The sequence below is a fragment of the Ovis canadensis genome, chromosome 2 (genome assembly GCF_042477335.2).
Source record: "Ovis canadensis isolate MfBH-ARS-UI-01 breed Bighorn chromosome 2, ARS-UI_OviCan_v2, whole genome shotgun sequence".
Classification (NCBI taxonomy): Eukaryota; Metazoa; Chordata; class Mammalia; order Artiodactyla; family Bovidae; genus Ovis; species Ovis canadensis.
In genome coordinates, this window is record NC_091246.1 from 135623493 (window position 1) to 136200208 (window position 576716).

Sequence of the window (576716 nt, forward strand, 5' to 3'; positions counted from 1 at the left end):
AGTCGGATACGACTGAGCGACTTCCCTTTCACTTTTCACTTTCATGCATTGGAGAAGGAAATGGCAACCCACTCCAGTGTTCTTGCCTGGAGAATCCCAGGGACGGGGGAGCCTGGTGGGCTGCCGTCTGTGTGGTCGCACAGAGTCAGACACGACTGAAGTGACTTAGCAGCAGCAGCAGAGTCAGATACGACTGAGACGACTTAGCAGCAGCCGCAGCCCAAACCTTTGCACACATTAAATGCTAAAAAGTTGATACTTGATCCTTTTTTCTGTCCATTGGGATTTTGAATATGTTTGTTGTTCATGGGGTCATGATGATCTCTAAATTATCATATACAGTTTATAAAACTTGAGATGTATGCTTCCCTCTCTGAACTGTTCCATTCATTAGAACAAAGCATTTGTCTAAACACGATTTGAGTTTTAAAAATAATTTCATATGAACAGCTGATGTTTTTATTAAGAAATCTTTTTTTTTATATTTAGGGAGATCTTTATTCTCATATGTACTGGTAGAATGTTCTTGACAGCTTATCACCACTGTAGGTGGAAAAACTAGCCACTTTGAAAGTACATTAATAGCATGTTGATTATTTTTTCTATTTTTTGTTAAGTAAGATAAAACATTATTTCAAAAATGTTCATTCTTACTAACTATGTATTACCTTAGCTGACAAATGTCCTGTGTCACAAAGATGGATATTCTGAACCATTGACATCATAGATCCTGATTAACAACACAAACTCTGGGGCCAGATAACCTGAATTTAAATCCTAGGAAAATCATGCATGGCTTTGGGAAAGTTACTTAAACTCTTGTGACCACAGTTTCTTCATCTTAATATGAGGATGATGAAAGTATCTCTCTCGCAAGAGTATTCTAAAAATTGAATAAGTTAATATATGTGAAGTACTTATATCAGTACCAGCACATAATCACAAGACTTAGATACTGTGTTGCCGTTACTCTTAGTTTTTAAGGCTAAAAAAGGCATTTTTATTTTAGCTCTCTTTTACAGTAAATCTGTCAGAACTTTTGGGTGGCAGTAATAAAAGCAGAATCACAAACCTTTTAATAAGCAGTGTTGTATAGTAGAGAACACTATTTCTGGCCTCTTTGCCTGGGACCAGTCATTTCACCTCCCAGAAATGTTTGTCAGATTTGTAAGTTGTAAGCAGGGTAGTTTGAATCCATATGATTCTGCTTCACAACGGCTCTACTCTCCAAAGTGTCAGAGGTGACATGATGGCAAAACACACTATGGAACACTTGTGGAAATACTTGAGGACTGATTTTGTGAGATTTAATTTGTGCTAAAAATTCATCAGCACATCTCCAGGAAGGCAAATCCTCCCAAGACATATGGAGACTGTTTTAAGATTGGTTTCATGATTCTGATTGGGACTGTTTTAATTTTATCATTGGCCACTTCAAAAGAACGAGAGAAATGCAAGGTAAATTAACTAAAATAAGTCCTTCTGTTAAGATGTAGAAAGCAGAATGCCAATTTGAGAGGGGCAGGAATTAATGTAGTAAATTGAACTAGAGCCATTAACAGAAGAGCTTAGGGAGAGGTGAAGCTGAGGAATGTAGCATGAAAGAAAAAATGGATGATTTAAAAGGATGAATTACATAAAGACACATTCCCAACAGGATGCATAAGGAAGGGTGTGAAGAGAGCTGCATATTTTAGAGACTGGAATAAGCGGTACAGATTTGGAGGGTCTTGGAGTATATAAAGAGATCTGCTTAGCATGGCAGCCAGCTGCTCACCTCTCATGAAAGAAAAGAAGAAATGTGCTTAAGCTGAAATGTAAGGGATTTTGGTTTGACTTTCTAAACAATATAGATTGTTAAACGTTGATCTGAATTGTGTTATCTCAATCCTGGTAATACTGAAAAGTGGCTTAACTGCTAATCATCCAGAGATGTTCCCATGCAAAGACAAAGTGTGGATCCAGGACTTCTTATTAGCTGCAACTTAGTTTGTTTCAGCATTTCAGAGACGTTTCTTACTTCAAGTATGCAATCTTCTTTTGGACTCTTTACCCCACCACTCTTACCTTTTGTATTTTTCACATGCTCTATAATTTTGTGTACCACCATTTCCATGCCTTAGTTCCTATACAGTTCTATGATTTTGTTGTGACTGAGTTAGATGGCTTCCTCTCGAATAAATAATATACCTGCCTCCTAAATAGCTTCTGAAAGTGTGATGTGTTACCGATGCTCATTTTTTTTTTAATTCCACAAATTGTTATGTATGAATCCTGGAGGTTCAAAGTTGAATGAGGCATAATTTCTATCCTGTTGGGATTTACTGTGTAGGGGGTTGAAGACAGACATAACTCCAATTACAATGTAAGAAGTGATGTCATAGAAACATGACGCAGAGAAAGGAGTTAAGAGCTCTGCCTTGGGAAGATGTGTCTATCAACAGATATACCTGTAAGGCACCTTGCAGGGAGCATCTTGAGGGGAAGTTCCTGGGGCGTGTGTCACTGGGAAATTGTCAGACCAGCCCTGATCTGCAGGGATCAAATGGCCACTCCTTTGATACGTGATCACTCCTCTGTTGGCAGCTGCTTCCTAGATATCAACCATGCAGGAGAAAGTCCAAATTTGGGGAGACTAGTACCTGTGTCTGTCGCTTTACTTCCCGAAGATATTTTGAGATTAAATTAGGTGATAAATGCAAACGCATCTAGCAAAAAATAGGCACTTAAGAAATGTATATTTAGTGAGTTTCCTCAACAAGAGAGACCCGTTGTCAGTGGTATGGGGGAAAAGTAGAGGGGGCACATTTCTCAGTTAATATAGGCTTTGGAGCTGTAACAACCAGATGTAATCTGTAGATTTTACTCAATCCCAATTTAAACATAGCAACTCTAAAATAATGTTATGAAGCAATGGGAAAAATGTTGATTAAGAACCAGGTAGCATAAAAAATCAAAATGCCTACTGGCAGTTTTGCTGGGGTGGAAGTGCTACTGTGGTTATGTGCGAAGATGTCCATGCTTTTTAGAGATGCATGCTGAAGTGAGATTTGCTTTAAATAGATTCCACAAAGAACTGAAGGGGAAGTGCTATAAATATAGCGACCCCATGGACTGCAGCCTACTACACTCCTCTGTCCATGCGATTTTCTAGGCAAGAGTACTGGAGTGGGTTGCCATTTCCTTCTCCAGAGGATCTTCCTGACCCAGGGATCGAACCCGAGTCTCCCACATTGTAGGTAGACGCTTTACCATCTGAGCTACCAGGGAAGTCAATAAATATAGCAGGTTCTTGATGTTAAATCTGGTTGATGGAAACGTGGAGGCTCATTGACCTGTTACCACTGCTGTTGTGTGTGTTTGGAAATTTCATAACTAATTCCACTGTCCTCCTTAATCAGCTCTTCATTGTTTAGACATGATCGGCAGCATGCAGGATTTAAGTGAAAAGAGGAAAATAATGTCTAACCAGGAAGTTTAGAGCTAAAAAAAATTATATACAATATTTTTTTTTAAAAAATGTTAACATATTAACTTAGGCATAACCCTTCAGTGAGCACCCCATAAGGTAGATTGCTGTTTGAAAGCAGAGAGGCAGATTTCTTCCATTTCGATAGGAACCATCCTCAGAGTTCATTGGCAGAAATGAATGATTTCAGTGAGTATTTGAAATGACCAAAAAAGGCAACTACAAACATAGTTGATTTTTAATACAGTATCACAGATCTCCTATTTATTCCCATTGCTTTATCACTTGCTGAATAACATTCAAAAGGTTAAACCGTATAATTTTCTTTATTTGATGAAAAAAGTTTTAAAAGTTTAAGACAAAAACTGATTCATTGTAGTGTTTTATTTTCCCTTAACACAAAAATGTACATATATTTCCTTTCCAACTTAGATAATGTAAAAGCTTTGAAGATGAATTTTCAGAAGTTAATTTCTATCTGAAGATATATTTCCTATATTGAATACTCAGAGTTGGAATTAACAGTCACTTGATATTAACAGATTGCCTTTTTAAAAAATATTTTATCTACTTTCAGAATTTCAGCTCTTGGGTGTCAGATTAAAATTCTGAATCATGTTTGATTCCTCTCAAAATTGAATGTCAAATCCAAAGACAGATATTTATAACAGTGTTCTGTTCAGGCAAAAAGTCAGTTTTCAGGCTGCAACATGGATGATTATAAAGCTCTTATTCACAATTGGATTTTGCAATCATTTTAAACAAACAAATTAAAGCTTTAAGATTGAATTTTAGTAAACCAGCCATTTAATTTCCTGTTTTATTATGCTTTTACATTTGCAGAGTGCTGTGTGGTTTATATATTGCATTCAAATAATTATTTCTCACAACAACATTACCACACTGGTACTACTATTTCTGCTTGACTGATTCACTTGACTGATAATACTATTGAAATTCTAAGTGGTGAAATGACTTGTCCTAAGTCATCTAGCTAGTTAGCAGCTTAAATAAAACTTCTATGCATTTTTTTCTGGTTCCAAATTTTTCCATTATAAAATTCCTGTTCAAAATGTCTACAAACAAGAATCTGGTTAAAAAAATCACTTACATGATTCTAGAGCCCCTTATAAATATTTCAATATTTTATTAATGGGATATATCTTCTTATAAATGCCAAGAGGACTGAAGCGAATTCATGTACTAATTTTTTTCAGCAGATTTTTATACAAAGAAATACAACACTGGCTCAAACAGAAACAGCCAGCTTTTAAGAGAAATAGCTTTATAATTATTCCTTTTTAATACTGACACCTTAAGTGAGGGTATAATGTATGCTTATAAACTTTTAAACATGAAACAGGATGCCTTTTCTCTAGACTACCATGCTGAATCTTGTGTGTGACAGTAACGTCTAATAATCATGACATTATTTTTAGGCAGCATATGCAGTTGCTTAAATCTCATAAGTTAGGAAAATGATTAGATGCAGGAGCTGTTGAGTGAAATAAAGATGGATAGATGTATAATACACAGTATCTGGAGTAGGCAATGACAACCCACTCCAGTATTCTTGCCTGGAAAATTTCATGGAGAGAGGAGTCTGGTGGGCTGCAGCCCATGGGGGTCACAAAGAGTTGGACACAACAGAGTACACACACACAAACACACACGCACACAGAGTAGAGTACCATTATCATTCTAAGAAAGAGGTACATTTGCTTATTGGAGAAGGAAATGACAACGCACTCCAGTATTCTTGCCTGGAGAATTCCATGGACAGGAGAGCCTGGCAGTTTGCAGTCCATGGGGTCGCAGAGTCGGACACAACGGAGCAACTAACACAACAACAGTATTTGCTTATATTAAAAATAGAATGGAAACAGTATTAAATATAGAATATTACTGTGAAGGAAGAAGGTAACAAGTATATAGGTTAGAATTTTCTGAATATACATTTTTTATAGATGTGATCTTGGAACAATATAAGTATTTTCAATAATTATAAAACACAATTAAATGTAAGAAACAATCCCTAGAAGTCAAAAGCAAAGTGAAATACCCTAATTGTAACAAATTTGTGGCATAGCCACATAGAAGAACTTCCTAAAACTTTAAACCACAGTAATTTCACTATATATACCTATAGATATATATATATTCTAATAACAAAATACATGCAGAAATTATTTATTGTGAATATATTGCTCGGTTCAGTTCAATTGCTCAGTTGTGTCTGATTCTTTGCAACCCCATGAACTGCAGCATGCCAGGCTTCCCTGTTCATCACCAACTCCCAAAGCCTGATCAAACTCATGTCCATTGAGTCGGTGATGCCATCCAACCTTATTATCCTCTGTTGTCCCCTTCTCCTGCCTCAATCTTTCCCAACATCAGGGTCTTTTCAAATGAGTCAGTTCTTCACATCAGGTGGCCAAACTACTGGAGTTTCAGCTTCAACATCAGTCCTTCCAATGAACACCCAGGACTGATCTCCTTTAGGATGGACTGGTTGGATCTCCTTGCAGCCCAAGGGACTCTCAAGAGTCTTCTCCAACACAACAGTTCAAAAGCATCAATTCTTTGGCACTCAGCTTTCTTTATAGTCCAAAACTCACATCCATACATGACTACTGGAAAAACCATAGCTTTGACTAGATGGACCTTTGTTGGCAAAGTGATATCTCTGCTTTTTAATATGCTGTCTAGGTTGGTCATAGCTTTTCTTCCAAGGAGTAAGTGTCTTTTAATTTCATGGCTGCAGTCACCATCTGCAGTGATTTTGCAGGTCAAAAAAAGTAAGTCTCTCATTGTTTCCATTGTTTCCCTATTTATATGACACAAAGTGATGGGAACAAATGCCATAATTTTACTTTTCTGTATGTTGAGTTTTAAGCCAACTTTTTCACACTCCTCTTTCAATTTTGTCAAGAGGCTCTTTCATTCTTCTTTGCTTACTGCCATAAGGATGGTGTCATCTGCATATCTGAGGTTATTGATCTTTCTCTCGGCAATCTTAATTCCAGCTTGTGCTTCATCCAGCTCAACATTTCACATAATGTACTCTGCATATAAGTTAAATAAGCAGGGTGACAGTATACACCTTTGACATACTCCTTTTCCAATTTGGAACCAGTCTGTTGTTCCATGTCCAGTTCTAACTTTTGCTTCTTGACCTGTATACAGATTTCTCAGGAGGCAGGTCAGGTGGTCTGGTATTCCCATCTCTTGAAGAATTTTCCACAGTTTGTTGTGATCCACACAGTCAAAGGCTTTGGCATAGTCAATAAAACAGAAATAGATGTTTTTCTGATTTCAGTTCAGTTCAGTTGCTCAGTCGTGTCCGACTCTTTGAGACCCCATGAATTGCAGCACGCCAGGCTTCCCTGTCCATCACCAACTCCCGGAGTTCACTCAGAGTTGCGTCCATCGATTAGAAGGGGTGAAATCATGTGTAGAATCAAACCCAATACCTGCCAGAGATGCTCAGAGGCCTCAAACAAAACTTGTGCTCACCAGGACCCAGAGACCCCACAGAGACTGTGCCATATCTGCCTTTGAGTGTTTGAGTGTCTCCTGCAGACGTACAGGTCAGCAGTGGCCTTCCGCAGGGGCAGGGACTCTGTGTTCAGCATACCTGGGTTACACAGCATGTGGCATAAGCCCTCTGGGAGGCAATCTTGACCCTACCATTAACCCTACCATAGATCCACTGAACAGATGACCCACAAACTGCAGAACAATTATAATACATAAATTCTTGCACTGTTGAGAAAGTTCTAGGACCCAAAACAGATTACCCAACCTGGAGATCTAGCCAAGGAACTGAGAACCCCCAGGGAATTTAACTTTGGAGGCCAGTGGGTTTTGATTATAGAACTTACACAGGACTGGGGAAACAGACTCTTAGAGGGCACAAACAAAACTTTGTGTACACAAGGACCCAGGAGAAATGGGCAGTGACCCCATGAGAGACTGGCCCGGACTTGCCTGTGAGTGTTCATGATTCTCCTGCGGAGGTGTGGGTTGGCGGTGGCCTGCTGCAGGGTCGGGGGCACTGAGTGATGCAGTGTGTGCACGGGAGCTTTTGAAGGAGGTTGCCATTATCTTCATTATCTCCATCATAGTTTGGTCTCAGGTCAAACAATAGGGAGGGAGCACAGCCCCGCCCATCAACAGAAAATTGGATTAAAGATTTACTGAGCACAGCCCTGCCCATCAGAACAAGACCCAGTTTGCCCCACAGTCAGTGTCTTCTATTTGGAAGCTTCTGTAAGCCTTTTATTCTTATTCAGCAGAGGGCAGACAGAATGAAAACCACAATCACAAAAAATGAATCAAACTAATCACATGGACCACAGCTTTGTTTAACTCAATGAAACTATGAACCATGCCGTGTAGGGCCACCCAAGAAGGACGGGTCATGGTGGAGAGTTCTGATAGAACGTGGTCCACTGGAGAAGGAAATGGCAAACCACTTCAGCAGTCTCACCTTGAGAACCTCATGAACATTATCAAAAGGCGAAAAGATATGACACTGAAAGATGAACTCCCCAGTTTGGTAGGTTCCCAATATGCTACTGCAGGAAAGTGGAGAAATAACTCCAGAAAGAATGAAGAGATGGAGCCAAAGCAAAAACAATGCCCAGTTGTGGACATGACTGGTGGTGGAAGTAAAGTTTGATGCTTTAAAGAACAATATTTCATAGGAACCAGGAGTGTTAGGTCCATGATTCAAGGTAAATTGGAAGTGGTTAAACAGGAGATGGAGAGAGCAAACATCAACATTTTAGGAATCAGTGAACTAGAATGTGTGAACTAAAATGGACTGGAATGGGCAAATTTAATTCAGAATCAGTTGCAGTGTATGGACCTTATTCAGATACAGATTCAACAACAACAGCAAAAACCTGTTAAGGGAAAAAAAAAAAACATGCATATGGCAATTGGGGAACTCTAAATGTTGGCTGGATATTTGATATTTAGGGAATTATTAATTTTAAAAGTGTGATAACAGTATTGTGGTTATATTTTTTAATCTACATTTTTTAGAGACATACTGAAATATTTATGGATGAAATGATGTTACTTTAGAGATTTGCTTCAAAATAATCTGGGAGGGGGAGAAATGGCAGTGGGTACAGATGAAATGCAAGATGATAATTGTCAAAACTGAGGATGAACTATAACATTCTCTCTATTTTTGTGTATGCTTAAAGTTTTTTAACAATAAGGTAAAAAAGGAATGTCACTTAAGATCAATCTCAGAAATCATATTGTCATAATAAGCAGTCATTCCTGTGAAATGATTATTAAGAAGGGCCTCAGGTTAGGGATTTTTTTTTTTACCCCATTCTCCAAAATGTACATACATTCACATGATAGGATGTACTTATGCTGTGCTCTGCTAAGTTGCTTCAGTTGTGTCTGACACTTTGCAACCCCCTGAACCTAAATACCAAATTATGTGACAGATAGCTGTTCCAGTCAGTTTCCATGATTTTTTTTTTTTGCTCCATATTTACCAGAATTTTATGAGGAAATTTTGCTGTCTTCATTTTTCAGATCATGCTAAGAGATCAAATATTTTAAACCAAGACACAGCTAGTAGAGGAAAGAGCCAGGCTTGCAATGCATCTCTTGGCTTTCTATATCGGCATGCTCCCCCTACTCTGTTCGTTCTGAGCAGATAACAGGAATGGAGATTTTGAATGACAGTGTCTGCTGTTATCTTTTTTTCCATTTTCTAGATCAGCATTTTTCTTTTACCCAATTTCAAATCTTTTGCATTTTGGCTAAATAAGAGACCCAAAAGCTAGTCAGCCTGCTCAAAGGCCATACTAGCCACTATTTGGATCTTTAATTAATAAACGAATCTTCAATTAATTAGTCTTCAGTTAATTAATCTTCAAGTAATTCAATTATTGAGGCAAGCTGTTCCCCTTCCCCACAAGATGGGAACAAGCACAATTTTGGCTTAATGTTCGTCTTAGTCAGTTGCTCCAAGGCAGTTTTCCCTGGTTAGGGGTATGAAAGGTGTGCTGCTGTTAGGAAAGGGAAGGATGGTACAGTGCGCCCAAAGGTGAGACCTCATTATCATGCATGTATGCCAAGGAGAGGGGACCAATGGCAGAGAAGACGTGGCATTTTCAGTTCTAAGAAATGGAAATAGCCCCCGGATAAAACTCTGATGTTCACCGGGGCAGTGGCTCCCTCATCTAGAATCCAGGGGAGCTTTTAAAATCTTTGTAAAAGGTGAATGCTCAGGTCATCTCTAGATTGTCCGAAGGTTTTGCATAAGTCATCTCTTGATGAGTAAATTAAAAACCTCAAGTAGTAAAATCCTCTCCATTTCTTGGAGCAGTTGTAAAATTTGTGATCATTGAAGCTTTATTGGTAAAGTAGCAGCCCAGCACGATGACAAAATAAGTTTTTATGCTCCAAGCAGATCAATGACTAATTCCAAACATAATGAGCAAGGCATCTTTTATCTCTTACTTCACTGAAATGGAGGCAGCTTGGACGTTATTCCTGAAAAATACATATGAAATATGTATTAAAGCAATCCTTTAAGGATGGTAAAAGAGATACCAGGAAGTTCGACTCCTAGTTGACCAATAAATATTTAGAAATTTACTACAAGTTACCTCAAGATTGCTATAAGAGTACATGGCTTTCAAAACTTAAAAGTAGTTTTCCCCCCTTTTTTTGTGAGTGGATTTCCTTATGCCACCAGGAAGGATAGCTAAGTTAGACCCTTCATAGCTTCAGTTTCATGGGGAAAACAGGGAAATAAGTCTGCATGGTCTATAGCAGTCTGTTATCTGATTCAAATCTAAAGTTTACCTTTACACCTGGAGACACTTCTGACTTTACTATATAGCTGTTGAATAGCTTCCTCATATATGGAAGGTCATAGATATTTTCAGTTAAATTAGGAATTGCCCCACATTTTGTGGTTATTTTTAATGGGGAGTTAATGTTAGCTCTTTTGATATTATTTACAAAATTTGTGTATCACTTACTCTGTCAATCCAAGTTGCTATCACCACTGCTCTTTCATTTCAAAACATTATGTAATAACAATACAAATTAGAAAAAAATTGAAATTGGTTGACTCATAGGATATAAAAAATGATGAAAGAAGGAAAACTGGAATTTTCTTCTAGATATTTAAACATATTTAAACTTTTAAAACTAGTTGCACTTTATAATCTTGAGAGAGAAGCTGTAGCTTTATATAAGATTTATACTTTCCCTATGTATGAATACTCTACAAAAGGTTTAGCACACACACCATAGTGCAATCATAGATAGTGAAAATACACCAACACATTATAAAACTCACCGCCACAGTTAATCACAATGTTCTTATCTACCCCCACTCCCTTTTTGCCTGTAGGAACTGGATCTTACCTTCCACACATTGAAAAATGATGGAAACCATCCGGGGTGAAGTCCCTCCTGTGCCTCCAACATTTTCCACATGTTCTCTGTAACCACATCTTCCTTCAAAGGCCTTTTCTTCTCTCTATAGCTTTCTCTGGAGAAGCCATGGCAACCCTCCAGTACTCTTGCCGGAGAATCCCATGGACAGAGGAGCTTGGTGGCCTACAGTCCATGGGGTCGCAAAGATTCAGACATGACTGAGCAACTGAGTATGCACGTGTACCTTTCTCATCCACTATAGTCTACATGTCGTCTCTACCTCCTTCCTCTAGGAACTCACTGCCATAGCTACCTTTCTCTTTTTTAACTATAGGTTCTTTGTATTCTATCTTAAAAGTCATTCAAGTCTCTTCTTTCTACAAAACAGATTTGAATTGCCCCTAATGGCCTCCTCCTTTCTTAGAATCTTTTGATGTGAGATCTATAACTATTCCCTCTTATTCTTTATTCTCTCATTCATTTTCTTTTTAAAAGCCCTCTCCACATGTAATCTTTCCATTACATGCTTTCATGACTCTCATCTTGGCTATATCTTTACCTTTCACTTCTCTCTGCATTTTATGCCATTTTTTTCTCCTTTACATCTGATCAGATCCTGACTAGTAGCATTTCCATGTCATCCAAGAAAACTTGAAGTCAGCTTGATCCTTCTTTCCTCTATTCTGGTTTCAGATTCAAAATATTAATATCTTGGCCTAAAATTGTAGACAAAATGTGTTGGATTTTCCCCCTCCATACAATTTTAAGTTTCTTAAGACTATGACTTATACTTCTCTCCTCCACCCCTATACCCAACAGATCTAGAGAAATACTGAGAGTCTAATAGTTATTAAATATTAGAATTGTATTCTTTGGGGGAGAAAAACTCACTTCAGTGGCAGGTGAATGACAGCATTTCAGAGCTATTGACTTATGAATATGCAACTATTTTATTAGCTTTCTCTTCATTATATGCTCATTGACCCTTATCATGGTATACAGAATTTTATTAGGTAATACAGTTTTTGTAATAAGATTTTATAAATTTTAGACACCTCCAGAAATTGAAAATCTGTTTACAAATTGAGCCATGGCCTAGATACATTTTTAGACCTAACAACACCTGCATGGGTGCATAAATAGTAGGTATCATCTAGTTAACTGTGTAAACACAAGTGAAGATTGGGTGGGCATGATAGTGAGATGTCACTTACAGGATGGTATAGAGTTGAGCAAGCTCCAGAAAATGATGAAGATCAGGGAAGCCTGGCTTGCTGCTATCCATGGGATGACAAAGAGTCAGACACAACTGAGCGACTGACAACAATAATTGAGTTAACCAGAGTGATTTCTCTGGGGAGATGATTTCAAGTTTCTTCTGACTTACAATTATACAAACTGAAGACTGGCCCAGTAAGAACAGCTTGAGCTCAGGATCAGAGACAGAAGGCACAGAAAGGCAGAGTGAAGATAAATCCAGAGATGCAGGCTTAAACTAGGAAACAGGTTCAATCCAAGATTTGGTTCTTCCCTCATCAAACTAAGTTATTGTTGTATCTATAAATATATTCTGTGATTTGCTTGTATGATAGCTAGCATTGACATAATGGTTACACTTCTCATTTTGGGTTTTAAAATAGAAAGTAAAACCATCCCATGTGCAAAACACTACTTTCTTCCTATATTCTCAGTTGTTCTCCCTCCCTCCCCACCCCCAACATTTCCACCACCCTTTCTTTTCATCTTATCATCCACCCTAGTTGCCTGCCATTGAGGCTATTGACCACCAACTCTTTTTTTTTTTAAATTTAAATTTATTTAATTGGAGGCTAATTACTTCACAATATTGTATTGGTTTTGCCATACATCAACATGAATCCACCATGGGTATACACATGTTCCCCATCCTGAACCCCCCTCCCTCCTCCCTCCCTATAACATCCCTCTGGGTCATCCCAGTGCACCAGCCCCAAGCATCCTGTATCCTATATCAAACCTGGACTGGTGATTTGTTTCATATATGATATTATACATGTTTCAATGCCATTCTCCCAAATCATCCCACCCTCTCCCTCTCCCACAGAGTCCAAAAGACTGTTCTATACCTCTGTGTCTCTTTTGCTGTCTCACATACAGGGTTATCATTACCATCTTTCTAAATTCCATATATATGCGTTAGTATACTGTATTGGTGTTTTTCTTTCTGGCTTACTTCACTCTGTATAATTGGCTCCAGTTTCATCCACCTCATTAGAACTGATTCAAATGTATTCTTTTTAATGGCTGAGTAATATTCCATTGTGTATATGTATCACCACTTTCTTATCCATTCATCTGCTGATGGACATCTAGGTTGCTTCCATGTCCTGGCTATTATAAACAGTGCTGCGATGAACATTGGAGTACATGTGTCTCTTTCAATTCTGGTTTCCTCAGTGTGTATGCCCAGCGGTGGGATTGCTGGGTCATAAAGCAGTTCTATTTCCAGTTTTTTAAGGAATCTCCACACTGTTCTCCATAGTGGCTGTACTAGTTTGCATTCCCACCAACAGTGTAGGAGGGTTCCCTTTTCTCCACACCCTCTCCAGCATTTATTGCTTGTAGACTTTTGGATCGCAGCCATTCTGACTGGCGTGAAATGGTACCTCATTGTGGTTTTGATTTGCATTTCTCTGATAATGAGTGATGTTGAGCATCTTTTCATGTGTTTGTTAACCATCTGTATGTCTTCTTTGGAGAAATGTCTATTTAGTTCTTTGGCCCATTTTTTGATTGGGTCGTTTATTTTTCTGGAATTGAGCTGCAGGAGTTACTTGTATACTTTTGAGATTAGCTGTCAGTTGCCTCATTTGCTATTATTTTCTCCCATTCCAAAGGCTGTCTTTTCACCTTGCTTATAGTTTCGTTTGTGCAGAACCACCAACTCTTATGCTGTAGCTGGATTCCTTGGTACAGTTCAGTGTCCCTGGGTTGTTCATTATTGGTGGAGGAGGAGGGTTGGAGTTGAGAAAATGTGTTCCAGATACATAGCCTGCTGCTGCTGCTGCTAAGTTGCTTCAGTCATGTCCAACTCTGTGCGACCCCATAGATGGCAGCCCACCAGGTTTCCCTGTCCCTGGGATTTTCCAGGCAAGAACACTGGAGTTGGTTGCCATTTCCTTCTCCAGTGCATGAAAGTGAAAAGTGAAAGTGAAGTCGCTCAGTCGTGTCTGACTCTAGCGACTCCATGAACTGCAGCTTACCAGGCTCCTCCATCCATGGGATTTGCCAGGCAAGAGTACTGAAGTGGGTTGCCATTGCCTTCTTGGGATACATAGCCTAGTTTCTGCTAAAATGGGAGCTCCCAATCAGTGTGTCTCAACACGTGGTCCTTAGAACACCTGCATCAGAATCACTTAAAAATGCCGATTCTGGGACATGCCCCAGACCTTATTTGATTTATGTCAATGAGAATCAGCCAGAGAATCTACATTTTAAGCAAACATACCAGATGAGTCTTACAGAAACTGAAATTTGAAACTTTCTGGGGTATGTTTTCATCTTCCTATCTTCTTTCCTATATTTTTTCCTCTTTTATTATTTTTACCTCCCCCCACCATCTCATTTAACAAGACAGTGTGCATATGGTGTAAAATTTTTCAGCTATTAATTGCATTATATCCCTTGTCAGGTTATTTGCACCTTTCAGGGTTTCATTTTTCTCTTATGTAAAAAGAAAGTTGCCTACTTCTCCATTCACTGCTTAGAATAAATTATCAAAATGGCATTAACCACTTGGTAAAGGCAGACACACAAATAGTAACTATGATAGAAATAATTAGAGTGGTAAGACTCCCTCTTTATTAAGATCAAGATGCAGTAATGTTGGTGTATGGCTTATAACAGAAGGTAAGTTATTCTAGGGCAAGACTAAGGGTAAAGTGAAGACACTTGCCTTGGATGGAGACTTTAAGTTTTAAGGGGACCCAGAAGTTCAGCAATCAAGATAAATATTTTATTTCAACATTTCAAAAAAATCAAAGTTAATTAAAAAATACACAGTTAACAAAATACCAAAATTTTAAATAAAGATCAGTATCATGATATTTCCTTTTGCATCTGGGTCTAATATGGCTTGCCATGGCAATGTTACTGACCTAAAGTATTGCATTAAAACACGGCTTATGTTGATTACTCAGTTTTTTTATGCCTCCTTAAATTCAACATCTGAGGTAAGTGCCTCATCCCACCTCACTGTAGTCTTGGCCCTGGCTTATCTCTAAGCTGAGTCATTTCAATGTTTAATTAATTAAAACAGAAAAGTCCATTTTTATCTACTTTCTGCAAGAATCTCCAGTTAAACTTTTAAGTGACGTTTTTACAAATACTCTATTGTTGATACAAATATTGGGAAATGTCCAGATTTTGAAAATGTCATTATAGATGTCAGGGATTCAAGTAAGTCTCAGAAAGAAACTTCATTTTGTAAATAACAGTGTCACCTAAAGATTCTAAGAGGTAGAAGAATTAACAAGACTATAAATCTAGTGTTTGAGGCTCATTTGTTCTTCACATGAACGCTAGAAAACTAGGATTCAACAAAAAAGGAAAAACGTTCAAATATATCAGAGTTGGCCTGGCCAAACAAGGGATTGTGAAAAGGGATTTTTGTATAATTAAATGTCAGTTTGCATTTTGAAATATTGCCGGCTGCCTCACACTCAATCACCAAGTGAGAAGAGCAGGAATAATCTCTCTGTGAAACCCAGAACTGAGAGCCGCACTTGGCTTCTCCATGAAGGGTGAGCTGCAGGTTGGAAGGGTCAGAGCACATCATTTTCCCCAAGGCAGTGCAGTATTGCCAGTAAATTCAGTTGAACATTATGATTTCCAATTTTAAGAAGAGTAAATAGCAGTAGCCACAATGAAGTTGTGTAAAGTTTTGGATTTTAGAAGAGGGAGAAATTTTAGAGGTCATCTAGTTCATCCTCCTCCCTTTACAGAAAAGGAATTTAATGCCCAGGCAGATGAGTGGTTTCTCAAGGTCACTCAACTATCAAGTGACTCATGGAGCTGTCACTTTCTTCCACACGATGCTGGGAGCAATTGTTAGGCTGGGAAACAGGGGAATGGTGCAACCGAAAGTGGTACTGGTCTCCTGTTCCTTTTGCATTAGTGGCTTAGAAATCGATGGGGGACGAGTGGAAGGAGAGAGTGCGACGAATTAAGAGAGTAGCATGACCATGTGTGAGATAGACAGCTAGTGGGAAGCTGCTGAAATACAGGGAGTTCAGCTCCGTGTTCTGTGATGACCTACACGGGTAGGATGTGGGGTGGAGTGGGAGCAAGGCTCAAGAGGGAGGGGACATATGTATACTTATAGCAGGTCAGGAAGCAACAGAACTGGACATGGAACCACAGACTGGTTCCAAATAGGAAAAGGAGTACATCAAGGCTGCATATTGTCACCCTGCTTATTTAACTTCTATGCAGAGGACATCATGAGAAACGCTGGGCTGGAAGAAGCACAAGCTGGAATCAAGATTGCTGGGAGAAACATCAATAACCTCAGATATGCAGATGACACCACCCTTATGGCAGAAAGTGAAGAGGAACTAAAAAGCCTCTTGATGCAAGTGAAAGAGGAGAGTGAAAAAGTTGGCTTAAAGCTCAACATTCAGAAAACGAAGATCATGGCATCTGGTCCCATCACTTCATGGGAAATAGATGGGGAAACAGTGGAAACAGTGTCAGACATTTTTTGGCTCCAAAATCACTGCAGATGGTGATTGCAGCCATGAAATTAAAAGACACTTACTCCTTGGAAGGAAAGTTAGGACCAACCTACATAGCATATTCAAAAGCAGAGACATTACTTTGCCAACAAAGGCCCATCTAGTTAAGGCTATGGTTTTTCCTGTGGTCATGTATAGATGTGAGAGTTGGACTGTGAAGAAAGCTGAGTGCCGAAGAATTGATGCTTTTGAACTGTGGTGTTGGAGAAGACTCTTGAGAGTCCCTTGGACTGCAAGGAGATCCAACCAGTCCATTCTAAAGGAGATCAGCCCTAGGATTTCTTTGGAAGGAATGATGCTAAAGCTGAAGTTCCAGTACTTTGGCCACCTCATGCGAAGAGTTGACTCATAGGAAAAGACCCTGATGCTGGGAGGGATTGGGGGCAGAATAAAAAGGGGACAACAGAGGATGATATGGTTGGATGGCATCACTGACTTGAGGGACGTGAGTTTGTGTAAACTCTGGGAGTTGATGAGGGACAGGGAGGCCTGGAGTGCTGCAGTTTCTGGGGTCACAAATAGTCGGACACGACTGAGTGACTAAACTGAACAGATAGCTGATTCACATTACTGTACAGCAGAAATTAACACAACATTGTAAAGCAATTATACTCCAATTAAGAAATAAATTAGAAAAAGTAAAAAGCCAACCCCCCTCCCCCCCCCAAAAACAGAGACAGTTATAAAAAAAGAAGACTTTACACCTGATGTCATGGGACTCTGAAGTGGGGGAGACATCCTTGTATAAATGCTCGGGAACCGCTGAACATGTAAGTTTCTTAGTATTCCAAGAAATACTTTATTTCTTTCTTCCCCATTCTGCCAGTTATACAAATGCCAAATTTATTGAATTAGAGTGTACAGGGATAGAGCTTGGACACAGGGATTTTGAAACACACTCCCCAGATGTTTTTGATGTTAGGCCGCATTAAACATAGTGGCATTAGAGATTCATTTCTTTTTGACAAATATATCTTTATCATCCAATAGCAACTTAGAATTAATTCAAGGGAAGGCTCGAATGAGGATGCAAAATGAAGCATGAGTCCTAGAAAAATAGTTTATAGAAGGCAAAAAAGGGGAATTCTTCAAAAGCAATATTGACTTTTCAATTTTGTTCAGTCAGTGTAAGAATGGGAGGAGCTTAGATCTATAATTAGCAGTCCTACAAGGAATTTTCCTTCTCTGTTCATAATCAGACTAAGCTTTTGAATGCCCCACTTTGAGCTACTTGAGAATCTTATTTATATGATCTTATTGTCATGAAGCATAATACTACTTTATCATCATGGAGTGGTTTCAAGAAAAAAATTAGTTTTTATCTTTATTCCAAACTCAGATGTAGAGAATTGAATAAATCACCCTCAAATCACAGCATATAATATTTATCTCTGGATCCTGAGAGGCTCCTTTCTTGTATTTATTTCTTTTGTTTCCATTTCCCTTCTTCCTAGCATCAAAAAGGCATACATTCTTGTGTGTTTGGCCTGCGTCCTTTTAAAACTGTTCCACCATATGATGAATATGCTTTCTGTTTTAGTATATCTTACATTCCTCAACTGGGTCATTGAGGTGAGAGAAGAAAGAAAGAAGAAAGAGCTTATTAGATGCTCCAATACATCTTTCAACAGACAGACATTTATGAGGATTGTTGGATGCTGCCTTTCAAAATATTTACACTCCTCCCTTAATATGACTTCTCTGTGTAATACCATATGGATTTCACTTGTTGATGTGAACATAGTGCTCCAAGAATTCAGATGAGAAATTCTCATCTAGCCCAGGTGGTTAGTTCCTACCCTGCGTTGCCCCAGATTGCCAGATACTGATGAGTCAAAAATACTTTGTACTCATGTAGGTAATTTGAAAACATGAAGTTGGTCTACAGCCTTATGTAGTCACCACTAAATAAAAGTGTATTTGAGTGGCTATACAAATTGTACGCTGGCTGTTATTTTTTGAGTCTTTTCTGGTTGTCAATCAGAGTGATTTTGACAACTTCATAACATTGAAATTAAGAATCCATCCTGCTACAATCATCAAGACAGTATCATACTAGCACAGAAACAGAAATATAGATCAATGAAACAAGACATACAGCCCAGAGATAAATCCACACACCTATGGGCATCTTATCTTTGACAAAGGAGACAAGAATATACAATGAAGAAAAGATATTCTCTTAAATAAGGGGTGCTGGGAAAACTAGACAGCTACAGGTGAAAGAATAAAATCAGAACACTTCCTAACACCATACACAAAGATAAACTCAAAATGGATTAAAGACCTAAATGTAAGACCAAAATTATAGAACTCTTAGAGGAAAACATACGCAGAACACTTCATGACATAAATCACAGCAAGATCCTCTATGACCCACCTCCTAGAGTAATGGAGATGAAGCAAAAACAAACAAGTGGGACCTAATTAAACTTAAAGGTTTTGCACAGCAAAGGAAACCATAAACAAGGTGAAAAGGCAGTCCTCAGAATGAGAGAAAATGATATCAAATGGAACAACTGACAAAGGACTAATTTCCAAAATATGCAAGCAGCTCATGCAACTCAATACCAGAAAAACAATCCAATCAAAAAAGTGGGCAGAAGACCTAAACAGACATTTCTCCAAAGACGACATACAGATGGCTAACAAACACATGAAAAGATGCTTTAACATCGTTCATTATTAGAGAAATGCAAATCAATACTAGAAAGAGAGCCCACCTCACACCAGTCAGGATGACCATCATTAAAAATCTACAGACAATAAATGCTGGAGAGGGTGTGGAGAAAAGGGAACCCTCTTGCACCGTTGGTGGGAATGTAAATTGATACAGCCACTGTGGAGAACTGTATGGAGATTCCTTAAAAATCTAGGAATAAATCTACCATGTGACCCCACATTCCCACTGTTGGGCATACAATCTGAGGGAAACTGTAATTGAAAAAGACACATGTACCCCAGTGTCCACTGCAGAACTATTTACAATAGCTAGGACGTGGAAGCAACCTAGATGTTCATTGAGAGATGAATGGAAAAAGAAGCTTTGGTACATATATACAATGGAATATTACTCAACCATAAAAAAGCAATGCACTTGATGAGGTGGATGAACCTAGAACCCATTATACAGAGTGAAGTAAGTCAGGAAAAGAGAAACAGGCATCGTATCTGAAACATATGTATGTAATCTAGAAAGATGGTACTAATGAGCCTATTTGGAGGACACCAATGGAGACAGATGGAGAAGGCAATGGCACCCCACTCCAGGGTTCTTGCCTGGAGAATCCCATGGGCAGAGGAGCCTGGGAGGCTGCAGTCCATGGGGTCGCTGAGAGTCGGACACGATTGGGCGACTTCACTTTAACTTTTCACTGTCATGCACTGGAGAAGGAAATGGCAACCCACTCCAGTGTTCTTGCCTGGAGAATCCGAGGGACAGGGGAGCCCGGTGGGCTGCCGTCTATGGGGTCGCACAGAGTCGGACACGACTGGAGCAACTTAGCAGCAGCAGCAGCAGCAGCAGCAGCAGCAGTAATGGAGACACAGACATAGCAAACAGGCTTGTGGACACGGAAAGGGGAAGAAGAGGGTGGGGTGAATGGAGAGAGTAGCATGGAAATAAACACACCACCATATGTAAAATAGATACCCAGTGGGAATTTGTTATATGACTTAGGAAGCTCAAACCAGTACTCTGTGACAACCTAGAGGGGTGGGACGGGGTGGGAGATGGGAGGGAGGGTCAAGAGGGAGGGAACAAGTGTATACCTTTGGCTGATTCATGTTGATGTATGGTGGAAACCAACACAATATTGTAAAGCAGTTATCCTTCAATTTAAAAACTCCATCTAAAAATAGTTTGGGGAATGTACTGCATGAACATTATATAGAGTAAAATTAGCAGTTACCCTTGGGGGCGACTAATAAATTTGGTTTTCAATATTTTTCTAGTTTCTAAGTGCAGGTAATTACTGTTGTTATAAATGTTATAACATCAGCCTGTCTGCCTAGATCTGATAAAACATTTTCTTATTTTCCCTATAAAACCTCACATGCTTTATAAAGATACTTAGTATCGTTTCTCAGCCATAATCCCAGTCTTGGGATGAAATTTAAACCACAAATACGATTTACTGTGCAAATCATAGGCTTCTTATACTGTCGTTATCAAAACGTCTTATTTTTCAAGCAAGAGGGACTGTTAAGTTGAGAAGAGCTTTTCAAAGTAGATATTGTTTTTCTTCCCCACAAAGTTAGTTCTTGTTTTCCTCTCTCTTAGTCCTCAGCAAGCACTGTATTTGTTACCGGCATTGTGAATTATGAATCTCAAGTGAATTTATTTGTGTATTGTTCACTTATAAGAAATAAGGCAAAATGTGTGCCAGTAACTTTCCAAATGCTAGCAAAACCAAGATTTGTAATTAAATAGCCATAAGGTATGGTCTTTTCCATATTTATATCTGTATCTGTGGATATCTGTCATCAATCATCTGTCTGCCTGTTTGATTGCTTATATGCATCTCTACCTGTTATCTCATGACTGAATAATGTAAAACCATTGTTGGCAGTTGGTGTCAACAAGATACTCCATCAAACCTCTTAATAACCAAAGGCAGGGGAAAATCATTTTACTTTATTAATAAATATTTTATGGGATGAAAAAAAAAAGAATAGAATTAAGTCAAAGCTACTGTTTCTTTCAGGGGGAAAGGGAGAATATAAAGATTTTAAATGTCATCAAATGTAACATAAGAAGCAGTGGAGATATTTGGCAAAGAAACACTGTAAAAAATCAATTTTAAAAGGGCAAAAGACCGTTTAAAAGAAAATCAATATGGAAAGAACAGGTAGTCAGAAGTGACAATAAAAGTTCAAGCAAAATCAACTTTCTTGCCATCAGACTCTTATTCTGCACATTTCTTTTCTAGGTCATCTTTAACTGCCTTCTCTGTTTTATATCAATTCCAACTAGCAGTGGGGTGATAAAGTTATGAACCAGGGGGGTTCAGGATGGGGAACACGTGTACACCCGTGGTGGATTCTTGTTGATGTATGGCAAAACCATTGTAAAGTAATTAGCCTCCAATTAAATTAAAAAAAAAAAAAACCTGAAGAGTCGGTCTTGCTCCCAGCAGCATCAGGATGCTGATTTTTTAACAAGACGTTTTTTCCTTTTCATTTACGAGCAGTTTCTGGCTTAGGCTCTCGCAATCAAAATCTGACGATCTTGACTGCTCTGGTATTGAGTCTTCGTGGCCTCTTCTTCTCATCGTGGTCTGTTATAAACCTGACTTTCTTCTCAGTAATTGGGTCATCTTCTTCCTTTGGTACCTTTGGGATTAATTTCTCCAGCAGGGCTTGCAAGGTCATTTCCTGGCGGCCATATCACCCCCACCGAAGCTATCAGCTTTGGATCTTGATCTGGTGCTCTAGGTTCTTAATGGAGCTTTGGGATTGCTATTTTCTTTTCATGTTACTCTGAAGTCTGTTATGTTTGCTGTGTGCTTTGTCCCGATACAACACAATCCCTTGTCTAAATCTTTCTTTGTTCCCTATTAGTGGCAGTAGCTTGTAATAGGTTAGCTACAAGGGCAAGATAAGAACCTGTCAAAAGACCAGATACAATTGCTGAGGGAAAGTACTAGCTTCACACTCACCAATGTCTCCATATTAATTATTACTTATGCGTGTGTGTGTGTGTATGTATATACACACATAGAGAATTGAATTTTCAAATATTCCAGACTAAATTTTAAAATATTATATCAGAAGACAAAAATGAAAATCACATTGTTGTCAAAAGTTATACTTTCTGATGTTGAAAAGCAATCATCAGGGTCGGAATCTTAAAGTTTATATTCTCTCTAACTCACAGATGTGGAAGCTGTATCTGCTATACAATTTATACAACTTCTTTGACTTTTTGAAATTAAAAATGATACCTAAGCTTTACTCAGTGCATTAATTATAGCACCATTCCTTTATCTGACAGTTGTTCAGGGTTTCATCTTTTGGCTTTCAGAACAGTCATTGCAACATATCTCTAGTATCCAGATTTTTTAGTTGCAAAGAGAATTGTTTGGTAAAGCTGGATGGAGATTGTTTACTGGATGTGTGTTCTACTTCTCTAGAGGCAGAGCAAGAATGAGAAGCTGGACAGCTCTGCCCTCCTGCCTCTGGTAAGATTACACTGAAGCAGCCTCCAAAACAGAGCCCAGTCCCTCTCAACAAGTTGAAGAGAAGGATGGTTCATCACCAGGGTCTTTAGGAACAAATGTTACTGATGTTTAGCAAGAACCTTTCTTGCTTTACCTCCTCCTCTTCCTTGACTTTCAATGTGACCACCTAATAGTGGCCACAGCCATTAACACAATTGTCACATATGCCCTTACCTATAGTAAGAGAAATTGTACTGGTTTTTAGGCTTCTTTTATTCTTTCCTCTTTTATGTATCCTGCTTAAAATGATGACACCTACAAAATCATTTTTAAAAATTAAGAACTTCTGTAACATTGGCCTGGGAAGGATTTTTCTAAGCAAAAGACAATGATCGTAAATGAAAAGATGAGTAGATATGATGACATGAAAAATAAAAACTTAAGCACATTTGAAAATCATCATAGACCAAATGAAAAGATAAGTTAAATGGAAAAGCATTGGCAATATATGAGAGAGAGAGAGAGTTAGTTTGTTTAATATACAAGAATATCTTTTAAAATCAGTGAACTTCCATTGAAAAAGAAAAAAGGAAAGGTCATGAATAGGAAATTTACAAATAAAAGCTGTAATACAAGGTTAATATGTGTATGAAAAACTGCCCAATTATGCTAGTAATCACATACGTGCATTTGAGAACATGCTGTGCTTATCAAATGGACTAAGAGTTGTTTAAACAGCTTTCCCAGTGCTGTTGAGGGTGCAGGGAAATAGACATTGTCATGCAATACTGAGAGAAGTTTGAATTGGTAAAGCTTATTTAGAAGTCAAATTGGCAATACATAGAAGTATGCCCGCTGCAAGGGACCATGCAAAAGTGCGGCCAAGAGGAGCTACCCCTCGCACAAAGTCAAAGGCTGCGGCACAGAGGAGCTAGCCCACGCCCGAGGTCAGGGGCAGTGGCAAAGAGGAGCAACCCCATGTCCAAGGAGCGGTGGCTATGCAGGGGCAGGAGAGCCGAGAGGAGCTCCTCCATGTTCAAGGTCAGGAGGGGGGCCAGCGAGGAGATACCCCTCATCCAAGGTAAGGAGCAGCGGCTGTGCTTTGCTGGAGCATCCGTGAGGAGATACCCCACATCCAAGGTAAGAGAAACCCAAGTAAGACAGTAGGTGTTGCAAGAGAGCATCAGAGAGCAGACACACTGAAACCATAATCACAGAAAACTAGTCAATCTAATCACACTAGGACCACAGCCTGGTCTAACTCATTGAAACTAGGCCATGCCCTGTGCGGTCATACAAGATGGGCGGGTCATGGTGGAGAGGTCTGACAGAATATGGTCCACTGGAGAAGGGAATGGCAAACCACTTCAGTATTCTTGCCTTGAGAATCCCATGAACAGTATGAAAAGGCAAAATGATAGGATACTGAAAGAGGAACTCCCCGGGTCAATAGGTGCCCAATATGCTACTGGAGATCAGTGGAGAAATAACTCCAGAAAGAATGAAGGGCCAAGGCAATCTTGAGAAATAAGAATGGAACTGGAGGAATCAACTTGCCTGACTTCAGGCTCTACTACAAAGCCACAGTCATCAAGACAGTATGGTACTGGCACAAAGACAGACATATAGATCAATGGAACAAAATAGAAAGCCCAGAGATAAATCCACACACATATGGACACCTTATCTTTGACAAAGGAGGCAAGAATATACAATGGAGTAAAGACAATCTCTTTAACAAGTGGTGCTGGGGAAACTGGTTAACCACTTGTAAAAGAATGAAACTAGATCACTTTCTAACACTGCACACAAAAATAAACTCAAAATGGATTAAAGATCTAAATGTAAGACCAGAAACTATAAAACTCCTAGAGGAGAACATAGGCAAAACACTCTCAGACATAAATCACAGCAGGATCCTCTATGATCCACCTCCCAGAATTCTGGAAATAAAAGCAAAAATAAACAAATGGGATCTAATTAAAATTAAAAGCTTCTGCACAACAAAGGAAAATATAAGCAAGGTGAAAAGACAGCCTTCTGAATGGGAGAAAATAATAGCAAATGAAGCAACTGACAAACAACTAATCTCAAAAATATACAAGCAACTTATGCAGCTCAATTCCAGAAAAATAAACGACCCAATCAAAAAATGGGCCAAAGAACTAAATAGACATTTCTCTAAAGAAGACATACAGATGGCTAACAAACACATGAAAAGATGCTCAACATCACTCATTATTAGAGAAATGCAAACAAAACCACAATGAGGTACCACTTCACACCAGTCAGAATGGCTGCGATCCAAAAATCTGCAAGCAATAAATGCTAGAGAGGGTGTGGAGAAAAGGGAACCCTCCTACACTGTTGGTGGGAATGCAAACTAGTACAGCCACTATGGAGAACAGTGTGGAGATTCCTTAAAAAACTGGAAATAGAACTGTCTTATGACCCAGCAATCCCACCGCTGGGCATACACACCAAGGAAACCAGAATTGAAAGAGACACATGTACCCCAATGTTCATCACAGCATTGTTTATAATAGCCAGGACATGGAAGCAACCTAGATGTCCATCAACAGATGAATGGATAAGAAAGTGGTGGTACATATACACAATGGAATATTACTCAGCCATTAAAAAGAATTCATTTGAATCAGTTCTGATGAGATGGATGAAACTGGAGCCGATTATACAGAGTGAAGTAAGCCAGAAAGAAAAACACCAATACAGTATACTAACACATATATATGGAATTTAGAAAGATGGCAATGACGACCCTGTATGCAAGACAGGAAAAAAGACACAGATGTGTATAACGGACTTTTGGACTCAGAGGGAGAGGGAGAGGGTGGGATGATTTGGGAGAATGACATTCTAACATGTATACTATCATGTAAGAATCGAATCGCCAGTCTATGTCTGACGCAGGATACAGCATGCTTAGGGCTGGTGTATGGGGATGACCCAGAGAGATGTTATGGGGAGGGAGGTGGGTTCATGTTTGGGAACGCATGTAAGAATTAAAGATTTTAAAATTTAAAAAAAAAAATTGAAAAAACAATAAATTGAAAAAAAAAAAAAAGAATGAAGGGATGGAGCCAAAGCGAAAACAATACCCGGTTGTGGATGTAACTGGTGATAGAAACAAGGTCTGATGCTGTAAAGAGCAATATTGCATAGGAACCTGGAATGTCAGGTCCCTGAATCAAGGCAAATTGGAAATGGTCAAACAAGAGATGGCAAGAGTGAACGTCGACATTCTAGGAATCAGCAAACTGAAATGGACTGGAATGGGGGAATTTAACTCAGATGACCATTATATCTACTACTGTGAGCAGGAATCCCTCAGAAGAAATGGAGTAGCCATCATGGGCAACAAAAGAGTCCGAAATGAATTACTTGGATGCAATCTCAAAAACGACAGAATGATATCTGTTCGTTTCCAAGGCAAATCATTCAATATTAGAGTAATCCAAGTCTATGCCCCAACAAGTAACACTGAAGAAGCTGAAGGTGAATGGTTCTATGAAGACCTATAAGACCTTTTAGAACTAACACCCTCAAAAGATGTCCCTTTCATTATAGGGGACTGGAATGCAAAAGTAGGAAGTCAAGAAACATCTGGAGTAACAGGCAAATTTGGCCTTGCAGTACAGAATGAAGCAGGGCAAAGGCTCGTAGAGTTTTGCCAAGAGAACACACTGGTCATAGCAAACACCCTCTTCCAATAACACAAGAGAAGACTCTACACATGGATATCACCAGATGGTCAACACTGAAGTCGGATTGATTATATTCTTTGCAGCCAAAGATGGAGAAGCTCTATACAGTCAGCAAAAACAAGACCAGGCACTGACTGTGGCTCAGATCATGAACTCCTTATTGCCAAATTCAGACTTAAATTGAAGGAAGTAGGGAAAAACACTAGACCATTCAGGCAGTGGATTTGACCTAAATCAAATCCCTTATGATTATACAGTGGAAGTGAAAAATAGATTTAAGGGACTAGATCTGATAGATAGAGTGCCTGATGAACTATGGACGGAGGTTCGTGACATTGTACAGGAGACAGGGATCAAGACCATCCCCATGGAAAAGTATCATGTGAATTGAATCGCCAGTCTATGTCTGACGCAGGATGCAGCATGCTTGGGGCTGGTGCATGGGGATGACCCAGAAAGATGTTATGGGGAGGGAGGTGGGAGGGGGGTTCATGTTTGGGAATGCATGTAAGAATTAAAGATTTTAAAATTTAAAAAATAAAAAACTAAAAATAAAAAATAAATAAAAGCTAAAAAAAAAAAAAAAAAGAAAAGAAATGGAAAAAAGCAAAATGGCTGTCTTGGGAGGCCTTACAAATAGCTGTGAAAAGAAGAGAAGCGAAAAGCAAAGGAGAAACGGAAAGATATAAGCATCTGAATGCAGAGTTGCAAAGAATAGCAAGGAGAGATAAGAAAGCCTTCCTCAGCAATCAATGGAAAGAGAGGAAAAGAACAGAATGGGAAAGACTAGAGATCTCTTCAAGAAAATTAGAGATACCATGGTAACATTTCATGCAAAGATAGGCTCAATGAAGGACAGAAATGGTCTGGACCTAACAGAAGCAGAAGATACTAAGAAGAGGTGGCAAGAATACACAGAAGAAATGTACAAAAAAGAGCTTCACAACCAAAATAATCATGATGGTGTGATTGCTCACCTAGAGCCAGACATCCTGGAATGTGAAGTCAAGTGGGCCTTAGAAAGCATCACTACAAACAAAGCTACTGGAGGTAATGGATCATCTTTCAAATCCAGAAAGATGGTGCTATGAAAGTGCTGCACTCAATATGCCAGCAAATTTGGAAACCTCAGCAGTGGCCACAGGACTGGAAAATGTTAGTTTTCATTCCAATATCAAAGAAAGGCAATGCCAAAGAATGCTCAAACTATCACACAATTGCACTCCTCTCACATGCTAGTAAAGTAATGCTCAAAATTCTCCAAGCCAGGCTTCAGCAATACATGAACCATGAACTTCGAGATTTTCAAGCTGGTTTTAGAAAAGGCAGAGGAACCAGAGATCAAACTGTCAACATCCACTGGATCACTGAAAAAGCAAGAGAGTTCCATAAAACTTCTATTTCTGCTTTATTGATTATGCCAAAGCCTTTGACTGTGTGGATCACAATAAACTTGGAAAATTCTGAAAGAGATGGGACTACTAGACCACCTGACCTGCCTCTTGAGAAACCTGTATGTAGGTCAGGAAGCAACAGTTAGAACTAGACATGGAACAACATACTGGTTCCAAATAGGAAAAGGAGTATGTCAAGGCTGTATATTTTCACCCTGCTTATTTAACTTCTATGCAGAGTACATCATGAGAAATGCTGGGCTAGAAGAAGCACAGGCTGGAATCAAGATTGCTGGGAGAAATATCAATAACCTCAGATATGCAGATGGCACCACCCTTATGGCAGAAAGTGAAGAGGAACTAAAAAGCCTCTTGATGCAAGTGAAAGAGGGAAAGTGAAAACGTTGGCTTAAAGCTCAACATTCTGAAAACTAAGATAATGGCATCTAGTCCCATCATTTCACAGGAAATAGATGGGGAAACAGTGGAAACAGTGTCAGACTTTATTTTGGGGGGCTCCAAAATCACTGCCGATGGTGATTGCAGCCATGAAATTAAAAGACACTCCTTGGAAGGAAAGTTATGACCAACCTAGATAGCATATTCAAAAGCAGAGACATTGCTTTGCCAACAAAGATCTGTCTAGTCAAGGCTATGGTTTTTCCTGTGGTCATGTATGGATGTGAGTATTGGACTGTGAAGAAAGCTGAGTGCCGAAGAATTGATGCTTTTGAACTGTGGTGTTGGAGAAGACTCTTGAGAGTCCCTTGGACTGCAAGGAGATCCAACCAGTCCATTCTAAAGGAGATCAGTCCTGAGTGTTCTTTGGAAGGACTGATGCTAAATCTGAAACTCCAATACTTTGGCCACCTAATATGAAGAGCTGACTGATTGGAAAAGACTGTGATGCTGGGAGGGATTGGGGGCAGGAGGAGAAGAGGACGACAGAGGATGAGATGCCTGGATGGCATGACTGACTCGATGGACATGAGTTTGAGTGAACTCTGGGAACTGGTGATGGGCAGGGAGGCCTGGCGTGCTGCAGTTCATGGGGTCGCAAAGTGTCGGACACGACTGGGTGACTGAACTGAACTGAACTGAATCAAAAATGGACTTAGGAACACTGCTTCCTAGAATTTAAGGAAATAACCATGGATATGCATAAAGACACAGATTAAAAAAAAATCCTTTCTAGGCATGTTTAATGTAAAAAAAAAAAAAAGTGAAAAAAACACTGTCATACCACCATCCATAGGTTCCAGGGGAAATGAAATTGTTCCAGAGATCCCTAATTCCCTAGAATTTGAAAGTGTTTGCAAGAAATGGCTGCAAAGGTCTTAGGGGTACTTTAGATTCCCTGGTCATACTCTTCTCCTCATATCTCAGGAATGAGACTCCAGTTTGGCTAAATTATCTCTGTAGGGGGAATATTTTGCTGTCATTAGGATTGAATATAAAGATGAATATTTAATGCAGAGAAAAATATTCTTGATGTATTAAGTGGAGAAGCAAGTTATAAATTGTGTACAGTAGTCAGGTTTTTCTAAATATATAGTTACATTTTAAAAAAATCTATGGTAGTGTGCTCTAAAATGCAAATCTCTGGTGGTGGATGTGAGGGAACTTTAATTTTCCTTCTTTTTATGATATTTGTCAAAAATTCTGTGTTGATCACATTACCTTTAAAAGCATTAATTGAAATAGATATACAACTCAGAGCATATTATAAATGTACAGCTTGATGAATTTATATATACAGCTGGTTACACACCTGTGTAACCAGTGCTGAGCTAAAGACATAGAACACCGTTGTTCCATTTTGTACTCACGTCCATCCTCAGCAGCACTAACACCTCCAAAGTGATGACTACCTTGGTTTCTGACAGCATGGATTAGTTCTACATAGTTTTGTACTTCGTATAGAGAGATGAAATCATACTAGTTAGACTTTTGATCTGGCTTCCTTTGCTTATTATCATATTGCGATACATCCTTCTTGTTGCATATAGTTGTAAATCATTAATTCTTATTGCCATATATTATTCCTTTGTGGGAATTAATATATTCCCCAAGCTTCCCTGGTGGCTCAGATGGTAAAGAATCCACCTGCAATGAGGGAGACATGGGTCCCATCCCTGGGTTGGGAAGATCTCTTGGAGGAGGAGGGCATGGAAACCCCCTCCAGTATTCTTGCCTGGAGAATCCCCATGGGTGGAGGTGGCTGATGGGCTACAGTCCATGGGGTTGCAAAGAGTCAGACGTGTCTGAGCGAAGCACAGCACATTCCGTCATGGGAATTGATGTAATACAATGTATTTACTCATTTTACTCTTGATGAGCATTTGCATACTTTTTAAGTTTGGGCCTATTATGAATAATGCTTCTAGGAACATTTTAATGAATATTGTACATTTGGTGAACATATCTGTATATTTCTGTTGGGTATATACCTACAAGTAGAATTGCTGGATCTTAGACTATGCTTATGCCCAGCTTTAGTAGATACTAGCAGTTTTCCAAAGTAATTGTACCAGCCTTTGTGGGAGCCCTTTAGGAGAAGTTCCTCAGTTTGCCATAGCTCCTCAGGTCTCTTGGGTGTGAGCCCCATTGGTCTTCAAAGCCAGATGTTTTGGAGGCTTTCCTATCAAATGCTGATCCTAAAAGTTGGAGTGCCTGATATGGGGTATGAATGTTTCACTCTGAGCTCTGGGTTTTGAGTTTATTCTTCATTGTACGTTGCTGTACCTGCCTGTGACGGGACTGAATCTCTACCGTTTCTACTTGATTTTTTGTCCTTTTCCTCTTGTTTGCCCAATGTGAAGAGGTTGCTCTGCTGATAAGATTATTTTTAGAGGGAATTGTCCCATATGTAGCTATAGATTCAGTTTGTCCATAGGAGAAGTAACTTAAGGATCTCCCTAAAAGATGATGCTATTAAGTGCTGCACTCAGTATGCCAGCAAATTTGGAAGACTCAGCCATGGCCACAGGACTGAAAAAGGTCAGTTTTCACTCCAATCCCAAAGAAAGGCAAAGCTAAAGAATGTTTAAACTACCACACAATTGCACTCATCTCACAAGCTAGCAATAGCAAAGGAATGCTCAAAATTCTCCGAGCCAGGCTTCAACAGTACATGAACCGTGAACTTCCAGATGGTCAAGCTGGATTTAGAAAAGGCAGAGGAACCAGATATCAAATTGCCAACATTTATTAGATCATAGAAAAAGCAAGAGCGTTCCAAAAAAATATCTACTTCTGCTTTATTGACTATGCCAAAGCCTTTGACTGTGTGGATCACAACAAATTGTGGAAAATTCTTCAAGAGATGGGAATGCCAGACCACCTGACCTGCCTCCTGAGAAATCTGTATGCAGAAGCAACAGTTAGAACTGGACGTGGAACAATGGACTGGTTCCAAATAGGGAAAGGAGTTCGTCAAGGCTGTATATTGTCATCCTGCTTATTTAGCTTATATGCAGAGTACATCATGCAGAATGATGGGCTGGATGAAGCACAAGCTGGAATCAGCATTGCCAGGAGAAATAACAATAACCTCAGATATGCAGATGACACCACCCGTATGGCAGAAAGTGAAGAAGAACTAAAGATCCTCTTGATGAAAGTGAAAGAGGAGAGTGAAAAATGTTGGTTTAAAATTCAACATTCAGAAAACGAAGATCATGGCATCTGGTCCCATCACTTCATGGGAAATAGATGGGGAAATAACAGAAACAGTGAGAAACTTTATTTTCTAGGGCTCCAAAATCACTGCAGATGGTGACTGCAGCCCTGAAATTAAAAGACACTTGCTCCTTGGAAGAAAAGTTATGACCAACCTAGATAGCATATCAAAAAGCAGAGACATTACTTTGCCAACAAAGGTCCGTCTAGTCGAAGGTATGATCTTTCCAGTAGTCATGTATGGATGTGAGAGTTGGATTATAAAGAAAGCTGAGCACCAAAGAATTGATGCTTTTGAACTGTGGTGTTGGAGAAGACTCTTGAGAGTCCCTTGGACATCCAGCCAGTCAATTCTAAAGGAAATCAGTCTTGAATATTCATTACAAGGACTGATGCTGAAACTAATACTTTGGCTTCCTGATGCAAAGTACTGACTCATGGAAAAGACCCTGATACTGGGAAAGATTGAAGGCAGGAGGAGAAGGGGACGATAGAGGATGAGATGTTTGGATGGCATCACTGACTTGATGGACATGAGTCTGAGCAAGCTCCGGGAGTTGGTGATGGACAGGGAAGCCAGTGTGCTGTAGTCCATGGGGTCTCAAAGAGTTGGACACAAGTGAGTGACTGAAGTAAACTGAAGGCTATTTTGAACCAGATATTTTTAATACAGAATGCTATTTTGAACCAGCTATTTTTAATACAGATCAGGGTTTAGAACCATGGAGTTATCCTTGGCACCAATCCCTCTCTCGTTCCTCAGTCCCATTCAAGCAATCCCCAGGTCCTCTTGATTTTTTTTCCTCAAGGTTTTTGAATCTATCCACTCTTCCTCTCTGGGGTCACCATCAGTATCCACCGACCATTTTCTATTGCTTGAATGATTTCTCAGTGTATCCATATTCATGTAACCACGTCCTTACTTTTCACCACATCTTTTATCTGCTCTGAAAGCCAAGTGATCTTTTCACAAGGCAAATCTGTTCATCCCAGTCCTCTAGTTTAAAGTGCTCTGCCCCTTCCCTAGACCAGCACCTCTGTTTGCTGTGCAAGGATTCTCATTACCTGGCCCCAGCTTAGTTCATTTCTTTAGCTCTTTCTGCTCTAGATGGGCTGGGCTGCTTCAGTTTGTCACACCTGCCATATTTCCGCCTCCTTCTGGACCTTTGCTCCTGCTTCTCCTTTATCTGGAATGTTCTTCCATTTACTCCTGTTTGTCTTTAGTTCTTACCTCAGACATTACCTCTCAGACTGCACGGACCAGGGCATCTCCCTATTAAAGATGTTAACTGCACTCTTTCTCTTCTCTGTACCAGAGGGGGAAATTTTAACTCTTTGTTAATCAATATGTACATAAATATAATCAATCTAAGAGCTCAGCTTCTAACATGTTTACATATTTGAACTCTTAATAAGCGTCTGTTATCCAACCATAGCTCTTTGAAACCAATATATGCATTTTAAAAGGCTAGAAATAAACAACAAAGGTAGTTCACTTTGAATGATAGGAATGTGGAAGGTTTTCTCCCAGTCTTTTCTGATCTTTGTATTTTTCTAAATTTTTAGAGTTGATGTAACTTACTTTTAATGGGTGAAAAGTGCAATAAGTTCAAAACTGTCTAGATAGTACGTACAGAGATTATGACTGTGTGCATATGTGTGTTATGTGATCCCTTTAGTTTTACTCTACACCCTCCCATGTGGCAAAAGCGAGAGAATACCATTCTTGCTTGTAAGCTTTTTAAGATGACCTGAGAGTTCAATGAATGGAGATGTTTCTCTCATGATGGGCAGGTCTGACCCATGTGAGGTCATCTCTTGAATTGCTTGCATTCCCTTCCATGCCTGGATGGCATGTTGGCAAGAATCTCAAGGAGCCAGGAGAGCTGCTTCCAGCTTCATGCACAGACTCAGATGTTGAGCTGCTGGAATGATTCCAAGGACTGCTCAGGAAAATGTTTAAGGTAGCATTCCTGCCCTGGCAATGCCAGGGGAGGAATGGGGCTGCAATGTCTGCCTTTGCCCAGGTCATCGTGATTTGAAGTTCCTTTTTTTTTTTTTTTTTTAGTTTTTTATTTTTTAAATTTTAAAATCTTTAATTCTTACATGCTTTCCCAAACATGAACCCCCCTCCCACCTCCCTCCCCATAACATCTTTCTGGGTCATCCCCATGCATCAGCCCCAAGCATGCTGCATCCTGCGTCAGACATAGACTGGCGATTCATTTCACATGATAGTATACATGTTAGAATGTCATTCTCCCAAATCATCCCACCCTCTCCCTCTCCCTCTGAGTCCAAAAGTCCGTTATACACATCTGTGTCTCTTTCCCTGTCTTGCATACAGGGTCGTCATTGCCATCTTCCTAAATTCCATATATATGTGTTAGTATACTGTATTGGTGTTTTTCTTTCTGGCTTACTTCACTCTGTATAATCGGCTCCAGTTTCATCCATCTCATCAGAACTGATTCAAATGAATTCTTTTTAACGGCTGAGTAATAAGAGACACATGTACCCCAATGTTCATCGCAGCACTGTTTATAATAGCCAGGACATGGAAACAACCTAGATGTCCATCAGCAGATGAATGGATAAGAAAGCTGTGGTACATATACACAATGGAGTATTACTCAGCCGTGATTTGAAGTTCCCTCTCCTGAGTTCTGTTGCTGTCTCAGGCCAAGCAGAGGGAGAATGAAATCCAGGATTTCTCACTGTAAAGACTGTGTAGCCAAGTCAATAAGTATTTCTCTCTCTAGGGCTTGATATGTATACCTTTTGGTGCATCAGTTCAGTTCAGTCACTCAGTTGTGTCCAACTCCCTGTGACCCCATGAACTACAGCACGCCAGGTCTCCCTGTCCATCACCAACTCCCGGAGTTTACCCAAACTCATGTCCATTGAGTTGGTGATGCCATCCAACCATCTCATCCTCTGTCGTCCCCTTCTCCTCCTGCCCTCAATCTTTCCCAGCATCAGTGTTTTCAAATGAGTCAGCTTTTTGCCTTAGGTGGCTAAAATATTGCAGTTTCAGCTTCAACATCAGTCCTTCCAATGAACACCCAGGACTGATCTCTTTTTGAATGGACTGGTTGGATCTCCTTGCAGTCCAAGGGACTCTCAAGAGTCTTCTCCAACACCACAATTCAAAAGCATCAATTCTTTGGCCCTCAGCTTTCTTTATAGTCCAGCTCTTACATCCATACATGACTACTGGAAAAACCATAGCCTTGACTAGACAGACCTTTGTTGGCAAAGTAACGTCTCTGTTTTTTAATATGCTATCTAGGTTGGTCATAACTTTCCTTCCAAGGAGTGGGCATCTTTTAATTTCATGGCTGCAGTCACCATCTGCATTGATTTTGGAGTCCAAAAAATTAAGTGAGCCAATGTTTCCCCATCTATTTGTCATATAGTGATGGGACCAGATGCCATGATCTTAGTTTTCTGAATGTTGAGCTTTAAGCTAACTTTTTCCACTCTCCTCTTTCACTTTCATCAAAGGCTCTATACTTCTTCACTTTCTGCCATAAGGGTGGTGTCATCTACATATCTGAGGTTATTGATATTTCTCCTGGCAATCTTGATTCCAGCTTGTGCTTCATCCAGTCCAGTGTTCCTCATGATGTACTCTGCGTATGTTAAATAGCAGGGTAACAATATACAGCCTTGACATACTCCTTTTCCTATTTGGAACCAGTATGTTGTTCCATGTCCAGTTCTAACTGTTGCTTCCTGACCTGCATACAGGTTTCTCAAGAAGCAGGTCAGGTGGTCTGGTAGTCCCATCTCTTTCAGAATTTTCCACAGTTTATTGTGATCCACACAGTCAAAGGCTTTGGCATAATCAATAAAGCAGAAATAGATGTTTTTCTGGAACTCTCTTGCTTTTTCAATGATCCAGTGAAAGTTTGCAATTTGATCTCTGGTTCCTCTGCCTTTTCTAAAACCAGCTTGAACATCTGGAAGTTCACGGTTCATGTATTGCTGAAGCCTGGCTTGGAGAATTTTGAGCATTACTTTACTAAGTGTGAGATGAGTACAATTGTGCGGTAGTTTGTGCATTCTTTGGCATTGCCTTTCTTTGGAATTGGAGTGAAAACTGACCTTTTCCAGCCCTGTGGCCACTGCTGAGTTTTCTAATTTTGCTGACATATAGAGTGCAGCACTTTCGCAGCATCACCTTTCAGGATTTGAAACAGTTCCACTGGAATTCCATCACCTCCACTAGCTTTGTTTGTAGTGATGTTTCTTAAGGCCCATTTGACGTCACATTCCAGGATGTCTGGTTCTAGGTGAGTGATCACACCATCGTGATTATCTGGGTTGTGAAGATCTTTTTTGTATAGTTCTTCCATGTATTCTTGCCACCTCTTCTTAATATTCTCTGCTTCTGTTAGGTCCATACCATTTCTGTCCTTTATCAAGCCCATCTTTGCATGAAATTTCCCTTGGTGTCTCTGATTTTCTTGAACAGATCTCTAGTCTTTCCTATTCTGTTCTTTTCTTCTATTTCTTTGCATTGATCACCGAAGAAGGCTTTCTCATCTCTCCTTGCTATTCTTTGGAACTCTGCATTCAGATGCTTATATCTTTCCTTTCCTCCTTTGCTTTTCACTTCCCTTCTTTTCACAGCTATCTAAGCCCTCCTCAGACAGCCATTTTGCCTTTTTTCATTTCTTTTCCATGGGGATGGTCTTGATCCCTGTCTCCTGTACAGTGTCATGAACGTTCATCTGTAGTTCATCAGGCACTCTATCAGATCTAGGCCTTTAAATCTATTTTTCACTTCCACTGTATAATCATAAGGGATTTGATTTAGGTCATATCTGGATGTTCTAGTGGTTTTCCCCACTTTATTCAATTTAAGTCTGAATTTGGCAATAAAGAGTTCATGATCTGAACCAGTCAGCTCCCAGTCTTGTTTCTGCTGACTGTATAGAGCTTCTCCATCTTTGGCTGCAAAGAATATAATCAATCTGATTTTGGTGTTGGCTATCTGGTGATGTCCATGTGTGGAGTCTTCTCTTGTGTTGGTGCATCACCAAAAACCAAATGTTAAAATCAGTATTTGCCTAAGGTTAAAGCCCAGTACCATCATTCAAATGACTTTTGAGATATGGAAGCAGAAAATTGTATCATATAATAAATTGAAGTATTATTGAACTACTGTCTCTTTGAGGTAATAATTTTGATCTCTCTAGCCTAGAGTTCGAACTCAAGTCTCCTGCATTGCAGGCAGGTCTTTTCCAGCCGAGCCACAAGGGAAGCCCAAGAATACTGGAGTAGGTAGCCTATCCCTTCTCCAGGGAATCTTCCCAACCCAGGAATTGAACCAGGTTCTCCTGTATTGCAGGTGGATTCTTTCCCAACTGAGCTATCAGGGAAGCCCATCATATAATAAATTTAAGTATTATTAAATTATTATCTCCTTGAGGTCCTAAGTTTGAGGTAACAATGCTGGCCTTTTGCTTTATTCTCAGAAAGTGAGAAGAATCCAAAGTAGGATCTTTTCCCAAAATGATTCATTCCCTAATGGAAGTAAATAAATAAAAACTAAATATTGTGCTTAATGATGATTAGTTTAACATTGTCAAAGCAAATATAGCACATAATTCTACATAGTTTAGAATCATGATATAATCTAGTATCTTCATAATTTGATTTATCAGATAATAAATATTTATACGTCAAAATAAGTACCTATTCTGCCTATTGTTGTAGAACTAGTGCTGGATTTAGTTGTCAGTTTCTCTATTTGACTGATTGAAATATTTCAGTAATTATTTTTGTATAAAATTAACAGTTTCATAATTAACACTAATTATTGTAACATTTTATTCTTGCAATAAGAAACATGCATTTTTTATTTCTGATAGAATCTCAGTGTACTAGGCATATAAGGATATTTTCGATTCTAGTTTCATTTGAAATGCAAATATATATATTTGGAATTGATCTTCTGGCACTAAGAGTAATATACATTCCTTGTTCTCATTATTGACATTGTGATACTATTTGTGCATAATGGTAACTTGAACAACTCAGAAGATTAAAGGTGTCAGCAAAGACATTGATTTACATACACATACAACTATTGAGTCTTCTGAAAGCCAAGAGCAGTTTAACTAGCAGGTCTTGTTTGAAGCTGTACTTCAGCTGAATTAATTATAGCAACTATTTCGTTTTACTAAAGGTTTATGGAGCATCTTCTAAGTGCTAGGCTTCTAGCTGGTTAAAGATACAGAAATAATGAATGAGCATAAACTAACCTTGTTTTACTTATCTTTGGGTAACTCTAATGCCCCAGTCTGTTTACCCTTCACATTAGCTTATCCAAAATAGTTCAAATTTCTACTCTACTTGGGGTAAGAATTCCAGTATTTTACCAGCTTGCCCTTCTTGCATGATTTTTTTTTTTTTTGAATCCCTGAGATATCCCAAGCTAGTGGTTAATTTACATCTTAACTAGCTGTCTGGTTCTAGACTACACATCATTTTTTTGCTAGTCACTGACATCCTTAAGCCCCTTGCTGCTATTCTCCCATGGATGTCTTTAACCCCAGGTGTCATTCCAGACTCTCACACAGTTTCCTCATCAGCTGTGATGTTTGCATGACTTCACTGTTGACTTCAGAATTTTTTTTTAAAAAGGCAACACAGAGAGAATTTGATAGTTATTCCTGGATATTAAAATTCTCTGAGTTCACAGACCAAAGCCCTCCATAGGCATTCTCTCTTGTTCAGCCTTCTCTGCCCAGTCTCAGGCTTGTCTCTGTCTCAGGGATCAGTTTACCTCCCCACAAATGGAATATCTGGAACAAGTTTCTCATACCTGCATACAGGTTCCCTGTTCCCCAGGCCCAGAGGCAGTCACAGGCTGTATCTACTTCCTGCTCCCATCAATCTTGTAGTAAGACTCACAGTGGAACAATATTTTCCTTTTGTGGTAACCCTACCCTTCCAAATAAGTGTGGTCTCTCCATAAAATCTTCATGACAAGAGTAGTATTTTCCCTAAAGATGAGTTTATGAACCTGAAATGATCCCCAGTTCAGTATAGTGTAACAGTATAGTACAATTTGAAATTCAGCGATCTCAGACCATTCTTGTTTCTAAGGTAAGATGTATTTACATTCTTCCTGTGGCTTCCAGTCTTTACCTCTGAATCAGCTGCTTTTTGTTTAAATTTATTACAAAAGACAATTGGATAGCTACACAGGTCAGGGCCAGTTTTAGAGAAAGTTGTTAAATATAAAATTTCCTGACACATTGCATCTTGGTTATTTAAAAATCACTCTTTAATGGCAACCCACTCCAGTATTCTTGCTTGGAAATTCCATGGACTGAGGAGCCTGGTGGGCTGCAGTCCATGGGGTCGCAGGGAGTTGGACACGACTGAGCGCCTTCACTTCACTTCAGTTTTAGATCGTTACTGACTACCCCATCAGGGCTTCCATGATGGCTGAGTAGCAAAGAACCCGCCTGCCGTGCAGGAGACGCAGGAGGCATGGGTTTGATCCCTGGGTTGAGAAGATCCCCTGGAGGAAGAAATGACAACCCACTCCAGTATTCTTGCTTGGAAATTCCATGGACAGAGGAGCCTGGTGGGCTACAGTCCACAAGGTTGCAAAGAGTCGGACATGACCAAAGCGACTGATGATGCACACACGACTATCCCATCCTGTCTTTTCCCCCAAAGCAGTAACTCAAGGAACAACTTTCTTATTCCTTGACCGGTACCAAAATATAGTATTCTGTCATAGATGTTAAATGCTTGGCCATATAACCTGATAAAATAGTACAAAAAAGACATAGAATACTTGGTCTGATTATCTTGACCTCTCTTACCTTCCATGTAAGCCCACCAAACTATCCAGAGCAGAGCACTGCCCACAGCTCTGTTTAAAATTCGATGCCTCTCAAGGTCCTTCTCCCCTGTGCAAGTGAAACATGTAATTTAAGATAGTCTGATAAAAACACTTTAAAATAAAAAGTGGGATTTTTCTTTTCTTTTCTTTTCTTTTCTTTTACTTAAACTATTACCCAATGGCACCCTACTCCAGTACTCTTGCCTGGAAAATCCCATGGATGGAGGAGCCTGGTAGGCTGCAGTCCATGGGGTCACTGAGGGTCGGACACGACTGAGCGACTTCACTTTCACTTTTCACTTTCATGCATTGGAGAAGGAAATGGCAACCCACTCCAGTGTTCTTGCCTGGAGAATCCCAGGGATGGGGGAGCCTGGTGGGCTACCGTCTATGCGGTCGCACAGAGTTGGACACGACTGAAGTGATTTAGCTTAGCCCAAAGGATGACATTATAAATGTTTTCACCACACGTAGCTTAGAAATTATATCATCTCAGACCGAAAGTAGATGCTGAGACTCTGATATCTTGCTTCAATACTACCTCTAGGTCCTTTTCCCGAAACCTCTGGTATTAAATATATTCTGCTTGCAAGTGGCTATTAACAGGGGCTGAACTTATTTTTCTCCTAAGAGGGAAGAAGTGTGGTGAAGCCAGCACAGAACTAATCAACCGGGACTTGATGGACAGAATGCACACCCTACCCCCAGGCATTGTGTCCTCCCTAGAGTGGCCCACAGACCCGATGCTGGAGGCTTGGGAGATCATCTGTAAATGAGAAAGCAAAATAGGGATCAAAGTTATGAAGGGTTCTGGCATTATGCAGAGATTACAAGGGAATTCTAGAGTAGCCATTTATTTCATTTTAAAGCCACTTATTTCTTGGACAAATGACAATCAGAAAGCATTGGTAAGCTGACTGTATCTTTTATAATACAAAGAAGTCATTTTTTAGATTTCAAATTTAAAAGGGAGCATATGATGTATGTCCTATTTCTGTGAAATACCATGGGTTAATTAGGAACATGGGCAAGTCCACCGACCTCCAGATAAGTTGAACTTTCAAATGGAAGTATCATCATTACCCAGCTGAGTCAAGGATATTCATTGCTTGAGGTAAAATTTAACACTTAGATTTCAATGATTTAATGAGATGATGCCTGACCTCACTTTGCAAAGTTAAAAAGTTATTGGTTTTCCTTATGTTTTACAATAGATTAGTTTTCTAAGCAAGGCATAATATTTTAATGACAAGTTTATTTTCAAAATTATTTTTTTATTATTTAGTTCAGTAATTCCTATGATAAATTTTAATATTTTAGGACAGGGTACAAAGTAATACGTTTGAACATAACTTTCATATGGCACTAATATTTTCTCAAGTTTTATGTGGAAAAGGGCTTTGTGACACCATAGCATTTTTGATTTAGGGACTAAAGCAAAAAATATTGATATATGGGCAGTTCAAATCACATTTCAATTATAACGGAATTATTTTTTGTAACTCAGTTATAGGAATTGCTTAAACCTGATTTTTGTGTAGTCTGAATAGATTTTAAGGAAGAATATTGTCTATTTGGAGAGCTGAAAGGAATAGATTCATTTGGAAAGTTTTGTGAAATAAAGAGTTCCTTAAATTGGTGGCATCAGGGTAAAGTATTTACAAACCAAAGAGGTTTGACACATCAAAATTAGTAACATTCTAACAGTTCTCTGAAGGTTATGGTTTGGCATATGGTATGATGCATATGGCAGTTTGCAAAAAGGTGTGTGAGTGTGAAGCAGTTCTTGGCATACTGTATACATGGAATCAATATCTCTATGGTCATACCTTGTACTATAATTTATTTTCTGAATTTTAAACATTTAACTGGTGACTGCTCCAAATACAGACTATCCTTTAGTTGCTCCTCCCTAGAGCTGCAAGCCTAATTGGATCAATCAACTGCTCAGACCAAGATCTTGGAGTTTTTCCCACAGGCAGAATCCCTCACAAGCTACGATCCTCCCTTTGTCTGAACACTTCATCCCTCATAGCACGCTAAGGTCCACCTCAGCCAAATCTTTTTCATGGATGCCCCCTTTCACTTAGTTTTTGCCCAAATATTCTTGAATATCGTTCTCCTCTTTCCTCTATGAGAGTATCTTTTTCTTTATTCTAGTTGAGAACCGAAAACATGGTAATAGTCACATTGATATGTACAAAACACGGGTAATATTGGTATTAACTAAAATGAAAAAAATTACATATGTTAAAGTGGAACTGAACAAAATAAAAAGCCGAGGCTATCTTCATTACTCAAGGTTCTTCAGGTACTGGAAAGGCTCCTTTAAAATCTTTACTTAGATTATAATTTATCATTATATCCTTGTCTAGATAAATGAAAATCAGCACTTAAACCAAATGTTATCTTAGTCTGTTTTACTTTTTTCTATTTTTCAATTGTTGGATTACCATATATCGTATTTTTATTATTTTGTATTTCAGATGTTCTGCATTTCAGCCTCATCAAAGACTAAATTGATGTTTATGGGCTAATCTGGACACCTAAAAACAATTTGTTTCACTTCATCTATAAGAAAATATGTTCAAATTCTCACTGGCTGACTTATAAAGGGGCTTTTGGAATACAACCCAATGTAAGTTTCAAACATAATGTGTTTTAGTCTTTGCTGCTCACCTCCTCCCCTAGGTAGAGTGTATATTTGTTGGCCGGTGTGGGGGTGTGTGTGTGTATCATATATACCTCTGTGTCTACACATATCCCTTCTGACAGTATGGATTCATAGCACCCTTTATCCTTTCCTTAAACAGATCCAGAAATGAGGTTTATGCCCCGCTGCCCCCAGAGTTCACACTCTGTTGGGGAAACAAACTTAAACCAAATGACTGCACACATACATAGGAAGTAGACAGGGTGAGGTGTTCTGAAGGGAGGTCACATAGCGCATGTAGACAGGAATCTGCTTATTTCCAGGGTCAGACAACTTTCCCGGAGAGAGTAATGCACCAGCTAAGGTCTTGGGGTAGGCAGGAGTTAAAAGGGCAAAAGAACTGAGAGGTGATGGGAGAAGGCGACAGGAAGGAGTGGAAAATGCTCCAGACAGAGGGAGCACATGTGCAAAGATCATGTCTGCTCAGGTAAGTACTTTGGATGATTTTTTCCAAGCATGACTGCTGAGTAGCTGGGAGACTTTAGCTTAAACCATACCATGAAAACTAATCATAATCATACTAGAAAATAAGAAGGCATATATTTTACAAGCATTTGTACTTTTTTTTAAGGTATGAAGTATTCCTTAAGCCCTGACAACTACTCTGAAGATGGAATTATGAATATGGCAACTTTTCTAAGGGGCTTTGAAGAAAAAGGGATAAAGAACGACAGGCCTGAGGACCAGCTGAGTCAAGAGAAAAAGAAAATTCTCTTCTCCTTCTGTGAGGTGTGCAACATCCAGCTAAACTCTGCAGCCCAGGCCCAGGTCCATTACAATGGCAAATCTCACCGCAAGCGAGTCAAGCAGCTGAGTGATGGACAGCCCTCATCCCCAGCCCAGGGCTCCGGGCCGCCACCCCCAGCCAGCCCCAGTACCCACACCAGCACAGGTAGGTAGGGGCCTGGGGCCCCATTTCCTGCTGGGAGAAATGCTTCCGCTCTAGAAAACGAAGGATTTAGAGCATGGCTTATCTTTCACCTTAAAACTACTGCCACAGCGTATATTCTTCTTCCTACAGGTAAAATCCAAGAGCTGTTTGTTACTTCTCAGAATACATTTAAAAATTGCTATTAATCTATATTATACTAGGCACAAATATATACATATATATATACACACACACACACACATATATACACACATACACACAATTTGTATGTTGGATTGTAGGCTTAATTCTATATCTCCATAGCATGCAATCATTCCTTGACTTATTTTGAAATGTGTTTCAGATGAATGGTGATGTCCATTTTTTCTCCTTTCTGCAAAATGAGGCTTTCTTTCATCTCCTTCCTCTGCTTCCCATTGAGTAGCATACTATTAGATTGTATATAAAAAGCTCCAGCTTTATTTATAACACCCTGTGATACAGGAAAGGAGCATTCCTCTTGTGTGCTACAAGCCTTATATTCTTTTTGGGAGTTGGCAGCCGCATGCCGGCCGTGTTCTAACAACGGGAACAGGCATTGCCAAAACCAACAAGGCTTACCTCTGAGGTCCAGCGCCGCGGCAAGCTCTTTCCCTGCCTCTTGCCTCTCACCCTTTCCTGTGGGCTGGGCAGAAGTGGAGGCTTAGGGATTTTCTCATTCCTGAAACGGCCCAGATTTCTTCACAGTCTTACAAATCCTTTATCCTCGGGCAAGGCTGCCTCTTCCCCATTGATGGTCTTTGGGTAACCTCATCTCTGACATAACTAAAGAAAATGTGAAGTGTACTATTTTCCATGGTGAAGATTTCTACAGAAAGTAGGTATCTTCCACAGGTTTACCTGGGAGGCCAGAATAATCCTCCTCCTAAGAGTGGGAGAAAACTCCAAATTCTTCTCCAGCAAGTGTTTGCTTTGGTAATGAGGCTTCAACTTGAAGAGATGTGTTGGGGTACAGCCCTTTGTAGGAATTTCACTTGGTGCTGTTACATACTGCTTGATTTCATGAAGTTATATCATGATCCATATTGAGCTCCAGCAAAAGGGGCTTGTGTGTGTTTGCTGTAATCAATTTTGTATTTCTAGCTAAACCTAACTTCTGTTTACCCAGTATATGATTTAATTTCATTATTTTCCTCAGTCAATATTTATCATATTGTGAAAGAACTTATAGGAACTTACAGGATTTACTTATAGGAACTTACAGGATTACACATTTATTATAATGTGCTGTGCTTAGTTGCTCAGTCATGTCTGACTCTTTGTGACCCCCATGGACTGTAGCCCACCAGGCTCCTCTGTCCATGGGGATTCTCCAGGCAAGAATATTAGAGTGGGTTGCCATGCCTTCCTCCAGGGGATCTTTTCAACCCAGGGATCAAACCCAGGTCTCCGTACTGCAGGTGGAACCTTTACCATCTGAGCCACCAGGGAAGCCCTTTGTTATAATTGAGAAAGATTACTTTTCTGTTTTCTATTTACTTATTATGATGATAATTTTTATAAATATTTGCAGATGCATTAGTGTGTCTGTATTTACATGTTAAAAATATAGTTGGTATTGTTGAAGCTGAAACTCCAATACTTTGGCCACCTGATGCGAAGAGCTGACTCATTTGAAAAGACCCTGATGCTGGGAAAGATTGGGGGCAGGAGGAGAAGGGGACGACAGAGGATGAGATGGTTGGATGGCATCACCGACTCAACAGACATGAGTTTGAGTAAACTCCAGGAGTTGGTGACGGACAAGGAGGCCTGGCGTGCTGCAGTTCATGGGGCAAAGAGTTGGACATGACCGAGCAACTGAACTGAACTCAACTGAGGGTAAAAACTGATGAGTCTCTTGCATCTAAATCAGAGGGTAAATAACCCTGAATCCAATATCTATGTTAACCTGTGGTTTCTAAAAGAAGTAATATTAATAGATAACATTCATGGAACATTTTCTGTGGAGCATATTTTGTCCCTAAAATAAGAACCTTATAGGAATTTTCTCATTTAATCTTCTCATGAACCCTGAGGTAGGTACTAAGATTATTCCTAATTTATAGAATAGGAACAGAGGTGCAGAGATAAAATTTATTCAGGTTTTTACAGCATGGAAATGGCAGATCAGAGTTCCAACCATATTTAAGAAATAGTGAGGCCATAATTCTTCAGCACTACTTTGCTGCTGTCTTTTACTGTGTGATAAACTCAGATTAAATTCAGACCCATGTGCTGTAATATATATGTGGTCACAAATGGTTACTATCATGGTAAACTACCTCTCTCTAATGGGCTTTGAAAACAGATATTTAAAGCTCCAATTCATGAATTTTTCCATCTTTCTCTCATGCTAATGAAATTATCCAGCTGATATAAAATACATTTAGTTAAGATGTATACAGAATATTATGGATAATATTCTATAAATAAAACATAGCTCATTATCTAGTAGAACACAGTATATTAATATATAGTAAAATGGGTGAGAAAATGAGATAGCTTTTCAAGTTTTACATTAGGCAGAAAGGAGTGTTTTCATTTACTGATAACATAGTGATTCAGAAGACTTGGGTTTAGCATGTGATGAAGGCAAGTCACTTAACATCTGAAATTGGTTAGCATTAATCCTCCCATCTGAAAAAAACTGAGGATAATAATGTCTTCTCTTTGAAATAGAAATTGGACATAGATGTATGTACAAAGATGATTATGACGATCTATAATTTGAAAATACAAACTGTATCCTGAATGTCCAATAGAAGAAAGGTTAAATACATATTATTACATTGTAAGATGATTGATAGAAGCCATAGTCATTAAAAGTCATATTTAATGTAACCCTGTGAAAGGGGAGACTGCCCATGGTCTCATGCCAAGGGAAACAACAGGCCCTAGAGGGGAATATACCTTAGTGCCGCTGTGCGGGCGTGTGCACGTTATCGTTGAGAGTCTCAACTCAGTGGAGAGCAAGCCTGGCATGGTTTGACTTATTTCCAGGCCCTTTCCTCAGTTTTGACCAATTGCCTATCTATTCCCCCCCTGGAATTATGGAGGTGTGGGGGAGGTGGCCTTGCCCTACAGCCTTGACAAAGTTGTGGGCCATTCTTGGTGCATGCGCACATGCATACGTAGTTGCTCAGTCGTGTCCGACTCTTTGTGACCACCTGGACTGCAGCCCTCCAAGCTACTCATCTAGGTAATTGCTATTCTGGTTGTGGGTCACAGTTGCTCCTAACAGAGCCTGTGGATGAAGAGTTCCCTTCGGTCCCATAGACATGGGGAGTCCCTGAGATTTAGCTGTATCTTCCAGCTTACCTTAAGTTGGTAGCAAAAGACTATCCCCCCACTGTGTGTGCCTCTTTTTCCCACAGAGTTATCCCTGGCAAGGTTGTGTCCTCCTCTCTCATCTGTGTGCCAGTTCTTGGGGCTTGAGGTCATGTGCAGAATCCACCTGACAACTAACATTCTTCTTGAAAACCTAGAGCTACTGGGGCCCAGGCAGGTAGAGGTGGAGTAGCTGGAGCTGGGGGGCTTCCCTCCACATTTCTCTTACCTGCTCAGGCAGCACAGGGGAGGCCGGCAAGTCCACTGACAAATCAGGTACTTCATCAGGGAACAAAACGCCAATCTCCCCTTTGTGCTCATCACTTGGCTTTAGGGACTTACACTTATCCCTCAAAAAGAAAAGATATACAGGAGTCCTAATCCCCAGTACTTCAGGATGTGACCTTATTTGGAGATAGAAATCTTTACAAAGGAAATTAAATTAAAACAAGGTCATTAGTGTTGACTCTAATCCAGTATGACTGGTGTCCTTATAAAAAGGGGAATCTGGGTTGAACGACAGGTACACACATAGGGAAGATGATGTGAAAACACAGGGGGAAGGGAATCATCTTCACACTGAGGAGAGAGGCCTGGAACCGGCCCTTCCGTCAGCAAGAACCCATCCCGCAGTACCTTCATTTTGGACTCCTGGCCTCCAGAACTGTGAGATGATAAATCTGTATTGGTAAGCCACCCAGTCTGTGGTACTTTGTTAAAACAGCCTGAGCAGATTAACACAGGGAGGAAAACAGAAGCATGTCTCCTCCCCAGAGGAGAGTTGTAGACATAGCCTTCCAACAACTGGTAACTTCAGAGGGAACTTCCCCTTCTCTCTGTCAGTCTTGTTATGCTTTTGGGGTTGGCAGGTTAGGTGTGGGGTGCACAGGGTGGCTAGTTGGGACTTGAGCCATTTTTCTGAATAAGAGGTGACTGACCCTTAACCACTGGCAGTTCTTTCACTAAATTTAGAATTTAGTATGTTCCTTTTGGAAGAATAGGAAGATGCTTAGAGTGTACCTAAAACTATTTTAGAACACTCTGGGCTACAGAAAGAAGAATTAGAGGGGAAGCAAAAAGAGCTTAAATAACTTTGTCTGCGTGAGAAGGATCCCTACGCCTTTCCCCTTCCAGAACCAAGGAGAGGTGGAAATAACAGAGAACCACAGATAACTCTTGGTTTTGGACAAAATAGTTGCAGGCTTCTATCCCTCTAGTGATCCACAAAGACTGGTGTTCCTGGTCCCTAGCAAGGTGAGCAGATGGACCTGAAGCAGGCTTCTGACTGCCTGTGAGCTTAGTGAGCCCAGAGGCTGCTGGATGAGCCTGGGGACCTTAGAGGAGCTCCTGGGAGGAGCAAGGAAGCAGCTTTTACAGCGTCTGGGATTGGAGCAGTGGCCGTGCAATGTTTCCCATGTACCATGAGCAAAGTGCAGGCCTACCTGAAGGTCCCTCATAGTTGTTAACCAGGGAACACCCTCACAGTGCCAGAAGATAAATACCAGACAGAAAGCAAAATCTCCCAGCAGATGCCTGTGTGCAGAAGCGACAACCAGGCCATAAACTCTCCTATCTGAGCCTTCGCACTACGTAACCCTATAAGCACCCTCTGTTCCCGACTCCAAATCTAGATGGAACTTCCAGGAAAGAGGCACCCCATACTGCCTGAGAGTCAGTTTTTGTTACCACATGTGATAAGTTTTGTAAGAAAGTGAAAACCCCATGGACTGTAGCCTACCAGGCTCCTCCATCCATGGGATTTTCCAGGCAAGAGTAATGGAGTGGGGTGCCATTTCCTTTTCCAAGGATCTTCCCAACCCAGGGATCGAACCTGGGTCTCCTGCATTGTAGGCAGACGCTTTACCATCTGAGCCACCAGGGAATTTATCATTAGCAGGTTTGCCTTTAAAGGCTGACCAAAGGAAGTTTTTCAAATAGAAAGGACATGGTAGAAGAATACACCTTAGAGCTTCAGGAAGGAAGAAATGACTGAAAAAGCAGAAATAAACATTGTAAAGCAATTATACTTCAATAAAAATTAAACAGAGAAAAAGCAAAAATATAGGTGCATACAATAACTGTGTCAGTAAGGGTTCTCCAGCGGAGAAGGCACTTGGCACCCCACTCCAGTACACTTGCCTGGAAAATCCCATGGGCGGAGGAGCCTGGTAGGCTGGAGTCCATGAGGTCGCTAAGAGTCGGACACGACTGAGCGACTTCACTTTCACTTTTCACTTTCATGCATTGGAGAAGGAAATGGCAACCCACTCCAGTGTTCTTGCCTGGAGAATCCTAGGGACAGGGGAGCCTAGTGGGCTGTCGTCTATGGGGTCGCACAGAGTCAGACACGACTGAAGAGACTTAGCAGCAGCAGCAGCAGCAGCAAGGGTTCTCCAGAGAAGCAGAATCAATAGGGTGTGTGTGTGTGTGTGTGTGTGTGTGTGCACATGCGCACACATACATATATAAGAATACTTATTAAAAGAATTGGCTCAAGTGATCATGGAGGCTGACAAGTCCCAAGATCTGCAATCAAAAAGCAAGAGACCCAAGAGGTCTGATGGTGTAGTTCCAGTCCCCAAACTGGCAGGCTTGAGATCAGAAAAAAACTGCTGTTTCAGTTTAAATTGGAAGACAAGAAAAAATTGGTAGCCCAGGTTGAAGGCAGTCAGGCAGGAGGATTCCCTCTTACTCAGGGGACGGTCAGCCTTTTGTCCTATTCAGGCCTACAACTGACTGGATGAGACCCATGCATAAAGAAGGAGGAATTTGTTTTACTCAGTCTGTAAATTCAAATGTGAAATTTGTTATGCTCCGTGTCCGTGTCCCCTACCCGACCGAATGAACAAGTCCACCAAAGTAATGCAAAAGGCATAAAGGGAGTTTATTTCTGGCGTGCCAGGGTCCCAGCCTCTCTGACACAGCAGAATGCGGCTGGACCCCGAACAAAGAGGTATGGCGGTTTATATACAGTTTGTCCCTTAGTCCAGCAACAGGCATAGTTGGCACTACCTGATTGGTTACATGCGAAGCTGAGCTCATACATTCCCCTGATGCTGCTTCCCTATAGATTTTTCTTATTTGGTATGGAATGTTTAGCGCAGGAGCTACTGACCTCCTTATTTGGTTATGGAATGTTTAGCGCAGGAGCTACTGTCCCAGGTCCCTGATGTAGTTACACACCTCACTAAGTCTTCCGATAACCTAACATTCCCCCCTGTTCTTTGATCATACAGAGGAATCTTCCTCTGTTCCCGGTGGTATAGTTTGATATTGTTGCCGTAGCACAAACAACTGCACTGTGTTAATACGTTCTTTTACAAAGGCTACAAGTCTGTTGATGATGCAGGGACCGAACGTGAGCATTATTAGAAGGATTATCAAGGGTCCTAGTAAGGTTGAGATTAAAGTAGTCAGCCAAGGGGATTGTTGAAACCAAGACTCAAACCATCCTTGTTGGGCCTCCCGCTCTCGTTTACGCTGGGCTAGCCCCTCTCTCACTTTGGCCATAGATTCTCTAACTATACCTGTATGGTCTGCGTAAAAACAACATTCCTCTCCCAGGGCGGCACAAAGTCCCCCCTGTTGTAGAAATAGCAAATCTAGCCCTCTTCTATTTTGCAAAACTACTTCAGACAAGGAAGTTAAAGAAGACTCTAAATGACTTATAGACTGTTCTAGTCGGGTGATATCTTCATCTATCGCTGCCCTTAAAGAGTTAAATCCTTGACTTTGCATAGACAAAGCTGTAATTCCAGTTCCAGCTCCGGCTATCCCTAAGCCAAACATAGTGGCTATAGTAATTGCAGTAAGGGGTTCTCTTTTAATTTTATATGCTCTTTCTTGCTGAATGAGGGTTGACCTATGGGCCCAATAGTCGTACACAGTTTCTTCCGACCTGTATATTATTTTAGGTACTACTGCTACCATGACACAAAATTCTTCTTTGGGATCAAAAATTGACTCATGTACACAAGGGGTCAACCCGGTTCTGGAACATACCCACCATCCTCCCATCTGGGGAATCATCCAGCTAGCCAGAGGCCCGTTTACAGATCTTGTGACATTGACACATAGGGGGGTTTTATCTGACGGCACTGTGCCTATACATAGCCCCTTTCCCCATACCTGCCTCATCGTGAGTCCTACCTTGCGGTCTCCCCATTGACACTGGGAGGGATCTGAGGCGTTGACCAAGCTGTAAGAAGCACTGAGGCCTATGGCTTCATAGTATGGGGGAGCTACGTTGTAACATAACCAACAGGATCTAGTTGCCTCAGGATGAGTCTGGTTTAAGGTGGTGTATGCAGCCTTGACTAATTTCCACAACGGGTCTGTCTCAGCAAGAGCTTCATCCTTGTTAGGTTTAGTTAAAGTCAACGAAGTTGGGTGGGTTGTGGTTGATAGGGTCACAGCACCTAATTTCTCTACCTTATTAGGTCCAATACTGTGTACTAATATCGGTTCTATTGTCTGACTAATAACCAGAATTCCCCCAGGCTTTGCTTCAAACCACTCAGCGTAGAGTTGGAGGCCCCATGATAGCCCGGAGACCCAAGACCTCTCCAGTTTAGCCGCTTCCTGGTTGAACATTACTTTTACCTGAGCAATTGGGCTCCAGTGCAGTTCCCATTGCCGCCCGACATAATCTCCGAACAGGTTTTGGTAATCTTGGTTCCAGGGCCCGCGATAGGGCTGGACAAACGAGAAATTGACTAAGTCCCGGTTCCCGACCTCCCATTTCCATCTCCCATCATTGGAGGTCACACAGCTCCAGGACCAACAGAAATAATGTTGCAGCCCCCCACAAGTCTCCCAATTATGTCTCTTTAGGTGTCCGGGACATGCCCAGAATCCAAAGTTTCTGGTCTGGGCCGCTGTCCAAGTAGTCTTTATAAGGTCTTTGAGGTTGAAATACAGATCCGGCCACCACGTATTAGGGGGGTGAATTCCGGTGGTCAAATTGAGTACCTCTCGAGTCAGTCCGTTCCAGAGCGTCCAGGTGATCTTAACAGGTTGGTGGGGGTTCACACTGGCAGTCACAGGACAAAGCAACACAGTCATCCAGATGACGGTCCAGATGAGTCTCGTCGGTCCTGCGGCCGGCGCTGGATCTTCAATTTTAAAGGGTTGGACGGGTGTAGAGACGCTTCCCATTGTCTTTTCGCGTCTTCTTGTTCGGCTGAAGTAGCTGGGCGTACGTGATTGCAATGCACCCAGGGCCCGATACCGTCGACCTTCAAGGCAGTTGGGGTGGTAAGAAGAACAACATAAGGACCTTTCCATCTGGGTTCTAGTGCCCTGGCGTGGTGCCTTTTGACCCACACCCAGTCCCCGGGGCCAATGTTATGTGAGGGGCTAATTCCCTCACCTTGACCCTCATGTACCTCTCGGAGTAGTTTCCAGACGCGAGAATGTACTTTGCCCAAAGCCATCAAAGCCTCCTGGAATTGTCCCAAGGTGGGAAGTGGAAACTTTTTCCCTTCAAATTTTGGACATACGGGAGGGTGGCGCCCATACAGAATTTCAAATGGGGTCAAATTGAGCTGATAAGGAGTATTACGCACGCGAAAAAGGGCGAAGGGAAGGAGAGTCACCCAGTCCCCGCCAGTCTCCATAACCAATTTAGTTAAAGTTTCTTTTAGGGTCCGATTCATTCTTTCAACTTGCCCCGAGCTCTGTGGGCTGTATTCACAATGTAATTTCCACTTAGTTCCTAGAGCCCGGGCAAGGTTCTGTATTATTTGGCTCACAAAAGCAGGGCCATTATCAGAGCCAACGGTCACCGGCAGGCCAAACCTGGGTACTATCTCTTCTAAAATCTTTTTAGCCACTACCATTGCAGTTTCTCCCTTAGTAGGAAAAGCCTCTACCCACCCTGAGAAGGTATCTACCAACACTAGCAAGTAGCGGTAACCATACTTGCCTGGCCTTACCTCAGTAAAATCTATCTCCCAGTGCTGTCCTGGGCCTTCCCCTCGATACCTCAGTCCTGCGTGTTGCCTCTTTCCTGGCTTCATCTGTTGGCATGCCTTACAAGCTTGTACTATGTTTTTTACGGTTGTTTGGTGCCGGGGAAATCATAGGCGCGCGGTTTGAAAAAGCAGCAGAGTCTTTTTCTCTCCCAGATGAGTAGATGAGTGCAGATGTTCACACAGTTGTCGTCCCAACTGAGCAGGAAGTATCAAGTAGCCATCGGAGTCCTGGTACCATTTATCCTTTCCTTGTTGGAGGTTGGGATATTCCTGGATCCAGGCCAGGTCTGTGGACGAATACTCAGGGGTTGGGGGCAAAGTTCCCATACCTGGGGGCGGAAGTCCGATTGCCAGCACTGGAGCGGTGTACTCTTTGTCAGCCGCCTTCCGAGCCGCCAAATCAGCGGCACGATTTCCTCGGGCTGTGAGGCTGTCCCCCTTTTGATGTCCAGGTACATGTACTATTGATACAGCTCGAGGCAACTGCACAGCTTCCAGAAGTCGACGGATTTCTGGTAAGTTTTTGATCTCTTTTCCTTCAGCTGTTAAAAACCCGCGTTCCCGATAAATCGGGCCCTGAATGTGCACCGTGCCAAAAGCATAGCGACTGTCAGTGAAAATAGTTATTCTTTTACCTTTAGCTCTCTCTAATGCCTGAATCAGGGCAATTAACTCTGCTCTTTGGGCTGAGGTGTCTGGGGAAAGAGTCTCTGCCCATATCGTCTGTCCAGAGTCATCTACTATTGCGGCTCCCGCCCGTCTCTGTCCATCTCTAACATAACTGCTTCCATCTGTGAACCATATTAGGTCACTGTTATCCAGTGGCGTGTCTGTTAAGTCCTTTCGTACTGCTGTTACTCCGGCTAGTATCTCGTCACAATCGTGGAGGGGGCTATCTATTTCCGGATTGGGCAAAAGAGTAGCTGGGTTTAGAGTGCAGGGTGTTTGAAAATGAATCCGGGAGGTGTCGAGCAGCAAGGCCTGGTAGTGTGTTAAGCGGGCATTGGAAATCCATTTGCCCGGAGGTTGTTTCAGGACTCTCTCTATAGCATGAGGAGTGTAAACCAAGAGTTTCTGGCCATAAGTCAGCTTATCAGCATCATGAACTAGAAGCGCGGTGGCTGCAATAATTCGGAGGCAAGGTGGCCACCCGGCTGCCACTGGGTCTAATTTCTTTGAAAGGTAGGCTATGGGATGCTTCCAAGGTCCCCATTTCTGTGTTAGTACCCCTTTTCCTATCCCTCGCTTTTCATCCACAAATAATTGGAACGGCTTAGATGGGTCAGGAAGGGCCAGGGCAGGAGCTTCCAGCAAGGCACGCCTGAGCTCCTGAAAAGCCGTTTTCATTGATTCAGTCCATTTCCAGTTTTTGTTTTCTTTGGTCCCTTCATATAAGGGCCTGGCTTTTTCTGCAAACCCCAAGATCCACAATCGGCAATATCCTACAGTTCCCAGAAACTCCCTCACTTGCCTAGGAGTGGTAGGTTCAGGGATCTGAAGGATGGTGTCTTTCATAGCCTGTGTTAGCCACCTCTGGCCCTGTTTTATCTTGTAACCAAGGTATGTAACCTCTTGCTTGACGATCTGGGCCTTTTTGGCGCTAGCCCTGTAACCTAAAGTCCCAAGGGTTTGGAGAAGGTCACCTGTTGCCTCCTGGCACTCTTTTTCTGTAGTCGCCGCCAGCATAAGGTCATCAACATATTGTAATAAAACAATGGTAGGGTGTTCAACCCGGTACTCACGGAGGTCTTCATCTAAGGCCTCGTTAAACAACGTGGGTGAGTTCTTAAACCCCTGTGGTAGGCGAGTCCACGTCAGCTGCACAGGAGTCTGTCCACCGTCTTCTAGCCATTCGAAGGCGAAGATTTCTTGGCACGCCAGGGCGAGAGGCAGACTGAAAAAGGCATCTTTTAAATCTAAAACAGTATACCATACGTAGCTTGGTGGCAAACTGCTTAGCAATGTATAAGGGTTAGGAACCGTAGGATGGATGTCACTCACCCGCTTGTTGACCTCTCGCAGGTCTTGAACTGGTCTAAAATCAGTTCCCCCAGGCTTCTTTATGGGAAGCAGGGGGGTGTTCCATGGGGACCGGCATCTCTTTAAGACCCCAGCGTCTGTGAGGCGTTGTATGTGAGGAGTGATTCCTCGCTGGGCTTCTTGACTCATGGGATATTGCCGTACCCTCACTGGTGTGGCACCCGCTTTTAACTCCACAACAATAGGGGGTCTCTGTCTGGCCAATCCCATTCCTGCTGTTTCAGCCCAGGCCTGAGGGTATCTTTGAACCCATGGCTGTACTTCAGGACTTACTGTCGCTGGGGCCTCTGGCAAGTACAGTCTGTATTCATCCTTCAATGCCAGAGACAGAACCTGTAGAGGGTGCCCGGTTCCATCTAAAACTGACACTTGTCCATGGCCAAAATGAATTTGGGCATTCACTTTAGACAGTAAATCTCTTCCCAGCAAGGGCACTGGGCATTCGGGTATCACCAGAAAGGAATGAGTTACTTGGTGGGTCCCCAAATTCACATGCCGTTTTGTAGTCCATCCATATCGCTTAGTCCCGGTTGCTCCCTGTACCCAGCTACTTTTCTTAGACATAGGCCCATCTCTTTGGTTTAAGACTGAGTATTGAGCTCCCGTGTCTACCATAAAGCCAACCGGTTTCCCCTCCACATTTATAGTTATCCAGGACTCGGGGAGGGGCGTCGAGCCTTGACCCCCCTAGTCACTATCCTCTCCTACGTAGAGGATATGACTGTCAGGAGGGGGGGTCTCGTTCTTGGAATTTTTTGGCCCCTCTTTTAGGTTTTTCTTGGGGCATTTATCTTTCCAATGTCCAAACTCTTTACAAAATGCACATTGGTTCTTTTCAAGCTTGCGCCTTGCAGGTTTCTCCTCAGTTTTTGAATCTGGCTTTTTCCCTTTTTGGGATCTATTTTTGTTTTCAATCCCAGCGAAAAATATCTGAGCCAGCTCCTTTTGATTTTTACGGTTTTCTTCAGCCCTAAATTCTCTGTCTTCCCTTCTAATGCGGTCCTCTCTTTCTTCCGGGGTCTCTCTATGATTGAAAACCCTCTCTGCTGCCCTCACTAAATCTTGTAGGGACTGTTTACCGAGCCTCTCTATCTTTTGTAACTTTCTCCTAATATCGGGGGCTGCCTGATTTACAAATGCTAGCATGACTGCTGCCCTAGACTCATCTGCCTGGGGGTCCATGGGGGTATACTGTCTAAAAGCTTCCATTATCCTTTCAAGGAAGGCTGCCGGGCTCTCATTTGGCTCTTGCCTCACCGAATTTACCTTGGCCAAATTAGTTGGTTTTCTGGCGGCCGCTCTAAGGCCAGCCATGAGGATCTGACGGTATACTCGGAGACGCTCCCTACCTTCAACGCGTTCGAAGTCCCAGTTGGGTCGCACCAAGGGGAACCCCTCTTCAATGAGGTGAGGCTGTATTGTGGGCCTCCCATCTACCCCCGGCACATTTTTTCGGGCTTCTGACAGGATCCGTTCACGCTCTTCTGTAGTGAAAAGTACTTGTAGCAGTTGTTGGCAATCATCCCAAGTGGGGTTGTGAGTAAAGAGGATAGATTCTAAAAGATCAATAAGACCTTGAGGTTTCTCAGAGAAAGAGGGGGTTTGGGTTTTCCAATTGTACAAATCACTAGTAGCAAAAGGCCAGTACTGATATGTGCGTTCCCCACCCTCTCTGGCTGGCCCCGCCCGGACCTGAAACGCATGAACAGTGGAGGAGGGCAATTCCGGGCCTTCCTCCTCCGCTTCGCTAGCCATCTCCCTTGCCCTTCCCCGAGTTCCCTGGGCGGGGCCTCCTCCCCTAGGGGGAGCTGAGGGCTCGGCCCTCCTCTGGGCTTCTCCCGACGAGACTTGAGGAACCTGTGGAAGCAAAGGTGGATTTGGATCCGCGTACGGGGGTGGGGACAGTTCGGTTTCCAAGTCAATCAAATTAGGGTACAGAGAGGAAGATTCCTGGAACACCGGCTTGGGTCGTTTTTCGTCCTGGTTTTCTTTCGTTTTCTCAGACGCTTTCATGACTAGCACCTGTGGGTTTAGTAAGGTTGGAGCCGGGGAAGAGGGACGGGGAGGTTTAGGAGAAGCAAGAACGAAGGGTTTAAGCCATTCCGGTGGGTTCTTCACTAGATCCTGCCAGACCAGAATGTAGGGAGTCTGGTCTGGGTGCCCAGCAGGACCAGGAGTAAGCACCCTCTCTTTAACTGCCTGGATGATCTGGGGATTGAAGGTTCCCTCTTGTGGCCATCCGACATCAAAGGTGGGCCATTCGGCGGAACAGAACGTCACCAGTTTGCTCTTCTTTACTAGTAACGAAAGATTCCGAGCTCTAGACTTAAAATCAGAAAAATGGTCAGTCATCAGGGACAGCGGAGTAGAAGTAGATTGCCCCATGGGTACAGAGAACACAGACAATGACAACAAGACACTCACACAGACAGTGCCGGCACACAGAGTCACAAAAATGACACAACAAACAGATTCCAATTCAGTCTCTTTTAGCACTAGAGACCCCTTTTCTATTTGCAAATGTCTTACCGTCAGGACGTCCTCAGTGCCAGCCGCCTTCCCGGTACGCTACCGGGGACTCGGCCTTACGCTGGGCTTGCCTTGTCTCTCACACCTAGATGCCTCCCCAGTACGATACTGGGCCCCGGACTTAATCTAGGCCTGGACTATTAGCACCGGTGCTTCGGAGTTCAGAGCTCTTTGCCTCTCAGCGGGGCTTCTCCCTCTTACCAGGGGAATTATTCCTCCGGTGGGGCGGAGATCCCGGACGAGCCCCCAAATGTTATGCTCCGTGTCCGTGTCCCCTACCCGACCGAATGAACAAGTCCACCAAAGTAATGCAAAAGGCATAAAGGGAGTTTATTTCTGGCGCGCCAGGGTCCCAGCCTCTCTGACATAGCAGAATGCGGCTGGACCCCGAACAAAGAGGTATGGTGGTTTATATACAGTTTGTCCCTTAGTCCAGCAACAGGCATAGTTGGCACTACCTGATTGGTTACATGCGAAGCTGAGCTCATACATTCCCCTGATGCTGCTTCCCTATAGATTTTTCTTATTTGGTATGGAATGTTTAGCGCAGGAGCTACTGACCTCCTTATTTGGTTATGGAATGTTTAGCGCAGGAGCTACTGTCCCAGGTCCCTGATGTAGTTACACACCTCACTAAGTCTTCCGATAACCTAACAAAATTCAACATGAATTGTAGTAATATTATTTCTGTCTCCTAGAGTAATGGAAATAAAAACAAAAATAAACAAATGGGACCTAATTAAACTTAAAAACTTTTGCATAGCAAATAAAACCATAAATAAAATGAAAAGACAACCTACAGAATGGGTTGCAAATGATGTGACTGATAAGGGATTAATTTCCAAAATATGTAAATAGCTCACACAGCTCAATTAAAAAAACAAAACAAAAACAAATAATCCAATCAAAACATGGGCAGAAGACCTAAATAGACATTTCTTAAAGAAAACATACAGATGACCAAAAGACACATGAAGAGATGCTAAACCTCACTGATTATTAGAGAAATGTCAATCAAAGCTACCTCACACCAGTCAGGATGGCCATCATCAAAAAGTTTGCAAATAATAAACACCGGAGAAGACGTGGAGAGAAAGGAACCCTCTTATACTGTTAGTGGAAATATGAATTAGTACAACTATGATGGAGAACATTATGGAGGTTCTTTAAAAAAACTAAAAACAAAGCTACCGTATGATACTGCAGTCTCACTCGTGGACATATATCTGGAGAAAACCATAATTTGAAAAGATACATGCACCTCAGTGTTCATTGCAGCATTGTTTATAGCAGCCAAGACATGGAAGCAATCTAAAAGTTTCAGGTAATTGTGCTGTTACACGATACCTGAAATTTACATAATATTAAACATGTAATGTTTTATCATGATTACATGATATTATAATCAGCTATACTTTAATTAAAAAATTTAAAAATTATATTCAGTACAGCCTTAATTTTAAAGTAACTGATTCTTTAAAAAATATATAGTTAGCTTCAAGCTTCTTGTGTTTATTTCTTCAATATTTTGAGATCACCTTAACTTTTTTAGACAAAAGGAAGTCCTAGAGAACTACTTTCACATTTTTTTCATACTTCTAGGTCTTTCCATAAGTTCCCAAAAGGAATCCATTGGATAAATCTGTCTAATTCCATGGTGTTTTTTTTTTTTTAATTTGGGGAATTATTTTTTTCTAAGCTACTCCCTATGTTCTCTTTTCTCTGCTTAAAATTAATGCAAATGTGGGCTTGTTTAATAATCCTTCAGAATTCATCAATCAATAGATTTGTGGGTAGTATATTTTACTGATGGAATCATGATGGAGTTGGTTAGATATAGGATTATTAAATCATTTATATAACAAATCAATAAGAATTTATACAGTTACATATGCATACACATATGAGTCTATATATGTTCATCCTAACTAAAGACATTCCTATAATGAAAATTTCTTATTTGTTAGCTTTTTCCAACATATTTCCTAAGCCCTCTTTACTACTTTAACTGTGATTCCTCTGTCATCGTGGTAAACACTAACTGCACAATGCAAGGGAGTACAATCTGTTACGCAAGTTCGTTCATGTAATTCTTGTTCAGAAAGTTTCAGTGTCCTTCATTGCTTTCAGAATAAAATCTACATCTTAGCTAACACACAATGTGAAATTCATCCAAAGACAAACTCACAGAAACACCCAGAATAATGTTTGACCAAATATCTGGGCATACTGTGACCCAGTCACATAAAATTAATCCTCACATTATTGTTTTCCTCATAAGCTTCTTTTTTTTAAATTTTTGTTTATACTTTACAAGCTTCTTAAATCATGTTTGATGACTGAAACAAAACTTATGATGCTCAATAAATTAATAATTAAAAGTGGGTAAGTTAAAGGAGCCTAATGGAAGTAAAGTTTCTATACTTTCATTTGATTAGTTAAATGGTGATACTGGTAGATTGTCAGGTATTAATTACAGGTATTAAAATACCCATAAAGGAAATGGTAACCCACTCCAGTACTCTTGCCTGGAGAGTCCCATGGAGGGAAGAGCCTGGTAGGCTACAGCCCATGGGATCGCAAAGAGTCAGACACGACTGAGCGTCTTCACTTTCACTTTCACTTTATACTTAAGATGGGTTGTAATATAATCAAGCACTATGAAAATTTTAGAAAGCAATACAGTCAGAATATAAATAAATTAAGGTAGAGTTCTAAAAATGTTCAAATAACCCATAGTATGACCAAAAATAAATAAATAAATAAATGAGAACCAGAGGACATAAATAGAAAACAAATAATAAAATGTCAGACTTTACACTAACATATGAATAATATCTTTAAATGTAAGTGGCCCAAATATACCAGTCAAAAGACAGAGAGCTTCAGAACAAATTTTAAAAGTTACCCAGCTATATGCTGCTACAAGAAACTCACTTTACAGCCAATGATGTAAGTAGGCTGAAAGTAAAAGAATGGAGAAGAATATGCCATGCAAAGAGTAATTTTAAAAGGCAGAATTACCTATATTAATATGTGATAAGGTAGACTTTAGAGCAAAGAAGATTACTAGCCACAAAGGTAGACATTACATGGTGATAAAAGGCTCAGTCTGCTAGGAAGACATAATGATTCTAAATGCTCACATACCAAATAAAAGTTTCAAAGATACTTGAAACAAAAACTTATAGAGCTGAAAGAAGAAATACATATATCCTCAACTGAAGACTTTAACACCTCTCTCTCAACAACTGATAGAATTACTAGAGAGAAAATCATCAAGGGTATACAAGATCTGAACAACTCGACCAACCAACAGCATCTAATTTATATAGCACTTTACCCAACAATAGTAGAATACATTTTTTTTTATCTCAAGTGCCCATGGAATATTCACCAAGAGACACCATATTCTGGGCCATAAGACAAACCTTAACATATTGAAAAGAATTGTAATTATGAACAGTATGTTCCATGACGATAATGAAATTAAACTGGAAGTCTATAATAGAAAACCAACAGGAAAATTAAACAACATATTTCTTAAGTAATTCATGAGTGAAAGAATAAGATCCAAAGGAAATAAAATTATTTAAAATATTTTAAAATAATTTTAAAATAATAAAAATTTTTGAAAATGGAAAACATTTTTAAATATCAAAAATATTAGGATGTTAATAAAATAGCATTAAGAGGGAAATTTATAGCACTCAATGCTTATTTTAGAAAATGAGAGAAGGTCTCCAATAAGCCCCTATTGTAAGGAACTAGAAAAGAAGAGAAATGATATCCCAAAGCAAGTAGAAAGAAATGGTAAAAATCAAGAGCAGAAACCTCTGAAGTGAAAATAAGAAAGCGTCAGAGAAAAATCAATAAAACAAAAAATTGGCTCTTTGAAAAAGATCAATGAAGTTTACAAGCCTCTACTAAGACTGACAAAAATGAAAAAGAAAGAAGAGACAGAACAGAATCTGCAGCTGTAGGATTCATAATTACAAAGCTCCTCAAAGGAAAGTTCTAGATACACATGGTTTTACTGGAAAATCATACCAAAATCATACCTCTAAATAAACACCAATTATGCACAGTTTCTTTCAGAAAATAGAAGGGGAATAAACACTTCCCAATTTATTTTATGAGCAGAGTTACCCTGATATCAAAACCAGACAAATAAAATATAAAAAAAGAAAACTACAGGCTAGTATCTCTCATGAACTTAGACTAAAAAATTCTCAAAAAATATAAACAAACTGAATCTGTCAATGCATAAATGTAATTGTTTACCATAACCAAATGAGATTTATTCTAGATATGCATGACTGATTCAACATTTGAAACTCAACAAATATGAAATGCCATATCAACAGCTAAATAAGAAAACCATGTGGTTATATTGATTGTTGCAGTAAAAGCATTTGAGAAAACCCAACACTCATTTTTGATAAAAACTCTCAGCAAGTTAAGAACAGAGGGGAATTGCCTCAATTTAATAAAGAACATTTACAAAAATCTCAGCTAACATCATTTTTATGGTGAAAGATGGTTTTTTTCCCTGAGATCAAGAGCAAGGTAATGATGTCCACTTACCCGTCTCTTATTTAGCATAGTACCTGATATTCTGGGCACCAGAGTAAGGCAAGAAAAACCTGACTTTCTATCGTTGTGCTAAACTAAGTGACGACAGTGTGTTGAATAGCTTGGTCATTTCCTAATAAATTAAGGTTATGAAACATTCACTGCTTGACAGGACCGTCCTCTTAGACAGAAATGAAAGAGATTTTTGACTATCCATGAATAGTGTCTGGTGCCATCCTGACATGTTCAGTATAAGAAAGCAATTTTTTTTTTGTATTATGTATTTTTGTATTTTGTATTATGTATTTCTTTGTATTATTTAACTGATACGTATGTTCCCCAATCTATAGAATGCCAATATAAAAGTCAGTTCTTGGTTGAAAAATAAATAAATAAATAAAAGGCATACAGATTGGAAAGGAAGAAATAAAATTTTCTCTCTTTGCAGATGACATGATGGTCTATATATAAATCCCAAAGAATCTATGAAAGTTTACATGATAGACAACTAATAAAAACCAGTTGCATGTCTTTGTATATCACTAAAAATGAACATATAAAAACTTAAAAGTACAGTATCATTTATAATCATGCCCAAATAAAATATCAGTACTTAGATATATACTTAAAAAAAACATGTACAGAATCCATGTGCTGGAAATCACAAAATATTAGGAAAAGAAATCAAAGACCTAAATGAGTAGAGAAATATACTATATTCACGAATTGGAAAACTCACCATAGTTAAAATGGCAGTTCTCCCTAAGTTGATCTATATGTTTCATGCAATTTCTATCAGAACCCAGCAGGATTTATTGTAGACACAGGAGAGCTTAACCTAAAATAATATAGCAAAGCACAGCTGTACAGCTAAAACCATCTTGACAAAGAAATAAAGTAGGAAAAAATCTCTGTCCAGTATCAAGGCTTACTATATAGCTGAAGTCATCAAAAGAGTGGTGGAGTTTTTTTGGTTGTTTGCTTTGTTTTGTGGAGGAATAGGGTCTTTCCTGGAGGCTCGGATGGTAAAGAATATGCCTATGATGCAAGAGACCCAGGTTCGATCCCTGGGTCGGGAAGTTCCCCTGGAGAAGTAGATGACAGTGCACACCAGTATTCTTGCCTGGAGAATTCCCAGGACAGAGAAGCCTGGTGGGCTGCAGTCCAGGGGGTTGCAGAGAGTCGGACAGAACTGAGCGACTAAGACATACACATACTGTGGAGTTATAGACATGTAGATCAATGGAAAAAAAAAAAACAAAACTACAGAACCCAGAACTGTAGATCCACACAGATATGCTCAACTGACTCTTGACAATTCAAAATCAATTCAGTGAAGGAAAAATAGTCTTTTCAACAAATGGATGCTGGAGCAATAGCACAGCTATAAGCAAAACAAAAACAACTCCTGAGACAAACGTTTACACCATATATAAAAATTAACCAAAATGGATCCTAGATTTAAAGCAAAGCATAAAAATGTCAAAACTTTTAGAGAAAAAAAAAATGGAAGAAATTCTCTGGGACCTAGGGTTAGTCAAAGAGTTGTGACTTGACACCAAAAGCAAGATCCAAAAAAGGGAAATTGATAAATTAGACTTCATTCAGAATTAAGAACTTTTGCTTGGTAAAATACCATGGGAAGATAGTGAAAATATAAGCTAGAAAATATTCGCAAACTGTGTATCCAACAAAGGATCGAGTCACATGAGGAACTCTCAAAACACAACAGTGGGGAGAGAAAAAGGGCAATCCAGTAAGAAAATGGGCAAAAGATAGGAGGACAAATTTCACTGAAGATTAACAGATAGAAATAAGAGCATGAAAAGCTGTTCAACAGCATTAGTCATCAAGGGAAGTGTGAAAATAAAACTAGTAGATGAATAATAAACTATTGATACTTGTAACAACTTGGATGAATCTCTAGGGAATTACGCTAGTGAAAAAAATCAGTCACACAAATTTATCAGTACATACAATGAATGCATTTATTTGTATAACATTCTTGACATGACAGAAGTTTAAAGGATAATTAATGCTTCCTGAGTGTTATGGCTTCCCTTCCCTGATGGAGGGAAATGGGTATGATTATAAAAGGTCAACATGAGGGATCCTGTGGTGGTGGATTCAGGAATCTACACAGGTGACAGACACACACATAAACATGAACACACATTGTTGTTGCTCAGTCCTTCAGCCATGTCTGACTCTTTGAGACACCAAGGACTGCAGCACGCCTGGCCTCCTTGTCCTTACCATCTCCCGGAGCTTGCTCAGACTCGTGTCCATTGAGTCGGTGATGCCTTCCAACTCTCTTGCCCTCTGTCGTCCCCTTCTGCCTTCCATCTTTCCCAGCATCAGGGTCTTTTCCAATGAGTCAGCTCTTTGTATCAGTTGGTCAAAGTATTGGAGCTTCAGCTTCAACATCAGTCCTTCCAATGAATATTCAGGGTTGATTTCCTTTCAGTTCAGTTCAGTCAAGTTGCTCAGTCGTGCCCGACTCTTTGTGACCCCATGAATCGCAGCACGCTAGGCCTCCCTGTCTATCACCAACTCCCGTAGTTTACTCAAACTCATGTCCGTCGAGTCAGTGATGCCATCCAGTCATCTCATTCTCTGTCGTCCCCTTCTCCTCCTGCCCCCAATCCCTCCCAGCATCAGAATCTTTTCCAATGAGTCAACTCTTCCGCATGAGGTGGCCAAAGTACTGGAGTTTCAGCTTTAGTATCAGTCCTTCCAATGAACACCCAGGACTGATCTCCTTTAGGATGGACTGGTTGGATCTCCTTGCAGATCCTAAGAGTCTTCTCCAACACCACAGTTCAAAAGCGTTAATTCTTCAGCATTCAGCCTTCTTAATGGTCCAATTCTCATATCCACACATGAGTACTGGAAAAATAATAGCTTTGATTAGACAGACCTTTCTGGGCAAGGTAATATCTCTTCTTTTTAATATTCTGTCTAGGTTGGTCATAGCTTTTCTTCCAAGGAGCATGCATCTTTTAATTTCATGGCTGTAGTCACCATGTGCAGTGATTTTGGAGCCCCCCAAAATGAAGACTCTCACTCTTTCCATTGTTTCCCCGTCTATTTGCCATGAAGTGATGGGACTGGATGCCATGATCTTCATTTTTTGAATGTTGAGTTTTAAGCCAGCTGTTTCATTCTCCTCTTTCACTTTCATCAAGAGGCTCTTTAGTTCCTCTTCGCTTTCTGCCATGAGGGTGATGTCTTCTGCATATCTGAGGTTATTGATATTTCTCCCAGCAATCTTGATTCAAGCTTGTGCTTCATCCAGCCTGGCCTTTCACAGGTCTGCAGGTAAGTTAAATAAGCAGAGTGACAATATACAGCCTTGATGTACTCTTTTCCCAATTTGGAACCACTTTTACTTGAAGTAAAACTGGGGAAATCTGCCTAGGATTGGTAGATTGTATCCATGTCAGCATCCTGATTGTGATGTTATTCTATAGTTTTATAAAATGTTATGTTCAGTGGTAGTGAGACAAAGTGCTCAAAGGAACTCCCTGTATTATTTCATATAACTGCATTATTTCATATAACCACATATGAGTCTTTAATCATCTCAATAAAAATTTCAGTTAAAAATTGTAATAAAGATATTACAATTCTAGTAGTATCATCAGATTTAATAATGAACACAGATTTGGGGGTTTTGATTTTTAAAAATTATCAAGTAGCTACAGAGATTAATAAAATACAATCCCTTTTCTGAAGTGTCAAGAGAGGTCAGATAAGGGAATGACAATGTGATATGCTGAGAACAATGACGATCTACAGATAATGTGAGTGTGGCGCAGAGAAAGGAATGGTCAGCTTTGTAACAATCAGAGAAGGCTTCCTAGAGGATGTGGTATTTGCAGTAAATTTTATAAAATGAGTTTCAGGTTATTGAAGGAAAACCAACATTCCAGGTAGAGAGGGCAGCCATGTGAGTGCATGTTGGGTGAACTATAAATAGTTTATTATTATTGGAATGAAGTATGTGTAGGGGGAAGGAAGGAACATCCCTCTGGCAAAGTATGAAGGAGTTGAAACAGGGAGAAGAGTCATCCTTGTCCCGTGGGGTCAGAGGCATAGGAAAAACACAGTTACCCAAACACACATGTACAGAACTCAGGGACAACTGCTAGAATTCAGAGCTCTTCGAAGTTCTCTTTTTATCCCACTCTGGTTTACATCAACCGGAAGCTTTCCCAACAAGTGCAGATATCCTAGCTTAGGTGTCATGTCCCCAGGCCCTGCTGGATGCACAGACACCTTCCCAATGGCAGACAAAATCGACCACCTTTATTTCCTGTCCAGAGTGGCTAGTGACCCTCATCCTGCCCTCTGCTGTCAAAGACAGAGACCTGTTCTTCATCCTGAGTGCCCATCGCTGTAATCCTTCCTCTGCCACCTCTAATCCAGTCACCATTCTCATCCTCTGAGGTGAATCTGAACTTAAGAAATATAAGTAAGTTGATGCATTGATAGCTGATCGTTTAACCCAGTGATTCTTGAATTCTAGCATGCATCAGCATCACCTGGACAATGTGTTCTAATACGGGATGCTGGGCTCCATCTTTAGAGTTCCTGATTCATTAGGCTGGGGATGGAGCCTGAGAACTTGCATTTCTAACAAGTTCCCAGATGATATGGAAGCTACTAGTCCAAAATCATGCTCTGGGAACACTAACCCAACAAGGAGGACTTATACCCAGAAACGCAGCTTCTTACTTTAAATAAATTTGTAATTGGGAAATGGTCAGGAAAGAGAAAGGTGGCCTCTTCATTCCTTGTCTGTCTCTGGGGCATGCACTGACCGTGGGAAAAAGAGGGATGATGTCATGGAAGTAGAGTGACGTAGCCCCGCCAACCCCTTAGCCAATCCCCTCCCTCACTGGGAGTTGTCTGAGTAACTCTGTGCCTCCTCCAATATCATAAAAACAGTGACAGCAGCATGAAAGACTGCAGTTAGGCGGGTGAATGCATCCATGTCAGATACTTATGCCAGATACTGTGCTAAGGAGGTTATGTCAGTTGAAGCCTCTCAACAGATTTTCAAGGAAGACACTATTATTATAATGGACAAAGCAAACGAGGAATAAAGAGGTTGGGTAGTAGCCAAAAGAAGCAAGGCTGGAACTTAGAACAAGGCAGCCTGATTCTGCAGCCTGATTCTTCACCATGGTGTTACTGCCTCTCATCTATGGAGATCAGCTGAACTGGGCAGAATTAGCCTAGCGTGTGCTTAGGTTACTCGTGCTCAGAGAATTTACCTGATGTGCAAGTTCAGTCAGAAAATAGGGGCCCTAAGTTCTGTCTGGCTGCATCCTGTCTGTGTGGTAAGGGTCTCACTGTTCAGAGGACTTCCCCACTTCTCATTCACTGATACATGAGACTCTGACACTCTCCCCTTTCCAGTTGCTGTTTAGTCACTAAGTTGTGTCTGACTCTTGGCGACCTTATGGACTGCAGCATGCCAGGCTTTCCCTCACCATCTCCTGGAGTTTCCGCAAATTCATGTCCACTGAGTCAGTGATACAATCCAACCATCTCATTTCCATTTGCAAATTCAGTTCAGTTCGGTTCAGTCGCTCAGTCGTGCCCGACTCTTTGTGACCCCATGAATCGCAGCACGCCAGGCCTCCCTGTCCATCATCAACTCCCGGAGTTCAGTCAGATTAGAAGCAAGTAAATCACCAGAGAGTAATAAATGTTAAGTTCACATTCTATTCTCCTTGTGTCCTTGGGGAGGGTGTGTGTCTATCATGGAGAGTCCAGTTGCCCCAAGGATTATGTTGGGGAGGATTGATTTCATTCTGGGGCTTTAAGGATCCATATTTCCTCAGAATGGCAAGGGATTCTCTCTTAGGGGGTGACCTATGATCCTGCTTTTGACAATGCATGGTACCTGTGAGATTGGACCAAGAGCACGGAGGTTCTGCTGAATTGTGGGAAGAGAGACACACTGGTGCTTGATCTGAGGTGCACTGGAGATAGAGTTATCATGAAAAGATTGAAATAATGGCTTTAGGCCTCACAACCAACAAGACAAGTATGAACATCCTCATGTTCAGTCAGTCAGTTCAGTCGCTCAGTCATGTCCGACTCTTTGTGGCCCCATGAATCACAGCATGCCAGGCCTCCCTGTCCATCACCAACTCCCAGAGTTCACTTAAACTCACGTCCATCAAGCTGGTGATGCCATTTAACCATCTCATCCTCTGTCATCCTCTTCTCCTCCTGCCCCCAATCCCTCCCAGCATCAGAGTCTTTTCAAATGAGTCTGCTCTTCGCAGGAGGTGGCCAAAGTACTGCAGTTTCAGCTTCAGCATCAGTCCTTCCAATGAACACCCAGGACTGATCTCCTTTAGGATGGCCTGGTTGGATCTCCTTGCAGTCCAAGGGACTCTCAAGAGTCTTCTCCAACACCACAGTTCAAAAGCATCAATTCTTTGGCGCTCAGCTTTCTTTGTAGTCCAACTCTCACATCCATACATGACCACTGGAAAAACCATAGCCTTGATTAGATGGACCTTTGTTGGCAAAGTAATGTCTCTGCTTTTGAATATGCTATCTAGGTTGGTTATAACTTTCCTTCCAAAAAGCAAATGTCTTTTAATTTCATGGCTGCAATCACCATGTGCAGTGACTTTGCAGCCCCAAAAAATAAAGTCCGACACTGTTTCCCCATCTATTTCCCATGAAGTGATGGGACCAGATGCCATGATCTTCGTTTTCTGAATGTTGAGCTTTAAGCCAACTTTTTCACTCTCCTCTTTCACTTTCATCAAGAGACATTTTAGTTCCTCTTCACTTTCTGCCGTAAGGGTGGTGTCATCTGCATATCTGAGGTTATTGATGTTTCTCCTGGCAATCTTGATTCCAGCTTGTGCTTCTTCCAGCCCAGCATTTCTCATGATTGTACTCTGCACAGAAGTTAAATAAGCAGGGTGACAATATACAGCCTCGGCATGCTCCTTTTCCTATTTGGAACCAGTCTGTTGTTCCATGTCCAGTTCTAACTGTTGCTTCCCAACCTGCATATAGGTTTCTCAAGAGGCAGGTCAGGTGGTCTGGTATTCCCATCTCTCTCAGAATTTTCCACAGTTTATTGTGATCCACACAGTCAAAGGCTTTGTCGTAGTCAATAAAGCAGAAATAGATGTTTTTCTGGAACTCTCTTGCTTTTTGGTGATTCAGTAGATGTTGACAATTTAATCTCTGGTTCCTCCGCCTTTTCTAAAACCAGCTTGAACACCTGGAAGCTCATGGTTCACGTATTGCTGAAGCCTGGCTTGGAGAATTTTGAACATTACTTTACTAGCGTGTGAGATGAGTGCAATTGTGCAGTAGGTTGAGCATTTTTTGGCATTGCCTTTCTTTGGGATTGGAATGAAAACTGACCTTTTCCAGTCCTGTGGCCACTGCTGAGTTTTCCAAACTTGCTGGCATATTGAGTGTAGCACTTTCACAGCATCATCTTTCAGGATTTGAAATAGCTCAACTGGAATTCCATCACCTCCACTAGCTTTGTTCATAGTGATGCTTTCTAAGGCCCACTTGACTTCACATTCCAGGATGTCTGGCTCTAGGTGAGTGATCACATCATCATGATTATCTGGGTCGTGAAGATCTTTTTTGTACAGTTCTTCTGTGTATTCTTGCCACCTCTTCTTAATATCTTCTGCTTCTGTTAGGTCCATACCATTTCTGTCCTTTATCGAGCCTATCTTTGCATGAAATGTTCCCTTGGTATGTCTAATTTTCTTGAAGAAATCTCTAGTCTTTCCCATTCTATTGTTTTCCTCTATTTCTTTCCATTGATTGCTGAGGAAGGCTTTCTTATCTCTCCTTGCTATTCTTTGGAACTCTGCATTCAGATGCTTATATCTTTCCTTTTCTCCTTTGCTTTTCGCGTCCGTTCTTTTCACAGCTATCTAAGCCCTCCCCAGACAGCCATTTTGCCTTTTTGCATTTCTTTTCCATGGGGATGGTCTTGATCCCTGTCTCCTGTACAATGTCACGAACCTCCATCCATAGTTCATCAGGCACTCTATCTATCAGATCTAGTCTGTTAAATCTATTTCTCACTTCCACTGTATAATCATAAGGGATTTGATTTAGGTCATACCTGAATGGTCTAGTGGTTTTCTCTACTTTCTTCAATTTAAGTCTGAATTTGGCAATAAGGAGCTCATGATCCCAGTCTTGTTTTTTCTGACTGTATAGAGCTTCTCCATCTTTGGCTGCAAAGAATATAATCAATCTGATTTCGGTGTTTGCCGGGAGCCAGTGTGAGGAATCCCACCCGTGACAAGGTCATGCGGCAGAGGCCTGATCGGCACGGTGAGTCAGATCTCAGCGTGTCCCCCTGGTATTTCCTGAGCATGTACTCCCAAAACCAAAAATCTGCTGGCCTTTGTACTCTGCTTTTCCACTCTTGTGACACACTCTGGAAAAAGTCAACCCAGGGCTTTAGTCTTCTGCATTTGAAAGGGATGTTTCAGTTAAACCCCCTCTGATAACTCTCTAGCTTGCCTAACAGGTTCCCCGGACCTCTTACAGCTTGTGAATTGCTCACAGCCCCCCAACTGCGAGAGGCACAAAGCTTAAAAACATCTTAAAGATACAGAGCCTTTTCTAAAGAGCTAAAAATCATATTGGTGATGGGATTTCACTGTTCACTCAATAAATGCTGCCAGGCCTCCATATTCTTTATCTTTTAGACACCTGGGAGGATGTTAATCAATGTAAACGGGATATGGAAAAAGATGTATAATAGTTTTGATGTTAGCAACACTAGATTTTGAGTTAATTACTTTTGTTATAAGTCACTGTACTCCTTTTACTTGTTATAAATTGCTGTATCTTTACTATGTAAGAATGTGACTTTATTTAGTGCTTTCTGAGAGTGGCACCAGACTTTGAGAAGAACAACACAAATAAGTCTTCTGGTTGACAAACCTTAGCAGAAAAGGACTGTAAAATATTAATTGGCCCTTTTGGCCGGAAGATTATATAAATCACCTAAGACTTGTGTATACAACTAGGTATGCAGAGAGAAAAGCCTGGTTTTGATAAAAGTCTGGGCTGCTAACGCTGCATAATTTTGTATTACCCATTGATCTCTATGTACAATCAAAAAGGTATAAAAGGCCTTTCTAGACAATAGAGGCCGGGCCAGTCATTGGAAGGACTGGTTTCCTCCGTGTCTCCTCTTTATTCTATTTTCTGGCTGAATTCCCATCTGGGGCATGGAGGCTCACCATGTCTACTTACTTGCCCTGGCTTCTAAGATCCATGAGAGAGGGAGCCCAAGGTGGGGCACCTCCTGCTATTCAAGAGGATGCAGGTGGCCTAACATAGATGGTGCAAGCTCCTTGTCTGGAACTTTATTGGCTTTCCACATAAACCAAGTTATTCAGCCTCTTTTCTCTTCTTAATTTTCCTATTACACTATTTCTTCCTAATCTAATCTTATATTAATAAATAAGTTTTTTCCTTGCCTACTCCATCTCCCCTTCGAATCACCCTGGATCCACCAGGGCTGGACCCCGGCAGGTGTTGACCATCTGGTGATGTCCATGTGTAGAGTCATCTCTTGTGTTGTTGGAAGAGGGTGTTTTCTATGACCAATGTGTTCTCTCGGCAAAACTCTATGAGCCTTTGCCCTGCTTCATTCTGTACTCCAAGGCCAAGTTTACCTATTACCCCAGGTGTTTCTTGACTTCCTACTTTTGCATTCCAGTCCCCTATAAAGAAAAGGACATCTTTTTTAGATGTTTGTTCTAAAAGGTCTTGTAGGTCTTCATAAAACCGTTCAACTTCAGCTTCTTCAGTGTTACTGGTTGGGGCATAGACTTGGATTACTGTGATACTGAATAGTTTGCCTTGGAAATGAACAGAGATCATGCTGCCGTTTTTGAGATTGCATGCAAGTTCTGCTTTTCTGACTCTCTTGTTGACCATGATGGCTACTCCATTTCTTCTAGGGGATTCCTGCCCGCAGTAGTAGATATAATGGTCATCTGAGTTAAATTCACCCATTCCAGTCCATTTTAGTTCGCTGATTCCTAGAATGTCGATGTTCATTCTTCCCATCTCCTGTTTGAGAACTTCCAATTTGCCTTTATTCATGGACCTAACGTTACAGGTTCCTATGCAATATTACTCTTTACAGCATTAGACCTTGCTTCTATCACCAGTCACATCCACAGCTGGGTATTGTTTTTGCTTTGGCTCCATCCCTTCATTCTTTTTGGAGTTATTTCCCACTGATCTCCAGTAGCATATTGGGCACCTACGGACCTGGGGAGTTCCTCTTTCAGTATCCTATCATTTTGCCTTTTCATACTGTTCATGGGGTTCTCAAGGCAAGAATACTGAAGTGGTTTGCCATTCCCTTCTCCAGTGGACCTCATTCTGTCAGACCACATCCTCATGTTACAGATAAGCAAATCCAGAGGGAGAGAGATCTGGAGCCTTTTCTAAGGCCACACAAAAAGTTTCAAACTCTAAGATCCATCTCTCTCTCTCTACATTACCTCTCATAATTTTTTACAACAAATTTTTCACAAAGTAAAAATTAAAAGAATTCAGGACTATTTTCTTATCATCAGTGTTTCCTTTTTCCCCATTGTTTACTTACTAAAATGCCCATTTTCTCTCTCACATTCAATTAAGTCCCAAAGAATTTATACTCTCATTTAAGGTTAAGCTTTTAAAACTAGACAGGAGTTAGTCAAGCAAAGAGAGTGGGGAGAAGTGATTCAAAGGGATTAAAGAGAATGTTTAGAATCATACATTGAGGAAGCTGAGATATGCCTGAAATGGGGTCGCTAAGAGTTGGACACGACTGAGGGACTTCACTTTGACTTTTCACTTTCATACATTGGAGAAGGAAATGGCAACCCACTCCAGTGTTCTTGCCTGGAGAATCCCAGAGACTGGGGAGCCTGGTGGGCTGCCATCTATGGGGTCATGCAGAGTTGGACATGACTGTAGCAACTTAGTAGCAGCAGCAGTGCCTAAAATTGAGTGAGAGGATTAGAAAGAAAATCAGAGATTTGGAGAAGATTGGCAGAAGGCTTTATATATATATATATATATATATACTATATATATATATATATATATATATATATATATTTTTTTTTTTTGCAAATAGAACTGCCTTATGACCCAGCAATCCCACTGCTGGGCATACACACCAAGGAAACCAGAATAGAAAGAGACACGTGTACCCCAATGTTCATCGCAGCTCTGTTTATAATAGCCAGGACATGGAAACAACCTAGATGTCCATCAGCAGATGAATGGATAAGAAAGCTGTGGTACATATACACAATGGAGTATTACTCAGCCATTAAAAAGAATACATTTGAATCAGTTCTAATAAGATGGATGAAACTGGAGCCGATTATACAAAGTGAAGTAAGCCAGAAAGAAAAACACCAATACAGTATACTAACACACATATATGGAATTTAGAAAGATGGTAATGATGACCCTGTATGTGAGACAGCAAAAGAGACACAGATCTGTAGAGCGGACTTTTGGACTCTGAGGGAGAGGGAGAGGGTGGGATGATTTGGGAGAAGGGCATTGAAACATGTATACTATCATGTAAGAAACGAATCGCAAGTCTATGTTTGATGCAGGATACAGGATGCTTGGGGCTGGTGCACTGGGATGATCCAGAGAGATGATATGGGGTGGGAGGTGGGAGGGGGGTTCATGTTTGGGAATGCATGTACACCCGTGGTGGATTCATGTCATTGTATGGCAAAACCAATACAGTATTGTAAAGTAAAATAAAGTAAAAATAATAATTACATAAAAATAAAATAATTTTAATCATGATTCTGTGGGCCAGAAACCAGGGCTGATTTTGGCCAGGTGATTCTCATCTGAGACTCAGTGGAGGCTGCAGGCAGCTGACATATCACCTGGGTTTGGTGGTCTCAGCCTCAGGCAAATGTCTAGCAGTTGATGCTGGCTGCAGGCTGGGTCCCTCTTATCAGCAGACTCTTCTCTTGGAGGTTAGGCTAGGCTTCATCACACGTGGGTCACAGAGTCACACTGCCTTATAGCTCGAGTGGAAGCTGCAACCACAGGGCTCTTTTGGTCAAAACCAGTCGCAAGACCACAGCAGATTCAACTGGTAGAAAGGGAGACTCTGCCTCTTGGTGTGAGAGGTGGCATCTTTCGTCTGGCGGAACTGAGTAGATTTTAAGTTGAGGACTCTGTGGGGGCTGAGAGGAGAAAGTAAGGATGGCTTTTATAACAGGAAGTGGAGGTAATGGTTTGGAGGTGGAAATGGAGGGCAAGATCTGAAAATGGATTGTCAGCTGGAGCCTTGTATACTGTGTTCTGTTCTTTGCTCCATATTCTGTGCTGCTCTTTGATGCCGCCAGGAGCTTCAGTTTTTTTTTTTTTCTTTCCTTCTTTTTTCCGGTCAAAGAGAATTTATTTTTAATCTAAGAGGAAGTTATTTTAGCCATAAAATATAAGAATGACTAAACAAAGATAGTGTAAAACAGGCCCTGTGCGCTTGTTATTGATGATCCCTTTCTCTCTTTCCTATCTACATTAAAGAAACAGCTCCTAGGGTCAGAGCACTGGGATAGATATTATGACTGTTGCTACGTGTTTGTGGGTTTTTAAAGTACGTAAGTCACATTTCTTACACTGAAGCTAATATGTATTTAAAATGTAAAATTTGTCCTCAAAAGCATTTTCTCAGACATTGTTGAACTTTGGAAATTAAACTCAAAACTGTAACACTCTAGAATTACCACAAGATGGTGCCACAAGTATACTGAAAATAAGATATTTGCCTTAGTCCTCATCCCACCACATTGGCTGGAACTTATCAATGAATATGGAAAGCAAAGTACAAAGAGATGAGAATGCATGTGGGTCGGGACATGTTCATTTGACAGACTTTTTTTTTGAGCATCTTCTGTGCTTTAGGTAGAATCTGTATGTGTGTGTGAGAGAGAGAAAGAGAAATGGAAGAAGGGGTAGGGGAGATTTTTCTCCAATTTTTGGAAATTAAACAGACTACTTAAATATCTTAATCTCTCTCTTCATCTGTAAAAAAAAAATTAGTCTATTTTAAAAGATATTAACTACAAACATAAAGTGTTGTGTGATAGATGCAGAGATAGGCCTAGATTCATCAATATGATAATATCTTTTACTTTTGCAGTAGAAACATATGGTTTTGAATACATTCCTTTTCTTCATTTTTGATGAATCAGTGTGCCATTTATAACTTAACTATGAAATCTTTTGCAAAATGTAAGTGCCATAGTGAATGTATATCAAATTATCAGTGTGTCAGTGAGTATCAGTGAGTTTCTGTCAGGAAATGCACTGGGTAGATAAAGCATTTTGGTGTGTAGGTAGGTGGGTTAATTATTTTCAATGCACCTATTTCCTTAGACTTCTTAGTTATAAGTCCATAAAATCTTTTCATGGAGGAATTACTGTGTAACTCATTTATTACATAGAGCCCGTGTGATTTCTGTAGTTTTGCAGGAAGAGACAGACTTGGAAGGGGAAAAAGTCTTGGTCAAAATATCACAAATGAGATCGTTGAAAATAGAGCATATGATTTCTTTGGTATAAATCCCAGATCCTTATGAGAGAGTACAGGAATTATCTCTTGGAATAATTCAGACCCAATGACAACACACTAGAGAGAATATTTATCTATTTTCCCAACTCTTTGTCTCATCCAGTATTGATCACTATAAGTTTCTAAGCATTTTGCAAAATTGTAATTTAATTCTTCCAAACAAGAATAGAGTTAGTGACCCGTATCTGTACTCCTCAGGTAAATTCAGTTGAGTTTTCTATTGCAGGACTTATTAAGGTAGAAATTGCTTATGAATGAGAGTGCGGCAATTGGGAATAGGATGAAGGCTCAAGGTATAATTCCAGACCTCCAAAATGTTTTGAGATAGAGCCTAGCCATTACAGATTGTGTCAGAAATCTAGAACTATACCTCAGGTCACCTTTAAAAGTCCTTATAGAACAGTTAGAACAGTTCTATATTCTGTACATGTGGCATAAAAACGTTAAGGAAGGATGTCGATTACATAAGTACAGAGCCCTAAGGAATTGACATGTAAAGGAGTTTGAGTGGAACTTCTTAAAAAAAAGAATAGGAGTGATTGGCTCTATTTTAGTGAAGGACAGATAGTCTTTCACTTTAAGAATACTTTGGACTATGAACTTTCACATGTATCATATTTATTAGCAGACAACTTGTTTCACATCATCTTGGGTTTCAGTCTTTAAATAATTAAGATTTAAAATTTTTAGATTTTGAAATTTAAAGACTGTCATGCTCAGTCTGGGTGGCTGAGTGATCTGAATCATCAAAGGCACCCTAAATATGGTGTCTTTCAATAGAATACGTTTATGATCTATTTTAAGTTTATCTAAGGAGAAAGGCTTTCAGTGGCTGGCTCAATAGGAACTAAAATTATTGAGTTCAGATTCTCACTGGGGGATGAGTGTGTGGTCACCCTGACTGACCGCCTTTCTTCACACAGATGTTCTCCTTTTCATACCTTTTGGCATCACAGCCAAGGAGGCTGTTGGACATTGTTGCAAGTTAGACAACCTTGTACAATGGTACCGCTGACCATGGGGGTGCTGTTCCTCCTCGGTCGCCACAGGTTTTCTGGATCCAGTTCTTAAGGCAAGGTGAGAAACATGTTTTCACTCCTCCTGATCACATGAGGAGTCTGGAGGAACTGCGTGGTCTGGGTATAGTATTTTTTAGGGGCTGCATATGATGGCATTTTCCATCACGTTGGCCCCCTTCATTTCAAGAGATTGTCTCTGGTGAGCCTGTCCTGCAAGCTCAGAGATGTTGGCCCACAGATTCTTAAAGTTTATCTTTTCTTATGTGGACATGATGTAAAGAGATGTTGATTTTATTCCTGGGCAGTTACTGGCTCCAAATAATCAGTTACTTTTAGAAATTGCAAGGATTTCATCGTACCACCAGGGCACTGTTTTGGTTGCTAAAGAAAGATTTGGTCAAATTATGCTGTACTGTCAGAAATGAATAAATGCTATTGCCTTTTTTCACAGGAACATGACTTGGGTCGTATTCTAGATACTAACATTAGAGCAACATACTCCATTATACTTTGTACAGTGGATAGGAAGGCCATTTTTCTCCCAAACACCCTTAGGATTCTTCCCCACTGCAAGTCTGGTTCCCAAAAGGCACTCAGGAAAGGCCTTTATTTGAGAGGGTAACTATAGTTTTGGAGGACTTCCCAGGTGGTGCTAGTGATAAAAAAAAAAAAAACCCTGCCTACCAATGCAGGAGACATAAGAGATACGGGTTTGATCCCTGGGTCAGGAAGATCCCCTGGAGGAGGGTATGGCGACCCACTCCATTATTCTTGCCTTGAGACTCCTATGGACAGAGGAGCCTGGAGGGCTACAGTCCATATGCTCACAAGTCAAGACACGAATGAAGCGACTTAGCAGCACACACCTATAGTTGTTAAATTTTTAACAATACAAGTTGTACATATTTAAGGTGTTCAACATAATGATTGCATAAACACATAGTGAAGTGATTACTACAGTCAAGCTAATTAAACATATTTGTCTCTTCATTTATCACTTCTTTTGTGTGTAGTGAGAGCACCTGAAATCTAGTTTTCAGCAAATTTCCAGTTCATTTGACCCTTGAACACTATAGGTCTGAACTTCATAGGCATTATGAACTTATGTTCATAGGCAACTGAACTTATGTTGTTCAGTTGCCCAGTCGTGTCTGACTTTGTGACCCTATGGACTGCAGCACGCCAGGCTTCCCTGTCCATCACCGACTCCCAAAGCTTGCTCAAACTCATGTCCATTGAGTCGGTGATGCCATCCAACCATCTCATCCTCTGTCGTCCCATTCTCCTGCTTTTGATCTTAGCATCAGTGTCTTTTCCAGTGAGTCAGCTCTTTGCATCAGGTGGCCAAATTATTGGAGCTTCAGCTTTAGCCTTAGGCCTTCCAATGAATATTCAGGATTGATTTCCTTTGGGATTGACTGGTTTGATCTCCTGGCAGTCCACTTATACGCAGGTTCTTTTCGCTAGTAAACCCTATAGTACTAGACAATCTGCAATTAGTTGAGTCTGTGTATATGGAGTCTCGAATACGGAGCAGCTTTGGATAAGGGAGACTGACTACATAAATTATGTTCGGGTTTTCCACTGTGAGGAGGGTCAGACCCCTCTCCCTGGCAACGTTCAAGGGTCAGTTGAGTTCAGTACAGTATTATTTTCATCATCATGCTGTACATTAGAGCTCTAGACTTGTCCTTCGTATGTGTTATAACTGCAACTTTTTATTTTTTGAAAAGACCTCATAGAAGATGGTGAATATTCTGTAGGTCTGAAGTCTTAGGTCTAGAGTCAATGCTTTGCTGCATTAATATTCTTCAGTTTACTTAGTATAAAAAAGTATCTATTTGGGAAATGGATTCATAGGAAAACTCCAAGTAAACACAACATAATATTCATGTGTCTTAAGAATATAGTTTTTAAATGGGCTTTAATGTTATGCAATTTGAATATAGATTGTAGAGTGTTACTTCTTTTCTGTAAGGGATTTTAAAGAACTCCTATCCCAAATAGTGTATAAAATAAAATATGGACCTTTACTTCAGAAGATAAAGCTTATTTTTTTTTTCTGACATTCTCATATGTGATGTTTAATATTGTGGATGTTTTGTTTTGGGGTACAATGAGAAAAGGGTGAGATAAACCAACGTTTTATGGCTCATTCTGAAAACACATTTTCCTTTTAAAATTTCCTTTTGAAAATTATAAAGTATAGGTTGCTAAAAAAAGTATTTATGTCAAGTCCCTTTCACATTACTGAGTAAAGAGTAGGTAATCAATGAGTGATTGGTTATCATTGTTTTGTTTCGTAATTTCTTGGCACAGTAATACTGAATGGCTTCTTCTTGCCTTCTGTTCCCACGTGCTAGTTTTGTTGTCTTGCATTATAATGACATTTCTGCTCTCCTTTGTGTCTCAGTCTTAATAGCACCTTCTCATATTTTTTCCTTATCCTGTTAAACCAGTACTCATCTCCAAATCTCTTGCCTAAGCCAGAGAACACTGCTGAGGTATCACTTTCCAACCCATAACCTTATAATAGTTTAGGTGAACATTTGTACACATCCATAATCTCTTACCTGCAGTTCCCCAAAACTAAGAAACTCTGAAAATTAGAAGGTTTTGTAATTTATACTGATGGCAAATCCTGACCTGAACTGATGTGAGGTTAACAGTAGTCTTTATTTATCCTGTCTAGTATTAATATGTACATATTTTGGTGCAGAATTGTTACTATGTCTGATTATAGACTGTTGCCCTCTACTCTACTAGAAGTATTATATAATTCACAGTAAAGCAGAGTGTTATCTTTATAAAATCTGAAAGCATTTGAATTCTGAAATGCATCTGGCACTAGGGGTTTTTAGATAAGGGATTGAGGACCTATAATTAAATATTTTGGTTTTTATATTAAGTAATTTTCTTATTACCAGGGAGTTGCATGTATTAATAATAATAATATGAGTTCTAGGGACACAATATCTCATAGACTATCTTCTAAGACAAGAGTACAGAAGACCAGAGAGAGATGACGTAAAATAATTTCTGAATCAGTGATACTCAATGCCATTTCTCATAGTCCATTCAGTTGTTGTCCTGGGGAATTCATGAGGCACTAAATGAATGGAATTCAGGCGGCAAAAGTGATTGTAAAGATTTAATCCATTCTCTTATGACTTGAGTGTGTGTAACCACTTCCCCCTTCAGCACACATACGTGCACCTCCACTCATTTATGTCTGTAACTATCTTCAAGGAAGAACATGCAGCTGGCGTCCTTTAAGGAGTCAATTCCACACCCAGGGCCATGAGACTACTCATGCGAGGTCAATGTTTAATGTTGCTCCAGTATGCTCTGTTCTGTAAATTTGTGTTGTGGGGTAGTTTTTATTTTTATACAGATATTTTAGATTAGATACTACTAAATATATCTACACCTAAAAGCTGTGAGAATTACAACAGTTGAATACAGTTATCTATAGAAGATCTGCAAATCAGGAATTGCACTTACTAGATCCTAATTTGCTCTGCCTTAGAGTCTCAATGAGAACCTAAAACTCATTTTTAAAAATTTGAATAGAACCTTAAATACATGCTTTGTCAGTGCTGCCTACTAGGAATTTTTCCCAGTTATTTTTATGATTTTTTTTGATACATGTTTTATGTCTCTTTTACTTTGCACTTTGCACGCACATGTCAAAGCTCTATATTTTGTTATCTCAAATCATCGCTGCTATTTTCTGGGATTTAGCCACCTTGTGCCTTTTTAAAACTATGTCAACTGGCTCTTGCATCTTATATTTTACTAATAAAAGAGGAAGGCTGGTGAAAGGTAAAGGTATAAATTTGAGGGTGGCTGGGTTAGGGCTGTATGGATTTAATGAGCTGTAGATTTAAAAAACATAATAAGCAATGAGAGACTATGGGGTTAAAAATATTCTCTACCTTGTATGTATATTTTCTCATTACATAGACCAAATATATTTAAATGTTTATTGTTTACAAATTCATCTTAGAGTAAAATTGATAGTATTTTGCCCTGGCATAACCCTGCACATTTTTACTATTATTATTTTAATTTAGGGACAGGCACTCAGGGGTTAATGGATATTTCACTTGCTTTTTAACGACATCTGTGTCAAATATATGAAAAAAATTTTTTTGTTACAGTTGTAATAGCCTCTAGTGATTTCATTTGTCTGTAGAAAAGTCCCAGGGATCTACAGCTATTTTGTTTTTTGTAGCTTTTATGATAGGTCCTTATAATATAGACTACTGGTTTCTTCTCTGTATTTTGCTCATTGTTGAAAAGCCAGAGCTATTTTTAACATTTACACAATTTCAATAGACGATTTCTTCATTCCACAAGGTTTGGTGCTAAATCTGTGGAGCCTTTCATAATCATATCCTTTTCGTGGTTTGCTTGAATTTGATCACAGTGGCTGATTTCATGCATTGATAATGAAGGCTTAGGTTGCCTGTTTCTCGGCATAAACCCACCTCAGACTTGTAGGTTGACAGTGCTTCTGGTTTCAGCACGCATGGAGATATAAAATTGAAATTGCTCTGTTTTCTTTACAAATGACTCAGAGTGTGCTTGTCCTTCCCTAAAATGTTGCCAGCGTGTAAAGGATTTTCAATGAGCAGTGCAATAAGCCAGCATCTGGGAAGGTTTGGAGCTGCACTGATATAGCGTGGTGCTGTCACACAGATAATCAGGGCTGGAGCCAAGTCTCCGTAGCCCCGTGTGTTACACTGGTCACATCCTGGAAGTTTTGTTTATCCAACTTGGTTGTTCTTGAAGCTGGTGAAAGCCCTGCCAAGATGTGGAGTGGACTTCCTAGCAGAGGTGAGCATTTTTATTCTAAAACTTGGACGTTGGGCTCTGGGGTGTCAGTAGCAGATTCTTTTGAATGCTATGTTGAATCCTGTGGAGTTGTCAATTGTTTATCACGTCGCGCTGACAGATCTGAAAGGGTAGCAGGGAAGAGCCATATACATGATTCTATAATTTTGGGGGAAGTAACTCCTTAAATGGATGTAACAGTGTTCTTTTTATTCTGTGCTAGCTGTTTGCCGAGGACGTCTTACCAGTAGGTGACTTCCTTTGCATTTTAAACATTCGGAACAAGTCAGTAATATTATGTTATTTGCTGTCATTACTAAAAGTAGGCAATTAGCAGTGTTATTATGTACTTCAGGTGTATATAATAAAGGCTATGAACTAAATGTTCTTTGTAGAATCTTTGATGTGAAAAATGTATAGCAGGAAACAACGGATATTTATGAGATAACTAAAAAAGTAAGTGAAATAGATTGCATACTGGAGCTGACACCTTGTTAAGCTTGACATTATTAATAATTAAAAGTTATGACCTGTCATGCACTGGACAATCTAAAGTAATTTATTTTCAGAGATGTTATATTAAATGAGAGGAGGAGAAAATTAGCAGCATTTCTTCATAAAGCATGTTTTAATTAGATGTGACATTTTAAATGTAGCAGATTTTATCATTTAAATGTAAATAAAGGACTGACACTCATGTGAGGAGTTAAATGAGTAGATAATCACGCTGAGACAAGTCTGATGTGGCTTTATCAGTATAGAGTATTTAAACACCAGCCTGATAAGGGCAAACTCAAAGTTAGCTTCCAAGCAGATGGAGTCCTCTTGCTTAGGCTCTTCTAAACTCTAATTCCTACGTGATGAGAAGCTGTTTCTAAAGAAGAAAGGACTGTGACAGTTATGATGTATTCAATAGCAGTATGCTTATTAAGTGCCTGTTTAGTATGTTAGGTCTGCAGAGAAATCTATTTTTATTTGATTGGAAGCTAGCGTGGCCCATGGGGTATGTATATATGTGTGTCTCTGTGTGTGTTCCTGCTAAATTTATTCAAGGCAGCTGTTTTATAGCTTTCAGCTCTAAAGTTATAGATAAGTATGTATTTGTTTGACGGAAGATTCGAGAACCCCATTTACTGCCAGTACATGTAAAGCTTGGCTAAGCACACACATCAGGAGCAAACCGTTTGTGTTCGCCAATCTGTCTCAGCAAGTCCCAGGGCCACTATCTTGCTTGAAGCCACTGTGTGCTTTTGAAAGCATGAAATTAGTTTTATACTGAGCACATGGTTTCTCATTTAGCAGCTCTTTTTATGGTAATGGTCAATTTATGGTTCACTGCCAGGATTTCGGTGTTCTGTCAAAGCTGATAGCTTCTGCTAAGGTGTCTCTAGGAGATAAATTTTTGTGAAGCAGAGGGAGGGGAAGACCTCATTAGACTCTCAAGAAGAGACTCTTACCTTCAACCCAGTCTACCTTCCAGAATGCATTGTCATTCCTCCAGAGTTCCTTTATGCTATTTGATCCAGGACCTACAGATGTAAAGTTGCTAACATTTACCACTTTGTACCTTACTTGACATGTGACATCAAAATGGCCATGTTTCGAAATGTAAAGTATTTGTTCATCTTTTTGCAATGCATTTGTAGAAAACCAGTCTATTAGTGCTGACTATATTGTGTCATTCATCATTAGGCTTATCTGCTTGTTTGTTAACACATTCTAGAGCACTGTGGGAGAGGGTTAGGCTTTTATATATTTTATAGTTGCTATAAACTACCCATACTTCATTATACATATATGTGCTATGAAGAGGTTTAGTTAAGGAACAAAATTACCGTGTCTGAAGATACGTTAAAATGTTAAAAAAAAAATCTTCTTTCATACAACTGCCTCATCTTAAAAAGCAAAAGTTTTCAGATGCTAAAATTATAGAAATATTAAAAATAGGTTTTGTTCTCACAGAGGGATAAAAGATGAAATGTATAAGCAAATGTTGTGAGAATGATTTCCTTAGCATTTTCTTTCCATCAGAAAATAACCCTTGTTGAAAGTTTTGCTGGTAACAATGCATTTAGAAATAGAGGTGACCAAAATTAACTACTAAGACATTTAATAAAATGTTTATTCTTGGGTTTATTCTTTGCATGGTAGAAATAAAGCTAAACAGGTGAATTCAGATACATTCAAATGGTGCTATTATACTTCTTCTTTCATTTGATTTTGACCGTGGAACTGCAAATGCTTTTAAAATCTTCCACTTCCTGATTTTTTTTCTTGTTAATCCTTGGATCATTGCCTAGGTTAAGCGATCTCACATGATTAAGCATTCAAGATAAAATGTTATTTATTGAAATGCAGGGATGTATTATGTGCCATTACAATTAGAAGATTTTCTGTTTTTAGATGAAGCCTAATTTTTCTTTTGTCCTTTTGGGAATGTCATGTCACAAGTCATCATCAGATAGTCAAAGGTATTTCATTTTAGATTTTGACTTACAAATAACTGTCTTATATTTTTCACTTCCCCAAAGCCCATGAAACAAATTGGGTTTGTGAGTTGAGATTAAGAAGGTTAAAAGGGCATTGAGATTTTTTTCTCTGAAATTCCTGATGATGTAATGTGTTTAGTACACGAAACCTTTAAAGAAGTTTTAGAACATCAGAATTCTCTTAGAATAGTGAAACTTGTCGTATTACACAGATCATGGAAAATTCATTAGAGGAAGTGAAGGATAATTTAGCATATCTGCCTGGAGTTGTAGCAGCAATTTCTCTTCACAAGAAGGATTTAGAAAGTTATGATGAGTTATGATGAATCTCAGTGATGTACCTGCATCTTTTCACTTTTCTATCAAGAGATAGCAATCTGGAATTTCCTTTAGCAGATTTTAAAAATGATTAGTTACGAAATACAGCAGAGGAAGTCAGCCTGTGTTAGTTGAGAAACAGAATCAAAGTGCTCTTCAAGTTCATTGAGTTTTCCTGTTGTATACATTCAGTAATTAGTTTGGACCATCTGTATACTCTGATTTCCCTGGTGGCTCAGTGGTAAAGAATCCACCTGCCAGTGCAGGAGATGTGGGTCCAATCCCTGGGTCAGGGAAGAGCCCTGGAGGAGGAAATGGCAACCTACCCCAATATTCTTGCTTGGGAAATCCCATAGATGGAGGAGGAGCCTGGTGGGCCACGGTCCATGGGGTCACAAAAGAGTTAGACATGACTTAGCAACTAAACAACAAATCTATATACTCTGTTGTTTATTTTGAGGTATGTTGCTGTGGTGATGAATAACTTTTAATAGAAATATGTCCCATAAAATATTTAGGACATACATGTGCTACAAATTATTTGTTGTTTTGCTGAAATGCAAATTTGAGTTACTGCCCTGTATTTATTGGAGAAGGAAATGGCAACCTGCTCCAGTATTCTTGCCTGGAGAATCCCAGGGACGGCGGAGCCTGGTGAGCTGCCGTCTATGGGGCCGCACGGAGTTGGACACGACTGAAGGGACTTAACAGCAGCAGCAGCAGCCCTGTATTTACTATGGGAACCCTTCTATTTAAGAAGTTGACTTTCTAATTATTACCTAGAAAACTAGGTCTACCAAAGCTCAAGTGGAGGTTTCTCTTTTCTGTAAAAGCAATCAGTTTCTATAGTTAGAGTTTATGCCAGGAAACTTCTATGATAAAGTTTCTGTTTGAGAAACTTTAAATGGTATAAAAAATAGGATTGTTGGAGCAGAAATCATGAGTAAGGCTATGAAAGCTTCCTTGTCATTACTGAGATAAAATAATGAAGACAGCACATTGAATAATAGCTGTCAGTAAGATTTTAAATAAATCACAAGAATTGTACAGTTAATTTCTGATTGTTGAAATCCTTTGCCAACTAGGACATTGTCAGGATTTTTTATTAATTTTATTTTGTTGCATAAGAGAGGTCCCTCCTTCAAGGCCCTTCTACCCTCCATCTGAATTTTAGTCTATATTAATTGTCCTTTTGATTTTAAGGCTCATATTTTCGACTGCTATTTCCTAGGTTTCTCAAGAGAGGCACTGAATCTTGAAAACTTGACTTAGAAGGATCCTTGGATTATTCGATGTACCAAATCTGAGTAAAATAGAATAAATATAATATTTATTGTCTACCTACTATATGCCTTATACAATTATCAAAGTATTTATAGGCAGGTTTTATTGAATTCTTATTACAACTTTATATTAGAGCACTATCCATTGTACAGATGCTGAACTATTTATCAAAAATCCTACTGCCAGCCTAGAGTTACTCTATCTCAGCTCTGAATGTTACTCTTACACAGCTGGGCAACCTCCCTAGAGGAGAATAAAGGCTCATCTTCTTATATCTCATCTAAGACTGTATTGCAAAATTCTCTTTGTTCACTTAGCCTTTTCCATTACTTTTCTTCTCTCTTTTCACTTCTTAATCTCTTCCTCCCGCTACCACTATTTTTGTAAATATCCCCAACAGGAGTGACTAGACATCAGTATCTAATTTGATTTTCAAAATGAGAGAAAATATGTGGAGAACTGAATCCTATATACTGTAACAGAATTTTGTGTTAGAATATCTTCCAGTTGCTTAGTCAGTAATGCAGAGGCAAATGTTCAGAGTAATTTCTTCAAGCTACACTTTTTATACCCAGTCTAAGATGCCACCTCAGTTCTGTAGTCATGTGGCATGTCAGACCAGGAAGCCTATTTTGAGCCCAGATGGATCAATTGAGTGTGAGAGCAATTAATGCAAGTTTAGAAATGGATTAACACTACCAGCCCAATAAAGAACTGCTTAGTAAATCATATCTTCTTTCAGTTAAATGCTAACTCCTTTGCCCCATGATCTAGTTAATTTCTCAGTGTCTGCTGTCCTAGGACAAATTATAATTGACTTCCGATTTTTCATGCCTATTAATGGTATACTACTATAAAATTTTGTTATTTTGGATATCAAAAGATAGTATCTTTGGCCTTCCATCATCAATCTCTTTTCTACTTTTGCCTAGTCGCAAATGTTACTGTAATGTTAGACATGGCTTCTAATTGTTTAAAATAATATTGGTGGCCTTTTCTGGCATCTAAACTGTACCATTTGGGAAAAGATTCTGATTCCTCCTTACCTTAAATATCATTCTATTCTCTTCTCCATATCAGCTCCAATGTCCTCCTACTTATGTCAATCCTATTTGGCTGTGTGGTATTTTTGTTGCCAAAATGCAAATGTGAATCAGTAATCTAAATTTCTATCACTAAATACCTTCAAAAAACTTTTTTTTTCTATGAAATTGTTCTCAAATTATTTGAAAAGGCACTGGTGGTTAAATAAAAGTTGCCAGTAATTTGGCAGACTCCATATCTATTAATTTCCTAAAAGATGATATTATCCAATAGCTATATTTTCTTGGCACATGGCAGTTGCATAATAAATACATGCCTCCCACAGGGAATGCCTATTCTGTCAGAGTGAGGAGACTTCTTATTTCATCCAGGGACTCTGCAATACCACTGGGGCCTTTAGCTGAACATCTTTTTGCTGACATTTCAGAACTGGTGTGTGAATTTCACTTGGAGATCTATGGTAATTCTAGTTCTATTTTTTTCTCTGATTCATTCTTTGGTAGTGTTGATTTTTTATAAGATGATAGAGGAAATAGCTTTATATCTAGAAATGCTGTCTTTATTTCAGTAAGTTAAAGTGGTGTTTCTTCACTCAAGTTTTTTCTTGGTGGGGGCGACACTGGGAAAGGGAGCCTGAGGTTTTGAGTAATTTCAAAATATTCAGGAGGTAGCAAATTCAGAAAAGAATCCACAGGGTCTTCTTTTTCTGATATCTGTGTGCATTTTATGTACTTTTATTATTGTACAATGGCTAATACTGCATCCATAATAAATTAGTTAACTCTTGCTTAACTGGAGCTTTTGGATTTTGTACACTTTAGGTACACCTTTTTTTTTTTTTTGAGGCAAGGAATATTACTTTATTCAGAAAGCCAATTGGCCAAGAAGATGGCAGACTAATATGTCCAAAAAACCTATCTTATTGGGGTCAGGATGTCAGGTTCTTTTATAGAGAAGGAGAGGAGTTGAGGAAGTATCATGTCTGGTGTCTGACTCTTGTGACCCTATTGGATGCAGCCCACCAGGCTCCTCTGTGCATGGAATTTTCTAGGCAAGAAGAGTAGAGTGAGGTGCCATTTCCTATAGGGGATCCTCCCAACACAGGGATACAAAGTGCGCTTCTGTGTCTCCTGCACTGGCAGGCAGATTCTTTACCATTGCGCGGCCAGCGCCACTGTCGGGGAATTGTTGCAGGAATGAGCCAGTTCTGACTCATAGATCTGTTTCTTTGACTTTAACCTTTGTTTTCCCCTGAAGAAGGAAATGGCACCTCACTCCCGTATTCTCACCTGGAAAATCCCATGGATGGAGGAGCCCACTAGGCTACAGTCCATGGGGTTGCAAAGAGTTGGACACGACTGAGAGGCTTCACTTCACTTCACTTTTGTTATTACAGTGATGCATGGTGACCTGCCTCAGGGAACCTTTCCCCTCTGCCTGAAGAGATTAACACATTCCCTCCCCGAGGTTGGTCATTCCAGGAGATATTTGCAAGCTAATGTTTTCCACTTGGGCTTCCCTGGTGGCGCGGTCAGTAAAGAACCCACCTGCAGTTCAGTAGAAGGTCAATCTGGGTCAGGAAGATCCCCTGGAGAAGCCCACGGAGTACAAGAGCCACACAGGACAGAGCACACTTGTGCACCAGTGAGGCAGCAGTTCCCCGCTGTCAGTGTCTAATCCGCAGTCTTGTGGTGACAACTGGTTCATCTAACTGGTTCATCAGATGAATCTCTCTGGGAGTGCCTTCTATTGGTGCCAGTGTTCCAAATGGTGAGATTTATCTTCCTTTGTTCCTATTTGGAAAGTGTCTACTTTACATCTGTAGACTTAGAAAACCTAGGGGGAAGCATCTTAAGGAATTTAGTGCTTTTCTATGAATGGGAAGATGGGAGAGTCAGGGCTCATTGAAATTATTTCCTTGGTATGAGGTACACAATCATCTTTATGCAAATAAGGAGAACAAGCAGTGGATGGCATTCTATGTACCCAATTGTTAGAAACCTTGTACTGGATTGTGAATCATGCTTTAATTGGGGTAAGGAGAAACATGAATGGCTTGAAAATGATCTCTAATACATATTTCTTGCTTTAGAACCTTTACATGTTTATACTCTTTTAATCCGTATAACAATCCTCTGCTGCTGCTAAGTTGCTTCAGTTGTGTCCAACTCTGTGCAACCCCATAGACGGCAGCCCACCAGGCTCCCCTGTCCCTGGGATTCTCCAGGCAAGAACACTGCAGTGGGTTGCCATTTCCTTCTCCAATGCATGAAAGTGAAAAGTGAAAGTGAAGTCGCTCAGTCATGTCCGACCCTCAGCAACCCCATGGACTGCAGCCTACCAGGCTCCTCCATCCAAGGGATTTTCCAGGCAAGAGTACTGGAGTGGGGTGCCCTTGCCTTCTCCAAACAACCCTCTAAGTAAGTACTATTGTACCTATTTACAACTACAGAAACTGAAGTATGGAGAGTTTAGGTTACCTGCCCAAAGTCATGCAAATAACTCAGCTGGGATTTGAACACTGGAAGCTGGACTCCAGAATCCATGCTTTTAACCATGTCCTAGACTAGCTTTTCTATAAGATATTTAACAAAATCTTTCTTGATGTCATTTTGTGAACAAAATAGAAAGCTGTTTTCTGAATGATAGTGTACTTTAGTGGATTTATAACTACTTGAATGCCTGTACCAAAGTGTGCTGTGCTTAATCGCTCAGTCATGTCTGACTCTTTGAGACCCTATGGACTGTAGCCTGTCAGGCACCTCTGTCTGTGTACCTGGCCAATATTAACTTAAAGTAAAGCTCCAGGACTCTGCAATGACTTGGTGAGAACATTGGTTACCATGTCTTTAAATTTATGGATGATATAGAACTGATAATAATAAAAACATAAGAAAATACAGTTAATATGTCTTGATATCGAGGCCATGTCCCATACCATATACATTAGAATCTCTGACCGCAACCCAGAAATCAGTATTTTTAAAGCTCCCAAGGTGACTCTAACAATGTGCAGACCTACTTAGAACCATTGTTTTAGAAAGATGAACCAACTCCAACATGATCAATTTCAACTACAGTACATGGAAAAGGGAGTGAAAAAAGATGTAGGAGATGCAAACTCATTTAAAAGTCAAAACCATGATATGGTTACCCCAACCCCAATCTTAATGGTGTCTTTGGTGGGACTAGAAGAACTAGAGAATCTATAACTATGAAGTTTACTCAAGTGGCCAGAGCATGCCTGGAGTTTGAGAGAAATGCAAAGAGTTTAGGTACTTTCATTTGAGAGGGACCACCATGGCCAAGGTGCACTGAATACTTTATCAGGGAGAAGAGAGCATTAGAGGATTTATTGTATTATAACATATGAATTATAATTTTTAAATTAAGCTTTCAGATAAAATTAAGATCAGTGAAATGGACTTTTCAGGAAGGAAGATTTTCACTTGATATAAAGAACTTTACAATAGAGCTGTCTGAATATGAAGGAATTCCTTTCGGGTATATAGAATACATTCCTCATTGGTGATATTGAAGCAAGAAACACAGAATGTGACTCAGGTGTGTGACAAATGAGGATAAGGATTGGATGGATGGTTAATTTAGATGAGCTTCCAAATTCAGACTGTATAGTTCAATGACCATGTTTAAATTAATATATACGAGAGACCATTTGTTGATTGTATTAATTCTGCATCTAAGCAGAACAGCAGAGCACAGTGATAATGGAAGGAATCCCTGTGAGGTTCAAAGCCCAGTTTCACCGCAGCTTAGCTGCATGACTATGGGTAAATTACTTCACTTTCCAAGCCTCAGTTTCCTGATCATTAAAACAAGAATAATAATAAACTCCACTACATGGATTTGTAGTACAGATTGAGTGAGAATAATGTATATAAAGTTCTTTGTATGACAAGTTGAAGGAAAATAGGAGAAATCTGAGAGAATTAGAAGTTATTGTAGGAAAAGCTGAAAGGTTGCCTAGTGATGACTTTATGATTGGCCTGTAGCAAGTGCTTTAATAAATGTAGTCCCTTATTATTTACAAATTATTCTTTCCTGTGTTATAGCTGTCTTCTAGTAAAAATTAGGTCTGAGAGATAAAACCTAAAGAAGGTGAATATTGGTGGGAGACAGTGATGAGAGTAGAGGAGACCCAAATGGAGTAGCACAGCATAGAAGGTTTTGGGTAGGTAGATGCTACATGAAGAATTGGGGTTGAGTGGAAAAGAAAGGGTTATTGTAAAAGGGAATCAGAGAACCTTATTGTGTATGACGCCTCATCTGTTTCCATCCATTATTTCATTTGATCATTACCATAACTCTGGGAAGTAGATAGTAGAAGTAGTATTTTCTCATCGTACTAATAACTCAGAATCAACAAAAGGATAAGTAGCTTGCTAAAGAGAACATAATGGAAAGTCAAACACTGACCTTCACTCCGCAGCTTCTGTGCACCACACCAACTCCCTCTATCTAGTTCTGTGTGCAGCCCAGCTTGAACATTTACATTTCAGTGAGAACTTACCAACTGACTATAACCACTGTGTTGAGGTTTGGAAATCAAGGCAATGCGATCAGTGAACTGAATTTAGTCCAGAGATAAAGTTTTAAAGCTTTCCTGTTGATTGGAAGACAGCTTCTAAAGGTTAGAATGATAATTAAAAACTCAAGTAGTAGCTTTACCAGTCAATGATGTTAACATTATTATCACATTTTATGGGATCTGAATACTTAAAGGACTTTCTGTGTAATATAATTAACTATCCTTAACACACCTCATACTAAAAGGTAAGCATCTTTAGCATGGTATAACAAATCCAACAGTTAATAGAAATCACCATGTATTAAACATTTAATAGTTCAATGAGTCGAGAGAGAAAAGGTAGCAGACTAAAGTTTGTCCTTTGATTTCAAAAGAGCTAAACAATAATCTACAAAATGGACAGAGAGAAAATATGCTGACTTATTTTTTAGACAATGTTGTAAGTCCCCAAAACATTGTTGTATCAAGCAAGACAAAATTTTATAAATTATTCTGCATACTCTTATTTCAGTATGCAGATTATAAGCATAGATGTACCAGTTAAAATAATTTTTCAACTAATCAGAACCTTTAATTATTAGCTGTAATTGCCACAGTTATGCTTCTTGCTGACTAAGGTGTTATGTTTATTATTCTTATCACAATTGAATATGTTTATAAAATGCAAAAATAGTTAAGGTACATTTCAGAAACAAGCTCTTTACCCAGAGTTAAACATTTCTATATCCAAACAGTATACATGTTCTATTAATGTACTTACCACAATGTGTATTGTTATTTTAATCCAAACAGTAAACATGTTCTATTGTTGTACTTACCACAATGTATATTATTATTTTAATACAAACAGTATACGTGTTCTATTGTTGTACTTACCCCAGTATATATTATTATTTTAATGTCTTCCTCCTCTGCTGGACTGCCTTCGGGATAGGAACTATGTCCTAATTTAAGTAGTGACTCTCAGAGCAACACTTGGCACATAGTAAATAATATCCTTTCAACACTGACTAAAGGATAGGATAATTTAATACAGAATCTGTGAATTCTTGTGGGGAACTGAGGGGGGCGCTCCACAGAAAGAGAGAGGCAGTGGAACGTCCCTCAGCAAAGCCGAGGGGTCCTGAGGGGAGGTGAGCCTGCTGTCCACCAACCCAGCCCCTCTGCGAGTGAGAGACAATCCGAGGCGACAGGGGTTCCATCTGAGCCATTCCGCTTTATTGCCACAAACTCTTGGTTTATATAGGTAAGCAAGGGGGTTCTGCGAGGGACCTCCCATAGTTGCACCAATCACGTTAAAGGTCAAATTTTAATATGCCATAGTTATACCAATCACATTAAAGGTCAAATTTTAATATGCCATAGTTGCACCAATCACATTAAGGGTCAAATTATAATATGCATATAAGGTCAAGTCATGAGCTTAACAGGAGTCTATGGTAATCACGCATTGTCCACGTGTATGGAAGTCAAGAGAGCCAATCAAAACCTCTAACATAGGCCACGCCCCTATCACTTCTGCGGGACGCCATTTTGGCTTCCAACCGCAAAAGCTAGCCCCTTTTTTTTTTAAAGTTTCCCACGTAGGGCCCCACAGCGAACTCTATAAATTACTTGATATTGCTGCTCATAAAAATATTCATTCTTGAATTAAAATTACAGTGAGATACTATTTTTCTTACCTCTCAGATGGGCAAAATCAAACCCTATAATATCACAGTGAATTAGCAAGTATGAGGGCATGGGAGCATTCTCATGCATTGGTGATTGAGGTGTAAGTTGGTCCCTGTATTTGGAGGGCATAACTACTGAAACATAAAATATGCGTATCTTTGCCTATCAGTTCTACTACCCCAGATTTGTTCAGCACATATGCTTGCATATGCATACAAAGATACATAGAGCAATACATTTTTTGCATGTATCTGTATACAAGTACCAGATTTTATTGTAACATTATTTATAATAGAATCTAGGAAAAAAAACCAGTAGTAGGTGATGATAATTATGGTTCATCCATGTTGTTTGATATTGTCTTAGCCTGGGTACCATATAGACTGGCTAGCTTATAAAGAACAGAAGTTTATTTCTCAGTTTTAGAGTCCCAAAGTCTGAGAAAAGTCTGCCAACAAGATTGAGTGAGGGCCTTCTTCCAGATCCCAGATTTCTCATTGTGTCTTCATATGACCAGGAGGTGAGATCCCCGTTTCTTTTATAAGAACATGAATCCCATTCATGAGGACTCTACCCTCATGACCTAAGCACCTCCCAAAGGTTTCACCTTTGAATACCATCACACTAGGTGTTAGGATTCAGCATATGAATTTTGGAATCACACAAACGTTCAAAGCTTAGCAGATATTATGTAGTAATTTAAAATAAGGCACCTCTACCTACTGTATAGCCTAGGGAACTATATCTAATCTGGGATAAAACATAATGGAAAAGAATGTATATATGTGCATAACAGAGTCACTTTGCTATACAGCAGACATTAGCACAACATTGTAAACCAACTACACTTCAATTTTTAAAAATTAAATGAATAAAGTACATAGGAAAGTAAAATAATCATTGATATGGAATATTGTACAAATATAAGTAAAACAAACAATATGTGTAAAAGATACGTGTGTGCTTCCCGGATGACACTAGTGGTAAAGAATCTGCCTGCCAAGAAAGGAGATGCAAGAGGCACCAGTTTGATCCCTGAGTCAGGAAGAATGAAATGGCAGACCCACTCCAGTATTCTTGCCTGGAAAATTCCATGGAGAGAGGAGTCTGGTGGGCTATTGTTCATGGGATCACAGAGAGTCAGGTGTGACTGAATGAGCACACGCATACATACATATACTTGCAGAAAGTGGGAGGACAGAGCAAGGAGGAGGGAGGGAGGAAAGGAGGAAAAGGAGAGGAAGAGAGAAAAGAAAGATGAGATAAATGATTTCACAAGATAAATGATTGGATAGAGAGACTGCAGACTGAATTCAAAGTGGAATTACTTTTAACAATAGTCCCTTTTGTATGGTTTGAAGTAGACTGTATTATACCCTTTTGTACATTTGAACTGTTTAACATATACATAGTTTACTTTTGAGAATAAGAGATCTAGTCATACAAAAATAAAAGATGGTAGAAGTGAAGGGGAAATGGAAGGAATATGATGTGATCAGAAATTATCACAGTAAAATCTTATAGGGCTGCAAGATGATGACTTCATGGTTTCTAGCTACAGTTATTGCGTGGGAAAAGATGTAAAGCAGAAGCCATTTCACCAAGTAATTGGATGATGTTCCAGTATGTTTCCCTTCCCCCTACCCCCCCAGTCAAGGTAAAAAATTGGTATTTGGTCAAGTTCTGAGCAGGTATTGCACTGACTCTCTATGATTATTCCTAGTACCTGATTGACAGTTTGTTTTTCCTTCCAAAACTTGCTAGAATACACTTCTCAAGTATTCATCCCTTGAACACAAATCACTTGAGTGTCCCTCTCATAAGTTCCTTCCACTCATCTTATTCCTGAGTGTTCATTTACAACACCAGGGCCTTAGGGGATTTCAGCTTTGTGAAATGAAAACTTCAAAAATATCCCAATGCAAGTCACACTACCTTATTAAAAGGATTGGAAGAGAGAGAAAGACCCTTAGATCCACAAATAACAGTATTCAGTGCTGCATTGAGCTAACCCTGTTTTGTAATGGGTTGGTTTTTAAATGTCATACGTTTTGTTCTCTGAGAAACTCATAACTCTGGGTGATCTTACCTTTGGGGCTGAATACAAAGTTGTGATAAAATGATGGGCAGTTTATTATGAATTCCCTTGCTTCTAGGGGTTTAATGCTGAATTTGAATGTTAATTTAACACATTTTCAAAATCCCACCTGAGCTAAAGTGGGAGTGATTTTATCTTATATTCAATGTCAGCTTGCAGAAATGTGGCATGACTTGATTAATATTGTGATCAGTTGACTATTGATTAACTAGACATTTTCCCTTCTGTCTTCTAATTGGCCTAAATCTGGCTGGACTGCTACTTGCTAAAATATACTCTTAAAAAAATAAAATATACTCTTGTTTTCATTTGAAGATGATACTACTGGATTTTCACAGAGCTGTAATAAGTTGGATCATATATATATATAAAAATATATAAATATATAAATATATATATATATAAATAAAATGATCCACAGGGAATGACTGGCATTTATGCATTGCCTACCCAAGATTAAGGGTAAAGTTTGTGTTTGTGAATCTATATTAGAGCCAGTTAGACAACAGGAAGGCCGTGATATTAGTCTCATTAGTCCATGCTCTAACTGGCTGAACTAGCTGGACACAATCCTGGTTGACCTATGCTAATATTCTATGAATTTTCATCTTTCTCTACCTCATAAAAATTACAGCAGATACAGAGCAAGGAAAGATTAGTTCCAAACTCCACATTAGACAGTTTTAAGAAATTTAAAGACATATCCAAGAATCAGCACGGGGATGATAATACCCAAACCACAAAAGCTGAGCATTTTTACAAGGAAAGAGAGATCTTAATCCAAATAAGTAAGTTTCATTCCTCAATAGACATTATCTCCTTATGTAAATATTAGTGCCTAATGGTGGCCTGCTTATGGTATCTGGAGGTTAGGGTGGCTGTGAATAACTTTTAGGAAATAGCATTTTGGAAATCAAGCGAGCTATTTGCAGAGGGCCAGGTGTCCAGGTCTCCAGGCACCCCTAAGAATCAGTTGGGGAGCTTTTAAATAGTACCAGTCCCCAGGCTCTGCCTTGATTAAATCAGAATCACTGGTATGGGGGTGTTTTTAAAAGCTCTTCAGTTTGTTTTTCTAAAGCTTTAAGAATCAATCGTTAATGGGGTTTGTGCTTGACTGTCTTTAAACAATGACCACAAATGAGTTAAATGTGAACGGAATATTTAGAGTTTGTGATTTGGCATCAGGCTGTCACAGGTTCAGAGCCCGACTTTTGACTTTCATTAGTTATGTGGGAATGTTCTATAACCTATATAAAGTCAGTTTTTGTATCTGTAAAGTGTACCTCACTGGGCAGGAGTTAATGGTCAATAGAAGTCACAAATGCTTCAGAGCCTGGCACAATGCTTGAAAACGTGGTAATTGTGAAACAAATAAGAGCAGGGGTACACCTTTCTAAGTTTTTACTCTTGACTGCCTCTTTTGTACAAAATGGGAACAGCATTAGCCAGGCCTGAACAGTATAGGTTGAAAGCAAATGTATGCATGTTTTCTTGAAGAAATGGATGTATTTTGGTTTCCTAAATGTATTTCTAAAAATTTAAATAGTAATGATTTCCATCCTGAAGTCCAAGTTACATTTTTACAGTAAAAAGAAGAGAAATGACCCAGTAGACTGAGTTATAAATATTGGTGCCTTAGGACATGCTGATTGTTGTGGGAAACCATGGGGTGGCAGGGATTCTTTCAAACATAATTACACATTTGGACTTATTTGCTTCCCTTTTATCTTGTTATCACTCTCTTTCTTTTTGTAGCATAAAATTATTTCTATTACTTCATACCAAATATCTTGTCTATAAATGACTTTCCTAAACATTCATTTACTCATTCAAGTATTTATTCAATAGTATTTTTTAAGCATAAATTTTGACCTAAATTCTTTTATCAGCATAAGGGGTGTATCCAACTGACAAATGAACTGGGTTGCAATAATTGATTTGTAAGTTAACTAGTAGCTTTGAAGTATTTTTTTATTAGATTTAATATTTCAAATTAGGTCTATGCTTGCAAGTCAGCTAAGCACTAAGGGAGTAAGAGGGGAGAGGAGATTATCAGAAGAATAACACAGGATGTCCACAGGAAGAAGTGAAATTTAAACTAGTAATAGAAACTAGTAAGGAAGAGGGACAGAAGGTAGGGTCCCAAAAGCCAAGGTGTATACTGCAAGGTTTCTGTTATAGCAAGACCAGTATTTAACTGCTTTTCCAACATTGAGTTTGCATGGAAGAAAGTCCTCTTGGAGCCTAGGAAACTAAGAGAAGAAGCTGTTTAAAATTCTTTATAGGTGATATTTATATGATACATCATCAAAATGGAACCCTTTTAAGAGTTATTAATGATAATAAGCCAGAACCCAAGCATAAACTTGGGTTGCCTCATACTGGGATGTGTGGTCATTCTCATAAGAGTGTGGCCAAACTGAGAATTTTCCCAGTACAATTTTAAATAGATGAAACAAGAATCCAGATGTAGTTAGATTTAACAATTTAGAATTAACAATTTAAGTAGTCTTAACCTTGGAACACTTCAGTATTCAGTCTCCTGCCTTCCTGATTGCTAATAGTTATGTGACCCTTTGAAATATTTGGGAGATTAAAGAAAACAAGTTTTCATATAAACACAATGCAACTTGAAAAATAAGAATGAAGTTGGGTAAGGATCTGTACTGGTTAATATCTCTTAACTTGAAAACACAAGGCTTATCCTCTTGGTCTTTATTCAGATGTTGTCCCTATAGTCTTGAAAAATGCTGAAAAGTTTACAACTGTTTACACATTTCATTTTTTAAGACCATTTTTCACTTTTAAGATGCTTTTCCCATGGAATTTCCAATTAGATTGGGTCTACCTCCAGCTATCTCAAACTGAGTTTAATCACCAGGAAAGTTCTATTGATTGTCAATGATGTCTGCTTGATTAATTCAGTTCTAGCTGTGTTGCCTTTTTACCTATGTCTTTCAGCATGTCCTAGAAAATTAAATGTTTCCTTTGGGATTGTCAGTGAATTTGAACTGAAAAGAAGGTAATTTTCCTTTTTTTTTTTTTGAGTAGAGAAGAATATTATCATTAGTTTTCTTGAATCTAATTTTGACCCCAGTGTATATATTTTATATGAACTACACTTTTTGAAGACATGTTTTAACTCCACTGTGTTTTTTAGGATTTAATCTATTCTCTGTCTGATACTTGAAAGTGTTAACTATTTGAATCTTTTCAGAAGACATTGAGGGTTAGATTTAAGAAAAATTTGAAAACTATTTGTGCTACCCTTGTTTTAATGATCTTCAATAATTTTCTAACTTGATCTTTTATCAGGAATTTGTAAGTGGGTTTTAAAGATATAAATACATAAAATGATATGACTGTTTTTGAAGCATGCGTGTTTAGTTGCTCAGTGTGTCTGTCTCTTTGCAACCCCATGGACTGTAGACTACCAGGCTCCTTTGTCCATGGAATTTTCCAGGCAAGAATACTAGAGTGGGTTGCCATTTCCTTCTCCAGAGCATCTTCCTGACTCAGGGATCTAACCCACATCTCCTGTGTCTTCTGCACTGGAGGCGAATTCTTTACTTGCTGAGCCATGAGGGAAGCCCATTTATATGGGAAGCCCATATCAATTGATTTCTTTCTGTCTTGCAATAAGTTATTGTTGATTTTGTTGTTGTTGTTGTCCCCAAGTCTTTCCAATTGAGTTTACAGATGTTGTCTTTTGCAATTTGCTAACCAGTAATAAGGATTTCTGATGGCATCAGTTTGGGTGAAGAAAGTATGACATTTTGAGACCAGGTAACAGTAGACTTAAAACAAAAGTTATTTTTAAAAATATTTATACATACAATAATGCCATTTTGTTTTGGGCAAAAAAATGATTGACTATAATAAAGATAAATTTTTGGTCTTAAGAAAAATTCATAAATGTGGCTCTTTCACACTGATTGCTCCCTTCTGTATGAAGGAGGTCATCATGTGGTGAGAAGAAAACAGACGAGTGTTGAGTTTTTTGGAATCTTGTCTTGAGGCTGCTACCACTTGTCTGTGAGACCTTGGGTAAGTCGTATAACTCTCTGGGCTCCAAAGTTTTTCTCTCAACAATGAGAAGTTCAGGCTACATTTTTAATATCCTTTGGCTCAGTGGTAAAGAATCCTCCTGCCAATGCAGGAGACAGAGGAGATGTGGGTTTGATCCCTGGTTTGATAAGATCCCCTGCAGGAGGAAATGAACAACCCACTCCAGTATTCTTGCCTGGAAAATTCCATGGACAGGGGAGCCTGGTGTGCTATATAATCCATGGGGTGGCAAAGAGTCAGGCGTGATGGAGCGCACACACGTGCACACACGTACACACACACACAAGAACTTAAGCTGGAACAGCCTAAGGATATGTTTCATGTGACATTTCATTGCCAATTTTTTTACACTTCACATTGATTTCTAAAGATTGACTGCATCGTAGCTTTAAAAAAGAGAAGAAAATGTGTAATGTGTTTTCAGTTTCTCTAATGGGCTTCTCTTAATAGATCAGATGGTAAAGCATCCGCCTGCAATGCAGGAGACCAGGATTCAATCCCTGGGTTAGGAAGATTCCCTGGAGAAGGAAATGGCAACCCACTCCAGTATTCTTGCCTGGAGAATTCCATGGACAGAGGAGTCTGGTGAACTATAGTCTGTGGGATCACAAAGAGTCTGACACGACTGAACGACTCACACACATATACACAATATGTCTGCTGCTGCTGCTAAGTAGTGTCAGTCGTGACCGATTCTGTGCGATCCCATAGACGACAGCCCACTAGGCTCCTCTGTCCCTGGGATTCTCCAGGCAAGAACCCTGGAGTGGATTACCATTTCCTTCTCCAATGCATGAAAGTGAAAAGTGAAAGTGAAGTGGCTCAGTCGTGTCCTACTCTGTGCAACCCCATGGGCTGCAGCCTCCCAGGCTCCTCCGTCTATGGGATTTTCCAGGCAAGAGTACTGCAGTGCGTTGCCATTGCCTTCTCTGCACAATATGTCTAGCTGCTCTAAAAATATGAATAATTAAGTGAAAGATTTTTAGTGAGGGAGCTAAGCTGCAAGAGTTTAATCACGTGCATTTTGTTCAGGCAGATCTCTCATTGATTTTTTTCTGAAAGAGTTAAACATGACAAAAGAACATTTGCTCTCTGAGAAATGGGGATAAACAGTCTTTGATTTAAAATCTAGAGCATTGTGTGTGATGTTCTTCAGAAATATCTTGAAGTGCCTGTGTTGTATGTTGTCATCAATATGCAGGCATTTTACTACTAAATATCCTATTCTAGACTTCATAAAAAATGCCCCAGTGATGTGATCAGTCACCCAGTGAAAACCTGCTGCCTCTAAGCTAGACTAAGCATCTGCTCACAAGTAAGATTTCCTCAGTGTTCAAAATAAATCTTTTTAGTCACTTTATGGTAGCTCTGATATGTTCCATATGGCTTAAATATGTACATTTAGGTGTGACATGATGTTTTTCCATGGTGGTTAGTCAAAGAGATTTTTATTTAGATGTGTTCATTGGTTACATTTTTAATCATATAATTCCAATTTATCCTTGTTCTGCATGTAATTATAAATTTATGTAAACAATATATCTATGCAGAAAGACTACATGATGATAGTCTACTTAGGTAGGGTATAAATATTTTTTGAGTGGTGAATATGATTAATCCTTCTGCCTCTGTTAGGTCCATATTGTTTCTGTCCTTTATTGAGCCCATCTTTGCATGAAATGTTCCCTTGGTATTGCTAATTTTCTTGAAGAGATCTCTAGTCTTCCCCATTCTATTGTTTTCCTTTATTTCTTTGTATTGTTCCCTTATAAAGGCTTTCTTATCTCTCCTTGTTATTCTATGGAACTCTACTTTCAGAGGAGTATATCTTTCCTTTTCTCCTTGACCTCTCGCTTTTCTTCTTCTCTCAGCTATTTGTAAGGCCTCCCCAGACAATCATTTTCCCTTTTCCCATTCCTTTCTCTTGGGGTTGGTTTTGACCACCACCTCCTGTCCAGTGTTAAGAACCTCCATCCATAGTTCTTCAGGCACTCTGTCTATCAGATATAATCCCTTGAATCTATCTGTCACTTCCACTGTAAAATCGTAAGTGATTTGATTTGGGTCACACCTGAATGGCCAAGTGGTTTTCCCTACTTTCTTTAATTTAAATCTGAATCTTGCAATAGAAAGTTCTTGATCTGAACCACAGTCAGCTCCCAGTCTTGTTTTTGTTGACTGTATAGAGCTTCTCCATGTTCATTTACAAAGAATATAATCAGTCTAATTTCGTTATTGACCATTTGGTGATGTCCATGTGTAGAGTCATCTCTTGTGTTGTTGGAAGAGGGTGCTTGCTATGACCAGTGTGTTCCCTTGGCAAAACTTTGTTAGCCTTTGCCCTGCTTCATTTTGTACTGCAAGGCCAAACTTGCCTGTTACTTCAGATATTTCTTGACTTCCTATTTTTGCATTTCAGTCCCCTTTTATGATGAAAAGGACATCTATTTTTGGTGTTAGTTCTAGAAGGTCTTGTAGGTAATCATTGAACCATTCAACTTCAGCTTCTTCAGCCTTAGTATTGGGGCTTAGACTTGGATTACCACGATACTGAATGGTTTGCCTTGGAAACAAACTGAGATCATTCTCTGTTAACATTACTCTGCTGACAAATGTCCATCTAGTCAAAGCTATGGTTTTTCCAGCAGTCATGAACAGATGTGAGAGTTGGACTATAGAGAAAGCTGAGCATCAAAGAATTGATGCTCTTGAATTGTGGTGTTGGAGAACGCTCTTGAGAGCCCCTTGGACTGCAAGGAGATCCAACCAGTCCATCCTAAAGGAAATCAGTCCTGAATATTCATTGGAAGGACTGATGCTGAAGCTGAAACTCCAATCCTTTGGCCACCTGATGCGAAAAGCTGACTCATTAGAAAAGACCCTGATGTTGGGAAAGATTGAAGGCAGAAGCAGAAGGGTATGACAGAGGATGAGATGGTTGGATGACATCACTCAATGGACATGAATTTGAGCAAACTCCGGGAGATGGGAAAGGGCATGAAAGCCTGGCATGCTGCAGTCCATGGGGCTGCAAAGAGTTGGACACAACTGAGCAACTGAACAACAAATGATTAATCCTTAAAAGGCCAGAAATAACTATTTAAAACTGTAGCAGTCATATATTTTCAGATATTATTTTCCCAATTATATAGGACCTTTCCCAAGAGTTTTATTATAAAATGATTCATTCTGTAGGATCCTAATATTGCTTAGCTAACGCAACTTTCCTTGAAAGTTCTGTGGACCAGAAAGTAAATCATTTGTGTTTTACATTGTTTGGAGTGTTAATTTTGGAAGGATAATAGTCATGAATATATTAAATAGGATAAATCAAGTTAGAGTTTATTTTAATACATTTTGAATTTATAAAAATAAAATCATAGAAATTGAAGGATTACCTGAAAAATTTACTTTGTTCTATACTCACCATCTTACAGCTGTGATCTATTTTTAATGTTGAACATTTGTTCATTTCATTTGCACTGATCATTATAGCCTGAGTGTTCCATGAAACATACACATGAAACTTTATGGCCACCTAAGATTAATATTCCAAAGTAGAATGGTATGCTTATTTAAATCACACATTATGGGGTACATGGGCATGTTCTGGTCTTTATTTTGTATTAACTATCTCAGTGTTCAGTGTTCAGTTGACTTATTCAACCTCTCTGTGGTTTAATTTTTTTACCCTTAAAGTGATAAAAATGATATCTGCTTTACAAAGCTCCTAGAGATGCTATGTTTATTACATAAAATTATGTCTGTAAAAGATATTTATAAAGCATAAAACAATATTTTACTAATATTATTTGTTCTTCCTTCTAATCATAATTGCAAGTCAATTATTAAATAGAAATAGCCCATAATTTTCTGATATGAAGGAGTGTAATGCATGTTTTAAGAAGGTGGAAAGAGATATTGTTCTACTTCTTAGAACCCAAATGATGGTAACTAACATTGGGTCAATTAACAGACAAAAGATTTTAATAAAGGAAAGATACAGAATATTATTTTAAGCTGACTTTCAGTACCATTTCTTTAACTTATTTCATGCTTGTTGTCAAAAATGTTGAAAAGATTGCTGTGGAGAGAGAGTTTGAAATGACCATAGCCTTATCCACAAGAATACAAAAGTGGGAATTTAATTTAATTCTAGGGAGACAAGCAGGCATTATGACTATAAGATTTCATTTTAAGAACATGATACGTCTTTTCCTATAGGTAGTATGCTACTGTCTAGATTATTCTTGCATTTTCAAACATTTGTACATAGATAAAAACTTATACATTTAGAAAAATTTAGAGTTCTTTATCTGAAACATCTGGTTAAATTGAAACATATTATAGCTCTTGCTATCAAATTTTGTTTTAGCCTTTTTCAAAGAATGTTCACAGTAATTTCGTGTTAAATTTCTGTGCTCCCAGTTGTCTGTTTTGCACCATTTCTTGTCAATTTCACACTGTAGAGCAGTGTGAAACTGACAGAGCTAAAGAAACGGAGAACATTATGACTACATACCCAAAATACACTGTGTAAAAAGCCAGCACCTTGATTTATAGCAACCAGGGTAGGAAAAATGTTTAAAACCATCTTCTTATGTATGTGTATCAAAGGAAAATGGAAACATATATATGCTTGCATACATGTATGTGCACATATATATAAGCACACATACACACAGACATTCACATATATGGTGGGTAATTTTAAGGTAACTGAATCTTTTGATATGGACTATCTAAAGTATGTCCTAGGAAAATGTAGTTAAAGCAGTCTTTCATTTATGAGTAACCTTTTCACTGAAAATTGACAACTCTAGAGTAATTTCATTTGACATTTCTAAATACTTAGGTGTTTAGAAATTAGATTATTTGATTGAACAGTATGCACTGAACCGTTAGTCACAGAAACTTCTTTTCCTTACCATACCAAAATTTTGAAAAATATGTTTGTATAGTTTGTGATGATAGGTAAAATTAAATACTCATTCTTTAAGTTTGATTAATGTTGCATAGTTTACTGTATACAATAGTGATATTAATTCATTCATTAATATTAATATCATTAAATTAATTATTAAATTTAAAATTATTAAAATAATTAATATTAATTCATTGTAATATTCATTTGCTTACATATATTGTGAAAATTTCCTCAAATTATATAGGTATATATGCCTACTAATAGTGACATAAATTTTGAATTCATTTTTAAGATATATGTTGGCCGTTAAAGATATTAAATTTTTTAATGACTTAGAGTACAAAAATCTCAGGTTAAGAATTTTCTGTAAAAATAATGCATTTTTATGCACAAGTACTGTTCTGTGTGTTAAGGACAATAGATACCATCCCTTCCTCCCTTAACATCCTAGTTACATTTGAGAAGAGTTAGTTATTTATTAGAATTTGGCTTAAAGGGTCAAAATAATTATTGGCCTTTAAAAAACAGCCTTCACTTTAATATTTCTGTTTGGAAAAGCATTGCCTTAGCCTCATCTGTTAGTCTTAAGCTGAAATATGTTTGAATAATGTTCACTAAGTATGATCTCTAATATAAATATTATGATGAATCAATTTATATGAATGTGTTTCTATTTTATAAAGTCTTACACATTATTTTCTACATTTGTTAACTATTTTCAAGGCTTATTAATTAAGGAGAAAATTATAGAGTGATTCTACTGTGGTAGGTATTTCTATGAAGTAGTCTAGATATATAAATATTTTTGAGTGCTAATTCAATTGAACCTTCAAAAAACTTTATAATATTATAGAATTTATCTCATGATAATTAAATTAATGTATACCCTTCATTCAGTTTTCTCATGACTCAAAGTTGCATTTTTAATTTTCACTGAGACAAGATTATACTAATGATCATAGAGTATACTAATTTTTCACATAATGTATAAGCAATGACATTTGTGAGTCCTTGATTTTACTACTTTATTGTTTTGGTCTAAATTGATAACCAAGCAAAGAAACTTAGCTTAATTGATAAATTAAGGACATAGAGTATTTATAAAATATGTTGAAAATATGTGTAAAACATAGATGTAGTTTTATAAAAATAAACTCCCATATACCTATCACCTATTTCAAAAATAAAACCCTACCTCAGAAGCCCCCTACTTTTTTCTTACTTCCCAGAGGTAAGTGTATTAGCTATTACCTTGCTTTTCTTTATAATTTACTACTAAATATGTATATGACTTCAGAAAATGCTTATTTTTTAACCTATTGTTACATAATCTTCCACTAACGTAGTTTTTGAATTTCATATTGTTTTGATATGTGTCCATAGTTAGTTCACCTTCAGTGCTTTTTTTGGTCTTCTTTTATATTCAACACTCCAATTTGTTTATCCATTCAACTGATGATGCACGTTTGGTTACCATCTTTCTCAGTTCGCTTAGAAGCAGTACTGTCTTGAACATTTACATATATACAAATATACAGATTTGTCTGGGTTATATATTTATCTTCTGTAGGGAATATTCTCTCCAGGAAGTGGAATTTAGGTTATATGAGGTTTGCATGCTCAACTTAAAATGATCATTTTTATCTATTTTTTTTTCATGCTGAAGCACAAGAATAGTACCACATGCATAGTAGTCAATTACTTACATTAAATGAATGAATGAATGCCAAAGTAATTCCCTAAGTTGAGACATCAGTTTCCACTCTAGTCAAGAGAAAATGAGCGTTCTACTGTGTCACATCCTTGGCAACACTTGAGACTGACTTTTTAAAACTGTTTACAATCTGGTGGTTATGAGATGCTCTCTCATTGGGGATTTAATTTGCATATCCCTGATAACTAATGAGGTTGAACATCTATTCATGTTTATTGACCATTTATGTTTACTCTTTTGTGAAATGCCTATTAATATTCAATGACCATTTGAGTTATTTAAATAATTATTTGTTATAGTTATTCATGGGGTGTAGATACTAGGACTCCCTGTAGCTCAACAGTAAAGAATCTGCCTGCGCTGCAGGAGACCAGGGTTCAGTCCCTTGGTTGGGAAGTTCTTCTGGAGGAGGGAATGGCAGTCCACTCGAATATTCTTGCCTGGAGAATTCCATGGACAGAGGAGTCTGGTGGGCTACAGTCTGTGGGGTCACAAAGAGTCGGACACAACTGAGCGACTAACATACACACATGGATACTAACTCCTTTTCATTTTTGTATGTTGCAGATCCAGTTTCAGTTTATAGCTTGAGTTTTCACTGGCTTTATCTCTTGAAAAAATTAATCCTTAACTTTAATATAATCATGTGTTTCTTTGCCTGTATGATTTGTGCTTTTTAAATCTTTCCCAACCAATACAGTAAAATAAATAAATTAATTAATTTAAAAAAATCTTTCCCTATGCCAAGGTCATATAGGTTGTAAGCATATTAATCTTCTGCAAATGTACATTTAGCTTTAAATCTTTTATCTACCTGGAATTATTTTTGCACAATCGACTTTATGCAGTTTTCTTTCTTCTATATAGATGACCAATTGTTCCAGAATTCTCAGTGAATATTTCCTTTTCCCCACTAGTTTTTAATATCGATTGTGTTAAAAATCAAGTTAATTTGTCTGTCCTTACCCCTATCCTATACTGTCTTAAAATCTACAGACTTCTAAAATGTATTTACAGCTGCCAAAAATCCCTCCTTACTTCTCTTCTTCAGGAATTATATCTGTCTTGGCCATTTGGCCTTCTGTACAACTGTTAAGCATAATCTTAATGGGATCTGGGAAGGAGTGCCTGGACAGCTTTACGAACTTCTGCTGGAGATGTATTTGATGCTATCATGTGGACATGCTGTATTTCCTCTGCTGTATCTTTCTAAGTAAACCTGGTGGTATTAAAGACTTTTATGTCCTGTAAGTGTGAACATCAGTCTAAACCCAAGCTGATCATACAGAGTTGGCATTGCGACTCATTTATCAGTAGCTTAGGTCATCCCTTCTTCTTGAAGCTCAGATGACAGTAAGATAATATTGTACTTCATCTGCCATTATGACCTCTGGAGAAAAGGCAGTACAACATGCCACCTTAAGGAAAAGGATGTGATGCATTTATAATGGATATATAATGAAAAAGGAGGAGGAAAGACTGCCGCTTTTATTTGGGTACAGTAAGGGTTGGCAAGAGGCTTCCCTGATGGCTCTGTGGGTAAAGAATCTGCCTGCAATGCAGAAGACAGAGACCTGGGTTCAGTTCCTGGGTGGGGAAGATCCCCTGGAGAATGGCATGGTAACCCACTCCAGTATTCTTGCCTGGAGAATCCCATGGACTGAAAAGCCTGGCGAGCTACAATCCAAAGAGTAGCACATGCACACAAGGCCTGGAAGAGGCAGGCAGAGTTAGAGGAGGTCAGGGGTTTGTGAACATAATGGTTGCCTCCTTCTTATCTTGGTTGACTCATGGAATCAGAGTCATAGTGTTCAAATATGTAAATGGCAAAGTCAAAACAAGGGTCCTGTATCTTGATTTCCTGTGAAACATGGGGTCAGATCATGGATGGAAACAGGAAGAGGAGACCCACTGGACTACAGTTTATGTGGGCAACATGTAGAAGCCCAAGAAAGCGGAAGTGATGGACCGCGTGGTTACGTGTGAGAGCGCAGGCAGGAGTTCCTGGAAGTTCATGGTAAGCTGCTTAGTGACGACGATGCCTGAAGAACATTAGACCAGTTTTTAAAAAGGTACAGTTTTTAAAACACATTCAGTTGCAAAGTGTAAGTAAATTTGTAACCTTCCTACATCATCTCCTGGTTCTGTTACTGTATGATTCTGCGGCTGCTAGTGCTAAGTCGCTTCAGTTGTGTCCGACTCTGTGCGACCCCATAGACGGCAGCCCACCAGGCTCCATTCTCCAGGCAAGAACACTGAGTGGGTTGCCATGTCCTTCTCCAATGCATGAAAGTGAAAAGTGAAAGGGAAGTCGCTCAGTCGTGTCCGACTCTTAGCGACCCCGTGGACTGCAGCCTACCAGGCTCCTCCATCCATGGGATTTTCCAGGCAGGAGTCCTGGAGTGGGGTTCCATTGTATATGATTCTATGATTGATTATCTTTAAAATGAAAACAGGGATTTATAAAGAAGCAATATACCAAAACAGTTATATAAGAGTTAGAAATTTATAACCCTCAGTGTTTATTTTGATGATTTAGTGTGTAATGAAATGTAAAAGTATACTTAAGTATAACTCAAAGTACAGATGTTGGAATTGTTCTATAATGTAAGAAATATATATTTTTTGATCATAATGTCAGGGGCACACTTTTAAAACCTACTGTTCAAAACAAGTGAAGCTAAAAGTCTTATTATTTGAGTTAACATGCTGTGGATAAATAAAAATTTAGATAGATGCATTCTGCATTAAAAAACAATACCTTCTGTGTTAGTAAAGATTGTTTTTTAGAAATGCTTGCACTTACTATCATATTATACTTAAAATATTGCTATAACAATGAAGTCTCATTAATTCAGCCTTTACTAATTAAGACATTATGAATGTCACTGGCTTAGCATAGCATAAACATTAGGCTACCTATCAAGAAACCTATTTGCCAAGTAATTTAATAGCAAAAATAAGTCTTCAGATGACAGTATTAATCTGTGTGATGAAAAGTTGCTTTCAAGGATTTTGATACATGTATGCAAATAATAACATGATAAATTAGACATTTAAAAGCATATTTGGTAAACATCCTTTTAGGAACACTGCTTTAACTGGAAGTTCTAAATAGTTGTGAAAGTTTCTAATTTAATATAATCAAAGATTTGATAGTACTCCTTCCCAGGCTCAGTGGCAAAAAATCTACCTGCCAATGCAGGAGACAGAAAAGATGTGTGTTCGATTCCTGGGTCAGGAAGATCCTCTGGCAACCTACTCCAGTTTTCTTGCCTTGAGAGTCCCATGGACAGAGGAGCCTGGGGGGCAACAGTCTATGGAGTTGCAATGAGTTGGACATGACTGAGCATGCATGCAAACCTCTCTTGATAGTACTGGTTTCACTTGGACATTCCTTTAGTCTGAATTAGTCGTGGAAATGGCAACCCACCCTAGTATTCTTGCCTGGAGAAGTCCATGGACAGAGGAGCCTAGTGGGCTACAGTCCATGGAATTGCAGAGTCAGACATGACTGAAGTGACTTAGCATGCGCAAATTAGTCTTGACCATGGTTTTGTGTTAACCATCTGAGAAAATTTCTAATTTTTTTCATAAACATCATATGTTTCCATACATTGGGCTTCCCAGGTGGCGCTGGTGGTAAAGAACCAGCCTGCCTGTGCAGGGGACATAGAGATGAAGGTTTGATCCCTAGATCAGGAAGATCCCCTGAAGTAGGAAATGGCAACCCACTCCAATATTCTTTCCTGGAGAATCCCATGGACAGAGGAGCCTGGTAGGCTGCAGTCATATATTAAATGACTAAAATCTCACAGTGCACTTGTTTCTTTTTTGGGTATGTGAACCAAATGAAAATTAATGAGGAAACATAAGTGACTCAAAGTAAATTAATAAATGAACTTTCATGAAATACTTAACCATGTAAAGGGCCACAGAGTGACTAATTGACTCTGATTTATCGGCGCCTTACTGGATCAGGGTTCACAGTCACAACAGCATAGTTCAATTCTGTTGGACTAATTAACTATTGAGCACTTCTGTGATTGGGCCTTGATCTAGGGCCTGGGCCTACAGAGATAAAATATGCCCTCTTGAGGCACCAACTGACCTTCATAGGGGGAAACATTGATAGTTGACAACACTGAAAATCTGAACCCAATGTGGAGTGCTAAGATGATGGTCCAGACTGGAGTCCATGACACCACAGATAAAGGACTTAGGTGCATGTAATGAAATAGTTAAGATTATAAGGTTTTTATGTTTGATTAGTTTTGTTTCTAAAGCACAATGTGAGCCAGAAACAAATAACAAATGCCTAAGGTTTCATGGAAAGTGACATCCTGGTTAGGATTGGGCCTCACCCTCTGCAGTAAATTTTCTATAGATTATTTTTCCTCCAAAGTTTAATGTTTTAAGTTACATAGACATTGCTTCAGTTCAGTTCAGTTCAATTGCTCAGTTGTGTCCGACCTTTTGTGACCCCATGAACTGCAGCACGCCAGGCCTCCCTGTCCATTACCGACTTCCGGAGTTCACTCAAACTCATGTCCATCGAGTCGGTGATGCCATCCAGCCATCTCATCCTCTGTCATCCCCTTTTCCTTTTGCCCCTAATCCCTCCCAGCATCAGAGTCTTTTCCAACAAGTCATCTTTTCACATGAGGTGGCCAAAGTACTGGAGTTTCAGCTTTAGCATCACTCCTTCCAAAGAACACCCAGGACTGATCTCCTTTAGGATGGACTGGTTGGACCTGCTTGCAGTCCAAGGGACTCTCAAGAGTCTTCTCCAACACCACAGTTCAAAAGCATCAATTCTTCAGGCTTTTCTAATTACAGAAGGAACACATGCTCCATCTTGAAAAACACAAAATAGTAAATAAAAATTTCCTGTAATTATACTGTTCAGATCTAGCTATTGTCAACACGTTGATGCATATCATGTGTCTTCTCTAGCATTGGAGTGGCAATCTCAAGACCTTTGTCTACATCTGTACTTGAGGACTTACTTTTTTTCCTTATTGATTTGCAAGAGTTCTTTATATATTATCTTTACTCTGTCAAGCATATATAAAATATAACCTTTCATCTTGTCGTTTGCATTCTGATTTTATATTTCTGTCTTATATATTTTAAATTTACGCTTTGATATTTCAATTTCATATAAGACATGAAATTGAATTCCATTTTTTCATTTATGAAATTCTATATCTGGTGTTATATTTTACCACTCAATGACCACATAAATCTCTCTATATATTTTCTTCTAGTCATTATTTTCTACATGTAAAGCTTTAAATCACATGGAATTTAATTTTACTTTGGCTATGAGTTTGGTTTCTCTTTTTACTCTTACTTAATCACCCAGCACAGTTGTTCAAGTAACCTTTGGTTTTCTCATTGATCTTAAATACTTCCTCTACCTCTAATTTTATATTTTTTGATTCTATTCGAGGGACTTCCAACTATTTTTCTTTGATCTCTTGTCTGATAGGTGGTATTATGCATTTGAAAATTATGATATTTTCACATAATTCACATATGATATTTCACAGAATTTCACAAATCACAAAAAATTATGATATTTTTTGTTAGATTAGAGAATACAGATACCCTATAGAAATGATTTGCAGTTAATAAGATTTGTATTTTAATTCTGCCAGGCCTATTTTAGTATGAATTATTCTTTGTATTTTGTCTTATTTAAAACTTATTAGTTTAACACAATTACTAGTTTGTGTGTGTGTGTGTTTTTCCCCCTCTCCTGAGTGCATGGTATTTTCATATTGATTATGTTGTCAGATCTGAGAAATTGTCAAAATGATGGAGATGTTTATGAATTCATTGTTATTAAAATTCACATTTTGTATAGTTGCTACATAAAGTCTGAAGCAAAACACTCTAATGTAGCAAAAGAAAGAATGTATTACTCAAGTCTGTTTGAGTCCCTAAATGCTAAAGATTCAATTCAGTAAGTAAGAAGGGAATTTATTATCTAACAACAGGGAGGAGTTAGGCAGGGTGCACAGCTGGCTCAAGAGGATCAAATAATGTTTTTAGCCTCTATCTCCCAGGAATGTTTTTAAATGCTGGTTTGATTCTCAAACAAGGTCTTTTCATGTAGGAAAAAGCTGATCGCAGCAGCCTCAAACTCCTTTTCTGTTTAGCATCCCCAGTAGAAAGAAGATTTCTTTCCCTTAACAGCCGTATATCAATCCTAGGAAATTCTCATTGGCCTCTCTTGAATTATGTGATCTTTACTGGGTTCCATTCGCCTTTCATGGGTTACATAAGATCTGAGAATCAGTAACTCTGAGTAGCAACATTGATTAGTCTTCTCTTAGGGATAGCCAGGCGTGAATGACAGCCCCTATGACTTGACCTAGAATGGGGAAATCCCCTAAGTGACCTTAAGATACTCCAGTGGGGGTAGAAAAATATATAGACTCATAGGTAAGGTAGATTTACTATGAACCCAGTGAAACCTCAGCTTTAAAGCCTTTTATGTGCATGGACTCCTTCTGAAACTCTGGGACAGCCTTTCAGTATGGTCACATGAGCGTATATTTTATGGATATCTTAACCACAGTCAGTTAGGAACACTGTCTTCTTCATCTCTTAACTCCCCTTCCATCTTCCCTTATGATGGGTGGCCCAGGAGTGGCCACACAGCATGTTTGGGATCTAGGTAAGGAGAAGCTGAGTTGGGGATACGTTATTTAGGGGGATATATTTATGTGTTTCTTAGTCACCTCCTTGCATAAATAAATTATTGATTTAAACAAATTAGCTATCGTGGTATAGCAATGACTTCTAAAAATACTCATATTGCATACTGGGCCAAATTGTTTGGTGGAGTGATATTACACTATGAATATCTCTTAAAGCAACACATTATATGTAAAATATAAGGTTAAGTTTTAAATATATAAAGGTAGAAGCTGGTTGGTAGAACAATCTTTAGTCATCTGAAGTGCAGCTTTCAAATGGAGAATTTGGTTCTTACTGTATACATACATACACAAACATAACATATATGTATATATTCAATAGTGCAGCCTATATGATTTTAACTGTATCATACAACTTATAAGCTATTAATAATTAAAATACTCATTTCAACAAATCATGCTAGAGGAATGACATTTTTTTAGTTTGTGAAAAATAATCATTGTCATTTGAAGTAATCAGTGAATAAATACAGCCCCCAAATACAATTTAGAAGTATTACAGATATGTGTCAGGCGGTTAATTAATATAAATACACTTTTTCTGGATATTGGTGATGGTAGAATTTGTTAGCTTTTCAAAATTTGGTTTTTGTTATAATTTCTCTTCTCAGTCTAATACTTATTTCCATAGTTAATTTTATATTTTTAATTTTATATTCCTTTTCTTAAAGAGAATCTCCAACTTTGTATAAATTTCTGTCTCCATAAAACTTGGATTGCAATAATAGCTACAGCACTCCACCAGAGGGTGTGATTTGAAATTATAAAGTGTTAAAAAACAACAACAGATACATAATATCCCATGCTCATCTCTTTCCTACTCTCAAAATTATTTTTGTAAGCATAATGAGAATTAAGAAATGATTCAGGAAAAGTGAAGCAGACAACCTTTTCATGACATGGTAATTCCTTTCCTTTCAAGTTTGTATCAATTATGTCATTTCCCTACCTATTCTCCCCACCTCTCTCAATACCCACCCCTTCCCATCCATCTAATCCATCTATTTCTTTGTCTTGGTAGAATAAGATAAAAGTGACGTTCTTAGGCAAAGGATAATATTTAAGGAAAATTTAAAGAAAATTGGTAATTATCCCCTCAAAAGTTTTAAATTTTGTAAATATTTCTTTAACTCCATTCACGTTCATGGAGACAAAAATGGGAACTTCTTTGCTTTGAGGAAATAGGTGAAAGATCACTTGGAAGTAAGCTTTTCTAATTGTATATAAATATTAATGCTTTTAGTCTATTTTTTTTAAATATTGAGAGCCTAAAAATTTTTAACAGTTTGTACCTATTACTACTGCTGCTACTACCCCAAAACTTAGTAGCTTAATATACAGTAGTCATTTTAGTTCTGTCTTAGAGCTTTTAAGGGCTTCCCTGATAGCTCAGTTGGTAAAGAGTCTGCCTGCAACTCAGGAGACCCCATTTCGATTCCTGAGTCGGGAAGATCTGCTGGAGAAGGGGCAGGCTACCCACTCCAGTATTCTTGGGCTTCCCTTGTGGCTCAGCTGGTAAACAATCCACCTGCAATGTGGGAAACCTCAGTTCGATCCCTTGGTTGGGAAGATCCCCTGGAGAAGGGAAAGGCTACCCACTCCAGTATTCTGGCCTGGAGAATCCCATGGACTGTATAGTCCATGGGGTCGCAAAGAGTAGGACACAACTGACTGACTTGCACTTCACAGAATTTTTATGGTTCAGTAATTTGGGAAAAGCTTGGCTGGGCAGTTTGGCCTCATAGACTCTCATGTGGTTGCAATTAGGCAGTAACTGGAACTGGAGCAACTGGACATGGGCTGAGCATCCTTTTGTGTGCATCAGTGTAGTCTCAAGGATTCTCTGCATGGCCTCTTCAGGAGGGCTAGTTTGGGCTTCCTCACTGCATGGCAGCCTTAGGGGAATCTCACTCTTTATGTTGTGGTTTAGGGGGCCAAGTCTAAATGTTATAGTTTTTATCTCAGCTGTATCACCTTTTATGACTTAGGTATTCATTGTCAATTGTTATGTTCTATCGGTTAAAAGCAAGTCACAAACTCACGCAGAATCAGAAGGAAGGGAATTAGGCTGTAGCTTTTGATGGGGGGATGGGAAGTTCCTAGAAGAGCATATGGAAGTAAAGACATCTTTGGAATACGTGATTTGCTATGCATTTTTATATAAATCAGATATATAATTTGTAGGCAGTATTTTAAGCATAGTCTAACTCAAAGATTCTTAAGGCTCCCATTTTCTCAACAAAATATGGAGACTGTCCAGATGACCTTGCAATAGAACTATATTATGACATAAAATGGAAAAACTATCAAGGATTACATGTAGCTTTATAAGCATGTGAGATTTATTGAAGGCATATTTCTTTATAACTGAGACTTTACAAATGGAAAAATATGACCTATTTAATTATTAAGACCATTATTCAAGCCCAAATGATACTCTCAGAATTCCTGTCCCCAAACCTAAACCTTCCCTATTTGTATGTTGCCACTAGAACACTGACTGGGCAATTCTTTATATTAATTCTGTAGCGATAACATTGTGACTGTTCTCTCCAAATGACTATAAAGAAAGCTGAGCATCAAAGAATTGATGCTTTTGAACAGTGGTGTTGGAGAAGACTCTTGAGAGTCCCTTGAACTGCAGGGAGATCCAACCAGTCCATCCTAAAGGAAATCAGTCCTAAATATTCATTGGAAGGACTGATCCTGAAGCTGAACTCCAATATTTTGGCCACCTGATGCGAAGAACTGACTCATTAGTAAAGACCCTGATCCTGGGAAAGATTGAAGGCAGGAGGAGAACGGGGCGACAGAGGATGGGGTGGTTGGATGACATCACCGACTCAATGGACATGAGTTTGAGTAAGCTCTGGGAATTGGTGATGGACAGGAAAGCCTGGCATACTGCAGTCCATGGGGTCACAAAGAGTTGGATACGTCTGAGCAACTGAACTGAACTAAACTATACATTCACAAACATTAGCCACTGAACTTAGGAAAATCATAGGTAATTAGGATTTATGGAGCAGTGTGTCAGACAAAGTTTCCAAGTTGATTCTTAGGCCTTGCATTGCATCATAAAGTATGGGGCACAGAATTCACCAGTATTGGAAAGCAGACATAATGTGTGTGCGCCAGTCACTTCAGTTGCGTCAACTCTGTGCAACCCGGTGGACTGCAGCCCCCCAGACCTCTCCGTCCATGGGATTCTCCAGGCAAGAATACCAGAGTATGGCAACCCTATGGACTCCAGCCCCCCAGACTTCTCCATCCATGGGATTCTCCAGGCAAGAATACCAGAGTAGGGCAACCCTATGGACTCCAGCCCCCCAGACTTCTCCATCCATGGGATTCTCCAGGCAAGAATACCAGAGTAGGGCAACCCTATGGACTCCAGCCCCCCAGGCTTCTCCGTCCATGGGATTCTGCAGGCAAGAATACCGGAGTGGGTGGTCGTGCCCTCCTTCAGGGGATCTTCCCCACCTAGAGATCGAACCCAAGTCTCTTATATCTACCTGCATTGGCAGATGGGTTCTTTACCACTAGTGCTGCCTGGGAAACCCAGACAAAATATGGGCATAAATTATTTAAATGCGCACACCACTGCAACATTTTTAGTGAAGGCAAGACAAAAGCAGAACAGTAATAATTAACTCATTATTTACCCATCATAAACTAAAAGATTTTGCATATATCAACATTAATTTAGTACATTATCATGCAGAACAGAGAAATTTTGTTTCTGTGTTCTAGCTTTTATGATGTGCAACTGTGGTAGACTCTGAACTAAATTATTTCAGAGAGTTCTAGGTGCCAGGAATACATTAGTTTTCATTCTTAACTCAAGGAACCAGCTATAAATGTGATTTTGGTCCTAATGTGTTCTTAAGAAATTCCCTCTGTTTAGAGCCATCTACAGTCCCCCTGCAAACACTTTTCTAAGTCTTACAATTGAGAAGAAATCTATATGTTTGTGGTTCTTTACTCTGTATATGACATCTAAGAATGAAATATTAGACTAAAGAAGAGTAAATCTGGAAGGGCAGACCTGGGCATCAGAGGTGGAGTAGGGATTCTGGTATTATCAGTGACTAGTAGTGAAATATGAATTTGGAAGTTATCAGCCACAGTGGTGGGACATGGCCAGGCTGTGGAGGGGATCAGTTGGTGCACAGAAGTACAGAGAGTTGGTATGAAGTATTATCATCTCAGTCATCCTTGTTCTTTTGAGTGAGGTTATTTGTCTCAGTGGTTTGCACATGTGTTTGCATTGATTACATCAACAGTGATAACTGGTAACTTGGGTGTGCATGGTTTAAGGCAGTAGGGATAAGCAGGAACCTTATAATGAATGTTGCAAATTAAGAGAACTATCAGTATTAGATTCTGTACATTCAGATTCTATTTTTTTCTAAGTGCAAAAAGCTTTAAGATTTGTGGGGACCATGGATATTGTTCTGCACTTCAGTCTTCCTAGGGGTAATACTTCTGGCTGTTGCCCTAACCCTTTAGTAGCCACAAATTTTGACCCTCACAGCTGTACCTTGTAGCATAGCACAAGGTTTACCCTGTATCTTCTCTACCTAACTTACTTCCTTTGTTAAAGAGGCATTATTGCATGGTTGAGAATAAAATAGATTGCTGTGTTCAAAGCCCTGATCCATCATCTACTTATTGGACATCCTTGAGTAAGTGACATAAAAGGTCTTTGCTTCAGTTTCCTTATACATAAAATTGGAACACTTTTTATATGTAGCTAATATGGAAAATGTAAAATAGTCTTTACTTTATGACCTTGTCATGGAATCAGCTGAGATAATGTTACTAAAGTAACACGCACTGGCACATGTGCTTAATAAATGTTAATTATGATCACTGTTATTATTGTTACTTTAGCCACTCACTTCCTCCCTGATGCCTCCAGCCTCTCCTTTTCCTTGTTCTGTCTATGTTTAAACCTCAGCAGGTATGCTTGACTAGCCGTGGCTCCATGCAGGCCAGAGTAAACTGACTTGCCATTTCACTTGATTTTCCATGTTTAGCTCAGTCAGTAAATCATCTGCCTGCAATGCAGGAGACCCAGGTTCAATTCCTAGGTTGGGAAGATCCCCTGGAGAAGGAAATGGCAACGCACTTCAGTATTCTTCCCTGGATAATTCCATGGACAGAGGAGCTTGGCAGAAATAGTCCATGAGGTTGCAAGAGTCAGACACGACTTAGCGACTAAACCTAACCAACCAACCAACCAATGTATTTATCACTCTATTCCTGTGACTTAGAACCTTTCCTGACATTACAAATATTTTTCAAAGTATGTTATTTTTATAATGTTTATTCTGGAGCCTAGATTGTCAAGAAAATTAATACATTTTAATCTTACCTAATGTAGTTAGGAACAACTAGAATTTTAAAAGATTCTTATACGTTGAGTGGGCCAACGTGAACATTTGTGAATCAAATAAGAAACAGAGCCACACAACTCAGGATTTTAGTAACCCTTAGAAAGGGCATGGCAACCCTCTCCAGTATTCTTGCCTAGATAATCCCAAGGACAGAGGAGCCTGGTGGGCTGCAGTCCATAGAGTCACACAGAGATGACATGACTGAAGCAACTAAGCAGCAGCAGCAGCAGAGCTCATCTAGTCCCATCTCTCACCCAAATGGAGGCATTTCTTTTATAATATTTATTTATTTGGTTAGAAAGTAATTAATATTTATCAAGCACCTATTCTGTGTCAAGCTCTCTGTGTTAAGCACTGAATTACCTGATAAGTAAAGCAAATTTGGACTCTGTCCTCATAGAGCTTACAGTGAAATGGGTAAGATCAATATTAATTAAATAATAACATTTACTTTTTCACTGTGGAGGAAATACTTAAGGAAAAATAAGAGTAAATAGCAGGAAGAATGGTTGTAATTGGGGGTTGGGGAGACGTTATGGTGGTCAGAGAAGAAGTTGGCTGAGATGGAAAATTAAATAGGAGTTAACTGGTTAAAGAAGGAAATGAGCATTTAAGCAAAGGCAGAGAGTGTAATGATGCATTTGAAGAGCTAAAAGAAGCCCACTGATGCTGGAGCCAAGAGGAAGCGTTATAGGAATTAGAAAGTGTGTTGGAGAGGGAGATACAGTTGAAGAACTACTTCTCTTGCTTCCAACCCTGTCATTCTGTTTCCCACTTCTGAAAATATAATGGATCAGAAGTAGGGCAAGAAGTGTTTATAGGGAGATCATTAGGAATACAGTGTTTCCCAAATGTTAACGTTCATGTAAACCCCTGGAAAGGTCTTGTTAAAATGCAATCTGATGCATTATTTCCGGTTGGGGTTGAGAATGCATTTCTAATAAACTCCCAGTGATGCTGGTGCTTCCTGTTCAGAAATCTTTGAGTAGTAAGGACCTAGATAAAAATATATATACATATGTGTATATATATATGCACATATATTGCTAATCACTACATATATATATATATATATACACACACACACACACACATATATATATGCGTGCATGCTAAGTTGCTTCAGTTGTGTCCAACTCTTTGTGACCCCATGCACTGTAACCTGCCAGGCTCCTCTGTCCATGGGATTCTCCAGGCAGGAATACTGGAGTACTGGAGTGGGTAGCCATTTAGTTAATAACTACAAAGACCTTGGAGGAGTATCAAGTGGGGGGTTTGCTTTGGCACTTTGAAGCTGGAGTGCTTTAGAAACTTTCTCATGGAAAAGTCACCTAGAAGTGATTCTAGAGCTCAGTGAAGAGATCTGGACTGGAAATAAAAAATTGAGTCACCAACACATAGATGATAAATTAAGCCCAGTATGAAGATACCCTAGAAAGGGGATATGGAGTGGAAAAAAAATTAGGAGTCATGGATGTGAGCTTTTAAGAGCATGAGCATTTACTAACTAGTTTAATATGTTTCTCTTCTATACCATTAGCATATTCTTCATGAAATAGTTTAAATGTTTAAAATAACATAGGATAATATAATAACCCCATGTACCTACCGCACAGCTTTTTTGTATATTAATATTCACCATATTTATTCATATATTCAAGAAATAAGACACCACTTGTAGACCTCACCCTGAAGGCAGACGCTATCTTGAATTTGTTGTTTGTTATTTTTATGTATATTTTTATACTTCAGATATCTTATGTATATTTTATACTTCAGATACAGCATGTATCTCCATCTATCCATGCAACCATGAAATATATAGCATTGCTTTGCATGTTGTCAAATTTTTAAAATGTTATTCATCATGGATTGAATATTTGTGTGCCCCCCACCTCCCACCCCAAATTTATGTTGAAGCTCTAACCCCTAATGTGATAGTAACAGGAGGTGGGGCTCTGGGAAAGGCATTTATTTTTATATGAGATCATGAGGGTAGAGCTGCTATAACGGAATTAGTATCCTTAAAAGAAGACTGAGAGACAGCAGAGTTCTCCCTCAACGCACATGCAAAGAAGAGGGCATGTACACAGCAAGATGGCAGCCAGCTACAAGCCAGGAATGGCACAGTCAAGAATTCCATCTGTAACACCTTGATCTTGGTCTTTCTTGCCTCCAGAACCGTGAGAAATAAATGTTGTTTAAGCCTCACACTCTATGGTATTATGTATAGTCAGCCTGAGCTGTCTGAGACACTAAGAATTGAGGTGCTGCTGTAACAAATACCAAAAAATGTGGAAACAGCTTTGAAACTGGGTAATGGATAGAGGCTGGAAGAGTTTTCAGGTGCACGCTAAGGAAAACATAAGTTGCCATGAAGGGACTGCAAAAGGCAGTTCTCGTAAGAGCTCAGAATAAGAGCTCAGAAAGAAAGGAGAACTGAAGATATTTTCTTAGAAAATACCTAAATAACCATGAACAGAAGGTTGTTAGAAAATTCAGTGATGAAGTCTGACTTCTTCTGATGAAGTCTCAGAAGGAAACCAGGAACATGTTATTGGACAGTGGAGACAGGTGACACTTGCTATAAACTGGCAGAGAACTTGTCTGAATTGCGTTAGTAGCCTACAGAGAACATGCAGGTGTACACGTTTGTGTACAGAGAACAGACAAGTGATGAAATTGGTTATTTAGCGGAGAAGATTCCTAAGAAAAGTATTGAAGGAGCAGCTTGATTCCTCCTAACTGCTGAGGGAAGAGAGAAATGTACTGAAGAAGAAATTGCTAAGCAAAAAGGAATCAGAATTTAAAGATCTGGAAAATTCTTACCCTGCCCATATTGCAAAAAATGAGAAAGTGCGTTTGAAAGAGAACACCAAGGCTGTGGCTGAGTGACCCTTTTATAAGGATATTAGCAGGGGTGTGAAACATGGCCTAAATCAGTCATTTCCACAGTGACCAGGAATAGAAAATAAATCACTAGCAAAGACACTGCCAGTTTGAACTAAAAGGGGCAGAGAAAGCAGGATGAACATAAGGAAGCCTGTCAGTTTAGATGCTATAGGACCAAATCACAGTACTCTTGGTTGTGAACATTCACTGTTCTTCAAAACAAGGGGAAAATGATGCCAAAGGCAATTTGGAGATCATCAGAGCTCCCTCTTCAGTTTCAAAACGGAAGCTGTCGCGTTGGTTACAACAGGCCAGGCAGGGGCCACTTGGCCAAGCCCCCAGGGAGCACAGTCCCCGCCAGCGGGAGCCGGGCGTGCAGTGCAGCTCTCACTGTGGTGGGTGCTGAAGGCAGCGCTGCTGCCCCATTAACCCTAAAAGGCTGAGCATCAAACCCAGGAGGATTATTCTTGAGCGTTAAGATCTGATGGCTTTTACCTTGAGCACTTTCAGACTTACTTGTGGTCCATCACCACTTCTTTCTTTCCTGTTTCTCACACTTGGAATGTGAATACCTATTATAGGCCTGTCCCATCATTATATTTAGGAAACACTTTACTTGTCTAGTTTCACAGGTTCAGAGCTGGAGAGGAAATTTCCAAGGGGCTGAATCATCCCTCCAGTCTCACCCATATCTGATTTCAATGGTATTTAGATGAGAGTTTAGACTTAGGCTTCAGCATTGATGCTGAAACTAGTTAAAACTCTTGGTTCTATTCAGGTGGAATGACTGTATTTCACGTGCAAGAAGGACATGTATCTGAAGGAGACCAGGGAAAAATGTTATAGATTGAATGTGTACCCTCAAAATTCATATACTGAAGCCCTTAACTCCTAATGTGATGGTATTTGGAAGTAGGGCCTTTGGGAGGTATTAACACAACAGACTGGTTCCAAATTGGAAAAGGAGTACATCAAGGCTGTATATTGTCACCCTGCTTGTTTAACTTCTATGCAGGGTACATCATGAGAAACACTGGGCTGGAAAAAGCACAAGCTGGAATCAAGATTGCCAGGAGAAGTATCAATAAATAACCTCAGATATGCAGATGACACTCCCTTATGGCAGAAAGTGAAGAGGAGCTAAAAAGCCTCTTGATGAAAGTGAAAGAGGAGAGTGAAAAAGTTGCCTTAAAGCTCAACATTCAGAAAACTAATATCATGACATCTGGTCCCATATCTTCATGGGAAATAGATGGGGAAACAGTGGAAAGAGTGTCAGCCTTTATTTTTGGGGGCTCCAAAATCACTGCAGATGGTGATTGCAGCCATGAAATTAAAAGACGCTTACTCCTTGGAAGGAAAGTTATGACCAACCTAGATAGCATATTTAAAACCAGAGACATTACTTTACCAACAAAGGTCTGTCTAGTCAAGGCTATGGTTTTTCCAGTAGTCATGTATGGATGTGAGAGTTGGACTGTGAAGAAAGCTGAGTGCCGAAGAATTGATGCTTTTGAACTGTGGTGTTGGAGAAGACTCCTGAGAGTCCCTTGGACTGCAAGTTGATCCAACCAGTCCATTCTGAAGGAGATCAGTCCTGGGTGTTCATTGGAAGGACTAATGCTAAAGCTGAAACTCCAATACTTTGGCCACCTCATGCAAAGAGTTGACTCATTGGAAAAGACCCTGATGCTAGAAGGGATTGGGGACAGGAGGAGAAGGGGATGACAGAGAATGAGATGGCTGGATGGCATCACCGACTCGATGGACATGGGTTTGGGTGAACTCCGGGAGATGGTGATGGACAGGGAGGCCTGGCATGCTGTGATTCATGGGGTTGTAAAGAGTCGGACATGACTGAGTGACTGAACTGAACTGAACTGAACACAATATTATAGTTTTACTTCTATAATTTTTTAAAATCAACCAGTATTTTGTCTTTGAGGTGTAACCACACTTGATACAGGTAATAGCAGTTATTATTTGCTATGTAGTATTTCATATGAGGTGCATACAATAATTTATATATCCATTCTTGTCTTGATGACAATTTATTCTCCTTTTTGCTACTGCAGCGAATCTGGCAATATGAATTCTTATGCATGTCTCCTTTTGCCCATATGAACTTTTTTTTTTTCAGATAGTTGTATTAATTAAGTGTGAAATAAATGAAGGGAGTCTTGGCCAACATATAGAAAAAAATGAAATATTATAGAATAGGTGATACCAAGTATAATAAATGTATTAATGTGATATAATACTGTTTCATGAAACTCTGGTTCACCCACCTATCACGATCTTTTCTTTTCTGAGAAATCTGATTAATATTAAGCATTAAAATTCTGGTGGACGCAGCCATAACAGACAAAGAAGAAAGCAGATGCATGGGAGGGAGCTGGGGTGGAAGTGGAAGGAAACAAACATCTTCCAGTAAAACAGGAAGGGAGGAAATATAGGTTTGGATGACAGTACATTTGTACTTAAATTGAAGAAAGTAGGGAAAACCACTAGACCATACAGGTATGACCTAAGTCAAATCCCTTACAATCATACAGTGGAAGTGACAAATAGATTCAAGGGATTAGATCTGATAGACAGAGTGCCTGAAGAACTATGGACAGAGGTTCATGACCTTGTACAGGAGACAGTGATCAAGACCATCCCCAAGGAAAAGAAATGCAAAAAAAAAAAAAAAAAAAAAAAGATGGTTGTCTGAAGAGGCCTTACAAATGGCTGAGAAAAGAAGAGAGGCTAAAGGCAAAGGGGAAAAGGAAAGATATACCCTTTAGAATGCAGAGTTCAAAGAAATAGCAGAAGAGATAAGAAAGCCTTCCTCAGTGATCAATGCAAAGACATAGAGAAAAACAATAAAATGGGAAAGACTAGAGACCTCTTCAAGAAAATTAGAGATACCAAGGGAATATTTCATGCAAAGATGGCACAATAAAGGACAGAAATGATATGGAGCTAACAGAAACAAAAGATATTAAGAGGTGGCAAGAAGACACAGAAGAACTGTACAAAAATATCTTAATGACCCAGATAACCACAGTGGTGTGATCACAGACCTAGAGCCAGACATCCTGGAATGTGAAGTCAAGTGGGCCTTAGGAAAAATTACTACAAGCAAAGCTAATGGAGGTGATAGAATTCCAGCTGAACTATTTCAAATCTTGAAAGATGATGCTGTGAAAATGCTGCACTCAAGATGCCAGCAAATTTCGAAAACTTAGCAGTGGCTTCAGGACTGGAAAAGGTCAGTTTTCATTCCAATCTCAAAGAAAGGCAATGCCAAAGAATGCTCAAACTTGTGCACAGTTGCTCATCTCACATACTAGCAAAGAAATGCTCAAAATTCTCCAAGCAAGGCTTCAACAGTATGTGAACTGTGAACTTCCAGATGATCAAGCTGGATTTAGAAAAGGCAGAGGAGCCAGAGATCAAACTGGCAACATCCACTGGATCATAGAAAAAGCAAGAGAGTTCCAGAAAAACATCTAGTTCTGCTTCATTGACTAGGCTAAAGCCTTTGACTGTGTAGATTAGAACAATCCGTGGAAAATTCTTAAAGAGATGGGAATACCAGACATCTTACCTGCCTGCTGAGAAACCTGTATGCAGGTCAAGAAGCATACAACAGTTAAAACTCCACATGGAACAACAGACTGGTTCCAAATTGGGAAAGGAGTGCATCAAGGCTGTATATTGTCACGTCGCTTATTTTACTTATATGCAGATTACATCATGCAGAATGCTGGGCTGGATGAAGCACAAGTTGGAATCAAGATTGCTGGGAGAAATATCAATAACCTCAGATAGGCAGATGACACCACCCTTACAGCAGAAAGTGAAGAGGAACTGAAGAGCCTCTTGATGAAAGTGAAAGAGGAGAATGAAAAACCTGCCTTAAAATTCAACATTCAGAAAACTAAGATCATGACATCTGGTCCCATCACTTCATGGCAAATAGAAAGGGAAATAATGGAAACAGTAACAGACTTTATTTTTTTGAGCTCCAAAATCACTGCAGATGGTGACTGTAGCCATGAAATTAAAAGATACTTGCTCCTTGGAAGAAAAGCTATGACTAACCTAGATAGCATATTAAAAAGCAGAGACATTACTTTGCCAAGAAAAGTCTGTCTAGTCAGAGCTATGGTTTTTTCAGTAGTCATGTATGGATGTGAGAGTTAGGCCATAAAGAAAGTTGAGCGCTGAAGAATTGATGCTTGAACTGTGGTGTTGGACAAGACTCTTGCAAATCCCTTGGACTGTGAGGAGATCAAACCAGTCAATCCTAAAGGAAATCAACCCTGAATATTCATTAGGAAAACTGATGCTGCAACTCCAATACTCTGGCCACCTGATGTGAAGAACTGACTCATTGGAACAGACTCTGAGGCTTGGCAAGATTGAAGGCAGGAGGCAAAGAGGATGGCAGCAGATGAGATTGTTGGATGGCGTCACCAGCCTTATGGACGTGAGTCTGAGCAAGCTCCAGGAGTTGGTGATGGACAGGGAAGCCTCGCATCCTGCAGACCATAGTGTCTCAAAGAGTCAGTCACGACCAAGCAACTGAACTGAACTGAACATGTGCAGATCGGAGAGGGAAATGTCTAAGTTTTCTTTTGACATGTTCTCTTTTCTTTATGAAGTAAAATAAATGATATATGCTGGAAACTAGGATGCTAGTGGGGTAGATTTTTTTGAGGAGAGTAAAATAGTCTTGAAGTTGCTAATGGAGAGAATAAAAGAGAACACTTATTAAGCAAATGTAAAAGTTAACTAGGAAGTGTGAAAGTTGGGGACTGAAGACTTAGAATTATGGTTTTAATTATCAGCAGGAGGAAGAATGATTTTCCCTATAATCATTTAGCAACCCAGGAGTAGGGAATGTAGATAGTTGAATTAATCTAAGATTAGAGATTTTCTGGCAAAGACAACTGAAACAGTATATCAATGGAAGTGTCAACGTTAATGAAGTGAAGTCAAGGTCACTCAGGCCTGTTCTACTCTTTGCAACCCCATGAACTATAGAGTCCATGGAATTCTCCAGGCCGGGATATTGAAGTGGGTAGCATTTCCCTTCTCCAGGGGATCTTCCCAACCCAGGGATTGAACCCAGGTCTCCCACATTGCGGGCGGATTCTTTACCAGCTGAGCCACGAGGGAAGTGAAGAATACTGGAGTCGGTAGCCTATCCCTTCTCCAGCAGATCTTCCTGACCCAGGAATCAAACTAGGGTCTCCTGCATTGCAGGCAGATTCTTTACCAACTGAACTATCAGGGAAGCCCCAGTGAAAGAATGGTGACATTAGGGACTAAAAGGAAGATTGGGCACCAACAAAAAGAGAGGGAAGAAAAGGAAATGAGAAAGACAAGAGAATGATGATCCATTTCAGGGGTCAGCACACTTCCTTCTTCCCTCCCTCCCCTTCTCTCTCTCTCTCCCCCGCCAGCCCCCCTTCCTAACTATAGAATAGATATTCTGGAAGGAAAAATAGAATAATAAAACAATTGAAGAGCAAGGCAAATAAACTCTGTAGATTTAGGTCAGAGAAAAGGGGAACGCAGTAGTACAGGAATGAGAGTGAAGGAAAGAACAGGTGGCAGGGGGCATTTCCTTTGTAGAGTGAACAGGGGTTAGGTGGCCATCAGTATTTTAAATAATTGGCACCAAGTGTCATCTGGTGGATAGAGAGGAACAGAATGCTCCTCTGAAAATACCGTATTCAATACCTGGAATGATGGCCCCATGTTGAAATTCCAGCCAGATGAGCTCACAGGCCATGGTGTTAGTTAATGCCCAGTATTCCAACCAAGTGTTACAAGTTGACTACAGGCCCTGGTGGATAAGAGATTTTCAAGCTTCCTCAGAGTACCTTTGGACCCTGGCATCTGCTTATTAGTCAATGACTCTACCAAGTCAAGGCTTCTTGGCTGCTCAAGAAGCCAGAACCTGGAGGTCACCTGCATTCCATCTTCTGCTCTTCTCTCCATTCCTTTCTCGCATTCCCCTGGGTGTCTGCCATCCAGTCTGGTATGCTCTCTCCAATCTGGTCCCCCTCCTTTTTCATTCCTCCAAAATTTTTAAAGCTTTTTTTCTCATAAAAAAGCCATACATACTTACTGTAACATTAATTCAGATAACCTAGAAGGCATAATAAAGAATGCAAAATTATCTTAAATCTACAACCTAAAAATTACTACTATTAACATTTTGCTATATGTCTTCACAGACTTTCTCTACACAGATAAACTTTTAATTTAATGAGGCCATGTAACATGTGTTCTTTTAAAATATATTACTTTCTAACAATTTATCTTGGAACTTTTCTATCAAATTCTTATCTAAGTCATTTTTTAGTACAGACTTAGTATTCTGTTATATGGATTTACTCTGATTTATTATCCAATTCTGTATTGTTGGATAGGGTTTCTATTTGTTTGTTACTATGTATAACAATGTAATGAACATCCTTACATGAGTGGCTTTCATAAAACAAAAATCTGATCATGTCGTAATTTTGTGCTTGAAGTTCTCCATCTTGTGACCTAATTTAGGATTAAATCCAAATGTTTAGCATGACAAAAGAGGGTCATTTTTAATCCGGTTTAAGCCAACTTGCCCTCCATCCTGATTTTTCAATGCAGCCCTGCCTGGGTGTGTTATTAGTGTGTTATTGACTTGTTCATCTTCCCAGTTGTTGCGTAAACTCCATGAGGCACTGTGTGCTTTGCCTTCTGGGTAGAGTTAATGTATGCAGTCAATACTTGTTTGTTTGCCTGAAAGACTAAATGACTAGCACACACGCTTGTGTATTTCCTTTCTTCCTTTTCACTCCTCTTCACTGTAAGTATTTTCGTGAGTATTCTCGTTTGCCACAGTTTATATTTCTATTGATCTTGAATAACATTGATTCATCCATTCCATTTCACAAAAGCTGATTGAATGCCTGCTGTATGCCAATTACTCTTATAGGTGATGGGAAGTAGTAAACAAAACCTCCTGGAATTTACATTCCAATGAGGAAACACACAAAAAAATAGGGTAAATAAGTCAATTCTATGCTGTGTTAGAGTGATAAGTGCTAAGAAGAAAAAATAACCTAGGGGAGGGGTTTTTGAAGTCTTGATGCATTGGAGAAGGAAATGGCAACCCACTCCATGGTTCTTGCCTGGAGAATCCCAAGGATGGCACAGCCTGGTGGGCTGCTGTCCATGGGGTCGCACAGAGTCGGACACGACTGAAGCAACTTAGCAGCAGCAGCAGATGGGAGGGAGAACCTGTCTCCTTAAGAAGGGAAGGAGCTAGTCACACTGTTTCTGGGGGAAGGAGCCTTCTAAGCCAAGGAAGGAGCAAGTGCAAAGGCCCTGAGGCAAAAACACACCAGACTATTTGAGGAAGAGCAAGGAGGCCAGTGATTCTGTCAGGAAGAACTGCAGGGAAATAGATGAGGTAAGAGTGGGAATAGCAAAGCAGATGGTCATGGCATTGTCTGAACTTTGGAATTTGCCCTGAATGAAAAGAGAAGCAGCCATGAGATAGGGGGAATGGGAGGGCCTTGTGATATAATTTGTTTTACTTTCTGCCTACTGTGTTGAAAACAGGCTGGAGGTGAACAGTTAGGTGGCTACTGCAATAATTCAGACAAATTATTGTTTAGACAGAATGGTGGCAGTGAGTGTAACAGTAAATGATTAAATTGTGGATTTCTTTTGAATGTGGTTTGCTCACGGACAGGATATGGAATATGAAAGAAAGAGCACAGTCACAGATAACACCAAGATTTTCAATCTCTCAAAACATGAAACCAATAAAAATTCTGTTCTATTGACCCATTTTGATTTTTGATTTTTGATTTTGTCCCATTGGCCTAATTTCAGACTCACACTTAACTCATCCTAGCTATGTTTAACTGAAATTGTCTCAGAGAGTTCTCTGTATGTGAACTTTTTTGTGTTTATTTACATGATGCCACTATAAATTAAGGAGACCCATTTGTATATGTGTGCCTTACAGCAACCAGTCTCATAATTTAATAAGCACATCACATACAATACCCAAATCCAGCTGTAATATCGGTCATAAAATTTCTTGGAGCATGGTGCTCTGGTAATAAAATTTCCCTGAATTTTGCAAATGCATTTTCTTAGCACCTGGATCACTCTTCAGTAAATGAGTCCAGATGACTCTAAATGAATTAATAAATAAAGCAATCTTGTCTTTTACTCACAGATTTTCTAGTGACCTTGTTAATAGTTATAAACGGCAGTAAGTACTTAAAATAAATCAATTGTTTTCTATTTTGATTTAATTATTCAAAGCAGTCACAGAGTTACAAATCTTAAAATATTATTATCAATTGATTTGCACTAGCATGAATTTTTAAATATTTGAATATGATATATGTACAAAATAATGACAAAAGTCTATTAATACAGGGGATATCACTTTTTTCATAAAAATGTAAAAAATGTAAAACGTCTCTTGAAGCAGAAGACTGGTCTCTTTGAGACTGTTAAATACACCTGGAATTTGATCCTTTGTGCTCTCATTTATAAACTAAGAATGCATCTCTAGGAGGCTGATGAAAGAATCTATTTTTTTTTTAATCTGCCTAACTTCTTTTTATTTATTTATTTATTTTAAATGAAACAAAGATGAATATTTTTAATGATAAAAGGTACAATTTCACAAAGAAGATAGACATCATAAACCACTAGACACATTAACAACAAAGAAGCAAATATTCATAAAGCAAAAATCAGAAGAAATAAAAGGGAAAAGAAAAAATACATAATCATAGTGAGACAATACTTCTCTGAGAATATTTTATCAAGTGCAGAAAAAATAAGGATAGGAGCATCTTGAATGATGTCATTAATAATTTATGATAGATTTTATATATAATTCATTTATATTAATCATATCCTACACAGATATTTTTAAAATTTTGTATCCATACATTGTTAGTAGATGTCCATAGGACATTTAGAAAAACTGACAAAAAGATAAACATTACTAAATTTCAAAAAGTAGAATTCTTTTTTGAAGGTGTGAGTGATTATACAAATACACATATTATTTTTAAAATTATTTTCCATTATAGGTTATTATAAGATACTGACTATCATTCTCTGTGCTGTACAGTAAACCTTTGTTGCTTGTGGCATATCTATTTTTTAAATTAGAAATCTAGCATTCTATTCATACTAAGTCAAACAAGTGGAATCAAACTGTCATGAGTTTTTTAGTTAGGCAAAAATTCATAAGTTTTCTGAAGTATATATATTATGTATATATATGTATACAAAAGCTTTTCTACTATGCTTGATAAAGGCTTGAGAAAGAACATCAAAAAGAAAAAAAGAAGAGATGGAGAAATTGGAAAGCATAAACTAAATGAGATGGGAGCACTGGATATGAAATAGAAAGAGTGAAACAAACTAGGTAAAAGTAAAATATCCTCATATAGTCCAGTTGTTTTTAAACATAGCTGCTCATTAGAAATACATCTGGTGTGTGTGTTGGTCGCTAAGTCATGTCCGACTATTTTACGACGCCCTGTACTGCAGCCTGACAGGCTCCTCTGTCCATGGGATTCTCCAGACAAGAATACTGGAGTGGGTTGCCATTTCCTTCTCCAAGAAATATAGCGGGAGCTCTGGCAAAAAAAAAAAAAAAAAAAAAAAATGAAAAAGCAATACCAGGGCATCTGTGTTTTTCAAAAAATTCCAAGATAATTTTGATATGCTTAATGGATTTTAAAAAGTGATTACAGATTTATCTATTAAATGGTAGTTTTGGTGATACAGAATTCTGTAATTTTTCTGTTGACTGATCATTATACAATGATATTGAGTAATAATTACATCATCGTGGTAGTGAAAGATGTTGATCACTTTTCAAAATCAATAGCCAGACCACACAAAAAAATGATAATTACAATTACAAGCAATAATGGGAATATGATTAACCTAAGAATTTCAAATAATTACATACAATTTGGGGGGTCAAGCAGACTGATGTGGTAACTAGAAGTGTATACATGCACATGTTTTCATCTGCTCAGCCAGTTGTCTTTTGGTTGGAGCATTTAATCCATTAAAATTATGATAATTATCAGTATGTATGATCCTGTTTTTTGGGGCTCCAAAATCAGTGCAGATGGTGACTACAGCCATGAAATTAAAAGACGCTTACTCCTTGGAAGAAGAGTTACGACCAACCTACATAGCATATTCAAAAGCAGAGACATTACTTTGCCAACAAAGGTCCATCTAGTCAAGGCTATGGTTTTTCCAGTGGTCATGTATGGATGTGACAGTTGGACTGTGAAGAAAGCTGAGCACTGAAGAATTGATGCTTTTGAACTGTGGTGTTGGAGAAGACTCTTGAGAGTCCCTTGGACTGCAAGGAGATCCAACCAGTCCATTCTAAAGGAGGTCAGTCCTGGGTGTTCTTTGGAAGGAATGATGCTAAAGCTGAAACTCCAGTACTTTGGCCACCTCATGCAAAGACTTGACTCATTGGAAAAGACTCTGATGCTGGGAGGGGTTGGGGGCAGGAGGAAAAGGGGATGATAGAGGATGAGATGGCTGGATGGCATCACCGACTCTATGGACATGAGTTTGAGTGAAGCCCGGGAGTTGGTGATGGACAGGGAGGCCTGGCGTGCTGTGATTCGTGGGGTCGCAAATAGTCGGACATGACTGAGCGACTGAACTGAACTGAACTGATGATCCTGTTGTTTTTGCTGTGGCTCCATCCCTTCATTCTTTCTGGAGTTATTTCTCCACTGATCTCCAGTAGCATATTGGGTACTTACCGACCTGGGGAGATCCTCTTTCAGTATCCTATCATTTTGCCTTTTCATACTGTTCATTGGGTTCTCAAGGCAAGAATACTGAAGTTTGCCATTCTCTTCTCCAGTGGACCACATTCTGTCGGACCTCTCCACAGTGACCCACCCATCTTGAGTGGCCCCACAGGGCATGGCTTAGTTTCATTGAGTTAGACAAGGCTGTGGTCCCTGTGATTAGATTGACTAGTTTTCTGTGATTATGGTTGTAAGCGTAGGCGGCTGTGACTGGCCAGCGTACTAAGTGTGGCCAAGAGGAGCTACCCCACGTCCGAGGTCAGGGGCAGAAGCTGAGAGTGCCAAGCTGCGATGGCGCAGGAATGCCCGAGAGGAGCTACCCCGCGTCCGAGGTCAAGGGCGGCAGCCGGGAGGATCAACCCCATACCCAAGGAGCGGTGGCTCCCTGGGCACAGGAGGGCCTAGAGGAGCCATCCCACATTGAAGGTCAGGAAGGTCAGTGGTGAGGAGACACCCTCATCCAAGGTAAGGAGTAGCGGCTGTGCTTTGCTGGAGCAGCTGTGAAGAGATACCCCACGCCCAAGGTAAGAGAAACCCAAGTAAGATGGTAGGTGTTGCAAGAGGGCATCAGAGGGCAGACACACTGAAACCATACTCACAGAAATCTAGTCAATCTAATCATACTAGGACCATAGCCTTGTCTAACTCAACGAAACTAAGCCATGCCCGTGGGGTAACCAAAGACAGGCGGGTCATGGGGGAGAGGTCTGACAAAATGTGGTCCACTGGAGAAGGGAATGGCAAACCACTTCAGTATTCTTGCCTTGAGAACCGCATGATCAGTATGAAAAGGCAAAATGATAGGATACTGAAAGAGGAACTCCCTAGGTCAGTAGGTGCCCAATATGCTACTGGAGATCAGTGGAAAAATAACTCCAGAAAGAATGACAGGATGGAGCCAAAGCAAAAACAATACCCAGCTGTGGATGTGACTGGTGATAGAAGCAAGGTCCAATGCTGTAAAGAGCAATATTGCATAGGAACCTGGAATGTCAGGTCCATGAATCAAGGCAAATTGGAAGTGGTCAAACAGAGATGGCAAGAGTGAACATCAACATTCTAGGAATCAGCGAACTAAAATGGACTGAATGGGTGAATTTAACTCAGATGACCATTATATCTACTACTGCGGGCAGGAATCCCTCAGAAGAAATGGAGTAGCCATCATGGTCAACAAAAGAGTCCGAAATGCAGTACTTGGATGCAGTCTCAAAAACAACAGAATGATCTCTGTTCGTCTCTAAGGCAAACCATTCAATATCACGGTAATCCAAGTCTATGCCCCAACCAGAAACACTGAAGAAGCTGAAGTTCAACGGTTCTATGAAGACCTACAAGGCCTTTTAGAACTAACACCCAAAAAAGATGTCCCTTTCATTATAGGGGACTGGAATGCAAAAGTAGGAAGTCAAGAAACACCTGGAGTAACAGGCAAATTTGGCCTTGGAATGTGGAATGAAGCAGGGCAAAGACTAATAGAGTTTTGCCAAGAAAATGCACTGATCATAGCAAACACCCTCTTCCAACAGCACAAGAGAAGACTCTACACATGGACATCTTCAGATGGTCAACACCGATATCAGATTGATTATATTCTTTGCAGCCAAAGATGGAGAAGCTCTATACAGTCAACCAAAACAAGACCAGGAGCTGACTGTGGCTCAGATCATGAACTCCTTCTTACCAAATTTAGACTTAAATTGAAGAAAGTAGGGAAAACCGCTAGATTATTCAGGTATGACCTCAATCAAATCCCTTATGATTATACAGTGTAAGTGAGAAATAGATTTAAGGGACTAGATCTGATAGATAGAGTGCCTGATGAACTATGGATGGAGGTTCGTGACATTGTACAGGAGACAGGGATCAAGACCATCCCCATGGAAAAGAAATGCAAAAAAGCAAAATGGCTGTCTGGGGAGGCCTTACAAATAGCTGTGAAGAGAAGAGAAGCGAAAAGCCAAGGAGAAAAGGAAAGATATAAGCATCTGAATGCAGAGTTCCAGAGAATAGGAAGAAGGGATAAGATAGCCTTCTTCAGTGATCAATGCAAAGAAATAGAGGAAAACAACAGAATGGGAAAGACTAGAGATCTCTTCAAGAAAATTAGAGATACCATGGGAACATTTCATGCAAAGATGGGTGCAATAAAGGACAGGAATGGTATGGACCTAATAGAAGCAGAAGATATTAAGAAGAGGTGGCAAGAATACACAGAAGAACTGTACAAAAAAGATCATCATGACCCGGATAATCACGATGGTGTGATCACTCATCTAGAGCCAGACATCCTGGAATGTGAAGTCAAGTGGGCCTTAGAAAGCATCACTACAAACAAAGCTAGTGGAGGTGATGGCATTCCAGTGGAGCTATTTCAAATCCTGAAAGATGATGCTGTGAAAGTGCTGCACTCAATATGCCAGCAAATTTGGAAAACTCAGCAGTGGCCACAGGACTGGAAAAGGTCAGTTTTCATTCCAATACCAAAGAAAGGCAATGCCAAAGAATGCTCAAACTACCACACAATTGCACTCATCTCACATGCTAGTGAAGTAATGCTCAAAATTCTCCAAGCCAGGCTTCAGCAACATGTGAAGCGTGAACTTCCTGATGTTCAAACTGGTTTTAGAAAAGGCAGAGGAAGCAGAGATCAAATTGCCAACATCTGCTGGATCATGGAAAAAGCAAGAGAGTTCCAGAAAAACTTCTATTTCTGCTTTATTGACTATGCCAAAGCCTTTATTGTGTGGACCACAAGAAACTGTGGAAAATTCTGAAAGAGATGGGAATCCCAGACCACCTGACCTGCCTCTTGAGAAATCTGTATGCAAGTCAGGAAGCAACAGTTAGAACTGGACATGGAACAACAGACTGGTTCCAAATAGGAAAAGGAGTATGTCAAGGCTGTATATTGTCACCCTGCTTATTTAACTTATATGCAGAGTACATCATGAGAAATGGTGGGCTCGAAAAAGCACAAGCTGAAATCACGATTGCCAGGAGAAATATCAATAACCTCAGATATATAGATGACACGACCCTTAAGGCAGAAAGTGAAGAGGAACTAAAAAGCCTCTTGATGAAAGTGAAAGAGGAGAGTGAAAAAGTTGGCTTAAAGCTCAACATTCAGAAAATGAAGATCATGGCATCTGGTCTCATCACTTCATGGGAATTAGATGGGGAAACAGCAGAGACAGTGTCAGACTATCTTTTGGGGCTCCAAAATCACTGCAGATGGTGATTGCAGCCATGAAATTAAAAGACGCTTACTCCTTGGAAGAAAAGTTATGACCAACCTACATAGCATATTCAAAAGCAGAGACATTACTTTGCCAACAAAGGTCTGTCTAGTCAAGGCTATGGTTTTTCCAGTGGTCATGTATGGATGTGAAAGTTGGACTGTGAAGAAAGCTGAGCGCCAAAGAATTGATGCTTTTGAACTGTGGTGTTGGAGAAGACTCTTGAGAGTCCCTTGGACTGCAAGGAGATCCAACCAGTCCATTCTAAAGGAGATCAGCCCTGGGTTTTCTTTGGAAGGACTGGTGCTAAAGCTGAAACTCCAGTACTTTGGCCACCTCATGCGAAGAGTTGACTCATTGGAAGACTGATGCTGGGAGGCATTGGGGGCAGGAGGAGAAGGGAACGACAGAGGATGAGATGACTGGATGGCATCACTGACTTTATGGACGTGAGTCTGAGTGAACTCCGGGAGTTGGTGTTGGACAGGGAGGCCTGGCATGCTGCAATTCATGGGGTCACAAAGAGTTGGACACAACTGAGCGACTGAACTGAACTGATGATCCTATTGGGCTTCCCTGGTGGCTCAGTTGGTAAAGAATCTGCCTACAGTGCAGGGATCTGGGCTTAAATCCTGGGTTGGGAAGATTCCCTTGAGGACGGCATGGCAACCCACTCCAGTATTCTTGCCTGGAGAATCCCCATGGACTGAGGAGCCTGGTGGGCTACAGGCTATGGAGTTGCAGAGTCGGACATGACTAAGCGACTAAACACAGCACATGATACTATTACTGTTTTCTTAATTGTTTTGAGTTTACTTTTTGTAGTTCTTTTTCTTTTGTGTTTCCTGCCTTGAGAAGTTCCTTTAGCATTTGTTGTAAGGCTGCTTTGGCAGTGCTGAATTCTCTTAACTTTTGCTTGTCTGGAAAGCTTTTGATTCTCCATCAAATCTGAAGGAGAGTCTTGCTGGGTAGAGTATTCTTTGTTATGGGTTCTTCCCTTTCATCACTTTAAATATATCATGCCATTCCCTTCTGGCTTGTAGAGGTTCTCTTGAGAAAGCAGCTGATAGCCTGATGGGAGTTCCCTTGTATGCTATTTTAAATTTTTCCTTTGTTGCTTTTAATATTTTATCTGTCTTTAATTTTTGCCTGTTTGATTACTATGTGTCTGAGTGTTTTCTTCCTTGAATTTATCCTGCCTGGTACTATGTGCTTCCTGGACTTGGTTGATAATTTCCTTTCCCTTGTTAGGGAAGTTTTCATTTATTATCTCTTCAAATATTTTCTCAGGTCCTTTCTCTCTCTCTTCTCCTTCTGGGACCCCTATAATGTGCATGTTCATGCGTTTAATGTTGTCACAGAGGTCTCTTAGGCTGTCATTTCTTTTCATATGTATTTCTTTTTTTATAGTCATTATATATATTTCTATATTCATTAAATATTATATATTTCATGTATATTTCTTTTTTCTATAGTCATTATATATTTATATTTCTATGTTCATTAAATATATATTTCATATGTATTTTCTTTTTTCTATATTCTGTTCTGTGGCAGTCATTTCCACCATTCTATCCTCCAGGTCATTTATCCATGCTTCTGCCTCAGTTATTCTGCTATGGGTTCCTTCTAGTGTATTATTCATCTCTGTTTGTTTGTTCTTTAGTCCTTGTAGGTCTTTCGTAAACATTTCCTGCATCTTCTCAATCCTGTCTCCATTCTTTTTCCTGAATCATATTCACTATCATTATTCTGAATTCTTTTTCTGGAGATTCCCTATCTCCACTTCATTTAGTTGTTTTCTTGGGGTTTTATCTTATCCCTTTATCTGGTATGTAACTTTCTGCTTTTTCATGCTGATTAACTTTCTGTAATGAAAGTTTTGTTTTACTTGCTGTGGGATTGTGGTTCATCTTGCTTCTTCTGTCTGCCCTCTGATGGAGGAAGCCAAGAGGCTTGTATAAGCTTCCTGATGGGAGGGATTGCTGCTGCTGCTGCTAAGTCACTTCAGTCGCGTCCGACTCTGTGCGACCCCATAGACGGTAGCCCACCAGGCTCCTCTGTCCCTGGAATTCTCCAGGCAAGAATACTGGAGTGGGTTGCCATTTCCTTCTCCATTGCATGAAAGTGAAAAGTGAAAGTGAAGTCGCTCAGTTGTGCCCGACTCTTAGGGACCCCATGGACTGCAGCCTACCAGGTGCCTCCTTCCATGGGATTTTCCAGGCAAGAGTACTGGAGTGGGGTGCCTTTGCCTTCTCCAATGGGAGGGACTAGCAATGGGAAAACCTGAGTTTTACTATGGTGGGCAGGGCCTTGCTCAGTAAAGCTTTAATTAACTGCTCATGGGTGGGGTTGCACTCCCTGGTAGTTGTTTGGCCTGAGGCGACCAGCCCTGGGGTCTGTGGGCTCTATGGTCTAGTTAAGGGTGACCTCCAAGAGGGTTTACCCCAAGGGGACTTTCCCAGACAGCTGCTGCCAGTCCCCCTGTCCCTGTGGTGGGCCCCTGCTGACCCACACCTTTACAGGAACCCTCCAACACTAGCAGGTAGTTTTGGTTCAGTTTCCTGTGGAGTCACTGCACCTTTACTCTGAGTCTTGGTGCATGCAAAGTTTTGTTTGTGCCCTCCAAGACTGGAGTCTCTGTTTCCCCCAGTCTTGTGGAAGTCTTATCATCAAATCCCACTGGCCTTCAAGGTCAGATTCCCTGGGGATTCCTAGTCCCTTTGTCAGATCCCCAGTCTGGGAAGCCTGATGAGGGATTCAGAACCTTCACAACAGTGCAAGACTGCTTTGGTATTGTTCTCCAGCCTGTGGTCACCACCCAGTGGGTATGCGATTTGATTTTATCATGATTGTGCCCCTCCTACTGTCTTGCTGTAGCTTATTCTTTGTCTTTGGACATGGGGTACCTTTTTTTATTGGTAGGTTCCAGCATCCTCCTGTCAATGGATGTACAACAACTAGTTGTCCAAAGAATCTGTTTTTATCTGGAGCAGTGCCTGTTCCTTTCCGTGGGACACTTTTATAACAATACATGGAGGAGTAAAACATACACCCATTTTCTAGGTGATAGAATACCTACCTTGTATTTTTCCAGGTTGTTCTCAGTTTTGGCTTTCAACCTTGAGAAGTCATTTAGGTAGGACTGTGACTTAGCAACTATACAAGTTAAGAAACACTTCTATGAAATTCAGCAGTGAATTTCTTATAAAAATGTATGCTAAAAAATTATTAAGTTCCTGGTTACTCAGTGGAAATGTCCACAGTGCCCCACAGGGCCCTAAGATGGCAGAAATCTCAGACATGTCTAACAAATGCCAGAGCTTGGAGAGAAGCAATGTACACTGCCTTTTACCTCTAAAATATTTTTATGAATAGATAAAACTAGAAATGAAAATGAGTTACATGTGGAAAAATTGTAGATGCCAATATTGGCATCTAAAACTGGTGGTTAAATATGATCTGGCATCTCTAGTGACCTTGGGTGAGATCGGAGTGACTTTGGCCAAATTTCTTCTACATTCTTTGCACAGTGTATCAAATGGGGATAATAATTTGTTGCTACCTGATACAATTGCTATGAAGATTAAATGAATCAGTTCAGTTCAGTTCAGTCACTCAGTCTTGTCTGACTATTTGCAACCCCATGAATTGCAGCACTCCAGGCCTCCCTGTCTATCACCATCTCCTGGCGTTCACCCAAACTCACTCATGTCCATCGAGTCGGTGATGCTATCCAGCCATCTCATCCTCTGTCATCCCCTTCTCCTCATGCCCCCAATCCCTCCCAGCATCAGTCTTTTCCAATGAGTCAGCTCTTCGCATGAAGTGGCCAAAGTATTGGAGTTTCAGCTGTAGCATCAGTCCTTCCAAAGAACATCCAGGACTGATCTTTACAATGGACTGGTTGGATCTCCTTGCAATCCAAGGGACTCTCAAGAGTCTTCTCCAATACCATAGTTCAAAAGCATCAATTCTTTGGCACTCAGCTTTCTTCACAGTCCAACTCTCATATCCTTACATGACTACTGGAAAAACCATAGCCTCGACTAGACGGACCTTTGTTGGCAAAGTAATGTCTCTGCTTTTGAATATGCTATCTCGGTTGGTCATAACTTTTCTTCCAAGGAGTAAGCATCTTTTAATTTCATGGCTGCAATCACCATCTGCAGTGATTTTGGAGCCCAAAAATATAAAGTCTGACACTGTTTCCACTGTTTCCCCATCTGTTTGCCATGAAGTGATGGGACCAGATGCCATGATCTTCTTTTTCTGAATGTTGAGCTTTAAGCCAACTTTTTCACTGTCGTCTTTCACTTTCATTAAGCGGCTTTTTAGTTCCCCTTCACTTTCTGCCATAAGGGTGGTGTCATCTGCATACCTGAGGCTATTGATATTTCTCCCAGCAATCTTGATTCCAGCTTGTGTTTCTTCCAGTCCAGCATTTCTCATGATGTACTCTGCATAGAAGTTAAATAAGCAGGGTGACAATATACAGCCTCCTTTTCCTATTTGGAACCAGTCTGTTGTTCCATGTCCAGTTCTAACTGTTGCTTCCTGACCTGCATACAGATTTCCCAAGAGGCAGGTCAGGTGGTCTGGTGTTCCCATCTCTTTCAGAATTTTCCAACTATTAAATGAATAGTTTATTCACTCTTAGGACAACTCCTAGCATATTATAAACTTTCAAAAAATGTTAACTGTTATTATTTCTAAGCATGTAATGGAACTCTTGAGTTTACATATAAATTGCATATGGAGAGATAAAAAAAATAATTCCAGGGGAATCTTTACTCTGGCTCTTATTGGTGTACTGTTATTTTCATCAATGAGTGAGTAAAATTCTTGTCAGAAGTCAAATGGGGAGAATTTCTAAACTGCATGTGAGATTTTCAAAGGGTTTGAGCCATACAGTCTTGTCAGTATTAGTAAGATATTCAAAAGGGAAGAAAGTGGCCAGTGTTGCAATTATTTTTAGTTATGATAAAAGAGATAAACATGATACACTATCAGATGATGCCAAGAGAAACAATTCATGATCACCATGAAAACCCACCCGGGCCACAACTATCTGCTTTCCCAGCCCCACCATCCTTCAAACTGAATTTATTCAGCATCTGATGAAAACTGATTGCTGTTTACCATTATCACTGAGGGTTTCTGAATTTTGTAGGCACAAATATATAAATATAACCTGAAGGTCAAGAGCTCACACTAGAAAAGAGCAGAATTTGCATGGGGACAGGGAATTTGCGGCCTGTGGCATATTGATGTGGCAGTTTGAATTTGAAAGTAAAGATGAAAAAGCCAGGGTGAATGAGTATAGTAACCTCAGGCATAGAAAAGTTTTGGTGGAAAGGGATCTGTAACATGCCAGCAATGGCATGTGGACTAGGTGGAACTAATATGGCCTGTGAGGATGCAGTCAGCCAATATTTGTTTATTATACAAAGCTGCATTTTATAGTCATGGGCTGTAGAACTTGAAGAGTAAGTGAAAGCGGAAGGGTCGCTTACAGCAGACAGTTATATGCTTCCTTCCAGTTAGGTCAGGTCATCAGAATCAGGGGCCTTTTCAAAGTTTCTTTGCCTAAAATGGTAACTGTGTGTGTGTGTGAGATCTAGTTTATTTTCTACTCATTGACTTTTTTTTCTTTCATTTTTAAAAATTAAATTTATTTTTTAATTGAAGCAGAATTGCTTTACAGAATTTTGTTGTGTTCTGTCAAATCTCAACATGAATCAGCTATAGGTATACATATATCCCCTCCCTTCTGAACCTCCCTCCCATCTCCCTCCCCATGCCACCCCTCTAGGTTGATTCAGAGCCCCTGTTAGGGTTTCCTGAGACATACAGCAAATTCCCATTGGCTGTCTATTCCCACTGGCTGTCGATTTTACATATGGTGATGTAAGTTTCCACGTTGCTTCCCCCATACATCTCACCCTCTCCTCCCCTCTCCCCATGTTCGTAAGTCTGTTGTCTCTGTCTGTTTCTCCATTGCTGCCCTGCAAATAAATTCTTCAGTGCCCCTCTTCTAGATTCTATATATATGAGTGTTAGAATACAATATTTATCTTTCTGACTTACTTCACTAAGTATAATAGGCTCTGGGTTCATCCACCTCATCAGAACTGACTCAAATGTGTTCCTTTATATGGCTGAGTAATATTCCATTGTGGATGGATATGTACCACACTTCTTTATCCATTCATCTATCAATGGACATTTAGGTTGCTTCCATGTTCTAGCTGTTGGAAATAGTGCTGCAATGAGCAATGGGATGCATGTGTCTTTTTCAATTTTTGTTTCCTCAGGGTATATGCCTAGGACTCATTGAATTTTAAAAGCAATTCTTTCTACCTCATTTATTTTTAAGTTAATTTCAATGCTAATTCTGGAATTTTCCAACTTACACACCATTTTATGTATTTCCCTGTTCACAAATGTGTGTCATCACCTGCCCATAGAGGACATAGTATATGAAAGCACACATGGATCCTTATAAACCCATAGCCATCCTTAGGACAATTACACAAAACACTTCCCTGTTAAGTAGATCAGGGTTATCATGTGAGTATATAAATGCGACATGCTGTTTGATATTCATGTTTCCCATATGTATTCTGAATCTTCTGTTAAAAGCAGGAATTATTCAATCATGTAAGAATTTACTAGTCTATAACATTTGTAGTCTTTCCACTGATGTTTTAAAATAATTGCATAGCCCAAATCCAAAATATATGACTCTTATGTAACAAAAGCAAATGTGTCTGTAAAGGCATAGGTACTAATGCCAGCCATATTCCAACAGATGACAGTGTTCCGTTGTTTCTAAAGAGTGGGACATAATCTAGAGCTTTTTAATTGAAGTCTCTGCTTAAGAGCGTAAGTCCAACTTACAAATGTATGTTTTTGAAAAACATATTATTTAAAATTGTTTGCTCCGTAGAGGGGTAGGGGAAACAGAAGTTTAATGGATATTGAGTTTCCGTTTGGGAAGATAAACAAGTTCTAAAGAGTGATGGTAGTGATGACTGTACAACAGTGTGAATATACTCAATGGCACTGAACTGTACATTTTAAAATGGTAACTTTTATATATACTCACCACATTAATGGCACCCCACTCCAGTACTCTTGCCTGGAAAATCCCATGGAAGGAGGAACCTGGTAGGCTGCAGTCCACGGGGTCACACAGAGTCAGACACGACTGAAGGGACTTAGCAGCCGCAACCACATTAAAAGTTTTTAAAGGTGTCTTTCCCAAAACTAAAGGGCTTTCCAGCATATTTATATTATTGCTTGATGGCATTATTTTCCTTAAAATAACTCTAAAATGAATATGAACATGCAAGTAAAAATGCATGAACATGGGACATTTATCAACTTCAATATGGTAAAATTATTTAAATAAACTGGTTTTGGGGTGGAGAAGAAGCACATTAAAGCATTAGCTTGCAGAAAGCATAAGGATGATCTTGATTTTATTCTAATCTTTATGACCTTGTAGTTTAGTGAAATGGTTTCTAGCTTCAATGAAAAGTTTAAAGATGACTTTTTATTGACTTTAGTCAAAGGAAAAGAAGATTATTCAGTGAAGACCATAAACATTAAACTTCTGGTATTTGGAAATTGTAGTAGATTGAATTTCAGGTATTATGTGCAGAATAAAGTGTGTTTATTATGATCACTCCTCTTTTCAACTCTATATTTCCAGTTTAATGGCATAATAATAGTATGACTTGGATTTACCAGCCAGAGTTATAAATATGTAACATTCATTTCTAGGTAATATATGACACTATTATTTTATGAAGAGGTAGTTGCCCTTGATGTAAAAATGGATATTTGATTTGAATAAATGATCCTGGAAGTTATGTGTTACTCTAAGTTATCCTGTCCTCTCAGATGGTGAATTGCTTTTCTGTGATGCCAAAGTTGGATAAATAATCATTGCCTTCAAGAATTTTTAATATATATTATGGTTATTTTAATATCCAGTTTAAAATCTTTGTGACATACATAATTTTTACTGTATCTATTGCTATAGCCATGATTTATTAAAAGATATCTATGTCTCCTAATAACTATGTTTCCTTATTAAAATATTAACAGAAAGCTCTCTTCACATATATAAATGGTTTCTAGTTAGCAAGTTCTTTTTAATGATTTAATTTCTTGCAGAATTCAGCTATACACATATTTGACTACACACAAATATTGTTTCAATTTACTGAAAAAGGAAAAGAGCACATAAATTTTTGTGATTAGCATCATCTTAAAACCTTAGCACTGGTAGAGGTCTTGCATTGTAATTGCCAGCTGAACTGTCGAGAAACCAAAGGCTTAACTCACAGTTGTTAATGGACATAAGTAGTGAGGTGAGCATGACTTTTACCCTACAAAATCAGTTGTGCAAAAGAAAAAAAAAAAGGCTTATGTGTTTATTTTTGTAAGCAAAATTAAATCTCATTCCAAGATAGTGGCACATTTAATCTTAGTTAATTGGGCACCCCCCACCCCAAGGGTCATCTGACAATACGAAGTTCTTTCATGACCAGAACGGTGAGGGATGGGGGTGCTGCTTTGGTCTTTGGTTTCCACTGGTCCTTGCTGTAGCCCTCCTGTCTGTGGCTATGTTAAGCTTGGATGTTGTTCTTTAAAAAAAAACATTTTTTTTTAATTGGTGCATAGTTGATTAACAATGTTATGTTAGTTTCAAGTGGATAGCAAAGTGATTCAGTTATACATATACTTACTCTTTTTCCAAATTCTTTTCCCATTTAGGTTATTACAGAATATTGAGCAGAGTTCCCTGCATTATACAGTAGGTCCTTGTTGGTTATCTACTTTAAATATAGCAGTGTATGCATGTCAACCCCAAACTCCCTCTGTATCCCTCCCTCTCCCTCTTTCCCTCTGGTAACCTTATGGTTGATTCTCTAAGACTAGGAGCCTTTTCCTTTTGTAAATAAGTTCATCTGTTTCATTTCTTTTAGATTCCCCATATAAACAATATCATATGATATTTGTCTCTCTCTGACTTCCTTCACTTATTATGACAATATCCAGGTCCATACATGGTGCTACACATGGCATTCTTTCATTCTCTTTAATGGCTGAGTCATAGTCCATTATACATGTACCACATTTTCTTTATCCATTTATCTGTTGATGGACATTTAGGTTGATCCTTGTCTTAGCTACTGTAAATACTGCTGTAATGAACACTGGGGTGTATGTATCCTTTTGAACTAAGTTTTCTCCAGATACATGCCCAAGTGTGGAACTGCTGGATCATATGGTAACTCTGTTTTTAGTTTTTTTAATTAACCTTTATATTGTTCTCCATAGTGGTTTTAACCAATTTGCATTCCCAGGTTCCCTTTTCTCTACACCTTCTCCAGCATCTATTGTAGAGTTTTTAAGGATGGCAGTTCTGACTGGTGTCTGGTGATGTCTCATTGTAGTTTTGATTTGCATTTCTCTAATAATTAATGATGAGCATCTTTTCATGTGCCTCTTGGTCATCTGTATGTAGATCAATGGAACTTCACGTTGTTCTTTGACTATTGCTGGCCACAGTTTCATCTCTCTGAGGTTATATTAGGACCTGTAGATAGTTCCAGCACTGATATTATCATTACTAATAAAAGTCACACTAAACTTTCAAAGCCTGTATGTGGATATTGAATTCCATTGGATTTCAGGCATTATATGCATCGTTTGTATGCTGTAATGAAAACAGCTTCTTTCTATAGTTTCTAAATTGAAAGTTCTTGAAAGGTTCATTGTAGCTGAACTTATTTGAAGGGAGGGCCTTGGATTTGTGTGTGCCCTAAGCACATGCTTAACCTACTATAAAACACAGTGCTGCTGATTCAGGCTTATTGAAAAGTAGTACAGAAACCATTGTGCATAATATTTCTAAATGGGTCAGTTTTTTCTAATTATCTGGAAATTATCTCAAAATCATGAAGACTTACGCCTGTTTTCTTTTAATAGTTATTTTTTTAAGTTTTGCCAATTCAACTACTAATTGCACTTCCTTCCACTCTCAAAATGTCCCTAGTTGGATGATAAATTATATGGTCACCCTAGTCAGGGGTGCAGTCAATGAAACAGAGTAAAGCTCCCTGTCCTATGAGACTATTGTCACTCTAGCTGTGATCTCATCATTCCCTAGCACAGTCAGCCAACCCAGATTGTCCACATACAAAAGCAAGAACCATATGGCCTTCAAGAAATACAGAAAAAAAGCAATTTTAAAAAAAAGATAGAATGAGTCAAGGGCTATGAAGATAAGCTAAAAGCTCACAAATGTCTTCTTTCAAAAGTCTATAACTACTGTACTTTAAAAGCTCTGAACTCCAATTTCTTTTCCATTCCTAGAATATTTTATTCAATTCCTGCTGTGGAAACACTGTGGCTATATGCCAACATGCTCAGTAGGGTGTCTCTTAACTTTAAAATATCAATTCGATTTTGTATTTTCTCTCAAATTAAATACATATTTTACAAGTGAATTTTATAACTTACTGGAATTGGTGACTAGTATTTGCACAGCCACTTCAGTGATATAAATCCAGGGTTTTAAAAAAAGCGTTACTGAAACTAAGCTGAGGGCTGTTCCACGCTCTTTATAGTCCAGCAATGAATCTGTCATCTCTTTACCAGTTTTAAGGGGTTGTTGTTGTTGTTCAGTCGCTAAATCGTGTCTGACTCTTTGCAACCCCAAGGACTGCAGCATGCCAGGCCTCCCTGTCCCTTACTATCTCCTAGAATCTGCCCAAGTTTATGTTCATTGAATCGGTGATACCATCCAACCATCTCATGCTCTTTCATCCTCTTCTACTTTTACCTTCAATCTTGCCCAGCATCAGGGTCTTTTTCAGTGAGCCGGCTCTTAGCATCAGGTGGCCAAACTTCATCTTGAGCATCACTCCTTCCATTGAGTATTCAGGGTTGATTTCCTTTAGGATGGACTGACTTGATCTTGCTGTCCAAAGGGACTCTCAAGAGTCTTCTCCAGCACCACAGCTTGAAAGCATCAGTTCTTCAGTGCTCTGCTTCTTTATGGTCCAACTGTCTACATGACTACTGGAAAGGCAAGAGCTTTGACTATATGCACCTCTGGCAGCAAAATGATGGCTTTGCTTTTTAATATGCTGTCTAGGTTTGTCATAGCTTTGTCATTTTAAGGATACCACTTTAATTATCCTGAGAGCTATGAACTTTAAGCCTGATAAAGATCTGCAAGGCTATGAATTCACAAAGACTCATAGTAAACTCTTGTGTAAAATTTAATAATAATAATACTGAATTTGAACCTTAAGAAATTATTTTCTCTTGTATCTCTCTTAACAATTGGCTATTTCTTTGAGTTTCAATCCTTGAGTGTAACACTAAAGTAAACTTCTATATTTTAATGTAAATGTGTCTATTAATCATTATCCTGATTTTTTAGCCTCCATGTATACTTGGGCCACTGATACTTCTTTTCTTGACATTGCTCTTATAGGGAAAAAATAAAATGTATTTTAACTTTTGATTCCATAAAATTGAGTTATTTGAGAATTCAGCATATAGAAGAATTCTTTTTCTGCCTTTTGGTATCTTATTACCCCAAGACTAATACTACAGTCAGATAAAAACCTGGTTTCTCTACATTTGTTTGGCTTTGTTCCTTGTAGTAGAAGAAGCTATAACGACCAAATGTCTGTTTACCAAGACAGGCAGTTATTGCTTTGTTGGTCCTCTCAATCTTTCTGTACCTTGTGATTATTTCATAAGAAGTATTTGGAATGATGTTATATGTTTATCAGTTCCAAGAATAGCTCTGCAGAGAAGAACATGAATGTAAAAATAATGCCATTGGAACTCTGGATCATTTTTATTAGTTATCAAGCTCTGAGGACTCTGAAGTTGTAAAGTGCTTTTAAATTATTCATTAAGCATCTCTGTATCAGAAATAATTCATTACTGCATTACTCTCCCCATTTTCAAAATGAGTCAATTTATTTGGTCATATCAGCAGCCTGTAAAGGATGGAAGATCATAATTCATATGTTCCTATTGCGCGTGTACATAGGCGACAGTGTTACAGTTACTCAGACGGGAGCGGTTGTTTCTTCCTGCCACCCCACAGCAGTCATTCCGTGTCCATAGTAGCTGATGCTAAAGAGTGACCTGCAAAAGACATGTGTGGGGTGGGCAGGATGGGAATCACTGCAGAGGTGAGCCTCTCTTCTTTCCGGCAGTTTGTGTCATTCTGTGAACATACCTTGGAAGAAACAAGGTTAGGAACCATTGCTCTTGGTTTAGTCTAATAAATAGAGACCAAATTATCTTATTCAGATCTCCCGAGAAGATATGGAAAGATCACGCCTGACTAGAGGTGTTCTGATCCAGTGCTTCTCAAACCTAAAAAGGCAAATACTGCTTCAGCACTCTCAGGCAGGGTCCAAGGGTGTGTTTACTAACAAGCTCACGAGAAGTGGGATGCTGCTGATGCAGGAACCCCTTTGAGTGGCCAGGGCCTCGGTGGTCAAGGCTTACAGGGGGCCCCTCAGGGGACTGGAGTTGAAGGAGAAAGAACAGGGCCTGTCATGGGAGGAGGCAAGAAGTCCCTCCTGTGAACAGAAAGAGCTAAAGAGGAAGCTCCAGTGACTGCTGAGAGAGAAGCACTGAACATACAGCGTTGATACAGCCAGGAACTCTGGGAAGATCTTCAAAGGTGAAGCAGACTTATTTGAGAGAAAGTCTCTCAGAAGGTTGCTAATGCCTGCAGAGGTGGATAAGAAAGATTATTTATACAGCGGCATGAAAGACAACTTCAGCAAAACTTTTTGGATGGGATGTAGGAGAGAAATTGGTTTATCAAAAATACAGTACTATGTGTGAAAATACTTTGTGGAATGTAAAATATTAGGGCGTTTGGCATTAATTCTTAGTTGAGTCAACCAGCATGGAGCCGGGGGTTTCAAGGGGTACTGAGGAAAGAAGAGATTGTTGTGGTAGTGCCAGAGACTGGACAGCCAATTTTAAAGTGGATGAATGGAGGAGAGGGGGTGTTTGTATGTGATAACAGTATCTCTTGCTTAAAGAAGAACTGGAGTCAGGGAGTTGAAAGGGACCTTAAATGTCCCTTGGATCAGCTCCTTCATTTAATATACAAGCAAACCTAGGTCTAGAAACAAAAGTGCACAAAAGTCACTTAGTAAGCAGAGCAGAGGCCCTTTGGGGGCTGCCAGACCTAGCTAAATTTAGATTTCAGATCAACAAAAATAATTTTTCATATAAATATGTCCAAGGAGTACCTTAGGTCAGATATTATATTTGTGGCATTCTTACAATTAAAAAAAATTGTTGTTGATCTGATATCCAAAGTTAACTGGATACCCTATATTTTATCTGGAAACACTAGATTCATTGAAAATTCAGTACATTTTGGTAAACCGAGATATAGGAAAGATGAGGAAAATATATTAGTCTTGTGTTTAGAGCATAAACTTCATCAGAGTGTGAGTTTCTGTGTGTTTTATTTCCTGGAGATCCCCAAGAGACTAGGTCAGTGCATGGCGCTCAGCAAATATTTATTGAATGAGTGAATAAAAGTATGGGAATGTTCCAAATATTATGGCTTGTAGGATGCTTCGCAAAAGAACAGAACTCAGATTAGGATATTCTCTGTGGCCAATGTTTCACTTTTCCAGCAGAGCAGATCTTGAGCAAATGTCTCAAGAATGTTCACTATGGAGAACATGGTATGAAAGAAAGATAAGCTTGTGAAACTGAATTTTTGAGTCATATTAGGGTTTGAAAGTTCTGTATCACTAGTTCATTCGAATTTTCAAGAGTAATTCCCAGGACTTTGGCTAATTTAAAGATTTAAAGTGTGGGGTGTGACATAAACAGATCTGATTTGGAATGTATTTCTGAAAAAAATAAATACTTCCTCCAAAGAGCAGTGTGACGGAGGCACGGATTGCTGGGTCTCTGCCACAGCATCTGTGCCAGCAATGTGCGTATAGGTGGAGTTGAGCAGAATCATCTTCATCTCTGCCTAAATCAGAGCGGAAGGGACTGATCGGGTTTGCCCAGATTTAAGCACCTTTGATCAAACCACAATCTTGTTAGATTTCTTCAACTGAGACTTGCAGTAGAAAAGGAACTGATAACATGTAAGAATAAGAAGAACAACTGTCATTTCTTGGAACCTATTATACAGAGTGAAGTCAGAAAGAGAAAGACAGATACTATATATTAATACATATATATATAGGATTTAGAATAATGCTAGTGATCATCCTACATCCAGGGCAGCAAAGGAGACACAGATGTAAAGAACAGACTTTGGACTCAGCCGGAGAAGGCGAGGGTGCGATGATTTGAGAGAACACCCCTGAAACGTGTACATTACCATACCTAAAATATGACCAGTGCAAGTTCAGTGCATGACGCAGGGGACCCAAAGCTGGTGCTCGGTGACAACCCAGAGGAACAGGGTGGGGAGGGTGTTAGGAGGAGGGTTCAGGATGGAGGGGCACATGTACACCTGTGGTTGATTCATGTTGATATATGGCAAAACCATCAAACTACTGTAAAGTAATTATTCTCCAATTAAAATGAATTAATCTAAAATAAAAATAATTTACTATGAAGAAGATACTATGACCCCCATTTTTCAGAGGTGAAAATTGAGGCATTAAAAAGTAAAGTAACTTAGCATAATAAGTGGTGAAAAGGGGTTTGAACCTAAGTCTCTCTCTTCGGTGCGATCATGCATATCAACTCATTTGAAGAATGAAGAATCCTGTGAACTATAATACTGGCTTATTTTACAAAAGAAAACTTCATCACTGACAATAATTACAAGTAGATCATATTAGCATGAATCTAATTGTATTAACATGAAGTTAATAAACACCCTCTAACCCAAGGTCATTGGTCCAGTGTTTCTCTTCTTTCATATTTTCTCTCCTGCTCTGCCTTTTGCAGGAGGTTGATACACTCCCTCTGCATTTTCTCACTGTGCAGTTATCTTATTATTATCTTACCTGGGTCTGTCAGATGGAGTCCGCGAAGGGAGCAGATGGTATACTCTAGCCAAGTAATTGAAGAGAGTTTAATTAACAGTGTATCTTCAAACGTATGGGCAGGCTTAAGAAAACAAACGGGAGAGCATGAAGGACCAGGAAACAGCAACAACTAGCGTCTCTTACTGTCCCTGTGCCCTGAAGCAGCAGGGAAGGCAGCAGGTACCAGAAGCAGCTGCAGGAAGGGGACAGCCAACAGGTAAGGTGCTGCTGTCTTCCAGGAAGGACACAGCCAACCTGTTGCCACCAGAGGGGAGCAAAACCAAACATAGTCTAAGGTCAGAATAGACAAAGGAGCAAACTGCTGCCCTCCCTCTCTTCTTGCAGCCCAAGCTCTTGCTGGTAGCCAGCATTAACTCAACTCAACCAGAAGCCTGAGGACAAGAGAGCCATTGATGTAGCCCACAGACTCCCAGGACACAGAACAGGGTGGAAAATGGAGCATGTTGGCTCTGGAAGGGCAGATGGAAAATATCCATTGCACAGCCTTCTCCTGCCTTGGTGACACAGCTCAGTAAGCTGACTTCCCTTCTCCTGCCCTCTTCCACATGGCTTCCTTTGTTCTCCCAAGTTTTGTCTCCTGCAGTCATTGGCTCCGTGCACTGCTCTGCACTGGGGCAGCTAGTGCTACTTCCTGTATTCAGCTCACGTTATCCTGGCACTGGGTCCAGTAGCCATGAAGCTCCTGGTGCTTCCCAAGTCTCTCCAGGTGCACCAAGGAACATGTATTCTGAGGCCCAACCCACTAAAAGGTCCCTTCCTGGTTACCTGATTCCTTGGTTTTTTGATTTTACTTGTGAGGCCTTTCTTCCTTGTCACACCCATTGGCAAACTAGTTGTCTGCCTCTGGTTGCTCCAGAGTGTTGAGTTCTAAAGTTATTTCCCTCAGATGGCCACCCACTTAGGAGATCAAGTAGCCCCTGTCTCTATGCTGAGCCTGATTTCCCCTGGCATTTCTGCCCTTGGGAGCAGGGGAAGTTTTCAGTCCCTAGTATTTATTGCCCAGGAGAAGCCCATGACTCAGCAGTAAAGAATTCGCCTGCAGTGCAGGAGCCGCAGGAGACACGGGTTCCATCTCTGGGTCTGGAAGATCCCATGGAGGAGAGCATGGCAGCCCACTCCAGTGTTCTTGCCTGGAGAATCCCATGGACAAAGGAGACTGGCGGGCTACAGTCCAGGGGGACACAAAGGGTTAGACACGACTGGAGGGGCCTAGCCTGCATGCACACAGAAGCCACAACTCATTTGGCCCAGCCTCAGAGCACTGGCACTCAAAGGGCATGGTCCAACAATGGGAGAGTCTTCTTTTCTCCTTCTTTTTCTTCCTGTTCTTTTTCAATTGAGGTGGTTACTTTCCTTGAGTATTCAGAAGATGATACATAAAACATTATTTCAGGAAATTCTCTCCCCACTTCATCTCCTTCCCCACCATCCCTCAGCTCCTCGAGTATGTTTTCTCTAAAGTCTTCCCCAGATCCCTCCCCCAACTGTACCTCACGCATCTTCCTTCTTTCTTTCATTTCTGGACTACAAAAGTCCCCGAGACCTTGCCTGGCAACAGAACCCTGCTCTGAGACAGAGAAGGGAAAAGAACTGAGCTGATAGAGGCAGAGCCTTGTTAGAAGATGGAAATGAGAGAGGCTGCGTGCACTCTTGACTAAATTCTCTTCCACAGCTCTCAGATCGTGTCGGAGTGAGGACAGCAGCACGGAAAGGTGTCAAAAGTCTTTAAAACTTTTAACAACTTGATACTTGCGGCATATGTCTCACAACCAAAGTCACTCTCTACGTGTAATTTTTGCAATGGCTGCCATCCGTGGAACACTTGCTCTTCACCAGGCATTTTACCAAGGATTTTAATATATTCATCTGTAATGTTCACACCAAATCTGTATGCGAGTCAGTATCAGCCCCACTTTACAAATGAAGCTGAAATGCAGAGCCATGGTTTGAACTAATGATGACTCTAAAGCATGTATCCTTTCCATTAATAATCGTACTAAGCGCCCAGCAGTTGGACGGATGATTCGACCAGTCCTGTACTATGATACACGCAGCATTTTCAGTCTTCACATACACCTGATGAGCAGTAGTGTTGTTAGCACCACTCTATGGATGAGGACGGGCTTCCCCGCTCGCTCAGTGGTGAAGAATCCACCTGCAATGCAGGAGACATGGGTTTGATCCCTGTGTTGGGAAGATCCCCTGGAGAAGGAAACGGCAACCTGCTCCAGTATTCTCACCTGGGAAATCCCATGGACAGAGGAGCCCAGCAGGCTACAGTCCGTGGAGTCACAAGAGAGTCGGACACGACTTAGTGACTAAACAGAAACAAGGAATGAGGGTCAGAGAGTCTAAAGCACCTTATTGTCTTCACAGCTAGTATTCATCAGAGTCACAATTTGAATCCAGGTCCATCAGACTCCAGATGTGTTCTTTTTATCACTGGTCTATAGTCCCATGATGCCTGTTTTATAACATTGTATGGCAGGAACATATTCTATATTAATATAATAGCTTCTTAGCAAATTTCTGGAGAGTTAGGTGGAAAGACGGGGCGATATTTCTAAGAGGCGAGAAAGAATCAACTTGGCAGGACCTGCTGGGATATGGCTTGAAGCAGTGCAGGGCAGTCACTCAATGCTGGGGTAGAATAGTGCAATGCATGCCAGCCATCTTGAAACAGAGAAGTTTAGAGTTCATGCGGTGAGTCTGGAGAATACAAATAGCGACTGATCCTATGAAACAGGAACCAAGTGACAGATTACAATATTCAGATGTCTTAAATTAATGTTTATTAGTTAGCCCTTAAAAGGTAATCCTGTAATAGTCATCTTTCCTGAAAGGACTCCCAATGGTTTGGATTCTTTCCTTTGTGATTGGTTCCCACTTATTGTAGGACTCAACTCAAGCAATCATGGATATTCTTGATAGCTCTTAATTATGCCACATTATATTGGAATGGGAAATGAAGGAAATGTGTACTGGAACTAGTTTAAAATAGGGCTTTGCTAGTTTTTGTGTTGATTCATCTGAAATGAATAAAAATGTGGAGATGTTTTGATAAAATTAAACAAATTTTGGCATGACTAGTTAGTTGTCTCATGAAAATTGGCAAAAAGTAGTTGTGAAGTAATTCTCAGAAGCCCACAGAGTAACTGTTCTACAGGCTTCAGGTAATTTTTTGTGTTGTATGTTTTTAAACAAAATATCCATCAATTGTGTTGGGTGAAAGCCATCCAGTTTTTAGCAAATTTAGGTGGGTTTTAATGTTAGAATATAAATGTTCTATCTGTTGGGTGAATTCTGATATGATTTAGTGGAGTATTTTTTTCTTTCCTGTCTTTAGGGGAGGGCAAGTTGAGGAGATTGTGCTTTTGAGATTACATTATACATTCAAATTAATGTCCTGTGTACTAACCACCTCTTCTCCTACAGCCAGACTCTACAGGTGAAAAAGTTGAGACTCAAGGGTAGATGTGTGTAAAAGGGAACTTAACAGGAACCAAATCTTGAGCCTTCCTTTCCCCAAGTTAGTTCCTAATGTAAATCCTGCTTTTTCCAGGCTAAAGTTTCTTCAGTGTTATCATGAATTTTTATCACATCTGAGGTTCCATGCCAACCGCTCAGAACCCAGAGACCATGAAGTACCCTAGAAGCTCATAGCGTGGGGCAGTGTTTCGCCCTAAGACCATACCTTATTGGTGCTCTGGCTACGGGTGAAAAGTTCAGCTTCCTTGGTCCCAGAGGGGGCCTGCGGGATTGGAAACCTTGGAGGCTGGCGGGGGAGGAGAGGTGTCTCTCACTGGAGCCACTGAAGGAAACGCCAGCGTGAACAGAACCGATGGTAACGCAGTGAGATGTGGGAACAGTAGTGCTGAAGAGGAGGAGAAGGCGATGTGAAGAGGAAGAACTCTCTGCTCCCTGATTATTAGAACTCTCTGCTCCCTTCTGATTATTAGAAGGCAACTAGGCGCAGCATCCTGTTGACCTCTGATGACAAATAGCTTAGCAATACACATGATGATGCTGTGTGCAGTTCATACTGGTTATCTACATTTGGTTTGTTATCTACCAGACCTATTTCTTGATAAATACGGATTGCTGTTCAAAAACGTGTTATGTTTAACATCAGAGGATAGATGAAATTTAAGCAATATAGGCTAAGCCTAGCACTGTAAATTGACTCATTTGTAGGTAGTGAAAGATTGTGCTGTCCACAGAGTCAGGATGATTGCAGTTACTTCACTTGAAGTATATCTTCCATGAATGGGTATTGACTTCCATTTCTCCTTTTGCAGGATTATATAACCATTGCACTTTTAATTAGGAAGGCAATGATGCTGATACCAAGAAATTCAATGCAATGAACGTTTTATTATTAGAGATAAAAATTAATCCTGAATTCCTTTGGCCTTTTAATTGTTAACTGTGGAATCAGTCAAATGTGGAGGCTGAAGAAGCGCCGAGGGATAATGTAATTGCAACTCTTCAAACAATTGTATCTGTCTGGAGAATGAAGATTGATGATCTGGAAAATAGATCTCATTGTTTCAATTGTAGAATTATGGGCTTGGCCAGTAGCTATTAAGAGAGATTCTCTGGAAAACTTTTTACCGAAAGGAAAAAGAAAGATACTTGTTAGATGAAGAAAATTTAATTCAGCCACTTTTCATTAAGCAAGGCCAAAAACTCTAATTCCCAAGTTCATAGTTGATGAGAGGCCCCAGAGCAGTAATTATCCATTTTTCAAGTTTTCTGATAGAAAGCTCTTCAATTAGATATAGACAAGGGGGAAATTATGGTAAAAGGGTGGGTATTTTATCCTTTCTAAAGAGCACTAGGAAAATAGAGACTATATCACAATGTTAAGAGATAATTATATTAAATGAGTTAAGCAGTTTGAATTGTCTTAAAAGATGTTAAATTACTTTCAGTATTACCATTCCATGTATAGTGCTTAAAATTTTACTTCAGAAAATTAACTTGCATCCAGTATTCATTTATGTTTTCTAAATTCTCAGGGAAGATAGGATAGGTTGCCCTGGGCATCTTTGGGCATCCTTTGGAAAAATAGGTCATTCTGTGTTGAAGTAGGTAGTGTGTTTTTTGTTCAAAGTGCCATCGAATCTTTGAAATGTGATTCAGTCTATTTGTCCATGTTGTTAGGAAGATCGATTAGTTGTCTCACTTGTCGATTCTAATGTGATTTGACAAGCATTGTTTTCATGGCCGTTATTTTTTCTGCCTTCCTCATTCATGTATGGGGTGGATGGATGTAGGTATAAACGATTGTAGGCAGGCATGGATTAATTTAAGTAAGAGGAAATGCCTCCTTCTTTGTTCAACCACATAATGGTAACACATGAATATTTTATTTTACCATTTTAAAGTGGGAGAAGCTTAGAAGGTGAATTGAAGTGACCTCAGACTCTCATTTGTTTGTGGCATAGTACTTCTTGTGATTTTCTGCTAAGCAGAGAGTGAAGATGTAACTGTTACCTCAACAGGGTAAATGGAAGCAGCTCTACAACCATGGTCCACCAACTTGCTGAACTCTGAGTATGGATCTGTCCAGGACTTATTTCTAGTCTGAGCACAAAGGTATTACAGAGCAATTGGGATGGTTAGAAATAGTCCCTGGCCCTGTGCATGGTTTCAGTCTGCTAATGGGGACTCCTGTTAGCAGACAGTGAAAGTGAATGGCTTGAAAACCAGAGTATACGTGCCTTATCATTATTATTAGAAGGTCATAAGGTCCTGCCTCATGAAACATAAAAAACTATTCTCTCCAAAATCTCGAACATTTATTTATTTTTATTTGTAAGTGGTGGATACTTACTCCTTGGAAGAAAAGTTATGACCAACCTAGATAGTATATTCAAAAGCAGAGACATTACTTTGCCGACTAAGCTCCATCTAGTCAAGGCTATGGTTTTTCCTGTGGTCATGTATGGATGTGAGAGTTGGACTGTGAAGAAAGCTGAGTGCTGATGAATTGATGCTTTTGAACTGTGGTGTTGGAGAAGACTCTTGAGAGTCCCTTGGACTGCGAGGAGATCCACCCAGTTCATTCTGAAGGAGGTCAGCCCTGGGATTTCTTTGGAAGGAATGATGCTAAAGCTGAAACTCCAGTACTTTGGCCACCTCATGCGAAGAGTTGACTCATTGGAAAAGACTGTGATGCTGGGAGGGATTGGGGGCAGGAGGAGAAGGGGACGACAGAGGATGAGATGGCTGGGTAGCATCACGGACTCGATGGACTTGAGTCTGAATGAACTCCGGGAGTTGGTGCTGGACAGGGAGGCCTGGCGTTGGCGTGCTGCGATTCATGGGGTCGCAAAGAGTCAGACACGACTGAGCGACTGAACTGAACTGAAGTGGTGGATAACTGCTTTACAATATTGTGTTGGTTTCTGCTGTACAACAATGTGACTCAGCTATAAGTATACATATATCCCTTCCCCTCCTGAGCCTCCCCCCCACCCCCCATCCCACCCTTCTAGGTCACCACAGAGCCCCGACGTGTATTCCCTGTGCTATACAGCAGCTTCTGCTAGCCATCTATTTTACACACAGTAGCATGTATATATGTATGTATGTATGTGTGTATATATATATATATATATATATATATCTCAGTGCTACTCTAAAATCTATAACATTTCTTGTTTTAAAATTAAAAATAAGAAATGTCATATGAGAATGGTAGTAGAAGATGAAGAAGTTGGGCAATTGGGGAAAACTGGAAACCAATAAAGTACTTAGACCCTTAACATGGTTTATTCAGGGCATTCAAGATAAGGGCATTAAAAAAAGAAATGAACATTACTGTTCTTTAATGGTAAAGTAATATTTGTGTGTTTTTTTTAAACAAACCATGTGAGAAATAGAGAAATGAAAAGATAAGAAAAATTAAACTGAAGCACCGACTCCAGCCATGTGGCTTCTACCGCTCACAGGTGGCTGCCATTAGCCACTGGTGCTTCCCATCTCATTCTGTGTGTGCTGTGGGTGACTTTTTTTTTTTAAGATGAAAATGGGATATTTTTGCACTTACTATTTGGAAGGTACCTTTAGTCTCAATTATTTGTCATTTTTTGTTTTGCATTTTAAGTCCTTGAAAGACATTCCAAAGAGAGAATGTGAGAGAAGGCAGCTGAGACTCTGCACTGAAGCCTGCTTCTCCAGCAGCTGGTTGCTCTCTACCACTGTAGGGAGGACTTTCCTTCCTGATCACAGGCCCATAGGCTCCAGCACATGAGCTCTGACCTTGGCTATGAACTTCAGAGACCCAAAGCATTGATTCAACCTCATGGGGGCAGTGGAGTTAATGATATGAAAAAAAATAGGTAATGGGACTGGGGACCTCTTCCAAATGTGGGTATATTTTCTTCTTGAGGAGGAATAAAAACTCAGTGAAATTATCACTAATATTAAGGGCTAAAAAAGAGACTATACAGGTCTGTTCTGTAATCCATCTAAATTCTAATAAATAGGCTTGTTCAGACATAGAGTTAAACCACAGTGAGAAAACAGGAATGCTTCAGAATGTGGTAAAGGAACATGAAAACTATTGCTTGGATTTGGAATCAGAACACAAGGAATCAGAAGTAAGGGATAAAAGAGATCCAGTTTTTTAAAAGTAAAGGATGTTTTCTTTGTAGTTACAAGAATAGTAGGAAATAGAAAGAAACCAGGAGAAGGACACAAAGATCTAACAAATCATATTAGCCTTGTATGTGGAAATAGAGGGAAAAAATCATCCAATAAAGCGGGGCAGACATTGAGAAATTCTGTTCTGAATCTGCTTATAGGGAGTGGGGTCACAAGAGGGAAGAGAGGGGGGTCAAGTCAGCTCCTGCTAGTGCAGGAAAAATATGTCAGAACCCTTTCTGCTGTCATTGAAGTTCTAAAACTTCCAGGAACTTTACCATGATGCATTTGTTTGACCTTGTCACGTATGCATCTATGTCCTTTGATAGCATCACAGGTGAAAGGTGACTGGTTGAGGCTGACATTTGAATGTTACTAAATTTGCTCAGCCAAGTATCATTTCACAGCAATTCTTCATTTACAATGTTATTTTTAACGGCTCCAGAGTGTACCATTTTGTTAATATACTATGAGTGATTTAATATTATTTTATTATTTGGCATTTATATTACAGTAAAATTTTCACCATTATAAATTATGCTACAGCAAATATCCTCGTAGGTAAAGCTTTGTGTGTTACTAGTTACTTTCCTTGTATAACTGCTGTAAATTGAGTTAAGGCCTTAGGGAATGTCCATGTTAGGCTGTTAATAACACTTGCCAAACTTTCTTCCATAAAGTTTGTAGCACTGTACACTACCAGCAAAAATGGAACAGCAACCATTTCCCACATTCAAGGGTGAGACTCTTAACACATCATCAGTTTTATAAACCTCCTGATTATGTTTTTTCCAATAGTGTATGTGAATTCAATTAAGTCATATGAACTCGTTTCCCTGATACTCATTTTGATCAAAGGTATGCAATTTTAAAATACCTGCTGGAAGTTAGAGCAGTATTATTTGGTGATCAAAGAATATTTAAACTATACAGAGTGATCATATTCATTGTTGTATTAGCAAAATATTCTAATCTACTTATCTAACCATAATTGAAAATATTTCTTTTTCTTTCATTCTTCTATTTGTACAACCACTAGATAGGAGATGAGTAGTTCTTCCTTTCCTGAAGACTAGAAAAATCAAGTGGAGAACTTTAGAACATGAAGCCCCTGAACAGATCAGACATATAACTACAGTTGAGTTTCAAAAGAGTATCTAAAACAAACCTATCCACATTTGAAATATCTATGTTTAAGAAGGTATGACATATTTCATGTACATTAATTGATGTGGAAAAATATAAATAAGTAGAAGATGTTATCCTTCTGTTATTGACCTCAATAAATGCATTTTTAAAAAAAAGAGGTATGGGAGAGAATAGCAATGGTAGTTTTGAAGACTTAAAATGAGTCTAGTGAGATTCAAATAAAAAATACAGTTATTTGAATCATAGATTATTTATTCATGTTAGATATTATTTTAAATGACTACATGTGGAGAAAGAGCAACAATCTTGTGATTAGGAACCGAAGTCTTACACTGAACTCTGCCACCTTCTAAATATGTGAACTAGGGAACAAAATTTAACCACCTCTGAGTCACAATTTATCCATCAATTAAAAAAAAAGCACTTATTGCTTCTTATCTCTCATAGGGTTGTGATTATTGTTGAGCTACTAGATATGAAAATGTCTGCACTGCTACATACTTGTAACATTACTTACTACTTTTAATAATTATAGCAGTTGGTCTTCTCTCAGGACCTCAAGACCTAAGGTTTTAATATTTAACACTCTAAAATAAAAAGCAGGATAGATGAAGGGAAACAAAGGAAGAATATTAACAAAATATGAATATTTAAAATAAAAATTATTGAGGTATCACATAGCTCAGAAGAGTTCAAAAAGTGTTTATCTTAATGAATTACAACAGTTAATACACTTAAGTAACTGTTCCCCAGACCAAGAAACTTTGTCAGCACCCAGAAGGCCTCCTTGTGCTCATCTTGAACCAATAACCACCCCCTCCTTCCCAAAGATAACTGCCATATGACATCTAATAATATAGTTCAGTGATGCCTGTTTTTTAATTTTATAAATAGAATCATATTTTTAATATCAGACTTTTTTGAGATGTTGTATATAGTTATAATTGATGTTATATATAGTTATATAGTCATCTTTGTTTCTGAAGAGTATTCCACATTCCATATATACCAAAATTTATCTATTTAGAAATATTTGAGTTGTTTCCAGGTTGAAACTATTAGAAATAATACTACTATAAAGAAAAAAAGTCTCTATTAGATTGATATATACACATGCATATATACACACAGACTTATATCTCAATACATGCACATACCCTCAGAGTAGAATTACTTGATCAAAAGGTATGCATAGTTCTGCAATACAAGATTTCCTCAAAAGTTTCCAAATCAAACAATTCAGTGTTTGAGAATCCTAGTTTTTCTACATCCTTACCAACATTTGGTACTGCTAGACTTTTATGGAGCATGCTGGTCACCACATTATATATTAGATTCCCAGAACTTATTCATCTTATTACTGAAAGTTTGTATATTTTGACCAATGTATCCCTATTTTTCCCACTGCCCAGCCCTTGGTAATCACGATTCTATTCTCTGGTTCCATGAGATAGACTTTTTTAGATTCCATGTATAAGTGAGACCATGCAGTATTTGCATTCTCTGTTCATTTCACTTAGGAACATGTCCTCCAGGTTCATCCACGTTGCCACAAAGAGCAGGATTTCCTTCTTTATTTGTTTAATGATTTTCCATTGTGTATATGTATATATATACCTATGGGGTTTCCTAGGTGCTGCTAGTGATAAAGAACCCACCTGCTAATGCAGGAGACTTAAGAAATGTGGGTTCGATCCCTGGGTCAGGAAGATCCCCTGGAGGAGGGCATGGCAACCCACTCCAGTATTCTTGCCTGGAGAATCCCATGGACAAGGGAGCCTGGTGGGCTACAGTCCATCAGGTCGCAAAGAGTCAGACACGACTGAAGTGACTTAGCGTACACACATACCACATTTTCTTTATCCATCCAGCCATTGATGGACACTTAAGTAGTTTCTATATCTTGGCTTTTGTGAATAATGCTGAAATAAAATGGGAGTGCAAATGTCTCTTTAAGATACTCACTGGTTTAATTTCCTTTGGTTATATACCCAGAAATGGGACTGCTGAATCATGTTTTATTTTTAACTTTTTGAGAAATCTCTATATTAATTTCCATAATGGTTATACCAGTGTACCTTCCCACCATCAGTGTGCAAGGGTTCCCTTTTCTCCACATCCTCACCAATATTTACTTCTTATCTTTTTGAAAATAACCATTCTAATAGATATTAGCTAATATAATTCTGGTTTTAATTTGCATTTCCCTGATGGTTAATGCTGTTGAGCTCCTTTTCATGCACCTGTTGGCCATTTGTATTTTTTTTTAGTATCTATTCAACTTTTTACTCATGTTTAACTCAGGTTATTTGTTTCTTTGCTATTGAGTTATAGAAGTTCCTTATATATTTTTAATATTAGCCTCTTATCAGATATATGGTTTGCAAATATTTTCTTCCATTCTGTAGGTTACCTTTTCCATTTTGTTATTTTCTTTGCTGTGCAGTAGCTTTTCATTTTGATATAGTCCCACTTACTTATTTTACTTTTTGGTGCCTATGCTTTTGATGTCATCCAGAAAAATCATTGTCAAGGCCTATATCAAGTAGCTTTTCATTTTCTTCTTGGAGTTTTATGGTTTCAAGTCTTATGTTTAAATCTTTAATTCTTTTTGAGTTGATTTTTATATACAGTGTAAAGGTCCAACTTCATTTTTTGCGTGTGTAGATATTTAGTTTTCTCAATACTGTTTATTAAAGAGACTATTCTTCTCCCATTGTGTATTCTTGGTGCCTTTGTCCTAGATTGTTTGCCTTTATATGTGTGGTTTTATTTCTGGCCTTTCTACTCTGGTTTATTGGTCTGTGTGTGTCTTTTTATGCTAGTACCATACTGTTTTAATTATAATCTTTTTTCAAGTTAAGGAACTTTCATCTATCTATAGTTTACTAAGATTTTTGTCAAGAATGGATGTTTTATTTTTTCAAATGCTTATATGAATATTATATTGGCTATGGACTTGTACATGACTTTTATTATGCTGAGATATGTTCCCTCTATATCCACTTTGATGAGAGTTTTTATCATGAATGGACATTGAATTTTGTCAGATGTTCTTTTCTGCATCTCTTGAGATGTTCATGCAGTTTTGTCTTTCATTAATGTGATGTATCACAATGATGGATTTCCATTGTTGAACCATCCTTCTGTGACCCTGGAATGACTCCCAACTTGATCATGGTATATGATCCTTTTAATGTATTGTTGGATTCAGTTTGCTAAGGTTTTGTTGAGGATTTTTGCATCTACATTTATCAAAGATTTTGACATATAATTTATTTTGGTTGTGTCTTTGATTTCAGTATCAAGGTGATGGTAGCTTCATAGAATGAATTTGAGAGTGTTCCTTCCTCTTCAGGTTTTTTGGAATAAATATAAGTTATTTGTATGTTTGATAGAATTCACCAGTGAAGCCGTTAGTCAATCAGTCATGAACTTTTGTTTGCAGGAAGGTTTTTTACAGATTCTGTTTCACTTCTAGTAAATCAGTCTGTTCAAATTTTCTGTTTCTTCTTGATCCAGTTTTGGCAGCCTGAATGTTTCTAGAAACTTGTCCATATCTTCTAGGTTGTCCAGTTTGTTGGCGTATATCTGTTCATAGTATTCTCTTGTAATTTTTTGTATTTCTGTGATATCAGTGATTATTTCTCCTCTTTCATTTCTTGTTTTGTTTATTTGGGCCCTCCTCTAAACTTCTTGGTGAGGCTTGGCTCACTTTTGCTTATCTTTTCAAAAAAAGCAGCTCTTGGTTTTATTGATCTTTTCTATTGTTTTCTATCTCTATTTTAATTATCTTCTCTCTGGTCTTTATTGTTTCCATCCTTCTCCTTTTTCTAATTCTTTCAGATGGTAGTTTAGATTCTGTGAGATTTTCTTGTTTCTTGTACTTCATCACTGTGAATTTCCCTTTTAGAATCACTTTTGCTGCATACCATAGATTTTGAAAGGTTGTCTTTTCATTTTAATTTACCTCGAGTTTTCTGATATCCTTGTTTGGTTTCATTGTTACTTATTGGGTTTTTTAGTAGATTGTTGCTTAGCCTCCATGTGTTTGTTCTTTTCCTGTTTTTCCATCTGTGACTGATTTCTAGTTTCATATTGTTTTGGTGAAAGAAAATACCTTCTCTGATTTTGATGCTTTCTCTCCCTTTCTCCTTTTCTGTCTCTGCTTCCTTTCCTGTTCTGTTTGTTCCATTTCTTCCACGTCCTATATATTTAACTATGGAAGATCGATATGTGAGCATCTATTAAATCTTTCAATGTATTGAAAATAAAGAGATAGAAAGAATAATTTCTAACCTTAAATGATTTATCATACAGTTGTGGGGGTGTAGGGTATATTCAAATTAGTAACTTTTTATACGCAATATTATCAAAGCTCAAGATCACATGGAAATGTGTAGACAACAAGTCTTAGTTTAATGTAGAGAGTAGTTTCTATAAGAATGTGCAATTGAAAGTGTTTCTTAAAAACACATACCCTAAACTACTTTAAGAGAGAGAATACAGCTGGTCAGAAAAGAAAGGTTTTGAAAATACTGTATTAGTTTGAATTAAAACCATGTTTTAGACAAAATAGCAGTGGTTAAAGAAAAATAGAAATATATTTCTTGTTAACTTAAACGTAGCTTGTAGGTCATCCATATCTGGTACAGCATCCATGGTTTCAAGGAACTAGGCTCCTCCTTTCTTTTACTCTGACATCCCCAACACACAGCTTTCACCTTGATGTCCTCTGTGGCCACTGGGGCATCAGTCAGTATATCTATATCCCAGACAGCAGGAGGAGAGAAGCAGAGTGACTTCCTCTCCCGTTATGGAAATACCCAGAAATCTCACTTGGTCTGGACTTTTGTACCATGGCCACACCTAGCTGCAAGAGAGGCTAGGGAAGGTAGACTTTTTTCCAGGTAGCCATGTACTTAGCTGAAAAAGTTTACATAGTCATAGGGATGAGTGTGTAAGCATGAAGAGGGTAGTGTAAGTGTGAAGAGAGTGATTCAAGCAGATACTTTTGTATCTCATGTATCTAACATGGGGAAAGAACCTGCCACAAGAGGGGGCATTATCTATACGTTGCTTAAAAGAGAAATCTAGCATTATTTAATTTTACTTTGTGAAACAGCTGATTTCTTTTTATTCTTGACTCATAGCCCCTTAGAAGAAAAAAAATCTTCGCCTTGCTTGCTGTAGGACGTTAATTCTGAACACTTTGTTTGTAGGTTTGTTCTTCTGGTGGTGTGCATCTGCTTAGGTGGTTCTAGATTGCAACAGTTGAGAGTACTCTACTACAAGGAATATATTTTGAGCTACAATTTCAGAAAATGAAGCAATTTTTTAAAAATAGCAAACTACATTTTAGAAGGTCCTCTAAAGTGGAGTGAAAAAAAAAAAAAAAGAAATATCTTTGAGTTAGTCCATCTGGTTTTTGTTTGTTTCAACTGAAGAGAGAGTAAACAGATAAATTAAGCTACCAAGACACAATCTTAATCGCTTCCCATTTTCAATAGTAGGCTTGTCTCAGCCTTTCCCCAGTTCAAATTTTATCCAAATCCGATTATAGGCAATTAATATTACAGACCTTCTGTTCAACTAAAAATGTTTGTTTGCTTTACTCATTTCCCGTTGTGACACTGGAACTCTGAAGGAAAGCATTTTTACTTTCATGGTAACCAGTGAAAAAGCCTCACAAAGTTTCTCACAAAACTTTGAAAATTAAGGTATATTCTCTATGAATGCTTTACATCATGATGTTTGTGTTCCAATTATTTTATGTAGAATCAGTCCTTTAACTCCATTTCCTGGCTTATGGGAGAAGTTTGCAAGGAATATGTTTTTAATAGATAGTAATCAAACAGGCAACAGGGATCTCTGGCAAGTAGCTATTAACTGTATAGACAGAAACTTGGAGTGTGATGGTTTTAGACTTCCTGAGCTTCTTGATGCTATTTTAATGCACTAAGAATATAACCTAAATTTAGATCCTGCTGACTATTACCGGAGTGAAGTGCATACCTCTTTTGCAGACAATGCTCGATTTAGTCACTGTGTATTTCTGTCAAGCTGAGAATGTAGTTTACAGCTCTCATCCCTTCTAAACACTTTAGTAAATATACATAAATATTTAATGACTGCTTTGATTTGCACCTGTTTATTTCAATTTTGTGATCTCTAAAGCAGTTACTGACACTTATGTTGTTTTTCTGGTGGTCATGTCATTTTATTTGAATAAATCTGGCATTGAACTTAAAGTTGATATCTAAAGTGAAGTCCATGTTGCTTCCTAAATATTTCTGTAGTCTATAGTTTCTCAGCCTGGGCAACATTGACATTTTGAGTCAGATAATTCTCTTATGGGGGACTATCCTGTATATCCTAGGATGTTTAGCAGCGTCTCTGACATGTACATATTACATGTTGGTAGTTCTTTCCTCCATCCCAGCTGTGACAACTAAAAATGTCTCAGTTCAGTTCAGTTCAGTTCAGTCGCTCAGTCGTGTCCAACTCTTTGCGAACCCATGAATCGCAGCACTCCAGGCCTCCCTGTCCATCACCAACTCCCGGAGTTCACCCAAACTCATGTCCATTGAGTTGGTGATGCCATCCAGCCATCTCATCCTCGGTTGTCCCCTTCTCCTCCTGCCCCTAACCCCTCCCAGCATCAGAGTCTTTTCCAATGAGTCAACTCTTCGCATGAGGTGGCCAAAGTACTGGAGTTTCAGCTTTAGCATCATTCCTTGCAAAGAACACCCAGGACTGATCTCCTTTGGGATGAATGGGTTGGATCTCCTTGCAGTCCAAGGGACTCTCAAGAGTCTTCTCCAACACCACAATTCAAGAGCATTAATTCTTCGGCACTCAGCTTTCTTCACAGTCCAAATCTCGCATCCATACATGACCACAGGAAAAACCATAGCCTTGACTAGATGGACCTTTGTTGGCAAAGTAATGTCTCTGCTGTTGAATATGCTATCTAGGTTGGTCATAACTTTGCTTCTAAGGAGTAAGTGTCTTTTAATTTCATGGCTGCAGTCACCATCTGCAGTGATTTTGGAGCCCCAAAACATAAGGTCTGACACTGTTTCCACTGTTTCCCCTCTATTTCCCATGAAGTGATGGGACCAGATGCCATGATCTTCATTTTCTGAATGTTAAGCTTTAAGCCAACTTTTTCACTGTCATCTTTCACTTTCATCAAGCTGCTTTTTAGTTCCTCTTCACTCTCTGCCATAAGGGTGGTGTCATCTGCATATCTGAGGTTATTGATATTTCTCCCAGCAATCTTGATTCCAGCTTGTGCTTCTTCCATCCCAGCATTTCTCATGATGTACTCTGCATGTAAGTTAAATAAGCAGAGTGACAATATACAGCCCTGACGTACTCCTTTCCCGATTTGGAACCATGTCCAATTCTAACTGTTGCTTCCTGACCTGCATACAGGTTTCGCAGTAGGGAGGTCAGGTGGTCTGGTATTCCCATCTCTTTCAGAATTTTCCACAGTTTATTGTGATCCACACAGTCAAAGGCTTTCACATAGTCAATAAAGCAGAAATCAATGTTTTTCTGGAACTCTCTTGCTTTTTTGATGATCCAGGCGGATGTTGGCAATATGATCTCTGGTTCCTCTGCCTTTTCTAAAACCAGCTTGAACATCTAAAAAATCATGCCCAGTTGAGGAACACTGCTCTTCATCTCCTTCACTGCTGGAAAATCCTCTACCTATTTTCTAACTGGGTTGTTTTTGTTATTGTTGATTTGTATGAGTGCTTTGTATATTTTGGATGTGAAGTGAAGTTGCTCAGTCGTGTCCGACTCTTTGCGACCCCATGGACTGTAGCCCATCAGGCTCCTCAGTCCATGGAATTTTCCAGGCAAGATTACTGGAGTGGGTTGCCATTTCCTTCTCCAGCGGATCTTCCCAACCCAGGGATCAAACCCGGGTCTCCTGCACAGCAGGCAGACGCTTTACCGTCTGAGCCACCAGGGAGATAACCCCTTATTGGATGTACGATTTGCAAATATGGTCTCCCATTCAGCAGGTTGCTTTTTTCTTTTGATGATGTTTTCCTTTGTTGTATTAGTTTGGTAAATGCCCATTTGTTTAATTTTCCTTTTGTTTCCCTTGCCTTTGGAGCACATCCACAAAAACAGAGCTAAGACCAATGTCAATTATAATTCTATATTTAAAGAGATGCTTCCCTGAAAAAAAGGAAAGAATTTCCCACCCCTCCCTCCTTTCCTTTTTTCCTTTTCTCTTCTGCACTCCCTCTGTCCCTTTCTTTCTTCATTTCTTCCTTCATCATTCCATTTGTCTATATAAGATAATTGATAATTTAAATAAAATTGCACATCTACTCTTAGAAGAAAAAGAGTCTTTATAGTCACGTAGCTTCCTTCATTATACAAACAATATTCAACTAACAGCAGACACCAAGGCTATTCTTTTCCTAAACTTTGAATTTTTCAATGAGTATAGCAACTAATTACAGTCCGCATGGACTGGCTTCTTCTCTTCTTGGGATTTCCCAGGTGAGAATACTGGAGTAGGTTGCCCTTCCCTTCTCCAGGAGGGCCCACATTCTTAACCCCTGTGTTCTGTTGCTCAAAATGAAGGTTGGATTTATACTGGAGGAGTAATCAGAAGTTTTCATTCCTGAGAGAGCTGAATAAATTAAGAATGCTTTTTTCCTCCCCTTTATTCAATTTTTCAAATTAAATATTGCCTTTCTCCAAGAAAAATGTGTGATTGAATGGATGCCTTTTCGGTGGTGTGCTTGCAAGAGGTGGTTGTTACATTTTCAAATTTGGCAAGCCAGTTATTAAATATAACATCGCTAAAATTTAAATTATAGAAACATACACCATGAATTCTATTTAAGACAAAGTTAATAAATACTCAAAATTCACTACTTTATAATTTCTTTAACTACATTTTCCTATTACCTGTGCTCTTGAGGGTTTTTACATCTATGTGTGTATATGAAGGAAGTGCTATGTAACGGTATGCTGCTGAGTATTCTTTCCAGTTCTACATTCAGTAATGCCCATTACATTGGTAGCTTGAAACTAGCAATGGTGGGTTGTTGGCATCATGATTTGGTAAACACTACAAATAAAGCCTTCTTCCCCAGAGATCTAGTTATTTAGCATTTACTACACCATCCCCTTTATCGTTTCTTTAAAAACTTTTTTGCCTTGAGTAGATTCTGAGGAAGACTCTGTATTATATTGAGAGTTTAAATTGTATAGCAAAGATCTCTGGTGTCTAAATTATGTTAGTGTTGCAATGCCTAATAAAGGAACTTTGAAAATGTTAATCAGTTTCTCATTAACATGTTTATTATTTCAGAAATTTAAGAATCCATCTTCATTTTAATAACCACTAAAAGAAATACCATCCTTGTGTTTCATGATCTCCACTGAACCGACGATTTTTGGTTTATCAAATTCAAATTTGTCACTCCAGAGTAAAAACCTATTTTCTCTCTCAATTTGCTGAAGATAGGAGCTACTGTAACATACAGGAAAAAGTCAAGACACTTGGATTCCGCTCCTGTCTCAACCACTAAAAAAGGTGACCGGGGCTTAGTGGTCTTGCCTCTCTGCATCTGAAATCACGTCAGGTCAGTTCAGTTCAGTTCAGTCGCTCAGTCGTGTCTGTCTCTTTGCGACCCCATGAATCGCAGCACGCCAGGCCTCCCTGTCCATCACCAACTCCCGGAGTTCACTACAGCCATCTCATCCTCGGTCGTCCCCTTCTCCTCCTGCCCCCAATCCCTCCCAGAATCAGAGTCTTTTCCAATGAGTCAACTCTTTGCATGAGGTGGCCAAAGTACTGGAGTTTCAGCTTTAGCATCATTCCTTCCAAAGAAATCCCAGGGCTGATCTCCTTCAGAATGGACTGGTTGGATCTCCTTGCAGTCCAAGGGACTCTCAAGAGTCTTCTCCAACACCACAGTTCAAAAGCATCAATTCTTTGGCACTCAGCCTTCTTCACAGTCCAACTCTCACATCCATGCATGACCACAGGAAAAACCACAACCATTGTGGTTGACTAGCTAGGCGCTTTAAAAAAATACATTTTTAAAATGTATTTTAAAAATGTCTCCCACACAGAACTATCATGTGAAAATCTTTAGGGGTGAAGCCTAGGTGTTAGTATGCTTTGAGATGCTCTTGAGATGGTTATAATGTACAACTGATTTAAAAGCTGGTCAGAATGTTTACAGAGAGGGCAAACTGCCTGTGATCATGGCTTACTGGTTGCAGGGCCAGAGTCACTTTCAAATTCCGTCTCTTCAATGTCCCAGCTATGTAACCTCAAAGAAGTGACTTTCTGTCTCCATCCCTCAATTCCATCTTGTATAAAATTAGAGTAATATTACATTAGTAAATGCAGGTAAACATTTAGAAAAGGATTTGGCACTGAAATGTTTGTTGCTGGTATTGTTCCTACAAAGAACACTTTCTTAGTAGTTCTATTTGTCATTTCCATGCTTGGTAATGTATAGCCATTTATACATTGGGTTGACCGAAAAGCTCATTTGGGTTTTTCCATTACACGCATGCATGTTCAGTTGCTTCAGCTGTGTCCAACTCTTTGCGACCCCATAGGCCCTAGCTGGGCAGGCTCCCCTGTCTGTGGGATTCTCCAGGCAAGAATACTGGAGTGGGTTGCCATTTCCTCCTCCAGGGGGTCTTCCTGACCCAGGGATTAAACCCATATCACCTATGTCTCCTGCATTGCAAGTGGATTCTTTACCCACTGGGAAGGTTGCATTCTGAGCCACGTGGGAAGTTACAACCTATGGAAAAACCCGAATGAACTTATTGACCAACCCAATACCTGAAGGCTGTATGTTCTTTCTCCTATACTTTTTGTCTTTTCTATTCTTCTCTAGCTTTTAATCGTATCAATATTTCCCCTTCTAACTGTCCAAAATTTTTCATTTTTCCTGAAATTGGCAAATACCAGACAAAGTAAAGTGCTTTAGATGGCTCAAAGCCATAGCTGAACAATAGCTGCTCTGTCATTTTAATAAATCTTTTGAATTAAAGCATTTGCGTTGGCTGAAAATGATGTTTTCTTTACATTATAAAGAATAAAGCTTTGAGGTGGTAACAATAATTTTTATAGACCCCATTCCCAGCAAGAACAGAACAAATACAGAAGAGAAGTCTTGTATTTGCTATAGGAACTGTGTGATAAAGATGAACAAGCAGTGCAAAATGCTTTGATCAAATCTTTAAAAGTAAAACACAGGACAAAATATGTTTTCTCATCCATTCCATTTAAGGAGAATCAATGACTAATTAGATGGAGAATAAAGGAAAAAGTCCTCCTGAATATGCTACTTTAAGAGCAAAATGCACTAGGAAAAACAGCCAGAAAGCAACATTTTGATACAGAAGAGAATCAGAACCATGGCAAACCAGACCCCTCTTACTGTGGTTTCCTTGGGTGCTTTTTTCCAATGTCTTTGATAGAGAACAGGGAAGAGGTGAGGTAAGTAGATATTATGAGCATCATCAAAAACTATTTGGAAGTTGAAAATTGGAAAAGATCAGTTCAGTACTATGTTAGCCCTCATCTGATTTTATATTTAGAAAGTTGAGAAATTACTAAATACCACCATGCCATTAAAAATTAATGACATAGGAACCAGTGCCCCAAATTGACTTACGGTTAGGATGATCCTTCAGAGATCCAAGTGGAATTGAGTCTGTCACCTGTGACTGACTTTTGCTCTTTTCTGTTGTGGTAAAAACTAAGTGCAGATCCACGAAAGGCTGTTTCTCTTGGTCAGGATTTATTTGGTTGCAAGCGAGACTCAGGCTAATTTAGGAAAGAGGAAATTTGTTGTGAGGGTACAGCAGCCAGTCTCAGGAAACACAAAGCCAATCATTGGAACAAGCTGGAGCTCATGAAAACAGGTGTCAATTGGAAAAGATAGGGAACCATCTTTTCTCTCAGAGGCAATCTCTACGCCCCACTGGCTTCTGCCTTTTCAGCCCTTTGTGCTGTCTTCTTGTTCTCTTTAGTGATCTGTCCTTCATCAGAAACTTAGGCTTGAGTATGACCCCAGCAAAGCTGGTCTCCCACACTCATGTCGTTAGTTTCTCATCTTCCCAACTCCTGAACGATGGATTGTCATGTTTTGAACCAGACCTCCAAGAATGTCTTTGATGATTAGCTGCCCCTAAATCAGTTATCTGGTCCTGGTTTGTCAGCTGTGTCTGGAATAGGATACAGTCATGTGACACTAAGAGGGTTCATATTAGGCAGAAGAGGCTGGACTCTGGCAAGCATGCTTTGGAAACATGGAAACATGTTTTGTATTCAGCCTTAATTACGAAATGGGTTATCTAAGGCTTTTCCTGCTAAAGGTTGCAGTACATGTGCAGCACATAATTTCCACAGAATCCTAGTGGATAAAATGAGAAGTTAGAATTCTTCCTGTTTTACCCTGTAGTTGTAGACTAATATAAGCTTGTTTGATATTATATAGGTATTTTTCTAAATCATTCACTTGAATCATACTATGATAAATGCTGAACGTTAATAGAAATGCCTAAAATTAAATTGAAAAAGAACTAGCGTATCATCTCTGAATCTCAGAACTTTTCTCTTTCTGGAGGACCCAAGGAAAAAAATTGAAATACTGCCAGTTATACAATTATATCTCAAATGTGTTACATTTATACGATAAAAAACATAAAACAAATCTTATTATGCAAGTTGCCCACTGAAACACACATAAAGATCTGCTGGTTTTCTTTGTAATATGAATAAAGTTTTAATGTGGACAAATCTTTAAGAAAGATTATAGATGACAGATGAATTTAGGTGGGGGAAAACACAGGCATTTTTATCAGACATGAGAATCTCTTTGTAAATTGTACAGATTAGCCTGTTTGATGAGAGAAATATGTGATCAAATGAAAAAGAGCTTTGAGATCAGGATCAGGAACATTAGTCTAATGTAAGTTCTCTGAGAGCAGGGCTCCTATGGTGTGCACTCAGAACAGTGCTTTGGGCAGAAGGGAACTCAACAAAGGTTTGGAGGATTAATACATACTCTTATGATTTTTCTCTCCACAAGCTATCTGACCTGTATTCAAAATTTCAAAACATTTGTTAAATCTTTCCTTAAAACTACATTTTATTTTTCCTCCTAAAACTGCTTTTATATTTTTTTTATTTTTTAAAATTGAAGTATAGTTGATTTACAATGTTGTGTTGATTTCTATTGTGTATCAAAGTGACTCGGTTATACACATATATACATTCTTTTTTATATTCTTTTCCATTATGGTTTACCCCAGGACACTAAATATAATTCCCTGTGCTATGCAGTAGGACCTTATTGTCCATCCATTCTATAGGTAATAGTTTGCGTCTACTAACCCCAAATTCCCAGTCTGTTCCCTCTCTCATCCTCCTTCCCCTTTGACAACCACAAGCCTCTTTTCTGTGTCTTTGAGTCTGTTTTTGCCTCACAGATAAATTTGTTTGTGTCATATTTCAGATTCCACATGTAAGAGATATGATGTAATATTTGTCTTTCTCTTTTTGACTTAACTCATTAAGTATGGTAATATCTAGTTTCATCCATGTTGCTGCAAATGGCAGTATCTCTTTCTCTTTCATTGCTGAGTAATATTCCAGTGTATTTATGCACCACATCTTCTTATCAGTTCATCTGTTGATGGATGTTTAGGTTGTCTCCACGTCTTGGCTATTGTGACCTAGTGCTGCTTTGAACACAGAGGGGCGTGTAGGTTTTTGAATTATAGTTTTGCCTGGATATATGCTCAGGAATGAGATTACTGGATCATACGGTAGTTAATCTGAGGAACCTCCATACTGTTTTAAATTTTAAAGCAAGTGGACTCAGCCCCTGGACAAAGCAGAATCCTTTATCTTTTTCTCATTAAAATGGTTTAGAGTTTGTATATATAAATTATATTGGAAGAGTATATTGGAAGACTATATTTCTACAGCTAATCTAATAACAGATCAGATGTGGGGAAGCCATACTCATTTGTCTGTAAAACTATACTTTGGCCATTTTGATTTCAGTGAATTCACATTTTACAGAATGTTCTAAATGGTTTTCAATCTTGTTTCCAAGGGCTTCCCTGGAGGCTCAGACGGTAGGAGACCTGGGTTCAATCCCTGAGTTGGGAAGATCCCTTGGAGAAGGAAATGGCAACCCAGTCCAGTACCCTTGCCTGGAAAATTCCATAGACTGAGGAGCCTACTAGGCTACAGTCCATGGGGTCGCAAAGAGTCGGACACGACTGAGTGACCTCACTTTCTTTCACTGAGCGACTTCACTGTCTTCCAGACAGTAACTGTAAGCAACTCTTGAAAGAGAGCAAAGCACATTGGTGATATTTATTTATTTATATTCTATGTTCACGGAGAACAGACCTTAAAATCCCTTTGGGTTTCATCTCCTGAAGTTAGATGTACCCAAACATTTTTTGCTTGCTGAACAATCATCTCATTTCAAAATTGTCCAACTTGTCCAAAGTTTTATGGTCTTGTCCATCTCTTTCCAAATATATGCTGTAGGCACACTAGAAAAAGTTCATTGTTCCCAGCTGGTGATCGCTCACATGTGCTCAACAGTCACAGAGCATTTTGTTGCCCTAGGCAAACCCCATGTTACGGAGGAACCTGGTAGGCTGAAGTCCATGGGGTCGCGAAGAGTCGGACAGGACTGAGCGACTTCACTTTCACTTTTCACTTTCATGCACTGGAGAAGGAGATGGCAACCCACTCCAGTGTTCTTGCCTGGAGAATCCCAGGGAAGGCGGAGCCTGGTGGGCTGTCGTCTATGGGGTCACACAGAGTCAGACACGACTGAAGCGACAGTCAGCAGCAGCAGCAGGCAAACCCCACCTCTAAGAGGACAAGCTGCCTTTACACAAAAATCAGCTATGTAGGGTGGGTACCTATTAGGTAGGTAGGGAATTTTTTTTAACAAAAAGAAAAAGTTGTGACATTTCTGATTTAACCATGGTGAAAACCTTGACAGATCTCAGGATACAGCTTAAGAAAATCTCTGTGGTATTATTTGAACATCTGCTGTCTAGTGTGAGAGGGGAGCAGGCGCTCTGTCTGGTAGCATCATTGATGATATCATAATTCTTTTGATGTGTGCAGTTGTGCAGAGATCTGATATGTCTGAACCATGTTAATTATTATGTGTCACTATTTTGTCATGGAAGTCTTCTGGTGACATTGATAGAGAATAAATAGTTTAATGAGGGCCATGTTATCTAAGAGCATATAAATCATTCCCTTCATATAAGTTAAACACTGGAGTAAAAATAGCAATGCTGCTGTAGTAGTTAAAAAGATTTAATGCCTTGGAAGAAATCATGTATGTAAGAGATTCTTACACACTATCCGTGGGCTGGATTCCTGCCATAACCTCTCTGCAGGCTCTTGACACTCATCTATATGGATGCAGATACTACAGACCAAGAGATTAAATCACTGGGGAGTTCTGGGAATTGATGGCTCAAGCCTCTTATAAATATTGTATTACCATTACCCTCATTCCCTTTTCTCTTATTTATTTCACTCCAATTACTATGCATTTGCATTATAACAGTGATCAAGGTGAGCCTCCTGCACGTGTTTAGTCCTATGCTTGCCCTTACTCCAGTTGAATCAGAGGCTCATTAAGACCCGAAAGAAACTTGAGAACGTAACTAGTTCTTGACATTAACTTACTATAAATTTTTAAAGAGAGATTATCTAAGTTTCCTAGTTCTGCCTCCCTATTTTTAGAAATTATATAAATTTTCTTTTTTGTAGTGAAATCCCTCCCACTATAATGTTTAAGATGAAGGGTTGTTTTTTTTTTTTTCTTTCAGTTTAGTACAAAAATGTAACAATACAGAAAAAAAAAGTAGAGTTTTCAGTAAACCTGCAGTAGTTAACATATTTGGGGGTATTTTCTTCTAGACGTGTTTCTGTAGACATGCACATACGCATTCACATGCAGTATGCTTTTTTGTTTACATGTGTGATGTCTACTGTACATCCAGTTCTACGTATTTTCTCCCAATTGTTATATAGTGAACATTTTCCTATGTCACTGAATATATTTTGTAATATTTCACACTATCAATACAACCATTCCTCTGCTATTGAGCTTTAAGACTGTTTCTATATGTTTGTGATTATATATAATGTAATGAGCATCTTCATTGATATAGCAGTTTTAATCATTTCTTCTTATTCTCTATTTCTCTTTTCTGGGAACATTCTGCATTCTGATACTCAGAACTCTCATAATTCTGTAAATGTTCACTCTTTTCAAATAAGTGCCAGTCTAGTTAGTAGTAATGATCTTTCATCTACAGAGAGCTGTACTTGTAGAAAATTGCAAAGCTGATTAGGCTACAATTTTTCCTCGGTTAAGCATAATCTCATCAGAAATAATTGTAGTTAATGCCTTTAGGTAGTTTTAAGCAAAAAACTAAATATTATAAATGAATGCTACTGAGGAATTTTACATGTATTTTAGATACTACATATAAGAACTCTTGAATTAATACCTAAGATGAACTTAATATTTAGCATGATAGAAAATTCTGAAGCAATGGTGTAGTTCAAAGTAAATGATTGCTCTCAGATACTTTCATTCTCCCCTAAAAGAAACAAAAAAGAAAAATAAAAGTCTCTTCTGAAGAAAAAAAAGACTCAAAGAGAAACAAAAGGACCATTGCTTTTTAAAACCACATTTACTTTTACTTAATCATGGTGTATATTTTCAATTTCTTAAAAAAAAACTAATTTACATTCTCTGAAAATTGTTAGATAAAAACTTTAGTTTAACCCTGCTGTCTTTATTGACTCATTTTATAGGGAGGGAGCTGGGAAGGACTGGATCAGGAGATTTATAACTTTCTGCAGTTTGTTTATGCATTCTTAGTATCTTCATCTGTGCAATGGTTGTTAAAAGAATTGAACACAAAACACCTAAAAAAGTGCTTGACACATAACTGAATTCAGATAATGCTAGTTCGTTTTGTTCCCACTCTTAAATGATAATGACAGATTATTTCAGGAGGTGAGTTTTTAAAATGATTTCTCTCCTTTAAATAAATTCATCAACTAATATATAAAAAAATAAATAAAACTGAGCTAATAGGTGAATTATTGCTATTTTTCCATAAACTTACAGGCAATTTGAGAGATGATTACTAATACAACAAGTAGAAATGAAGTTAAAACTATAAAGTTAAGCAATTCTGATATCCCCAGGGTTATCCTAATTTCTTTGTGAGTAGTGAGTTGGTAAAAAATAATTAAAACATTGACTTAAATGACTTAAATTTGTATAGCAATTTATGGTCTCAAATATTATCATATTTAGTTGGTTTGATTCTCACACAGGCAATATCACAGAAGCCCATGGAAGGTGAGTGACTGGCCCAAGGCCAAGCTAAATTAATTAATAATAAAGCTAGAATAAAGATAACATGTTATTTCTCTCTCTCAGTCCTATTAACCATCAGGTAAAGTGAGAAGAGAAAAATCTAAACTAAAAGTGATAGATTATCTAAAAGTTAATGGAAGGGAAAATATTAAAAATTGTACTCCTAAATGGGATTTCATATTAAAAAACAAAAATTAAAAATGAATGAGGCATTATACATCTTAAAAACTAGAAGATATCAAAATTAGTCAGAAGATGTTAGGAAGCAGACATTAATAAAGACAGAAGCAAATATTAGTGGAATAGAGTAAAGCAAGTATATATAAAAAAAGACGAAGCAGCTACTTAAAATCTACTTAAATAGACAAATGCACAGCCAGCCTGATTAAAGAAACATTAAACAAGAACAAATATAGAACATCTGAGTTCTAACTTTCAAAAATAGCACCCCAGCTACTACTCAACTTCTGAAAAGTTAGCATGTACTTAGCATGCTAAGTAGCTAGTAACAAGGACCTAGTAACAGTGCCAATTTGTTTTGCTAGGTCTGGTGTAAAAGTACTACAAACTAGATGGCTTAAACAACAAAAATGTATCCTGTCACAGTCTTGGAGGCTAGAATTCTGAATCCAAGGTGTCAGAAGAGTGGGTTACCTTCTGAGAGCTCAGAGGAAAGGATCTGTTTCAGGCACCTCTCCTTGGCTGACAGACAGATGTCTTTTCCCTGTGTCTCTGCAAATCTCCCTCTGTACCAGTCTGCATCCAAATTTCTCAGTTTTTATAAAGACACCTGACATATTGGATGAACGCCCACCCTAGCAACCTCATCTTAACTTGATTACCTCTGGAAAGAATCTGCCTCCAAATAAGATCTCATTTTGAGAAACTGGGCATTAGTATCTTCAAAATATGAATGGAGGACTGGGAAGAGACATAATTCAAACCATCACAAATGTCTTTTATCTTGGATCCATCAGTCATTCACTTTTATAAGGTGTTTTCCTAATAAAACTATGAAAGAGCCACACCCTTTTAAATGCTTTTAAACGTTATGCAGTTTTAGAGCTAGGATGGACAATAGATATCTACTCTAACCATACCTTTATTCTTTTATTAAGGAAACAGACGCACTGATATTGGGCAACTTTTAATTCTGTTCAGTTCAGTTGCTCAGTCGTGTCCAACTCATTGTGACTCCATGGACTGCAGCATGACAGGCTACCCTGTCCATCACCAACTCCTGGAGCTTGCTCAAACTCATGTCCATCAAGTCGGTGATGCCATCCAACCATCTCATCTTCCGTTGTCCCCTTCTCCTCCTGTCTTAAATCTTTCCCAGCATCAGGGTCTTTTCCAATGAGTCAGTTCTTTGTATCAGGTGGCCAAAATATTGGACTTTCAGCCTCAGCATCAGTCCTTCCAATGAATATTCAGGACTGATTTCCTTTAGGATGGACTGGTTGGATCTTCTTGCTGTCCAAGGGACTCTCAAGAGTCTTCTCCAACAACACAGTTCAAAAGCAACTTTTCTTCAGTGCTTAGCTTTCTTTATAGTCCAACTCTCACATCCATACATGACTACTGGAAAAACCATAGCTTTGACTAGATGGACCTTTGTCAGCAAAGTAATGTCTCTGCTTTTGAATATGCTGTCTAGGTTTGTCCTAGATTTTCTTCCAAGGAGCAAGCGTCTTTTAATTTCATGGCTATCATCACCATCTGAAGTGATTTTGGAGCCCCCCCCCAAATAAAGTCTCTCACCATTTCCATTGTTTTCCCATCTATTTCCCATGAAGTGATGGGACCAGATACCATGACCTTAGTTTTCTGAATGTTGAGTTTTAAGCCAACTTTTTTACTCTCCTCTTTCACCATCAAGAGGCTCTTTAGTTCTTCTTTGCTTTCTGCTATAAAGGTGGTGTCATCTGAATATCAGAGGTTATTAATATTTCTGCTGGAAATCTTAATTCCAGCTTGTGCTTCATCCAGCCTGGCATTTTGCATGATATACTCTGCATATAAGTTAAATAAGCAGGGTGACAACATATAGCCTTGATGTATCCTTTCCCAATTTGGAACCAGTCTGTTCTTCCATGTCCGGCTCTAAATGTTGCTTCTTGACCTGCATACAAATTTCTCAGGAGGCAGGAAAGGTGGTCTGGTATTCCCATCTCTTTAAGAATTTTCCACAGTTTGTTGTGGTCCACATAAAGGCTTTGGCCTAATCAATAAGTCAGAAATAGACATTTTTCTGAACTCTCTTGCTTTTTCAATGATCCAACCGATGTTAAATTGATCTCTGGCTCCTCTGTCTTTTCTTAATCCAGCTTAAACATCTGGAGGTTCTCTGTTCATGTACTATTGAAGCCTGACTTGGAGAATTTTGAGCTTTACTTTGCTAGCATGTGAGATGAGTGCAATTGTGCAGTAGTTTGAACATTCTTTGGCATTGCCTTTTTTTTGAGATTGAAATGAAAACTGACCTTTTCCAGTCCTGAGACCATTGCTGAGTTTTCCAAATTTGATGGCGTATTGAGTGCAGCACTTTCACAGCATCATCTTTTAGAATTTGATATAGCTCAACTGGGATTCCATCACCTCCATTACTTTTACAACTGGTCACTTTACAGTAACTAGTTTTACAACTAGTGACCAGCTTTACAACTGGCAACTTAACAGCTGGTCAGTTTCATCCTGGTTATTTTACCATTTCTTTCAAATCCTTCGCACCACTGGAGGCTTATAGAGACCCCACTCAGTCCTGGGCTAGAGGTTGGAGTCTTATTGGAGATGCGGTGCTGCTGTGTATTTATCCTTCTTAGTATCATGCCCTCCTATCAAGCATTACTTGCTTTGCGTCTGGTCAGATGAGCACGCACCTTTGCTTCTGGCCTTTTCTCTTCTGCCTTCACAAAGGGCCATTGAGATATGTATGCAATTTGGTGTTTCAGTTTTTAAAAGTTCCTGTGGGGATAAACTATCACAGAGGCATCCATACGTAGCTTTACTCATTTAGGCAATACCCAAGGTTTATTGTAATTGATTTAGAAGCAAAGGTAGCTTGCTTGCTTTACAGAAATACATTATTACCACAAACATTTAAGAGTCCTCCAGTATTGCTATTCTTATTAAATTGCCGTTTAGTTAGATGTGAAATGGTCAGTCTTTAGACCAAAGATACTTGAGTCAGTGGATTTCTGGTAGTCCCAGATATATGTGTTTTTAGCAGACATCCTGGGTGGTTCTTTAGGTTTTTCCACACCACATTTTTAATAGCAACAACAAAAACCTGCTTTAAATCAACTTATTATTCATTAATTTGTAAATAGCTTCTCCCAAGAGTGATTGCTTTATTTCCAGATAATATCACATTTTATCAAACCTCAGATTTTCTTAATTTTTTTTGACTGTACTCATTGGCATGTGGAATTTCCCCAACCGCAAATGGAACCTGTGTCTCCTGCAGTGGGAGCGTGGAGTCTTACCTACTGGACCACCACGGAAGTCTAGATTGTCCATTCACATCATTATTTACATATCACTAGTAAAGGAAAAAAAATTTCATAACTAAGGACTTTATTTCAAACAAAAATAAAAAATTGAGAGCTATCTCCCTGGGTGTGGGGAAGGGATCAGGGCAAGGGATCAAGCCTAGGCCAGTACCCTCAGACTGGAGGGACCATGATCATTCCCTTCCTCACTTCTGGGATGGGGGACCTCAGCAAGTGCAGGACCCTATGCCAAAGCCCACCTACCCAGGGGAACTCGGGCTAGGGCTCAGTCCCAGGGAGGGGACAGTCAGACAGCAGCACGGCCAAAGGCCAGCCACAGGATCAAGTCCTAAGTACCAAGAACCAACTTTCTTCTCCTTCCTGGGACCCAGAATACACGCAGAGATGGCCTGTGGAAAGATCCTCTCGGACCCTGGTGGGGAGAAGCGAGGCCCCAGCGTCCCTCACATTTATCACTTCTGTCCTCTCGAGGGCGGTGAGTCCTGGAGTCCATCAGGTGGTAATACTGACACAGCTGGGGTGGCGGCAAGGAAGCCTCAGTCAGTCTGGACCCTGCAGCTGGCTCTCCCCACCCGCCCCGGCAAGCTCTACGGTTACCACATGAGCCTTTGTATGTCTTGCCTTCCATTTCCCTTGGTGGATGGCCGTGTGGGTGGGCATTCCTGGCTTAGGGTGTCTCCAAGGGCCTTCCCAGGGAGGGTCCCCTGAGACCCCCATCGCGCTGGGGCCTGAGGAGCAGGGTGTCACATGATGCTGTTGGTGAGGCACTGGAAGCCGTCATAGAGTTTGGCGGTGATAGACCGCATGCTGCCATCCAGCATCTGCTCCACCAGCAGCTGCAGCTGCTCCTCGGCCATGCTCACGTGGAACCTCTCCTTGATGCTGGATGGTGCTGGAGCCATGGAAGCAAGGAAGCTGAGAGACTTGCTGCATGGTCTCTGCGATCCGCACCACCTTAGCCCTGTGTTTCTGAGCCGTGATCAGCCTCTGCAGCACCAACATCCTGTAACAGTTGAACACGTCGCCATCTAGGCCGCCCGTCACATCCACAAGCTCTGTGGTCAGCTTAAAGGCTGATGTCTTAAAGCCCAGGTTTCAGAGTGAGCTGGATAGGATGAAGCCAAAGTTGCCGTGGATGATGTGGCCTTCTGGTCCAACAGGATGTTCCCATTGTGTCTGTCCTTGACCTGCAGCAGGTAGCAGACCACGCAGTAGCCAGTTCAGCTCTGCACACAGTTGGGCTGGGATCTGAGGAATGCCTCTGGTGTAGCTGCCACGCTCCTGTAGGAAGTAATCGAGCAGGGAGAGCTGTGACTGCTTCTTCAGCTGGTGTATGGGTACAGTGTTGACCACTGGTTCAGTCAAGCTGCTGTCAGCCGAAATCACGAGAATCTTACATGGCTTGATCCACAGGGGTACTCACTCCTGTTCCCAAATGACTGCAGTTGCTTCTAACACCTGGAAGGCCAACGGCTCCTGCCGAAGGTCGTCCCCACACTTGACAATGACTGACGGGAGCCTCCAGTAGGGGAGATGGCCATACAGGGATCCCCCTCTGATGCACCATGCTTTCTCCTGCCAGGGCTCTTTGAGAGCAACTGCAGAAGGGTCTTCTGGGTCTCATCTGAAGGCTGTGGGGGTGTGAGCCAGCTGCTCCGAAAGGTGCCGTTGGATGTCACCTGCTGCAATGAACACAGACTCCCTGCTTTCCCGGCTGGTGATGCTGTCCACGGAGAGCTGGGAGATGTTGTCGCAGCTATTGGTGTGCACTTCAGGGAGCTCCGCCTGCAGCTCACCTATGTCATCCACCAGCCAGGCCTCATCATCGTTGTCATAATTGGGCACAGGGCTGAAGCTGCCTGCCTGCTGCTCGTGGGTGATGCTGCATTCGGGCAGGTTCTCTACAGACTGGGTGCTCCGAATTCGGTTCTCGGGAAACCGGGCGGGGACCCTAGTGGTGTCGAAGTTTTCACATTCAAGGACCTCCGCATAGATCAGGTAGGGAGCCTTGTCCTTAGAGTTAAGGACGACAGCCTGGGTGTGGGGCACGCGGACCATGTGATGGTCAAAGCCAGCAGGGGGCAGCCAGACTCGGGCAGGGAGTTTGTGGTTGAGCAGGGAGAGCTCTGAGATCCGCCGCTGTGGCTTCTGCTCCTTGGTGGGGAGCTGGCCAGCCGCTTGCCAATCGCCATCAGCGACTTGATGAATTCTCGCTCAGGAGCCAGTCTGACGGGGGAACTGAATGAATTATCAATACTCTCGGTGCTGGAGGAGAGCTCCTCATCCTCATTCTCCACTTTAGGGTGGCTGGCTGTTCGTTTCAGGTTGCTGCTGAGACTTATGCTGGTGGTGGCATCCGACTTAGAGTGCTGGTGGGTCCTTTTAGAGGGAGACAGCCCCGTGTCAGAGACTGGGCTGAAGGAGGGCAGCTCCCTCTTTTGGTGAGCATGCTTCAGCCCATCTGAGAGGATCAGCTTCCGTAGCTTGGTCCCACAGGAGTGTGGCTGAGTGGAAATGTGCATGTCTGAAGAGTAGGCCCCCAGCAACAGCAACTGTCAATAAACTATGATGCAGAGCTTTAAAGAGATTCCCTAGGGACCTGTGAATTATTCACACCAGCAAATGACATTTAAATTTCTGTTCAGAGGGATCTGGTGATTCTGTCTAGCTTCAGCTGCATTTCTGGGCCTGTGATAGGCAAAACTTTACATATACCATAGTTTCTTCCACTAGTGATTACTATTCTTATATCCTCTAATGGAATGGAATGCCACTTTCCAAGAAAGTCTTAAGTTGCTGTCATTTCTCCAGTAATTAACATCTGATTCACCAACAACAAGTACACACACCACACCTGTTTGTATTCATTTTTGTATGCAATGACTTATTTTTAAAATCATAGTGTGCTTTTTAAAGCATTGGTTTAAAAAATTATTTTTAAATGGCAAACAACATTTGATATCATTCAAAAATGATATCACTCAACTGAAGAGACAATATGAACAGCTGTGACCAAGTCCATGCAGACATTGACATGCATGTTGTGGGCGCTGCCCTCTGCATAGCTTCTGTAAGTTGTGATTAATTATAGGCACATCCTGATTCAGAGCTGTGAAAATGTGCGGGTGAAGAAGCCTTTAGAATCTAGGTAATATAGTAATAAACAATTTACACTGGAAATGTCTTCATGCTAGATTATAGGATAGCATAATGAGCTAAAGCAGTAGTTCTCAAAGTGTGGTCCCAGGACCAGAAACTTCAGCATTGCCTGAGAATTTGCTATAATATAAATTCTCAGGCCCCACCCTAAACAGACTAAATCAGAAACTCTAGGGCTTGGGCCCAGCAATCTGTTTTAACAAGCCCTTCAGGGGATTCTGATGTCGCTCAAGTGTGACAGCCACTAGGTAAAAGTGAACGGGGTGTCAAGGGCAGGGAGAGAGGCTTCCTTCCACATTTATAGAAAAACGTTTATTAGTATAAACATACACACATGCATACACCTGTCCCTCTTGAAACTTGGTTTATCCCATAAGAATTTATATGCATAATCCTTCAGGTCACTATAGCCAAATATATGTATTTGATATACGCAAGGCCTACATTTTACAATCACCGAGGAACCCCAGATGTTGGTCTGTTGTGTCATCATCATCCTTGACCACCTCTCCTTTTGTTCTCTTTGTTCCTAGATTTGTTTCCCATTTACCTCTTTCTCAGACTCTCCTTTTTCTTAAACTTTTCACCCTGTTTTAATAAAAATAAAAGTAGCTGATCATGTAAAAGTTGAATCCCAAAATTATTTTTAATAGGGAAATAAAGAAACATGAATGAATACCAGGAAAACTTTACTGCTCAAGGATCTGGATCCCAGGGAGGTATACATACTTTAATTTCTGTCCACTGTCATTATAATATGTAAAAAGAAATATCTGCTGCACAGAATTTAAAAACAATTGCTAAAATATGTAATATTTGGATTTATCATTTTATTTTCTACTTCAAAATACATAGCCTCAGAAATCACATTCAGCTTACTGGCTTTAGTGTTAGCTGGCATGCTATGTATTCTTCCTTTGAGGTCAGATAGATTTTTCTCCTTTTAAATTGTTAATTCACAGCCAGTAGAAACGTACAAGGAAATGAGATATTCCTTTGTTAAATATGCACTGCAATATCCTTATTGCTTTCAAAACTGTAAGGTTTGTTCTCTCAAGAGAAACCTATTTCAGAAATAATTATCTTTGTATTGGAATCAAACAAACAATCCTTTGTGAAACTGAAATCTCATTGGAGGCTCAAACTCATAACACCAAATAATAAAAATATTTGCATTCTCTGATTCTTGATGAGTGATATAATTTTAATATACAGTCTTCCCTAAAAACATGTATATTATGCAGAGCTTATTTTGGAGGATTTCTTTTTGGTTTAGAGTTACATGTATTTTAAATTTTTTAAAAAAGCATTGGGGGAAAATTAGGTAGTTAGATTTTTTAAATATGATTTTATAAGCTTGTTTGCATGAGTTTCACTTGTTTTATTTGTTAATTTAGTAGAAAATGCTACTCAGAATTTTAAAGAAACAGCATGATCAATTCAAAATTTATATCTCCAACTCCAGTGAAATAACCTACTTTTCCATAATTTTTTTTGGCTCTGTGGGCTGAGGAAGCAGCATCTACTGACAGTCTCTGTATTGTTTGTTAGTTTCAACCAAGGTCCACAGCGAGTGAGTGGAGTCAGTCCAGTACTCCAGGAGGCTTAGGATACAAGGAAGAGTTTGTGAGGGCTCCTGCTCTCACTGTAATAAAACCTGTGGCAGATTAACATCCTTCTCAGCTCTTGATACCTTTATTATACAAAGTTTTCAGGCTGGCTGAATTGACTACTGCCAAGAAACATGCTTCTAGGTAAGTAACAAGACTTACAAATGGTGTTTTTGTTTGAAAGTGATAGGAAATATATATGGAGGTATACTTGGTTTTAGCTGTAATTTTCCAGATTTGTACAGGTTTCATATAATGCTGAGCAATGCCATGATTAGTATTATCTGTCATCCTAGGGTTTGGGATGATGAGGTTTGGCAATTTAGAATACTGTTGTAAATGTGTGTCTAGGTTAAGGAAGCAGCGTGACTCACGTAACTGTATGTTTTTCCTTCTATTAAGATACGCACAACATTTGGGGGTTTAATCAGTAGTTGTTATAGACAACAGAGTCTTCATGACCTAAGTGCTAACATGACTTCTGGTTTCAAAATATACTGGGCTTCCATATGTTGTTAAAATGCTATGATGAGTCTTCTAGAAAGGGATGATTCTACATGATTATTTTATTAATGTTTAAAATACATGGGAAATGCCTAGATTCTCTGCTATAGAATTAGTTTTAAGTAATAGAACATTGAAAAGATAAAGTTAGTATGCTGTATCTCTTTAGTAGTGTTCATAATTATATCTTATATATTGTAAAATATAGCATTTGCATGCATTAGTTTAAGAGAAATCTAGTAAAATCTTTCAAAGATCTGATATAGGAAGCTTTCTCAGAGGAGCATAATTAAGTTAGTAAGAATTTCTAACCTCTAAATTAGTAAGAATTTCATTGGTGGCTACATAAACATTTAAAAAATGTTTTATTGATAAAATACTTTATTGTCAATTTAATATTGTGAAATACTGGCTGAATTTTGTGGCTTGGATTATTTCTTTGGAAAACAAACATTTTCCTAATAGAATATGTCAGTAAGTGTACAATGAGTAGAGGAATTTTCCAGTTAATAAAGGCTAAACAAACATCTGAAATCTCCAGGAAATTAAGCAAAAACATCTTTTATTGCAGTGGTTATACTTTGACCAGTTGCGCACATTACTTCACATGTGAGAACAATTTCAGCCTTTGTTTTGGAGTTATTCAAATTATCACTATATAGGGATGTTTGATTATCCATTTGGTACATAGTAAGCATAATCATGTTAGTAGTTTAAAAGATAAATTATATTTCTCCTCTGTTGTCCATGTGTTTAAATAATTTAATTAGATCAGTCTGCATGGAGAAGCTTATAATTGATGATGTATATTTAGGTCAATTTTTGCTATAATTGCAAGCCTATTTATTATTCTACTTGGTAACAGTGTACTGTTATAAAAAATTACTGGTCTAGGAATTAGGAGACCTGAGTTTGAGTTCTGGTTCATTAACATGGCTCCTAATCACTGTGTATCCTCCTCCATAAAATAATTTCTTAGAGCCTGACTGTTTTTTTGCAATTCCACTTTTGCCTTCCTAGTTTTCATTATCCTATCTTGTCAGAGACTCTAATACAAAATGTAAAGTATGCTGAAAAATTTAAACAAGGACCATCCTTTCACATGGCCAGTTCTTTCGAATCATAAGGTCCCATGCCATGAATAGGGAATGGGTGATACAGACAATTTAGGACAATAGTCCCAGCCTCTGGGAAGTGTACCTGTGCTTCTGTGAAATAGCTGCCGTTTTGTTTGTCATTTGCAAGGGTAAACACAAACACAAGTATATGTTTTATGATCCTCAAAGTCAGAAAATTCTAACCAATACCTATCTTAAATAGTTTTATTTTTTTGAAAAGTGATACTTCATTTGAAATCATCTGCATGAGTAGCTTCTCACATGCAAAATCTCAAAACATATTATACAGCATATTTATTACCTCTTCACGTGCCCAAGACTCCTCCATTTGATTGGAATTAAGTTTGCAAACATGAATCTTTCTGTCATTTCACTGAGATAATTTCACTGTGGCTAAAGTAGCAAAGCATGAGCTTCAGATGGCAGAAGTTTGACTTCTTCCCTCACTTGGTAAGTAGTTCAAGGAATATCATCCATCCTTTCTGAACTCATTTCCTCTGTAAATGACAATACAAATGTTTATCTCATAGGATTGCTGGAAGAATGAAATCGGTAGTATTTATAAAGGATCGAGTATAACATTTAAGCATTTAATTTGGCAACCAATAAATGGTAGATAATTATTATTATTGTCTTATTAAATTACCAACCATTGATTTCTATTTAGATTCACCATACTGTCTAGGGTTGCTGACTATATAGGTTTTATATAGTTATTTACTGCAGTGTTCCAACAAGACGAGTGAATTATTTTCCTGTGTGAATGTAGAGTCAACCAGAACTCACTCTAAATTATAGTTGTGAGCTATAATTACTTCAATGGTTAAGACCATTTTGGCCTCTGGGAGTGAAAAGTTATATTTGATGGTGCATGTGAAAGAAGTATTTGTGAATTCATCTCTGTCTTCTATTCATACCTGGGTTAAAATGAGCCATGGTGTCGAGTGGTTTCTCTGGAACGTTACACAAACTTTCTTGTTCCTGGACACGTAGCAGTTGGGAATATGCAAACAGGCCTGAATGGGACCAAAGAGAAAATTCTTGTCAGGCAGGAAACCTAATGTTTACACATTAATCAATAAGGTGACGGTCACTAAGGTGGCTATGACTAAGATTTCTTGTTCATCATGAATGGAAGCTCGCATCTCTGCTTAAGGTCCTTACTTCATGTCAACATTTCCAACAGGACTACACTGGAGCTCAGTGGTGACACAGGCATTCTGGCACCAGAGGCTCTCTATCTCCCCTCCTCTCCCCGACTCTCCACCCCCACCCCCCTGCTCCAGTAGGGAGGACCCTTACATTCACCTTTCCCCTATCAGACTGGCTTTCTGCTTTTCTTTTCTTTTTTTTAATTTTTTTTTAGTTGGAGGCTAATTACTTTACAGTATGGTGGTGGTTTCCACCGTGCATTGACATGAATCAGCCACGGGTGTACAGGTGTTCCCCCATCCTGAACCCCCCACCCACAACCCTCCCTACCCCATCCCTCTGGGTTGTCCCAGCGCCATCAGCTTTGAGTGCCCTGCTTCATGCATCAAACCTGACTGGTCATCCATTTTACATATGGTAATATACATGTTTCAATGCTATTCTCTCATATCATCACACCCTTGCCTTTTCCCACATAGTCAAAAAGTCTGTTCTTTACATCTGTGTCTCTTTTGCTGTCTTGTATATACGGTCGTCATTACCATCTTTCTAAATCCCATGTATATGTGTTGATATACTGCATTGGTGTTTCTCTTTCTGACTTACTTCACTCTGTATAATAGGCTTCAGTTTCATCCACCTCATTGGAACTGACTCAAATGTATTCTTTTTTATAGCTAAGTAATATTTCATTGTGTATATTTACCACAACTTCTTTATCCATTTGTCTGCCGGTGGACATCTAGGTTGCCTCCATGTTCTAGCTATTGTAAACAGTGCTGCAATGAACATTGAGGTACATGTGTCTCTTTCAATTCTGGTTTCCTCAGTGTGTATGCCCAGCAGTGGAATTTACTGGGTTGTATGGCAGTTCTATTTCCAGTGTTTTAAGGAATCTCCACACTGTTCTCCATAGTGGCTCTATTAGTTTGCATTCCCACCAACAGTGTAGGAGGGTTCCCTTTTCTCCACACCTTCTCCAGCATTTATTGTTTGTAGACTTTTTGAAGGTAGCCATTCTGACCTGCCTGAGATGGTACCTCATTGTAGTTTTGATTTGCATTTCTTTGTTAATGAGTGACATTGAGCATCTTTTCATGTTTGTTGGCCATCTGTATGTGTTCTTTGGAGAAATGTCTGCTTAGTTGTTTGGCCCATTCTTTGATTGGGTCATTTATTTTTCTTGTATTATGCTGCTGCTTGTGTATTTTGGAGATTAATTCTTCGTCAGTTGTTTCATTTGCTATTATTTTCTCCCATTCTGAAGGCTGCCTTTACACCTTGCTTTGCACCCTCCTTCATTGTGCAAAAGGTTTTAAGTTGAATTAGGTCCCATTCGTTTATTTTTGTGTTCAGTTCAACATTACTCTGGGAGGTGAGTCATAGAGGATCTTGCTGTTATTTATGTCAGAGAGTGTTCTGCCTATGTTTTCCTCTAAATTTTATAGTTTCTGGTCTTACATTTAGACCTTTAATCCATTTTGAGTTTGTTTTTGTGTATGGTGTTAGAAAGTTTTCTAGTTTCATTCTTTTCCAGGTGGTTGACCAGCAACACTTGTTTAAGGGATTGTCTTTTCTCCATTGTATATTTTGGCTTTCTGTTCTTCTATTCACATTAAGGTACAAATGGCTCAACATAGTCTATGAGTTTGCATTTTAACTCACTGAAAAACTTCAAGCTAAAAATTTAAAACCCTAATCCCATCCAATGCTAAGTAATAGCTAGTGGGTTGAAAGATTTGGGATAAACAGATATAACCTCTAGATTAAGCATTCTCATTGCTCGCCAAGGGGCAAAAATTCATTCTCAGAAGCAAAAAGGTTAAAAAAAATTGTGCTACTTTTATGAGGTATTAATATAGTACATAAACAGACATGCAGTATATCTGTGGCATTAAAATTTCATGAAGCATCCCATTAAAGACAACATTGTAAAGAAAACTCATTAAATAGGGGGAAAATGAAAAAAAAAAAGTCTTGAGAAACAGTGCTCTAGGTGAAGATCTCAAAGGACTCCATAAGCCTGTAGAGTGTGAATTTTACTGTATTGTTTTTTCTTTTTTTTTTTTTTTTAGTATAATGTAACTTATGTCTGGCTTAGTTCAGTTTAGCTGCTCAGTCATATTCCACTCTTTGCAACCCCATGGACTACCGCACTCCAGGCCTCCCTGTCCATCACCAACTCCCAGATCTTACTCAAACTCATGCCATGGCGTCAGTGATGCCATCCAATCATCTCATCCTCTGTCGTCCCCTTCTCTTCCCACCTTCAATCTTTTCCAGCATCAGAGTATTTTCTAATGACTCAGCTGTATGTGTAAAGTGGTCATAGTATTGGAGCTTCAGCTTCAGCACCAGGCCTTCCAATGAATATTCAGGATTGATTTTCTTTAGAATTAACTGGTTGGATCTCCTTGAAGTTCAAGGGACTCTCAAAAGTCTTTCCCAACACCGCAGTTCAAAAGCATCAATTCTTCAGTGACCAGCTTTCTTTATGGTCCAGCTCTCACATCCATACATGACTACTGGAAAAATCATAGCTTTGACTATACGGACCTTTGTTGGCAAAGTCTGGCTTAGTACTTATATTTGAAACTAGTATTTATGTTCTAGTAAGTCAAATATGGTTATTTGTTGTAGCTTTTATTCTTTTTAATTATGGCCAAAAAAATGAAGAGGAAAAGAAAAGAACAAAATTTGCTTGGATTTGAATTCCAGCTCCATCTCTTCTTTGTTCTGTGATCCTTGGCAAATCGCATACCCTCTTTAAGCCTCAGTTTCCTTGTCTTTGAGCTTCCCTGGTGGCTCAAACTGGAAAGAACCTGCCTGGAATGCGAGAGACCTGGGTTCAATTCCTGGATTGAAAAGATCCCTGGTTTGGGAAGATGCCCTGGAGAAGGGAATGGCTACCCACTCTAGTACTCTTGCCTGGAGAATCCCATGGACAGAGGAGCCTGGTGGGCTCCAGTCCATGGGGTCGCAATGAGTCAGACATGACTGAGCGACTGACACTCTCACTTCCTTTGTCTTTAGCTAACTTGAAGTACAATGCCCACCTTGTGGAATTCCAGTATCATAAGAATTAATCGAATTAATGTACATAAAACCTTCAGCACATTGCCTAGGGAATAAATGCATGCCAATTAGTAGCCATAACTTTATGTGGTGTGCCTTTTTATGTCAATGACTGTCTTTTAAAATTATTATAGAAAGCAATTTTTAAATTTGGGAGATAGAAGTATCATCATCCATAAAATGATATTTTCATCATTTGTCTTTTAACATTTGTCTTTCTGGGACAAATGTTAATACTATCTATATATATGGAATTTAGAAAGATGGTAACAATAACCCTGTATGCGAGACAGCAAAAGAGACACAGATGTATAGAACAGTCTTTTGGACTCTGTGGGAGAGGGAGAGGGTGGGATGATTTGGGAGAATGGCATTGAAACATGTATAATATCATATAAGAAACGAATTGCCTCTCCAGGTTCGATGCAGGATACAGGATGCTTGGGGCTGGTGCACTGGGACGACCCAGAGGGATGGTATGGGGAGGGAGGTGGGAGGGGGGTTCAGGGGAACACGCGTACACCCATGGCGGATTCATGTTGATGTATGGCAAAACCAGTACAATACTGTAAAGTAATTAGCCTCCAATTAAAATAAATAAATTTAAATTTAAAAAAAAGAAAAAAAGTAAAATCTATGAGATGAAGAATTCTTCAAGCAAAGAAAAACCCAAAAAACTAAACTTCTGGTTTTCCTTTAAACCAGTGACCACACCCACTGACATAAATCCAAATGAAATAAAATCTAAATTAAACTGTTTTTCTGTTTTACTCAGAGGCAGTGCTTTGCTAAACTAAACATTAACATCTCTAGATACTAGTATAGTCTATTAAATGTAGAATGATTCACTGCTCTGTCAGTTCTGTTGAAATATGGTTTCTTTTTAAATACTACATTGGACTTACTCAGATGTAAAGCCATTGTTTTATTTCCACTCATACCAGTAGAACTCAGTATATTTGGAATTCAGGTCTGTTTGTGATTTCATTTTTACGTGGAATATCATCATTCCCTTTCTCTGTGTGGTGTTTGCTTTTAAGTATTCATTAACATGTATGGAATTCTAGGATAGAGTAGTTAGTTGAAAGGATATAGAATCAGCCAGTGAGAATCAAGTTGAGAATTCATGCAGTGTTGGGAGAATTTCTGCATTGGTGTCTCCGTGGAAGATTTTTGTTTCCTTTAAAGGAGGACCTACAATCCATTCTCTGTCCTTTCTCTCTTCTCTCTGTTCTCTCTTTCCAAAGTAGAGTTGCCCTGCTTTTGTGATCTGTTAAAATTTCACCTGCTGACCTTATTCCCAGGTTACCTCGCTTTTATGTTGCAAGACTAATACGCACCTCTACAGATGGACAGCTGATGGAGAAGGAAGAAGGCTATCATTGCACAGATTGTGATGTGGTGAGATAGGCTATATGAGCAATTTGGAAATGCATGTACAGTCCCCCTTGCCTTTCAGGTTAACTTCTTTTCAGGTGGGGCTGGATCAAAGATCCCCTGGAGAAGGGATATGCTACACACTCCAGTATTCTTGGGCTTCCCTATGGCTCAGCTGGTAAAGAATCTGCCTGCAGTGTGGGAGACCTGGGTTCGATCCCTGAGTTGGGAAGATCCCCTGGAGAAGGGAAAGGCTACCCACACCAGTATTCTGGCCTGAAGAATTCCATGAATGTATAGCCCATGGGGCTGCAAAAAGTCAGACACGACTGAGCAACTTTCACTTTCACTTTCTTTTAAGGTGATTGATCTTGTCACGCATGTTTCCACTTTTCTGTGAGAGAAGTCCTCTGATACAAAGCAGTCATGTAGCAATGTTTTCCATTCCAGACTCTGGCTTTGTAATTCTTGGCTTTGACAGCAGAAAACACAAATGTGAGGATCAGAGAATGCTTTAGGTGGACATCATGTTTATCTGGCAGAGATAGTCCACTAGCAGTGGAATTCAGAGAAGACTGAGGATACAATTATTTAAGAGTCTTCCTAGCTTTCCAGGGAGCTAGAGAGAACAGGTAGGCAAACACCATATTTCAAAAGCATATGACAAATCAAAGAGCCTTATTTAAAATATCTTGGGTCAGATTCTGATGCTTTAAAAAACATATTCCCAGGAGGATTTTGCAAGAAGCTTTGACTTTAAAAAGCCATTAGGCTTCAAAGTTGAGTTAAGAATACATAGGTAATAGCATGGAAGTTCTGGTGCCCAACAGATATTCTGTAATCCATGGAGGATTATCTCAAGTCTACTTACTGCCATTCCATTGGAAGAGTCTGAGAGATATCAAGACAGTAGGAGGCAAATATTTTGGCAGAAATGGTGAGATCTTAATATAGCCCTTTTGAGGAGTGACTAGTGAAATTTCCCCAAACCTAGACTTCTAAACGTGTCATCCCCAAGAAGTTAGAAAAATCTTTACATATTTGGAACCACATGAGGAATTAATAAGGCTTTTTCATGATCTCTGTTTCAGATAAGACAGCCAAAGTGACTTAACCAAGATGTTTGATCCAAGAAAGTTGCAATTAGAGCTCAATCCAGTTCTTCTTCCCATCCACTTTCTATGCTTACTATTAACTATGTTCCAGGTAGGGCAGGTATGAGCCCTCACCCAAGGCTTCAGTCCACCTGTGGTGCGAGGTCATGAAATGCCCCTTACTTCATGCCTTACATCACCAAATCCAAGGTCTTCCTCTGTCATCTGCTTGAAGTTTAGCTGAACCAGATCCATTATATTTCTCTGTTAAAACTGTCTTTGTTTCCTCTTACTCACGTTCATTTCTCTGTTTCTTTCCATGGAAATATTTCAAACTAACTTGGAGAATCACCATCAATTATTTTCCATCCCTTCAGGAAGGTTAAAGTGGCCTTAGCCAATGTGGGGAAGTCACACAGGCCAGTCTGGATTTGTTCACTAGCAGGGATATTGTTGAAATGACATAATGCTTGCCTTGCTGATCACATGTTCTCTCTTGAGCCTTTTGGGGTACTTTCATGTGGTAGGTGGAAATAGAGACAGTTTGCCTTGATAATTGACTTGTGCCTAATATATTTTATCTAAGTCTCATGCAAAGGAAGACGGACCGTAGTGTATCAAGAAATTCTGATTGAACACTGAAAGTGTAATCAGTTGGTATTTTCAAAAAGAATTGAGCAAGGACCTGTTTGCACAGGAGTGGTAAAGGTTTAAGGAGTCAACAGTAGATGTCAGGGTTCCTGCTGACCAACTGTAAGTGCCTGCATTCTTGAAGAGGAAGGGGAGGTAATGGAGGTGTCTAAATTTGGTGGGCTAAGTTGGAGAGAGAAACGGAGACTGCTCAGTTAGAGTGGTTAGCATAGAAGGAAGCTGCTGCTAGAAAGCATGCAAGGAAGGAATACTCCAGTGTCTCCAGTGTCTGACTCTCTTTTTCCCACACAGAATGGGCAACAAATAGAGAAAAGATCTGCAAGCACAGAACAAGCGGTACATATGGTCTTCTGAACTCATTTCAGAACATCTTCCCCACCCAGTACTTAATTTAAACAGCAATTTATGGGAATTTTCCTTTAATGTATCATATTCCTCTGTGCTTTCTTTGATGTTCTAGACATTGATTGGCTTTTAAAATTTTATGTTAACTTGGGATCCTTAATGCACATGTAGATTATTGTGCTGTGCAGCAGTGGTACACAGGGCTGGTGAGGGACTGAGACCTGTTTGCCTTAAAAAGAAATAATCCCAACTTGTCATGCTTTTGCATTCCTGATCATGCTTTTTTATGGCCTACTGGTATTCTTCAGTGTCAGGAGGCATGTATCACAGCAGTGCATGTTCATAGCAGCTCCAGATCCTTGTTCTGAATTCTGTTATTTTCATTCTTCTGTGCATTTAGGAAAGAGATAACCATTACTGTAGTCATTCACCCAATACATTTTTTTTTAATGTTCAATAACACCTGAAAGTTTGACAGCTCTTTTTATTCCACAGATATCTGAAAAAATTCTAACAATACACATTAATTTGCTTCACTTTCACAGTAATCATTGTTTTATCTTATTGTTTCCTAGGCATATAGGGTGTTTTTTTTTTTTTTTCCTTTTGTAACCAGGTAATTTACTTTATTTATTTATTTTTTTTTATTTTTTTATTTTTTAAATTTTAAAATCTTTAATTCTTACATGCGTTCCCAAACATGAACCCCCCTCCCACCTCCCTCCCCACAACATCTCTCTGGGTCATCCCCATGCACCAGCCCCAAGCATGCTGCACCCTGCGTCAGACATAGACTGGCGATTCAATTCTTACATGATAGTATACATGTTAGAATGCCATTCTCCCAAATCATCCCACCCTCTCCCTCTTCCTCTGAGTCCAAAAGTCCGTTATACACATCTGTGTCTTTTTAGACATGTATACATGTTAGAATGCCATTCTCCCAAATCATCCCACCCTCTCCCTCTCCCTCTGAGACCAAAAGTCCGTTATATACATCTGTGTCTTTTTTCCTGTCTTGCATACAGGGTCGTCATTGCCATCTTCCTAAATTCCATATATATGTGTTAGTATACTGTACTGGTGTTTTTCTTTCTGGCTTACTTCACTCTGTATAATCGGCTCCAGTTTCATCCATCTCATCAGAACTGATTCAAATGAATTCTTTTTAATGGCTGAGTAATACTCCATTGTGTATATGTACCACAGCTTTCTTATCCATTCATCTGCTGATGGACATCTAGGTTGTTTCCATGTCCTGGCTATTATAAACAGTGCTGCGATGAACATTGGGGTACATGTGTCTCTTTCAGTTCTGGTTTCCTTGGTGTGTATGCCCAGCAGTGGGATTGCTGGGGGTCATAAGGCAGTTCTATTTGCAATTTTTTAAGGAATCTCCACACTGTTCTCCATAGTGGCTGTACTAGTTTGCATTCCCACCAACAGTGTAGGAGGGTTCCCTTTTCTCCACACCCTCTCCAGCATTTACTGCTTACAGATTTTTGGATCGCAGCCATTCTGACTGGTGTGAAGTGGTACCTCATTGTGGTTTTGATTTGCATTTCTCTAATAATGAGTGATGTTGAGCATCTTTTCATGTGTTTGTTAGCCATCCGTATGTCTTCTTTGGAGAAATGTCTATTTAGTTCTTTGGCCTATTTTTTGATTGGGTCGTTTATTTTTCTGGAATTGAGCTGCAGAAGTTGCTTGTATATTTTTGAGATTAGTTGTTTGTCAGTTGCTTCATTTGCTATTATTTTCTCCCATTCCGAAGGCTGTCTTTTCACCTTGCTTATAGTTTCCTTTGTTGTGCAGAAGCTTTTAATTTTAATTAGATCCCATTTGTTTATTTTTGCTTTTATTTCCAGAATTCTGGGAGGTGGATCATAGAGGATCCTGCTGTGATGTATGTCGGAGAGTGTTTTGCCTATGTTCTCCTCTAGGAGTTTTATGGTTTCTGATCTTACATTTAGATCTTTAATCCATTTTGAGTTTATTTTTGTGTGCGGTGTTAGGAAGTGATCTAGTTTCATTCTTTTACAAGTGGTTGACCAGTTTTCCCAGCACCACTTGTTAAAGAGATTGTCTTTAATCCATTGTATATTCTTGCCTCCTTTGTCAAAGATAAGGTGTCCATATGTGTGTAGATTTATCTCTGGGCTTTCTATTTTGTTCCATTGATCTATATGTCTGTCTTTGTGCCAGTACCATACTGTCTTGATGACTGTGGCTTTGTAGTAGAGCCTGAAGTCAGGCAAGTTGATTCCTCCAGTTCGAAGAAGTAAAACTCTCACTGTTTGCAGATGACATGATCCTCTACATGGAAAACCCTAAAGACTCCACCAGAAAATTACTAGAGCTAATCAATGAATATAGTAAAGTTGCAGGATATAAAATCAACACACAGAAATCCCTTGCACTCCTATACACGAATAATGAGAAAGTAGAAAAAGAAATTAAGGAAACAATTCCATTCACCATTGCAACGACAAGAATAAAATACTTAGGAATATATCTACCTAAAGAAACTAAAGACCTATATATAGAAAACTATAAAACACTGATGAAAGAAATCAAAGAGGACACTAATAGATGGAGAAATATACCATGTTCATGGATTGGAAGAATCAATATAGTGAAAATGAGTATACTACCCAAAGCAATTTACAAATTCAATGCAACCCCTATCAAGCTACCAGCCACATTTTTCACAGAACTAGAACAAATAATTTCAAGATTTGTATGGAAATACAAAAAACCTCGAATAGCCAAAGCAATCTTGAGAAAGAAGAATGGAACTGGAGGAATCAACTTGCCAATGCATTTTTATCGAGCATTTATTATGCTCCTTAAAGGCCCTGAGGATATCAGGGTAAGCAAAGGAAAAAAGGTCCCTGCCCTAAAGGAGTGTATACCTCAGTTATTTTTCTAAACTAACTATTTGAGACCTTAGGAATTTTCTTAAGAATTGTTAATCTTCTGATACTTTTGGAGGTGGTGATGGGAGACAGTTTCTGGTGCTTTGCTGAACTCTGAACTGTTGAGTTTACCAAATAAATAAGTGAGGTGTTTATGGTACACTATTTAGTGGTGGTGTTCATACATTTAAAAAATAGTTTCTGTGTATCTACTATATGCTACTATATGTAGCAACTGAGAAATTAAGAAAATATCTTAGTGTTCAGAGTACTGCTCATCTAGTGGGGAGCAAATATGCAAATACCTGCAAATGGTACGGTGTCAAGGACTCTGGGCCTAGCAAACGGTCGCACTGTTTTGGATGAGAGTGTCTGTGAGAGTTGCCATAATAACCATAACGTCTAGTTTCCTGACTGCTCAGGCAAGTCCTCTAAAGCCTCTCTGTTAGTAACTTGTTCTTTTATTTAATAGAAGTCCCATAGCACTCACTTGTAAAAGCAGCATTTCCCAGAATCCATGGGCACAAACTGTTCAACTCTTTGAAACACACATGAAACAGGTCCAGGCACAGTGTTAACTCTGTTTTAGGATAAACCACATGACTCTGAATTAGGAGGCTCGGTAGAAAGTACAGTTTTAGAGATCACTGAACATGTATTTTATATGAATAGCATATACCTGCACTCTGGAAAAATACTCATTGAAATTGAAAAATGAAACCACATAATTTTTTTTAATGCCCTAATAATGGTTGGCTTTATTTTTATACTTTACCAGTTTAACCTTGGACTCTCTAGCAATATTGGTCATAGCCTTTGTCCTGTTTCCAAATCTATACCTTAAGATGCTCGGTCTAAGCCAAAGTTAGCTGATACTCTAACATGTTGAAAGAAAGAAGCTCAGAATTCTAGTTTTAATCTAAGACTGAAACTTTTTCCTGGCAGTACAGTTTGGCATGCCCAATGAGGCTCTTCCTTTTTTTCTAAATGATTGAAAGAAACACTCCTATGAAACATGGTTTTTGTTGCTTCCTAACTCTCTTTTCCCATATATATTTTTTTTCAATGTCCCTGATAAAGAGAAGAGAAACCAATGTTAGCCACTTCCCACAAAGAGGACAGTCTTCAGGTTCCTCACAGTATTCACGGGGTGGGTTCATATCTCAGTTCCTGCTCTAATACCAGCCTATCCAGGAGGTACCCTGCTGATGCTTTCGCACTCGAAGACCTAGGAGGCCCCTACAGAGCAGCATTCACATCTTCCTTTATTAGCCTATAGATTTAAAGACCATATTTGAAGTTCTTATAAAGAGCAGTCTCAAGGGCTGTCTCATTGGGATTTTAGTTCTGTTTTTGTACTCATGCGTGACGAAAGGGGTTGAGTGGTGTATGTGGACTGTATAATATAGTGTGTCCATGAGTTTAGGAAAGAGTATAAACTTATTTTTATAGTATACATTAGCTACATTTTAAGATATTACACTCCATGCACTTTTCTTCAGCCACATTTAAGGCAATGTACCTATAATGGAGAACAATATGCCCAATTATTAATCTAAAAAAGTACAAATATTTTATTCCTCTATGTTTATAAACTTTTTTGGACTTTTGTTAGTGTGTTTGTTGAGTAGTTTTTTTTTTTTTTAAGATTAACCATTGCATTGCTTTCCATTTATTAATAGATGGAGGTCCTTCACCTAAAAACACATTAATGAACATAGTATTTCGAAATATAACTTACATAAAATTTTTTAGGTTGATACTTACAAATATTGAATCATTATGTTGTATACTGAAAACTAAAATGATGATAGATGTCAATTATATTGCAATAAATTAATAATAATAGTAAATAATTTTATCCTGTGTTAGTTACCTAACTTTGCAGGAAACCTGTATAATTTGACCCTTTTGCCAGATTTTCCTCAAGTGGTAAAAAAAAAAAATAGGATAAAACATGTACTCTGAAAATATTAAAGTCAAAATAATTTAAGCAAGTCTATGTCTTGGTTGTATATTATGCAGCTAAATCACTGTGTGTATATTTGTGTTTTCATCCTTGAGTAATGTCAGTGGCAAAGGGGAATCAATAGGCATTGTTTCCAAATGTTTGCTATTTTGATGCTGAAGATAACTGTTATGCTGCTATTTTGCTTTAATCAATTCTTACTTGTTTCTAGGTATGACTTTATCAGTTGTCTAGTGGATTTAATGCCTCTTAACTCTCTAGCAAGACAGGGAAAGGTTTAACTATCAGTCAGCCAAGTCTTGTGCTGTGATGACTCATCAAGTCAAAGAAAATTCGTAACGTTATATAGATAACCACAGAGCTTTTTGTGTCTTGATTTCTCACCCTCTACCTTATTGATTTGTTTTTCTTCTACTTCTGATAAAGGCAATGAAATAGCTACCGCATGTGGAATAAATGTGAGTTACTGATAGAGCCAAAAGACTGAAAGAAGCACAGTGTCACTCTCAGAATGACAGCTTGTTACAGGATTCTTCTTTCAACAGCAAAACCCCAAAGCCTTTGCACCAAGCTCAAGCAGGAAGGTTATCATGTTATCCTTTCAGCATTTCAGTTCAGTTCAGTTCAGTCGCTCAGTTGTGTCCGACTCTTTGCGACCCCATGTATTGCAGCATGCCAGGCCTCCCTGTCCATCACCAACTCCCAGAGTTCACTCAAACTCACGTCCATTGAGTCAGTGATGCCATCCAGCCATTTCATCCTCTGTCATCCCCTTCTCCTCCTGCCCCCAATCCCTCCTAGCATCGGAGTCTTTTCCAATGAGTCAACTCTTCACATGAGGTGGCCAAAGTACTGGAGTTTCAGCTTTAGCATCATTCCTTCCAGAGAAATCCCAGGGCTGATCTCCTCTAGAATGGACTGGTTGGATCTCCTAGCAGTATCTATTAGTTGGGCTTTCATTTGTCTTCAAGCATCCCTTATTTTGAATAATGTATGTCACCTTCTCTCATATATGTTATTCTTTGTGAGTGCCCCAAGTATGTTTTGCTCTTTGTCAAGCAAAACTTTTCTAAAGACAAGTGTCCTGAACTTGGAGCTTTGGATTAATGGAGCACAATGTGAATCAGAATTTAATTCTTTTCTAATACTTAAAACACACTCCTTTTTTCCCAAACATATTACATACCACATAATCTCTCTGAGTAAGATTTCTCTGCTACTTTGGTTTTCTGAAGTCTTCATAAAGAGGAACGTTGTTACTCTAAGTGTAGTCTACATATTACAGACATAACAGTAAACACAGACCTATACCTCAAAAAATGATGAAATTGTCTATTAGTGAAATGCCTATGTATTTGAGTTTCTGCCTCATGCATTTATTCAACAATATGCTAATAACTTGGAGAAGGAAAGCAACCCACTCCAGTACTCTTGTCCAAGGAGAATCCCTTGGACAGAGGAGCCTGGTGGGCTACAGTTCATGGGGTCGCAGAGTCAGACATGACCGAATGACTGACGCACACACATGCTAATAATTGTCTGCTGTGTGCCAGGATTTGTGCTACATACTAAGTCTCCAGTGGTGCCATTTCTTTTCTCTTAGCCTTGCAAAATGGAAAGAAAGGATAACGGTATCCAGAAATGCAAACAGGTATTATGATAAGAATTATGTTTTTAAATTTATTTGGTACTGATTTTACTTAATTAAGCTGAACATTGTGATTTTTAAAGTAAAACATGGCAAAACAAGAATATAGAAAAGTATCCAATAAAAAGTAAAAAAAAAAAAAAAAACAATTCCCCAAATCCCTAATCCTTATTCCTTCAAACAAACTTTGCTAAGGGATTTTGTGCTTTGTTTCAGAGTAAAACAAAGCAAAAAAATAAAATAAAGCATATATACACACAAACATATATATATTTATGTATACACATATGTCTGCATGAACACAAATAGTATCATATGATACTTTCTATACCTTAATACTTTTACTTAGTGTTATATCTAGTATGTCTTGTGGTTTTTCCATAGAAGAATTTATATATTTACCTCTTTCTTTCTTTAAAGACATTTAAAAATTTTTAAACAAAATCAAATCTACAAAAATTTACAATGTGGTACCAGGAACATTTTTTATCCGATTTCCCTAGAATATCCTACTGTTTATTTACTGTGAAATACTGCTACTATCTTGGCTTCTCTGGTGCTCAGATGGTAAAGAATCCACCTGCAGTGGAGGAGACCCAGGTCCAGTCGCTGGTTCTGGAAGATCCCCTGGAGAAGGGATGTCTACCGACACCAGTATTCTTGCCTAGAGAATTCCAGGGACAGAGAAGCTTGGCAAGCCACATACAGTCCACAGGGTCACAAATAGCCAGGCATGACCGAGTGACTGGGAAACTCAAATAGACGTATTCCTGTGTCTCCTCCTTATATACCATTCAGGTTTTGGCAGTTGTCCTACTATTGTGCTTTATTTCAACCTTTTTCACTTGATTTACTTGCCATGTAGATTTGGTCTTCTGTCTGAAATAGTTGCTTGGTGTTTTTTTTTTTTTTTTTTAAATTTTCAAAATCTGATTCTTTTGAAGAGTACTGGCCACTTTGGATTTTCTGATGCTTCCTCTTGATTAACTTCAGGTTCTAGGTCTTATATAGGAATATCATGAAATCAATGCTATCTTCCTCTAATCATGTCCCGACAAGTCTCAGATAATTTTAATTTCTTGCATCAGCGATGATGCTCTTGATAAAATTGGTACTGTCTAGACTTTCCTTCCATAAAGTACTCTTGCACCCTTTCCAACTAACAAGCCTTTTGTGGGGAGGTGCTTAAAAACCATAAAAAGTTCATTTCTTACCAGATTCACCATGTACTCTTAGGTATCCATATAGGTCATGGTTTCCTATTTTATCTAATGAGTTACAGCCCTTACAATCATTTATTTTGATGCTCAGATTATCCCAAATCAGGCCAGAGGTGCTCTTTCAAGCTGACTCCTGTATCCTTTTGACTTAGGAGATTTGCCATTTTTTTTTAACACCTCCTTGCTCCCTGGTGCATTAAAATATTTTGGGCTCCTCATATACTCCTTACTCTATCCCTTATGTTAGTCTTTTCTCAAGGAGTTCTGTTCCTTTCCAGTGGAGAATGGTATTAGAAACCAAGATCTGCGTACTAAATGAGCACTGCCTTTGGGGATGTTTCTGCTATCAGGCCCTCTCAGTGGACAGTTCTAAGGACCATATAAGTGTACACGCACACACACACACACGTACATTTCCATTTATGTTTATATTGCCCCTTCCCTATTTGTAGCTCACTTCTCCAGTGAGAAATTGGCTGTCATCATTCTTGCTGTATTTACATATCTGATCACTTCCTCTGTGTGTAATCCCTCTCCATCGCTGCGCCCACCTTTCCCTCATGCAGATGCCTTCCTCAACCCACCTGGGCTCTGACCTACCACAAGGGGCTGCCAATCATCCCACCCCTACTCTTCCTGCCCATGTGAAAGCCCTCCTCACCCCAGTCACTCCCTATGACCCGCCCCCTCCGCCCAGCAGGCTAGGGTTCATGCAGCAGTATAGATACCATCCTCGCCCACTCAGGCTACAACACTTGGTGCTGGGATGCGGCTATATGGGAACCTTCATTACTCTACTGGGGCTTGGCTTCCCATACTGGATAATCCCCAGCCACAGGAGCTTTGCTCACTTGTTCTGTTCTGACACCCTGTTCTGAGTTGCCAAATTCCCCCTAGTCCCACTCTGATACAAACTCTACCTTGCCCTGCCCCATCTAATAAAGTTCAAAAAAATGATTCAAGAAGGTGGAAGAGTAAATTTAAAAAAAATTATCTGCCAATATTTAAACTTAAATAACTATAAAGGAGAAATAAAAAATGTGATCACTAAATATTTTAGTTAATATTATTTTAGTTAATATTCTCTGAGTCTATCCTTGCTCCTCCCCCACCACATCTGTGATTACTGGTACTCTTATCCCCTATTTTGTCTTTAATGTAGGTACTCCTTAACTTACAAGCCTTATATAAACATTCATATACCTGACTATCTTCTTCTGGTTTCCTCCATCCCTGGCATCTCCTCAATGACAGGTCCTTTCTTGTCTCCGGTATATTGAAGGAAACCTCACTTCAGTACCACAGCCACTAAAGTAGATTGTAGTCCTCTTTGATTTCGAGCTCATACACATACACATATCTACTCACCTGACTGTGCATTAAGAGCATATTTTTGTAATGTACTCATTTCACAAACTGGAGATTGTAATTTTAATTTTGCATGTTAGAGTATGTTTTATTACACCTAATACAGTGCCAGACCCTTAGGCTCAAAGGTCCTAGGGTGTTGCATGAAGCAAGTCAGGGTTTATTTTGGGGTCCTAGGATGAGGATGTGGGCTGTCAGCAGGAGCTCCTTTATCAATGCATTTATTCAATGGATATTTATTGAACGCCTCCTCTATTCAACCTACTGTTAAATATGTTTAAAAGGATATGTTACAGGAAGTGAAACCCCTTTTCCAGGGTCTGGGCTTTTGTCTAACACTTGGAAACGAATTGTGTGAGGAGACACATGAGCTGACAAAGCGAGAGACTTTATTGGGAAGGGGCACCCGGGCAGAGAGCAGTAGGGTAAGGGGACCCAGGAGAACTGTTCTGCCACGTGGCTTGCAGTCTCAGATTTTATGGTGATGGGATTAGTTTTCAGGCTGTCTTTGGCCAATCATTCTGACTCAGAGTCCTTCCTGGTGGCTCATGCATTGCTCAGCCAAGATGGACGCCAGCGAGAAGGATTCTGGGAGGTAGTAGGACACACAGTATCTCTTTTTGACCTTTCCCAAATTCTTCTGGTTGTTGGTGGCTTGTTAGTTCTATGTTCCTTACTATGACCTCCTGTTGTAAAATTAGTCGTGCAAGTAGTTACTGTGGTACCTAGCCAGAGCAGGCAGTTTCAGTCAGTGTGTTTCCCCAACAGATACAAAGTTGAATATGACATCAAGTTTATGTTTTTAGATTGCTGGCAGCTTTGTGGAAGATGGAATACAGGACAGGGAGAAAAAGGCAGGAAAGCAGACCAGAGAAAACCACAGTAATCAGTGGGAAGGTGCTGACATGGGGTGGAGGCAGTGGCGTGGAAAGAGGGATGGATGAGACCCAATGTAGTTCTTAAACATCAGAACTGTGATCCCTTTATCAAGAAATGAAAACCTTTGCTCGTCTTCATAGAGAGAGGAATGTACATGGGCGTGAATACAGTTTCACAAGGGCTGTCACATGGTCTTCAGGAAGGCGGGCTGCAGGCCTGGGGCCTTAGAGTTCTCAGGAGATACTTGTGCAGCACTCCTGCTAAAAGGATCTTCAGCAAGGGAAAACATATGCCTTCTGGGCTCCTGCACCCAATTCCAAAGTGTGTGCATGGAGGCGTCCCTCACAAACAATTCAAAGACACCAGCAGAATGTCCTGCAACTTAATTCAGGACACCTCATTCTGACACTGTCTGCCCAGAGAGAGCATCAGATCCCACTGGTTACGGGCTCAGTCCCACAAGACCACCCCCCACTTCAGATACTAATCACAAACCTAGGTTGTTACCTGTACTTCTGACCAGCTCGCTATAAACTGGAGGTTCCCACAGTCCCCTCTTTGGGTACGATTAATTTGGTAGAATGGCTGACATAACTCAGAAAACTCATTTATTCACTAGATTACCAATGTATTACACACACACAAAAATTAAAGGATGTAAATCAAAATCCACGTGAAGAGACACATAGGACAAGTTCTGTTCTGTTCTGTTCAGTCGCTCAGTGGTGACTGACTCTTTGCGACCCCATGAGCTGCAGCGCGCCAGGCCTCCCTGTCCATCACCAACTCCCGGAGCTTATTCAAACTTATGTCCATTGAGTCTGTGATGCCATCCATCCATCTCATCTTCTGTCATACCCTTCTCCTCCCACCTTCAATCTTTCCCAGGATCAGGGTCTTTTCAAATGAGTCAGTTCTTCACATCAGGTGGCCAAAGTATTGCAGTTTCAGCTTCAGCATTAGTCCTTCCAATGACTATTCAGCACTGATTTCCTTTAGGATTGACTGGTTTGATCTCCTTGCAGTCCAAGAGAATCTCAAAGTCTTCTCCAATGCCATAGTTCAGAGAATCAATTCTTTTGCACTCAGCTTTCTCTATATTCCAATGCTCACATCTATACATGACTACTAGAAAACCATAGCTTTGACTAGACAGACATTTTTTGGCAAAGTAACGTCTCTGCTTTTCAATATGCTGTGAAGGTTGGTCATAACTTTCCTTCCAAGGAACAAGTGTCTTTTAATTTCATGGCTACAGCCACCATCTGCAATGATTTTGGAGCCCCCCAAAATAAATTCTGTCACTGTTTTCACTTTTTCCCCATCTATTTCCCATGAACTTATGGGACCAGATGCCATGATCTTAGTTTTCTGAATGTTGAGTTTTAAGCCAACATTTTCACTCTCCTCTTTCACTTTCATCAAGAGCCACTTTAGTTCTTCTTTGCTTTCTGCCATAAGGTGATGTCATCGGTATATCTGGTTATTGATATTTCTCCTGGCAATCTTGATTCCAGCTTGTGCTTCATCCAGCCCAGCATTTCTCGTGATGTACTCTGCATAGAAGTCAAATAAGCACGATGACAATATACAGCCTTCACGTCCTCCTTTCCCAATTTGGAACCAGGTCCGTTGTTCCATGTCCAGTTCTAACTGTTGCTTCCTGGCCTGCATACAGATTTCTCAAGAAATAGGTCAGGTTGTCTGGTATTCCCATCTCTTTAAGAATTTTCCACAGTTTGTGGTGATACCCAGAGTCAAAGGCTTTGGCATAGTCAGTTAAGCAGAAGTAGATGCTTTTCTGGAAATCTCTTGCTTTTTTGATGATCCAACTGATGTTGGTGATTTGATCTCTGGTTCCTCTGCCTTTTCTAAAACCAGCTTGAACATATGGAAGTTCACAGTTCACGTACTGTTGAAGCTTGGCCTGGAGAATTTTGAGCATTACTTTACTAGCGTGTGAGATGAGTGCAATTGTGCCATAGTTTGATCATTCTTTGGCATTGCTTTTCTTTGGGATTGGAATGAAAAATGCCCTTTTCCAGTCCTGTGGCCACTGCTGAGTTTTCCAAATTTGCTGTCATATTGAGTGCAGCACTTTCACAGCATCATCTTTCAGGATTTGAAATAGCTCAACTGGAATTCCATCACCTCTACTAGTTTTGTTCATAGTGAGTCTTCCTAAGGCCCACTTGACTTCACATTCCAGGACATCTAACTCTAGGTGAGTGATCATACCATTGTGATTATCTTGGTCATGAAGATCTTTTTGTATAGCTCTTCTGTGTATTCTTGCCACCTCTTCTTAATATCTTCTGCTTTTGTTAGGTCCATGCCATTTCTGTCCTTTTCTGAGCCCATCTTTGCATGAAATGTTTCCTCAGTATCTCTAATTTTCTTGAAGAGATCTTTTTTCTTTCCCATTCTATTGTTTTCCTCTGTTTCTTTGCATTGATCACTGAGGAAGGCTTTCTTATCTCTCCTTGCTATTCTTTGGAACTCTGCATTCAAATGGGTATATCTTTCTTTTTCTCCTTTGCTTTTTGCTTCTCTTCTTTTCACAGCTATTTGTAAGCCCTCCTCAGACAGCCATTTTGCTTTTTTTGCATTTCTTTTTCTTGGGGATGGTCTTGATACCTTCTCCTGTACAAGGTCATGAACCTCTGTCCATAGTTGTTCAGGTGCTCTGTCTATCAGATCTAATCCCTTGAATCTATTTCTCACTTCCACTTTATAATCTTATGGGTTTGACTTAGGTCACACCTGAATAGTCTAGTGGTTTTCCCTACTTTCTTCAATCATGTGGTTAGAGGTTTGGAACTTTCAGTCCCACTCCTTGATTTTTGGAGAAGGGAAAGGGTCTAAAGTTTGAATCTATCACTGGACATGGAACAACAGACCTGGTTCCAAATCGGGAAAGGAGGACGTGAAGGCTGTATATTGTCATCGTGCTTATTTAACTTATATGCAGAGTACATCACGAGAAATGCTGGGCTGGAAGAAGCACAAGCTGGAATCAAGATTGCCAGGAGAAATATCAATAACCAGATATACCAATGACACCACCCTTATGGCAGAAAGCAAAGAAGAACTAAAGTGGCTCTTGATGAAAGTGAAAGAGGAGAGTGAAAATGTTGGCTTAAAACTCAACATTCAGAAAACTAAGATCATGGCATCTGGTCCCATAAGTTCATGGCAAATAGATGGAAAAAGTGAAAATGGTGACAGATTTATTTTGAGGGGCTCCGAAATCACTGCAGATGGTGGCTGTAGCCATGAAATTAAAAGACACTTGTTCCTTGGAAGAAAAGTTGTGACCAACTTAGATGATGCATTAAAAAGCAGAGACATTACTTTGCCGACTAAGGTCCATCTAGTCAAGGCTATGATTTTTCCACTAGTCATATATGGATGTGAGTGTTGGACTATAAAGAAAGTTGAGCAACAAAGAATTGATTCTTTTGAACTGTGGTGTTGGAGAAGACTCTTGAGAGTCCCTTGGACTGCAAGGCGATCCAACCAGTCCATCCTAAAGAAAATCAGTCCTGAATATTCATTGGAATGATTGATGCTGAAGCTGAAACTCCAATACTTTGGCCACCTGATGTGAAGAATTGACTCATCTGAAAAGACTTTGATGCTGGGAAAGATTTAAGGTAGAAGGAGAATGGGACAGAGGATGAGATGGTTGGATGGCATCACTGACTCAATGAGTTTGAGTAACTCTGGGAGTTGGTGATGGACAGGGAGGCCTGGTGTGCTGCAGTCCATGGGGTCACAAAGAGTCAGACACGACTGAGCAACTGAACTGAACCACGTGATTGAATCCCCTGGCACCCAGCCCCCACCTATGGGTGCTTTTCAAAGGTCACCTTCTTAACAATGACCCGGTTGCACTGGAAAGGAGTTTATTGGGAATTAATCACAGACACCCATTTCACCTTTATGGGCTCGGAAGTATTTTCAAAGGACAAGAGAGCAATTTTCTTTTTTTAATTTACGGAGCTGTATTAATTTGATAGTATCAATTCATGCATGGTGTCAATACAGGTTTGCTCTTCCCAACAGATAACTGGACATATAATGCTCTTGGCACTGCAGGCAATCAACTTTTTAAAAATATAAATTTATTTATCTTAATTGGAGGTTAATTACTTTACAGTATTGTAGTGGTTTTGCCATACATTGACGTGAATCCGCCATGGGTGTACATGTGTTCCCCATCCTGAACCCCTCTCCCACCTCCCTCCCCATCCCATCCCTCAGGGTCATCCCAGTGCACCAGCCCTGAGCACCCTGTCTCATGCATCGAACCTGGACTAACGATTCATTTCACATATGATAATATACACATTTCTCTCAAATCATTGTTATGCAGAGATGCTCATCTTGTTCTCATAGCTCAGGAAATTCCATGGGATTTGAGAGCTGTGAATCAGAAACAGTGGATGAAGACCAAATACTGGGTTAGCCAAAAAGTTTGTAGAATGTTATGGAAAAAATTGATCAAGCTTTTTGGCCAACCTAACATGTGAGAAATATATTTTGGTCATCTGAATGATCAATATAGTCACATTATATTGTGATTTGTTATGATCTGAAAGGAAGAGGGAGTTTCAATAGGTGAGGGTGGGGAATAAGCAGATGGCATAAACAGTCTCCAGGCTTTTAGCACTTAATGGGTCTTCATGAACTGTGTTTGGGGAACTATTAAGACTTGAGTCTGAAAAGTGACTAGTACTCAGGAGCTATCTTAAAACTCTTCCTCTTATGTAATGATGTTCTGTTTGGGGGCAAATTATGCTCAGAGACTCAGATTGTCTTTGCCAATAATTTATTTAGCACAGGTTCACTGTGGGAATTGTAATTTCACAAGCCAATAACATGCAGGATAATATCTCTTAAGAAACCAACAGAGAACTAACATACTCCAAAAGAGTAAGAGATTAATCACTCTATTGTTCCAGGCAAGGGGAAGATGAAAGGAATAGTGAGAAAAAGAAAATTAAGTCAAGTAAATGTGAAGATCTAATTGCCTATACCAGGTGATTCATGAATTGGGCCATATCCATCTAGCAACTAGAAGGATGCTTTGAGGGGTTGTGCAAAATGGAAGGTTTTTATAGGAAGAAAACTGGGCGAGTGAACTACTATCCAAGAAAAGAAGGGATTATTTTCAGGTCAGGACATTTTCTCTTGGGAGGACTGGGTGCAGCAAAGGTTTTATCATGCAGACTGCCTCTTCTTCCTGGGGGATAGAGAGGACTCACGTGGCAACTTATTGGTGTTGACCAGAAAATTTCAGACTGGTTCATTAAGATTACATTTCTGGTGAAGGTTGAAACTGCAAGTAGGTTAGGTATTAAATCTAGGTTTGGTGTCACGGGCTTTAGCACAGTGACACCATTTTGGGCCTGTGGTGTTTTTCTCTTTAACAGAATAAAATCCAGACTTACTGGAGGTAGATATTTCTACAAGTTCATTTTCAGAAGAGTGGGCTTAGCCAACCCTGAGCTAATGTCCAGCAGCCTAGCAAGAAAATGAAAGTCTCTGGTTGCTAGAGCACATTACTGGGGAATGAAGACACTGGCAGGCAAAGTATTTCCTTCTTGGAGCTACTGCATGGTTTCTACAACTGCTGGGCTAAGAGCCACCTTGCCCAGACCAAACACTCTTGAGTTGCAGGTCAAACCTCTTGGTGTTGAAAGCTTAAAAGTCCCCTGACCCCTAGCTAGGGTCCTTCCTCCACTCATTCTTATAGATAAGCCCCCAGCAGTACTTGCCAATAGCTGAGCTTTTTTAAAATTTATTTTTACTTGGAGAGTAATTGCTTTTCAATGTTGTGTTGGTTTCTGCTATACAGCGACTCAGATCAGCCATAATTTTATATATATATATATATATATATATTTATTTATTTATCTATCCCCGCTCTATTGAGCCTCTGAATCCTTTTCTACAACAACAGATGCTAACGACAGCATCCTGACACAGCTTCCTCAAGGTAAACAACTTCACTCTTAAAACAGTCTCATTCTTAGGTCAAAGTGAAAAAAAAAAGTGGATTTGAAATCACAGCTCACAGCAAACAAATACACAACAGATGGTGCATATGAAACCCATAGCATTTTGCCTGTTTGATACCTAGACCTCAGTCAGTATAAGTTGTTACTATTATTAAGTACAACAAAATATATAAAAGGCAATGAGATGTGTTAATATTTCCCCAGATTGTTAGATGGTCATTTGGTAGTATAGCTTACTGGTATTACCAGTGTAAGATTCAGGACTAAAATCTGTTTAAGAGCCAGCCTTTAAAAGTAGCATTTCTTACAGTCAGTTATTCCATAGAAAGATTTGGTGTCACAGTACACATCTCCTACAAGTAGCAGAAATCATTTCAGCTGCCATGCTGAGCCACAATAAAATTGGAGAGTCCTCCCACTTATTTTGTAGATTTCAGTTCAGTTCAGAAACTCAGTTGTGTCCGATTCTTTGCAAGCCCATGTACTGCAGGATACCAATCCTCCCCGTCCATCACCAACTCCCAGAGTATACTCAAACTCATTCCCATTGAGTCGGTGATGCCATCCGACCATCTTATCCTCTGTCATCCCCATCTTCTCCCACCTTCAATCTTTGCCAGTATCAGGGTCTTTGCAGATGAGTCAGCCTTTCACGTCAGATGGCCATATTGGAGTTTCGGTTTCAGCATCAGTCCTTCCAATGAATATTCAGGACTGATTTCCTTTAGGATGGACTGTTTGGATCTCCTTGCAGTCCAAGGGACTCTCAAGAGTCTTATCCAACACCACAGTTCAAAAGAATCAATTCTTTGGCACTCAGCTTTCTTTATAGTCCAACGCTCACATCCATACATGACTGCTGGAAAAACCATAGCTTTGACTAGATGGACCTTTTATGGAAAAGTAATATCTCTGCTTTTTAATATGTTGTCTAGTTTGCTCATAACTTTTCTTCCAAGGAGTAAGCATCTTTTAATTTTATGGCTGCAGTCACTATCTGCAGTGATTATGGAGCCCCCAGAAATGAAGTCTGATACTGTTTCCACTGTTTCTCCATCTATTTGCCATGAAGTAATGGGACCAGATGCCATGATCTTCGTTTTCTGAATGTTGAGCTTTAAGCCTACTTTTGCACTCTCCTCTTTCACGTTCATCAAGAGCTTCTTTAGTTCTTCTTCACTTTCTGCCATAAGGGTGAGGTCATCTGCATATCTGAGGTTATTGATATTTCTCCTGGCAATCTTGATTCTAGCTTGTGCTTCATCCAGCCCAGCATTCCTCATGCTGAACTCTGCGTATAAGTTAAATAAGCAGGGTGATAGTATAGAGCTTTGACATCCTCCTTTCCCGATTTGGAACCAGTCTGTTGTTCCATGTCCAGTTCTAACTGTTGCTTCCTAACCTGTATACAGATTTCTCAGGAGGCAGGTCAGGTGGTCTGGTATTCCCATCTCTTTAAGAATTTTCCACAGTTTGCGGTGATCCACACAGTCAAAGGCTTTGGCATAGTCAGTAAAGCAGAAGTAGATGCTTTTCTGGAACTGTGCTTTTTCAATGATCTGGCGGATGTTAACAATTTGATCTCTGGTTCCTCTGCCTTTTCTAAAACCAGCTTGAACATCTAGAAGTTCACGGTTCACGTACTGGTTTTTGTTTTTTATTTTTTATTTTTTTTTTAGTTTTTTATTTTTTAAATTTTAAAATCTTTAATTCTTTTTTTTTTTAGTTTTTTATTTTTTAAATTTTAAAATATTTAATTCTTACATGTGTTCCCAAACATGAACCCCCCTCCCACCTCCCTCCCCATAACATCTCTCTGGGTCGGTTCACGTACTGTTGAAGCCTGGCTTGGAAAATTTTGAGCATTACTTTACTAGCGTGTGAGATGAGTGCAGTTGTGTGGTGGTTTGATCAATCACTGGCATTGCCTTTGGGATTGGAATGAAAACTGATCTTTTCCAGTCCCATGGCCAGTGCTGAGTTTTCCAAATTTGCTGGCATATTGAGTGCAGCACTTTCACAGCATCATCTTTCAGGATTTGAAATAGCTCAATTGGATTTCCATCACCTCCACTAGCTTTGTTCGAAGTGATGCTTCCTAAGGCCCACTTGACTTCACATTCCAGGATGTCTGGCTCTAGGTTGGTGATCATGCCATCATGGTTATCTGGGTCATGAAGATCTTTTTTGTACAGCTCTTCTGTGTATTCTTGCCACTTCTTCTTAATATCTTCTGCTTCTGTTAGGTGCATACCATTTCTGTCCTTTTCTGAGCCCATCTTTGCATGAAATGTTCCCTTGGTGTCTCTGATATTCTTGAGGAGATCTCTGGTCTTTCCCATTCTATTGCTTTCCTCTATTTCTTTGCAGTGATCACTGAGGAAGGCTTTCTTATCTCTCCTTGCTATTCTTTGGAACTCTGCATTCAAATGCATATATCTTTCCTTTTCTCCTTTGCTTTTTGTAGATTTAATAAAGTGATAATGTTGAATGCAATCCATAGTGTTGTAACATTTTTCACAAACTATTCAATTACATAATTAAAATTATGACATCTCGTTCTCTGACAATAGTTATACAGAAAGATGACATTGTTTCAGATGAAACCATTCTCTTGACAGTAAATAATCATGGGAAGTCATGCTATATTTATTACATTTTTTAAAAATTGCAGTTTAAAAAAATCTGTGGTCTATGTAAGCTGTAGAAATATATACAAATTGAGACTTTAAGTCAGGAAGTTTAGATAGTGAGGTTCTAAATTACCATTTCAAACACACTTGAGAAAGTTGCCAAAATGCGTAACTTTTAGAAAAATAAGACAAGAGATGTAGAGGATGATTGAGTCCATTAGTAATGAGTGAATTTGTTAGAGCAGATGATGGGCTTTGACTTTCTTCATGTTTTATTTTAGTCCAGTGTTCCAACCCTATCACTCATAATCCAGGAAATGATAGGAATACAAAGTTATCAAAATTATCTTTGGATAGTTTGGCATCTTGATTTGAATTTTCATAATGGAAGTAAATCTTTCTCCAGAAATTATTTGGAATAGAAATCTCTTTTAAGTTTTGAAACATTTATGACTTTTAAGATATAGGACAAATGTCAGTTTTCCTGTTACATCCCTATTTGGTAAATATTGGGCCTTGATAACTTAGATGTAGAGGTTCCTCTGCACAGTGGCTACATGTCTACATTTTGTGATCTGACTGTGAGCTCCATCCAACGATACCACCTAACTGGTAGGACTGTTCTGAGATTTAAGTGAGAGAAATAAATGTAGAGTATAAATCTCTACACAGGTCCTAAAGATAGCAATCACTCAATAAAAGTTAACAGTTATTGTTACCTTCATCCAATGTTGGCAGCACTAGCAAATAGATCTTCACAGTATCTAGGGCAGTGGTAAAAGAATGGATTATGTCTCCTTTCCTATACAGATGGTCCCTGACTTACCATGGTTCAATTTATGATTTTGACTTTATGGGGGTACAAAACAATAGGCATTCAGTAGAAACTGTACTTGGAACTTTGATCTTTTCCCAGGCCAGTGATATGTGACACAGGGTTCTCTTGTGATACTGGGCAGCAGCAGCAAGCCCCAGCTCCCCGTCAGCTACACAATCCCAAGCGTACACTGCCAATTCACTTACTGCCACTCTGTACCCATACAACCATTTTGTTCTTCACTTTCAGTTCATCAGTCCACAGATTACATGAGATATTCAATTCTTTATTATAAAACAGGCTTTGTGTTAGATGATTTTGCCCAACCTTAGGCTAGTATAAGTGTTCTGAACACGTTTAAGCTAGGCTAGGCCAAGCTATGATATTCAGTAGGTATGGTGAATTAAATGCATTTCATTATACAATAAATTCAACTTATAAAGGGTTTATTGGGACATAGCTTCATTGTAAGTCCAGGAAGATCTATAATTAGAAGGAGAACTGGGAGCAAGCTCCAGGATTTTGGCTTTCATATTATTTTCATAGGAGCATGAGTATCGTCAGGAGAAATATTTGGGAGTTTGTAGAATCTTTTCAAAGAATCAAATTATATAAACAGGTAGAAAGTGGTTTCAGGATTCTGAGTTTTATAAGTATATAAGGCTAACATTTATTGTCTTCTGTGAACTAACATTGCTTGTGCTGTAAGATTTTTTTCCTTCATTTTTTTGAGTATTGCACTTTTTTCTTTTATTTATGTAGAGTTGATTTATAATGTTGCATTTAATTTCTGCTATATAGAAAAGCAACATTGTCATACATATATATGTTATTTTTCATATTATTTTCCACTATGGTTTATCACTTAATACTGAATATAGCCCCCTGTGCTGTACAGTAGGATATTGTTTATTCATCCTATGTATACTGATTTGGATATGTTAATCCAAACTCCCAGTTCATTCTTTTTCCATCCCCTTTTCCCCTTGGCAGTCACAGGAATGTTCTCTATGTCCGTGAGTCTATTTCTGTTTTTTAGATATGTTTATTTGTGTTTTAGATTCCATGTATAAGTGATATTATACAGTATTTGTCTTTCTCTTTCTGACTTCCTTCGTTTAGTATGATAATCTCTAGGCCCATCCATGTTGCTGCAACTGGCATTATTTTATTCTTTTTATGGCTGAGTGATATTCCACTGTGATTCCAAACCACATCTTTATCTGTTCATCTGTCAAGGACATTTAGGTTGTTTCCATGTCTTGGCTCATGTAAATAGCTCTGCGCTGAACATAGGGGTGCATGTATCTTTTCAAATTATAGTTTATTATATCTGCCCAAGAGTAGGATTGATAGATCATATGGCAACTCTATTTTTAGATTTTTTGAAGACACTCTATACTGTTTTTCATAATGGCTGCACCAATTTACATTCCCATCAACAGTGTAAGAGGGTTCCCTTTTCTCCATACCCTCTCCAACATTGATTATTTATAGACTGTTTAATGATGGCCATTCTGACAAGTGTGAGGTCATTCCTCATTGTAGTTTTTTTTTATTTACTTTTTATTTTTATTGGGGTAGAGCTGATTAACAATGATGTGACAGTTTCAGATGAACAGCAAAGGGGCTTAGCCATACATATATACATATATCCATTCTCCCCCGCCCATCCAGGCAGTCACATAACACTGAGCAGAGTTCCCTACACTATACAGTAGTTCCTTGTTGTTTATCCATTTTAAACATAGCAGTATGTACTTGTCCATCCCAAACTCCCTAATTATCAGCCTACAAGTTTCTGTACAGTAGAGGAAACCATAAACAAAACAAAGGCTGGGAGAAAATATGCAAATGATGAGACTAACAAAGATTTAATTTCCAAAATATGCAAACAGCTCATACAACTCAATAACAAAAATACCAAACAACCCAGTCAAAAAATGGGCAGAAGACCTACATAGATAATTTTCCCAAGAAGATATACAGGAGGTCAATAGGCACATGAAAAGAAGCTCATCATTGCCAATTATTAGAGAAGTGCAAATCAAAACTGCATCATTGTATTTTTGATTTGCATTTCTCTAATAAACTGTACCATTGTAGTTTTGATTTTCATGCTGTTGTGAGAAATACATTGATTCGTCTGTAATTTCAGTGGGTCTTAACTATGAATGGTTTCGGTAACATCTGCATTGGTCATTTGAAGAATATTGGTTTCCTGAAATGTGTAGATCCTTCAAATGTAGATACATGTCTTTATATAATACTTTAAAAATCACATTTGTTAATATCATTATAAATTCCGTCAGAAGTCTAAGTATTAGAAAGCTGTCAAGCTCACATTAGTAAACACTAGTTTTCAAAAAAATCTTACTTTTTTACTTGAAATCTTGAATTTTATAATTGGCAAAAAAAATTCTATCAATTTTCCTTGAAGTAATAAGTTCACTTCATGTGTTATTAAAATGTCTGCTAGATGGCCAAGTGTGAATAACTATAGTTTATCTGCCAGTCATTCTTTCAAATGAAAATGATATTGCATGAAAAAAGTGGCCAGTCCAGCTTGCAACTCAATCACCCATGGGTGATTTTATGCATACTTTTCATTTTGTCACACAAGCTATTTAAAATCTCAACCAAAGGGTTGAGATTTAGTGAAATTAACCAATTTTTACTGCTTTATCAAAGACATTCTCAAGATAATTTTTTCTTTTTCTTTCTTTCATTTTTTTTAAAACTTGAATGTATGCTGGTGAAGTTAAGAACCCCTGGTAGAGTTTAGTGTCACTGTCTTTACTCATCAACAAATTTACACACTATTTGCTTTAGTACCATCAGTACAAATGTCAATGAAGTGAAAAAGGCAGGAAAAAGAGAAGTCTTAATGTTATTATGAAAATAGTTCTGGATCCCACTGCTGGGCATATACACCGAGGAAACCAGAATTGAAAGAGACACATGTACCCCAATGTTCATCGCAGCACTGTTTATAATAGCCAGGACATGGAAACAACCTAGATGTCCATCAGCAGAAGGGAGGATAATGGGTCTCATGTGCCCTAGAGATCTTCAAAACAGATCCTATTTTCTCTCTTAAAACTTCTCTAATTTCACATATCTGAAGGTGGATGGCCAGATCAAATGATTTCTTGATGTTCCTCCAAATTAAATGTTATGATTTTGTGGTCCCAAAGAATGTGTAGCTTTTTTCAGACTGAAGGTTTTCATACCTCTGAAAACTCAAGTTCATTCTAAATCAGTCTTCAGTTTTATGTGGTTTCTTAGAGAGCTTCTTGCAAGATGCTGTTCTTAGTAACTTGCAGGTTAGAATTGAATCAAATTCTTTAAGACTGTCAGTGCTGCTAAGGGAGCCAGATGTTGCTCATGCCCAGGATGAATGGAGACCAGTAGTCATTGACAGTTATGCCTTTTCTCACCTATGTTAAAAGCATCTAAGGCAAGGATGGCCTCTGATCACTATCCATTCTACTTGTGGCTCCTGGGATGAAAGTCTTGGCCTTCATTTGGCTCACCAACTGCGAAGAACCAGAACATTCCTTGCAAAATACCTGAGAGGGCTAGCAGAGCAGTATTGATAGGGTACTATTATATCACACACAGTCCATTCACATTTCCTCAGTTGCCCTGCTAATATCACTTATAGTCATTTTCTTCTCTTTTTCAACCCAAGATCCAACCCAGGATTATACACTGTGTTAGTGTTCCTATCTCCTTATTCTTCTTTAAACGAAACAGATATCCGACTTTATTTGGTGGTGTTTGCTATTCTACATCGTGCTGATGTTTTGGAAAAGTTCATCAGTCTCGATGTTTTACAGAATGCCCTTCATTTTGGATTTGATTGTTTCCTTGTGATTAGATTCAGATTAAGAATTTTGGAAGACTATCTTCCTAGGTGTCCTTCCCAGTGTCCTAAGGAGAACTAGGATCTCAGTCTACTCTAGTACTCCCTGCTGCTGCTGCTGCTGCTAGGTCGCTTCAGTCATGTCCGACTCTGTGCGACCCCATAGACGGCAGCCCACCAGGCTCCCCTGTCCCTGGGATTCTCCAGGCAAGAACACTGGAGTGGGTTGCCATTTCCTTCTCCAATGCATGAAAGTGAAAAGTGAAAGTGAGGTCGCTCAGTTGTGTCCGACTCTTCACGACCCCATGGACTGTAGCCCACCAGGCTTTTCCGTCCATGGGATTTTCCAGGCAAGAGTACTGGAGTGGGGTGCCATTGCCTTCTCTGTTATTACTGCCTATGTTAAGGTAAAGGTAGTGTCTGCATGATTTTTCTATTATAAAGCAACTTTTCCCCCTTTTAATCCAAATACAGTCTGCACGGAGATACTTTGAGAGTGCATGAATAGTTCACTACCGACTTTTTAACCTAGTGGTTTTAGTATCCACTGATGATTGTTACCTGAATTCATTATTGCTATATGGTTGTGAAATTCTGGTTTTCCATTTCTATCAAAACTTTTACATTTAGAAGTTGATTTTCTTTTTCTTCTCCTTTGCGTTAAAAAAATTTAAAGCATCACTATGTACTTATGAATATATTCTTTCAGTTCAGTATTATTATCATCTACTCTTCTTAACATTCCTTTGATACTCAGATTGTTCCAAATTTGACTAATGGGACCTCTTCAGGGTTGGGTGCTGTTTCTTTTTGATGTGTCCTCATCACTATGAACTCATTCTCAATGGCGCATCCAAACACTTCAGGCTTGTATTTTCCTGTTCTGAGAGTTTTATTTCTTTTTAGAACTCGATCTAGTTCTAAACCCTAGATCTGGTCATTAGGTTTTCTCATCAGTACAGGAGTATCTTTACTTCTAGGCCTTTTCAGTAGATGCTAGAATGTTTACCAACATTCACATCCCTGCTCATGTGCGCACGCACACACACACACACACACACACCCTTATATGTATATGGTATTGCCATAGCTATGCAGTATAATACTGCTATACTACTACTACTACCATTAATTCCATTCCAACATCATTGGGTTCTTCCTCTCCTTCCCCCATTGTATGTTTCTGTTTCTCTTTTCCCAAGTGAGAATCCTCGCACCCCACAATACCGGTGTGTTTATGTGCTTCTTTCTTCAGCCCCACAATGCCCAAAATTGTTTCAGATCTGCTGCATCAGCACCTCTAACCAACAACACACTTCCTGTGGCATGTTCAAAATTCCCTACAGCTCTTTTTGTCCTTATGATATATGTCTCTCTATATAGTCAGAATATTTTTACAAGTCAGCTTTTATGTAGATTAGTTTTATTTTTTCTTATCAACTTGATAAAAGTTGATAAAACTTTTAAAAGTCAATAGAAGTTTAGGTTTACTTCTTTTTGTTAATATAATAGATTTAAGAATTTATTTTCTAGTGTTGTTAATGCATTTTTGAATATACAGCAGCTGGTGTTTTAAACACTAAACCCAAATGTTACTGCTGCTGCTAAGTCACTTCAGTCGTGTCCGACTCTATGCGACCCCATAAACGGCAGCCCACCAGGCTCCCCCGTCCCTGGGATTCGGTCATCATATATAAGACAAGTTTAGAAACTAAAAGAGGAAAAGCATTAATATTTTTCTTTCTTGTAATAATAAGATTTAAATTTTTATTATGTCTAAAAGTTCAGGATCAAGAGAAGTTTTTTTCAAGTAGAGGAAACTGCAGGGCAGCATTGAGCAGGATTAAGAAATTGTCTCTGGAATTAGATTGTCTGGGGACAAATCCTGGTCCCCACCCCACACTTAAGGGTTACAACCAGGTTCTTTCCCTGTCTTGTATAAAATCAGGATTCTGCCAAGTGTAATACAAGGCACTTAGCTCAGTGCCTGATGAATAGTGCAAAAATGAATATTACCTATAATTTTTCTGGTGCTGATGGTGATGCTGGTGTTGAATTTGAAACAGTGCATTCTGGATATCCAGAGTTCCTAATACTAAATTTAAAGGCTTATGTTCTTGGTAATGGGTTTTTGTGAGTTTTTCTTTTTCTTTCTTTCTTTCTTTCTTTTTTTTTTTTTTTGTATTTTATTCCTTTCTCTCAGTACTTTTGACACACAAGGAAAAGTTATGACTTAGCTAGAAGTTCTGGCATTGGGAATGACCTTGTCCTTGTTTTGAAGTATCTGAAAAATAAAAATAAAAATTCCTCCTGCAAAACCCTGGTCAGTTGCTGCTGCTAGTCCTGGGGCAGAATGTCTGTCGGGATGCCAAGCATTACTGCCACTATAATCACCAAGGCATCTGCCAGAGAACTCAGGGCTAAAAACCAGGAGGAAAGTCTTCTGTATTATATCTAATAATAGCTCTGGAAATTTTTATGAAATGCCTGCAGGCAACTCCCTGGCTTGAGAAGTGCCACATACTGTAACTAAAGCAAGTGTATTGTTTCTACTCTTGCTAGTAGGTACACTGTAGTAGGAACCAAAATAATAACTAGAAATCATTTGTTATGACTTCTTACTGTTTTACTTGTAGTACTCTTGGCTACTGCCAACAGTGGCTAGATATATTTCTATAAATGACATTTATTTTTTAATCTGCAAACAGCTTCTTATAAACTAAAGATTTGTATAAACTACTGATTCCACCAGTGAAGAGTTTGGATAACAGAAAATGATAAATGTTCACGTTCTCATCTAATTTTGTTTCTGTAATTGCATACTCATCTTCTAAAAGAGAGATCCCTCCCTATTGTTTAGACTTCAGGTTCTACAAAAGCTGATAATATCTAATCTCTACTAATATATAGTGTGATGGTGGTAGTTTAGTTACTAAGTGATGTCTGACTCTTGTGATTCCATGGACCATAACCTGCCAGGTTCCTCTGTCCATGAAATTCTCCAGGCAAGAATACTAGAGTGGGTTGCCATTCCCTTCTCCAAGAGATCTTCCTGACCCAGGAATTGAACCTGGGCCTCCTGCACTGCAAGCAGATTCTTTACTGACTGAGCCAACAGGGAAGCCCTAAATAAAGGGCTTATAAATATTCTCATTCACATTCTTAACTCATTATTCAATCAATGATTAGGTTATGGTAAAGATAAAATTGTATACATTTAACCTAATAGATCCTATAATAACATGGCAACTTTTTCTCTAAGAAGTAAAATTTTTTATGCTGTCTGCCAGTTGTTTTGTACTTCTTCTGTATCCCATGAGTGCTCAGAGTATTCTGGTTCAGAATCTCTCTTGAATGAGACAGAATCAGTTTATATGGCAGGCAGAACCATTTCCCGCAATAAATAATCAAGCCCCTCAGAAAACTGTCTGTTTCTATGACTGGTGCAGGAAATGTACAAGAGCCTGGAATATACCAGAAAGCAAGGAAGCAATCAAAAATCTATGGGGTTATATTTTAAAAAAAAGATTTAATAGCTAATTTGGATGGATTTTTTAAAGTCGACTGAAATTATTATAACACGTAAAATATATTAAAACCATGAGTGCATTAACAATAGGAAAAAGTAAAATCCAAAAAGCTTGGTCACTTTTGAAGGGTATGTGGGCATAAACTCATTCTAAACATTAATTGATAAAGAGAAAGAAACAAACTATCCTGCCTTTCCTGACAAACTGTAATTCAGACTAGCATCACTATGAACAAAGCTAGCAGACTTAGGAAATCCATAGTGATGGATTTCCATTTGAGCTATCTCAAATCCTGAAAGATGATGCTTGAAAGTGCTGCACTCAATATGCCAGCAAATTTGGAAAACTCAGCAGTGGCCACAGGACTGGAAAAGGTCAGTTTTCATTCCAATCCCAAAGAAAGGCAATGCCAAAGAATGCTCAAACTACCACACAATCGCACTCATCTCACTTGCTAGTAAAGTAATGCTCAAAATTCTCCAAGCCAGGCTTCAGCAATACATAAACTATGAACTTCCAGATGTTTAAGCTGGTTTTAAAAAAGGCAGAGGAACCAGAGATCAAATCGCGAACTTTCACTGGATCATTGAAAAAGCAAGAGAGTTCCAGAAAAATATCTATTTCTGCTTTATTGACTATGCCAAATCCTTTGACTGTGTGGATCACAATAAACAGTGGAAAATTCTGAAAGAGATGGGAATACCAGACCACCTGACCTGCTTCTTGAGAAACCTGTATGCAGGTCAGGAAGCAACAGTTAGAACTGGACATGGAACAACAGACTGGTTCCAAATAGGGCAAGGAGTACGTCAAGGATGTATATTGTCACCCGGCTCATTTAACTTCTATGCAGAGTACATCATGAGAAACGCTGGGCTGGAAGAAGCACAAGCTGGAATCAAGATTGCCAGGAGAAATATCAATAACCTCAGATATGCAGATGACCACCCTTATGGCAGAAAGTGAAGAAGGACTAAAGAGCCTCTTGATGAAAGTGAAAGAGGAGAGTGAAAAAGTTGGCTGAAAGCTCAACATTCAGAAAACAGATCATGGCATCTAGTCCCATCACTTCATGGGAAATAGATGGGTAAAGAGTGGAAACAGTGGTTGACTTTATTTTTCTGGGATCCAAAATCACTGCAGATGGTGATTGCAGCCATGAAATTAAAAGATGCTTACTCTTTGGAAGGAAAGTTATGACCAACCTGCTGCTACTGCTGCTAAGTCACTTCAGTCGTGTCCAACTCTGTGCGACCCCATAGATGGCAGCCCACCAGGCTCCTCCGTCCCTGGGATTCTCCAGGCAAGAACACTGGAGTGGGTTGCCATGTCCTCCAGTGCATGAAAGTGAGGAGTAAAAGTGAAGACACTCAGTCGTGTCCGACTCTTAGCAACCCCATGAACTGCAGCCTATCAGGCTCCTCCACCCATAGGATTTTCCAGACAAGAGTACTGGAGTGGGTCACCATTGCCTTCTCCATGACCAACCTAAAAGCATATTAAAAAGAAAAGACATTACTTTGCCATAAAAGGTCCATCTAGTCAAGGCTATGGTTTTTCCAGTGGTCACATATGGATGTGAGAGTTGGAATATAAAGAAATCGGAGTGCCGAAGAATTGATGCTTTTGAACTGTGGCGTTGTAGAAGACTCTTGAGAGTCCCTTGGACTGCAAGGAGATCTAACCAGTCCATCCTAAAGGAGATCAGTCCTGGGTGTTCATTGGAAGGACTAATGTTGAAGCTGAAACTCCAATACTTTGGCCACCTCATGCGAAGAGCTGACTCATTTGAAAAGACCCTGATGCTGGGAAAGACTGAGGGCAGGAGGATAGGGGGATGACAGAGGATGAGATGGCTGGATGGCATCACCAACTCAATGGACATGGGTTTGGGTGGACTCCAGGAACTGGTGATGGACAGGGAGGCCTGGCATGCTGCAGTTCATGGGGTCACAAAGAGTTGGACATGACTGAGTAACTGAACTGAACTGAATAGCTGATGAGAAAAATGTCTGCTTTATAGATGCATTTCAGTCAATAAATGCAGAAAGAAATAAAGAACTAAGCCATCACTTTTTGGCAACCCCTACTGAAATAATGAATCTAGGGAATTATCATCAACACTGTCTAAAACATTTGGTGAAGGATTGATGAGGATCTTCCTAAGAGATGGATTAGACTGGGAACACCAAAACCCACTGATTATTAAAATAGATAGTAGATATTATGTACCTGCTAATGGTACATAGGCAGTACACTATCCTACCCATGAAATATACTTGCCAAAATGTAGAAAATGAATCTGTTCAAGCCTTTAAACCTAACTGCCAATTTTTAAGAAATATAGAAGAGGAACATGTTATATGAAACCATGGAATCAATAAGCAAATTCCAAAATGTAAGATATTCTATAGAACAAATGACTCAATTTTTATTATAAACAAACATCAAGAGAAAAAAGGCAGATAAAACTGTAAAAATTAACTTATTTAACATATGGTGATGAATTAATTTTGGGGAGACATTTCATCCATATGTAATATGTCAACATTGGTTCTTGATTTGAACAAAGCAACTTTGTAAAATACAGCTTTGAGGCAATTGGAGAATCTTGAACGTGGACAAGAGTATTAGATGATATTAAGGAATCACAGACAATTTTAATGTATGAGCATGGCATTATTAAAATGAGCTTGTTTCTCAGAGATACAAATGATGTGTTTATAAATATATGGCCCAGCAATCCTACTGCTGGGCATACACACTGAGGAAACCAGAACTGAAAGAGACACGTGTACCCCAATGTTCATCGCAGCACTGTTTACAATAGCCAGGACATAGACGCAACCTAGATGTCTATGGGCAGACAATTGGATAAGAAAGCTGTGGTACATATACACAATGGAATATTTCCCAGCTATTAAAAAGAATGCATTTGAATCAGTTCTAATGAGGTGGATGACACTGAAGCCTATTATACAGAGTAAAATAAGTCAGAGAGAAAAACACCAATATAGTACATTAATGCATATATATAGAATTTAGAAAAATGGTAATGACAGCCCTATATATGAGACAGCAAAAGAGACACAGATGTAAAGAACAGACTTTTAGACTCTGGGAGAAAGTGAGAGTGGGATGATTTGAGAGAATAACATTGAAACATGTATATTATCATATGTGAAACAGATCGCCAGTCCAGGTTCCATGCATGAGACAGGGTGCTCAGGGCTGGTGCTCTGGGATGACCCAGAGGCATGGGATGGGGAAGGAGGTGGGAGGGGGTTCAGGATGCAGAACACATGTACACCCATGGCTGATTCATGTCAACGTATAGCAAAAACCACTACAATATTGTAAAGTAATTAGCCTCCAATTGAAATAAATAAAATTTAAACAGTATATCATATCTGAGATTTCTTTAAAAATAATATAGCTGGGGAGGAAAAAGTGGAGCGTATAAATGATATAAAGTTGACATATGTTGATTGTTGTTAAATCTGGATGTGGGGATTTGGGGATTTATTATATTTTTTAAACCTTTCCCTGAAGTTTTTCCTTAATGGTAGGAAAATGTACACAGGAAACAAATGTGGGAAGTACATACTGGAAGATATTATACCTATACTTTGATTAACTGTTTCAGAAAATGAAAAAACTGACCAATAGAATGACATTTGTGAAATATTAAATGTGTTGCAGGTAGTGGTGTGCTGGTAAATGGCTTTCTTCTAAAGAAGAAAACCCTGATTTGTAGTGTTTGCCAGTTTGCACAGTGTAAATCTGCCCACCATGGCTGATTTCAAGCTATTGTGTAACATCACTGAATGTGGACTTTGAAAGAGATAAGTTGTCTCTGTGGCCAGCTGCATGCAGCCCACTACTAGGATGGGTGCCAGAAAAGCATTAGTTTCTGGAGTCAGGCTCTCGGTCAGATGCCAACATGAACATGCGCTGTCTGTGGGTATCTTACTAGTCTATCTGAGCCTTGGTTTCCCGTTTGTTAAATGAAGATGGTAATTCCTGCTGCATTCAGAAAAGAGATCACACATGTAATGGACCTGGTGCAGTTCCAGTTACACAGTGAGAGATCCTTCATGTTATTATCCTTTCTTCTCTTCAAGCTAAAATAGAACAGAGGACTCCTGACTTGGGGTAGTTTCAAAGTTTCCAAAGAAAGGAATGAAGCGGATCATCTTTTCAGAGGGCTTCCTGCCCAGAATTTCTATAATTAGTCAAAATTGCAGATTTCAGGTGCAGTGTCGCAAACCTGCCAGAAGTTCACCAAGCTCTAATTTGGTTGAATATTATTAGGTAGGCTGGCAAGCTGATGTGAGATGATCGTGACTAGAATAGAACTATCCGTTATAGGTAGTTCTGTCCACTGTAATCTGGCACTGCAGACGCATGGGAAGAATTAAGTATTATCTTAGAACTGGCATGGTAAAAAGTCTATAACCTGCTTAATCTTCTCTTAGGGAATGTTAAGACATCCTGAGATGTTTTGGCATGAATACGCATGAGGGTTATGTTGGCAAATTGGAAATGTTTCCATTCACAATTTTGATGACTGTTTGTTATTAATAATAGTAGCATTTTACTTCCCAAAATCTTCATTTAAATTGGTGATTAACCATGGTATCAGTTACTGAAAGAGGAATTTTTCCATTGTTTCCTGAAATCCTCATTTTTTTGTATGTAGAAACCTAAGGTTAAGGTCATCACTGATTAGACAGCAATGATGCAGTTTTCAGAATTTGTGAATTATATGCATATGTAAAAATCTTTTTTGAGTTCATTATAACAAAGGCTAGAGAGAAGCTGAATTATGAATCAAGACCACATTTAGAATGTGGAGACAAGAATACCAAAGGCATTTGAAATGAGATTTATGTGGGTAGGGTGATGTGTTTCTAATGGGAATACAACTTGGGGGTATGTTTTCCCCTCTGAAGGAGAGTTGCATGAATCATAATTTTATATTTTTCAGATTTCTGAGCAAATACTTATGAGATAAGAAGCAGTATGTTGTATTATCCATCTGAAATGGACTCAATCTCCTTTGATCTTTAAAAGAATAGTTTTCTTCCAGTAAATGCAAACCTTTGCCCCTTGGAAATTTGAACTTCCTCTTTGTTTAAAATAATGCTATTTATACTAAATTTAATTTAATAGATCATAATAAGAATGCTTTTAGAAATAAAATGAAACAAAATAGAGTAGAAAATAGAGTGTAAATAGTACTTTCTGAAACTGAGGATTCCATTGTGTATGTATGTGTGCGTATATTCTAAGTCATGAAGTAAAATTTCTTTTTCAGTGAGCTGTGGTAAAAAAGAGAACATTTTTAAATGTTTTAAAATGTGCAATAAAAAAATCCTGAAAATAAAATAACTCTTCCTCTTATAGTACATATCAAACTGTATCTAGATTAACAGATCTTCTTGAAATGTTGTTGTTGCTTTAAATAGAATCACCCTGGATTTAGTGGGGTCTGGGGCAGTTGTGAGTCTCCCAGTTCTGCCCTGGTCTTACTGGGAACAACACAGATCAGTAAGGAGAGGGGAGTTGTGCTCTTGTGGGGGAAGTGCTTATGGGATGAACCTTCTGTCTGCTTTCATTTCTTTCTCTCTTAAGCAGGAAGGATACTATTACCTGGCCTGTCCATATATACACACACACATGTATATATGTACATGTAATTTACTATAGTACATTTATTATATTATAGTCTTGTGTACCAGCCCTATTATCTCAATTAGATTTCAAGACTTATAAGGTCGGGAGTTTTGCCTTAAGCTTTCTTTATCTTCTCACCCAGCATGTGTCTTGCATACACAGTAGCAGATGCTTCCTAAGTAATTACTGTTAATAGTGGAAATGGCTAAAGTTCATCCTAACATGGTATTTGACCGTATTTATTTATATGTTTATGTATTTATTCATGTTGTATCTTCCACAAAATTTACTGCAATTTATGGCATGAACAGAAAAATAGTGGCTGAATTATAAATTAAAAATTATATACCATATATACATTTGTAAATACATGTTTATACACACACATACATATGCATTCTTATGATCATAAATAAAAGTAAAGTCAGAAGAAAAATGTAAATAATCAGACTCTCCAAGTTCCTTCATAATTCTCTCTTTGAGCCTCATTCTTGCATCTGAACTACCCAGTTGGTGAAGTGAAAAAGAATGTATGTCAGTTGCATGCATGCTCAGTCCTGTCTGACTCTTTGTGACCCCATGGACTGCAGCCTGCCAGGCTCCTCTGTCCATGGGATTCTCCAGGTGAGAGTACTGGAGTGGGTTGCCATTTCCCCCCCAGGGGATCTTTTGAACCCAGGTATCAAACCCACATCTCCTGCATTGTCAGGCAGATTCTTTACCTCTGTGCAACCTGGGAAGCACTATGTCACTTAATTTTTATTATTAAAGAAAAAGAGACACCCTCAGAGGAGACAAAGGTCTCTTTGTATACACAAGAACACGATTAGAAGGCATTCCTCACATGAAGTTGCATATAGGAGACAATAAGTGCAGGCTAGAAAATATCCACACCACCACTCCTAAAGAAATTGTGGCAATAGATTTTATTTCTGTTACTTCTGCTCCACCATAAAGATGGAGGGCTCAGTGATAAAACCCAGCAAAAGTTAAATCTGTAAAAAGACAGGAAAGTGTGGTCCAATAAGTTAATCTTTCTTCTGTTCTAAACATATTTAGAATATTTATTTATAAGAAGATTATTTAAGCAGTCTCCCTGAGTATCATTTACCCCAAACATTTTTTTAACTAGATGGGATCGTAGAGAGTGTACAGTTACATTTTCTGGCAAACATGGAGCTCATAGGCAGTTAGGGTTGTTGGCTGAAAAAAATCCATCTGCTTTAGAAAAAGTTATGATTAAGAGATCAAATCAATATTCTTTGATGGAAATTGGTAACTTTACCAAGGTTCTTATCTCAAGTCACACACTTCATCTCCACACAATAATGGGCTGTTCTGTGCAACGTTTTCAAGGCTGAAATCCACAGTATCATTCCAAAGCAGTTTCAAAATGTGTGGGAATAGTTTTTGTCTATGCTTTGCTTGTTTTTTTTTTTTTTTTTTTTATGGCACTGCTAACCACCAGCTTTTGTTCAATCTAGTAGTAATATTATTTTGTTAGGCTTTGTGTATGTCATGGAGTGCTATTAGTTTTCATACTAAAGTGGACAAGAAATCTGGAAGTGAATTTGAAACACTAAGGACCTAGTGTTTGGGGGCATCAAATAGGATTGTTAGAATGTTCAGATATTTATGAGTCATCTGCTTCATACAGTGGTAGAAGAATCATTTCTACAACTTAAAGTCCATAATAAACATTATTTCAAGTAGAGGTAGGCCACAACATGGGACTAACAAGGAAGAGTTCAGGCAGCTCTGGGAGGACTCATATGAAACCTGTGATTAAACACAGGGGATGGAATAGAGGAAGTTGGACTGGGGCTTCAGAGCAGTTTGGGGAAGCAAAAGAATGGCAAATAGGAATGAAAGAAGATATCTAGGAATGATAAGAAAAATGTTACTCCTCATTTACTTGGAGGGAAAGTAGGCTCTTAAAAATGAAAGGTGGGAAGAGTAAGGAAGAGATGATGAAATAGAATCTCTTTGGGCTGGTTCTACTGAACCTAAGGAAAGGTCATTTTCAGGAAAACATAAAACAGCTACCAGACTGCCATTTTACTTTTTAAATATTGGTGTATGTGAATTATTTGGAAGGAAATAAAAGTTGTTTAATTGTGTATGGGGGAGGGGAAGTCTAACAGACAACTGTTTTGAAAAATTAAGTTTTTTACTCTAATTTGTTTTATAATAGGGGGCTTAGTTGCTAGTCATGAAACTGACTGTTTACAGTGGAAAAGAAACCTATTCGAAAAGCATCGTGGAGCTCACAGGCTTGCCACAAATTCTGCAGAACCAGGTTCAGGACAAATGGAAGAAGCTAGAAACAGAGCTTAATTTCATGCCATGGAATCTGCATGGTCTTAGCCTCAAGGAAGGCTAAGAAAATGAAAATCTGGCCTTTGGGGCTCTTAGTCCATTTGGGCTACTATAACAGAAATACTGCAGACACTCCTTTCTCATAGTTAGAGGCTGGAAGTCTGAGATCAGAGTGCAAGCATAGTAAGACTCTGGTGAGAGACCTCTTCTGGGCTGCAGACTGTAGATTTCTCCCTGTATCTTCACATGGCAGAGACCAGAGAGAGGAAGCAAGCTCTCCTGTGACCCTTATAAAACCTCCAGACCTGTTCATGAGGACTCTACTGCCATGGCTGCATCTAATCCTAATTACTTCCCAAAGATCTTACCTACTGATCAGTTCAGTTCAGTTCAGTTCAGTTGCTTAGTCATGTCTGACTTTTTGTGACCCCATGGACTGCAGCACACTAGGCTTCCAAGTCCATCAGAATTCTTGGAGCTTGCTCAAACTCATGTTCATCAAGTTGATGAGGCCATCCAACCATCTCTCCTCTATCGTCCTCTTCTCCTCCTGCCTTCAATCTTTCCCAGCATCAGGGTCTTTTCCAATGAGTCAATTCTTTGCATCAGGTGGCCAAAGTATTGAAGCTTCCACTTTAGCATCAGTCCTTCCAATGAATATTCAGGACTGATTTCCTTTAGGTTTGACTGGTTTGATCTCCTTACAGTCCAAGGGACTCTCAAAAGTCTTCTCCAACACCAGAGTTCAAAAGCATCAATTCTTTAGTGCTCAGCTTTCTTTATGATCCAGCTCTCACATCCATACATGACTACTAGAAAAACTATAGCTTTGACTATACTGACATTTGACTATATGATACCTACTGATACCATTGCATTAAATGGTACAGTTTCAACATATGACTTCTGGAGTGACATAAACATTGAATCCATAGCAAGTGCTTATAGGGAGGAGCAAACTTTGCCTCCAGCCAAGACTAGTAAGGTGTGAACTCCTCAAAGAGACATAAGGTTTAGATTCTGGGCTCCCTTATCCCCCTAGAGAAGACAACTGTACTAAATCTTTCAAACCCTCATATATTATTGAGTTCTGGAATGGTTTTTAAAGCTAAATTCTTCAGGTCACCCTAGAAAAGGCAACCCAATGAGTCTTGATTTTCTGGTCCAATTAAAAAAATGAGATTCAGACCTTCCCAGAACTGTTGCCAATTTGAGGATCTAGTTAAGCCTCATGCATCACAACTTCTTGGTGTTGAGTGCCAATGTTTTAAATTTTGACATCAAATTCATTCTGTTGCTGGTGACTGTATTTTAAATGGAATAGTTGAAAATAAATCTAGATGTGTGGGGGTTTCCCATGTGTATGCCCGTCTGCGGACTCCCAGGGCAGCCTCGACAGTGATGCTAGCACGTAAACTGGCCCTTGCAGGTGCCAACTGCATAGGCAGATCGCTCTTCATGGGTGCTCGCCAGCCACCCAGTCCTTTGTACTGCTGCTGCTCTTCTAGACCAGACTTCCTTCTGTCTCCTGTTAGTTGACATGCTAGTTACAGACAGTCATGCCAGGCCACACTCTGGTGTGACAGTTATACAGGCAAGGACATGGAAAGATTATCCAACCAGTTGTTTTCAAAAATTCTTCTTCCTGTATATGTAGTTTAAAATGATACAAGGTTCTGAAAATGCAGAATAGGAACATAAATAACTCCTGTGAAATTCTATAATATGGGGTTAGGGCCAAAATAACTTCTTTATTCCTTCTTAGGAGCATGCCCTCCCATGTCTTTCTAGCCTAAATTTAGAAAGTAAGACTTATATTTGACTTTGGTGCCTCTCTAAGTTATTCCAGGATTTTTTTTTTTAAGGGATGTTTCAGCATCATTAATGCCACAAAGTATGTGCCGCAAAAAGCTGGATTTCCTCTGCATATCCTTGATGATAAATCCAGGAAACTCTGTGGGCTTATTTTTTCAATCATCCCAAGCTAGGCTGAAAGATGTCCGTCCGGGTGATGATACATCTGATAATGATGACCCTGAATAAGTTCCACGAAGGGTTTGTATATTACATTTTTATTAGTAGTTGCACATCTTGAGATCTGATTCATTCCTATCTGTGGGTCTTTGAGCTTCTACTTATTTGCATATGTGCTCAGAACCATGCTAATTTTATTTCAGCATTGTGTGTGTGTGTGTGTTAAGAGAAAACAAGCACATAGATTTTTGATAAGCAAATGTTGGCTCAACTGATGAGCTGTAGCTTGTAGCTAGAAAGTTACAGCTTAGTGTAAGCGGAGAAGCAAAAAATCTGATAATTCAGTGATTTAAATCTTTTTCATGTATAATTTTATAGCTTCTGTAAGAGACAGAGAAACTAAATACACATTTTGTCAAATTGAGAGTAACATTTGTCATGAAGCAAGTCTTTCTAACATTTTCATCTATGGCCTAAAATAAGATGGTAGCTTTTCATTTTATTTCTGAAGAGATTCTTGGAATTCCAGGTTCCACTGAAAAGTGAGATAGAGGGTATGAACTGGAGGTGATGCAAAACAAAATCCCAAAGAGGAAACCAAGGAGCAAAACTCCATGTGGAGCTCTGTTCCTTGGCTGTCCTTCCCGCTACATCTGTTGTAACTTCTTTTCCCCATCATTAGAAGGAAGTGAAAGAAGGAAGGGGAAGAGAAAGGGAGCTGGCAGTAGTGTGATGACTCACTTGGAAGAGCCAATTGTGTGCATCTCTTCCCAAACTTACATTAAAGTAATATGTTGATAGCTTAAAATCAGCCATGGTGGGGATATTTAAGCCAGAGAAGCTGGCAATGCTGCCAATCAGGGCTCCGTCTCCCCCAGGAAGAGCTTGTTCACATTTACTAGCTTTCCTCTGGTGACCTGCTGTTGAAGGGAACATTATTCATCTCAACCTTACAATTATGATCACTTCCTGATTCTGACTTGTCTGTGTACCTGATATTTCTAACAACCTTGACTATAGTCTGTCTTACCCAGACCTTTGGGCACTAGAGATATGTAGGACTGGAATAAAGTGTTCCATTTAAAATTAGTTAGGATGGATCTGTTTCCTATGTTGTTACCTCGTTGAATGTCTCAATATGTTGTAAGTTATCTCTGCACACCTACTCATCTTTTTTTACTCTATTTTCTATTATCCTGCCTTGATTATTTAGTCTTCTCAGCATAGAAATTTTATGAAGTATTCAGATGCACAGTGCCTAGTTAGTATGATCCAAGCAAAGAGTAGTATAGACTCAATTAGCAATCACTAATTGAATATCTCCTTTGCCTAAGACATCACAGATGTCTTAGACATTATCAGAGAAAATAAGGCACAGTACCTAGTTTCAAACATATAAAATCTAGGGAGAAAATCAGATATATATATATGTATATATATACAGTTTAGACTACTGTAGAGAATAATGGTAAAGATGATATTAGAAAAAGCAAAGAATGCAAGCCAGACCACAGAGACTAGAGATTATTTCTGACTGCAGAAATTAGAGAAGGCTTCATGGAGACAGAGACTTTTTAAACCATGTCTTAAAGAACTGATATGCATTTTAAAGCTCAGCTCTATTTATAGCTTTTATGAGCAGATGACTATAATGTTCAGACAAAAGTAATTTGTAAGTTAGTTCATGTTGTTTACCAATCTGCCAAAATTAGCTTACTGTCATGGGAGTCAGGAAAACTTAAAAATAAGATTTTAATGACATAGATGTATGGAATTGTTTTAGATTTAGCCGATGCCAATACAGAAGACGCATTCTGGTTATCTGTGTGCCCTCCATAGGTTATATGCAGAGCACTGTTTATAGAAGGTCCTTAATAAAAACTGCCAATTACGAGGACCAGTTACATGTCTGGCACTTTAACATGTATGATATCACCAAAGACAAAAACCAGAAAAGTAAGAAAACTGATTTTATTCAGGCTATTGCAGTAGGGAGAGGACTCCAGATCAGAATATGTGTCTGCAGAGGGGTTTTCACTTAGTCTTTATAGGAAGGAACGGACGAGTGAGAGATGGGGGCAGGGGCAGACCTTTGGGATCTGCAGCCAGGGAAAATCTCAGAATCTTGGTCAGAGGAATGTTTTTCTCTGTGTCTAGCCAAAGTCTAGGGGAAAGCAACTCTAATCTTAGCTTATCATTCATAAGATGTAGAACAAGAAATTGACTAGCCAAAACCTCATAGTTTACTACTCTGAAATACACTATTATCAGCATTTTTAAAATTCTTCTTAAAAATATCAAAACTGACATTCAGAGAGATTAAGTGACTTGCCAAGGCTACATATCTGGTAAATAAAGAACCAGAATTTCATTCCATAGTTTTATTTTGACTTTCCTTTTATTATGCTTCAACACACATTGTACTCAATAAATGCTTTAACAGTAATTTCTAAGGTTAATGGAACTTTCACTTTTTTTTCTATATTTTCATATGTACTATTTAAAATTTGTAGAGAATAGCCTTCAAAGAACCAGGTCTAAATGTTTAGAATTGATTAAAAAATCTGTTCAAAGTGATTCATAATAAGAGTGTGCCTCCTTCCCTATAAATAAATCTACCTTTCAGGTGAATGAGTAGAGAAAAATTTGAGATTATATCTGGTGGCTCAGATGGTAAAGAATCTGCCTGCAGTGCAGGAGACCCAGTTTTGATCCTTGGGTTGGAGAGATCCCCTGGAGAAGGAAATGGCAACCTACTCTAGGATTCTTGCCTCGAAAATCCCATGGACAGAGGAGCCTGGTGGACTATAGTCCATGGGGCCTCAAAGTCAGACATGACTGAGTGACAGACATTTTCACTTGCTGTGAATCAATAAGGTTATCATTGTTGTTTTTTCACTTCTGCTTTGTGGGGCCATTGGGCTCCAAAATCACTGCAGATGGTGACTGCAGCCATGAAATTAAAAGACGCTTACTCTTTGGCAGAAAAGTTATGACCAACCTAGATTAGCATATTCAAAAGAGGAGACATTACTTTGCCGACTAAGGTCCATCTAGTCAAGGCTATGGTTTCTCCTGTGGTCATGTATGGATGTGAGAGTTGGACTGTGAAGAAGGCAGAGTGCCGAAGAATTGATGCTTTTGAACTGTGGTGTTGGAGAAGACTCTTGAGAGTCCCTTGGACTGCAAGGAGATCCAACCAGTCCATTCTGAAGGAGATCAGCCCTGGGATTTCTTTGGAAGGAATGATGCTAAAGCTGAAACTCGAGTACTTTGGCCACCTCATGTGAAGAGCTGACTCATTGGAAAAGACTGTGATGCTGGGAGGGATTGGGGGGGCAGGAGGAGAAGGGGACGACAGAGGATGAGATGGCTGGATAGCAGCACTGACTTTCTGGACGTGAATCTGAGTGAACTCCTGGAGTCAGTAATGGACAGGGAGGCCTGGCGTGTTGTGATTCATGGGTCAGACACGACTGAGCGACTGAACTGAACTGAGCAGTTTGAAGGAGGTGCTTCAAGAGCCTCACAGTGTTCTTGACAGTCAGGACAGAAATGAGGTAAAGCTTGGTTACCCAGCTTCTGCCAGAGTTCCCTTTGGGTTACACACATTGAACGTCAGAATAAAGGTCACTAAAGAATGTAGTTAAAATGTTAAAACCAACTGACCTAATAGAATAAATTACTTCTCTAAAACAAATGCTAAATATATGCTGTTGCTGGAAACCTATGGGTCTCTGAGTTTACTGGCTGTTGCCAGCTTCCTGGGACCCTCGCTGTGCTTTTGAGACCCACAGCAATGCAATGTTAAGATGCACCTGAAACATTGCTGGCGCAGCAGGGGAATCTAACCTAGCTGGCTTGAATCACTTGGCATCTATTCCACACTCAGATCATTGTAGTAATTATGAGTGTGATGTGGTAATTTGTGGTTGAGTTTTGTCCTGGGGCCCAGCCATTCAGTTCTTCTTCTTCTTTTTTTTTTCTTTTTTAAATGATGTTTTACTTTCATAATATCTTGTTAATAAACAAACCAGGTGCTGTTTCCCAGTAGCTGCATGATATATTCTCTGAACAGCGAAGCAAAAATTAAGCATAAAACAAAAGCCACTGCCCTTCTGGCTGCCCGGCCTTCATGAGCATGGTTATTGTGACCACTCTAAGTGGAAGTGAAGAATGAACAGGTTGCTTTTAGGGTCTGGGGACCAATGAAGCCAGCATATTTTGGGGGCTTGCCATGGCTGGCAGTGGGAGTGTGGATTTTGTGACTTAGAGGCAAGAAACCCAAGCCTAGTGCTTTCCTGTGCCCCACCCACCCCTCTCCCATTCCAGCATAATCTGGCTGTCCCCTGCCCCCCGAGCCATTTGCAGAGCAGCTCAGGCAATGAAAGGAGCTACTATCATTAGTTTTGATTCCCTGTCATCTCCTGGGTTTCGGGGAAGAGTGCCATGGTCAGAGGAAGATAGCAAAATAAAAAATAAGGAGACAAATGGGCCAGAAGATACTGGAAAATAATAGAAAATACATATAGGAGCTATGAACTGTATTTATCCCCTGGAAAGCAAGGGAATTATTTGTGTGAGTCAAAATTTCTAAAGAAAGGTATTTTGGCGGCATTGAATCTTAGGGAACTGGTTTAAAAGAAGTTGTGGACATGGAGAGACAGGAGGTGACGTGACACTCAGGTCAGTGGAAGCTCCATGTTCAAAAGCTTAAGGTAGGAATGAACCACAGATATTGACTATAGAAAGGAATGCTCAGATGATAAATATGTAGGCAAAGGTACAGAGGCTGGCATCAGGAGAGCTAAATTTTACATTTTGCTATTAAAATTATAATCATTGGTAAGCTGGTATCAGGTTTCCCAGATGGCTCAGCTGGTAAAGTATTTATGTGTGATCCAGGAGACATAGGAGATTCAGGCTTGACCCCTGGGTTGGGAAGATCCTCTGGAGGAGGAAAATAGCAACCCACTCTAGTATTCTTGCCTGAAAAATCCCATAGACAGAGGAGCTTGGTGGGTTACAGTCCAAAGGATCACAAAAAAATCAGATATAAGTAAGCACGCACACACCTGAAACAAAAAATCACTTGGCTTCCCTGGTGGCTCAGACAATAAAGAACTTGACTTCAATGCAGCAGAACTGGGTTTGATCCCTGGGTCAGAAAGATCCCCTGGAGACAGAAATGGCTACCCACCCCAGTACCCTTACCTGGAGGATTCCGTGGACAGAGACTACAGTGCATGGCGTGGCAGAGAGCTGGACTCAACTGAGCAACCAACATTTACACTTACTGAAACTGGCATCAACTTTCTAAGGCAAAGGGTAAAAGTTTCTGTGATTCTTCTTTGGTAAGGTCCTCTGGAGTTTACTGTGTATCGATAGGACTGTTCACTTTTGTGGGTTGGAGTGGCTAAATCTGAGGAATATTCAGTAAGCAAGAGGAAGAAATACGGTGGCTATTTCTGGTGGCTCAGACAATAATCTGCCTGCAATGCAGGAGACCTGGGTTTGATTCTTGGGTTAGGAAGATCCCCCTGGAGAAGGGAATGGCAACCTACTTTAGTATTCTTGCCTGGAGAATCCCATGGACAGAGGAGCCTGGCGGGCTACAGTCCGTGGGGTCATGAAGGGTCAGACATGACCAAGTGACTAACACACACAACGGGAGGAAGAAAAGAAAAAGAGAAACAGAATAATGTTTTATTAAGTCCTTGTCTTAGTCCATTAGGTCCGCTATAATAAAAGTACCATTAGTTAGGTGGCTTTTAAACAAGAGGAATGTATTTCTCATAATTCTGGAGGCTGAGAAGTCTAGGATCCCTGGTAGACTCAGTTACTGGTGAGGGTTCACTTACTCACAGATTGGAGCCTCACAAGGCAGAAAGGACTGGGGAGCTTCGGGAGGGGGGGGGGGTCTCTCTTATAAGGGCACTAATCCCAGCCAGGAGGGCTCTACCTTCATGACCTAACCACCCAAAGGCCCTATCTCCTTACACCCTCACCTTAGAGGCTAAGATTTCAAAAGATGAATTTGGGGAAAGGGAGGACACAGCATCTAATATATAGCAACCCTCCAGGTGATTCCCCAAAGTTTGGAAACTACTGCCTTAAAGTATTTGTTTTGAATATGAAAAGAACTCCAGAAAGGAGAATGTTGGTAGATTTCTCTCCTAAACTCCCTTTCTCAATGATTTACAATTCTCTGATGAACTCTGGGAGAAAATGTCCCAATCAGGTGCTATGCCTTTGACACATACGAATCTCTGTTTGAAAAAGAGAAGTGTGGCTTTGGCCTTACAGAACAGCAGCCGCAGGAGTGCCCAGCTGGGCTGTGTTGGCACCACATCAGCCCCTGCCCTGGACATACAAACTCAGGAATGATTTTTTTAAAAATCAATTCTTAATCCAAGGCTCAGAAATGTTCTATTTGACAGAGTTTCAAACACCCAAATCGTTATGTCCAGAATGAAAAAAAAAAAAAAACAAACTAGTGATGCTGAACTTAAATAAAATTTAGTAAACATTTATTAAATGCATGGAGATAACTGGCAATTACAACCTTTAGGGGTCAAATAAATTTGACAGTAAAGGTAACAGACACCGTGCTGAAAAGAGAAAAATAGAGAATGAAGATGTTTGGCAGTGGATGTGAGAAGAACTAAGATACAGCTTTTTGTCAAGAGGATGGAGCGTGAGAGATGAGAGTCATGGCAATGGACAAGAGTCAATGAGAGGAGGGGGAGTCCAGGGTGAGGCGGAAGAAGGACATCTTCCACTGGAAGTCATGGTCAGTTTTTTAATTTAAGCATTATGATAAAAATTGATTAATTGATTGATTGATTGGTTAACATGTGACTCTTAGAGAAAATAGAGCTAAGAATAACTATGAAACATAGACATCCTTGCATTACTAATAGCTAACAGTTGGAGTTTTCATTATGTGCTAAGCACTGTACTAAGTATTCTCATTTGATTTTCACAACAATCCTAGGAAAGAGACACTGCTATTACTATCTCAGCACAAGAGATGAGGAAGCTAAGGCTTTGGGCCAAGATTGCACAGCTAATAACTAAGCCTCTGGGATTTGAACTCGGAAAGTTCTAATTCAGAATCTGAGCTCTTCACTGCTCTGATGTGTGTAATGCAAGGAAAATACATACATTCCCCAAGTTCTTGGGTCTTCAAGATGACTCAGTGCTATTCTGTTTGTGTCCATCCTTTTTAAATAATTGTCTTGCAATTTTATGATTATAAAAGTAAAATATATCTGACGCAGGATGCAGCATGCTTGGGGCTGGTGCATGGGGATGACCCAGAAAGATGTTATGGGGAGGGAGGTGGGAGGGGGGTTCATGTTTGGGAATGCATGTAAGAATTAAAGATTTTAAAATTTAAAAAATAAAAAACTAAAAAAAAAAAAACTAAAAAAAAAAAAAAAAGTAAAATATAATCATTGCATCCAACTCAAAAACTTTAAAAAGTATTTGAAAATATATATTAGTTTTGGTCCCATCACCTAGAGATTACTGACGTTAGCATAAGCTACACTTGGTTCTTGTGTTTATCATACCTGGAGCCAAAGAACTATCTCAAGGGCCCTGTAAAAGGCAGTGAGCTAAAGATCTGGGTAGGGTTAAGACTTGCCTATTTTTAAGAAATCTTCTCCCAAGGTGTTGTATATAGTATAATCTCACTTCTAAAAATACTGTTCTATACCTTCTATTTTAAAATACCCCTAAGTAGAACATCATTTATTCTGTTTACCTCTGAATTCTTGAGTACCTTTGTATTTTTCATCAAAACTATCTTTTAGAGACAGGAAGATAGCTAGTAGAGAAATGGTTCTCAAACCTCAGCATGCGTTGTAAACATCTGAAGTGTTTGTTTAAAACAGTTTCTGATGTAATGGGCCTGGGATGGGGCTTCTATTAGTCAGGGTTCTCACCCCAAAATAGAACCAATAGGATATATATGGGTCTATTTGAGGAGATTTATTATAGGAATTGGCTCACAGAGTTATGGAGACTAAGAAGTCCCACAATCTGCCATCTTCAAGCTGGAAAACCAGGACAGCTGGTGATATAATTCAGTCCACGTCTGAAAACCTGAGAACCAGGAGCTCTAGTATCCGAGGGTAGGAGAGAATGAATGTCCCAGCTCAGGAAGAGAGAATGCTCCCTCCCTCCAGCTTTCGTTCTGTGTAGGCTCTCAACAGATTGGATGATGCCTGCCCATATTGGTGAAGGCAGATTTTCTTTACTCAGTCTGCTGACTCAAATGCTAATCTCTTGAGGAAATACGCTCACAGATACACCTCAAAATAATGTTTTGCCAGCTGACTGGGCTGGTGAAACATTACAGGGCTCCAAAATTTTCTAACAGATTCAAGCGTGATGCAGATGCCACTGGTTCAGGACCACACTGAGAACTACTGTAATAGAGAGTACTTCCAAACAAGAGTTCCTGGTTAAAAAAAAACAGCAAAACTCTCATGGTCTCTGGAAATTCCTTAAAATTCAAGGGCAAACATCTAACCTTGCCTGTTTAGAAACAAACTGAGTGACATATAGTAGTCTGCTTAGCATCACCCCATCAGGAATTCCATATATGAAAAGTATTCAGCTGTTTCTGTGCCTCTATGACAACAGTACGAGTGTAACATGAAAATAATCATTGCTGAGGCTGTCAGCTAAAAAATCTTAAATGTCTAAATGACCGTTGGTAGCCACAGAAAGGACAGTCAGACAAGGACAGTTACATCCAATAATAGGCATCACACCTATCACTGAAGGCTAGTGTCTGGCATTTCTTAAGTCAGACAGATACCAGAGGAGGATGTCGATGCTACTGGCAGTTTTTATGAATTATACATGATGCACCATTTTAAAATTCGGTGGAAAACTGCCATTTACCCTCTCTAACAGAAAGCATTGTATGAAAGTGAAGTGCTGGGTGAGTGACCATGAGAGGCAACCAATATAATGGATCTTAAGCATACTTCTCTTTGCACTCTAGCACCTGACAGAAGACAGTGAAGCTTTAAAAGGAAAGCAAGAGCAGCTTTCCTGAACTGGATACCTCAGCACTGTCCATCCAGGCTTCCAAATCAGCAACCAGTTTCTGACACGTACCTCGTAGATTTCATGGCTTTTAGCTTTAACCTCTTGATGCTGGGGCAGTATAAGTGTATATCTATATTTGGCATTCAACATTGTCTTGGTCCATTTGAGCTGTTAGAACACCATGTAACTTTTAGCAGTAAGACAAATTTATTTCTCACAGTTCTAGAAGCCAGAAAGTTCAGGATCAAGGTGCTTGCAGATTTGGTGTTTGGTAAGAGCCGTGTCCTACATGGCTGTCTTTTTGCTATAATCTCACATGGTTGAAGGAGCAAGGAATGTCCCTGGGGTCCCTTTGATAAGGGTACTAAGTCCATTTATGAGGGCTTTACCCTCATGACCTATTCACCTCCCAAAGGCCCCATCTCCTAACACTATTACCTGGATTCGAGAGTATATAAAAATTCATTTGTCAGTAACAAGAAATGCAGAAAACCACTGACAGACAATGTAAACTACCCTAGAATTTTGCATGTTAAAATTAGAAATTTTTACTATAACTGGGAATTACTAAAGTCACCTGGGAGAATTCATTCATTTATTACTCAGTCAATAGATACCTATTGAGCACTTTCTATATCCCAGGCATTATCATAGGTTCAGGGGATAAAACAATGAAAAGAAAGAGACAGAGAGACACAGCTTTGACCATCAAGGAGTGTCCTTTATAGTTGTGATGAGTTTTGTCTTATTCTACATCCGCTAGAACCTTGCTGTGTCAAGGACCAACAGTGCAGGGGTCACTCGAGAAGTGTTGGGAAGCGCTGCTTCTCAGTCGACACCCCAAATCTCCCGACACGGAATCTGTATTTTATTTTACAAGATCCACAGGTGATTTGTATCCACATTAAAATTTGAGAATCGCTGCTTTAGCAAACAGAGCCTGAGGCAAGCATTAAAGTTCTGATTTTATTTGAGAGTTCAAGCCCAGGGGAAAGGGAAGACAGGCAAGGGTGGCTGCAAAGCTATGGGATGCTGGGCTGGCTGCTGAGTCTGGAAGGGGCACAGCAGCCCAGGCAGCAGGTATTCTAGGTTCACTTGGCATGTGCATGTGGAATTTCTTCTCCAGAAAGATTCACACCAGGATCCCTCATGACTCTTGCTTTCTTCTGATTGAGGTTCACGCTACTGGGTTTCCCAGGTGGTGCTAGTGGTAAAGGACCCACCTGCCGGCAACGGGAAGATCCCCTAGAGGAGGGCATCACAACCCACTCCAGTATTCTTGCCTGGAGAATCCCATGGACAGAGGAGCTTGGTGGGCTATGGTCCGTAGGGTCCCAAAGAGTCAGACACGACTGAAGTGATTTAGCAGGCATGCACCCCGACAGGTGCCACACCTGTACTTCTTGGTTACAGTGTACCAGCCTGAAAGTGAAGGCATGGGCACAGACCCAGAAAGAGAAAAAAGAAAGGAGCTGTTGAGTTTTAATAAGACATGAGGTTGGTGTCTTAAGACAATGCATTTGGGAAATTCAGTAATAGAAGAGAAAAGAAGTGACATTGCCAGTCAGGAGAATCTCAGAAACTTGAATGTTGGAAGTCTGAATGTCAGATTTTGTCATCATGAGTAACAGTTACTGCAGTCTTTTTTAACGTTTACTAGTCACGCTCTGCTTCCCTGTTTTGTGACCTTCTATTGCTCTGCCGACACTCAGGATCTCCACATACCTGTTATTTTATTAGTTCCTTCCTCTCCCTGGATTTTTGGTCATTCTTCTCCACTTTTTTTGATACTTGTGGTTTGTTTATCAATACCTTCTGGGTCTCAAATATTCAGGTCTATTGGTTCTCATCCGGCATATTGGCCCACACCACAAACATGTCTGTTTGATATCATTGTGCCCATATCCTCATCCTTGAACAAGCTATATAAACCAAGTCCAGATAGAACCAAATAATCTGGGCCAGTAAATATAGAATACGTATCAAAGGAGAAACCACAGACCCCAGAGTAAGACAGACCCAAGACCCATAAGACACCTGGGAGCCTGGTGTACATGCTCTGATAGGTGTGTGCCTTCCATGAGTGCTTCCAGTATGGGAAGCTTTCATCCAGGTCAACCAGATTCTACTCCGTCTGGAACCGATGGAAACTGAAAACATGGCCAATACCTAAATGCCATAGGTAGTTATCCCCAAATAATGGAAATACAAGTTTTCATTTTTATCATTTCTTCTGCTTTTCAAATTTTCTCTGATAAAGTTGTATTGCTGTTATAATAAGATAGAACCCTTCAATTATTTTTATAAATTAATCTATTTTGTCAAGGCAACTCTTTTAAGAACACATTAATGAAAAACCAGAATGACACAGCAGCCATTAAATTTTAAATTATTTGCATATTTTATAGACATTCAGTAAATCTCCTAAACTCCAGTCTAGAGTTTAAAGCAATCTAGATTCCACAGCTCTCAAAATCCAAAGGAGGAATGTCTTTTTCTCACCACAAAAAAAGAAGAAATAGATGAAGACTCAGAGAGCAGAAATTATCCTTTCTGAAGGCAATACTGAAATGCTAAATGATGAATGAAGCATTTCTTAAATATCTGTGACTCTCATGTACTGGTGAAAATACTTTCCAGTCCTGCAGTAAGGAGAAGAGCCTTTAAAAAGAGTCGGGGTGTGATGGTGGTCAGCACTAAAGTCCAAACACCTTTTAAGGACGTGCCAGTGTCACAGGATACTCTTCAGTTCAGTTCAGTTCAGTCACTCAGTCATATCTGACTCTTTGCGACCCCATGAATCGCAGCACGCCAGGCCTCCCTGTCCATCACCAACTCCTGGAGTTCACTCAAACTCACGTCCATCAAGTCAGTGATGCCATCTAGCCATCCCATCCTCTGTCGTCCCCTTCTCCTCCTGCCCCCAATCCCTCCCAGCATCAGAGTCTTTTCCAATGAGTCAACTCTTTGCATGGGGTGGCCAAAGTACTGGAGTTTCAGCTTTAGCATCATTCCCTCCAAAGAACACCCAGGGCTGATCTCCTTCAGAATGGACTGGTTGGATCTCCTTGCAGTCCAAGGGACTCTCAAGAGTCTTCTCCAACACCACAGTTCAAAAGCATCAATTCTTTGTCGCTCAGCTTTCTTCACAGTCCAGCTCTCACATCCATACACGACCACAGGAAAAACCACAGCCTTGACTAGATGGACCTTTGTTGGCAAAGTAATGTCTCCTCTTTTGAATATGCTAATCTAGGTTGGTCATAACTTTTCTTCCAAGGAGTAAGCGTCTTTTAATTGTATGGCTGCAGTCACCATCTGTAGTGATTCTGGAGCCCCCCAAAATAAAGTCTGACAGTGTTTCCACTGTTTCTCCATCTATTTGCCAGAATACTCTTAACCGTTTTATTTGTTGTGGTTTTGGTTTTTGTTTTTTGTTTTTTTTGAGCAAGAAGAGTCCTTATCAAATTTCTGCTTCACACTCTAACTTCAACTTATAGGCTCCACAATTAGCTGAAATATGCTTTCTACTAGTTGAAAATTTGATCAGTTTTGATCAGCACATCAGAAGTAATTTTGTATAAATGTAAACAAATATGATTGTGCTTAATTACTCAGCTGTATCTAACTCTTTGAAACCCCATGGACAGCAGTCCACCAGGCTCCTCTGTCCATGGGATTTTCCAGGCAAGTCTACTGGAGTGAGTTGCCATTTCCTTCTCCAGGGGCTCTTTCCAACCTGAGGATCAAACAAACCCATGTCTCCCACAATGCAGGCAGATTCTTTACCAACTATGTCATCAGCAAAGCCCTTAACAGGTATATTAGTTTATTTCTAAGAATTTGTTGACTCTCAGCTACTACCTATACTTCTTATGCTATTACAAAAAAACTATCGTCTCTACTCAGACTTAACAAAATAATAGATCCTTATTTTGTAAAGGGGATTTACAAATCAGTTAAAAATTCATTGGTACTAAAAAGCCTCCTGACCCAAATATCAATGTTCTCTTTAGAAGATTTCACAGATCTTGAGCTGAAATTCCTGTGGAGAAGAAGGAAAAGTTGACTTTCTCACTGTTTTCCTGCCCTTGTTTACTGGGACACTAGAGGCTTCAGGCCTCTAATGCTGTTGATGTTTACTAGGTATAAACAGTTATTCCTCTTGAGAATACTATACTTAAGGACATAAATTTGTAACAGCCATTTGTACTCCCTGTAATAATTAAGCTTATTTAATAATGTATGAAAATAAATGCATCTTAAGGGATAAGGAGTAGATTCCCAATTTTTCACATTGAACCAAATCACTAGATAAGTATTTATATAGGTACTGGCCAGTGCACACATTTTTTTAAAGCATTGGGACCAGCTGTCACCCTGGTTAAAAAATGGAGTATGATATCCCACCTTCATGCCTGACTTCCCATAAATACACTTCAAATCCAAGACCATTTCTTGGTCTCTTCCATTTGGGGGAGAAAAAATAGCTACTTACTAACAATAGGTTGTCTGAGGAGGCCTTACAAATAGCTGAGAAGTGAATACAAAGGATAAAAGGAGAGATATACTCATCCGAATGCAGAGTTCCAAAGAATAGCAAGGAGAGATCTTCCTAAGTGAACAATGCAAAGAAACAGGACAACAATAGAATGGGAAGGACTAGAGATCTCTTCAAGAAAATTAGAGATACCAAGGGAACATTTCATGCAAAGATGAGCACAATAAAGGACAGAAATGGTAGGGACCTAACAGAAGCAGAAGATATTAAGAAGAGATGGCAAGAATACACAGAAGAACTATGCAAAAAAGATCTTAATGACCCGGATAACCACAATGGTGTGATCACTTACCTACCGCCAGACATCCTGGAATCTGAAGTCAAGTGGGCCTTAAGAAGCATCACTATGAACAAAGCTAGCAGAGAAGATGGAATTCTAGCTGAGCTATTTCAAATCCTAAAAGATGATGCTGTGAAAGTGCTGCACTCAATATGCCAGCACATTTGGAAAACTCAGCACTGGTCACAGGACTGGAAAAGGTCAGTTTTCATTCCAATTCTAAAGAAAGGCAACGCCAAAGAATATTCAAACCACCACGCAATTGCACTCATTTCACATGCTAGCAAGGAAATGCTCAAAATTTTTCAAGGTAGGCTTTAACAATACATGAACCAAGAACTTCCAATGTACAAGCTGGATTTAGAAAAGTCAGAGGAACCAGAGATCAAATTGCCAACATCCTCTGGATCATAGAAAAAGCAATAGAATTCCAGAAAAACATCTGCTTCATTGACTATGCTAAAGCCTTTGACTGTGTAGATCACAACAAACTGTGGAAAATTCTGAGAGATGGGAATACCAGACCACCTGACCTGTCTCCTGAGAAATCTGTATCCAGGTCAAGAAGCAATAGTTAGAACCGGACATAGAACAACAGACTGGTTCCAAATTGGTAAAGGAGTACATCAAGGCTGTATGTTGTCACCCTGCTTATTTAACTTATATGCAGAGTACATCATGTGAAATGCCAGGCTGGATGAGGCTCAAGCTGGAATAAAGAGTACTGGGAGAAATATCAGTAACTTCAGATATGCAGATGATACCACGCTAATGGCAGAAAGTGAAGTGGAACTAAAAAGCTAAAGAGCCTCTGGATGAAGGGGAAAGAGGAAAGTGAGAAAGTTGGCTTAAAACTCAACATTCAGAAAACTTAGATCATGGCATCCAGTCCCATCACTTCATGGGAAATAGATGGGGAAACAATGGAAACAGTGACAGATTTTATTTTCTTGGGCTCCAAAATCACTGCAGTTGGTGACTGCAGCCATAAAATTAAAAGATGCTTGCTCCTTGGAAGAAAAGGAATGTCAAACCTAGACAGCATATTAAAAAGCAGACATGTTTTGCCAACAGAGGTCCATCTAGTTAAAGCTATGGTTTTTCCAATAGTCATGTATGGATGTGAAAGTCGGATCATAAAGATGGTTGAGGGCCGAAGAATTGATGCTTTTGAACTGTAGTGCTGGAGAAGACTCTTGAGAGCCCCTTGAACTGCAAGGAGATCAGACGAGTTAATCCTAAAGGAAATCAACCCTGAATATTCATTGAAAGGACTGATACTGAAGCTGAAGCTCCAATACTTTTGCCAGTTGATGCAAAGAGCCGACTCATTGGAAAAGACCCTGATACTGGGAAAGAGTGAAGGCAGGAGAAGGGGATGACAGAAGATGAGATGGTTGGTTGGCATCACTGACTCAGTGCACATGAGTTTGAGCAAGCTCTAGGAGATCTGAAGGACTGGGAAGCCTGGTACACTGCAGTCCATGAGGTCATAAAGAGTCAGACACTACTTAGCAACTGAACAGCACTAACAATTGGTGATTCTAATGAAATTTTCGGTTGTTTCATGTTTCAAAAATATCTCTTCAGTAGATAGTTAACTTGAGTTGTTTATAAACCAAAGCACTATGACAGATGAAAAAGCACAGGAAGAGTCTGTCTTGATGTCCTATTTTAATCAGAATTAAAAAGAGAAATAAAAGGAAAGTAGACACTGCAGAATTAAGAATCATAAAGTATTTCTAGCCTGCCTGAGAGTAGTAAGTAAAATGATATGTGCTGAAATTAAAAGATTTACGTATTTGAGATAACTATGTCTAACATGTCAAAATAGATTGTATTTTTTTAAAAAATCGTACTGTGTGCTTTAAACATACTTCTATCAAGCACTTGCCATTGGGAAGGGGCTTTGTTATATATAAGATATAAAGAACACTGTTTCAACAGATACAGAGTTGGAAACAGAGTATGATTACTTCTTAAAATATGCAATGTAGAAAACAAATCACTTCACAATTATGTACCTTGTCCAAGAAGAAAATATTTCCCTTTTGCTGCAGAATATAAACTGCTTCGGATTGAGTTTTAAAATGTGTGCACGCTCAGTGACATTTTACAATTTTAAATGTTAGAATACTCTTTGGAAATTTTGAGACATTCCCTCCAGTAACCACTCTGACAAGGAGAGCAGACAAGAAAAGTTTCCTCAGAAACAATCTTGCTGTTTTACTTTGCAACAAATTAAAATATGTATAGAATAAACCCTATAGAATAATTATATATTTTTCATATATAGACTAGTTATAGTAATAAATTTTTACTGTAATAATTTTTTTACTATATATAATTTTCACATATAATAATGTTTACTTTGTAAAAACTCTGTGGATGCTATGACTTACTGGAGGAGAAGCAGGCAACAGAGGATTAGATGATTGGATGTCATCACTGACTCAGTGGACATGAGTTTGAGCAAACTCTGGGAGATAGTGAAGGACAAGGAAGCCTGGTGTACTGCAGTCCCTGGGGTCACAAAGAGTTGGACCAACTGAGCGAATGAACAGCAACCACAGCTGGTTTATTATTTGCATTTGAATTTATATGATGAACAGAATTCAAAAATTATTACCAACAGAAATACTTTTTAGTTATAGGAAGAGTTGATGGAAATAGATTCTAACTAGTTATTTCTTGTCAATTAATTCAAAATTTCTAGCTAGTAGGGCAGTTCTTTTATTGGAATAGAATCACTTTTATTATTTCTTTCAGTTCCACCTTTTATTTAGATTACATCTGTTTCCTAGTCATAATTAACCCCTTCTTAGAAATCCACTTTTTTAATTTACATTTTTATAATCTGCCCTACACCTTTAGAATTTTGTGTGTGTGTATCTTTTGGCAATTTTTCCAGTTGATTTTTAAACTTGAAAGTCTCTGTGAGCTCACATTGATACCGCCCACGGTGCCAATCCTTAGAGAAAGTTTTCAATAAAAGAGTTCTGGATGGATTCAGCTTTAAAATGGATCACAAATTACCAAAGAGGCATTTTCTGAAGAAAGACTCGCATTTAACTTCTGATAAATATTGGTGTATATTGTAGAATGTTTAAAAGAGAGTTGTTGTGGTTCAGATAGGGAAGGAGTAAGGAAGAAGTACTGGGCTAAGAAGAACTGAACTCCAGTAGGCTCCATCAGAAAATAGTCCTGTGAGCTTTCCCAAGTAACCAACTGCTGTCTCCCCGCCTTTACTTGGCCTGCTTCATGGGACTGTTGCTTACAGTCGCATGAGATAATGTATGAGCTAACACGTTGAGTACTAAAAAATTACCATAAAAATAGGCAGTATGATTACACTATGTCTTAACCATGGCACACTGAACATTATAAAATAATATTGTCGTTCTAAGGTCCTTGGCCATTGCATAATGTTGGAATGGAAAATTTTTTTTCTTCAGAAAAATTGAGACCCTAGGAAAAAAATTTTTTTAAGTAAAAGATCTAGGATTCACCAATGTTTAAACTTTGATCTGTGGGCTTCCCTGGTGGCTCAGTGGTAAAGAATTCACCTGCCAATGTAGGAGACAGGTTTGATCCTTGGGTCAGGAAGCTCTCTTGAAGAAGGAAAAGGCAACCCACTCCAGTATTCTTGCCTGGGAAATCCCACGGACAGAGGAGCCTAGTGAGCTGCAGTCCATGGGGTTGCAAAAGAGTTGGACATGACTTAGCTGCTGCTGCTGCTGCTGCGTCACTTCAGTCATGTCCGACTCTGTGTGACCCCATAGACAGCAGCCCGCCAAGGCTCCTCTGTCCCTAGGATTCTCCAAGCAAGAACACTGGAGTGGGTTGCCATTTCCTTCTCCAATGCATGCATGCTAAGTCACTTCAGTCGTGTCTGACTCTGTGTGACCCCATAGACAGCAGCCTACCAGGCTCCTCTATCCACGGGATTCTCTAGGCAAGAATACTGGAGTGGGTTGCCATTGCCTTCTCTGACTTAGCTACTAAAGAACAACAAACTTTGAACAAGGCTGCAGCATACCCAGATTGTTTTAGGAGGTTGCTTTGGAAGATTGTACTAACATCAGCTAACACATACAGAGTATGTGCACTCTGTTAAGCCCTGGGTTAACAGGTTAGGGCACATTGTCTCATTTAATCCTCAATACCGCCCTATAAAGGTGGGCAGTATTACTGAATTCAATGTGTAGGTGAGGAAATTGTAGCTTAGATAGACTAATTTGTTTAAGGCTATACAGATCAAAAGGTACAGAACCAAATCTGAATCCACAATTGTTTTACTCCTGAACCAATGCTCATTTGCTCTTTTGGGGCCTGGCAATGCTATTAGCTAAAGCCCAATCAATTTTCTAGCAATCCAAATCCATGAGGAAGTAAATTAAATAGTAAGAATTATATTATTTAATATCAAATTAATTTGAAGATATCTATGGAATCACATGTATCTTTAGAGGTAGTTAAGGAAAATTTTGGCATCTTTAAAATAGAGAGTTTTTAAAATAATAATGAGGAAAATTAAATAGCAAAATAAACTTATTTAATGAGTTATTGCTTAAGACATGCCTGTTAGCAATACATGAATTTTCCAAATATGTAATTTATGTCATAATATCAGGATTTCATTCTCTAATGTAACATTTGAATTATGATAACTTCCATTAAGAAAATAATAATACTCCAGTTGAAAAATCATTCTGGTTTTCCAGACTCTCATATATTGGCAATATGTATGATATTTTCTCTTGAAAAATTGTAGAGTAGTTATCATTATAGAGAAGGCAAAAAATTTAATTTACAACTAGGTGGGCTAAAAGAGAAATGTATTCTAACATTTAAAACTGCAAGTCCAAGTTGGTAGCCAGGTGATTTGCTAAGTAGAATATTTATGATTATTGTAACACTTTTAAAAAATATTAAAAAGCTTGCATGTTTTATTTTGGCTAATGAGACTGAATACATAATTGTTCAATGTCTTAAAAATAAGCACATAAAAATGGTGTGATCCTAATTGCTCATTTTATTTTAAGTATTGCATAAACATCTTCTCAGGATGTTTCCTAATCAAGTCTCAGACAGTTTACAAAATAAAATGATGACTACTACTAGTGAGCCTAAGCAGTATGTCAGTGGTGAGCAATCCTATAAATCCTTATGTACAATACTTGTGTTATCTTTCTTTTTTGTTTTAGAACTTACTGTAAAGAGACATTTAGTTTTATTTGTTGCTATAGACTTTATGTATACCTCTCATCAATGTGATGAGAATTGCAGGTTAAAAAAAAAAGTGGTAAAAATGGGAACCATTTTGATCCTGCCCTGCAATCTGTTTCTCATTGACTCCTTGGACCTTGTCATCATAACATATATAGCAGTTCACAGCTTTAAATGGAGAAATAGATAATAAAAAAGCAAATTGTCCTAATAGCATATTTGGGAGAAAAGATGTTTAAAAACTTTTTTCTTTTGATTATGACATTTTAGTATAACAATATTGATGGCTCTGTTGATTCTAAGGGACCTTGTAGCAACTGATCCCAAGAAACATTTGTAATGGATGTATTTCAATTAATACATTTCAAGTAACTCAGAATTATTCACATCTGTCATAACTGTGTCATTAAATTCAAGTGGTGAATGCAAGTTTGAAACAAGATTCTTCAAATCACTTAGACACAAAGCAAAATTACATTTCTATATCAGATTCTTTTTATTTTTTTTACATAATGCCAGAGCTTTAAAAAAAAAAGCAGAATCAGCAGTATAAAACTGTTATCATACATGGATTTAGAAACTTCATGTACAACTTATGTTGGAAGTCAGAAAATTGTTTATTCCATACCTGTTATCTAGTTTCATAAAGGCTTAAAAATGGCAATCCTAGATAATAACCAAGAATTTTATATATGAAATGAATATTTTATTATTGCTTTGGGATAGTTTCAGAATTTACTTAGTGAACTTCAAAATCTTTTTCTTGCTTTATCCAGACTAAAACCTAACCCCTCCTCAGCACAAAGTTACCAAATGAGCTGGCAGCATCCCCAAACCTAAATGTAGTTTCTAAATGTTGCCAAAGGATTATACCCAGAATCTCTAATGCTCTCAAAGGACCGTAACACTGTGCCATTTTATCTTCTGTATTCAAAGAAAATGGTGCTGACTGGAATACCCAAGTGGGTTATGTGCCTTCATTCATCCAAGAATGTCCATGTTTATAATTTACCTTCACCTTGTCATTTATTTTTTTTCTTTCTATCCACATACAGTCATGAATCTTTTGAGAAACTTAGCTGCACTTCACCATTTCCTTCGCCAGTGGGAGTTTAAATGCTGTTATTATGTAGGGAAAGTGGAAGTTGGAAACATTTTCCCTAAATGGAATGTGGGTCTTTTCTGTGAGAGTGGTATAATTCTGAAAACTTTTGTTGGGCATTCTCCACATGCTGGTTTCAGTGATGGAGGAAGAAAAAGAAATAATACAAGACTGGTTCTTGCCTTCAAGTACCTCCTGGTGTAGTCGTCAAGATTGCTATAAAAACAAGCAGCATCCTGCAAAACAAGAAATGCAAGATAGTCACTTTAGTTAAACAATTTAAATGGCTCTGCCCGTTTGTAGGAGAAAGCAGTTGCACACCACTCCAGTATTCTTGCCTGGAAAATCCCATGGATGGAGAAAGCTGGTGGGTCACAGTCCATGGGGTTGCTAAGAGTCGGACACGACTGAGCAACTTCACTTTCACTTTTCACTTTGATGCATTGGAGAAGAAAATGGCAACCCACTCCAGTGTTCTTGCCTGGAGAATCCCAGGGATGGGGGAGCCTAGTGGGCTGCCGTCTATGGTGTCCCACAGAGTCAGACACAACTGAAGCGACTTAGCAGCAGCAGCAGCAGTCCCTTTGTTGAACCAACATAAAAAAATTATGTTACTGATGCTTTCAATTTAAAGGAGTATTCCTGGGCAAAGATTTGAGAGAGAAAATGTTTGATCTAAAAGATGTAGAAATAGATACATAATTCACCAGACTCCCATATTCAGATAAATATTTTTCTCATTCAGAGTAGCTACCTAAGGAAGTTATGCAATACTTCTTTGATTAGAACATTTTAAAATGTCCTCTGGTTGACTTTCCTTAATTTCATATTAAAATAGTATTCTAAAGAAATGCCACATAGTTTTCAAGTGCTGTGTTTGGTTTCTGATATGTGGAGTTAGTTTCTTTCTTGAGATCAGTATTAGAGTTCAGATTGGATCTGTTATTCCTTGACCCTTAGGTTGGAAGGAATTCATTAGTGACAGTGGCTGGGTCTCGCAATAAATCTGGTCTAGGCTGGAAGATTGGCAGAAATGAAGACAGATTCTGTTTAGAATTGTTTTCACTTAAGGTTTCTAATGAACCAGCAAACAGAACAACAAATGTGAGACTGAGATATAGGTTAGTGGAGACATTTTCTGATGCTTCCCCTTATTCCAAAGTAGTCAGGGCAGTCCACACACCATGAGGAATCTGCTTAGACAGACCAGGTCAGAACTTCTCTCATAGGCTGTGAGGCTAGGAGAAGGGTGTTTATCTATCATGATAGCAGGAATTTCTTCCTGAATCACCATCATTTACTCTTTTTTTTTTTTTTACTGAGTCATCAAACAGCTGAAATCAGTCTTCAAAATGGTATTTAAATTTCCAAAGAGGCCACTTTGCTGAATCCTGTGGTTGATTTAATCACTACCTGGATAGTTGTTTGTGGTTTAATAACTGAGTTGATTTTGTCATCCAAAGTAGTTATTGGATACCCAGTTTGGAGAAAATACTATACTGACATGTAATGCCATAATATTTAAATAATATAGAGTCTCCTTTAATGGAGGTATTTTAACAGAAAAGAAAGTTTATGTAGAAAACAGTTCTATACATTCCATAAAAAATAGGAATAAAAATATTCCTATTTTTTAATTATTTGGGGAAAATACTAAGTAGAGAAGTTTAAAAAGAATTGCTCTAAGTTCTGCCCATTACTTTAGCTGTGACTAAGACATTTTAGCTATTAGCTGAAATCAAACATTTGGATGTTCTGTCTTTGATGTGACAGCATGTAATATAAACTTATCAGGAATTCTCATTTCATTGCTATTAATTTCTGTTATTTTAAATACTTTCCATCCACATGTACTTGGCACTAAGATATATAAAGGAGTGAATACTTTAGGTTTTTTAAAATCAGAAAATCTGAGTTTAGTCTCAGCTTTGAAATAGCATAGTTTTGAGCAAGTCCCTTAACCTTCCTGGAGCTCAGTTTCTCAATTTATAAAGTGGGTATTTTTGAACTACAAACCAGTTTGCCAGTAATTAGATCACTCAAGAGATTCTATAGAAGATAGACATATAATAGCAAGGCGGTTGGTTGGAAAAGTCAAATACCATCTGTTACTCAAAAGGTCTAAATACCTGTTCATTCCTATGGAGGTGTTTTGTTATCTGTCAATACACACATACACAGTAGTTGCTAATACAATTATTAAAACATTCTTTTACTCACGTACTTTCTACCTTTTGTCAAATAATGTGCTTCCTGATAATCCAGATAAACAACGATTCTTCATGTCTTTTAGAATTTTTCACAACAGTATCCTCAGGAATCATTTCCTTCTTTACACTCTAAATACTAAAGGCATTCAACATAAAAATCTGTTTCGTATAGCAATGTGTGCTCACTCACTCATTCTTGTCTGACTCTTTGCAACCCTTTGGACTATAGCCTTCCAGGTTTCTCTATCCATGGAATTTTCCAGGCAAGAATATCGGAGGGGTTGCCATTTCCTCCTCCAGGGGATCATCACGACCCAGGGATCGAACCCGTATCTCTTATGTGTCCTGCATTGCTAGCAGATTCTTTATTGCTGAGCCATCAGGGAAGCCCTGCTTATATCTATATGTCTTTTTTTCCCCGAAATAAAGATTGTGAACCATAAGAATTAATAAACTCTTTTTAGAAGGATGAACACTAATTCTAAGCCTGATTTTTCAAAGTGCCAAACAGCTCAATATTAGAAGATACCAGTTGTTATGCAGACAGAGCTTTAAGTACGTGGAATTCATTATGGCATTTATTACAACTTGATGCTTTTTTTACAATCTAAATTCAAAACTTTGGTAATGTGTAATATCATGAGCTCCATAGTATAACAACTATTGACATCTCTCATGAAAAAAATCAGCCAATACTGCACCCAAGGTGGCATCACCACATTGGAACAGGTGAGTCAGCCATGGTAAAGGAGGCGGTTGAGTTAGTTGCAGGCATGTCAAGAAAACAAGCTCATTGTAATGGATTTTAGATTTTGTTGTATTTTTAAGATATCTTCTTGAAAACATTTTAAGATTTACCGATATTATTTTGAGTTCTTATAATTTAGATTTATAGAATACCTTCCATCCCAAAGAATCTAATACAGTCTAATACAGAGGCACTTTACTAACCACATACTAGTTTGCAACAGGGTAATACTGCAGTTACCATAGCAACTACATTATAACTCTTTCTTTTACTAACTTGGATCTTTTAAGATTCTCTCTTCATACTGACATTTTCAATGCTTGAGCTCCAGTGAAGATGATTTTTACCTTTTCACACTGTGAAAAGTTGAATTAATTTTTTAAAGGCTTTTGTACATGTTGAATTTTTTGTATCAGGATACTTAAATTTAGAACTTACTGGTCAAACCAAGAGAAAAAGGCTCATGGGGGACTTCCCTGATAGTCTAGTGGCTAAGATTCCAGGCTCCCAATGCAGGAGGCCCAGGTTTGATCCCTGGTCCAGGAACTGGGTCGTACATGCTGCAAGTTGGAGTTCGCACGCCACAACTACAGCTCCCGCATGCTGCAATGAAGATCCTTAGTGCCGCAGCTAACACCTAGCACAGCCAAATAAATACATAAATATTTTTTAAAAGGCTTATGAAGCAATAGTTATCTAGTTTTTCCCCTAACTGTAAAACACAAACATAATATTTTTTAAATTTTATTTTTAAAAAACATCATAAACATGTTTTTTAATGAAAAATTTCAGTGTGCCCAAGCTGTTTGGATTTAGTTTTTATCAAGAGAACCCATGAAAGACTGGCACAAAAATAGCTTTATATTAATTGTGTGATAAGCTGAGATGAAGTGGCCACAGGAAAAGTAACAGAGGAAACATGAAAGGCTAATAGAAGCTTATTTTCAAGAGTGTAGTACTGACTTTTGCTAGATAACTGTGAAGGATACAGATCAACTTTGCATTTTCTGTCATCAGCATCATATTAAGCCATGCCCATATCCAACGTAGGTGCTAATGTATACATTTTATCTGTAAAATACAAACATAGTAGCACATACTTTATAGATACTACTACTGAACTATGTTAGTGTTGCTGTGCCATTTAAGATAAGATGATGCACTGAACCCACAATAAAAATACTAAGCACCAGATGTGGTTAAAAACACAAGAACCAAGAAAAGTCAAGAAAAAAACCCAAGGGAAATAGGATCTTTCTGAAAGGATAGATTAGGGTTTCCCGGGTGGCGCTAGTGATAAAGAACCTGCCTGCCAATGCAGGAGACTTAAGAGATACGAGTTCAACTCCTGGGTCAGGAATATCCCCTGGAGGAGGGCATAACAATCCACTCCAGTGTTCTTGCCTGGAGAATCCCATGGACAGAGGAACCTGGCAGGCTACAGTCCATAGGGGCTGCAAAGAGTCGGACACGACTGAAGCGACTTAGTACAAAGGGATAGATTAGATACCTGGAAATGGGGTACTGCCATTACAATTAAATGAAAATGTAGAAATGGAATTGGAATAAGGAAGTGGCTGGAGGTTGGAAGAATTTTGAGGAACATGGTACAAAAATCTTAGATTGCCTTGAACAGACTCTTAGAAATATGGACTTTGAAGATGTTGCTAGTGGGGATACAGTAGGAAGTGAGAACATATTATTGAGCACTAGAAGACAGGAGATCTTTGTTGTAAAATGGCAAAGCTCAATGGGATTGTGCCCTTCAGTTACATTAAAAACTGGTAAAAGGTGAGTGGGTATATCTTATTAAGGAGAATTCCGAGCAAAATGTTGAAGATGTGCCCTGCTTCTTGCTGATTAAAGCAAAATGCAAGAAGAGAGATATAAGTTGAAAGAAGAACTTAAACAAAAAGGAACCAGGGCCTGATATTTGGGATATTCTCATCCTATTCGATGAAAAAAAAATGCTAAAATTAAGAGATTACCTCTGAAAGTATGGCATATATTTAAAAAAGGCCAAAGGTATGGCTATATCACCATATACAACCATCTTTGTTGTAACCTTTGAAAGATTAAAAGATGAGTGTTCAGTCATAACAGATTAATGTTATACATCAATTAAATTAGAGATCTTCTAGAAATCTGTTTGGCCCTCAGTCATCTCAACAAGAGCCAAAGATAGAGAAAGGATTATCTCAAAAAATGTTGTGGATGTAGCTTCTTTGTAATGGAGAGTATTGCTGTGCCATCCACAAGAAATCCACAACGTTCTTAAGAAAATTGTATCAGCAGTGAAGTGAAGTCGCTCAGTCATGCCCGACTCTTTGCAACCCCATGGATAGTACCCTGCACCAACCTCCTCCATCCATGGGATTTTCAAGGCACGAGTACTGGAGTGGGTTGCCATTTCCTTCTCCATGGAATCGATCGAACCCAGGTCTCTTACATTGTAGACAGACGCTTTACCGTCTGAGCCACCAGGGAAGTCTAATCAGCAGAGACACTACCAATTTGCATGGAAAGAAACAAGAGAGTACAAAATGAAAAGAGGCTGTTGGACTCCAAAATTCTACCTATAGGAAGTAGGTTGATAAGACTACAGTTGCACACGTATGCTCCTGTTCATGAAAAAGGGAGGATGACTCAGAGGGCAGAACCAGTAATCCAGGTACCAGAACTGAGAGCTTCTAGATAAGAACTACATCTTGATTCTGGCCTTGTCAGATCCCAAGCACAGAATCCAGTCAAGCTCACTCAAACTTCTTACCTGTGGAACAATGAGATAATAAATAAGTGTTGTTCTAAGCCCATAAGTTTGTTGATAATTTGGTATGTAGCAAAAGAAACCTAATACAGGTATTAATCACTAGATTCTCTAAAATATGCTAAAGAGTTTAGCTCATATAGTTCAAAAGAGAGGAAAACATGGTTCCTAGAGATTCTATGTATACTCCTAAACTGTTTACAAAAGATTTGCTCTGGAAATGTCTTTTAAGTGCTATACTATCTATATGGTTTCTATAGAAATGCAGTTTTTGAGCTTTCCAGGAAAGAATAAAGGAAGTTTACACAGCTGTTAAACAGCCCACAGTTTCCCACACAGAGGCCTAACTATTTAAACTAAAAAGGCCGAGGAAAGCTTTTTTACTTAAAAAAAAAAAAAAGCCAAATTCTTTGTTTTGAAAGTAGTAACAAAGATCAGATAGTTAAAGGATGATTCTTCCTTTGAATTGTCCTAATTTCAGATTTATAATTTTTTAAGTGATAGTTTTTACTTTTTACAATATAAGTTCTCTGTTTAGTGATTAACGCTAAATAAAGATAAAAATCAGATTATTATTTTTCATTGACATTTATTTTATGCTTGTATAAAAGTTTTTTTATTGTGATATCATAAATCTGCAGTCTGTGAGTCATTTCTAACTCATAGTAAGAGTTCACCTTTATCACTTGAGACAAGGGCTTTGTATCACAGTTTGAATAAGATATTGTTGTCCTGAGATGAGAGCGCTACTTAAAAAGCATGTTTTGGCATCGCACCTCCTCTTTATCTGAACTAGCTCAAAATAATGTAAAAATACTAATGTCAAAAATAACATCAAAAAATACTAATGTCAAAAATAACATCAGCTTACAATGGGCTTGCAGCAATGATGGTAGTTTTAGTAACTGAATCAACCGTAGGCCAAGTGCCAGTAGCTGGCTCAAGTCATATTTTAGGATATTATCTTCTGTGACTTACACTCGGGACATTGGGGCTTAGATGTAGGCAGTCACAAAGAAGACTAGAAGCCAGTGGTGGTGAACCATCTTCCCTGCTGTACCACACACAAAAAAAGTAGGTATGATAAAGCGTATGTTGATGAGGTGACAATGACTAAATAAGCATAGCTGCCGTTGCAGAGCAGTGGACCCTTTACAGCTTTGAGCTCTGTTCATTAATGAAACCTGTCAGAATTAACCACCTCTTATTCTAATATTTATTCAGATTTATTTGTGTTACTGCCAAATGAAGTTGAAATTAGAATTGCTTAACAATAATAAATTAAACAAACTACTAACCTATGCTAGTAGGCAAAGGGCTCAAAAGAAAATAAGAAGTAAGTCACTCAAGCAGCAAAGTGACTTTTTTTTAACTTTTACTTTCTTCTAGTAAATGGTCTTATTTTCTTTGGTCTTTTTGTCCTTTTTTGCCAGCTTTTTCTTTTCAAAGTTGAAAGAAATACATCTGGTTGTTTTACTTCCACCCCTCCCTTTCCCATCATCACTTATATGACCTGGTAGTGGAAATTATGTTTGGAGAATATGACAACTACACGTGTGCTCTTTAACTTAATGATATTAGAAAGATCTTGAAGGAAGATTGCTATAACTAAGGTGATCATTTATCCCAGTTTGCTTAGGACAGTCCCAGTCTATGCCTATTAATAGCCTCTCCTTTCATTCTCAAAACCCTCCTGGTTTAAATGGTAAATTACATAGTCACCTTAGCTGTAACTAAGCTGGGCTAAATGATGGTATATAAAAATGTTTGAACTTAATAGTTGAAATTTTGGTAGAACCAAGTTATTAATAATAGCGAGGACAGAGTTGCCTTTCTTGGCACTGGGGTCTGTGTGTACTCTACAGAACTTTGTCATCTTTTAGGAGTATTTTCAAGTATTTAGGCATTTTTTTTCTTGTTTATATGCAAGAAAATTGAACTACCCACATCCTTATAGAATTATAATAAATGAGAGGATATTTTTCCATTCAATAATTTAAAAAATATTCCTAACAAAAATTCTTATTGAAATTATATTTCAGAAATATAAATGGAGTTTTAATAAAATGAAATCATGGATTTGAAAAAAAACTTAGAGGACACTATTATTGCTGATAATTTGGAATGAAGAAAAAGTGTTTAAATGCAAAATATTTAAAATGCTACAGCAAACAGAATAAAATTAATAGAGTGCTGTCTTTTTCAGATAGTTTCATATTCTTTGTCATATATAATATTTGAAGGCTGTTTTTATTATGTTTCAGTGTTTATTATAGTTTAAAGAAACTGTTTCTTATCCCAGACAGGGTTTTCATTCTTACTAATAGCAAATAACTCATTTTTTATCATAATTTATAGTAACATTTTGGAGAAATTTAATTGAACCCTGACAAGTTATTTCCTTTGTCTCTCCTTCTAATAATAACTATTTATGGTGAGTTGAATAAATAAAGCTTACTGCAAAGAACTGATTTTAGGATCCCCATGTAGGTTGCAACAGACAGTATTCCCATTTGAAGATTCACAATGTTTCCTTACAATATACTTAGTACAAGGTTTTGGGGAGTTTTGAGAGGGCATTAGAGTCTGCTACCAATAAAAATGAAGACATAGCAGAGTAAAATATCTGGTGATTAAACTGCGAAAACCTTTCCATAAGTAGTTTAGACATACAACTTTCAGCTAGAGCCAACATACTTTCAGTTTAACATTCTGTTACCTTGTTAATAATTAATGTAATGCAGCAACCCCAACTGGACCATGAAATAATAAGACATAATTCCAAAGAATTTTATAATATATTTTTATGTAAAAAAATTGTCCAACAATCTTATAGTGTACTTTCATTCAGTATTTTTTTCCCCAGTTACCAAATAGTAGCACTTTTACAAGATGAAATTTGCTGTGGGGTTCTGCTGTTGTAAGCGTAACAGGGAGTTAATCGCAATGTCATACTTTCATTCTCAGCTGTTTAATGAGGTCTACTTATTGCCAAAGTAAAGCATTCTATAAAAATGTGGAGATGGTGTAATGATTGTTGTGATTGAATTGTGTGTTTTAGCCATCCAAGTTACTGAGACTATTAAATAACAGTGGCCAGTACTATACTTATGAGTTAATAAAATGGCAGTTATTTAAGGAAACAGTTTTTTTTTTTTTTTCCTAAGTAGACATTATGTTTGCCTGTGTGAACAACTAGAGAATGTAGAGCGCTCTTAACTACATCACTGCTGGAAGGTGTAAGTGTTTTCCAGAAAAAAAAAAAAAATGAAAAAGGGAGGAAGAGCAGGTAAAGAAAGAGAGATCCGCCAGCCTCAGATTTGCCTCAGTTTTGAGAGCATTCATAACTTTTTATTCTTCATAAATGGAGTATGCTCAGATTTCAGTGATTTAATTTTTGAAAAGATACTGTTCCTACACAATTTGTAATCTCAAAATAACTAACCACACTACTGCTAACATGACTATCTTTTCTCATTAGGAAGCATGAGATAGGCTCTTGGACTTGTTTTCCACTGAGGATAGGGAAAGAAGCTGTATGACACTTAGAGTTGCTGGAGTGGATGGGACCTTGGGGTCCAAGTGGCCTTATGGAATAGACCTGGAGGGAGACCCTCAGCTTCAGCCTAACAGCTCTGATGCTTGATAAATCACTGAAAGGCTCTGCCTGTGCCTCAGTTTACCTATTAAGGACAATCTACGCATTCCACCATGTCCAATTTACAAAGACAAGAGAGAGAATCTATGTGAACCCCAAGGAGAACACGTTCCTAGTGTAAAGTATGCAGAACAACGGATAAGTCACAGGAGAAGGAGAAGGGCCAGTTGCTTTTATTCTCTACTCTGAAGCCATAGCAGGTGCTGAGGTCACCATTGGGTAGAACAGTCTTGAGGTGCTTCTAAGAAATTAACCCAGCTTAGAAGGGATTAAGTTAAAGGTTCACTGGGGGAGCAACTTTCTAAGGATGACTGTTATACAAAGTCTTTTAAGAAGGTTTGTAGGAAAAGCATTAGCCAGCCCAATCCCCTGAATCCCACCGAGTTCTACCTGCTTGCTCGAGAGTCATGTCCCTCTAAGCACTTTAATGGCAGTCTGTATTTTCCGAGTCAACAAAAGTTATGTTCTACTCAAAGTAAAACATCTTCTAATAGAAATGTTCTCATTTTTCCTTAATCCAAGAACCACAGAGAAGCTGAAGAAATTTCATTTTGGAGCTATAGTATACAGATAATACAGAGAGGACTGAGTGAGCATTTTTAATTATATGGAACAAATCAGTAAAAAGAATAAAAAATACTAGCATAAAAAATTCATATGACTACAAAAAGAGTTTCTAAGAGTTTGAATATATATAGATATATGTGTGTCTGTATATATAGGTATAATTTATATTGAAATATTAAATATATAAAGTATATATTCATATATTGTTTCTTGTGAGGAATGAGCCACTTTGGGACTGAGATGTTTTATCTTTGCAATAAGTAGCTGGATAATTAGAAACTCTCCGAAGTCTCAGTAAACCTTTACTTTCCAGGTTTGTGGTTACCATTAGTCATCAGAAGTGTGTCAGGTAAAGCATGTATCTAAAATGAAAGCTGAAACCATCAAATGATATTTATGTAGTGGTAACCATGTAAAATTCTTCAAAGGGGACAGAAAGAGGATTTTTAAAGGAGAAATAAAAGCTACTATTTATTGAGCACTAGCACATTCTGGATGGAAAAACAATTGTAATAATAATAGCAACAACAGTAACAACAGTCACAGATAAAACAAGTAAATGGATGCAGGTAAAAGTCTCAGATGCCAGGCTTTGCACTAAACACCCATGGATACATTGTCTCATATCCTACCATGAAATATTAATAAATCCAACATGATCCCCGTCTTACAAATGAGAGACCTAAAACACAGATCCATTCATTTGCCAGACTCTACTGCGGCTGTGAAGCTTGTGTTGAAACCCCAGCTGTCTGTCCTCAGAGTCTGTTCCCTCTCTCACTCAGTTCTGACAACCTTGGAATAGGGCATCATCTACTGATGTAGATATTTGTTTCCCTGTTTAGGGGAAGTTTAGGTGACTTCTCTAGGGTCACACGCAGATTCTACAGCAAGGAAGTTAACCCAGCCCTTTTTAAACATGTGCTTTCTGCTATACTAGTCTACATTTCCCCTTTTTAGAACTTTTGCCTTTATGGTGAAAGTTTAATGAATCTTGAATTAGATATCTGACTATATTTTATCTGCCTCCCAAAAGAAAAATCAGCAGATCAACACTAGCAATAAATATTTATATCACAGTAACATCTGTTGTTGTGTTTTGTTTTTTTTTTCCAAATTGGCCTGTTACATAGGTTTCCATAGGAATCAATTCCTATCACTGACACAGGACAGTCTCACAATTCTAAACTTGTTTACATTCCAGTGATTAAACTTATGGTGTCTCAGTGACATTTTCCTTTTTGTTCATGGAGCTGCTAAGGTAGAGTAAGGCTTGGTCAATTATTTCTAAATTCTTGGACCCTATAGAAAACATTCTTCATGTATCAAGATTCAGTTTCAATGGAAATAAACAAATAGGAAATAGACATATAATCTGGACTTTAATTGGGGTTGAAGAAAACTGCTATTTCTCTCCCCTTTTCTGGAGTGCAGGAAATTGCTATGGATTAAAGAAGTGCCAATACAGCCTCCCATTTAGCCCACTTTAGAAATGTACACATGCTCTCTCTTTCCTTAATCTTCTCTTCTTTACTGGTCTCTTTTCCCTGTGGAATGTGTGTATTTGGGCAGCTCTGACTTGTTTGGATTTGATGGGAGAATGAACTGGAAGCTGGGTCATTCAGTGCTGGGCTGTCTGCTAATACAGGTAGAAATTAAAACAGTTAGAGCAGAGGCAAGCCCCCTGTTCACTTCATGTAAGCCATTGAGCAACTCGAGAGTAATGATGGTTTTTTTATTTCCTCCTGGCATTAAGACTGAAGAGCAAACTAACAAGTAACAAGAAAATTCAAAATTAAAGCTGACACGTCTTCCTTCATTTTCCCCAAAGTGTTTGAGTATGCTTATTATTTAATGCTACTTTGTCCCTTAAATATAGGGTATCCCAGTCAACATATAAAATCGTTTTAGATAATAGAAGTTTGCCTGAAAGCTAAGACCAAAATACGAAAAATATACCAGAGTGGCTGAAAGTGGGGACTTCTAAAATCCTGAAGTGCAGACTAATGCAGAGCTTTCTCTGAGATGCTAGGTAGGGTTCTTCAAGAGTTTCTGCCATTTTGTGACATTTTCCTTCTTTGTCTACCCCTCAAGCTCAGCCCTACTGTATCATCACATTTTGCCATTCAGATTCACCACCATTGATGGTGGGTCAGGAACATCATCCATGTACAGAAAGGACAGTGCGCTATAACATTTATATGGAAAAGAAAAGAGGCTTCAGTCACTAGGCATGCTGAACTCAGAGCTGTCAAGCAAATATGCCAGCCCAGGATGTCTGCTCAAAGAATCACTGTGGTGTGGCAGGTGATGAATGAGTGGTGTTCATGCCCTCAGGCTCCTTCCCGAGAGAGAGAGAGAGACTAAATTGGAAGATGATTTTAGCAATCATGGTGGGTAAGTCTGACAGAACTCAGATCCCACTTCTTACATTGGCAGGACTAGGTCTTGACTTGTGGGATGTTCAATACAGAGATGAGAAAAACCATCTTCCTTATTCATTCTGCCTCTTTGAAATGAAAATTTGCTCAGAACAAGATTTCTGATTTAAATCAGAAGCACTGTGGATCCAAAGAAAAGGGCCTGCAAAGTGCTCACCTTTCCAATGGTGGTTAGAGATGGGCATTGAGAAAATGGCACCCAGCTTTTGACCTCACCACAGAAAGTCAGGGCTTCCCTCATAGCTCAGTTGGTGAAGAATCTGCCTGCAATGCAGGAGACCCAGGTTCGATTCTTGGGTCCGGACGATCCCCTGGAGAAGGAAATGGCAACCTACTCCAGTATTCTTGCCTGGAGAATCCCAAGGACAGAGGAGCCTGGCAGGCTACTGACCATGGGGTGGCAAGAGTTGGACACAACTTAGCGACTAAACCGCCACCACCAGAAAGTCAAGTCTTATCGTGTTCAAGCCCCATCAGCTCCCAAAGGGATATGAAAGACCACTTTATCTTTTGAGAGAAACTAAATATAGGGCAAGGTTGTTTTACTTCATATTAATAGATTTAGAAATGGAATTTATTATTAGAAGAAACTAGAAGTTGAATATTCATTAGTACCCTTGATCCTCTTTTGAGCAGAAGACTTGAAAGAAAAGCTGGGTTTGGAAGCAATCTTTTTTAATCTTCTCTTTTTCCTGTGCTTTTGGGGCCAATGTTAAGTTCTGCCATCTGTAGAACATGTTCATTTTAAGTGTCTTACTTATAAGCTTCAGCTCTTTCAGGAAATTGTTTTTTGCTTATGTTACCTAAATGGCAGAAATTGGCTTTCATCTCACATCATCTCTGCATTATTAAAATGCAGCTTGTTGTGCAGAGTTTTAATGGACTCTTTAGGGCCTTTACATATTAATGTTACATACTAAGAACTATTAAAGCATTCCAAAAAAACATATTCACCAGTTAAATGTTCTGTTTTGTTTGTGATCATGAATGAAAAGGACAAGCTAGTTATTTTCATGGCCATTTAGAAAAAAGTTGTCATCTAATACAAACTTAGTTTCCTCAGATAAAGCAATGTAATCATATAATTCCAAGAAAGTCTAGAAATTATTACTCTCTCCTTTTGATGCATACCTTTAAATAATGAATACAAACAAAAACAATTTCAAACTACTTGATTATTTTAGCATGAAGTACTTACAGAAAATTCTTAATCTAAGACAGATTTTTCTTCTGTCAACAAGAAGAATGGGGGCAATCCTTAATTTTTCTTCAGCGGGTATATACTTAGGGATTCTGAACACTTTAAAAATATGTAAATGATGTTAACTGATCAACCAGGTAGAAGGGGCAGAGAGTAGGAAAGAAAATGAGAAAAAATACATCACTTTAAAATTATTCATCTCACTTTCCTCTCTCAATCTGAAAGGAGTACCATTTTCTCATCAAATATTTACTCAAATATTTGGTATTAAAACTTTGTTCAATCAAGGTAGTAACCTATAAAGTTGGGCCCTGGGTACCTACTTTTTAAACAGATGAGGTGGTGTCCTGGTATAATGCTGAGAGCTCTAGTTTCAGTTCAGTTCAGTTCAGTTCAGTCGCTCAGTCATATCTAACTCTTTGCGACCCCATGAATTGCAGCACACCAGGCCTCCCTGTCCATCACCAACTCCCGGAGTTCACTCAAACTCATGAGCATTGAGTCGGTGATGCCATTCAGCCATCTCATCCTCTGTCGTCCCCTTCTCCTCCTGCCCCCAATCCCTCCCAGCATCAGAGTCTTTTCCAATGAGTCAACTCTTCACATGAAGTGGCCAAAGTATTGGAGTTTCAGCCTCAGCATCAGTCCTTCCAATGAACACCTAGGACTGATCTCCTCTAGGATGGACTGGTTGGATCTCCTTGCAGTCCAAGGGACTCTCAAGAGTCTTCTCCAACACCACAGTTCAAAAGCATCAGTTCTTTGGCGCTCAGCTTTCTTCACAGTCCAACTCTCACATCCATACATGACGACTGGAAAAACCATAGCCTTGACTAGACGGACCTTTGTTGGCAAAGTAATATCTCTGCTTTTTAATATGCTGTCAAGGTTTGACATTGCTTTTCTTCCAAGGAGTAAGTGTCTTTTAATTTCATGGCTGCAGTCACTGTCCACAGTGATTTTGGAGCCCAAGGAAGTCTGTTGCTCTTTCCATTGCTTCCCCATCTATTTGCCGTGAAGTGATAGGACCAGATGCCATGATCTTCATTTTTTGAATGTTGAGTTTTAAGCTAACTTTTTCACTCTCCTCTTTCACCTTCATCAAGAGGCTCCTTAATTCTTCTTTGCTTTCTACCATAAGGGTGGCATCATCTGCATAGCTGAAGTTATTAATATTTCTCCTGGCAGCCTTTATTCCAGCTTGTGCTTCATCTAGCCTGGCATTTTGCATGATGTGCTCTGCATATAGGTTAAATAAGCAGGGTGACAATATACAGCCTTGACGTACCCCTTTCCCGATTTGGAACCCGTCTGTTGTTCCATGTCCTGTTCTAACTGTTGCTTCTTGACCTGCATACAGATTTCTCAGGAGGCAGGTAAAGTGGTCTGGAATTCCTATCTCTAAGAATTTTTCAGTTTGTTGTGATCCACACGGTCAAAGGCTTTAGCATAGTCAAAGAAGAAGTAAATGTTTTTCTGGAATTCTATTGCTTTTTCTATGATCCAGAGGATGTTGGCAATTTGATCTCTGGCTCCTCTGGCTTTTCTAAATCCAGCTTGTACATCTGGAAGTGCTTTGCATAGTATGGCCATTTTAATAACATTGATTCTTCTGATCCAAGAGCATGGGATATCTTTCCATATCTTTGAATCATTTTCAGTTTCCTTTATTAGTGTTTCATAGTTCTCAGCATAGCAGTCTTTCACCTCCTTGGTCAGATTTATTCCTAAGTAATTTAATGTAATTTTTAAGGGATTTTTTTTTTTTACTTTCCTTTTTTATATTTCACTTTTAAAGTAAAGAAATGCAACAGATTTCTGCACGTTAATCTTGTATCCTGCTAACTTGCTGAATGTTAATCAGTTTCAGCAGTTTTGTTGAATTCTTTAAGGTTTTCTGTATGTAGTATCATGTCATCTCTATATGGTAGAAGTTCCACCTCTTCCCTTCCAATTTGAATACCTTTTAATTCTGTTTCTTGTCTGACTGCTGTGGCTAGGACTTCCAATACTATATTGATAGACATGGTGAGAGTGAATATCCTTGTCTTATTCCAGATTTTAGTTTGAAGGCTTACAGCTTTTCATCATTGAGTATTATGTAGGCCATAGGTTTGTCATAATGTTAAACTATGTTCCCACTATGCCTACTTTGGTAGGAATTTTTATCATGAATGGATGTTGAATTTTACCAAATACTTTTTCTGTATCTTGCAGTAAAGTGGTTTTGATAGTAATAACAGATATTTATGTAAGGTACAAGTTTTGTTCTTGAGGTGGGTTACCACAAAAAGAATAGTTAGTTCTGTCTGGGTTTAGGCGAAAGAAAGGAGATTGACAAAGACTCTATAGAGAAGAACTGAACTGAACATGAATTTGAATATTATTTGAACTGAATAATACATAATATAAATTTGAACTGAATTTGGATGTTATTCACCAGATGAACAAGATACAGACAGTATAAGAGCACAGGACTATAGGGCTAAGGCAGCATAAAGCCTCAAGACCTACAGAGAGCCTGTGTGGGCAGAATGCAAGCATGAGCTAAAACATGCATGGGATAGCTAGAACCGGTGGAAAAGGCTTTACTTGACACAGAAGTTTGGATTTTTATGGGAAGCCATGGCTGTTTCAAGTAGAGTTTGTCAGCTCTTCATAAACGTGTTCTAGGAAGACCACTCTATTCAAATATGACAAAGCTTAGATGCAAGAAACCCACCTAGAAGGTTCTCACAGAGGCACAGGGAAGAGGTGATGAAAGTGAGAGTAGCGGCTATGGAGTGGAGGGGGAAAGACTGTAAGACGTGAGGAAAGGGATTTGTCTAAAATCACCGAATGGATGGGGATGAAGAAAGAAGAGGAAGGTCTCTATAATCCCTGTTAGCTTTTGCCTTCTATGATTCAGTTATTCAAGACTGCTAGGTCAAAACCTCTTGATTCAAGAGAAGATTTTCATAAACATACTTGATGTAAATATATTTTAGAGCTTGATAAAATGGCTATTGTCTTGCTTTTAAACTATTAGAATCATTGTGTCTTTGAAGGGAACTTAATAATATTGGCGCCGAATAAGTAGGGTATAAAAAATTGATTGTTTATTCAGAAGACATACCATAGACAAGTAAAGGGGCACTGTTAAGTCACCCTGAATCATGTGGCATATTGTGAAGAGGCAAAAACAGTCCGGTTAAGTGCTCACATTCAGAAATTCTATGAGACAGCTTAATATGAATACCCAGGAGACTCAGAAAGCCAGAAACAACAGCAGAGCCTGTAAGCAGCAGCCACAGCTAACCTGAATTCATGCTAAAAATTCCTCCTACCCATCCCCACCCACCTTCCATTTGCTTTTGTTTTTTCATTCTGGCTGTGTTTGTCACTTAGCAAATTTCTTTATCTCTCCTTGATCCCACCCCATTCACTCCAGCCCACTGTAAGAACATACCAATAACTTGGTTCTCACAAAGGCTACCGTGTCTTCTCCATTGCCAGCTCCAGTCGCATGTCCCCCTCCTCAGCCTACTTGATCTTTATGTTGTGATTATGAAATTCTCTCATTTTCCCTCTGTGACATCATGATCACCCTTGTTGTCACTCACCTCTGTCCACTTTGCCACTGTCGGCTCATGGGCTCCTCCTTCCTGGAACTCTACTCTCCCTGGGCCATTCATCCATACATACAACTTCTGTGTGTAGCTAGTGTCTCTTCTAGGGCCTGAGTCACATCCTTATGTTCCAAAAACAAAATCTAACTTTCTACTAAACATCTTCACCTGTTTGTCCCTCAGGCAACTCAAATTTAACACATCCCAAAGTGAACTCCTTCTTCCTCAAATGTTTGCTTTTTCTGATTACAATCTCTCATCTTGTCATGACTACATCTCTGCATTCATCTGCTGGCATTTAACCTGCTTGCCACGCTAAGCAGGTGAAACCTCATTTTTTCTAGCAGATATATTGTACCCTATAAATTCTGAGTCTTTGCACATGCTTAGAAGACCTTCTTGTTACACATAACAATAAATAAATACATACAGTCATTTACTTTACCTGTCTGAGTTTTACTGAACATTCAAACCTCTGTGCAAGACTGACTTCCTCCAGAAAAATTTTTGACCTCAGGCCTCCATTATTAAATACCCATCTTTTGTAGTTTTATGGTGGATTATACTCTGTTAGAGCAGTTCTCAGTTAGGGTGGGAGGGAGAAGGGTGGGAGTGGGAGGTAGGAGGGTAATTTTTGTCCTTAGGGGACATTTGACAATGTCTAGAGATACTTGGTTGTAATAAAGAATTGGGGTGCTCCCAGCACCTGGTGAGTAGAAGCCAGGAGGCTGCTAAATAGCCTACAATGTAAAGCCCCTACAACAAAGAATCATTCAGTACTAAATGTCACTAGTGCTGAGGATGAGAAAACCCATTGTATTGTAACTGAATACTATTTCTTTTTCGATTTCTCTCACTAAACTATAAGGTTTGGAGAAGAGGAATTGTGTCTTATTCAACATTGTACATACAATAGCTAAAAGCTATATGCAGGAAGTAAAAGCTGCTTGGCAAATGGTACATGCTCAGTAAACATAAGTGCATAAGCAGGTGGGATAGATTGATGGATGGTTTGAATGGTGTCACATTCAGACCCAGAGAGAAAAACTACATATGTGGACAGAGGCAATAGGTTCTGAGGTTATACTTCAAAAATAGTATGGCAAAACCAATACAGTATTATAAAGTAAAATAAAGTAAAAATAAAAATTTAAAAAAAAATAGCCTTGATGCCACTTCTACTGTTTGAAATCTGATCATGGAGAGCAGTAGGAGGGCTCAAACTATGGATTCATGTTTCTGTCTTGTTGCATATTTAAATATATTTGATTTTACTTATTTAAATATTGTGCTATATTACTTGTTGAGTGAGATATAAAAAATGTTTGTACCCATTACTAGTAACTGACATAGTTCTAAGTACCTACTGTAAGCAAGACGTTTTAGCATGTTGTGATGGGAGAATAGGGTTTGGTTTAAATTCTGGCTTAGTTTCAATACTGAGTTTTATATACCTAAGCAAGTGTAATAGTGGCATTTTCTCAGTTATAAGCATAGTGTTGTTTTGATAATTACATGGACTAAAGTCCTTGTTATGGAAACCATTTCCTTCTGCCTCTTCTAAAAACTGCCTATATTAGTTAGGAATTACACTTGACTCTGATAGTAATGGCTTATGAAGGTAGTTTATTTTTCGCCCACACAAAAGAAGTCTGGAGGTCTACAATCCAACATCTGTATTATGCCTGCAAAAATTCATTAAGGAAACCAGGGTCTTTTTAGCTCAACATTTTGCCAGTCCTAAATATGGCTCTGGTACTTCGAATGTCTACTGGAGCCCCACTTACCACTTCTGTTCGCCAGGCAGCAGTCTAAAGGGTAGGTTGAAGAAAGTCATGCCCTCTTTCTTTTAAGGAGCCTTCCAAAACACATTTCTGCTAAGAGTAAGTGTGTTCTTGTATAAATTCCTTAAGACTTAGTATCTTAGAATTTAAAGGACAGAAATGTAGCATTTAAAGAATGCATTTATCATTCTATAACATTATTTTACCACCTCCAAATTAATGCGTGTACATACATATGTATATATTCCCAAATAAGTTTACTATTTTTGATGCAGGCATATACAAATGGAGATCATTAGTTCTGACATTCAAAACTTATTTAATTTTTTACAATCATATTGTTCACTAAGAAAAGGGTAGAAACAGTGATACCTCAGTAGCACTGAGCACACCTAGTATCCAGATCTGAATTTCTAAATACCTTCTCTAGTAAACAGAAGAAGAAGAAGAAGGAGGAGGAGGAGGAGGAGGAGGAGGAGGAGGAGGAAGCAGTGGCACCCCCCTCCAGTACTCTTGCCTGGAAAATCCCATGTACAGAAGAGCCTGGTGGGCTGCAGTCCATGGGGTTGCTAAGAGTTGGACACAACTGAGCGACTTCACTTTCACTTTTCACTTTCATGCATTGGAGAAGGAAATGGCAACCCACTCCAGTGTTCTTGCCTGGAGAATCCCAGGGATGGGGGAGCCTTGTGGGCTGCCGTCTATGGGGTCGCACAGAGTCGGACATGACTGACGCAGCGTAGCAGCTGTAAACAGAAGTAGGCATCCTTGGAGATCAGGGCTAACATCACCAGTAGTAAGTCATCACTATCACCTATTCCTTGATATGAAGTGGTAAAAAGGACACTTTACCTCTGTGGTATTCTTTCAAGAAACTCATAATTCCATATCAACCATGAAAGAAACATGTAAACAAACCCAAATTGAGTACTAGTACAAAATACTAGTACTTCTCAAACTTTTCAACTTCAAGATTAAAAAAAAGGAACAACTGAGAAAACTGTCAGGGACTAGAGGAGACTAAGGAAGCTTGATAAGTAAATATAATATGGTATTTTGGGATTGTATTCTGGATGCGGAAAGAATATTAGTGCAATATAAATGAAGTCTGGACTTCTGTTAATAGAAATGTACCAATATTTATTTCTCAGTTTTGACAAATGTACCATGCTAATATAAGGTGTTCATATTAGACGAAACTGGGTGAGGAATATACAGGAACTCTCTGTATTAACTTCATAATTTTTCTATAAAGTCAAATTTATTCCAAAATGTAGTTTATTTAAAAAATACAAATTTCTGACACGTATTGAAAGGCTGTTATATTCACTTGTATAGGACACTGTTCCCAGTATATTTGATTGAGTATATTTTCCAAGCTTGCATAGACTTTGTCTAGTTTGTTTTCTGATGTCTCCCTAATATCTAAAATACCTGACATAGAGTAGGCTTGTTAAATGTTGAATGAATACATGCATATTACCTTCTGAGAACAAATTTATATGTTAACCTAAGGATAACACTAGGGAAGAAAATGCACATGAAAAACCCCTCTCATCTGTTTCTGAGTCATTGTGATTTCCCAATGTATTATTTTGTAAATTATTAGGGCATTCTGATTAGCCCTCTACTGGACAGTCCAGGAATAGTTTGTTCCATTAGGAAAACAAGAGAGAAAGATCCTGGAGGAGTTGGTAACTGTCAGGTTCTTTATCAGAAAAATGGAGGTTTGTGCCACGGATTCTAATTCAAGGAAACTGAAGCCTTTTTATAATCCTATGAGATTAACAGATCAGGTATTAGAAAGTGGCACAGTACTAATTTTCTATAGATTAGTCATCTTATCTCTATTACTATAAAAAATATCTAATGGGTAAGGCACTTGATTAAAATCCTGGCCTCACCACTTACTAGATATGTGATTATAAGAAAGTTTTTAAATCTCTCTAACCCTCAATCTCTAATAAAAGTGAGGTAGTGTACCTCACAAAGTATATGTACAATCCTTTACTAATGAAAATACAAGATAGATTACTATAACAAATGCTCAAGAATACAGTGACTCTCACAAACTAGAGGCTTGTTTCTTCTTACCTAACAACCCATGAATGGAATAACAGTTTTTTGGAAACTCAGGCTACTCCATCTTGTTGCTTAGCCACCTCTGATCTGCATTCCGTTTTTTTTTTCTCCCCACATGTTCAACTCAACCTCACTTCCACATTCCAGGTCACAGGAAGGAGAAACTCTGAAGGAAACACATCTTTCCTTCCGAGGGTATGACCCGGAAGTTATCACTTCCACTTACGTCTCATTGGGCAGAACCTAGTCATGTGGCCCCAGCTAACTGCAATGAAAGCTGGGAAATGTTTTCTTTAGCTGGGGAGCTATTTGGCCAAACTAGTATTTTTATATTGTGGAGACTGACAAGAAAATTAGCAGAGCCTGCCATAAGCACTTGGAGTAGTGCCTTACATGGAATGAATGTCTCCAAATGACATTCTATTTAACTCATCTGAAAGAGGATGAGAGTAAAAGGATAAGGTAGGTGGCAACATTTTATCAACTATGACTTTTGCCGTTAGTCAGAATTTAGGATGGACCTTTCTGGGAAGCTATGTTTGCATTTGAAAACTTGTTTATCATCTTCAAATTAAGACACAGCTCCCAAGAAATGATTTATATTCATCCTAAGGAAAATAAGCTGCAGAATTATTTCAAAGTGTACTTGTTTTATATGTAATGGCCTCAGCTAGCTTTTCCTCTAGCTTAGGAAACTGATAGATTAATTTAGGAACAGTGTCCTGGTAGAAAAAGAAAGATACAAAGTACAATTATGTTACTTATTTTTATATAGAAATTCTTTTATTTGTTCAGTTGTAATTTTGTTAATTGGAATTCTACTTTCTACTTTTAGCATGGGTTCACTTTTAAACTTTTAAGAATAATTTATACTTAGAGATGTGAGACTGCATCTTTAGGAAATTTTTTTCCATTTTTCTATTGATTTAGTTTGATTGGTTTCCTGAGGATATTTACTTTAACATGCTAAACTTGGACAGTTTTGTTCCAGACAAAGCAGTTTATACAGAGTCCCATTCATGCTAAGCTTACCTAGGGCATTCATACATTCATGGGTTCCAAGTGTATGTTGTCAGACCCTCATGTGATCTCTCAGACCACACTGCTTTCCAGTTGGTAGCTGGACGCGGCTTGGTTGGCCCTGCCCTTGAGTTGACATCAGCAGTTATGAAGGATGAACATGATACTGACGGTGTTAATGAGCTTGGCTTGCTATGAGAAAATGCTATAGCCACTTAAACAACAGCCATTTATTTCCCACAGTTCTGCAAACTAGAAAGTCCAAGGTCAAGGTTCCCGCAGATTCTTTTTCTGGTGAGAACTCTCTTCCTGGCTTGTAAGTAGTTGCCTTCTCTGTGTGTCCTTACGAGGCAGATAGATAGTGCTCTGGTGTTTATCTTTTGTTAGAAGGGGATCGGGGCTTCCTAGATGGCACTGGTGGGAAAGAACCTGCCTGCCAGTGCAGGAGACACAGAGACACTTGGGTTCAATCCCTGCTTGGGAGGAGGGCATGGCAACCCTCCCTCCCTGGAGGAGGGCGTGGCAACCCACTCCAATATTCTTGCCTGGAGAATCCCCATGGACAGAGGAGCCTGGTAGGCTACAGTCCATGGGGTCACAAAGAGTTGGACACAATTGAAGCAACTTAGCACAGCACACATAAGGGCATCAGCCCTATCGTATTATGGCCCCACCTTTATGCCCTCATTTAACTATCACCTCTCCATAGGCCCTGTCTCCAACTATAGTCACATTGAGAATTAAGGCTTCAACATAAGAATTTTGGGAGAATACAAGTATCAGTCCATAACACTGACCTCTCTTTTATTTATCATGACAGATACAAAGGGTGAATGTTTTTTCAAATACTTGTCTTGTGTCATCCTAGGTAATCTACCTAAAATTTCCTATAGCAGAATAAAGATTGTTCCAGGGGCTTCCTTAAGTCTCTCTCTCTAATGAGATAACCAGGATTTGGTAACTGTCAGGTTCTTTATCAGAAAAATAGAGGTTTGTGCCATGGATTCTAATTCAAGGAAACTGAAGCCTTTTTATAATCATATGAGATTAACAGATCAGGTATTAGAAAGTGGCACAGTACTGATTTTCTATAGATTAGTCATCTTATCTCTATTACTATAAAAAATATCTAATGGGTAAGGCACTTGATTAAAATCCTGGCCTTACCACTTACTAGATATGTGATTATAATAAAGTTTTAGCATGGGTTCACTTTTAAACTTTTAAGAATAATTTATACTTAAAGATGTGGGACTGCATCTTTAGGAAATTTTTTGGCACCACAAAATGCTTTAGGAGTTATAAAATGCTAAGATATTGCAATGTAATAAAATATTTACAAAGCACTCTACAAGGCACAAATTTCTTGCTTACATTAGTTCTTGAATTGTCATAGTAACTCTGTGAGAATGCTTGGAACATTTTATTGACTCTATCTTATATACTATAAAATAGAAGTTTGGGGAAGTTCAGTGATTTTCCTAAGGTCTCAGAGCTAATAATTAATTGACACAGACTTTATTCCAGGCCTTCTCATTTATAGTCCACAGTAGGCCAAATAAAAGTTTGAATTTGGCTCTAGAATCACTTAGATTTGGTTTTAATCCAAGATTTGTCACTTAATAACAGTAAGTTGGCAAGTTACTTAGCTCACTAAAATACCTCAATCTTGTCTGTGACATGGAAATAAGAGAGTCCATCTCATAGGGTTCTAATGAAAATTAAATTATGTAATGCCCAGAAAACACTTAGCATAGCACCTGCTGCATAAAAAATTGTTCCAAATTGTTGGTTATTATTTTTAAGCACATATTAAATCCTGTTGCATTGAATTTAACTCAAACCAGATTTATACATTTTACTAGACTTTAGAATAAAATGTTATTCAAACTATGTAGGCTATTGACTAATCTCAAAACACTTTACAAACTTATAAGTGTTAAAATTCATAATAAGGATTTTATTGAGATTTGGGCATCTGAATCTGACCTCAGTATCTGTGTGTAAGGGGACGACTGGATGGACATGAGTTTGAGTAAGCTCCAGGAGCTGGTGATGGACAGGGAAACCTGGCATGCTGCAGTCCATGGGGTCACAAGGAGTCGGACATGACTGAGCAACTGACCTGAACTGATCCTTATCCTTGACTGGTCAAGCAACAGATTAAAACAGTTAACAATTAGCAGATATTTTAAACTCTACCAGTTATACTTTAAGCAAACCAGTGGGATGTTTTTAGTTATCTGACTTTGGTTTCAGGTCATTTAGTGCTCATTAATAAAGGAAACTGAGTTTGGAATTCTCATTTTGCATTTCACACCAGAAATAGTCAATATAGTCTAATAACTGAGATCAGAGAAACATTCAAGAAGCAAAGATTTAGTTGCTTGAAATTGCTGTACAGGAAAGTCAGATTATTTGTGACTATTTTCCACATTATCCAGGATTTCATCCATTGAAATATACACTTTTTTCTATTTGTCTTGATTCTACAAGCCTAAAGTAAGAGGTCATCATCACATAGACTTAGGTCAACCATATTGACTGAAAAATACTCGTCTAATATGTCCCGATTTTTCAAGTAATTTAATGTATATTATATGGGTAAATTAATAACACAAACTTTAATTTGTTTTGCCCATTAGTTCTGTTTCTCATGGACTAGGAATACAGAATAGGTAATTAGAGACTTTCATACATTTCTCTATTTAATATGTATGCATGTTTGTGGTTGTATGAGTATGGGAATGTTCTTATTCAGATAATTCTAGTTAAAGTTTCATGCAGCAGGTCAAATAAGCTTTTCTCAAGTAGAAGAAACTACAACAAACCAGGAGTTAACACAGTTAACAGTTGGAGCAAAGTCAATTAGCAATGTAAATGTCATTACCTCTGATTTGTGATCAGCTGAACAAACAGTGAAGGGCCAGTGTGACTTTCAGGCTTCAGGAACAGAATAAATGACTTTGAAATGTAAAAGAACTGGTTCATCTTGGGTACAGAGGTTAGTCAGTTCTGAATCATCTTGATTGAGAATTAATAATACTGATGCTTGAGTTGTTCCTAAATGGGTCTCAGTTCTGGTCAGGGCAACTATGAATACATGGATGAGTAAGGTGGATGAGAGCATAAAATTATTTTCTTTCTTTGCCTCATAGATGACCTCAGGGTGACTGTACACACACAGACAGCCACACATTCCCCCATGGTTTTGATTTGAGAAAGCAAGATAGATAAACCTATGACATCAGCTTGTTTTTGTGTTCAATTGTCATAGTTTTAAGATATGGTTTAATCTGTGGTATGTACCCAGAAAGGATGTATGTAACTCACTCATTGCCCTTGTAACATATGCTCATTGTATTTTCCCTACTAGCTTCTTGAGAGCAGAGACCATGTCTTACTCAGGATGAACACACAGCCTGGTTCATAGTAGATGCTTAAAGAATGTTTGAGTGAATGTATAAATGGCTTTGAGCTTGTGAATGGAAGTTATGGTCCTTAAATTTGCAACATACATAAATAAAAACATAAAATGAAGAATGTATTAGTGTGTATGGATGTTTATACATGCGTAAACTTATACCGTATTCAAAGTACTGTCACTAGTTAAGCAATTAATATCTAAGGTGTTTAGCCAGCAATTACAACCTATCAATATGTAATTAAATAATGAAGCAGGAAAAAAATTTGAACTTTCTAGTTTCTTAATGTGATAACAATAGACATATGTCAGTTGCAAAACATTATGAATGTTAAATATATCATCCCAAGAAAGTTGACAGAAATTCAAGCCCACTGACATATTTATTCATGGCACAAGTTTTGGGGGTGTTTTTGGCACAAAGACAGACTTAGTTCAAACCACAAAGCAATTATTTTGTTAATTGTTTCCCTTACTGTGGACAGAAATACTATTCATTTTAGTAATTTATGAGAAATACTGAAATCTAATTATCCAAACATTTGTTAAAAATCAGTTATGGCTTTTTTCTAATATGAAGTTATACAACTTATAAGGATTTAATAAACTCTTAAATTAGCCTGATTCCCACCCCTCACGATTAGTATTATAAAAGAGTACAGGTCTAGTTGCCACATGTTATACTAGAAATATACTGACATAGCATGGGCAGAGACTATTTAAAGTAGACACCAGCTCTGTGTAATTAGACAATCATAGTTGTAGGTCTTACAGATGGAAAAAAGAGCTATATTCATGTATACTTTGTGGTATATTATTAGAAAAACTCTGTGTTTCACTGTGAAATTGTGTGTCTTATATAGAATTAACTTTATATTATCTACTCAAATTAGAAGTGCTGCTGCTGCTGCTAAGTCGCTTCAGTCGTGTCCGACTCTGTGCAACCCCATAGACGGCAGCCCACCAGGCTCCCCCATCCCTGGGATTCTCCAGGCAAGAACACTGGAGTGGGGTGCCATTTCCTTCTCCAATGCATGAAAGTGAAAAGTGAAAGTGAAGTCGCTCAGTCGTGTCCGACTCTTAGCGACCCCATGGACTGCAGCCTACCAGGCTCCTCCGTCCATGGGATTTTCCAGGCAAGAGTACTGGAGTGGGGTGCCATTGCCTTCTCCCCAAATTAGAACTAGAAGTAGCTTAAATGGAAAAAAATATATATATTCTAAAATCTCATTTGAGAAGAGAGCTTTGGCTTACTAATCCTGACCTTAAAAAACAGGATCCCCTTGATCCAACAGGGAGTGAATAGCCTGCTCATTGTCTCATGGAATGTTCTGAAGGCCTCAAACAAAGTCTTAATTTTATTTTAGTAGCCCAATGGTATAAGACTTCTTCATGTCATATTTGTGCGTTTATAGGTAATGATTAGTTTCTACTGCCTCAATATATTTTCATATGGACTTCTTATATCCCATATGAAGAATGCTTGAAGTCATCTTTAACAGAGTTCTTCCTCAATTTCTTTTTCTCTGGCAAAAGGACAAGTCTTTGTTACCACAAGCTTAAGTCTTAATACCTTCATCAGGAAGGTAAACATGCTAGTATAGCAGAGATTACTGGATCCAGTCAGTGGGATTTAATCTGTTTTTTGTTGAACTGCCAGAATTTTGTAACCCATCATGGATATGGGATTGGAGCTGAGATCCAAACACCTTCTGCCCTCTTCTCCAAATTATAACTCTATGTATTACTAACATTTCTTTGCCACTGATTTTCTCTGAAATCATTATATTTGAGTTTGGTGGTTGTTAAATAAATATTTGTACAGAGCTAGGTGTACCTACCACGATTGTGGATGGACAGATAGATAGAGGCACATTCAACATGATGTGGTAGGTACGGTGATGTGGAATGAAGTGTTACAGGAACACAGTGGCAGGACACTTCACCCAGCCTTTCTTGTTCAAAGAGGGATTTCCTTTCTTAAAAATGGATAGAAATATGCAGATTAAAGTGGAGAAAGAGAGCAAAGGGTCAGCGGGAGACAATCACACAGGTGAGAAATATTTAGCATGATGGATACAAAGGACGAGAAACAGATGTGTGTTGCTGATGTAATGTTTGAGACAAGCGTGGTACAAAATGAAGCTCAGATGATAGAAGTCTCACTATGGAGGACCATTTAAGCCCTACTAGTGTAAATCACATGCGAAGGCAAAGGTCTATGGGCATAGAGACCGGTTGGCATTGTTCATGCCACAGTCCCAACATTGTGCATTGATCTGACACACAGGTCCTGGTCCTCAGCAAGTATTTGTTAAATACATGAGCGTAAAAAGATTTTAAGCAGAAGAGTTGTGTGTTTCAATTTACATTGTTCTGGCAGCAGCCTTGGAGATGGATCTAAGAAGAATGAAGGTGACTAGTAATGATGGGAAGAGGTGACAGTCTGAACTAGAGTCAGAGATGAATTTGGTGGATTCGTATTGGAGGGCTGAACATCTAGGAGCTGGTGGTTGTGTGGCTGTGAGAAGAAAAGCAGAGATAAGAGGCAAGTGTTACCATAGAGATGCCATCATTTAACTTAAAGAATATAAGGAGAGGAGTTGTCTAGGGGAGGAATCAAGTTCAAGTTTTTCTGCTAACCTATCATAATTCAGTTGTTTCAACTTTTACTTTAAAAATGTACCCAGGATGAAATTCTTACATGTTTTCAATGACAATATTATAGCACTTAAGCATTTTTAAATATCCTGTGGACATTACATTAGCATTACATGGAAAACATAATCTGAAAACATGAACACTTCACCTTTAAAATTTTCTTTTTTATTTTAATGACACCAAAGTATTTTGACATAACTAATTTCTACTTATTTTTCATACAGAAATTCTGGTAGAGAAATATGTTAATTCTGTCCTCTTTTTTTGTTTGTTTGTTTGGCATTATTCCCCTGGGCTGACCCCATTGAAGTTGGGGGTGGAATCAGCTGCCACCTTGGAGCCTCACTCCCAGACAAGTAGCCTTTGAAAACTTCTCCACTTTACATAGAAAAGGAGCAATGCTTGGAGGCCAGGGGAAATTCCAAATGAACAGTATTTCTACTTCTGTTTCTCAATTGGATTTTAACATTTGATGAGGAGCAAAACAAACTCACCAGAACAAAGAACCATCCTTCATTTGAACTTAAAGTTCAAATAACGTTAAGTTTAACTTGAACTCATATGGTTAAAGGTATTGTTAAAATATATAATTCTTGTTCAGTGAAGGTTTATAAGAAATATTAATTTTTTTTCTTACTCTTTGGCACTAGCTCTCTTCCTCTTCTAAACAGGTCTTTTATTATCTCAGGATATTCCTTCAGGGGGCTTCCCAGGTGGCACTAGTGTTAAAGAACCTGCCTGTGAATGCAGAAGACAGAAGAGACGCAGGTTCAATCCCTGGGTCGGGAAGATCCCCTGGAGGAGGAAATGGCAGCCCACTCCAGTATTCTTGCCTGGAAAATCCCATGGACAGAGGAGCTTGGTGGGCTGCAGTCCATGGGGTCGTCAAGAGTTGGACTGGACTGAGCATACACTCGCACATTCCTTTAGGATGAGTAACTTCATCCTCTCCTATTTCAGAGTAATATCTCTCAGCCCAAATAAGTTTGGTTCTAGACATGGTTAAGGGGCATCCAGTTGGCAATAGCCAGTGGATATCTGGCTCTGAAGAGCTGAGGCTTGGGCAGAGGTGGGGCTCGGAGTAGCAGTTATTGGCAGAGGCAGTGCCCTGAGAGGCGAGGATGACCCAGTGAGAGGATGTAGAGGGCCACCAGCAGAAAACCAATGGTAGAACACAAACATCCACACCCACAGAATCAGAAGAGGAAGAGGAAGCCTCAGAGAAAGGGCAACTCAAATCGAGAGACCAGCGGAGGCCAGGAGAGTCATGTCCCGGAAGGCAGAGCTAAAGAGAAGTTAAAGAAGGAAAGAGGGAGAGAGCAAGAAAGCAAAGAGCTCCTGGGCAAAACGCGTTTGTCTCTCTTATCAACCTGCCTCCTTAACCTGCTTCCTGCACCATCCTCCATTCTTACCCAGCTCTTCTGCACCATAAGAGAAGATGATGGTTCTTTGTTTCTGTGCATATAAGTGTTAATGATTTCTGCCATTCAAAAAGAAAATTTCCACTATGTGCAAGTATAACTCTATATTAGCTCCTTTTAGTATCACTTCCATCTATTTTGTTTATAGGTTTTGTGGCTTTTAATGGTATTTTCCTGTAAGCAGCTATATAATTAATTTGACTCTAATGCGAGTGTTGCAATGGTTCTTATTTTTGTGGTTATCCAGCAGATTTTACCATTGTTTACTAAGGGATATTTTTCAGTCCACTCTGCTCCTTGTGCAGGATGAAACAGATAAATACCTTGCTCAGAGACAAATAGAAATAGTTTAGATTCTGCTTCTATGAACTTTCTGCTTTGTTGTTTGCACTAAGAGAACTCCTAACAATTTTAGAAGGATAAACAGAGAAGTTCATTTTTATTGTACCGCATTCTGAGCAAGGACAATGCTGCGTGTCCAATTTGTATCAGCTTTGGTCTATATTTAATCCACAAAAAGGTGCAGTGCTTTTTTCCCTGAGTAGATTGTGGTGTAGCTGTGTTCTATCCACTGCCTAATACAGTTTATATGTAAGAGTCAAACCCCTTAACCTAGGCAAGGGTAGTATTTCTATAAAGGACCTTCATTTTATTAATTTGTATTTTGTGCATTTGGGGCTTCCCTCGTGGTACAGTGGTAAAGAATCTGCCTGCCAGTGCAGGAGAGGCAGGTTCAATCCCTGGGTCAGGAAGATCCCCTGGAGAAGAAAATGGCAACCCACTTCAGTATGCTTGAAGGGAGAATCCCATGGACAAAGGAGCCTGGCGGGCTCAGTCCTTGAGGTCACAAAAGAGTCAGACACGATTGAGCAACTAAACAACAAATTTGCACATTTACCCTGGGGAAAGGCTTTGTTATCAATCTTAAAGATCATTAAGTGATTTTTAAAATCATTCCTTTGGGTTTATAAGGACACAGATATAAGTAAAAAGCAGGTAAGATGGATCTGATAACAATGCTATACTTTTTATCAAGTGAATGTTAGATTTCATTATAAACTTTCTTTTCTATGGCATTTGGTGAGTTTGTTTTGACTGTTTCTTTTCTGTCTGAAGAAACTGAAACATAAAGAAATTAAATATTTTACTCAAAGTCATATAGACATTAGCTCTGGGTGACCTTGGTACTGCTGACACAACTTGGTTTTCCTCCAAGCTTATTTAAAATATTGATGGAGCCCTTGAAAGCTTTCTCATTTGTTTTTCTTTTTTTCCTTACATAGTATTGAGTTCTATTTTTGTAACTTCAAATATTCACACAGCACAGTTGTGAAAAAGTTCAAAATTAGCTTTCTTAAATTTGGCTTTAAACCTAAATTTTGAATTTTTAAAAAGGACCCAGCTATATGGCATATGATACAGCTAATGAGTAATGAAGAGTGATATCCATTAGTACTGAGAAAACTGATATAATTTACTTTTAAGTTTTCTCTTTTTTTTTTTTTTCAAGAACTGAACCCATCCTTTAGAGGTTGTTTGTTTTTGTTTATATTTTTCCTGGTAGCTGCTACCTTTACAAAGGTTGGCATATCAATTTGACATTTATCCTTGCAAAAATAAAAAATAAAATTATATTTTTTATCTGAGTGCTATTGCTTAAAATTTTTACTCCTGGTATTTATAGCCCATGTAGAAACTTGAAGATTGATAAAAGACTTTAACTCAAATATAGTGATAAGTATTAGTTTCTGGTATAGATATACTATAAGTTGCATGTGTAAAGTCTGAGAAGATATATTAGAAAAGAATATGTATTAGTCACAGTCTCATTTTCTTTGTCTATAAAGGATCAACACTTACTGGGTTAACATCAATGTTTGAGGGCAAAACCTTGAAATATTGACTAAATCTAAATCCTTGCTATAATATTTGAGACAACCCCAAGTCAAATATAATTTTAGAAATTCAGACACACTGTCATTTACTGAGCTGTCCTGGGAACTTTTATGATGGCTGTTTTAGACAAATGATTATCTTTGGCAGAGGAAATATAAATGAGAGCCTCATTGAAGAATCTCCTTTCTCATGCCATAATTGGATACCAGACGATGTTCACATAGGTCATACCAGATCACCAGTAAAGACAGGCAAGGGAAAATAGGAAGGAAAGCAGGTATGGAATCACACAAAGGGGAAAGAAGGACCAGGAAAGCTGAGAGGGAGCAGCAGCAGCAAGGAGGGAATCAGGCAAGCCTGCCCTGGTTGTGAGGCCTCAGATAAGAATATAGATTGAGGCCCACCTATGTCTATCATAAAGTTAAAGATCAAGCCACTGAGCTGCTAAATGAAGTATATTCTGTCCTCCTGCCTTCACAAATGTATATGCATAAAAACCTGAGAAGACCAGGTATTATTTTAGAATTCCCGACGTGCTAAAGTTCTTTACCAGAACATGGGAGCATGAAGTGGCTCTGGAGTGTTCACACCACAGTTCCCATGGCCAAGCTCCATCTACATTTCCTGAAAATGAATCTCCATGTCCTGAAAGCAGCCATCCAGAGGCCACCTCTTGGGGTGGCCTCCACAAGGCCAGAGTGTGGACATATGGAATCCCAGGTGCCCAGCGTGTGGCCTAGAAGAGGCAATGGGCGAGCGTAGGCTCCACTTGGGCTCGTCTCCTTGCCCCACAGACTTGGGAGAAGCTTGGCCGGAGAGGTTGTGTCTGAGGCTGATGTAAGCAGGAGATGACCTGGGTTTATTCCAGTACATATACACTCCTGCTGTATACATCTGTGAAGGGGTAGCATTGGCAAGGACTATCTAATCCTGTATTCTTAAAACTCCGTTCAAGTATATAAACATACTTTAAAGGTCATAGATATATATTTCCTATGTAACCTTTTAATTGTCTATATAAGACCACGTGACTCTGTTCTGTTATATTCTGGGAAGCAGTTTAGTGCCTAAGAGCATAGTCTTTCAAGCTAAAACAAGGCTCTGAGTTGTGCATTGGTTTGAATCCTGTGTTGTCCCTTTCCTGGTGTGGAGCCCTGGGCAGAATGCTTCATCTGCTGAGTAGAGGTAATAAAATCTTCCGCTAGGGTTGTAGTGAAAGTACATAAGGTTAAAGTCTTTAAAAGGCTTAGATCAAGTAAGTGCTCAATAGATCACAGTGCTGTCATCATCGTCATAATCACTGTCATTATTTTTACAGCTGTTATTTCTTACAGTGTGTAACTATTGAGATGACCTTGGGCAAGTCATGTAACCTCTCAGAACCTCAATTTCTTCATACATAAAATGAGGTCTTTGGAGCAGAAGATACCTAAGGTTCTGTCCAGTTAAGACAAGGGACTTTTTAGAGTTCTTTCTTCTTCAGTTTACATTAAACCTGAACTTGACCTCCAGGCTACATTGTAAATTGTTAACAGATGCTATCTATTCTGCATATAATATCACGATATAAGCTATTTTAAATAACCTGATATTGAAAACGTGAATCTTTTGTAACATCTGCAAAACCCTGGATTCAGTGTATAGTTGTGAAACAAATACTTGTGACTCATTATAGCATTCCTTTATTCACTGGCTCTTCTAGTACATTAAAAATCACATTTGATTTACAAAAGACATTGAGTTTCCCTGTAACTTTTCAGGAACATATGCAGATATTTTAAATTTCTTTGAATCACAGAAGCCTTTGAAAACTGATTAGCTCTGATTCCATTCTCCCAAAAAGGAACATGGTTGCAAATATTTGCATGTAATTTTTGGAGAGGGGGGTCCATGGATCCTAGTTTAAGAATCTCTGGCATAAAGCCAAAATAACAAAATGGAATGTGCTAAGGACATTGGAAGAACTTTTGAAATTGGACCTAAAGACACCTGGCCCTTTCCAGGATGAGGGCAAGAGAGGACTAACATTTATTGAAGGCATCCTCCATGACAGACATTGTGCTAAGCATTTTATGTGTATTATGTTGTTCTTCCCTTTCCAAATGTAAAAAGATAGGTATTATTTCTGATGAGAAAATTGAGGTTCAGATAATACGCAGTTCTCCAAAGTCACATTGCTAGTAAGTAGCAGAAGCAAAATCTGAACTGGAGTCTGACTCTAAAGCTACTGTGTATGCTCATTCACTTCAGTCATGTCTGACTCTTTGCAACTCCATGGACTGTAGCCTGCCAGGCTCCGCTGTCCATGGGATTTTCCAGACAAGAATACTGGAGTGGGTTGCTATGCGGTCCTCCAGGGGATCTTCCCAACCCAGGGATCGAACCTGCGTCTCCTGTGTCAGTGCATCGCATGTGGATTCTTGACCCACTGAGCGATCAGGGAAGCCCAGCACCATGATAAGGCCCTAAATTCCTTCACATCTCTCCCCAAGCTCCTAAATCTTTGTGAACGAGAAGATCACAAAAATGCAGAGATTTGTCTTCCTTGGTGAACTTGTTAGAAGGGAACTCCCTAAAACAGCTCCATGTTGACAGCCAATTCTTCCCTCTCCCATGCTTCTGTGCTGGCTCATTGGAGCTAGGCTGACTTGCAGGAGTGCTGAGCTGCTATTGAGAAGGGGTGGGGCCTGTGAAGAGCTGGGCATTCTCTTGACTGGATGTGACTCAAAAGTTCTGATCCCCTACGTGCCCCAGCAAAGGTTTCAGCTGACATCCTGTAAAAGAGTTGTCAGCCCAAGAGCAGAGAAGTGGCCTGTCAGACTCAAAATGTCCCACTTGCCAAGTCTCATATGAGAAAAGTGAAGACAGGCCCCATTTGGAAAAGAAGAGCTGCTTTCCAAGAGATTTATTACGTAAGGGTCATGTTGCAAAACATGTGCAATGCTGAGTACACGCAGCTCCTCCTTGATTCATTCACATTTCACAAGATAGCTAATTAATCTCTTTAAAGCAGAGGGCATAGATGGCAGAATAAATGACAGGCCTTATATGAATGCCAACACAACCTGAGGCTTATTGGAATCCTGCCTTGTTTCTCTAACCTGGTGTTGAACTTTCTTCATAAACAGCCTGACCCTATACTGTGGAGAAATCACTGAGATTTGTACACTGAAAATCTTTATGTATCAGGGTGAGATCTATATCCTCATTTCTAACCTGTCAAAATAGAACATTCTCAGTAAGGTAAAAAGTACACTGGCAAATCCATTTTTGGTTTCAAGTCATTTTAAGATAGGCTGTCTTATCACCTCTGACTTCACAGTATGTCCTAGAAAATCATGCTGTTTTCACAGTGATACTAGAAGCACAGTGCGATTTGGTATTTGGTTTAGATTTTCCTTATGATTTTCCACATGATATGGAATTGCTTCATGAAATCGCTTGCTGCTAAGCATTTCAGAACTTTATTTGGCAGTAATGAGGAAAAATAAAAACTATACTTTAAAATGTTTGGGAGTGAAATGGGCATAGTTAGAAGTAGCCGACATCTAATATGTTATTTTTCTGACTTGGCATGTATGGTACAAGAGATTTTCTACTAGTGTAAAGAAGGTACCTCCTCTTTACATCAGTGAGGCCGCATAGCTTAGTGGTTAAAATACCAACTCTGGAATCAGACTCAGAGGGTCTGAGTCCCAGCTATGCTGCTCACCTGCTTTGTGACCTTAAGTGAGACACTTTAACTAGGATGGCTACCATTCATCTCTCTTACATAGTCTCCGTATCAATCAGTGGGTCCCCTAATATTTGTGGACTGAGGATCCTTGTGTACCAATAGATGGAATGTGTACCAAGTATTTGGTAGATTAAATAAATGCCATGTCTCACACATATCCAACATATTCTTGCCAAATGTGTGTCAGCCCTGTGGTGATAATGATATACAGGCAGACCTTGTTTTATTGCACTTGGCTTTATTGTGCTTCAAACATAATATTGTTTTCACAGATTGAAGGTTTGTGGCAACCCTGTGTCAAGCAAGTCTGTCCATGCCATTTCCCCAATAGCATTTCCTTACTTTGTGTCTCTGTGCCACATTTTGGTACTTCTCACAATATGTCAATCTTCTTAAATTATTATTACAATTTATTATGATGACCTGTGATCAGTGATCTTCGATGTCACCACTATGACTCACTGAAGGCCCAGGTGATGGTTTGCATTTTTTAGGAATAAAGTATTTTTAATTATGGTATATACATTTGCTTCTTTAGACATAAGACTTTCACACTTAATAGACTATAGTGTAAACATAACTTGTACATGCATTGGGGAACCAAAAAAAAATCATGTGACTCACTTTATTGAGAAATTTGCTTTATTGTGGTAGCCTGGAGTTCAACCTGCTGTATCTCTGAAGAACGTCTGTGCCTTTATTTAAATGCTACTGACTTCATGATAGTATCGCATATAATCAATGAATACTAAGGGGAAAATGTGGTAATAATATGTGAGGAATTCTTCACATCATTTGGTTCTTGAAAAGTGTGATCATACTTGAAAAGGCTAGAAAAATATAGCCGCTCATTCATTTAAGATATGTATTGAATGCCTACCGCAGGCCTGGCACTGCTTGAGAAGCTGGGAATAGAACACCCAGAATACAGCTGTTGCTCTCATGGAGACTATATTCTAGTGAAAGGAGACACTGAACCAGCACACACATAGGATGAGATAGTCTTAGAGACATAAGTGAGTGGAGTCAATAGAACAGCGTAATAGAGGGAAGGCCTTGCTGAAGTCCTCAGTTGTGTGTCTGCTGCATTGAGACATAATTGAGTTGGGAGAAGAGAGCTCCACACTGAGAGAACAGAAGAGGCAGAAGCCTGAGATAAGAATGAGTTTGCCATGTTTGGGAAAGAGAACGGAAGTTTAGAGATGGGGGAGAGGGGTGGTAAAGAGAGGTGATACAGGTTGGTTTTAGAAATAAATTGGGGCTTAGTCGTACAGTAACTACAGGCCATGGTAAGGTGTTTATTTTATTCAAAGTGCAGTGAGGAACCATTATGCACTAGAGTAACACAGTTTGTAGTTTTAAATGTTTGTGTGGCTGTTGCGTAGAGAGCCAAGTGCAGGCATACCTAAGTTGTATCAGAAAGATCTGTTAAGAGCCCTTAGTTGCAGTCCAGATAGATGTTGATGACTTGGACTAGAATGAGGCAGTGACATGTAGAAAGATTTGCAGTACATGCTGGAGGTAGGAATAACAAAGCTTGTTAATAGTTTGGATGAAGTTAGTGAGTAAAAGGAAGAACCAAGAAATCAAATGCAGTCAGCCCTCCATATCCCTGGGTTCTACATCTGTGGATTCAACCAACCACTGATCAGAAATATTCTTTAAAAAAAACAAATTATAGAAAGTTCCAAAAAGCAGAATTTGAATTTGTTGTGGGCTGTCAACTATTTACATAGCATTTACATTGTATTAGATTTTATAAGTAATCTAGAGATGATTCAAAGTTTACAGGAGGGTGTACACACAGGTTATATGAGAATAGTACAGCATTTTATAAAGAGTACCCATAGATTTTGGTATCAAGCAGAGCAGGTACCAAGAGACAGGTATATTTTAAGATCTTGCTAGTGTCCTGTCTTCACAATGAAACTGTCTGCAGCCATTCTAACCCCTGTTTGTCTCTCCTTTCTGTATCAGAGTTGTTTTTTTGAGCTCATAATCAGCTCCAGGTGCTTAGGATACATTGTTGTTCAGTCACTAAGTCCTGTCCAACTCTTTGCGATCCCATGGACTGCAGCACACCAGTCTTCCCTGTCCTTCACTATCTCCTGGAGTTTGCTCAAACTCCTGTCTACTGAGTCAGTGACACTATCTAACCATCTCTTCTTCTGCCGCCTCTTCTCCTTTTACCTTCAGTTTTTCCCAGCATCAGTGTCCTTCCCAATGAGTCAGCTCTTCACATCAGGTGACCAAAATGTTGGAACTTCACCTTCAGCATCAGTCCTTCCAATGAATATTCAGGGTTGGCTTCCTTTAGGATGGACCAGTTTGATCCCCTTGTAAACAGAACAAAGACCCGTGCCCTGTATCTCTTCTGTACTGCTTCTCTATCAGCGCCTGTAATTAACACTAATTTTTTTTGTGTCTTTGCATTAGTCTAATTATTTCAGATACATTATCTTTGCTTTCCAAATAGAGAGTCAACTTCTTAGGGACCAGGGACCCCAAGAACATCTAGCTCAGTGCTGGAGGGAGCAAAAAGGAAGAGTGAAAATGTGTCTTTTTTCATAGGCAACTTCTTGTTTATAAGCTGCCTACTTTAAATAAATTTGTGGAAATCCAAAATTGCCATTCAGACAATTGGAAAAGCAATCATTTTTCCATTAAAAAGGAATTATTTACTCACTCAAGAGTTAATTTAAAATAACTGACTCCCCTAATGAATGTAATTAAAAGTTTGTTAACAGGTCATTATGTATTTGTTAGGAGATGTGGTAAAGGAACTGAAGCTAGAGTATCAGGGGCCACAGTCAATTTTAAATTATGTGAAATGAAGACAAAGGAGCTGAAATTTAGAGCTGTAAGTAAAAAAGAAAATACGTTCTGATTTCTAAAAATTCAAACATATAGGCGAATTTGTAGAGAGGACTTCCATTTTCTAAATTTACAGTTTATAATTGACAGTTAAAAATTATCTCTAACCAGATCACATTCATTCTAGCAATGAAGGTTAATCATTTGAATACACAAGAAAACTGGCTTTTGGTTACAGCTTTCTAAGTAAAAGAATGAAACAAAATTCATGGTTTTCTATTTTGCATGGAAGAATGAGCATTTTCATAAACACAGGATAGTGACTGGTTTTCAAAACTCCTTATAATATTGATGGCATTGAGTTTCTATTGCTGGTGTAATATTCTAACACCTCTGTGGGTTAATCAACCTTTTGAGGACTATCCCAGGAATCCAGTGACCATTTATCACTTTGTTTCTATGAAAAATGCTTCTGCATTCTAGAATACTAACTAAACCCAAGGTCAGGAACACACCCCAGTTATTAGGAATCCTCTTATTTCTATAATTTTCATAATCCATTTACTCTTTGGAGACCATCATAATTATCAGTGAGAAAGAAAACTTTTAATCAGGTGGTATACAGTAGCACAGTTCTTACAATGAGAATGGAGAAGGCAATGGCACCCCTCTCCGGCACTCTTGCCTGGAAAATCCCATAGATGGAGGAGCCTGGTGGGTCGCAGTCCATGGGGTCGCTAAGAGTCGGACACGACTGAGCGACTTTACTTTCACTTTTCACTTTCACGCATTGGAGAAGGAAATGGCAACCGACTCCAGTGTTCTTGCCTGGAGAATCCCAGGGACGGGGGAGCCTCACGGGCTGCCATCTGTGGGGTCGCACAGAGTCGGACACGACTGAAGTGGCTTAGCAGCAGCCGATATCCCTTTTACCTCATTCATTCATTTAACACATTTACTGAGTGCTTCTGTGGACAAGGAACTATAGGCAAACAGCAGTGAGTCAAGTCTGCTCTCTAACCAAGAAGAGCTTATAGGTCCTTGGGGAAGAAGGCGCATGTACAATAGAATGTCTTAAATACCGTTAGGAAAGTGTAGATGAAATGTATTGCAGGTTCAGAGGAGAGGAAGATATTTCCTTCATATGGAAGTGGGAAGACTTCCTGAAAGAGAGAGTGTTTAAAACGCCACTTGAAAATGGAGAGAGTTTGAAAGGGGACAGTGAAGAAAGGGCATCTGGGGAAGCATGGCAGCATAAACAAAACAACGGAACTAAGTGTGTTTGTACAAGAACAGGTCAGTGTTTCATACAGTGAACACTTCTGAAGCAATTACCAGGTATAAGACACTGCCTGAGGAGCCAGAGATAGAAAACTGAGACTTAGTGTTTGTCCTTAAAGAATAGTTCAGTTTAACATTAAAAGTGTGAGTAAGGAATTGGTTTTCAGTTAAGCTTGCGGATGCCGATGAATGCTGAACTGAGGTGCTGGGACTGTATTCTGCAGCAATGGCTTTAGGGGTGATGATAATAATGCTTATTATTCACTAAGTCCTTCAGGGTTCTTTGCACTTTAAGAATTGTCATGCATTAGTTCCTTCTGGTCTCCTCATGAGATATGATTACTATTTTATTCCTACTTGGCCGCTGAGAAAACTGGGGCTTAGCCAGTTAATTAATTCCTTTAATGTTGCCAGCTGGTAAGTAGCAGAGTAGGGATTTGAACAGGTGTATTGGATTTCAAAGCCCATAACTCAGTGAATTGAGTCATGGAAGATATTTGAATAGAAAAATGATTGATTTGAACTACCCTTCTTAAGAATTCAGTTGACTCAGTGGGACCACAATGATTAAAGGATTGTGCTAGTGAATAGCTTATAAGAACCTAAATGGAGGTATTAAGTAATAGGTATAAAAAGGGGAAGGAAGTGAAAGAGGTCATAAAGATAACTACTTAATTCAGGAGCAGTGAAGAGGAAAAAGTCAAATACAGCCTCAAGTGTTAGCATCTGTGGTACCTGGAAGACTCATAGTGCCAGGCAGTGAAATAAAGACCAGCAAAGGAGAGAAATCTCTTGGGGAGGTAGTGGGGATTTGTGAAGTGAAGGAATAGTAAAAAAAAAAAAAAAAAAAAAAAGGAAGAAGAAGAAGAAAGAAAGAAAGAAAAAGTGAAAATGGAAGTGTGTAGGCTGCTCTAAAAGAAGTTAAAAATTAAGGGGAAAGAGAGTAGCTGGTAGACTAAGCAGCTAACAAGAAGTGAGGAATGTCTTTGTTTTCCTTAAGAATGGAATGACTAAAGAAAAATGGTGACTGATGAACTAAGATCTTGGAATCGCTGAGGCTGCATTAACTCAAGGGCACAAACAATGGGTTAGCAGATGAGGGATCCTTGGTTCCTCCTTCACATTCATCCAGACTCTTCCAGTCCTTTAGATCACCACTGAAACACTATCTCTGTGTTAATAAATAAGTCTGTATGTCTCCCATGGGCTTTCCTGGTGGCTCAGTGGTAAAGAATCCGCCTGCCAAGCATGAGATGTGTGTTTGATCCCTGGGCCAAGGCAATCCCCTGGAGAAGGAAACGGCAGCCTCTCGAAGTATTCTCACCTGGGAAATTTCCATGGACAGAGGAGCCTGGCAGACACAGTCCAAGGGGTCACAAAAGAGTTGGACACTACTCAGTGACTAAACAGCAATCTCTCCTATAGTTTTCCCTACAGAGGCTTAGATGTTACTTATCTCTTTCTCCTATTGCTTTTGGTACCTACTTGCATGGATCAGTGGATCTCAAACATCAGAGTGCTTCCAGATCACTTGGAGGGCCAGTTAGAACACAGATTGCTGGATCCCACATCAAGAGTTTGTGACTCTGCAGGTCTGGGATGAAGTCAGGATTTGCTCTGTTTACAAATTCTCAGATGATACTGATGTTGCTGATCTAGGGACCACATTTTGTATTACGACTGAACTAAATTAAGGACCTCTGAGAGGTACACATAAAGAATTTGGGGAACCTTACAGTGGACTAGTGTGCAAGATCTGGAAATGTTCTAGGAAAATACTCTTACGAATCAGGTATGATTTGTTGTTGTTCACTCATTCAATCGTGTCTAACTCTTTGTGACCCCCATGGACTGTAGCACGCCAGGCTTCCCTGTTCTTCACTATCTCCTGGAGTTTGCTCAAACTCATGTCCACTGAGTCAATAATGCCATCCAACCATCTCATCCTCTGTCACCCCCTTCTCCTCCTGCCCTCAATCTTTCCCAGCATCAGAGTCTTTTCCAGTGAGTCAGCTCTTCTCATCAGGTGGCCAAAGTATTGAAGCTTCAGCTTCAGCATCAGTCTTTCCAATGAATATTCAGGGTTGATTTCCTTTAGGATTGACTGGTTTGATCTCCTTGCAGTCCAAGGGACTCTCAAGAGTCTTCTCCAGCACCACAGTTCAAAAGTATCAGTTCTTCAATGCTCAGCCTTCTTCATGGTCCAAGCCTCACATCCGTACCTGACTGGAAAAACCCTAGCTTTGACTATAGGGACCTTTGTTGGCAAAGCGATGTCTCTGCTTTTGAATACACTGTCAGGCATGATTTAAGATTAGGCAGAAAAAGAATGAAATACTTTGTCTAGCTTCATGAAAGAAAAATAATTTAAATGAAGCATCAACATAATTGCTATAAGTAAAGAGTTTTCTTAGGAGAGGTATATCATAAAATAAAAAATAAAGTGAAAACCACAGAGGTGACTATAATTTTATTTTAATCATGAAGAACTAAGTATTACATGAGTAAGAAGTCCACAATTATTATTTAGGGGAAAGTAAGTATAGAGCTAGCATACTGTGTTCCATTTAGAGTCCTATGTTGTTGTTATTCATAACAACTGAGGCCAGGAGATATGTGCCATTTCTAAGAGCTGGTTTTATAATTACCAACTTGATTGCCGTGTCTAATTATTCCCTTGGGTTTACCTTATCCCTGATAGTTACCGTGCAAATCTGACTTGAGTAGATCCACCAGATCTCTGAATTTGGGCAGGTGTAATTTGTTCTGTACATCATTACTAAAGTGTTCGCCATGGTTGGCAAGTGTGCTACAAGTTGCACAATGAAAGGTGCAAAATCCTTCCTGACGTTTGCAAACATCAGTCATTTTTAGTTTCTTTCATTCAGCCGAATGCTCACTAAGCTAACGAAACAGTATCAATGACCATCACCTTGCTGCTGCTGCTGCTAAGTCGCTTCAGTCATGTCTGACTCTGTGTGACCCCATAGACGGCAGCCTACCAGGCTCCCCCGTCCCTGGGATTCTCTAGGCAAGAACACTGGAGTGGGTTGCCATTTCCTTCTCCAATGCATGAAAGTGAAAAGCCAAAGTCAAGTCACTCAGTCATGTCTGATTCTTAGTGACCCCATGGACTGCAGCCCACCAGGCTCCTTCGTCCATGGGATTTTCCAGACAAGAGTACTGGAGTGGGGTGCTGAGGCAAAACAACCATTTGGTCATAGCCAAAGTGTGTAACCTGGACGTATCAGAGGCCTTATTCTTCTGATCATGTGGTCAGAGGTCACTAGACAGAGAATAGAATTAGTTAGATATACAAATAAATATATCATTTTATTTCCAAGCCTACACAACTGTTAATTTCATTATGATAATTCTCCCATATAAGTGAAATTAGATTTTTTAGTTGAAATGCATAAATATCCCTATTAATGACATCCACATCAAATTATCTGCTTTAGTCTTTTTAAATTATATGTTGTGAATATTTAGTTTAAACCTAAAATTCCACAGAAAAGAAAACAAATTGTCTAGGTCTAATGGTATGCAAATAAATTATTCAGGACTGGCAGAATATAAATAAGGTTCATATTTTGAGAACACTTTCCTTTTTTAAATAAAAAGCAATTTCAAAATAAAGATTTAGTTGCCCACCTAGAAAAGAAAAATAAAAAACAGTCCTTTCAAGTCAGACTGATACCAAAAATTCCAAATTGTTACAATAAGTACATATTCTAAGAGAATTAAATTGCTTTGTTGGAAAGGATAGGTGGGTGTCAGATTATTTGGTTTAATTTTTACCATAGCAAAGTGGTAGTTACTGAGTAGCTGGGAGATACTCAGAAAAATTACAGGAAAGAAAGTAAGTGTCAGTCTTTTAGGATATATTTGGTTCAGTGTCGTCAGAAGATAGTCTGCCCTCTCCCTGGAATCAAGTTGCAAACACTACCCTCAATAGTAATTAGAGCTAAGCAGCAATTACAGGACGTATGATTTGTTCAGACGCACTGTGTGTTGGCTGTTTCCTAGCACCATATTTCATGGGAGCACAGGTTGAAATGATGGAATTATTTATCTCTCAGTCTACTACCTCGTACAGTGCTCGAGTGCAGAAGTGAACGTGAATTGTAATCTTAAAAACCAAGGTAAGCATTGCCGACTGATCTGCCTTAACACCTCTGGGAACTTTCTCGTGAAAAGTATGACCAAAAAATGTAAAACAGTTAACACCAGCTTTAGAAAAGGAAAAATGTATCCGAATTAGAGTAATGTGCTAATTTTGTTACTCCTCCAACCAACATCACCCTGGCTTATCTAACTTGTTGTATTTAAATTGTTGTGCAGGGTCACTTTGATAAGTAAAATAAAGATGTGACAGACTTCCCACACTTCCTTTGTGCTGATGAACTATGCTTTCTTTTTCTTGTGAAGTTGGTTTCACATTTTTACTAGGTAAAAATGTGATGCATAAGTATGTTAGAACCCTTTCTCTCTCTCTGTCCTATTCTCTTCAAGAAGTATATTCAAGCAGATGATTGTGCATGCTCAAGAATTCACCTTGAGATTGCTAGAATAGTGTCTGGTAGCCTGTAATAAAATTAAGTAACGTGAGTGATTTGTACAGTTGTCACATGATTTTTATGATAGGCACATTTCAAACTTTTAATGTTCCATCTCGTTTAAGTATAAACTCAATGGCTTCATGCTTATTTAGACCATTGGGCATAGATATCTCTCTGGAAACCAGGTAAGTTTAACTCCTCAAGAGGCACTGTTGTCTGTCATGAGAATAAATGTATTTTGTATGGATAGAGTAGACATTTGTGAAATTCTCTTTTTTATTTTAATATTATCACTTCACTCCGCCTCACCTAAAAAATTCTTTTTCTTTCAATTTCATCAGTTTTTAAGCATGAATTTGGTGGGAGAAAGGTGTTTTTATCTCATTGTCCCCAGTGGGATTTCAAGTGGTTTGGGAAATAGTGAAAGAGCATCAGCTTCTTCTATTCTACCTCATTGGTAGATTAGGGGGATAAACACTGAGGGCTCGATAGACTCTTGCTAAAAAATGAGTAGATTAAGACCAATGTGCATTAATCTTTCCAAGGTCCTAGAGACCCTGTGTAATGGGAACTCTTAGTAGATTCTATTGCTCAGTGTCCCTTTTACTAATATGTTAGTACCTGATTTGGGAAGAAAATTTTTTCTAGCTCTGGGTCCATAATTGGCTTCATTTTGTGTATTTGCTTTGTCATGGAATTATTTATCCTTGAGGATCATTTTTTTCATCAGGAAAACATGGGATACTTTAATCCATGTAACAGTTTATAAGTCTACTTAATATACTTAAAAGTACTTTGTCCCTCTCAATGAAAAGTTATAGTATTTGTATAACCCAAGGCACATGGTGAATTTCTGTAAAAATGTATCATTAAATTCTGTGTTAGATTTAAGTTCTTAACTTGCCCCATTCTGTCATGTGGGTGGCAGATAACATCATGTGCACACATATAAAAAAAATCCTCAGTTGTTGCAACTGACATGACAGCTTTTGACATAGTTGGAGATACAGCCTTAATTGTTTTGTCTTGTTATGGGGACAAATTCATCCTGATATTGGCAAAATCTTGCTATTAATCTTTTGATTTATAGAAGCAAATATTGAAAATGAAATTAATATGCTTCAGCTGCAAAATAAGGCAAATGACAAATTTTATGAGCTCTTTCTATTTTTCTAGCAGTATTGCGGTGAGAGAGAGAGAGACAGATATGAAAGAGAGAGATAGGCACATACATACACAGAGACAGAGACAAAATTTCAGAGACATTAGAGAGCTAAGAGAGACGTGAGAGGCAGAAAAGATAAACAGATGGGATGGGGGTGACGAGAGAGACAGAGCAAAGTCAGATAAGAGAACAACAGAGGAAGTGGGTGTTAGAGAAAAAAGACTCAAGTCAATCAAGGTTTGGAAATAGAGATTGTGCAATTCGGGAACTTTGGATTCTTTTGTATTTTCTTTAACTAAAATTTCAACATGCTTTGTCATATTAAATGCATAGAGCGCCAGATCCATTGTTAGGAAGGTTTACTTTCCATTTGTGTCCTTTAGAGCAAAGGGAGCTTTAAAAGGCTGTTTGAAGTTCAGAAGAGACCAGGAGTCAAAACAGATATTCTTCTAAAAGAAAATATTTCCATTCCTTTGTTGCCTTAGAAAGCAAATCATCGAAAAGGAAAATGATGAGCCCTGTGATTAAATTCCCTACTTTCCGTGTGGCTCCTTATTAACAGAGCATTATGTCTTTGACTTTCGGTGTTCACTGGGGGAGTGAGGAGTCATTTGGGAAGCCAGAAAGAAATTCCAAAGAATGAAAGCAGTATAAAGGTACAAGGATAAACATAATACCCAGGGACAGTCAGAGTCATTTACGATGAATCACTGCCAGTGCAGAAAGCCATTTAGCTCTCACCAGAGGACCTTATCTGATGCTGTTTTGCATATCACTTGGGCCCCAGAAGCTGCCTGCATGACTGAAGCAAGTAGCATCAATCTCTAGGATGTCCGGACAGTGGCACAGTTTCAAGAAATCAGGCCAGGGGTTTGCCATTCTGTTCAGTACTAGAGATGCTTTGGAGAGTGAGCATCCCCTGGGTCAGAGGATTCCCTATGTTTCTCAGGATAAGGGTGTCTCCCAGTTGCCCAGCTCCTTTGTTTGAAGGACTTAGATGCCTTGCTTAATTAGGTTGTTCCTGCTCGAACAGTTTTTGCCTCACTCTCCTTCATTCTTTACAGATTTCTGCCAAATAATTGAAGATAACAAAGAAGCAAATCATTTTAGGAGTGAGATGTTGGGAAATTCCAAATAAGGCATTGATGTCAATTCTAGTCCACTTGGCAAAATTCAGCCAGACTTACCACTCTTCCTTCCCTGTCCAAATCCCCCTCATCCTTTTCCCTATGCTAACCTCACTGTTGCCCCATTACCCAGTGTCTGCTCATCCTATCCCTTGCACGGCCAGGTTTAGTCACCCCATACCAGTTCCCACAGGGATAGAACAGTGGCTTTCATAACTGCTTACACAGGTGGAATACTTATACTGCCAAGTGGAAGCCATCTCTTCTGCGCCTGGAGAAAAATGGCTTCCGGCTGATAGAGGACCAAGAGTGGCCTCGTCCATGATGGTCACCATGATTATAATACTCCGCTAGAATTTTTTTTCTGAATTCTCTTCAGTGCGTTATAATTATGGCAGCCATGATATATACATGCAAAAAGGGAACAAGATTTTAGTGCAGTTTTTACTGTTCTCTTTATTCCCAAATTGTGTTTTCTAGGAGCCTGTTAACTTTTTTTTTTAATATGGACACCCGGTTTTGAATAGCTTTGAAATGTTTGGTTAATAGTTAAGCTAAGGAAACCTTTTTTTTTTTTCTACCAAGGTGTGTGTAGAGAATACCCGCAGAGCAAATATTAACACTGTTTCTTTAAATCGAGCAAGATTCTGGGAGAAAAATATCTTTTAAAAAGGGCAATTAAGTAAACCATTATTCTTTTCTTTTCGCCTCTTTGGGTCTTACCTGTTGATAGCCTAAACACTGAATGCAAGAACTGAAATTCTCTGACCCTGGAGGGCAAAACATTTTGTGTCCTGGAGGTATAGAGTTTGTAGCAGCAGCCCCGTGTGTTGACCTCCTGAGTTGCTGTTTGCAGCCCCTTCAGGTGGGCCCATCCTGTGAGCTGCAGAGGAGAGGCCTAAAGATAGAGCCAGAGGCCACAAGGCCCTGCTGCTTTGATCTGTTCCAATAGAGGTTAGTTGCCACCACTGTTTGGAAAAATGTGTCTTTTCAGAGAGAATCTTTGTTGCAATTCTGCTAGAAATTCAGTATAAAAACCACCAGCAGAAATGTGTGTACCTCCTATATGAAGCTTTTTTAATTAGTTATATTGATCCAAGCAGTATGATTTAAAGCATAGTTTGAATGGGTTTTGTTGTTCGCTTCTTTCCCCTCATTGGGAATATTAAAATAATTATTTAAAATTAGGTGTTGTAACCAATCTTCTGCTGCTTTTTAAAAGGGGAAGAAATGTTGGCTCTTGGCCACACTGGCTTTTCTCTTTCATTTAATTTCTTCCATTATTCATACTCTTAAAGCCATTAAAATTAAAATCTCATTTAAAAATGAGTGCTTCTATATTTCAGTCTATATACAAAAACAAAACAGCCTGAATACTAATCTATTTTAATTTGTAAAAAAAATGTAAAGACTTCAGTATATGATTCCTGTACATCTTTGTACAGACAAATATTTGAAACAATGTCTCTGGGCAATGCACTCTAAATTCTACCATTAGACAGTTATCGTGCTGGATTAATTTCTCCTAATCCCATTTTCCTCATGTAAAATGAAGGATAGACTCCTAAATTATGTTTCCTGCTAAGAATTTATGAAATAAAGTTCCTCTAGAAATATTCAGCAGTTTGAGAAACATAAGTTGTCTTTCCTAGGAAAGTTTGTATTTTTAGGAAAGTTTCTAAAATAAGTCATGCTGCCAGTAGGTCCCTAGCATGCCGTAAAGGGAGAGCAAGGAGTTCCTTGGTATCCTGTAACCAAAAAAGGCGTCAGACCTCATGAAAGCATCTTGACACCATAGACAGGAGTCGCTGGGCAAACGGAGCTCAGGACCATCTCCCTACGTCTTTTTTTGCCAGAAAATTTCGTCAGGCTACTGACCTCCCAATCCAGTCTCGACCTCAGACAATTTTAGTAAAGCCCTGTCTGGAGATAATTTTGGCTTCTCTAAAGACTTAGTAATTTAGGAATGAAGCATATGACATTCCCTTTTGATAAGTCAGGTGTATTAAAAACTATTTCAAAAACCTTGACAAAGCACCTGTCAGGACTCTGTTATCCTTTGAGTTTCCTTTTTTGCGTGGTCATGCTAATAATAGTGGGTTACAATGGAAGAGCACTATAACCTGGGCAAAAATTATTTAAATTAGCTTAAAGAAGACAATTGGTTTTTAAGACTTTTTTGTGAATTAGTTGTCGTCCTTACTTGAATTTTGTAATTCTCAGATTTTTTGATGCCGCTTTAAAAAAGGATTGCAGCTAATGAAGTACGTCACACGTTTAATCAAATTATATTTTGTACTGTGTAGTACATAAATCTTACTGATTTTTTTTTCAGTGTGTAAATATAAGGTGTTCAGTGCATGGACAAAATACTCAGATATAAATGAACCACCCCTGAGCTGTATGTATTGTTTTGCTACACATGCAAAAAGTCATCCATTGCATCTTAGTACAAGATTCATCATCTTGTGTAGAAGCTGGCACATTACTACTAAACCCAAAGGACATTGTGGCTTAAAGCCTATCATGATGTGGCTTCACTGCTGTTTTGTGATGCAGCACTTCATTGTTGCTTATAAACTTCAAGGTGGTACTCAGAAGGATTTATTTTTAAACTCACCATTCTGCCAGGATGCTGCTACTACTGAAGCACTTCGGAGGGAACCCTGAGCTGCCCCAAGGGAAATTCAGGCGTAAAACTGCCAATTGTCAGGGTTTTAAAGACCCAGAGTTCTAAGATACACATTTTTTTTCTCTTTGGCATCACTGGATTCTATGTCAGTCTCCTCTATCCGCTTATGAAATTCATCACGGAAGCATTGATATTAAAGGGAACTTTTATTTTCTCACAAGTCATTTTGAGTAAAATCAAGCTGGTGGTAGAAAAAATAACTTAAAAAAACTTATTTATCCTAAAAGTGTAAAGTATTTTGACAGTATATGAAGATGTTCTTATTGAGGATTTTTTCCTATATATATCAAAGTAGTTTACTAAAATTAATAACATCGAACACATTACTTTTAAAAAATTTCTATTGAAATGTAACATATAGAAAAGTGCACGTACTGTGAATGCGCAGTTGAATGAATGTATACAGACGTGCACAGCTGAGAAACAGAACTACAAACGGAACATCTCCAGCACCCCAGAAGTCCCTTTCATGCTCCTTCCCTAACCTCATCCTACTCTTCCTGCAAGAATAGCCAGGACTCGAACAACCAGCATAGATTAATGTTGCCTGATTGTGTACTTTAAATAAATGCTACCATACAGCTTGTTGATATGCTTCTTTATTTTAGTTTTTTCTCAGCATGACATTTACAAGGTTTATTTGTTGTTTCATATCACCATATACCATTTTTTCCTATTGCTATATTCCATGATGTGAATGTTAGGTTATGTGAAGATACCAGAATCATTCTTTTTATTGTTAATGGGTTAATTGGTGAACTTTCAGTTTGGGACTGTTATATACAGTATTGCTATGAATGTTCTTGTACAGATCATTTCTATTAGGTATATACTTAGAATTGCTGAGTCATAGTGTAAGCGTGTATTCAGTTTTAGTAGACATTGCTAAATCATTTTTCAACATAATTATAACAACTTACACATCAGATAAGAGTTCAAGTTGTACCATATCCTCGTCAGAACTTGACAATCTTCTTTCTTCATTGTAACCATTGAAACAATGGTTACAACAAGCATTGTAACCATGGTTACAATGAGGTATGAAGAAATATCTCATAGTTTAATGAATATCCCTAATAACTAATAAAGTCAGGTGCCTTTTATATGTTTATAGGATGTTTTAGTGTCTACTTTTGTGAAGTATCCATTCAAGTCTTATGCCCAGCTTTCCTCCTGTGTTCTTTTTCTTACTGATCTGTAGGAGTTCTTTATTCTAGATTCAAGTCCTTTGTCAAAATGTGTATATTGTCAATATTATCTCACACTCTCTGAATAGTCTTCCCATTCCCTTGATTGTGTCTTATCCTTACATTCTTATTCTTAATAAAGTATATTTATCACCTTTTTCTTTTATAATTATCACTTTTTTGTTTACTGTTTAAGAAACTTTTGGTTACTCCAAGGTCACAAAGATGTTCTGCTTCTCTCTTTACTGTTGACCTTCTGATCCAGAAACAGTAAGAATTCCTGAGTGCCTAAGCAAGTTTTAAATTTTAACACATATTTCTATGCTTTTTGTTTATGCAATCCCTTTCACCATTCTCCCATACCCACCTCTCAAAATATTAACCATTCCTCAGGTTTATCTTAAGAGATAGTTCATCTATGGAAATAGTTATCATCCCAGCTCCTAACCAGATATAATTTCTTTCTCACTGGAGCCTCCTTAAAATTTTGTTAATAATATATGACCACTGACATATGCCTTTTATAAGTACTGATGGATTTAACTATTTATGCTCTCCAGAGATATGGCATAGTGTCAGAGGAATAGGGGAGAAGGCGATGGCACCCCACTCCAGTATTCTTGCCTGGAAAATCCCATGGACGGAGGAGCCTGGTAGGCTGCAGTCTATGGGGTCGCGAAGAGTCGGACATGACTGAGCGACTTCCCTTTCACTTTTCACTTTCATGCATTGGAGAAGGAAATGGCAACCCACTCCAGTGTTCTTGCCTGGAGAATCCCAGGGACGGGGGAGCCTGGTGGGCTGCCGTCTGTGGGGTCGCACAGAGTCGGGCACGACTGAAGCGACTTAGCAGCAGCAGCAGCAGAGGAATAGCAATGGTTCCTAACTACAGTAACTGAAGCCTGATGAACACTTGACAGGTGTTAGGCACAGGGTTAAGTACCTTGCATAGAACAATCTCCACTAGTTCTCCTACCAGCCCTTCAATGCAGGTATAGAGGTATACAGAAGCAAAATCACTTGTCTACGGTCACACAGCAAGAAAATGGTAGACCTGAAAGTCATCAGTGTTCTCCTGAATAGGTGCTTTTACTGTATACAAAACAGCATTGCCTAAAGGATTTGCCATAGTATCGTGGTTATCCCAGACCCCTGTGAAAATAAAAAGGATTGATTCATTCTCAAATTGAGGGGAGAAGCTATATCTCCCTAGACATTCATAGTACCTATTGGTGTATTAAAAACTGCAAAATGTTTTCTAGCAAAGAACCATTTCAGGCTTTGTTGAAACCAGCATCTTCTCTAAATATCTGATGACAAGAATCTTTTCACATAACTTTATAAATAGCCTACTTTTCGGAATAACGGCATGGGCTTTAGAGTTAAACAAAGAGTTTAGACTCTGGCCCTACCACATATTAAATGATCTTAATCGCTCTAAGCCTTACCTTTCTCAACTGTATAATGGAGATAATAATGCCAACCTCATAGAGTTGTTATAATTTCATAAAATAAGGGCCACAAATCACTAGCACAGTGCCCAGCATAGAGTAGAATCTCATTAAATGGTAGTTATTATTTTTTTATTATCTCTTAGCAAGTAAAATAAATTCTGTCTGACTCAATTTATACTCCCTATCAGCACTATACCTGTACAGTTGATCTTCTATAAGTATTTACTGAATTAAATAATGCTGTTATTTGGGGAAAATTATTTTTAGATAAATGTGTGATGGACAGGGAAGCCTAGCATGCTGCAATCCATGGGGTTGCAAAGAATTGGACACGATTGAGTGACTGAACTGAACTGATAAAGCATTAAAAAATCTTATATATTTTCCTTATTTCAGTATTAAGACTACATTGAGCTCAAATAAAAGTTTTAAATCATTCCTAGATGCAAAGGAAATCCTAGATTTTAAATCTCATAGTTTGCTGATAAGATGTTTCTATCTACAACTAGAGAATGTGTCTATACAACTGAGATATCCTCAGATATTCAATTCTGTTACCATAGCATAGAAGTAAAAACAGAATTAAGTAGTCAGATTTCCTGGGTCTGAATCCTGGCTCCTTTTTATACAAACTGTGAAATTGGTCTTAACCTCTTTGTGCCTCAGCTTCTCATCTATAAAATAGGGCTTAGTAATAGTTTGTTCATTGGATTATTGTAAGTACCTTTGTATACATAGTTGTGCATATATTCATTTAATATACATTAAGTATATATTTAATAATAATATTAATATACAAGTGATATGTGATAAGCTTATATAAGTACATAATTTTATATGTAAATGTAGACATGTATACACACATATGTAATGTGTTAAGGATAGTGCCTAGTATATACACTGTAAAAATGTGATCTCTGTTACTACTCTGTGTGGCCTTTTCAGAAGCATAATCATTTATCAGTCACATACGCTGTTCACATTGTTCCCTCATCCACCCTTTGTTTCTTGTTTTTCTCACATAACAGACTGATAAAAGAATGGAAATGATGAGGGAAGGAGAGGAGGAGCTGTTGATTGGTGATTGTCTTGGCAAAAGGGAAAATTACTCAACATAACGGGCAACAAAACTAGAAAGGAAATGAAAAGAAAAATCTGAGTTTAGTGGAAAATCTGAAATGCCACTCATTTTAATTTCTTTAAAGAAATCTTTGTGAATTCTATAATCAACATTGTCTCTACCTAATAGATTTTTATAGTATGTGAACTCTTTTATTTCAGTACTCACTAAAGCAAACATACATATTGATAACAATGGCATCAGAAGGAACTCCTGCTACAGGCTACAGATGTAGATTTGATTTCATTCTGTAAATGCTTCTCCATGCAGATTTTCTTTGACTGTGGCATACCCTCTTAATGAGGTGTGTTGCTTGTTTGTATTTTGTTATATAACGAAGAACCTCTAGCTAAAACCTAAATAGACCTTCAGTGGTCTGTTTCTAAAGGTCAGAGACTACAGCAGTCACTTCCAGTATTACCTGGTCCTCAACTGAGGTTTTGTTGTGCTGGATTATAGCATAATCCATTGACATAATAAGGCACCTATTATGTTACAGAGGCAGTAAGTGAGTTGATTTTCACGTATTATTGGTTTCACAGTATGATGAATACAACTTGGCTTTTGCCATGAAAATGAAACTTATGAGAGAGAGCTAATTGCATTCTTATGGGAGAATATATGGATGTGCGGAATTTCTACAGTGAGAGTGGTGACTGTTAGATCTTTGAGTTGTTCAAAGGAATTTTATATAAATGAATGAATGTATATTTATAGTGATATAAAATAAGGTGGATCCCTATTATGTCTCGATTTATTATGATGTATATAAGATAATATCCTAAGCTTTGAGACAGAAATACACACAGGAAGTATTTTACATAATATTGCCAAATCCTTGGTATAAAAGACAGTATTGGCTCTGTCCCATGAGAATAGCATCATAATAGGAACATTGTACCACCCTTTGTGTTGAAATACCTGCTCATTATATTTTCAGTCTTTTTGTTCCTCCGTGAGTCCTTGAGTTTTAGAAAAATTAAGCATTTCCTTGCAGGGTGCAATGCTGTTTGGCCCAACTGCTGCTTGTGTCTCCCACTGACTTTTGGGCATCCTGAGGTGAGGAGAAATGTTCCCCAGCAGCAGCAGCAGCAGCAGCAGAATCTGGAATAAGATGACAGAGGGGTCAAAGCTCAAACTAACTTGTGCAAAATGTGCAGTTTATTCTACTCATTTTCCACTTGCAGAAACATCCTTTGAAGCAATCAGTTTTGGTAAAGTGATATTAAGGAGCAGGTTTTAAAAGTGAAAACAGCAGGGTTGAGGTGAGGGAATTGATGAAAGCATAGTTAATATTTATTCAGAAGATCTACCAGTACTTTAAAACAATCTGTGTTTAACATGGCAAATTGTCTGTCATTAAAATGCTAATGAAATGGTAAACAACTGCTAAGTTTTCTATGCTAATGAATGGTGGCAGCTAAGTAGTTCTCAAGCCCTGTCTTTATTAGCACAGAGATTTGATTGGATAAGGGGGATCATTGTGCATTCTGACCTTTGTGGATGGAGCAATCTGTTTGTCAAGTTCCATGCTGCAGTCTATTTGATTTGAGTTTGTTAGTACAAATGACTCTTGCAGGCTCTCAGGGGCCATGTATTACTGTGTTATCAGAGCCACCATTGTGGGCTTAGAGAAAGAATTTTGCTTCCCTTTGTGAGACCCACAGTGGCAAAATAATTATACATTTGTTCATTGGGCATGTTAAAAGACAGAAGTCGACTGAGTAAATGTTGAAGATCTGATTGGTTTTATTGAACGATTCACGCATCAGACAGCATCCCCGCAGTGAACAGGCTACAGAAAGGGAAGATTTTGCCAACCTAAAAAAAAATGCACAACATGAGAGTTGTGAGTTAAGTTTTATTGGGGGCAAAATGAAGACTATAGCCCGAGAGATAGCAATTCAGATAGCTCTGAGAAACTACTTCAGTGAGGTATGGGGGAAAGTCAGTGTGTATGTCCTTTTGGTGAAGGGGGAGTACATGCAGTCAAATAAATATTTTTTGCAGCAGGTTTCTGCTAGCCATGAGGAATCAGCATCACCATAAAGGATTTTAGTTCTTTTCTAGATATGAGGAGATGTAAGAATTGTCCTTATAAAAAATCAGATCCTGAAAATATCTGTCTGAAGACCTGTTCTGGCAGATTTTCTCAGAGCACAGAGCATGTCACTTCTACTCTACTCTGAGCTCCTTTCAGGGGGATGCTGCAAGTCAGCAGCGACAGCAACACCTGATTTAATCCTTGTAGAGGAGGATGTCAAGTGCCAATGGCAAATGACAATTTGTAGTTGATGATTTTTAAAGGCATGGCAAGAAAATCATAAACAAAAGGGATTATTTCAAACCTTAATAACCTATCTATGGGGGACAGAAGGGGTCTGTGTGAAAGATTACCACATCTTCCTTTGGTTGATGGAGAGGGCCCACATGACCAGTCGCCTCACTGGCGCTCACCAGAAGATTCCACCTTAACTGGTTAGGATTACATTCTTGGGTTTACATTCCTAGGTTGTAACTGCAGTTAGGTTAGGTACTAGCAGAAGTGACTCCATTTTAGGTCTTCTCTTTTTTAACAGGCAGCTATAAGTATACTGTATACTTTTATACTTTAGACTTTTGACAACTATAATAGCTATAAATTGTAAAAGGCCATTGATCTAATATAATAAATATCTGTCTTTCAACTTAGCTAAGATTTTGAAGCAAAGCTTTTAAGATAAATATTTTAGTAAATGCCTCTGTAGCATTTGACACATTGATATAATACATCATCTTGGATCTACAAGCTCTGAAGTTAGCAAGGAATGTAACATACCTAATCAGAAGAATGATGTGTAATTAAATGCAAGGTGGTTATGTGAATGCCCGGTTGAGATCAAAGTATTTACTTTGTAGGGCCTTGCACATCACAGACAGTCAAATATATATCAAATAAAGAAGGAACTTTTTTAAAGTGAAAAAATATATAGAGTATTTACTTTGACGTTAGGGGGAAAAAAGAACAATTCTGTTTGATCTATACTTTTAGCTGATTCTCTTTTTGCTGAGTCCTACTCTATATTCCCTAATGCATAGATTGACGTAAAGACTTGCCATTAGAGATAAATGCTTTAGATGCTCTTCTCATTTTTCCTGTTTTTAGGATCAATGTAAATAAGGTATGACAGTCTTTTAACACTATTGCCAATAATGTTCTGAAATTATTTGAAAAATGATGCAGAGTTTATTAAGGAAATTCATTACCAAAAAAAATCACTGAAATAAAAATTTTAGCTATTCTGAGACACTATGAAAAAAGACTGATGGAAATATCAATAGTCGGAGCATTTTCCCATGTTGTTCATTTCTCCTTGAAGTCAACAGATTTTAGGCATATAATTATTTGTGGTCCTATAGGACTTCCCCACTCCAGTACTCTTGCCTGGAAAATCCCATGGATAGAGGAGCCTGGTAGTCTGCAGTCCATGGGGTCGCTAAGAGTCGGACACAACTGAGCGACTTCACTTTCACTTTTCACTTTCATGCATTGGAGAAGGAAATGGCAACCCATGCCAGTGTTCTTGCCTGGAGAATCCCAGGGACAGGGGAGCCTGGTGGGCTGCCGTCTATGGGGTCGCACAGAGTTAGACACGACTGAAATGACTTAGTAGCAGCAGAAGCAGCAGCAGGACTTCCCTGGTAGCTCAGCTGATAAAGAATCTGCCTGCGATGCAGGAGACCCCAGTGCAATGCCTGGGTTGGGAAGATGCCCTGGAGAAGGGATAGGCTATCCAGTCCAGTATTCTTGGGCTTCCCTGGTAGCTCAGATGGTAAAGAATCTGCCCACGATGCGAGATACCTAGGTTCAATCCCTGGGTTGGGAAGAGTCCCTGGAAGAGGGCATGGCAACCCACCCAGTGTTCTTGCCTGGAGAAACTCCATGGACAGAGGGGCCTGGTGGGCTATAATCCATGGAGTTCCAAAGAGTCAGACACTACTGAGTGACTAAGCACAGCACATTATCAGCATGTCAGAGAAAACTGGAACCTTCATACACTGCCAGTGGTAATATGAAATGGTTTAGCCATTTTGCAAGACAGCCTGAAAGTTCTCAAAAGGTTAAACCATTTGACTATCATATGACCCAACAATCCCCAGTTCCACTTTTAGGTGTATATCTAAGTGAACTAGAAACATTGTCACACAAAAGTTTATAAACAAATGTTCATATCAGCATTATTCATAATGGCCCCAAAGTGGAAACAGCCCAAATATCCATCAACTGATGAATAAGTAATAAAAAATGGTACATCTACAATAGAATGTTATTAATCATTTAAAAGGACTGACATTCTGATACATGCTACAACATGAATGCATCTTAAAAGCATGCCAAGTAAAAGAAAACAGTCACGAAAGACCTCATGTTATGTGATTTCATTTATGTAAAATGTCCAGAAAAGACAAATCTGTAGAGACAGAAAGTAGGTCAGTGGCTACCAAGAGCTGGAGGTGTTGGGAGAAAGTGAGAGTGACTGCTAATAAGTATGGAGTTTCTTTTAGGGATCATGAAAATCGAGTATCGATTATGGTCCTGGTTGCACAGGACTCTGAATATCTGAAAATCATTTAGTTGTACACTCTAAGTGTGTGAATTTCATCTTTATCTGCCTGTCATATTTTGTTTCAAAAGGGCATATCAGAGCCTGTCTCCCAGAGAGCCACCTGCATTAGCAGTTACTGATCTGCAGTATGTGGAGACTGCAGACTAAAGAAAAACATGTGTTATGGTGGATGGCAGTGTTTTAAATCTCCTACAGACAGCTTATACCAGATATATAAAGACAACTAATAGACTTGTTAAAGGGCTAGTTACTAAAATAATGCAAGGCTCATTAGAAATAAAAGGTGAAATAAAAAGTTTAGTTCCACCTCCTCTGTGTCCCTCCAAAACCCTGCCACATCGTCCCTCTGTTTGGATTCTCTTAACTCTCCAGTGTCTAGACTAAGGACAACCTTCTAATTTTTTTTTTAGAGAACAAATTGTCCAAGTGATAACTTTCTTGGAAGTAGACCATAACTATGAGTCCAAGGTTTCTTCCTTGGGTGAAAACCCTATGCCTATCTCTGATTTGCATAAAATGCTCCCACAGACCAGTCAATAATTATGAATAATAAAGAGCATCTGGCTTCAAGAGGCTCCTCCCCTCCTCTCTCCTACATTTTTTGGCCAGTTGGAGGCAAGAGTTGAACAAGAGGTGCTATTCTGCCCCACATGCCAGCAGGGTCTGTGTACTGTGTGTCTCAGCAGAGTCTGAGCAGCCCTGGCCTTTGCCATAGGGAAGCATCCTGTATCACTGTCTTAGACATTGAGCAAGAAGACCCTTTTTAACAGTATTTTCTCCTCCTGTGCCATTTGCTGACTGCCAGCATAACTCTGTGGTTGTTTCATTACAAAGTCATGTCCAGCGACTTAGCATAACTCTTGCTTGCAAGTTGCAGCGCAGCAGTCCTGTTTATGTGCTTTAAGCTGGGGAGGGAGATGGATGTGAGCAAGAGGTTACATTCATTTTTGTTTTGTTCTTGGCAGGCGGTACATGCCATACTACTACCCTTCCTGCTCTTGTGCGCGCACCTACCCTGATGATGCAGCCTTCACTGGATATCAAACCGTTTATGTCATTTCCAGTGGACAGTAATTCTGCTGTTGGGCTCTTTCCAAATTTTAACACAGTGAGTATATGCATTTTTATTTTATTAATCTCCTCCTCAATCTCTTTCATTGCAGTTGTGAATAGGCAGTAGATGTGACCTGTGCCCAAGTGTGTAATTTTATACCATATATTGGTTATGCAACTCAGCTGTATTATGCAAGATAATGCTTCACCCATGAGAATTAGTCCAAACAAAGCCAGCATATTTACTTTACAAATATTTACGCAGGCAACTCTCACCTGTTGCTTTGTGTAATTTTGATAGACTTTTCAGGGACTTCAGAACCTATGTTATTTCTGGGATGCTGTTCCCATGCTCAGGAGCACAATTTAGAGATCTCAAGTCACATTGATTTTTCCTTGCTACTAGAAAGAAAAAAAAAAGTGTATTTTTCAGCTCTCTGGGGACATTTTTATTTGGAAGATTTTTTTAGATAAAGACTCTTACACAAACAGAAATTTTATTTGGAAGCTAGTGTAGATTATGTGAATCTGATGCTATTAGTATAAAGAAAAAATTCACTTCAGATCTATATGTTAGTTGTCCACATGATACTTTGACATTCCTTTTAAAACATGATAAATATCAGTGAATTACCTGTAATTGCCAATGTTCTTTATTCAGGGCAGCTAACCTTTTATCTTAATGACAGTTTTTATAGGTATGCCACGTGGAGCATGACACCCTTCAACAATAGAATTCCGCCCAAAATCTGTCCATACCCAACTTCTAAGCTTACAGTAAAAGAAAAGGTTAACCAGTTCAGATAATTGCATAAATTATGTCTGTTCAGTCAATGAATACCACCAGTTGGGGCATGATGGTCTACATGAATGATCCAACATTATAGAATAGAAGCTACCATAATCAAGAAAAAGAACTGCATTATCAGCATCACCAGACAGGGCACATCTGAAGCACTGCCAAATATTTCCTTCTGCAGATTTATCTTCTGTATGAAGTGAAAAAAGCAACAGGACTTTTCCTCAAGGATTGTAAATAAAATCTGCTGACAGGCCTTCTGTCGTAACTTAGGCCTTGTAAGGTAATTAAAGGGTCATTGGTCAGCCAGCTTTTTAAAGAGCACTGGCCTTGACTTAGCAAGTAAATGGTTGAATGTTTTCATCTTCTTGGGGTTTTTCAGACACAAGTCACACAATTTTTTTTAAAGGCCTAAAATGGTGAACACTGTTTCTAGTGAAGTGGAGCAGCTCAGTAAGATAAATCACACCTGCCCTGCTCACATTAATCCATCAGGAGTGGCCATGCCAAAGCAACACATTGTGCCATTTTAGAGAATGAACTGAAGCATGCCTGTTCTATCCTCTGTCTAAACATGGGTGATGCGTTCCAGACATAATTAAGCTATACTTCTGAAAACATTTATTAGATATTCGTGTTTTGATTAATGTACTTTTGAAAGACAGCATTTATAACCACTGCAGAAGTCCAGTCACTGTCAGAAAGCAGAACTGAAAATGTGAGTAAGCATAAATGTCTCCTATGGTGGTTTACCTCTCCGTATTTTTTTTTTTTAACACAAGTAGTACTTATTTCAAAAATTCAAATAAAACATTAACATTCAAAGCAAAATGTCAAAGTCACTGTTCCTTACTGCTGTAGACACACTCCCTTCACTAGAGAAAAGTGCTCTCAGCAGCTGGCATGCATTCTTCCAGCCCCTTCTAGAAGTATGTTATGTACATGTATAACAGGAACCTACCATCTGATTAGCGCTGTTCTCTAAGTCACTTTTAGAGAACTTCTAAATGTCTTACATATACTTCTCTGTTTTTAATGGCTGTGAACCAACAGTGGAAAGAATATTTTATAAGTTCAAAAAAGAAACAGCCTTATAGTGGCTTGTTAATGTTGTATAGGGCTTACAGGTGCACTGATGTTAGTCACAGTTGTGCCCAGCTCTTTGCAGCCCCATAGATCCCACCAGGCTTCTCTGTCCATGGGGTTCTCCAGGCAAGAATACTGAGTGGATTGCCATGCCCTCCTCCAGGAGAACCTTCCCGACCCAGGGATCGAATTCAGGTCTCCTGCATTGCAGGCAGATTCTTTACTGTCTGAGCCACCACAGCAATTAACCATATGATATATTAATATTTGGGAGGAGGCAACGGCACCCCACTCCAGTACTCTTGCCTGGAAAATCCCATGGACAAAGGAGCCTGGTAGGCTGCAGTCCACGGGGTCGCACAGAGTTGGACACGACTACACCCGTGGTGGATTCATGTCAATGTATGGCAAAACCAATATAGTATTGTAAAGTAAAATAAAGTAAAAATAAAAATTAAAAAAAAAGAAAATCCAAGGAATTATTCTACTAGTAGAATTTCATTGTTTTTTCTTCTTAGAGGCAAATAAACTTGTAACTTTCAAATGAAAATATATTTTCATGAAAGTGAAGAATATAGCAAAGAACTGCCTGATATAATCATTTTATTCTCTATATATTATATCCAAGGCATTTATTGGATAGAGAGTTCTTCTGGTAATGTATTAAAAATTAAGTCATTTAATTTTTAAGTGAGATCCTCCATCATCTTGCAAAAAAAAACCTGAATTTATGGGATCATTGGGTTACCTATGATTTTTCACTGATTTGAAGTTTCAGTTACTCTAATCCTTTTCCTATCATCTTTTCCATTCCAATGTCTGATTCACCCAACAGACTTCCCAGGGCAATTTCACAGAAGTCACTGTCCACACTTTCCTAGGAAAATAGTTTTACATCACTACTAATAATTATACTGGATTATTATATTTTGAGATGTTTTACATTCTTCAAAGGACTCAGACCTTAGAACATCTTAATCGATCATGATTATTATTCCTACTGTCTACATGAGGCAAAGGCATGAGTGAAGGAAGAACTGAGTCTTGAATTAGAATCTTCTAACTTCACAACAGATGTTCTGGCTCTTCCATGTCCTTGGCTCTTTTGCTCCATGTCACCTCCCACCTCATTCAGTGTGAACAATGCTCAATCAGAAATCTTCTGCGCTCTTTTTGGCAGCTTGGTAGACAATTTTCAGCAGAATCATTAAGCAGAAAAAGGAAAGGATTTTTTGAATGTGTAAAATATACCTCTGCAAACAATATCTATGAAGCAGGATGTATTTTTAAAAGTTATAATTTCTTATTAGCAAATATTAAAAGTAGATTCTACTCAGTAGTCTATGCGCTGTTTGAGAACCAACATGAAATGCTACCATAGTCACTTCATTCTTAAATCAAGAATATTAGTAAATATAAGAAATATATTTTAACTCATAACTATTATCAGAAGAATGAACACTGTACTCTGAGACCATAGCTGAAAGCTTTTTAAGTTCCAAGTTTTGCTGTTTTCTCTAAGTGGATTTAAAATACATATGTGAAGTAATGATTTCCTCCTGTTTTTATAGTGGAGTATGATACTGTTACACAATAAACACAGCAAGAGTGAAACGGGATTCTGTCATATCTGAAAGCAGAATAGGTGGCTATTCTATACTTAATTGTATGCAAAGAAGATACATGCTTCACAGGATTCATACAGTGGCCATCTTCCCTTACAACTGACAAAAATCTCTCTCGGTGTTTATAGGTGAGAATGAGCAAAAAATTCAGGAACACTTTTGAAGGAGAGTTCTGAGGAGACATGCTAGGGAAGATGGGGTTTGGCTCACTGATGTTTTGTGGTGGACTGTATGTCAAGGGTGCATGTCTGGAGAATGAGGATGTTAACTCTGCTCTTAAGGAGTTGTACTTCACAGAGGCACTATTTGAGCCTTTTACGGGTGAAAGACTGAGCAAACCAAAATGTAAATTTTTAAAGATCTTGACCTTTTTATCTAAAGTTTGATAGGCTTTCCTGCCAGACAGGTCACTGAGGCTCACTTCCACCATGCTACCCAGCCTCCATTTATTTGTCATTCAGGGCCCAACATAGATAGCACCTCCTTCACAGGAAACTTGCTATGATTCTTCCAGTCTGACTTAAGTGCCAATCCTCTGTATTCCCAGAGTAACTCCTAATTGCACCATATTCTCCCTGATTAACCATCAATCTTCACTGGAATGTCAGACTCTTGAGTACAGGGGCTATATTTTGTTTATCTTTGTATGCTTGGTGTCTGGCACAGCTGCTCAATAAAACTTTTTTGAAGGAAGGATGGAGGAAAGGGCTGTAGTTCCTCAGTTTTCAATGTCCCTGGTACCCCATCTAGCAAAGAGAATTTCAGCATTTCTGAGCCCTAAGGACAAGGTGATAAGAGTAGGTGTTTACTTTTATTTTCCTGAGAATTGTCATCCTTTTTTAGTTTAAAAGGAGTAATTAGATATAAACTTCTCTCTAGCTATAGTTCTGGCTTTCTCTATGTGGATGTTATGGAAACTCTACAAATATCAACTGCATTCTTTGTCCTAGGTCCTAGTCTTAGGAGCATTTAATTTAAAATCAAGGTCATTAGTTATGGAATTAACATTCCATATGAAACATAATATATGAACTAAAGAGTACTGGGTTTGGGGAAGGAAATAAATAAAAAATTAAAACAAGAGTACCATAGTGCCCAAGAAACTTATAAGAAATAGAATTAATAAGTAAGAAAAGGCAAGATAATATAATAACCACCACCACCCCCCTCCCCACAAATAGATAAAGTGAAAATAGTTACTGAACTTCATAGTGTTCAAGAAAGGCCCAAAAGAATGAATTTTTTCATCCCAATAGAACTATTTTCTTTATTTTGTTATTCACTTTACTTCAATTTGCAAAGTACTTCATGGCCATCCTTTAATTTTTGTGCATGATTTTTTTTAGCTGCCAAATGTATATAATTATTTCTTCCTATTAGAATCAGAATCTCCCAATCATTTATTGTAGATTCCATTTTTCTCCTTCTCTTACCTGGATAATACCTGGTATTTAATACTTGGTATTCTATACCTGGATAATACATGGTTATCCTTAATAAGAGACATCTTCAAATTTTAAATAAGTTGCATACTTACCATGATGGATCATGTCAACTTAATATGATAAAGCAGGTCCATTTTGTAGGTGTACCTACATACATGCTGCTATCGACTGAATATGTCCTCCTCCCCAAATTCATGTATTGAAGCTCTAACACCTGATAATACTTAGAAATTGGGCCTTTGAGAGATACTTAGTTAGATGAGGTCATGAGGGTGGTGCCCTCATAATGTAATTAGTGCCCTTTTAAGTAGAGACACCAGAAAGCTATTCCTTTATCTGCCGTGTGAGAACATAGTGAAAAGGAAGCCATCTGCAAGCAGAAAGACAGCTCTTATCATATCCTGACTGTGCTGGTGCCCTTGATCTTGGGCTTTTAGCCTCCAAGATTGTGAGAAATTTATTTCTCTTATTTCAGCCACCCAGTCCATGGTATTTTGTTATGGCAGCTCAAGCAGACTAAGACACATGTACAGCCGATATATTGTTTTTGTTTCTGTTGTTATTCATTTGCTAAATCATGTCCAACTTTTTCAAGTTTCTTTTTGACAGTCACGTGTTAGATAATGCACAGATATATTTGTGTGATGCTCCAGAGCTATAGCTATAATCAAGAGCCCCTATAAGACCACAGTCATCTGTCAGTTTCTCTGCTGACTGGCAGTATTTTCCATGCCTGTTTATTTCAAATGTCTTTGTGAGTCCTGCCATGTTTTTGCATCTCCTCCAGGAAAGGATATGCACAATGAAGATCACTGATACTTTATTGCAAGAAGCATAATGATTTTATTTTTGTGAAAAAAAAAAAAAAAGGATTTTTATTACCTACCTTGAAATTATATTTTTCCTGACTCATGAACAAACATGTGGAGAAGAATAAAGATTATTTCTATTGTATAAAGTCCCAAATTGCTATATGATTCTTTGAATCATCCATAACAAGTTGTAGAATGAGAATATGTTTACCATTTATTTTATTGTTCTGAATTCTTTGAGATTCTGGATAGTTCATAGTTTGTGATTTCAATGACTATTTAAATTTTTTCTTTCTTTTAGTAGAAATAATCATATATTTATCAAGGACGTCCAAAATAAAGAAATAAAAAAAAATCAAAAAAAAATAAAGAAATAAAGAAATCAGGAATCAAACTCACATTCACTTTGCTGTGAATTCATGCCATGCTTCTCATGAGATGTTACTGTAAGGAAACCTGAAGTAATCTAGAACATTCCATCTTTACCTGCCTTTAAAATCAATATCAATTTAGTGAAGTCCTTAGATTGTGTTCAAATATCCCATTTCTCTTTTCACTCTTGAAATCCTTTTAGAATATATAGATATTATTGATATGGTATGTATATATGCATGTATGCTTACATAATATGTGGCCATATATGTGCTCTGTCCTTAATGAAATTATTTGTTCAAGGCATCCAGGAAAAAACATGCATTCACAACCGCTTGTAGAATGTCTACATGTGCCAGTCTTTGTGCTAAGGAGGAGTAATAGTGAATAAGACAGAAGCTGCTTTCACTATCTGATAGATATTAGTTCTTCCTCTTGTTTAATTTGTCATCAGATAACAGAGGATTCTGCTTATAATGAGTAGTGAAGTCAGTTGATAAAAGCTGCCAAGAAACATCAGGTTAAGACCTTGGTGGACCTTTACAGGGTCAGGAATCACAAGGTTTCAGGAGCATGTGAAAAGAGGAACCCATAGTTCCACCATGCTGTGTCCTCTTTCGTGTCCCTTTCATTATCCTAGCCTCAACCTCACATGGCTCTGGAGCCTCATCTTCAGTGCTAGAGTTTCAAGGATTATGTGTACTTGGAGGGCACATGAGATTTTCTGGCAAGACAGATCTTCAGTCTTGGAGCTGTCCCAGGTCAGCATTTTTTAGAGTAGAGTCAACTTGGCAAAAGTGTCTGTGTCAGGCCCTCTTTTTAAAAAATATATCTTATTCTTAACAAATCTCCAGCTAATTGAAAGAAGAAACCAACAACAACCTTGTTCCTAGGTTCTTGCAGTGACCAAGCCTTTTTAATGCCTGTGGTAAAGTAGGAGAACTTAATAAATATAAAATGTGGCAGAATATTATTGTACAAAACATTGCTTCCAGCCCAGAAACAGTATTTCTAAATCAGTTGCTCTATAAACAATCACTGATGGTGGTGTTCCTTTGAGAAACCTTTATCAAAAGCTTGGGAACCCATCAATAGCACAGACTTTTTTTTCTTCTCTCTAGATTCTTATGTTCAGAATTAGATCTCAAATCTCTTTGGGGAAGGGAAAAACATGTTTCAGAATATTCTAATCCCTGTATTTTTATAGTGGCTTTTGAGGGTGCTAAAGATGAATTGGAGTGCTATTTAGCAATCTGTGAAGTTTCAACATCTTTGCAGAGCTCAGTAGGGATCTTGGAAAAATACTTTTTTTTCACCAGGTTTAGCTGTCAATTTAAGTTTTCTTACCTTCCTTTTTACGTTCTGATGCTTGAGACAACGTGAAAGAACATAAATTATGTGAATAATACCTTATTTTCATGGAATTCTAGTATCAGAAGGCTTTAGTGTATTTTAAAGACATTCTACAATGAATTTTTTTTAACACATACATGTGTCTTTGTGGTATCCTTTTTGTGGAGCAGAAGGTTGTAGAATATAATCTGGTCTTCTCATTTCTTCCCATAGACATCTCTGCCAATGAAAAGAGGGCAGTAAAAACTATCAGACAGGCAAGAGCTGATTCTCTACCCTTACAGTATCCTGAATTTAAATGTGTGTATTTCTCACAGGTTGTTCATGTGGGGCATATTATTTAAAGTATCCAATAAATCCTCGTGGCTCCTAACATCAAACTTTGCAGTATATTCCATTCAGAAGATGAATTTGTCTTGTCAGTCTCATCCTTGTTTTCTCTTATTAGGGACCGTTTCTAGAGCCAAGTGAAGATCTGAGAGATAGAGTGGGAAATATATGTGTTCTCTTTCACAGGCTGGTGATTTACAAATAATTAGATATATACAGAAAGTCTCCAACAATTCAAAACTTGTATCTGGGTCTAATTTCTTTATTTTCCTTATGTAGACATCAAATTTCCATAATATGTAAAAGGGTTCGTTGTCATGATAATCAAGTCCACAAAATTTCCATTTCCAAAATGAGCTGAAGCTATTAGATGTTAAAATGATTGCTAATAGCCACCATCACATGATACATACTTACGTTTCAACTTTTACATACTTACCTTCTAAAGGCGACAGCGGCATTCATTCAGTCAGTCAGTCAGTCAGCATTTATATCCCACTTCCTCCCCCAAACCACTTGGAACGTCCCCTCTGATCTGAGAAATAAGGCTGCTTGACATGTTCCAAAGTGAGTCTTCTAACAGTCCTACCTGGCCTTGGACTCTACTTCGTGCCACCCTGGGGAGCAGGAACCAAAGTGGAGGGGAGCAAAAGCAAGAGCGGTCTATTTCATTACATAGGGAAGGAGCACTTGACAAGAGTCAGAACACCACAATGGACTTGTTTTCTGTGATCTTGAAAAAAGCAACTTGGTTCTACTTTTCCTCAATCTAAAACTAGGAGATGATTAATACCTTCCTAGTCTATATCATGACATCATGCAAATTTGAGTTATTATATTTATGGAGTATTGAGGATATGACTGACAATTTAGAAAATTTCTGGAATTTAGTGAATGTGAAAAAATTGAAACAATATAACATACCACCATCCTATTTTTAGTAATTTAAAATACCCATCAGTTTCAAATGAGATGTTTATGAGGTGATTCCCAAACAGAAAAGCTGTATTCTTATAAATAATATAAATATTTTTATCAATATTTCTATCTCTTTGATCTCATCTTCTTAACCAGTTACCTTAAATAAATCAAGATATGTTTATCCCTGCAGCTAGAATTATGCATTAGAGCAATCCTAACTAAGGTTGATGCTAAGAATATGGCTAAGACCTCATCGTGAGTTTTAAATTTACAGTCAGCTTGAAGAAGTCATGTCTGGCACTAAGCAGGCGCTCAATTTACATTAGCTTGAATGATATAACAGTAGTGCATACCTAAAGACCAGAATCACCTGACTGCCTGAACACAATGAAGAGGAATAATGAATTTTGAGCAGTGCTGGGGAGAAGGTATATTGAGTGGAGTTTGGGAATAACCACAACTAGTTTGGCTGGATTCCTTTTTCCTCCATTTATCTTCAATAATATTTAGATTTTAAAGGCCACATATAAAGATATTTTGAGCCCCAAAGCTTTGCACCTGTGACACACGGTCATTGACACCAAAGACACAAAGATGTTTTCTGTTATATTTTCAAACTACTGTTAACTTTCAAATATAGAACCTTTATTCTCACATTATTTATTAATCAAATTGATATTAGTTAAAATGGAAATTAAAAGCATTTTAAACTCAAAATAGTCCACATGTTCATTTATCCTTCTTGTATTGATAAAGGAAGTATATTCTAAAAATTCTTTAGATCTTTGACTGTTACAGAAATCTTTTCACCATACTGCCTTCTTTTTTTATTTAATTTGCCAATTTAATTTGAACTAAATTTGCCAGCCAAATGAGAAAAACCCATGCAACCTGTGCAGCAATACCTAATTGTAAATTCAGTGTGACATCTACCTGTAAACTCAACGCTTCCTCAAAAACGACTAGTAGATTTATACTCTATCCCTTAAAGTTATGTACATATGTATGAAAACTGTCCTTTCTTAGAATATAAACAATAGCCTAATTAAAACTTTAAAAATATACAAGCCAAGATATTCTAGCTCCATAGCTGTCAGGAATAGCAGAGAAATGTATCAATCTGTAGACTTCTAGGGCAGGAAGGGAGGGATTAAAACAGATACATTTTAAATCAGTTCCTTCATAAAAGAACTTTCTAGAAAGAGCCTGTGGCACATAGTTCATCTCTCCTTGTGCAATCAGACCCTCCATTGTCTTCTGAGAGAGCTGCCACTTCACAAGACCAGCCCCTTTAATGGATGAGTAGCCTCTGAAGAAGAATTGTGATAGCCAGATGTGAAGTTCTTTGAAGCTACACTTTCTGGGGAACCATCATTTTGGTTACAAACAAGAGTAATATCAGAATTTCCTGGGAATCAATCATCACAGGAAATTATCAGCAATTCATAGACTTTCCCTTTCGCATTTGCTTCAGCCGCAAGGATAATCACAAAAGATTATAGTCTCCATTTCGGCTTCCCTATCACTGAAATATTCTTCTCTGCTGAGAACAGTTGATTTCCAGAGGCCAGCTTTTAACCCCAGCTTCAGGAGGCCACTTGGACTGCAGTGGTTTGATAAGTGCCAACAATTGTTAGTGTGATATGGTTCTGATGTGAGGCAGAGATTCACTGATTCCTGACTAATTATAAGAATCCTTTTAAATAAAGTGACATATCAACTTCTCATGCTATTGGATATTGTTATTTTTTTCCATTTTGGTAAGTGTTAGAAGTTGAGGGAGACAGAAGGGTAAATAAAAATTTTCAAATGAGTGTTGTGAAGATTTTGAAGCCAGCATCCTTAAAGACCAAATTTCAGAATGGAAAACAGAATAATTCAGAAATGTTTGTGAAAGTCTTCAGAGATAGATTAAAAACACCAGTGATTTTTGCTTCATGATATTAAGACTCTTCATGAACATTACTAAGGGACTTTGTGATTCATGACAACTTGCTATGTAATTCATATAGGTCTTTCTCCTTTGCTTGATTAGGAAATCTTGATGCCATGCCCATGGTCAAAATGTAAGGAAATTGACATGTTTTAAATGGATGATTTTATTTTATTTGCATATTCATTTTTCTCATATATGATGCTCTTACTCTGAACACATGGGGACAGAAAGGACTTTGTTTATATTTGAAATAAATTTGGTGGATAAAATAGTTTTACCTAGAAGTAAATGTTCCTTTGTTACAAATTCAAAATACTACATTTCCTTACAAATTCAAAAGAAAGGAAAGCAGTTCAGTTTAAACTACTTTTGGTGTTAAATGTAGCCTCCTTGCATCTCATAAAAATAATTATAAATCAAATTAATAAATAATATCAAGCTATACTTATTTAATAAAGCTTTATTTAATAAAGCAATTGTCACCCCAGAAAGCAGAGGAAGGCACTTTATTAAACTTCTTTATTTTAGTTTGCAACTATGGTATATTTTGTATTATATAAATACAGAGTTGAATCAAAAATTTTTTTTGCTGAGAAGAGTAAATATGTATATACATATCCATCCATACCAAAAGGTAATAGCAAGATGACTATATAATATATAATAGTTTTTATGTTACCCATCCACAAAACCACTCAGGGACCACTTTCCTAACGCTCAGTCGTGTCCGACTCTTTGCGATCCCGTGGACTGTAGCCCACCAGGCTCTTCTGTCCATGGGATTCTCCAGGCAAGAATACTACAGTAGGTTGCCATTTCCTTCCCCAGGGGATCTTCCCAACCCAGGGATCAAACCCACGTCTCCTGCATTGCAGGCAGACGCTTTAACCTCTGAGCCACCAGGGAAGCCACTTTCCTAACTGAAGTCCTAAGATGTTAAATGTGGCAGGTAAGCCTGCATGAAGAAAGACCAGTAGAGTCAACACTGCTATAGCCATGACATCCTTGGAAGGGAATGGGAGAAGGGAACAGATGAAATGCAAGATGCCCAGTTAAAGTTGATGTCCAGGTAAACAACAAAGCATTTTTAATATAAGAATATCCTATGTAATATTTGGCACATCATTTATATTTTTTAAAAGGGATTTTTATTTCAAACTTGGTAACCAGAGCAGGAGATCTGGGTTCTGGTCTTAGCTGTAGAGGTTCAAGCAAGTTACTAAAATTCTCCAAATCTTTTCTCATTTTCAAGTGAGAAAGTTGGAGTAAAATAATACTGGTGAGACTAGGACTTGACCTACATGCTTCAACCAGACCTGTTTTCAATGTTTTATTATACTGAGTTTCCAGTTAGGATTCTGTTTGGGGTAGAGTTAGGGGAAGGTCCTAAAACTCAAAGCAAATTTAAAGTTTGAAAGTATAGATGATCCCTGACATTTTACTGCTGTCCTGTGAGAGTGTGACATGGGACAGCCCACAATGATGCTTAGGATTGGAACGTTCCAGATACACTGCCTTGCATTGAGCCTTGCAGTCCTCATCTGTCAGCCTCCTGAGTGCAAGAGTAAGGAATGTGTTGTCCTCTATTTGGAGAGCGAAAGCACTTCATTTCCACTTTGCTTTACAGAATGAAGAATACATTCAAACAGGTCCAGATTTCCAGTTTTGCAATTCTTCGAGCCTGGTGTGGTTTCCTTTTCATCTTAAGCCCTCTTAATTTGTGTCACGGACCTGTTTTGCTTCAGTGTCAGGAGGTATCTGATAGTTACTGAACATCCTTTCAAGCTTAGCTTTGACAGAAGGGTTTTGAAAGGATGTCAGTCAGTGTGTTTGGCTGTTGAGGAGGGAAATTGGTTTTTAAATCAAGAAAGCTCATTACCTCACTGCTGCTGCTGCTAAGTCGCTTCAGTCGTGTCTGACTCTGTGCGACCCCACAGACGGCAGCCCACCAGGCTCCCCTATCCCTGGGATTCTCCAGGCAAGAACACTGGTGTGGGTTGCCATTTCCTTCTCCAATGCATGAAAGTGAAAGGTAAAAGTGAAGTCGCTCAGTCGTGTCTGACTCTGTGCGACCCCATAGACTGCAGCCCACCAGGCTCCTCTGTCCATGGGATTTTCCAGGCAAGAGTACTGGAGTGGGTTGCCATTACCTTCTCCCATTACCTCACTAGTCACTGAGAAAGGCCCTGTGACATTTTTTTTAGCCCATTTACCAGAAAAATAGGCAAGTATATCACTATTACTTAGATTCAGAGACTTAACACCAATAATTTTTTTAATTGTATTTATAATCATCAGCAAGTACTGTTTGGTTATTTGTATGCCTTTTTTTCCTAAGAATAAAAAGTTCTGCTTGTTTGGGTTTTTCTAAGTTCTATTTTTTAAAAAAAAACATATTTCTCAGACTTATTTTTGGCTCTGAATTTTATGTTATAGAAGCTTAATCCTAGAGCCAAGTTTGGAGTGTTCTCAAGCCACTATTTTAAAAAGAAAAGCAGGAAAGGCCAGAAGGCAGGTGACCATCTTCTATCTCAGATACTAACCTGTTCTTCCAAACAAAGCTGGGTAGCTTCTTTCAATGTCCTGTAGAAGAATCACTTCTCATAAGCTATCCTCAAGTGAATCCCTATCTTGTTTAGTACTTCAGCATCTATTGAAAACCTATTCTTCAGCCCATATTCCTGAAAGTTTATTTCTTGTTTTATTTTACCCTGAGGAGACAAAATACTAAATAAAACAGGTAAAAGGTGACTCATTTATTTCAGTTGCTCTTGGTGGATCCAGTTGCTGTTCCCATCACTCTGAATAGAGTTTTTCTTTGGATAAGATAGTTCATTGTCAATTATGTACACCTTGGGCTCTTTGCTGTTGTTGTTTGAAATATGAATATACCTTATTGAGAAATATAAAGTATAATATTCTGAAGGTAGTAACTTTTCCATAGAAAATATTAATAGCATTTGTCATCATTTCATTTCTTCTTCCGTGCTATTATAAAATTCAGAATAGAGCTAAATTCTTATTCATACTCCAAAAGGTAGTTTTTCCTTTTTCTTAAATATTTTATAACTTTTCTCATAAATTCTCTCAACAGTGCATCTAATAATTTCATGGAAACTTTTTGTTACTTTGTCTTTGACAGTTGTTACTGAACTTTCAAATCTGTATGCATGCATTGGCCAAAAATTATTTTAGTTATAGGAACATCAGATAATAAGGATAAAATGAAAGCCTTTCAAGAACTTTCTTTGTGTCTTGATGGAAAAATACCTCTCTCTTCTCATGGTTTCCGGTCATGTCTAAGCATTCATTTGTTCAAGAATGAAAACAAACAAAGAAAAACACTGGATGTCCTTAAGAGACATAATTTAGAGCATTACCTAAATGCCTTTTCCCTACATTGAAAGGAGCAGCTGAATTGGAATTGAGCATGGTCTGGGCTTCCTTAATCCATCATATTAGCCGATTAGAATTTCCAAAATGCATTTTTAATCTGAATATGGGTATATACGCCATTGAATTTCAGTTCTTAAGTTTACTCATCTAATGTTTGAATAGAAACGTCAGCACCTGAAGCATTGCTGGGCATGTATGTGTCCATGCAATGAGGTATGAGTAAACCTTCAATTAAATCTCGTACCCATTGCAGATGTAAATTGAAAATCTTATTTGTTAAACTGAACTTTTTGAAATGCTCTTTGCAGCGGCTTCTTAAATTACCCAGCAGCATAACTACAGCTTTGCTGCAACTCTCTTGATCCCTGGCAGTGTGGAAAATCACCAGGCATGTGGAGCCAGCCAGGAAAAGGGAACATTGTATATTTGCACTGACCATATGATTGCATACAAGGATCTACTGTCCGAGTTAGACATTCAGCTTCAGTAGGGTGCACAGGTCTAACCTTAGGGCATCACCCATTAACAAAATAACTACTGTCTGGAAAAGAACTCAAAATTTATTCCTTCAGCCTAGAACCATTTGAAAATTATCCACCAGAGTGTTAAGCTGGTTTACCACTAAAGAGAGGGAGATGGTGAAACTACCCATTCCTTTCCTTTTAGCTTGTTCACTTGTACCATTTGGAAACTCCAAAGTTCTAAAAGTGTTAACAATGTAAAACATCATTTTCTTGTAATACCTTCACAAAAAAACTGTTAGAGTTTAGCCAAAATATGTGTTGCTGTTCAGTCACTCAGTTGTGCCTGACTCTGCGATCCCATGAACTGCAGCACATCAGGCTTCTCTGTCCTCCACCATCTCCCAGGACTTGCTCAAACTCATGTCCATTGAGTCAGTGATGCCATCCAACCCTCTCATCCTCTGCCATCACCTTTTCTTCCTGCCTTCAATCTTTCCCAGCATCAGGGTCTTTTCCAAGGAGTCAGTTCTTCCCATCAGGTGGCCAAAGTATTGGATCTTCTGCTTCAACATCAGTCCTTCTAATGAATATTCAGGACTGATTTCCTTTAGGATTGACTGGTCTGATCTCCTTGCTGTAAGGGACTCTCATCTCTCACATCTGTACATGACTACTGGAAAAACCATAGCTTTGACTCTATGGACCTTTGTTGGCAAAGTAATGTCTCTGCTTTTGAATATGCTATCTAGGTTTGACATAGCTTTTCTTCCAAGGAGCAAGCATCTTTTAATTTCATGGCTGCAGTTACCATCTGCAGTGATTAGGAGTAACTCGTGGTCATTTTGTTATTCACTAAAAAGTACCATGCCAACTACACTGTACCAGAAACCCACTAGGAAGGTCTCTGAATGAGATGCATCTATTACTTAGCTCTCATCCTTAGAGAACTCTGAAAGCAGATCACTGTAGTTTCCCTTTCTCTTTGAGGGTATGATGACAGTGGTGGCTCTGAGATCCAACTGTTGTGTTGGGACTTGGGAGCTGAAGAAAATTCTCTGTGGAGATCTCGCAGATGGCTGTGAAGGCCAAAGAGCATGCACTTTGCAGTTTTCAACAGTTGTGTGATTCTGAATTCTATATGAACTTCCCTAAATCATGGGATAATGTCCTTATCCTTACATATTTAGTATGATTTTACATGTGAAATTATCAGAATCACAGTTGTATCAAGGCAGTGAAAATGTATTTAGGAATTATCCATGGTAAAATTGTGTTTCTTTCCAATTCACCTGTTTTATTTTTTTCATAGTAAAACACTCTGAAAGTACCATATTTATAACTTTAGGAATACTTGTTCCCCTATTTGAAAGTAGAGAATTACTATAAAATCTTCCCTAAATTGAAATGTTGTAAAGTGAAGAAGCAGTTTCCATAGGACACATCTTGTTAATGGATGCACAAAATAAATCCAGATAAAGCACAGAAGCCCAGACGCAAGCCAAAGCTATGGCAGCTGAGCGCTGAGATGCTGAGTGTAGTTCCTGGGGAAGGCGCTTAGTGATGCTACTGTCACTGCTTGAGATGCCCACTGCCTCTCTCTAAAAAGGTAATACTTTGTAAAAGCATTTCAAAAGAAATGCTAAACACTATTTTCAAATTTCAGCTTTTATCATAAAAGCAAAAATCCTGTTGGGATTTCTTTCAGTTAGTGAAAACAGGTACTAATACAGGTCTTTCTTAAAACCAAATGGTGGAAAGCAAACTTTCATAAAGCAGGGAGTACCTGTATGGGCCTCCCCAGCTAGAATGTTGTATTTTTGAAGGCTGTTCTCTACTGTATGTCCAGCTCCCAAAACAGTGCATGATGGTCATTTAATAAACTATTGTTAAATGAATCAATTTTCAAGAAAATACAGTGTGTGTGCAGACTAAAATTATACATTTATAAAAGTGTGGTGTGTTGGAAAGGAGCAAAAATTCCCAAGGACAGAACTGTCTAGGTTGATATGAAACACTTAATCTCTGAAAAGGTTGCATTTTTTTGTTATCAGAGTGCTCTAGAAAGAGGACATTATTTTATGGCAGAAATATACATCTCTAACATTCTATATATGTTTCTTTTTTTAATCTTCTAGAAATGAAACCAAGGTGGAATTTATCAAAAAAAAAAAAAAAAGGTACTCAAAAATGCAGTTTAGTTTCCTTTCAAAATAGATCCCAGGGTGTTTTTTCCTTACCCTAGCCATTCTTTTTGTCATGGAATGTTGTTCAGTCACTCAGTCATGACCGACTCTTTGCAACCCCATGAACTACAGCGTCAGGCTTCTCTATTCTTCACCGTCTCCCTGAGTTTGCTCGAACTCATGTCCATTGAGTCAGTGATGCCATCCAACCATCTTATCTTCTGCGCCTCCTTCTCCTCCTGCCCTCAATCTTTCCCAGCATCAGGGTCTTTTCTAATGAGTCAACTCTTCACATCAGGTGGCCAAAGTATTGGAGCTTCAGCTTTAGCATCAGTCCTTCTAATGAATATTCAGGACTGATTTCCTTTAGGATTGACTGGTTTGATCTTCTTGCAGTCTAAGGCACTCTCAAGAGTCTTTTCAAGCACCACAGTTCAAAACCAAACTGTGTTATGGAATGGATAATTCTTATTTGATGAATTCCAGAGCTTTTCAAATGGAGAAGCAGTGGCAACCCACTCCAGTACTCTTGCCTGGAAAATCCCATGGATGGAGGAGCCTGGTAGGCTGTAGCCCATGGGGTCGCTAAGAGTCCAACACGACAGAGCAACTTCACTTTCACCTTTCACTTTCATGCATTGGAGAAGGAAATGCCAACTCACTCCAGTGTTCTTGTCTGGAGAATCCCAGGGACGGCAGAGCCTGGTGGGCTGTCGTCTATGGGGTCGCACAGAGTCAGACACGACTGCAGCGACTTAGCAGCAGCAGCAGCAGCAGCAGCAGCAGCAGCAGCAGCAGCAGCAGCAGCAGCAGAGATTTTCAAAGACGGCCTAACAATATGGAATTTCAGTGAAAGATGTCAGACTTTCTAAATTCATTTTAAGGAAAAAAGAAAAGAAAAAAATGTATTCTGATCTATACTCTGGATGATTCCAGTCACTGGACTGGCTCCACTTATGTTTTCTACAAGGAATGTTGACCACCACTAGGGAGGCTCTAGAAAGGGCCTGGGTTCCCACTTAATTTCTGCAGCTATCAAAACACTGCTAATTGTCACCAGTCTCAAAATATGTAAACTTCTGCAACATTTTGATAAAATAGTAGTAGTAGTACTAGTAGTCATAGTAATAGCTTTAGTGGGTCTGAGACGTAGATCAGTGTGACCTATTATTTTCTTAAGTGTGTTATTTTAGCCTTTGTACCAATTCTGGTTGACTTTCTGGTGGAGTAATGGTATCCCTGTGGTACAAGAGCACAGCTGATTTTGTTTGCCAGTCACAGTGTGTGGTTTTAGCAAAGAGCTAAATATGGCACTTGGTTGAATCAACAGTCTGGGGAGAGTGCGGTGTGCCATTTGTCTTCCTTTCAGTGACACTGATGGCATTCAGGCGGACCCCTGTCAGGATGCTCTGGGTAGGAGAAGCAGTGACAGGACAGCACGTCTCAACTTCTACCCATTCCAGATGCAAAAATGCAGGCCTTACAGCATGCTGTGCCAGGGTAACGTTCCATGTGGCTTATTTTTATTGAGACTTCTGATTTGAACTCCAAAGCAGTACTGAGTTGTGTAGTTGAAATAAGACTGCCAGTGATATGTGTTTGTATTTCCTGATCTTTGAGAAAAGGAATTTGTCTTGCAATAGTTGTGTCTGCTTTGTTTCTATTTACGTTTTTAAGGATTTGAAACAAGTAAAACAGTAATAATAAAGGCATATGGTCAGAGTATTTAAATATAAAAGGCAAAACCTTTTTTGTAGTAACTTCATAGAAATAAATTGCTCTTCAGGGACATAAGCTATCACTTTTAGACATGTCAGTTCCTGAATATTTGAAGTTCTAATGAGACCCTATTGTCTCATTCTTTTCCATAAATCCAGTCATGGAAAAGGAAAGGATGAAAACTAGTCATTCTTTTTGTACTCCTGTAATTTGACAATATTGTGATTAAAAAACTGATCCTTTGCCAAACTTCTGGAAAGCTGTAAGTCACAAGGACTTAATAGCTGAGATCTGTTTTGTAGTAAATCAAGGACAGGTGCAAATGATGGCCATCACCTGCTCTGTGTAACCTCTAAGTATTTCTGGAACTTTATTATTTTTTTTCTGTATGCAAGCCCAACAGTTACAATGGGGAAAGAGAACAGGGCAGCCCCAATTTTTATTTATGGATTTCCTGAAGTAGCCCAAGAAGAAATGGGTTTATCCTTAGAAAGACATATATTGGTCAGAAAGAAAAAAAAAAGCTGAGACTCACTTCTCCAGGAAACTTACTTAAACACCAAACAGGACTTCTGTGTAGCTTGACTGGGCAGCTGCCCTTCAGGCTGCAGGAAATTCTAGAAACACTCCTCCTTTCTTCACAATTCTTACCTTCTACAGCAGTGCTACACACGATATCCATAACCCTGCTTGGTGGTCTGTTAGCGGGGAAGAGTGGGGGGAGAGACTGCTGCCTGAGTTTGAATCCTGACTTCAAACCTACAGACTCAAGGGTGACCAGTTCTTAAGCTTCTCAAAGCTTCAGATTCCTCATTTGTAAAAGGAGGGTAACAGTGGTATCTGTCTCACATGATGGTGGAGGCTGCACGAGATAATCCCTTAGTAGAGTTCCTGGCACATGCGAAGAGTTCTGTAAATCTAAGCTGCTCTTATTAAGATGTTTATTCTTATTATTACAGCTTAAAGTATTAGCCATGCAGTCGTGTTCCACTCTTTGTGACCTCATGGACTGAAGCCCGCCAGGCTCCTCTATCCATGGGATGAAGATTACAGCTAAGATTACAGCTTAGAGAAAAAAATTAAAAGGCAAATACAGCACATTGATGTCACTGTTAAAGGGAGGATCCTGGATGCTTAAAGTGTGAGAAAATCAGAAAAGGGGGGAAAAGTTCAAAGTAAGGGTGGGGCAAGAGGAGACAGACCTTCGTGAGCCTTCTCTTGCCTCGCTGATTTGCTTAATCATCACCCTTTTTCATTTTTACAATGTCCTTTCTTGTGTTTGACTCATCTTACCCCATCTAATTTGGGACAACATCTGGAACATATTAGACCTCCAGAAATGTTTGTTGAATGACTGATCTTTAACTTTATAAAGTCAAAAACCTTATTTCTGCTCCTGTTGAGTAGAAAAGCTAGTACTGCTTGCTAGACTTATAATAAGTGGTTGCCAAATGCTTCATAGAACATCGGTTAAAGCAGATAGCTACGTTTAACATGAAATGTCCTCATTTTCCAGAATAGTATGGATACCCAGCCACATATGAGAAACCCTGGTATAATTCTGGAGCAGTCTTTTTTGCTATTTAATTAGGTAGCGCATGGTTTGCTCCCCTACCCAGCCCCATGTGATGGCCGGTGAAGTCATTGTAAGACTCATTGTAAGTTCATACAATTTGAACTTCATCCCCTTGAAAATTATTGAGATAGGTGAACGGTTTGTAATTTTATTTTATTTGCCTAAAATTCCACCCAGGAAAATTATCTCAAATGTAAATGTCATCTAGTACTAAGTTCTTTGTTCATGTCTTCCCTACCCCTGGATTCTCTGCCCTCCCCTAGACGTCATCCTGCCTTTAGTGAAGTGTTGCGGTGTGTTTTTTTCCCCTTGGCTAGGTTTTATTTGCAACTGCATGTGTTTTTATATGATTGCTTACACTGTGTGGATATAAATTGCTTTTTGGAATAATCAGTGAAAAAGAACTCATACAAATGAGTTCTTAAAAAAGAATTCATACAAATACAGATTTGTAGTTCCATAAACTTTGTGAATACCCCCAAAGATACCTGTTTATTCTTATTTTGATATTGAAAATATAATAGATGGTATGATAACATTAGCTTCATGAATTCCTTTTATAAGTACTGTAATAAAATGGTTAATTTGTCCATACATACCCTCCAATTGTCTCCTCAATTCCTGGCAACAGCCACAACCCCATCTTTCCTTTTTATTGCCTACCAGTTAATTGCACTAATAGGTTTTACTTTTCATTTATGCATGACTTTCATTATAAAAAATGGCAAGTGCTAACTCTTGCTGCTTTTTAGTTAGTACATATTTCAGACTTTTTAATCAGAGATGAGCAAAGCAAATGGATTTTTTTAAATTTCATGTGAATATGCTTGCTAGCCTCAAAATTCCAGATGACTACTTCTGACTTTTACTCTTTTAGAAAAGAAGAGGCTTATTTGGGACCAATAAATTCTGCCAGGTAAGGAATATTGGTAGCTAGAGCTATGTGGTATTGTTTTTTTTTTTTTTTTCTCTAGAAAAGCTCTTTTTAGTACTGTTTACCAGTGAATCAGTCTTCTCAATTCACAGACAGGTTTCGTGTGCAATGTGAACTAACATGAGCTAATTTAATGAGTATTTAACAAGGCATTTGTTCATTTAAAAGTGATGTAAACATTTTAATAAAGATGTTTGAAAACATTTGTGCATTTTTAATAATCAAATGTGTATGGAATCCAATTGAATCTTTAAAAACAAGAGTTTGTTGTATAATTGCAGTACCTTAAATAATTTTCCTGAGTACTCTACATATAAAATGATATGATATTGATATATACTGTTGACTATACTAAATTGAATAATTTTCATTTATCACATTTTATGATTTATGAGAATGTTTTTATTCAGCCTGATTGTTTTATTCATCTTGAAAATTGGTGATTGAATAAAAGACTTGCCATTGATTTAGTTATACATATGAAATATATAATATTTCTTTATGAAATATGAAATATCTCTGGTGGCTAAGACAGTTAAGAATCCACCTGCAATGTGGGAGATCTGGGTTCTATCCCTGGGTTGGGAAGATCCCCTGGAGGAGGGCATGGCAACCCACTCCAGTATTCTTGCCTGGAGAATCCCCAAGGACAGAGGAGCCTGTTGGGCTACAGTCCATGGGGTCACAACAAATCGAACATGACTGGGACTAAGAACAAATCATTATGATTAGAGAGAAATGAATTTGCATTAGAGGAAGAAAAAATTTAAGTTGATATAAATTAACATTATAGTTAATATTTTTATCTAAATTTTAAAGTATTTTAGGAATACTACAAGAAAAAATTCAGGATTTTACTACTGTATACTTTAGAAAAAGAGAAAGATATAAAAGCATTTTCTATGTTGTTGCTAAGTCTGGATCCTGCTGAAATGACCCAGATATTTGTAGTTACTGCGTGCTAAGTCACTTCAGCTGTGTCTGACTCTTTGTAGCCCGCCACGCTCCTCTCTGTGGGATTTTCCAGGCAAGAATGCTGGAGTGGGTTGCCATTTCCTTCTCCAGGGGATCTTCTCTACTCAGGGATCAAACCTGCATCTCTTATGTCTCCTGCATTGACAGATTCTTTACTACCAGCACAACCGATAGCCCTTCAGATGGCAAACACTGAAAATATCAGATAGGCAGTGTCTGTTTCAAAATATTGGATAAATTGACAAGTTTCTTTCTTATACCATTTAAAGTCTTCTTTCAACTAAATTATGTCCTCCCAAGTGACATATGAATAAGAAATATAATTATAGAATTCTATGATAAACAGGGAAAAAGAAACAAGATTGAGACCGAAAAAAAAAAAGTGGACCTTTTCTTGAAATACCTATAACAAAATAGAGAATCAAGTGGAAAATAGAGAAAATTTGTTCCAAGTGAGAAATATGAAAGATAAAATTTTCATGTGATTAGCAGTTAAGCCATTCAAAGGATGAAAAGAAGCCAGAGTTAATGACAGATGCAAAGGAATAGAGTAAAAGGACTGTCTTATGAGGATAAGTAGGATTATATGTATAAAGTAGAGAAGTCGATTCTAGCTAAGAATTTCTTGAAGGAACCTCTTTAGTTTGCTTCTCATGAAACAGATGGGTGGGAACTCACCCGCCTTTATATGGGGGTGCTTAGCCACAACTCACCTTTCAGGAAGAGAGCACTCAGCTTGGGAACATAAACAGTATTTTCAGGTTATAGGGTATAAATATGAGATTTGAGTAGAATGCATTTGTATTAGGAGTTACTTGAAAAATTATGTAGGCAGCTAACAGTTTCAAAAATTCAAAGGGAATGTTTATATCCAAGGTTGTATTGGAAATCTCAACAGATATCTTGTTTTACTAAAAATTTGGAAAATTAGGTTTTTGTAGATGTATCTTTGTCTATGTTTCCATATTGAAGTATGAGAACCACTAGGATGTGCAGATTTATTTTAGATGATGGAAGTTTTAATCTTTAACTTTCAATATATTTTTTGAAGTGAAACTATGATTTCATAAGTATCATTGTTGCATTCTTAAAAAGTCTATTTTAATATGATTTAAAGAAAAATGTTAGAATAATAGTATATATAATAGTATAGGCATATTACAAAAATGATGAAAGGAAATGTGTTTAGGAAATATTCACATTGTTTTATTCTAGCTAGTTCACATGTCACTAGAAGACAATGGCATCCCACTCCAGTACTCTTGCCTGGAAAATCCCATGGACAGAGGAGCCTGGTAGGCTGCAGTCCATGGGGTCGCTAAGAGTCGGACACGACTGAGCCACTTTTACTTTCACTTTTCACTTTCATGCATTGGAGAAGGAAATGGCAACCCACTCCAGTGTTCTTGCCGGGAGAATCCCAGGGACGGGGAAGCCTGGTGGGCTGCCGTCTATGGGGTCGCACAGAGTCGGACACGACTGAAGCGACTTAGCAGCAGCAGCAGCAGCAGCAGCAGATGTATTTTTTAGAACCTTAGAACAAAAAATATCTCAATAAAATTCTCTTATTTTTTTAGCTTTGCAAAATAGTGCAAAGTTTCCCATCCTGCCAATAAAGTTTGGCTGTTTTATTTTTAAGCCTGTCTAAACTGTTTTGCCATCTCTAGTAACAATCAGAAAGTTACAGGTTCATGTTATGCAAATTGATGAGACTTAAGTATTTACACTGTGAGTATACTAAGGAAGTGGACTAGGGTTTAATTTTCTGATATTTCGAGATTTTTGCCCATAGAGGTTTTTTTTTTAATTCTTGTTAAATGAATTTTAATACAATCAGCTACAACCTTGAGCAAAACAAATCCCCAGATTTTCCAGTCATGATATTTTATATTAAATAGTTAAATGTAATACTTTTAACAGTTTTTTTTTTCCTCTTTCACTTTTTAAGTTATCATAAATAAAATTGACTTTTGGAGAATGCCCACAGTCCTGTAGATTTCCATACATGTATAAGTTTGTGTAATCATCGCTTCAGTCAAGGTATAAAGTAATTCTATTACTCTCTTTGAATTTCTAAGTGTTCCAAACCATATAACTTGTATTTATAGTAGGAATACATTGTCCTAAACTTGTAGCAAAAAAAAAAAACAACAACTACTTTGCTGTACTGTTTGATAAATCTGTCACTCTCCTTTCTAATGAATTTAGGTTCTTCTGATTGCTAATTGTACACTTGGTTGATTTATGTCCTCATCAGAAATAGCATTCATTTTTCCTTTCTACCAAATATCATCAACTAATCCAGTCCTAAGCTCTAGCCTCTGGAGATTTCCTAGACGATGATATCAGTAGATCTGTCTTTGTTCACGTTACATCTGTTGATAAGTTATGCTTTGTTCATCATCCGCATTGTTTTTTGAACTGCCAGTTGTCTGACGTTAATGCTGGATTATTATCTGAAGTACACAGGAGAATCACTGCTGCATTTCTTTTTATAGGCTCTGCAGATAGTGTTCTTTCTTTTTCCAAGTATTTTCATGGCTTTGTGCCATGCTTTTTCTACACTATCATTGCATATTTCTCTATCTATGTATGGTACATACAAACCAAAGAGAGGAAAGTCACAGGCTATATGTCAAAACTTTCCTTGAATATTTAAACAAGTGTTGCATCTTAACCATTCTGTTATGGACATTTGAGTAGCATGCATTTCCAATAAAATAAATATCTAGAGTCCATAAACGATAATAAATTATTTTAAAATAAAGATCAATATTTGTCTAACTATACTGTAATATAAGTCTATCATTTATGACTTTACCACAGATAGAAAATTAAGAAATTTAAATATATCTGTAACAGTCATCACTGAGGTCATTTCAGACCATCTTAAGTATTATTACCTCACACAGAGAAAACATTAACAAGTTAATTTTAACCCTGATATTTGGATCTTAAGTTTTCTTGTTCTATTAATCTTTTAAGATTTTTTCAAGGTTTCTTATATAAATATAAGATATCTTGAAATGTTGTGATTCTCCTGTGATTGTTTTGTGTGTGTTTTTATTTTAAAAAGATTTTTCTTTTGCTTTTAATTCTTGGAAATAAGTATATTACTAATGAATGAGATTCTTTATGATCCTTGTTTGGGAACTAAAAGTTAAAAACCTCAAGGAATAATACAGCTACTTTTACTTGTACACACTGTTGTCTGTCCTTTGAAGCTATAAATTGACTGTTTTGTCATTTGCTCCTCAGATGGATCCTGTGCAAAAAGCAGTCATTAACCACACATTTGGAGTGTCCATTCCCCCAAAGAAGAAACAAGTTATTTCTTGTAATGTCTGTCAGCTTCGCTTTAACTCGGATGTGAGTATCACCTTTCCATTGCTCTCTGTAGTCTGTCAGCTTGGAGTCTGATTGTTCTGAACATGTACATCTCTTCATATTACATATTCTCTAGAAGCACATTTATTGTGGGCTGTTGGTGGCCCATTTATTTCAGTGTGCTAGATTTTAAAGGGCTTCAGATTCAACATTAGCAACTTGAACCACAGAGTGGCTAATATCAAAAATCAAGGATTTCTCTGTGTAATCAGTCTCATCTGTATCATTTTATGCTTAATTCTACTGTTATATTTACTTTTCAGAAATACTTGAATAGCAGAAAATATTTTTTAAAGTTTAAAATGCAATGAAAATATGAAAAAATGCAATGAATGTTGAAGAAAACCATTGTTATTCTTGATAGCAAGTATCACATTTAAGTGTGTGTGCCAAATCATATTAAACACCTGAAGAATAATTTATTGCACAGTTTATATTTTCCCAGAAGATAGAAATACAGGGAAGGCTTTGTAAATTATCTTGTCTGGCAAGCATAACCATCCTGTTTAAAAAAAATGATAATAAGAAAAGGATACACATTAATATTTTTTCAAAGTCAATTTTAGAATATAGAAAGAAGATAACAATATCATATTAAATAATATTAGAATGTTTATAATATTCAATTATCAAGTAAAGCCAATGACCAATGCAAATCTGAATCTGGCAACTGTATATTTGGTATTTCCCAAGATATTTTACCATCAATGTCATTTTGCAAAGAGTATGTTATAAGATTCATGAGTTTCAGAAATACTAAAATAGTAAATACCTTTCTTTGTGTATACCAGTAAGTGATATTTTCATAATTCTATTTAGGAAACATAATGAAAATTATAGTCATTGGAAAAGAGAAAATATGCTTATCATGACTTATAAAAGTATATTTAATGCAATTTCAACCAAAAATCCAATGAATTTTTTTGGTACCTGATAAAATCTTTTTCCAATTCCATATTCAAGAATTAAAATGTTCCCAAATAAATTGAGAGATATATAGTACCAATTCACTAGAAATCTTGGTATTGTTAAGATGTCATTTCTTCCCCAGTTGATCCATACATCTAACACAACTTCAATAAAAATCCTAGAAAGCTTTTATCATAGAAAATACCAAGACATTTCTTAAATGTAATAGAAAAGGCCTATGATAGTCAAAATGTTTTTCAGGAAAGAACAAAGTTTGAGTACTTATACTTTTTTATTTTAATACTATAAAATCTATAGTAATGAAGACCATATTATTGGTGAAAGAGTAGTAGACACATTGATCAGTAGAACAAAATAGACCCACACCTGTACAGTCAGTTGATCTTCAACAAAGTTGCAGATAGTTCAATGGAGAAAGGTCAGTCTTTGCAACAAATAGTGCAACTGGATATCTACATGTAAATTTTTTAAAAAGAACTTTGTGTGCTATTTCCCACAAAATACAAAAATTAATTCAAATAGATCATATGCATAACTATAAACTTGAAACTTTAAAACTTCTAGAAAAAAAATAAGAGAAAATTTATGTGACCTTGAGTTAGACAAAGATTTCTTTGTCTAAAAAAATATGAAATAAAAAATGTGAATTATAAAAGTGCTCATTATTGGACTTCATCAAAATTAAAAATGTCTCCTCGTCAAATGACACTATTAAACTGTTAAGAAATTGAAAAGAAAAACTACAGACTAAGAGACAATATTTATAAGACACATGCCTTGTATGCAGAATATTTAAATAACTTACAATTCAATAATAAATAATAAATGGGCAAAAGACTTAAATAAGCACTTTACCAACAGTTCTCAACATCATTAGCTGGTAAGGAAGCAAACTACAGTGAGATACCACTATATCTATTAAAATGATAAAAATTAAACTAATTGATATTACCAAATGCAAAAATGAGGACCAACTGGAACTCTCATTAACTGTTGTTGGAAATAAAAGGTAGTACAGATCCTTTAGAAAACAGTTTGATGGCTATTTATAAGAATTTTTATAAAGTGGTAGATTCATTTCTCATACAGCCCATCAATCCCACTTCAAGGTATTTATTTATCCAAGAGAAATGAAAACATTTGCCATATTTACATGTCTTTATAGGAGCTTTATTCATAATTGCCCAAAACTGAAATTAATCCTAATGTCTAACAACTGATGATGAAATAAACTGAAATATAGCCCTACAATGGACTCAGCAGTAAAAGAAGTGATATACCAATGCCTCTCACAATATGGATGAATTTCAAAGGCAGTGTGCTAAATAAAATAAATTGCACACAAAAGCTATACACTGTATGGTTACACTTATGTAACTTTTGCAGAAGACAAAACTGTGGGGACAGAAATCAGACCCAGAGTTAACAGGGACTGAATTTGGAGTTGAGAAGTTCATCACCAAGGGGCATGAGAGAACTTTTTTGGGTGATGGAAATACTCTAAATCTTCGTTGCTGTGGTAGTTACACAACTGTTTTGTTTTGTTTTTTCCTTCAAAACTCATAGAACTCAATACCTAAAAAGAATTTTACTGTATGTAAAGTATACCTCAGTAAACCTGACTAGGAAAACAAAATCAATGTGATAGGAATCATGAAATATTTTGTAAATTGAAGACTAATTATAGAAACATACCTACCTAATATAAAACTACAATATTGCTACTAGATTTAAGGTATAATAATTAAAGGATTTTTTTAAAGAAAAGATGGAATAATAAATACCGAAAATAGATCCAAGTATATTTAACATTTTTGCCCAGTTATTATCCAAATTTATGTAGCCATGTAGGGAAATTAACATCTTTGTAACTTTATGAATATAAAATGAAAATGTTCACTACCTAACTGGCCACTGACAAAACGAATGCACAGGTGAAGACATGCTCCATATTTAATTCTAGCATTCCCACTGCAGTGATGCCAGATGTTGAAGCATCTCATAATACAAAGCAAAGAGATTGCAAAGTAAAATTACAAAAATCTTGCAAAAGATGCAGACTTTCATGAAGTCATGATTGTCATGTTGGAGACCTGTTTAACACAAGTCACTGACAAATGAGGATCTGCCTGTTAGAAGTATTAATTTAACAAGAGAAAAATTAAAGTAAAATGTTTTAACTATCAAGTAAATAATAAAAACTTTTGCAATTATGAATCCCTTGAATTAAAAAAAAGAAAACATTTATTTACATGGTCCAAAAAGAAAATTAATTTTAAAAGAATCATTGAAGAATATTGTTTCATCCTATTCCCATCCTCCTACTCTCCATGCCTTTCTCTGTCTATCATAACTACATTACTATTTCTTGCCTATCTTTCCTGGGTTTGTTTACACAGATATAACCAAGTATGAATATATACTCAATCTCCTTCCTTTTCTACATACAAGGTAGTATACTATTTATGCTTTACTTTTACCCTTGCATTTTTTTAACATACCAATATATCCTAGAGAATTTTCCCTACCAGAACCTAGCAAGCCCCCTCACTGTTTTTTCATAGGTGTGATAGACAAAGATGTCCACATCCTAGTCTCTGGACTCTTTTACTATATTACCTTGTAAGGCAAAGGGAAATTAAGGTAGTCATTGGAATTAAGAGCACTAATCAGTGACCTGAAAATAACTGTCCTGGATTATCCCACAGGCCCAAAGGCCCTTAAAGGTAAAAGAGGGAGGCAAAATGAAAGGTTAGAGTGACAGGATATAAGAACAAATTGAGTGGCCATTGTTTGTTTGAAGGTGAAAAAAGGGACCACATGCCAAGGAATATGGAAAGTTTCTAGAAGTGATAAGTCAAGGAAATTGACTTAGAGCCCTCAAAAGAGAATGCAGTCCTGCTGACACCTAGGTTTCAGCCCAATGAAACCCATGTTGGACTTCCAACCTCAAGAACTGTAAGATAATAAATATGTGTTGTTTAAGTCACTGAGTTTGTGGTAATTTGCTACAACAGCAATAGAATACTGATACAGTAGTCTATGTGTACATGTCCCATGGTTTCTTTAACTAGTCCCTTATTGGTGGACACTTAGGTTTTTTCTTATCTTTGGAGTTAACATCGATTTTCATAACCAATAAATGACAGATCTTCAAAAGAGACGTGGGTTCTATCCCTGGGTCAGGAAGATACCCTGAAGAAGAAAATGGCAACACAGTCCAGTTTTCTTGCCTGGAGAATCTCATGGACAGAGGAGCCTGGCAGACTACAGTCCATGGGGACACAAAGAGTTGGACACGACTGAAGCAATTTAGCATAGCATGCTAGTACATAAATTTGGGTCTCTTGCCTATGGATCCACAACTCTCCCATTATCTTCTGTTGCCTTAAAAATTAACTCATTTTCTTAGCACTTACTGTGCTCCTATTTTATTTTATGCCAAGCACTATACATACTAGGGGCTTCCCTGGTAGCTCAGCTGGTAAAGAATCTGGCTGTGATTCAGGAGACCCCAGTTTGACTCCTGGGTTGGGAAGATCCCCTGGATAAGGGATAGGCTACCCAATCCAATATTCTTGGGCTTCCCTGGTGAATCAGATGGTAAAGAATTGCCTGCAATGCAGGAGACCTGGGTTCAATCCCTGGGTTGGGAAGAATCCCTGGAGGAGGATATGGCTATCCACTCCAGTATTCTTACCTGGAGAATCCCCATGGACAGAGGAGCCTGGTGGGCTACAGTGAGTGGGGTTGCAAAGTGCTTACACTATGCTATGTGTGACTAAGCACAGCATAGCATACATACTAGACTCCGGAATCCAACAGCAGCTTTTACTAGTAAACAGGGTGCATGAAAGCTTTCAAGGATTAACCTTATTGGATCCTCTCAGAACATATTCTGAGTTTTCAGCTCTATATGTTCATTATTCTATACATAGAAATGCTGCACAGTGTAAAACATGGAATTAAGGGTCCTTGAATGTGATTTAACCCCTAATTTTGAACTTTGATAAACCATTTCACCACTGTGGGCCTCAGTTTCCTCCTCTGTAACATAGCCTAAAATGGACTACACGGTCTTTGAGAAGATCATTCCATTAAAAATCATTTCATGGTATTTCTTTAGAAGGATGAGATTTAAACACTTCCATCTTACAGGTGGAATAGCTAAGACCTAGAAAGAATGACTGTGCATTTTATTTGTTATTTGTATCATGGGTTGAGTGAGGGGAGGTATGTCAGTCTTCTTGCTACAGCCTAGAATTGCTCTGGGAGCAGATGCGTCTTTAACATGAGCTTCATTCAGTGTCAGTAATTTTCTTTGAATTTACTAACAGAGACATGGACAGATGTACCCATGAGCACGTGACCACTGGCTTTCTTGTCATTGCTAAAGCTCTGTTGATAATGGAGAAAGAAAGTAAATTTCTGAGTCATGCTTAGACTCTGGGCAGGAAAGCCACAAAGTTTGGATGGCAAATTCACAAGTGTGACATATACATGTTCTCAGTGTTTAGTAATGGTGCTATAATCTGCATAACTGAGCTCTGAAACTGAGCGTTCTTTATTTGCGGGAGAGTTTATTATTTTATAATTACCCTATTTACATGTTAATGTAAGAATTAAGAAGATGCTCATCTTTATTTTCTTTAATAACATTTTTAAATCAGCCTAAGACTGAATTGGCTTTCCTCTTCAGTGTAGAAAATATGTTTATTGAAAAATCTGGGAGGCAGATTTGCACAGTTAAACAGACTGCATTCTGCCATTCTCCATTACCCATATAAACTGTACCAGGGCAGACTTCAGGCATAAAAATTCAATGTGACCTAGTTTAAGTGTCCAGTAACCCCCTTTGTTCAGCTTTTATCATCTCAATAGAACTCCACTGTTGGAAAGCAAAATGCTACAGCTTTATTTACACAATACAGCATTATGCAAATGAACAAGCATTAATCACAAACATTTCCCAAGTGAACCTTTGCAAATTGACACCATTAACTTTGCCAAGGGGCAGGCGTTGCAGTCCAGGAATAATATGTCTTTCCAACTGAGTCCTAGACATTTGCTCAAATGTGTACATCACCCATATCCCTATTTCTTCTTGACCACCCTTTTTCCTGAATAACATGGTTTAGGCTAAGCACTGAATGAAATTGTCCTGAGCTTGAATGCCCCCTTCTTCTCCAGTGAACAAGTACACTGCAACTCTAGGGTGGCTATAATTTGATAAGCTTAAATCTGAATCATTCCTATTAGCTGGGAAATATGTTTCTAGAGTTAAGCCTTGCCAGGGAAATAGGTCTTCCATATGTTCCATAGTCAGTTTTTAAAAAGACTCTCAAAATTATTGGACTTTCAGTTTTCATACGAAAAGCAAGAAACTAGCACTTTTAACAAAAGCTTTTAAAATATTTTTGAGGCCAACATTTCTTTTCTTGGCTAGGTTGAAAGCTGGCAGATCCCAAATAATTTCTAATTTTCATATTAATTTTAACTTCTTAGAGAATGGTAGCAGAAGGATAAAGAAAACTGACCCTTAAAGAGATTTTTACATAAAATCAGGGCAACTTAATACTCTTGAATGCTTAAAAATAGAGATGATCTTCTTTTATTGTTGTTATCTCAGAGCAGAGTTAATCATAAATACCCTAAACATATGACTGAGCCCTTTATACTTCATGGGCAAATCGAAATGAGAGCATAATGATCTTTTTAATCAAGTTTTATATACTCTAATTCAGGAACTGACCCTGAAATTTTGGTACTCAGCGTTAATATCACAATTGATTAAGCATGAGATGCAGGGTCCCTAACTGCTAACCCCACTCATTTGGAGCTAACTCATTTGACTTTTTTAATTTACAGCATTACTTTTTGAATAGAATTATAAATAAAATCATCTGTCATTCATTTTTATACAAATTTTACCTTGTGGCTCCTCTAAGGTTTTACTTTCGTTGTGTTGTTTCTGTCTTCGTTTTGGGTTTTGATTATCTAGTATCTCCTCGCTCTCATTTTAGCCCACTGTTCTTTTCCCTTGCTATGTTCTATTTCCTCATGTCTTAAGTGATGAGGAGATAGATGACCTCATGCCATTTCATTGATTTACATTAGACTGATATGGTACAAATGGACAGAAAATTAAGGATTTGCTCAGAAGTTAAAATGGCAAAGTGACCAACTGTTTGTGTGAACGTTTCTGTAAGTGACCTAACTCTCTTATTCTTTACTATAAATATCTCTGCGATTTTAGGAAGTGCAATCATCCAACAGTCACCCTCAGTTCATGTGTAATTGATACATCTGCAATGCTTCTTTGCTCTGCATTTTGCATCTTTGTCAATTTAGCAGTTTTCATTTGGACAAGGTTATTTAAATATGCTCTCCTGGGCCTTTCTGCCTGTATCTCTTTTTGTAATTTTAATCTTATGCCCACTTCCTGATTTCTTTCGCAGTTTATGTAATACAGTACAAATTCTCTGTCTTGTATAAACAAACTGCCCCCATCCACCATCTGCCACTCAAGAGGCTTTAGTGTATTTTTTTGCTGGAGGCCCTGGCATTCCCTGTCATCCAGCAGGGATCTCAGCAGTCATGAGATTAGGGAGAAAGCAACAATTTCGGGTCCCACATAAACGCCCTTTCCATGTGCTCTTGGCTGACCCTCCATCTCCTTTGGCCCCCAGGCCTTACTGCATCTCTCCACCAGCTGCCAGGAGGCAGCAAGTCCCTACAGCAGCTGTGGTTCCTTCCCTGGGAGGTCAGAGCAGCAGGGAAATAGGAACCCCTTACACACCTTCTTGGAAGACCTTCCTTGAAGCAAAAGCGGAATGAGCAGCCAGCCGCAAGGGCACCTGCTTAAATTTTCTGAAGGATCAAGCTTTTTGTTTGAAAAATACTCTCCTAGGGAACTTGCATTTCGCTCTTGGCTGCCTAGCTCTGGTTTTAACTCTAGAAATTCTGTGCGAAGTCATTCATGTTTGTCTTTCCCCGTCAGAACATGTTCTCTTCACATCATGTTCCTCCTTCCTGTGTTCTCTCTTCTATCCCTTTCTCCCTCTCCTCTAGCTCTTCTCTGGCACAAAGGTACAACAAATGCACTATTCTTTCCTTCTCTCCTGGACATAATGTATTTATTAAGCTTTTTCAAGTTTAATAACTGGATTCATTGCTTTAAATTCTGAGGCACTTTTCACTTGGAAAGCCCCTAAAATGTACTTTTTAAATTTATTTTTTAATTGAAGGATAATTGCTTTACAGAATTGTGTTGGTTTCTGCCTAGAAGATAGTTTTGTTTACAGTATGTTGAACATAGTAAGGCAGAGGAACCAGAGATCGAATTGCCAACATCTGCTGGATCATCGAAAAAGCAAAAGAGTTCCAGAAAAACATCTATTTCTCCTTCATTGACTATGCCAAAGCCTTTGACTGTGTGGATCACAAGAAACTGTGGAAAATTCTTCAAGAGATGGGAATACCAGACCACCTGACCTGCCTCTTGAGAAACTTATATGCAGGTCAGGAAGCAACAGTTAGAACTGGACATGGAACCACAGACTGGTTTCAAATAGGAAAAGGAGTACGTCAAGGCTGTATATTGTGACCCTGCTTATTTAACTTCTATGCAGAGTACATCATGAGAAACGCTGGGCTAGAAAAAGCACAAGCTGGAATCAAGATTCCCGGGAGAAATATCAATAACCTCAGATATGCAGATGACACCACCCTTATGGCAGAAAGTGAAGAGGAACTAAAAAACCTCTTGATGAAAGTGAAAGTGGAGAGTGAAAAATTTGGCTTAAAGCTCAACATTCAGAAAATGAAGATCATGGCATCCGGTCCCATGACTTCATGGGAAATAGATGGGGAAACAGTGGAAACAGTGTCAGACTTTATTTTTTGGGCTCCAAAATCACTGCAGATGGTGACTGCAGCCATGAAATTAAAAGACGTTTACTCCTTGGAAGAAAAGTTATGACCCAACCTAGATAGCATATTGAAGAGCAGAGACATTACTTTGCCAACAAAGGTCCATCTAGTCAAGGCTATGGTTTTTCCAGTAGTCATGTATGGCTGTAAGTTGGACTGTGAAGAAAGCTGAGCACTGAAGAATTGATGCTTTTGAACTGTGGTGCTGGAGAAGACTCTTGAGAGTCCCTTGGACTGCAAGGAGATCAGCCCTGGGATTTCTTTGGAGGGAATGATGCTGAAGTTGAAACTCCAGTACTTTGGCCACCTCATGCGAAGAGTTGACTCATTGGAAAAGACTCTGATGCTGGGAGGGATTGGGGGCAGGAGGAAAAGGGGACGACAGAGGATGAGATGGCTGGATGGCATCACGGACTCAATGGACATGAGTCTGAGTGAACTCTGGGAGTTGGTGATGGACAGGGAGGCCTGGCGTGCTGCGATTCATGGGGTCACAAAGAGTCAGACACGACTGAGCGACTGAACTGAACTGAACACAGTATTTAAATTCCAACCAGTCTAGTGTTTAAAACAATTTTTCCTGTATTTCCTGAACTTTCAGGCCCTTTGATAACTGATATGTCAAGGAAAACCTTAAACAGTCATTTTCTAATATCTGGCCCTCTTCATCATCACTGGACTTCCCTAATAGCTCAGACAGTAAAGAATCCGCCTACAGTGCAGGAGACCTGGGTTCAATCCCTGGGTTGGAAAGATCCCCTGGAGAAAGGAATGACTACCCACTCCAGTATTCTTGCCTGGAGAATTTCATAGACAGATTAGCCTGGCAGGCTACAGTCCATGAGGTCACAGAGTCAGACACAACTGAGCAACTAACACACACATCACTACCATCAGATATGTCCAACAAATATCTACATATGTTAGGTCCACAGATCAACTTAACTCTTCCCCCCTCTCATCCATACGTATACAGTCACTGCCTGTTCCCCATGCAGACCTACTCCATTTCTCTTGAAGCCCTTGAGATGGACAACAGCTTCTTTAGTCTATTAATTTATACTATATTTATATAGTCACATATAAACTGAGTATACACAATTATGTATAAGTATATATGTATAACTTGTGTTTTTTTAAGAATTGATGCTGATAAAATGTGAGCAGCAGAGTTTTAAGAATACTGGAACTTAGCCTGCTAAGTTTCACCTATGCTAATAGTGGCCTTCCATTCAGAAATTAAATAAGCCATGGAAGTTGGTCCTCATAAAAAGTGAGTTTATGATAAAGGGATTTGGAGAAAGTCACACTCAAACTAAACTCTGCAGTTGGTCATTAAATAAGGAAATGATAATCTCATTGCTGAGTTGGAAAGTGAAAGCTAGTTGCAAAGTTTATATCTGCTGCTAAACAGTACAAATTATTAGATAAATGATAATTTTATAAGTTTGAAAAACCAAGTGATTCTGTCAAGAAGGAAGGTACTGACGATGCAAAGAATCGATAGCATCAAATGGAAGTCTAGAAAATGATAGCCTGCTTTTGTCAAACATTTTACATTTTTCCCATAAATAAGACTATTTATATTGATTCTAAGGTGCGGAGGGTAGTGAAGCAGATAGTAGGTAATTAAAAGCATAAATCTCAGGAGCTTGGGAAGGTAATTCTCGCTTTGCAGGCAGAGCTGCCAAAATGATGAACATTTTTTGCTTCAACATGACAGAAATATAGTGTGGTTACAGGGAGAAGGAACATAGTGAACTAAAAGTTTGCTTCAATAGCTGCTGCTTAAGAAAGCTCTTTAAGAAATTTAGTCAGCCTTTTGAAGGCATATAGTAGTTACTTATTTTTTTTTAATTGCCTTAAATTAGCACTGTAACATTACCAAAATGTTATAGCCTTTCTCAGAACTACCTTATTATAAATAGGCATTTGATCATTTAGAACTTATTTTAAATTCATCACTGAAAATAAAAGGAAGATCAGGATAAAGAGAATCTTTTATTTTTTTTTTCTGGTTCTTTTTTTATTATAAATTTATTTATTTTAATTGGAGGCTGATTACTTTATAATATTATATTGGTTTTGCCATACATCAATATGAATCCACCACAGGTAGACACGTGTTCCCCATCCTGAACCCCACTCCCTCCTCCCTCCCCATACCATCCCTCTGGGTCATCCCAGTGCACCAGCCCCAAGCATCCTGTATCCTGCATCGAACCTGGACTGGCGATTCGTTTCACATATGATATTATACATGTTTCAATGCCATTCTCCCAAATCATCCCACCCTCACCTTCTCCCACAGAGTTCAAAAGACTATCAAAAGACTATCCATCTGTGTCTCTTTTGCTGTCTTACATACAGGGTTATCGTTACCATCTTTCTAAATTCCATATATATGCATTAGTATACTGTATTGGTGTTTTTCTTTCTGGCTTACTTCACTCTGTATGATAGGCTCCAGTTTCATCCACCTCATTAGAACTGATTCAAATGTATTCTTTTTAATGGCTGAGTAATACTCCATTAAGTGAGCATTATGACTTATAAAGACTCATCAAAACATATATTTAACTAATAGGAAATTATATAACAAATAATCATTTGGGGTGCTCTAAGAACACATAGGTGCCTTGTATGACCTGTTACTTTAGAGATTTGTTGTGTTTAATAATATTCAAAGTTCCGATGACCTACTTAATGTGATGTGAAGAACAGAAAATATGAAAGTTTGGACAAGGAAAGCACCAAAACTCACTGTCCCATATGAGAATAAGTTTTCAACAGAAAAACATTAAGCTTCTGTTGCTTAATTCCTTCAAGCTTTGGTGGTTTTGTTGTTCAGTCTCTCAGTGGTGTCCAACTCTTTGCAACCCCATGGACTGCAACATGCCAGCCTTCCCTGTCCTTCACCATCTCCCGGAGATTGCTCAACCTCAAGTCCATTGAGTCAGTGATGCCATGCAACCATCTCATCCTCTGTCACCCCCTTATCCTGCCTTTAGTCATTCCCAGAATCAGGGTCTTTTCCCATGAGTCGGCTCTTCACATCAGATGCACCAAAGTATAGCTTCAGTTTCAGCATTATACCTTCCAGTGAAAAATCAGGATTGATTTCCTTTAGGATTGACTGGTTTAATCTCATGCTGTCCAAGGGACCCTCATGAGTCTTCCCCAGCATCAAAGCTCAAAATCTTCAATTCTTCAGCACTCAGCCTTTTTCATGGTCCAACTCTCACATCCATACATGACTACTGGAAAAACCACAGTTTTGAGTGTACGGACCTTTGCCAGAAAAGTATATCTCAATTTTTTGAATACTGTCTAGGTTTGTCATAGTTTTTCTTCCAGGGAGCAAGCATCTTTTAATTTCATGGCTACAGTCACCATCTGCAGTGATTTTGGAGCCCAAGAAAGTAAAGTCTGTCACTGTTTCCATCGTTTCCCCGTCTATTTGCCATGAAGTGATGGGACCAGAGTCATGATCTTAATTTTCTGAATGTTGAATTTTAAGCCAGCTTTTTCACTCCCCTCTTTCACTTTCATCAAGAGCCTGTTTAGTTCTTCTTCACTTTCTGCCATAAGGGTGGTGTCATCTGCATATCTGAGGTTATTGATATTTCTCCTGACAATCTTGATTCCAGCTTGTGCTTCATCCAGCCTGGCATTTTGCATGATGTATTTTGTATATAAGTTAAATAAGCAGAGTGACAATATACAGCCTTGACGTACTCCTTTCCCAATTTGGAACCAGTTCATTATTCCATGTCTGGTTCTAACTGTTGCTTCTTGACCAGCATATGGGTTTCTCAGGAGGCAGGTAAAGTGGTCTGGTAGTCGCATCTCTTTAAGAATTTTCCACAGTTCGTTGTGATCCACACAGTCAAAGGCTTTAACGTAGTCAATGAAGCAGAAGTTTTTCTGGAATTCTTTTTCTTTCTCTATGATCCAATGGATGTTGGCAATTTGATCTCTGGTTCCTCTGCCTTTTCTAAATCCAGTTTGAGCATCTGCAAGTTCTCAGTTCACATACTACTGAAGCCTAGCTTAGAGAATTTTGAGCATTACTTTGCTAGCATGTGAACTGAGTACAATTGTGCAGTAGTTTCCACATTATTTAGCATTGCCCTTCTCTGGGATTGGAATGAAAACTGATCTCTTCCAATCCTGTGGCCATTGCTGAGTTTTCCAAATTTTCTGGCATATTAAGTGCAGCACTTTCACAGCATTATCTTTTAGGATTTGAAATAGCTCAACTGGAATTCCATCACCTCCAAACATCCACTAGCTTTGTTCATAGTGATGCTTCCTAAGGCCCACTTGACTTCGCATTCTGGATGTCTGTCTCTAGGTGAGTGATCACAGCATCATAGTTATCTGGGTCATTCAGATCTTTTTTGTATAGTTCTTCTGTGTATTCTTGCCACCTCTTCTTAATAACCCTGCTTCTGTTAGGTCTATACCATTTCTATCCTTTATTATGCCTGTCTTTGCATGAAATGTTCCCTTGGTATCTCTGATTATATTGAAGAGATCTCTTGTCTTTCCCATTCTATTGTTTCCTCTATTTCTTTGCATTGATCACTTAGGAAGGCTTTCTTAGCTCGTTGCTATTCTTTGGAAATATGCATTCAGAAGGGTATATCTTTCCTTTTCTCCTCTGCCTTTCGCTTCTGTTCTTAGCCCTCCTCAGGTAACTATTTTGCCTTTTTGCATTTTTTTGAGGGGGGGGGGATGGTTTTGATCACCACCTCCTGTACAATATTACAAACCTGTTATAGTTCTTCAGTCACTCTATCAGATCTATTCCCTTGAATCTATTTATTACTTCTACTGTATAATTTTAAGGGATTTGATTCAGGTTATACCTGAATGGCCTAGTTGTTTTCCCTACTTTCTTCAGTTTAAGTCTGAACTTTGCAATAAGTTCGCAGTCTAAGCCACAGTCAGCTCCTGGTCTTGTTTTTGCTGACTATGTGGAGTTTCTCCATCTTTGGCTGCAAAGAATATAATCAGTCTGATTTCGGTATTGACCATCTGGTGATGTCCATGTGTACAGTCTTCTCTTGTGTTGTTGGAAGAGGGTATTTACTATGACTAGTGTGTTCTCTTGGCAAAACTCTGTGAGCCTTTGTCCTGCTTCATTTTGTACTCAAGGCCAGACTTTCCTGGACTCCAGGTATCTCTTGATTTCCTACTTTTGCATTTCAGTCCCCTATGGTGAAAACGACATCTTTTTTTGGCATTAGTTCTAGAAGACCCTGTAGGTCTTCATAGAACTGTTCAACTTCACCTTCTTTGGCATTAGTGGTTAGGGCATAGACTTGTATTACTGTGATACTGAATGGCTTACCTTGGAAACGAACAGAGATCATTCTGTCATTTTAGAAATTGCACCCAGTGCTGCATTTTGGACTCTTTTGTTGACTTTGAGGGCTACTCCATTTTTTCTAAGGGATTCATTAAATGTTGCTTTGCTGATCAAACATTAATAACACCTTTTAAAAAAATATTATGGGTCTTCTTTTCTCCCTGTGTAAAATTCCTGTGTTAATAACTATTTTGACAAAAGTAAAAGATTTCTGAAACAATTTCCAAAGCATTTTATTGCTGGCTTTTGTCATCTTCCCACTTTGGGGTTGGGGAAGACTTTGAAGGCTTGTTTATTTTTCTCTTTTTTTTGGTACAGATTTCTTTAGTTAAGATTGGGTGTGGAATCCTTAACAGTAAGATAATGTTTCACTCAATTTTTATTGTTTAGATTCTTAAGCTAAAAAATATATGCAGCATACAATTGAAAATCAGATAGAATTTCTTGGCTGAATACCTGTAGGATTCCTGAATGATTAGTTCCTGGCTTAAAGTTTATATTCAGGTGTTATTTAGTATGTGTTTGATTTCCCATAGCTTATTGTTTGTATGCTTGAGTGGGCAATTGGCTATAATTTTCACAGTCTTTACAACAAGGAAAAAAGCATTACTTATGTAAGACAGAAGCAGAAAAGCTGGATACAACAAGAAGTAATCTTGCCTACTCTATTGCTTTCAAGCAAGTGGATAAATTAATACAGTTCAAAGCATTGTGCAAAAGGGATAACTTTTAACTACGTTTACTTCTCAAGCAACTTTTTAAATAGAGTGAGAACATTTGCCCTGGAGGCTAGAGAATTTTAGATATGATGAAAGTGAAAGTCACTTAGTTGTGTCCGACTCTTTGCGACCCCATGGACTATACGGTCCATGGAATTCTCCAGGCCAGACTACTGGAGTGGGTAGCCTTTCCCTTCTCCAGGGGATCTTCCCAACCACGGATCAAACCCAGGTCTTCCACATCGCAGACGGATTCTTTACCAGCTGAGCCACAAAGGAAGCCCTTTAGATATGATAGGTCAGCATTAAGATAATTTTTTGAAGGGTGATAGGGTGGGGTAGGCAGGAGGGCCTGACCAGCTATAAGGAGCTTTATGAGGCATGGCTAGTCCCTGGGGAGAAGATAGCATATGAACAAGTATTGCTCTAGCCAATGTCTAAGATTTCAAGCTAGGAACTTTTGTTGAAAAAATAGTATTGCTGCTCAATTTAGTTCTTCAGGGAGAGTAAAGAAGCTGTCAAATTAGCCAGAGACAGAAGAGGGTCAAAATAGTTCATGCCTAGAAAGGAAAATTCAAGAAATATAATACAGGTTCCCTACCCTCATAGACCTGATTAGCTAGGGAAACAAAACAAATATGCTTAGAAACCTTGTTGAACTGTGTGGTGTTAACTGCTGTAAGGTGATATTAATATAAATTTAGGAAAGCAGACAGCGCATAGGCTAGAAGTATCATGAGCAGAAAGCTAGCATTTGACAGATGCCTCTTCTTCCACCAGGCTCTATATAGATTCTTTCCACATATATTATTTCTGTATTTGTACCGAGTGAGGTTCAAAGAGGAAATGAAACTGTGAAAGGCTTGAGAGATGGTTAGCATTTGAAAAGGAGAGAATTGAAGAATTATTAAGTACTAGAGCTGAAACAGATGGGGCTTCTTGAGGATGTGGTCTATGGGTAGGCTGCAGGGGGTCCACGAACTGTGTAATATTATGCACAATTTTGTCTGTGTATCTGAAACCGTAGTCACTTAGAAAGATGTTGAAGTGATTGAATCTTCCATTTCCTGAGAGAAATGTACCACAGCTTCCTTTGGCAACATGTTCTAGCATTTAATCATTTTTAGTATTTCATCTTACCTAAATCTTTATTTAAAAAAAAGAAAGAGAAAAGGAACCTTGGTCTTTTTTCCCCCTCACTTTAGTTCTGTCTTCTAGGGCACATGGGAAACAAATGTGGTATTCACTACTCAGAAAGTAGATCTCATGAACAAGAACTCCCAAGAATTCTTCATTCTGTTTAGGTTCTGATTTGGGGGGACTGAGAATATGATTCAGCTTTTATTAATGTGTATTTCCTTCAGGTATAATCTATTTCAGCTCTTATCAGTGGCATACCTAATATTTCTGACACCAAGAGCAGATCATTTTTAACATCTCATCTATATGACAAAGTCATTTTCAGAAATAATTGTGAAATTACATAAATAGTAAGAAAACCCAGGAAAGAAACTCAGAGACTTTTTATTAAAGTTTCAGTATATTACTATACCACTAATATAACAGTATAAAAAGGGAAGAAAAGTAAAGGATTGATCCTTTTTAAGTATATTCATGTGTTTTTAAATGAGAGAAACATAAGCCTATATATCATTCTATCACAGAAATGATCATAACATTACAGTAACAAGTAAATTTTAAGAAAATCAAAATTATATAAAAAGTACAATTTGTGTACCCACTGACTTGTACCACTGATATTTTCTTCTTCATTCCTTAGTTTTAAAGCACAGAAGAACCTAAAAAGAAGCATAAATTTTTATTTCAAAGATATTAGCAAAAGTCAGTAAAATCCATCACATATAAGCAAAACTTTTTATTTACTAAACAAAAATAATACATGTCATAGTTAGCACTGTCTCATCCTTAAAGTTCAAACACAAATAAAAATTCTAATCAGTCATGGAAAATGAGAGAATTGAAGAATTTCAAGTTCTGTTTTCTTTGTCTTTAGTAATCACTGTGCTATCATTGTTTATTTCAAACCAGTTATTGAAATGCTAAAATATGAGTGGCACAGAGCTTGCAAACTTGATTCTTAAGCATTAGGAATTTACTTTCAAAATGAGTAAGTATAGCAGAGCCATTGTGAATTGGGTGTTTGATAACATAACTACAAGTTCTGTATATTAACTCCATGCAGTTAATTAAAAGACAAGTAAAAATATATGCTACTTTTAAGTTTACATACATATTACTATAATTCAGCTATAATCACAACAATTGTTTAAAACAGACCAACACTTTTTTTTTTTTCAGGGTATAGTATTTTATTACTGTTTAGAATTACCACCTGTAATGATAATAAAAAGCTGACCTGTTTTCAGTTAGTTTTATTACTGTTTTCAAATTATCTACAAACAGTTCAACTCCTTATTTCCTGTGCTGAAGTGGGCATCTCCTCTCTCCCCTCCAGTATACCATGTATGCCTGTGTGCTAAGTTGCTTCAGTCATGTCTGGCTTTTTGCACCCTAGGGACCATAGCCACCAGGCTCCTCTGTCCATGGGATTCTCCAGGCGAGAATATGGAGAGGGTTGCCATGCCCAACCCAGGGATCAAACCAGTGTCTTTTATGTCTCCTGCATTGGCAGGCAGATTCTTTACCACTAGCGCCACCTGGGAAGCACAGACTCAGTTAAACTTAGCATGGAGATAAAGTTGTGCTGATTTATACTTGTAATCTCCAAATAGTTTCCTTTTTTATCTTTAACAGTGCCCACTGCATATTCTCTGAAATGTAGCTTTCATTATCTCTGACCTGTGAACTTGAAGTGACCTGGTTTTTGCTCTGGAAAGAAATAACTTTCTATATTATTTGAGAGACACCTATGGAATCCTTTTTTTGTGTGATGATTTATTTGTTCCTGTCATGAATTTTTGGCTTTTTCTTATACCATTTAAGAGGAATGGGAAAGAATAGATTTATTAAAGGGGACTTAGGTTATTCATTAGTTTTGTAAATTGAATCATGTAAGCCAAAAAAATACCCTATATGCACTTTTAAACTAAAAATACCAACAATCTCTTTTAAAGATCTAATTTATACATTTACACAGATGGTCATAGAAAGGGGTATTCACAAACATCTGTAAATGTTGGTGAAATGATGGATGTCTCTATTTGTAAAATGTCAAAAAGAATTACTGAATGTGCAGATATAGATTAAAAAATACAAAATTTGAATAACTGAAAGGCATTCTCTTCAAGCTAGTTTTCTGAAGATCTAGACATTGAATAATTGTTTTTTGCATGAATTTCCATTTTTATAAGTGCAGTAAATTCTTATTAATTTGGACAACACTAATTAGGGATTTGTGATAATTCAGGTATGGGCTAAATTGTACTTTTGTTTGGCCCAAATTTGTTCTTCAAAGATAATGCAAATGAGTATTACAAAGAAGGATGAAGCATAGAGATTTAGAATACCAACAGAACCAATTCTTTTGTGATTATGTAAGCACTTTAAGGGCACTGATTAAAATGCAAACAATGATATAATTTAAAATAATTCTTATATACTTTAACACATCACCTAAGAATCTCTGGTAGCTAACAGCATTTCTTCCAAATGTTCAACTTTTCAATTTTTTTTATCATTCATTATGCCCTTTACCCAGATTATTCCACATTGTTGAGGTTTTTCTGAAATTACAATCATCTAGTAACACCTAATCCCATTCTCTTTCTTAAAAAGCAAATGATATTTCTATGACTTGGTTAGTATTTTCCCAGGAACTCTTTTGAGTCAAGTGTTTGAACTTAAATGGTATCTAGGTTTTATAGTTCAGACCAAACAAGCATTGTTTTGAAGGATGACTTATCCAGTTTAGTTTCCTGCACTGGTCAAATTGACTAAATGATCCATAAGTCACTGATTTTGTGTTCTGACCTGGGGCAATCTTGATAGACAAGTGAGTGAGCCACTGTATATAAGAATTGTCTTTCCAATAATTGCGGAATTAGTCTGTTAGGAATCTGTTCATCCCACAATGAGGTGGATCAAGCAGCCAGATCTCCAAAATCATACCAACTGGTAACCCCTGCTTCAGTCCATCGTTTCTTACCATAGGCAGAAGTCAGTCAGGAATTTGAAGTAAGTTCAGTTCAGTTCAGCCACTCAGTCATGTCCAACTCTTTGCAACTCCATGGACGGCAGCACACCAGGCCTCTCTGTCCAACACCAATTCCTAGAGCCTGCTAAACTCATGTCCATTGATTCGGTGATGCCATCCAACCATCTTGCCCTCTGCCGTCCCCTCCCACCTTCAATATTTCCCAGCATCAGGGTCTTTACCAATGAGTCAGTTCTTTGCTTCCAGTAGCCAAAGTATTGTAGCTTCAGCTTCAGCATCAGTATTTGGGCTGATTTCCTTTAGGATGGACTGATTGGATCTCCTTGCAGTCCAAGGGACTCTCAAGAGTCTTGTCCAACACCACAGTTCAAAAGCATCAATTCTTCAGTGCTCAGCTTTCTTTATAGTCCAACTATCACATCCATACATGACTACTGAAAAAACCATAGCTTTGACTAGATGGACCTTTAATATGCTGTCTAAGTTGATCATAATTTTTCTTCCAAGGAGCAAGTGTCTTTTAATTTCATGGCTATAGTCACCATCTGCAGTGATTTTGGAACCCCAAAACATAAAGTTTGTCACTCTTTCCATTGTGTCCCCATCATTTGCCATAAAGTGACAGGACCAGATGCTATGATTTTAGTTTTCTGAATGTTGAGTTTTAAGCCAGCTTTTTCACTTTCTTCTTTCACTTTCACCAAAAGGCACTTTAGTTCCTCTTAACTTTCTGTCACAAGGGTGGTGTCATCTGCATATCTGAGGTTATTGATATTTCTTCTGGCAGTCTTGATTCCAGCTTGGGCTTCATCCGGCCCAGCATTTCACATGATATACTCTGCATATAAGTTAAATAAGCAGGGTGACAATATACAGGCTTGATGTACTCCTTTCCCAATTTGGAACCACACTGTTGTTCTATGTCCAGTTCTAACTGTTGCTTCTTGACCCACATACGTATATTTCTCAGGAGGCAGGTAACGTGGTCTGGTATTCCTATCACTTCCCACAGTTTGTTGTGATCTACACAGTCAAAGGCCTTGGTGTAGTCAATAAAGCAGAAGTAGATGTTTTTTTGGAACTCTCTTGCTTTTTTGATGATCCATCCGATGTTGGCAATTTGATCTCTGGTTCCTCTGCCTTTTCTAAATCCAGCTTGAACATCTGGAAGTTCATGATTCACATACTGTTGAAGCCTGGCTTGGAGAATTTTGAGCATTACTTCGCTAACGTTGAGATGAATTCAACTGAGATGCATTCAATTGCGGTGAATGCAATTGTGAGATAGTTTGAACATTCTTTGGCTTTGCCTTTCTTTAGCAATCAGTGAACTAAAATGAACTAGCATGGGCGGATTTAACTCAGATGACCGTTATATCTACTACTGTGTGCAGGAATCCCTTAGAAAAATGAAGTAGCCCTCATAGTCAACAAAAGAGTCCAAAATGCAATACTTGCATGCAGTCACAAAAACAACAGAATGATCTCTGTTTGTTTCCAAGGCAAGCCATTCAGTATCACAGTTCAGTTCAGTTCAGTTGCTCAGTCGTGTCCAACTCTTTGTGACACCACAAATCGCAGCATGCCAGGCTTCCCTGTCCATCACCAACTCCTGGAGTTTACTCAAACTCATGTCCATCGAGTCGGTGATGCCATCCAGCCATCTAATACTCTGTCGTCCCCTAATGCTGAAGAAGCTGAAGTTGAATGGTTCTTGAAGACCTACAGACCTTGTAGAACACCCAAAAAGATGTCCTTTTCATTATAGGGGACCAGAATGCAAAAGTAGGAAATCAAGAGATACCTGGAGTAACAGGCAAATTTGGCCTTGGAGTACAAAATGAAGCATGGCAAAGCCTAACAGAGTTTTGCAACGAGAATGCACTGGTCATAGCAAACACCCTCTTCCAACAACACAAGAGAAGACTCTACATATGGACACCACCAGATGGTCAACACTGAAATCAGATTGATTATATTCTTTGCAGCCAAAAATGGAGAAGCTGTATACAGTCAGCAAAAACAAGACCTGGAGATGACTGTGGCTCAGATCATGAACTCCTTATTGCCAAATTCAGACTTAAATTGAAGAAAGTGGGGAAAATCACTAGACCATTCTTATATGACCTAAGTCAAATCCCCTATGATTATACAGTGGAAGTGACAAGTAGATTCAAAGGATTAGATCTGATAGACAGAGTGCCTGAAGAATTATGGACAGAGATTCTTGATCTTGCACAGGAGGAAGTGATCAAGACCATCCCCAAGATAAAGAAATTCAAAAAGGCAAAATGGTTGTCTGAGAAGACCTTACAAATAGCTGTGGAAAGAAGAGAAGTGAGAGGCAAAGGAAAAAAGGAAAGATATACCCATCTGAATGCAGAGTTCCAAAGAACAGCCAGGAGAGATAAGAAAGACTTCCTCGGTGATCAATGCAAAGAAATAGAAGAAAACAATAGAATGGGATAGACGAGAGATCTCTTTGAGAAAATTAATGATGCCAAGGGAACATTTCATGCAAAGATGGGCACAATGAAGAACAGGAATGATATGGACCTAACAGAAGCAGGTTTATTAAGAAGAGGTGGCAAGAATACACAGAAGAACTGTACAAAAAAGATCTTCATGACCTAGATAACCACGATGGTGGGATCCCTCACTTAGAGACAGACATCCTGGAATGTGAAGTCGAGTAGGCATTAGGAAGCATCACTATGAACAAAGCTAGTGGCGGTGATGGAATTCCAGCTGAGCTATTTCAAATCCTAAAAGATGATGCTGTGAAAGTGCTACACTCAATATGCCGGCAAATTTAGAAAACTCAACAGTGGCCACAGGACTGGAAAAGGTCAGTTTTCATCCCAATCCCAAAGAAAGGGAAGGTCAAATATCAATTGAGATATATTATGGTTCATTCATACAATGGGGTAAATACACATACTTATTTTAAAAATTAGAAAACTTTCTAATTAATGACTTTTTAAAAAATCTCTAAGATCTATTGCTAAATAGAAAAAACAAAATGCAAAACAACATGTGGTGTGTAGGCATTTGTCTAAAAATGGAAGAAAGGAAAAATACATACATATATATTTTCTTGACAGGCATGTCAGTTATCTCTGGCAGGATACACAAAGTGACAGCAATTAATTGCTAAGTCTGAAAGGTAGACTTTTCACTGTGTATGTTCTTTTGTTTTATACTTTTCCACTGTGTGATTATATTACTTGGATTAAAACATAGATACAGTTTGAATTTTAAAATCTAAAGTAATAGCTAATTGGACAAAAATGAAATTCAGTAGAAATCATGGCTGATTCAAGTTCAAAGACTGCAGATATTCCAAAATATTATAACCTTTAGTTGAAAAGAATAGAAACTCATCCTTTTAAAGCCTTTCTGATACAATATATATTAAAAAGCAGAGACATTGCTTTGTCAACAAAGGTATGTCTAGTCCAGGCTATGGTTTTTCCAGTGGTCATGCGTGGATGTGAGAGTTGGACTACTATAAAGAGGGCTGAAAGCAGAAGAAATGATGCTTTTGAACTGTGGTGTTGGAGAAGACTCTTGAGAGTCCCTTGGACTGCAAGGAGATGCAACCAGTCCATCCTAAGGGAAATCGGTCCTTGGTGTTCATTGGAAGGACTGATGTTGAAGCTGAAACTCCAGTATTTTGGCCATCTGATGCAAAGAGCTGACTCATTTGAAAAGACCCTGATGCAGGGAAAGATTGAGGGCAGGAAGAGAAGGGGACGACAGAGGATGAGATGGTTGAATGGCATCACCGACTCAATGGACATGGGTTTGGGTGAACTCCGGGAGTTGGTGATGGACAGGGAGGCCTGGCGTGCTGCAGTTCATGGGGTCGCAAAGAGTTGGACATGACTGAGTGACTGAACTGAACTGAACTGATACCATGTAATAGGTGCTTCAGAAGATTCAAAGATGACTAAGACACAATTCACATTGATCTTATCATATATGAACGACTTTTTTTGTGATTCTTATTGTTGAGCAGAACTTTTAAAACAATATTGCATGGTATCGGAAATTGAAAGGCCACTTAGCATTCATTGATTATATTGAAATATTTTGGTATTTATCAATGAATCAAAAGTGTGGGCATTTTTATTTTAGTTTTTCCTCTGGCAAACCAGTTTCTTATATGCGAGGAAGGTTGACCAGCTTAATCTAGAGTGGAAACTTCTAGCTTAATCTGATACTTTAATGTAAAAATAGCATTAACATGACTCAGGTTAGCTAAGTGACTACTAAAGATGTACAGTTTTATTATTTTCTCTTACTTGTATTTATATGTTTTGAAAAGGGTATGGTATTAATTTTCTTGTTTACATGTTTTACTTAATTTTAAATTATAAAATGTCTACTGGGCTTTAAAAATTGGTTTAGTGCTTTGGGGTAGGAGTTTTACAAAAACCTATTTTGTAAAAGAGGTTTTCCAATGACTAATGCTTGCTAAATAAATATCAAATATATTATAAAACATTACTAAAGCCATTCTTCAGCCAATTTTCTGAGCATAGCACTTTCAAACTTTTTTTTCCACTTTTGTCTACATTAAGGATATTATATACCAAATATAAGGAGACACATTGCAAATCCTAATTTTAGACTTATTTTGTATCATTTATGTAAATTTCTTTAATATGGAAATGGAAGTAAATGTAATACCTTCTAGACTGATTAAAAATTAATGTGTGGAAGCCTGGGAGCCTAATTTAAAGGACCATCAGAAGACCTGAATTAGTTAGCTGTAGAGTCACAGCTTTAATGCAGAGACTTGAATTATATTGCATTGCTTATCATTGAGTAACAAAAATCACTCTTAGAAAGCACACAATGGCAATCCATTTCCCCACTGAAAGATAGCAGCACTCTCAAACCCTTTAGGAACTTGGGATGTGACTCTGAAATCACTGGAAACTCTTCTTTATATTTCAAGGTAGTAGAAAATTATTAACTAAAATGTGCCAGTTTAATATAGAATTTGAAATTAGTTTAAGAGACGTGGATAATTTTGAGAGCTTTGGGGTAAATCATAAAATAAGATACTCAAGAATATTAAATAATTATTAGTAAATCCTTAATGCTTTATATTGTATCATAAAGACAGAAGATGATATCCATGTATTTCATAAAAATTCTAAGATTTAGAAGTTCTAACAGATGAGGTCCCCTATGCAAAAGTCTTTGAGACAATTAGGTATTTTCATAAATTATAAATGTTCCCATTATTACATATTCAAGATTATGTTCATATACAGAGAGCTAATTTTCCCATTTGAGTATAATAACTTAGAGAATATGCTTCATCAGTATTCTGTGTGAAGTTCATGATTCACTCCCCTTACGATTTGGAAGAGAGGTTAAAGGCATATTTTGCCTGTGTTCATTTACTTCCATCTTGCCTCAGTTAAACCCTAGTGCACATACTAGGAGTTGGCACACACCTTATCATTGAATTGACTCAAATATTGACCCCCCCCCAGCCCAAAATACGAAGTAAATAAACCTTTCAAAAATTGTAATGTAAATGAGTCAGAGAGGTAAGCAGTCTTATTTTCTTAGGGTAAACATCTCAGATACTTTTTGCTTAATTCTTAACTAAATTGTGATGATGTTAAAGAAATTCTGACATTAAATAAGACTCATTTTATTATCCATTATATATATTGAAAAAAAATTACCTAAACCTACTTCCAGGGCTTCCTGGTGTCTCAGACAATAAAGAATCCACCTGCAGTGCAGGAGACCTGGGTTCAATCCCTGGGTTGGGAAGATTCCAGGAGAAGGAAATGGCAACCCACTCCAGTATTATTGCCTGGAGAATCCCATGGACAGAGGAGCCTGGCAGACTACAGTCCATTGGGGTCGCAAAAAGTCAGACACGGCTGAGCAACTAACACTTTCATTTTCACTTAAAACATATTTCCATTAGGTTGATGGAGGGGAAAAAATCTTTTTCTTTTTTTTTCTTTTTTATTTTTTTTGAAAAAAATCTTTTTCAAAATACAGTCTCTACATGTGTATCCCAATGTTCATCACAGCACTGTTTACAATAGCCAGGACATGGAAGCAACCTAGCTGTCCATCTGCAGAAAAATGGATAAGAAAGCTGTGGTACATATACACAATGGAATATTACTCAGCTATTAAAAAGAATGCATTTGAATCAGTTCTGATGAGGTGGATTAAACTGGAGCCTATTATACAGAGTGAAGTAAGTCAAAAAGAAATACAATACAGTATATTAACGCATATATATGGAATTTAGAAAGACGGTAATGATGACCCTATATGCAAGACAGCAAAAGAGACACAGATGTAAAGAACAGACTTTTGGACTCTGTGGGAGAAGGGGAGGGTGGGATGATTTGAGAGACTAGCATTGAAACATGTATATTATCATATGTAAAATAGATCGCCAGTGTAGGTTTGATGCATGAGACAGGGTGCTCAGGGCTGGTGCACTGGGATGACCCAGAGGGATGGGATGGGGAGGGAGGTGGGTGGGGGGGGTTCAGGATGGGGAACACATGTACACCAATGCCTGATTTGTATGAATGTATGGCAAAAATCACCACAATGTTATAAAGTAATTAGCCAAAAATAAAAATAAAAATAAAAAAATAAAGTAGCCTCCAATTAAAATAAATAAATTTTAAAAATAGCCTGTATAATCTAAGTATTCATGATAGACTTAAGAAATTAATTTTCTGGGATAAACTTCACCTTGACCCATATATATGATTAATTTGTTTTCAAAAGGAGATTATTTTTAATTTTGGCCTAATTTGAAAGAAAGTAAATAACAGGAGGAGAGAGCAGAATTCAGCAAATGAAAGGATTTGGAGCTCAGATCACAATCAGTCTCCAATAACTCTCTCTTTTATGCCCCATTCTACTCAACTCTAAACTGGAAATATAGAGTATAGCTGGATAATCAGGGGCAGAACTTTGGATTGCTGGGAATCATCTAAACTTAATAATCTACATTCACATAGTTGAAATATAAAACTTAATGGAAAGATGAGGCCAATTTCTGTTTACTTGGAACTGTACATAAACAAGTTTATTTAAAGATTAAAGCCCCTTCTTTAAAAAACCACTTTTTGCTATATTCTAGGTAATTTTAAACTCAAATAGCAGTATTTTTTTAATTCACCATGTAAATTCTGTTGTGGCCCTTAGGTCCATTTATCAGTTCAGTTCAGTTCAGTCGCTCAGTCGTGTCCGACTCTTTGCGACCCATGAATCGCAGCACGCCAGGCCTCCCTGTCCATCACCAACTCCCGGAATTCATTCAGACTCGCATCCATCGATTCAGTGATGCCATCCAGCCATCTCATCCTCAGTCGTCCCCTTCTCCTCCTGCCCCCAATCCCTCCCAGCATCAAAGTCTTTTCCAATGAGTCAACTCTTCGCATGAGGTGGCCAAAGTACTGGAGTTTCAGCTTTAGCATCATTCCTTCCAAAGAAATCCCAGGGCTGATCTCCTTCAGAATGGACTGGTTGGATCTCCTTACAGTCCAATGCACTCTCAAGAGTCTTCTCCAACACCACAGTTCAAAAGCATCAATTCTTTGGTGCTCAGCCTTCTTCACAGTCCAACTCTCACATCCGTACATGACTTCTGGAAAAACCATAGCCTTGACTAGACGGACCTTAGTTGGCAAAGTAATGTCTCTGCTTTTGAATATGCTATCTAGGTTGGTCTTAACTTTTCTTCCAAGGAGTAAGCATCTTTTAATTTCATGGCTGCAGTCACCATCTGCAGTGATTTTGGAGCCCAAAAAAATAAAGTCTGACACTGTTTCCACTGTTGCCCCATCTATTTCCCATGGAGTGATGGGACCAGATGCCATGATCTTCGTGTTCTGAATGTTGAGCTTTAAGCCAACTTTTTCACTCTCCTCTTTCACTTTCATCAAGAGGCTTTTTAGTTCCTCTTCACTTTCTGCCATAACGGTGCTGTCATCTGCATATCTGAGGTTATTGATTTTCTCCCAGCAATCTTGATTCCAGCTTGTGTTTCTTCCAGTCCAGCGTTTCTCATGATGTACTCTGCATAGCAGTTAAATAAGCAGGGTGACAAGATATAGCCTTGACATACTCCTTTTCCTATTTGGAACCAATCTGTTGTTCCATGTCCAGTTCTAACTGTTGCTTCCTGACCGGCATACAGATTTCTCAAGAGGCAGGTCAGGTGGTCTGGTATTCCCATCTCTTTCAGAATTTTCCACAGTTTCTTGTGATCTACACAGTCAAAGGCTTTGGCATAGTCAATAAAGCAGAAATAGATGTTTTTCTGAAACTCTCTTGCTTTTTCCATGATCCAGCGGATGTTGGCAATTTGATCTCTGGTTCCTACCATTTTACTTGGGTTTCTCTTACCTTGGGCGTGGGGTATCTCTTCACGGCTGCTCCAGCAGAGCACAGCTGCTGCTTCTTACCTTGGATGAGGGGTATCTCCTCCTGCCACCCTTCCTGACCTTCAGTGTGGGATGGCTCCTCTAGGCTCTCCTGCACCCGGGCAGCCACCACTCCTTGGATGCGGGGTGGCTCCTCTCTGCTGCTGCCCCTGACCTCGGACGCGGGGTGGCTCCTCCCAGCCGTCGCCCCTGACCTCGGACGCGGGGTGGCTCCTCCCAGCCGTCGCCCCTGACCTCAGACGCGGGGTAGCTCCTCTCGGCCGTTCCTGCGCCGTCGCAGCCTGGCATTCTAGGCCTCTGTCCCTGACCTGGGACGCGGGGTAGCTCTCGGCCACCGCCGCCACCTGCGCTTAGTGCGCCAGCCGCCGCATAGCTTCTCCATATTTCAATGTGTAAAGTAATTCCACCGGTGAATTATATACCAGAAGCTTGAACATCAATACTCTTAGCTGACTAAGAGTGCATTTGAAAAACTACCTTGAAGCCCACCAAAAATCTTAGCATTTCAAGAAATGGCTTAGTTTGCCTATATGGAAAAGTTTGGAAAACATAAACACATACATGTGTAATGCTCATATATTCACACAGTGGCATTTTAAAGCAGCTATAATCCAACAACTCTACTTCTGTTTCATGATATTTTGATAAAATCTGAATTAGGCCCAAAGGGAATCAGCAGTCTAGAGTATACATTATTTTCTTCCTGGAGTAACCACTTTTCTCTTTAATAATATAGAAATATTTGGAGTTGATGGCCTTTATACATATATACTACAAAGCCAGTAAATATGAAACACCATAGCCAGAGTTCTGGCCTTGAAGGAATCCAGAGGACCCTATTCACATTAAAGTCTATGTGACCAGTAGCCCCGCTCACCCCACCAGCACACACAGTGTATAGCGTGGCAACCCTGGACAGGCTATAGCCACCTGGAGTGTTTCGCTTAGCTATAAATTGTGAATTAGCAAAGTCACTGCATCTTTTTAAGCTGAAAATCTCCTAACGGTTATAATTTTGTTTGGACTTTGTTTTCAACAGATCCCCGTAGATGAGGACTAAACAAAGTGAATATCAAAGCCAGTAGTATGTCATTACTGATATTGCAGGCCTTAAAATTGCAAATATCAGCAGAAAGACTTATCTTTGGATTAAGTAAGCCTTTCTCTTGGGTGTATTTTATGTTTCTTATGTTGTAGCCTTGTCTCTGAGAATGTGATCTTATCAATGCAACATATGTGCCAAAAGAAGTATTTTTAGAGTTGAATGTAGCCTATATGCTAAAGCAAAGATTCAGGTAATTATTTAGCTGCTGTTGCTAAGTCTCTTCAGTTGTGTCCAACTCTGTGCAAGCCCATAGACAGAAGCCCACAAGGCTCCCCTGTCCCTGGGATTCTCCAGGCAAGAACAGGATTGAGTTGCCATTTCCTGCTCCAATGCATGAAAGTGAAAAGTCAAAGTGAAGTCGCTCAGCGTGTCTGACTCTTACCGACCCCATGGACTGCAGCCTACCAGGCTCCTCCGTCCATGGAATTTTCCAAGCAAGAGTACTGGAGTGGGGTGCCATTGCCTTCTCCGAATTATTTAGCTACTACTCAAGTAAACTCTAGTACATCTAACTATGGTATTTTAAGTGTCATGCTTTTATTTCAAATTATTAAATCTTCTATATAAATAATTTAGTTGTGCTATGAGGATAAGATTATAGTTTGCAGCAGAGGATAAAATCTGTGATGTAAAAGCAACAACGTTCTTATAGCCATCTATATAAAAGATGCCTACAAGTAGAACATTGTTTTTACTTGTGGAACACTATGCTATATTTTCTGTTTTACACTGGATAATAATGCTGGATGTGGCAGCCTTTCCCCATTGTTTCTTTTATATGTCTGTGTTGTAGTGATACTGAAAAGCAGCTATGCCCAGGAAATGCTGCACAGTTCACAGGACTTCACTCCCCCAGCACATGCTGGTCCCTCTCCCTGAAATGCCTCTGCCTCCACACTGCCTCTTCAGAACTCCACCCTAGAAGAGGGGCACAGCTCTGATATTCCTTTTCCATGAAGCTTCCGCGGTCCTCCTCCAATCCAAAGAGGTTTACCTCTCCTCTGACTCCCATACTTCTTTGTTCCAGTTTATCTTCCATTTTATAGTTTCACTCTCTGTTGGGTTATAGTTATTTATACGTTCGTCTTTTCTTCCAACTACCATTCTTGTGAGCAAGGGGCCTTTGTTTTTAATCTTTCACTATGTCTAGCATATGGCAGGTGCTAAGTAATTCCCTGTGGAATAATCAGGGTTTTTTCCCCCTTGTTAGTTTAGGCTGTTTTATGGTAGTTTGTTTGACATCTGTTTGATTTGGCATTTTAGTATATAGAGTATATACATTTTTTTTCTGAAAAGTAACTGGCCTCTGCTACTTCCCGTCTAACACTGCTTAACACATTGAAATCTAAGGTCTGAGAAAAATCAGATGCCAACAGTTTTAATGATACACTTTCTGTAATTAAGGGAACAGTTCCAATGACATTTTAAGATGCAAAACAATTGGGTCTCTTAGTAAATAAATAGTTGAGGACTTCCTCCAGTGACTTTACTCCAGCCACTTGCCAGTGTGTGTTTGGGCTGTTCTTTCTGCGCAAAGAAAACTTAGTTCAGTGTCTTCTTTCAAGATCCTATCTACCTCTCTGCAGTCCAAAATAGAAATAAGGTAAAAAAACAGATATGGGAGCTCAATGAATTATCGAATTTCTCATTATTGCATTTTTATTTGTAAAGTAATGCATTATCTCATTATTTATCTTTTTTCTTTGGACCAGTAGGGTCCTAAGAGAAGTGGAGGACTTCAGCAAGTGAGGGGCCTTAGTAATAGAGATGAATGGAAGGAAAAAAAATCCCAGGATGTCATCTCCTGTCCAAGCTATTCCTCTACCATTGGGTGGTCAGGTAGCTACTGGAGTGACCTCTGTAAGAATGAATTCCTGTGTGAAAGTCAGTATGATGCTTTGGGTAACTCTCTGATTTTGACAATTCTTGGCAAGGGGTTTATTTGATTACTGCCAGTTTAGGGTGTATAGAAGTACTTTGGGAAGGGAATCAGAGAACAAACCATTAGTGCTAGACAAATAGGTGTCTGCTGATTAGTCGCTGAGGTATAAAATAAGTCCATTTGGTTAGCCAAGTCACTCAGAAATGATACAAGAACCATCGCTGATCAGGCTTCATCGTCTTGCCTCATTCCTAGGTTATCTGGCTCTTGTCCCTGTTGCTTTCATTCCTCAATTAAGGAGATTCCCAGATAATGAAGTCAGGTTAATCATGTTGCTATTTAACAATGTCTCAGTTTCACTTGAAGATCTGCCCAGGATTTAGAAGCTGTTGACACCTCAGATACAGTACTTAGGATAGCAAAGTGCTGCTACCGAGAATACCACAGGGAACTGGGAAGATGCCAAGCATGAGTGAGTGGTGTCTGCCACTGTCTTAACTCGGGATCTTTCACAAACAGCAGCAAGCAGAGGTGAAGAAGGCTTGTTTCGCTTTTCTCAAGGCCCCAGAACTCAAAAGGAAAGTGAATCACGGCTCAAGAGAGCTCTTTCCATCTTGGCATCCAGTGAGGTGTCACTTAGCTGGCTCTTTATCCCAAGGGCTAATTGATGCTGTTAGCTTTCTGCAAGGATGCCAGGAAATAATAATGAGAAAGTGACACTCCACTTATCTTGTGCTAGGAGGTTTTATTTAGAGAACTTGATGTTTCTTTAGCCAAAGGACACTAAAGTAACATCTCACTATTTAGTATACTTGGTAAGATGAATTACTAGGCAGTCTCTTGATGTCTTGTAGAAATTGTTATATACCAAAGAAGCAGGCCTTTCTTAGCTACTCCATAGATGGTTCAGGCCTAACATACTATGTTAGTGTTGGTTTGGCCAACAAGTTCGTTTGAGTTTTTCCATAACATCATACATAAAAGTCCAAATGAACTTTTTCAATCCAATAAATTTATTTCCATGAATTAAGAAGATATTCCCTACTCACAGAAACTTCTACTAAAGTAAAATCCTTAACTTAGTCATTAAAAGCAGTATGCTTTGCATGTAATTTTTTACTTCTAATAAAATTATATTATGAATTTAGTCTATGTATATGTTTAAAGTGAGGATACATAGCTAAATGGGCTCCTTTGGTGGCTCACCGTTAAAGAATCTACCTGCCAACCAGGAGATGTGGGTTCGATCCCTGGGTCAGGAAGATCCCCTGGAGAAGAAAATGGCAACCCATTCCAGTATTCTTGCCTGGCAAATCCCATGGCAGAGGCGCCTGGTGTGCAAAGGAGTTCTACAAGACTTAGTGACTGAAGCAACAACAATAACATGTAGTTAAATAGGGTTACACGTGGAAGCATTTTAGATCCGCAAAGTGGCTTCTACACCTACCTGTGTGACTTTTGATAGAGTATGTAACTTCTTATGCCCACTGTTCTATTTGTAAAGTGTTGACCAATATTTGTACCTACCTTACAGGGTATTATGATAATTATATGAGCGAACACATATAATACACTTAAAACTGTTCTTGGCAGAGGCTCAATAATATTGGTCATTGTTGTTATTTCTTCATGTTATCAATTTTTAAATTTTTATTTGTGTATTTTCTTAATTTATGCCTACCCAACAGTACTTGCTGTATTTAACCATTCTCAGATGTTAATAAAACTTTTATTACACTTTTTCCTCCCTTAGGATTGGATTTTTTTTACCTTGACAGAGAACAGCATGAGACGTCCTTGAGCAAACCAACTAAGAACAATGATAAGTCAGTGACAGTCTAAAATGATATTTATGAAAAAATATTCAAAAAGTTAGGGACTAAGCGTAGTCAATTCAAATCTGTTGACCTTGGGGGATCCAGGTTATGTGATAGGAAAATCACATATTTAATTGAAATGTAGAAGTAAAACCTGCTCCTTCTGTCCATTGCCACATCTACCTACACACACGTGCACACACACACACACACAACCTGTATTCTGCTTGCTGAGGAAAATGGATGAAAACATGAATATTACCGTCTTCAAACACACACAAGTGTATATAAGGAAAACTGAAGTTTAAAAAGTTAGTATTTTAGGAATCTTCAAACAGAAACTTTCGCTTTCGCTTATTTTATATAACAGGCTTATCAGCATCTTTACCTTTCTAACCAAGCTAATATAGCATATAATGTATGTTTGTTTTTTTACATATAATATATGTTTTAGTTTGTTTATATGTTTGGGGTCTGTTTTAAATGAAATTGGAGCTGCTGCTGCTGCTGCTAAGTCGCTTCAGTCGTGTCCAAATCTGTGCGACCCCATAGATGGCAGCCCACCAGGCTCCCCCGTCCCTGGGATTCTCCAGGCAAGAACAATGGAGTGGGTTGCCATTTCCTTCTCCAATGCATGAAAGTGAAAAGTGAAAGTGAAGTCACTCAGTCGTGTCCGACTCCTAGGGACCCCATGGACTGCAGCCTACCAGGCTCCTCCATCCATGGGATTTTCCAGGCAAGAGTACTGGATTTGGGGTGCCATTGCCTTCTCTGAAACTGGAGCAAATATACTTAATTCTTCAGTTAATATGTGCATTATACTAGATGCCAAAAAGGTAAAATCCTTGTTCTTTAGGTAGAGGAAAATTTTCCAGAAATCAGCAAATTGACTAAATGTTTTCTTGTTTTTCCATAACTTGTTTTTGTCTTTTGAAAATTTTTAATATTCACCTGCCTTGATCACTCTTCTTCTTTTTTTTTTAATTTAGTATTGAAGTCATAGTTTCACCTATGCTTTGTGTATACATGAATGTAATACTAACTGCTTTGACTTCCGAAGCACATCTGAGGTCAAAAACAAGCATTGTCCCTATTTCCTTTATGACTTATATTGTCTGTTCTTAGAACTGGAGTCATCAGAATGACATGTTAAGCACGCAGAGATGACTCCACAATGCAGTGCCATTTCCACTCACTAGCTGGTTGCTTTGTTACATCACTTGCAGAGCCAAGAGGAATATAGGTGCAGGGAAGACAGATTTGTAGCTAAAGGGAAACTAAATGGAGTGGTCGTTTAAGGTCTTACCCGGGTAAGACACTCAAGATGCTTGTTGTCAGCCAAACATTTGACAAGCAACCCCGATGGGCAGTGGTGGGAAGACATTAATGACAAAGTTCACCTTCATCCCAGTTTTGCCCTAACCCTTTTGTCCACTTGTATAATGTCTGGTTTTGAAAGACACAGATCCTCTGTGTTGTAATAGAAGGTCTCAGTACGCAAAAATCTCTTAGATACTGGTCTGCTACTCATTAAATGCCAAAAACGTAGTTGAGTGCTGAGCTATAAATGTCTGTGGTGCCTATGACTGAATGTATTTTTTCCTGCATGACCATCCATTGTGGTGTTTGTAAGTAGCAAAACAATGAGCCTGATTTGTTCTCCTTTGTAGAGCCAGGCCGAGGCCCACTACAAAGGAAGTAAACATGCCAAGAAGGTCAAAGCACTAGAGGCAACGAAAAATAAACCCAAAATGGTTTCTTCCAAGGACAGCGCAAAGGCTAATCCCAGCTGCTCCATCACTCCCATCACAGGCAACAACTCTGACAAATCAGGTCAATGACACTTTTTGTTCTTTACATTCTTGTGTTCCTCCTGGTCCTCTGTCCCTACCCCGTTCTCTTCCCCTCCACTGTTGCATGTTACTCTCCATGATTTGTTTTTATAATATGAATATATTTCCTTCACAGGAAAGGTTATGTGTTTGCACGGAATCTGAGCATTTGATATGTTACCATTCCATGTTGTTAAATATATACCTTTAAGTATATATGTGTGTGTGTAAATATATATATATATATAATATATGCATGAAAATAAGTGGAAGCTTCTTGGTCACATTGTGTTTAGACAAAAATCAAGAAATGGGTCTAAAATACTGAGCTTATTATTCCCCTCTATTCATTTTATGTTTGGTTTTTGCAATGGACTTTTTCAGTCAAGAAATTCTTAAACTTGTTTATTAACAGACATTTTTTATATTTTCTTACCCCAGTAAAGGGGAGTTGAAGGGCAACAGAGTAAAGTTTTTTGAGAGAGTAACACTATTAAGTGAATCTAGAAATGTGTCCAATAATAAAAGATATTGATTTTTTAAGGTCTTTGTAGACTTCCCCTCAGAGTTATGAATGAACTCAAAGATTTTAAAGGAACTTTTCACAGTTATGAACTGACTAAAACAACTTTATATAATCGGAAATGTGCTCCTCATGGCCTGCTTAAGAAGAGTCTCTATTTCATAGTCCCAGTGAATCAGCAGTTTTTCTGAGTAGGTTCAAACTGAATGACTCAGGAAGAAGAGAAAAAAATTGTATTTCTAGTGGGTATGCCATGAAATTGGATGTTTAATAGGCTTTCACACGTTCACAGCCACCTGTCAGCACCTAAGATGGAGGAGTCGTTGCAGTGACTGCCTATGAAGGAAAACAGAGACTGGTCCTTTTCTCCTATGTTTGACTCTCTCTTTAGGCACGTCTCTGTTGTTGGAAGCACTCAGACGCACACTGCCCTTCTGATTTTCTTCTGCTCTCCAAATCATTATAGAATTTCAGGAGGAGACTTAAGAATGCTTTCCTGTGGTTTCCTAGGGGCTTGAGAGAAAAACAAATCCATTCGTAAGAGGAGGATTCAGAAAACCCTCGTCAGACAAAGAGACTATGTAAAAAGGGACCATTATTGGTGAGGTCCCATAGATGCTGGTGCCCAAAGCTCTGAAGCCTGGAATGAATGAGCTGATTCAAACTTGGTGATAAAAGACTTTTATTCTCTGTGTGATAGGATCACTAAATCATGATACCTGATGAACAGATAATAAGTACTAAATTATTACATCACACTTCTCCCCTTCTAAAGAACAAAACCTTTTTTTGCATATTAGCAAATAAATCTTTAACCCAGACTTATCAGTTATTAGGGTCAAATATTATCTCCAGTTTAAGCCATGGTGAGGTCCACATTGTATCCACTATTTGCCCAGCGTTACCCAGTGTTTGGAAGACCAGGATCCATCATCTCTGACTTCCTGCCTGATTTCATTTTCTACAGGATATTGTTGCCTCTATGAAATAATATTCTGAGAAAGGTTTTCTTACCTGAATTGTGCTATTTATCCACAGTAGTCCTTATAAGCAAACTGATAAAAACAGTGGAGGTTATTGTCACTCCATTCCTTCAGCTTATTTAAGACTTTACAAATAATCATGTTTGCCTAGCAGGTAATAGGAACACACCAAGATCAAGCACAGTAGTGGTATAAACAAGGAAAGAGAACTGAGATCTAGAAGAACCCTAGGAGATGACAGTGGGGAGAGAAAAACATCTTAAGCCCAAAGTCTCTTCTCCAGTAGCTGTGCAGTGGGCTTTAATCCCACATCGTCTGCCTCTTCTGCCACTCCCCTATGTATCCCCCAAAATAGCTGTGGTCCAACAGTACTGACCTCACTCACCATGTCATTGCCCAGACTTGGATTAAAAGTCATGGAAGCTATAGGTATTTGAGGGTTACCTCACTTTTCCATGTTTTTCGTACTCAAAATCTTCATAAATTATTAGGCAAGTCATTGGTTAGGTCATTCAAATTACTTTTTTGTTTCTCCATGTTTTAAATATTAATACTAGTGAAACATTTAATTTGTCCTATTATATCTATAAAAGCAATACCGAAGCTGTTGAAAAATGGCTATTTAAAAATGTCTATTTAAAAATAAAGTGGGTTATATTTGCTAAATAGATATATGGTTTTTTTTTTTCACCTTCAACTAAATGTTGGCTTCTAAGCAAGAATTTACACGTGTGTCTTGTACAATTTTCAAGTTAGAAAATTATAAAGCTTGCCCAGATGGGAAATCTGGTCTAAATAATGTAATACAAAACCTATTGTTGACCACCTATTTCTAAACCCTTAAAAAGTTCCCTTTGTCGTAACATTATTATGAGAGACAGTCATGACATTTTGGTAACTGGTTTTGATTTTGTTTAAAACCCCACTTTAGGAGAATAGGAGACCCAGGGACCACACCTTCATAAACAGTCTAGGTGGGCCACAGAGGGAAGGGGGAGGGAATAGGAAGGAGTGTGGTACTTAATTGACTGAAGTGTTTTATTTCAGACAACTCTGCCTGTAAGGAGTCAGCCAAAAAGTAGAGTAACAGTCACAGTGAGAAGTCGTGGTTGACTGATAATTCTTACAAGACTGAAGTTCACTAGCATTGATTTTTTTTCTTTTGAATGAAGAGTTCCTATCAAGTGAGTTTAAGCAGTGTCTATGTGATTCTGAGATATCTGAGTAAAAAGGGAATATGCTAGTAACATGATGTCTCAGCTACCAGATTTCAAAATCCAGGCATTCAAAGCATCCAAAGGATTTAGTGATTCAATTTCCTTTCTCACATTTAAGCATCAATAACTTAGCAATAGAATATTGTTCAATGAGGGCAAATTCTGAGGAAGAGGAAATAGCCAACTTTTAAGAGAGGGAGCTACTGGGAGTACAGCATCTGGGGATTCACTGAAAATCAGTCAAGAAAAAAATATCACCTCAAAGAATCTGACAAGAAGTATGGGACTGACAGATGATCTCACTTTACTCCCTGAGAACACCGATTATTTATTCTAAGAAGTGACCTAACAATCTTCTAAGAGCTAGAAAAGCCTTATTACCGGCTATTTTAGCAACTGGGGCAACATTTTTTGTGATGCATTTGGAGACATAATTTGATCATGTTGTGTCTTGATCTGAGATTTGTTATAATGAAACTATCAGATTAAAAAAGTTCAGGGTATTATTGGAAGCTTTCTCTCTTTTTTTCTTGCAAATCTGTAAAGAAAATGAGTTTAAACTACAGTAACAGGGATTTCATTTACTGTAAGAAGCTCTGACCACATGATTGTAAAAAGCTAAATATGTTTTATTTCAGGCAAGGATAGCTGTCCTATTCACTTTTTAGAAGTTAGAATAGAATTAAACATAAAATCCAAAGAAATAGCTTTCTAGTCTTCTAGGATCTATCCCTACTTTTCATGCTGTATCAGTGGGAGTTCAAAACTTTGTAGGAGGGAGGATAAATGTGCTTTGGGAAAATTGGGGTCAAGACACAGCAAGCATTAGGCAGCTTCAGGAAGATGGCTAGAACATATTGGCCAGACACTCTACCCAAATTTCTCCCTGGAGTTCAAGTGTCATAATGCCATATGACAGTACACTTCCCTGTGATAATATGCCCCATATATCAAGTTGAATGCTCTTTGTGACAGCATTTAACCACTCATAGCAGACTCAAAAAACAGAGCCTTTGGAAAACCTTTTTCTGTGAAAATAATGAAATATTTTGATAATCAACCTAGAGATAAAATATTGTGACAATTCAACCTAATGGTCCATATGTCTAGTCTTTAGCACAAGATTTTTTTAATTAATTAGGTATCAAGATGGGGAAAATACACGTCTAGCTCAAAGTATATAAAGCTATTTAAAACTAAACAGCTTTTAATCAGTTGCTGTCTAAAAAGATGAAAGCAGATGGAATGATTCAAAATGCTATAAATATATTTATAAATGCAATTAAGAGCAAAAGATGATGGAACCAACATGTTCTGCTTAAAATGTAACAATAGGAATACCTTGGGTTTGTTCTGTTTATAAAATCCAGTCGTGTAACTATTTTTGTATGACCCTCTCAACAACCCGGTGACTGGTCAGGCTGAGACTAGTATCCCTCTTTCATACATGCACACAATAAACTCTATATCCATTTATTCACTCAGCAAGTATTTATTATCTATGCTAAGTTCAGTTCAGTCACTCAGTCTTGTCTGACTCTTTGCAACCCCATGAATCGCAGCACACCAGGCCTCCCTGTCCATCACCAACTCCCGGAGTTCACTCAGACTCACGTCCATCTAGTCAGTGATGCCATCCAGCTATCTCATCCTCTGTCGTCCCCTTCTCCTCCTGCCCCCAATCCCTCCCAGCTAAGTAGTGTAGTGCATCTATAACATTTGCCATTTCTAGGGTACAACAATCAACAGAAAGACACTTTCTTGCTCCCAAGGAGCTTCCGAAGTAGTGGGGTTTTGTTCGTTTTACCGTATTGTCTCCTAGGGCTACAGAGAAAAACAACATATAGTAGCCATCTTCAAGCTGCTCCCAAAAATATGGCAACATTGAAGGAGCTGGGTCTTAGAAAAATGAAATGGCTTTGTGAGCTTGCACCACTCATATCCCAGTAGAGTCAGAGTAGGAACTAGGGGCTTCTTGTCCCATGCAGATTCCACTGTTCCCATTACTTCTAAACTTTCCTGACTTGGAAAAATTAATTCAAGTGTCCCAATGGGCAAAGTCAGAAACCACTAACCCACTTTTTTAAGGACTATTGAGTAGGACTATGTATTACTTTTAAATTGTTTGCTGTCTCTTGGTATTTTTGAGCAGGAGAGGTGGCAGTGAAAGGGCCATTAAGGCTTTGTTTTATTGATAATCCTTCGTTTCTGTGCAATATGTTGTCTGTTTCATTTAACTGCAAGAGACCAAAGCTTTAGGAGTTAGAGATTTTTCTCAAGGACAAGTCTGAATGAAAACACTCATTTTAGGTACATGGCAAGTGTTCTCAAAGCTCCTGCTTGACAGCTGTTGCCTTTATGTAACTGGAGGCAGACACACTCCTTGAGATAGAGGTCAGCAGAGGGCAAGAGCATCACCAATATGGCAGAGCCTTGGCTGCCTCCTCAGGGGTCCAGTGGATTTTCCTGAATATTGTCCACAATTGCAGTAGCATTTGGACCACCCCTCTAAAAGATTTCCACTGGGCACAGAAACACTGTTTTGTTTATCCCTTATGTGTATGTGTGTGTGCAAGTCACTTCAATCCTGTCTCTTTGTGATCCTATGGACTATAGCCCACCAGCCTCCTCTGTCCATGGGATTCTCCAGGCAAGAATACTGGAGTGGGTTGCCATGCCCTCCTCCATGGGATCTTCCCGACTCAGGGACTGAACCCGCGTCTCTTGTGTCTCCTGCATTAGCAGGCAGATTCCTTACCACCAGCGCCACCTGGGAAGCCCTGTTTATCCTATACCCATGACGATAACATGGAGATAGAGATGACAGCACCAGAAAATACCTAAGAAGGAAGGAAAGAAGTGAGGACATCTTAAAACCTGTTTTAGTTTTCAGCATAATGTGCTTTTGCATGGTGGAAATTCCTCAGGTGTGAACCCAGAGCAGTTATCAACTAGTACATCAATACGATTTGCCTGGAAAGGCTACAGTTCAGCTTTTTATGGTCATCCCATTACCTTATGAAACTGCATTTTTCAATTTTGTCGAAGAGTTTTTCTGCCAAAGATACAAATGGAGACCCTCGCCTCGTCATTTTTATGGGTTCCCCTGTGTGTTTCACAGTTTTTATGTGTTGTTACAAATGGGGCTAAGTTTCCCATCTGACAGCTTCTCATTTCCACAGACTGCTGCAGGACCCCATTGATTAGCCAGCAAGGCCTTTGTAAATGCCTCTTTCCCCCATTTCTGTCTCTCGCACCAAGACCTTGTGCTGTTGAGTAGAAGAAAATGATAGTTTTCTGCTTTGGCAGCATCTGTCATTTTTAGACAAGCGCCATCATAAATTCGGCATGTATCTACCCAAATTCAGGAGGCCAAGATTTAGTAGCCCTCATAAAATAATAGATTAACTATATTATGACAAACATCTTAAGGCTGAAATTCTGGGATACAATCATGTAGAACATAAATTGAGTCCCATCTGTCTAAAGAGAACAGACCATTATACTAAAGCTCATATTTCCATGAAATGTACATATATCATTAAGACTTTCAAAGTCAATTTAAAAAATGAAACTGCCTCCATCTATGTCCGTGCACCTTGAATTTGACAGCACCATCCTGCCAGGCAAGGCTGATGACTCTTGTGTAGTCAAGTATTTGTCATCCTCTGGAAACTAACTTCTGAAACTTCTGAGCATTCTGTATTGCTTTAAAGTAATACCGAGCGCTTATTGTCAGGCTCTCCACTTCTAAAAGTTATTTCCTAGTGTTGCTCTAAGAAAATGAACCAAAAGTTAAGACCAACGTATGATTTACTGAGGATCTGTTAACGTATGACTTACTGGGGATATGCTATAAACCATTATTTTAAGGCTTATATCATTATTAAAAATATTTCTCATCTTCAAACATATTTATTTTAACTGGCATTCATCTCTTTTTGATTACATTTATTGACAATTTTTCTGCATCAAATAGATATTGAAATATAAAAAGACTTTGTATGTACACTAAATTTTATAAATGTACAAACATAAATTCCCTTGAGATTTTAACAAAGATTATTACATTTTTATGACATTCAATTTATTTGCTTCGGGAAGAATTCTCTTATACTGACATATTTTCCTGAAATGAGTGAATCATGAAATAGAACAACTAAATAAATATTTGTAGATTCTGTTTGCAGAACACTGGTTCTAGGTACTTTGGGGGATTCTGGGCAGTTCTGATGATGCTTATAGCCTAGTGCCACACAAATTTAACTCTCTAATTAGAGCTAAAAGTTTAGTGTTTTTCATAAAAACATTTCTAAAGTATTTTCCTTTTCCCTGACATCTCTCTCTGAGAATCAGGCTCACTGTCGTGGACACTGGGCATAGTATTATGCAGTAATGGTTTGGTGCTCTCATTTCTATAGACCAGCATAACAATAAAACCTTCTATGGTGAAGAAAGTGATCTGTAATCTGGGTTGTCCAACACGAGTGCCATGAACTATTCAGCTCTTGAAATGTGGTTTGTGCTCCTGGGGAGCTGCATGTTTAATTTTATTTAGGTAGCCACATATGGCTACCATACTGCACAGCACATGTATAGACTGTGGTACTTTTTGCTCTTTTGACTAGCTATGATTCTAGAGAAGGCATTCCCTTCTCTGAGACTCTCTTTTCTCATTGGTAAAGTGGGAGTAATGCCCTCCCTACAAAACAGTAATGTTGTTTGAATCAAATGAAATGATTGCAAAAGGACTTTGCAAAGTGTAAAGCATAATTAAAACAACTATTATTGATGTTCTTACAGTTTTGGAGAGGGAGGTTGTTTTTGGTCCTCCTGTGGGGTCTTATTTCAGCTACTTTCAATGAGAGGTGACAGCTGCCCCTTGTGGTAGTCAGCTATCATTATCTTTTATTATGCTGCACCTAATATAGTATATTCTAGAAAACAGATAAGACAGATCCAAGCTTATTAGACTTATATGCAAAAAAATTACTTTAACAGCAGTACAACTGATAATTAATGTATATCATTATATGCCTGGTTCAATTCAGTTCAGCCACTCAATCATGTCTGACTCTTTGCAACCCCATGGACTACAGCACACCAGGCTTCTTTGTCCATCACCAACTCCCAGAGCCTGCTAAACTCATGTCCATTGAGTCAGTGATGCCATTCAACCAACTCATCCTCTGTCGTCCCCTTCTCCTGCTCTCAATCTTTCCCAGCATCAGGGTCTTTTCCAGTAAGTCAGTTCTTCACATCAGGTGGCCAAAGTATTGGAGTTTCAGCTTTAGCATCAGTCCTTCCAATGAATATTCAGGACTAACTTCCTTTAGGATTGACTGGTTGGATCTCCTTGCTGTCCAAGGGACTCTCAAGAGTCTTCTCCAACTCCACAGTTCAAAAGCATCAATTCTTCGGCGCTCAGCTTTCTTTATAGTCGAACTCTCACATCCATATAAGACTACTGGAAAAAGCATAGCTTTGACTAGATGGGCCTTGCTCAGCAAAGTAGTGTCTCTGCTATTTAATATGCTGTTTAGGTTGGTCATAGCTTTTCTTCCAAGGAGCAAGCGTTTTTTAATTTCATGGCTGCAGTCACCATCTGCAGTAATTTTGGAGCCAAAAAAAAAAAAAATAGTCTCTCACTGTTTCCATTGCTTCCCCATCTATTTGCCATGAAGTGATGGGACCAGATGCCATGATCTCAGTTTTCTGAATGTTGAGTTTTAAGCCAAATTTTTCATCTCTTTAAGAATTTCCCACAGTTTGTTGTAATCTGCACAAAGTACCAACGTCTAAACATTTTATATAGATTATCTTATTTAATTATAAAAATCCTTTGAGGGATACTAGAACATGAGACCCAGAGAGGGGAAATAATGGCTCAGAGTCATTCAGATGAAAAGTACTTTCAAGGTCTCACCCAGGTGATCTCTCAAATTTGCTACCATGTACACTGCCTTTAGATGAAGGTTCATGAACTTTACTGTACATGCTTTTTGAAGACTGTTTGAGATTCTTTTTCACTGGGTCTGACATCTCAGAAATGTGGGTTATTTCTTTCCCCATTCTACTTTACAACTGTTTTTTAAAAATCAATTTTTGAGTAGCTTTGGATAAAGATATAGTAACCAAGGTATGATTCTTGAGTACCTTTACCTACCTGGCATGTAGTAGAAAGAGCATAAGCTTGTTCATTTCCACCTCTCACTGAATGTTTTACTCTGACTAAGTAATGTTCATTGACCTTCTTTTTCCCCACCCATAAAATGGGGGAGCTGATATCTACTTCCCATGATTGTTGTCAGGAACAATGAGTCAATAAATGTGCCTGGCTCACCGAAGACACTGTCCTTTTGAGTTTATGACCATTTCATGCCATGCAACAGTGGCCTACACTTACATCCCTTTATGTGCCTGTTTTATTGCTGTTATTGTTTAGTCTGACTCTTTTGCAACCACATGTACTGTAGCCCACCAGGCTCCTCTGTCCATGGGATTTCCCAAGCAAGAATACTGGAGTGGCTTGCCATTTCCTTCTCCAGGGGATCTTCCCAACCCAGGGATCAAACCCAAGTCTCACTGCAGGCAGATTCTTTACCTCTAAGCCATAGTGAAGCACTTTATTTATTAGCTCAGTTCAATTATTTGCATTTTTGTCTTCATTCCAGGACATTAGGGTCTGATGAACCTGAGCTCTCCCAGTGGGACATTTAAAGATGTGGAAGGACCCTTCTTGCTCTTCTGTGCATATTTGTGTAATGCAGGAAATGTCCTTCTACCTGTCTCCCACTGGTTAACGTATCATCCATTATGTCCCCTGCAGATGCTGGTATTGCATCCTGCACACAGCAGTCACATAGTCAGCATATATTAGACTGTTATCATTAAGAAGAATTTAATGGGGTAAGCTCTGGTACCCCCTCCCCCCAGAATATGAACAGGGCAACAAGACACTGCTGCTGCTGCTGCTGCTGCTGCTGCTGCTGCTGCTGCTAAGTCGCTTCAAGCGTGTCTGACCCCATAGACGGCAGCCCACCAGGCTCCCCCATCCCTGGGATTCTCCAGGCAAGAACACTGGAGTGGGTTGCCATTTCCTTCTCCAATGCGTGAAAGTGAAAAGTGAAAGTGAAGTCACTCAGTTGTGTCCGACACTCAGCGACCCCATGGACTGCAGCCTTCCAGGCTCCTCCGTCCATGGGATTTTCCAGGCAAGAGTACTGGAGTGGGGTGCCATTGCCTTCTCCAACAAGACACTGGTTAGCTGGTTAGCTCTTTTTCTTCATATTCAATAAGATGGACACCCCACCTCCTAAGTCAACAATCTGTTCTATGTGTAGCTAGGGTACTAAAACAAGGGACAACCCAAAACAACTTCATGTATTGAGGGAGAAAATTGAGTACTACTCATGAAGAAGCAGCCTAGCCTGAAGCCCAGGTTGGCTACTGAGACGAAAGGAGTAGGAGGGAACATGGAATTAGAAGGAGAAACACAGCCCTGCCTGACAAGTCCCTGCTGGCATGTATGTCTTTAAATAAGGAGAAATCTGTCAGCCCATACATTTTATTTCTAACATCTCGCAAAAAATTCTTAGTATTTAAATTTTTGTTTCTTGTATGCTATTAATATATTAATTACTTAGCCTCTAGAAAGTATGTTGTCTTTTCAATATGAAATGACATAATTCTTGTCATAATAGAGATTATTTTATTCCTTGCTTTCAAATATTTGAACTTCAGATAGAGTCTTCAATGAATTTTGCCCATTTAACTAACAAAATGACTATATCTAAGGTAAAACAATTTGTCTTCCCTAGCACAATATCTTTGTCCTTAGTTCTCTGTTAACAAATAAAATATTTTCCTCCATGTGGAAATTAGTGTACTACATTTTGAGTTAAAGAGAAGTTTTTTATGTTATCCTTTTCAACAAAAATATTACCCCATTACTGACCAATCCAGTGATGACTGTCTAGCAAATGTCATTTTAAGTACTTTGAAAAATCATTAGCAAATGTTCTATTTATGTTATTTATGGCGTTTTAAATTGAGAGACTCCTTTTGGAAAGCAATGTCATAGAATAAATCAAGAACCATAAAAATGTTCATTCCCATAGATGAATTAACTCCTCTTCCTGTAATTTATACTAAGGAAATAATCCTAAATACAAAGCAAGAAAAATAAAATGATATACAGGAAGACATTCATCACAGCATTAGTAAAAACTGAAAACAAGATGATCAGCTAGGGAAATTATTTTTTAAAAGTACTTATACCCCATAGAATATTATGCTGCTTTAAAGCAAATAAAAGTAACAACATGAAACAAGAGAACAATACATTAAATCAAAAAGTTACAAAATATATTAAAGCATAAGTTAGAGAATGGTTTTTTGGTGCATGTATTTACACATATTTATTGAGTTCCCATAGGTATCCAGCCTGACACTACACACTGGATACATGATAGTGAACCGGGCCAGTGTGGGCTTTGCCCTCATTAGAGCATCCAGCTGGAAGGGTACTACTGAACAGATGATGACAAGGTTGACAGAAAGAAAGGGATGCTGACCTAGTCTGGGAACAAAGGAAGAGCTTAGGCAGGAGACTGAAGCTGTCTCTGTCTGTTGGGAGAGACACAGAGGCTCTGGTTAGGGGTGGAGGGAAGAGGATTCTCAGAAAAAGGACGAGTACTGCATACAACGGAAGATGTGAAAGACTGCCCTATGTAAACATCTGAGACAATGAAAGAACACTTGGGGACAAGAGAAGGAATTCAGGATGTTGGTGAGAAAGTAGTTGAAATGATGGCGAGGGACAGAAATGAAGGTAGTATGGGCACAGTGAAGTGATGGGCCTAAACACAATGGTTCTTTTTCTGATCTTTTAATTTTTTATTCTGTTATTAACTTATTTATTTGCCTGCTTTCAGTTGTGGCATGCGGGATCTTTAGTTGCAGTACACAGACTCTTAGTTGTAGCATGTGGGATCTAGTTCCCTTATCAGGGACTGAATCCGGGCTCCCTGCTCTGGGAGTGCGGAGTCTTGGCCACTGTATTCCTGTGGCTGACTAGTGAAGCCTGTTCTCTGAATGGTGTTTTTAAACCCATAAAATGAAATTTATAGTTTTACAAAGGAAACCAATTGTATTAAAATACCATTGTCAATGTTTGTTATGATACAGTATTATACCAATAATGGGTTAAATAAGATCTAACAGCTGGTCTAATATCTGCCATAATTTTGAAGTGTTGCTAAACAGTATTTAACCTTTCTATGACAACTGTGATATCTCATTTGAAAATATCTGACATGTATGGGTGACAAAGGCAAATGTATTACCCAGACTGCTGCAATTTGTTGCCTTCATTTATAATTGAAGGATATGGTGAATTTCAGTTAGAGATACATGAAAATATATCTTTTTGTCATCCAAGTTCATGGATCCTGAGAACTCATGGACCCCTTGGAAGTCCACAGACCCCACGTTAAAAACTCCTGTTTAGTGTTTAAGAAGATTGTGGGTTTGTTGTTGTTGGTTTTTTTCTCTCTATTCTCCACATACCATATTACTTGCAAAAGAACTTCTTCTAATGAGTTGATGGAGCGTCCTTTCTATGACGTCCTTTCTAGCGTCCTACTGGTGGCTCAGTAGTAAAGAATCTGCCTGCAGTGCAGGAGACGTGGGTTTAAGATGCTGGTTCAAACCCTGGATGGGGAAGATGCCCTGGAGAAGGAAATGGCAACCCATTCCACTATTCTTGCTTGGGAAATCCCATGGAGAGAGGAGCCTGGTGGACTATAGTCCATGGGGTCGCAAGAGTAGGATGCAACTTAGAGCTAAACCACCACCACAACCGATGACTTAATGAGGTTTATATACCTTGGGGCACAAGTGGGCAGGAAAGAAACTCTTAGCCATTTGTTTTGTATTATAGTTGGGAAGCTCACAGTCTGCAGTACAATGTCATATCTCTTTCTTGCTCAATTTCATTGTGGTCACAGTCATAAGCCCCCATGTTGCAGTACCCCTAACCATGATGAGACACCCTAGACAAACCCCTTTAGAGATCAGGCTTCTTAAATCAATCTCACCTTTTTAAAGGAGACTTTCTCTGGTCGACAGGCTTTTTCCTGCAACCTGTATGTCTTAAATATAAAGCTGGTTTTGACAACTTTGCAGTAAAGCAGCAGATTGAATTTAGGTACAAATGCTAGATTTGAAATGGAGAAGTATGATTGCCTTTTAGTGATATATTTTTGAGGGGTTGGTAGTTTCCTTAAACCTGGGCAGTCCAGCCCCTGAAAGTCTACACAGTCTCCTTAGGGCAGGCAGTACCCAGCTAAGTCCATGCAGAATAAAAGCCTGTACCTGTCTCCTTGGAACAGCCTAAGGCACTAAACTTGTTGGCTGACAATGTTTTATACAGTCTCTATTAGGTAAAGATAGACATTGTAGGTGAGGACTCAGTTTCCTCAGTACCTCTCAGGCTGACCTTTCCATCATCAGTGTGCTCCTCACCCTGCCTGGAGCCTCAAAGCTAAGCCTAAAGTCTGCATCTAGAAAGGAAGAAGGTGGGAGGGAGAGAATTCAAATGTCCCCCTTGTACCTTGTGAATGTTTCCTCTGTGAAGGGCCATTAGTTTAGAAGAAAAAGAACCTGTTCCTCATTCCACCTAGAAAATTGGTTTTTAATCTTATTCCTGGCTTTTGAATCACTACTGGACCTACTCCCCGAGGGATTTGATTTGAGTGACATGAGTTACTTATTCTGTTTTCCATAATAAAGCTGCCTCAGAAATAACTGTGTCACACCTCTTGATGACAAATCAGAAAAGGGGCAATTTTTTAACCTGAAGAAGTCGAAATATGATTTCTCTATTGTATAAGTCAAATGACTGGAAAACTATACAAAATAGGAGAAAGCTGTTCATTAGATTCAAGGTCTAGCAAATAAGCCCTCTTTTGTGCTCACTTAGAAGTGACAAGTTCACTATATCAGTGCCAGCTCACTGATACAGAGTATAAGCTGCCAACTTCCAGCATGGAGATATTTGGAGATGCCACTGTTTTATCTGAGTGCAAGACTGGCAGCTTCTATGCTCCAATAAAGTGGCACAAGGGACAATGGAGCAGGTGTCATGTGGTGCTCAGACAAGGAGGGCAGTGACAATCATTTCATTGGGTCACAAAATCACTGAGGGGGGTGTAGCCCATTGGCCAGAACCTGATTGACACAGGCTTTCAAATGGAAAGGGCAGGGATGTCCTCAGTCACTACTGAGCCTGGCAGAAAATTACAGCACAGGACCTGTTTTGAACTTATAAAATTAGCCACCTGACTGATGGATCCTAAGTTACTTAAATACGCTTTTTTTTTTAATCGTAAGTGCATGCACATTCCGATTCAGTAGAGTCACTTTTATTTATAGATAATTTCCCGTGCTTCCAGGATTAGTCTAAAGGCCAAGATATGAAAATTAGACATAAACATAGTTAATTAGGAATTAGCAAGCTTCACAGTGATAAACCATGCTTGAAGAGATAGGATTTCTGGAATTTAGCTAGAGCCATGGTAACGTGGCATGAGATGAAAAGGGCCTGCAAGCATCATATTGACCCAATGTATAATATTTTAGTGCTATGAGAATTTCATAAACTAGCTTTCATTTCCATGTCGGTACTTAGCTTTCTGGTGTTTTTGAGCTTGTCATGCAAGTCCTTTGCTTCGTTTTACATATCATAAGCCATATGGAGAATTCTATATGGCTTATTCTTTCCATTTTCAAACTGGTCCAGCAATTCACCCTCAAGTGGGGCACTGAGATCAACATTTTCCAATGAGAAGTCTTGTGACTATCAAAGCAGGTGAGCTAACTAGCAGGTGTTGTGAAATAAGTCGGACAATACTATACTACATGGGTAACCCTTGTGGACATTTGGAATTAGATCAAGTCCAAATGAGGCTCCTAGGTGGAGGAGGCCTAGATGGGTGACTATAGGACTCAGAGTATACTGGGTCAGTCTCAGGCCACCTGCTAACGATTATGTGTCTTAGGGATTTGGGTTGGTCATGAGTGGTATCATCACTAGGATACAAAACCTGCATCTGATATCTAAAAGGGTGAGGAAAGTTAAATAATACCACAAGACATAGTACTTGGAATTTCTTAAAGAGCATTGTTGCGTAAGTTTATCAATCATGTAATTGTTGATAACTCAGATGAGTATCAGGTCAGTTCAGTCACTCAGTCATGTCCGACTCTAAGCAACTTCATGAACCGCAGCACGCCAGGCCTCCCTGTCCATCACCAACTCCTGGAGTCCACCCAAACTCATGTCCATCAAGTCAGTGATGCCATCTCATGCTTTGTCATCCCCTTCTTCTCCCGCCCTCAATCTTTCCCAGCATCAGGGTCTTTTCAAATGGGTTAGCTCTTCGCATCAGGTGGCCGAAGTATTGGAGTTTCAGCTTCAACATCAGCCCTTCCAATGAACACCCAGGACTGATTCCTTCAGGATGGACTGGTTGGATCTCCTTGCAGTCCAAGAGACTCTCAAGAGTCTTCTCCAACACCACAGTTCAAAAGCATCAATTCTTTAGCGCTCAGCTCTCTTCACAGTCCAACTCTCACATCCATACATGACCAGTGGAAAAACCATAACCTTGACTAGACAGACCTTTGTTGGCAAAGTAATGTCTCTGCTTTTCAATATGCTATCTAGGTTGGTCATAACTTTACTTCCAAGGAGTAAGCATCTTTTAATTTCATGGATGCAATCACCATCTGCAGTGATTTTGGAGCCCCCCAAAATAAAGTCTGACACTGTTTCCACTGTTTCCCCATATATTTGCCATGAAGTGATGGGACTGGATGCCATGATCTTCATTTTCTGAATGTTGAGCTTTAGGCCAACTTTTTCACTCTCCTCTTTCACTTTCGTCAAGAGGCTTTTTAGTTCCTCTATTGAGTTAGACTCAGATGAGTATAGTATGATGTAATTTGTTACTGACTGCTTACGGTTACTGATTGGTCAGGTGGGTTGTTGGGCTACAAACCTCTGATGAGTTTCCAAACACAAAGAGCCCATGAGAAATCTTCCTGAGACCCAGACACCAGTTAAGTTGCAAAGAGGTCTGGCTATATTTTTGTGATATTTGTGTTTTCATATGTACTTTAAATTTTCTGGCGAAGGTACATGCTTATTATTTATATGTAAGTTTGTGTAGGATTCCTAAAGATATATATGCATTGATATTTGATATGCATATATAAACATATATATATAAAACCTTTGGAAATAATTATTCAAGTACTATACATAATCAATGGCTGAAATGTATTTATCCATTCTATCTATACTCATTTCACTAGTTATGATTTGGCTGTTAACAGTGGATTTTTCTAGTATTTTTACTTGTGAGGCTAGAAAACACTACAATGAGTTAAATATTCCTTACTTCAACAAACTTATTGTCCACCTATGGTTTTCTGAATGTTGGACACAAAAATGAATTAAAACATTGTTCTAGAGCATAAGAATATCTCTATCCCGGTAATAAATTTAAGTGTGAAACATTGTAGTTAGTGTGAGATCAAAATATAATTATATGAAGAGGATTATGAGGACGTAGAGCAGGAGTTGAGAGGGAAAGACTTGGAGAGTAGACTGGAAGTAACAATATCTCTAAAGAAGTTTTATGATGATCCAAGGAGGATAAAATGGGGGCCTGAAATGAGGCAGGGGCAGATGGTAGATGCTGAATAAATGTCTATGGGATGAAAAGGTGAATAAGGCTACAGAAGAGGTATTTAGGAGGTAGTATCAATAAATTTTGGTCATTCATTAAATGTAGAGGATAAAAGAGGAAAGAATTCAGGAGTGTTTGCTGACAATTCTGATACAACTGGAAGGTCATCAATTGACGGGCACTTCTTGGAAGTATTCCTATGTGGAGCAGCTCATTCATTCAGTATCTGGCATGTTGAGTTGGAAATACCCAGAAATATATGTCCACACACTGTTAGGGAAACAGAGGGAGGGTGGTTTATGAACCTGTAGAACTTTGACCTGTGATTTTAGGAGTCTCTGTCAGTGTGGTAGAGGAAGTCACTGGAGTGAATTAGATCACATAATGCACAAAGAGGACAACAAATGACCTTGAGGGATGCCAACACCTAGAGGCAGGTAGAAGAATAGGAACTGATGAACAAGTCCTGGATGAGCTTTTATTGAGGCTGAAGGAGAACCAGGCAAGGGCAGGGTAGTGGACATCAAGTGGGTAGAGCATTTCAGGAAGGAACTTGTTTGCCCAGTGCAAGAGAATACTAAAGAGAGACCATTGGCTTCTGCAGATGGGTAAGGATGGACAGGGAGAGAGGAACGGGAAAGGGCCACTGCACAGGACCACTGCAAGTTCAGTGCCAAAGAAAAGATAAATGGAAAGCTCCATGAGAGAACCAAGTCAGAGGCTTTGGAACATGAAAATGTTAGCATTTTGTAAACAGAAAGAACCTAATAGAAACAAAATAGAGCTACAGGAAAGAGAGAAGAGATTTAAAAGATAGATAGTCCAGGTGGAAGCACTTACCTTTCCTCAGAGATGCAAACAAAATAGGTGCAGAGGGAAGAAACTGTAACATCAGTGGGAAATTCATCCAGCTGGGCCATTTTTCTCAGGAATGGAAGGCCAGACATTTGCTCATGAGAGATTTGCAGTGTTTATAATAGAGGACTTAAGAAAAAGGGTAAACCTGCCTTGGGCAAGCTGACTGGTTGTGTATATTTCCTTTATAGAATCACTTGTTTTCCCATTTGTCTGATTTATTGACATTTTCTCCAGGTATATAACTTTGCTACTATATATATTTCTAATTAAGCAAATCTAATCTGTAAGTTTACAGAATTTAAAAATGTGTATGTTGTTATTCCATTACCAAAAGAGCTCTACTTTCCAAAAAAAAAATTCTTTTAAATAGTGCATTCAAATTATTACTAGATTTTCCAAGATCTTTTTGCATATCACCTTCTAAGAAAACATCTAATAAATAAAGAGAGGCAAACTGTTATATCCAAACATTATCTGCAATGTAGGTCTTCTCTTCCTGCTCTTTTAACAGCTGCAGTCCTGTTAGGCTACAAATGAATCCTCATTTCTTTGTGCATCTACCGATACAGTGATGATGCTCCAGCATCTGTACATCTCTAATTACATTTTGTTTTGCAAAGAACTCCAAGGTACCAAATTGGCTTCATCTTGCAGTTCGAATGCTGCTGTTTCCTCCCCTCCCTCACACATCCATTAACTGTCTTAATGGAATTCTATCTTAAACTTTAAAACGTGTCATCAGTTGGTGGTTTCTATCATCTGTACTGTGTCAGAGCATAGATAAGAAGTAGACAAGTGAGGCAGAGGCTTAAGAAGTCTTCTGCAGCACACGAGTTGATATACATACAGGTCCGCCATGTTTCTTTGTCTGGTGCAGAGTCCCTTGGGCTTTTCAGTTTCATTCCTCACAAGACCACACGAAGAACGTAGGTCCTCTGACTGACACCCATTCATTTCTAATCATTGAGAAATGGATAAAATGAAGAGAATGATTTCAGAATTCTGTTTCAAAGTAAACTAATTTGCTTTCATGAGTGTTAAGCTATAATCCAGGCATTTCTTTTGGTTTTTTGAAATAAAAATGAGTTGTTGGACAATGCACTTGTGAAAACAGGAAAGAGTATGACCAGCCATCCTTACACTGCACGCTTCTGGTGCCTAATCTTTTTAGTGCAGTATCAAGTGTAAAAAGGGAAATTATTGCAAAAACTGACAAGCAGTATCCTTCAGTGACCTCAGAAAGCACAAAGTACAATTCTATTGAAATTGTAGTCTTGTTTCCTGAGCACCTTTCTGAATGTGGAACTCCTTTGCTATTCTGGAAAGCTTGGCTTGGAAAGACATTGATAGGTGTGAGTGAGCAAGGCTCATAGTTTTTCAAAAACTCTGTGACAAATGGTAAACGACTGCACAATAAACAGAGGACCTATTGCATTTTCACTGAAAGCAAAATTCATATATTAAAATTCTATCCAAAATTTAAGTATTTTGAAGGCATAATGATAAAAATAATATGTAACTGAATGAATACTATTGCTCCTAAAAACTCATTGCTTTGGGGCCTGGGGTGTGAGCTGGCATTGTCTACTTGCGGTGATTTACTTCTAAAGACTGGTTCACATTTTTTTTCGGTACTCAACACAAGACACAGATTTAGATATCCACAGCCCTTAAATGTGAAACAGAGCATGACCTTGATCTCATTAACTGTGAATCACTTGAGCATAGGCCCCAAAACTATTAACTTTTCATTGTGTCTTCTGCCTGAAGTCCTTGCCTTACCTTTACAATCTTATTGTTTCTTAAAGTCCAAGGAGAAAATGATGGTATTTTGCACATGTTCAGATTAAGGCACCAGTCACTTAAGTCACTTGCTTTAGGCTTATTCATCAGTAAACAGAACTAAAAATACCCAAGTTTTCCTGGCTGAGAGACCAGGAAGTTTGGTCACTCTCCTAAATACCATTATCTCTAATCTCAGTGAATGATACCACCCACCATTCGCCAAATGTTCATGCTGAAATCTTGGTAGTAATCCTTGACTCCTTTCTCCGATACCTACATCTAATCAGCCAGTAAGTCTGGTTGTTTCTACCCATGAATATATCCTAAACATACTGCTCGATTCTCTACTACCACCCTGGTCCAAGCAACCATCAGCTCCCTTTTGGACAACTACAGTCGTCTCCTAACTCATCTCCCTGTTATCCTTTCACAAGTTCTCCGCATACCAGTGAGAATGATCTTAGGAAAACATGGCTCAGATCACCCCTCTGGAGACTCAGAAACCACACTGTGATCACATCCAAATTTCTCTCATGTTCTGTCAGACTATATGGCCTCTGATCAGCTCCTTCGCCTCACAGCCTGCATTCGCTCTTCTCACTCACCTTGATCTTGCTCATTTCATTTTAAGGTTTTTGTACTTGCTACTCTTTCTTCCTGGAATGCTCTTCTTCCCAGAATTCCTGCTATTTTATTCAAGGGTCTGTCAGTATTATCTCTTTAGACAGGCTTGAAATTACTCTATTACCATGCCATGCTTTATTTTTCTTAGTACCCTTAATACTATGAGACTATCTATATATATATACACACATTATACATATATATGCATGTATATACATATATGTATATATTATATACATTTTTATGTGCTTATATATATAATATAAACATGTTTTATACCTGCTTCTATGTATTTAACATACATTTTATAAATGTGTACATGTAATAAAAGTATATGTGTATTTGTGTGTGTGTGTGTATATATATATATATATATATATATATATATATATATACTTTTCTGGCTCCACCACTAGATAATTAATTTCATTAATTCAAAGATCTGGTCTTTTCACCTCTAACTTTAGTGCCTAGGATAATGTCACAGGTACTCAATAATTATTAAATTAGTTGGATAGGTAGATGGTTATTTCCTTATGATGTATTCTTAGGTGGGACTTATTACTTGGTAGAGTGGTGTGAACTTCACATGTGTCTCAGAATGGTTCTGCTGCTTCACATTTCAATCAAGCAGATACTATATCTTATCTTTCCCTCTCTGATAATCTTTAAATCTTTGCCATTTCTCAGTGGCAGAAAATATTTTTAGTTGTTATTTGTATAACTTGATAAACCAACACATGTGTTATCAAAAACAAAAATGCAAGGACATTTTTACTTCACATAGAGCATCATAACTTTCTTGTGGAAGTCCATTAACCCTTCTAGGAAATTAGCCAAGAAGTGAGAACTCAGAGAAGAAAACACAGAAGCAAAAGATATGCCTTTAAGAAGGTTTCCTAGGTTTCACGCAAATTTGCAACCTTAAAGAAACTTTATTAAAACAGACTTATTTGTCTGGTTCTCAGCAAATTTTGCCTATAATGTGCTATGTTTATATGGCATCATGTAACTAAGATATATAAAGACATTTCCATCCACTCACTTACCTTTATTCAACAATGTCAGGCCTTCAAAAGAGTATTACTGAGACTGAACATTCTTAATCCCTACTCCCTCAAAACAGAAGAGCAATAAGAAGCACTGGCTTAGGATTCAGAAGCCTGTAGTTGAATCCATGCTCTACCATTTTAGTAACTGAATGAATGTGGGAAGTTCTTTAGTCTGTCTAAGACTTGGTTATTTTTTATTTATGAACAATTGTAATTATAACACAACATTAGAGGAAAGCATACCACTCTCTGAGGAGATAATCTATAATACATGTATCTGAAAAAGGACTCCTGTTCCTATAAATCATTAAGAAAAAAGCTTACAATTATTTTTTTTAATGAGGGAAATATTTGACCAAGCAATTCACAACAGAAGATATACAATTAGCTTATAATATGCAAAGATGTTCCATATCATTAGTCACCCACCAGAACAGCTAAAGTCAAAAGGACTGAAAACAGTGATACTGTTTATTAGAGAGACTGTAGAACAATTGGAATTCTCATACATTGCTGGTAAAAATATAAATCAGTACTGCCATTTTGGAAAACTCTTCAGAATCTACTAAAGATAAATATATATGTAGAGAGATAGATAGGAAACCTAAATGAGTATTTATGTCTACCAAAAACATGTCTAATAATGTTTACAGTAGCATTACTCAAAATAGCCAAAAATTGAAACATTTCAAATGCTCATTAATACTAATGTAGATAAATAAACTATGGCACCATCATACAATGAATACTATCCAACCTTCAGGAAAAGTACAAACTTCTATAATATGTGCAACAATATGGATGAATCTCAGACATAATGTTGTATGAAAGAAGACAAGTATAAAATAATATATATTGGGCAAATCCATTTATATGAAGTTCAAAAATAGGCAAAACAGATCTAAGTTGATAGAGATGAGAATGGTGGTTATCTTTGGAGGGAAGGGCAGTATCAACTGATTGGGGATCCAATGGACCTTTCCAGGGTGGTGGAAACATTCTCTGTCTCTATATCTTATACATTAATATCTTATATCTTCTGCATATCTTAGGTTAACATAAATGTATTTGTTGTTGTTCAGTCACTAAGTCATGTCCGAATATGTGACCCCATGGACTGCAGCACACCAGACCTCCCTGTCCTTCACTAACTCCCAAAGTTTGCCCAGATTCATGTCCACTGCGTCGGTGGTGCTATCCAACCATCTCATCCTCTGCCACCCTCTTCTTTTACTCTTTCTGGAGCTATTAGTAGCTGTCCTCTGCTCTTCCCCAGTAGCATATTGGACACCTGCCAACCCAGGGGCTCATCTTTCTGTGTCATATCTTTGTGCTTTTTTATACAGTTGATGGGGTTCTCATGGCAAGAAAACTGGAGTGGTTTGCCATTCCCTTCCCCAGTGGACCACGTTTTGTCAGAACTCTCCACTATGACCCATCTGTCTTAGGGGGCCCTGCACAGCGTGGCTCATAGCTTCACTGAGTTATGCAAGCCCCTTCACCATGACATGGCTGTGATCCATGAAGGGGACACAAATATATACATAGGTTTAAATTCATTAAACTGTGTGTACTTTACAGTATGTAAGTTATACCTCAATAAAAAAGAAATAAAAAGGTACAGATAGTTAACAGTACCTCATTAGAGGATATGAAAAATAAATGTGATAATGACCATAAGTTCTTACCATACTGCTTGGTCTATAGAGAGTATTCAACTAGTACTGGCTTTTAATTTGTGATTATTACGGCTGCTTTTGCTATCGCTCTAAGCTATAACTGCCAGGAACATCTACTAGGTCATTTTTTGTTTGTTTTACATGAAAGTAAGCTTCTTGAAATAAGGATTGAGCCTCTGAATTCAGCTTCTAAGAACACTGCTTCAACCAACTTAACAATATTAGTTACGTATACAGACATAGGAAACAAACTAATGGTTACCAAAGTGGAAAGAAAGGTGGGGGGATAAATGAGGAGTTTGAGATTAACATATACATGCTACAACATGTAAAATAGACAACCAACAAGGACCTACTGTCTAACACAGGGGACTATGCTCAATATTTTATAATATCCTATAAGGGAAAAGAATCTGAAAAAGAATAGATATATATGTAAGTATAACTAAATCACTTTGCTGTACACCTGAAACTAACACAACCTTGTAAATCAACAAGCTTCAATTAAAAAAAAAAAATATATATATATATATATATATATATTTATAGGCTACCCAGATGGCACAGAGGTAATAGAATCCACCTGCCAGTGCAGGAGACCTAGGAGACCTGGGTTTGATCCCTGGGTCAGGAAGATCCCCTGGTGTAGGAAATGACAACCCACTTCAGTATTCTTGCCTGGAAAATTCCAGGACAGTGGAGCCCGGCAGGCTATAGTCCATAGCGTTGCAAAGAGTTGGACATGAATCAGCGACTGAGCACACAGATATGTATATATATTGCTTGTATATAAGAGGAGGCTTGTTATTATGGTAAAGTTTACATATTTAGTGTAAAAATTTTAACTCCTAAAAATGCATTTAGCTCAAGAGTTTTGTTCCCTTTTAGAATTAAGAATTTTTAAAAAAATTACTTTGAAATGCAAATCATTAGTTTTATTAAAACATATTCAACCTGTTTAGTATAAAAAGAAATGGAAATCAAATTGACAATGAGGTACTGTATTTCATCTGTCATATTGGCAAAAAACAATGGATGCTGAGGCTGGTAAAGGTACAGGGAAGCCAGCAATCTCTTACAAAGCTCTAAGAGTATTAATTTGTATAACCATCTGGAGGGCAATTTGGCAATGTGCATCACAAGCTTTTTGTCTCAAAATTTCTCTTCAAAGTTTAGTTCCTGAGGAAACTGTAATACAAGTATACAGAGCTGTCTGTACACAGTGCTGTTTATCGAGTATATGTGAGTCCAGTGGCATACAAACATGATTGCCTATATACTCTGTTGACTCTTCCTTTCTCATTCCTCAAAGGCATTGTCAGATATCAGAAGAAAGTCTGGTCTTATCTGCAACTTTAGGCTCTTATCCAGCTGAACACTGCCTTCATCCTGGCTCAGACTGGACCACGGGAAGAGGCATAGCTTGCCCTTTCCTTCTTCCCCATCACATCATTTCTGATTCTTGCCCTTTCCAATCTTTAGGGATGGGAGAAGGAATGGAAGGGAGGGCAAATGCTTTGGTACATAAGGACAATTATTGATGCCTTCTGCATGGCAGGTATCCAGATGCTTCTCAAAGACCACGTGTAAGGGCTCCACGTGGTTCAGTTCTTCCTCAGTCCTGGCCACCAAAGGTCCACTCCGCAGGCTTCTACTGCTGGGGTCCTGATGATCAGCCCTCTTGTGTCTGTACCAGTGCAGGGCTCAAGCCTGGCCACCTTTTCTCAGCCTCATCTCTGTCCAGCCTTCCTTTCCTCTACCTCACCTGGCATGAGGGACAGATCACCAAGGCCTAAAGTCGTATGATGGGGGAATGAAATACCATTGTCCCCTTGTTACATGCTTATCTAGCTTTACTTATTTGTCTGGATTCAGAAGCCTCCAACCAGACAAGAAACTTACAATGCCAGCAAGTACTCCAATCCCTATACAGTCCAAGTGGTAGGTGATAGGGTGTTGGTAACAGGATAAGTCTACTACCTTATTTTTAAATGCTACCAGTATGTGTCTGGGGGTTCTTTGAGGACTGTCTCTAAGGTACTGAATTACTTGATACCAACTGCTTTCAGTTTGGGGTTGTGGGCTTCATTCCCAGGTAAAAGAATTCCTACTCAGTATCTTTTTAACAATAGTAAAAGTGCAAACCAGAAATAACCTAAATATCAAAAGATTTATTAAATATAGTATATCCATGTAAGTATACATCATTTGGTGTTATAAATCATGATCCAATTCTATCTATATTTATTGAAATGGAAAGATATTCTTGATACATTGCTAAGCAACCAATGTTAATAATAGAACATTATGTTTCTGTCTATTCATATACACTATTATATACAATAATGTGGAGTAATAGATATCAAAGCATAACCATCCAAATCAAGGATCAGCAAACTGATACCTGCAGGCTAAATCTAGCCTGCTGCCTCTTTTTCTGAGTTTTTTCAATCACATGTGCTGCTGCTGCTGCTGCTGCTGCCGCTGCTAAGTCGCTTCAGTTGTGTCTGACTCTGTGCGACCCCATAGACAGCAGCCCACCAGGCTCCCCTGTCCCTGGGATTCTCCAGGCAAGAACACTGGAGTGGGCTGCCGTAATCACATGTACAGATGGCTACTCTCCTGCTATTACAGCAAGTTTAGCACAAGTTGAAACAGAGACTGTGTGGCCTAAAAGCCCACTATGTTTATTATCCGGTGCTTTACAGAAAAAAGTTTGTTGACTTTTATTTTAGATGATAGAATCATGGGCGATTTTAATTTTTTTTTTAATGTTTGTCTAACTTTATTTTCTATATCAAGCATTTATCATATAAAATACTGCATGTATCTATTATTGATATCTGTTATCTGTTATTGAAGCCATTGACACCTGATTAGAAAAAATCTTCTATTTATAACATTAAACTCAAGAGTAAACCTCGTGTGAAATCAAAAGTTGATTATAGCTTCCAAAGTTCTACTTCAAAATAAGATCTACGATATAGTTAGAATATTATTTTGTTTTTAAAATCAAGACCTGTAAATGGACATGACTCTTCTAATTACCAACAGTATTCGTTTCTAAAAACTGATTTCAGAATTCTTACATGTTCTTTTCATCTTCCATGTCAGAGTTTTTGTGCTCTGAGGCTGTATATAAGTAAAATAGTGTTAGGCTGGGTCAATTCAAGTAAAATTTTTGGAGTTAAAAAAAGAAGTGATACACAAATATTGAAAACTGATTTCTTTCAATGGTTTATCAACTGGCAATGAAAATGTTCCAAAAAGAGAGATTTTCAAAATGTTTTGAGCTTTGGAAAATAAGTGAACCAGAATGGGACCTTTCAAGAAAGCTACTTTGAAAAACTAAATTCATTTGGATGCATAAATTATGGATATTTGTTATAAAGGGCAATTCTGATGTAGCTTAGCAAATTTTGCTTCAAAATCCTGCAGGATAAAACCTTAAGAAAGGAGTCTGAGTAATCAGGAAATAATTAAGACAGTCAGAAAACCTGCTAATTAACATTAGGTGAGGGAATACTTGAAACTGGAATTCATATTAACCAGAAGTTCCAGATGACATGCATCTTTATTAAAAGAAACAGAAGTAAACAGTTCATTAATTAAACTTTCAAATACACAAAATAAGAAGGCTTACAGCCTTACTTAAATGTCAGTAAGGGAAGAGAAATAACAGACTTTGATAAAAATATCTAACAATTAAAATTAGGCTTTGATGCTTATAAGTATACATATCCAGAAAGAAGGTCAGAATTTAAACAAACTATTGCATCAGAGACTTTCCCGATTTTAGGATCTCTCTTATTGACTAGCTAGTATCAATCCAGCAGCATAATCCCCTGAATATGATGAAACCGTTTACACATTTCCAAAGTCAATATGTTCCTAATATTCTCAAAGTTTAAGACTCTGATCTATCTAGGGCATGCAAACTAAACATAAATTATCTAAATATGAAACCGTGTAAATCTTAAACACTCCATAACTTTTTAAAAGGGAAACAGCTGTCCTTAGTATCTACTTTCGGAGAAGGTGATGGCATCCCACTCCAGTACTCTTGCCTGGAGAATCCCATGGACGGAGGAGCCTGGTGGGCTGCGGTCCATGGGGTCGCGAAGAGTCGGACACGACTGAGCGACTTCACTTTCACTCTCATGCATTGGAGAAGGAAATGGCAACCCACTCCAGTGTTCTTGCCTGGAGAATCCCAGAGACAGGGAAGCCTGGGGGGCTGCCGTCTGTGGGGTCGCACAGAGTCAGGCACGACTGAAGCGACTTAGCAGCAGTATCTACTTTAATAGTTTTAAACTATTCTCTGCCTTCTGACTCAATCCACCCTCATATCTCCAATTACACCTGTTGCCCTTTTCTGTGCTGACCTAGCAGGTACTCACCAGGAAACCCCAGGCTTTCCAGCACCTAAACATTCCCTCACATTTCCACTTCTAACCATTTACTTCCTGCTCCTTTCCACTCCATTCCATACTTTTCTAAATCTGACCTTCAAAACTCATCTTCAAAACCTAGACAGATGCCACTTCCTTAATGAAAAATTCCTTCCTAACCAAACATAATTACTTTCAATTCTAGATTCTCATGCCTCTTGCCAGTTTCTGTCATAAATTAGAGATCTCTGAGTGAATTTCTTATATCTTCTGCTAAGCTATTACTTTTTTAAAGTCTGTGCTGTGCTTGAAGTTCAGTGGCTCAGTCAGGTCTGACTCTTTGTGACCCCATGGACTGTAGCCCATCAGGCTCCGCTGTCCATGGGGATTCTCCAGGCAAGAATACCAGAGTGGGTTGCCATGACCTCCTCCAGGGGATCTTCCCAACCCAGGGATCGAACCCAGGTCTCCCGCATTGCAGGCAGATTCTTTACCATCTGAGCCACCAGGAAAGCCCAAGAATACTAGAGTGGATAGCCTATCCCTTCTCCAGTGAATCTTCCCGACCCAGGAATCAAACCAGGGTCTCCTGCATTGCAGGCAGATTCTTTACCAGCTGAGCTACCAGGGAAGCCCTTTTTAAACTCTATACCTACTATATTTATCAGAACTATGCTCTTCATTATCTAGCACATTGTCAGCAGTTAGCATATTATTAATATGCCCTTGTTAATGAGTAAATGACCTCTTTTGAAAAGGAGATGTAAGAAGGAAATCTGTGTACTTTTTCTTAAAGAAATAGGGACACAGAGGAAAAAGATATAATTTTGTCCATCTTCTCAATGTACCCTGAATCAGATGATTATTGAATACCATAAATATTTTTAAGGTAAATATGCTTTAAAACTAAGCTATAATTGTAAAACAAAGAAATAGCTTTTTCACATCTCCAGATGACTAATGTATGCCTCTTATAATGTTAATGCCACGTGAAGTCCTCTCTGTGCAGGAAGATTAATACATTACATGGTGAATAGTTACAGAAAATATCATGCTCATTGATGCTACCTACTAATTTGTGGGGCATTTTTGAATATTAATGAGCCCCCATTTCCACATTTTTAAGGTAGAAATAATCTTCAGCCTTATGTTTTTCACAAGTTTGTTGTAAGAGATTAAAAGATAATGTAAGTGATAGCACTTAGTAAATTATAAAGTTCCATGTAAGAGTATAGGAGGGAGGTCAACATAAGGGAAATTAAAATAATATAAATAAAAGACAGAATGAGTGATGACTGAATGACTAAAACATGTCAGATTCTTAAGGAATTTATATAAAATATTTTATGGATTGCTTGAAGCCAAGAAGGATTTTGCTACACAATAACTTAAGCTCCCATCACAAGAAACTGAGTAATACCATAGAAACAAACCTTAAAAGATTACTGAATTATTTCACTGCTTTGTATCATTCAGTCACTAAGTCATGTCTAACTCTATGCAGCCCCATGGACTGCAGCACACCAGGCTTCCCTGTCCTTCACTATCTCCTGGAGTTTGCTCCAGCTCATGTCCATTGAGTTGATGAAGCCAGCCAACCATCTCATCCTTTGTTGCCCCCTTCTCCTTCTGCCTTCAGTCTTTCACAGCATCAGTGTCTTTTTCCAGTGACTTTGCTCTTCACATCAGATGACCAAAGTATTGGAGCTTCAGCATCAGTCCTTCCAGTGAATATTTAGTGTTGATTTCCTTTAGGATTGACTGGTTGATCTCCTTGTTGTCCAAGGGACTCTCAAGAATCTTCTCCAATACCACAGTTCAAAAGCATTGATTCGTTGGCACTCAGCCTTCTTTATGCCCCAACTCTCACATCAATACATGACTACTGGAAAAAGGATAGCTTGGACACTATGGACCTTTGTTGGCAAAGTAATGTCTCTGCTTTTTCATATGCTGTCAAGGTTTGTCATAGCTTTTCTTCCAAAGAGCAAGCATCTTTTAATTTCATGGCTGCAGTAACCATCCGCAGTGATTTTGGAGTCCAGGAAAATAAAGTCTGTCACTGTTTCCCCATCCATTTGCCATGAAGTGATAGGACTGGATGCCATTATCTTAGTTTTTTGGATGCTGCATTTTAAGCCAGCTTTTTCATTCTCCTCTTTCACTTTCATCAAGAGGTTCTTTAGTTCCTCTTCACTCTCTGCCATTATCATATGCATATCTGCTTTGTGAGTTCTAGAAAACTGCAAATTCAATCTGAGGGATCCTTATAGACAAGAGAATACCAGGCCTGAAGTAATCTTCAATCTAAGTTACTTACTTCAATCTTACTTACCATTTAGGAAGACTGATTTACTTCCTTCACTCATACTATTTGAGGTCAGTGTAGAAAAAGCCTGAGATGTTTTCCATCATACTTCATGGTATCCTGAAGTTTTAATAAACTTTCTAAAAAGGACTAGAGATTGTGGAAACCAAGGATTAAAGGGATCTGAGCTTTCCTTTATTCCAACACCACCCAGGTGCTGAAATTTATCTACAGTATCCCTGCTGTGTCTAGTCTTGACCTTGATGAATCCAACTCAGGAAAAGGGATGGAAATCAACTGCTGATCCCTAAATCAATTAAGCAGAAATACCATCTCCGGTCATTTTTGATGTGTGTGGAAGTGTTGGTTTGCCCCAAATACAGAAGAGACACCCAGAACCTTATCATTCCTTCATCCTTCCTTCCTTCTTGGTCATCCAAGTCCATGGTACATGGTTAGAGCAGTTAAATAAATTTTCAGTTTTAATTCCCTTTCTCTCTTAATGAGCATTTATCAGCATATCTACAGACATTTTCTAAGAGCAAGGCTCTACTAGGATTAAACTTGTGATGAATTTTGTATTTGCCTTAGAAGCTCCAGCTTCTTTCTCAAAGGAGCCACTGAACAGAGTCTGTCTTGAATAGCAAATGAACTCCAAAGTGTTGGACTCTGTTAAAGTCACTTTGACCCCTCTTATAGCCTGCACATGGGCCTTGAGGATTATAAACATTTAGTAGCTACATGATCAAAATGCCAAGACATCTGTAAATGATTTGGCTAATCCTCATACTGTGCTTGTGGTTAATGTCATTATTTAAAACTTATGATTCAGACTGGCAGTAATTAATAAGTATAATGAGTAGAATCTTTGAGTCTTTTATTTTGGGTAAACTGCATGGCTATTCAAAGAGCAGCAAAAACTTAACCAATCATAACCAAAATTAACTATGTTTCTTCCCTCTCCTCTGCCCTATTCCCCAAGGTTAAAATTTTAACTTGGTATAAAAACTGAATTTTAACTTTATGTTCTCCATGTCATAATTAAAACATCAGTAGTCAAATGAAACTGGCATTGCATGCCTTATTTCATGTTGCCATCATAGCATTTAATCAGATTGGAAGGTAGCTGGTTTCCCTATATATTAAAGGGACAAAATTTATAACTCAGGGCTATCAGACAGAAAGTTACCTGCTGCAAGTGGGAGAACAAAGTCATGTTTCAGGAGTCATCATGACCTTGCAGTGATCTGATCTGGGAACTGAAGCCATGGAGTTCTTTCTTCAATCAATCTCAATTAAAATCCACACCACACACACACACACACACACAAACTACATACAGAAAACAAACTTCTGCCTGCCAAACGGAAAGGTAGGGGGTAGGGAATAATAAATTAGGAGTTTGAGATTAACATATACACAAACTACTATATATATATATACCCTATATGTCTCTTTTATATACCATATATAAAAGAGATGAACAACAAGGATCTTCTACTGTATAGCACAGGAAACTCTACTCAGTATTCTGTAATAACCTATATGATAAGAACCTGAAAAAGAATGGATTTATGTGTATGTATAACTGAATCACTTTGTTGTATGCTGCTGCTGCTGCTGCTAAGTCACTTCAGGCGTGTCCGACTCTGTGCGACCCCATAGACGGCAGCCCACCAGGCTCCCCCGTCCCTGGGATTCTCCAGGCAAGAACACTGGAGTGGGTTGCCATTTCCTTCTCCAATGCATGAAAGCGAAAAGTGAAAGTGAAGTCACTCAGTTGTATCCGCTCTTCATGACCCCATGGACTGCAACCTACCAGGCTCCTCCGTTCATGGGATTTTCCAGGCAAGAGTACTGGAGTGGGGTGCCACTTGCTGTATACCTGAAACTAAAACAACATTGTAAATCAACTATACTCCGATATAAAATAAAAGTTTTTCAAAAACTACATGCAGAAATCAGATTTCTATTTTTAATTCCTTTATGTCAATTTGTCTGTCTTTATGGTATGAGGCCTTAACATTGTCTCTGTGTGTCTCTCTTAGAAGAAAAAGGGAAGGTAAAAGGCAGCGTTTCCAATCAAGTATCAAGTTCTGAAGGTGGCTCATTTCTTCCCAAACCTGGCACAACAGCCCTGCCACCTGCAGCAGCCACTTCTCCCTCCAAGAGCACGAATGGAGCGCCTGGTACTGTTTCTGAATCAGAAGAAGAAAAAGCCAAAAAACTGCTTTATTGTTCACTATGCAAAGTGGCTGTGAACTCCCTGTCACAGCTAGAGGCACACAACACAGGTTAGCAGCTACTGTTTGAATTTAAATAATGTTTACAACAAGATCGAGTTTTCCCATCAGAATACCTTATCCTTTGTTGTTCAGACATTAGGTTTGTTCAGTCTTCTCTACTTTTTTGATTCAAAGGAGTGATTTTAAGAAAGTATGGTATAACAACTTTAGAAACAGCAAGGCAGAAGCAGCTTGGAGATACAATTTGTTCTGTTCTTTATTTTCTCAAAAGCATCTAGTACTTCCCCAAACTCATTATGATGAAATGACAGAAATGAAGACAAATATCTCTCTATACACAACGTTCACTGCCACACACTCCTAAGAGAAAAAAAAAATGGAAGCAACCTAAAAGTCCCTCAGCAGAGAAATGTTGAATGAATTATAGTAACCCAGGATGATAGAATATATTATCAGCCATTACAGTAAAATTACAAGAAAATATGATTTGATGTGTGAAATTTTCCAGGATATTTAATTTGCATGATCCCAATTTTGAAAATATATTTTTTTAGTATACTAAAAAAAGAAACTGAAAAGAAATACACTAAAATGATACCAGTGGTTCTCTCCGGGTGGTAAAAATAGACATAATGTTTATTTTCTTATGCTTCTCTATATTTTCATATTTTCTTTATTATATACTCATGGTTTCCTCTTTTTTTTCAATGAAAATATGTTAAATCTATGTGCATGCTAAGTCGCTTCAGTCGTGTCCAACTCTTTGCGACCGTGGGGACCTAGCCCATGAGGCCTCTCTGTCCATGGGATTCTCCAGGCAAGAATACTGGAATGGGTTGCCATGCCCTCCTCCAGGGGATCTTCCCAACCCAGGGCTGGAACCTGAGTCTCCTGCATCTCCTGCATTGGCAGGCAGTTTCTTTACCACTAGCACCACCTGGGAAGCACCAGATTAGCATTAAAAAGGTCATTTCAAAAAGTTTTGGGAAATTCAACCTAAAGATAAAGTTTTCAAGAGCTTCATATAGTTCTTAAATAGCTATTTACTATATGTTTCTTTCTGTCTTAGGATCTAAACACAAGACTATGGTTGAAGCTCGTAATGGGGCTGGTCCAATTAAGTCCTATCCAAGACCTGGATCAAGATTAAAGATGCAGAATGGCAGTAAGGGGTCAGGACTACAAAACAAGACATTTCATTGTGAAATCTGTGATGTTCACGTTAATTCAGAAATTCAACTCAAACAGGTAATGTACCCTGAATTAGTAGTCACTGTTGCTTGGGTATCCTTTTGACCATATCCCTAGTCTACATTAATGGTTCTCACTGTGCTCATAGTTAAATTTCCTGACCTTATAGGATGCCTACGATATACAACATGCAAGTGCTATGTGAAAGAAAAAGTTAGTACTAAATATCTGTGCACCTACTATTACTACAGGCTTCCCTGGTGGCTCAGATGGTAAAGAATCTGCCTGCAATGAGGGAGACTCGAGTTTGATCTCTCTGTTGGGAAGATCCCCTGGAGGAGGGCATGGCAACCCATTCCAGTCCATGGGATCGCAAAGAGTCGGACACGACTGAGCAACTAATGCTTTTACTTTTCACTTACTATTACTACATGTCAGATTCCAAGCTTGGTGTTAGAGACCAAGGAGCACCACGGTCACTTGGAGCTTACAGCTGAACAGGGACTTCTAAGATAGTAGAGCTTCAGTCTGTCTTCCAAGGACCCAAAATCTGCTTAGGGAGACAGATCCATCAGTCACTGTGGTGCACGCATGCCTGTTCGGTCCCATCCGACTCTGTGCCCCATGGACTGTAGACCCTCAGGCTCCTCTGTCCATGGGATTCTCCAGGCAAGAACGCTGGAGTGGGTTGCCATGCCCTCCTCCAGGGGATCTTCCCAACCCAGAGATCATACCTGTGTCTCTTACATCTCCTACTTTGGCAGGCGTATTCTTTACCACTAGTGCCACCTGGGAAACCCCTAGTCACAGTGGTAATACGAGGCAAAGTTCAAGGAGTGCCATAGAGAAAGGAAGGGGAGAGAGGCGTTGCAATATAATGGGGAGCAAATCTTAATTCAGAGAGTGTGGTGATCTTACCCGCACCACCACAGAACCAGGGACCTGGAACTGGGAATGGAGGAACCAGCTCTTCACCTGATCTCAGCATGTCCTATTTTCAGGAACCAGACATATTTTTCTGTCTAGGAAATACATTTTACATAGCATAAAACTCACACACCGATTCAGCTAATGCATCAAACATTTTTCAGCACATTTCTAGCCGAAGGCATAAGGATCGAGTTGCTGGGAAGCCATTAAAGCCGAAATACAGCCCTTACAACAAACTGCAGCGGAGCCCAAGCATTTTAGCAGTAAGTTCACCTTGCCTGCTCACCTGTCTTGTGGGGCAGCCTTGCTGGCTGGGGCAGAGACTGTGGGCAAGGAGGGTCTAAGCACTAATTAGTCCTGAAAGAGTTTTGACTTTAAATAGCCCTCATAGAGAGGAAATTTAGAAGGAACTCAGTCCCTTCTGTAGGACACCTTGAAGATAGATTGCTTAGAAGAAAGAAACTGAACCTCTTTAAGGGCCAATACCTTACTGTTCACAGGACATTTTCTGAAGATTCCCTTCTTTAGCATATAAAGAAAAGTCAAGTCTTGGGAAGAAGGGCAGTGATGCCTGAGGAATCTTGCAGCATGTTACACTTGGGGAAAGGGACTGGTTTCCAAAAACGAAGTGCATCTATTTAATTATCCTCCTCCTTTCTGGGATGTTTTTCTCTTTTTCCAGAAAGCACATGGGTTGTGTATATTCCTCTCTCTTTCCCTGTCTAGCAGGCATGTTGAGAGTCAGCCTCTTACCTGCTCTCAATATGTGCTATTTTCAGTTTCTTTGCAAAAATATCAATGGGTTCCACCAATAGATGTCATATAAATACCCAGATGGAAGGATTTCCTAATCTCCCTGGGACTTAGCCCAATGTGGTGTTCTGTCTGAGGCTGAAAGCTGGGATTGGCCAGCTGGAGGTGATACTGACATTACCCCCAGCTTTTCCAAAGCTCCATGGATGCTGCAAGCAGGTGTTACGAGCATTAAGCAAATCCAGCTTGCAAAGCTCCTCCTGATTGCAAAAGAGAGGGATTAAGGATTGATTTCTTACTTCACAGGAAGATTCCACCTGGGATTCCTTTTAAATAGATAGTTTCTAGCCCTCTTACAATCATTACCAATGACAACTCTGAGTTAGCTGCAGATTTTCAGGGAATAGTTTTTAAGTGGCCAGAGAGGTATAAACTGACTGTATCTTCTTGACTCCTCATGAGTCCCCAGTGTCCCGAACTCCAGTTACCTAACCCAGTGCAGCTTTTTTAATGTTAGGTGAAGGGTAAGGCACATTCTCTCAAAAGCCTCATTGTGGGTTAAGACAAGCCAGAATTTTGAATGGAGCTCCTCCACAATCTACACAGAAACCTTCTGGGCATGTTTGGTTTTTCCTTGTGAGCAGCAGCATAAAATAGCTTCAGTATCTATTCATAGAGGCTTTCCCCTGAACCTAGTGCCCAGGGGCAAGGACCACCAGACAAGAGTTGAAATGGAAACAAATTATAGTTAAGATATGCCAAGAGACTGAAACCAGCTTTGTGAAAATAATCTAGACGGGTCAAGATTTTTAAATTTTGACTTCTGAATGTTGGTTTTTACTTAGGAAAATATATCAGTGCTGCCATCATTCAAAACTCTCTCCCCACCCCACTCCTGGTTTTCTCCCTCTCCTAGGCAAAACTTGCATTCCAGAAGGATATGATGAAGCCTCTGGCCCCGGCCTTCCTGTCCTCGCCCCTGGCGGCGGCGGCCGTGTCCTCTGCGCTGTCTCTGCCGCCCCGGCCGTCGGCCTCGCTCTTCCAGGCTGCAGCCATCCCTCCCGCTCTGCTGAGGCCGGGCCACGGCCCCATCCGCACGACCCCCGCCTCCATCCTCTTCGCCCCGTACTGATGTTCCGCAAGCCCCCAGACGGTTGAGGCGATAGGGAAGTAGAGCAGGAAAGCCAAAAAAGGATTCAGCAATTCGAGCATTTTGAGTTGCAGTGCCGCACCCAGCTGCAGAATGCAGCATACCACCCTGAGCCCTGACTCCAAAGAGAAAGTCACTGAGATTCAAGAGTGTTTTTCGGGGGGGCGCTCCTGTAATTTCGGAATCTGAGCAGCACAAGCTTTGTCTCCCTCTTTCCTCCCCCTGCCCGCACCCATTCAATTTGTGTATCTGAAATACTGAGTTTCTTGCAAATGTGTTTGTCAGAAAAAAATATATATGTGCATATATATCATTCTCTGACAATTTTTCCATGGGTGTGATCTGGCTTAGAAACAATATGGAATATTTTCCTGACAGACTTGAAAAACTAGGGTCTTCCTCACACGTCTGTAAATAATCCTGGAATCCAACTGGGCACATTTTAGTGTGGAACAAAAATAGATGAACACAAGTGCTTGCTTGTGGATACCATCTTACCAACGGATCACCGCGTTTTCTTTCTGGTGTACTCTTGTTGACAGGGATCGTGTACTGTTTTAGACCCAAGTGCTGTGTATCCTGTGTAGTACTAGATCTGTATTTCTTGTCTGAATTAACACTTTTAGTTGCTGTGTAAATGTTAGGAAGCAAAGTAGCTTTGAATTTTCTCTTTGAGAGAACAAAAGATAAAGTAATGTATTTTCTTTGTTTTACATTTTATTTGGTGATATTTAAACAAAATAGAAAGCCATATAACATAGCTCTGATTACTACCTGTCTGCTATTTTTGTTTAACTTATTTTGGAGCTTCCTCACCAGTTTTGAGTTGCTAAGCAAATGTATACAAACAGAAAAAGAGCTTCCTAAATGCACATTTTTGCACCTCTCGTGCACTCTGCAAGAAGACAATGAATCTATGTATTTCTATGTCATTATCTTCATTTTTAACCTGTTTTCATTTGTAATGATGCTACATAATTTTGTGGCTCCCCAATGCAATAATGTACAGAAGATAAAAAAAATTTATAATTGAACAATCTGTGTTTCTGTTCACTGAATCTGTTGCAGGTCATGCTTCAATGCCCCCGTTTCTAAGCTGATATCAACAAGACTGGAATGTTGGTGATATCAGGGGCTAGAGGTATAAGACAGCAAAATAAAATGAACTCTTTTAGAGCATCTGTATCTGCAATCTGTAAATGGTAAAATGTCTGTGTATTTTTTTAAATGTACCTTTTCAATAAAAGTACAAAAAATAAAATCTGTTTGTATTTTCAAAGTTATTTTCTCCTGAGACACCTCCAATTTGAACTCATCTGATGAAGGATTTTCAGTAGGTGTAAAGATTGCTTCTAACGTATTTAGCATTTTCACTTCTTATTTTCAGCATATTTATTTGTCATGTTTATTCATTACTGTTCACAGCATCTGCATGAAGTGAGACTTTACTGCTGTTTTCCCTCTGAATCTCTAAGAAGTTGGACCAGAGTTGTAAGTGTGACCCAAAATCACAGTAGCAGTCTGCCAAAAATTTTGACATAGTTTTTAAACATTCCCTGAGTCTTCTAAATCCCGTTATTCAAGTCCAACACAATAATGATCTCCTTTTAGAGAAACTGATTCCACTCTCCCCTTTGACCTTCTCTAATCAGCGAACCCTTCTTTTCTTCCACTTCATTCTGTTTTTAAGTGTAAAGAGAAATACATCCTTGTTTTTTTCTGGTTATCTGCTTAATGAGCTGCTCTAATACATAGTGGCTTAAGATAAAACCATTTTATCATGTCACAATCTCGGGGGTCAGTAATTCTATCAAGGCTCGGCTGGGCTGTTCTGTTCCTGAGTCCTCCATAAAAGATCCCTGGGTCGTATTTGGCTGGTAGATGGGCTAGTATGGAGGCCAAAATAGCTTTGCTCATATGCCTGCCTAGATGGAGGGACCGGGAAGCTAGACTCTACTGGAACTGTTCAAGGGCCTTTGGGTGGTCTTCCCAGCTAAGTGGTCTCAGGTAGTTATCTAGTAATTCAGGGCTCCCAGAGAGAGCATTTGAAGAAGTTCTAGGTGGAAGTCAAAAGGCTTCCTATAAAATTGTCTCAAAACTCCCAGCATGTCACTTATGCTGCATTCTATTGATCAAGCAAGTCCCTGAGATCAATCTAGATTCAAAGGGAAGTAGATTATTCACTTTGAGAAAAGAATTTTTGGCCATCTTTAATCTACTATTCTGTTATAGAATTTTGAGGGAAGTGGTAGTAGCATGGAGATCCAACCAGTCCATCCTAAAGGAAATCAGTGTCCTGGGTGTTCATTGGAAGGACTGATGTTGAAGCTGAAACTCCAATAATTTGGTCACCTGATGCGAAGAGCTGACTCATTTGAAAAGACCCTGATGTTGGGAAAGATTGAAGGCAGGAGGAGAAGGGGACAACAGAGGATGCAATGGTTAGATGGCATCACCGACTCAATGGACATGAGTTTGGGTAAACTCCGGGAGTTGGTGATGGACAGGGAGGCCTGGCTGCTGAGGTTCATGGGGTCACAAAGAGTCGGACACAACTGAGCGACTGAACTGAACTGGTAGTAGCTTTATAGCTATTGTGCTCAGTCATGTCCAACTCTCTGCGGCCCCATGGACCGTAACCCACCAGGCTCCTCTGTCCATGAAATTTTCCAGGCAAGAATACTGGAGTGGGTTGCCACTTCCTACCAAGGGGTCTTCCCAACCCAGGGATTGAAACCACATCTCTTGTGCCTTCTGCATTGGCGGATTCTTTACCACTAATGCCTCCTTGTGGCTATTATAGATTCTGTTTTCCTCCATCTTAAAAAGTCCAGACTATGTCAGTTTTTTTCACAACCCCTTCAAAATAGGGGTTGAAGTAGGAGCTAAATTCTCATTTCTAAAATATTAAGGCCAGTGGATGTCTGTGCAGCTGTGAAATGTGGCAACAGACTTCCTCTATCAAAGAGTTACTCCAACTGTTTGAACATTGTTGACCTCAATATTCTAGACTTATAATCAGGTCAGTGTTAGTGTCTATTAAGATTTCAGTTTTATACTCAGAATTTGAAAGTGAAAGTCGCTCAGTCATGTCGGACTCTTTTCTATCACATGTACTATACAGTCCCTGGAATTCTCCAGTTCAGAATACTGGAATGGGTAGCCTTTCCCTTCTCCAGGCAATCTATCCAACCCAGGGATCAAACCCAGGTCTCCCACATTGCAGGCAGATTCTTTACCCGCTGAGCCACAAGGGAAGCCCTCAGAATTTGAGGGGGATTTTCAATATGACTCTTTCGAATTCTCACCACTGGTAGTTACATTGAACCTTTGTTGGACCTTCAGACATATTTTGAAGGAACTGTGTTTTAGTTCAACTCTAGAGAAGCTTTTTTTTTAATAGACACCATTGACAATTACATTTCATTTCTCTTGTATCATTCTAAATCTCATTAAATTTTACCAATCCTCAAAAAATTTTAAATATCTACATACAAATAGACCTAGGAATTTACTGATTATTATAGAGTCTAAGTTTTTAAAAATCACCTCAGGGAGGAAGTATGAAAGAATAATAATTAATTAAAATGCAAAAGAAGCCAAGAATAGCTTCAAGCAATGATTTATAAAACACTATTAAGCAGATATATCTTATCATCCACCCTGATTCTGAGGTGGCAGAATGGATCAATCCTGAGGGGTATATTAATTTGAACTAGTACCCCTTCCTATGCCAGTTCTAGTGGGAAAAGACTACTATTCTACCCCCTACTTATTCAGAAAGTTAAAAAATGTGCTGCTTACGCTGACATAGTCCACCTCTGGTCTCTATAGAATCTAAAAACTGGTCTCACATAGGATTGCCAGATAAAATATAAAAATACCTCATTAAATTTTCAGATAGGCAATGAATAATTTTTAGCATAAAATTTTTATTTTTATTATAACATTATACATAGATGAGTATGTTCCATAAATAAGTATCTGGAACATATGTATACCAAACAATATTTGTTGTCTATCTGAAATTCATATTTAAGTGGACAGCTTGTATTTTTATTTGCTAAATCTGGCAACACTTGTCTCAGGAGTATTCCTCTTCTTCTCAAGTACCGTAATTGTTCAGGAGAGAAGTGACCTCCTGGGTGTTAAAAGCTAAATGGTGAGATTTTTAAAGGCACACTGAAACACAGTCACAAATAGAGGAAGGAATTTGTGATAAGTAAATGTCAATGATATATTGACATTGATAGGACCAGGACAGGGAAATATGTAGCTGCAGATGCCTCTAACTTAAAGCTGTTTTGATACCTGTTTAACAAAATTAAAGTATTATGAAAGCAAAAAAAAAAAATCCTCTTATATTATGCACAAAATATTATCACCCTTGAGTTGTTCCTTCTCTGCCCTAAAAGAATTCCTGTTTTCTGGAGCAGAATCGGTTGTGGTTGTGTAAATTTTTCTCTCAGAAAGTGCTTTAAGGCAAATTACACTACAGTTAATGTAGTTGAGACAGAGAACCAAGGGATTCTCGTTGGGGGGAAAAAAGAAGAAAGAACTGATAGAACATCAGGTAAATATCCTGTTGTGCTGTCTCCTTTTGGGAGTCTAAAGAGATTAACTGAGGAGAATGAGTTTGGGAGTGTTTTGAGGAATGGGGGCCCACTGCCTGAGCTGCCATCAGAGACAGGGATCATGGCAAGAGGGGGAAGATGAGCAGGAACTCCTGGATAGATAAGTCAGCATCAAGACATACACATTTGGGACTTCCTGGTCATCCAGTAGTTGAGACTTTCTGAGCTTCCAAAGCAGGAACATGGATCCGATCCCTGGTTGGAGAACTAGGATCCTGCATGGCGCATGGCGTGGCCCCCAAAAACAAACAACAACTAAAAACACTCACATAAAGATATACACCCTTGATAAGCACAAGCATCCTCAGGTAACAGGCAGAAGAACTTTATTTCACCTCTCTAGGTCTGCTGTGTGGATTCTGGTCTCTGCTGATAGTTTTCTTTCTACCAGATATTTGTTTCGTTAATCTGTCGGCCCTCAATTAATATTACAGGTGACATGACCTCCCTGAGAAAATGCCAGTTTCTGATACCTTGGTGGGTTGAGGAGAAAATGAGTATTGCAAGAGAAAAGTCCACAGGGGATGCTCATCTTTGCCTCCTTCCTTCCTCCAGGTAACTAGCTCCCCAGGAGAATTCATCAGGGATATGCAGGTTTTCAGCAACTATGAAAAGGGACTGTTGGGAACTGCCCTGATTTCTTTGGCTAAAATTTCTAAAGCCAGAATGACAATATAATGTGTTCCTCTACTCTTCACTAAATGCTCAGACTATATCAAACCTCAGGTTGTCAGATCAATCCCTTCTGTGGATGCAATGAAAATATCTTTATGTCACATTACTCATTTTAAAGAAGTCACTTATCTACAGATGATTGGACAAGTTTGTCATTAAGCACCTGTTTTTTCATTTTTATTATAGTAGAAAAATAAAGTTAGACTAGAGGAGAATTAAAAAGAATAATACATATTCTGCACTCAAAAGACCTGAACTGAAGCTCTGGTCATTTCATACACTCGTTAGTTCTATGACCTTATGTCAGAAAATGATCTTATGTAATTTCCCAACACCTCAGTATTTCACATATATAAAACAGACATAATGATACCCAACTCATAGGGTAATTCTGAGAAGCAAATAAAATTAAACATGTAAAAATGTTTCTGTAAATTACAGTTTGCTAAACAAGGTTTCATAGTAAGTAGATAAATGAAATTAATTTTTTATTTTAAATTTCTAAATTGTAATTAAGATTTTCTCAGATTAGCCAATTTTTGAGATTTTAGTGTTAACCTAGACTCAGGAAAATACATCTGTAACGGAGAATAGCAAATCCATTCATTGTAAGTTGATGCTTTTATTTACAAGAGTATAATGCAAATAGAAATAGTACTAAAATAATAGAGCCAAAATAAATGCAAAGTGTTTATATATCACAGAGTTGCTTGAAGTTTATAAATCTTGTATTCTATATAACAAAAACAGAATTTCAGGTTGTAGAAAATCAAAATCTTTGAGTTATTAAAAAATTACTACTGTTACAAAAATAAGCTTCTTTCTGATATAGAAAATTAAAAGACCCTATAAGGAAGATTTAAACATGCAAGACAAATTAAGAAAATATTTATAATAAATGTGACATATAATTTCATATATTTATTATACAGAGAAGTCATAAAATGAAGTGAGGAAACTCTTTCAGAGAAGAAAGATAAGAAGTTCAATAGCAAAACAGGCAACAAGGCAACCCAGAAAAGGCAAAATATATACCAATGCTTATTAAATATGAAGAGATGTTTATCATCATTAAAAAATACAAATTAAATCAACATTTTTTTGATCTAGCATACTGACAAATTATAAATTCTCTAAACCTCATGTCAGTGAGAGTGGGGAAACAGACACATTCATGCACTGTTTGTATTAATGAAAATTGCTTTGACTTTTCTGGAATTATATGTATCATTATGTCAATTACCCATAATCTTGGGCCCAGGAATTCCATGTCCAAGGCTTTATTTTAGGACATTAACTCTGTAAATTTAAGAAGATTTGTGTCTACAGTGTTTCTTAATTGTTTGTTTATCAAGAGAAACTATTCCTTAGCCCAGATATTCATAGTTTCATAGTTCAGGAACATGGGTAAGTTACAAACTTCAGTGAAACTCCAAGGAAACTCTTTACATTCCAAAATCACTTTGAGCTCTGAAAGATACCAACCTTCTTCATCTTCTCAAAATATCTGCCTCAATAATTTCACTCAGATGAAAAATAATTGGATAATGATAGTTTTAAGTCTGGTTCAACACAAATTTACAACCTTATTTATCAAGGCTGAAAATAGAAGACTATTAAAAGTAGCTGAAGAGATAGCATGTGTCATAGTGCTTAATGTTACTGTAACTATTGGTTAAGGCTTACATCTAACTAAATCTGATGCAGAGTTCTTAATAGCATTGAAATTCTTTTTTCAGCTACCTGATATATAGAGAGTGGTGCTATGAGACTGGAAGTATGTTTCAAAATAGCAGAAAAAAGTTCATTTATAGAGATGAGTAAATAAATTATGGAACTTACAGAGTGGGAAACCGCATAATGACATAATTCTGTAATTATGAAAAGATGTTGATGATATGTGTCCTAATGGGGGAAATAAAAGGTTAGAACAACATGTTGAGTTTGATCACATCTGCATTAAAGTTTAAAACTATCTGTTCATTTGTATATATACTTGGAGAAATGTCTGATAAAAGAGTTATCCAGACTGATAGATGTTACCCCTGAGTTGTAGATTTTCGTGTGAATTTATATTTTATTCATAATTTTTGGTAAATTTTTGCTTTTTTTTTTTACAAGGAACACATGTTGCTATTTCAGGATCATGTCAATATAATCAGTTACCCTGTTACAACCAAAATAGATGACCTCCACTATATAATGACAGAGGGACAATTTTAAAAGACCCTAAGAAATTATAATTGGAGAATAAATGCATAATAAATGTCAAATAAAAATAATGATAAAAACCAAAAAAGGAGATTTACCATTACTTCAGATTTCTTTTCTGCCTTGAGAAAGACAATTTTGCTGACATATTGAGAAATTGTAATAAGATTACTTTAAAAAAGGAAACACTCAATAATTTAAATAATGTAAATAGCCTCTTCAGATCTGTGATTCTCAATGCCTCTCATATAGATTCTTTTCATCTATCTCATGTTCTAAGTTCTGTTGTTCAACCAATTCTGTCTTTTATTACTAAACACCAATTCTATGGCAATTGCATAACCAATGCCTAGATTCATACAACTCCATGACATTATTATAAGATCAAAATGAATTCACCTTTCACTGTTGACTGGAAGTGCATTTTTATTATAAAATACATAATCTAATCAATAGGCCACCAACTGAAAAAAGGCAGTCTCCTTTTTCACTTCTCTGAGATGACAGCCATTTTAGGCATATCATCTGATGTTTCATCCTCTATAATTTAGGCAGAGGGGAAGAATCAAATGCATGAAATGTGCAAACTATGTAAGAACTAAGAGCGAAGAGCTAGCAAAATTTCTTTGAAGAGCAGCTGACAGCATTTAACCTACAGAACCCAGAAGTTTCAAATGATAAAAGGATAATGTAAAACACAAACTCTCCTTCCTGTCAGGCAGTGGGAATCCCATGCAGGTACTTCCCTTAAGATAATTCATTATTTGGATGCCAAAACCATTTCACTTTCCACTGCCTATAAACTCATGGCACGTATGGGACTAAACGTTAAAATCAAAGCTTGCATGATAAATAGGAAGACCATGTAGTGAAGGAACACATTGCACTTTGATTTCTGTCTTTCTAAAATAAAGATCAGTAGGCTTCTCTGTGCGGCTCCAGGTAATAGGAGGCTCTCCTGAGGTGCATTGTCATTACAGATAGCTCACAGTCAAGTTCACACCTTCTTTAAAACAAAAGGCTGGCTTTAATTCTCACTCACAATTCACAACATGGCTGAACCCATTTTAAATCAATATATTGAGCAGTTAAGCACTGAAATTGGCTTGAAGACAGAACACCAAGCAAGAGTAGGAAAGTAGCACTGGTCTCAAGCCAGAAAGCAATGCTTTTGTAATAGGGTGGTTGTTTTGCTTTTGTTGTTCAATCACTCAGTCGTGTCCGACTCTTTGCAACCCCGAGAATGCCAGGCTTCCCTGTCCTTCACCATCTCCAGGCGTTTGCTCACACCCATGTCCATTGAGTCGGTGATGTCATCCAACCATCTCATTCTTTGTCATCCCCTTCTCCTCCTGCCTTCAATCTTTCCCAGCATCAGGGTCTTTTCCAGTGAGTCAGCTCTTTGCATCAGGTGACCAAAGTATTGGAGCTTCAGCATCAGTTCTTCCAATGACTATTCAGGGTTGACTTCCTTTAGGATTAACTTGTTTGATCTCCTTGCAGTCCAAGGGACTCTCAAGAGTCTTTGCCAACACCAAAATTCAAAAGCATCAATTCTTTAGTACTAAGCTTTATGGTCCAACTCTCACATCTGTACATGACTACTGGAAAGACCATAGCTTTGACTAGACGGACCTTTGCCGGCAAAGTGATGTCTCCACTTTTTAATACACTGTCTAGGTTTGTCAAACCTTTCTTCCAAAAAGCAAGTGTCTTTTAATTTCATGGCCATTTTGCTTTGTCTGTAGGAGAAAAATTTGAACTGACTGCTGAGTCTTCACTGAGGTGCAAAGGACAACCTGGATCATGGATCCTCAAAGGGTAATATTAGAAGAATCACCTGGAAAGTTTGTTAAAATGCATATTCCTGGGCACCACACCCCTCTCTCTAGAGATTATTATTCCAGAGGGCAGGAGTGATGCCCAGTAATCTACATCTTAACAGGTACGCACTCCTGCCACCCCCCTCCCCAGAGTAACATGGAGAAGATAGAAGACAGACAGGTTCATAACACTGAGAAAAGCATTATTGGCCTCAGGATATGTATATGACTCATGGTTCTAGGCAGTGTTGCATATCAAGTCCAGAAAAGTGAGTGTTAGTCACTCGGTCTTGTCCAACTCTTTGCAACTCCTTGGACTTCAGCTCGCCAGCCTCCTCTGTCCATGGAAGGAATACTGGAGTGGGTTGCTATTTCCTTCTCCAGGGGATCTTCCCAACCCAGAGTTTGAACCTGGGTCTCCTGCATCACAGGTGATTCTTTACCATCTGAGCCAGATTAAAGCAATAAATATTTCCAAAGATTACACCAAGTAGACCAGACCTGTGGCTTCCCTTGTGGCTCGGATGGTAAAGAATCTGTCTGCAATACAGGAGACCTGGATTTGATCCTTAGGTTGGATAGATACCCTAGAGAAGGAAATGGCTACCCACTCCAGTATTGTCTGGAGAATCCCATGGACCAGAGGAGTCTGGTGGGCTACAGCCCATAGGGTTACAAAGAGTTGAACATGACTGAGTGACTAACACTTCCACTTCTTTTCAGACCAGACTTCAGATTAAGACTCCAAGAGATCCATCTTCAAACAATCAAATACTTTTAGTGAAACAAGTATTTTAAATGCCCTAGGAATCAATTCACTTGTCTTTCTCCTTGCAAACAAAAAAGCAAAACAAACCAGAAGTCATCTGTAATATGGAAGAGGACCTAGTGATTCAAGACAAATAAAGGAACCAAGTTACTTCTGATTTAAGAAAAGAAATAAGAGAAAAGAGGTTTTAGGTGTTTATGGAAGATTGTTCCTAGTTCTTCAGTAGCAATTCTAGAAAAGTAAGAGGATATTTTAAGGTGGCTTTTAAAGCAATATCTCTAAATTTTACCCATTATTGTCATGGACTAGGAAAAGCATGGCTTTAAGCAAACATAGGGGAATACTCTAGGATACATCTCAAGGAAACTCTATCCCTCAATATTAAAATTTAGCTAATATAATGCTTGACTTATAAACCAGGGGATATGATGTCCAAATAAGTCTATTTTTCACATATGCAAATCTTAGTCCCTTCAGAACCACATTTTCTTGGTTTTATTTGAACTTTTGCATATAACCTTTTTTTTTTCAGTCTCACACTTTATTAATTTAGGAGAAAAACACAACAAATAACTCAGACTTTAAATATTGAGTCAAAATCTGCATGATACCCATTGCCCACCCAAAAGTTCAAATTTCTTTCAGTCTAAAGTACTTCATGATCAGGCTTATATTCTCTTTCCTATAACATCTTTTATAGACCACATTTTGCAAGAAAATTGCAAACTTATTTTCACTAAATTTTAAGTGATTTTTAATATAAATTTATTTATTTTAATTGGAGGTTAATTACTTTACAATATTGTATTGGTTTTGCCATACATCAACGTGTATCTGCCACAGGTATGCACGTGTTCCCCATCCTGAACCCCCTTCCCTCCTCCCTCCCCATACCATCCTCTAGGTTGTGTCAGCGCACCAGCCCCAAGCATCCAGTATCATGCATCGAACCTGAACTGGTGATTCATTTGCACCACAGCAATCAGAGCAGAAAAAGAAATAAAAGGAATCCAAATTGGAAAAGAAGAAGTAAAACTCTCACTGTGTGCAGATGACATGATCCTCTACATAGAAAACCCTAAAGACTCCACCAGAAAATTATTAGAGCTAATCAATGAATACAGTAAAGTTGCAGGATATAAAATCAACACACAGAAATCCCTTGCATTCCTATATACTAACAATGAGAAAACAGAAAGAGAAATTAAGGAAACAATTCCATTCACCGTTGCAACAAAAAGAATAAAATACTTAGGAATATATCTACCTAAAGAAACTAAAGACCTATATATAGAAAACTATAAAACACTGGTGGAAGAAATCAAAGAGGACACTAATAGATGGAGAAATATACCATGTTCATGGATCAGAAGAAGCAATATAGTGAAAATGAGTATACTACCCAAAGCAATCTATAGATTCAATGCAATCCCTATCAAGCTACCAATGGTATTTTTCACAGAGCTAGAACAAATAATTTCACAATTTGTATGGAAATACAAAAAACCTCAAATAGCCAAAGCAATCTTGAGAAAGAAGAATGGAACTGGAGGAATCAACCTGCCTGACTTCAGGCTCTACTACAAAGCCACAATCATCATGGTACTGGCACAAAGACAGTAATATAGATCAATGGAACAAAATAGAAAGCCCAGAGATAAACCCACACACATATGGACACCTTATCTTTGACAAAGGAGGCAAGAATATACAATGGAGAAAAGACAATCTCTTTAACAAGTGTTGCTGGGAAAACTGGTCAACCACTTGTAAAAGAATGAAACTAGAACATTTTCTAACACCATACACAAAAATAAACTCAAAATGGATTAAAGATCTAAATGTAAGACCAGAAACTATAAAACTCCTAGAGGAGAACATAGGCAAAACACTCTCTGACACAAATCACAGCAGGATCCTCTGTGACCCACCTCCCAGAATATTGGAAAGAAAAGCAAAAATAAACAAATGGGACTTAATTAAACTTAAAAGCTTCTGCACAACAAAGGAAAATATAAGCAAGGTGAAAAGACAGCCTTCAGAATGGGAGAAAATAATAGCAAATGAAGCAACTGACAAACAACTAATCTCAAAAATATACAAGCAACTTATGCAGCTCAATTCCAGAAAAATAAATGACCCAATCAACAAATGGGCCAAAGAACTAAATAGACATTTCTCCAAAGAAGACATACAGATGGCTAACAAACACATGAAAAGATGCTCAATATCACTCATTATCAGAGAAATGCAAATCAAAACCACAATGAGGTACCATCTCACGCCAGTCAGAATGGCTGCAATCCAAAAGTCTACAAGCAATAAATGCTGGAGAGGGTGTGGAGAAAAGGGAACCCTCTTACACTGTTGGTGGGAATGTAAACTAGTACAGCCACTATGGAGACCAGTGTGGAGATTCCTTAAAAAACTGGAAATAGAACTCCCCTGTGACCCAGCAATCCCACTGCTGAGCATACACATGGAAGAAACCAGAATTGAAAGAGACACGTGTACCCCAATGTTCATTGCAGCACTGTTTATAATAGCCAGGACATGGAAGCAACCTAAACGTCCATTAGCAGATGAATGGATAAGAAAGCTGTGGTACATATACACAATGGAGTATTACTTAGCCATTAAAAAGAATACATTTGAACCAGTTCTAATGAGGTGGATGAAACTAGAATGTATTATACAGAGTGAAGTAAGCCAGAAAGAAAAGCACCAATACAGTACACTAACACATATATATGGAATTTAGAAAGATGGTAACGATAACCCTGTATGCGAGACAGCAAAAGAGACACAGATGTATAGAACAGTCTTTTGGACTCTGTGGGAGAGGGAGAGGGTGGGATGATTTGGGAGAATGGCATTGAAACATGTATAATATCATATATGATATGAATCACCAGTCCAGGTTCGACGCATGATACTGGATGCTTGGGGCTAGTGCACTGAGAACCTTTTCTAAAAGTTATAATCTATTGTCCTGCCTTCTTAAACATGATATATTGTCTGTAATATTTCCTTGATGATTCAAGATCATCATTAAAGCCATCATTTGTGCCACATATGCAGAAGATGTCATATAGTTATGGAAAGAAAAATGAACAAAAATCAGAATCTCCAAATTCCAGTCCCCAGAGCCTACCCTTACTGGCACTTTATCTTAAGCAACTGTGAGACTCAATAACTTCATCTATACAATGAGGATGATACTACTTGCCCTGCAAATATCAAAATATATTGTGAAGATCTGATAAAAACAATAAATAATAAATTTTTAGCTAATATATTGTTGGCATGATAAGCACTGCACACACCCAGGAAACAGATGAGGAAACAAAGCTCCAGAGATGAAGTAACTCACACATTCATCCCAGACAGCCTCTAAGATTGCTCACTACTTTCAGAGCTTTAGACTTCTCATCTAAATCCTGGGAACCATTTGTAGCAATGCAGGGCTTGTGAACTACTTACAGAAGTTCCTGCTGAGACATGATAGCCGAGTAATAAAAATGGGAAAATGGATGGGAAAGAGCTTTCAGTTTACTCTCCTGTAGCAGTCATTTATTGTTGATGTAAGACTCTGGAAAGACAGTGAAATTATAAGAACAGTTCCTGACTTCAGGTTACTTAAAATGCTGGGAAGCCAGGGGACGGTAAAGGGAGGAGTTGGTTTTGAAGACAACACTCTTGAACCTTATTTCAGTGTATGATAAAAGCAAATGAAAGACAGTGAGCCCAGTGGGTGGGGGTGGCACATAGGCACAGTGAGTAGATGTCAAGGAAGACTTTCTGGAGAACAGGATAGTTAAAGTGGGGGAAAGAAAAAGCTTTCTGAAAAGAAGGAAGGGTGTGAGCAAAGGCGCAGAAGTAGGAAATACAGTGTATGGAGGGAATCGTGAGCAGGTCATAGAAGCTGAACATGGGAAACATGGTAGTAATAATACTATTACTAATACTAAAAACAGGGTAGTAGTCAGCTGGGAAACAGTTGTGGATCAGTCATGAAGAACCTCATGCAGAAGTCTGAGTGAAGTCGTGTGGCCTGTGGTATCATTACAGGATTTTAACCGGGAGTCATATGATCAGATTTGCATTTAGAGAGAGCTTTTTGGTAGAAATATAAAGTACGGGTTAGAGAAGGCTATGTAGACCAGAGAGACAGTTATGCAGCCACAGGATGACCTGAACTAGGGCCTCAGTAATAAAAAATTATGAAATGCTCTGGACAGCAAAAAATGTTATGTGAAAACTAAGCAGTGGCAACTTGACGCTACTGTGTTTTAAGCAACTCGAGAGCAAGAATAATGAAGCTGCAGCCAAGGTACTCACTCACCCCTACTCAATGAAAGGGCTCACCTTTGTCATCCCCATACATCCAGCATGGTTCCTTGTACTTGTGAATCCCAATAAATACATGAATGATGGGCTGCTGGATATGTAAAGCTATTTGCCTTCATCCTAAATAGTCCCCCAACTATCACATTCTCTGAATTACATTGTTTACTTTTGTGATGTGTCATTTTCCTTAGTCACTCTAAGTTTCTGTGAATGAAAAACCAGAGAAGCAAGACCAGTAGAACCGTGTGTAAAATAAGAACAGAGCTCACCGAGCAGCCTGAAGGATGCTCCCAGGAATAAAGTGTATTAGAACCATTTTTAGTTTTTTGACCTATGTTTTAGCTGCTCAACTGTGGCATTTTTTTCTTTTTACTTTCAGATGTTCCATAGTGTTTATGAGTTGAGGTTGTCAAGAAATGACTTCTGAAACATATAAACCACTATTGCACAATAGGAATAAATAATCATCTTCATTCTACAAGCTATGAGGTGCCAGACACTAGTGCTAAGAATACTAAAATAAAGGGACTCTCACTGGGCCCTAAAGGAGCTTATTAAGACCTTCAAAGAAAGTAAAAATTGGGCAGTAGATTCCTTTTCACGTGTGTCTATTTGTTTTAACTTGATTTGTTTTGTTTCTGATAATACTGAAATGAATCAGGCTAAGGATCACCTGCTGCTGCTGCTAAGGCGCTTCAGTCGTGTCCAACTCTGTGCGGCCCCGTAGACGGCAGCCCACCAGGCTCCCCCGTCCCTGGGATTCTCCAGGCAAGAACACTGGAGTGGGTTGCCATTTCCTTCTCCAATGCATGAAAGTGAAAAGTGAAAGTGAAGTCACTCAGTCGTGTCCGACCCTCAGTGACCCCATGGACTGCAGCCTTCCAGGCTCCTCCATCCATGGGATTTTCCAGGCAAGAGAACTGGAGTGGGGTGCCATTGCCTTCTCCGAGGATCACCTGAGGAGCTTTCAAAAAATAGCAAAGCCATGACCTCAACATTACATCAACTGAAGCAAAATGTAGGTGATGAGCCCTGGGCATTGACAGGAAAACAAACTCTCTAGGTGACCTGAATGAGAAGCCAGATGTAGCTACATTATTATTAATTACTTGTTATTATTAGATACATTAATTGATTACTAATTATTTAAAGCTAAAGAGGGACCACACCTATGACTGTGAGAGGAATTTAGTGTCCTGATCACTACTGAAGGCAAATGTATTTTGTAAGTCTGAGGAACAACAAACAAAAAAAACAGCTTTCTAAGTGGGGAACGCAAGAATATTTGGTTAAGTGATATATTTTTTTTTCTCAATCAAACCATCATCTAACCCACTTAGGTATGGACCTACGGAGCATTTGAGCATTTGACTCTGTGCGACCCCATAAAGGGCAGCCCACCAGGCTCTTCTGTGTACTGCCATCTAATTTCCCCTCTGAGATCTCATATGCCATTATGATCAGAATCTGTAAACTGAGCCAGAGGGGGATCCTCACAGAATCAAATGCTCCTGCTACAGCTGAAGACGGCAACAGAACCAGAATCATATTCCATGACAGAGAGAAAAGAAGGGAGGCGCTCCCTAATTTCTCTTTCCTCGTTTTGAACTTTGCCCCACTTTGCTAGCCACTTTGTTAGCGGTGTGGCTTTATTTAGGGCTGCCATTGATGAATACTAGCATGTGTTCTAACCATGAACATCTCAGAGAAGAAAAGCATAGCTCCCTTTTCTGCATCCTTTACAACACTTAACAGAGCAAAGCTGGAAAACTTCCATTACAGACAGAAAAGCAATCATGTTCACCAAATTTCCCATTGCGTAGCTCTGTCACAATTAGCCATTGAAGAGAGAGACCAGCAGGTGATGGAAGGCCTCCTGCACATGTTCTCATTGTTGCACACCTGGAAGCTAAGCCCTGCCATCTGTGAGTGTGGAGGAGGTGAACGGGGTTTGCACAGTAAGATCAGTGGGTGTGACCAGCTGGGTGGAGCTGCAGCTCTGGGACTGACTTCCTGAGGCCTGAAGTAGGGGCCCACAGCCCTCCGCACTTGGAGTTCGATTCTCATGGCCTGCTTACCCATTCTCAGCATCTCAGAAAGTAGGTAAAATGCTGCTTGTTACAAGCAAACAGAGCGAGTGGAGTCAAGCTTTTAGGCAATGTGGGAACTTGATAGTTTAGAATGAGTCAGAACCCTTAAGGACAGGAGCAATCTGGCATTTAGGGGGGCCAGATGTGAAATCTGAGGAGCAAATGCTGCTTCAGCTGCAAGGGCTCCAAGGCTGGGAAGCCTGCCCAGTCCACACAGCCCCATCTTCAGGACAGTTCTGTCAAGAAAGGGAGCCGTCTGGAGTGACTGCAGACGTGCTCAGCTCCATTCACAAGTGCAGTGGGAAACTCTGACCCACCGTGTGCCCAATGCAGCGCAGTTTTTCCGTTTCCTTCTCTGGGGAGCAGAGGGGAACCATGACAACAAACTGATGCAAAGGAAGAAGAAAGCGGAGCAGCTTCCTGCTATCCCCAAAGACGCTTAGAAGAAAATGGAATGTTCTAGGAAAGATATACAGGCCACTTGTTAATTAATTGAACCATTTTGGAGCAAAAAAAGGAAAAGTATGGAATAAAGTATGAATCAACACAAGTTAAAGAAGTATGAGGCTCCCCTGAGATAAAACCTCCTCCCAAATGCCCTACTGGCTACCTGGTCCCCTCCCGCCACCATGCTTAACCTGAGAGTACCCTCTCCTAGGTGAGGGCCATACCCTTGCTTTAAGCCAGTGCCCACAATCCCACTTGAGCTCAGTTTTAGGAGACTCAAATTGCCTCTGAATGCTGGGACCTCCCCATCTCATTCGTATTCTTTGAATTGTGCCTTCCACAGCAGCTTCTGCAGTTTAGTAAGTTCCCCCTGAACTTCACTGCAGGGATCATGAAAATGAAATGTTGCCATTTTATTTGGTTATTTTACCTCTTCCTGAACAATGCAGATAGGCAGTAAAATTAATTAAATCAACACTCTCTGTTACCACTCCTACTATTTCCCCAGAATAAGTTGTCACTCTCTCTAAGAGGTTTTTTCACCCCCAAGGCTGTTTTAAAATGTTAATACAACCTCTACTACAAATGCAGGAGGACTGGCAATAAGATGTGCAAACTTACCTTTTCTAAATTTAATTAAACTCATGTAGCAAGGATGTCTTTCAGAACCATAGTCTTGAACATAGTCATATCTCATATTTGAGCATGTTTAGAGAGTTTTGCAGGGGGTGAGTCGTGAGAAAAGTCTATTTGCAGAGCAGAGCAAACAGACTTCTCTCCCTGAAGCCTGCCTCAAGTGGAGGGGCCTAAAGAGTTCCCTGGGAGGCTCTACGACAATCTAGAAGGGTGAGATGGGGAGGGAGATGGGAGGAAGGTTCGGAAGGGAGGGGACATTGGTGTACCTATGGCTGATTCTTGTTGATGTATGACAAAAAACCCCACAAAATCCTGTAAAGCAATTATCCTTCAATTAAAAAAAATAAAGGAAAAGAAAAAAGTCTTCTGGGAAAGAGGACAGAGCAATGGGATAAGGAATATAACCTCATAACAAAGTTTGGAGGAGGGAGATAGTCTTTCAGCTTCTGGACCCCTTTGAGGATCTGCTGAAAGTACTAGACCCTCTCCATAGAAAAATTTCCATTTGCCCCCACAACACTCAATTTCTTACAACATTCCAGAGGCATTCTCAGAGTCCTGAAAACCTATCTATGATTTCATGGACTCAGGGAGGCATTCCTTAAAATTCCTACTTCTTGAGTATTGACCAAGAATGGCGCTGCACCCAACACCCTATACACCAGATGCAGGCCTCCTCTTGGGCAGAGGAGGCTAACCATCCTCAATTCTGTAACATGCTGGCCACCAAGTGACCCTGCTTTGACTTCCTGTGTCTGTATTTCACTCCAAGGGGAAAGTGTTTCACCCACTCCACCCTGGGCACTTAAAGGACAGCCACAAGCACTGGACTCTGTGCCCAGCAGAGCATAGATGCCACAGAAGTGCCACCCATGAGAGTGCCTACCAAAGGGTTATTGGCCCTCCCGAGTCCACGCCTAAGAGGGGTCCTCCCCCTCAGTGTCACTTGCATCAATAGAACGAGATGCAGTTTGGTTCAGAAGCAAAGGACAGATTTACTCATTAATCAAAGAATCGAAAGGTCTGAGCACAGGTTTTTCCGACAGGACATGGATAGTGCTGCTTTATAGGGATCTGAGCTGGCAGTGGGAAGAGTTCTCGCAGAGCTAGCAGAGTTCTCGCGGGGCTAGCGGAGTTCTCGCGGGGCTAGTGGAGTTCTCAAAGGACAGGCACGGCTGTGCAGTTGAGTCCAGGTCTCGGCAGAGGGCCCGCCACTGACATCCTGAATTGAGGTGTAGTGGGTGTCTTTTTCACACTGGGAACTTTAGCTCAAAGTTCTTGGGGCAAGGCCTCTGCATGCAGCACCTCTTGAGCAACTGAAACTAAATCAAGCACAAAGGGAAAAAAGGTTGGACTCTTATTTTATTATCCAGATTCTATTTTTGTTCCCTGGGAATTGTTGATGCTGCTTTACTGGTTATCTTGTCCTGCTCCTGAGTTTTGAGGTGCGCTGAGGGGCACAGGTCCTTCTTAAGTAACTACTCCTTGCTGATTTGGGGGAAATAACCCCCGGTAGAGGAGCAAAACTTCTCCCCAGCTTCCATTAGAAGTGTTTGATTGTCATCAGGCCTCAGCCCTAAGTGTTCACATCCCTGAGCAACCACCACTTGGAGTTTTATGGATTCTAAGCTTTTGGAGACCATTTAGCATGCATGGCCCAAATATTAGCAAGAGAATAATGGTCATTAAGGGGCCCAGGAAGAGTAGAAACAAAGTGATGTTAGGGAGGGCCTGTTTTGCCCTGCTCTAGATTTATCCAGCCAGATTAGGCTGCTGGATTTCTGTTAGACAAGTGGCTTTTTCCAGTAGTCTGTCTGCACTTTATTTAATTAGGCCATGTAAGGAAAGAGCAAATTAGCCAAGATGGCAGTGGTCAGGCTCTCTGGGTCCCTAGCCACTCAGCTCTGACCCATGTTTTGTAAATAATGATTATGTAACAGCTGAGATCATTTGTAGCACTGCGCATAACCTATATAAGCACCACCTGAAAAGCTCTTGTAATCAAGTTTAGGCAAGTCACCTTGAGTCCAGTTGCTTAAGTGTTGTTTCTTCCCTGTCAGCCATTAGAGAGTAAGGCATGTCTGCCTTGCTGCTGTGAATATAGAGTATCTGCAGTTTCTATGTTTCCTTGCATCTTCTTCCAACTTCCACACTCTTGCCTTGCCTATCCTGGGTTCTGCCAACAGTGAGATACAGCAAGACAGGCCAGTTTCATTGAAGTACAAACAGCACTTTGTATTGGCTAATGTATAGACCCTTATCTGGTCAGCTAATCTAAAGCAATTTTGTTTTCCATGACAATTCTGAACAGTGAGTCAACAGATTTTTATAACTGATTAAAATCAAGACTAATTGGCCATTGTCTCCATGGGGGCTGTTACCTTTTTATGGTGACAAGTGTTTTATTTGTTTTCCTGGGCCAGGGTCACTGGCATGCCTATGAGTATAGTGTTTCCTGAAAGTAGTAGTACTGCTGCTCCTTTGGAACATTGTGGCTTCCCCTTTTTGTTAATAGTCTGATTGTAAACTTGAATCAGCCTCGGATCTGGCCCCACTGTTCCAATGGTGGTATAGCTCCTTTCCTTGATATTGTCCAAGCATTGGGATACCCAGTCTCCTGTTGAGTTTGGGTGCTTACCTAAGAACATGTAACCTCCTTATAAACCCACCAACCCTGTGCCATTAACTTGAGTTCTTGAAGGACTGGTACCCTAGCATTCTAACTACATAGGTATATCTGGGGTCTTACTGGGACATCTAGATATCCTACTTAGCTGTGTTTTTCTCTTTTGGACTGTCTAAGTGTCATAACTGGGGCCAGTTTTGACATCAATCTAGTTACAATTTGGAACTCGGACATGGTTTTCCATTGCAGGTTGCAAGTTTTACTGTCCAGTTTGTAAGGGAAACGTTGCCTATCAGGTAGGATTGACACCAGGGTATGCAACAATTGTTGAGTGGCTTTAAAGACCTGCAAATGTTTCCTAAAAATGAAGGTATCTAAGTCAGGCAAAAGTGTGCCCTAATGCTGAGGCTCACTGCCGTGGTTGGGTTTTTATTGGGATTGCCTGTTAGAAGGAGAGTGGTATTTAGTGCTTTATTTTCAGTTTTTGAGGTTCCTCTTAAATACGTTCTTCTAATGGTCCTTTCCTGTTTCAGGTTGGAAGTGATAGATCTAATAATCAGTGAAGTTCCATCCTTAAATATCCATGGTCACACTTTTATTGGTTTTTCTGCTTGCGGCATGAGTCTATCATATATAAGTTCATATACACTTAACTTTTGATATTTTTTTTTAGGAATCAAAACTTTATGCAAATTATTACCTGCATTCCCACATTGAGCAAGGCAGTATTTTATGTGATTTTTAGAGGCCTAATGCTTCTGCGTTACCCCCTACACTTTTAGCTTTTATAGTTTTTTCTTAATTTATTTTTAATTGAAGGATAATTACAATATTGTGTTGGTTTCTGCCATATATCAACATGGATGAGCCATAGGTATACATATGTCCCCTCTCTCTTGAGCCTCCCTCCCAGTGTTTTCAACCTGAAACATGCAAGGGCAGCATCTTTCTACCTAAAGCTGCCTGATGATCCAGGCGTGACAATGAAATCAGCCTATCTTCCCCTATATATGTCCCTCTGGTACTATTGGGCCTTATCTGGGAGCTTCCGGGGGCCTGGTGTTAGGGTTATTCATTGTGTAGATGGGGACTATCTCAACTCTCTGACTGATGATACTTTTCATGCCAGGAGTTACCATGACATCAACTAACCAATTATGTAGGGCTTCACTCCCTTAGTGAGTTCCTTGATGCATTTTCCTGATGGCTTGATAAGCCACAGTTTGGGGAAAGAAGCATGGCTCATGTTCACTAACTAGTACGCGTGGCCTCTTAGATCTCTACTGAAGCCCCTTTGGGGACTTCGAACAACTGGATGGATCTAGCCTTCAAGGTATGAGAGGTGGTTGCCAGGTTAGTCATTCTAGGGCTGTCCTTTTTGGCAGTTGCTTCTGCCTTGTTTCCCTTTATTAACTCTGCCATCCCCCTTTTGGTGATCCCTACAATTAATCACTGCCACCTTTTTGGGAAGCTGTGCTGCTTCTAAGAACTTCAATATGCTCAAGTCATGTTTCATGTGTTTATTTTCACAGTAAGCATACCTCTGTCCTTTCAAATAGCCCTGTGTATATGTAGAATGGCATACCAGGAGTCTTTATAAACATTTAGGATCTTCCCTGCAATCAGCGACAAGGCTTGGCTGAGGGCTATAAGCTTGGCCTTTTGAACAGAAGTCCCTGGGATTAGGTTGCGTGCTTCAGTGACTTGGGCCTGGGAGGTGACTGTATATCCTGCCAGCCTTTTTAGCTCTCACAAAATTGGTCCCATCTGTGAATCATTCCTCTTCAGTATTTAGGAGAGGCTCATTTCTTAGGCTGGGGCAATTGGAATAAATCACGTCAATGGTTTCTATACAATCACACTCTTGGGGCCCCCATTTCTGTGGGCAGTGGGGTGGCAAGATTTATCTTGTGACAGGTGTTTATAGTAGCCTCTAGGTTGTCTAAAAGCATAACCTGAACTTGAGTCAACCTTATGGAAAATAGCCATCCTGCTCCCTTAGAACTCGCTAAAGCCTGAACCTGGTGGGGAATCCATATAGTGACTGGCTAACCAGATGTTAACTTTTCAGCCTCTTTCATCAGGGCTATAGTAGCAGCTACTTCTCATAGGCAAGGAGGCCATCCTTTAGCAGTTTGACCTAAGTCTTTAAAGAAGTAAGCAGCACTCAAGTAAGCAGCCCCAGTTTTTGAGCTAATGCCTCAAGGGCGATTACCCTTCTCTCTTAAATATAAAGGTCAAAGGGTTTAGCTAAATCTGGAAAAGCCAGGGTAGGGACCTGAAGTAATTGCCTTTTCAATTCTTAAAAGACTCCTCTGCATTCTGAATTCTATTCAAAAGGATCATCATCTTTCCTTTCAACTTTTCATATAGAAGCCTAACTATTAGATCACAGCTACAGATCCGGATGCAGAGAAACCCGGCCATCCCCAGGGAACCCCTAAGCTGAATACACACAGTATGCCACCGCCATCTTGAATTGGTGCAGCCCTTCTCCACATGGTCCGCTAAGCTGAAGTGTCAGGCACAATCATTTCCCACTAAGAACTCTGGTCTGAAGTGGTGCTGTGTGCATGGCCTCTGCACGCAGCACCCTAGGAGCAAGTGAAACTAGACTAAGCCTAAAGGAAAAAAAGGTAGACTTTATCTTTATTCCTTGAATATTGTTAATAGGCTTTTCTGGTGCCAAAAGCCTTAGGAGCTGGGACTCAAGCACCACACCAGTGAAAAGTGGGTATAAACACTTCAGTGATCTCATTTGTTCCCACAGGCTGGTGAGGCTGGGAACCATCAAGTTATACCTAATAATTACATTCCTTAAATTATTATTTGGGGTTTGTTACTGGAAAATGTGAGTCTAAAAGACAGGAACATTTCTGGAGTAAAGGGAAGCTTTCAAAACTCCACTTTATTGAACTAATTTATTTTTAGCACTTGCATATTTAATACTGTCAAAATGATTAAAATAAGTATTGAAGGCAGTCTTTGAAGGAGACATCTTTGAACACAACTCTCAGGAAGGAGGTCTGTGGTGAGATAGATGAATGTTTTCAACTCCAGAATTCTGTGTGGGACTGGACACATAGGTGAGTAAGTGGGGAACGTTGGAGAGGCAGTCACTTAATATGCAGACATTCATTCAAGTGTTAGGAAGTCATGGGGACTTGCTGAATCTTAAGAAGAAATCTGCCCCTAAAAGAGTCTCAGTAATTAAGATGTTACGTCTTTTTGCTACTATTTTAATTTATTTAACTCTCTTCTCCAGTTTGCCATCATTTTTTTTTTCTTACAGTGCCCTGAACTGTCTTAAGATAGCATTGGCAAAAGCCAGAATTGCAACCCAATTACTAGAATCCACACTCTCAATATAATGGGGGGAGGGTGATGCAGGGTGCTGACAGTATTGATGTCTGAAATAGAACAAATTTAGCTTCTGCTTGAGTTCACCTGTGAACTTGAACAGAGTAGTTAACCAGTCCTATTCCCTCAGATGCAAGAGGAGGGGCTCTGATAGATTATCTTAAATGAACCTTCTAACCATAGTCATGACTATAATACTTTGAATTTTATATGGATCTTTGATAGTCACTTTGTACAGATCTTTGATAATCACTTTCATTTAATCTAGCCTGCTCAATAAGAACACAGGCTCTGGAATCAGACTGCTTGCTTGGGTTCAACTTTTATCTGTACCTTTTACCAGCTGTGTGACCTAGGGCAAAGCAGTAACCTCTCTGTGCATCTTTCCTCATCTGTAAAATGGAAATGATAATTCTTCATATGATTGGTATGATGATTAAATGACTTGTCACATAAGCTTAAAACCATATTTGTTTGGTATAGCATAACTGCTCAATGAATATAGTATTAATTGTATTTATTTTTTAATTTAATCCATACCTAGGTAAGTGCCTCCTTTTAATTTTTCATTTTATTTCTTTACTCTTTTATTATCCATCTCTTGAGGGCTCTATTTTATCATTTGTGTAATTATTTAATATGGCTAATAAATTTGAGTTTGTAATAGCCAGCTTAATTGCATCTTTAGCAAAGGGCTGAGAGATAATTTGAAGCTGATACTGTGATATCATTTGCAACTGTTCTTTTGTCCCATTTATACCACTCAAATGTCCATAATATCTTAAGTAGTTTATTTTGCTCATAAATAGAATCCAGCCAATAGATCAGCATATACAAAGAACAAAGTCAGTCTTCCATGAAAATGAAATTGCTGAGCACTTGTAAAGTGACGTTTAAGAGGTACTAAGAGTCCTACCTGAAAATAACTAACTACCTATAACCTCTAACCACCTCATCCTCTTGCCAGAGTCAGTGTTTCCTTCTGCATGGTCTGAAATACCTATTGTGGCTGTTTTGATGAACAAGGTATAAGTCACTCTTTGGAGCTATAAGAAAAGAACTGCTTCTGGAAGTTACAAATATCTCACACACACTGTAAGTTTACTTTTCAAGGCATTTTAATATAAATGTTCTCGTGTGTATCTCCCAATAAGCTTGAAGAACATGGTAGTATTATCACAATGTTACAAAGGTGGAAACAGAGAGAGAAGCTAAAAGAGTTTGCCATCAATTTGCTGAGCAACCTATAAGTACCCTGTATGATCTCCAGAGGGACTTAAAATAGAAGACCTAAATTTAAAAGAGCTAACAGTTTAGCTTTGCTTCCTTGGAAGTTAGGAATTGCATTTAGAATTTCAAGATGTGTTGCGTTAGTTACCTTGAAAAGAACAGAGAACCAACTATGGAGATCAGGAAATCAAACCCAGGTGAGTTTCAGAGGGGAGTTCAGATGAAGGAGGGTATCAATACATGATTCTGATGACGAAGATAGTCCACAATGAAGGTCTTCAGTAACCCAGAGCTATGACAGAAGAGGAGTTGAGGGAGGGTGGACCCTGACTTCAGGGTCAGATCCCAGTGCACTCAAGATAGCAAAGCCAACAGCAGACAGTGTGTCCTGGCACCTGCCCTGTATCTCACACAGCCCATGACGTTATAAAAGCAGGTTCTAGGTACTGATTTATACAGAAACTGAAATCTCTTTCCCCTTCTGACTAGAGGATCAGATAATGGCTTATTAGTCACCAGAAAAACTTCCCTGATACTGTCTGGTTGTCATGATTAGTCTTGCATGTTGACTTGGCTAGATCACGGTACCCAGATACTTGATCAAACTCTCTGGATGTTTTAGTGAATGTGTTTTTTGGACAACAGCAACATTTAAATTGGTGGATTTTGTTAAAGCAGATTACGCTCCCTAAAGTAGGTCAACCTCGTCTGGTGAGTTGAAGGCCTTAATAGATCAAAGACTGACCTCCCTCACCAAGAAGGAATTCTGCCAAAACACTGCCTTTGGACTCAGATTGCAGCTTTTTCCTGGTCGCCAGCCTGCCAGATTAAAGATATGGGACTTACCAAAGACTGAAAGCCTCCACAGTCATGTAAGCCAATTTCCTTAAAACCAATCTCTTTATATATTTTTTAATTGTTATTAATATTTATAGATTTATAGTCATGCACATCCTGTTGGTTCTGTTTCTCTGCAGAATATCAATTAATACACTGATACACACCTTTGTATGTTTCAGAGCAAAATGGCTGCTTTCTCTGAAACCACTAAGCTTTAATATGTTTAAAACACAAGACCTTCTCTTATGTTGAGAGGCAATGTCATGCAAGGACCTAGCACATGGGCTCTGGCTGGTTTAAGTCCTGTTTCCATCATTTACTGTAAATTGATGGCAATAACAACCTCTCTGGTCCTCAGTTGTTCTCCCTGATAATAACATCTTCCACCTCATAGAATTTGTAAGGTGAAACTTACATTCAAACTGATACATACAAAGCATTTAGTACAGAGTTGAGAACTTAATAAACTCTCAATAATACTAGCTATGATGTTTCTTGCTCTCCATCTCTGGGGAATTCTTATTAAGTCAGGAATGAACAGGCCAAAGACGCAGAATCTGAAGAATTCCTTTTTAAGCTGCTGTACAACATACTGTGTGATTTCCATGATGCCTCTGTTTCTCTGCTATAAAATGAAGTAAAACAGATGGGTTGTGAGTTGATGAGTCTATAAAGCCCTGTGAAGTCCTTAGATAAAAGGTACCCCTGAGCATTGCTATCACATGGCAGGCAATTGAGTGTTATTATAGGGCAGGTTTTATATTTTTAATATATTTTAAATGGTTTTTTGGTCAACAGGAGTGAGGTAAACAAAATGGTGTTAGAACAGAAACTCAGAAACAGTGGTATAATCACCTCTTGGCTTGCATTACCTCTTTATATGCAATTCACTGTCCAAAGAGTTTGAAAGATAAAAAACCTATTTTTTCTGGGGTTTACATTTTCTGGAATCTGACTCTGATAAACAAGGCCATGCCAAGTCTTTTCTGTGACTTGGATAAGCTCAACCATTTGTAAGTAAATCATAGAATATCTGTTCACAGCTGTTCACTTTTTAATAAGCATCAAGCTAGAATCAGCATCTTTTCTCAACTGAGCCATTTTTAGAGTATTTCAGAACTCCATGGGTTTCCCTGGTGGCTCAGACAGTAAAGAAACTGCCTGAAATACAGGAGACCTGAGTTCAGTCCCTGGGTTGTGATGGTCCTTTAGAGAAAGGAGTGGCTAGTCACTCTAGTATTCTTGCCTAGAAAATCCCATGAACAAATGAGCCTGGTGGGCTACAGTCCATGGGGTCTCAAAGAGTCAGACACGACTGAGCAACTAACACTTTTACTTTCACTTTCCAAAATTCCATAATACTTCCAAGGATACCAAATCTAATCTGTGAATTGCAAAGATAACCTACTTTTAGTCACTAAAGGAAATATAAAAATAACCATATTATGCCCAATGTGTAATAGATATTTCCAGAGGTAGCATGGTTTAGAATACACCTGGATTTTAGTTCTAGTTTCTAGCACTGATTAAGCATGTGACCTTGGCAAATCACTAGCCTGTTTTTTGGTTTTTGTTTGCTTATAAAATATAGTAATATACAATTTATAAGCTACTATGTGAAAAGAATCTAACCCAATGCCTGCCGCTGCTGCTGCTAAGTCACTTCAGTTGTGTCCGACTCTGTGTGACCCCATGGATGGCAGCCCACGAGGCTCCCCCGTCCCTGGGATTCTCCAGGCAAGAACACTGGAGTGGGTTGCTATTTCCTTCTCCAGTGCATGAAAGTGAAGACGCTCAGTCATACCCGACTCTTAGCGACTCCATGGACTGCAGCCTACCAGGCTCCTTCATCCATGAGATTTTCCAGGCAAGAGTACTGGAGTGGGTTGCCATTGCCTTCTCCACCCAATGACTAGCACATATTAAATATTTCTTCTCCTATGGCCCTGTGGTGAAAAATCAAGTAACTTTGATGTGATCCAAGAGTCCTCAGTTTTTCATGTCATTTTCTTGAGGGTTAAACTGAGTTCACATAATATGAGAGTTATAATTTTGGTTGCTGCCCCCAAACATCCTAGCAGAATTAACAGAATTCTCTGAAACTGTTTTTTAACTCAAATTCCCCAGCTTAGAATTTAATGTAGTAATGGGAATCAATGGGACCAAAAGCAGAACCCAGATAGCCTACTATTCCTGAACCCACTGCTAAGGATTGCAGACCAGGGCCTGAGCCAAGCAAACACACAGCCTTCTGGTGTTCCCTGGAGGCCGCCAGTAGCATACCTCTTCATGCAAGGATCTTTAATTTCTGAAGGGCTCTAAAGGGACACTCAAAGCCTCTCTCTTACTTGTGTTAGATATATATATGTGTGTGTCACGTGTTCGCCATCAGACACCAATATCCATTTTGCTTTTCTCATATAGAGGCATTATCTTCCTATGCTCATTAACTTTCTCTGTCTTGAGATGTCTGACTCCTTTATTTTTATATATATATATATTTTTTTTTATTTTTTAAATTTTAAAATCTTTAATTCTTACATGCATTCCCAAACATGAACCCCCCTCCCACCTCCCTCCCCATAACATCTTTCTGGGTCATCCCCATGCACCAGCCCCAAGCATGCTGCATCCTGCGTCAGACATAGACTGGCGATTCAATTCACATGATAGTATACATGTTAGAATGTCATTCTCCCAAATCATCCCACCCTCTCCCTCTCCCTCTGAGTCCAAAAGTCCGTTATACACATCTGTGTCTCTTTCCCTGTCTTGCATACAGGGTCGTCATTGCCATCTTCCTAAATTCCATATATATGTGTTAGTATACTGTATTGGTGTTTTTCTTTCTGGCTTACTTCACTCTGTATAATCGGCTCCAGTTTCATCCATCTCATCAGAACTGATTCAAATGAATTCTTTTTAACGGCTGAGTAATACTCCATTGTGTATATGTACCACAGCTTTCTTATCCATTCATCTGCTGATGGACATCTAGGTTGTTTCCATGTCCTGGCTATTATAAACAGTGCTGCGATGAACATTGGGGTACATGTGTCTCTTTCAATTCTGGTTTCCTCGGTGTGTATGCCCAGCAGTGGGATTGCTGGGTCATAAGGTAGTTCTATTTGCAATTTTTTAAGGAATCTCCACACTGTTCTCCATAGTGGCTGTACTAGTTTGCATTCCCACCAACAGTGTAGGAGGGTTCCCTTTTCTCCACACCCTCTCCAGCATTTATTGCTTGCAGATTTTTGGATCGCAGCCATTCTGACTGGTGTGAAGTGGTACCTCATTGTGGTTTTGATTTGCATTTCTCTGATAATGAGTGATGTTGAGCATCTTTTCATGTGTTTGTTAGCCATCCGTATGTCTTCTTTGGAGAAATGTCTATTTAGTTCTTTGGCCCATTTTTTGATTGGGTCATTTATTTTTCTGGAGTTGAGCTGCATAAGTTGCTTGTATATTTTTGAGATTAGTTGTTTGTCAGTTGCTTCATTTGCTATTATTTTCTCCCATTCAGAAGGCTGTCTTTTCACCTTGCTTATATTTTCCTTTGTTGTGCAGAAGCTTTTAATTTTAATTAGATCCCATTTGTTTATTTTTGCTTTTATTTCCAGAATTCTGGGAGGTGGATCATAGAGGATCCTGCTGTGATTTATGTCTGAGAGTGTTTTGCCTATGTTCTCCTCTAGGAGTTTTATAGTTTCTGATCTTACATTTAGATCTTTAATCCATTTTGAGTTTATTTTTGTGTGCGGTGTTAGAAAGTGATCTAGTTTCATTCTTTTACAAGTGGTTGACCAGTTTTCCCAGCACCGCTTGTTAAAGAGATTGTCTTTACTCCATTGTATATTCTTGCCTCCTTTGTCAAAGATAAGGTGTCCATATGTGTGTGGATTTATCTCTGGGCTTTCTATTTTGTTCCATTGATCTATATGTCTGTCTTTGTGCCAGTACCATACTGTCTTGATGACTGTGGCTTTGTAGTAGAGCCTGAAGTCAGGCAAGTTGATTCCTCCTGTTCCATTCTTCTTTCTCAAGATTGCTTTGGCTATTCGAGGTTTTTTGTATTTCCATACAAATCTTGAAATTATTTGTTCTAGTTCTGTGAAAAATGTGGCTGGTAGCTTGATAGGGATTGCATTGAATTTGTAAATTGCTTTGGGTAGTATACTCATTTTCACTATATTGATTCTTCCAATCCATGAACATGGTAGATTTCTCCATCTATTAGTGTCCTCTTTGATTTCTTTCATCAGTGTTTTATAGTTTTCCATATATAGGTCTTTAAAAGAATAATGATAAATATTAGAAACAAGATCATAAAAACCAACTACCAGGGAAATGCAAATCAGAATCACAAGTTAACACTTCAGATTTTTAGGATGGCATGTATGTATACTTAGTCACTCAGGCATGTCCAAGTCTTTGCAGCTCTGTGGACTGTAGCCCACCAGGCTCCTCTGTCCATGAAATTATCCAGGCAGGAATATGGGAGTGGGCTGCCATACCCTCCTCCAGGGGATCCTCTCAACCTAGGGATGTAACCCAGGTCTCCCACATTGCAGGCAGATTCTTTACCATCTGATCCACCAGGGAAGCCCAAGAATTCTGAATTGGGTAGTCTACCCCTTCTCCAGGGATCTTGCTGACCCAGGAATTGAACTGGGGTCTCCTGCGTTGCAGGCAGATTCTTTACCAGCTGAACTACCAGGGAAGCCCTTTAGGATGGCTGCTGCTGCTGCTAAGTCACTTCAGTCGTGTCTGACTCTGTGCGACCCTACAAATGGCAGCCCACCAGGCTCCCCCATCCCTGGGATTCTCCATGCAAGAACACTGGAGTGGGTTGCCATTTCCTTCTCCAATGCATGAAAGTGAAAAGTGAAAGTAAAGTCACTCAGTCGTGTCCTACCCTCAGTGACCCCATGGACTACAGCCCACCAGGCTCCTCTGTCCATGGCATTTTCCAGGCTACTATATTTTAAAACAATGAACACAGAATAACTAGTGTTGGTAAGGATATGGAGAAATTGGAACCCTAGTGCATTGCTGGTAAGAATGTAAAAGGGTGCAGCCACTATATAAAATGGTTTTTCTTCAAACAATTGCATATAGCATTATCATGTGATCTGGCAATTATACTTCTGGGTATATACCCAAAGAACTGAAAGCAGGAACTTGAAAAAATATCTGTACACCCATGCTTATATAGCAGCATTATTAACAATAGCCAAAAGGTTGAAACAACCCAAGTGTCCATCAATGAGTAAATCAGTAAATGTAGTATATAATATAATCCTCAACATGAATCAGCCATAGGTATACATATAACCCCTTCCTTTTGAACCTCCCTCCCATCTCCCTCCCCATCCCAGCCCTCTAGTTTGATATAGAGCCCTTTTTGAGTTTCCTGAGCCATACAGCAAATTCTCGTTGGCTGTCTATTTTACATATGGTAATATAGGTTTCCATGTTACTCTTTCTATACATCTCACCCTCTCCTCCCATCACCCCGTGTCCATAAGTCTATTCTCTATGTCTGTTTCTCCATTGTTACCCTGTAAATAAATTCTTCAGTACCATTTTTCTAGATTCCGTATATATGTGTGAGAATACAATATTTATCTTTCTCACTTACTTCACTCTGTATATTCTAGATTCATCCACCTCATTAGAACTGAATTGAATGAGTTCCTTTTTATGGCTGAGTAATATTCCATTATGTACACATACCACAAGTTCTTTATCCGTTCATCCATTGTTGGTCATCTAGGTTGCTTCTATGTTCTAGCTATGGTAAATAGGGCTGCAGTGAACAATGGGATACATGTGTCTTTCAGTTTTGGTTTTCTCAGGGTATATGCCTAGGAGTGGGATTCCTGGGTCATGATGTGGTTTTATTTCTAGTTTTTCAAAGAATCTCCATACCGTCTTCCATAATGACTGTATCAGTTTACATTCCCACCAACAGTGCTAGAATGTTCCCTTTTCTCCACACCCTCTCCAGCATTTATTGTTTGTAGACTTTTCGATGATGCCTGTTCTGACTGGTGTGAGGTGATACCTCATTGTAGTTTTAATTTGTATTTCTCTAATAATGAGCAATGTTGAGCATATTTTCATGTGTTTGTTAGCCATCTGTATGTCTTCTTTGGAGAAATGTCTGTTTAGGTCTTTTTTCCCACTTTTTGATTAAGTTGTTTGGTTCTCTGGTATTGAGTTGTATGAGCTGCTTGTATATTTTGGAAATTAATGCTTTGTCAGTTGTTTCATTTGCTGTTATTTTCTCCCATTCTGAGGGTTGTCTTTTCACCTTGCTTATACTTTCCTTTGCTGTGCATAAACTCTTAAGTTTAATCAGGTCCCACTTGTTTACTTTTGTTTTTATTTCCATACGCTAGGAGATGGGTCATAGTGGATCTTGCTTTGATTTATGTCATCAAGTGTTCTACCTATGTTTTCCTCTAAGTTTTATAGTTTCTGGTCTTACATTTAGGTCTTGAATCCATTTTGAGTTTATCTTTGTGTTTGGTGTTAGTAAGTGTTCTAATTTCATTCTTTTACATATAACTGTCCAGTTTTCACAGCACCATTTATTGAAGAGGCTGTCTTTGCCCCATTGTATATTCTTGCCTCGTTTGTCAAAAATAAGGTGCATGGGTTTATTTCTGGGCTTTCTATCTTGTTCCATTGGTCTATATTTCTGTTTTTGTGCCAGTAACATCTGGTCTTAATGACTGTCGCTTTGCAGTATAATCTGAAGTCGGGAAGGTTGATTCCTCCAGCTCCATTCTTCTTTCTCAAGACTCCTTTAGCTATTCGGAGTCTTCTGTGTTTCCATATGAATTGTTAAATTTTTTATCTAGTTCTGTGAAAAATGCCATTTTAATTTGATAGGGATCACATTGAATCTGTAGATTGCCTTTGGTAGTATAGTCATTTTTACAATATTGATTCTTCCTACCCAGGAACATGGAATATCTCTCCATCTGTTTATGTTGTCTTTGATTTCTTTGATACAATTCAGTTCAGTTGCTCAATCATGTCCAACTCTTTGTGACCCCATGGACCACAGCACTCCAGGCCTCCCTGTCCATCACCAACTCCTAGAGTTTTCTCAAACTCATGTCCATTCAGTCGGTGATGCCATCCAACTATCTCATCCTCTTCTCCTCTTGCCTTCAATCTTTCCCAGCATCAGGGTCATTTCGTCAGCTCTTCACATCAGGTGGCCAAAGTATTGGAGTTTCAGCTTCAACATCAGTCCTTCCAAAGAACACCCAGGACTGATTTCCTTTAGGATGGACTGGTTGGATCTCCTTGCAGTCCAAAGGACTCTCAAGAGTCTTCAACACCACAGTTCAAAAGCATCAATTCTTTCACTAGTGTCTTACAGTTTTCTGTGTACAGTTCTTTTGTCTCCATAGGTAGGTTTATTCCTAGATATCTAATTCTTTTTGTTGCAATGGTGAATGGGATTGATTCCTTAATTTCTCCTTCTGATTTTTCATTGTTAGTATATAGAAATGCAAGTGATTTCTGTGTATTGATTTTGTATCCTGCAGCTTTGCTAAATTTGCTAATTAGCTCTAGTAATTTTTTGATGCTATCTTTAGGGTTTTATATGTAAAGTATCATGTTGTCTGCAAACAGTGACAGCTTTAGTTCTTTTCTGATCTGGATTCCTTTTATTTCTTTTTCTTCTCTGATTGCTATAGCTAGGATTTCCAGAACTATGTTGCATAATAGTGGTGAAAATGAACACCCTTGTCTTGCTCCTGATCTTAGAGGGACTGCTTCCAGTTTTTCACCATTGAGAATAATGTTTGCTGTAGGCTTATCATACCTGGCCTTTACTATGTTGAGGTAGATTCCTTATATGCCCATTTTTTGAAGTGTTTTCATCATAAATGGGTGCTGAATTTTGTCAAAGTCTTTTTCTGCATCTAATAAGATTATCATATGGTTTTTATCTATCAATTTGTTGATATGGAGTATCACGTTGATTGATTTGCATATATTGAAGAATCCTTGCATCCCTGGAATAAACCCAACTTGATCATGGTGTATGAGCTTTTTGATGTGTTGCTGAATTCTGTTTGCTAAAATTTTGTTGAGGATTTGTGCATCTATATTCATCAGTGATATTGACCTGTAGTTTTCTTTTTGTGTGTTGTCTTTGTCTGGTTTTGGTATCAGGGTGATGGTGGCCTCGTAGAATGAGTTTGGATTGTTCCTCCCTCTGAAATTTTTTGAAAGTGTTTTAGAAGGATAGACATGAGCTCTTCTTTAAATGTTTGATAGAATTCTCCTGTGAAGCCGTCTGGCCCCAGGCTTTTGTGTTTTGGGAGATTTTTTTATCATAGCTTCACATTCAGTGCTTGTAATTGGGTTGGTCATTATTTCTATTTATTCCTGTTTCAGTCTTGGAAGATTGAAGATCTTCCAAGAATCTTGGAAGATTCTTTTCTAAGAATCTGGCCATTTCTTCCAGGTTACCTATTTTATTGCCATATAGTTGTTCATAATAATCTCTTACAACCCCTTGTATTTCTGCATGACTGTTGTAACATCTCCTTTTTCATTTCTAATTTTGTTGATTTGATTCTTCTTTCTTTTTTTCTTGATGAGTCTGGCTAAAGGTTTGTCAACTTTGTTTATCTTCTCAAAGAACCAGCTTTTAGTTTTATTAATCTTTACTATTGTTTCTTTCTTTTTCAGTTATTTCTGCTTGGATCATTATGATTTCTTTCCTTCTACTAATTTTGGGGGGTTTTTGTCCTTCTTTTTCCAGCTGTTTTAGGTGTAAAGTTAGGTTGTCTATTCGATGTTTTTCTTGTTTCATAAGGTAGGATTGTATTGCTATAAACTTCCCTCTTAGAACTGCTTTTTCTGCATCCCATAGGTTTTGTTTTTTTTTGTTTTTTTTTTTTTATGGATTATTTCTTTAATCCTCACAACAACCCTATAAAGTGAACATTTGTACCATTCCCATTTCACAGGTGAAAAAGTAGAAGTTTAGAGAGGTTACATCGCAGGGTCAAAGTCACGCAACTAGGAAGTGTTAGAATTGAGATTTTTTTTTTTTTTTTTAATTTTTAGTTTTTTATTTTTTAAATTTTAAAATCTTTAATTCTTACATGCATTCCCAAACATGAACCCCCCTCCCACCTCCCTCCCCAGAACATCTTTCTGGGTCATCCCCATGCACCAGCCCCAAGCATGCTGCATCCTGCGTCAGACATAGACTGGCGATTCAATTCACATGATAGTATACATGTTAGAATGTCATTCTCCCAAATCATCCCACCCTCTCCCTCTCCCTCTGAGTCCAAAAGTCCGTTATACACATCTGTGTCTCTTTCCCTGTCTTGCATACAGGGTCGTCATTGCCATCTTCCTAAATTCCATATATATGTGTTAGTATACTGTATTGGTGTTTTTCTTTCTGGCTTACTTCACTCTGTATAATCGGCTCCAGTTTCATCCATCTCATCAGAACTGATTCAAATGAATTCTTTTTAACGGCTGAGTAATACTCCATTGTGTATATGTACCACAGCTTTCTTATCCATTCATCTGCTGATGGACATCTAGGTTGTTTCCATGTCCTGGCTATTATAAACAGTGCTGCAATGAACATTGGGGTACATGTGTCTCTTTCAATTCTGGTTTCCTCGGTGTGTATGCCCAGAAGTGGGATTGCTGGGTCATAAGGTAGTTCTATTTGCAATTTTTTTAAGGAATCTCCACACTGTTCTCCATAGTGGCTGTACTAGTTTGCATTCCCACCAACAGTGTAGGAGGGTTCCTAGATCACTTTCTAACACCGCACACAAAAATAAACTCAAAATGGATTAAAGATCTAAATGTAAGATCAGAAACTATAAAACTCCTAGAGGAGAACATAGGCAAAACACTCTCAGACATAAATCACAGCAGGATCCTCTATGATCCACCTCCCAGAATGCTGGAAATAAAAGCAAAAATAAACAAATGGGATCTAATTAAAATTAAAAGCTTCTGCACAACAAAGGAAAATATAAGCAAGGTGAAAAGACAGCCATCTGAATGGGAGAAAATAATAGCAAATGAAGCAACTGACAAACAACTAATCTCAAAAATATACAAGCAACTTATGCAGCTCAACTCCAGAAAAATAAACATCCCATAGGTTTTTATTGTCATTTGTTTCTAGAAATTTTTTGACTTCTTCAGGAACCTGTTGGTTATTTAGAAATGTGTTATTTAATCTCCATGTGTTTGTGTTTCTTACAGTTTTTTCCTTTCAATTGATATCTCGTCTCATAGCATTGTGGTCAAAGAAGATGCTTGATATGATTTCAATTTTCTTAAATTTACTGAGGTTTGATTTGTGATCCAAAATGGGGTCTCTCCTGGAGAATGTTGCATGTGCACTTGAGAAGAAAGTGTACTCTTCTGCATTTGGATGAAATTTCTTGAAGATATCAATGAGATCCACCTCATCTAATGTATCATTTAAGACTTGTGTTTCCTTATTAATTTTCTGTTTTGATGATCTGTCCATTGGTGTGAGTGGGGTGTTAAAGTTTCCTACTATTATTGTGTTACTGTCAGTTTCTCCTTTCATGTATGTTAGTGTTTGTCTTACTTATTGAGGTGCTCCTATGTTGGGTGCATAGATATTTACAATTGTTATGTCTTCCTCTTGGATTCATCCCTTGATCATTATGTAGTGTCCTTCCTTATCTCTTGTAATTTTCTTTATTTTAAGGTCTCTTTTGTCTGAAATGAGGATTGCTACTCCAGCTTTCTTTTGCTTCCCATTTGCATGGAATATGTTTTTCGATCCTCTCACTTTCAGTCTATATATGTCTTGAGGTCTGAAGTGGGTTTCTTGTAGACAGCATATATATGGGTCTTGTTTTTGTATCCATTCAGCCAGTCTCTGTCTTTTGGTTGGAGCATTCAATCTATTTACATTTAAAGTAATTATTGATATATATGTTCCTATTGCCATTTTTGTAACTGTTTGGGGTTGACTTTGTAGATCTTTTTTTTTTTTTTTTCTGTTGTATTTCTTGACTATATAAGTCCCTTTAACATTTGTTGTAAAGCTGATTTAGTAGTACTGAATTCTCTTAACTTTTGCTTGTCTGAAAAGCTTTTTATTTCTCTATCAATTTTGAATGAGATCCCTGCCAGGTACAGTAATCTTGGTTGTAGATTTTTCCTTTTCAGAACTTTAAATATATCCTGCCATTCCCTTCTGGCCTGCAGAGTTTCTGCTGAAAGATCAGCTGTTAAGCATATGGGGTTTCCCTTGTATGTTACTTGTTGCTTCTCCCTTGCTGCTTTTAATATTCTTTCTGTTTGGTCTTTGTCAATTTGATTGGTATGTGTCTTGCATTTTGTATGGGACTCTTTGTGCTTCTTGGGCTTGATTGACTATTTCCTTTTCCATGTTGGAAAAATTTTCACATACAATCTCTTAAATTTTTTTCATACCCTTTCTTTTTCTCTTCTTTTGGGACCCCTATAATTTGAATGTTGGTACATTTGATATGGTCCCAGAGGTCTCTGAGACTCTCCTGAGTTCTTTTCATTCTTTTTATTTTATTATGTTCTTCAGAAGTTATTTCCACAATTTTATCTTCCAGTTCACTGATTTATTCCTCTGCTTCAGATATTCTGCTATTGATTCCTTCTAGAGTATTTTTAACTTCAGTAATTGTGTTGTCTGTCTTTGTATGTTTATTCTTTAATTTTTTTAGGTCTTTTTAAATTGATTCTTACATTTTCTCCATTATGTTTTCAAGGTTTTTTTTAATCATCTTTACTATCATTATTCTGAACTCTTTTTCAGGTAGTTTGCATATTTCCTCTTCATTTATTTGGACTTCTGTGTTTCTAGTTTGTTCCTTCATTTGTGTAGTATTTCTCTGCCTTTTCATTATTTTTTTTAACTTATTGTGTTTGAGTTCTCCTTTTTCCGGCCTTCAAGGAAAGATTGAATTCTTTCTGTGAAGAAGGTTGAACTATTTCTTCCTTCTGGTTTCTGTCCTCCTAAGGTTGGTCAAGTGTTCTGTTTAAGCATCATATAGGGTGAGATTTGTGCTGAGTTTTTGTTTGTTTGTTTTTCCTCTGATGGACAAGGCTGAATGAGGTGGTAAACCTGTCTGCTGATGATTGAGTTTGTATTTTTGTTTTTTGGTTGCACCAGGGTGCTACTGGTAGTTGGATGTGGCTTGGTCTTATATTCAGATGGTTTTGTTTGTGTGAGTTCTCACTATTTGATACTCCCTAGGGTTAGTTCTCTGGTATTCTAGGGTCTTGGAGTCAGTGCTCCCACTCCAAAGCCTTGGGGCTTGATCTCTGGTCAGGAACGAAGATTCCACAAGTGGTTTGTTATGGCATTAAGTGAGATTTAAACAAATATCCAAAAATGAGAAACCAACGATGAATCCCAGACAAGTGGCAGTTACAAAATCAGGCAAATAATTAAAATAATGGAATATACACATATACATATATACCCATAAGCAAAATCAAAACAGTCCAACAAAAATAAAGTACAATGGATTGACCTGGCAAACAAAGGAAACCAAAAATTAATATCTACCAGAACAAAACTAAAGCACAAACTGGAAAACAAAACTAAAGCAAAGTGTCAATTGGGAAATAAAGCAATGAAAATAAAACTAACAAATATATTGAGAGGAAAGGAGAGAAAGACAAGAAAGAACAAATAGGTATACAAAGTCAAATATTTGAGGTAGATACAAAAGATTTATATACATTAAAGATTAACTGCAAGGGGAAAGAACAAAATGAAGAGCAAACAAAGGAATAAATCTAGAAAAAAAATAGGTTTTAAAAATTAAAAGAGAGAAAAAAAGGAAAACTCCACATAATTGCAAAAGCCCAATGTAGAGATAGGTTTATAACAAAAATAAAAAATGTGACTGAGGGGAAAAAAAAAAGCTCAAAAGCTTAATTGGGTTTCATAGTGCCAATAAAATCAACAACTAGAGGAGGGGAAAAGGGAGAAAGAAAAGAAAAGTCCAAAAGATTCTACAGGACAAGTCAAAAAATAGGAATAGTAAATGTTTTTCTGGAGTCACTGCTGTCAGAGTCCTTTCCCTTGCTGGGAGTCACAGTCCACCTCACTTCTCTAGGATGCCCTCCAATATGCTGATCTCTGGACCTGCTGTGGAGGCAACTCAGATTCTAATCTGGTCCTACTCCTGTATGTTCTTGCCCCCAATGTCCACAGCTATCAGAACTAGTGCATTTTCTTTTGTGAGAGTTCTCAGTGACCTTTTATATATTCCACAGACACAGAGTCTGCCTAGTTGATTCTGTGGATCTAATCTGCAACTTATACAGCTGGTGGAAAGGTTTTGGGTCTTGTTCCTTAGCCACACTGCCCCTGGGTTTCAATTGTGGTTTTATTTCCATCTCTACATATGGGTCATCCACTGGGGTTTGCTCCTGAGGCTGCCCTGGAGGACTTGGGTTTGCCTGTGTGAAGGCCAGGTGTGGAGGTGGTGCAGCTGCTTGGGTCGCAGGGGTTCTGGCAGCACCAGGTACTCAGGGGAGTTGGCAGCTGGGGCAGCAGGAAATATAGTGCTCTGTAAGGGCATGGCAACCAGTATTGGCCAATACGCTCCAATATCTGCCTGGAGAACCCCTTCCCCAACAGAGAAGCCTGGCAGGCCACAGTCTACAGGGTCGCAGAGAGGTGGACACAACCAAAGTGACCCTGCACACATAGACACAAGACATTTTTTGCCTGTGGCAGCTCTGCCCCAGTGAGAGTTGAGCATGAAGGTAGCACAGCTGCTTGGCATGTGGGGACCCTGGCGGCACCAAGTGTGCAGGGACATGGACTGCCTCTGCTGCAGGAATTATGGCCCTATCAGAGTCTTTTTTCCAGCCTCTTGTGCCTGGCAATCAGAAGGCCTCTTGGGCCAGTCTTTCTCTTTAGCTCCACCCATTCAGGCACTTACAGGGTTCTCTTGCCTGGGGTCCTTCTCTATTGTTCAGTGCATCAGGCACACAGAGGGGCCCCCTGGCTGGGGTCCTACTGTGTAGATCGGCACATCAGACATTTAAAGGGGCACCCTGGGTGGGACCTTATTCTGTAGTTCAGTGCTTCGGTCACTTAAAGGAGAACCCTGGGTGGGGTCCTACTCTGTAGTTCAGTGCGTCAGGCATTTGATGGGCCAGCCTCTCTATTGTTCAGCTGCCTATGCTGACATGTGGAGAGAGAGGCTATGGTGAGGCTTCCACCCCTATGCATGACTCAGCAGTATTGCCTTGCTTCCATGGCTGCCTGGCGTTCCTCCACAGGCATTTCCCCCCAGAATCTCCTCCCCACATCCCCTCGATCCCTCTCTCTGCAGGGAACAGCAGCCCTCGCTCTGGGATTGCTCCACTGTCCCTAAACTCCAGCTCCCAGACACTGTGCCTTCCAGGGGACCAGCACTCCTGTCCCAGGTATGTATGGCTGTGGCAAGGACTGCCTGATTCTCATTACATTTAGGCTGCCACAGATCAGCTGTTTCACTCTCAGCCTTAAATGTTTCTCCTCTGACTCTGCCTCTCTCTGCCTCCTCTGACCCTGCCTCTGACTCTGACAACTGCCCTGATGTGGGGCTCGTACCCCCTCATTCAGTTCCCCCACCCTCCGAGGGCAGGTCCAGTCCTAACACTCCTGTTTTTCCCCCTAGTTCCTTCATCCTACAAGTTTTGAGTGATTCTATATATTCTTTTCTACTGGTCAGGTACTCCTGTCTGCTCTTAGCTGGTGTTCTGCATGCACTTCTTTGTCTGAAGGTGTATTCCTGACGTATCCATGGAGAAAGATGTACTCCACATCCACCTGCTCCTTCACCGTCTTGTTCTCTCCCCAAAAATATAGGCAATCCTGACACATGCTACAGCATGGAGAAACTTAGAGACATGCAAAGTGTGAAATAAACCAGTCATTCAGTTCAGTCACAGTCGTGTCTGACTCTTTGTGACCCCATGGACTGCAGCACGCCAGGCTTCCCTGTCCATCACCAAATCCTGGAGCTTCTTCAAAATCATGTCCATTAAGTTGGTGATACCATCCAGCCATCTCATCCTCTGTTGTCCCCTTCTCCTCCTGCCTTCAATCTTTCCCAGCATCACAGTCTTTTCCAGTGAGTCAGCTCTTTGCATCAGGTGGCGAAAGTATTGGAGTTTCAGCTTCAGCATCAGTCCTCCCAACGGATATTCAGGACTAACTTCCTTTAGGATTGACTGGTTGGATCTCCTTGCTGTCCAAGGGACTCTCAAGAGTCTTCTCCAACACCACAGTTCAAAAGTATCAATTCTTCAGCACTCAGCTTTCTTTATAGTCCAACTCTCACATCCATACATGACTACTGGAAAAACAACGGCTTTGACTAATGGACCTTTGTTGGCAAAGTAATGTCTCTGCTTTTTAATATGCTGTCTAGATTGGTCATAGCTTTTCTTCCAAGTATCAAGCGTCTTTTAATTTCATGGCTGCAATCACCATCTGCAGTGATTTTGGAGCCTCCCAAAATAAAGTCTGTCTCTGTTTCTGTTTGCCCATCTATTTGCGATGAAGTGATGGGACCGGATGACATGACCTTCATTTTTTGAATGTTGAATTTTAAGCCAGCTTTTTCATTCTCCTTTTTCACTTTCATCAAGAGGCTCTTTAGTTCTTCTTCACTTTCTACCTTAAGGGTGGTGTCACCTGTGTATCTGAGGCTACTGATATTTCTCCCAGCAATCTTGGTTCCAGCTTGTGCTTCATCCAGCTGGGCACTTTGTGTGATGTACTCTGCATATAAGTTAAAAAAGCAGATTGACACTATACAGCCTTAATGTACTCCTTTCTCAATTTGGAACTAGTCTGTTGTTGCATGTCTGGTTCTGTTTTTTTCTTGACCAGCATACAGATTTCTCAGGAGGCAGGTAAGATGGTCTGGTATTCTCATCTCTTCAAGAATTTTCCACAGTTGGTTATGATCCACACAGTCAGGGAATCTGGTGTAGTTAAAAGCAGAAGTAGATATTTTTCTGGAATTTTCTTGCTTTTTCTATGATCCATGGATGTTGGAAATTTGATCTCTGGTTCCTCTGCCTTTTCTAAATCCAGCTTGCACATCTGGATGTTCTTGGTTCACAGATTGTTGAAGTCTGGCTTGGAGAATTTTGAGCATTACTTTGCTAGCATGTGAAATGAGTGCCATTGTGCTGTAGTTTGAACATTCTTTGACATTGCCTTTCTTTGGGATTGGAATGAAAACTGACCTTTTCCAGTCCTGTGGTCACTTCTGAGTTTTCCAAATTTGTTGGCATATTGAGTGTAGCACTCTCACAGCATCATATTTTAGGATTTGAAACAGCTCAACTGGAATTTCATCACCTCCACTAGCTTTGTTCATAGTGATGCTTCCTAAGGCCCACTTGACTTCACATTCCAGGTTGTCTGGCTCTGGGTGAGTGATCACACCATCTTGGTTATCTGGCTTATGATCTTTTTTGTATAGTTCTTCTGTGTATTCCCTGATGGTAAAGAGTCAGCTTGCAGTGTGGGAGACCTGGGTTCGATCCCTGGGTTGGGAAGATCCCCTGGAGAAAGAAATGGCAACCCACTCCAGTATCCTTGCCTGGAAAATTCCATGGACTAAGGAGCCTGGCAGGCTAAAGTCTGTGGGGTCGCAAAGAGTTGGACACGACTGAGTGACTTAACTTTCTTTCTTTCTTCTTTTCTGTGTATTCTTGTCACCTCTTCTTAGTATCTTCTGCTTCTGTTAGATCCATATGTTTTCTGTCCTTTATTATGCCCATCTCTGCATGAAATGTTCCCTTGGTATCACTAAGTTTCTTGAAGAGATCTCTAGTCTTTCCCATTCTATTGTTTTCCTCTATTTCCTTGCATTGATCACTGAGGAAGGCTTTCTTAAGTCTCCTTGCTGTTCTTTGGAATTCTGCTTCCAGATGGATACATCTTTTCTTTTCTCCTTTGCCTTTAGCTTCTCTTCTTTTCTCAGCTATTTGCAAAGCCTCCTCAGACAACCCGGAGAAGGCAATGGCACCCCACTCCAGTACTCCTGCCTGGGAAATCCCATGGGCAGAGGAGCCTGGTAGGCTGCAGTCCATGGGGTCGTGAAGAGTAGGACACGACTGAGAGACTTCACTTTCACTTTTCACTTTCATGCATTGGAGAAGGAAATGGCAACCCACTCCAGTGTTCTTGCCTGGAGAATCCCAGGGACGGGGGAACCTGGTGGGCTACTGTCTATGGGGTCGCACAGAGTCGGACACGACTGAAGTGGCTTAGCACCCTCAGACAACCATTTTGCCTTTTTTGCATTTCTTTATCTTGGGGATGGTCTTGATCACTGCCTCCTGTATAATGTCATGAAGCTCTGTCAATAGTTCTTCAGGCACTCTATTAGATTTAATCCCTTGAATCTATTTGTCACTTCCACTGTATAATTGTAAGGGATTTGATTTAGGTCATACCTGAATAGGTTCATACCTGAAGTCAAGTGGGCCTTAGGAAGCATCACTACGAACAAAGCTAGTGGAGGTGATGGAATTCCAGCTGAGCTATTTCAAATCCTGAAAGATGATGCTGTGAAAGTGCTGCACTCAATATGCCAGCAAATTTGGAAAACAGCAGTGGCTACAGAACTGGTAAAGGTCAGTTTTCATTCCAGTCCCAAAGAAAGGCAATGCCAAAGAATACTCAAACTACCACACAATTGCACAGTAGTAAAGTAATGCTCTCACACGCTAGTAAAGTAATGCTCAAAATTCTCCAAAGCAGACTTTAGCAATACGTGAACCATGAACTTCCAGATGTTCAAGCTGGTTTTAGAAAAGGCAGAGGAACCACAGATCAAATTGCCAACATCTGCTGGATCATCAAAAAACCAAGAGAGTTTCAAAAAAAAAAATCTATTTCTGCTTTATTGACTATGCCAAAGCCTTTGACTGTGTGGATCACAATAAACTGTGGAAAATTCTGAAAGAGATGGGAATACCAGACCACTTGACCTACCTCTTGAGAAACCTATATGCAGGTCAGAAAGCAACAGTTAGAACTGGACATGGAACAACAGACTGGTTCCAAATAGGAAAAGGAGTATGTCAAGGCTGTATATTGTCACCCTGTTTATTTAACTTCTATGCAGAGTACATCTTGAGAAATGCTGGGCTGGATGAAGCACAAGCTGGAATCAAGATTGCCAGGAGAAATATCAGTAACCTCAGATATGCAGATAATCCCACCCTTAATGGCAGAAAGTGAAGAGAACTAAAGAGCCTCTTGATGAAAGTGAAAGAGGAGAGTGAAAAAGTTGGCTTAAAGCTCAACATCCAGAAAACTAAGATTATGGCATATGGTCCCATCACTTCATGACAAATAGATGGGGAAACAGTGGAAACTGTGGCTGACTTTATTTTGGAGGGCCCCAAAATCACTGCAGATGGTGATTGCAGCCATGAAATTAAAAGATGCTTACTCCTTGGAAGCAAAGTTATGACCAACCTACACTGCATATTAAAAAGCAGAGACATTACTTTGCCAACAAAGGTCCATCTAGTCAAGGCTATGGGTTTTCCAGTGGTCATGTATGGATGTGAGAGTTGGACTATAAAGAAAGCTGAGTGCCAAAGAATTGAAGCTTTTGAACTGTGGTGTGGGAGAAGACTCTTGAGAGTCCCTTGGACTGCAAGGAGATCTAACCAGTCCATCCTAAAGGAGATCAGTCCTGGGTGTTCATTGGAAGGACTGATGTTGAAGCTGAAACTCCAATACTTTGGCCACCTGATGCAAAGAGCTGACTCAGTGGAAAAGACCCTGATGCTGGGAAAGACTGAGAGCAGGAGGAGAAGGGGACGACAGAGGATGAGATGGTTGGATGACATCACCAACTCAATGGACATGAGTTTGGGTAAACTCTGGGAGTAGATAATGGACAGGGAGGCCTGGTGTGCTGCAGTTCATGGGGTCACAAAGAGTCGGACTACACGACTAACTGAACTGAACTAATCGTCTAGTGGTTTTACCTACTTTCTTCAATTTAAGACTGAATTTAGCAATAAGGAGTTCATGATCTGAGCCAGTCATCTCCCGGTCTTGTTTCTGCTGACTCTATAGAGCTTCTCCATCTTCAGCTGCAAAAAATATATAATCATACTGATTTCAGTATTGACCATCTGGTGATGTCCATGTGTAGAGTCATCTCTTGTGTTATTGGAAGAGAATGTTTGCTATGACCCATGCGTTCTCTTGGCACAACTCTGTTAGCCTTTGCCCTGCTTTATTTTTTACTCCAAGGCCAAACTTGGCCTGTTAACTCCAGGTGTCTCTTGACTTCCTGCTTTTTCAGACCTGTCATAAAAGGACAAATACTGTATGATGCTACTCATAAGGTGTTTAGAGTAGTAAATTTCAGGGACAGAAATTGGAATGGTGGTTGGAAGGGGCTAGGAGAGGAAAAACCAGAAATCATCATATAAACGGTGCAGAGTCTCAGTTCTGCAAGATGAAAAATGTTCTGGAAATGAACAGTGTTGATGGTTGCACAGTAACGTGAATGCACGTAATGCCACAAAACTGTACGCTTAAAATGGTAAATTTTATGTTATATATTTTATCACCATTTCTTTAAAACATTAATTCATTTAAAATAATTTTTTGAAAAATTAGCCTACCAAGAACTATGAAAGAGTATAGGGAGTACTTTTTAACAAAATAGTAGATTTTAACATCTAGGAAAAATGAGTATTCTGTCCTTTGTTTGGACAAATGTGTGGGTATATACACAGTGTGATAATATACATTGCCTTTCTATTATTTTTCTGTTTTATTTTTAAAAAGAGGACCAGACCATTTTCTCAGCTTAATGGTAAGTGGGCAGTGATCATTTTAGTAGTTCCCTTTAGATCCTAAAATTTCCTTTGCCTCTTTTTTTCCATTCAAAGAACCTCTCTGGAAAGATATAAAACCCATTCATAGTAGGAGAAAATCACTCACCATAGCTTAATGTGAGTGACACTCTCCCCCTGCAATAGAGGGGTAGATTTCAGCTAGCCTGAAAGAATTTAGCTAAAGGAATAGCATACCTATATTGTAATCTGAGCCTCCAGCCAGAGGATGAGAATGAGTGCAAGGGGTTTAATTTCATAAGACACTTGACATCACACCATGTCACCATTCAGTTATGGCTGGTCAGGCTCTGAGTCATGGAAAATTTCTTTTAATGCTGTATCAATTGTATACCCTTAGTAAACTGAGATTAGGAACAATGTGATTTACATGCTTTTCCAAATTACACCACATTTAGTTCACTCACCAATTATATGCCAACTATGTGACCAAAACTATAATAGGCTATAGACATTCAAAAATGATGCAACATAGTAACTTGTCCAAAGAGAAGAGGAAAATTAGTCTAACATGAGATTGTTAATAACTCTATATATAAATGACCCCTTTTCCCCCTCTGCCAGGGCTGGCTTAGGTGAGCCTCATAGTAGTATTGTGCATGCTTTTATTATAGTATTTATTGACTCATATTTAAATTACATGTGCTCATGTCTGTCTTTTCCACTATACTATGGGTATGAAATGCATCAAAACATAATATGTTAGATTTAAATGTTAGAATGATCCTTCATATTTTCTGGTAAGTAGCTCTGTCTCATTATCCATTGTTGTGGAACAAATGACCTTAAAATTTAATGGCTTAAAGCAAGAATTTATTTTTCACGATCCTGTGAGTCAAGAATTTGGCATGGCTTAGCTGTTTTGTTCTGCTTCACGTGATGTCAGTTAGGGTTACTAATGTACCTGCATTTAGCTGGAAACTGGGCCGGAGTTGGAACATCCAGAGATGTGCTCTCCTTCCCCAGGGCTTCTCTGACTGTGGTCTCTAGTCATTCATTAGTCTAGCCTGGATGTCCTCGTGACATGGTGGCCGGACTCCAAGAGAAAGAAAGTAAAAGTTGCCAAACACTTAAGACCTTGGCTCAGAAGTCCCAGAATATTCTTCCTACAACATCCTACTGGTAAGATTCAAGAGAGGGAAAATAAACTCAGCTTCTTGATGTAAGAGGCAGCATGAGCATACAAGAATGGGAGGGATTGTAGCCTGCTGTATTTGGAGGCTGTGTGCCACAATAACATTTTTAAAACTCTCTTAATTACTGTAAATACCTAGAAATACATGGTAATATATAAGAAACATCTATTAAATAATGATCTGAGCTCTCTACAAAGTATTGAAACCCTAGAGGCCAAAAATAAGGAAGGTACTGAAAAGTACTGTAATGATTCTAGTGCCATAGGGGAAAGGAATAATTAGTCCCAGCAACATGGAGCTTGGATGAACATAGGAGATAATGTTTGAGTTTCATCAAGGTAGGCAGTTGCAAGTGAGATCCCACAGAAAGCTGTGATTCCTGAAGGGCTTCACTCTCAGGACAGACCGGAAGATACCCATCCAAGAGGATGGCAAAATGAGTTTATTGTCTCTTCCCAGTATCTCTAAGGAATGAAATCTCTGCCAAGAGTTTTTAACTTCAGCCCAGCCCTAATATGAATTTGGGGTTAAACACATATTCTCTGTAATGTTCAGACACCCAGAAAAGGAGTTTGAAAAAAAAGTGGTCCCTACCCAGTAATATCCTGAGGAATCTGGCATTAAAAGTTATAAAACCTCTATAAAAGGAAAAGTAAATAAACCAAGTTGTATAGAATTCTTGTAGTTAAGGTTTTGTGGTATAGATCATGATCCAAATTTATAAACAGAGTAACAACAGACCCTGAGTGAGATTCAGCAAACAAATGTAAGGATAGGTAGAGACTTAAAAATAGACACCCCTAGAAAGATAGACTTTTTGAATACAGAAAACAGAAGAAAAGGAGTGAAAATAAGAGAAAACTGAATGGATAAGTTACATAACAAATTAGACATAGATGAATGAAAAACTAGTTAACTAGAAGATCGATTTCAGGGCATTTCCTAGAACATAGTATAGAGATATAAAGAATTTGAAAATGTGAAAAAACACTTATACTTGTGGAATAGGATGAAAAATGTCAACATACATCTAAGAAGGGTTCTGAAGGAAAGCTGTGGGAGATAGGAAAGAAACAATATTTGAAGAACTAAAGACAGAATTTGCAGAATTGATGACGTTTGTCTTCAGATTGAAAAAGCCCAGCAAGTTCTGAATAAGACAAAGTAAATATAAAACCCACTTGATTGCAGTCCTTAGAATGGCTAAAATGAAAAGACTGACAATATCAAATATTGACAAGGATGTGGAGTAACTCAAAGCCTCAAACAAAATGAAAAGACAAAAAAGATACTTGCGCTGCATACACCTAACCAAAAAACCTTATAAATTTCTACAAACCAATAAGTTTAAAAAAAGCAATGCCACCGAACAGGTAGTTTAGAGAAAATAACACTTGAATGATCCATAAGCATAAGAAAAGATATTTCTTAATAATCAGAGAAAATAATTAAAATGACAGTAATGTACACGTTGACAAAAAGAAATGTAACTCGACAGTTCTGCTTATAAACAGAAATGGTGAGGAAAGGAGTGAAAAGTCCTAGAGAAAAATGTGTATCAGAGCAATTACTTCGGAGTGCAATTACTTTAGAGAGCAATTTGGCAACATGGGGTAAAGTGAAACATTTAGTTCCATTTTTAGGACTATGCTTTAGAAAAATTCTTAAATTTGCACAAGAAAATATGGGTCAGAATATAAGACCTGTCATATCACTGGTAAAAGTGAAAAATAACCTGAATATGACCATAAATTCTGGATAACCAAGTTTTGGTACATTCAGATAATGAAATGCTAAGTGACAAAAATTGAAATCGAAATGCTGAAATAAATGACTGAAAGGGAAGCTTTGACATGATTAAAAATACAGTAGTCAATGAAATATGAAAGTTGAAGAATATGTACAGTACGATAACATCTATGAATAATTTTTTAAACTTATGTTTTGGCCACTTGATGCAAACAGTCGACTCATTGGAAAAGACCTTGATTCTTGGAAAGAATGAGGGCAGCAGGAGAAGGAGGTGACAGGATGAGATGGTTGACTAGGGTCATCGACTCCACGGACATAAGTTTGAGCAAGCTCCAAGAGATAGTGAAGGTCAGGGAAGCCTGGCATGCTGTAGTCCGTGGGGCCACATGGACTGTGGACACGACTGAGCAACTGAACAACAATAATGTATTATAGATAAAATCCATTTACAATAAACATATGAAAAGCGAAACAGAAAGGATAAGCACCAAATGTAGTGATCGTTGGCGGGGTTTGGGGGAGCGGGTGGAATGGACAGGACTAGGGTAGAAGGAAATACACAAGTGACTCCTACCGTATTTGCAAAGCTTTATTTCTTTTTAAAAAATAGCAAATTTGACAAGTCAAGATTTAGCAAAGCTTGATGGGTATATAGGTCATACTATAAACTACTTTAGAATTCTTCAATGTTTGAACTGAATCATAAATTTTATATTTTTCTAAGATAAATTCTTCTGGCAGTCTAGGGGATATTTGGGAAGGGATGAGTCTAGAGGCAGGGAGAAAGCTAAGGAAGAACTGAATTACGCTACGGCATTGAAAATGGAGAGCAGATCCTGGATGCAAGAGACGATTAAAAGCTGTTCTCACCAAAATTGTCCATTGCAGCCCTATTTACAATAGCTAGAGCATAGAAGCAACCTAGATGACCATCAACAGATGAATGGATAAAGAACTCGTGGTACATATACATAATGGAATATTACTCAGCCATAAAAAGGAACTCATTCAAGTCAGTTCTAATGAGGTGGATGAACCTAGAACCTGTTATACAGAGTGAAGTAAGTCAGAAAGAGAAAGGTAAATATCATATTCTAATGCATATATATGGAGTTTAGAAAAATGGTACTAAAAAATTTATTTACAGGGCAACAATGGAGAAAAAGACATAAAGAATAGACTTATGGACCTGGGGAGAGGGGAGGAGACAGTGAGATGTATGGAAAGAGTAACATGGAAACTTATATTATCATATTTAAAATAGCCAACAGCAACTTGTTATATGGCTCAGGAAACTCAAACAGGGGCTTTGTTATCAACCCAGAAGGGTGGAATGGGGAGGGAAATGGGAGGGAGGTTCAAAAGGGAGGGGATATATCTATGGATGATTCATGTTGAGGTTTGACAAAAAACAAAATTTTATAAAGCAATTATCCTTCAATTAAGAAAAAGTTTTTAAGCTGGTTACAATATACTTGGTGACCAACTGAATATGGGAGTTGTAAAGACAGAGGGGATACTGGGATTGTGTTCAGTTGCTCAGTTGTGTCTGACTCTTTGTGACCCCATGGACTGCAGCATGCCAGGCTTCTCTGACCATCACCAACTCCCAGAGTTTACTCAAACTCCTGTCCATTGAGTCAGTAACGCCATCCAGCCATCTCATCCTCTGTCGTCCCCTTCTCCTCCTGCCCTCAATCTTCCCTAGCATCAGGATCTTTTCAAATGAGTTAGCTCTTCGCATCAGGTGGCCTAAGTATTGGAGTTTCAGCTTCAGCGTCAGTCCTTCCAGTGAACATTCAGAACTGATCGCCTTTAGGATGGACTGGTTGGATCTCCTTGCAGTCCAAGGGACTCTCAGCAGTCTTCTGCAACACCACAGTTCAAAAGTACCAATTCTTCAGTGCTCAGCTTTCTTTATAGTCCAACTCTCACATCCATACGTGACCACTGGAAAAACCATAGCCTTGACTAGACTGTTGGCAAAGTAATGTCTCTGCTTTTTAATATGCTGTCTATGTTGGTCGTAACTTTCCTTCCAAGGAGTAAGCATCTTTTAATTTCATGGCTTCAGTCACCATCTGCAGTGATTTTGGAGCCAAAAAAAATAAAGTCAGCCACTGTTTCCACTGCTTCTCCATCTGGTACGGGTCAGCAGTGGTCTGCCGCAGGGACAGGGGCTCTGAGTGTGGGTATGGCATAAATCCTCTTGGAGGAGGTCACCATTAACCCCACCGTAGAGCTGCCAGAACTTACATAGGCCTGGGAAATAGACTCTTGGAGGGCACAACAGAACCTTGTGCACTAGGACCAAGGACAGTGACCCCACAGAAGGACGCCTGTGGGTGTCCGGGAGTCTCCGGTGAAGATGTGGGTCAGTGGTGGCCTGTTGCAGGGTTGGGGGCATGGTTTGTAGCAGGACATGCATGGGATCTTTTGAGGGAGGTCACCATTATTTTCATTACCTCCACCATAGCTTGGGATTGTGTAGCTGCTACCAAAATGGGAATTTCTGACGAAGGAGCAGGAGAACATTTGGGGAATAGTGCAATAAATTGGGATTTCCCTAGTGGCTCAGTGGTAAAGAATCTGCCTACCAGTGCAGGAGATGTGGGTTGGATCCCTGGTTCAGAAAGATCCCCTCCTGGTTCAGGAGAAGGAAATGATAACCACTCCAGTATTCTTGCCTGGGAAATCCCATGGACAAAGAAGCCTGGCAGGCTACAGTCCATGGGTTCACAAAGAGTCGGACACGACTTAGTGACTGAACACGCATGCACACACACAATAAACAGAGGTGGATATTTTGAGTCTGAGGTGTCAGTGAAGCATGCCAATGGAGAGTCACGTATGTGGTTAGAATTGCGGGTTTGAAGTTCAAACAGAAAGTCCCTGGGCTTGAGATACAAAATTAGGAGTCATCATAAAAATGATAGTCAGGGTCATGAAAGTTCCAGATCTTTGGTGAGACTTGTATGATATTCCAGAAGAGTTCAGCTCTGTCTCATTGGCAGGCAGTTCCTTTATCAGGAGGACATCAGTTGTGCACAGGGGACAATGGGTCATCTACAAGACCTCTTCGATGTTTCAGACCTTTTTCTGGGCTGAGAGAAGCAAGACACCCCTAAGTGGAGCATCCCCCAAATTCCAGGCAGAATCTGGTCTACTGACTTTCTTCATCTGTGCTCACCCTAAGGACACCAATGCCAAGAGCCAGGTCTGAAAGCAGCTTAACTTTTAGTAGCCCATATACATAGGAACTTCCCAGGTGGTGCAACTGGTAAAGAACCCACCTGCCAATGCAGGAGACAAAGAGACGTGGGTTTGAAACCTGGGAAGAGGCCCTGGAGCAGGAAATAGCAACCCACTCCAGTATTCTAGCCTGGAGAATTTCATGGATAGAGGAGCCTGGAGGGCCACAGTCCATAGAGTTGCAAATAGTTAGACTCAGCTGAAACGACTTGGCATGCATACGTAGTAACAGCCAGGATGGAATCTATAGGTATCAGATAAGGAAAGGATGACACAGGGCCTGGATCTGTAGCTCCCAGGGCCAGTTCACAGACATGCAACAAATGCAGTTACACAAAGCCCCACTCTCAGAAGTGCCCTGCACTTGCTGAAAAGCTCTGAATTTTTAGCAATTTTATCTTTGAACTGGCACTTTGCGAGTGAAGTTCAAAGAGACACTGGAGCAAAGGAGACAGATGCAAATGGGTCCACAGAACTTTGCCAACCATTTCCATATAGTATTAATAACTGTTATTAACCTTTCACAACAGATTTAACATGCACTGACTTTGGGTCTCACTCAACTCCCATGCATCCTAAGTCCACCAGAACTTTATGCTTGTTTTATCTTCATACATCCAAGACTGAATAAGTGGGTACCTTGACAGCCCCAAGAGTTCATGCTTTTCATTTGAACCAGAACTTGGTTCAGAGAAAGAAAGTAATGGGATTCTAGGAGACACACACACACACACACACACACATATATATATATATATTTTAAAGACCTATTACATTCTTTCTTATTCATGCCACTTAACTAAAAGCTACAACAGACAAGAAAATCTAAGACAACCCAGAGTCCCTTTTCCTTTCAATTCTTCCTTACTAATTAGTGAACAAAAGACAGTGAGTATTGGTATAATGTGTGGGTAATAAGAAATGAATAAAGCAGGTTGTGATTTCAGTTGTTCAGGAAAGAACAAAATACATATGTAAGTATAAATATAAAATACTGATGATTCCATATATGAGTTTAAAACATAAAAATTGGCACTGTACAACATAATGATGAATGATAAAATTCATGCTAATAAATAAAAATTTCTATTTTTAGAATGATGATTATCCCTATTATGTCAAGTAATAAAATACTTTTTAAAAGGGAAAGCTTTTCTATCAGTACTTTCTTAAACTTTTTTCCTCCTTTATGAACAACAGGATCTAGATTTTCATGTTGCACTAAGCCTTTTATCCTTATTTATTTACTAATCCACGGTCTTTTATCCTTCCACAATCATCCAGTTTCAACTTGTTACTGAGGAACTGAAAAAGGTAGAAGGAATATTCATAACCAAGCGACAGTGAAAGTCGCTCAGTTGTGTCCCACTCTTTGCGACCCCATGGACTATACAGTCCATGGAATTCTCCAGGCCAGAATACTGGAGTAGACATTATAACACAAAATTAATGTCAAAATGGTAAAGTAATTGACATGTTTTAAAGAATGAGTTTGTTAAATGACTTCACATTTACATTTTAGGATTATTCTAAGAAGAATATGAACAGACCCTTTGATCTCATACTCATAGTACACTTGAAAGATAAAATACTTGGGATGCTTCTGTTTCTGCCCTTTGGGGTGCTCCATCCCACCTGCAGGTGTGTCCTGCCTCACACCTAGTGCGGGGACTAGTAGAGAAACAACCTTCAGAACTCTCAGTCTAAAACTAACATCTGGTGAATTAAATACTGTGTCCCAGTTAAATTGTGGTTCTTTTCAGAAAGGGACGTTCAACCTATATGTTTGTGTTCCTCTCTTTTTTTCTTCCTCAGGTTTCTTGAATTCTTTTAGGATTCTCCAGTACACCCCACCAACTCACAAACTTTGGATCTGGGAGGAAAGGAACTTCAGGAAGCAGTCCTGGTGCCCTACAAGCCCTGTCTAGAAAGTTATTTGGTGGTTTCCTTATAGCTGTTGTGCTTCCCTGGTGGCTCAGACTGTGGAGAATCTGCCTGCAATGTGGCAGACCCAGGTTCAATCCCTGGGTCAGGAAGATCCCCTAGAGAAGGGAATGGCTACCCAGTCCAGTATTCTTGCCTGGAGAACCCCACGGACAGAGGAGCCTGGCGGGCTACAGTTCATGGGGTTACAAAGAGTAGGACACGACTGAGCAGCTAACACTTGTAGGTCATGTTTCTCTTCACAGTTAAAACCAGCGTGGGACTGTTTTCCCATCTCCAAAGTTCCGGGCAGCCTGAGTGATTAATGAATCAGTTCCACCCTTAGGAGGGTTTGAAAGATGCCTGGTAAGGAGTGGTGAGGAAATTTACGATCCCCCAGTGACCCATCTTGCCCCGCTGTCAGCCTGATGAAGGCTGACAGTTTTCTGGGAGCCCCATGTCAAGTGTTGTTTTTCAGTCGCTCATCGTGTTCGACTCTTTGCGACCCCATGCACCGCAGCACGCCAGGCTTTCTTGTCATGTCAAGTGGAGGGAAGGAAAACCAGCCTTATTTGTGCTCCAGAGTGTCACTGTTGCTTGGATCCCAATTCCAGTTTCCCTCATAGGCATTCAGAAACTTCAGAACTCCAAACATCACACTATTGCCCCCTGGTGGATGACGATTTAACAGTTTCTCCTTGCTAACACCTAGGTGGAGTATTTCTCTGATCTTGGATATTCATTTGATATATGAATCCCAGTAAATGACCACCCTAACATATATACTCTCTCTAGAGCAGTAAAGTAGTTTGCTGTAAATTGGGCAGTTTAGACTCTCACTTAGCTGTCAATATATCTTAATCATCAGGGTTTTCCACTACCATGTTTTTTATTGATGTTTCTATTGCCCACAGAAAGTCCAATTCTCTAGTCCCTGGCAAGCTACTTGCAAAAATTTCTGAGCAGCAATTACTGGGGACAACAGCAACCACTGAGGGTCTAGAGGATCCAGTCCTCAGCAGTGAGACTGGTCAGAGACCTCAAATTACAAGAGCAGTTCAGTCGCTGACCTCCTTAACCCTTACAGGAATGACTCCCTTAAGAACTAGATGGTGGTGTTTGGGTAATAAAAAAATGAATATCCAAGTGTTTTGACTAAAACCCACCCTCTACACCACTAGAATAACCAGATACTAGAAAATTCTTATTTAAAAAAATTGTTCTCCCCTATCTGATACAGGGTATCTACCCAAAACTACAATAATGTCATTCTTAATAGAGAAATTTTAGAAATTTTACTTGAAAAATCAGCATTGGGAAAAAGACAACTATAGCTACTTGCATTCAACGTGGTACTTCTGTTCTTGCACATTGGCATACCCTATCCTAGCCCACATGTATTTTGTGTATCCCAGTTAGCAAGTAAAGGTAAAAATAAAAATTAAAAGATAAGGACTGCAAAAGAAGAAACCTATTTATTCACAGATGATATTAAAATATAAGAAGGTCTTAAATCATTCAAATTAATGAGAATATAGCAAAATGACTGGATATAGAATCAATTGTTTTTCTGCATGCCAACAAAACCAAAATTATAGAAAGCATGCATTTTTAGAAGAGACTAATTTTTGTAGCAATTAGTCTTTCAAACATATTAGACCTTTAAACAATTAAGTACCTAGTAATTAATAAAGTATGTTTAAAACTTTATGGAGAAAATTATAAAACTTTACTACAAATCATTAAAGAACATTAAGTAAAGAAGATAGTAGATAGGAAAACTCAAATCCTAGAGTCCCAACAATATCTCTAACTAATGTATAGATTCCATGAATTACTATCGAATTTCCCTAAGGATTTTTCTAGAAAATTTTCAAATATTAAAATTTCTAGGATAAGTCAAAAGCCAGGGATCACCTAGATGTTCTAAGGAAAGGAGGAGAAAGGGAGGTGATAGAAGACTTGCCATTTCAAAATTTGTTAGGAAGCCAAAGAATGATTGGCAGATTGACAATGTAACAGAGAAGAGCCCAGAAAGAGACCTCTAACATATATTTGAAAGCGATGTGACAGAGTCAGTCCTGCAGATGACTGGGGAAAGAATAAACCATTCAGTAAATGGTACTGGGATGACTGGATATCCACTTTAAGATAAAAAAAATTTTATCTCTGCTTCACAGTGCACACAAAAATCCATTAAAATGAATTAAAGACTTGAATGTGAAAGGTAATTAAGATAGACACTGAAATTTTATTCTTGGTTTGGGATTCGGTAATGATTTTAATCCAAAGGGCAGCCTAAGTCCAAAATCTCAGATGAGAGCTTTTAAAATGTAGTACAAATAAATCAAGGAGCCCAAGGAAAAGCAGTCAAGATGCAATGTTTCATTCAAGTAATAGTTAGCATACTAAATCATTAAATCTGTGAAAAGTATACCAAAGTGCAGTGGCATTCCTAGGTCCACACAGTCTTCGTAGGTATCTTATAACTTCTTGGGAAAATGTTCCTTTTATTTTAAAAGAGTAACTTTCTTTACAAATCTTAAACACACATACAAAATGACACTCTGTGAGGTGATAAGTGTGCTAATTCATAGTAATCAGTTCACATTGTATATGCATATTAAATCACATTTTATACCTTTAAAAATCATATTGTACAACCAAATGCATAGATAAAATTATTTTTTAAAAAACCAGTAACCCTATTGGCCCTAAAAAAATGTTTTGGTCTTGGTGTATTTAGTGTGACCCCATTACTTCACAGCAAAGAGATGGGAGAAAAAGTGGGAACGGTGGCAGATTTTATTTTCTTAGGCTCCAAAATCACTGTGGACAGTGACTGCAGATATGGATTTAAAAGACACTTGCTCCTTGGATGAAAAGCTATGACAAACCTAGACAGCAAATCAAAAAACAGAGACATCACTTTGCCAATAAAGGTCTATCTAGTCAAAGCTATGGTTTTTCCAGTAGTCATGTACGGATGTGACAGTTGGACCATAAAGAAGACTGAGCACCGAAGAATTGATACTTTTGAACTATGGTGCTGGAGAAGACTCTTGGAGTCCCTTGCACTGCAAGGAGATCAAACCAGGCAATCCTAAAGAAAATCAACCCTGAATAGTCACTGCAAGGACTGGTGCTTAAACTCCAATCCTTTGGCCACCTGATGTAAAGAACTGACTCATTAGAAAAGACCCTGATGCTGGGAAAGATTGAGGGCAGGAGGAGAAGGGGACGACAGAGGATGAGATGGTTGGATGGCATCACCGAATCAATGGACATGAGTCTGGGTAAACTCTGGGAGACAGTGAAGGACAGGGAAGCCTGACATGCTGCAGTCCATGGGGTGGCACAGAGTCGGCCATGATTTAGCAACTGGACGACAACAGTGTGATACTGATATCACTAGTGTCCTTTCCTTCTGAATTTATTTGGTGTATTTTTTTCCATCCGGTTACTTTCCCTGTTTTATTTTGCCTCAGATATGTCTCTCATAAGAACATACATTTTAAAACTAAATAAAGAGCTCTAGCTTCTTAAAGGTTATGCTATACAGTTGTTGCATTAACAGATACATTTGAATTTACTTCTGCCGTCTTATTTTTTCTGTTACTCATGTTTTTTGGTTTTTGGTGTTTCTTTCTGTTTGTTTCTTCTTGCTCTCAAAATTTCTTTCTTGCAAAGAAAAGAAATACTGTCACACTGATAACTGCCCCTCCATTTTGTTGTTATCTAGTATTTTAGTCTAAATTATTCTTTTTATTGTTGATTTCTAGTTGAAGATGTTTTAGAGTTACTACTGTATTTTCTAACCATTGCTTCTTCGTTCCACTCCTTTTTGAGTTTAATTTGTTTCTCTTGAAATACATTTTCTATGTATTTATTTCTCTTGAATGGTAGTTTAGCTGAGTGTGGAATTCTAGGCTGATGGTTCTCCTCAGAACTTTGAAAGTATTGTTTCACCTTCTATCATTTTTTATTGCTGATGAGAACCTGCTGTCAACTTTTTATGTCTTTATGAATAATCTGTTTTCTCTCAGGTGAATTTTCTCTTTGTATTCTATAGTTTCAAGATGTGTTTAAATGAATTTGTTCTATTCTGCTCACAACCTGGGTATATTTAATCTTGGGATATGTTTTTTATCACTTCAAAATAATTTTTAGTATTCAATATGAAAGTGAAGTGAAAGTTGCTCAGTCATGTCCGACTCTTTGCGACCCCATGGACTTTACAGTCCATGGAATTCTCCAGGCCAGAATACTGAAGTGGGTAGCCTTTCCTTCTCCAGGGGATTTTCCCAACCCAGGGATCGAACCCAGGTCTCCCACATTGCAGGCAGATTCTTTACCAGCTGAGCCACAAGGGAAGCCCAAAATTCAATATAGTTGTACTTTATTCTATTCTCTACTTACCTTACTTTCCATTTGATATTTTTCCCCCTTTCTGCTTCTATTTGAAAATTTTCCTTATGTTTCATCTCCAGATTACCATTATCACTTCACTTGTGTCTAACCTGATATTTTATTCCATGTTTTGAGTTTTCCATTTACATGGCTATATTTTTAATTTCTAGATGTCCTAATTGGTTCTTTTTTTAAATTACAGCCTCTTCTCTTTTTCATGATATCCTTATTCATGATAGTTCCAATTCCTTTTTTTTAAATCTCTTTATACAATTTGAATAATTCTGTTTTAATTTTTTAGATTGTTCTATGTTGTCTGCAGTTCTCATTTGTTGATGTTTATTCAGCTTATTTTCTGTGTGATGTGCATTTCTTATTGTGAATTAATTTCCAGAGAAATTGTTATTGTTATTTTGGAGTTTCTTTTGTCATGAAAGTATCTTACAAAATAGTTTGTATGTTTCTCCTGAAATCCAATGGGTTTCAAAGATCCTAGGTACAATTTAATGGCATTTCTGTTTTTGAGTTCCTGAACCATGAAGTATTATAAATTTATATTCCATGTCTGGATGTGGTACAAGCTTAGAATTATAATTTCTCATGTATGCCTTTTCTTTTCCACTTGAGGTACTGGACAAATAGAAACATCTTTACTATTTCACCTCAATCAGTGGGCAGCAGTTTGATCTTCTTTTAACAAGTGGATACATTTATCCAAGGTCCAAACTTTATCCAGTAGTCTCAGTTGCATTTTCTGTATGTGCTCAGAACTGAGGCCACTTGTGTTCCAACAGGTTACTAGAAGCCCAGCTGACAGCTCCAGTTTCACTTCAGCCTCTGCTCGCTGCTTTAAATTTTATTTTTTTTTCCTCATGTCTCGCCCCTGAAGACTTCCTTTTCTTTTTGTTGAGCTTGATTCTTAAAATGTACCTTTTTATGAGTTTTATTATGGTGACTTGTCTATGTTGACTTAGTTCACAAAGTTGTTAAAAGTATCACCAAAAATTCCTTTTTTTTTCTCTTTATTTCCTTTTTAATTCTCCTTCAGTCTTATGGTGCTGCTACTTTATCTTCAGTTTTCCTTACAAAATGAGTAATGAGTACATAAAGGAACAAAGACTGATACAACAAACCCAAATGTACCCACTCCTCATCTTAAGAAAAAACTACTAATAAAGCTGAAGCTACCTGAGCACTTATCACTGATGGAATACCTTTCCTCCCTCCCAGAAGTAACCCTTTTCATGAATTTATGCTGACTGTTCACATGCTTTTCTCTTTTTGTTTAAATTCAGTTCAGTCGCTCAGTCATGTCCAACTCTTTGTGATGTCATGGACTGCAGCACGCCAGGCTTCCCTGTCCATCGTCAACTCCCAGAGTTTACTCAAACTCATGTCCATCAAGTTGGTGATGCCATCCAACCATCTCATCCTCTGTCGTCCCCTTCTCCTCCTGCCCTCAATCTTTCCTAGCATTGAGGTCTTTTCCAATGAGTCCGTTCTTCTCATCAGGTGGCCAAAGTATTGGAGTTTCAGCTTCAACATCAGTCCTTCCGATGAACACTCAGGACTGATTTCCTTTGGGATGAACTGGTTGGATCTCCTTGCTGTCCAAGGGACTCTCAAGAGTCTTCTCCAACACCACAGTTCAAAACCATCAATTCTTCGGCGCTTGGCTTTCTTTATGTTCCAACTCCATACATGACTACTGGAAAAACGATAGCTTTGACTAGATGGACGGTTGTTGGCAAAGTAGTGTCTCTGCTTTTTAATATGCTGTCTAGATTGGTCATAGCTTTTCTACCAAGGAGAAAGTGTCTTTTAATTTCATGGCATCACTCAGAATATGAAGTGATTTTGGAGCCCCCAAAAATAAAGTCTTACTGTTTCCATTGTTTCCATTGTTTTTTCCTTTACTACATACTTAAGTATCCCTGATGACATAGTTGTGTGAATTTTAAACTTAATATATGTGTATATGTATATTAAGTTGCTTTGTTTTGCTCAATTCTTTGTTTTCAGATTGTGTCATGTTTATATATATATATATATATATATATATATATATATATATATATTTCAATTTTATTAATTTTTACTGATATGTAGTGTTCCTTTCTGTGACCATCACAATTTGATTTATGCTCACTGATATTGATGGATATTTATCTTTCCACTTTATTGCCGCTATCGACAATATTGCTCTAAACATTTTCTGTGTATGTTCACAAGACTTCCATAGGAGTAGCTGTGCTAAGCTGTAGAGCCTTTGTTGTTCAGTCGCTCAGTCTTGTCTGACTCTCTGTGACCCCATGGACTGTAGCCCACCAAGCTCCCCCGTCCATGGGATTTTCCAGGCAAGAATATTGGACTCTCCAGGGGATCTCCCTGACCCAGGGACTTCACCCATGTCTCCTGTGTCTCCTGCATTGGCAAGTGATTCTTTACTGCTGAACCACCAAGGAATCCTTAGAATCCTTATATTTTTTAGAATTATTAAACATTGAAAAATTTTTTCAAAGTTATACAAAATTTATATGTAGTGTGTCCTTTATGCACAGTAAACACCAATTCTCTCTCTCCTTTGCTTCCCTCTCAGTAGTTTCCACATGGGCTGCAGACTTTCCCCAGATAATCTCTCCTCCTCTCAAGCCCCCAACCCCTAAATCTCCACACAGCCTTGTCACCATCCTCCAAGTCTTCTACTTTTCCAGGCTGAAACCGTCTAGGGTAGGAAGGGTATTTGGTCAGCTCTGCTCCCTCCAATTTTCCCTTGACTCAGTGGTGGAAAATGTCACAACCACCAAATAAATGTGGCTTCCCCCATCCCTCCTTTCTAGCTCTTTTTATTAAAGGGAATTCTCTTGTGAATAAAATTATTCAAATTTTTACATAAGTGACTTCCCAAATAGGTATATTAATCTATGTGTCCTCTTTGGTCTATTTTACATGTTCATTTCAACACATATTCTAAAGGGAATATCTATTTTGGGGTTCTGTACATGAAAAAATTTAATCCAAAAATTCTGGGCCTCATAGCTGAATTTCAGAAATTATATATGCCATGTGTGTATATATGATGGCATCACTGACTCAATGGACATGAGTTTGAGCAAGCTTCGGGAGTTTGTGATGGACAGGGTAGCCTGGCATGCTGCAGTCCATGGGGTTGCAGAGTCAGACATGACTGAGCAACTGAACTGACCTGATGTGTGTATATGCATATGTGTATTATACTAGATGGACTGTCTGTGATGTCCATTAGATTCTCAGAGAATGACCCTTTAATAATCATATAACCAACTTTTTGTTTATGGGATAAATGTCAGATACATATGGATTAGGTCAGCTCCAGTGGAGCTGGATGGGCTGGAGAGGTTCCTTAATACCTCTCCCTCACAGTAGAGCCCCCTTGCATAGTCTGCATCTGTTTATTCAAGGAAACACTATAGAACAACTATAGGACATAAATGAAGCATATTTTTGCTCTATAATTTTAAATGTAAATTATAAATCAATAACCTTGTCTGCCTTTGTCAGTTTTCTGGTAAAAACCACAGATACATAAAGTATCTAATAAATGGACACTTCTGTATGCTTCCTCTAGTCAATTGACATGATTATAAATGGTGAAACATTAACTCCTTTAAATATAATCTGGAGATTTTTAAAAAAAAACTTTTTCAGTTAATTTATTGTTTTGCTGCCCCAGGTCTTAGTTGTGGCATGTGGGATCTTCATTGCTGCATATGGGATCTTCACTGTGGCATGTAAAATGACCAGGAATCAAACCCCTGCGTTGGAGTATAGAGTCTTAACCACTGGACCACCAGGGAAGTCCCCTTAGAGTTTCTTTTTTAAATAATTATATATATATATGGGATTTCAAATGAATAATATTATAGAAAAATAATTTTTTAAACTTCAGCTGATTACTAAGTGTATGCCTTTTAACTTACTATAGAGAATGCATATATAAAGATCTAGCAAGCATGTTCATGGAATATAAGGCATGTAGCCCCCCAAATTCATGGCTATATCTCTCAATTGATAGAGTAAGTTGCTGACAACAGAAACATTTGTATTGGCCAAGCACTGCGGCTTGATTAAATTTGCTCTTTTATTTTATAAATCTGTTGTAAAGCCATTAGAAGAGTTTTATTGCTCAAATTATGAGGCTAAGTCAGAGTGGCCTTTTAAATCTATAAATTAATTAGAACTCTATTTCCAGAGCACTGAAAATATTCACCCTTTTCTTTCAAAGAATATATTTCCTTTCTCTATTACAAATAAAGTGTGGTTTAGATCTCAATTCCCTGGGTAGCCATCATTCTTGTGTATGCCCCTTGGATAGACCAGCAAATAAAAATTCCCTTCACTAATCATTTCTTAGCAGGTAAGAGAAGCATCTTATAAAAGAAATTAACCTTAATCAAAGCATTGTCTACATTCAAAATATGGCCTAGACACAAGTCCAAGAAAGAATGGATCTATCTTTATTCTCTACTCAAAATTCATTTTCTTTCAGCATAAAAGTTCCATTGGCCCAGCATTTCTACTTTTTGCCATTGCTTTCTTCTTTCTACTACTTTATCAATACTTTCTTTTTTGCTGTTGTTTAATTTTTATTTTGTATTGAAGTAGGGCTTCCAAGGTGACTCAGGGGTGAAAAGAATCCAACTGCCAATGCAGCAGCCACAGGAGATGCTGTTTCGATCCCTGGGTTGGGAAGATCCTTGGGAGGAAGGCATGGCAATCCAGTCCAGTGTCATTGCCTGGAGAATCCCATGGACAGAGAAGCCTGGTGGACTATAGTCCATGGGGTCACGGAGAGTTGCAACGACTGAGCGACTAAGCAGGCACCCATGCATAGTTGATTTACGGTGCTGTGTTAGTTTCAAGTGTACAGCAAAGTAATTCAGTTATATATATGTGTGTGTGTGTATATACATATATATATCCACACACACACACATATACACACACACACACACACACCCATTCTTTTTCAGTCTTTTCTCTTGTAGGTTGATACATAGTACTGAATGGAGTTCACTATTCTATATGGTAGGTCCTTGGTAAGTATCTGTTTTATATATAGTAGTGTGTCTGTGTTAACCCAAATTCCTAAATTACCCCTCCTCCTCACTTTTCCCCTTTGGTAAACATAAATTTGTTTCCTAAGTCTGTCAGTCTTTTTCTGTTTTGTTCATTCATATCATTTTCTTTAGATTCCACCAATCACATGATATTTGTCTTTCTCCGTATGACTTATTTCACTTAGTATGATATCTCTAGGTCTAGGCATGGTGCTGAAAATGATATTATGTCATTCTTTTTATGGCTGGGTAATATTCCATTGTATATGTGTGCCACATCTTCCTTACCCATTCCTCTGTCAATGATATTTAAGTTGCATCCATGTCTTGGCTATTGTAAATAATGCTGCAATAAACACTGGGGTACATGTATATTTTTGAATTATAGTTTTCTCCGAATATATGCCCGAGAGTAGGACTGCTGGATCATAAGGTAGTTCTATTTTTAGTTTTGTAAGGAAACTCCATGATATTCTCTACTATGATTGTACCAATTTACATTACCATCAACCGCATAAGAGGGTTCACTTTTCTCCACACCCTCTCTAGCATTTACTGCTTGTACAATTTTTGCTGATGGCCATTCTCACTGGTGTGTGGCAACCATCATTGTAGTTTTGGCTTGCATTTCTCTAGTAATTAGTGATGCTGAGTATCTTTTCATGTGCTTTTGTTCTTCTATATGCCTTCTTTGGATCCATGTCTGTTTAGGTGTTTGGCCCATTTTTGATTGGATTGTTTGATAAAAACCTGCCAAAAGATAATACCCACAATTTTAGAATCTTTTAGTCAGATTTTGTAATGCTTCACTCTTAAATAGAAATGTAAACTAAAAGATGGTTAAGACATCTCCAAAGTAAAAAAAAAAAAAAATTTAAACATTTGCTAAAATTGTATAAAGAAAACAGTGTGCAGAGAACAATAACAACAACAAAAAAAACCTGTAATTAGAATCTTCCAAAAATAAATCAAGATGCACATAAAACAACAAAGAATCATAAGAACAAAGACAAAAATACTGGAAATTATAGATATTATTATCAAAATTTGAGGGAGAAAAAGATAAAGTAGTTGAAAACTTTCAGAACCTTAAAGAAGCAAAAACATTGAAAACATTTTAAAAAGAAGTAAATATTGTATTGCTTTTGCCATACATCAACATGAATCTGCCACAGGTATATAAGTGTTCCCCATCAAGTAATTAACCTCCAATTAAATAAATTTATATTATAAATAAAAATGTCAAAAAAAAAAGTAAATATAGTGGTTCAAGCTAAAAATGCCTATATCCAACTGAGATGAATTCCTGAGAGACCAGAGGAAATTGTGAAAGAAATACTCTAAGAAACAATATAAGAACATTTCCTGCAATGAAAGGATATGAGTCTTCATTTTAAAGAGGTCACCAAATGCATGGCACATTAAATGGAAAATGACTCACAACAATGCACCAGGAATAGAGAAGATAGTACAAGTTTTCAATGTACAAACTTTGAGTCGCATATAAAAGACTGGGGCTGAGAGTGGCCTTGACTTCTCAATAAACAGCATCCTAAATTAGAAGACAATGGAGCAACACCTTCAGTGATGAAGCAAAATAATTTTCAGTCTCAAATTATCATTCAAAGATCAGAATAAGAATAAAGACAAATTCAGGTATACAGAGGACAAGGCATTTTACCTTCCATGCTCTCTCTCAAAAATGAGTCACTGAAGAACGACATCCAGCCAAAAAAAAAAAAAAAACAGGTTGGGGGATAAAATGAAAAAGAAAAATATATGAAATATATGAAATATGCAGGGAAATGGAAACAATCAATAAAGCATCAAAGAGGACCCCCAGGTAACTGACCCTGCAGCACATACTGGAGTGAGAGAACAGAGACTCAATCAGGTGTCTTCTGGAAAAAACTATTCAATAGCTTAGTTTTTACAATGGAGCATTTTGGTTTGGGGCAGATACATAGGTAGCAAGTGCTACAAGTGAAAAAATTTGACAGGGTATAAAATTGCTGCAAAATGGGAAAGTGAATCACAGCATATGTTTTAGCTCTACAGTAAATGGTATTTATAAGGTTATAATGATTTTACACTAAATATTGATTTAATTTAAAATAGTAGCTTGTAAGATGGGTAGGAGGAAGGTAGTATAACATCTGTCACAACAGGATGCCTAAAATTAATGACTTGAAGAAACAGTAGCATAAGTGTGTCATATAGAAATATGGACTTAAGAATAGAAGAAACAGCTTAAAAGGTCAAAAAAAAGTCATCATTTGAGTAGCAAATAATGAATGTTGGTCAGGGTCTTAGTTTTCATTTTAAGTTTAATGGTACTTTTTTATTTTTCCACCAACTGTATATATTATTGATTTTGACTTTCTCAGTAAATATTTTTAAAATAACAAGGTTTTAAAGCAAAATGATGCCCAGATCTTTTGATACCTATCTTGCTAACCTGAGCTTCATTTGTTTACTAGTGCTCTGAAGATGAGCCATGTTGTTGGACTCCTTTGGTTTATGGCTAAGCAGTGGCTCAGACAGTAAAGTGTCTGTCTACAATGTGGGAGACCTGGGTTTGAGCCCTGGGTTGGGAAGATCCCCTGGAGAAGGAAATGGCAATCCACTCCAGTACTATTGCCTGGAAAATCCCATGGACAGAGGAACCTGGTAAGCTACAGTCTATGGGGTGGCAAAGAGTCTGACACAACTGAGCGATTTCACTTTCACTTTCAAAGATACTTCTGTTGATTCCATCAGTGTAATCTCTTTATGTCTCACTTAATTTCCTCTGGTCTTTTACTGAGTTTCTATGACAGTATTGTAATATAAGATTTGTACAGCTGCTGACTCTGTTAGCAAAGCACTTGGTACCCCGCAGTTACGAGGCCCTGAGAATTTGTTAGCTCCTTGAAGTCTTATGGGTTTTTAGACTCACAAATCCTAAATTTAAGAAATTGTCAAAGTAATCTCCCATAGACCAGGAATTTAGGTCAGAAAATACTCCAAATCCCTCAGACAGAAAAAGCTGTAAATCTTTTAGGTTTCCTTGGAGGGTCTGAAGAGAGGTGATGTATTTAAATCTGAGAATTACATGGCAAAAGTATATTAGCTTGGCAAATTCCTGCCATGATGCTACCCTCCTGGGGAGAGCAAGTGCATCTATGATACGTTATATCTCTGGGAAAACACAAAATTGCTGATTCCTTTCCATTACCCCGGCCCCTTTCAAGGCTCCTCCAAAGCCTCTGCAAAAATATCCAGTTGCCTTGGGTAGAAAAACCAGACCAAAAAGATTTAGCCAAAAAGGTTATGAGGTTGAAACTTGTCATCTTTTTACCTTCAACTCTTTGGCTCTTTCTAACTGTTCCTACCCAGCAGCTCTCAGGAAGAGTCCGAAGTTTAAAAGTATAAACCCCTGCTTAACTAGTGTTAGTGATGGGGTACACTTTACATTCCTCATGGGTAAATCATTCCTACCCTTCCATGTACTCATCCTCTCTGCCCAAGGTCAGGAAAAGGGATCTTCTTATTTAAAAAAAAAAAAAAAAGACACACTTTATCTAATCAGTAGATTATTCCCATTAAATCTTCAGCATAACCCAGTTGTTATACAGATAAACCAAAATATTTCTAAGGAGTAATCTGGCATTACTCAGGGAATCTACCAGATTCTGCTTCTCTGTGCCCTAGCCTAGAATTCTCAGGACAGAAACTGGGTGGTCAAAGGGCTGGACAACTTTTATTTTCTGTCTCAGGGATCACTGAGTTTCAATGCCTCATCTCTAACATCTTGAAAACTGAAACCTGTTTTTTATATATTGATTGTCTGTTTTTCTTTGATTTGTTTTTTCTTCCTTTATTTCCCCCCCCCCACCCCACCCCTTTTTTTTAGTTGTTTCAAACAGAATAAATCTGGCTGGAAGCAGAATTCCGTCTTTTGGTTGAGGCTTCCTTGGTAGCTCAGCTGGTAAAGAATCCACCTGCAATGCAGGAGACTCTGGTTTGATCCCTGGGTCAGGAAGATCCCCTGGAGAAGGGATAGGCTACCCACTCCAATATTCTTGAGCTTCCCTGGTGGCTCAGACGGTAAAGAATCTGCCTGCAATGCAAGAGACCTGGGTTCGATCCCTGGGTTGGGAAGAGCTCCTGGAAGAGGGCATGGCAACCCACTCCAGTATTCTTGCCTGGAAAATCCCCATGGACAGAGGAGCCTGGCAGGCTACAGTCCATGCAGTCACAGTCAGACATGACTGAGTGACTTTCACTTCACTAAATATCTTGTAGGAAATCTCAACAAAGTGAAGATTAAATAGCATGGAAAAGTGAAGGACAAAGACGTAAATTTCTGGTGAAACCTACCTGTTCTACATGAAATAAAAATTATGCATGTACTCAGGGCTTCCTTGGTGGCTCAGCTGGTAAAGAATCCACCCGCAGTGTGGAAAACTGGGTTCGATCCCTGGGTTGGGAAGATCCCTTGGAGAAAGGAGAGGCTACCCAATCCAGTATTCTGGCCTGGAAAATTCCATGGACTGTATAGTCTGTGGGGTCACAAAAAGTCAGATACAGCTGAGCAACTTTCACTTTCAGTCAGTGTTTATTTAAAATAATCATACTCTGAGACTTATTTTATCAAATTATATAATACATAATATCTGGGTCTGGGTGACAGTCAAGGCCTATGTGACTTGAAGCTATTTACTCATGTATTCATTCAACAACCAATAATCAAATCAATAAGTATTTATTGATTACCTAGCATATGCTGGGCTCTACTCAAGGTCCTGGGAATAAGGCAAAAGAAAACAGGCTGTCAGATTCTTTCTCTTCATGTAGTTGACATAATAATGAGGAGATATGCAGAAAATACTCACATAGAAAAACAAATAAGATCATTGCAGATAGTGTTAAGTGCCATGAAGAAGATGAAATAGTGCAGTGAGACAAAGTGACTGGTGGTAGGGACGAGAGGAAGTTCTTCTTTGGCTGGCTCCCCAGGGAAGTTCCCTCTGAAGGGCATTTGAGTTTAGACTTGAAATACCAAAGGAAAAACCATGTGACAGTGTGGAATGGGTTAGAGATAAGGGAGATATTCCAAACAAAGAGAAGAGCAAATGCAGAAACCCCAGGAGGGGATAGAGCCATGTGCATTTGCGGGGTATAGAAAAAGCCAGTGTGGTAGGTGGCAGGGAAAGAGAGGAAGAGTGGTATGAGATGAGGTCTAAGAGCTAGCAAGGAGGCCTCTTTGGCCATGACAAGGCACTTGAAAATTACTGTCATTCCAACAGGAAGCCAGAAGAAAAATGTGGTATAATCAGATTTAGGCTTTTAAAAGTCAACTCTGGCTGCTGTGTGGGACTGGCAGGGTTCAAGTGAGATATGATGGAAGCCTAGACCACAATTGTATCATTGGAATAGATGAGAAGTGATCATGTTTAGAATATATTTTACAGATATAGCTTATAGTACATGGTAAAAGATGGGTTGTGAGACATGAAAGAAAACCAGGATTCAGAAATGTTTGTGGCCTGACATACCGGCATGATGGAGGTAGCATTTTCTGAGTGGGGAAAATCTGGTGGATGAGCATCCTTTTAGAGGTTGCCCAATGCCCAAATGAGTATATCAGTTTAGTAGTTGGATACACAAGTTTGGAGCTGATGAGAGAGGCCCCAGTTAGAGAGAGAGATTTAGGATAACGAGCACATTTCGAGATTGCCTACTGAAAAACTATATAAAAAGAAGAGAACTGAGGATAAGGCTTAAGTCACTCCACTTTTATAAATCAAGAGGAGAGTGTTTTGCCTATGTTCTCCTCTAGGAGTTTTATAGTTTCTGGTCTTAGGTTTAGATCTTTAATCCACTTTGAGTTTATTTTTGTGTATGGTGTTAGAAAGTGTTCTAGTTTCATTCTTTTACAAGTGGTTGACCAGTTTTCCCAGCACCACTTGTTAAAGAAATTGTCTTTTCTCCGTTGTATATTCTTGCCTCCTTTGTCAAAGATAAGGTGTCCATAGGTGTGTGGATTTATCTCTGGATTTTCTATTTTGTTCCACTGATCTATATTTCTGTCTTTGTGCCAGTACCAAACTGTCTTGATGACCTTGGCTTTGTAGTACAGCCTGAAGTCAGGCAGGTTGATTCCTCCAGTTCCATTCTTCTTTCTCAAGATTGCTTTGGCTATTTGAGGTTTTTTGTATTTCCATACAAATTGTGAAATTATTTGTTCTAGCTCTGTGAAAAATACCATTGGTAGCTTGATAGGGATTGCATTGAATCTATAGACTGCTTTGGTAGTATACTCATTTTCACTATATTGCTTCTTCTAATCCATGAACATGGTATATTTCTTCATCTATTAGTGTCCTCTTTGATTTCTTTCACCAATGTTTTATAGTTTTCTATATATAGGTCTTTAGTTTCTTTGCTGCTAGGTCACTTCAGTCGTATCTGACTCTGTGCAACCCCATAGACGACAGCCCACCAGGCTCCCCTGTCCCTGGGATTCTCCAGGCAAGAACACTGGAGTGGGTTGCCATTTCCTTTTCCAGTGCATGAAAGTGAAAAGTGAAAATGAAGTTGCTTAGTCGTGTCCGACTCTTCGCGACCCCATGGACTGCAGCCTTCCAGGCTCCTCCATCCATGGGATTTTCCAGGCAAGAGTACTGGCGTGGGGTGCCATTGCCTTCTCTGTTATCTGCTAGCATCAGTGATTAAAATATGACTTCCCCCAAATAACCTCCCTGGATACTTACTTTGTAAGACAATTTACCACCAAAGATTCTAAGAGGTAAACATTATTATCCCAATTTTACAGAAAAGGAAACCAAAGTTCCAAAAGGTTTGACAACTTGCTCAAGATTATTTAGTTGTTAAACAACTAAACTAATATTCAAATCCAGATCTAATTCCAAAACCCTACATATCTGAAACAAAAACCAGTTTATACATCCAAAAACAATTCTCAAGTCAATGACTTCAGAAAGTTCACTGTACGCAAGGCTGTCAAAGTTAAAAATGTCTGCTTTTGAAATTATTTTCTTATCCTTTAACTAACTCTTTAGTCTCTTTACCGTCTCAAGTAGATTCATTTTGAGAAACACAAGCAGGTATCATTCTGAGGCAAGTAATATAATTTAGATAATGAAACTGGGTTATACTTTTGGTCAAGGGAAGATATGAGTTTAGTAGCCCATGAATTGATAATTCCAAATAGATATTTTCTAATATAGTATATACTTTCATATATATATATATAGTATATATTTTCTAATGAAGTGTTTGTTTATGTAGGAAGGGTAGTCATCCAAAACTATCAGTTCTAGAGGTTGGTTTGTTTGGGTTTTTAAAATCAGCCTAATTACTTTATAGTCTTTCTCCAGAAAGCCAGACACATCATTTAGCATTAGAGATTTAAAGTTAAATCTTTCTTTAGTTTCTTTAGGTAGATATATTCCTAAGTATTTTATTCTTTTCATTACAGTGGTGAATGGAATTGTTTCCTTAATTTCTCTTTCTGTTTTCTCATTGTTAGTGTATAGGAATGCAAGGGATTTCTGTGTGTTGATTTTATATCCTGCAACTTTACTATATTCATTGATCAGCTCTGGTAATTTTCTAGTTGAGTCTTTAGGGTTTTCTATGTATAGGATTATGTCATCTGCAAACAGTGAGAGTTTTACTTCTTCTTTCATAGCAGGATCCTCTATGACCCACCTCCCAGAATATTGGAAATAAAAGCAAAAATAAACAAATGAGACCTAAGTAAAATTAAAAGCTTCTGCACAACAAAGAAAACTATAACAAGGTGAAAAGACAGCCTTCAGAATGGGAGAAAATAATAGCAAATGAAGCAAATGACAAAGAACTAATCTCAAAAATATACAAGCAACTCCTGCAGCTCAATTCCAGAAAAATAAACGACCTAATCAAAAAATGGGCCAAAGAAGTAAACAGACATTTCTCCAAAGAAGACATACAGATGGCTAACAAACACATGAAAAGATGCTCAACATCACTCATTATCAGAGAAATGCAAATCAAAACCACAATGAGGTACCATTTCATGCCAGTCAGAATGGCTGCTATCCAAAAGTCTACAAGCAATAAATGCTGGAGAGGATGTGGAGAAAAGAGAACCCTCTTACACTGTTGGTGGGAATGCGAACTAGTACAACCACTTTGGAGAACAGTGTGGAGATTCCTTAAAAAACTGGAAATAGAACTGCCTTATGACCCAGCAATCCCACTGCTGGGCATACACACCAAGGAAACAAGAATTGAAAGAGACACATGTACCCCAGTGTTCATCACAGCACTGTTTATAATAGCCAGGACATGGGAGCAACCTAGATGTCCATCAGCAGATGAATGGTACATATACACAATGGAATATTACTCAGCTGTTAAAAAGAATACATTTGAATCAGTTCTAAAGAGGCAGATGAAACCAAAGTCTATTATACAGAGTGAAGTAAGCCAGAAAGAAAAACGCTAATACAGTATACTAACGCATATATATGGAATTTAAAAAGATGGTAATGATAATCCTATATGCGAGACAGCAAAAGAGACACAGATGTATAGAACAGTCTTTTGGATTCTGTGGGAGAGGGAGAGGGTGGGATGATTTGGAAGAATGGCATTGAAACATGTATAATATCATATATGAAACGAATCACCAGTCCAGGTTCAGTGCAGGATACAGGATGCTTGGGGCTGGTGCACTGGGATGACCCAGAAGGATGGGACAGGGAGGGAGGCGGGAGGGGGGTTCAGGATGGGGAACACATGTATACCCATGGTGGATTCATGTTGATGTATGGTAACAACCAATACAATATTGTAAAGTAATTAGCCTCCAATTAAAATAAATAAATTTATATTAAAAAAAACACACACAAAAAAAAGAAATCAAGAGGAGAAGAAGCTGGGCCAGCAAAGACATTCAGAAATAGCAACAATTAAGGTGGAAGAAAAACTCCAAGAACAAAGTATTTCCAGAAAGAAGTGGTGTTCATCTGTGGTAAGAGCCACTGAGAGATCAAATACCATGAACTCAGAGAAACAACCATTGAACTTGGCAAGATGGAAATTGTGATCTTGATATGAGTTACTCAGTGGAGTGGTGGGGAATTCCGTCTAAGAAGTTAGAATGGAACAGTAAGAAAGCAGAAACAGTAAGTATAGAAATCCTATGTTTTCTCTGGCTTTCATATCCCTCTACTTGAAGATTCAGACATATGTGCATTTTGTGTTTTAAATAAACTGTGTCCACAAGAAAGTCAGAATCAGCTTATGTCAGCCATCTGGAATGATACCTTGTGTAACCTCTTTAGTAGATATTAAACTGGAAAAGAGTCTTGTTTAGAGTTCAAATATATATGGTTTGGAAATTGAATGGAATCATGTTTCTCTTATGAATGTCCTTTATTCAAAGTGCTGGAGTGCTTTTTCCAAATTTATTTCATTATTATTTTGTTTTATTCAATACTTGATTCAATCAAAAGGTATATGTAATTGTATTATTTATATAATTTATGAAGAAAGTAAATACTCCTGTGTCTTCCACCCAGTTTAAGAACTATATGGTTATTAATATTTTTACATCTATAATAACTATGAGATCCCCCCTCTGTCATTATCCTGACTCACTCTCTCCCTACTGATGATTACTATCCAAAATTTAATTTTTCCCTTGATTAAAAAACTAGTTTTATAATATACATATATATCCCTAAACAACATATTATTTAATCTTTAGTCGATCTCTGTGGGATATGGGAGTGTTATAAGCCATTTTCCTTTGTAGAAATAGCAACTTAGATGACTGTATGATTTACCCAAGGCCAAGAAAACCAACTGAAACCAGAGCCAAATATAGTTACTATTTCTTGACTCAGAACATGTGTACACGTGTGCTCAGTCGCTTCAGTCGTGTCCAGCTCTTTGCCACCCTATGGACCATAGTCCCTCAGGCTCCTCTGTACAGGAGATTCTCCAGGCAAGAATATTGGAATGAGTTGTCATGCCCTCCTCCAGAGGATCTTCCTGACCCAGGGATCAAAGCTGTGTTTCCTGTGTCTCCTGCACTGCAGGCATATTCTTTAGCACTGAGCTACCAGAGAAACTCAATTCAGAACATGTCATGTTAATACTCACAAGAGCTAGTACTACAACAAAAAGTCACAGTGGAAGAGTCATTCTTTCCAGCTTAGTCCAAACGCAACCTCAGAATCCTTTTACTCAATACATCAGGCATTCACTACTAATTTCTTAGAGTTTTTAAAGAAATAGCTATATTTGATCAGAAAGTTCTGTCGAATAATAAGGAATACAATTATTAACCCCATTCCTAAGAGTGAGATTTCTAACTCATTTTAATATTGAAAATTATTTTTAATAACCTATTTATTTGATGTAAATCAACTCATATTGCAAGACGAGAGTGATGTCTTTCTCTCATTTGAAAATCAGTAATAACATTTCACCTATGAGAATTTATATGCCTTAGTTTGCTAATGAAAGTAGTATTCTGTATTTTGTTGTAACAGAATTATAGAGTCTCAGTATTAAAAGTGAAAATATGCTATTCCTGCTCTGATAATATCTTCTTTTCATAGATGATATTTCCTGACTTCAATTAGTAGACTTCACCACACCCAAGAATCTTTGACCTATCTATTCTTATTCCAAGAGTTCAGTTCAGTTCAGTCGCTCAGTCGTGTCCAACTCTTTGCGACCCTGTGAATCCTAGCACGCCAGGCCTCCCTGTCCATCACCGACTCCCGGAGTTCACTCAGACTCACATCCATCGAGTCAGTGATACCATCCAGCCATCTCATCCTCTGTCGTCCCCTTCTTCTGCCCCCAATCCCTCCCAGCATCAAAGTCTTTTCCAATGAGTCAACTCTTCACATGAGGTGGCCAAAGTACTGGAGCTTCAGCTTTAGCGTCATTCCTTCCAAAGAAATCCCAGGGCTGATCTCCTTCAGAATGGACTGGTTGGATCTCCTTGCAGTCCAAGGGACTCTCAAGAGTCTTCTCCAACACCACAATTCAAAAGCATCAATTCTTCGGGGCTCAGCCTTCTTCACAGTCCAACTCTCACATCCATACATGACCACTGGAAAAACCATAGCCTTGACTAGATGGACCTTAGTCGGCAAAGTAATGTCTCTGCTTTTAAATATGCTATCTAGATTGGTCATAACTTTTCTTCCAAGGAGTATGCGTCTTTTAGTTTCATGGCTGCAATCATCATCTGTAGTGATTTTGGAGCCCCCAAAAATAAAGTCTGCCATTGTTTCCACTGTTTCCCCATCTATTTCCCACGAAGTTCTGGGACCAGATGCCATGATCTTCGTTTTCTGAATGTTGAGCTTTAAGCCAACTTTTTCACTCTCCTCTTTCACTTTCATCAAGAGGCTTTATAGTTCCTCTTCACTTTCTGCCATAAGGGTGGTGTCATCTGCATATCTGAGGTTATTGATATTTCTCCCGGCAATCTTGATTCCAGCTTGTGTTTCTTACAGTCCAGCGTTTCTCATGATGTACTCTGCATGGAAGTTAAATAAGCAGCGTGACAATATACAGCCTTGACATACTCCTTTTCCTATTTGGAACCAGTCTATTGTTCCATGTCCAGTTCTAACTGTTGCTTCCTGACCTGCATATAGGTTTCTCAAGAGGCAGATTAGGTGGTCTGGTATTCCCATCTCTTGAAGAATTTTCCAGTTTCTTGTGATCCACACAGTCAAAGGCTTTGGCATAGTCAATAAAGCAAAAATAGATGTTTTTCTGGAACTCTTTTGGTTTTTCCATGATCCAGCGGATGTTGGCAATTTGATCTCTGGTTCCTCTGCCTTTTCTAAAACCAGCTTGAACATCTGGAAGTTCACCGTTCACGTATTGCTGAAGCCTGGCTTGGAGAATTTTGAGCATTACTTTACTAGCATGTGAGATGAGTGCAATTGTGCGGTAGTTTGAGCATTCTTTGGCATTGCTTTTCTTTGGGATTGGAATGAAAACTGACCTTTTCCAGTCCTGTGGCCACTGCTGAGTTTTCCAAATTCACTGGCATATTGAGTGCAGCACTTTCACAGCATCATCTTCCAGGATTTGAAAGAGCTCAGCTGGAATGCCATCACCTCCACTAGCTTTGTTCGTAGTGATGCTTCCTAAGGCCCACTTGACTTCACATTCCAGGATGTCTGGCTCTAGGTGAGTGATCACACCATCATGATTATCTGTGTCATGAAGATCTTTTTTGTACAGTTCTTCTGTGTATTCTCGCCACCTCTTCTCAATATCTTCTGCTTCTGTTAGGTCCAGACCATTTCTGTCCTTTATCGAGCCCATGTTTGCGTGAAATGTTCCCTTGGTATCTCTAACTTTCTTGAAGAGATCTCTAGTCTTTCCCATTCTGTTGTTTTCCTCTATTTCTTTGCATTGATCACTGAGGAAGGCTTTCTTTTCTCTTCTTACTCTTCTCTGGAACTCTGCATTCAGATGCTTTTATCTTTCCTTTTCTCCTTTGCTTTTCGCCTCTCTTCATTTCACAGCTATTTGTAAGGCCTCCTCAGACAGCCATTTTGCTTTTTTGCATTTCTTTTCCATGGGGATGGTCTTGATCCCTGTCTCCTGTACAGTGTCACGAACCTCATTCCATAGTTCATCAGGCACTCTATCTGTCACATCTAGGCCCTTAAATCTATTTCTTACTTCCACTGTATAATCATAAGGGATTTAATTTAGGTCATACCTGAATGGTCTAGTGGTTTTCCCTATTTTCTTCAATTTAAGTCTGAATTTGGCAATAAGGAGTTCATGATCTGAGCCACAGTCAGCTCCTGCTCTTGTTTTTGTTGACTGTCTAGAGTTTCTCCATCTTTTCCAAGAGATTTAGGCTTTAATTCAATAGTTCAGTTGATACATTCACCTTGAGGCAAATCTCTATGTTGTGTATTAGATGTAGTATTGGGTTTCTACATCATTCCCAAAATGAAACTCCTGTTTTATCCCCCAACTCATCAGCATCCTTGTCTTACACATGTTCTCATCTCTTTCTTCTGAAAATAGAACCTACTTTCCTATGGATAACCCATTTTACATGATAACCAGAGGCTACATGACCTGTCCTGGCCGATGAAAAAAACTCTTGCCCCAGGAAAAAGTGATTGGATCAAAAATGATTAAGTGACCCAAGATTGGTTAATCTAACCCAACATGAAGGCTTTTCTATTAATAAAAGTGCTACCGACAAAAAGATAGTGTCTTTCTTTGAGAAGTTTTAAACTCATAAGATACGTGTTGTGAAGTAGTTAATGGCTAGGATATAAGTTTTCTAATGCTGACAGACATTCTGCCTGCCTTTGAGAGTCATTTGAGAGAAAATTTCCAAGAACTAAAAATATAGGACCTTTATAATATCATTGAAATTTCCTATCTTATCATGCCTAAAGTTATTCCTGTTCTGTGGACTTTTAGCTAAATAACCTATAAGAATTTTTTCCTTCTATGGTTTGAGTGAAATCTCTTTTACTTTCACTGAAACAGCCATGGCTAATACATAAATTTGTACATGAAAATGGAATGTGGCAGGCAGTAGGCCTTAAATTGAGGAGTTGACTGAATCCAGGTGGAATGATATGTGGTCGTGAAACAGTTGATTAAACTTGTGTGCATTTTGTTTAGGGATATAAATCATGTGCTTACCCAGGCTGTAGCTTCTGGGACCTTTGTGAAAAAGATACCTGGGACTTCTGCTTCTGGCCACAATGAAATACCATAGACTAGAATTGTCCTCTTGCCTCATATAACTGAAAAATAAGAACAAAAAGAAAAGAAGCAATACTATTCATACATTGAACACCAGGCAACACAGGATAGTAATTCCAAAAGAAAAAAAACTCAACAAAGTAAAATGTAAGACTGCTGTGGCATACTGCCTAGAGAGAGTTTCTAGGATGCGCTGTGGAGAGGGAGAAGAACCCAGCATTCTCCTGAGTAAGAAGCACAAAACAGGGTTCACAGAGGCCAAGGAAGCTAGAGTTTTGGCAGAGCATTGGAGATTAAGAGAACTGCAATTTAAAAAGTGCTCCCCCCTGATACAAAAACTTCACCTGAGTCCTGATCATTGTATGTATATGAGGAAATTCCCTAATGTCCTGGGAAAAAAAAAAAAAAAACCTGAAGGGAGCAAGTAGACCCAGTCATAGGACCTTGCACCAAGAATAGTTGGTGTCTCCTCCAGTCAGAGTAGACAAATGGCAAAATGCATGGGGCATCAGACATAGTACTCAAAAAAAAAAAAAAAAACACTGACCCACTAGTGGGAAAAAATTAGCCCTAAATTAAATGCTAATTTGTTTCTACCTAATAGAGTTTAACATTCTGACAGAATGTGGTCCACTGGAGATGAGAATGGCAAACCGCTTCAGTATTCTTGCCTTGAGAACCACATCAACAGTATGAAAGGGAAGTATGAAAAGGCAAAATGATAGGATACTGAAAGAGGAACTCCCCAGCTCAGTAGGTGCCCAATATGCTACTGGAGATCAGTGGAGAAATAACTCCAGAAAGAATGAAGGGATGGAGCCAAAGCAAAAGCAATACCCAGTTGTTGATGTGACTGGTGATAGAAGCAAGGTCAGATGCTGTAAAGAGCAATATTGCATAGGAACCTGGAACGTCAGGTCCATGAATCAAGGCAAATTGGAAGTGGTCAAACAGGAGATGGCAAGAGTGAACGTCGACATTGTAGGAATCAGCGAACTAAAATGGACTGGAATGGGTGAATTTAACTCAGATGACCATTATGTCTACTACTGCAGGCAGGAATCCCTTAGAAGAAATGGAGTAGCCATCATGGTCAACAGAAGAGTCCGAAATGCAGTACTTGGATGCAATCTCAAAAACGACAGAATGATCTCTGTTCATTTCCAAGGCAAACCATTCAATATCACAGTAATCCAAGTCTATGCCCCAACCAGTAACACTGAAGAAGCTGAAGATGAAAGGTTCTATGAAGACCTACAAGACCTTTTAGACCTAACACCCCAAAAAGATGTCCTTTTCATTATAGGGGACTGGAATGCAAAAGTAGGAAGTCAAGAAACACCTAAAGTAACAGGCAAATTTGGCCCTGGAATGTGGAATGAAGCAGGGCAAAGACTAATAGAGTTTTGCCAAGAAAATGCATTACTCAGAGCAAACACCCTCTTCCAACAACACAAGAGAAGACTCTCCACATGGACATCACCAGATGATCAACACCAAAATCAGATTGATTATATTCTTTGCAGCCAAAGATGGAGAAGCTCTATACAGTCAACAAAAATGAGACCAGGAGCTGACTGTGGCTCAGATCATGAACTCCTTATTGCCAAATTCAGACTTAAATTGAAGAAAATAGGGAAAACCACTAGACCATTCAGGTATGACCTAAGTCAAATCCCTTATGATTATACAGTGGAAGTGAGAAATAGATTTAAGGGCCTAGATCTGATAGAGTGCCTGATGAACTATGGACGGAGGTTCATGACACTGTACAGGAGAGAGGGATCAAGACCATCCCCATGGAAAAGAAATGCAAAAAAGCAAAATGGCTGTCTGAGGAGGCCTTACAAATAGCTGTGAAATGAAGAGAGGCGAAAAGCAAAGGAGAAAAGGAAAGATAAAAGCATCTGAATGCAGAGTTCCAGAGAAGAGTAAGAAGAGAAAAGAAAGCCTTCCTCAGTGATCAATGCAAAGAAATAGAGGAAAACAACAGAATGGGAAAGACTAGAGATCTCTTCAAGAAAGTTAGAGATACCAAGGGAACATTTCACGCAAACATGGGCTCGATAAAGGACAGAAATGGTCTGGACCTAACAGAAGCAGAAGATATTGAGAAGAGGTGGCGAGAATACACAGAAGAACTGTACAAAAAAGATCTTCATGACACAGATAATCATGATGGTGTGATCACTCACCTAGAGCCAGACATCCTGGAATGTGAAGTCAAGTGGACCTTAGGAAGCATCACTACGAACAAAGCTAGTGGAGGTGATGGCATTCCAGCTGAGCTCTTTCAAATCCTGGAAGATGATGCTGTGAAAGTGCTGCACTCAATATGCCAGTGAATTTGGAAAACTCAGCAGTGGCCACAGGACTGGAAAAGGTCAGTTTTCATTCCAATCCCAAAGAAAAGCAATGCCAAAGAATGCTCAAACTACCGCACAATTGCACTCATCTCACATGCTAGTAAAGTAATGCTCAAAATTCTCCAAGCCAGGCTTCAGCAATACGTGAACGGTGAACTTCCAGATGTTCAAGCTGGTTTTAGAAAAGGCAGAGGAACCAGAGATCAAATTGCCAACATCCGCTGGATCATGGAAAAGGCAAGAAAGTTCCAGAAAAGCTTCTATTTCTGCTTTATTGACTATGCCAAAGCCTTTGACTGTGTGGATCACAGGAAACTGCAAAATTCTTCAAGAGATGTGATTACCTGACCTGCCTCTTGAGAAACCTATATGCAGGTCAGGAAGCAACAGTTAGAACTGGACATAGAAGAAAAGACTGGTTCCAAATAGGAAAAGGAGTACGTCAAGGCTGTATATTGTCACCCTGCTTATTTAACTTATATGCAGAGTACATCCTGAGAAACGTTGCACTGGAAGAAGCACTAGCTGGAATCAAGATTGCTTGGAGAAATATCAATAACCTCAGATATGCAGATGACACCACCCTTATGGCAGAAAGTGAAGAGGAACTAAAAAGCCTCTTGATGAAAGTGAAAGAGGAGAGTGAAAAAGTTGGCTTAAAGCTCAACAATCAGAAAACGAAGATCATGGCATCTGGTCCCAGAACTTCATGGGAAATAGATGGGGAAACAGTGCAAACAGTGTCAGACTTTATTTTGGGGGGCTCCAAAATCACTACAGATGGTGATTGCAGCCATGAAATGAAAAGACTCTTACTCCTTGGAAGAAAAGTTATGACCAATCTAGATAGCATATTTAAAAGCAGAGACATTACTTTGCCAACAAAGGTCCGTCTAGTCAAGGCTATGGTTTTTCCAGTGGTCATGTATGGATGTGAGAGTTGGACTGTGAAGAAAGCTGAGTGCTGATGAATTGATGCTTTTGAACTGTGGTGTTGGAGAAGACACTTGAGAGTCCCTTGGACTGCAAGGAGATCCAACCAATCCATTCTGAAGATCAGCCCTGGGATTTATTTGGAAGGAATGACGCTAAAGCTGAAACTCCAGTACTTTGGCCACCTCATTGGAAGAGCTGACTCATTGAAAAGACTCTGATGCTGGGAGGGATTGGGGGCAGGAGGAGAAGGGGATGACAGAGGATGAGATGGCTGGATGGCATCACTGACTCAATGGATGTGAGTCTGAGTAAACTCCGGGAGTTGGTGATGTACAGGGAGGCCTGACGTGCTGCAATTCATGGGGTCACAGAGTCAGACACGACTGAGCACCTGCACTGAACAAAACTGAATAGAGTTTAAAAGCAAGCCTCTGAAGATGACACTGTTACAAAGTTCATCTATTAAAAATTTATCTGACCCAGTAAAATCAAGAATATTTTAACTACATATATGAATATTCAGCATCCAGCAAAGTAAAATTTTATTCAGAGAAGCAGGAATAGGAGCTTTAATAAATAGAAAATCAAGAAATAAAATGGAAACAGAAATGTCACAGTTGATTGAATTAGTAAACATGAACATGAAAATGACTATCACATCTCTGAGCTTCCCTGATAGCTCAGTGGGTAAAGAATCCATCCGCAATGCAGGAGACAAGAGACACAGGTTCAATTCCTGGGTTGGGCAGACACCCTGGAGAAGGGAATGGCCAGTATTTCCACACCAGTATTCTTGCCTGGAAAATCCCACGGACAGAGGAGCCTTGTGGGCTACAGTCCAAAGGGTCACAGAGAGTCAGACAGAACTGTTGACTAAGCAGAGCACATCACAGCTATATTCCATTTGTTCACAAATGTAGTTCAGTTCAGTCGCTCAGTTGTCTCCGACTCTTTGTGACCCCATGAACTGCAGCACTCCAGGCTCCCTGTCCATCACCAGCTCCCGGAGTCCACCCAAACCCATGTCCATTGAGTTAGTGATGCCATCTAACCATCTCATCCTCTGTCATTCCTTTCTCCTCCTGCCCTCAATCTTTCCCAGCATCAGGGTCTTTTCAAATGAATCAGCTCTTCGCATCAGGTGGCAAAGTACTGGAGTTTCAGCTTCAACGTCAGTCCTACCAATGAACGTCTAGTCCATATGGACTGGTTGGATCTCCTTGCAGTCTAAGGGACTCCAACGCAACAGTTCAAAAGCATCAATTCTTTGGCCCTCAGCTTTCTTTATAGTCCAACTCTCGCAACCTCACAACCATCCATATGATTTTTCCATGGCTGGAAAAACCATAGCCTTGACTAGATGGACCTTTATTTGACAAAGTAATGTCTCTGCTTTTTAATATGCTGTCACAAATGTAGAGAAAACATAAATATGTTAGGGAAAAACATGAAAGATATTACAATGAGCCAAACTGATGTTTTAGATATAAACAGTACAGCGTCAGAGATTAAACATACCTGAAAGAAATTGCAACCCAAAGTAATGTGACAAATAATACCTTTATATGGAATCAGCCTCCATCATTATCCACATTAACTCCATTTCCTCATAATGTGCCCATGAGTAGTATCCACTATATTGAGAGTTTTAACAATTAAGTGAGCTAATAAATGTAACTCAAAGCAACCCTTCCCATCTAAAAATAACTCATTAATATTAGCTACTAATAGTGTAGGGGAGCAAAATTTGCCACCTCAAAGTGTTTCTCTCTGGCATGAGGATTCATTTAGACTGATTGTTTTTAAAAACAGAAGACTCAGGAAGTTTTTCTTGTTACCTCCCCCTTAACTGCCTAAAAGAATTTAAGGAGTCTCTTCTAGGAATAGACCTATCATCAGAGAGAGCTATGAAAGATATGCACTAGATGTGGTTGGGAGAAAAACTTGGCAAGGTCTACTCTGTGTCCCATTGTCTCTACATGGGATAGTGAACATTTGTTTACCAAACATTGCCTCTTCCACCTGCATGTGAATTACCTTCCTCACCTTTAAAGTTGTAAACCACTACCCCAGCGTTTTTTGTCTTTAGCTGAAGATGGTCTTTAAGGTGAGGCCTTTGGCCATGTTGGCAAGGGCAAGTTTCTCCGTTTTCCTGGGTCTTTCCCATGTATACATATTATTAAACCTGTTTTTTCCCTGTTAATCTGTCTCAGGTCAATTTAATTCTTCATCCATCTATAAGAACCTAGAAAGGTAGAGGAAAATTTCTTCCTCCCTGACAACATAATATATCTTATTTACATATTTCACCCAGCTGCTTTGCTGTGTTCCAACTCTCTTGATTTCTTAGCTACTATCTGCCTACTTAGACCAGCCAATTACCTATCATCATTCTCACCAACACTTCCAGCTTGATTGAACTTCCTTTTGTCATTTGCAGCTAGATATGATAATAATGCTTATCCTTCCCAAAGGCCAGTCTAGTTTCTGCTTTTTTCCCTACTTGGTTTAGTCTGTCCTGCTGTTTATCAAATTCACTGTTCTCTCTCTGACAACAGGGAGCCTTAAAAGTCATCCAGTTCAATCACTAAAATTCCCATTGTGATAGGTATTATAAAGAGCTTATTTTATTTTTCTAAATTTATAAGTTTATTTCAGGCAAGATATACACACAGGTCAGTTTTGTGGTTGTTTTCTTTTTTACTGATTAATGTGTTTGACTAAACCCTGAAATATAAACTGCTCTAATTTAGTTTGTTATTTAATATTCATAATATATTACATATCAATAATATGTAAAAGAATAGTGTACTATATAATTTAACTTTGCATGGTGTTAAGTATCCAACTTCTACCTTGGATTTATAAATGCAAACTCTGCTAATGAAGAATAACGAGTTACTTACTCATTATTACTTAGTCATAAGCTGTATACTTACAGCTATACTTTTTGAGCCAAAATTTTATGTGCCTAGAAAGATGTTTATATGCTATCTCATTTCATAATCACCACAACACTGCATGTTACTTACTATTGATATCTCTTTTATAGATGAGAAAATTAAGGTTGAGAAAGGGTAAGTGACATGAGTTCACATATTCAGGAAGCTGGTGACCCTGGATTCCAATCTGTATCTTTCTGATGCAAAAACCTGAGTTCTTAAACACTCTGTTATGGGACAAAAATGAGGTAAATACCTTGAAGAGAACTAGTACTTTTTATTCCATTTTGAAAAATGTTACTAAAGCACAAAATAGAAAGACCTGTAAGATTAAGGTTGAGAGAGTTCTAGAAATCTATAGATAGAAATATATCCTGGAGAGAGAGGACAACTAAACTGTACCTTGAATCGTCCATGAAGTCAAAACAAGTATGAGGGCTAACTGTAGTTAGAAATCAATTTTCTTTCTAGTTTTTCATAGTTTCTCTTTCCCCATAGTTTAAAGTATCCTAATCTGCTTTCCTACTGTGACTTATTTCTGGTAATGTACAGTTGGAATAACAGCATCCTCGCACCTAGTGGGCTGTGTAGCTGTGCATGCTGGGAATAGTAAGTGTAAGAAACGCCGCGGGAAGAAGGAACCACCCCTATGGACCGTTGTTCAGAGCCTTTTATTGGGCAGTCGCTCTCGGGCAGAACTCCCGGGGGCGGGTAAGCAGGGAAGCGAGGGGGGCGGGGGGGGGGGGGGGGGGGGCGTCTGCGAAGCAAAGGGAGTCAGCGGGGTAAACGGAGTCTGCGGGGGAGTCTGCGGAGTCTGCGGGGAAAAGGAGTCTGCAGAGTCTGTGAGGGTGGGGAAGGGTTTTATAGCCCGGGCCGGGCCTCCCATATAAGGAAGAAAACGCGGGCTCAGCAGTGATTGGTGTCCAAGGGCTCCGTGTCAGCTCCTGATTGGATGGCGAGGGCTTCATGTCGGCTCCTGATTGGTTGGCTTGGTTGCCAGCCCGTCTCCGGGGCTTGTCTGCAGCGCCCTCTACTGGGACATGTCCGGACATGTCTGACCTTGCCCTGACCTCTCATCCTGACCTTGCCCTGAACCTTTCATCCTGACCTCGCCCTGACCTTACATCCCGGCCTTTTTGATATAGGACAAGGGGCGCCGACTCTCTCTGGCTACTTCCTGCTGAACAGGGGCAACGAGGGGTAGGGTACGGCCAGGATGACAGGGGGCGTCTGCCGTTAATCTTGCCACGGAGTGCTTGTTGGAAGCCCTTGGTACTGTTGTCGCATCACCATCAGCTGGACCATGTTGAGCCATTGTTTGATGAGGCCAAAAAGTCAGGAGCAGCAGGAGAATGATGATCGGTCCCACTAGGGAGGATAGCAAAGTTGTCAGTCAAAGGGAGCTCTGGAAGCTCTGGAACCAGGATTCGAACCAGCCCTGCTGGGCCTCTCTCTCGCCTTTTGCCTTCCTTCCTGGCAGTTTCTGCCTTCGTCTCTTTTTTCCTTCGATTCTGTCTCTCTCTTCTGCTTCTCTGCCTTGCTTTCTCCTTTCTCTCCTGTCACACTCTCTAACTCCTTTCTGTCTCTCTTTCCTCTCACTCTTTCAGTTTCAGTCTTTCTCTTCCTTCCTTCCCTCACTCTCTCCGCCACTCTGTCTCTCTCTCCTACTTTCTTTTGCCTTCTCTCCTTTTTGCTCTTCAACTCTTCTCTTTCCTTTCTCTGACTTTCTTTTGCTTTCTCTGACTTTCTCCTCTTTCCTTCTCTGGTTCCATTTCCCTTGGTTCTTTCCCTCCCTTGTCTTCCTTCCTTTTTCTGTGTCTCCTCCTTTCTGTCCTACTCCTTCTGTCCTCTCCCTCTGTTGCTCTCCCTAAGGTATTCCTCCCTCTCCTCTTAATAAAAGATTTGGACGGTGGTTTCTCAGTCACTCAGGAATCGGCGACAGAGGGGTTCGGGTAATGGTCAGTTTGGTCGGCCCCGTGAGGGTGGAGTGGTAGGAGTGATCAGGAGAAGGGATCGGGGCCGGGGCCACCCCTGTCTCTGGGAGACCCGGAGGGGCTCGTTTGAGTCAGGTCAGGTGGTACCAGGGCTCGTGTCCCAGGAGTTTGGCTGCTGTAGGAGTGGTGAGGATTACAGTATGGGGTCCCTTCCAGCGAGGCTGTAGTGGGCGGGGATTCAGGGTTTTCAGCAGTACCTGATCTCCTGGTGCTAGAGGTTGGGTGGGCCCTGCGTCGTCTGTTGGTTGTGGCAGGACCCGAGCTGCGTATTCCCTCAGCAAGGATCGTAGGAGGGAGAAGAGGGGGAGGTACCCCGCGAGTGGGGGAGCCTCTCCCTCGGGGAGGTGAGTCAGGAGATAGGGCCTGCTGTAGAGCAGTTCAAAAGGGGTCAAACCTGTTTTGGAGTGTGGTGTGGTGCGAATGCGAGTGAGCGCCAGAGGAAGGAGGTCGACCCAAGATAGCCGTAGTTCTGAGGCTAGCTTGGTCAGATGTGTCTTGATGATGCTGTTCACCCACTCTACCTTGCCTGACAATTGGGGCCGATAAGGGATGTGGAGATGCCAGCCGATACCTAGGGCCGCAGCTACCTGCTGAGAGATCTGCGAGATGAATGCAGGCCCATTGTCAGACTGGAGAGAGTTTGGCAACCCAAATCTGGGAATGAGATGGGCCGTCAAGACCTCCGCCACTGCCGCTGCTGTCTCCCGGGCGGTGGGGAAGGCCTCGACCCATCCTGAAAAGGTGTCCACCAAGACCAGCAGATAGCGGTAGGCTCGATGTCTGGGCATGTGGGTGAAGTCTATCTGCCAATCCTGCCCGGGCATATGTCCCCTCAACTGGTGAGTCTCCTGTGGGGGTTGGAGTCCTCCTTGAGGAGAGGTGGAGGCGCATGTTAGGCAGGATCGGTGGACAGCATATATGGTCTGTCTGAGATGTGGGGGAGAAAAGACAGGGCTGAGAAAGGAAAAGAGAGCTCTTGGTCCGATGTGGAGGGTATTGTGGATTTGGGATATTATGGTCTTAGCCTGGCGCTCAGGAAGCACCAGTTTACCATGGAGCAGTATCCATCCCGACGGGTGCCTCTGAGCCCCTTCTTGTGCCAGCAAGGCTCTGGTTTCCTTGCCTGAATAATCTGGGTTGAGGGTGGATCTCAAAGTCAGCAGGGGCTCGGGGGCTTGTTGTACGGTCGAGCCACTTGATCTGCCATATTGTTACCCAGAGCGACAATGTCATGAGTATTCTGGTGTCCCTTGCAGTGTATGATAGCGACCTCTTTGGGCAGGGATAGGGCATCCAACAGTCGAGTAATGTGGGGGGCATTACAGATGGGGGATCCTTTAGTGGTCAGGAAGCCCCGTTCTTTCCAGATTGCCGCATGAGAATGGGCAATCAAGAAGGCATATTTGGAATCTGTGTAAATATTGGCCCTTTTTCCTTCTGCTAGGTGTAAGGCTCTAGTTAGGGCTGTTAGCTCAGCCTTCTGAGAAGTCGTCCCGGGTGGCAAGGGCTGAGCCTCCAGGACTTCCCAGGTGGTTACCACAGCATAGGCCGCCCTTCGGTTTCCGTTGGGATCTCGTTTTGAGCTCCCGTCGACGAACAAAGTTAGCTCTGGATTTGGTAGAGGTTTGGAAAACAGGTTGTGGGGTGGTTTCATAAGGGACTCAAGGACCTCCGAGCATGAGTGGGTTGGGGGTTCTGAGGAGAGAGGGAGTGAGGGTAGTGAGGAAAGCAGGTTTAATTGTGGGGAGCGGCCCACGGAAACCTGAGGATTGTCCAGAAATACCAGGTGAAATTGTTGGAGTCTGGACTCGCTGAGTTCAGAAAGAAATCTAGAGGCTAAAAGGTCACCAAGATGGTGGGGCGAGAAGATGGTCAGGGGTTGGTCATGAATCAACTTTTTTGCATCGGCGTACAATGTTGTCGCTGCTGCTAGTGCCCGCAGGCAGGAGAACCATCCCCTGGCTGTGGGGTCAAGTTGTTTGGATATGTAAGCGATAGGCAGCAATTTGGGGCCAATCGGTTGCACCAAGGCTCCAAAGGCTATCCCTCCCTTTTCATCAGAGTATAGATGGTGTGGATAGTTGGGATTTGGGAGAAAGAGAGGGGGTGCAGCCAATAGAGTTGAGCATAAAGCGTGGAAGGCCTGAATCACTTCGGTGGGGGAAGACAGTGACCCTGTGGGAGTCTCTTTGGCTGCCGCATATAGAGGTTTGGCCAGGGTAGCATAATTTGGGACCCAGTGTCGGAAGAATCCCGTCAGTCCTGAGAAGGACAATATCTGGTCTCCGTCGGCCGGAGGGCAAATGGACCGGAGGAGGCTACACCGGTCTGCTGTCAGGGCTTTAGTAGTCGGAGTGATTTGGAGGCCCAGATAGACGACAGAAGTCTGAGTCAGTTGGGCTTTGGATTGTGAGGCTCTGTAACCCTGGGAACCAAGGAAATTGAGGAGAGTTGCAGTATGTTGTCGGGAGGTCTCTTCTGAGGGGCTGCAAAGGAGCAAGTCGTCTACGTATTGGAGGAGGGTGCTAGGGCGAAGTGAGCACCTAGCCAGGTCCTGGGACAGAGCTTGCCCGAAGTAGTGGGGACTGTCTCTGAACCCCTGAGGGAGTACGGTCCATGTGAGTTGTGTGGTCAGCTGGGTGTCGGGGTCAGTCCAGGTGAACACAAAGAGGAATTCGCAGTTGGGGTGGAGTGGGATGGTAAAAAAGGCGTCCTTGAGGTCAATAACGGTGAAATGAGAAGTCTGAGGAGGTATGGAAGAAAGGAGGGTGTAGGGGTTAGGGACAAGTGGGTGGGCAGGGATCACCGCCGTGTTGATCAGGCGGAGATCCTGCACTAGCCGGTAGTCTCCTGAAGCCTTCCGAACAGGGAGGATAGGCGTGTTACAGGGGAAGTCGTGGGGATCAGGAGACCCTGTCCCATGAGACGGTCGATGATGGGCTTTAGCCCTCTGAGGTTGCGAGTGGACAAAGGAAACTGGGACCGGGCTGGGAAACAGGTGGGGTCCCTTAGCCGGATGAGGACCGGAGGGTGGTGTCGAGCCACCACTGGGACTCGGGTGTCCCAGACTTCAGGATTAACAGAAGGGGTTGGAGGGTCAACCAGTAGCATTAGGAAGGCCCCTGACGTGGGAGCCGACCCTGGAGCTAACTGAAGAGTGGCCTTCAGTTTAGCAAGTATATCTCTTCCCAAGAGAGGAGTAGGACAGGAGGGGATGACCAGAAAGGAGTGGGTAAATAGACAGGAATCTAACTGACAGGATAGTGGCTGGGTTTGAAGCGGACACGAGGGTTGGCCGTCAATGTCCATAATCGAAACCTGGGAAGGACGTAAAGTGCCTCCGAAAGAGGAAAGGACCAAATAGGTAGCCCCCGTATCAACCAGAAAATTGATGGACTTACCCGCTACCTGGAGCGTTACCCTGGGCTCGGCTTGGGTTATTGGGGTCCCCAAGTCTGGGCGGCGTCAGTCACCGTCGAAGTTCAGCAGCTCCAAAGCCGAAGGAGGGCAGGAGGTCTCCCTGGGGCGCTCTGGTGTCCGGCCCCTAGAGGTCGAGGCCCGAGAGGCCTGGGGACAGTCACTAGCCCAGTGTCCTCGTCATTTGCACAACGGGCACGGCGTGGAAGGAGGTCGCGGATTGGGGCACATCCTGGCCCAGTGCCCTTCTTGGCCTCACTTGAAACAGGCCCCCGGAGGGGGGTTTTGGGACCCTGAGCCCGCCGCCGGCCGCAGGGCCGCTACCAAGGCCTGGGTTTGCTGGTTTAGGAGGCTTGCCTGAAATTCGGCCTTTTGCTTGAGTCTTGCCTTCCGGCTGGCTTCAGCAGTTTCCTCGCGGGCGTGGTAGACCTTAAAAGCCATTTTTACCAGGTCTCAGATAGGGGTCTGAGGGCCGTCCTCAGCCTTGGCCAACTTTTTCCAGATATCGGGGGCAGACTGGGAGATAAAACGATTGGCCAAGGTGGCCGCCCCGATGGGGGACTCAGGTGACAGCCTGGTGTATTGGACGAGGGCCTCGGTCGGCCGATTAAGGAACATGGCTGGGTTTTCATCGGGCCCCTGGGTCACCTCATCTAGTTTGAGGAGGTTTACAACCTTATGAGAGGATGTTTCCATCCCGTCAAGAATACACTCGATCATATAGCGTACTCGCAGCTGGCCGCCACCCCTCTCCTGGTAGTTCCAATCAGGGTCAGTGTCAGGAACCGCCTGAGCCCCTGGGGGGCGCTCGGGGGAGGGGTTGGCATAGTGCCGCTGGTCAGCCTGAGCCTTGGCTGCTGTCCAGATGGCCTGCCTCTCCTCGGGGGTGGTGGTAGACCCCAGGATGACATATAGGTCCTGCCATGTCAAGGCGTAGGCACGGGTCAGACCAGTAAACTGCTTGATGTACTGAGCAGGGTTGGAGGAGAAGGATCCCAGTTTGGCCTCAATCTGTGCTAAGTCTTGGAGGGAGAAGGGGACATGGACTTGGGCTAGACCCTCAGCTCCAGCTACTTGTCGGAGAGGGAATAGCGGGGCTGGGGGAGGGGGAAGGGAGGCTCCCGGAGGGTTGCGGTGGGAGCGAGTGTGGGAGCTAACCAGGGAAGGGGATGGAGTAACGGGGGGAAGAGGAGGATACAAGATAGGGTTAAGGGCCGGAGGATCCGGGGCCGGCGGTGGAGTCTCGGGGGCGGGAGCGGAGGTAGGAGAGTCCGGAGTGGAAGGGGAGGTAGGAGGAACTGGAGTGGAAGGGGTAAGGGCCGTGGGAGAGGTATAGGGAGGAGGGGCCACCAGATCTTCCAGGGAGACAGAGAAGGCAGAGGACTCAGAGGCGGGAGGAGCTGGTTTGGCCCGGGAGGGTGGGATAGGGGGAGCCAGGATAAGCAGGATTTGGCGGGGAGTGCACGTGGTGCACAGGGTGGGGCGAGAGCACAACGCCCAAAAGGCCTGAACGTAGGGGGCCTCAGACCATTTTCCCGTTCTCCGGCAGTAGTTATCTAAATCACGGAGGACGTCAAAGTCAAATGTCCCTGTGGCTGGCCATTGTGAGCCATTATCTAGGGGATACTGAAGCCAGGCTTGTGAACACAGAAAAGTGAGCTGCTTGGGGCGGATATGTCCCTTTAGTTTTAGGGTCCGCAGGTTAGCCAGCAGGCACCTTAAGGGGGTGGAATATTGGGGATCGGGTTTGGAGGCCATCAATCCCATGGCGATCACCAAACGGAGACTAACCCCCGCTGCCCGAACGTCTTCGGGTGCCAAGGGAAGCCGGGGATCCGCACAGCCGTTCAGAACGTCTTCCTCCCGTACTGTGGGACCGAGGAAGGCCGAAGCCGGAGGATCCACACAGCCGTTCGGGACGTCTCCCTCCCGAGCTGGGGACCAAGGAAGGCCGAAGCCGGAGGTCTACACAGCCGTTCGGGACGTCTCCCTCATGAGCTGGTGACCGGGAGGACCCAGTAAGTGGCCACTGGTTACCGGGTCCTAGGAAGTGGTCGCCAGGGAGGGCGGGCTCCAAAGCCGAAGGGACCTACCCTGTATCCTGCCATCTGGGGGGGTTGGTCAGCCGCCTGGGTCCGGGGCGGGGGGGGGGGGGGGGGGGGGGGGGGGGGGGGTTCCGCAGCGGTGGAGCTCGAGGGGGCCTCAACGGCGAGTGCCAGAAGCCCTCACCTCGAGCCCCACGTTGGGCGCCAGATGTAAGAAACGCCGGGGGAAGAAGGAACCACCCCTATGGACTGTTGTTCAGGGCCTTTTATTGGGCAGTCGCTCTCGGGCAGAACTCCCTGGGGCGGGTAAGCAGGGAAGCGAGGGGGGGTGGTCTGCGAAGCAAAGGGAGTCAGCAGGGTAAAGGGAGTCTGCGGGGGAGTCTGCGGAGTCTGCGGGGAAAAGGAGTCTGCAGAGTCTGTGAGGGTGGGGAAGGGTTTTATAGCCCGGGCCGGGCCTCCCATATAAGGAAGAAAACGTGGGCTCAGCAGTGATTGGTGTCCAAGGGCTCCGTGTCAGCTCCTGATTGGACGGCGAGGGCTTCGTGTCGGCTCCTGATTGGTTGGCTTGGTTGCCGGCCCGTCTCCGGGGCTTGTCTGCAGCGCCCTCTACTGGGACATGTCCGGACATGCCTGACCTTGCCCTGACCTCTCATCCTGACCTTGCCCTGAACCTTTCATCCTGACCTCGCCCTGACCTTACAGTAAGGATCATGAGGAACTCTGGAGGTAGAACACAAGCCATCATCACGTCAAAATGAAGACATCAGGTCTTCTGATGGTGGGAACTAACCAAAGGCAATAACATCAAAACCACAGGAGCGCCTTCACATGTAAAAGCAAACTCAGTAGCAGACTAGCAGTGTACTTTGATGAGAAATAGTATGTTTTATTAAAGCAGCTTCTTCTGTTTGTTAAAATATATGCCTTCAACCATAAAATACACATTCATTTGTTTAGCCTATAAACATGTACTTAGTATCTGCTGCTGCTGCTGCTAAGTCGCTTCAGTCGTGTCCGACTCTGTGCGACCCCATAGACGGCAGCCCACCAGGATCCCCCGTCCCTGGGATTCTCCAGGCAAGAACACTGGAGTGGGTTGCCATTTCCTTCTCCAATGCGTGAAAGTGAAAGTGAAGTGAAGTCGCTCAGTCATGTCCGACTCTTCACGACCCATGGACTGCAGCCCACCAGGCTCCTCCATCCATGAGATTTTCCAGGCAAGAGTACTGGAGTCGGGTGCCATTGCCTTCTCCACTTAGTATCTAGATAGGTACTATACTTTGTACAAGGATGCCTAGAAAGACATAGATAAAAGTCTCAGATCTTTTAAGTCTTTAAAGTCTAGTATAAAGATCAAATATGTAAATGATCTTTACATTTACAACTATACTTTTTGAGCTAAAATTTTATGTGCCAAGAAAGATTTTTATATGCTACTTCATTTCATAATCACAACTCTACATGCAAAACACTACCAGGAATATACCTACATTTAAACAAAATGGGGTGTATTATTTACTGCAGCAAGGGAGATCTCAACCTCATACCATGTGTAACCAAGAGGAGTCTTAGAGGATGTTAGGGAGACTCGATATAGGATGTTGGCCATGTTCATTGCGGGGAAGACTCAAGGAATCAGGTGATTGTTCTGGATTGCATGCTGCCAAAATAGGGACCAATTCTATGGTTGGTTTTCTTAATACTCTTTAGGAGCAGAGAGGAATGGAATGAGGTTAAACCTATCATTAGTTAAGAAGCAGCAGCAAGTCACAGTAGCTGGGCAAGAGAGAGATGTGGCCATTTTTGAGGTTAACGTGGTGGTGTTTTTGTTTGTGCTTAGATGTGCTTATGGAGGGTTCTTGTTTTTGTTTCAACCCATTAAGTGGATTTGCCACAAAATAACCTCAAACGATCTTGGTGTTCTGTGCAAAAGTTATGTTCAGCAGGAAAACACCATGGCCTGCTGGGGGATAAGGCTGCTTTTTTCTTTCTCATTACTAACTTACACTATGCCTCAATAAGTGCTAAACTTGAGAAGAATATACAGATGTGGGAGTTTAAGAGACTGATAAATTCTGCTTGCAAATGGATGTTCTTGAGAAAAGTGGTTAATGTGAACAGTGTCTTGAAGGATGCAGAGGAATTTACTTGGTACAAGAGAGGTCAAAGGTCATTTACAAGCAGAAGCAAAATGTGCAGGCAGATGTGGGCACACACAACATGATGGGGAACTTTGAGTACTGCAGTATGCTAGAATGAACTGAGTTGGTGAAATTGAGGTTGTCAGATGGCAGCAGTCAAGTCATGAAGAAACCTGGACTTGATGCAGCTGGTACTATGGATCCATCAAAAATTATTTGAGTCAGAGAATACCATAATCAGATCTGAGTTTCAAAAGGGAGATTTTGGCAGCCATATGGAGAACAAACTAGTCTGAGGAAAGAAAAGGACAGAGACCAATTAGAACATCAGTTTGAGCAAGAAATGGTGACTGCGTAAACTGAATCAGTAGCAATGAGAATGGAAGACATAAGGGACACAAGATACATGTCCAGTATAGAACAACCAGACTCAGAGACTGTATCCTCCACTAAAATATGGAGGATGCATAAGGCAAGGAGTCAGGTGTAACTACCCACCACTGTATACTAGTACAATATCTGGCATGTGGTAGTTCCTCAATGAATGTTACTTGAGTGAATAAACAAATTGTGAGAAATGGGTTGGGGAGGATTTCAATGAAGGAGAAGCAGATACTTCTAGGTCATGGTGTTGGGTAAATGGTGATTTAATAAACCGAGCTGAAGGAGCATATTTTGGAGGAAGAAATTAGTTTGATTTTGGACAAATGCACAAAGCAAAATAGTTACTGTTGGCTTTATAAAAATTCTTCAAGGAGTATTTTTAAAATGAAAATAACCTGAAGTGTGTTGATTAGCCAAATAAGAACCCAGAGTCCCAAAAGTATGACTGTATGTTAAAAGAAGTTAAAAAGTTCCTTCCTTGCTGAGAACTATCTTGCAGTAGATAAAAGTTCCAGACTTATTTATTATATTTGGTTACTAAAGAGTCAGAACTGAAAAGTAATGGAAAATATAACTGGCATATGAATGAAGATTTTTTTCTTATCTTTACAATAGATTTTTTTCAGCTTTATTAAGGTTTAATTGGCATACAATAAATTGCACAACTTTAAAATGTACAATTTGATGTGTTTAGAGATATTTATACATCTGTAAAATTGTCATCACAAATAATATGAGTATACCCATTTCCTCCAAAAGTTTCTTTGGTTCCTTTGAAATCCCTTCCTCCCTCACTTCATCACTCCATCCCTCCAAACCCAGCCCCCAGGCAACCACTGATTTATCTTCTCTATATATAGCAACTTTTAGAATTCAGTGCAGCTTTTAGAATTTTATGTAAATGAAACCCTACAGTATGTCTTCTTTCGTGTCTTACTTCTTTGACATTTACCCATGTTGCATGTATCAAAACCACTTATTTTTATTGCTGTGCAGTATTTCATTGTGTGATATACACACAACTTATAGATTCTCTTGATGGACACAGGTTGTGTGATGGTTTTAAAATATGTCCACAAATTCTTTGACACTGCTGTCTTCAAGACATAGAGCCTAATTTCACTCTCCTTTCCAACGTGAACTGAATTTAGTGACTCATTTCTATTTAATAGAACAAAGCAGAAGCAATGGCCTATAGCTTTTGAAACTGGGTTTTATAAGAATTTTGGACTTCCACCTTCCTCTCTCTTGGATCACCCATTCTGAGGAAAGCCAGCTGCCATGCTGTGAAGCAACTCAAGCAGCCCTATAGAGAAACCTATGGAATAAGAAACTGTAGTCTCCTGACAACAGCCATAAGTAAGCCATGTTGGAAGCTAATCCAATTTCAGCCCAGACTTCAGATGACTGTAATCCCCTTGACACTTTGACTGCAACCTCATGGGTGACCCAGAACCAGAACTACCTGGTGAAGCTGCTCCCCAATTCCTGATCCACAGAAACTGTGAGACAGTGAATGTTTGTTGTTTGAAGTCACTAAAATTATGGGTCCTCTGTTACATAGCAACAGGAAACCAGTATAAGTTGTTTTAGCCTCAGGGCTATTGCAAGTAAAGCTGCTATGAATATTTGTACAGAAGCATTTGTGTGCGTATATACATACATATGTGCGCTTGTGCTGTCGTGTGTCTCTTTGCGACTCCATAAACTATAGCCCTCCTGGCTCCTCTGTCCATGGGATTATCTGGGCAAGAATACTGAAGCACGTTGCCATTTTCCTCCTCCAGATATATATACATATTTCATTCTTTTGGCTTACTATATATTTCACCACAATTGTTAATTTGTATTGTGTTCCATTCAAGTGTCAAGTTGACACAACAAGGTTATAAGCTCCAGGTATTTATTTAATATTCTACACCATGCTCAGACCCATGCTAATTGGCTAGTAAATGATCAATATTTTGAACTGAGATAAATTGAGAACAATAATAACTACTCAAATGACTTTCAGTAAGCACCTGAGAGAAAAAGGGAGAAGGTGATTCAGTGTTATTGGCAGACATACTGACTGACCTCCCTTATTTTCACCTTGTGAAAAAATGAATTGATTTGCTTTAGGTCTAGGAAAAGGATGCAGTGTGGAGCCCATAAAAAACATTTCAGTCCCCGGTGATGTGACTTCTAGCTTGAATAATACACATTAAATGGGGAGAATGAATCTAACTTCATCCTGGTGAAAATCTGAGGTGATACCTTTCTGAAAATAGAAATAAAATGTACTTTATCACTTTGCCAGAGAGTTTTCCTTTCTCTTTCAACTGCTTTTCAACCAGTCTAAGCTGTGCTTAAGGAAACTTACCATGGCACTGAGAATTTAGGTAAGATTTATCTTCCAGCTCTCAGATATAGCAGGAGAGAGCACCTATGTGGAATGCCTTTGTAATGCTCAATAAGTTTCTACAAGTTGAGTTCCTTTATATGGCATGGAAGACACTGAGATTTTTTAAAGGGTGGGAATGTAAGATTTGAAATAGCCAACTGCCAAAAAAAAAAGTATATGGGGTGCTACCAAATTTAAGCACGATGTACTGAATGACTCTGTTACTAGGAAGTGGGATTCACTCCATTGCAATTCTTGAGAGCTAGTAATAATGGGAACTTACAAAAAATATTCATGAGATTTTCTGTTTTGCATTTTCTTGTCCTAATCTTGCTTCCATTCTGCCAAAAATTTGCCTAGGGGAGATTTAGAATTGTTAAAACAGAAATGGAAAGAGGAAAAAATAGTGTTACTATTCAGTTTTTGACACCAAAATTCAGCAAGTTTTTTTAGCACCAGCAGTCTCTACACTGCTTTATCTCCTTTAGAAAGCCGAGATTGATAATCCTAGTCATGGTGTTTTGTATAATAGAGTTGCCATCAACACAAGGAGAGGAAGACAGAGAAAACAAACCCATTCTAGGCCTGGCTCATCAGAAGTACTGAAGACAGTAGGAAGAAGTAGAGGGAGCAAGAGAAGCACCAAGCCTGACACCCTCCCTGCCTCACAGACTCCTAGGTTAGCAGAAAAGGGCTTTATTAATCACAGCAATAGCATTAACCAAAATGTCAGTATTTGCATAAACACCTCAATCCTGAATGCCCACGGTGTGACAGGAATGGTCACCTCACTCCAGCAATGTAGTTGACTGCACTTCCAAGCTTAGGAAAACTGAATCCTTTATAATGAACAATGAACCTGTCTGACCTTCACCCAGGAGATAAACATTGTCTTACTATCCCAGATATACAAAGATGTATAAAACATGGAACCCATAGCAGACTGTGGACCAATAATCAGTACTTGACTAAAAAACAAACCTTCAAGATGGGCACATTTCATTCACTTTCCAGAGAATTAAAATCAGGGTCAAAGAAGCGAAGGAATTCACACTAGCCCCCACAGTGGTACAGTTGGAATTTATACCTAAACCTGACTCCTTCCATGCCTTCTTCCCATCAAACCACTCCCAAGACCCAAGCCTGTTTATTGTCAGTGTTTATGACAAGCCAAAAATCATGATTGAATTCTTCCAGAGGAAAATTTCTATCGGCTTACCATGTTCCCCAGGATGACAAACATTATTTCCTGAAAGATACCTCAGGAGAACTAAACCAAAACTTTATAAATGAATTTAGCATGGCTTCCCTAAGTGAGATGTCTTTACAGTAGGACCCCAAATTTTATGTGTCATCAAAAGGCAGAGGGAAAAGAATGAACCGTTGTCCAAAGTGGAGGAATATCCTAGGAATCCAAATGGAGCATTTGTCTTTTCACAAAATCAAATTGCCACAAACCTGTGAAGAGTAGAAAAACCTATCCTGGAAGGATGGAAAAGGAAGAGAGAGCATTTTGCTTTAACCTGGGCAGATTTTGTAAACTTGTTTCTAAGATGGCTGCCATCAATTTCTTCCCTCCCTGTATATGTATTTCACTGCTCTCAAGAGAAGTAGTGTCTATTCCTTTTTTTCTACCCTCCCCCTTGAATCTGAGCTGAACTTACTGAATTCTTTTATAGAAAAATGCAACAGGGATCTTCCTGGTTTCCAGTGGCTAAGACTCTGGATTCCCAAAGCAGGGGGATGAAGTTTAATCCCAGGTCAGGGAACTAGATCCCAAATGCTTCACCTAAGACCTGACACAGCCAAATAAATAAATAATTGTGTATGTATGGCTGGGACCCTTTGCTATTCACTTGAAATTTTACAACATTGTGAATTGGCTATACCCCAATACAAAATAAGAAGTTTTAAAAAAGAAATAGAAAAATGCCACAAAAGTGACATTGCAGTACTTCTAAGACTAGGTCATAATAAGTGTTACAGCTTCTGTTCAGGTCTTTTGAAATACCTGCTCTGGGGAAAATGTAAAAAGTCTGGCTACACCAAGATTCTCATGCTGTAAGGAAGCACAAACTGGCCTCATGTAGAGACAGATGTCCAGCCATACCAGCCCATGAAGTTAGTTGCTCAGTTGTGTCTGACTCTTTGCAACCCCATGGACTAGGGCTTGCTGGGCTCTTCTGTCCATGGGATTCTCCAGACAAGAATACTGGAGTGGGTTGCCATTTTCTTCTCCATACCAGCCCATACACCAGGTATACAAGCTAAGAAACCATTGTTTACATTGTGAGTTCGAACTTTAAAGGGGCAATTAAAACTTAAAAATGAATATTTTTCAAAGTTAATAGGATTATAGGGTTACATTTCCAATAATATTTGAAGTCTCTGAAGTTGGTAAACTCATCATTCTAGGGTGGTACATCTCAACTAAGGGCAATTTTGGCCTCCAGAGGACATTTGGCCATGTCTAGAGATATGTTTGTCACAGCTGGGCTTAAGGGTGCTATTGGCTTCTAGTGGATAGAGGCTAGGGATGGTACTAAACATCTTAAATGCACAGGACCAGTCCCCTGTAACAGAATTTTCGAGCCCAAATTGTCAGTAGTCCCAGAGCTCAAGAACTGTGTTCTAAGATACCACAGGCGATTACAATTGAAAAAGTGGTTGGCAACACATTTCTCAAGCAAATATAACTTCTTACACGGACTCGATGGACGTGAGTCTGAGTGAACTCCAGGAGATGGTGATGGACAGGGAGGCCTGGCGTGCTGCAATTCATGGGGTCGCAAAGAGCTGGGCATGACTGAGCAACTGAACTGAACTGACCTTTGAAGAGAAATGTTTCTTGTCCAAAATAAAAGTTTAAATGTTTATGTCGATTGGAATGGGTGGGTTTGAGTCTGATTTATTAAGATACATTTTTTTCATGTATTTATTTGGCATTTTATATGCAATAGGCAATGCCTTCGGCACTGGGGATTTCAGAGTAAGTTCACTGCCTTCTCCGAGCTACTATCTAACTTGGAGATCGACTGGTCAACAATCACATTACCATAGGATAATTGTAGGACTAGATACTGGAAAACAGGACAAGGAACACCAAAGTCAGCAAAGAATTTAAAATTCAGTCACAGGAGAGAATTTAAAAGAGAAGAGCTCCGGGATGAAACTATGGCTAAGTAGAAATATTTGAGACTGGATGCTGGAGAGTAACAGACTTCATAGCAGGGACACCATGAAAAAGCATAGTTGGTGTACAAATTAATTAGTTTTGGAAAATAAATTGTGATATCCTTTAATAGTATATGGAACAATTAGGACTTAAATCATATCTAAAGTCATTACAGGCTTCTGAAATTTTGTTTGGGAAAAGTATGGCTGACAATATATATCTCCAAGGAGAAAATCAAGGAAAAGAAATTCAGAATCGAACTTTCTTCATGGTCTAGAGAAATAAAAAGCATGAAAACAACTTTGGATATGGCTAAGAAGAGATTTAAAGCATTGCATTAAAAAGCTTTAAATCTTTTTAAGGACCCCAAACCAGCATTAAATGTAAGGGTGAAGAATAAAGGAGCATTGCAATCAGCATGTAGGTAGCATTAGATGTAAAAGCGCAGGTTTAACTCTGGAAAATAAGTTTGCCTTTGTTGTTGTTAAATTCTTTTTCAGGTTGGAACAATCATTTTTAAAATTCCATTTAGAACCCAGGGGATCTTTATGATAAACAACCTAAAATCTCTTATGCTATCAGATGCCTTCAATTTTCTCACATTTTCCCTTTAGAGACACAAAAAAAACCCCTGTGGACTTTGGAATATCTTAAGGACTTTAGTCATACAATATTCAATTTGAAGTGGTATCACTAGTACGTTTTTATGATTCAAAAATCATATGGTATGACATTTTTAAATAGGCCCAAAGACTATCATCACATTTTTATAATCATTTGCTGCAATGATGTATTCTAACACCCAAGAAAGTGTATTTGATTTCAAAAGACACATTTCCCTTGGCAAAATACCTGTTTCAAAGTGGAACAAAGCGTCTTTCTTCACAGCATATTCTGAAAGCATGGAATATCACTGAAGTGGTATATGATAAAGGGTTGTGGACTAACACAAAACCATCACCAGAAACCCACTGCACGAAGTTGGCCTGGTTATGCTTAACTAGTAGGATCCAGGATCTCTCCCTAGGCACCAAGAAACCCTGTTTTTGATAAATCAGTTGTTATATAATGATTTCAAAGTAGGTAAGTGGGACTTATACAAATAAAACTAGTACATGAGTGTCCCGAATACAAAGTACATGGTGTGATGATCTCTGCAGGAAGCAGAAACCAGATCATGTGCCAAGGAGTTCATCTAGATTCCTCAAAAATGTTTCTCAAAGTGTGGTTTGCAGACCACTTGCACCCATAAAATCTGGGTGCAAGACTTTACTAAAAGTTTCTTTTGTGCTGTCTCAGGAGATAGATATCTTTAAGTTGACTCTTAGGCATGCTGGAGTTTAAGACCCATATCTTAATGTCAAAAGTCCAGCAAAAAGTTGCATAAGAGAGTTACTTATTTTCCATTGAATTTACTCAATATATATAAAATAATACTGAAAAAAATGAATATTTGCTTCTTTAACTAATGGTATTAGAACCCTGCAGCGCACTGCTCCCACCCCCTCAACCCCCACCTTGTACGAAGGCCCTCTGTGTCCCCTGCCTCTTGTTTGTAGAAAAGCTGAAGTCTCCCAGGCCTCCTGAGTCACAAAAGAGTAGACTCAAGCAATTAATAATTAGGATAATAGAGTCACAGACTCACTGTCTGATGTACATTCCTGAGTTGTTTTACAGATATTATAACTGCCACCAGAGGGAGAAAAATAACTGCATGATGACCAGCCTGCAGCCACGACATCAGCTGCTCCATCTTGAGTGTTACTGAATCTACAGCTAGAACAGTTCCAAGAACTGGGTTTTACAGAATGAGATTAACACTACTGCCTATAATAATTTCTGTCTTTGTTGAGCATCAAAATAACTCTAAGTTGTTCTGCCTGTATATGTAAACGGGCAACTAAAACTGCCAGCAAAGAGATCCTACAGACCCATATCACAGCATCTTCCAGTCTAAGAGTATGGTGCCATATGTCAGCATGAAGAAATTATGGAAGATGAATCTTTGTCCGTAGCCCCATAGTAATGGAATGGTGCTGACAAGTGGGGATTTGTAAGCAGTGTGCGTGCGCGTGCTCAGTCGTGTTTGCAACCCCATGGACTGTAGCCTGACAGACTGCTCTGTCCATGGGATTTTCCAGGCAAGAATGCTGGAGGAGTGGATTCCCATTTCCTACTCCAAGGGGTCTTCTCAACCCAGGGATCAAACCTGAGTCTCTTAGGTCTCTTGCAGATTCTTCACCACTAGCGCCACCTGGGAAGCCCCTTGTAAGCAGCATTTAGCAGGAAAGAGCTCTTTATGGGAAAGAGTTCTCTGCAGGAGAACCATTTGTTTTGTGACTTTAGCAACGCTGTATTGTAACTAAACTTCAGCTTAGTTACAGGCACCCCCATGTTTCACCCATCTCTGACCCAAGCTGCTGCTGCTGCTGCTAAGTCGCTTCAGTCGTGTCTGACTCTGTGCGACCCCATAGGTGGCAGCCCACCAGGCTCCCCCGTCCCTGGGATTCTCCAGGCAAGAACACTGGAATGAGTTGCCATTTCCTTCTCCAATGCATGAGAGTGAAAAGTGAAAGTGAAGTCGCTCAGTCCTTTGTTCTTCGCGATCCCATGGACTGCAGCCTACCAGGCTCCTCTGTCCATGGGATTTTCCAGGCAAGACCCAAATACATCTTCCAAATCTTTCGATCATACAATACCTTGCCTGACTTTTCATTGATCAAAGAGGTGGAAATGAAGAATAAGAAGTGAACAGATAATCGGATCTCTTCCCTAGCTTCCCCTTCAGTTACCTCACAAATTGTGTGAAGATGGCAGCTAAAGAAACATCATAAGAGACTGACAAGCTTGCATGCGGTAAAGGATGGCAGGGACTCTGACCCCTCATTGCAACGATTAACTGAGATTGCTTCTCTTTTCTCTTTAAAAACTTTCATGACTGAACAGATTATCTGGAGTTCGTTTTGAGGAACACAGAGTTCCTCCTTCTCTGAAACACCTTCTTTCCAGACTGCTGCCTTTATGATTTCTGCCTTTATGATTGGAGAAGGCAATGGCACCCCACTCCAGTACTCTTGCCTGGAAAATCCTATGGACGGAAGATCCTGGTGGGCTGTAGTCCATGGGGTCACGAAGAGTCGGACATGACTGAGCGACTTCACTTTGACTTTTCACTTTCATGCATTGGAGAAGGAAATGGCAACCCACTCCAGTATTCTTGCCTGGAGAATCCCAGAGACAGAGGAGCCTAGTGGGCTGCCGTCTATGGGGTCGCACAGAGTCGGACACGACTGAAGCAACTTAGTAGCAGCAGCAGCAGCCTTTATGATTAAGAGCAGTGTTTTCCGTTTTCACTAGCGCTTGCCTCTCAGATATTGATTTTCAAGCAACAGGCAGTCAGACCTCGGTTTGGTAACAGTATCGAGTGTTATTAGCTACGTTTACATGATGGAACATCAACGTTTGGCAGAGGGAAACAACTACTGACTCTTTGCTTAAGAAATAAAATATTTAATTGTAACATTTGGCAAAGCCAGGAGCCATCATGGTGGGTTTTAATACTATTTCCTCAGTTCCCTTTAGAAGAGTTTGGCGGGGGTGTGTTTCTCTAGACAGAGAAATCTGATTCACAAATATGGTTCCTCTGGAAAACATTTTTTCTCCTTTTAAAGTAGGAATGTGTCCTGACCCAGGAAAGAATTCTTGATTTAACTTATCCAAAACAACCTGGGGTAACATCATTAAAAAGAGTAAAGTATGATATACTGACAGGATATTTTTCCAGACATGTGAGGTATCATATAAAAACACCAATCTTAAAAGTCATGCTCCCCTATAGGTCTTTCATCACGCCCCATGACTCCTAGCAAGATGTTATTAATTCTTTGGGCAGCAGGGGTGCGTAGTGAAAGGAATTTATATATTCATGACTGAATAAACGAAGTAGATTTCTCTTCCCTCCCAAACTGAAGTGTATTCCCAGAAGTGTTGATCCATTGGTTAGCCAAAAATCTCTGGCTTCATGGATATACATAAGCTTGATTGTACATACTGCCAATTTGGGGTCACGAGAAAAATGAGTGAGCAGAGGAAACTGCAATGAGAAAAAGCCCCAAGAGAGCAGACATGAGATGGAGACAGAGAAGAGGCCGCAAAGCCTCTGGAAGACTTAGGTTGCTTTTCTAGCACTAGTTGACGTGAGGCCCAGCTGAACGCCGGTAGGTGTTCTTGTATTCCATGAGACCTCTGAGAGCCCCATTCCCCTTTTGTTCCTTTGATGTGAGCTATTTATTGGGCCTCTGTTCTTACAACCTGGAAAAGAAAACTAGGGTCCCTTACAGAATATGATGAATAATTGTGTTACAAACTATTTACAATGGGAATCTGCCACTTTATTCTGTTTCATGAATAGCCTGGCCTCTCTGACCTATCTCCTGGGCCTTTTTTTTTTTTTAACTTTATTTTACTTTACAATACTGTATTGGTTTTGCCATACATTGACATGAATCCGCCACGGGTGTATACGAGCTCCCAATCCTGAATCCCCCTCCCACCTCCCACCCCATATCATCTCTCTGGATCATCCCTGTGCACCAGCCCCAAGCATCCTGTATCTTGTATTGAACATACCCTGGCGCTTCGTTTCTTACATGATAGCATACATGTTTAAATGCCATTCTCCCAAATCATCCCTCCCTCTCCCTCTCCCTCAGAGTCCAAAAGTCCGTTCTATACATCTGTGTCTCTTTTGCTGTCTTGCATACAGGGTCATCATTACCATCTCTCTAAATTCCATATATATGTGTTAGTATACTGTATTGGTGTTTTTCTTTCTGGCTTACTTCACTCTGTATAATCAGCTCCAGTTTCATCCATCTCATTAGAACTGATTCAAATGTATTCTTTTTAATGGCTGAGTAATACTCCATTGTGTATATGTACCACAGCTTTCTTATCCATTCATCTGCTGATGGACATCTAGGTTGTTTCCATGTCCTGGCTATTATAAACAGTGCTGCAATGAACATTGGGGTACATATCCACATTTTGTTGCTTTTCTTGTGGATAAGAATTACACAGAGAAGAAGGTGTTTGAACTCAAATCACACTGTTTAACTTGAGCAAATATTGTCTTTAATCAGTTGAACTCCCTTTAAGGAATGGAAACTAACATTTAAGTACAATTGCATGTGCAAAGATCTTTACATCATTAGTTCTTTAGTCCTCATGACTTTGTGAGGTTCAGATTCAGGGAGGTCCATTGGCTTGTTCAATGATCCAAGTTAAAAAATGTTCATGTTTACATGTAATCTATGTCTCTATTTCTTAGTTCAAAACTTTTTCAACTAGACAAGTGACTCACAAAATACAGTATGTTGATTAAAGATGTTATCCAAGATTATTTTAAATATATTATGAAGAAATAGTTTATAAAATTACACATTTATTTTAATAGAAAAATAATTAGAATCAGATCTTAGTGAATATATGTATATACATGTATATAGTAAATAATAGTACAGATGGCATGTAGATATGACAAAAATCAAAGAGATGATTGAAATTTCAAACTTTCATCAAGTTCATATCAAGTTCCTGTGAAATTATAAACATCTTGAAAATCTGTTCAAAAGTGATCCAGTGGCCTTATTAAATTCAGATTTGGATGTAAACTGAATATGTTAGGAAAGAAGTCTGTCTCCATATTATGCTGAAATGGTTCATGTATAGAAAGCATTGTTGCATTTTTTTCTAAATTTCACTAGTGTCATTGCTATTGAAGATCTTAAAATATAAAAATACAATATTTCTCTGCATCGAATACATGTGCATCAAAATTTTTGAGTAATAATATAAGCAACCACTATTAACTGTTCCAAAGTTTTAGCAGATATTAAAAAGACTTAAACATACACTCAACAACTTTGAACATTTTGAGATAGGTTTCCAGGTAAATGATAAGACAGGGTAATGTTATAATGAAGGTAAGGGACTTCAACTTCTAAAGAAATATAATAATCTTTCAGTGATATGCCTGGTGTGTCATACTCAAATGATGAAATGGATCTGGGAAACTAAAATGACCAAGAAATCAAAATGGTTAGTTACCAAACACTCTGAACACAAACCACAGGAACATTCTCAGCCAAATAGAATATCCTTCTCATATTAAGTCTGAATATCCTTCAGACTGAAATGTGCCATTAAGGGAATTTCTGACACTGAATCCTTATAGATGCGTGGGGGCCAGAGTATGGTGGCATAGGACCTGATTAAGAAGCAGTCCTGATTCTATTCTCCCAGTTCCATCCTCTTTTGAGAGTCTTTGGGTAAGGCTTTCATCATCTGAAGTCTCCATTTCATTGTATCAGAAGCCATGAATAAAAATATCTACATGCTTAGGTCAAAAGATTATTGTTAAGGTCCATTTTACATTGTGATGTGCTACCTGCTAAGCAACATTATGCTTAGAAAAATAGTTTAAAAGAAGGCTTACATTTTCTTCCTTATAATAAGCTTTACTTGCCTTACTTTCTCCTATTGGTGTATTTCTTTTAAGAAGAGCAATTATTCTGGAACCCAGGATAGCATTCAAAATTTGAAAGTTGGGAGAGAATAGCATTGAAACTTATACATTACCATATGTAAAGTAGGCAAAAGCTTTTGACTGTGTAGATCATAACAAACTGTGGAACATTGTTAAAGTGATGGGAATACCACACCATCTTACATGTCTCCTAAAGCTGAGTGCCAAAGAATTGATGCTTTTGAACTGTGGTGATGGAGAAGACTCTTGACAGTCCCTTGGACTGCAAGGAGATCCAACCAGTCCATCCTAAAGGAAGTTAGTTCTGAATATTCATTGGAAGGACTGGTGCTGAAGCTGAAACTCCAATATTTTGGCCACCTGATGTGAAGAACTGACTCATTGGAAAAGACCCTGATGCTGGGAAAAATTGAGGGCAGGAGGAGAAAGGGACAATAGAGGGTGAGATGGCTGGATGACATCACCAACTCAGTGGACATGAGTTTGAGTAAGCTCCGGGAGTTGGTGATAGACAGGGAAGTCTGGCATGCTGCAGTCCATGGGGTCACAAAGAGTAGGACACGAATGAGTGACTGAACTGAACTGAACTGAAAAACCTGTTTGCTGGTCAAAAAGCAACAGAACCAGACATGGAACAGAGGACTGGTTCAAAATTGGGAAAAGAGTAAGACAAGGCTGTATATTGTCACCCTGTTGATTTAACTTATATGTAGAGTACATCATATGAAAGGCCAGACTGGATGAATTACAGGCTGGAATCAAGATTGCCAGGAAAAATACCAACAACCTCAGATATGCAGATGATACCACTCTAGTGGCAGAAAGCAAAGAGGAACTAAAGAGCCTCTTGATGAGGGTGAAAGAGGAGAGTGAAAAAGCTGGTTTAAAACTCAGCATTTGAAACTAAGATCGTGGCATCTGGTCCCATCATGTCATGGAAAAGCAGAAGGGTAAAAAGTAGAAACAGAGATTTTAGTTATTTGGTTTCCAAAATCACCACTGCGGTGACTTCAGCCATGAAATTAAAAGATGGTTGCTCCTTGAAAAGAAAACTATGACTAACCTAGACAACACATTGAAAAGCAAAGATATCACTTTACTGACAAAGGTCCGTGTAGTCAAAGCTATGGTTTTTCTAGTAGTCATGTATAGATGTGAGAGTTGGACCATAAAGAAGGCTAAGCACTGAGGAATTGATGATTTTGAATTGTGTTACTGTAAAAGACTTGAGAGTCCCTTGGACTGCAAGGAAATCAAAACAGTCAGTTCTAAAGGAAATCAGTCCTGAATACTTATTGGAATGACTGATGCTGAAGCTCTAAAACTTTGGCCATCTGATAGGAAAAGCTGACTCATTAGAAAAGACCCTGTTGCTGGGAATGATTGAGGGCATGAGGAGAAGGGGACAACAGAGGATAAGATGGTTGGATGGCATCACCGATTCAGTGGACATGAATTTGAGCAAACCCCAGGAGATATTGAAGGGCAAAGAAGCCTGGCATGCTTCAGTCCACAGGGTTGCAAAGAGTTGTACATGACTTAGCAACTAAACAACAACAACAAAATGGATAGCTAGTGGGAAGTTTGTAACAGCCTGATGGAGTGGGTTGTGATGAGGGGTGGGGGGAGGTTCAAGAGAGAGGAAATATATGTATTATGGCTGATTCTCGTTGTTGTATGCAAGAAGCCAACACAATATTGTAAAAGAATTATTCTCCAATTAAAAATAAATTTGTAAAAAATTTAAGGTTGGGGACATGTTTACAATGGGAGATAGGGAAATCTTATATTAAAGAAGAGATTGTTTTTTCAAAGACCCATTACAGCAGATTAGGTGGTTTACTGGATGAGATGGTCCAACTTAAAAAACTGCACTTGGAGTTCCAAGGAGGAATGTGATTATCTTTCACAACACAGGCTCCACTAGCCTGGTGAACTATTTGAAGTAAGGAATTCATGCTCTGCATCTGGCTCATGCCAGTCATCAGTAGGTAGTTTGAAAATGCTGCCTCTCCTTTCTTTTATTGACAACGTGGATCTTGCTGAGGTTCTGAAAGTCTGTGTAATTGTTTTGTTTTCTAAGTCCTCATAGAGTATTTTTTCAAGGTAATATCATTCTAGAAGAAGCTTTAATCAACAGGCTTGCCAAGTGAGATGGATGCTCAGTTACATGTAAATATAAAAGGCCTTTTTTTTTTTCCTGTTTAATTACCTTAGAAATAGTTCTGTATGCCTTGATAAACTGACTTCACTTTTACCTAAGATAAACACTGCCCTTGAAAATCACTTGATACCTTTTGCCCCTGGTTAGATGTCAAATCTGATGAACATTTCTAAAAGCCATTTCTCTTTCAAATAACCTATGGAGGTTGCTTCCAGTACTGATTCTAAATTGCCTTTTATTTCTCGATAATAGTCTTCTGCCTCTCTATGTGGAAGAAAGGTTGCTTATTATACCCTCTAGTGGTGATTGTGACATTCTTAAAAATATTTTTATTGCATTCTTTGGCCTTTTCGTATAAACTTACTATACATTTACTTTAAAATATATGTATATCATTCTTTGACTTTATACTGTAAATTGTACAATATAAAAGAAATTTATCAGTCTATGCTGCTGCTGTTGCTAAGTCACTTCAGTCGTGTCCGGTTCTGTGCAACCCCATAGACAGCAGCCCACCAGGCTCACTCGTCAAAATACAAAAAATGTAAATCATTTGCATTGCACTTAGTGTTTATAAATACATCAAAAACAGGTTTATAGATTGATCCATTTTCCTCACATTTCATATACTCCAATTTTATTCCAATTTTAAAAATATGTCTTATTCTTCTCTTCCATTTGGAATACTGTCAGTAAGTGGTCATTCACACCACTGGAGGAAGTATACATAGACTTCTACATATCCCAAAATGTCGTTATATTTTGGTTTAGAGTCCTTCTTTACTCATACTTAGTCATGAGTACATCTCATTTTCTAAGAATTCACAACATTTGAAATAAAATAAGGAAGCCACCCATGGAACTTCTGATTCTACAGGAAATAGGAATTTGTGACTCCTTCCTTTTTCACTCTGCCTTCTCCACCCCAAGAAGGACAAGGGAACATTTTTTAAATTGAGGAGAAATGCACATTTTGAAAGAACATCTGCCAAGATTGTTGCTATGTCTCTGTCTACATTGTTCTCAGGTAAAAATTTAATTAGGTATTTTCTTCTAAAACTTCTTGCTTTCAAAGTCCTAATCAGTTACAGTTTGTATATAGATGATCAGAATAAAGACAGTTAAGAAACATAAAGGAGACAATCAAGCAGAACAGGTGGTTCTCAACAAAAACTTGAAATTAAGAGTTGTCTGCAACTGAGAGTGATCAAGAGATAACCATAAATTAAAATGACTTTAATAAACAGGTAAAAATGTCTTGTTTCCGGATAAAAAAAAAACTCAGTATTTTGAGACATCAATTTTCCTAGATTAATCCACGTATTCATTGACAACCCCAGTAGAAGGTTAATATACTTCGATCAAAGTATATTTTGACCAAAGTATTTATGTATGTTTCTAAAGTTTCTCTGAAAGAATATGCAAATGAAAATGGCCAAGAAGAGCAAAATTAAAATAAGGATACTAGAGGGAAGGACTAGATTTAATGTGTTTGAATATGATATGAAGCTGTAATAAAAAACAGCATGTTATGAGCCTGCTAAAAGAGACGTGTATCAGTGGGATAGGAAAACAAACAGTGATATTTTAGTAAATGCTAATACTGGCATTTTGAATTGGTGAACAAAGAAGGATTAAAACAACTATTTGGAGAAAAACTACAAAATCTTCCTCCTTTTCTCTTCACATCAAACTATATTCCTGTTAGATCTATGAGTTAATTTTGAAAGACAAAACACAAGAAATAAATAAGAATTACTATTTTAGTAAGTCTTGGAGTTAGGAAGGCATTTATGAGCATGTGAAACCAGAGACCATAAAGAAAAATATCTGTAAATAGACGACTGCATATATTTTAAATGTTGGAATTATTCATAAAAATATTTCGTAATTATGGTCAGAAGTCCAAAACCGGAGAAACATTCCTGTGTGTGAAGACAAAGTGCTAATTTTCTAATTTACAGAGAGCTCTCTTTTGTAAGTAAGAGAAAGAAAACCCAATAGAAAAATTGGCAAAGTATGTGAATCAGAAAACCACAGATGAGCAAATATAAATGAACAGAAAACAGTGAAAAATCTTGTACCACCTCACTAATGAATACAGAAACACAAATCTAAATAAGCTTCAAAATCTCATCTGATCAACTTGGAAAAGATGGAAAGAGTTGGTAATACAGAATTTAATATAGTGAATTTTAGCACTGTAGGTAGGAATGTAAATTAATATTTTGGGGGGTAAAGTTGGCAATATTTATTAAAATGTTTCTAACTCAGTTATTTCACTTCTACAATTTTAGGACTTTATTCTACAGAAATACTTCACATGAATATTCAGAGATATATGTATAAAGCTGTCTTTATATTATTAAAAATGACCCAAACACCACTGTGGAAGAAAGTATGGCATGCCCTCCTAAAGATAAATATATAAATAAACATAGTAACTTAGTATAACATAGTAACTTCACATGATCTAGCAATTCCACTTCTGGGCATATACCCAAAAAAACATGAAAGCAGGGACTCAGATACTTGTACGTCCATTTTCAAGCATTATTCTCAATTGCCAAAGGTAAAGACAATCCAAGTGTCCATCTGTGAATGGATAAATAAAATATATTACAGTTTGACCCTGAACAACACAGATTTGAATTGCCTGGGTCCATTCATACATGGATTTTTTTTCAGTCAATAATGCAGTACTGCATGATCTGTGGTTGGTTAAATCTGCGGTCGGTGGGTGTGAAATGACAATATGGAAGAAACTTGGATATGGAGGGCCAAATATAAGTTACACATGGATTTCTGACTGCATAGAGTGTTGATACTTGGAATGATGTACAAAACGCATTGTGAAGTGAAATTAAGAAATGGAAGCAGAAATTGCATTATAGTTGTTTTATATATTTGTTTTATAAAAATAATGTTACATCCAGTTAACCAAGGGTACGTCTATCTAACCTATATGATAGAAAAATCACCTTTGTGGTTGTCTTCTTGGAAATACAGAGTCGGATCTCACTTTTGTACCTATGAGTTGGGTTTCCTGTAAGCAATGAATATTCTCTGCTGTCAATCATAGTAGGAAGAGCTTGATTCATCCAGGGACAGAAAATGGGGACATAGTGAGCAAGAATTAATTAGACTGAAATAAGGAAAAGATTTTCCTCCTTTCTCTGGGCTTGAGAATTGTCACACTAGGAGCCCTGCCCTGTGCTCTTTCATATGGAGACAATCTAATGACAAGTTAGGAAGGTGTCTTCTCTGGTGCCTCAGAGGGTAAAGCATCTGCCTGCAATGTGGGAGACCTGGGTTCGATCCCTGGGTCGGGAAGATCCCCTGGAGAAGGAAATGGCAACCCACTCCGGTACTCTTGCCTGGAAAATCCCATGGACAGAGAAGCCTGGTAGGCTATAGTGCATGGGATCACAAAGAGTCAGACACAGCTGAGCAACTTCACTTCACTTCACTTCACTTAGGAAGGTGGTTCAACCCATAGAGGACCCAAAGTAGGCTGGACACGAGCTGTAGCAGCAATTTATTTTTCATATCGGACTTCCCTTCCGTTTGTCCCTGTCCTTCTGTAAGGTCAGCAGGCTGAAGAAAACTTACTGGAGAGGCTGTGTCCATGCTAGTGGACAGTGGTAACTGCCAAAGAACTCCCATGTCCTGTGGAGCAAAGACGGTGAGTTTCATCTCCAGAGCAAAGAGGGGCAGTTTAACAGGAAGAGAGGACCAGAAGGGAAGGGGACATGTTCCTTAGCAGATGTCAGGTACTGAAAACCATTAGAAACATATGAGAAACAATCTTTGCAGGGGATTCTTCTTTATCATTGAGAAGCTTGGGGAGAGGTCCCACCATCATGGTTTGGATTAGAATAATTTTAATCCAGATATTATCTTGGGTCTTTCTGACCTTTAAAGATGGTTCAACACCCAGCTTTGATGTCAAGTCCAGATTTGATTTCAAAACCAGTTTTCTAGATTTCAAAACTTTCCCAAGGGTTCTGTGAATTCAAGGGGATAAGGCAGGAAAGAAGGGACTTACAACTCATGGCTCTGTCTAGTGTGGACTCCCTCTGCTGCTGCGGCTAAGTCGTTTCAGTCATGTCTGACTCTGTGCAACCCCATAGACGGCAGCCCACCAGGCTCCCCCGTCCCTGGGATTCTCCGGGCAAGAACACTGGAGTGGGTTGCCATGTCCTTCTCCAATGCGTGAAAGTGAAAAGTGAGAGTGAAGTCATTCAGTCATGTCTGACTCTTCGCAACCCCATGGACTGCAGCCCACCAGGCTCCTCCGTCCATGAGATTTTCTAGGCAAGAATGCTGGAATGGCTTGCCACTGGACTCCCTCTACCCAGCCTCAACATGGCTTTGACACTCAACCCCAGGACCTATTCTCACAAGGAAAGCTGATTCACACCAAGCATTCTGTGGATCTAACAATCTTTACTACACCACTGGGGGTCATGGAAGAGGTGGCATCACCACTGCATACAGATGACATGAAGCCCCCAAGAGAGACCCTGGTCTCTGTGCTTCTTGATACCTCAGCACTGTGGATTCTCTTAACTCCTCCTCGTACATTCTCACAGTCTCCTTCCTCCTCCCCCCAACCCCCGTATTTCCCCCTGATTATTTCTTCTCCACACTTCCCTCTGCCAATGTTTAAATGAAAAAAGAACTCCTCTCCTTGTCTCACACAGAGCAGTTCTTCCCTATTCTCTGTGTATCACATCTTGGCCAATCACTTTAAGGGTTCACCTTTCAACTCAGTCATTGATTAAGGTCTTAGGCATCTTTTCATGTGATTTTTGGCCATGTATATGTCTTCTCTGGAGAAATGTCTATTTAGCTCTTGTATCCATTTGTTGATTGAGTTGTTTGCTTTTTTGATATTGAGCAGCATGAGCTGTTTGTGTATATTAGAGATTAATCCCTTGTCAATTGCCTCATTTGCAGATATTTTTTCCCATTCTGTGGGTTATACTTTTGTTTTGTTTATGATTTCCTTTGCCCTATAAAAGCTTCTAAGCTTAATTAGGTCCCATTTGTTTATTTTTGCTTTTATTTTCGTTACTCTAGGAGGCGGATTCAAAAAATATCGCTGCAATTAATGTCAAAGAGGATGCTGCCCATGTTTTTCTCTAATGGCTTTATAGTATCAGGTCTTACATTTAGGCCTTTAATCCATTTTGAGTTTATTTTTGTGTATGGTGTCAGAGAATGGTCTGATTTCATTCTCTTACATGTGGTTATTCAGCTTTTCCAGCACCACTTATTCAAAGTTAGTGTTAGTCGCTCAGTCACATCCAACTCTTTTTGACCCTATGGACTGTATTGCCTGCCAGGCTCCTCTGTCCATGGAATTCTCCAGGCAAGAATACTGGAGTGGGTAGCCATTCCCTTCTCCAAAGGTCTTCCTGACCCAAGTATCAAACCCAGGTCTTGTTCATTGCAGGCAGATTCTTTACCATCTGAACCAGAGACTGTTTTTTTTTCCCACCTCCTTCGTCATAGATTAATTGATGGTGAGTGTGTGGGTTTACTTCCAGGCTTTCTGTCCTGTTCTTAAATTTTCACAAAAAAAAGGATATATTTCTTTCCTCTGGAACTTCAGAAATCTGCCTCTTGCCCTTGGGGAGCTCACAGTGCACAGAACGAAGGTATGAACCCCAGTGTGATAAAACTGATCGGTACAGCTTGTTTCACTAGCAACCCAAAGAACTGAGATGTCTAATTGCATGATCTGTACTTGTCAAATTAATTTTATATGGCTGTGAAATATTTTCTGAGTGACAATAGACATACTTCCTGTCTCCCTAGAACCCATAAGTTGCCAGAAGTTCCTAGTTTTGATGGATCTCCGTAATAGGATCCTTCTAATAAAACTGGTATTTGATTTTCTCTGTCGTTCATGCTGCAATTTATTTTTTGTTAGGTTTTAATTGAAAACATCCACGTATTTCCTCTGGCGCTATAATGCCAAGGAGCCAGTTATAGTAGTAGGCATACTTTCCTGTTCATCCTGATAGGAAAGCCAGGGCATTTTAATTCTACCTGTTCTCCCCCCTAGATTTAGAATGTAAATTCTTTCTACATATTTATGAAACAAGACAAGCTGATAGCAAGAGCAGTACTCAGTAATTGGAAAGTCAGTTACCTTTTATCTCTTGGTTAAAAAGAGGAAGTAGTTCAGTTCTTTGTTAATATTATTAGAAAATACTATTTAGGATGATACATCATCATAGGATGATACAAATTACTAGGGGAAAGACATTGTAAAGTTGATTTTCAAGCAAGAGGCAATAGCTAACTTATTCTTTTTCTTAAATATATTAAGAATGCAGTGACCGATTTTTCAGTAATCAAAGTCTGAATCTTTTTGTGTTCAAACTAATTATTTTAATTAGTTTTTTTTGATACCTTACCAAAAAAAAAAAACCAAAACTAAACTAAACTAACTCAGCAAGCTGTTTTCACTACTCAGATCAAGCACCTGCTAGAAGGGTTTGTACAGATGCATTTGTTGCTATTCAGTTGCTAAGTCGTGTCCATGCATCTGAACATATTTCAGCCATATACCACAAGTATATGTGATGGAGAGAGAAATATAAATGTGAGAATAAAATATTTATGGCATGGAATTACTCATGCCCATTTGTTTATATAGCCTTCTGTGTGTGTTTCTGTCACAGACGTGAAACTAAAATTCGAGTAGATCCCTCTGCATTTGAGTCTTCTGGTGAGGAAATTTAAATTGCCCATCTACTAATTTTTTTTTCATTTGAGATAAATCATGAGGTGTTTATAAATATCATTTCAAAGGCTAGGAGATGATATCTGTGTATTTGGCTTATACTAAACCAAGAAGAAGTTTGTTTTAGAAGTAATATGATTCTCCCACAGCCTCCATGTTTGCATACATCAGAATTGCTGGCAGTTTGGAAGCCAAATACAAAAGCAAACATTTCTCAGGAAGAACTACAATTTGCTGCCATCCTTTTCTATCAAACTCTAGGTGAAACATTACTGAAAACCTGCTTCTCAGCCTTGATCTTAAATGGCTTAGAAGGCTGGTGACCTCATCCTTTGATGTTTAAAAAAGGAGGAAACTATATTTCAACTAAAGAGGCTAGAAAACATTAAAACTGCTCAAACTGGAAATTTCCACAACATCTGACAACACACCCAAAGTCGCTGAGACAAACACGCTCTCAAGTGCTGTCCTGCTTCCAGTCTCCTGTGCCTTCTGCAAGCACTTCAGTTTCTCAGTCTGCTTCTGGGGACTGCTGGCCGCTGTTTCAGGGAGAATGCTTCCACGACTACTGCTCCACGCTGAATTCTTGCCCAGACCAGGGAGAGCCTAGACACTAGCCTGCGGACAACGGCTGCAAGTGAAGTCAGGAATCTGATCCGCAGGAGCAGCTTCTAGGTCTGTCATTGTCCCAGAGTCCGTGAGCTTTGAGACTGGGAATTAAAGCAAGAACACTAGAGGCTGAGTGCCTAACTCCTATCAGAAACTTCGAACCATCTTTAAAGATGCGAGAACTCAACTCTGAGTTAGCGCGTTTTCAGTAGTTCTTTGCTTGCTCTTTCCACAATTAATGAACACCCCTTTAGATTCTGCAGTTCTGTAAATCCATGGATGATTTAACCTGAATCATGGCTCTATTACTTTGTAGTTAAGAAGAATGACTACGAATAGGATAGACTCAGTAAAGCGGAGTCTCCCAAGGATATTTGTCAGTTATTGCTGATCCATTGGACTTCCATGGCCCTCAACCCTCAGCTCTTTATATTCTTGAAACATTTGAATCCTTTCCGCGATCTATTTTCAGAATAGATCAGCCAATTTAATTTGTAGTTCCATTAGTTACATTGCAACCTGAACTTAGATTTTTGATGTCGCAACTCTTGGTAGACTCCTCTGGAAGATGATCATGATAATAACTAGCATTTGCTGAACTCTTCCTATGTGGTAGCTCTTTTACAGACATCATCTGTCATGGAAATTCTGGGAGATAGACACTAATATTAGCCCTATATACAAATGATTAAACAGAATCAAAGAGATTAAGTTACTATCCCAAGGTCACACAGTGGTTGAACTGAGACTTGAACCCAAGCAGTGTAACTGCGGAAACTGTATCTCTGTAAAAGTCAAGTAAGGTGTAATCCCCTGACCACAATGTCTGGGAAAAAAATTAAACACTCCAAGTAGTAGGATGACTGAATAAATTATGGTTTACCCATGCAATGAAATATCAGGTAATAATAAAACAAAATAATTGTTTTATGAATATGTAATGGTATGCAAAAATGTTAAAATGTAATATTAAATGAAAAAGTGCTGCACAGTAAAATCTCAATTTTGTACTTAAGAAAAATAGATAATAGAATGCCAGTGTTGATTATCTCTAGAAACTGGATGAAAGGTGATTTTAGTTTTTTCTTTATGCTTCTCTGTATCTTCTAAATTTTGGAAGTGGCCATCATCAGGAAAGTGAGCTCACTCATGTCTGACTCTTTGCAACCCCATGGACTATACAGTCCATGGAATTCTCCATACCAGAAACTGGAGTGGGTAGCCGCTCCCTTCTCTGGGGGATCTTCCCAACCCTGTGCAAGTGGCCATATATTACCTTAAATTCCAAAAATTAAGGTATAGTGAAGCATAAAAATGTCTGAAATTCGCTTCTGCTAATTTCTAGCATTGAAGAAAAAGGAGTCTGTTTCTGTTTTGTCTGAGACAGTGATGTCCACCTCTACCCAGAGGTATGTGGCCTCTTATCCAGACCTCTGTCTGGATTAGACTCCTTAATTTTCATAAGAAAATGTCAATTCTACCACCAGCTCAGCTGACACTGATAGATGTGTCCTTCATTGTCCTCATAGATTATCTATACTTGAGCATCTCTCCACAGAGAATAACCTTGAACTCTGCTGTCCCAAACAGAGAGCTCGATTGCTTTAAATATGTTTATATATTATATTCATGTGTATTATTATATCTGAATATATATTATATATTCAGATAAAACTCCCAGATGCCCATATTGTCTATTTCTCTGGGACTTAACATTTTATCATTGATCCTTACATCTGTATCCTACAACCACCTTGCTGAGCTCCTCACGAAATTACGTTTGCTGAGCTGAGTTTAGCCCCAAAACCATGAGCTTGGCAGTGAAGAATCTTATAAGTAAGAGCCCTATTACATTAAATGTAGAAGAACTGTTGAAACAGTTGTTCACCATATCATTAGACTATAAAAGGGAATTTTTCCCAAGTCAAAAGTCATCATGATCTTTCTAAGCAATAGATTTGTTTTAATCTTATGGACACTATAATTTGTATCATCAACTTAAAAGTTACAGACCACAAATAACCCTCTGTCTTAGCTGCTGTAAAGCCCTGGGCCAGATACATGGTGGTCCTCCAGCAAATGTCCAGATTTGTTTGTTGAACCGATCTCTGATTTTCTTCTGGCATTGACTTTCTCTCTCCTTTTTTTTTTTTTCTTTTTTCATTTTAATGTGCTCCTTCAAAGCATATGAGGAAGGGGAGAGAAGAAATAAATGGATAGATACATGAATAAAAGCAAATTTGTGTTGGGAACTTATGGCTATGATTTCAAATCAACACAATGAGCATGAGAGTGTTCTTCCTTGATCTGTTTTTCTAGAACAATTTACAGAGATTCAAGAGTTGGTGACATGATGATGACAAGACAAATGGAAGATTTTCCCCACCGCTATTTGTTTTAAAGAAAAATGACAGAGTTCAAGTCCTGGGTTCATGTACTGCTCTGACAAGATCCACTGTAACCCTGGGAACACCCTAACATGAACTGTTTTCTCAGGAAACAGGCCAACTGCTTTGATCTCAAGTGGACAAATCAGACAGGCAGGTAGGAGTGACTTGTTTCTCTGTAATTTTACAAGCTCAAATTCTACATTCCATCCAGTTGTTTCACAAGCTCCTGAACTTACAAACTTTCAACTTCAGAAAAGTGAACACAAAGCCCCAAATGAGAACAAAGGCGTGCAGGCTCTGCCTTCCCCACAACAACAGTCTGATCACTTGAACAGAGCCCTCTTGCTCCTGGTACCAATAAATTTACCTGCTCGCATGTGACAGAGCTTCTGCAGTTGCTTTCCCCACCACCTTGTCCTTGCAGGACTTCCACCATCTGTTGTTTTTTTCCACTCAGTCTTTAAGTAAGGTGTTTCACCTTCCCCTGGAGGCAGCACTTGATCTCTTTCTTTCCTGTAAACAGCAGTGTGGCCTGTCTTAACATTCTCTCCAGAACAATTTTTCTCTCTAAAGTGCTGAGTCACTGAAGGGAGGAAGAGACATTCTGTGGGCAGCAGTAGTCAACTGAGAAAACAGAATAGTTTCCCAGGACTTAAAAGGGTACTTTTAAGAGTGAGAAAATTCAAAAAGTGGGCAAGAAGTCCGTTCAGGGTGAAAGGTACAAAGTCCTTTTCACATAGTCTGTGGAAGATCATCTTTCATAAATGAAAAAGGTATGAGTGGAAAATTCCTTTATTCTGCAGCAGGGGGGCAGTGCATCAGCCCTGGGCTGGGATTGCAGAGAGTTCTCTTGAGTTCTTAGCCTTTCTTTCTGGCCCCTTCCTTTCAGTTTTTCACCAGTTCGATGAGAAGATGACCTCTGCTCCTACTGTAAGAGGAGGGTACTGACAGAATGAGTGTGTGGGAGTTCTGAGTTTTTGGACACCTGGATTTGACTGTTGATCTTCAAATATCCACTGCTTCAAAATCAGTCTTTTTTTGAACTTTTTATTTTGTATTTCTCAAAGGCTACTGAATTAAACTTTTTAAGATAAAGAATGAAGTGGGTAGGATATACAAGAAGATTCTAACACTATAAGCTTTTAAAATGGAGACTAGTGGCAACTTCTTGTGATTCAAAAGTATCGCAAAATAAAAACAGTTTAAAAATGATTATTAGCTCCACCCAAACTTAGGGTGGCTTCCCATACAGTAATGTGTGTGATATTTCCACAGCCTCCTTTTCAAACCCTTCCCATATCCAAATCATCACACAGCTACCATTTGAGTAGCATGGTCTCATTATAAATATATTATCTTACCCATCCTGGTTAGAAACATATGAGGTAGGTATAATTATCCCATATTTCCAATAAGAAAACTGAGGCTCATAAAAGTTAGGTAATTTGTCTAAAATTATGAGACAGTAGAAACAGATGTCTGGCCTGGCTGCACTCAAAGCCATTCTGTTTCCACTGTTTGGCTGGCTAATCTGCTACGCTGATTTCTATCTAACTTCCTACCTGCAGTCATTCTATGGAAAAGGTGTAAAGTTTGGAGCTGTATTCTTTAATCATTCACTGTATAACTGGTAATGGTACACAGCTGTCCAGGCTTTCATTTCCTCAGGTCTTAAATATGGATGACAATGCCTACCTAATGTTAAAACCATTAAATGAGATAATATATTTAAAACACGGGCCAGTGTCTGGCTCATACTAGTTGCTTAATAAGTATCAGAATATGGCCATACCATCCTTTACTTACACCAAAATTCTCCAGTATTAAAATTCTTTATATGTGTTCTAGTTCCCCCATGGAAAAAAAAAAAAATCTATGGCTCATATTCCTTTATAACCTCCTTGTGTCAGCATGCTATTGATTACTTGTTCTGGAAACTAAATTTATGCTGAGTTGAACAGGAAGGAAATCAATTACCTCACATAGGAGGATGGTCAGGGCAGGCTTGAGGGGTGGTTGATTCAACAGTTGACAGTGCCATTAGGAGCTAGAATCTTTCTGCTCCATGATGGACAGAATCTGCTCCACCCTAAGGTTTGTTGCCCTCCCTGGTGAAAAGGCCTCTGGTTGCCTATAGTAGCCAGAAGTAATCACATTTCATTTATATCTGAGAGGAAAGAAAGGCTATCTCACTCTGGTTCTACAGCCGTCAATCAGCTAATCTTTCCTTGCAGAACCATTCACTGGTAAAGGGAGGTGAATTTTCAGGATTGATTTGATTCATCATCTGAAGGGAAGTAGAATTTGTCCACTACCCTCCCCAAAGTTTTATACTGTAAATCTCAATGATTGAAAGAACAAGCTTATTTATGAGTACAGGTGGAAACTCTAGTAATATCCAGAAAAGAGATGGTGAATTTTCACAGAAATAAACTGTCTATTTGATTTCAGAGCCTAAAATGCCTCCATGCCATTGGTTATGCAGAAAGGAGTGGTAAGAGTAAGCCCTTTAACACATTTTTGCTTTAGATAAATTCTGTTGTGACCCTGATTAACTTAGATCTCTAAATATACTTCTCAAGGACAGATGACACAGACACACAGAAGAAAAACAATACCCTTAACACATTATCTATAGCTGGTTCCCCACAAGATGATTTAGGTGGTACACATTTACCACCTTAAATAACATTGAATTACAGAGAACTGAATCCTTCTGATACTATCAGAGCAAAAGCCAGTTTAATGCTCTGAGTCTGTAACACTTTCTAACAGGTGTAAATCTCCCTTTAACAAAGACAGGCTTAGAGCTTTGAAGGACAACACCTGGACTTTTAAACATTGTTTTGTCTTCCTTTCAAGTAGCTTTTCAGTTACTTTGTATTTGTGATAAACAGTATTGGTCCTGGGGCTTCCTTGGTGCTCAGCGGTAAAGAAACCACCTGCCAATTCAGGAGACTGGGGTTCGTTCCTGATCTGGGGTTCGTTCAAGATCCCCCATGCCATGAAGCGACTAAACCCATGCACCACAACTATTAAACTTGTGCTCTAGAGTCTGGGGGTCGCAACTACTGAGCCCACGTGCTGCAATCACTGAAGTCCTAAATCCTATGCTCTGCAACAAGAGAAGCCTCTGCAATGAAAAGCCCATTCACTGAAACTGGAGAGTAACCCCTGCTTTCAAAAACTAAAGAAAAGCCTGTGCAGCAATGGAGACCCAGCACAGCCAAAAATGAACTAATTGACTTTTTAAAAATTGGTCTTTCCATTTGAGATAATGATAATTAGGAAATAATATGAAATTCCCTTTGAAAGCAAATCTAGTTAAGGAAAACAAAATCAAGCCAAAGAGTAATTAGTTTTGAGAAAGGGTTATGCATGGATGTTAAAAATTATGAGGCAATATGTAGTGGTATATGAATAAGGAAAAAACATGAAAGTGTTTTGAGAAAACTAAAGCTTGAAAAGCACTTACCTGGAGTAACTAGAGAACAATTGCAAGAATAATTTAAATTCAAGACCAAAGAAATTGCTAGCACACAGGGTAATTACTTCAGGAGCCGCAAGAGGGCAGTGGATCAGTGGCTGTAAAGCCAGTTTGGTCAGTGTGTCTTCCTTACCCAAGCCCTTGTTCCTCAAAAGTGTGGTCCACAGACCAGCAGCATAAACATCACCTGAGAGCTTATTGGAAAGGTAGTGTCTCTGGCCTCATCCCTGGGCTACTGAATCAGATATGCATTCTAAGGAGATTCCTACTTAATTCTTATGCACATTCAGTTCAGTTCAGTTGCTCTGTTGTGTCCAACTCTGCAACCCCATGGGCTGCAGCATGCCAGACTTCCCTGTCCGTCACCAACTCCTGGAGCTTGTTCAAATTCGTGTCCATCGAATTGGTGATGCCATTCAACCATCTCTTCCTCTGTCATCCCCCTCTTCTGCCTTCAGTCTTTCCCAGCATCAGAGTCTTTTCCAATGAGTCAGCTCTTCGCATCAAGTGGCCAACGTATTGGAGCTTCAGCTTCGACATCAGTCCTTCCAAAGAATATTCAGGGTTGATTTCCTTTAAAATTGCCTTGTTTGATCTCCTTGCAGTTCAAGGGACTCTCAAGAGTCTTCTCCAACACCACAGTTAAAAAGCATGGATTCTTTGGCGCTTAGCCTTCTCTATGCACATTAGAGTTGGAAAAGTACTGACTTTGGGCTCAGAGTTTTGGCTCTCTTTTGGCTACTCTTCCTGCTGTGGAAAAGGGCTGACCTGGTTATAATTTTAAAGAAATACATTGGCCATGGAGTCTGCTATGATGTTGTCAGATTACTTATGTTCGAGTCTCAGTTCCTCCTCTCACAGTAGCATTTGGATGAAAAACTGCATTTCCAATACTTATAACATTTCTTTAAAGAACAGATGCTCAACAAATGGATGGATAAATGAATAAACCATTCAGACACAGAGAAATCCTATTTCCTAACAGTGTTTCTGTGTTCCTGCCATCCTTTATTTTGTCAGTTTGATGGAAGATGAGGGTTTATTTGTGTCTTGTAGTATCAACTGCTTTAAATCTTTTTGCAACAAGACAGGAAGTAAATGTTCCCACATGAATACATATCTGTTCAGAGGTTTCTGGCACATTTGGGTGAGCTTTCCCAGGGCTTTCCTCCATATTCTGATATCTGCTCCTTCTAATATAAGACCGTGGGTATGCAAGCCATGTACAGGTTGAGACAAGTAGAGTCTGAAAGAAAGGGTTCACATTCTGATCATGTTATAGGTTTCAGACTGTCTAGGCCTTAGGGAAATAGAAGTAAAAGAATAAAACCTACTTGTGTTTCCTTGCCTAAAAATCAATAGGTTATTCCAGAAAAATATTAAAAATGACTTGTATACTTTGGGGAGTAGAGCTTTTAGTAAAATACTAAAAGAATACTTTCAGTATTTTCCCTTTTAATAGGTACAAGTGCAGGATATTGAAAAAACAGTAGAATGCTTCAAAAAGTCCAAAATATAAGGCCTCTTGCCTCTGTAGGCTTTGCGTGTTTTCCAATCATTCACCCACTACAAATCAATTTACAGTTGAATGGTTTCTCCATTAGGTCTGGTGCTGGAATATATTGAGAGGAAAGAGAAGTCTAATTGATGGGGAGATTCCTGGGCTGAGGTGAATCTCCCAAGCTCCATCCTTGAAACTTTACAGAGTAACTGGTCAACAACTCAAGAAGGAGGTTTTCATAACCCCAATCATAAAACCAGTGCATAAAACTCTCCCTACTATTAAAGCCTAAGTAATGAGATACTCCCGTCCCCCTTTCTAAAGCTGCAACCCTGTGATTTTTCTTTCATTTCATTTTTGCATTCATCCACTCATTCATTCAACAAATATTTTTGAGTCCCTGCTAAATGCTAGGGATAAAGAACAAAAAAGACAAAGTCTCTGCTCTGGGGAAACTGACATCTAGCATGTGAACAAGGAGAGAGACAACAGCCAAGGAAGCAAAGATTAATTCTGTTAGATACAGAAGAAGGACAAGCTGGGTGATGTGATTGTGCACGTGGAACATGTGCAGACTTAGAATGAACCAACAGGCAAAGATTCTGAGAATGTGACATTTGCTCCAAGACTCGAACGGGAGTTAGCAGAGCAAGCCTTGCTGGAAGAGTCTTCTAGCAGAGATCAGCTACAAAAAACTCCCAAGGCAAGAATATCGTGTTCAGCATGTTTGAGGAACAAAAAGAATATCAAACTATGTCTGTATCAAATCGATTAAGGTGGACTGATGTGTATAAAAATATACTCACGAAAGTTCAATTAACAGATACATTTATGTGTAGTGGAGGGTATAGGGAATGTGGAGATACTTGATAGCACAGTGTAATGAGCCCAGAAAGCCCAGGCTCTGCTGTGATTTTACTTGTTCATACTACCTGTGCTTAATTGGTGGTTGTAGAGAAAGAAAGATGCTTTGCATTATTGGGGCTGCGTTGACTTGAGTTTTGTTGATGCTCAGAAGTGGACCTATTGGAACAGTCTTCATCATGAGCCGCACTGGTGTCTTATCCTATCAATTTATGTTGTTACTTTGCACACTGAGTTATTTTGGAAGCTGCTCAATCATGGTGGCTCTTAAAGAGAAAACTGCAATATAAAATTCCAACCCACCCATGAAAAGTTTTGGATATTAAATTTTTGAGACCTATCAGTAACTGTTATAATTAGCTCCTGCTGAAAATCTGTATTTTTTCAGAGCGTTACTCTTCATAATTAGCTCTATAATTTCCCCATAGAATATGATCCATTTTATCTGAAGTGCTAAAATCAAACACAAGTAGTTGATCACTGTCTATCTGTAATTTGCATTGCTCTTTATCCAAGAAAATATTAGTTTTTGTTAGCCAGATAGAAATCTATTATGAATGTCAATGTAACTTAATTAAAGCATAATATTAATCATAAGACTATCTTCCAGACTCAAATACATCCTCAATGATGTTTACTTGTCTAGGACCTGGCTGATGAAATGCAAAAATAAAATTGGATAAAGGCATTTTGGTGAGTAGGGAGATTTAACAAAAGCCTTTCTTAATGAAAAAATAATGTAATAGAAAGTACAGAAATAATTGTACCTACTAAATTACATTCGAAAGACTATCACAGTAAAATAAGTTGTTTTGCTCGTTTTATATCTAAACATTAAGTAATATTTATTCAATTTCTGCATTTCATTGCACTGTTCTGTAAGTTAACAAGACATAGGTCATACCCTCTATTAGTTTTTGCAAATTTTATTCATTTTAATATAAAATACCTGAGCAGTTTTAGGCATTAGAAAATGTTCTGCCATAATCACTATTTTTTTGCATAATTTTAATGTATGTAATAGCATAAAAAAATGAAGTGTATTCTATATTAATGAGGGTGAGTGCAACTTCTTTGGGGAAAATTGTCCATTTCTTTAGAGAAATATGTTAATGGATCTCTGGTTATGCAAGATAAGGCCCCAAACTTGGTGCTAATGTGGTAATTTTGAGGTCGTGGGCATATTCAGGTAATGAGGTATTACGGAGAGACAGTAATTCTCTCTGTAATTGAATAAAAGTCTGTCTTCCACAAATGTAAAGATTGTTATAGTAACTAACTTGGAACTTCCTGGCTGGGGTTGTACTTGTCCTAGAAACAGAGTTGTCATCGTGAAACTAAAGAGGGAAAGAGAAAACTTAGCTAATGAGAGGGGCCCCAGCCATGAGAGAGACAGTGACAAGGGAACACCCCACAGAGAACCATTTCCTAGCCATCCTCAGAGCGTTCGGAAACCACACGGCACCGCTAGCATTCTCCCAGGGTGAGGGCCGGATTACGGTATTAAAGGAAAGAATGACTCCAGAAGGTAGGAGAAGTTGGTGTGCGCTCAGACTGCACCCAAAATTGTGTCAGCTGAAATGCTTTTGGATGGAGACAGCAAAAACTGAAGCCAAACTGAATTAAGCAGTAAATGGGAATTTGAGGCTCAAAAGGCTAAATCTTCATCCAGAGATTGTGTGGGGGTTGAGGCAAGATTCAGGGTACAGGAACCTTCGAGAGATGGTTCTTCAAGTTCCTGCCTTCCCTCAGGTTGGCTGTCAGCCGCAGCTGCTGCTCCTCATTCACACCCAAGGTAAGGGAAGAGGCAGGCTTCCCCAGCCACGTAACAAGACAAAGGTCATGTGCTGATCACCTAGGCCTGAGTTCAGTTCGGTTCAGTTCAGTCGCTCAGTCGTGTCAGACTCTTTGTGATCCCATGAATCGCAGCACGCCAGGCCTCCCTGTCCATCACCATCTCCCGGAGTTCACTCAGACTCATGTCCATCGAGGTGGCCAAAGTACTGGAGTTTCAGCTTTAGCATCATTCCTTCCAAAGAAATCCCAGGGTTGATCTCAGAATGGACTGGTTGGATCTCCTTGCAGTCCAAGGGACTCTCAAGAGTCTTCTCCAACACCACAGTTCAAAAGCATCAATTCTTCAGCACTCAGCTTTCTTCACACTCCAACTCTCACATCCATACATGACCACTGGAAAAACCATAGCCTTGACTAGATGGACCTTAGTCGGCAAAGTAATGTCTCTGCTTTTGAATATGCTATCTAGGTTGGTCATAACTTTTCTTCCAAGGAGTAAGCGTCTTTTAATTTCATGGCTGCAGTCACCATCTGCAGTGATTTTGGAGCCCGAAAAAATAAAGTCTGACGCTGTTTCCACTGTTTCCCCATCTATTTCCCATGAAGTGATGGGACCGGATGCCATGATCTTTGTTTTCTGAATGTTGAGCTTTAAGCCAACGTTTTCGCTTTCCTCTTTCACTTTCAACCAGAGGCTTTTTAGTTCCTCTTCACTTTCTGCCATAAGGGTGTTACCTGAACTAATAAAGGTGTCAAGGGAACAGGATCACTCCAATTGTTTTGGCTATATCAGGTCTAAGCCCTGTACCTGGAAATGGAGTCAAGCCTGAAAAAGAAAGTTGCTCAACTGTATCTGACTCTTTGCAACCCCATGGACTGTAGCCCGCCATACTCCTCTGTCCATGGAATTCTCCAGGCAGGAATACTGGAGTGGGTAGCCATCCCCTTTTCCAGGGGATCTTCCTGACCCAGGGATTGAACCTGGTCTCTTGCATTGTAGGCGGATTCTTTTTTTTTTTTTTTGTATGTAGGCGGATTCTTTACCATCTGAGTCAACAGGGAAACCCAGGAGTCAAGCCTACTGAGGCAGAATAGTATTAAGGGAGCCAGGGAGGATGTTTGGAAGACAACTTTGGTATTCTTTATAAGATCTAACAAGCTTCCTGAACTTTGCCTTCTGGAAGAGTTTCAGGAATGAATTTTCAGTTCAGTTCAGTTCAGTCACTCAGTCGTGTCCGACTCTTTGCGGCCCCATGAATCGCAGCACACCAGGCCTCCCTGTCCATCACCAACTCCCGGAGTTCACTCAGACCCACGTCCATCGAGTCAGTGATGCCATCCAGCCATCTCATCTTCGGTCGTCCCCTTCTCCTCCTGCCCCCAATCCCTCCCAACATCAGAGTCTTTTCCAATGAGTCAACTCTTCGCATCAGGTGGCCAAAGTACTGGAGCTTCAGCTTCAGCATCATTCCCTCCAAAGAATGAATTTTAGGTCCACTCAAATTTCAGTGACTAGTCAAGAAAATTTAGTTTTAATTCTCTTTCCATAGCTGGTATATAGTAAAATCATGTTAAATTTAACAATTCCATTTTCTTGAAGTTAAATAATACCCATTTAAGCTATAGTGTTTTTTTGTTTTTTGTTTTTTAGTGAAACCTACTATACTTAGAACTAAGTGTTAATGAGCAATTTGAAAGCATTTAAGAATCAGTAAATTCAAGAATTCTCATGAAGACGGCAGGTGGGTACTGAAGAGTTTGACAGTCTTGGGACAGCACGGGGCACTGGCTTCTCATCCCCACAGACAGAAGCTACGGCACACTGCCCACATATACCAGCTGTATAGCTTGAAAAGAAAGCCCAGCTGGGAGCTGCAAAGGATTTTCCAGGACTCCCTCTGGGCATCCTTGCACCCACACATGGGGCTCTCCCAATGAAATAGCAAAAGTCAGAGCAGCAGGAAGCCTACCAGCAGTGCACAGCTGGAGTGATGCTTCAAGCAGCAAGCAGTATTTCCAGATGTGGAGACTCAGTGTGCTTAGAGATTTGCATGGGAACTATAGAGTAGCTCTCTATAGCTGCTGACGAAAGAGCATACGTATGTGGCTGGAGCCCTTCTAGATGGCAATGAGAGGATTTGGTTTTTATTTGCTTTAGCACAGTGAAGAAAACTAAAGAATAATAAAGGTGAAATTTTTAAGACTCAGGAGACCCTGGACTCAATAACAGGGGGAGATGGAGAATATTTCACTTTCGTGAAAGATCTCCTTTTGACTTACACTGAAATCTGTCTGGCCAATGCTCTCCTTCTAAAGTCTTCTGTGAACGACACCTGGTAGAAATTTACTGTCTATTTAGCAAGGTCTCCAAAGACATGAGTTTTTGCATTTTAAAGAATGTTAACTCCCTTGATTATGAACTCAGCCAGAAAAACAGGACAAAGTTGGGTGGCAAATGCATTATGTATGTGAGTTTGTTTTTAATTGATTGATTTGAATAATCTTCATCATGCTGGTTCAGATTGACAGATAACACATGCTATTCTGTAGCTGCTGCTTTAAACTGTATTAGCCTTTTCTGATGGAGAAGGAAACGGCAACCCACTCCAGTATTCTTGCCTAGAAAATCCTGTGGACAGAGGAGCCTGGTGGGCTGCTGTCCATGGGGTCGCACAGAGTCGGACACGACTGAAGCGACTTAGCAGCAGCAGCAGCAGCAGCCTTTTCTGAAAGAAGTTAGTTTTTCGCCTGACACCCTGACCTTTGACAGAATAGACTGGGCTGTAAACTCATCTCAGCTGTTGCACAGATTCTCTACCTCAAAAATTCCTGCCTTGCAGGTGCTAAAATCACTACCCATATGCCTCGCAGCTTCAGAGAAGGCAATGGCACCCCACTCCAGTACTCTTGCCTGGAAAATCCCATGGACGAGGAGCCTGGTAGGCTGCAGTCCAGGGGGTCCCTAAGAGTCAGATGCAACTGAGCGACTTCACTTTCACTTTTCACTTTCATGCATTAGAGAAGGAAATGGCAACCCACTCCAGTGTTCTTGCCTGGAGAATCCCAGGGATGGGGGAGCTTGATGGGCTGCCATCTATGGGGTCGCACAGTGTCGGACACGACTGAAACGACTTAGCAGCAGCGTACCTCACAGCTTAGAAGAATTAATTTTCTTTTAAGAAAATGAAGGCAACTTCTAAGAGTTGCCTTCTAAAATGCAAATATTACTGGCAAAACTTATATTTAGCCAACTCACATCTGGTTTATATAGAATGTCTCGAGTTTTAATTTGTTGTCTTACACATTCCATCTGGGGGTGGTACCTAAGTTTTTTTTTTCCCCCATTCTATTTAAATTCTTTATATTTGAGTTGCTCCTCCTTCCTATGGGCTTCCTTGTGGCTCAGCTGGTAAAGAATCTCCCTGCAATATGGGAAATCTGGGTTCAGTCCCTGGGTTGGGAAGATCCCCTGGAGGAAGGCATGGCAACCCACTCCAGTATTCTGGCCTGGAGAATTCTATGGACTGTATAGTCCATGGGGTTGCAAAGAGTTGGACATGACTGAACAACTTTCACTTTCATTCCTTCCTATAGACGTGCCTGTAAAATTTTAACACACATTTGCACACACCTGTTCATGCAACCAATCCCCTGAAGTGTGTGCCACAAAGCACCATTTTATACTGATGTAATTATAAACTTATTGATAATAGTCAGGCATTTTAGCCATCCTGAGATCAGTGTCACATCCTATTCTTGCTATTCTATTTTGCCATTTTCTAACAAGAACAACAAAATGTTACCCTGTTACTAGGCAACCGTGGCGATTTTGTATGTGGCCCTCTACTTTCATCATTCTTCCGGCTTCCTTCTTGTGGTCAGAATATAATTGCTTTTCTTCTGAAACTTTTTTCCCATTCCTGGCTGCCATTGTCATCGGATAACTGTCATCCTATTATTCTCACTATTGAATTCAGTGATGAGAAGCCACAATTTGCTCATCCTTCCACAGAATAGAAAATTGACATGTTCTTATGATGCATCTGTGTGCTTTCAGAGAAAGTGTTCCTCTTTTAGAGGTCACATTCCGAAAGAAGGCTTTCAGCACTTGGCAACCCTCCCTCTCTAATTTGCCTCCTCTTTACAACCCCTATCATAATCCCTTTCTTTCCAGAAGTAGGTTTGTGGCTAGAGTATGGTCATGTTTTGTCCACAATGATTACATTCTGACAGAAAGTGAAGTTATTTTGTAGATGCTTCACCATGAATGATGCTCAGTCTGTGAATTGATATACATCAGTAACAATAAAAACAACAATAACTGTGACTTCAGCTGTGGGCCTATTGTGTGCCAGACACTGCTCAGTGATTGATATACATTATCTGGTAAATCTCCATAAACTCTATGAGATACTATCACTCCCATAGTGTACATGAGGAAGCTGAGATGAAACTCAGAGAGCCCAGATCATACGCTTAGTAGGTAGCAGAACCAAGGTTTCTTAATTGACGATGTTGTTGATTATGAGAAGTAACATCAACTTAATAACAGCTTAAGTATAGATGATAACTGGAAGATGAATCTTGCATTCAGAAATATTAAACTGGAAACACGTGCACATTAGAACCAAGAAAATACTACACATATGTGTGTACTTAATCACTCAGTTGTGTCTGACTCTGCCACCCCACGGACTGTAGCCCCTCAGGCTCCTCTGTCCATGGGGATTCTCCAGGCAAGAGTACTGGAGTGGATTGCCATGCCCTCTTCCAGGGGATCTTTCCAACTCAGGGAAAGAACCCAGGTCTCCCACATTGCAGGCAGATTCTTTTCTGTCTGAGCCACCAGGAAAGCCAAATATATATATGTGCGTGTATATATATACACATATATATATATGTATATACACATGTATATATCCCTGGACTAGGACATGGCAACCCACTCCAGTGTTCTTGCCTGCAGAATCCCATGGACAGAAGAGCCTGGCGGGCTGCTGTCCATAGGGTTGCAAAGAGTCAGACACTACTGAAGCCACTTAGACACATAGGAAATGTACACACGTGTATAATGTACTACCATTCTCTTGCTTACAAACTGGAATTGTTTTCCCCTAATTATTGTTCCAAGTAAATCACATAACAGTGCCATCTAATTTCATTGTTTCCCTTCCCCAAACCCCAGCTCCCATCTCCCTGCTACCATTTAATGGGGTTCTTTCCAATACATGCATGCCTAATGAGTATTTTTTAAGTTGTGAAGAGGTGCCTTTACAATTAGTAAATCTGGAGTCAACACCCACCTCTGCTGCTGCTGCTGCTGCTGCTAAGTCGCTTTAGCCATGTCTGACTCTGTGTGACCCCATAGATGGCAGCCCACCAGGCTCCTCCATCCCAGAACACCCACCTCTACCACATGCAGAAAAAATCACCTTAAGGAAGATAATTCTCTGACCTTATGTCTCTGGGTATATTTTGTTTATCCTTATCAAATTTTTGATAGAGATAGATAAATCTATGTGAATGGTTAAGTCTCCCCCTAGCCATGACTTCTTTGAAAACAAAGTCTTTTTTTATTTATCCAGGTATTTCTCTATAGTATCTTGCACATACTGAAGTGGGTGTTCAATAAATATTTATTTAATCACATTTGTTAATACACTTTTTTTCCCCAAATGGTTAATCACAGCATGCTGGTATTATGAGAACTAATCAAGTAATTTGGGAAGACCTTTCCATTTCTTCCGTAAGCAGTATCACCTCAGAGCTGTGTTTTCACTTGTCCCTTGAGGATTTGCTTCAAGAGGCAAAAACCCTGCCCTTTCTGAAGCAAACCTGCCTTCTCAAAAGTTGGATTTCTACCTTCTTCCTTAAAGAAGAGAGAAGGCACAAATCAATGATGTAGAGAAAGGTTGAGCACAGAGTTAATTTTACTAAGCTTGACTCTTTAGTAAATTGACTTTTTAAAAAGTTTCATGTAATGAAAAGAACAGATTATGTCTGAGTTCTAGAAAAGAGTTGAAATTTTATTTATCAAAGATGGCACATTAAACTTTTTAAGAAAATAGACATTTTATTTTCCCCATTTTAAGAAAATGGCCCATTCAAATGCATAAATTAAGCCACATAAAATGTGGTAGGAGACATCTATTTCCTAGATGCTTCTACTTAGCCAGCAGTGAAACAAACAAAATAACTTAATTGTGGCATTATTGTTTTGCAAAGGTGCCAGCCTACTAGAAGGAAAGAGATAGGAGATAAGCCTTTAATTTAAATAGGTGATTAGTCATTTAATTTCCTTTGTCTTTTCTTTGTTTTCTATTACATTTCATCTCAGAGTTGTATATAAAATAAACCTAATTAAACTGAAAGAGAAAAGTAGAGAGATAGGCTGATTGACAAGTTGGGAGAAAAGCTCTACTTTGAATCAGCATTAAAATAAAGACAATCTAAGACTGAACATCAAATATTTGTTTAAAGTTTGGGCTTATGTTTCACTCATAGTTTTGAATGTTAGGTTTGGTGGAACGAATCAGTGATGTTTAGGTCATGCATCTCTGGATGATAGGAATGTGCATTTTCCTTGTTTTGATACCTAGATTCTCTGTTCCTTATTTGATAATTTACCTCTTATATCATGCTATTTCGACAGTATCAATGTTCACAAATTCCAGCCATTACTAAGATGCAGAATTTCCTTCAAGGGCTATGAATGATCTCTTCCCATGGCAGACATTGTCTTTTATCTAATCAGTGTTTTACCCATTTTGTGGGGGTTGTAATTTTTCCTTCCATTTTCAGGAATCATGTTTACATCACAAGTGCCACACTCCCTTTCAGCATGATGATGTCCTTAAACTCTGGTTGGTAAATACCTGGGTGGGTGCTATCAATCCTCAACTCCACACCCAAAGCAAGCATCACTCATTGATCCTTCCTGTTCAGCCTGTTTTTAAACTTGGAATTCAATGCCACAAAACAGACATCTGCTGCTAAAGCAATCTCAGCATAAATCTGTTTGCCAGTCTATACTAGACATTAATCTATCCCCTTCCTTTTCTTTAATGTTTCTAAGTACTGTCTTCTTAACTAAATTGTTTTAGTATTCCTTCTCTACCTGATCCAGTGTCTCCTGCCTTAATATATTTTCTCCTGAGTTACAAAGTAATATTCATTCACTAGGACAAAGAGGATTCCTTCATGGAATTTCCAGTAGAAATTCCAGTCTGGTGGTTTGTTTTACACTTTGAAAGGAATGGGCAAAATTTTAATCTAAGAATTTTGTAAGTGAAAACATGGAATCAGAAGTACAAGGTAAACATGCAGTCTTAGGTCTTTCTATCTTTTGTATATACTTGATTCATGCATTCTTAGAACATTTTGAAATCAGTTGAATCACTGTCCCTCTGATGTTCTTATAATGTGTTCATTTGCTCAGGTCAGAGATGGAAACTTCTTCAGAGTTCATTTAGCAATGATGCAAACCATGTCAATTTTCACTCATAACAAATTGTGGTGGGAAAAGGACAAATATTTCCAGCACTTAATTTGGAGTTTTATATGTGTTCTTTTCCTCTACATCAATTTTATCAAAGTTCCAACTAGTTTTATTAAATTTGGCAAAGTCCAGCAGATCCTACTGGAATTGTTGCCGATTCTTTTCTTCCCTTCTTTCCTCCTTTCTTCCTTGTTTCCTTCCTTCCTTTCTTTCTTTCTTATTTTTATTGCGGTATGGTTGATTTATAATATTATATAAGTTTCAAGTGTACAACATAGTGATTCACAATTTTTAAAGGTTATACTTCATGTATAGTTTTGTAGTATATGTTGACTATATTCTTCGTATTGTATAATATATCCTGTAGCTTTTATTTAAGTAGAAGATGTATTTCCAGGCAAATTTCAGCAAGATGTGGTCAAAATAGTGCTTTGAGTGGCCAATTACCATGTGATAAGCAGACCTGTCCTGTAACTATGTGGTTGGAAATCTAAATACGAAGTTCAGATAGAAATATGAGAGCTGAAAATATAGCTGGATCACCGTCACATCCCTGCAGGAGGTATGGACCATACCTATAAGTATTATGCAAAGATATAGAGTGAGTAAGATGGAAGAGAGAGAGAGTGTGTGTGTGTATGTTAAACACTGGGAAATGGCCGCATCGTCATCTCAGAGTGAAACGTTTTCATTGGTAGATTAGCTCAGAGAAAGAGTCTGAAAAGTGGTCTGAGAGGTTAAGAAGAAAAGCAGTAGGTAATGGAGAAAGGGAACTCAAGGGAAAAAGAGTTCCAAGAAGGAGAAAGGGACTCACCCTATAAAAACATCTTTTTAATAGAAAACATAATGTATAACAGGCTCAAATTGAGACTATAAAGAAAGGAAGTACCAAAGAAATAGAGACACTTACAGTTAGAATTGTGGGAAGCTGAGAAATGATTTATTGCAATGCTTCCATTTTCATGAGAAATTGAAGGTAAAGTCATTTAATAAATATTCTTGGGGTGAATTATGAGAGTTTGGGACAGCTGCAATGCAGATGGAAAAAAAAGAGACAAGCAGGAATAAACAGAAATATTTTAGAGAGCTTTGAAACCCAGGTAAGGCTGGAGACAAATGGCAGCGGCGCCAATTATGTTGCCATACTAGCTTCTCTAACAGCTCGGGGACACACAACAACAGGGAAAGATGAGAATGAATTCATCCTTACTTATCACACACTGACTTCAAAAAACGGATTGAAGGGGCTTCCCCGATGGCCCAGTGGTAAAGAAGCTGCCTGCCAGTGTAGGAGAAACGGGTTCAGTCCCTAGTCCGGGAAGATCCCACACGCCACAGAGCCACTAAGCCCATGCTCCATAACTGCAGAGCCTGTGCTCTAGAGCCCAGAAACTACAGCTCCTGAAGCCCATGTGCCCAAACGCCCATGGTCCGCAGCAAGAGAAAGCAGGGCAATGAGAGAAGCCCGTCCACCAACGAAAGAGAAGCTCCTGTTCCTGCAGCAACAAAACCCGCGCAGCCAAATTAAATAAAAAATACTGAAAATAAAATGGATTGGAAACCAGTAACAGCCAGAGTCAGAACTAAAATTCTATTCAAAAATATCAAAGAAGTATGGAGTATACTTTAAACTATAAGGCAAATAACCTGGATTGTATCACTGACTCTGCCACTAACTAGCTTTGTGACTGACTAGCTTAAATGACTAGCTTGCCTGCCCTTCACCTTTCTGGAACTTAACCCATCTATAATATGCAAAAGCAGAAATGATTAAAGTCTCTTAAAACTCTAAAGTCTGAGATCTATGAGTCTTTGTGATATTCATTTATTTACTTAACAACTATTAATTATCAATATGTGCCAAACACTGTTTAAAATATGGATTATAATAATGAACAAGTTGTTGAGTTACATTCTAGAAGGAGAAATCAACAATTTACAAGTTAAATATATATAATTGAAAATAGTAACAGGTAAGATGAAAGGAAAAGAAAAAGAAAATACAGCTGACCCTTGAACAACCTGTGGGTTAGAGGTGCTGACCCTCCACACAGTTGAAAATCGGCGTATAACTTATAGTTGGCCCTCTGGATCCATAATTCCTTTATATCCTGGGTTCCTCTGCGTCTGCAGATTCAACCAACCAGGGATTGTGTGGTACTGTTCTATTTACTATTGAAAAAAACCTCTGTGTAAGTGAGAACTCACAGTTTAAACCCCTGTTGTTCTTGTTAACTGCAAGGTGAATGGAAGGTAATCTGAGAGAAATGAGGGGTAAACTATACAGGCAATGACATTTGAGCAGTTATACCAATGACAATAAAGAGTCAGCCATACAAATACTTAAGGGAATAAACACTCTAGGCTGAACAAGCAGCTAGTACATAAGCCCTGAGCAGAACTGAGCTTAGTATATTTGGAGAATAAGAAGACCAAGTGTGCCTCACTTCAGTTATATCCTTCCTCCAAATTCATATAACTCCAGTCTAATCATGAGAAATATGAAACACTCAAATTGAGGGGCATGGGACATTTCACCAAACAGCTGACTCAGTTCAGTTGCTCAGTCGTATCTGACTGTTTGCAACCCCATGGATGGCAGCACGCCAGGCCTCCCTGTCCATCACCCACTCACAGTATTTACTCAAACTCATGTCCATTGAGTTGGTGATGCCATCCAAACATCTTATCATCTGTTGTCCCCTTCTCTTCCTGCCGTCAATCTTTCCCAGCATCAGGGTCTTTTCAAATGAGTCAGTTCTTCACATCAGGTGGCCAAAGTATTGGAGTTTCAGCTTCAGCATCAGTCCTTCCAATGAATATTCAGGACTGATCTCCTTTAGGATGGACTGGTTGGATCTCCTTGCTTCAAGAGTCTTCTCCAAAACGACAGTGCAAAAGCATCAATTCTTCAGTGCTCAGTTTTCTTTATGGTCCAACTCTCACATCCATATATGACTACTGGAAAAACCATAGCTTTGACTAGACAGACTTTGTTGACATAGCAATGTCTCTGCTTGTTAATATGCATTCTAGGTTGGTCATAACTTTTTTTCCAAGGAGTAAGCTTCTTTTAATTTCATGGCTGCAGTCACCATCTGCAGTGATTTTGGAGTGCCCCAAAATAAAGCCTGACACTGTTTCCACTGTTTGCCCATCTATTTCCCATGAAGCGATGGAACCAGATGCCATGATCTTCGTTTTCTGAATGTTGAGCTTTAAGCCAACTTTTTTACTCTCCACTTTCACTTTCATCAAGAGACTTTTTAGTTCCTCTTTGCTTTCTGCCATAATGGTGCTGTCATCTGCATATCTGAGGTTATTGATATTTCTCCCGGCAATCTGGATTCCAGCTTGTGATTCTTCCAGACCAGCGTTTCTCATGATGTACTCTGCATATAAGTTAAATAAGCAGGGTGACAATATACAGCCTTGACGTCCTTTTCCTATTTGGAACCAGTCTGTTGTTCCATGTCCAATTCTAACTGTTGCTTCCTGACCTGCATATAGGTTTCTCATGAGCAGGTCAGGTGGTCTGATAGTCCCATCTCTTTCAGAATTTTCCACAGTTTCTTGTGATCCACACAGTCAAAGGCTTTGGCATAGTCAATAAAGCAGAAATAGATGTTTTTCTGGAACTCTCTTGCTTTTTCCATGATCCAGCGGATGTTGGCAATTTGATCTCTGGTTCCTCTGCCTTTTCTAAAACCAGCCTGAACATCTGGAAGTTCACAGTTCACGTATTGCTGAAGTCTGGCTTAGAGAATTTTGAGCATTACTTTACTAGCATGTGAGATGAGTGAAATTGTGCAGTAGTTTGAGCATTCTTTGGCATTGCCTTTCTTTGGGATTGGAATGAAAACTGACCTTTTCGAGTCCGGTGGCCATTGCTGAATATTCAAATTTGCTGGCATATTGAGATCAGCACTTTCACAGAATCATCTTTCAGGATTTGAAATAGCTCAACTGGAATTCCATCACCTCCACTAGTTTCGTTCGTAGTGATGCTTTCTAAGGCAATCTTGATTCCGCTTGTGCTTCATCCAATCCAGCGTTTCTCATGATGTACTCTGCATATAAGTTAAATAATCAGGTGACAATATACAGCCTTGATGTACTCTTTTTCCTATTGGGAACCAGTCTGTTGTTCCATGTCCAGTACTAACTGTTGCTTCTTGACCTGCATACAGATTTCTCAGGAGGCAGGTCAGATGGTCTGATATTCCCATTTCTTTAGAATTTTCCACAGTCTGTTGTGATTCACACAAGTCAAAGGCTTTGGCATAGTCAATAAAGTAGGAGTAGATGTTTTTCTGGAACTCTCTTGCTTTTTCAATGATCCAACGCCCGACTAGCATTCTTCAAAAGTGTCAAAGTCATTAAAAATAAGACAAGATTGTGAAAATATATCTCAGATATATGTCAGAGATTTGAGGAGACTGAGGTGATATGATGACTAAATACAAGGTGATATTCTGGATAGGAGCCTGGAATAGAAACTGGTGAAATCTGAGTCTGTAGTTTAGTAAAATAGTCTTGCATCAAGGTTAATTTCTCAGTTTTGATAAATGTATTAGGGTTATGTATAAGATGCTGACATTAGGAAATGCTGAGTGAAGAGTGTGGAGGATCTCTGTCTATTCTTTTTGCAACTCATCTGTAAATAAAGTATTTCAAAATAAATTTTTTAAGTTGATATATTAATAACTTGTTTATTGGCAATAAGACATGGAGGAATTAAAATATGTTGAGTATGACCCACAGTTCAAGAAACTAATAAAAATTTGAACTTTTCAATGAAAAAAACAATTACTTGGGTTGATAAGTATAGAAGCAGGAAGACCAGTTGGGTTATTCCTTATCCCATGTGAAAGATGAGGTTGCTTGAACATTAATATTATGGTCACAGTGGAAATGAAGGGACGTCAATGAATTTGGGATATATTTTGGAGGTAGAACTGACAGGACTAAATGAAACATTAGGCAGGAAGGAATTATATAGTCAAGAGTTTAGTTTGGTTTTGTTTGGTTAAAATGCATGTCCTACAAACTCAACTCAAGCATTGTTCAGCCAAGTTGCTGTGAATTGCTATTTATGTCTTCTGTTTGGCTTCTATGTCGTTTCCTTTCTTTCTGCTTATCATAGTTCCTTGATTATTTTCACCCTAGAACTTGTTGTTGCTCAGTTCATAGCAGGCAGGTGAATAAACCAACTTCTTCCCATTTTAAAATTCTTGAATTAAATTCTAGAGAGAGATTTTAAATATTTAATCCAATTGTTTTGTGTATAGATGAGGAAACTGAAGCACCTAGAGCCCAAGTAGAATGCTTCAGTGATGGATCCAGAAATAATAACCAATGTTTTTATTGTCAGGTAAGACATACATTTCTCCTCCTTGAATTTACCTAATACGTCTAAACAGTATTATAGTCCCAGGTGCAGTAACTGGCACATCTGAGTTGCTGTAAAGCATCTTACCCTTAACCACTGAGACTGGAAAGCTGTCATTTTATACCACACCCAAAGCAACTGCTATGAACACTTGATATTTTTTTGTTAATGTAGTTAACAAATCTTTCGAAACTTTGAATTGGGCAATAAGAGGTATTTCATTACAAACGGTAGGAGATGCCTTGTTCTTACAGATTAGGAGCTCTCATTCAGTCATGAGTCCATGAAGGGCAGCATGTGACTCTGAATTTCCAGTGCCTTGCTCAGGGTAGATGTCCAAGAAATCCTTATTTCTTGATGGAAAAAATGAATTGAATCATTGCTGTTCAGTTTGCTACTTAGAAAAACACACTGCATTAGGACTCACAAATCTGGTTCTTGGCTGCCTTTCACTGGTTTAGTCTTTAGATTAACATTAATATTTTAGGTCATGTTGTTCATCTCCATCTTTCTTTGGTTAGTTCTACATAACAACAGTTTCCTCTCTTCCCTGTTTTGTGTATCACCTTCTCTTATCCTTGATCTAGTACGTGGCTTAATATCTAATCATTTTTTGAATCTGAAGATATATTTGAATATTAATACTAGTCCTAATTTATGAATTAAAAATTGAGAACTTTGTCTTTTTTACAGGCATTAGAGAAACATCAGAAGTATTTAAGGAAACTATTTTACTATGTACATCATTTTCTATATTCTTTACAGAACTATATAGTTCAGTGATCTAAGCTTTGAGTATAAGAACTGACTTTTAAGTCTGTTTCTGAAGCTCATGCTGTAGAACTGATTTCATCTGAAAAATGAAAAGTGACTCCTGTTGAATAGTTGATGTAATGGTGAACATTTCCAAAACCATCTGAAATATAATTTTGAATAGAAGATAAGAGAAAAATAGTCAAATTCCAATCGAGGAAACTGTACTTAAGAGGATATTCTTTAAGGTAAAAGATGAAAATTTAGTATAAAACTTTAAAGAGGAAAAAAATTTCTACTATTTCTAACAGTGTTTTTGAAATGTTTCGTAATGTCCAGAGAGATTAGACTCAGCCTTAAGGAAAATCTATTTAACTTAACAATAATTTAAAGTGATTTTTAAAATCTAAATGGGGAAAAACTCAAAGGAACAAGCAAAATATTCAAATTCAAGGAACCTATGTTTCCCTGACAACTTTTAGGAAAGTTACTTTATTTTCCTGTGACACATTGCACATCTGTAAAATTATTTGCCAGTAAGGATTTTAATAAAGGTAAGCTTCAGGGTCCGATAAAGTGTTCTGTGGAAAACTATGGAAATCTGGAATTTTAAAATCTAATTTTCCTTTAGAAAGGAAATTAATATCCCACTGGAGACTAGATCGGTTTTTTATTGGCATGATCCTAGTCATAGCTAAGCCAGAAACGAAGAGAGCTGAAATAATTAGACCCAACAAAGCAAATACAAAATACCTAACTGGAAGCATGCAAGGAAATTTATGATGTTTGAGATTTTTCCACTAGAGTGAAACTCAAGATTTGTGGCAGAGTTTGACTCCAAAACCACCAAGTCACACCTAACGGCTCCTTTACCACATAGGAACATGTGGAGCCCAGCCCCAATTCAGACTAGTCACTTTATGCTCACACTTAATATGTATAGGAGTTTCCACTTTACAATTCATAGTAAAATCATAAAAGAGGAGCCAAGATTTTTTTTCCACCACTGAGAAGAGTTGGTGGGTGCTGGTTCTTAGCAAGCACCCACATGTGGTGTCTAGAGGCTGCTGCAAACCTTAAGTTCCCAAAGGTAAAGGGAGCAACTAAATCATCCACGGTTTGGAGTTCAGCCCCTGGTTTGTAGTTCAAACCATGCTCGAGAGGTTTTTGAGTTAAACAATGGCTAAAGCAGAGTACAGAAGAGAGGAAAGGCTGGTCAAGAAGACAGACTCCAGAGTAATGACTAAAAAGGTTGTTTTCTAACATTTTGAAATTTTCTAAATTTGAAAATTCAACCTACAATTGAGCCTTGAACAACACGAGTTTGGACTGCATGGGTCCACTTATATGAGGGTTCTTTTTTCCATTAGTAGGTACTACATTTACCATTAGTAGGTACTATCATATAATTCACAGTTGATTGAACCTACAGATAAGGAGGGCAGACTATAAATTGCACTTGGATTTCCGAGTGGGCAGAGTCTGCTCCCCAAACCCCTATGCTGGTGAAAGGTCAGCTCTGCTTCGGGTACACCAATGGCTTCTCAGGCACTTGGAGAAATATCTTTGTAAGGTGATAGCTAGAGGCCTTTTAGGGTTCCACTGATGGTTTTCAAGTAAGAACCAGATGATAATATTCTTTTAGTTTCAACTTGTGCTTTTCAGTGTGCATGGTGGAGAGTGGGTGGATGAAAATTTTATAGATGCTTTTGTATCATCTTACAGTTCTTCATTTTATGTGATAAATTGTGGGAAAGCTGTGTGCAAACCAAATTATATTTTAAATGCACTCACTGAGCATGCTGAACAAAGAGATACAAGCATGTATTCTCCAGTAAAGTCAGCAATCACCCTGCAGTCTCCTTTGTGGGAATCTAGACATTCTCAATTGGGTTTGATTAAAGCTAGGTCTATGTGCCTTATTAAATTCCGCATTTGTGTAGAAATTGTACTTCTTTGATGGAAAATCACTAATTACTTCTTCCAGTTCTCCTTTGAGGTTGAGATAGAAGCATTATTAATCCAATTTTGTTTCTATATATGATTAACATAAACCACTTTGACTCAAATGAAAGATAGTTATTTTCTCTCTATCATCCTGATACATGGTGTTGGAACATATAAATAGCTGAATTAAAAACTGTCAAAAGCTTACCTATGAAATGAGATTTCTGTCTGCTAACACTGTAAAGTTCATTCTTTTCCAATAGAAATGAATAGGAACATTATGTTGAAAATATTTAGAGTATGTATGTATATCATAGTATTAATACATGAGTTGTCAAAACTATGGCCCACCGGTCAAATCCAGCCCATCATTTGTTTCTGTATGGCTCACAAATGTGTCCATACTCTTTTTAATGCTTGAGAAACTTTGACAGAAGAGTAATATTTTGTCACACATAAAAATTATATGAAATTTAAATTTAATTGTCCATAAAAATGTTTTATTGGCATAAAGCCATAGTCCTTGTTTATATAATGTTTCCACGGCTGCTTTCTTGCCACAAAAGTAGAAACGAATAATTTTGACAGAAACTGTATGACTCGTAAAACCTAAAATATTTACCAGCTGACCCTTGACCAAAAATGTTTGCTGAAACTTTGTATATAATATATGAGATGATTTGCATCCCAATGATAAATAGCCCAACAATGAAAAACAGTGTTCATGCTTGATTAAAATAAAATATAAAATATAACAAAGTTGTCTGAGATTGAAATATGTTTAAATTATGTAGACATAGAAAATCTAATATTCTAAAGAGAAAAGATACATGTTGAGATAGTAGGTGATTTAAAATGAAGTTAATTCACCTTTTAATAAAATAAAAATAGTTTATAAATAGATGTGGATTGAATCTATACATCATTTTCATTTTGGAACACTTTAATTTATGATACAAATTTCTTTTAGCTGTAACTCAAGCAAAGGACAGGAAAAAATCAGTAAATAAATAACTCCAAAATATGGAGAGAGAAATGATAATACAATCAGAAACCCAATTAGTGAGTCACAATAGAGGAAACATGTTTAGTTAAGTTATTAAATGCCTCCTGAATTTCATTCATCTACACAGGTTTTCATTGTTTGGTTCTATTTTGGAAGTGTGGGCATTCTTTTTGATGACTACAGACTAAAGACATAATTTTGTATTCTGCTAAGTGTAGAGGGATCTTACAGTGCTACCTGGATAACTGGTGTGATTCCTTAGCCTATTTAATGAGACTGACATTAGGCTGCAGCCATACTTGGGCTTCTGAGGTAGAGCAGTATTCTGAGATAACAGAGTTTAGAATTATATGTATTTTAATGCAAGGAAGGTTAGTGAATCAGGAGGGGAAATAAGGTCACTTCTTGTTCATTGACTATACTTACTTGAAAATAAATGTTAGTATTTCATCAATCACACCCTAACTGAGCCTTTAATTCTAAATGTCTTGTGCGTGTTCTGATCTTTTGTTGTTGTTCAGGGGCTAAGTGGTGTCTGACTCTTTGCCACCCAACAGACTGTGTCATGCCGGGCTTCCCTGTCCTCTACTATCTCCTGGAGTTGGCTCAAGTTCATGTCCGTTGAGCCAATGAGGCTATCTAACTATCTCATCCTCTGCCACCTCTTCTCCTTTTGCCTTCAGTCTTTCCCAGCATCAGGGTCTTTTCCAATGAGCCAGCTCTTTGCATCAGGTGGCCAAAGGATTGGAGCTTCAGCTTCAGCATCAGTCCTTCCAATGAATATTCAGGGTTGATTTCCTTTAGGACTGACGGGTTTGATCTCCTTGCAGTCCAAGGGACTCTAAGGAGTCTTCTCCAGCACAGTTCAAAAGCATCAGTTCTTTGGCACTTAGCTTTCTTTATGGCCCAATTCTCACATCCGTACATGACTACTGGCAAAACCACACCTTTGACTATACAGACCTTTGTCAGACAAGTGATATCTCTGCTTTTTAATATGCAGTCTAGGTTTGTCATAGCTTTCCATCCAAGGAGCAAACATCTTTTAATTTCATGGCTGCAGTCACCATCTGCAGTGATTTTGGAGCCCAAGAAAAATAAAATCTGTCACTGTTTCAACTATTTCCCCTTCTTATATGCCATGAAGTGATGGGGCCAGATGCCATGAACTTAGTTTTTTGAATGTCGAGTTTTAAGCCAGCCTTTTCACTCTTCTCTTTCACCCTCATCAAGAGGCTCTTTAGTTTCCCTTTGCTTTCTGCCATTCCAGTGGTACCATCTGCACATCTGAAGTTGTTGATATTTCTCCTGGCAATCTTGATTCCAGCTTGAGATTCATCCAGCCTGGTATTTTGCATGATATACTCTTCATATACTTTAAATAAACAGGGTGACAATGTATATCCTTGATGTACTCCTTTCCCAATTTGGAACCAGTCCGTTATTCCATGTAAGGTTCAAACTGTTGCTTTTTGACCTGCATGCAGCTTTCTCAGGAGACAGGTAATGTGGTCTGGTATCCCTGTCTCTTTAAGAATTCTCCACAGGTTGCTGTGATCCACACAGTCACAGGCTTTCTTGTAGTCAGTGAAGCAGAAGTAGACATTTTTCTGGAACTCCCTTGCTTTCTGTATAATCCAACAAATGTTGGCAATTTAGTCTCTGGTTCCTCTGCCTTTTCTAAACCCAGCCTGTACATCTGGAAGTTCTTGGAATACATACTACTGAAACCTAGCTTGAAGGATTTTAAGCATAACCTCACTAGCATGGGAAATGAGAGTAACTGTCTGGCAATTTGAACATTTTTTACACCTCCCTTCTCTGGGATTGAAATGAAAACTGACCTTTTCTGATCTTCAGACATATTCAGATTACCTCCAATAATTTACAGTAAGGTAACATATGGCAATAAAGAGAACAGGACTCTCACTGAAGAATAAGAGTGGCATCACAGGAGGGCCTCAAGGAGACAAGAGAGGCTTGGCTAACCAGAGCACCCACAGTAACTAATATGCTAATAAACAGCAAATATACTAATATATAAATAAATAACATGTAAATATTTGATATAAATATATAAATATAAATAAATACATATAATAAATAATATATAATAATAAATAAAATAAAAATAAATACATATATTTTATATAAAATAACATGTAAATATTTGGTATAAATATATAAATATAAATAAGTATATATAATAAATAATATATAATAAGTAAAAATAATAATAATAAAAATAAATAATAAATACGTATAAATATTTGATATAAATAAATAAATAACATGTAAATATTTACTAACAGGCAAATATATAGCATGTTAGTATATAAAATATGAATATATATAAATATGTAAATATATTAAGCATGTGAAAATAATCTCTACCTGATTATATAATAAAAAGACACTAAAAGAAAGCAAAAGCAAAATAAATGTCAAAGTAATTTTGAAAATTAAAATAGAATGATATAAATATCTAATATTTGAAATGATTATTCTTAAAACTTCAAAATGCACCTAGAATTAATTGCTTGCTCAATGTAGAAATCTTTCATTTATTTTACATTGCTATTGTCAAATTGCTAAAAGTATTCAAAAGTGTCTTCAAATTGGGTACTTCTGTTTCATAAAATTTGTTTAATGGTGATAATATTATATTGGTTTTGGCTTTGCTGTTGAAATCAATATTGCTTTTGATAATTCAGATCTTAGATCTTTTTCTAATTTCATACTAGTATTCCACAACATATGCATCTTTTTCTCGCTGTATTTTTCTATTATAGAATTTGCAAAGATCTGTGAAATTTGCTTAGTCGTGTCTGACTCTTTGAGACCCCATGGACTGTACAATCCATGGAATTCTCCAGGCCAGAATACTGGAGTGGGTAGCCTTTCCCTTCTCCAGGGGATCTTCCCAATCCAGTGACTGAACACAGGTCTCCCACTTTGCAGGTGGATTCTTTACCAGCTGAGCCACCAGGGTAGCCTAAGAATACTGGAGTGGGTAATCTATCCTTTCTCCAGCGGATCTTCCCAACCCAGATATCAAACTGGGGTCTCCAGGATTGCAGGTGAATTATTTACCAACTGAGCTACCAGGGAAGCCCCTGTAGCTTATGGTAAATATTCCAACATCAATGAGCAAATAATTTGAGGCTTCCTGATGGCTCAGTGGTAAAAGAATCTGCCTATAATGCAGGAGACATGGGAGATTCAGTTTTGATCCCTGGGTCAGGAAGATCCCCTGGAAGAGGAAATGCAGCCCACTCCAGTATTCTTGCCTGGAAAATCCGATGGACAGAGGAGCCTGGTGGACTACAGTCCAAAGGGTCGCAAGAGTCGGATATGACTGAGCGACTGAGCATAACAGCACATTTAAATAACTTAGCATTCAGATCTCCTAGCAAAGTTCATAACACTTCATTGAATTATGCATGAAAATTGCCAATTTAAGGACTCATTTTGCTTCCAAAACTTATTTTTTGGAACGCTATTCACAGAATTTTTATTAACTGTACTATACACGTAAACTTCTTAATTTCTTTCTATTTGCAATAATAACTCATCATGAACAAGAAATGGGGTCACAGAAATAACTTACAACGTAGCCCCAGCAGCAAGCAGAAGTGACTGGCTGGATTGTAACCTGGCTACTGCTGTGTGTTCCTGTCCTATCCTAATGCTAACCTAAACCTTTGTTTCCTCATGTCGGCATTTCCTGTTCCTTTTGTCCACCGTGACCTCAGTGGCTTGTACGGATCCAGTGATGTGTTCCAGGTTGATTTCTCTGCTTTAATTCTCACAGCATAACTGTAGTGCCTGTCCCTGTTTTCTCCGTTTCTCAGGTGATTTTTCTTGGGATTCAGCATTAAGAAAAATACAGATTTCCTCAGAAAGGCTGGGTAGGAATTTCCAGAAGGGAATATGAAAGCAGCCAACCTTCCTCTTTCTATTGATGCATCTTTATTGGACCTCATAGCTTCCTTACTTAGGGCTTTCTGCTTGCCTTCACAATGTTTTCCAACTGGCCCAGCTCACATTGATTATCACCTCTTTGGGCTGCACTATTATCTCCAGGCTTTTCTTAGATCAGATGCTTATCTCTGGTCCAACTGGTTGCGACTTGGAAGAAATGGGGTCCAAGACTTATAAACTGCTGCCTCAGCTCCAGGTGAGCAATAGGACAGTTTCCTCAAACAGAGTTTGTAGGTAAACTGGGCACAGTGAGTAATGGGTGTCATGCCATCCCTGTGACTTGCCATAGCTTCCTTTTAGGGAAAATACTGTCTGTAGACTGAAATAACAAAAACCATTGCCTTGTGAAGACAGTTACATGAATTCCCTTGTGAATTCCCTTACCCTCTAGCTCTTTTTGTTGTTCAGCTCCAGTACACATACTGAAGGCCAAACCCAAGGCAGAGCTTAACTTCTGTGCCAAATAAAAGAGAGGAGAAGGCACACCGGATTTGAGTGTCTGGGGAGGGAAACCCAGAAGGCAGGAACTAGAGGAGGTAAGCACAATGTGAAGAGAAGGGTGCAGGAAAGAGGAACTCTTCTTGGCAGCACAACCAAGCAAGGAACTTCAAAGTCAACAAACAAAAAAAGCAAAAGTACGAACTGAGTGTCTTGTTTTTGTCAGTGACATACTCTCTTCTATTGGTTCATTTCCTTCCATTCTTTTCACTCTGCTTTTTTACATTTTTATAAGATGGTGTTAAAATGTAGACTTTTTGTTGTCCTCCAAAGTCTCTTTTCTTTCTTCCATGGTGATTGAGCCCCTGACTTTTGGCTACACATGTGGCCATCTCGATTAGAAACAACACTTCCCACCTTTCCTTGCAGTGAGGAGGGGTCATTTGACAGAGAGTTCAGGACGGAGGGATCTAAGCAGGAGGAAGAGTCACAACTTCTGGGAATCATGCCTTAGAGACAGCATGAGTGCCCTTTGCTTTTTTCCCCTTCATCTCTTTCTTCATCCTACTGCTTGAGATAGAGACATTTCCACCTTCAGCTTTGAAGTTGAGTCCATGCATAGAGGAACAACAGCAGTAATATCTGTGTAGTCTCATGTATTATATACTAAAATATTATATATTGTGCCGCACCAGCCTTAGACAGGCAAATAGACTTTCATTTAACAGAAAAATCAGCTTCTACTTGCTTTAACCCATGGTATTTAGAAGTTTCTTCACATACATTTGTACTTAAGTAATGTACTTGCATAGATTTTGCTATAACCCACCCTTTTCACTTAACAATGTATCATACATTTTTAATGCCAATATTGTTTGTAACTGCTATAGACTGAATGGCTGTGTCCCCCACAACTCATGCTGAAATCCTAACCCCAGTGTGATGCATTAAAAGGTGGGGCTTTGGGGATGTGATTAGGTCACAAGCAATTCTCATGAATGGGATTAGTGCCATTATAAAAGGGACCCCAGAGAGTGCCTTCACCACTTCCATCATTGACCTTGGCAGCGTCTGGAATTGTGAGAAATAAATTTCTGAAGTTTATAAACCATTCAATCTATAGTATTTTGTTATAGCAGCCTGAACAGATTAAGATAGTAATCATAATTTTTGATGACTGTTTATAATTTCATCTCATAAATGTGCCACAGTTTATGTAAGCAATTCCCCATTATTAAATGTTTAAGTTGCCATTAATTAATTTATATATTTAGCTCTTTAAACTCCCTAGTTTTAATTCAATCATCCATACTAGAAACACTACTATATAGAACAAGATGAGGATAATTAATTTTGTGGCTATCCAGTAACCATGATACTGATTATTCAATTTATTTCCCATCCCATTTAGATTTGTGCTGCTGCTGGTGAAGTGAAGTGAAGTGAAGTCGCTCAGTCGTGTCCGACTCTTTGCGACCCCGTGGACTGTAGCCCACCATGCTCCTCTGTCCATGGGATTTTCCAGGCAAGAGTACTGAAGTGGGTTGCCACTTCATTCTCCAGAGGATCTTCCTGACCCAGGAATCGAACCCAGGTCTCCCGCATTGTAAGCAAGACGCTTTACCGTCTGAGCCACCAGGGAAGTCTATGCTGCTGGTATCTGATATTAAATTCTCATTTCATTCATTTCTGTTTTCTTTATTCTGTTCTGTTAATCTATATATCCTTGGGCCAATGCTCTATGTTAATTGTCATACCTATAAAGCAACCTAACTACAAATAATATGTTAAAATACTTATGACTTTCTTTCTTCACTTGGGTCAGTCTATTTTTACCCATGTGTCTTATAACCATGATATTCTTTTTAGAGCTGAGTCTGTTATTCAAAAAAAAATACTAGTAATAGTGATACCTTGCTTTGAAACAGTATTTATTTCTCAGCTCCTTCAAATGTATTGTTTCAGTTGAGTTCTAAATAGAACTATTATGACATTCATTATTCAGATTAATCACATTCAACTACTGTCTCCAAAAATTTGAAACCAGAGGATTTTTAAAAAGAGGTGACAGTCAGGCTATCTGAAAATTTTCTGAAATGCTCCTAAGGAGACAGCTGTCAACTCCTTTGGCGACAGCCTGCAGTGTTTGCTGCAGATTATTGATGGCGTTCTGCAGTCAGGTCAGAGCCTGTGAGCCGCTTGCTAACTTTGGTTGCAGCTGTCTGCAGTCACGCTGAGCATGTGAGGTCCAGCAGCACAGACCATCAAAAAGCTGTTCTCCGCCTGCTTTAAAAATAAATCCCTATAAAGTAGAACAAGTAATTGATGTTTTGCAATTTTTCTACTTGGGGACTCGAATCTGATCTTACGTTGATGAAGCATTAGTAGATCTGCTTAGAAAAGAAGTGAAAAGCTGTTGTTGGAATAATAAAACATGAGAGAGACGTTTTAAAAGATTTTCAGTCTGTACTGCTGACATCAGGATGATATACCATACTCAGAGTTCAGTGGACTTCTCAGAATGGCATCTGTTATGTGCAAAGAGATATGGAAAGAATATATTCCATACTTTAAGTGCTTTAACTACCAATAAGATATGGTTCAAGTGTGATAAGGCAAGAAATTCAAGCAATTTCTAAGATCATGTATTTTTTAGAAAAGCTTAAGTGCCAACTAGATTAGCTTGGAAATGTTCCATAACTATACATCTATAAAAATGGTTTAAAATGTTGTAAAGTTACAGCCACTCTAATCAGTAGCAAGAAAGTAAAATGGAAGACTTAAGAAGTGTTGTGTAGCTAACTTTAAGAAATTCCATAGAAATTAACTTTTACATTGAGGCAGATCCAAACAGAAAAATGGATTATGTGGGGATAACAATCAGATTGGAAAGGAATCATCAAGGGCATTCTTTGAGCCATGAAATAGTTGTAGCTTAAGTCAAGCTGTTTAATATACTTAATGTCAATATATTTATGCATATCATATATGCTTAGTCCTGTGCTTATATTATAAAGTCACAGGAACTTTATGAAAAAAAAAAAAAAAGCAGTAGAAAGGTTGCTCTAAGTCAGTTTCCCAAGTTGGTTCCATCAGAACAAATTGCCACAGGATATGAGCACATGTGACATGAAAAAAGTGTTTCATGCTAACGTATCTAGAGAAACGCTAAAGTGAAAGAAAGTGAAGCTGCTCAGTCATGTCCGACTCTTTGTGACGCCATGGACTGTAATTTACCAGCCTCCTCTGACAATGGGATTTTCCAGGCAAGAGTACTGGAGTGGGTTGCCATTTCCTTCTCCAGGGGATCTTCCCAACCCAGGGATCAAACCTGAGTCTCCTGCATTGCAGGCAGACGCTTTACCGTTTGAGCCAGCAGGGAAGCCCTAAGTGCCTATTTATATTGCTAAGCACATAGCTATATTGCAGGACTCCTCTGAGCCTTCAATAAACCATGATAGATTGTGCACCTCAAAAAGGGTTTTAGGAGGCAACAATTTCTCAAACTTGATCTCTACTGAGGTGACCTATTTCAGTGTCCTGGAACACTGGTTTGGAGAATGAATCTAAAAAGAAACATGTAGTCATTCAGACATTTTCCCCAAAAACGTCAAGCGTGCCAAGAGAACAAATGAAAACTTTCTTTGATACCTTGCAGACAGAAATTTGGGGACCCTGATTCTAGGAAATTGTGGAATAAATTTATAATATCCAAAGAGCATATAAAAATTAAAATAGAAGAAGGGAACTCAGGTTTCCATTATAAAGTAGTTCATTCTTTCCATTTGCAAAATTGAATTTTAAACCTCAGAGAGATCTTAAAATAACACCTCATTTAGCCAATTGTCTAATTTTACAGATGAGGAAATTGAGGCCCAGATCAGTAAAGTGGTTTCTCCAGGATTATTCAGTTAGTTAGAACTCTAGTGTGGGATGAGAGCTTGGCTTTGATTGCACTCATTTCATGTTCTCTTTGGGTTTTTTTGTTTGTTTGTTTGTTTTAATTAAAATACATAAAGAGAAAAATTTAAATTCTTCCTTTCAGTTCAGGTCAGTTCAGTCACTCAGTCATGTCTGACTTTTTGCGACCCCATGGACTACAGAACACCAGGCTTCCCTGTCCATCACCAACTCCTAGAGCTTGCTCAAACTCATGTCCACTGAGTCAGTGATGCCTTCCCACCATCTCATCCTCTATCATCCCCTTCTCCTGCCTTCAATCTTTCCCAGCATCAGGATTTTTTCCAAGGAGTCAGTTCTTGAATAAGGTGGCCAAAGTATTGCAGTTTCAGCTTCGGCATCAGTCCTTCCAGTGAATATTCAGGACTAATTTCCTTTGGGATTGACTGGTCAGATATCCCTGCAGTCCAAGGGACTCTCAAGAGTCTTCTCCAACACCATAGTTCAAAACCATCAATTCTTTAGTGCTCAGCTTTCTTTATGGTCCAACTCTCACATCTGCACATGACTATTAGAAAAAGCAAAACGTTGACTATACAGACCTTTGTTGGCAAATTAATGTCTCTGCTTTTTAATATGCTATCTATGTTGGTCATAGCTTTCCTTCCAGGGAGCAAGCATCTTTTAATTTCATGGCTGCAGTCACCATCTGCAGTGATTTTGGAGCTCAAGAAAATAAAATCTGTCACTGTTCCCATTATTTCCCCACCTATTTGCCATGAAGTGATGGGACCAGATGCCATGATCTTAGTTTTTTGAATGTTAAGTTTTAAACTAGCTTTTTCACTCTCCTCTTTCACTTTCATCAAAATGCTTTCTTTACTCAGTCCTTTATTTCACAGCTCTCTCCAGAGTTAATAGTTTTGTTGCCTTTTTATTTTGTGTGCAGGTTTCTGTACTTCTCTAATTTTTTCAGAAGTATATTGCTCATTTGTAAATTTATTCAGTAAACATTCAGTGAGCACACACTCTGTTCCAGCCATACACAGTTGGCGTTTCTGCTCTCAGATTGCTCAATCTAGTGTGAGAGATAGAACATTCTATGATAAGCTCCATGACAGAAGCTAGATAAAAACTTAAGGACCACATTTCTTGAATTGTGAGAAGTAAAGAGAGATTTTCTAGAAGGGACGAAACCTTAACTGAATCTCTTTGGGGGCAGATAGGTGTAAGGTGGATAAATAATGGATGGCTGTTCCGAGAGTAGCACAGCTAAAGCAGGGAAAGTGTATAGTGTGTCTGCTGATAGGAGTGTAGCAGGGAAATAAGTTTGGACACAGAGAAACACCGGATCATGGAAGGCCTTGTATCCAATGCTAATGATCTGGATCTCACATGTTAAAAAGATCCAGCTGGCAGCAATGAAGAGAAAGGATTAGAGCGAAAGAAGGCAAGAGGCTATGGCAGTGGTCCAAGGAAAAAGTGATGAGGGCCTGAAATATGACATGCAAGTAAGAATAGAAAGAGAGCCTCTCCTCTCAAGAGAATGAATGTGGCCTGGAACTAGGAGACGAAAGTGCAAATGGAGAGTGGATTGGTGTGCAACTTGTTTTGGAGATAATATCCCAGGATTGTTATTGGACTAGATGATGTGGGCGTGGACCCAGAGAAGGGGGAGTTGAAGATAACTTACAGTGCTGGCTTAAACATCTAAGTAGAATGGCCCTGATCTGAGTTACAGAAATAGGAGACAAGCAGGATTAGGAGAAAATGTTTGGACATGTTAAGTAAGACATTTAAGAGTGTGGCAAGTTGACAATTGGATATATGTGTGTTGGATGCAGAGGAGAGGTTTGGCCTAGAGATATTAATCTGGAAACCCTAAGCATATAGTATAGATACTGTGTTTAAGGTTATTAAATGGACGAGATTCTTTCCAGAGAACATGCACCGAAAAGGAGTAAGTTCAAGATACAGAATATGGAGGGCAGGAAAAGAAGACGGCACCAACCGAGGAGACCTAAGAATGATCCAAGAGACGACAGTGACGTAGGATGAGAGCTGAAAGGTCTGTGGATGTATAAACTAAAAGCTCTGGAACTGAGCTATAAACAGGTGAAGAAAACAGAGATTTAGGAAGTGCAGGGGAAAGGTACAATTCTGGAGTTGGCTGGGAAATAGGGAAAGATTCAGAGTGGTAGGGTCACACATTAAGTTGACTTGAGAGGGCAGGAAATTGAGGAATTTTTCCCCCTGAAAATTGTATTTTTTTTCCTCTATAAAATAGAAGCAAGTTTATTTTCTGAAACAGAGAGGGGGTATTGTACTTGAGAGGATTTAACTAGACTAGGGAAGAGTTACAGATAAATGTTGTGGGGAATGAATGAGGGAGTGGTCTCATGGAATGATTGGCACACATCATTAATGGTCCAGCTAAAATGAAACTCCAAGATGCTAAGGGGGCACTGATTCATTCTTTTATTTAGTTATGTATTTGGCTGTCGGAACCTAGCTGCAGCACACGGGATCCTCCCTGAGGGTCATGAGCTTCTTTCCAGTTGTGGCACACAGGCTTAGCTGCCCCGCAGCATATGGCATCTCCCCAGACCAGGGATTGGACCTGTGTCCCCTGCATTGAAAGGTGGATTCTTACTGGTTCATTCTTTTTAAATATGTAAGAGACAAACACTGGCATTTAGGAAAAGAGCTCATTTTTATAGAGAACTGATGAGCTTCTGGACTAGTCTTCCTTTTGGTTAATTACCCACATCACAGGTAAGCCGGGATAACTCAAAACAGCACTCTTCACTTGATACTCCTGTTACCTGAACTGTGGTCTGAGTGCAGAGCACGAAGTATGTAGACTAAATCCTGTGAACTTGGAGATCAAAGTTAGCCAAGGGTCATAATCTCAGGATAATATATTTCACTGGATTGTGACATTACCTGATCAGATGATTGATATTTTTACCTTCTTTGTTGAATACTATAAACCTAAAAGTTAATCATGTGAAAATTCTTTTCTGATAAGAAGGCTTGTTTTGTTTTTTTAGCTGTAACTAGACGCCAAAGTATAAAATGGAAACGTTAAAGAATGTATTAAAGCTTTTAGACATGATTACGTTTGTGAGGGAATTTAAGCAATAAAGAATAAGAAAGTCCACTTAAGGGGGAAACTTGAGACTAAATGAAAGAAATTTTCAAATAAGGCATTAATTATACTCCCATTAAAATCAGAATCTATTGTTTATTATTTAAACAATATATATATAGATATACATCCTACTGCAACTTTGGGGATCTTAAAAAAGTTGAGATGAGAGGCCAGTTGCTTATGGGGCTGTAACACAGTGGCTTGAAAATCAATATTCATCTAAAAGACTGTATAAAATAGCAATTATGAGAACAGGCTGTGGGCTCAGATTGCCTGGGCTCACATTCTATTCATCATTTCTAGAACAAGATCCTTGAACAAGTTATTTAATTTCTCTGTCATTCTGTTTTCTAATCTGTAAAATGTAATTTAAATAGCATATATCTCATTGGGTTCTATGGAAATTAAATAAGATAATCCATGATATTTTATAAGTACTCAATAAACGCTAGAATAAACTTTTGAATTTTTTTCCAATTTCTGGACTAAACAATACAGATATTCTCATGGGATAGGAGATACATTTTCAAACAGATAAAATTTTAGAACATACATTTTTTATTAAAAAAATATACTGTCAGCTATCAATGAGAGGCAAAAATCCTGTTTCATTTAGTCATTCAATATTCAACAAATATTTATTGACTAGCTCAGTTCAGTTCAGTTGCTCAGTCGTGTCCGACTCTTTGCAACCCCACGTATCGCAGCACTCCAGGCCTCCCTGTCCATCACCAACTCCCGGAGTTCACTCAGACTCACATCCATCGAGTTGGTGATGCCATCCAGCCATCTCATCCTCGGTCGTCCCCTTCTCCTCCTGCCCCTAATCCCTCCCAGCATCAGAGTCTTTTCCACTGAGTCAACTCTTCACATGAGGTGGCCGAAGTACTGGAGTTTCGGCTTTAGCAACATTCCTTCCAAAGAAATCCCAGGGCTAATCTCCTTCAGAATGGACTGGTTGGATCTCCTTGCAGTCCAAGGGACTCTCAAGAGTCTTCTCCAACACCACAGTTTAAAAGCATCAATTCTTTGGCACTCAGCCTTCTTCACAGTCTCTCACATCCATACATGACCACAGGAAAAACCATAGCCTTGACTAGACGGACCTTAGTCGGCAAAGTAGTTTCTCTGCTTTTGAATATACTATCTAGGTTGGTCATAACTTTTCTTCCAAGGAGTAAGCATCTCTTAATTTCATGGCTGCAGTCACCATCTGCAGTGATTTGGAGCCCCGAAAAATAAAGTCTGACACTGTTTCCACTGTTTCCCCATCTATTCCCCATGAAGTGATGGGACTGGATGCCATGATCTTCGTTTTCTGAATGTTGAGCTTTAGGCCAACTTTTTCACTCTCCACTTTCACTTTCATCAAGAGGCTTTTGAGTTCCTCTTCACTTTCTGCCATAAGGGTGGTGTCATCTGCATATCTGAGGTTATTGATATTTCTCCCGGCAATCTTGATTCCAGCTTGTGTTTCTTCCAGACCAGCGTTTCTCATGATGTACTCTGCATAGAAGTAAAATAAACAGGGTGACAATATACAGCCTTGACATACTCCTTTTCCTATTTGGAACCAGTCTATTGTTCCATGTCCAGTTCTAACTGTTGCTTCCTGACCTGCATACAGATTTCTCAAGAAGCAGGTCACATGGTCTGGTATTCCCATCTCTTTCAGAATTTTCCACAGTTTCTTGTGATCCACACAGTCAAAGGCTTTGACATAGTCAACAAAGCAGAAATAGATGTTTTTCTGGAACTCTCTTGCTTTTTCCATGATCCAGCAGATGTTGGTAATTTATCTCTGGTTCCTCTGCCTTTTCTAAAACCAGCTTGAACATCAGGAAGTTCACAGTTCATGTACTGCTGAAGCCTGGCTTGGAGAATTTTGACCATTACTTTACTAGCGTGTGAGATGAGTGCAATTGTGTGGTAGTTTGAGCATTCTTTGGCATTGCCTTTCTTTGGGATTGGAATGAAAACTGACCTTTTCCAGTCCTGTGGCCATTGCTGAGTTTTCCAAATTCACTGGCATATTGAGTGCAGCACTTTCACAGCATCATCTTCCAGGATTTGAAATAGCTCAGCTGGAATGCCATCCCCTCCACTACCTTGTTCTTATTGATGCTTTCTAAGGCCCACTTGACTTCACATTCCAGGATGTCTGGTTCTAGGTGAGTGATCACACCATCATGAGTATCTGGGTCTTGAAGATCTTTTTTGTACAGTTCTTCTGTGTATTCTTGCCACCTCTCCTTAATATCTTCTGCTTCTGTTAGGTCCATACCATTTCTGTCCTTTATTGAGCCCATCTTTGCATGAAATGTTCCCTTGGTATCTCTAATTTTCTTGAAGAGATCTCTAGTCTTTCCCATTCTGTTGTTTTCATCTATTTCTTTGCATTGATCACTGAAGAAGGCTTTCTTATCTCTTCTTGCTATTCTTTGGAACTCTGCATTCAGATGCTTATATCTTTCCTTTTCTCCTTTGCTTTTCGCTTCTCTTCTTTTCACAGCTATTTGTAAGGCCTCCCCAGACAGCCATTTTGCTAGCCATTGACTAGCTATTATGAATCAAATATATTCCAAATGTTTGGCACAGAGGATAAATCAGAGAATAACAACAACAACAAAACCCTCCAAATACCCGTGTTGTTATGGAACTTAAATTCTATCAGGGAGAGATAGTAAATAAAAAATAAACACAGTAAATGAGTAATTTTAGAGTGTGTTGGAAGGTAATTAATATTATTAAAGTTAAAAAAAATGTTGTGGGGATTGGAAGGTTGAGAATGGACAGGGAACAAAGGAAAGTTGTAATTTCAAGTAAGATCATTGTGATTAAAAAATGGGCAGAGGAACTGAATATTTTTCCAAAGAAGACACAAACAGCAAGCAGCCATGAAAAGTTGCTCAGCATCACTAATCATCAAGGAAATGCAAATTAAGACCACAGTAAGATACTGCCTCACACTTATCAGGATGACTATCATCAAAAAGACAGGAGATGTATGTTGAAAGGATGTGGAGGAAAGGAAAGCTTCATGCAGTATTGGTGGGGTTGTAAGTTGGTGCATCCACTATACGGAAAACAGTGTGGAAGGTCCCTGAAAGATTAGAAAGAGAACTGCCATATGATCTAGCAATTTCACTTCTGGGTATTTACCCCCCAAAGCACCAAAAACGCTAATACTAAAAGATATTTGCACTTTAGCACATATATGCAGCATATTACAATAGCCAACCCAAGTGTCCATCCATAGGTGAATGGATAGAAAAGATGTGCAGCACGCTTGCGCGTGCGCACACACACACACACACACACACACACAGAGGAATATTACTCAGCTATAAAAAAAATGAAATTTGCTGTTTGGGATAATACCGATGGATCTAGACAGTATTAGGTTAAGGAAAATAAGTGGAGATAGAGAATAATAATAATAGTAATAATAATAATAAGATAGAGAAAGACAAATATTGTATGATCTATCTCACTTATCAGTGGAATCTAAAAACAAAACAGATAAACCAAAATGAAAATAGACTCATAGATACAGAGAACAAATAGGTGGTTGCCAGAAGAGAGGGGGATTGGAGAGTGGGCAAAGTAGGTCAAGGAGATTAAGTTGTACAAACTTCCAGTTGCATAATAAATAACTCATGGGGATGTAATATAAACATAAGTGATGTGTATGGTCTAAACTTACTACAGTGATCGTTTCATAATGTGTATGTACATTCTCAGTCACTTCAGTCGTGTCTGACTCTGCGATTGCATGGACTGTAGCCCACCAGGCTCCTCTGTCCATGGAATTTCCCAGGCAAGAATACTGGAGTGGGTTGCCATTTCCTTCTCCAGGGGGTCTTCCTGACCCAGGGATCAAATCTGAGTCTCCTGTGGCTCCTGCATTGGCAGGCAGATTCTTTACCACTGAGCCACTAGGAAACTCCATTTCATAATGATTGTGTGCAAATGTCAAATCATTATGGAGTATACCTGAAACTAAATAATATCAAATATCCACTTTATTCAATTTTTAAGATACCAAAAACTAAGCTCTATATAGCTTTAAAAAAATTAAGTAATCAGAGTATGTCTTATTGAAATGGTAACGTTTAAAAAAAAAAAAAAAACCATGAGAAAGTGACCCTTGGGGATTATATAGGTTGCTAGCAGTGCCATAACAAAGTACCACAGACTAAGCCAGTTAAACTACAGAAATTTATTTTCTCACAATTCAGGAGGTTAGAAGTCCAAGATCAAAGTGTCTGCAGAGTTGTTTTTTCTGGGCCTCTCTTCTCGGCTTATAGATGGCCATGTTCTCCCCACGCTCTCACATGGCCTTCAAACTGCATGCCTGTGTCCAAATGTCCTCTCATTGGTGGATTAGGGTCCACCTGATTTGCCTCATTTTAACTTAATTACATCTTTAAAGGCCCTATCTCCAGTCACATTTTGAGGTACTTTAGGGGGCTAGGAGGCTTCGCAGGTGGCACTAGTAGTAAAGAACACACTTGCCAATGCAGGAGACCTAAGAGAGGCGGGTTCAACCCCTGGGTTGGGAAGATCCCCTGGAGGAGGGCATGGAAACCCACTCCAGTATTCTTGCCTGGAGAATCCCTTGGGCTACAGTCCAGAGGGTCGCACCGAGTCAGACATGACTGAAGCGGCTTAGCATGCAGGCATGCACAGGGACTTAGAACTCAACACATGAATTTGAGAGAGACACAAACTCAGTCCATAGGAGGGATATTCCGCAAAGGAAACAGCTAGGTCACAGGCTCTAAAGTAGGGATTTACAAGAGGTCCTCGAGGAACAGCAGGGACAAGCATGGAGTGGAATGGGTGAGGGTTGAGGGAAAGGCAGTTTGCATGGGGTGTTGCACACCATTTTAAGACCTTTGTGTGTTACTCTGAGTGAAATGGAAAATCGTGACTGCACTGTCAGTGAGATAGTGACACATTTACTTTATTTTTAAAATTAATTTATTTTTAAATTGAAGGAAAATTGCTTTACAGAATTTTGCTGTTTTCTGTCAAACCTCAACATGAATCAGCCATAGGTATACACATATCCCCTCCCTTTTGAACCTCCCTCCCGTCTCCCTCCCCATTCCACCCCTCTAGGTTGATACAGACCCCCTGTTTGAGTTTCCTTAGCCATACAGCAAATTCCTGTTGGCTCTCTATTTTACACATGGCAATGTAAGTTTCCATGTTACTGTTTCCATACATCTCACCCTCTCCTCCCCTCTCCCCTTGTCCATAAGCCTATTCTCTATGTCTGTTTGCCACATTTACTTTATATTCCAAGTCACCGGCTGCTATGTTGAAAGCATATCATCAGGAATAAGAGGAGAAGGGTGACCAGCTGAAAGACTCTACCATGAGCCAGAAGAGAGATGATGAGGCTCAGAGCAGGAGTACAGCAGTACGGATGGTGGAGAATGTCAGGATGCATTTTGATATTTGTATATTCATTTATCAAGCACGCATTGAGTGTCTTCTATTTGCATGGCTGCCAATGGGGCAGAAATGGTCAGAAATGTGTTTAGAAAGATTCATAGAAAAAAATGAGGCATGAAAGGAGAAACTGCATTGCCTTATTCAAAGAGAAGGAAATAAGAGACAGAAATGCTTATAAAGATAGTAAAATGTAAAATCATTAAGTGGTTATTAAAAAGGTCTTTTAATTAAATGTCTATTCTATTCAATATCAAGAAATTTGTGTATAAGATGGTGCAGAATGCCATCCCAGTTCATTTAAGCCCTTGTACTATCTATTTCCCCTTACCTTTCAGCTTGTCTCTACATTCCATGTAAAATAAAACTTGACATTTCCCCTTTTCATAATCCAGACATCTGGTTGCAGCATGTGGGCCATTTTTAAGGCACTGAAGGGGAAGCACTGATGTGAAACAAAGGGCAAGATGAAAAGGAGGGAAGAGGGAGGTTTGGTGAAGGGGATGGGCAAACAAAACTCATCCAGCCCTCATGCCAGAGTCCACAAACAAGCAAACAAACACTAACTTCAAATTGCATTTAGTCAGGAACTAAATGGAAAGGGATGTAGCTGTTACAGTCAGGGTTAACAACTACCACTCTTTAAAAGTATAATGTATTAATTTGCTAGGACAGCCAATACAAAGCACCAGAGACTATACAGTTAAACAAGAGAAATTTATTTTCTCTCAGTTCTGGAGGCTGGAAGTCTTAAGATCAAGAGGTTGGCCAGGCTGACTTCCGGGCTTTGCTCTTCGGCTTGCAAGTGACTGTCTTGCTGCATCCTCACGTGGCATTTCCTCTGACTCATGCATCTGTCGTTGCCTTCTGTGTGTCAAAACTGCCTCTTCTTATGAAGACACAACTCAATCCATGACAGTACTTATGCAATTTCATTTAATATTTTAAAAATTATTTGTATATTCCTTTAATCCGTATTGGAGTTTAAAACTTTAAAAGAATGCAGAGAATGAGATGGTTAGATAACATCGTTGACCCAGTGGACATGAATTTGAACAAACTCCTGGAGATAGTGAAGGACAGAGGAGCCTAGCGTGCTGCAGTCCGTGGGGTTGCAAACAGCTGGACACGGCAGCGACTGAACACCACCAGCAAAGCTTATTAATGAAATATAGGGCAAAATACTTTAGTCTTTAGTACAGTTGCAACAAATATACAATAAACATTATCTGAACTTACTACCTTTTCATCATTAGGAAACAAAAGTTTGATTAGCAAAATGAGCCTGATTCAGGCCATGTGTTACAAACATAGGTTTTTCAAGTAAAGTACTTAGGTAAACAGTACTGTAAACTTAGGTTTACAGTACTTCTGTAAACAGAGCAAAGATATAGAATATACTTTAAATCTATAATATCATATGTGAATGCATGTATAAATCATGGGAAACTAAATGCATAAATAATTCCTATCGTGATACAGTGTGTTCAATTAGATCTCATTTATTATGTGGTCTTAAAATGTTTCAGAAATAAAATTAAAAGGGAATTTTCTACATATTTGGTTTTAAAAATTCTTCACAGATTGAGAATAATAATTATGTCTAGGCTGATAAACTAATTTGGAGGGATCTTAATTCTTTACTAAAACCAAAAGTACAAAAAAAAAAAAAGCTCATTTAAAATACTGTGTGAAACCAGTTCATATTTCTTATCATATTTCATTTTTTTGTGAAGCAGAGGGAATTATAATTTGGGCTAAGTTCTTAGGAATAGAAGTCAAAACATTTATTACATTTTATGGAAATGGAAATGTGTGTTTGAGTATCTGTTATATTTTCTAAAATTTCTTCTTTCAAGTACAAATAGATATTTATCTCTCCAAAAGGTACTGTTAATTTTCCTTTGCCCTTCTCTTTGAAGAAACCTATGGCTCACTGCAAAATCTGATGCTTTGACTTTACAGCTGTTGGAATTTCAGTCTCATAGCTATGCTGTGTGCCTGTTTAAACACTTGTTTATAAAGATGTGTTAAAGAAATGGCTGCTACCATGTGTTAACTTCACAGTGGGCAAAGCTGTCAGTCAGTTAGACTGCCCTATTTTTTTCCAGTCTATTTTTTTCAAGTTGCGAATTCTAAATAAGTAGTCTGTTAAATTATTTCACATAATTTAAAAATAGCATGTTATTACCATCAACCACCAAAAGTAGAATGATTTAATTTTAAATCCCTTCTCTATTCATTTACTGAAGAAATGATTCTGTGATCAATTTGACCTTTCACCAGCCTAATTGCCAAGTAATTAACAATGATAAATGATTACCATTTGAAAATCTTAACTAATCATTAAAGGATGGCATACAGTTGGTACAAGCCAGGAACTGTTTTCTACAAAATATTAGAAATACTTATTTCACCCATTCAGTGCATACTTTTGAAATGTCTATTATGTGCCAAAATCGGCACAAAATTGTGCTCAAGTTTATTTTCCTAAGCTAAATGAAAGAAATAGATGATTTATTAGAAGGTATTAAGTGGTGCAGAAAATAATAAAAGTAGGAAAGGGGAGCTGGGAATATGTATGTGAGATTTAAAGGGTGCGATTATAAGTAGGATGTTTAGAAAAGATGAGTGAGACATGTGGGCTTCTGGAGGAGGTGCAGCTGACCTACCATCCTGACTTGTCTGGGACTAATGGTTTCCCAGGATGCATCCTGTTGTTAAAACCAGGGCCGTCCCAGCATAGGCAAACCAGACAACAGACCGCCTGAGGTGTGTTTCAGGTAGAGGAAGAAGACAAAGGTTCTGAGAGGAGAGCATGCCTGGCAGTTTCAGCCACTAGTAAGGAGGCCAGTGTGGCTAGAGAGGAGATAAGTTCTGTCATGGGAAGGGATCTCATCATTCAGGGCCTGGCCGTGGATGCCATGCAGCCTGAACCCACTCCTCAGCCTTGATGCACTCAACCCCAGATGCTGCTGATAAGCTTGCCCATGTTCTTTCCAGGGGTCTTGCCGTCAGCTGTAGAGACTTGCCTCCTCCAAGCTGGTGTTTCTTTGAGGGAGCAGCCCGTGACTAATGACTGGCTAAGATAGGACTACAATGGCCTGGCCCCCTGTCCTCAACCTGGCTCAACTCAGCCTAGACCTCCCCATAAAATTGATCGAGGCCTCATCTGTAACCTACTGCAATTCAGCTTTTCCCTCCACCTCAGTTCCTTACCCTGGTGCCTCAGATGGTGAAGAATCTGTCTACAGTGCAGGAGATGCATGTTCCATCCCTGAGTCAGGAAGATGCGCTGGAGAGGAAAATGGCTACCCCTCCAGTATTCTGGCCTCAGGAATCCCATGGACAGAGGAGTCTGGTGGCTACAGTCCCATGGCTACAGTCCATGGGGTCACAAAGAGTCGGACATACAATTTCACTTTTCTTTTCAGTTCCTTACGGGTGGGTTTCCTGAGAGCACTCCTCAGTAAGCTTTCCAGCTGCGTCTCCATTATAGAATCTGTGTCAAACAAACCCAAGCTAAGACAGGACTTGAAAGTGATTTTGAGAGACAAGTAAAACCTCTGAAGGCTTTTGAAAGAAACTGAAACCAGAAATGGTTTCTCTTCTCTCTCTCTCATTAGTCGTAAAAGACTACAGAACTTTCTTAGTTGCCTATTTCAGATTATTCTTCTGAATTTTGTTGTGGTTATTGCAGAGGGTGAGAGAACTGGGCTATAACCCAACTGGAAATTGTAGATTTGCTGAATGGTTGGCATTTCCCCCTTTGTTTCGACATGTGAGCAGTGGGAGGACCAACTCCTCAGTTGATGCAGAGAACCCATATATTTCTAGATGAGTTACATCATACGTTGAATTCCATTGTGTTATTGGGACTGTGGTGGTTGTTTTAAATAAAGTAGGTACACCAAAGTGAAACAAGCAGAAGGGAAATCTTTGCCCTCAAGGATTTGATTCTACTCTCTCTGATCCATTTTATTGAAACTGTTGAATAATAATAAATGGCTTACTCCAGCATACCTCAGGACCTTAATTTCCTGTGGAGCCAGAAGTAGTAGGTAGTGGTTGGGGAGACGAGGAAATATCAGATGGGAAAACAATGATCTCCTTTCTAGTCACACACAGCCACTTAAGTGTCCAGCTACCCAGGACACGTATTAGGTGTATTTATTATGTCCAGCATTTTCATATTTCAGGCTTCACTGTAGAGTTTCTAGGCCAACAATAGGCTCCAAATTCATATTACTTAGGAAAACAATGACTAGGAAAATATTAAGTAGGTGGTAGCTCCATTCTTCATCTTGTGTTTGATGAGGCCCTTTGTCCCACAGTTCAAATGTGGTATTTAAAAAACTTGTTCAGCGTAAAAGTCTCCCTGACATATGAATTTTCCCTGAGGATGTGTGAATTTTCTATATGATTAAAATTTTTTAGAGATGGACTATGGTTAATTGTGTTTATGGTCTGTGTGTACAGTCTTAGCTATTCAGATTCAGAAATGAAAAACAAAAGGATGTTTTGCTTGATAAAACATTTATAAAGCTGTGAAAAGTACAGTTCTTTGAAAGTGGATCTGAATTTATTCCTGACTCTAAAACTGCTTCAGGTGTGACAGACCTTAGAGGGGAGAGGTCCTGTAACACAACGAGGTTCTAAAAAAATCAAGCAGGTTTTGAATGAATCTTTCACATGAATTAAAAAAAAAATTGCATTTATTTATTTGTTTCTGACTGTGCTGCATTGTCATTGCTGTGCAGGCTTTCCTCTAGTTTGGGCAAGCGAGGACCACTTTCTTGCACTGCATGGGCTTCTCACTATGGGGCTTCTCTTGTTGCAGAGCGGGAGCTCTATGGTGCGTGAGTTTCATCAGTTATGGCTCCGGGGCTTAGTTGCTCTGCAGCAAGTGGGAGCCTCCTGGATGAGGGATTGAACTTGTGTCTCCTGCATTGGTAGGCAGACTCTTTACACTGAGTGACCAGGGAATCCCCTCTTCCACATGAAGTGAATTTAAAAAGTAGATGGTGGTGGGGACCCAACTGCGGATTCTGGGGCTCACTAAACAGATCTACAGCCTCTAGTAAATCCCTTAATCCTTCAGAGCCTTGGCTACCTTATCAATTTAATAGGGCTGATTCCTACTCTGTCTGTCTCTAAGAGAGAACCCTAAGAGATGGAGGTTCTATCCCTGGGTCAGGAAGATCCCCTGGAGGAGAACACGACTCCCCACTCCAGTATTCTTGCCTGGAGAATCCCATGGACCGAGGAGGCTGGTGGGCTGCAGTCCATAGGGTCACAAAGAGTCAGATAACGACTGAAGCAACTTAGCATGTATGCCTGCTATCTATCTCAGAACAGGGTACACGTATTCATAGATGTGAGCATGACTTGAAAACCATTCGTATTCTCATTACTTGCCTTATTAACCAACTATTTCAGCTGAAAATGATGATGTAGAAGGAAAGGTGAAGGTAGGGTAATCCGTAGTTGCTTTCCTTTGTGCTCCTTCCTTACATATCAGTATGCCCAGAGTATACAGTGGGGGTAGACGCATGAGTACCAAGAAGTGAAATAAAAACAGGTGAGTTAGTTTTGTGCAGTATTTCCACTGTCCTCTTCAGAACAGAATGTGCAAATTGTGTCATTTCTGTGATTCCACATACATTAAATGCTCTATTTCTGTTTGAAACTGACATTGCACAAAATAAAGATGAATGGTAAAATGCACAGCAGTTATTAAAAGTTTTGATTTTTCTTTCTGTTGGATGATGTTACATGTCAAACAAAAACATACAAATTGAAAGAGAGAGCAAGGGTTAGGGTTATACTTTAGCAACTTTAATAGTACTTTTTTCCTGCTTTCCAACAAAGAGCCCTTCCTTTTTATTTTGCACTAGGCCCCACAAATTATGTAGCTGGCTTTCAGTATGTGTGTGTCTGTATGACAAAGAGAAAGAGAAGTAGGGAAAGATAAAGAGAGGGAGCACATACGCAAGTGTGTCCACTCAGAAGCTGTATATAAACCTACTATGTGCCAGGTATGTGTCCTTGCATTAGGCTCTGATGCAGAAGTGAAGAACACAGACTACATTTGGCTGCTGAACAGTGATGAACCAAATTTGACACTTGCTGAAATTAAAAGACGCTTACTCCTTGGAAGAAAAGTTATGACCAACCTAGAGAGCATATTCAAAAGCAGAGACATTACTTTACCAAGAAAGGTCTGTCTAGTCAAGGCTATGGTTTTTCCAGTGGTCACGTATGGATGTGAGAGTTGGGCTGTGAAGAAGGCTGAGTGCCAAAAAATTGATGCTTTTGAACTGTGGTGTTGGAGAAGACTCTTGAGAGTCCCTTGGACTGCAAGGAGATCTAATCAGTCCATTCTGAAGGAGATCAGCCCTGGGATTTCTTTGGAAGGAATGATGCTAAAGCTGAAACTCCAGTACTTTGGCCATCTCATGCGAAGGGTTGACTCATTGGAAAAGACTCTGATGCTGGGAGGGATTGGGGGCAGGAGGAGAAGGGGGCGACCGAGGATGAGATGGCTGGATGGCATCACTGATGGACGTGAGTCTGAGTGAACTCCAGGAGATGGTGATGGACAGGGAGGCCTGGCGTGCTGCGACTCGTGGGGTCGCAAAGAGTCAGACACGACTGAGTGACTGAACTGAACTGAACTGAGTTTGAAATAATAGGAGAACCTTCAGGTGAAAACAGTCTAAAAAACAGCTGGCCATGTATGTGTGGTGTTTTTAAAAGATATGAAGGTAAACATATCAATTTGAAAGTCATTTTCATAGGAGCAATAGATGTTATAATAACAGAGAAAAGATGAAACATACAAGGATAAACTTTAAGATACCTGTGTACCATTTACATGAAAAACACTACTGAAAGACACAAAAGAAGACTTTAAATCAAAAACATTCTATGTTCTTGATGGAAATAATCAGCATAATAAAAATGTTAAATCTTCCTAAATTAATCTGTAAATTAAACCTGATCCCAATCTGTATAACAATAAGAATGTTTAAATTTTAGAACTAGACAAGCTGATTCTAAAGTTTATATATAAAAATACATAAGCAAGAATAAAGAGGAAATTTTCAGAAAACAAGGAAAATGAGAGTGGATTCCCTATTATATAAAAGTACTCTCTGTTTAAAGTACAATAATTAAACTAGGTTGGAGCATGTTCATCAGTAAAACACAATAGAATGTCCAGAAATAGACCAAAAAATGCAAGGAAGTGATTTTTAAAAAACAGCATTTCAAATTAAGGAGGAAAGTAAAATTATTCAACAAATGGTTTTGCAATGAGTGGATAGCAGTTGGGAAAAAATAAAACTTGGATTCCTACCTTACACTTTGCATGTAAATGAGTTCCAAATAGATCAAAGATCTAGACATAAAAATAAACCCATAAAGGTACAAATGTAAAACTTGGCAAATTTTGCTTTAAATATCAGCATGGGAAGGGTTTTACAAGTATAACATAAAACACAGAAGCCATAAAGCAATGATTGGTGAATTTGTTTCCATAATAATCAGAAATTTTATAGTAAACAAAACACAACATTACTAACACAAACTAAAATTTGAGAATATATACAACACGTATTAGAAGCAAATTCCTATAATTCATAGGAAAAAAGGCCAACTATTCATACAAAATAGGAGTAAGGGGGGAAAAGGAATGAAAATGTAGTTTATTAAGAAGGAAATACAAATTACTCTTAAATGTATAGAAAAGATACCAATCCTTACCCGGTTATATACTACATTTCACTTATCAGACTGGCAAAAAATAATAATAATAATAATAGAATTACCAAGCATTGCTGGAGAGGTTGTAATTGGAATAACCTCAATAAAAGGCATTTTCACAGGAGTCAGTCAAAATAACAAATGCACATACTCTTACTCTTCATAGACAAAGCGAGGGAATTCCAGAAAATCCTCTACTTTGGCTTCGTTAAATACACTAAAGCCTTTGACTGTATAGATCACAATAAACTGTGGAAAATTAAAAAGGAGATAGAAATCCCAGACCACCTTACCTGTCTCCTGAGAAATCTGTATGCAGATCTTGAAGCAACTGTTAGAACTGGACATGGAACAATGGACTGGTTCAAAATTGGGAAAATCAAAGCTATATATTGTCACCCTGTTTATTTAACTTATATGCAGAGTACATCATGCAAAATGCCAGGCTGGATGAATCCCAAGCTGGAATTTAGATTGCTGGTAGAAATATCAATAACCTCAGAGATGCAGATGATACCACTGTAATGGGAGAAAGCAAAGAGAAGCTAAAGAGCCTCTTGATGAGGATGAAAGAGGAAAGTGAAAAAGCTGGTTTAAAACTCAACACTCAAAAAACTAAGATCATGGCATCTGGTCCCATCACTTCATGGCAAATAGAAGGGGGGAAAGTGGAAACAGTGACAGATTCTATTTTCTTGGGTTCCCAAATCATTGCAGATGGTGACTGCAGCCATGAAATTAAAAGACATCTGCTCCTTGGAAGGAAAGCTATGACAAACCTAGACAGCATGTTAAAAAGCAAAGACATTACTTTACCGACAAAGGTCTGTCTACTTAAAGTTTTGGTTTTTGTAATAGTCATGTACAGATGTGAGAGCTGGACCATAAGGAAGGCTGAGCACTGAAGAATCAATGTTTTTGTATTGTGATGCTGGAGAAGACCCTTGGGAGTCCCTTGGACTGCAAGGAGATCCAACCAGTCAGACCTAAAGGAAGTCATCCCTGAATATTCATTGAAAGGACTTATGCTAAAACTTCAGCTCCAATACTTTGGCCACCTGATGGGGAAGGGGTTACTCCCTGGGAAAGACCTTGATGCTGGGAAAGATTGAAGGCAGGAGGAGAAGGGGGTGACAGAGCATCCCTGATACAATGCTCATGGATCTGAGCAAACTCAGGGAGACAGTGAAAGCCAGAAAAGTCTGGTGTGCTGCAGTCTGTGGGGTCCCAAAGAGTTAGACACAACCGAGTGATTGAACAGCAATACTCTTAGCAATTCTAGTCCTAAGTACCTATTCTGTAAGTACAAAATGATGTTTATAAAAGATTGTAGTATACTTGAAGCAGACTAAATGTTTAGCATTAGAAGACTGGTTTAAAAAATATATATATTTAAATAATGCAATTTAATGTGTCTCATGTGTACTGGGAAAAGATCTCCAAAATCTATTGAGTGCAAAAAGTAATGTGTAGATCAGGGTACTAACATGTGGGGGAAAATTATATATATAGTATATATATAATATAGTGCTATATATTATAATTATAGGCTTTCCTGGTGGGTGGCTCAGCAGTAAACTATCTGCCTGCAATGCAGGAGATGCAGGAGACACAGGTTTGATCCCTGGGTCAGGAAGATCCCCTGGAGGAGGAAATGGAAACCCACTCCAGTATTCTTGCCTGGAGAATCCCATGGAGAAAGGAGCCTGGCGGGCTATAGTCCATATGGTGACAACACACACAGCCTACTCTTAGAAGGTTCTGCAAGAGACTATAATCGTGGTTGCCTCCTAGGAGATAAAGTGGATGAGTATGGGTCAAGGAGAAAAATAGATTTTTTTTCACTTAAAATTACTTTGTACTTTTGAATTTGATACTATGTGTATTACTGGAATCAAGATTGCTGGGAGAAATATCAATAACCTCAGATATGCAGATGACACCACCCTTATGACAGAAAGTGGAAGAGGAACTAAAAACCCTCTTGATGAAAGTAAAAGAGGAGAGTGAAAAAGTTGGCTTAAAGCTCAATATTCAGAAAACAAAGATCATGGCATCCGGTCCCATCACTCCATGGGAAATAGATGGAGAAACAGTGGAAACAACGTCAGACTTTATTTTTGGGAGCTCCAAAATCACTGCAGATGGTGATTGCAGCCATGAGATTAAAAGACATTTACTCCTTGGAAGAAAAGTTATGACCAACCTAGAGAGCATATTGAAAAGCAGAGACATTACTTTGCCGACTAAGGTCCATCTAGTCAAGGCTGTGGTTTTTCCAGTAGTCATGTATGAGTGTGAGAGTTGGACTGTGAAGAAAGCTGAGTGCCGAAAAATTGATGCTTTTGAACTGTGGTGTTGGAGAAGACTCTTGAGAGTCCCTTGGACTGCAAGGAGATCCAACCAGTCCATTCTGAAGGAGATCAGCCCTGGGATTTCTTTGGAAGGAATGATGCTAAAGCTGAAACTCCAGTACTTTGGCCATCTCATGCGAAGGGTTGACTCATTGGAAAAGACTCTGATGCTGGGAGGGATTGGGGGCAGGAGGAGAAGGGGACGACCGAGGATGAGATGGCTGGATGGCATCACTGACTCGATGGACATGAGTCTGAGTGAACTCCAGGAGTTGTTGATGGACCGGGAGGCTTGACGTGCTGCGATTCATGGGGTCACAAAGAATCGGACACGACTGAGCGACTGAACTGAACTGAACATTACTCAGGAAAAAAAAAATTTAGATTAAGAGGGTCAATATTTAAAACCAGTAAAAGATTTGAAATAGGTTAGGTCTCTGAGTGTAACGACATTAACATAAGAAAGGAAAGGCCGTGACAAATATCTATTTGAAGGAGGGAGATGTATCCGCTAGACACTATAGCAAAATGGACTAAGAAATAGAAAACAATAAAACAGTGTCACGGGCAATGAAAGAAAAGTGTTTAAAAAGGAAAAGATCTATATATTTGGCTATAAAATAGCTATAATACTTTGTATATTAATATATGCAAAAAAGGATGGCGTATTAGAAAAGATCAGTATACTTAACATAAATCAAGAAAAAACAACATTCTAATGGAAAAAAATGATCAAAGAACATGAATGGATAATTCCCAAAATAAGAAAATACAAATTTCCAGTAAATGTATTAACTTGTAATTCTGGAAATGCAAATTAAACATAGAGGAAATGTTTGACTATACACTTAGAAAATTTTTCTTAAATTTAATGCAATTCTTGGTGCTAATGGAAACATCTACTGAGACAGTTATTTGGAAAGCCGTTTATCAATATGTATCAAGCAACTTTGTAATTGTTAACAAATTTGATACTGCAATTTCTACTTCCAGGAATTTCTACCAAGGAAATAATCAGAGTGATATAACGCTAATGTTATTTTACAGCATTATATCTGATGGCAAACGGAAGTTAATCTCAATGTTCATCAGTGGGTCAATGTTCTCAATGTCTCTTTTCTCCAGTTTTAGAGCCTTCCAGTTAAGACTCCTTCCTGCTAGAGTGTTATTTCTAAATTATACACATAGTAAAAAGAAGAAAAAAGAAGGAGGAGAATCCCTTCAGCACTTTGTTGAATGCTGATAGTAGTCCAGACTCCTTGGAAAGTTTAAAGTCTTCTGTGATTTTGTATTGCTTTTCATTTTGGCCCTAATGGTCAACTTGTGTCTTCTGTCCCATGCAAACTGTCCTGTTTGCATAAATCAAAAATAAACTCGACTCACTTGGATGTTTAATGCTCATGTGTTTACTCTGCTTTGAATGATGCCTGAGTCTGCACACTTTCACCTAATCAACACACATTGTCTTTCAAAAACTCAAGTGTAAAGTCTTTCCTGATTCCCCTTCTCCTACCTCCAGCCCCTCCCCCAGCCCCACCGGAGAGAAGTGATCACTCCCTCATCAGTGTTTTATTTCATTTTGTTGTGCACATGTCTTCTCTGATAAGTAAACTGTTAGCCACTTGACATCAGAGAATTCTCTTTTTATTTTCAGGACCTAGTTTAGAGACTAGCAAAATTTTGATAAATATTTGTAGATTTTTTAAAAAGAAGGGAATGAGTTATCAAATACTGCATAGAGGGAAAAGAGGAAAATTCGTTGACTATGATGAGCAGTCATTGTTAACTTTGAAAGAACTGTTTCAGTTGATTAGCTGGGAGGCAGCAAGTAGTGAATGAATAGAGAACAAATATTCATTTCAAGTCTAGATGATTTCATTTTTTCCCAAGAAATTTATTATTGAATGGAAGGGGAAAGAAAGATAATAACTTAAAAGAATTATTTGAATTTTGTTTTTTATAAATAAATAGAAACTTAAGCATGTTTGCAGGCAAAGAAGAAGAAACTACACCCAAATGAAAGTTCTGTCGCATGGCAAGATTAGTCTGATATTAAAATATGAGTATAATGAGTGACTCCATAGTTTATGCATTACATTTATTATTGGTAACTAGGATGAGGAACTTTTGTTGGCTCTGTCATTTTCCGAACCCTTTTCCCAGCCTCTCCCAAAGGAAGAAATACTAATTAGATCAGTCTAAAATTTGATGGTACCAGTCACGTTCAGAGTCAGTGATTATGAACCCTGCGGGTTTTATGTATCTTCTTGCCTACTTGGTGCTAGGTATGTGGCACAAACAGGCTTTCTCTTCCTTTCTTCCTAGCAATATCATATGACTATTTCTATATCTGTTAACCTTTTATATTTTCCATCTGCTCTGCTAAGTCACTTCAGTCGTGTCCGACTCTGTGCGACCCCATAGAAGGCAGCCCACCAGGCTCCCCCGTCTCTGGGATTCTCCAGGCAAGAACACTGGAGTGGGTTGCCATTTCCTTCTCCAATGCATGAAAGTGAAAAGTAAAAGGGAAGTCGCTCAGTCGTATCCGACTCTTAGCGACCCCATGGACTGCAGCCTACCAGGCTCCTTCGTTCATAGGATTTTCCAGGCAAGAGTACTGGAGTGGGGTGCCATTGCCTTCTCCTCCATCTGCTCATCTTCTGTAAAATTTCTTCAGATCTGTCCTTTAAATTTACCATATTTTTATTCCACTGTGCATAATATGTGTTTTAACTAATCAACTGAGACTTTTTTAACGGTTGTATTTTAAAAAATTTTTATTGGAATATAGCTGAACTATAATGTTGTGTTAGTTTCTGCTACAGAGCAAAGTGACTCAGTTGTATGTAGACATGTACTATGTTTTAGATTCTTTTCCCACATAGGTTATTACAGAGCGTTGTGTAGAGTTCTATTTCTATTTCGTAAAGTTTTGTCTGGTTTTTTTTTTTCCCCAAAATATTTCTGGTTTTAGACGTGAAGCTTCTTATTACTTACTCACCTTATTTATCATTTTTTAATTTTTCAACATGTTATAGTAAATTTTTGTTTGTTTGATAATATGAACATTTGAAACTTTTGGAAGACTAGATCAGATGTTTGCTGCTTCTGATTCTCTCATGCATTTTTTGCTTATGTATTTCTTATACTGATTGATTTAGTTGATATTAATTTGTGGGATTCTCAAAGTTTTAAACAAAAGATGTGTTTCTCCAAAACCCCTCTTCTGTGTGAAACCACATGTACCACTCACCTGGGACCACTGGGACTTCTTTTCAGGTCTCCAGCTTCAGGAGAGAGCTGATCTCCTTTAGGTCCCTGTCTTGTCCCTAGATTGCTTCTCTGGGTGCTGGCAACCGGCACCAGGTCAGTCTGCCTTGGTGGCTTAACACTGCTGTGTTTTCTTTCCCCCATGTCCAATGAACCCAGAAGTACATGGCATTCCCCCTCCTGTTTTCTTGTAGACTCCTTCCAATCAAGCTTTCTCCCATCATTCTATCAAACCTGCTCTTCCTTGGGTTGCCAATAGCCTGGTTGTTGCTAATTACACCTGCCATTTCTCAGCCTCATCTTTGTTGCAGTGACAATTTTACGTGTCGCCTTCTCTGGGTCATAGTACCCAGATATTTGGTCAGACATTTATTTGGATGTTTTGGTGAAAGTGTATTGGGAAAAGGTTTACACTTAAATTGGTGGACTTTGAGTAAAGCAGATTGCCCTCCATAATGTGGGTGGGCTTCATCCATTCAGCTGAACCCCTGACCAGAGCAAAAGACAGACATTTCCCCCAACAAGAGAGATTCCATAGCAGAAGGTCCTGGGACTTGAGCTGCAGCATCAAGGCTGCTTGGGCCTCTAAGTTACCAGTTCCCTCTGCAAATTGTGGACATGCCAAACTCTGTAATTGTTTAAGCCAATTTTTTAAAAAAACAAACACAATACATACATCTATCCTACCTATGGGTTCTCATTCTCTGAAAACCCCAGCTAATACACTCACCCTATTAGTAGTATTAGATTGAGTTGGTCATTCTCCTCTTTTAAAAATATTTCTTTACTTGATTTCCATAATAATACATGCTCCTGATATATATATATATATATATATATATATATATTTTTTTTTTTTTTTTTTTTTACAGCCTCGTGTTAGTTAAGTTTCCTTTGTTGATTCTGGCTCATCTTCCCAGTCTCTAAATGTTGGATGCTCCAGAATGGATAGCGGAGGCTTTAGATCTCTTCTCTACATTTGTTCTCATTAATCTCACCAAGTCTCATAGTTGTGACATTACCTTTACATTGATATACCAACATATTCCAAATGTATGTTTCTAGTCCAGACCTCTCAACTCATATTTCCAGCTGCTTTACTCTAAATTTATGCTTATTATCTGATATGTACCTCAAAGTTAACATTTTCAAAACCAAATTATTAAGCACTCCTCCCTTTCCATCCCCCTCAAGCCAAAGT

The 576716-nt window shown here is 39.0% G+C and overlaps 2 protein-coding genes, 1 non-coding gene and 1 pseudogene across 11 annotated transcripts; 1 reads left to right on the forward strand and 3 right to left on the reverse strand.

Moving 5' to 3' along the window:
• The first annotated feature begins 41991 nt into the window (after positions 1 to 41991).
• On the forward strand, positions 41992 to 404950 carry ZNF385B (zinc finger protein 385B). Of its 9 annotated transcripts, none has more exons than XM_069574271.1 (9): positions 41992 to 42143; positions 42790 to 43110; positions 308657 to 308799; positions 333929 to 334039; positions 368081 to 368243; positions 399468 to 399713; positions 400735 to 400913; positions 401948 to 402049; positions 403456 to 404950. In XM_069574271.1, exons 2-9 carry the CDS (start codon positions 42792 to 42794, stop codon positions 403669 to 403671), a joined length of 1479 nt encoding a protein of 492 aa, XP_069430372.1. In that variant the 5' UTR covers positions 41992 to 42143; positions 42790 to 42791; the 3' UTR covers positions 403672 to 404950. The 9 variants fall into 9 exon arrangements, with proteins under 9 accessions (XP_069430372.1, XP_069430380.1, XP_069430373.1 ...); XM_069574279.1 differs by lacking the exon at positions 41992 to 42143 and adding an exon at positions 80955 to 81092 and having other exon boundaries at positions 42792 to 43110; XM_069574272.1 differs by lacking the exons at positions 41992 to 42143; positions 42790 to 43110 and adding exons at positions 80931 to 81092; positions 329639 to 329677.
• TRNAC-ACA (transfer RNA cysteine (anticodon ACA)) lies at positions 48269 to 48340 on the reverse strand. Its single transcript has one exon. It is a non-coding gene; the product is annotated as a tRNA-Cys (tRNA).
• LOC138432752 (MLV-related proviral Env polyprotein-like) lies at positions 49325 to 52705 on the reverse strand. The gene is made up of 2 exons (XM_069574270.1): positions 52395 to 52705; positions 49325 to 51695 (listed from the first exon to the last, which is right to left on the reverse strand). The coding sequence occupies exon 2, from the start codon at positions 51613 to 51615 to the stop codon at positions 49687 to 49689; it is 1929 nt and encodes a 642-aa protein (XP_069430371.1). The 5' UTR covers positions 51616 to 51695; positions 52395 to 52705; the 3' UTR covers positions 49325 to 49686.
• LOC138432754 (phosphatidylinositol 4-kinase beta-like) lies at positions 180028 to 181827 on the reverse strand (annotated as a pseudogene).
• Positions 404951 to 576716: the final 171766 nt, after the last annotated feature.

Bases quoted from the DNA above. Each gene is read 5' to 3' on its own strand.
- ZNF385B (XM_069574279.1), top strand. From the start codon at position 42,792: ATGAAGTATTCCTTAAGCCCTGACAACTACTCTGAAGATGGAATTATG. The intron at 368,244-399,467 runs GTCAATGACACT...TGTCTCTCTTAG, and splicing joins CAACAACTCTGACAAATCAG to AAGAAAAAGGGAAGGTAAAA. The intron at 402,050-403,455 runs GTAAGTTCACCT...TCCCTCTCCTAG, and splicing joins GGAGCCCAAGCATTTTAGCA to GCAAAACTTGCATTCCAGAA.
- LOC138432752 (XM_069574270.1), bottom strand. From the start codon at position 51,615: ATGGGAAGCGTCTCTACACCCGTCCAACCCTTTAAAATTGAAGATCCA.